At 37.6% G+C, this 536486-nt stretch overlaps 3 protein-coding genes and 1 pseudogene across 16 annotated transcripts; 2 read left to right on the top strand and 2 right to left on the bottom strand.

Annotated features, from left to right (window-relative positions):
- The first annotated feature begins 76294 nt into the window (after positions 1 to 76294).
- Positions 76295 to 85636, top strand: FGF16 (fibroblast growth factor 16). The gene is made up of 3 exons (XM_026480112.4): positions 76295 to 77225; positions 83194 to 83297; positions 84650 to 85636. Exons 1-3 carry the CDS (start codon positions 76952 to 76954, stop codon positions 84893 to 84895), a joined length of 624 nt encoding a protein of 207 aa, XP_026335897.1. The 5' UTR covers positions 76295 to 76951; the 3' UTR covers positions 84896 to 85636.
- Positions 85637 to 118998: 33362 nt separating this feature from the next.
- On the bottom strand, positions 118999 to 443329 carry ATRX (ATRX chromatin remodeler). 14 transcript variants are annotated; one of them, XM_048213849.2, is made up of 37 exons: positions 443043 to 443291; positions 436188 to 436249; positions 376688 to 376800; positions 353311 to 353366; positions 352131 to 352183; positions 350995 to 351119; positions 348224 to 348337; positions 342138 to 342244; positions 340261 to 340328; positions 338905 to 339959; positions 336874 to 338817; positions 324694 to 324766; positions 314867 to 315000; positions 314219 to 314395; positions 307542 to 307635; positions 295679 to 295781; positions 287022 to 287240; positions 261870 to 262011; positions 260686 to 260795; positions 250045 to 250191; positions 249705 to 249882; positions 240219 to 240356; positions 238476 to 238651; positions 237004 to 237121; positions 216599 to 216729; positions 215998 to 216086; positions 215695 to 215867; positions 196259 to 196412; positions 190695 to 190801; positions 173081 to 173189; positions 148447 to 148624; positions 146716 to 146910; positions 126255 to 126404; positions 125278 to 125403; positions 124428 to 124523; positions 123784 to 123912; positions 118999 to 122743 (listed from the first exon to the last, which is right to left on the bottom strand). In XM_048213849.2, the coding sequence occupies exons 2-37, from the start codon at positions 436241 to 436243 to the stop codon at positions 122465 to 122467; spliced, it is 7416 nt and encodes a 2471-aa protein (XP_048069806.1). In that variant the 5' UTR covers positions 436244 to 436249; positions 443043 to 443291; the 3' UTR covers positions 118999 to 122464. The 14 variants fall into 14 exon arrangements, with proteins under 14 accessions (XP_048069806.1, XP_048069805.1, XP_048069809.1 ...); XM_048213848.2 differs by having other exon boundaries at positions 342138 to 342247; XM_048213852.2 differs by lacking the exon at positions 436188 to 436249 and having other exon boundaries at positions 342138 to 342247; positions 443043 to 443301.
- On the top strand, positions 386068 to 386216 carry LOC113242184 (U2 spliceosomal RNA; annotated as a pseudogene).
- A 20253-nt stretch (positions 443330 to 463582) lies between the features above and the next one.
- Positions 463583 to 532713, bottom strand: MAGT1 (magnesium transporter 1). The gene is made up of 10 exons (XM_026480120.4): positions 532424 to 532713; positions 517951 to 518120; positions 514837 to 514954; positions 481772 to 481912; positions 480810 to 480950; positions 479854 to 479943; positions 479167 to 479230; positions 470504 to 470578; positions 467717 to 467807; positions 463583 to 465590 (listed from the first exon to the last, which is right to left on the bottom strand). Exons 1-10 carry the CDS (start codon positions 532523 to 532525, stop codon positions 465575 to 465577), a joined length of 1008 nt encoding a protein of 335 aa, XP_026335905.1. The 5' UTR covers positions 532526 to 532713; the 3' UTR covers positions 463583 to 465574.
- Positions 532714 to 536486: the final 3773 nt, after the last annotated feature.

Raw genomic sequence — 536486 nt, forward strand, 5'->3', positions numbered from 1 at the left:
TCTCTAAGGGTGGAAATGAGAGTGAATCTGGCAGAAATTAAAAATTCTATGAGCCAAATGCAGTCAAAACTAGAGGCTCTGACAGCCAGGGAGAATGAGGCAGAAGAACGTATCAGCGAATTGGAGGATGGGTTAGTAAGAGAAAAAGCTAAAATAGAATCTGAACTCAAAAAAAATCCACACTCAAGAATGTAAGTTACAAGAGATTACTGACTAAATGAAACGTTCCAATGTCAGAATCATCGGCATCCCTGAGGGGGTGGAGAAAAACAGAGGTCTAGAAGAGATATTTGAACAAATTGTAACTGAAAACTTCCCTAATCTAGCGAGGGAAACAAACATTCGTGTCCAAGAGGCAGAGAGGAACCCTCCCAAGCTCAACCACGACAAACCTACGCCATGTCACGTCATAGTGCAATTCGCAAATATTAGATCCAAGGATACAGTATTGAAAGCGGCCAGGGCAAAAAAAATTCTCACGTACCAAGGCAAAGGCATCAGAATTACATCCGACCTGTCTACACAGACCTGGAAGGAGAGAAAGTCACAATCGATAGAAACAAAGACATTACTGGCAACATGGCATCATTAAAATCATATCTCTCAATAATCAGTCTCAATGTAAATGGCCTAAATGCTCCCATAAGGTGCCACACGGTTGCAGATTGGATAAAAAAACATGATCCATCCATTTGCTGTCTACAAGAGACTTATTTTGAACCTAAAGATACATTCAGACTGAAAGTAAAGGGATGGAATACCATCTTTCATGCCAATGGACCTCAAAAGAAAGCTGCGGTACCAATTCTCATATCAGACAGATTGGATTTTAAACTAAAGACTATAGTTAGAGACACAGAAGGGCACTATATTATTCTTAATGGATGTATCCAACAAGTGGATATGACAATTATAAATATATATGCCCCCAACAGGGGAGCAGCAAGATACACAAGCCAACTCTTAAGCGGAATAAAGAGACATAGATAACAATACGTTAATAGTAGGGGACCTCAACACTCCGCTATCAGCAATAGACAGAGCACCGGACCAGAAATCCAACATAGAATCAAGAGCTTTGAATGCCATACTCGACGAGTTGGACCTCATAGATATATATAGAACACTACACTCCAGAACCAAAGAATACTCATTCTATTCTAATGCCCATGGAACATTCTCAAGAGTAGACCATGTTCTGAGACACAAAACAGGTCTCACTGATACCAAAAGATTGAAATTATCCCCTGCATATTCTCAGACCACAGCACTCTGAAATTGGAAATCAACCACAAGGAAAAATTTGGAAGAAACTCAAACACTTGGAGACTAAGAACCATCCTGCTCAGGAATGACTTGATAAACCAGGAAGTGAAAAATCAAATTAAACAATTTATGGAGACCAACGAGAATGAAAACACAACAGTCTAAAACCTATGGGATACTGCAAAGGCAGACGTAAGGGGAAATACATAGCCATCCAAGCCTCACTCAAAAGAATAGAAAAATCTAAAATGCAGTTTTTATATTCTCACCTCAAGAAGCTGGAACAGCAACAGAGGGACAGGTCTAATCCACACACGAGGAAGCAGTTGACCAATATTAGAGCAGAAATCAATGAATTAGAAATCAGAAGTACAGTAGAGCAGAACAACAGAACTAGAAGCTGGATCTTTGAGAGAATCAATAAAATTGACAAACCGATGGCAAGACTGATCCAAAAGAATAGAGAAAGGACCCAAATTAATAAAATTATGAATGAAAAAAGAGAGGTCACAACCAACACCAATAAAATTGGAAGGATTATTAGAAACTTTTATCAACAGCTATATGCCAATAAATTAAGCAATCTGGAAGAGATGGAGGCCTTCCTGGAAACCTATAAACTACCAAGACTGAAACAGGAAGAAACTGATTTTTTAAACAGGCCAATTAATTATGAAGAGATTGAGTCAGTGATAAACAACCTTCCAAATAACAAAACTCCAGGCCTGGATGGTTTTCCTGGGGAATTCTACCAAACATTCTAAGAAGAAATAATACCTACTCTCCTAAAGCTATTTCAAAAAATAGAAACAGAAGGAAAGCTACCTAACTCATTCTATGAGGCCAATATTACCTTGATCCCCAAACCAGGCAAAGACCCCATCAAAAAGGAGAATTACAGACTGATTTCCCTAATCAATATGGACACCAAAATCCTCAACAAGATCCTGGTTAATAGAATCCAACAGTACATTAAAAGGATTATCCATCATGACCAAGTGGAATCATACCTGGCATACAAGCGTGGTTCAACATTCACAAATCGATCAGCGTGATACATCATATCAACAAGAAAAGACTCGGGAACCATATGATCCTCTCAATTGATGCTGAAAAAGCATTTGACAAAATACAGCAACCTTTCCTGATTAAAACCCTTCAGAGTGTAGGAAGAGAGGGTACATTCCTCAATCTCATAAAAGCCATCTATGAAAAGCCTACAACAAATATTATTCTCAATGGGGAAAAGCTGGAAGCCTTTCCCTTAAGATCAGGAATACGACAAGGATGCCCACTCTCACCACTATTATTCAACATAGTACTAGAAGTCCTTGCAACAGCAATCAGACAACAAAAAGGGATAAAAGGTATCCAAATGGCAAAGAAGCAGTCAAAATGTCTCTCTTCGCAGATGACATGATACTCTATATGGAAAACCCAAAAGAATCCACTCCCAAACTATTAGAAGTTATAGAGCAATTCAGTAATGTGGTGGGATACAAAATCAATGCTCAGAAATCAGTTGCATTTCTATACACGAATAATGAGACTGAAGAAAGAGAAATTAGGGAATCCATCCCATTTACAATAGCACCAAAAACCATATGTTACCTTGGAATTAACTTAACCAGAGACGTAAAGGATCTGTATTCTAGAAATGAAAAATCACTCTTGAAAGACATTGAGGAAGACACAAAGAGATGGAAAAATATTCCATGCTCATGGATCGGAAGAATAAACATAGTTAAATTGTCCATGCTACCCAGAGCAATCTACACTTTCAATGCTATCCCGATCAAAATACTGAGGACATTTTCAAAGAACTGGAACAAATAGTCCTTAAATTTGTATGGAACCAGAAAAGGCCCCGAATCTCCAAGGAACTGTTGAAAAGGAAAAACAAAGCTGGGGGCATCACAATGCCAGATTTCGAGCTGTACTACAAAGCTGTGATCACAAAGACAGCATGGTACTGGCACAAAAACAGACACATAGACCAATGGAACAGAATAGAGAACACAGAAATGGACCCTCGGCTCTTTGGGCAATTAATCTTTGACAAAGCAGGAAAAAACTTACAGTGGAAAAAAGACAGTCTCTTCAATAAATGGTGCTGGGAAAATTGGATAGCTACATGCAAAAGAATGAAACTTGACCACTCTCTCACACCATACACAAACATAAACTCCAAATGGATGAAAGACCTAGATGTGAGACAGGAATCCATCAAAATCCTAGAGGAGAACATAGGCAGCAACCTGTACGACATCGGCCAAAGCAACCTTTTCATGACACATCTCCAAAGGCAAGAGAAACAAAAGATAAAATGAACGTGTGGGAGTTCATCAAGATAAAAAGCTTCTGCACAGCCAAGGAAACAGTAAAAAAAAACTGAGAGGCAGCCCACGGAATGGGAGAAGATATTTGCAAATGACACTACAGATAAAAGACTGGTATCCAAGATCTACAAAGAAATTCTCAAACTCAAAACACAAGAAACAAATCATAAAATGAGCAGAAGATATGAACAGACACTTTTCCAATGAAGACATACAAATGGCTAACAGACACATGAAAAAATGTTCCAAATCATTAGCCATCAGGGAAATTCAAATCAAAACCACACTAAGATATCACCTTACACCAGTTAGAATGGCAAAAACTGACAAGGCAAGAAACAACAATTGTTGGAGAGGATGTGGGGAAAGGGGATCTCTCCTACATTGTTGGTGGGAATGCAAGTTGGTACAGCCACTCTGGAAAACAGTGTGGAGGTCCCTTAAAAAGTTAAAAAATGAGCTTCCCTATGACCCAGCCATTGCACTACTGGGTATTTACCCCAAAGATACAGACGTAGTGAAGAGAAGGGCCATATGCACCCCAATGTTCATAGCAGCTCTGTCCACAATAGCCAAATCGTGGAAAGAGCCGAGATGCCCTTCAACAGATGACTGGATTAAGAAGTTGTGGTCCATATATACAATGGAATATTATTCAGCTATCAGAAAGAACGAGTTCTCAACATTTGCTGCAACATGGACGGCACTGGAGGAGATAATGCTAAGTGAAGTAAGTCAAGCAGAGAAAGACAACTATCATATGATTTCTCTCATCTATGGAACATAAGAACTAGGATGATCGGTAGGGGAAGAAAGGGATAAAGAAAGGGGGGGGTAATCAGAAGGGGGAATGAAACACGAGAGACTATGGACTATGAGAAACAAACTGAGGGCCTCAGAGGGGAGGGGGGTGGGGGAATGGGATAGACCGGTGATGGGTAGTAAGGAGGGCACGTATTGCATGGTGCACTGGGTGTTATACACAACTAATGAATCATCAAGCCTTACATCGGAAACCGGGGATGTACTGTATGGTGACTAACATAATATAATAAAAAATCGTTAAAAAAAAAAAAAGAAGTTGTGGTCCATATATACAATGGAATATTACTCAGCTATCAGAAAGAACGAGTTCTCAACATTTGCTGTAACATGGATGGCACTGGAGGAGATAATGCTAAGTGAAACAAGTCAAGCAGAGAAAGACAATTATCTAATGGTTTCTCTCATCTATGGAACTTAAGAACTAGGAAGATGGATAGGGGAAGAAAGGGATAAACAAAGGGGGGTAATCAGAAGGGGTAATGAAGCATGAGAGACTATGGACTCAGAAACAAACTGAGGGCTTCAGAGGGGAGGCGGCTGGGGGAATGGGATGGATTGGTGATGGGTAGTGAGGAGGGCATGTGTTGCATGGTGCCCTGGGTGTTTTACGCAACTAATGAAGCATCGAGCTGTACATCGTAAACCAGGGATGTACTGTATGGTGACTAACATAATATAATTAAAAAAAACATTTAAATTAAAAAAAAATAGAACAAACAGAAAATTTAAAAAAATAAAAGGGCGAACTTCAGGCTTCACATAATAATAATTACATTAAATGTAAAATGTCTAAATGTACCAATTAAAATACAGAGATTACAAGAGTGGATTAAAAAAGAAATATAAAAAAAAGATAAAAATTGAGCTACCCTATGATCCAGCCATTGCACTACTGGGTATTTACCTCAAAGATACAGACGTAGTGAAGAGAAGGGCCATATGCACCCCAATGTTCATTGTCCACAATGAACCCTAGCATTGTCCACTGGTGATGGGTAGTAAGGAGGGCACGTATTGCATGGTGCTCTGGGTGTTTTACGCAACTAATGAATCATCGAACTTTACATCGGAAACCGGGGATGTACTGTATGGTGACTAACATAATATAATAAAAAAACATTAAAATAAAAAAAAAAATTTCTCTTAAAGATTTCAGCAGTTTATTAGATTTAGAACTTGACTTCTGCCACAAACTTCTTACAGAAGCCATGCTTTTCTTCTTCCCATTTCATACAATGAACAACAAACACATGCTTGAATATGCACAGAACATTACTGGCCAGATAGGAACTTTGTAACAGCCTTAGGGAGCCTGGACTTGAGCTGAAGGATCTTTCTACCTGCCAAGCCAAATAAATTCCCACAATGGTATTTTATTAGGCAGAGGCTCTGAAGGGAACCAGTTGTGCTAGAAGTAAGGGAAGAAGGGAAGAGTAGGGGGTGGGGGTTAAATGTGGAGGAAACTCAAGCACTGCAAGTTGAGGGCCCCTAGGTACATCCCTTAATGGTCTCTTCACAGTCACCAGAATTCACATAGCCAGATCAGCCTCTGGCTTTACTTAGATTGTATGCCCTACCTAAAGTGGCTTCCTTCCTCCTTTCTATTTAATAAATCCTTCAAGGCCCAGCTCAAGCATTAGGTTTTCTAGGAAGCCTGCCTTGCCTCCTTTAGCCTCACAGATCTCACTCTTCCTTGAATTTCTGCAATACTTATTGTCACCTGGCACTTAGCATAGATTATCTTCTAACATATCCTATACTACCATCTTTTTCAGTTATTTAATCTTTCCTGGAAGCTCCTTGAGAGAAAGGATAGTGTACAATGATTCTTCATATTCTTCACAGAAGGCCCACAGTAAACAATATGTAATAAAGACATGTTCACCAACTAATCAAACAAGGGCATTGGCATTGGAGCAGAATGTCAAGTGGCCATACTTCCTTATAAAAGCTTCATTTTTATACCCCTAACAGAGGATTTTGCACATGGTAAGGTCTTAATAAAGATTTACTAATTTTTTTATTTTTAAATTTTTTTATTTGAATATTGTTGACACACAATGTTACAGTAGTTTCAGATGTACAACTTCATGATTCCATAACTCTATAGGTGATGCTGGCTCACCCTCCGTCACCATACACTGCTATTACAATATCATTGACTATATTTCTTATGCTGTGCCTCTTATCCGTGTGACTTATTCATTCCATAACTGAAAACTTGTATCTCCCACTCCCCTTCACCCATTTTGCCCATCCTTCCACCCCCTTCCTCTCTGGCAACCATTTGTTTGTTTTCTGTATTTACAGGTATGATTCTGCTCTTTGTTTGCTTATTCATTTGTTTTGTTTTTTTTAGATTCCACATATGAGTGAAATCATGTGGTATTTGTCTTTCTCCATCTGACTTATTTCACCTAAGCATAATACCCTCTAGGTCCATCCATATCATCTCAAATGGCACAATCTCATCCTTTTTATGACTGAGTCATATTCCATCGTGTGTGTGTGTGTGTGTGTGTGTGTGTGTGTGTGTGTGTGTGTGTACCACATCCTCTTCATCCATTCTTCTTCCTATGGATGCTTGAGCTGCTTCCATATCTTGGCTATTGTAAATAATGCTGCAATAAACATCTTTTCAAAATTAGTGTTTTCATTTTCATAGGGTAAATAACCAGCAATGGAATTATTGGATCATATGGTATTTCTACTTCTAAATTTGAGGAACCTCCATACTGCTTTCCACAGTGGCTATACCAATTTATATTCCTACCAACAGTATACAAGAGTTCCTTTTCCTTCATATCCTCACCAACACTTATTTCTTCTCTCTTTTACTTTAGCCACAGATGTGAGGTAATATCTCATTGTGGTTTTGATTTGCATTCCCCTGATAATGAGTAATGTTGAACATCTTTTCATGTGTCCATTTGCCTTCTGTATGTCTCCTTCAGAAAATTGCCCATTCAGTTCCTCTGCCCATTTTTTAACCAGATTGTTTGTCATTTTAGTGTTGAGTTGTAGAAGTTCTTTACATATTGTGTATATTAACCCCTTATCAGATACACCACTTACAAATATCTTCTCCCATTCAGTAAGTTGGCCTTTTGTTTTGTTGGTGGTTTCCTTCACTGTGCAAAATCTTTTATTTTGATGTAGTCCCAATAGTTTATTTCTGCTTTTGTTTCCCTTGTTCTAAGGGACATAGCTAGAAAACATTGCTATAGTTGATGTCAGAGAAATTACTGTCTGTATTCTCTTCTAGATTTTTATGATTTCAGGCCCCATATTTAGGTCTTTAACCCATTTTAAGTTTATTTTCAAGACTTATTTTTTAAAGTCTAAGAGAGGTCTGGCCTGATAAGAAGCTGCCTTCAGGGTCTGAGATGTTGTCCACATTATACAATAACAAAAGCTAATATTGTTTGCGAATATGTGGTAAGCACTATTATAAGTGCTTTGTGTGAATCACATCATTTTAATTATCTCAGACTTAGGAGACAGATTATAATGCTGATTTTAGAGATGATGAAACTGAAGCACAATAAAGTTAAGTAACTAATCCAAGGTCACACAGCTAGTAAGGAGAGCTGTGATTAAAAAAAAAAAAACAGCAAACCTTTAAGTCTACAGAAAACAAGCTGGTGTTTGCCAGAAAGGGGGGGAATGGGCAAAATGGGTGAAGGGTAATGGGAGATACAGGCTTCCAATTATAGAATGAATAAGTCACAGAAATAAAAGGCAAAGCATAAGAAATATAGTCAATGACATTATAATAGCATTGTATGGTGATAACTGGGAACTATACTTGTGATGAGTATAGCATAACCTATAGAGTTGTAGAATCATGAAGTTGTACACCTGAAACCAATGTAACATTGTGTGTCAACTATATGCAAATAAAATTTTAAAAAAGATTTACTCATTTATTTTAGAGAGAGAGCACGGGGTGGGTAGGGGCAGAGGGATAGGGAGAGAGGTTCTTAAGCAGACTCCATGCTAAGCACAGTCTGATGCCGGGCTCAATCCCACAAACCTGAGATCACGACCTGAGCTGAAACCAAGAGTTGGATGCTTAACTGACAGCACCACCTAGGTGCCCCTCAAATAAAATTTTTTTAGAAAAAAAATTAAGTCTTACATCAGGGTGTGTTCTTTGAATCACTATGTTATAGTGTTGCCCTTACTTAAAAGCAGAAAGACAGTATCTACAAATAATTATAATCAGAACTTTAAATGATGGTATCTAAAGGATACAGGTTTTAAAAAAAAATGTTGATGAAAAACAATCTTGTCACAGACACACAGTCAGTACCAAACAAGCAAGTGTACATGTGATACTACCACATCTGGGCAAACATGTTGATACTGAGGAAAGTTGGAATTATCACCAGTTGCATAGGAGAAAGGTTTCCAACAAGGAAGTTTCTTTAAAGGGAGGAAGATTTAAAGAGATTTAAGTCAAATGGCTAATGAACTACAAAACAAATTAACAGAAAGATATTTTCAGCAAAAATGGAGATATCCCTTAGAAAGAGTTTAGTAGAGGGACATGTGTGAATGAGATGAGGGGTGCTGAAAGGGGATGGTGATGCAAGCAGTCATTACCACCTCTGGGTCTGAAGGTTGAAGGGAAGGCAGAAGTTTAACTAGAGTTGTGAGAGAATATCTACATTGGAGGGGGTTACCAACAGGAGTTGTAGCCTGCTGTAGAAGCCATAGCTGACCCATATCACCTGGCTAGGAAAAAGTTGTGGAGATCAATGTCCTGACCTTCCTCTCCTCCCATCTTCAGAACTCCTGCCAATGCTTCCTATTAGCCAAACCCAGCCAGGCACCCGAGAGTAAGAGGGGGGATTGATACACTCCATATGGGGCAGCCAGCTGGGGCACAAATCAGGATGGATAAGGGTAGAGGGTGCATCTAAAGCAGCAGAGTATATCTAGCCCATAATCCACTGGAATTCTAATACATACTTTCATTTAATTCATTTATTAATTTTGTGAGGACTGGGATTTTTATATTAGTTCTTTCTGTCCAGAAAGCTAGTATGTATCTCCATGTTTGTTTTGTGTTCTTCATTAAATTTTGTAACTTTCTGTACATAGATCCTTCACCTTTCTTGGAAAATTTATTTTTACCTATTTATGATTTTCATTGTCTGTTGGATAAGATTAACTTTCCATCCTATTTTTTTAGTAGGCTTTATTTTTTAGAGCAGTTACAGGTTCACAGAAAAATTGAGAGGAATGTACAGAAATTTCCCATAATCCCTCTGGTCCCCGACATGTATAGCCTCCACCATTATCAATACTCCCATCAGAGTAGTACGTTTGTTAAAATCGATGAACCTATGCTGACACATCATTACACCCAAAGTCCATGGTTTCCATTAGGGTACATTCTTGCTGTTGCACATTCCATGGGTTTGGAGAGCTTTATAATGATATTATCCATCATTATAGTGTCATATAGGGTCTTTTCATTGCCTTAAAGCCCTCCTGTGCTCTGCCTATTCATCCCTCTCTCTATGGGCTTTTATTTTATTATTTTTTAAATTTTTTATTATGTTATGTTAGTCACCATACAGTACATCCTTAGTTTTTGATGTAGTGCTCCATGATTCATTGTTTGCATATAACACCCAGTGCTCCATGCAATATGTGCTCTCCTTACTACCCATCACCAGTCTATCCCATTCCCCCACCCCCCTCCCCTCTGAAGCCCTCAGTCTCTTACAAAAGGGGGAATGAACTTTCCATCCTATTAATAAGTGGTTCTCAGTGATATGGGAAAAAAAGGGACACCTTTTAAAACAACATTCCTTAGTTTTAAAAAAACATAAATTTTTGGTTCCTTCAAAGTGTTTAATTACTCTTATCTGTACATGTTAAGGTCTAGCAACATATTTACAGCAAGGCCAGTTTTAGCCAATGATACATAACTGGTAACTCAAATTTATTGGAGCAATTATTTATTGCTTGTAACAAACTGCCTCAAAAACTTAGTAGCAAAAAATAACCATTTTATTCTGCTCACAAACGTTGGGAATCAGGAGTTTGGGCTAGACTGAGCTGGGTGCTTCTACTAATGGACTCTCTTAGGTCACTCATATGGCTATACCTACCTGATAGTTCAGCTAGGGCTGGATGGTCTAGACGGCCTCACCCTTATGTGTGGCAGTTGGTGCTGTCTGTCAGCTGGGCCTCTCAGTGTTTTTCCTATCCTCAAGATGATCAGCCTTGTGTTTCTCATATGGTGGCAGGAGAAATTCCAGGAGCAAGAGAAGACAGCTACAAATCACAAGGATTTTTTGAGCTTCTGTTCATGTCACATTTGCTACTATTCCAATAGCCAAAGCAAGATACTTGGCCAAGCATCAATGTGGGAGGGAACCATAAAAGTGCATAGATCCTGGGAGGCATGATTCAGTAGGGAAAATTACTTTTAAAATCTACTACAGCTGTTATTCAGAAGTTAGCCAGACACACCAGTAGCTAGCACAATTGTCTGCTTATTTTCCCATCCTGTCTGGGTTCCTCATGAAAAACTATTCAAATGTCTTCCAAAAACAATGCATGATAGAAATCCCAAGAAGGAGAAGGCCTTGAGGCTATAGCCTGGCCTACCTCTGACCTGCTTGTGCCACCAAATGTCAACAAAAGGAAAAATGAGCCTTAATTACATATTGCAAGTTAAAGAAGCCAGTCTGGAAAGGTTACATACTGTATGATTCCAATTATATGACATTCTGGAAAAGGCAAAACTATGGAGACAGTAAAAAGTTCAGTAATTGCCAGGGATTGGAGATGGAGGGAGAGATGAATAGGTGGATCACAAGAGTCTTAGGGCAGTGAAACTATTTGGTATGATTTATCATGTTAAATACATGATGTTGTGCATTTGTCAAAAACCATAAAACTCTAGGGGTGCCTGGGTAGCTCAGTTGGTTAAGCGTCTGCCTTCGGCTCAGGTCATGATCCCAGGGTCCTGAGATGGAGCCTGGCATCAGGTTCCCTGCTCAGTGGAAAGCCTGCTTCTCCCTCTCCTTCTGCCCTTCCCCCCACTTGTGCTCGCCCTCTCACTCGCTCTGTCTCAAATAAATAAATAAAGTCTTTTTTAAATAAAAAACATAAAACTCCATAATACAAAGTGTGAACCTTGGGGTGCCTGGGTGGCACAGTGGTTAAGCGTCTGCCTTCGGCTTAGGGCGTGATCCCAGCGTTATGGGATCGAGCCCCACGTCAGGCTCCTCCACTGGGAGCCTGCTTCTTCCTCTCCCACTCCCCCTGCTTGTGTTCCCTCTCTCGTTGGCTGTCTCTATCTCTGTTGAATAAATAAATAAAATCTTTTTTTAAAAAAGTGTGAACCTTAATTAAACTGTGGATTTCAATAATAATGTATCAACATTGGTTCATCAATTATAACAAAGGTCCCACACTAATGCAATATTATTCAGCCTATAAAAAGAAGAAAATCCTGCCATTTGTGACAACCTCAAAGACATTATGCTAAGTGAAATAAGCTAGATACAGAAAGACAAATATCACATGATTTCATTTACATGTAGAATCTAAAAAAAAAAAAGTAAAAATTATAGTGACAGAGTAGAATGGTGGTTACCAAAGGCTGAAGGTGGGAGAAAGGGGAGATATTGACCAAAGGGTACAAACTTTCAGATATAAGATTAATAAATTCTGGAGACCTGATATACAACATGGTGATTACATTTAGTAATAATGTATTGTACACTTGAAATTTGCTAAGAGGGCAAATTTTTTATACAAAAAAAATCATAACTAGGGGAAGCGATGGATATGTTAAGTAGTCTGATTGTGATCATAATTTCACAGGATATACATATATCAAAACATCACATCGTATATCTTAAATTTATACAATTTTTATTTGTTAAAAATAAATGAACAAGGGCACCTGGGTGACTCAGTCTGTTAAGCATCTGCCTTTGGCTCAGGTCATGATCTCAGGGTGCTGGGATTGAGCCCCATGTCAGGCTCCCTGCTAGGTGGGGAGCCTGCTTCTCCCTCTCCTGCTGCTGCTCCCACTGCTTGAGGTTTCTCTCTCTCTCTCTCTGTCAAATAAATGAATAAAACCTTTAAATAGATAGATAGATGATAGATAGATAGATGATAGATGATAGATAGATGATAGATAGATAGATAGATAGATAGATAGATGATAGATAGATATAGATAAATATTAAAATAAGAAGAAAAGAAACTATGAGGGGGAAAAGTTTTGAGAACTCTGTACTATTTGTTCAATTTTTCTATAAACCTAAAACTGCTCTAAAAAATAACCTATTGATTAAGAAAAAAAGTGTAAAAAAAAAAGAGAAAGGAAACTGTGGTAGGCATACTGGTAGCTCCCAATGAATAACTCCTCCCAGTGTTTACGCCCTTGTGTAGTTCTCTCCCACACTGACTCTGGGCTTGACCTTGTGACCTGTTTTGGCCAGTGAAATATTAGCAAGCATGTTACAAATAGAGGTTTATTTTCTAGGAATGCTTCTTCTTGGAGCCCAGCTGCCATGCTGTAATAAAGCCTGGGTTAAATCCTGCTGGAGAGGGGGAAAGTCTACTTGGGCCCTGAAAGACAAGATATCATGCAGAGAGAGAAAATACATGGAATAGAACCAAGACACCCCAGCTCAGCCACCAGCTGAACTCAGACACAGACTGAACCCAACAAATATCCCAGAAACAAAAGAACACCTTAGTCAAACCTACAATGTCATGAGAAATAATAAATTGTGTTGCTTCAAGCCACTAAGCTTTGGGGTAGTTTGTTGTACAGCAATAGATAATTGAAACAGGAAGCTTTCCTTTAAAAAAAAAAAACTCTTGAAAAACTGAGCTATTGATAGCACTTACAAAATAATAGTGTGGTGGGATGTGAACACAGCTTTTTATCTTAGTTTCTTCCCTGTGTAAAACGAGGTTTTCAGAATAAGAAACAAAGCAAGATATTGGCCTTGTTAGCAAGCAATAGATATTAGAAGTCCCTTATTTTTCATAGTAATTCCTTACATTTATATAAATGATTTGTAGATAGCAAGATGCTTTCCTATGAACCCCATATTCTACTGTGAAACGTGGGAGGCCAGAAAGAGAATTTGGGAATTGATGCAATATAAGTTCATAACTTATTCCTGAGCAAGAATAATATGATAAAAATCATATTTGAGAATAATTCTTCTAGTATCCATACATAGGATCATTTAGAGCAAAGAATTTTGGAGTCCATGAAACAAGCCAAGTTGTAAGGCAGGTGGAAAATACCAAGGGAAATGATAATAAGAATCTTAGATGGGCGCCTGGGTGCCTCAGTTGGTTAAGCATCTGCCTTCAGCTCAGGTCATGATCCCATGTCCTGAAACCAAGCCCCATGTCAGGCTCCCTGCTCAGCGGGAAACCTGCTTCTCCTTCTCCCTCTGCTTCTCCCCCTGCTTGTGCGTGCTCTCTCTCTCTCTCTCAAATAAATACATAAATTATTTTTTTTAAAGATTTTATTTATTTATTCGACAGAGATAGAGACAGCCAGCGAGAGAGGGAACACAAGCAGGGGGAGTGGGAGAGGAAGAAGCAGGCCCGTAGCAGAGGAGCCTGATGTGGGGCTTGATCCCATAACGCCGGGATCACGCCCTGAGCCGAAGGCAGACGCTTAACCGCTGTGCCACCCAGGCACCCCCATAAATTATTTTTTAAAAGGATCTTAGAGATGTAGCTGAAAAAGGATCCACAAGATTTACAATCCAATTAGATATGATGAAAAAGAAAAGTCAAGATGGCTTTGTATTGGTTTTCTATTGCTGCTATGCCAAATTACAACATCACCCATTTATTATTTTTCAGTTCTGTAGGTAGAAATCTGATATGGATCTCACTGGGCTAAAATCAAGGTGTCAGCAGAGCTGTACTCCTTTTTGGAGGTTCTAGGTGAGAATTATTTTCCTTACCCTTTCCAGCTTCTAGAGGCCACTCACATTCCTTGCTTCATGACCATCTTCCCCCATCTTCACACCCAGCAACACTGCATCCCTCTGAAGCTTTCATTCCTAGTCACATCTACCTCTCCTTCTGCCTCGTTCTTCCGCTTTAAAGGACCGTTATGATTACACTGGGCTGACCCGGATAATCCAGGAGACTCTCCCCATTTCAATGTCAGTTGATTAGCAAACCTAATACCTTAATTCTCCTTTGTCATGTAAGCTAATATATCCACAGGTTCTGAGATTAGGACATGGACATCTTTTGGGGTTTGGGAGTACTATTCTGCCTGCCACAAGCTTCAGGAGTTAGAACTTGGGAGCTCAAAAGGTTGGTAGTGCCTTGGATGAGGATGGAGAAAAGGAAAGGAATTCATTTGGATAGGAAGAAAACAAAGTTTTGCCAAGTGAGGTGTCCGAATGGCAATGATCCCCAGAACCATTGATCTTGAGGATCTAGATCCCAGGAAACTCATCATGACTAGGGACAAGAACTTAGAGAGCTTTACATTTGGAGGTAAAGTCTTAAAGCCCTTGAGCCACTGATCTCTTAGTCATTTTGGAAAGGGAATTAAACAAGGATGAGAAGCTGAAAAAGGAAGTGCCCACATCACCTCTTATAGCTAGGCCCAACACGGGCAAGCATTCATTCTTTGGAGAACTGAAAGGAACCAAAGGAAGGCATAGAGGGCCCTGAAGATGGTGCAACAAAATTCCAAAGGGGACCATTTAGCTGGTCCTTTCAACCACATCTGTGGCCCAGATGTTCCATGTAACCAGAGCACGTGCCCACACCAAAAAGCCAACATTATATGCTCCATGAGGTCTGTGGCCAATGTAAAAGTGTGGAGGAACCTGTCCACATGGCAAACCAAGTTTGTTATTTGTGTCACATCAAAGCCAGAGCCTCAATGAATTACTGCCCTCTGAGGTCATTTAATTATGATTAAGTGAACTAAGAACCAGTGTAAATGGCATTTTATACTCCAGTGAATTAAGGTATGAGATGTAGCCGAAGTGAATAAGATTTATGGCCCAAACTCATGCAACCTTACAGTAATTTCATGACACTTTTACTATGAGGCAAGCGATGCCAGCTCTTGAAATAATTAAAAGTACATACCAACTCTAAGGCTGGGCTTCAGGCATTTATGGGAAACCAGGAGACAGAATGAGGAGCAGGTTTATTTGTGCCTAATTTACTCTGGATAGCAGCAGCTGTTTCTTTTACTTGCAGCAAAAGTCTTAATTAGGGTGGGAAGACCGACCCTGAGCAGGCCATGCTGGCTCTGGGAGGTCAGACCATACCACACATCTCCAGGAGCCAGTTCCTCCCCAAATGAATTATTCCTTCCCCAAATGAGAAACACTTCATATACAGGTAGCTTTTCAAATCCCTGCGTTCATATGCCACTGTCCTCTGCAGATCCCTTTGTGCCCTCAAGATTACTATCCATAGATGCAATGAATCACTGTCCACAGATCCCAAGGGAACTGGCAGAATGGGACATGGGTCCCATTTACCTTGGGCACTTTGTTCTCCACCACCAGTTATCACTTGCCTTCTGATACTTCTAATTCTTCAGGCTTATGCACCATTGGCATCTTCATGGCTTCTGATCTTGCACTCCATCTCGGGGATTCTGACCTCATCTCTCCTACTCAATGTGCGAGGTTCCATGAATCAAATCCAGAGCCAACCATAAGGGATGACCTCCATTACCTTCAGCTTCCCATATTTCCAAGTTAAGAAACCTCAAGTATGAAGATTAATCTTTGTCATTATAATCAGTTAAGTTCAAATATGGGACAGAATCTTCTCCTGGCAGCTCCTGACACTCATAACAGTGCCTGATTATATCAGGCATAAAGAAAACAAGGAGATGAAGAGAATTTTGTTAACCTCTAATCACTGAATTAAGCAATATATTTTTATTTATCAGGTCAGATGAGTTGAAAGAGCTTGACTATTGCAATATTATCCTAACTAATCTCCCTATCTTTAATCTTACCCCACTCTAATCCCATCTCCCTCTCTAAATTGAATAATTTTTCTAAGCAACAAATCAGTTTAAGTCACTTTCTTTATAAAACCTTTCAGTTGACCCTCATTGCCTATTGTGCAAAGTCTATACTCCTTACCGTGGCCAACAGCAGGACTTCCCAACCAGTGTACCCTAAATGGATTACAGGTATACCCAGATATTGATCCCCTCAGCCCTGTGGAGAGGCCTGGGGTAGTTGATCCCCAGAGACTTTGACCTTAGGAAGAGAAGTCTTTTGACTTACAAACAAGGTTGGAAAGAGCCCTTTCAAAACTTTGGTGCTTCCCTCCCTCTCTAACCACCTATTTAGTTACTAAATGCACACACACGCGTACACACACACACACACACATTTTTTTCTTGACACGTGAATGCTTATATGCTTGACATCTAGATTATATAGAACATTATAAAGCATCAGAATCACCAAGGTAACAAATTAAAATGCAGATTCACAGACCCCACTACATATATACAGTAAGTCTGGAAATCTGAGTTTTAAAAAACAGTCTAATTCTGATGCAGACAGTTTGTAGACCACACCAGCAGAATTACAGCCTACTCCAGCTATACTGGATCATACCATAATTCTTCAAATGCACATCTTCTCTCCCTTGTCTTTGCTCATGCTATTCTCTGTGCCTGGGATGCCTCTCCCCCATCTGATCACCTAACTAATCCTTATTTATCCTTTAGACCTATGCTTAGACCTCATTTCCACTGGGTAGCTTTCCCTGACTTCCCATTTTCTCTCTGAGGCTCCACACTTCTCTTGTAGGACTTAAATGATCACCTGCCATAGAGGCAGGGATCATGTCAGTCTTGTTTACTATTTTACCCCTAACACAATCCAGTATATGATCTAGTTCACTATAGGCATGCAGTAAACATTTGAACTAATGCCTTAGCTTGAATAAAGGTCCCAAAGGAAATCTAACTTCAATCGGCGGGTTGAGATCTAGGTGTGATAACCTTTGCCATCTTCAAAATAGAGGGAGCCACCAATCTAGCTCTAGATGCAGAGAACCAGGAACCTAATTCTTCCCTGTTTCCCAGTTTGTATAAACATTCTTCAAGCTTTGTAGCAAAACTGGAAAAGTGCTACTGCCCCCCAAATTTTATCCTTTGTGGATGGCATCCTTTATCACTTCTAAGGCCCAGAGGTACATCAAAAGACCTTCTTTGTCATCTCTGACATAGTTTCTTATTTATCAGCATCTTGACAATGGCTTTCATTGTCCAGTATCACTAAGAATTTTTTTCCCTTCTGTCTTCTTTTCTGAATGGTTTTCTCCTATCCCAACCAGAGATGACATTTCGCTTTCTTCTAAACCACAGGGTTGTAAAGCATTCCTCAGATCCTTTCATTCTCTCTGGTAACAGGGTTACCGGTTTGAGGGCAACCTGGTTTGTCCAGGACATTCCCATTTTTAACATTGAAAGTCTCCTATGCACGTATTACATGGTGCACTGGGTGTTATACGCAACTAATGAATCATCGAACTTCACATAAAAAAATTAATTAATTAATTAAAAATTAAAAATTAAAAAAAGATATAGAGAAAAAGAAAAAAGAAAGAAAGTCTCCTATTTCCCTATTTTCCCCATCCCCCAGGCCCTGGCAACCACTGTTCTACTCTCTGGTTCTATGAGTTCAACTTTTTGTAATTCCACATATAAGTGATATCATACAGTATTTGCCTTTCTGTGTCTGGCTTACTTCACTTAGTATAATAATGTCTTTCAGGTTCATTTATGTTGTCACAAATGGAAGGATTTCTTTCTCATGGCTGAATAATATTCCATTGTAGAAATATAACACATTTTCTTTATTCATCCAATGATGGATACTTAGATTATTGGTCAAAAGCAAAAACTTTCCTGGTGCCTGGGTGCCTCAGTCAGTTAAGCATCTGCCTTCACCTCAGTTCACTATAGGCATGCAGTAAACATGATCCCAGGATCCTGGGATTGAGCCCCGCATTGGGCTCCCTGCTCAACAGGGAGTCTGCTTCTCCCTTCATCTGCCACTCCCCCTGCTTGTGCTCTCTGGCTCTAAGAGCTTTGAATGACATACTAGACCAGATGGACCTCATAGATATGTATAGAACACTACACCCCAGAACAACAGAATACTCGTTCTTTCAATGCCATCCCAATCAAAATACCAATGACATTTTTCAAAGAACTGGAACAAACAGCCCTTAAATTTGTGTGGAACCAGAAAAGGCCCCGAATGGCCAAGAAATTGTTGAAAAGGAAAAACAAAGCTGGGGGCATCATGTTGCCGGATTTCAAGCTATACTACAAGGCTGTGATCACAAAGACAGCATGGTACTGGCACAAAAACAGACACATAGACCACTGGAACAGAATAGAGAACCCAGAAATAGACCCTTGGCTCTTTGGGCAACTAATCTTTGATAAAGCAGGAAAAAACATCCAGTGGAGAAAAGACAGTCTCTTCAATAAATGGTGCTGGGAAAATTGGACAGCTACATGAAATACAATGAAACTTGACCACTCTCTCACACCATACACAACGATAAACTCCAAATGGATGAAAAACCTCAATGTGAGACAGGAATCCATCAAAATCCTAGAGGAGAACATAGGCAGCAACCTCTTTGACATCGGCCACAGCAACTTTTTTCATGACACATCTCCAAAGGCAAGAGAAACAATAGAAAAAATGAACTTGTGGGACTTTATCTTTCTGTGAAAGAAAGAAATAAAATCTTTTTTTAAAAAAAGCAAAGACAAAAAATTTCAGTTAAATAAGCAAGTTTGGGGGATCTTATGTACAACATGATGGTTATGGTTAATAATGCTATATTGTATACTTTAAATTTACTAAGAGTAAATCTTACATGTTTTCATCACACACATAAAAGAAATGGTAACTGTGCAGGTGATGGATGTGTTAATTAACTTGATTATGGTAATCATTTCACAATATATACATATATTAAATTATCATGTTGTATACTTTAAAAAATCACATTTTATAACCTAAATATATACAATTTTTATTTGGCAATCATACTTCACTAAAGCTGGAAAAAGTAGTCTTCTAGAAAATAAAAAACAAAAGAAAGACCCCCATTTCAGGAAACCCCTTAGTTCTGGGCAAACCAGGATGGTTGGTCAACCTAAATTTGCATTTACAACAGTAACTGGCTCCCCCAGCACTCAGATAAGTAAATGTGGGCTACTCATCCCTGGAACCAAATAGAGATCCTCCAGTTGAGATTCCCAAAAACTGTACTGGAACCATCATTTCCACACCCATTATCAATGCTATTCCATCTCGACTGTTTCTGGGATGTACTGCTTTTTTTTTTAAGATTTTATTTATTCATTTGACAGAGATAGAGACAGCCAGTGAGAGAGGGAACACAAGCAGGGGGAGTGGGAGAGGAAGAAGCAGACTCGTAGCGGAGGAGCCTGACGTGGGGCTCGATCCCATAACGCCAGGATCACACCCTGAGCCGAAGGCAGACGCTTAACCACTGTGCCACCCAGGCGCCCCTGGGATGTACTGCTTTTATATCTAAGTAGTCAGTCTCTCTTATACACACATCACCTGAAAGACTCCCCATCTCTCACAAGTATACAATTCATACAGTAAAAAGCAATGTTTGATTTACCTGCTCTGGGCCTGTTCTCACAGCTTTAAATCTAGGCTTCACTGTCCTCATGACTTCTGGACAGGGATTTTTTTTTTGTAATTTTTAAATTTGGGTTGCCTGGGTGGCTCAGTCATTAGGTGTCTGCCTTCGGCTCAGGTCATGATCCCAGGGTCCTGGGATTGAGCCCCACATCCAGCTCCCTGCTCAGCAGGAAGCCTACTTCTCCTTCTCCCACTCCCTCTGTTTGTATTCCCTCTCTTGCTGTGTCTCTGTCAAATAAATAAAATCTTTAAAAAATAAAATAAAATTTGCCATTTTAAAGTGTTTTGGTGGGTTTTTTTAGTATATTTACAATGTTATGCAAACATCATCCTTTCTAATCCCAGAACATTTCCAACACCCCCCAAATATGCCCCATGTCTGGGCAGAGATCTTTAAGGTCCCTTCCACTATTGAATACACCTGTTCTTCAAATGTGTTGATGATAAAAACAATAGATTCTGCATTTTCAATTTTTTATCTAATAAACAGAAATGGGATATACCAATCCAAAATGTCTGGTCCCCTTTTGCAACCAAAGACATCACATTTGAGGATAAAATAGTAAAAATAATAATTCCCTATATCACATAATATAATAATAAATGCTTCATTTTTTTACTTCATAACAAGAATTTATCAACCATATGTAAAGTGATGTTACAATGTAATATAATATTTACATATGCACACACATAAATAGAAAAATATCTAGAAGTACATTCATAAATAATACAGTATTAGTTTCAATGGATTGATGGTTTACTTTTATTTATTTATTTATCTATTTATTAATATTTTTTATTATATTATGTTAGTCACCATACAATACATCCCTGGTTTTTGATGTAAAGTTCGATGATTCATTAGTTGCTATGCTACCCTACAGCTTAAAAGGGGTTCAAACATTCTCTCTTTCATTTGATAATATATACATAACTCTCAGACTCATGCAAGGACTCACAGCTGGTCAAGAGCAAAGCCAGAGCAGAACCTGTGACTTGACTCCTAGTGAAGTGCTCTTCCCTGACTCTATATTACCTCTCTGGCTGGGCTGATTGTTAGCCTACCAGCCATTCTTTATTTTGATATGAAGTTGACTGGCCTTTGATAGGGCTCTAACTCCCAAAGTTAGTTTTATTTGCCTGCTCAAATTCCAACCAAGCAGAGAGGTAACTGAGGACGGCATACAAAAGGCAGTTATGGCCCACACTGAAGGCCCAACTTGACACCTCCACCTTGAGGACAAAGTGAACACACACTTCAGAAAACAGATATCATTGGAAGAGCTTCAGCCTCCTCAAACATGCCTTTCTCCTCTTTAGAGGTCACCCAGACTAAACTACTCATTTGTATTTCTCCCTTGATCCTAGGATTTCCTTAGTCTCTCCCAGAGGTGCTAATTAGGAAAAGCCAGAGGACCATGTGGTAGTAATGACATTAGCCCTTCATATCTGCACCAGGCTCTATGGTTTATAAGACCTTTTCACATTTATTAGATCTATTTAATCCTCTCAACAATTTTGTGAGATAAACATTATCCCCATTTAACATAAAAGGCAATTGAGACCCATAGGGGTAACCAGACATGTTTTTTGTCCTACAGTAAGTAGGTGAAAGAGTCAAGAGTCAAAGACCAGTGCCTTGATGAGGACACATGTTATATATTAAACTCCCATCTGGGAGACTTGACCAGAGGTTTAGCTTCCTGGTACATTCTTGTCATGGCTAGCTATGGACTGTCCCTGGGCCCCAGGGAGTTATATCTCTTTAAGCTCTCAGCCCATAATTCCAAGGCACCCAGTACCTACCTAATACCTGATATTGCTTACCAAATCCTTACCTCCACCCCCCCAAATCAGATCTTTCCCAGCAAGTTTTTCATAGACATAATGGGACAAATAAAGTAGTAAAATTACTAAATACATTCTAAGTAGCACTTTTGGCTTCCCACCATACCTTTGAATATACCTGCCATTCTATCTGGGGCCTTAATCATACTTCTTTCCGCTTGTTTATAAGGGTAAGGGAGTCTCTCCAAGTTCCAAAGTCCTTATAAAAGGAGGCAGTCAGACTTGAAACCAATAACTGGTTCTGTTGCTTAGTTTATGACCAGAGGCCTGGCTCTAGCTCTGGCTCTTGGCTGGCCTCTGTGAACAGAAAAAAGGAAGCTTGTTTTTCATCCTCTGTTTCCAAAGTCTGATCTAACTATCTGCATGCAAATTCCATGATGGAGTTAGGCGCTTTTTGTGGCAGCAGGTGGAAAGTGTTTCATTCCTGATGGGAATTCCTGGGCCCAAATTCAAAGCCCCTCCTTTCCTTCTCACAGCAGCTCACAGCCCCTTGCTCTCTGTTTGCCCCACCATCTCCCAAGCAAAGCAAACAGAATCCCAGCTCAGCCTGGCCCCAGCAACATCTCTCTTAAGAGCTAGATGCTTACCTGAATTAGAAACCAGGACCTCCAAGAATTGAATTCACTTGTGTGGGGAATTGGCAAATGCTCTAGGCTAAAAATGAGCAGCCCTGGACTCCTAGGCCTACCTAGCTCAAATCATTTCACAGAGTTTTCTCATCTAGAAAGCAAAGATAATGGTGGCTTCCTAGCCTGCCTCCATTGAGGTTTGCACAGAAAATGAAAAGCCTTATCCAAAAATAAATGACAAAGTATAGAATAAGCTTGTTCGGCCCACTCTCCCTCAGTCCCAGCCCCAGGGCATAGTTAATCCTTGGTTAGTGGATAAGAGTGTTCCAAGGACAAGAGAGCAGTTAAAACATGCACAGCCTTCCTAGGCCCCATCCTCTACTCTCCTCTCCGAGTCTGAAGGTTATCTAAATTGAGGCTGATGGGGGTGGCATGTGAAGATTATGTGTGGTGGTGGGGAGGGGTGCTTCCACAGCAGGCACAAGAAGGGTCTGGGATGAGTCTACATATGTATGAACAAGCATTGAAGTAGGGTACTAGGGATGCCAAGAGGCATAATGGCTAATGTGCCCAAAGTATGTGAATCACACCCATGTACAAAGAACATCAGTGCCTACCCTCACCCAGCTCTGTTTTCTGCCTGCTATTAATTCAGTCCTCCAACAAGACCAACCTTTGCTGGAGCTTATGCAAGGAGGTGATCCCTTCTTCTCATTATGATCCCAACTTAGCTCCTATCTGAAGTTGGAAGAGAACCAAGGATGAACTCCTGGACCAAATTACCTTGAGAAATGAGGCAAAAAATAGCAGAGAACTAGGGCTTGAGAGGTAAGGTTGCCAGAGCTAGTACTCAGGTTTGAAAGGCTTGCAGGTCAGTAACAGGATGTAGGAAGCAGTCAGATTCTTACATGAACAGCAATGTCAAGCAGAGAACTTTCAAGGAGGGGGGTAGCTGAGTTTTCTGTCCTCCCTATTATTCTCCTATCAAAGTCACCTTTGACTCCTTGGTCTCATTCCTGTCTTTTTCTGAGACTAATCCACTTTGTACTTTGTCCTATCTTGTTTCTAATATGCTATGATAAACTTGACTGAAGAAGTATAGAACAACTGCAGATACTTGCCCTCTCGCCCCAACTGGGATCTGCCTACTACTTAACATATTTTCTAGTCATCTGCTGTTCACTCCCTAAAGCAACAGTTTCAATTCTTGCCCACTTTCCTTAATGCACTGGCCTCCATCCACTCTTTCTTGGCAGCTGATCTTACTTCCTCCTATACCTACAAGATAGTCTTAATAGGCCCAAACTCTAGAGTGGAAAGCACTCTACCTCAAATATCTCAAACTCTATATCCTAGCTTTCATTCTTCTCCTTCCTCCCATCTTTGAGGAAATTAACCAGTGCCTCAATCCATGCCTTCAATTCAGTTCCCACCAGTCCCTATCCAGAGCTCTACTCCTTCATTTTATCCCCTCTTGGGTTGATTTAGATGTGTGCACCTTTGTCTCCCCAGCAAGACCCTGTGACAGAGACTGTTATACTATTCCATAGCTTCCAGGGCAAACTTTACAAAGAGCAACTGACTTGAGAAAACAATCTGATTTCAAGCATTCAATACACTATTAATACTTAGACAACAAGCTTCTGAGAAGCAGTTTAGCATAGTTGTTAAGAGCACATACTTTAGAGCCGGACTACTTGAATTAAAATTTTGGCTCCACCATTACCAGCTGCGTGATGTTGGACAATTCACTTTTTTCAGATTTCCAAACATATACAAAAGTTGAAGGAATTTTACAGTGAACACCCATATACCCACCACTGGATTCTACCATTAAAGTTTTACTGTATTTTATTTTATTTTATATATATATATATATATATATATATATATATATATATATATATATATATAAAATCCATCCTTCTATCCATGCATCAGACCATCCTTTTGTTGTCATATTTCATAGCATGTTGCATACATCACTACACTTCCCCCTAAACACTTTAGCATGCATGGTATTAACTAGAATTTAGAATTATCTGCATTTAACTTCTCCGTGTCTCAGTTTCCTCATCTATAAAAGAGAGAAATAATAGTACCTACCTCAGAAGATTTGGGGGAGGGTTAATACATGTAAACATTTAGGGCTGCCTGGGTGACTCAGTCAGTTAAGTGGTTGCCTTTGTCTCAGATCATGATCTCAGGGTCCTAGGATCAAGTCCCACATCAGGATCCCTGCTCAGTGGGGAGTCTGCTTTTCCCTCTCCTTCTCCCCCTCCCCATGCTTGTGTGCTCTCTCTCTCTCTCTCTCAAATAAAGAAAAAAAATATTTTTTAAAAAAACATGTAAACACTTAGAATAGTGCCTACATATAGAAAATAGTACAAAAAGCACATTGTTATTATTATTACTATAGCAAATCCCAGCCACTCCATTGCTCCTAAGAGAAGTAGGCTAGTGGCCAATACTGCATCCCTTCCTTCCTCTCTTATTCCCACATACACACAAATTCATGAATTGTCTCCTTGGTTTTCTGAGGTCCCCACACCAATAGGAGTTTGCTCTTTCTCCCAAAAGAGACAATTTTCTCCAACCTTCACATCCCTAGGCACTCAGTCACCCTAACCTGAAATTATAAAGTTTTCTTCATGGTCATGTGACTCCTTTCTCATCTGTCTTTGTTGCACCCTAATTTGGAGTACTTGGAGAGAGAACACTTGCAAAAGGCTGAAAAGGTCTCTGTCAAAGGAAGTACCTTTCTTCTAAACCACACTGCCCTTGATTCTGTTTCAAATCACAGTCCAATCTACTTGAAAATCACAAGTGGGGGAAAGACTGACTGGAATATTTGCCCTGTACGCCAAAAAAATAACTTAAGGTAGCAAAGAGAGGGTGGCACAGATCATGACCAAAGACATTCTTCCCCTCTCCAAGAGGAGCCAAGTTGCTGATTTTCATTTTTGCCTAACACTCCCTGTTATTATACATTACAAAGAAGGGGAAGTCCTAACCCAAACACAATCTGCCCATAGCCTGGGACAATTTTCTCTCTGGGCCTCATCACCATACTTCTTGACCAAGTTGTATATAATAAACAGAATTCTAAGATGTGCCTCCAAGATTTCCAGCCCCTGATGTATACATCTTCTCTCATTTATTCAATCAAACACTAATTTAGGTGCTGTTGTGAAGGGATTTTGCAGATGTGATTAAAGTTCCTAATCAGTTGACTTTGTTTTAAGAAGATTGTTCTAGGTGGACCTGACCTAATCAACTGTACACTTAAAATGTTAGAGATACTTAAATCAGTAGAGGTTCTCCTATTGGCCTTGGAGAGGCAAACTAATCAGGTTGTGAATGGCCAGTGGAGGGAGTCATATGGCAAGGATCTGAGGTTAACCCATAGGAGCTGAGAGTGGTCCCCAGCCAACAGTCAGAAAGAAAATCAAGACCTCAGTCCTACAACCAATAGGAAATATATTCTGCCAAAAACAGTGAGCTTAGAAGAGGACTCAAGCCTCAAATGAAAGTGTAGCCTTGTGGACACTTTGATTTCAGCCTGGTGAGACCCTGAGCAGAGGACCAGCTAATCTACATTGTGACCCTGACCCGTAGAAACTGTGAGATAATAAGTTTGTATTGTTTCAAGTCACTGAATTTGTGGCAATTTGTTACACAGCAATAGAAAACTAATAGTGTGGAAAATCTCTCTTTTCCCTGAGTTCAATGAAGATAAGGTTGGTATATGTCAAAAAGAGGGTTTTTTTAATTTTTTAAAGTTTTTTTTATTTATCTACTTGAGAGAGAGAGAGAGAGAGAGAGAGAGAACCAGTTGGGGAAGGGGCAGAGGGAGGAGCAGACTCCCCGCAGAGCAGGGAGCCCTACACAGGACCCAATCTCAAGACCCTGGGATCATGATCCAAGCCAAAGGCAAACACTCAACCAACTGACCCACCCAGGTGCCCAAAAAGAGTTTTTGCCAGGAAACCAAGGGAAACCAGGAAACAAACACAAACACAGAGCCAGCTAATTTTACTTAACATTGAACTCTAATCCTAAAGTAACTCAAGTAGTTCCACAGATTGACCTGACATAGCTAATGGGATATCTCATCCCCATACCCTCTTCTTGGACAATTCACTTTTTTCAAATTTCCAAGCATATTTGGATATTCCAAACACTTTAGCACTATCAGGGGTGAGAGAGTCAATGCTAAAGCAAGCCACTAAGACATAGAAACCTAGGTCTTGGACTATGCCTTGTTTTATCTCCAAAACCTTCCTAACCTTCTAGACAGAAAGACCCTTTCCTTTTTTGTCCCAGAGATTACTCTTTGGGGTTGCATACTTTTTGAACCAAACTTTCAGTCACTTCTCTAGCCAATCAAAGAGATTTTCAGGACTCTGGCCACTGGAAACCCTACCTTCTCTCCCGGCGTAGTCTTCCCTGTGGTCTTTGGACCACTAACTGAAGTTTATTTACCAGCCAGTTTGTAGGTTTGTTCTCTTTAATTAGTAAAGTGGGGGTGGGGGGAAACTACTGATTGATGCTTCATGGAGCTGCCTCCTTCTTCCCTGCTTATAAGATCAAGTGTGCCTCCAGAAGCTGTTTATTCTCTTAGAACAAGGTGACATTCTTCAACTCCAGTCTCCAAAAAATCATGAAAATTCCCTAAGATCATGCTCAGAAGGTACAGTTTCAGTTCATATAATACTTTACAGGATAAATAGAAATATACAATCACTGACTATCAGAACTAGAAGGAGCCTTAAAGATCATCTAACTCTGTGGTACACAAACATGGCTTATCATCAGAATCTACTGGGGAGCTTGTTTGTTACAGATCCTTTGTCTCATGCCCAGATATTGCCATTCAAGACACCTAGGGTATAGCTCAGGACTGTCATTTCAAATATATCTCCAGATGATTCTGATGCTCAACTACATTTGGAAACCAATGTTCTATTTTTCTTTTTTCCAGATATGTGGCTTTCTTCTATACCACTGTGGGTTAGAGCACTGTTGAAGACTGCCAGCTCTGCCCTTGGCTCTATTCACCATAATTTTAGTTTTTGAATCCATGAATGGGTAAAAACAATGGTTAGCAATAGTAAAAAGAAAGATATTAAATCCTCAGAAAAACTCCAGTGCAGAATTATTTTATAATCTCCATTTTATAGATTAGGAAACTGAAAATTAATTAACTTTTTCAGGATCATGTAGTAAGTGGTAGACCCAGCAATGAAAATCAAGTCTCATAAGTCTAGAGTTCCCTTTGCTACTTCCATGATGACTTTATTAGCCAACTGATGGAGACTTCCCAGTGAGGCTGGGGAAAGGGCTAGAATAAAGGGGGAGTATCAGTCAAGGACTAGGGACCAAGGCAGAGAGAACCTAGAGAAGTGGTTCTCAACTTGAGATGATTTTGCACCCCCCAGGGAACATTTGATATCTGGAGACATTTTAATTTGTCACAACTGGGTGAGAGTCTGCAACTGGGTAAGAAGATGTACTGGCATCTACTAGATAGATGCCAGGGATGTTGCTAGACATCCTACAATGCACAGGACAGCATATACACACACACCAAAGAACTATGTGGCCCAAAATGTCAGGAGTGTCAAGATTGAGAAAGTTTGACATAGAGTATAGGAAATTGGCTGAAGATGAGGGAATAGGCTTCTTTTAGCTATACATAGGGAATGAAGTAGGAAATAAGGTAATGGAGGAATGCCAGGGCCCAGACACCACAATGTCCACCCCTGCCATGGAGGTCTTTTGATTAAGAGCCCTAAAAGCAATGCTCCAACTCTCCTCTGCCTGGAACTTTCAAAAGGGGACTTTACAACCACAGTTCCCATCAGAGTTGTAGAAGCACTATCCATATTACTATGAGTGAGAGTAACTTACCCTCACAAAGGAGAGAAGACTCAGTAGAAATGAACACAGAGACAAAAGCAGAGAAACAGAAACAGGGATATGGGCAGCATGCAAAAAAAGAACAATATGCACAGGAAATAGCCAAGTATCCATTTGGATACTCACAAAATAAATCATGTAACTGGGGAAAAATTAATCTAAAAGGCAAATATTTCTGAGATAGGGAGAAGCTGAAGAATATCAAGGCTGAAAGATAACTGACCCTACTAACCAATGAGCCAGGGGTTGGGGAGTTGCAGAAGTCATTTTGGGGGTGCCTGGGCTGTCCCAGGGTCCAACTGAGGCACAGGGAAATCTGGCGCCCTATCCAAGGTCCTAATCATTAGGAAAAATACCCCGAGCTGAGCAGACTGACAGCAAAGGCCTAGAAAATATCTTAAAATATGATACTGGAGAATCAGCAGGTATAAGTGATTAAGACAGATGAAAGAAACTAAGTTTGGACTAGAGCAAACCTGAGGAGGGAAATAGCAATATACATGTATTTGAACTATGTAAACACAGCTAAAGGAAATAGTTGGGATAGGGGTAGGGGAGTCGTGGGCAAGGGGGTACTGAATCTCAGGGGAAACAAGAAACCAAAAAGGAAATGCAGGACACAAAAACCCATCTCTATCTGCAGATCAGGTGTGTTTCGGCTGGCCCTGGATGCCAAAAACAACTTTTGCTTGGTTGGTGGAGAAGATAATCATATTTGTATCAGCCCCTACCTTTCAAAAATCCTTTACCCAGAGTTGTCTCTTCAACATAGTCAACTTTCAAGGCAATATATCATCCTAGGGAAAGACAGATCCCTTCCAAATAAGGTGGGCAGAAAAAGCTTCACAAAGGTTTGTTGGCTGACTCCATTTGTTGAACAATTCTTACTAAGAACCAAAATTGTGCAGAAGATTGTGATAGGAATCTTGAGATTACACAGGAAATGCTGGACATGGTCCCTGTCCTCCAATAGCATATTATGTCCTTCAGAAAAAAAACATCAACAGAGCCATCAATGTTAGTTGCATCACTGTTTATCACTGATAAAGGCAGGCAGTATATGCAAAGCAGTCCTAGGGTGCCCAGACAGTGGATTTCAGAGAGACCACTGAGATCTAATGTCCAAAAAGACTTCTCAGAGGAGCAGGGCCTTGAATGATAGGTAATATTTGGCATGGCTTTAACAAAAAAAAAAAAAAAAAAAAAGGGAAGGTCTGTCCAGGGAAATAGAACAACCAAGAGCACAGTTTGAGTGTAAAAAAAAAAAAATCTCATTAAGGAATAGGGTGGGAGGACTCTGCCTGAGGACCCTGAAAACATTCTACGTAGGTGACCACAGCATAGGTTACTTACTGTTCTGTCTACACATAAGGTCAGCTTTCAAACACTCCTTTACTAAATTGGATATGGCCTTCCCTGACTTGTCCCTGGATCTATTTTTAATTTTTTTCCACAGTGGGCCAACTGGATGGCTCTTCAAGATGGCTTTCTGATAGATGGATTATGCTCCATCACCTACCATCTGGGATTACTAAATGAATATCTGTCTAACCATGTTATGTCAGGATGCCTAGAAAGGCCTGAGTGATTTAATTTATTTTATTATAATAATATTTTTTATTATATTATGTTAGTCACCATACAGTACATCCCTGGGTTTTGATGTAAAGTTCCATGATTCATTAAATGCATATAACACCCAGTGCACCATGCAATACGTGCCCTCCTTACTACCCATCACCAGCCTATTCCATTCCCCCACCCCCTCCCGTCTGAAGGCCTCAGTTTGTTTCTCAGAGTCCATAGTCTCTCATGCTTCATTCCCCCTTTTGATTACCCCCCCTTTCTTTATCCCTTTCTTCTCCTACAGATCTTCCTAGTTCTTGTGTTCCATAGATGAGAGAAACCATATGATAACTGTCTTTCTCTGCTTGACTTATTTCGCTTAGCATTATCTCCTCCAGTCCCGTCCGTGTTGCAGCAAATGTTGAAAAATCATTCTTTCTGATGGCTGAGTAATATTCCATTGTATATATGGACCACAACTTCTTAATCCAGTCATCTGTTGAAGGGCATCTCGGCTCTTTCCACGATTTGGCTATTGTGGACAATGCTGCTATGAACATTGGGGTGCATATGGCCCTTCTCTTCACTACGTCTGTATCTTTGGGGTAAATACCCAGTAGTGCAATGGCTGGATCATAGGGTAGCTCAATTTTTAACTTTTTGAGGGACCTCCGCACTGTTTTCCAAAGTGGCTGTACCAACTTGCATTCCCACCAACAATGTAGGAAGGATCCCCTTTCTCCACATCCTCTCCAACATTTGTTGTTTCCTGCCTTGTCAATTTTTGCCATTCTAACTGGCGAAAGGTGGTATCTCAGTGTGGTTTTGATTTGAATTTCCCTGATGGCTAATGATTTTGAACATTTTTTCATGTGTTGTTGGCCACTTGTATGTCATCATTGGAAAAGTGTTCATATCTTCTGCCCATTTTTTAATTTGTTTATTTGCTTCTTGTGTATTGAGTTTGAGAAGTTCGTTGTAGATCTTGGATAACAGTCTTTTATCTGTAGTGTCATTTGCAAATATCTTCTCCCATTCCATGGGCTGCCTTTTAGTTTTTTTGACTGTTTCCTTGGCTGTGCAGAAGCTTTTTATCTTGATGAAGTCCCACAAGTTCATTTTTTCTTTTGTTTCTCTTGCCTTTGGAGATGTGTCATGAAAAAAGTTGCTGTGGCCGATGTCAAAGAGGTTGCTGCCTAAGTTCTCCTCTATGATGTTGATGGATTCCTGTCTCACATCGAGGTCTTTCATCCATTTGGAGTTTATCTGCATATATCTTTGTTTTGAATTAGTGTTTAAGGTTTTTAATTTTAATTCCAGTTAGTTAGCATACCGTGTTATACTAGTTTCAGGTGTGCAATATAATGACTCAACAATTCCAAACATCACCTGGTGCTCATCATGACAAGTGCATTCCTTCATCTCCATCACCTCTTTAACCCATCCCCCTGCTTGCTTCCGCTCTGAATTAGTGTTTGCGATTTCTTCAAATACCCAGAAGTGGGATTGCTGGATCATACAGTAGTTATATTTTTAATTCTTTGAGGAACCTCCATATTGTTTTCCATGGTGATTGCTCCTAATTACATTCCCACCAACAGTGCACAAGGGCTCCCTTTTCTCCACATCCTTGCCAATACTTGTTATTTTTTGTCGTTTTGACAATAGCCATTCTAACAGGTGTGAGGTGATATTTCACTGTGGTTTTGATTTGCATTTCCCTGATGATTAATGATGTCAACATCTTTTCATTTGCCTATTGGCTATCTGTATGTCTTCCTTGGGAAAAAAATGTCTATTCAGATCTTCTGACCATTTTTTAAATCAGATTTTTCTTGCTTTTGAGGTGTATGAGTTCTTTATATACTTTAGATATTAGCCTTTTTCAGTTATATGGTTTGCAATTACATTCTCCCATTCAGTAGGTTATCTTTTCATTTTGTTGATAGTTTCCTTTACTGTGCAGAAGATTTTTAGTTTGAGGTAGTCCCACTTATTTTTGCTTTTGTTGCTTTTGCTTTTGGTATCAGATTCAAAGAATCATCACCAAGACCTATGTCAAGGAGCCTACCGCCCGGCACCTTGGTTAAGCGACTGCCTTCAGCTCACGTCATGACCCTGGAGTCCCAGGATCAAGTCCTGCATTGGGCTCCCTGCTCAGCAGGGAGTCTGCTTCTCCCTCTGAGCCTCCCCCTCTCGTGCTCATTCTCTCTCTCACTCATATAAATAAATAAATAAATTTTTTTAAAAAGGAGCTTACTGCCTGTTTTCTTCTAGGAGTTATAGATTTAGGCCTTACATTTATGTCTTTAATCCGTTTTGAGTTAATTTTTGTATATGATATAAGATAGTGGACCAGTTTTATTCTTTTGCATGTAGCTGTCCAATTTTCCCAGCACCATTTATTGAAGAGACCCTCTTTTCCCCATTATATATTCTTGCCTTCTTTATTATAAATTAATTAAACATATATGTGTGGGTTTATTTCCACACTCTCTATTCTGTTCTATTGATCTACATGTATATTTTTATGCCAATACCATACTGTTTTAATTACTCCAGCTTATTAATATAGTTTGAAATCAGGGGATGTGGTGCTCCAGCTTTGTTCTTCTTTCTCAAGACTGCTTTGTCTATTTGAGTTCTTTTCATGGTTCCATATAAATTTTACGATTTTTTAATATTTCTGTGAAAAATACCACTATAATTTTTGATAGGAATTGCACTGAATCTGTAGATTGCTTTGGGGGGTATGGACAATTTAACAATATTAATTCTTCCAATGTATAAGCATAAAATATCTTTCCATTTATTTGTGTCTTCTTCAATTTCTTTCATCCATGTCTTGTAGTTTCCAATATACAGGTCTTTCATCTCCTTGGTTAAATTTATTCCTAGATATTTTATTATTTTGATGCAATTATAAATGAGATTTTCTTAATTTCTCCTTCTGATAGTTTGTTATTAGCTCATTATAAAGACACACAACAGATTTTTGTGTATTGATTTTATATCCTACAACTTTACTCAATGAGTTTATTAGTTCTAACAGTTGTTTGGAGTCTTCAGGGCTTTCTATATATAGCATGTCATCAGCAAATAGTGACAGTTCTACTTCTTCCTTTCCAATTTGGATGCCTTTTATTTCTTTTTCTTACCTAATTGCTGTGGCTAGAACTTCCAATATTACGTTGAATGAAAGTAGTAAGAGTAGACATTCTTGTCTTGTTCCTGATCTTAGAGGAAAAGCTATCAACTTTTCACTGTTAAGTAGTATGAAGTTAGTTGTGGTTTGTACATGGCCTTTATTATTTTGAGATGCATTCACTCCATACCCACTCTTTTGAGAATTTTTATCATAAATGGATTATTTTGTCAAATACTTTTTCTATGTCTATTAAGATAATCATATTGTTTTTATCCTTCATTGTGTTAATGTGCTGTATCACACTGAGTGATTTATGGATGTTGAACCATCCTTGTATCCCTGGAATAAGTCCCACTTGATCATGATGAATGAACATTTTAATGTATTTTTGAGTTTGGTTTGCTAATATTTTATTGGATTTTTGCATCTATGTTTATCAGGAATATTGGCCTGTAAGTTTTTTAGTGGCATCCTTTTCTGGGTTTGATATCCAGGTAATGCTGGCCTTGTGAAATGTGTTTGGAAGTGATCCACCCTCTTCTATTTTTTGGAAGACTTTGGCAAAGATTGATATTAATTATTTGAATGTTTATTAAAAGCCATCTGGTCCCGAACTTTTATTTGTTGGGAGAATTTTGATTATTTAATCTCTTTATGAGTAAGTGGTCTATTCGTGTTTTCTATTTCATCATGATTCAGTCTCAGTAGGTCGTATGTTTCTGGGAATTTATACATTTCTTCTATGTTCTCCAATTTTTTGGCATATAATTGTTCATAGTAAACTCATGATCCTTTGTATTTCTGTGGTAACAGTTGTAACATCTCTTTCATTTCTGATTTTATCTTAGTCCTCTCGTTTTTTTCTTGGTGAGTCAAGCTAAAGTTTTGTCAATTTTGTTTATCTTTTCAAAGAACCACTCTTAATTTCATTGAATTTTCTTTTTTTTTAAGTTGACACTGAATTTTTTAATTTAAATTCAATTAGCCAAGGTATAGTACATCATTAGTTTTTGATATAATGTTCAATGACTCATTAGCTAGATGATATACTCATTGAATTTTCTATTTTTTTCTTTTTAGTTTCTATGTCATTTATTTCCACCCTGATATTTATTTCCTTCCTTCTAACTTTGACCTTCTCTTGTTCTTCTTTTTCTGGTTCCTTGAGGTATAAAATTAGGGTTTTTTTCCAGACTTTTCTTGTTTCTTGAGGTAGGTTTCCATTGCTATGAACTTCCCTCAGGACTGCTTTTGCTGCATTCTATTAATTTTGGTATGTTACATTTCCATTTTTCATTTGTCTCAATGTATTTTTTTATTTTTTAAATTTTTTCTTTGACCTACGGTTGTTCGGTAACATGTTGTTTAAGCTCTACATATTTGGGGATTTTCCAGGTTTTTTCCATGCAATTAATTTCTAGTTTCATACCATTGTGGTTGGAAAAGATGCTTCATATGATTTCAATCCTCAAATTTATTAATGCTTGTTTTATGGTCTAACATATGACCTGTCTTGGAAAATGTCCCATGTGCACTTCAGGGGAATATATATTCTGTTGTTCTTGGATGGACTGTTTTATAAACATCTGTTAAGTCCATCTGGTCTAACATTTTGTTTAAGGCTGATGTTTCCTTATTGATATTCTCTCTGGGTGATCTGTCCATTGATGTAAGTGGGGTATTAAATAGCCTTACTATAATTGTATTGCTCTCTATTTTTCCCTTTATACATATTAATAATTGCTTTATATATTTAGGTGTTCTTGTGTATCATAAATATCTTCAAATGTTATATCCTCTTGTTGGATTGACCCCTTTATCATTGTGTAACACCTTTCTTTGTCTTATTAGAGTTTTTGTTTTAAAGTCCCTTTTTTTCTGATATAAGTATAGCTATTCTAGCTTTCTTTTGTTTTCCATTTGCATGGGATATTTTCTTCCATCACTTCACATTCAGTCTCTGTTTCGCTTTATATCTAAAGTGAGTCTCTTGTAGGCAGCATATAGATGAGGTTTATTTTTATCCATTCAGCCACTGAATTTAGTCCATTTACATTTATTTTTTTAATAATAATTTTTTATTATGTTATGTTAGTCACCATACAGTATATCCTTAGTTTTTGACATAGTGTTCCATGATTCATTATTTGTGTATAACACCCAGTGCACCATGCAATATGTGCCCTCCTTAATATCCACCACCAGCCTATCCCAGTCCCCCACCCCCCTCCCCTCTGAAGCCCTCAGTTTGTTTCCCAGAGTCCATAGTCTCTTATGGTTCATTCCCCCTTCTGTTTACCTACCCTTCATTCTTCCCTTTCTTCTCCTACCAATCTTCCTGCTATTTCTTATGTTCCATAAATGAGTGAAACCATAGGATAATTGTCTTTCTCTGCTTGACTTATTTCACTTAGCATAATCTCCTCCAGTCCCATCCATGTTGCTGCAAATGTTGGGTAATCATTCTTTCTGATGGCTGAGTAATATTCCATTGTATATATGGACCACATCTTTATCCATTCGTCTGTTGATGGGCATCTCGGCTCTTTCCACAATTTAGCTATTGTGGACAATGCTGCTATGAACATTGGGGTGCATATGGCCCTTCTCTTCACTACGTCTGTATCTTTGGGGTAAATACCCAGTAGTGCAATGGCTGGGTCATAGGGTAGCTCTATTTTTAACTTTTTAAGGGACCTCCACACTGTTTTCCAAAGTGGCTGTACCAACTTGCATTCCCACCAACATAATTATTGATAGGTACATGCTTATTGCCATTTTATTAATTAGTTTCTAGTTGTTTTGTAGTTTTTCTCTTTTCCTTTCTTTTTTACTTTCTCTCTTCCTTTGTGGTTTTAATGACTTTATTTAGTGGTATGCTTATAGTCCCTTTTCTTTAACTTTTGTGAATATTCTATAGATTTTTGCTTTGTGGTTACCATGTGGCTTATATATAATAACATATCCATAACAGTCTATTTTAAGTTAATAACAACTTACATTTAATCCCATTCTAAAGCTCATCATTTTTTACTCTCCCTCCCCCACAATGTTTTATGTTTTTGATGTCACCTTTTACACCTTTTTATCTTGTGTATCCCTTAACTAATGGTTGTTATCATAGTTACTTTTACTACTTTTGTCTTTTAATCTTCACATAAGCTTTATAAGTAATTAATCCACTACTTTTATTGTGTAATTACTTCTTCAGTGAGATTTATTCTTTCATACATATGCCCTTTCTTTTCAGTTTAAAGAAGTCCCTTTAACATTTCTTGTAAGGCCAGTTTAGTGGTGGTGAACTCCTTTAACTTTTGCTTCTCTGGAAAATGTTTTATCTCTCCTTCAATTCTGAATAATAACTTTGCCAGGTAAGGTATCCTTACTTAAAAAGTGTTTTTTTTTCTTTCAGCACATTTTTTTAAGTAAGGTCTATGCCCAACATGGGGTTTGAACTCACTATCCCAAGATCAAGGGTTGCATGCTCTACTGACTGAGCCAAGCAGGCACTCCTCTTTCAGCACTTTGAATATATTGTGTCACTTCCTTCTGGCCTGCAAAGTTTGTGCTGAAAAATCTGCTGAGAGTTTTGTGGGTGGTCTCTTATACATAACAAGTTGTTTTTCTTTTGTTGCTCTTGAGATTATTTCCTTCTTTTTCAGTTTTGACATTTTAATTATGTGTCTTGATGTGGGTCCCTTTGAGTTCATCTTATTTGAAACTCTCTGGGCTTCCAGAATGAATGTCTATTTCTTTCCCCAAGTTAGAGAAGTTTTCAGCCATGATTTCTGCAAATAAGATTTCTGCCCCTTTCTCTCTCTTCTCCTTCTAGGACCTCAGTAATGAAAATGTTAGTCTGTTTGATGTGGTCCCATAAGTCCCTTAAGCTATCTTCACTTTCTTCAATCTTTTTTTTTCTACTCTGATTGGGTGAGTTGTACTGCCTTGTCTTTAAGTAGAAAGATTTTTTTCTTTGTTTCTCCTAATCTGCTGCTGAACCCCTCTAGTGTATTTTCAGTTAATTTTATTCTTCAGCTTTGAGACTTCTGTTTGGTACCTTCTTATATTTTCCATCACTTTGTTGAAGTTCTAACTTTGCTCATCCATTCTTCTCCCCAGTTCAGTGATCATCTTTATGACCATGACTTTGAACTCTTTGTCATGTAAATTACTTATTTCCTTTTCATTAATATTTTTTTCCTGAGGTTTTATCTTGTTTTCTCATTTGGAATATATTCCTTTTTTCTTCGTTTTGCTTGACTCTCTGTTGGTTTCTCTATAGTAAATGAAACAACCACCTCTCTCAGTTTTGAAGGAGTAACTTTGTATAGGAGATGAACCTTTTCTTTCAGCCCGATCCCAGCTTTTAATCTGTGCTTGTCCAAGCAGCCTATTAGGTTTTAATAGCCCCCAGTAGTTGAGGATAAGCCAAGACCTGTCAGTGTCCTAAGGGAGAAGACCTCAGCACCTAGATTCAGACTGAAAGGAAGACTGACCCTCAGGCAGCAGCTTTTAAACATTTGTAAGTGTATGCTGTCCTGAGGTGCTGCAAGTGTAAGACCTTCTGTCCATCCAAGCTAGGCAATTTTGAGGTCTCCCTGCATGGCAATCACAAAACTTTGGGATCCAGGTGAGGGTATAAGCTTGTTTCTGGGAGATACCAGCAAGCTGGAGCAAGGCAGAGGAAGAGTGCCAAGATGGCTTCCACAGCCTGCATTCCTTGAGAGCTGCTCCATAACCCATTAAATGTATGCCAAACCTGAAGACTCCCCCTCAGTCTGAAGCTCCAGGACGAGCAAAGTGGTCTTCTTCACAGAAAGACTGGGAGTGTGCCTCAGTCCATTCTCTGTGCATGCCTTGGGGGTAGTTACTGTCCTGTGGGACCCACAGACATTAACCCCATTGGCCACCAAAGCCAAGCAATGTATAGGTGTCCCCTGGCAGCAGTCATAAAAACCAGGGCACTAGAGAGGGATATGAGCTCCTTTCTTAATGGTGTTGATTATTACAGTCCCATGTGACCAGGAACACAAGCTCCCCTAGCCCCCAGAGCCAGGTAATCAAGAGGTATCTCCTGGGAAGCAGCCACAAAAATCAAAGCACCAGGCATGTGTAAAGGGAGCATGGCAAAGTGAGAGTGCAAAGATGGTACACACCAGTCTCCATTCCTGAAGAGTATTATAGCAGACTCCTAGATGTGTGTGTTAAATTAGATGCCTACCCCTCAGGTCAGTTTTAATATAAGCAGGTGAGCCTCCTTCACCTTAAGTCTGAGAACAATTTGTTGCCTCTGAGTTGGGCCCTGGGGCAAGTGAATCCGACTGTACAAACTTTTTAAGGAACATTTCTCAGATTGCTACCACCTTGTAGGTCTTGGGACACAAGCCCCATTGGTAAGGAGGGCACATGATGTGATGAGCACTGGGTGTTATATGCAACTGATAAATTACTAAATTCTACCCTTGAAGTTTATAATACACTATATGTTAGCTTACTCGAATTTAAATAAAAATAAATTAATTAATTAAATTAAAATTTTAAAAATTAAAATTAAAAAAACAAAATTAAATGTTTGGGGGGCTCATTTTTCAAGTGCACATCTTAAAAGTTGTGGTTCCCGATATGGAGTTTGAGCCATTTAGTCCTCAAGGAGAAGCTCTGGATTCTGAGTTCCCTTCCAGTTGTGGGTTGTTGTGCTAAGGGTGCTATTTATGGCAAGTTTGTGTCCCAGCATCTCCTACCCACGATGATACGGTTTTCTTCTCATTTGCCCGATGTGTAGTTATCACTCAGCCAGACATTAGGATTTTTGAGAGGAAGTTGTTCCATATGTAGCTGCCAACTCAGTGTGTCTATGGGAGGTGAACTCAGGATATCCCACATAGCCATCTTGAACCAGAATCCTGCCATGAGTATTGATTTTGAGGTTACAAACAAATTGTATCGAGTAGGCAAATTTCCAAAAAGAACCTACAAATAATGAAGATCAACTCTACTATGAGAGAGAATAATGGGGAAGAGGGGACATCCAAACCTGCCTTGGCACATTTGAGCTGAGCTGGATTAGGGGGAGGAATGAAAAAGAAGATTCCAGCATAAGAAACAGCATGTGCACGGGCTCTAGTCAGAGATAAGTTATGTGCACTCTAGGAACAAAAAGACCAGCGTGGTTGGAGTGTAATGAACAAAGGAAAGAATGTTAAGTAATAAAGCTGGAGAGAAAGGTAGGAGCTCATAAAAGACAAAATGCACTGGATAATTAAGGAGATGTTTTTTAAGATTATTTATTTGTTTATTTATTTGAGAGAGAAAAAAAGAGAGAGCATGAGTGGGGGCAGAGGGAGAAGGAGAAGCAGACACCCCAATGAGCAGGGAGCCCAACGTGGGGCTCAATCCCAGGATCCTGGGATCATGACCTGAGCCGAAGGCAAACGCTTAACCAACTGAGCCACCCAGATGCTCCAAGATGATTTTATTCAAGCTATTATAATAGGGAACATGTTCATTACTGAGAAACATTTCCAAAAAATAAAGGAAACACAATGTTTTTATAAAACACAGAAGTCCCTGAGGAAGGGTGGAGGTGGGTCTTAAAAGGATGGAAGATTTCTTGTTCATCATTACTTACCAGGAGCACAGGGCTCAGATAAAATTCAACATCATCAGTTCCCCATTTTGTTCAAGATAAATAAATATTATTCATCACTAAACAACTCAGAGGCAACCACAAACCTCCTAAGTGGGGTACAGCAGAGTCTGAGAAATAGTCTCTCAAGGACTCTCTTTGGCACTGTTCTGCAAAACCATTAAATCATCTGTTGAGAAGTGGTGGCAAAGATTAGTTGTTTTAGGGGTCCTAAAGATTAGGCATCCTGAAAGAAGGATGTATAAAGTAAAAGAGAAAAATATTAATATAAAAAGTTATATAAAAGTTAAGAGCCAGGAGCTGAACCCTGAGGGTAACCAACCTGGTAGATTCCAAGAGGTCAGTGGAGGACATTCTTGGTTATGTAGCACCACTGAGGTTTTTGAAACTAGGATGTTACTACTCTTGGTGATGTTGCCCACAGTCTTGGTTACTTCTCATACAAAGGCATACATGATCCCAACATTTCACACAACTTCCTAGTGTTCCAGGCAGCAGCTTGTCTAGGGAGAAAACTGATTCATGCATGGTCTGCTGCAGTGATGTGTTCTTCCAAGTTTGTATCAAGTCATTAGGCTTTAGCTTTCATTGCTATTTTGGAACCTAGAGAAAAGGGCAAGCTACAGTACCAATAGGAGTCTAGATGGTCAAGTTTTAGTTCTCCACTGAAGTCAAGAGGAGGGAGAAAAATTGGAAAGTTAATTTGCAGGGTTGTAGTAAGATACTGAAGGAAACTGGAAGACTTGAAAATATGGTAAGGATTAGCAATTTAGGCAAAGTAACAAGATCTAGTCCAATTCGCAAATAGATATAAAAACTGCTTTTCCATAGCTGTGGAAGAAGTCAATTAAGTCTCCACCAGACAAGACAGAGTTTATATACCCATCAGGTGTTTGCACTTTACAAAGAGATGCAAAGTAACTCAAAGACACTGAACAGGACTATAAAGATGTGCTATAGTTTTCTATTGAAACATAAAATTTATCTCCACCAGCTCCCCCTTTGAATGAAAGAGAATCTCAAAGAAAGATTATTCTTGATCACACAAATACACGCTGGTCTCATTAGATTTGGCCTAATTATTTACATAGCTGTGGCAAGAATAATTTACTGTACAGGCCTTCTTAAGTTTACTTTGCTGGAAGTTTTCATATAGAATCTCAGATTAGATTTTTAACAACTCCTGAGGCTGGGAAGCCAAATCAAGAACTCACCATCAGTTTTCACCTTACTACCTATAAATTTGGACAATTTCTGCTCTTTTTAAGTTTCCCAAGATATCCTAGGGTTCCTGACCTGCCTAGAAGCAGCTTTCCTTACTCACCTGGAAGGCTGGGAACACTGTAAACCAGGTACCAGGCAAGTTTTCCCAAGAGGGCTGTGTAAGCTTTGGCTCCATAAAGTCAGTCTAATTCCTGAAAAGCATCTGGTCGGATCTGACTCAATAAGCATCATTTTCAAATATGACATCTGGCAAGGCCTTGGCTGCATAACCAGTGTTTCCAATTATATCCTGTTAACAAGGACAACAAATTCTTTTTTTTTCCCAAATTTTTATTTAAATTCCAGTTAGTTAACATACAGTGTAATATTAGTTTCAGGTGTAGAATTTAGTGATTCATCACTTACAACACCCAGTGCTCTCATCACAAGTGCCTTCCTTAATACCCATCATTTATTTAACCCATCCCCCTGCTCACCTCCCCTTCTGTAACCCTCGGTTTGTTCTCTATATTTAAGAGTCTGTTTCCTGGTTTGCCTCTCTTTTCCCCACTATGTTCATCTGTTATGTTTCTTAAATTCTACATATGTGAGAAATCATATGGAATTTTTCTTTCTCTGACTTATTTTGCTTAGCATAATACTCTCTATCCATTCACTGGTCAATGGACATCTGGGCTCTTCCCATAATTTGACTATTGTTGATAATGCTACTGTAAACATCAGGGCTCATGGCGGTACCTGGGTGATGCAGTCAGTTAAGCATCTGGCTCTTGGTTTTGGCTTGGGTCATGACCTCTGGGTCATAGGGCTCCATGCTCAGCATGTAGTCTGCTTGAGATTCTCTCTCCTCCCTCAGCCACTTCCACTTGTGCTCTCTCTCTAAAATAGATAAATAAATCTTATAAGAAACACTGAGGTTCATGTATCCCTTCGAATTAGTATTTTGTATTCTTTGGGTAAATACTTAGTATTGCAATTGCTGGATCATAGGGTAGTTCCATTTTTCACTTTTTGAGGAACCTCCATACTGTTTTCCAGATTGGCTACTGGTGCATTCTCACCAACAGTGTCAGAGGATTTCCCCATTCTCCACATCCTCGCCAACACCTGTTCTTTCCTGTGTTGTTAATTTTAGCCATTCTGACTGGTGTGAGGTAATATCTTTGATTTGTATTTCCCTGATGATGAGTGATGTTGAGCATCTTCTCATGTGTCTGTTAGCCATCTGTATGTCTTCTTTGGAAAAATGTGACAAAGACCACAAATTCTTATTGAACCTATATAAATAATCATATTGCCATGAAAATTAAAATAATAAAAATTTCAGAATTCTGGAGTGATTAAACAGGAAGAATATCATTTACAAATATTTCCTTTTTATTTATGAGAGCATAGTATACTAAATTGTCATGAGTTATAGATAACTTAAGAGAAAAGAGAACAGGGTTCCTTATATACCAAGAAAATAAAATGTTAAAACATTAGTAATATTACAAACAAAACCCACAATCATCCTTCATCAGTTCACTCAGGTCTATGTAATTAGTTCTTATTCTATATAGTTTTAGCTTAGTGATCTCATGGACACACCTGTTTCTTGACTAGAGTTCTGAAAATCCAAACTTGGCTCACTGGTATAGCGTCAAAGTTGACTAAATGATGCAATCAGAACCCTATACCAAATAGTACCTGACATAGTCCTTTTCAAAGGAACTTTGAGTCCTTTTTTGGAGGATGAAGCACTCTGGCCTATAGCTAATTGCAATGTTTTCAAGGAAGCATCAAATTAAAACATAAAAAACTATCTGTAGATGATAAAAGACAATAACTATGATTAACTTACTACTGACCATTTTCAAAAGTGAAAGATCTGATGAGAGTTCATTACATACATAAAATAACTGTCAAAATAAGATGATAAAGTTAATTCAAAATAAAGTTTTAAACAAAATATCTACAAACATAATAATTAACCTATTTTAAAGAAGAGTAAATATTATATCTAATTTTTAAGAATGGATTAACATAAACTTTCCAAAGGAAAAAATCTCAGATATAACACAATGTCATGTCATGAACATGTTAAGCAGTCATTAGCATATACCAAGAATATATCAAGAATATCAACTAAAGGGGAGCCTGGGTGGCTCAGTCAGTTAAGTGCCCACCTCTTGGTTTCAGCTCAGGTCATGATCTCAGGGTTGTGAGATGGAGCCCCTCATTGGGCTCCCTGCTCAGCGGGGAGTCTGCTGGAGAGTCTCTCTCCCTTTCTCTCTGTCCATCCCCCTCACCCTCTTTCTCTCTTAAATAAATAAATAAATCTTTAAAAAAGAATACCAACTAAAGAGGTTCTACAAGTCTAGAGTAGGTCTTGAACATTTTATATTAATAAAACTCCATGGGAAAGTGATGTGAATATGCCAATTAAAAACCACTGGCTTACATTTGTAACAATATGGATGGACCTAGAGGGCATTATGCTAAGTGAAATAAGTCAGACAGAGAAAGACAAACACCAAATTATTTCACTTATATGTGGAAATCAAAAAACAAAACAAAGAACAAAGAAACAGAAGCAGAAGTAGATCCATAAATACAGAGAACAAACTGGTGGTTGCCAGAGGGGAGGAGGTGGGGGGATGGTCAAAAGGGGTGAAGGGGAATAGGAAGTACAGGCTTCCAGTTATGGAATGAATAAGTCACAGAGATGAAAGGCACAGCATAGAAAATACAGTCTGTGGTATTGTAGTAGCATCGTATGGTGACAGATGGTAGCTACACTTGTGATGACCATAGCATAACATACAGAGTTGTCAAATCATTATGTTATACACCTGAAACTAATGTAACATTGTGTTTCAACTATACTTCAATTTAAAAAAAAAAACATTAAAAGGGTGCCTGGATGGCTCAGTTGGTTCAGCGTCCAGCTCTTGGTTTCTGCTCAGGTCATGATCTCATGGGTAGTGGGATTGAGCCCTCAGTTGGGCTCCATGCTCAGCACACAGTCTGCTTGTCCCTCCCCCTCTGCTCCTCCTCTCGCTCTCTCTCATAAATAAACTTTTTAATTAAAAAAAGCCACTGGCTTAGAAGAAGCTAGATTCAAATTAAGTAAGCAAAGTTGTGACCAAGTTAACATTTCAAAAAATAACTGAAATTATGACGTTACTGTATCTTTGAGTTCTATTATCTGGCAAAGCAACACTAGGACTCTGACAAATAGAAACATTTCATGAACAGTGAGGGCATTGACAATTCTCTGGGAACTTCCTATACAGCATACAATTTATGAAGTATTTATATCAGTAACATTTTACCTATACCACTTTAACCTAGGAAAAGCTGAATCTCCCCCACTTCAACCACTCTACTCATGCAACTCATCAAGAGTAATATATCAACGTAGTGAAGAGAAGGGCCATATGCACCCCAGTGTTCATAGCAGCATTGTCCACAATAGCTAAGTTGTGGAAGGAGCCGAGATGCCCTTCAACAGATGACTGGATTAAGAAGATGTGTTCCAGATATACAATGGAATATTACTCAGCCAGCAGAAAGAACGGTTACCCAACATCTGCAGCAACTTGGACAGGACTGGGGGAGATTATGCTAAGTGAAATAAGTCAAGCAGAGAAAGACAATTTTCCTATGGTTTCACTCATTTATGGAACATAAGAAATAGCAGGAAGATCGGTAGGAGAAAAAAGGGAAGAATGAAGGGTGGGTAAACAGAAGGGGGAATGAACCATAAGCGACTATGGACTCTGGGAAACAAACTGAGGGCTTCAGAGGGGAGGGGGGTGGGGAATTGGGATAGGCCGGTGATGGGTATTTAGGAGGGCACATATTGCATGGAGCACTGGGTGTTACACGCAAACAGTGAATCATGGAACACTACATAAAACTAATGATGTACTGTATGGTGACTAACATAACATAATAAAAAATTTTAAAAAAGAGTAATATATCAATCAAACCCAATTATCTCTAGCAGTTCTATTTTTACAAGGTAAAAAAAAAACCCTTTTTGTTTTGTTTTGTTTTGTTTTTAATTTTCCACAAGCCCTCTGGGAAATCTGAAAGACAGTTGTAGGTGCAGAAGATATTTAGGATTAGATTTTGGGAAGCCAAAATATCAAAAGTTGTCAGGATATTTGAACACTTGATTAAGATAGGATCATGAGTTACTGAAAAACAATACTTAGCTACCTATTTGACCAATTTAATAATAGAAGATTTGAAAAGTACAGATAAGAGGTAACATGATTATAAAGAATCATAGCTCTTTATTATGTAAGAACACTTTCTTTTCTTAAATAACCAAGGACAAAAAGTCAACATAAACCATAGAAGGTTATTCTATCAAGACACAGAAACTTTGTTTTCTAGGCAAATGGCACAGAAAGTAAAGAATAATCTTTTACAACCTCTTATTAAAAGCAGACCAATAATCCAAGAAAAATTTGTCATTTTAACAGAGAAAAAAAATCCAATTCTAGTTTTGCATCAGTATAATAGTTGACACTAAAGCTTTTTTTAAAAATCTTATAAATAAGCACATCAACCTTTAGCCAGCTTTGAACACAACAAATTAAACTCTCTTTCCACAAGCCTTCTACAACTTTCTATATCTGTATACAACCCTTATAGTACAACTTTTTAAAATGGTAAAAATGAACACATTTATTAACAGACCTAACTATATATAGCCTCTGTAGCATATAAAAATGAGATGCAAAGTATATAAAATTAAAGTTATGCTTAATAATTAATGTTTCAGTATTCTATCTTGGAAATTACCTAAGACATATAATGAATATCCATTAATCAACTCAATTTAGTATCAGTCCAAAGTTTTAAGTTACCTAAATATTTTGGAAATTATCTTCAAGCTGACATGCTACAAAACATAATTACTCTTGAAATAGAGCTTATCAGATTAATGGTTTTATTTGGTTAAACACAAATTTACATTTTTCATAATCTTAAACATTTAGTAGAAGTATAGCTAGCTCATTTTATTAGTAAACTTATATAAATTTAGGAGGAACATACCCAAGTAGAACAAAAATGTATGCTTATGGTATATTCAACACTGATAAATTTTAAAAAAGCATGGTTGTTTTTATTAAATGAAAATATTAAACTACTGTCATTTGCTAGATTTTTCTAAATTATGTGAACTTGAATTCTTAAAATATTTGAATTGGTTTCCATAAGAACACTTCTGTTTAGCACATTTAAGTGTCCAATACAATGCAATTTTCTTAATTTCTGGGAATTTTAAGAACATTCAATTTATACAAGCACTTATTTATTTCTAAGCCAATCAGAATAGAGCTCCTTTCAAGAGATTTTATAATCTAGTTTGGTAATACCATCCAAAGGTAGAAAATATTACACACTCAACATAATGAAAGATAGAGGTCTTTCTGATTTATATATAAACATACAGACAGACACAGAAAGACAGCTTGTAGCTTTAATTCTAAAATTTCAGTATGAGTCAAATGTAAACACAGAATTTAAAAACTCACCGATCCATATCAAAGAGCTGTTCTCTTCCTAATGGGCATGGAATTCTTAATTGATCTGAGCTCAAAATAGACAGAAAAGACTGATCAGATACTGTCTTCTTTCACCCAACAGAGACAAGATGTCTACAAAACATGAATCTATTCACAGAAATCACTGAATAGTCAGGTCATGAAACCAAAAGAAGCCAGCAGCAGAAATCAAGCAAGTACTCAAAAACAATCGAATCCTTACAGTTCTAGCAGTGGACAAGAGTCTGGAACACAGAATCTAGACCTGGACTCACTTTTGGGTCCACAGATCACAGGTTGGAAGAGGAACACAAAGGGTTTTGAGAAGTCTTGTTACCTGGGTGGAATAAATATGGATCTGAAGATGAAGGCCAATCCCATTTGAGTACAGAGCAAGATGGAGTCACTCATGTCAAGCAGTGACTTATGTCAAGCAGTAACGTAAGCAGCCAAGGGCATTGGAACTAAGACCAGATATTGCCAAAACCAGCACAGGTTGACAACACCCTGAAATGACAAGCAGCAGAACCAGAGGGGGTCTGCAAAGTCCTGAGACTGACTAACTCCTTTAAAAAAGAAGAGTTTTTACAGCAAGCTATCAGACTCTCCAGATGCTGACCCTTTCACATCTGACCACATCAAAAAGGCAATTGCCACCAAAGGCTCTGCCCGATTGATCTTGGAACATGACAGAGACTCTCCACTGCTTAAACAAAGTAAGCAGCATCGGCCGAGAGCTGACCTAGGCTGGACAGAGGCCTCATCTCAACTGCACACACAAGGACTGGCTTTGCGTTAGGTTTGTTAATGCCTTACCCTTCGTTGTGTCTTGTTTGTTGTGTGACTTTGTTTTGTGCTTTGCTTTGTGTGCTGTGTATGAAGCCAAGTTAAATGCATAATGAAATGTCATTGAGTTTGGAATCCTGAACATGCCTTATAATTATGTTAACCTAACTTTATGATTGAATAAAGCCGACATTGTGGAAAGACACGACTTGTGTGTGTGCCTTCATAGCATGCTCGCAACAATGCCAAAAACATGAAGGACAAAATGCAACACACAATTAAGGCCATGATTTTATTTAGGCAATTGCAATAGGGAGAGTATTCACGAATAAGAAATGCATCAAAGAAGAGGGAGAAAACTTGGGGTGGGTCTTATCTGAGTCATTCAGAAAGGGCAGAGGTGGATCTGGTCTTATAATGATCCAGGATGGTCTTAGGGTAAGGATTTTTTTAGAAGCACAGTGCTCAAGATAAAGTCTAGCATTGTCAGGCCAAACCAGGCAGCATCTTGCTGACCATTGTAAAGCTGTTTGCCTTTATCCTAAGCACAATAGGAAGTCCTTGAGGGTTTAAGTAGAACTATGGCAGGGTCGCTTGACCTCAGACAGTCTGGCTCTATCCTCCTCTGTCCTCCTCCGGAATATCCCTTCCCTCAATGCTTCCTGCCCCGGTCTTCACAAGATGCTGGATTCTGGGCTCCCTATTGAGGTGATCCTTCTGCCTGACAGGGTGCCCAATGGTGACCCCAGGCTGCCTCTCTCAGGCTTTCTGACTATGTTTCAGGCCGTGCTACTCATCTGGCCTTCCATCCCCACAGCAGAATCTCCCCATAAGACCTATCCAACCATGATGCATGTTAAAAGTCCAGGGATCGCAAATTGGTCTACAAGAGCCAGACAGGTATCTAAATGAGAGAAGCACATAAGGCATAATGCATATGGTAAGAAAATGGGGTACTGTGGAAAACTGGAAAGTGCAGATCCTGCCCAAACGTAGCAGCCATTACTCAATATAATTGTTATCAAGCAGGCACCTCACCCAGTGTTAAATGATCCTATTATTTTTAGTTTCTGAATTTTTAAATGTGGACAACCAATTCAAAATGTTTTAAAACACTGTTCAAGTCACATAAAATGTGAATGCTGGATTTGGCCTTCAGATTCCCACTTGGCAAATTCTACTCTCATCCCCAAAGAGATTCTGCCCCTCGCAGCTTGTTCCCTACCCCATCAGCCAAGAGTTCCAAGCCCCTGCTCTGATGCCCTTGGCCCAAAAAGGAATTAATTTACAATCCCACTGCACCGAAAGTAAATCGCCTGCCAATCACCTCTTGGCCCATGAACACATTTAGTATCCATATTTACATATTAAGCCAGGCCCATTAAGAGAAATAGATTCATCTGAGTCTACCACAGAGAAAGGGTGCAATTCCAATACACATATGAGTGGAGGTTTCATCAGTGCTCCTGGCAGGTGCTGAGGTGTAGGGCAACCTAGTAGCCACTAACTCCACAACGCTGGGAAACAAGATATTTTCCAACTGAAGGGAAGTGAGGTTCAGCTCTTTCCCTCTTCACTCTTCTTCTGGAGAAGTGGGCAAGAGGCAGAGGAGTAGAAATGGCAGGCAAGCTCTGTGATACCAGCGACAAGACAACCAGCCTCTGGCAAGTTCAGGTCCTCTGGTCCAACCTCTCCTGGATCACTTTCCCAAAATTTATGCAAGGTTTTCACATTCTGAAGGGAAAACTCTGAGATCCAGAGCGGCAACCATATTGTGCCCTCAGTATTTCAGATCTCAACACAATCAAGAACTATGCTCCAAGAAGCTTAGGTGTGGTTTTATTTACATATAAAGCAGGAAGGAAGAACAATTTATTTTCATAGCCAAATCTTGCACAATAGAATACTGAAGAGAACAAAAGGACAAATTTATAGAATATGCATACAGGGCATGTACACTCAGAATACACACTCATGCCCACAGGGCATACAGGTACATCCTTACCCCAATCCTGCCCGTATCTGCAAACTCAAACTACCCTCAGCCAGTAAACCCCTCATCTTCCCCTCCTGGTCCTCAACACACATGAAATTGTTGGCATTGATATTTTAGGCATAAAATCTATTTCTGTTCAACATCAATAGCACCAGAGGAACTTTTAACCAAGAATTACATCTCTTTCCAAAAGAGTTTAACCCTGGACCCCAGCAAAGACCCCAGGCTATTCTGTGAGCATGTGAAAAGCCTCAGGAGCTGCTTAGGGGTGATTATCAAAAGTAATCTTTCCAGACTAATGGCTTTTCTAGAGACCAAGTCTGATCTCCAAGCCTGCCTGGTACAGAGCTCATCGGGCCTCCTGAGTCAGTGTGACTCAAAACCAAGGGGAGGCGCAGGTAAATTGCTAGAGGTTGGTTCTGTGTGCTCTTGGAGGCTTCACAAGAGAGAACCCCTGGGGCACCTAGGTGGGTCAGTCGGTTAAGGATCTGCCTTTGGTTCAGGTCATGATCCTGGGGTCCTGGGATCGAGCCCAGCCCTCGAGTAAGGCTCCCTGCTCAGTGGGAAGTCTGCTTATCCCTCTCCCTCTGCTCCCCCTCCCCCGCCCCGCTCCTGCACTCGCTCTCCCTCTCAAATAAATAAAATCTTAAAAAGAAAGAATCCCCCAAAGTAGCCCTAGATGCCTCAGGCATTTTCTGCATGGGAACACAGTGTAAACTGCGGCGGCAAGCCCTTTGTAGACAAAAAGTGGGTGGCTCCCTACCAGGGCAGTTTGAGAAATGGCTTAAAAGGCCCCCTAACAACAACAAAGTCCAGCCCTCCCTTGCCCAAGCACCTGGAATCTACCATTACTCATTCCTCCTGAAGCAGGAAAAGCTCCCTGTTGAAATGTAAATATATCATCCAATTAACACCCATTAACACATTAGCATCGATTTCTTTTCCAGATTTGGTGATTAAACAGCCTAGAGAACGGAAAATAGAGTCCTAAAGGGATGGTAAATAGGTTTAGGTAAAGGTCAACAAGGCTGGGGGGGTGGGAAGGGACAAGAACGAAGCCTGAAAGTGCTCGGGCCCCATAATAGCCCTGGTAAGTGGTGGTTTTTTTAAGGCTTGGGCCCCACAATAACCCTGGTAAGTTGTGTTTTTTTTAAGTTTTTATTTAAATTCCAGTTAGTTAACATACAGTGTAATATTAGTTTCAGGTGTACAATATAGTGATTCAACACTCATACAACACCCAGTGCTCATCATAATAACTGGTGCAAACCAGCTCCACCTAGGATGAAAGGACTCCTCAGGCGTCTCTTGCAAGATAAGTTGTTCTTTTTTAAAGTTTTAATTTTAATTCTAGTTAGGTAACATACAATGTTATGCTAGTTTCAGGTGTGAAATATACTGATTCAACAATTCCATATATTACCTGATGTTCATGACAAGTGCACTCCTCAATCTCCATCGCTTATTTAACCCATCCTCTCCACCTCATCTCTAATAACCATCAGTTTGTTCTCTATAGGTTAGAGTCTGTTTCTTGGTTTGCCTGTCTGTGCCTCTTTCTTTCTCTCTCTCTCTCTCTCTTACCCTGGTAAGTTGTTTATCCATCCTTCTCTTATAGGCTTAAAGAGGTTAATTGACTTGCCCAAAGCTAATCAATGGCTAAATTAACATTACATCAGCTAATCATTTGAGTTGAGCTCCAAAACATATTCTGCACATCTGCTCTACTCAGACAGTATGCTCTTTGTCCGGGATACAGAGATGTCAAGACATTGTCCTCATTCTCAAGGAGCTCAGTCTACCGTAGATGACAGTCAGGAGGTAGTGACACAGCCGAATAGTATGATAAGGGAAATAGTAGGCACGGTGGAAACACAGACAAGGGGCACCCGACCCATATAGGGATGTGGGGGTACAACAAAGTTGAGGAAGGCTTCCTGCAAGAACTAAGACTTGAACCCAAATACTCTCATTCCAAACCCCATGCTCTCTCCATACCCAGATGATAAATATCATTATTTTTTGACACTTTGGTTTCCCTGGCCCACAGATAAGGTATAGCACTTCCAAGACCCCAGCCCATCACTCCCAAGTTCTAAATCAGGTCCTTACTCTGTGGCTGTCAGATAAGCCAGGCTTCCAGGTCCTGCCTCATAGACAGGGCCTCTATGGGCTTCCCACAACATTCATCATTCTTCCTCTTTAACTTTTAGGCCAGTGGGAAAGGGGGAGACCTGAGGAGTCAGGGATATGGTTGAAGTTCAAGTTCTGCCTCATTGAAAAGCAATCATTTGCTCCTCTTTGGGGTGAACTAATTGAAAACAAAGGTATTAAGTGTTTACTATATGCTAGACACTATGCTAAGCTTTTTATAGACATTATCTCATTTCATCCTCCAACAAGCTTATGCGGTAGGTACTATTAACACCTCCAAATTACAGATGAGGAAATGGAGAGTTGGAGAAATCAATTGACTTGGCAGAGACTGGGATTCTAACTCAGGCCTGTGTAATGTGGTCCGCTACACCGTTGTTCCTGGATTGTTTTAAGTTTCCCCTTCCCTGCTTCCCAGCTACTTTCTCCATTCATTCATTCATTGGTGTTTATTAACCACCTACTACCTTTGAGATTCTATACTTGAATATGCTGTAATTGAGATTCTAAGATAAGTAAACCAAGGAATTTACCTTCCAGGATTTCAAAGAACATAAACTTGCTGATTTTTAGAACTGAAACATCACATTCATCCTATAATGAAGAAAGAGAAGCCCAGAGAGGGCAAGTGAATCACCCAAAGTCACATAGCTTGTTAGTGGCTAAGCCAGGACCACGATGGGTCTCCCTAAATTATTGGCTTTCAAACTTTGCATATCAGAAGGATCTTCTTTCAAACAAAGTTTTCAGAGCCCCATCCCAAACTATACATTCTGAATTGGTGGAGGTAGTACCTGGGAATCTGCATTTAACAATGAGTTGCACATGCTCCTTAGTTTACACGAAGATACTGTTTACTGTGTCCAGATGCATTATCTGTATCACTGAATGAGCACAATCAAATTCATTTTACCCTGAAGTGAGAGAGAAGATCTAGACCTGATCAAAAGCAGGAAAGTATTGTGGATATAATCCACTTGGAGAGGTAAGATCAATGCAAAGGAAATATTTGGGAAGGAACACATAACTGTACAGAAAGAATTAGCAAAATACATAGCAAAGACAGTAAGACTATAACAGCCAGAGAAGAAAAAGGTCTCTGTGGGCTGAAGTGATCAGGGAGGCCTTTCTGGAGGAAGTGGGACATGAGTCCAGCATTTCAGGATAAGAAAGATTGGGTGGACAGGGAAAAATACATTCCAGAGAGGGGAAATACTTTGAGCAAAGATACAAAGTGAAGATATGCAGGGTGTGTTCAGGAGACAGAGAAGAGACCTGCCCAATTCTGCCAGATTCTGGGCATATGGTAGGGGACCATATACAGCCAGCCCCTACTCTCACAGAACATACATGGGACAGGGGGGTGGAGAGGGGGGACAGTAAACAACCAGATAACCAAATGGCAATTTGAGGTAGTGATAGGTGCTGCGATGACAATAAACAGTGATATGGCTGGGGTTGGAAGGAGCTACCTAACCTGGGAAATGAGGGACAGCTTCTGAAGAGGTGCCATTTTTGCCACTAAATGAGGGTAGATGTAGGAGAGCAGTGGATAATGACAGGAAAGACAGTTGTTGAGACCATAACTGGGGACTCTACACCCTAGTTTATCTGTTTTCCTCTAAGCTCAGGTGAAAGACACATAGGGCAGCATTGAGCTTATTTGGTTTTTTTTATTTGATCAAGATAAGGTGGGGTCTATCTCCCTAGGCCTCCAGTGATACAACCACCTGTGACTTGGCTCTGGAAGCTATGAAGAAACAGCCTTTTGGCCAACCTGGCAAAGCCAACACCAGGCCCCAGTCCTGAGTGGCTGCCACCAGCCACCAGGCTTCAGGAGGCTTTTGGCTCATCAGAGCCCCTCTCTTCCCCTCCCTGTAGACTAGGCAGGCTGTTGCAAGCAGAAGCAATTGGGTTCTTTTATATCAAAACAGCAAAATGCCAAAAAAGCAGTTGAGAGAACCCCACTCTTTACTATCCAAGCCAAATGTGAGCCTTCCTGACACCCTATAACTATGCCTTGCACTAAGTGGAAAAATAAACTCCAAGCAGCCAGTTAAAAAAAAAAAAAAGATAGGGTGGGGTCAACAAAAAGGCAAAATGTGTCTCTGGGTCACTGGGTAAAGTCAATTTGGGGGCCTAGCCTGACAGAATGGGTTACATCTAAGGGCACACTTTGCCCCAACATTGATGCCTTTCACTAAGTCCAAGTCCTCACACACTCTCCCTTTCCCCTCAGATACCCAGCAGTTCCCAAACTGGTTCAGCTTTCTTAACTCTGTGGGAACCATGAGCCCTGGAGCCAAGACCTGACCCACAAAAATTGCCCAGTGCCCATGGGCACAGCCTAAAATGGCCCAAACACACAAGCAGTTATCTCTCTCTTTTTTTGAGGCCTGAATCTGTTGCTCTAGAACCAGGGCCTGAGGTCCATGCTAGGAAAATGGTTCATTAAATTAAGTGATCTTCCTTTTACCCCTCCCTTATGCTAAATGGTGTGTTACAATGGTATGAACAATAAAGACCAGAAAAGGGAGAGAACAGTGTAACTCAAAAGGGTCTTGAAGCTTAAATAATATTTAGATAAATGTAGATTAGATAGATGTAGCACTCTTGGGGACTGGCCATTGGGGATAATACATCACACTGGTAATTGCCAAAATAGTAAAAACCCAAAAAGGTGGAAACTGATAGTAAAAATGGTGTTGGTCATATACAGTACAACTAAGGCATCTTAAAGAAAGAACTATTTCAAGGGGAGGAGAATATAAACCAGAAAACTCAGGAGAATTACATTAAGTACTGACTTTCAGAAATGGAGTGACCTAAAAAAAAAAGACAAGTTAGTCCCAGAACCACCAAAAACTGTGTCAAAGGAGCCACTGCTTCCTAAAGATCCTGAATGTGTACTTTCTTTTCTTCTCTTCCTCTATTCACAACTTAACAAGCTCACCTTGTAACTCTGATCATCAAGGCCAAAGACAAGACAAATCCACAGTAGACACTAGCATGGAAGTCAACACTAAATACCTTCCCTAATAATTTTTTATGCTTACACAGATAACGGTAGCTGCCATGCTAAAAATATAATCACCGTGTACCAGGCATTGCATTAAGTGCTTGACCAGTACTATCTCAGATCATCAGCACAACCCCATTTAATCTTAATTCATTTGATTAATTTGATTTCTTCATTTAAAAATAAATTGCAGGCATTGGCACATTTCACCCATAAACATTTCAGCATGCATACCATTAATTAGAGTTCAACATTATTTTCAGTAGTTTTCCTTTGGAGATAAGCAATACAATTTCCCTACAAGTACACCAGATTCTTTACCAAAACTAAATTTTGTTACTTGTGGTCCATTTAGGCAGCGGTACCATCCTTTTATATCACTTATTTTGAGAAATTGGGACTTTAACTCCAGGTGACTGTACGTTCAGTGTAGGAAGGTATAGAAAAGTCACTCAGACTCCATTAGACCACTATTAAGTAGCACTGTGACCTTGAGTAAATTATAAAACTTGAAGTCTCCATTTTTTGACACATAAAATTAGATAATGATAATTTCTTCAGAGGTTTGAAGGCTAGATGATATCATATATGTAGAATGCCTAATGCAGGCCCTGGTATATCATGAGTGCTTGAAAAGTGCTAATTTTGCCACCCATTCAACCAGAGTTTCCTTGATGGGTACATTATGCATACAGAGCCTTGTAAAGTTTCCAGAAGAAAGAGAAAACAGATGCTTTGACCTCAGGCAAACTAGTGTGCTAGCAGCCCCCAGCCCCTAGGTTTTCATAGGCTCCATAAAGGTGAGAGCCAGAGATGGGGGCGGGAGGGGGGGTAAGTAGGGTTGTGTCTATTCTTAGTCTCTGAATAGACCTACCTTTGGTGTATTCTTTACTCTAAAAAAGCATGTTATTCATTTTTAGTGATAATTATTTATGTTGAAAGCATAGTATATCCTTTAAGGATAGGTATTTTCATTCTAAATATATTGAATGAAATTTTCTGGATTTTTAGAAAGAAAAGAAAACTGGATTGTATATTTGAATAAATAAGGGTTTCTGTGAAAATTTTTAAAAATTCACACACTCTAAGAGCAGGCGGAATAATCTATGGTAGAAAAAAATAATCACAATGGTTGCCTATAGGCTGAGTTGGGGATTGACTGAGAAGGAATATTTTGGGTGATGGTAATGTTTTGTATTTTGATAGGGGTTTGGGTTGCACAGATGTAAAAGTTTGTCAAAACTCATTGACTTGTACACTTAAAATCTGTGCATTTAATTGTATTTTAGTTTATCTTAAAAGAGTATTTGAATTTTGACACAGTGAAATTGTAGCTATTAGTTAATAGATGTGGAGTTTTTTTTAATTAGGTATTTTATGTGCAATCCCAAAAAATGATGTTAGAAAGGCAGTTGTCTATTCTGGCAATATGGAGTTAAACTCTGGTTCCCTAAGGCAGAAGCTAAAAGAAAGACAATGCAGGGGCAAGAAAGAGCCAAAACACAGATTTGTCATAACTGCAGGATGAGTTTATTTGTTTTTAACCATAATAATGATTAATATTATGGCAACACCCTGCATTGCGGGTATAAAAACACAATCCTCTCCCAAAATATGACTCAGCCTCTGTGCTCCCAGATACACTGAAATTCCTTGGAAGGCAGCTGTAGGCCTTCATGGAGGCTCCTGTTCTTGCTTCTTTCATAGTTAGACAAACCAAAGCAGACCCACACCCCTGCTGCTAGGTGCCCAGTCACAAGGAAAGAAGGACTGGGCTCACAAATCGCCACACAGTACAGCCAAGTTATGTCCTGTTCAGACCAACAGTTCCCTCTCCCCCAGCCACCACCTGGGAAATGGTCTGCTTCTAGGCCAAACTCCCTGCTTAACAGCAATCCAAACACTTCATCCTGGACCTTTGAGCAAAATGTCAGAGAGATAACTTTGTTTTTATTCCTATAAAATTCCTTCACTTGCAGAGCTTAACCCCTGCCCTCCTCTTGCTTAGGGACTCTTTGTGATTATATATATTACACTAAGAAGTGAAAAATAACTCAGTGTTTCTACTCCGTCCGTACCCTTAGGTGTGGCTTTTCACTTAACTAGCTGCTTCCTGGGAGGAAGAGAGGTAGGAAGGAAGGGGGTGGAGGCAAGGGCTAAGAAGATCTTGGAAGCCCAAGTATTCTAATTAGCATCATTTTTGAGTACAGGCTCCAAAGGTTTTCCTTTCCATTTGTCATAGTTATTGAAAGGGAAGCTAAGGCCCCAAAGAGTGCAGGAACTTGCCCAAGGTCACACCAAAAGTATAGAGTAGAACTTGAGAATAGGAGCCAGATCCTTTGCCTTCAGCCAAGTGCTCCATCCAAAAAGATGTGTGATTCTCCCTAGTGAGTCAAGGAAAAATGCAGAGAAACAGGGTTATCAGAGGAGAGGGTTGCAGTTCATGTGCTTTCATTCAGCCTCCTGAAATGAACAGGAAGGAGAGACACAAACAGAATCTAAATGGATGAATTGGAAATCCCTGAATTGTAGAGAAGGGCAGCAAGATGACAGTCTCCTGTTTTAAAAGATGCTTCTCGGGCACCTGGGTGACTCGGTCCGTTAAGAGGCTGCCTTCGGCTCAGGTCATGATACCAGGGTCCTGGGATCCAGTCCTGCATCAGGCTCCCTGTTCAGCAGGAAATCTGCTTCTCCCTCTGCCCCTCCCCCTTGCTCGTTCTTTCTCTCCCTCTCCCTCTCTCTCTCTGTCTCTGCCCCTCTCGCAAAAATAAATAAATAAAATCTTTTTTTTAGATGCTTCTCCAACAGGCCACTCCAAATGTCCAGATGTCTTTCACTATCCTGGAGAGAAAGGAGGAGAGGAGAAATGAAAGGAGGAATCGAGAAGGAAAGGAAGAAGTGGGGAAGAAAAGAAAGGAAAGAACCTGGGAAAACATTTGGAAGAAAAAAGGATGACTGAATTAATGTTTGAAAAAGAACAGCAAGCAATCCCAGGAAGCTTTGGGGCCCTAAGTTATAGTACAGATTGGTTCTCTTTCTCCTCTCCCCACCCCCCATTCTGCACTCTCTTGGGCGCACACACACACACACACACACACACACTCATTAGTCTCCCCTGGGCCAGCCCCTTTTTCTTCCCCAGACATGTTGGCTCAGGCTCAGGAGCCTTGGGCTTCAACTGTTGTGAAGGAATTGCTGGGCCTGCCCAGGCTACTTGCTGCTTGACCTATATATTTCACAGATGTTAGTTACGTCTGCCATTCCTCAAGGGGCCTGAGCAAAGATAGTTTAGCAGGAAAATATCTATTCCAAATGGTCTTATTATATTCAAAAGGAAAAAGGTCACATTTCTTAACCCCCATCTACCACCAAAACAAAAAGGCCTCTCCTTGATGTCCCTAGAGACTACCCCTTTAAGGCAGGTCTACCTAGACAGTTAAACTGAGATAATGTATATACCTCTATTACCTGACTGCCACCTTTGACCTATAGCAGTGGGCCTCACTGGCCTAGAGGAGAAGGGGGCCCAGGCCAACAGTAAAACTATTGAATCAAGGTAAGAACTATTCTCCAGAATCCAAATGAATAACACCTCACTCATCCAGAGGTCACTTCTCTAGCAATCTCACATATCTGGAACAAAGAAGAAAATAAAGGGAAAAGGGGGGGGAAACTCTCAAGGGAGTCAGAATAGATGTCACTATCTATACAGTAAAGTTTGCAGGTTTTACTCAAAAGAATCTTTCTGGAGCCAATTTACTTTAGACTAAATCCTTACAAGTGTATTTATTGTTTTCATAGCCACAACAAATGAGAAACAGCAAATTATGAAGAGGCAAAAATACAGAAATTCTGGAAAGCAGAACAGACAGTTGAATGTAGATATAGATGGTAAATCAAAGTCTTAAGGTTTTGTCCTCTTAATAATACACTAGTACTGACTCCTGTTGTCAAACCTGGAGCAACTTGCTGAACAATGAAAAACTTGGCAAGTCTTAATGGTCACTCTTGCCTAAATATCTCCATTAGGACGTTGTTAGTTATCTCCGGACCATCCTTTCAGCCTGACCATTTGCTTAAGGGTGACAAGCTCTGATGGCAACAGCTTAGCTTAGTTTCCCTTCTAAAAAAAATAAAAAATAAAAATAAATAAATAAATAAACTCCGTAAGCCCAACTAAGGTAAACTGTTGTCAAAAATGATGGAGCCCAGAACTTCTGGGGACAATGGTGGAGTAAGAGGACCCTAAGCTCATCTGTCCAACAGATACAACTAGATAACACTCACATCAGTGTAAATAACCCAGAAAACAACCTGAAGACTGGCAGAACAAACTCTCCACAGCTAAATGTAGACAAGACGCCACATAGAAGAGAGTATAAAGGGTAAAGACAAGGTTGGGAGCTAAACAAGCCCATGGGTCTGTCCATAGGAGACCACTTCTCCAGGAAAAAAGAACAGACCCTCATCCTGGGGAACCCCTGCCAAGAAGATGAATCCCCATAATATTTGGCTTTGGAAACTAGAGGGACCAAATATCATGAGTTCTTAAAACCAGTGGGACTTAAAGCCCAGAATTTTAAAAATCAGTGGAATCGGCTCTGGGAGAACCAGGAGGACAAGAAGAAGCTGAGTCCACACCCTTAAAGAGACAGCACAACAAACAGCCCCACAGAGATACAGCGCAGAAGTCGCAGTTTGGGGGGAAGAAAAAACACCTGGGGCATATGGGAGGGAGAGTAGTTTATTCAACTCAAGAGCAGGTCCCAGAAGGACAGAGATCACTGGGAGACTCTTCCAGGAACAAAGCAGCTGGCAGGTGACATTTCCCTTCACTACCACCCCCGCCCCCCCACCCCCCTGCATAAACACATGGACACATGTGGGAACCAGTGTGGCACACTCTAATTTGCTAACACTACCACTCTGCCCCCCCAACACATTGCAGATCCACCCCATCCATATGTTCATAGCTGGAGCCCATCCACAGTGGTGCCACAGGCCTGGCAGTGCGCAAGCAGCCCTGAGAGGGGCCAGCACTACGCTAAAGTCACTCTTGCCCTGGGGAGAAGGAAAGATAACCACACACACCAGTCAACTGTGGCCCTAGCAGTAGGCTGGGGGCAGACAGCAGGTCTCAACTGCAGGACCTGCTCACTAATGAAAGCCTCTCAGGGGACAACACAGGGAAAGCACTCAGCAGACTGGCCCACTAACATCGCAGGGACCAAACACTGCTCATAACAAGCAAAGAGAGCCACTGCAGGTGATGGGACTGAAGGAAAAAGTGGCTCACAACAGGAGGGTGCACACAACACACATAGGAGGCACCCATGAAGCACCAGGTCTGGAGAATAGGGGACACTGCACTGAAGAGCACTATGGGGCCCCTTCTTCATAAGGCGATTACTTTCAATACAGGAGACATAGATTACTTCCCTAACACACAGAAACAGACACAGAGAGACAAAATGAGGAAGGAGAGGAATATGTCCCAAATGAAAGAACATGACAAAATCACAGCAAGAAATGGAGATAAATAACACGTCTGAGAGAGAATTTAAATAATGATTATAAAGATACTCACTGAACTTGCAAAAACAGTGGAGGACATCAGTAAGACCCTTAACAAAGAGATAAAAAAAAAACCAATCACAGTTGAAGAACACAATAAATGAAATTAAAAATACACTTCATGGGAATAAATAGTATGCTAGATGAAGCAGAAGAATGAATTAGAGACCTGGAGGACAGATTAATGAGAAGTAATCAAGCTAAGCAGTCAAGAGAAAAAAATATGCAAAATGAGAATAGATTTAGGGAACCCAGTGACACCATCAGGCAGAAGAGCATTTGCATTATAGGGATCCCAGAAAGAGGAGACAAAGAAAAGGGAGCAAAAAAAATTCTATTTAAAAAAATAATAACTCAGGAGACACAGAGATTCCCCAACAAAATCAACCAAAGGAGGTGCACATTAAGACACATAGTAATTAAAATGGCACTAAGTAGTGATCAAGAAAAAAATTTAAAAACAGCAAAACAAAAGAAGACCATTACATACAAGGGAAACCCCATAAGGCTATCAGTGACTTTTTCAGCAGAAACTTTGCAGGGCAAAAGAGAGTGGCATGGTATATTCAAAGTGCTGAAAGGGAAAAATCTGCAGCCAATAATACTCTATCCAGCAAGGCTATCATTCAGAAAAGGAGAGATAAAAAAAGTTTCTCAAATAAAAACTAAGGGAGTTCATGACCACTACAAGAAAGGGGCTCTGGAAAATAGTACAGAGCTTCCTCAAAAGGTTAAAAATAGAACTACCCTATGACCCAGCAATTGCACTACTAGGTATTTATCCAAAGGATACAAACATAGTGATTTGAAGGGGTCCTTGCATCCCAATCTTTATAGCAGCAATGTCCACAATAGTCAAAATATGGAAAGAGCCCAGATGTCCATTGACTGATGAATGGATAAAGAAGATGTGGTGTATATATATACAATGGAAATATTACTTAGTCAACAAAAAGAATGAAATCTTGCCATTTGCAACAGCATGGATAGAATTAGATGGTACTATGCTAAATGAAATAAGTCAGTTAAAGAAAGACAAATACCATATGATCTCACTCATATGTGGAATTTAAGAAACAAAATAGATGAACATAGGGGAAGGGAAGGAAAAATAAAATGAGAACAGAGACTAAGGCAAACCATAAGAGACTCTTAACTCTAGTAGACAAACTGAGGGTTTCTGGAGGGGAAGTGGGTAGGGGGATGGGGTAACTGAAGGATGGGCATTAACGAAGCCACTTGATGTAATGAGCACTGGGCATTATATGCAACTGATGAATCACTAAACTCTACCTCTGTAACTAATAATACACTGTATGTTACCTAAATTGAATTTAAATAAAAAATAAAAATAAAATAAATAAAAGAAAATTGCCTGAGAAAATCCAGGCATAAATATGTAAAACAGAATAAAACAAAACAAAACAAAAAAACTCTCACCAAGCAAAAGTCCAGGACCAGAAGACTTTACAAGTGAATTCTACCAAACATTTAAAGAAGAGTTAATACTTACTTTTCCCAACCTATTTCAAAAAATAGAAGAGGAAGGAAATCTTCCAGATTCATTCTATGAGGCAGCATTATCCTGACACCAAAACCAGGAAAAGACATTACAAAAAAAGAGAACTACAGGCCAATATCTCTTACGAACATGCATGCAAAATTCCTCAACAAAATACTAGCAAACTAAATCTAACAATACATTAAAATAATCATTCACCACACTCAAGTGGGATTTATTCACAGGATGCAAGGGTGGTACAACATTTGCAAATCAACTAACATGATATATCACATCAATAAGAGAAAGGATAAGAACTATGTCAACAGATGCAGAAAAAGCATTGACAAAGTACAACATCCATTCATGATAAAAACCCTCAACAAAGGAGGTTTAGGGGGAACATACAACAACATAAAAAAGGCCATATATGAAAAACCAACAGTTAACATTATACACAATGGTGAAAAACAAGAGCATTTCCCCTTAGGTCAGAAACAAGACAAGGATGTCCATTATCACCATTTTTATTCAACACAGTACTGGAAGTCCTAGGCACAGCGATTAGATAAGAAAAAGGAATAAAAGGCATTCAAATTGGTAAGGAAAAAGTAAAATTTTCACTATTTGCAGATGACATGATGCTATATAGAGAAAACCATAAATTCTACAAAAAAAGACAATAAAACTGATAAATGAATTTAGTAAGGTCACAGGATACAGAATTGATGTACAGAAATTTGTCACATTTCTATTCACTAATAATGAAGCAGCAGAAAGAGAAATTAAGAAAACAATACCATTTATGTTTATACCAAAAACAATAAAATACCTAGGAATAAACTTTACCAAGAAGGTGAAAGACCTGTACTCTGAAAACTGTAAAACATTGACAAAAGAAATTGATGATGACCAAACAAATGGAAAGATATTCATGCCCATGGATTGGAATAACAAATATTACTAAAATGGCCATACTATACAAAGCAATCTTCAGACTTAATGCAATCCCTATCAAAATGCCAACAGCATTTTTCACAGAGCTAGAGGAATCCTAAAATTAATATGGAATCACAAAAGACCTCAAATAGGCAAAGCAATCTTGAAAAAGAAACACAAAGCCGATGGTATCACAACCCCATGTTTCAGGTTATACTACAAAGCTGTAGTAATCAAAACAGTACGGTACTGGCACAAAAATAGACACAAAGATCAATAGAACAGTATAGAAAGCCCAGAAATAAACCCACAATTATATAGTCAATTAATCTTTGACAAAGGAGGCAAGAGTATGCAATGGGGAAAAGACAGTGTCTTCAACAAATGACATTAGAAAAACTGGACAGCTACATGTAAAAGAATAAAACTGGATCCCTTTCTTACACCATACACAAAAATAAACTGAAAATGGATTGAAGACCTAAGTGTGAGTCCTGAACCATAAAAATCCTAGAAGAGATCAGCAGCAGTAATTTCTCTGACATTGGCCCTAAGAACATTTTTCTAGATATGTCTGCTGAAGCAAGGAAAACAAAAGCAAAAATAAACTATTGGGACTACATTAAAGCAAAAAGCTTCTGCACAGAGAAGGAAACAGTCAACAAAACTAAAAGACAATCTACTAGATGAGAGACGGTATTTGCAAATGACATACCCGGTCAAAGGCTAGTATCCAAAATATATTAAGAACTGATACAACTCAACACCCGTAAAACAAATAATCTAATTTTAAAATGGGCAGAAGGGGCTCCTGGGTGGCTTAGTCAGTTAAGCGTCTGCCTTCAGCTCAGGTCATGGTCCCAGGGCCCAGGGATCGAGGCCCACATCAGGCTCTCCGCTCAGTGGTGAGTCTGTTTCTCCTTCTCTCTCTGTGATCTCTCTTGCTTCTGCTCTTTCTCAAATAAAATCATAAAAAATAATGAAATAAATTTAAAAAATAAAAACGGGCAGAAGAGATGAACAGACATTTCTCCAAAGAAAACATACAGATGGCCAAAAGACACATGAAAAGATGCTCAACATCACTCATCATCAGGGAAATGCAAGTAAAAACTACAGCGAGGTATCACCTCACACCTGTCCGAATGGCTAAAATAAAAAACACAAGAAACAAGTAGTGACAAGTATGTGGAGAAATAGGAACCCTCTTGCACTGTTGGTGGGAGTGCAATCTGGTGCAGCCACTGTGGCAAACAGATTGGAGACTCTTCAAAAAATTAAAAAGAGAACTACCCTATGACCCAGTAATCACACTACTGGGTACCTACCAAAAAATACAAAAACACTAATTCAAGGGGATACATGCACCCGTATGTTTATAGCAGCATTATTTACAATAGCCAAATCATGGAAGCAGCCTAAGCATCCACTGATAGATAAATGGATAAAGAAGATGTGGTGTATATATATAATGGAATATTATTCAGCCATAAAAATGAATGAAATCTTGTCATCTGCAAGATTTGGATGGAGCTAGAGGACATAATGCTAAGTGAAATAAGTCAGTCAGAGGAGTACAAATGCCATATGATTTCACTCGTATGTGGAATTTTAGAAACAAAACAAATGAGCAAAGGAAAAGAAAGAGAAACAAACCAAAAAGCAGAGTAAAGAACAAACTGATGGTTACCAGAGGGGAGGTGGGTGAAATAGGTGATGGGGATTAAGGAGTGCACTTGTCATGATGAGCACTGGTTGATGTATGGAATTTTTGAATCACTATATTGTACACCTGAAACTAATATAGCAGTGTATGTTAACTATACTGGAATTAAAGTAAAAAAAAGAGAAATCTACATTTGAAATCCTTGAAATCATGCAGTATTAATAAGCCTTTCACAGCCTTAGCTAAGCTATACATCTCTAAAAATCTAAATTCTCGGGGCGCCTGGGTGGCGCAGTCGTTGAGCGTCTGCCTTCGGCCCAGGGCGTGATCCCGGAGTTCTGGGATCGAGCCCCACATCAGGCTCCTCCGCTGGGAGCCTACTTCTTCCCCTCCCACTCCCCCTGCTTGTGTTCCCTCTCTCGCAGGCTGTCTCTCTGTCAAATAAATAAACAAAATCTTAAAAAAAAATAAAATAAATAAAATCTAAATTCTCTGAACAATGATTTGCAGAATAAAAATTCTCTGCTTATTTAAATGCCAGACATGTTACACACATTATCTCTTTTAATTCTTAAAAAAAAAAAAACACACCGTCAAGGAAAATAAAGCTCAGAGAAGTTAACATGACTCATCTGGGGTTCTATGGCCTATAAGTGACACACCTGGTGTTCAAACCCCATTTGTCTGACTCTGCTCCACACCATGCTGCCTCTCATCCTTTGAAAAGATGGTGGGCAGATAAAAGGGGAAAAGTCAATCACAAGACCCATTAATGTAGAACCACAGGGTCCCTGGCATACATACCACTGTGCAACTAACTAGTTACCGTTAGTAATAGTTACTAACTCAGTGAGACCCTCGTGGACAATTTTATATATGTATACACACATATATATAAATCACATTTTATTTTTTTATAATTTTTATTTTGTTATATTAGTTGCCATATAGTACATCCCCAGTTTTTGATGCAGTGTTCCATGATTCATTATTTGTGTATAACACCCAGTGCACCATGCAATATGTGCCCTCCTTAATACCCATCACCGGCCTATCCCAGTTCCTCACCCCCCTCACCTTTGAAGCCCTCAGTTTGTTTCCCAGAGTCCACAGTCTGTCATGGTTCATTCTCCCTTCTGTTTACCCCCCCTTCATTCTTCCTTTCCTTCTCCTACCTATCTTCTAGTCTCACAATCATCTAAGAGATAGGTTCAATTATTTTTACAATTTTGTGGTGGAAGAAAGAGAATTGGAGAAAGTCAAATGCCTTGTCTAAGTTCACAGGGCTAGAGCCAGGAGTCAAACTCAGTTCTGATTCTACATCCGGTACACTCCACTGCATGTCAGTGCTTTACCTGATATTTCATGCCTTCTACAAACTCACTCTTGGACTCAGAGACTAAGCCTGAGACCCACCAGTTATGGTGTGTATCTAATTCCAAGGCTGTCAGTCCCCGGGATGGCCCAGCTCCAAACCACTGGTGGAAGGCAAATAATCCACTGATAGATAAATGGCAGCTAAGCAATTCATACTGGGATTTTCTCTCCCAATCCTACTATTTTTTTCCAGGTTGGGTCAGTAGGTTAAGCACCCTCTGCTTTGGAAATCTTCAAGGCACTTGAAAAAAGACAAAGTGTTTTATATCTGCAGAAGAGGAGACCCCTGTCACATTTAGAGAACCCATGAGTGTTGGTCTCACCCTTGAGCCATCTGGGCCTTCCTTGCTTGCCTCCCCCAGCTCTCAGCTCTTCCTTCCCTGATACCACCATAACCATTCCCTAACCCACATTGGGTTCAAGACAAAGTCAGAATTTTACAAATAGTTTCATGTTATGGTCATTGCTTTGAACTACACAACCCCTTGGGTAAACTATGAAATTACAAAATTTAGCTTTTGAAACAGTTGTTTTACGGCCAGCCAAGTCATGATACTGTCATCTCATATCATACAGGGGTGACCTCATCCTCCACTATGGGCCTGAGATGTTAATCAAGAAAGACCTGGATCTGGGGAGGTCCAGACAGTGAAAGCAATACCACAATAGGACGACTTTGTGCTCCTTTCTTGGGGTGGCGGGGAGGACTGAGGGTGCAGGAAATGAGGAAACATATACCTCTGGACACTGCTGCAGGCATTTTGAGTGGTATACGGTTATGTGAGCTTGCCTGGGTGGCACTGTGATGACCTGTTCAGCTCCAATGCCCCTTCCAATGTCACGTAACCCCCACTGATTGGTTTTTCCCCTCCATTTCAAAACTTGGACTCTGGGATTTATTCTACTCTGAATCAGGAGAAAATATAAGACATCTTCATCCATACCTCACCAGCTGAAGCTCAAGTAAGTAGTGCCTGGCCCTGCTTAGATCTCATAATTCCAGTTCCAGTAACTGGGCTCTAGTCCCTTCCCTAACATCTGGGTTCCTGCCTTATACCCAGTGCCTGTGATTGAGCTTCTATCTTATTCCCTCAATATCTGAGGTCCTGTAGTTCTGAGGCATCCAAATTCTTCTAGCACTGAGGGGAGAGGGGGTTCCTTGCCGATCTCTCCAATCCCTACCCAACCTGGATCCTTTCTGACAAATGGAGTACTTAAAAAAATTTTTAGGTAAACTCTACACCCAATGTGGGGCTCCAACTGATGACCCTGAGATCAAGAGTCACATGAGTGAGCCAGCCAGGTGCCCCCCCTGCGGTACTTTAAAATCTATAAATTTCAATTTTAGATGTTATCAGTTGATTCCCTGGTAGGAAAGATTAACAAATCAGTAGCCAGTTACAGTAAATGAATAAACCCTAGAAATCTACTGTACAGTATAGTACTTATGGTTAATAATATCATATTGTATATTTAAAATCTGACTAAGAGGGGCGCCTGGGTGGCACAGCAGTTAAGCGTCTGCCTTCGGCTCAGGGCGTGATCCCGGTGTTCTGGGATGGAGCCCCACATCAGGCTCTTCCGCTATGAGCCTGCTTCTTCCTCTCCCACTCTCCCTGCTTGTGTTCCCTCTCTCGCTGGCTGTCTCTATCTCTGTCAAATAAAAAATAAATAAATAAATAAATAAATAAATAAATAAATAAATAAAAATAAAATAAAATCTGACTAAGAGGGTAGATCTTATGGTAAGTGTTCTTATCACCTAAAATAATAATAATAATAATAATAATAATAAAGAGGATGAAAGGAAACTTTTGCAGGTGATGGATATGTTTATGGCATAGATTGTGGTGATGCTTTCATGGGTACGTAGTTATCCCCAAACACATCAAGTTGTATATATTAAATACGTACAGCTTTGTATATGTCATTATGCTTCAATAAAGTGGTTCAAAATATCATCACTTATTCATCTCTGCCTGTTTTCTCTCCCATCACCTCCTTATTTTTGTGAGTCATATTAACATTTCTACTTTGTTTGGATTTCTAACCTATTGGTAATGTGTCCCTGACACACTACAACTGCACTTCCTTGACACCAGCTCACTACCTAGACCCTTATCTAAAGTCTGCTGCCAGGTTCCCTGGTCCTGACTGCCAACCTACAACCTAGTCCTCCCTGGGCTTCTTGTTGAAACCTCTCCTTAACACTGACTCTGCTCCCCTGGGTTGTGTCTCTCTTTAAGTTATGCTCTGAGGCGGTTCTGGTATCACCATCTCTAGTCACCAGCAGGTCCTGGGCAGTTCCCTTTACTCTGACCCACACACTCTGCTCTGAAGTGACATGGACAGAGGCTTTGAATTCCCCTGTGCTCTAGGCTGTCCTGAACCATATGCACTGTGCAGGTACTATCCAGGCTCCCTTGGAAGGAACTTTTACCAATAAATTAAAGAAAACCAGAGAATGCCCATCAATAGATGAATGATAAAAAAGATGTAGTGTATGTGTGTGTATGTGTGTGTGTGTGTGTGTGCGTGCATGTGTGTTGTGTGTGTGTGTGTGTGTGTGTGTGTAATATTACTCGGCCATTAAAAAGAATGAAGTCTTGCCCTTTGTGACAACATGGGTGGACCTAGAGTGTATTATGCTAAGTGAAAGAAGTCAGACAGAAAAAGACAGTACCATATGATTTCACTTTTATGTGGAATCAAAAACAACAACAACAACAACAAATGAACAACCAAACAAAAAACAGAAACAGGCTCATAAATACAGAGAACAAACTGATGGTTGCTGGAGGGGAGTGGGGAGGGGGGTAAAATAGGTGAATGGGATTAAGAGGTATGAACTTCCAGTTATAAAATAAATAAGTCAAGGGATAAAAAGCACAGCGTAGAGAACATAGTAATATTGTAGTAATTTTGTACATTGACAGATGGCAACTACACTTATCATGGTGAGCATTTTGTAATGTATATAACTATCAAATCACTATGTTATACACCTGAAACTAATATAATATTGTATGTCAACTATTCTTCAATTAAAAAAAGAAAACCAGAGGAAATAACATGCACCCAAAAGACCAGAAATCTAATGGCTTGCAGAATAAACCTACATCTAATCACACACTGGATTGAACGACACTGTATGAGGTCATTTGGATATTTTTTATGCTCCACTCTCTCTCCCAAATCCCTTTTTGAAGGTCATTTTGTTTTGTTCCAGGGATTTCCAACTCCCTGCAGAAGAGGGATTCAGCCCTACTCATAGGCTCCTGTACTTAAAAAAAAAAAAGACAGTGGTTTGATAAGTAGCTAATAACTCATGCCCTGGGGGGAAAGACTCTATTTCAGCTGTCCATGCCTCCTGCCCCTGAGCAAGACTCTGGCCTAGGCCTAAGCAGGCCACAATCCTGACAGCCTCCAGACCTTTACTCATGCCCTCCTCCTACCTGGAACGCCACTCTTCCTCCACTCCATTTATCTGAGCCATGCTCATTCTTCAAAACCCCTCTCTCACTCTATTACCTCTTCCAGGAAGCACATCTGTGCTTAACCTCTGTAGCGCCTAAAATCTGCACCACGCAATCTAGCATTTAACTCACCAAACTCTTAACGTCTGTTGCTTCATGTTAGTTAGCTCATGCTCCACAGTAGTACCATAAGTATCCTTCTGGACCACCCTCAGGACACTTAGCATAAGCCTGAGCCTGTAGTTGGGGCTCAGCAAAGACACACTGGAGATGCTTGTTCTAGAAACAAAATCAGGGGTTTCCATTACTTTTGCATAACTGGCTAGAAAACAGAGTGCTCAAACACAGCCATAAGAAAAAACAAAAGCAAAAACAAAAAACAAAACAAAACAAAACCTCCAGCATCCTGGGAGCAGCTACTGAAGACGCCAAAGGCATTCCCAGGTCATTGAACCACAGAGCGTCAGAGCTAAAAGGAATCTTGACTCCTAAACTTTTAAACTAGGGTATGCACACCTCTGGGGGTCCATGGCAGTGTGCCAGGGTCCAAAAAGCCACAGTATAAACATGGAATGCTTCCTTAGAGTGTCAATTTTACTAGAGTATGGGAAATTTAAAGCACTTCTATATTAAAACAAATATGGCTATATCATATAGGAAAATGCAAACCGCACACATTTTTTTAGGATAAAACACAAGATGTCAAAGATACTTCAAGCTTGCAGTAGACTGCTTTGGGTTACCCCATTCACCCCTCTCCCTTACCTATGCTGGGGATTTCATTTTTCCTCTCCTCTGTCATTAGGGTTGCTTCAGTTAAAAAACAAACTGAGGGTTGCTGGAGGGGAGGGGGCTGGGGGAACAGGGTGGCTGGGTGATGGACATTGGGGAGGGTCTGTGTTGTAGTTAGCGCTGTGTGTTGTGTAAGACCGATGAATCACAGACCTGTACCCCTGAAACAAATAATACTTTATATGTTAATAATAAACAAACAAACAAACAAAAGTTTGGGGAGGCAGCCTAGTCCAGCCCCCTCTTTTCACAGTTAGGAAAACTGAGGTCTGCAGATGAGAAATAATTCAGCCAAAGTCCCAGGCAGTAGTTCAGCAAGAGCTAGGACCACAATCACCCCCATCAGATTGTACATTTCTTTCTAGTGACTTGCTCCGGTAACTACTGACCGTGAACTACACTTGCTACTGCTTGCTAGCTCTGTTCTGCCCCTTGGACCCTACAGCAATTTTTTTCTTTGCCATGGGTTATACAACCTCTCCTTAGGGAAGCCTGTGGCACCAGCAGTTCTGAGAGCAGACCAGAACCGTTAGTCTCTTTCTATAGCTTCAAACACAGCAAATAAATGCTGAATTTCCCAGAAATTAGAGTGTAACTGATGAGACTTAAACCCCTCACAGAAACGGAATAAAGTCCCCAGTTTTAGGGAGAGAGAAGCAAAACAGAGAGGCAGTCCTCCTAATTAGAGGCCATAGCCAGGAAGTGAAGAGCTGATCTTAAGACCCTGCTTTTTCCCTTCATTTATGTGAGGAAGAGATGCTAAAAGGCTACCTCAGCAAGGCTCCAAGGAAACTGGGACCTCAGATGGGCCCCCCACCTGGCTTCTCTATCTCCTGAGGTAAATGTGTCATCAGGTTGTGGGACTCAAATACACATCTCAGGTTAAAAAAAGTGGGGGAAGTGACTTTGGATTCAAATGAATTCAGCTTCACAACCCTCATATATATTCTTTGGGCAAATAAGCAGGAGCTTTGTAGATTCACATACTTTCATCTACTTATTCACACCTTAAATACACAACTCTTGCTATTACACAGACATATGCAAATTGTCCCGCACAGCATCACAAATACAAATACAAGCATGCATTTGTGTTGGGGAAACCAATACAATCGGAGTTTCTGTCCACAGGTCTCCCCCAACACTCGGCTCCGAACCTACACGTCCACCACTGATACTCATATTCACAGTCACACAGGCCAGGCTGAGAACTGACCCAGGTTGCCAGGGTTAGCACCACATTCCACAGTGTCCCATTCCTCTCAAAGAACGAACAGATCATTTCACAAAGTTGTCAGCACCTGCCAACTACTGGCAAGTTACAGCCAGAACAAATGGTTCATTACCTATCCCCATTGCAGGTAGGCCCATGGGCGAATAATAGCAGAGACAGAGGAGGCTTGAGACTTGACTCTCACTGCGGGAGACTGACCAGACAGGTCAGGTGGGGGCTTGCTCCAACCAAAGAGACTTCCTTTCCTCTCTGGGCCCTAGAGTTGGAGTGGGGAAATCGGAATGTAGTCTGACTTTTTGCAGACTTCTCAAACTCAGCTATAAACCACCAAGGGGGGGGATACTGTTCTTCTAGCCTGGATTTTTCTTGTCCAGAGGAAGATTGGGTAACATCATAACACTGTCTCTTTTGAACAAGGTCCTAACACTTTTCAGAGTAGAGTAGTGGCCAACAGGATGGACTCTGAAGCCACTCTCCAAGGTCTGGATTTCAGCCCCAGCACCTATAATCTGTATCCCCTCGAGCAAGTTCCTTGATCTTTCTAGCCCTCAGTTTTGCCATCCTTTAAAAATCGGAATAATAATAGCATCTACCTGGTGGTGTGATGTGATTTAAATGTAAGGCACTTAGATAATGCCAGGCACTTAGAATGCTCCATATATGGAATTTACAGAAGAGCAATTTCCTGTTTTTCTCAGACTGCCACTCTCTCACTACCCGCCTGCCCACAGAGAGGTGACAGTTTGGTCACCTCATTTCTAAAACAGGCCTTTAAAGCCCAGAGAGAACAAGACTGGCCCAACATCACAGAGAAGGAGTAATAGCACTGAAACTGATTGCTTTGGGGTGACTCGGCCAGTGTTCTCATCTCTCCCTTAGGAAAAAATGAGCATGGCTTGAGGAAACCTGGGGAGGAAATATGACTGGGGCCAGGCAGGATGTAAATAATACTAAGAACAATGACCACTTAATATGTGCCAGGCAGTTTTAAGTACATTCTGTGTATTATTTCATTGAATCCTCACAGCAACCCTAGGAGGTCATGACTATTATCACCATCATCATCATCATCATCGTCGTCGTCGTCCAGAAAGAGGAAACTGAAGCTTCAACACCTAGAATGGCTTCAAGCTGGGGTTTGAACCCAGGCAGTCTGACACCAGAGACGAAGTGGGCACCTGCTGCACTATACTACTGTCCACAAGGAAAGCCGAAAGAAAGGAAAGGTAGGGACAAAGGACAAAGGAGCAATGTAAGTTCTTTTTGAAGTAAATAGACTGAGGCAGTGTAATGTTAGGGTCAGGTCCTAACTTAAAATCAACAGTTTAAGTCCAACCTCTGCTACTAATTATTGAATAACTTTGGGCCTCAGCTTCCACAGCTGTAAAATGGGAATAAAACTGTTTCTTAGAGTTGTGATAAGGCTTCAGAAGATAATGCATGTAAAGTACCTAGGGCAATGCTTAACCCAAGGTAAGGGCTCAGTAAATAGGAGCAATTGCTGTTATTAACTACGCCCCCTGCAGGATTTGCCTAGCAATACAGCTCCCCATGCCCCTTCGCCGGGAAAATAAATTAGAAAGGAGAAAACATTCTCCTTTAGGGAAAGCTGTAGGGAAAATTAAGAACTAGGCTGAGCAACAATTCCAGACATCTTTCCCACCTCCTGGATGTGTAGGGGGCAGTAGGCGGTGGGGGTGGGGAGTGAGTACCAGAATTATTAGCATCATGATATCTCCTTCCTCAAGGAACAGATCCCAGCAGGCTGCCCCCAGTTTCTGGTCCCTTAGAGCCTAAATCAGAAGAGAGAAACAAACTGAGGGCTTCAGAGGGGAGGGGGGTGGGGGAATGGGATAGGCTGGTGATGGATAGTAAGGAGGGCACGTATACACTGGGTGTTATACGCAAGTAATGAATCATCGAACTTTACATCAAAAACCAGGGATGTACTGTATGGTGACTAACATAATATAATAAAAAAATATGATTATAAAAAATACTCTTATGAGATACGTGGGAAAATATGAATACTGGTTGAATTCTTGATGATCATGTTTTATTTTGGTGTGATTATAATATTATGGTTATGTTTTAATGTCTGAAAATAAATTTTTATAGATTTATTTAAAAAAAAGAAGTCTCTTCTTTCTTAAGGAGTTTTTTTTCCTATGTACTTTTCCCATAGGTTGCTTTATTTTTCATATCAATCCTATGAGATACTGGGAAAGGAGGATGGAATCTCAGATGTGTTGAGTGTCTTCTATGTAGCAGACAGAACGCTGGACACTTTCCATCAGTGATTTCATGACATCCTCACAATACCACTGTGAGGTGGTATCTTCACTTTAAAAGTGTTGTCCTGAATCCAGGGTGGGTTGCTTCTTTTTTCATGTCCGTTTTCCTCTCATCCCATATATCCAGCACAACCCTGGCCAGAGGTTGTGTCCTGCTGAGGGTTCTTTATAAACCAAAATATTCTGAAATCTCACTGTCCTCAACATACTGATCTTTGCATAATCCCAAGGCCCATGAATTGAGAGTAATTTGCCCCCAGTGGGTCGGAGATGAAATTGCGACTCGGCTTGTTAACAATATGATTCTGTGCTAGTCACCTAACCTCACCTCTAAAGTAGGGATATGGCCCTTCCTACTCCATAATGTTGTGAAAATTAAATAACTTTCATAAAAGTGTTGTCAGTTGGGCCACTTCATGGAAACATTGTTTAAAATAGAATCATCAGGGGGTGCCTGGGTGGCTCAGTCAGTTAAGTGTCCACTGTTGGTTTCGGCTCAGGTCGTGATCTCTGGGTTGGGAGATCCAGGCCACCTCAGCTCTGCATTCAGCACAGAGTCTGCTTGGGATTCTCTCTCCCGCCCCCTCCTCCCCTCCCCCACTCTCTCTCCCTCTCTCTTAAATAAATAAATAAATAAAATCTTTAAAATAGAATCATCAGCCAGCTTAATCTCAGAAAAGCCCCAGAAGGGCAATAGAATGCTTATATCCCTGACCTTTGATCAGGTAGGACACCAGATCTGCAACTGTTGTTGGTGACTTTGGGAATGTTGGGGGACAAAGAATGCAGAAATTCCCTGAAGTAATTGTTGAGGAAATGGCCTTTCACCATTATCAATGTGTCGTTTATATCATCACAGAGACATCTAAATCCTTTACAATCACATACTTCTCAAAGCAGTTTCATCTACACTGTTTCATGTGACGTTCACTAAAACTCCCAAGAATTCGTCTTTATCACTTAAATTGTCCCATTTGCTTTGTCACTCTTTTCCCCTTCCTGAAAGTGGCCCATCAAAATTTGCAAAATCGTTCCCATCTTCCCTTCAAGGTCCATCCACTACAAAGGCCACACTTTGGCCCAGAATCTAGCCCTAAAGCCCCAGATCAGTCTTCTTTCTGCTTACTGAATTCACACAGCACTGTGCCCCTTATACTACCTGGTATTCTAGTCATTTAAAGATTTTATTTATGAGAGAGAGAGCGAGAGAACGAGCAGGGAGAGGGGCAGAGGGAGAGGGACAAGCAGACTTCCCAGTTGAGTGCGGGGTGGGGGTGGGTCCATCCCAGGACCCCAAGATCATGACTTGCGCTGAAGGCAGCCGCTGAACTGACTGAGCCACCCAGGCCCTTTAGTCTTTTATATACTTGTCTAAACCTCCGCCCCTCTGCCCTACCTCCTCACTAAATCCACAAACTTCGAAGGGAAGACGGAAGAAGGAAGGAATGATGTCCTCATTTTAGGTCAGTCCCACTTTTAAAAGCTTTTTATTATGAAAGAGTTCACATATGTATGTTTTTATATAAAGTAGAGGGAATTTATAATGAACATCCATGTACCCATCACCCAGCTTCAACAATTAGTAACATATGAACAGTATTATTGCAGCTATACTTCCAGTCCTTCTGCCTTCTCACACTGGATTAAAGTAAATCCCAGAGAGTCTGTCATTTCATCCATACATACTCCAATAGGGACGCTATCTTCTGCATTTCTGTGTCCCCTACTACTGGCAGCACATCAGAAGATGATTTCTGAGCACCTACTGTGTGCCGGATATCGTGCTTGGCTCAGAAGGCTCTGTTTTGAGCTAAGGCGGCGCACCAGAACCAAGCCACGATGTTCCAAACCGAGAATTGCTACAGTTCCAGAGCGTGAGCATGGGGGGCACGTGGGTGCCCAGAAGCAGGAATCAGATTGCACTAACTGAACGGAGCTAAATCTGTTTTCTCTCAGGGAGACCCTGAGTTCGAACTGGCCGTGAGACACGGGGTCTCCAGCAGGAGGCGCTGCAAAGGCGGGAGCGCGGTGGAGGTGGAGGTGGAGGTGCTCGCTCCCACTGGCTCCTGCTGCGGGAGAGGGTAAGACGGCCTGAGCCCTCTGTGGGTGCAAACTGCAAGCAACAACGCAGTTTAATAGGCGAGCACGTCGCTGAGCTCCAGGGCCTGAGAGGGGCCCCAGGGTTCAGGTGTGGGGCAGAGGCGTGGGGGAGCTGGGCAGGCTGGGCACCTGCTCCCCAGGTCTCCTTGACGCTACCGGTTGCCCTTGACTGCTGCCAGTTCCTGCTCCAACTGCGGCCCTTCCTGATAGAATATCTCGGAGCAGGGCACAGGACACAGCAAGGAAACACCTGTTTCCAACAAGAAAAGAGGTGGGGGAAGCCCCCACCGGGCTTCCAATGGCCTCTCATCGGGTTTGCTCTCGAGAGCCTTGTAAAAGAGCGCCCAGAAAGCCAGTGGAGATCAGTTTTCAAAAAGATCATTTTCTATTTCTTACTCCCGCATACTTTTCCTAAGCTGTAAACGTCCCTTAAAAAAAAAAAAAAGTCTTCTTTCTTCCGTGGGGTTTCCCGCTCCTCCCAGACCCCTTGAAGACCCCGCCTTGGTGCCAGCAGGGACCGCAACCACCCCCATTCCCAATTTTCGCAACTTCATTAGCTTCCGGATTTTTCACTTCCTCAGTCCCCACCGACCTACAGGTGGGGAGTGGGACTGGGGATGGGCAACAGAACAAAGAAACCAAGGAGCCCCAGTCCCAGGCCAGGCGCCCCTTCTGCAGTTTTCGACCAACTGGGAAACAAGAAGGGCTCAGGAACGCGTGAATCCCCAGCCCGGGTCTCAAGCCACTTTCCAAACGCGAGGAGCCTGAAGACGCGTGGGAGGTGGGAACTGCCCCCGCGCAGCCAACAGACCTCCACTCAACAGGCCTGAGTGGCCGTGGGCGCCAACAGTCTCCACGCACTGGGCTCCGTTATTTCATCAGCAGTTTCAGAAAAACCTGCCAAAAGCAGTTATGCCTCACTGCAATGTGTAGCTTTTTCCTGCCATTTTTTTCATAATAAAAGAGGGAGTGAAGCTCGCTCGCTCTCTCCTCCCTCACCCCCTCCCTTCCAAAAAGAGCCAAATGGATACAAGGGGGGAAAAAAAACCCACACACCAATCTCCGAGGGGATGCCAGTGAGGTGTGGCTTGTATTTAAATATCCAATATGTCAATGTAAGGGGAGTGGGTATGTATATAAAGTGCCGTTTGCATCTGATAGCTCGACGAAGCCAGCTATGAGAGGCCTAGGGAGATGGATGCGTAGGGGAAGCGCCACTTTGACTGAGAGCAAGGTCAGGAGCTCGTTGCCCCGCCGCTGAGAAGTTCCTTGGACGCGAACAGACGTCGACTGCAGCTAGGCAGAGCGCGGAGCGAGCGAGGGAGCGAACAAGCGCCGCGGAGTCGCCTGTGCTCGCCGAGGGGAGAGGTAGTTCGCGTCCCCCCGCCCCAGCTCGGCCCCGCGCACCCCGCCATGGCGGAGGTGGGGGGGGTCTTCGCCTCCTTGGACTGGGATCTACACGGCTTCTCCTCGTCTCTGGGGAACGTGCCCTTAGCTGACTCCCCGGGTTTCCTGAACGAGCGCCTAGGCCAGATCGAGGGGAAGCTGCAGCGCGGCTCGCCCACAGACTTCGCCCACCTGAAGGGGATCCTGCGGCGCCGCCAGCTCTACTGCCGCACGGGCTTCCACCTGGAGATCTTCCCCAACGGCACGGTGCACGGCACCCGCCACGACCACAGCCGTTTCGGTGAGGACACGGCCGGGAGGGACGGGAAGCAAGCGGACGGCTCTCTGGGGAGCCAGCGGCTCGGGGCTCCGGCTCAAGGCCCGCGGGCCGCCCCCAGCTCGGTGCCGTCCGGGCCCGTCGAGGCGGGAGAGCGCCGGGGACTCGGGGCGGGCGGGATCGGATGGTGCAAACTTGAGCCGCGCGGCGTCAGGGCGCCTGGCACCCTCAGACGCTCTCGGGAGGAGGCGGGGGCGCCTTGAGGTGCGGCCTCTCTTTTCCCCACTCCACCCTTCTTCCCTCCCCCGTAGCCAGGGGATCGTTCTGACACTGGACGCTGCGCTTAGGATGAAAGCAGGTGGAGTGGAGAAGGGTAGGAGCCCCGCCGAGGAGGCCAAGGACTGTGGCTGTAGCGCGGGCTCTCGAGGGCTGCGGGGTTGTCGCGGCCGATTGTCTGCGGCAGAAGCCTTCCTGGGCCGTGGATGCGGTGGGCGGGCGGTCCGCGCCGGAATCGCTTTTGGCCGACGGGGAGCAGGCAGCCGGCGGCCGTGGCACCTGCCTGCCTCTGGCTTGCTCTGCCCGGGGTGGAGGCCAATCCAGGCAGCAAGGCGTGAGCTGGGTATTGGAGAAACTGGGGAAGCCTCCCGCTGTCCACTCTGGAAGGGCACAGCCCTGGGTCAGCTTTTGCCAGGACATACCTCTGGATTCCTTGCCTCACAGGGAGGAAACGGTCCTGAGCGCACTCCCAGCCCCAGAAACAGGTGTTTCCTGGGCCCAGGACAGGAAATGTATAGCCTCCTAACAGGATTTTCTTTGCTCGACACCCGGCAGATTGTTTAAAGGGCACAGCTGCCTGTCTCACATACAAAACATAATTAGTATAAACCTTGATGTGGGATGGAGATCATTAGGTTTCTAAACAAATGTGTTCATTCCTCAGCAATTTGGCCATTTTTATTTTCAATTTCCTATTCTCTACCAAACTATAATTCAGGTGCTGTGACAGCTACCTTTACTTGGGAGCCCCATCCCCCAATACCCTCTACTTCTCCCCAAGAACCCTATGGCCCAAGGACAACTTCGATCCCTAAGCCAGTAAGAGGCTTTGCCAACCCTCAGGCATGATACCAGTTCCCTTCTTTATCCCACCCTCCACCATTCTCCGCCCCCCCCCCAAACCTCCCCATCCTCCTATTCCCCTGCCTTGCTAGAGCTGCATCTGGAGTGCACAGTAAAAGGCCGGGTGGGGACGGGGGGAGGGGAGCTCCCAGATTCCAGTTCCTGGGCCAGGCCAAGTCTAGCAAACAATTTAAGGTCAGGGTTGCTCTTCCTTGCTGGGAGCAAGCAGGAACCCTAACGAGGTCTACGTTCTCTGGGGAAAAGGCACTCACAGAGCTGGAGGACAGTGGGTTGTGTGTGGGGTGGAAGTAATGGAGGGGTGCAGGTGTCTGAATCAACTTGCAGCAGGTCCTCAAAAGGGTGATAGGTGGGGTCAGGGAAGAGGGAGTATTAACTTGGCTCCTTTCCCTTCCATCACTCGTGACTTTGCAGTTCCCTTTTGTTCCTCTTCGGAAGGAATGGGACTCGCAGCCTGGCCCCAGAACCTCCCAAAGCCTCCCAGAAATGGCCTAGAGATATTGGAGTAGCTAATTCCTGATACATAAAGAGAAAAATCGTGAAATGATGGAGAAACGTAGGGTGGGGGCAGCAGGGGTGGAGAAACTACGAGCTTGGCTTCCAGCAGCTAGTGTTTGTCTGACTCTGTGCCTAAGCTGAGCCCAATAACCTACAAGGTCAACATAAATTAGTAAGAGGCTCTTGGGATAAGTGGTCTTTAATTACCTCCCTAAGGACACATCTTGATTTCTTTTCATCTCTCAGGCCTGCTAAGGGTAAGTTTAAGGAGAAACCAAAGGAAATAAAACTGGCAGGAGGAAGGGATGTTTTCATTGCTGCTTAACTGACTGCTTCATTTTTGGTTTTGCCTTTGAAAATAACACTGCCTGAGACCACCTCTGCACCACCTTTTCCCTTTCCTCCTTCCCTGGCTTCCTGGCAGTTCCATGTATTTCCTGTAAAGGAAATGATAACTAGTCAAAGCTGTCTCTTTGTAACCTCCCCTGCCAACTTTCAAACACACATTTACTCTTTCTCAGTTTAGCTTTTGGCAAAGAAAGAGGTGGTGTTTGAGTTTGCTAACTCTCCTCCCTCTGCATTTGAGTTAATCAGCCAGGGTATTCAATAAATCGAAACTTTAACATTCCATAAGTGCTTTAGCAGTCAACATTCCAGCAGGGTAAAGTAGGCCAGACTTAAGATATAAAATATTATAGATTTCTGCTCGGGGGGAGGAGGTAGTCTCCAAAGGCCATGTAAAGTAAATAGCTATTTGTTGTAATTGGAGAGCAGGGCCCCCAAGGATTACCCTGGAATCCATGTGTTCAGAACGAATCAGGCTGAGCCCAAGAGCAGCCACGACTCCAAATAATAACCTGTTGGCATAGCCTATGCTCCCCCTCCCCCAGCCCATTCTGCAATCAGTAGTCAGGAGTATTTCACTCTCTGCTTGGCTGGTGGCATTCACAGGAGGTTCACAGGGATGCTGACATTCCTGAGGGGGCACCCGTGGGCTGGCAGAGCAGAGCCTGGGAGCCAGACTGGAGGAGAGGCCTCCCGCCAGGTGTGATGGAGCAGGCTAATGCAGCTGCTTTGGGTTTTGAGCCGTCTGGTTCCTGTTTGTCAAGATGCCAAAGCAGCACTGTCTTGGCCCCGAAGGTCCGAAAGGATGGCTGAGGGAGCTCAGGCAAATCATGGAACCAGATTCCAGGACACGTTAGCCAACCGTCTAGCTAGGTTCTGAAGCAGTGGAGCGCAGGATGGATCTGTTTTGACTGAGGCCGTGGGGAAAAAGACGGAAGAAGAGTCTGGAAACTGCCAAGCAGAGGCCAGAGCCTGAGGCGGACAGGTCAAGATGAGGCAGAGTACAGGGAGGTCCTGGACCTCGAAGCAGTGAGAGCGCTGAAGACAAACATTGTCTGCTTAATACTTTGCCTCCACACTTTGCGGTTAATACCCCTCTCGAACTGTAACTGGGAAAATGTGAAAATGGCTTGTTTTCTCTCTCCCTTCCTGCTGGCTGGGTTTCAGGAGGTTTAGGAATATCTGTTCCATCATCATGTGCCACTGGGTTCCCACAGTTTGAATACAGCTAATAGGAAAGTTGGCAAAGGAAAATGATGCCCCAAGACAGCTGGGCAGGGATGATTCCAGCTGTTGGAGACCCCTGTTATGGACACAACCCAAGTGACTTCCTGTATGATCTGTCCTTTGGCATCAGAGAGTTGGAGAAAAACTGTGGTGACTCAAACGGCCACACCTCTTGTGTTTCATGATTTGTTCTCACACCAGGTCTTGGACAGTGAGATCACAAGCTGCCCTCTGCTACTTAATGAGCTCAGGGTGGTCAGAGACACGAGATACTTAGAGAATGAGGGAACTAACACTTGAAGCTCAGCAGCAGTTTGTCCGAGCAAAGGAAATAACCGAAGGCTCCAGCAGGTTAGTATCCCTCCAAGTTTAGCACACAGAACCGAACCGTGACCTGGTTTCTTGTTTTCCTGCCACACTGGCCACTCTCCTTTGAACACACTCCTGTTTTTCCGTAGACCTCTTTCAACACAGTAGAACTAAAAACAGCACTCGTAGTGTGGTCCGAGGCGGAACAAAGTGGACCAGTCTCCTCCCTTTTGCCAGTTCCTAGACCTCTATCAGGGCAGGCTTCGATCACATTAGCTTTTGTTTGGTTTCGCATTAGCTTTTTGATACATTTTAATTTTTACATGACTAGTTCTACATCAGCTCTTTAATATCATGAATCACCCATCTGAGCTTCCCTTGTTCAAGCAAATCTCTTGGTCATCGTTGTGTATGTCTTGCTAAGCCACACCTCCCCGTTCCAAAGGTGGACTGACTTGTATTTAGTGAAAATGCATGGAAACACAAAAGAATATTACATGTTGTCAAGAAAATATACAAGGTTGCCTGAAGTGGGGAGGAGGATGGGAGCAGAGTATGGAAATTAAAAAAAATAGATGAATAAAAAGCCCTTGCACAGACCGATTATGGTAATAAGCCATAGAACAAGGAGTATGATGAACTCGACTGTCTGCACTTGAGGCTCACCATCCCCCAACAAAACCCAAGTGCAAAACATCTTGAGTAATCGGTTTGGGGACCAAAGTGCAGGACTTTACATTTATTCTAATTAAAGCTTATTTTGTTGGAGTCGGCTCATGTTTCCGTCCTCTTGAAATCTCTTTGGATTTTGATTGTGTCACCTTCTCGGCTGTACATCTTCTGGGACTAGGGTAATCGGTTCTCCCCTGTCCTCTCACAAGTCATTTATTAAAATGTTAAACAAGGCAGAACCAAAATCAGACACTTGTGCAGCCCAACTAACGGGTTTTGATCCATTAAACCACTTCCTGCTTAACCCCTACTTGACATCAGCTGTTTGCCCTTCTCCTCCTACCATCTTGTGTCAGTCTCTTTTCCCAAAACTCCTTTCTTGTACTATAGGAGTTAAGAACAACCTGAGAGGAAAACTTACAGTATTTCGATGTTGGAGGCCATACGACAGCAGCAAACCTTTGCATTCTTCAAAGAGATCCAAGTGGGCTGTGGAAACATGTGCCCTAAAGCTGCCACACCTGCACACCCATCCACCGGCCCAAGTCTCTGGGGCTTTTCAGGGGGCTTCCCGCTGGAGTTTAGAATCCAATTTCAAAATTAACCACTTAATTTTTTAAGTAATCTTCAAGGAATCAGTTCCATTCCCTCTGTAGATTACGTAGAATATTATTACCCATAAGAATTGCATTTTTGGGGTAAGAAAAGCAGCCAGATATGAGCTCATTTCATACCTTTGGATGCCTCTGTGAGTCAGTCATATCAAGTTTTGGTCTGTACGTTGGAAAACATGGTTAGAGATGGAATATCAAAGAGGAATCTGCTTGACCATTATGTCTGTATCCATAGAATAACAGATGTACTATCCTAGGACAAAATTGCAGTCTTTGGCACCACCAGGATTTAAGTTCTGGGTCCTCTTTCCCTCTTAGAAGTTGTTTTCTTTTTTTCTCCTACTGCTGCTGGGTAAATGTAAACATTCTCAACTCCTCACCTCTAACCTTGTCAGCTAGAGGGATGTTTCTGAACGTCTTCCAAACTTTCCTCTTAAAGTTGCAACATCTCAAATCAGTATCAAGTCCAGTACTACCTGCCAACTCTTTGCCATGGAGAAACTTAAAATTCTAAAGAGACAAGGGGAAAATGACAGGCTTGTCAGCCTGGGACTGCACTGGCTAAGAGCATATTTGAGGAGAAAGCTCTCACCAGGCCATGTTTTTTTGCCTTCTGCCATAGGCAGGAGACACAGACTTAGTGAGTGGACTGTGTGGCCTTTGTTAGAGTCAGCTACAGGCAGTTGACAGCCTCATGTGGCTTTAAGGACATGGGAGCTAAGAGGGTGCAAAACAAAGTCAGCCTAGAGGGCAACGAGGTAATGCTGCGTGCTCTAGGGAGGAGGGAAGTGACTTTGGGAAGATACAGAAATCTAGCCACATTCTTCCATTTAGAAAGCTACCCTCCCATTTCTTGAAATGGTGGTATTTAACAGCAATAGTACCTTGTAATTATGGAACTTTCATAGCCAAAGCCTGCTCACGGACTCTTCCTCATAATATACCTAAGAGTGTTGAGTAAGAAATTATTTCACCCATCTTACACAGGGAAAAACTGAGGCCGAGAGAGACTCAGTACATTTTCTGAGGTTCGATTCTTGCTGCAAAAGATGGTTTCATAAGGTGACTCACTCAAGGCATACAGGGCTGGCCTCCAGTTGGGGATAAATGCCTGGAAGCTCGTGTCACCTGAACAGCTTCCTCTTAGTTTGACATCAATAATAGAAACGGCATTCACTTTCTTGCTCTAGGAATCCTGGAGTTTATCAGCCTGGCTGTGGGGTTGATCAGCATCCGGGGAGTGGACTCTGGCCTGTACTTAGGAATGAATGAGCGAGGAGAACTATATGGGTCGGTAAGTTGAAGGTTTTCTTTTCACCAGAGGCTGTTACCACCGGTGTTTGGACTATGTAAGGCAAAAATATAAAAACATTTATCCAGCACTTGAAATGCTTCTATCAGCTGTGAAGGATTAGTGTCTTCTAGTTGCTTCTTGGCTGCCCAGGTGCTTGCTGTATAACACTTGCACTCACTCAGTTCCCATCAAAACATAAGCTTTTCCGTGGTAGCTTTGCTTTCACCTTTTCCATGAGCGGGCCAGCCAGCCTGGTGATAACAGTAAGCTGTGCTGTTTTGCCACCAGATGGTAAGGGTTTGGGGCATTTACACTCCTGAAGAGCATCTCTGAATTTTAATGGATACCTAGAGGAGTAGCAGCCGAGCTGGCACAAAAATGGGCAGTGGAAGAGCTGGCCTTCAGATTGAGATTCTGAGATTGCGAACACAGTCCCTGATTTCCAGACCGCTTCAGCCGAATCCCAGAGGCCAAATGAAACAAACAAATGAAGAGTGAGGGTTCCAGGGTCTGGTGACAGCCCCAAGTCCCCAGCTAGGCCTGGGTTGGCTGCAGTACATGTTCTCTATTCTGGAAGCTAGCCCAGCGCTGGGGAATGGTGAGTGACTTTGCTGACCTTAACCCTTTCAGGGGATCCCAACTCCTGGGTTTGCCTTTTGAGTCACATAGCATGCTTTCTGGCTGCCTGCACCCCATGAAATCAGAGCACATTTTTCCCTGACACCTAAGAGATAGGCCTGTCCCCAGCACTCAGTATCGGCAACCCCAGCAAGTAGTATGCCAGCTGGATCAAGTGTGAGAAGGGACAGAGGCAAGAGACCTGCCTCAGGAGCTGCTCGCTTGAAGTAGCCAGATTGGAGGAACTTTTCAAGGAGATCTTTTCTGAGCTTTCCACCTGACAGGCCTGAGACCCTTCATTAGGAGAGATCATAACTCACCTCCCATGGAGCTTTATATAGATCCAAGGCCTTTGCCTGTTAGTTGACTTGGTTGACTGTAATCTCAATGGACTTGACATTATTTGCCCTAAGTAGGGAGAAAACTTGGGGGCCAGAGGAGCACTGGGAGGCCATAGCAGAGATTCTCAGGCTCAGGGAGCCAGGTGAGGCCATCTGCTTCAGTCTCCTGCCTTCAGGAAAGATCTCACCTGAAACAGTTCTGTGGGGTTCATGAAAGAGGATGAAGACCATACAGACAGGACTGTGTTGTGCTATTTGGAAAGCAGGTGCCTCCACAATACTGGGAGATGGGACTGGAATTTTCTAATATCAATGTGCTATTGCTATTTCAGCAAGCTGGGATGGGAGAAACAGTCATATAATAGGTTCTGCTTTATTTTCTCACCCTCACAGAAGAAACTCACACGTGAATGTGTTTTCCGGGAACAATTTGAAGAAAACTGGTACAACACCTATGCTTCCACCTTGTACAAACACTTGGACTCGGAGAGACAGTATTATGTGGCCTTGAATAAAGACGGCTCACCCCGGGAGGGATACAGGACTAAACGACACCAGAAATTCACTCACTTTTTGCCCAGGCCAGTAGATCCTTCTAAGTTGCCCTCCATGTCCAGAGACCTCTTCCGTTATAAGTAATGGACCCCTAGTGTGACCTCTGTGACCCCTGTACTCTAGGCCCACAGATGTCCCTGCAAGCACTATACTCATAGCTTTTCAGTCCTCTTTCCTATCAATTTAGACGACAGAGGAGCACTTCCTGTTCAACGCAACCCAGCTGTTCCCTTGTTCAAAGTGTATATCAAGGTTGGGTTATTTGGGGGAGGGAGATGGGTGGAAGGGGTGGGCTAGAGGGAATCTTGTATATACTTTTTTCTTTACTCATGTTCTTTCCCCTGAGGTGGCACAAGAAAGAATGGGGACCCCTGCCAAGGGCCAGGGATATCTTGCCCCACAATCTACCCAAATACTTTGACAATGGGTACATGAAAGACCAAGGAATCTGCCATAGATGCTACATACAGAGCTTTGGAAAAGTCCCATTAAAATCCTTGGGGCTATGACCTGGCGCAGGCCATCCCTGCATTGGCTCTGGAGATTTCTCACCTGTCCTGACATGCAGTTTTCCTGCCATTGGAAGTGGGAGATGGGGTAGGTTCTGAGAAAATGATATTAAAATGTAAGCATGGATACTGTGCATAAGGACAAACTATTTATGAAATGTACATGCTATTTATTTTATATATTTATTTATTTCAAAATAATTTTATTTTTAATGAGAGATGCTATGACTGGATTTTCATCAGAAAGAATAAGGTCCTACTGAAACAGGATAAATGAGTTATTAAAGGCTTTTATTGGCAATAAAATTTTATATTGTAACCATTGTCTGATTCCATTGAGTTGCACATTTAGTACAATTAGAAGGTTGCTTAGCTTCTCTCTCTCCAACTTATTGGAATCTCCTGATGTCAGCATCACACTACCTAGCCTAGATGACCCATCACCAACAACACTAGCATTTTTTAAGGACCTTATCTGAAGTCCTTTCTGGTTCTATGACTTTAAACTTAGTGATGAATCAAAGCTTCAGGAAGGCCTGGACCAACAGCTCTTACAGAAGCTCCTATTTGTGCTTAGGACAAGGCATAGAAGAACCCTCCTTTGGGATTTGGTTAGGGATCAAAGCCTGAAGGTCTTACTTGAGATATGAAGATGAAGGGATTCAAAAGAAACAACAACCAGTAGGGACACCTATTTTTTTGAACCGGTCAACTTCCCTTCTGGAAGCGTTCTCCCACTCCCTCTCCAACCCCCCACCCCCATCCCCTGCCAGTGGTTCTCCTAGAGAGTTCTGGGAAGCTGTTAACACACTTCCCTAAAGAGGTAGTTCTCAGAGTGTATGGTCTCTTTACCAGCAGCAACAGCTGGGAACCTGTTAGAAATGTAGATTATCACGCCCTACCCTAGACCTACCAAATCAGAAACTCTGGGAGAGTGGGGCCCAGCAATCTGCATGCTAACAAGCCTCCCAGAGGACCCCTGTGCAGAATAAATTTCAAAAGCTAGTGCCCTAAAGGAATGGTTCTCAAAAAGAATTCTCTTTGCAGATGAATGGCTTATAAATAAAGTTTTAGGATAACTTTTAGTCCATAAAAAAAGTAGAGTTGTTCTAGTTCAAGTAGAGATGGCATTCCTGGAACTTCCTCTTCTCCAGAGGAGCCTCTGAGATATCTTGGTTTAAAATCCCTAGCCTCTTTACTGATATTTACTCAGATAGGAGCATAAGGTTATTTGAATTTTCAACGCATATGCTGTCAGGAAAAAACAGCCAAGGGAATAAAAGTCTCACCGAGCACTCAGACACCATGAAGGACTGGTGGGAAAAGGTTTTAGGTTTAGGCTAGTTCCTTCTGATGCTCCTCAGTTACATCATGTAGGCATCCACTGTTTTTCCAACTGATTGTAGGGATGAAACAAATAGCTTAGGTAGCAGCTCACTTAACACTGGGTTTTATACACAAACAATGAATCATGGAACACGATATCAAAAACTAATGATGTACTGTATGGTGACTAACATAACACAATAAAAAGAGTCTAAAAGCTCATCCAGATCTAAGTACCCAACAGAGAAACCACACATAAGAGAATATACATACATGAGATACCAAGTAAGATTATATGATAAAAAGTGCTGACTTACATGATTATGTATGATCATAGATTAGAATGTTCACCAGTGGATCCACCAAGATGAAGCTCTCACAGGGCTAGGGTGCGTAGGGAGAGTTTCCTGAAAGGGGTAATGCCAGCTGTGAAGAACCAACAGAATTTGGAGAGGCAAAGAGGCTGATGGCAATGTCTGTGTTAAGTTGCAGAGACGAGACATGACCTCTAGAGGTTTCTAGGGTAAGGGTAAACATCAGCTGTGTGATATTTTTTATCACATTTTTAATGAACATCACACTTTTCTTTTAAACCAAAATTTTACCTGTACTATCTATGGTCAGCTACCAATAACTTTTGATACACAGCCACAACTTCTGAGGACTTGTGAGATAAATGAAATTGGTTTTAACCAATAGGAAGCTGACCCTTCCCTGTGAGTGAGGCCAGTGTTACTCTAGTAAGGCACTTGACATGAGCCTGGCAAGGCCACAGCATGATACTACAGGGCAGGATTTACAAGGAAAATGCCACTGTAATGAAAAAGGGAAAGGCTCCAAATCTTAGCATTAGGCCTTACTTTTCTCCTCTCAGTGGAAGTACAGGGAAAAATACTAGAATGGTGTAGGGTCCCGGGATCCAGAAGTTCATAGGGGAGGCACTCTTGGTATTAAACTTTAGGAATAACAGTGAATAGGGCACGTAGCCAGAAATTGTCAATGGGCAGCTGTTCTCATTTTCAAAAAGATGGAAAAGGTAAATTCCGGAAATGGAAATGTAAGATACATGACCTAGTACTACTAGATCAGTTGACAGCTGATTGACATCACATCTCTAAAGTGCAAAAGTAATTCTTTTGTGCCAACCTAGAGGGAATTTTAGAGTAGTAAACTCTAGACCTTTGGTTTTGGATGAAAATATGCTCAGAGACCATTTCTAATTCATCTTTGCATCGCTTCCTGGTGTTTAGGGTATTCCTGGAACAAAACAAAGACTTAGGAAATGTTTGAATAGACACAGGTTGGTTGAAAGAATGAATGAGTAAATGAATGAATGGACAAAGGCATAGACACCTTTTGTAAATATGTGTACAATATAAATGCTGGGCTAGAGAGAGCAAATAACATTATATAACAGAATCATCTGAACTGATGTTAAGTTCCAAGTACACTTAAATAGGCACTATGACAAACTACAGTGTCTCTCAGGAAAGATAGTGAATCCCTGTCACTGGAAGTGTTTAAGCAGAAGCTAGACAACCTCTTGACAAGGAAGGATATGGCATCGTTTAGAAGGTTGGGGTGAATACTAGATTAAAATGGCAGAATAGGGCATTCGTTTACTAATTCTATATTCCGTGGGACCCCCAGATTTCTCCTGAACACCAACAGTGCTCCAAGAAAGAATATATAAGACTTAGCTAGGAGTGCTACCCAACTGCTATTCCAGGCCAAAAAAAAAAAAAAAAAAGACACCCCACACTTGGGGTTCACAAGGTCCATAGAGGTCCATGGAAGTTTCCCTGAGACAGAACTCCGAAAATAGTATGCCCATTTTTATGTGTATGTACATTTAACCTTTCATTGGTTCTCAAAGATTCTCCCAAAATGTTAGGAACAACTACTCTAGGAGTTTCTATGGCCTCAAAGCATCTGGTATAAGAACTAGTGGCCCCTTGGCCACTGTGATCCCATATGAAAACCTTGACAGAGGCTTTAGGTTTTTTATTTCAAAGATGTAGATTTTATGTGTGAAACCTTTGACTCCTATCCTCTAAGAGATAGCTTCAAGTGTGGTGACAGGGAGGTGGAAGTCAGGGGAGGAAAGACCTGGGATGGCTTAACTACTCCCATGGTTCTGAAAAAAATCTCAGCCCAGGGCCAGCCCCTACAACATTCCCAATAGCAACCAGACTTGCCCACCCCTCCCTACACATCTCTCTTTTCAACCCCACTGCCACAGCCAAATGTTGCTCATGCTCAAAAAACAAGCAGAGACTGAACCCACCAGGCCTAGACACAAGGAGTTTATCAGAGCCATCAAAGCAGACTCTTCCTCAAAAGGAATTTAATCAAAGTCTTGAAATAATAAAAGAACTTGAATTTATCTACCTTCAGGTCACTGCAGTGCTCAGCCACAAAATCCTTGGCTGCATGTTGAGAAATCCATCAGGCTCAGGGTTCTAGTGGGACCATCGGTCACATGGGCTCAGTCCAAGTTGCCTGGAGTACAGACCTAACCTTCCTCCTGCTGAAGAGACCAACCCTTGGGGACTGCTTTCCTTCTCTCTGGAGTAGTTGGCGCTACATTGCCTTTCCCCAGCACTTCAAGACGAAGGATCCATTGAGGAGGAGTTGGGAGGTCAGGGAGAAGGGGACTAGAGAGAAGAGATCCTCTCCTTTGGAACGACATGTTCCCCGTTTGTCATTTAATTCCCTTGCTCTACAGAAGCATCAGAACATAATTTAGTTTGTCATTCCTAGAGCTCCCTCTGTTCTCAAGAGAAAACAGAAGACCTTTCTGATAGGTCTCTCTACACCAGGGTTCTGGTGGCAATTGCAGAGATACCCAGTTACCTCCTTAATTCTCAATAGTCTCTCTCCATCCCTCCATTCCAGCATAGGCCATTTCCCCTCTGCATCTGTTTCCAATTCCCAGACAAGGCATGGGATCAGCCTTGTTATTTATCATTGGCAATGAAGCAAAAGACACAGATAGCACGTTCTTCAGATCCTGGAGTCAGACTAACCTTGTTTTACATCCACATTCCTTTAGTTCCTAACTCTTTGACCCCACATTCATCCTTCATTCATGTAACAGATATTTATTGAGCACTTATTATGTCTTTAAAGGTAGAGAATAAGACAAACATTGTCTCCTCATGACATAGTCTAGTCGGAAAGACAGGTTCCAGAAAGCAAGGTGGTACCTGAGACAGTCATGTCATACAAATGCTGGCCTTTTACTAAGAACACATAGTGAGAGCACCTACTTGGAAACTCCATCTTTGAATGAACCTGGTATGAAGTAAACCAACAGAATCTTTCAGCCCTCACCCAACTGCTGCTTTAGTTATATTTTAGCAGTGCATCCTAGAGTCCCAGGATCTTCCCTCCTCTAGGCTCCCATAACCACACCATGAACAGTGTCACCCAAATCCCACATATCCAGAACCCCTTATCTTCATTTCTCTTCCTTATAGTTGTGTCCTCTCAGCCCCATCCCAGTCTTGTTTAACGTTCCACACACTAAACCCCTGTTGGCAGATGTATGTTTGCCTTGTCGGTTTCTAATTTTCCTGTATCTCACCAGTTGCAAAAGCTCTAAGTTTCTAAAATGCATAACACCATCCTAAACTCACCTAACACTGTTTCCAGTAGATTTCCCCAGGCATCCTCCTTGGACTATTATACCACACCCAATAGGTCCCAGAACTCTCCTGCAATATAAACCCAGAGTATAACCTCCTCAATATAAAATCTGAATATCATGTATATATCTAGCTAGTTACAGGGTAAATTAGCCCCCACCCAAAACCCCACCCAACTCTAGTTTAAAGTGCCCACTTTCTCTGCTTCTGCTCCTGGAGTGCCAACACTGCTTAGGAAAATAGTGAAAATTGGGTCATTAAATGGCTCCACTACAAATACAGTCTTGTCAACCTCAAATGGTCCAGCCCTTTTCTGCTTGACAATCCTTTTATTCATTTAGTTTTGATTCTGTCTGGCATTCACTACAGCTCGTCATAAAAATCCCTAACACTTAAATACCTTTATATTGGCTCAGTGTTAACCAAACTCTGCTCAGCAACTGTTGTAACTACTTAAAAATACAGACTCTTGGGCTCTATTAGGACTTCCTAAATTGGAATTTCCAACTGAGAGGCTTGATTATCTATTATCAATGGTTCTCAAACTTTTTATTCTGGGGAATCCTTACACACTTAGAAATTATTGAGGACCTCCAAAAACTTTTGTTTATGTGGGTTATAGTTATTGGTATTTAACATATTAGAAACTCAAAATTTTTTTAATTTCAAAATTTTTATTATCTAATAATTCATTTAAAATAACAATAAACCTATTAACATCAATATAAATCACATTTTAATGAAAAATAACTATATTCTAAAAAATTTAGTGAATGGTATTATTTTCCAAACATCTTTGATATCTCCCTTAATAGAAGATAGCTGGATTCTTATATCTGCTTCTGCTTTCAATCTATTGTTATATGTTCTTTTGGCTGAAGTATAAGAAGAAAATTTGGCTTCTCCTAGATCTGTAATTAGAAAAGAAGGGAACCCACAAACCACCCCCCAGAGTCCTTAGACCAATCTTTGAGAATCACTATCTGTATATTTAACAACTCCCCAAGTAATTCTTGTCATGAGAATAGGTGGTAAACATTGCATTAGTTCATGTGAGACAAGATAAATCTCCATTTGTCTCCAGCTTTCAGCTCCAGCCTGTTCTGGATCAGACACTCTCTGGTCTCTGTAGATGAAACCTCCCTCAACGTTTTACTATCACCCAAGCCATCTAATTGTGGCTTCTCAACAATCTTTTTTTTGTATGTTTAGTTTTGCTTTTTTCTTTTAAAGAAAACATTTTTTTGAATCTTTTATCATGATACTATAAATAACAAACTTTGCCATTTTAACCATTTTTTAAAGATTCATTTATTTACTTGAGAGGAGAGAGAGAGAGCATGTGAGCAGGAGGGGCTGAGTGTAGAGCCTGATGCAAGGCTTGATAGCATGACCCTGAGATCACAACCTGAGCTGAAACCAAGAGTCAGATGCTCAACTGACTGTGCCACCCAGGTGCCCCACCATTTTAACTATTTTTAAGTGTACAATTCAGTTAGCATTAATTACATTCACAATGTTATGCAACCATCACCACTATCTATTTCCAAAACTTTTCATCACCCCAAACAAAAACACTGAAACCATTAAGGACAAACTTCCCATTACCTCCTCCTCTCAGTGCCTGGTAACAATCTACTTTGTCTCTATGGATTTTCCTTTTCTGAACATTTCATATAAATGAAATCATACAATATGTGGTCTTTTTTGACTGGCTTCATTCACGTACCATAATGTTTTGAAGGTTCATCCATATTGTAGCATGTGTCAATACTGCATTTCTTTTTATTGCTGAATAGTATTCCACTGTATAGATATACTATAGTCTGTTTATCCATTCATCAGTTGATGGACATTTGGGTTGTTTTCACTTTGAGGCTATTATGAATAATGCTGCTATGAACATTTGTACACCGGTCTTTGTGTAAACACATGTTTTCATTTCTTTTGGATATATACCTAGGAGTAGAATTACTGGGTTATATGGTACCTCTATGGTCAACCATTTAAGAAGCTACCGAACATTTTTTTTAAAGAGGTTGTATCATTTTACATTCCCACCAGCAATATATGAGGGTTCCAATTTATGCACATCCTCACTATCACTTGTTATTTTCCAACTTTTTTATTGTAGCCATCCCGGTGGGTGTGAAGTGGTATCTCACTATAGTTTTGATTTACATTTTCCTGATGACTAATGATGTTGAGCACCTTTTCATGTGCTTATTGGTCATTTGTGTATCTTGGTAAAATGTCTGTTCAGATTTATTGCTCATTTTTTCAATTAGGTTATATGTCTTTTTATTATTGAATTATAAGATTCCCTTACATGGTCTGGACACAACTATATGGTGTGAGGTAGAGCTCCAACTTCATGTTTTTGCATGTTGTATGCCCAGATGTCTTGGCATTAGCACCGTTTGCTAAAAAAAAAAAAAAAAAACTACACTCTCCCCATTGAATAATCTTAGCACTCTTAACTGATAATCATTTGACCAAAGATGTCTGGGTTTACTTCTGCATTCTCAGTTCCAAACATTGATCTATATGTCTATCCTCATAATGGTACCACACAATCATGATTACTGTAGATTTATAGTAAGTTTTGAATCAGGATGTGGGAGTCTCCAACTTTGTTCTTTTTCAAGACTGTTTTAGCTATTTTGGATCACTTGCAATTCCATATGAATTTTAGGATTAATTTCTCAATTCATACAAAGAAGCCTTCCGGGTTTTGATAGAGATTGCATTGAATCTTTTAGATCAATTTAGGGAGAATTGCCATTTTAATAATATTTAAGTCTTCCAGTCCCTGATGTCTTTCCATTTATTTAGGTCTCCTTTAATTTCATTCTAGCAAGCTTTAGATTCATTTTTCCTTTCCTCCTCTTTCAGAGAACATTCCTCTTTCTCTGAAAGCTATGTCCTTTCTTTGCACATTTGAGTCTAACTCCTCCATACAGCCTTGTCTTTGCAACATGTCCAAATTTCTCTAGTTCTTGAAGAACTTCCTAAACAAACAGGTAAAGGATGAAACTATTACAGAAAATATCAGGAAGTTTGTAAATTCCTAAATATAAAAAATAATTAATAAAATTAAAAGGTTGGGGCACCTGGGTGGTGCAGTCGTTAAGCATCTGCCTTCAGCTCAGGGTGTGATCCCGGCGTTCTGGGATTGAGCCCCACATCAGGCTCCTCCACTAGGAGTCTGCTTCTTCCTCTCCCACTCCCCCTGCTTGTGTTCCCTCTCTCGCTGGCTGTCTCTCTCTGTCAAATAAATAAATAAATAAAATCTTTAAAAAAATAAAAAATAAAATTAAAAGGTTAAAAAAAAACCTTAGGAAACATTTGCCATGGGCTACAAGAAGTTATTACCTTTAGGGGTGTCTAGGTGGCACAATTGGTTAAGCATCGACTCTTGGTTTTGGCTCAGTTCATGATCTCAGGGTCATGAGATCGAGCCCCACATAGGGCTCTGCACTCTGCAAGGAGTCTGCTTGAGACTCTCTTTTCCTCTCCCCCTGCCCCGCCCCTCCACCACTGTCTCTCTCTAAAATAAATGAATAAATCTTTAAATATACTGAACATAAGATCCTCACAAATATATAATAAAAAAAACCAAGCCCCAATAGAAGACGGCCCAAGAACACAGGCAATTCACAAAAGAAGATATATAACTTGCAAAAAACGTAAGCAACATACTTCAACCTCAAAAACAATTAATGAAATGTAAAACAGTGAAATATATTTTTCTTATCATATTGACAAAGTTTTTAAAAATACGATAATACTCAAAACCACAGTAAGGATGCAGAGAATGAGGCTCAATCATATACTGCTATTGGCAGAATATTGATCCTTTAACCTGATAAGATAAATCAAGAAATTTAAAAATGTCCATACCTTTTAAGCCAGTAAATCCACTTCAAATAATTCAATCAAAGAATTATACACAAAGATGCTCATTACAATATTATGTATAAAAGCAAAAAAAACCCTGACTTTCCAACAATAGAATAGTGGCTGTAAGTTATGGTACATCACTATGATTATGCAATCCATTTAAAATGAGGTTGATAACATCACTACTTACCAAGGAAATGCAAATCAAAATCACAATGAGATATCACCTTACACCTGTCAGAATGGCTAAAATCAAAACCACAAGAAACAACAAGGGTTGGTGAGGATGTGGAAAAAAGGAACCCTCATGCACTATTGGTGGTAATGCAAACTGATGCAGCCACTGTGGTAAACAGTATGGAGGTTCCTCAAAAAATTAAAAATGGAACTATCATATGATCCAGTAATTGCCTTACTGAGTATTTATCCAAATAATATGAAAACACTAATCCAAAAGCATATATGCACCCCTATGTTTATTACAGCATTATTTATGACAGCCAAATTGTTGAAGCTGCTCAAGTGTGCATCAATAGATGAATGGATAAAAAGATATGGCATATATATATATATATATATATATATATATATATATATGAATATTATTCAGCCATAAAAAAGAATGAAATCTTGCCATTTGCAACAACATGGATGGATCCAGAAAGTATAATGCTAAGCAAAATCAGTCAGTCACAGTAAGAGAAATACCATACGATTTCAAACATACCTGGAATCTAAGAAACAAAATAAATGAACAAAGAAAAAAAAAGAGGCAAACCAAGAAACAAACTCTTTTTTTAAAAATAGTTTATTATTTATTTATTTATTTATTTGACAGAGGAAGGCAGCGAGAGAGGGAACACAAGCAGGGGGAGTGGGAAAGGGAGAAGCAGGCTTCCCGCTGAGCAGGGAGCCCGATGCAGGGCTCGATCCCAGAACTCTGGGATCATGACCTGAGCCAAAGGCAGACGCTTAACGACTTAGCCACCCAGGTGCCCCAAGAAACAAACTCTTAACTATAGAGAACAAACTGATGGTTACCAGAGTGGAGGTGGATGGGGGGTAAAATAGGTGAAGGGGATTAAGAGTACACTTATCTTAATGAGTACTGAGTAGTATATAGTATTGTTCAATCACTATATTGTAAAACTGAAGCTAATTTAACACTGTATGTTAACTATACTGGAAAGGAAAGAAGGAAGGAAGGAAGGAAGGAAGGAAGGAAGGAAGGAAGGAAGGTGAAAGAAAGAAAGAAAGAAGAAAGAAAGAAAGAAAGAAAGAAGAAAGAAAGAAAGAAAGAAAGAAAGAGAGAGAAAGAAAGAAAGGGAAGAGAGAAAGTAAAGAAGGAAGGAAGGGAGGAAGAAGATGTGGAATAGGAAAGATGGTGGAGTAAGAGGACCCTAAGTTCACCCTGTTCCACATTTACAACTAGATATCACTCACATCCATGTAAATAAACCAGAGAGCAATCTGAAGACTTGCAGGAGAAACTCAGCTGAATGTGAAGAAGCTGCATCTGAGAGGCTAGGAAGGACAGAAACAGTGTTTGGGAGCTGCCCACAGGAGGGAGGGAGCTGTGGGTGCAGAGAGGGAAAAGAAATGGTTCCTCTCACCAGGGAACCCACATGGGAGACAAATCTCCATAATATCTGTCTTTGAAAATCAGAGGAGCTAAATTCTGTGAGTTTGTATAACCTGCAAGACTTGGAGCCTAGAGCTTTAAAAATCAGCTGACTAAGCACTGGGAAAGCCCTGAGGATAAGTGAGCTGGGTCCCCACCCTTAAAGAGACAGCTGCCCTCTGAGAGGCAGCATAGACATGGCGGTTTTCACAACACCTGGGACAAACAGGAGGAAGATCTGTTTATACTGATTTCAGAGTGTGTTGGGGGACAAAAATTAAACAAAGGAGATGGCAGGCACCATTTTCATCCCCCACCCCCCAGCCTAAACACAGAGCCACCTGTGGGAGGCAGCACTGCACAGACACTTGCTATCTAACCTGCTGGCTGTTCACCTCACCCACGCATTCTCCCAAGGACTCACCCACTCCAAGGTTGTTGGCCTCAGCCCTGGGATAACCACAAATTTCGCTAACACTACCACCCTGCCCCCAGCCCTCCTGTGGTCATGCCACCTCACAGTCAGCCTGCCTAGGTCACACTAACACCACAGAGAGCAAGCACAGCTACAGCAGGCAGAGAACCAGTGCAGACATCTAGACAGAAAGAAAAGTGACTCAGACACAACAGCAGGATGCCAGCAGCACATATAGGAGACTCACCTGAAATGCCAGTATGTGGTGAACAGGGGACACCACACTGCAGGGCATGACAGAACTCTTCCTCTTAAAGCCACTACTTTCAAGAGTAAAAGACTTAGATGACTTTCCTAACACAGAAACAGACACAGAGAGGTAGACAAAATGAGAAGACAGGAGAAATATGTCCCAAATGAAAGAACAGGACAAAATCACAGCATGACATCTAAGCAAATAAGAAATAATATGCCTCATACAGAATTTAAAGTAATGATCATAAAGATACTGGACTTCAGAGAAGGGTGGAGGACATCAGTAAGACCCTTGACAAAAAAAAGATTAAAAATAACATTATGGATGAACAACTTAATAAATGAAATTAAAAATACAATAGATGGAATACACTGTATGCTATAGAAAGCAGAGGAATGCATCAGTGACCTGGATGATAGAGTAATGGAAAGCAATAAGTTGAACAGGTGAGAGACAAATATGGCATAATGAGAATAGACTTAGAGAACTCAGTGACACCATCAAGTGTAACAACATTCATATTACAGGGATCCCAGAAGAACAGAGAGAAAGGGGGCGCAGAAAATGTATTTGAAGAAATAATAGCTGGGGGGGATGGGTATGAGCAGAGGGCGATGTATGGAAGTCTTGAATTACTACATTGTACACATGAAACTAATATAACACTGTATGTTAACTAGCTAGAATTAAAATAAAAAACTTTAAAAAAATTTTTTTAAAGTTTAAAAAGAAATAACAGCTGAAAATTTCCCAAATCTGGGGAGGGAAACAGAGATCCAGATTCAGGAGCCAGAGATCCCCCAATAAATTGAACCCAAGGAGGTCCATACCAAGACACATAGTAATTAAAATGGCAAAAAATAGTGATAGAGAAAATTTTAAAGGTTGCAATAGCAAAGACAATTATATACAAAGAAACCACATAAGGCTGTCAGCTGATTTTTCAGCAGAAACTGAAGTTCCCAAGAGCATTGCACAGTATATTCAAATTGCTGAAATTGAAAAATCTGCAGCCAAGAATATTTTGTCCAGCAAGGCTAGCATTCAGAAGAGAAAGAAAGATAGTTTCCCAGATAAACAAAAATTAAAAGAATTCATGATCACAAAACCAGCCCTACAAGAAATGTTAAAGGGGACTGTGAGTGGAAAACAAAAGTTGTAAGTAAAAGTAAAAAAAAAGAGTAAGCACAATGGCAAAAAAAAAAGGGGGGGGGATATCTGTAAAATTCAATTAAAAAACTCACAAAATGAAAGGACATAAAATACAATACCAAATATCTAAAACATGGAGGGGAGAGAAGTAAAGAATGAGTCCAAAATTAAGTGACCATCAGCTTAATATAGACTGCTATATGTGCAAGATGTTCTATATAAACGGAATGGTAACCACAAGTCAAAAAACATAACAGAGGGGTGCCTGGGTGGCTCAGTCAGTTAAGCATCTGCCTTTGTCTCAGGTCATGATCTCAGGGTCCTGGGATGGAGCCCCATATTGGGCTCCCTGTTCAGTGGGGAGTCTGTTTCTCCCTTTCCCTCCACCTTTTCCCACCACCCTGCTTATGCTTGCTCTCTCTCTTTCTCTCTCTCTCAAATAAATAAAATCTTTTAAAAACAACCATAAAACAAGTAACAAAAGACAATTAATACATATCAATAATTATTTTGAATGTAAATGGAATAATGCTCCAATCAAAAGACATAGGGTGACAGAACGGATAAAAAAACAAGACCCACCTATATATTGCCTACAAGAGACTCATTTCAGACCTAAAGATATGCAGTTTGAAAGTGAGGGGCTGGTGAGCACCTGGATGGCTCAGTCGGTTGATCATCTGCCTACAGCTTAGGTCATGATCCCAGGCCCTGGGATCGAGTCCCGTGTCGGGCTCCCTGCTCACTGTGGAGCCAGCTTCTCCTTCTCCCTCTGCTGCTCCCCCCTGCTCATGCTTGTTCTCTCTCTCTCTCTCGCAAATATAAATAAATAAAAATACTTTAAAAAAAAGAAAGTGAGGGGATGGAGAAATATTTCTCATGCAAATGAACATGAAAAGAAAGCTGGAGTAGCAATACTTAGACAAAATAGACTTTAAAAGAAAGGCTGTAACAAGAGACAAAGATGGACACTATATATACATAAGCAGAACAATCCAACAAGAAGATATAACAGTTGTAAATATTTATGCACCCAACACGGGAGCACCCAAATACATAAAGCAATTAATAACAAACATAAAGGGAGGCACCTGGGTGGCTCAGTTGGTTAAGTGTCTGCCTTGGGCTCAGGTGCCGATCCTGAGGTTTTGGGATCAAGCCCTTTGTTGGCTCCACGATCAGCAGGGAGCCTGCTTCTCCTTCTCCCTCTGCCACTCTCCCTGCTTATGCTCGTTCTCTCTCTCTCTCTCTCTCTCTGTCAAATAAATAAAATCTCAAAAAAATAACAAACATAACCATGGCCCAACTCCAATCAGGTGTTAAGTAAAGTTGGATAGAAGGACCTGGGCTTCTTAGGACCAGAGTGGAAGTATTTTTTTCCATTTCTTCTTTTCATGGGGCCTTGTCTCTGACAAGGATTTTCCTGGAATTGGGAGGTTTTGATAGCCCTAATAAACTAACTTCCCGGAAAAAAAAAATAAAGAAGTAATCAGTAGTAATACAATAATAATAGGAGACTTTAACACCCCACTTATATCATTGGCTAGATCATCCAAGTGGGAAATCAACAAGAAATCAGTGGCTTTGAATTACACATTGGACCAGATGAATCTAACAGATATATTCAGAACATTCTATCCTAAAACAGCAGAATACATATTCTTTTCAAGTGCACATGGAACATTCTCCAGAATAGATCACATATTAGGCCACAAAACAAGTCTCAATAAATTAAAAATGATTGAAGTCATACCAGGCATCTCTTCCAACCACAATGCTATGAAACTAGAAATCAAACACAAGAAAAAACCTGGAAAGGACACAAACACATAGAGGTTAAATAACATGCTACTAAACAATGAATGGGTCAAAAAAGAAACAAAAAAGGAAATCAAATAATACATGGAGACAAAGGAAAATGAAACACAATGGTCCAAAGTCTTTGGAATGCAGCAAAAGCTGTTCTTAAGAGGGAAGTTAATAACAATACAGGCTTACCTCAAGAAGCAATAAAAATCCCAAATATACAACCTGACCTTACATCTAAAGGAACTAGGAAAAGAACAAACAAAACCCAAAACCAGTAGAAGGAACAAAATAATAAAGATTACAGCAGAAATAAACAAAATAGGAAATAAAAAAACAATAGAATAGATCAATGAAACAAGAAGCCGGTTCTTTGAAAAGATCAACAAAAGTGATAAAACTTTAGCCAGACTCAAAAGAGAGAGACAGAGAGAGGACTCAAATAAATAAAAACAAAATCAGAAATGAAAGGGGAGAAATAACAATTAACACCATAGAAATGCAAAAGGCTGTAAGAAAAATTATATGCCATCAAATTGGACAACCTAGAAGAACTGACTAAATTCCTAGAAACATGTAACCTCCCAAAATTGAATCAGAAAGAAATAGAAAATTTGAACAGATCAGTTACCAGCAATGAAATAGAATCAGTAATCAAAAAATTTCCAGCAAACAAAAGTCCAGGACCAAATGGCTTCTCAGGTTAAGTTTACTGAACATTTAAAGATGAGTTAATACCCATTCTTCTCAAACTATTCCAAAAAGTAGAAGAGGACAGAAAACTTCCTAATTCCTTCTATGAAGCCAGCATTACACTGATACCAAAGCCAGGTAAAAACACTACGAAAAGAGAGAACTAAAGGCCAATATCTCTGATGAACATGCATGCAAAAGTCCTCAACAAGATATTAGCAAACCAGGGGCACCTGGGTGGCTCCATTGTTGAGTGTCTGCCTTCAGCTCAGGGCGTGATCTCGGAGTCCTGGGATCGAGCTCTGCATCAGGCTCCTCCGCTGGGAGCCTGCTTCTTCCTCTCCCACTCCTCCTGCTTGTGTTCCCTCTCTTGCTGGCTGTCTCTCTCTCTGTCAAATAAATAAGTAAAAATCTTAAAAAAAAGATATTAGCAAACCAAATCCAATGATACAATTACAATCAAGTGGGATTTATCTCCAGGGTGCAAGAATGGTTCAATATTCATAAGTCAATCAACTTGATACATCACATCAATAAAAGAAGGGATAAAAACCATATGATCATTTAAATACATGCAGAAAAGGCATTTGACAAAGTACAACATCCATTTATGATAAAAACTCTGAACAAAGTAGGATTAGAGGAATCATACCTCAACATAATAAAGGCCATATATGAAAAGCTCACAGCTAACATCATCCTCAATGGTGAAAAACTGAAAACATTCCTGCTAAGGTCAGGAACAAGATAGAGATGTCCATTCTCACCACCTTTATTCAACATAGTACTGGAAGTCCCAGCCACAGCACTCAGACAACAAAAGAAATTAAAAAAGCATCCAAATTGGTAAGGAAGGAGTAAAACTTTCACTATTTGCAGACAACATGATACTTTATATAGAAAACCCTAAAGACTCCTCCAAAAAACTACTAGAACTGATAAATGAATTCAGTAAGGTCACAGGATACAAAATGAAAATCAATGTACAGAAATCCATGGCATTTTTAAATACTAATAATGAAGCAACAGGAAAAGAAATTAAGAAATCTATCCCATTTACAATTGCACCAAAGACAATAAAATACCTAGGAATAAATTTAATGAAGGAGGTGAAAGACCTGTATTCTGAAAACCATAAAATATTGATGAAAGAAATTGAAAATAACATAAACAAGTGAAAAGACACTCCATGCTCATGGATTAGAGGAACAAATATTGTTAAAATGTCCATACTACCCAAAGCATTCTACAAATTTAATGCAATCCACATCAAAATACCAACATTTTTCACCAAATGAGAACAAACAAACCTAAAATTTGTATGGAAACACAGAAGACCCCAAATATCCAAAACAAACTTGAAAAAGAAAAACAAAGCTGGAGGCATCAAAATTCCAGGCTCCAAGTTACACTACAAATCTCTAGTAATCAAAACAGTATGGTACTGGCACAAAAACAGACACATAGATTAATAGAGTAGAATAGAAAACCCAGAAATAAACTCATATTTATATGGTCAATTAATCTTTGACAATAGAAGGCAAGAATATGCAATGGGAAAAAGACAGTCTCTTCAACAAATGGTGCTGGGAAACCTGGACAGCTACATGCAAAAGAATGAAACTGGACCACTGGGTTACACCATACAGAAAGAGAAATTCTAAATGGATTAAAGACCTATATGTGAGACCTGAAACTATAAAAATCCTACAAGTGAGCACAAGCAGTAATTTATCTGACATTGGACCTACCAACTTTTTTCCAGATATGTCTCCTGAGGCAAGGGAAACGAAATCAAAAATAAACTATTGGGACTACATCAAAATAAAAAGCTTCTGCACAAAGGAAACAATAAACAAAACCAAAATACAACCTAGTGAATGGGAGAACATATTTGCAAATGACATATCTGATAAGGGTTAGTAGCCAAAATATATTAAGAACCAATATGACTCAACACCAAAAATACAAATCATCTAATTAAAAATGGGCAGAAGACATGAACAGACATTTCTCCAAAGAAAATACACAGATGGCCAACAGACACATGAAAAGATGTTCAACATCACTCTGGATCAGGGAAATACAAATCAAAACCACAATGAGATATCGCCTCATACCTGTCAGAATGGCTCAAATAAAGAGCACAAGAAACAACAAGTGTTGCTGAGAATGGAGAAAAAGGAACCCTTGTGCACTGTTGGTGTGAATGCAAACCAGTGCAGCCACTGTGTAAAACAGCACTGAGAATCCTCAAAAAATTAATAGAACTACCCTACAATTCAGGAATTGCACTACTGGGTATTTACCCCTCAAACACAAAAACACTAATTCAAAGGGATACATGCACCCTTATGTTTATAGCAGCATTATTTACAATAACCAAATTATGGAAATAGCACAAGTGTCTGTCCATAGATGAATGGATAAAGAAGTGGTATTTATACACAATAGAATATTACTCAGCCAAAAAAAGAAATCTTGCCATTTGTGATAACATGGATGGAGTTAGAGAGTGTAATGCTAAGTGAAAGAAGTCAGTCACAGAAAGACAAATACGAATTGATTTCTCTCATATGTGGAATTTAAGAAACAAAACCAAATAGCAAAGAAAAAAGAGAGAGAGAGAGAGAGAGAGACAAACCATGAAACAGACTCTTAACTATAGAGAACAAATTGATGGTTATCAGAGGGGAGGTGGGGGAATGGGTGAAATCGGTGATGGGGATTAAAGAGTAAGTATATTTATCATGATGAGCACTGAGTAATGTATAGAATTTTTGAATCACTGCATTGTATACCTGAAACTAATATAACACTGTATGTTAACTATACTGGCATTAAAATAAAAACTTACGGGGTGCCTGGGTGGCTCAATCCATTAAGCATCTGCCTTCAGCTCAGATCATGAACCCAGGGTCCTCTGATCAAGCCGTGCATCAGGCTCCCTGCTCAGCGGGGAGCCTGCTTCTCCCTCTCCCAATCCTCCTGCTTGTGAGCTCTCTCTCTCTCAAATAAATAAATAAAATATTTTTTAAATTTTTTAAATAAAAATTTTTGAAAATTTAAAAAAGAAATGGTATGCATATACAATGGAATATTATTCAGCCATGAAAAAGAATTAAATTTTGTCATTTGCAACAACATAGATAGATCTAGAGGGTATAATGCTAAGTGAAATAAGTCAGTCAGAGAAAGGAATATACCGTATGATTTTTCTCATATGTGGAATTTAGAAGCAAAACAAATCAACAAAGGAAAAAAGAGACTGCCCTGCGTCAGCCTCCCTGCTCAGTGGAGAGTCTGCTTCTCCCTCTCCCTCTGCCCCTCCGCACTACTTGTGATCTCTCTCTCTCTCTTTCTCATATAAATAAATAAAATCTTTATTAAAAAAAAAGAAAGAAAAGAGACAAACCAAGAAACAGATTCTTAACTATAGAGAACAAACAGGTCTTCCACCTCCCTGGTTAAGTTTATTCCCTCCAGAGGAGAGGTGGGTGGGGGTATGGGTGAAATAGGTTATGGGGATTATGAGCATACTTACTGTGATGAGCACTGAGTAATGTATAGAATTGTTGAATCAGGGGCGCCTGGGTAGCGCAGTCGTTAAAGCGTCTGCCTTCGGCTCAGGGTGTGATCCTGGCGTTCCGGGATCAAGTCCCACGTCGGGCTCCTCTGCTGGGAGCCTGCTTCATCCTCTCCCACTCCCCCTGCTGTGTTCCCTCTCTCGCTGGCTGTCTCTCTGTCACATAAATAAATAAAATCTTAAAAAAAAAAAAGAATTGTTGAATCACTACATTGTATACCTGATACTGATATAACACTGTATGTTAACTATAGTGGAATTAAAAATTAAAAAACATCCAGTGGAAAAAAGACAGTCTCTTCAATGAATGGTGCTGGGAAAATTGGACAGCTACATGCAAAAGAATGAAACTTGACCACTCTCTCACACCATACACAAAGATAAACTCCAAATGGATGAAAGACCTTGATGTGAGACAGGAATCCATCAAAATCCTAGAGGAGAACATAGGCAGCAACCACTACGACATCAGCCAAAGCAACCTTTTTCATGACACATCTCCAAAGGCAAGAGAAACAAAAGATAAAATGAACTTGTGGGACTTCATCAAGATAAAAATCTTCTGCACAGCCAAGTAAACAGTCAAAAAAACTAAGAGGCAGCCCACGGAATGGGAGAATATATTTGCAAATGATGCTACAGATAAAAGACTGGTATCCAAGATCTGCAAAGAACTTCTCAAACTCAATACACAAGAAACAAATAAACAAATCATAAAATGGGCAGAATATATGAACAGACACTTTTCCAATGAAGACATAGAAATGGCTAACAGACACATGAAAAAATGTTCAAAATCATTAGCCATCAGGGAAATTCAAATCAAAACCACACTAAGATACCACCTTACACCAGTTAGAATGGCAAAAATTGACAAGGCAAGAAACAACAATTGCTGGAGAGGATGTGGAGAAAGGGGATCCCTCCTACATTGTTGGTGGGAATGCAAGTTGGTATAGCCACTCTGGAAAACAGTGTGGAGGTCCCTCAAAAAGTTAAAAATTGAGCTACCCTATGATCCAGCCATTGCACTACTGGGTGTTTACCCCAAAGATACAGACATAGTGAAGAGAAGGGCCATATGCACCCCAATGTTCATAGCAGCAATGTCCACAAGAGCTAAATCGTGGAAGGAGCCGAGATGCCCTTCAACAGATGACTGGATTAAGAAGTTGTGGTCCATATATACAATGGAATATTACTCAGCCATCAGAAAGAACAATTACCCAACATTTGCAGCAACATGGACGGGACTGGAGGAGATTATGCTAAATGAAATAAGTCAAGCAGAGAAAGACAATTATCATATGGTTTCACTCATTTATGGAATATAAGAAATAGGAAGATCGGTAGGAGAAGGAAGGGAACAATGAAGGGGGGGTAAACAGAAGGGGAAATGAACCACGAGAGACTGTGCACTCTGAGAAACAAACTGAGGGCTTCAGAGGGGAGAGGGGTGGGGGAATGGGATGGACTGGTGATGGGTAGTGAGGAGGGCACGTGTTGCATCGTGCACTCGGTGTTATACACAACTAATGAAGCATCTAGCCTTACATCGGAAACCAGGGATGTACTGTATGGTGACTAACATAATATAATAAAAAAACATTAAAAAAATAAAAATAAAAACGGGAGACTGATGCCCAAAGAGGGTAATATATTGGGTACATACCTAATCAATGGAAGAATCAAAATTGGCTCCAGAGTTTACCAAACTTCCATCCTATGTTCTTCATATCACATCATTTTTTCTTTACCAGTACCACAAATTACCACCTGATCATATACTGCTCCAATGTGCTGTCTTCATATCAAGAACATCAGCCCTATATTCCCAAACAGGTTGCAAGAAGTGCCACTTAAAAAAATAGAAGGGGCTTTGCAGGTGCCAGACTTGAATTTGAAACCTGAATGTTCCATGTTCTGTGTGTGATCCTTTGGCAGGTCTCAGTTTTCTCATTTATAAAATGGAGCATAATAAAAGACTAAATGACACAATGAGTTTGTAAATAACATAGGATAGTGGCTGGCACACAGAAGATAGTTCATAAATAGGAGATACATACAAATATGCAAACTTCTTAATGCCAGGATCCAGACCATAGCAAGCTCTCTATAACTTCTTTATATCAACCTCCTTTCCCTCTCAGTCCCCTTCACAAGCATACCTTTCCCTTCTCTTGTGTTTCAGTGTCAGTGTCTCCCTTCTGGCAAAAAATGAATTCCTCAACCTGTGCTATGGGGCCAAATTCCTCCCTCCTTAGAGATATGACTATATCCATCTTCCCCTCTCTCCTACACTTTCGACCTCCATCTACCCAATCCTGATCTCTTCCCACCTTCATCCAAGCCATCTTTCACACTGCATCCGGAGTGATATTAAAGCACAAATCTGATCATGGTACATTTCCTTAGGTTGCTCCCCACTATATAGCAGCTCATATAACAGGGAATGCAACGAATGAAATATTCTTCACTAAATTCCTTAAAGTCATCCAAACTGCCAGGGGGCTTGGCCCCTCCAGCCTAGGATTTCTGTGCCCCACTCCCCAGATGTGCCTTGAAGAGTAGTGTGGGAGGACCTAGTGGTTGTGGAAAAGGCATTAAGAAGTTTGAGTATTTGTATGTATCTCCTATTTATGAACTATCTTCTGTGTGCCAGCCACTATCCTATGTTATTTACAAACTCATTGTGTCATTTAGTCTTGTATTATGCTCCATTTTATAAATGAGAAAACCGATGCTTTTGTCATTCTCAGTTAAGTAGGAGGCAAGGCCATCTCCTGAGCATGGAAAAGAGGGTAGTATGCAGCTGATTAAGGACCCTTAAAAAGGTTTCTAGGCAGCTGAGTTTAGAGATCATTATTTTGTTGTGACTCTAGTCCACAGAGTCGTGGGATTTTCTTTGAGAAAAAGTCATAGGCTTTGGTGATTAGGGTATCATGAATTCCTGTCAAGAAAGTATCTTCTGTACCGGAGTTGGAGCAGAAATCCTATTGTCGGGCTTGAGGAGTAAAGAGCGGGGTGAGGGAAACTGTAGGCAGCAAGTATAGACCACACTTCCAAAAGGGTTAGCAGAAAAGAGAAAGGGGAGATAGGGCTATGGCTTGAGGGAAAAGCGGAGAAAGGACTCTTTGCACTTGTTTTTAGGGTAGGATTGACTTTGAGACCTTAAAAAGATGCTTTGTATGTACTCTAATGGAGGTAACATACAGTAGTGTTTAAGAGCACATGTTCTGGAGTCATCAGTGCCTAGGCTCAAATTCTGGCTTTGCCACTTACCTTAAAATTAAATAAATCACCTCAACCTCTCTGTGCCTCAGTTTTACAATGGCAAAATGGGGGAAATTACAGTACCTACATCAGATTTGTTGCATGTAATAAGCAATATGTGTGAAACAGAATGATAATTGGCATGTAGTAAGTGCTTGATGAGTGTTAGGTATTATTATCATCATTCAAGCAAAAATTACATGCAGGATTTGATTGGATTTGTTTTGGTTTTGGGAAGCTTTCTCTCTCTGCGTCTCTCTCAAATAAATAAAATCTTTTTAAAAAAGTTTATTAACAAAAGAAAAAGGGGTGCCTGGGTGGCTCAGTCAGTTGAGTGTCTGCCTTCAGCTCAGGTCGTGGGATCGAGCCCTGCGTGGGGCTCCCTGCTCGGTGGGGAGCCTGCTTCTCTCTCTCCCTCTGCCCCTCCCCACTGATCCTGCTCGCTTGATCTCTCTCTCTCTCAAATAAATAAATAAAATCTTTAAAAAAATGTTTATTGATTTTGGCAAGCTTTTTTCCTTACTATTGTAAGGAAATTACTTTTACTATTGTAAAAGTAATATATATGTCTTTTTAAAAAGTAGCTTTTGCAAAATTATACATTTTTTTTGCTACAGAAAAATTGGAAAATACAGATCAGCAAAAAGAAAAAAAAAGCAGCTATACTTTCATTCCCTAGCATCTTTAACATTCTGGGGTACATCATTCAAGACTTTTTTCTATTCACCCAATAATGGTTTTCAAATTGTGTTTTGGTCTCTGTGGCAGCCAGGGTTAATTACCCTAATACATACCCAGGGAACTTCCCCACCCCTGGTTCTGGGGAACCCAACACATGAGAGACCTACTGAGAGGCCCTGTATCTCCCAGAGAGGAGAGGGAAGTTCAGACACCTTCTCTGAGGCTCTGGTTCTAGGAAAGCCCACTCTTTGGTTCCCCCATGCAGAATACGGATACCCTATCTCTGTCCTACATCCATTATCCCCTTGGTCCTTGAAGTGTGGTCCCTGGACTAGCTGCATCAACATCACCCAGGGGTTTGCTGGAAATGCAAATTCTTAGGCCCCACCCCAGATCTACTATAGCAGAATCTAAAGTTTAATGAGTTTCCCAGGTGACTTGCACATACATTAAACTTGAGAAGCACTGAACTAACCCATGTCCTTTCAATTCTAGGAATGAAGATTTCCCTAAATGTTCTTAATCACTTCAAGAACTTTCCCATCAAAAGTTTTACCTTTCTTTAGGTCATTCTGTTTTGTGAAACAGGCTGAGCTTTGTAGGTGAACAATAGGCCCTATGCCTTCCCAGGATTCCAGTGCCTCCCATTCAAACATTAAACATCTTTATGATAAAACTCAGTAGTCAGAGGATGGAGCCAGGGAAAAGACTGAATAACTCTGGCCCTAATGCAGCATCTGATTTCTTCTGGATAAACAATGTCAAACAATTTCCCCTCTTCTGAGAGGAAATTATGTTGCTTGGACAATGTGGACCACACAATTAGGGAATAAGTTCCCACTAGCAGGTATAACAGGAAAGCTTCTTTGGGATGTTTCTGCCCCTGGGTTCTACACACCATCCTGTCAGAAATGAGAAACTTCTATCAAGGATCACTTACTTACTGATATAAATTAAATAGGTAATAAATGAAGGGACCCCCGAGTGGAAAGCATTTTTTCAGTGCAATAAACTATATTACTTCTTTTTAAAAACTATGAACACAAAATGTAAAACTTTATTCCATAAACATAATGGAGAATTACAAGGTGTGCTTCAGTCCTTTGTTATGGCCAATTAAGAAATAGGGACAGAAGTAAGGAATAGAGAAGAGAGAATAAAGGGAAGGAGGAAGACAAAGAGACCCAAAATAAAAGAGAACAGAAGTACATATATATACACTTCGGCACACAGAAACAGACTTTGATCCTATTGACGTTGCCATAATATTCTCAGGTACGATATGACTGCCAAGACATTCACACATAAATTCATCCAACATTTTTCTCACACCTTTTCTGTGTCAGGTGTGGGCGATGTTAAAGTGAATGAGTCCCTGCCCTTAAGGAACTCACATATCTAGCAGGGGACCAAGACATTGATCAAGTACTCACAGAAATAACACTTGTATTACTTTCCTATTGCTGTTGTAGCAAATAACCACAAACTTGGTGGTTTACAACAACACCCATTTATTATCTTTCAGTTCTGTAAGTAGAAGTCTGATATGGGTCTCACTGGGCTAAAATGAAGGTGTCAGTGGAGCTATACTCCTTTTCAGAGGCTCTAGGTCGAGCTGGATATCTCCCAGACCATCCTGAACACCCACGAAATCAGCCTCAGACGCAGGAAGATACATCTGGATCTCTACAAATGAACATCTCCAGCACTGAGTATTGAGGTACAGGGCAGAGAGCCGTGAATCCGCGCACAGGTATCGGAAGATAAATGGAAGGGGGAGGGAGCCTCCACACTCAGGCGCCGGGAAGCGGCAGCCACCTGCACGGGGGAGCAGGCGGACTCGCGGACCAACACCCGTGAGAAAGTAAACTGAGATCGTGAGCCCGGGAACGCGCGTGTGACCAGACTGAAAAACGGAACTCCAGAGCGCTCACAGGAACCGGACTGATACCAGGAGCTCGGGAGTGCACGTGCATGTGTGACCAGACTGAAAACTGGAGCTCCAGAGCCCACCCTAGAACCACACTGAAACAGGGAGCTCGGGAGCGCTTGCAGGAACCGGGGCGGCTGGAGGTGTTAGAAGCACAAAGGACAGAGACGTGCCAGCCCTGGAAGTGAGGGCTGGGAGAGCGGCTGTGGGGAGCACATCCCGGGACGCTGTGGGGTTTTTAGCACCGTCAGAAACAGAGTTAGAGTTGCCAGGAGAGCTCAGTGGAGAACGGACTGCGATCTCTCTGTTCTGAGACAGAGGTTGGATTCGACCACTGATGTTCTGACTCTCAGAAGAGTCACAGAAAACCACCAGGGAAAGCCGCCAGAGAACAAAAGCCTGGAAATAGCAGCTCACATTGTGCCCATCCTGATCACCGCTCACAAGGGACAGGGCAACTCTACCCAAACAGGGTTGCCTGAGTATCAGCACGGCAGGCCCCTCCCCCAGAAGGCAGGCTGAAAAATCAAGAAGCCCACATCCCTAAGGTCCCTATAAAACAAGTGCATACTGCCTGGGTCCTGGTCAATAATTTGGGCTCTGGGCATCCCCGTGACCTCTCCTCACCAGAATGACGAGGAGGAGAAACACTCAGCAAAGAAAGGAGACAGAGACTGTGGCCTCTGCCACAGAACTGATGAATATGAATATAACCAAATTGTCAGAAATGGAGTTCAGAGTAACAATGGTCAAGATGATGTGTAGGCTTGAAAAAATATTAAAGGAAATATTAATGAGAATATAGATTCTCTAAGGGTGGAAATGAGAGCAAATCTCACAGAAATTAAAAATGCTATGAATCAAATGCAGTCTAAACTAGACACTCTGACAGCCAGGGTAAATGAGGCAGAAGAACGAATTAGTGAATTGGAAGATGAGATGATAGAAGAGAAAGTTAAACAGAAACTTGGATCAAAAAAATCCAATCTCAAGAATGTAGATTACGGGAGATTACTGACTCAATGAAATGTTCCAATGTCAGAATCATCGGCATCCCCGAGGGGGTGGAGAAAGAGAGAGGTCTAGAAGAGATATTTGAACAAATTGTAGCTGAGAACCTCCCTAATCTGGCAAAGGAAACAAGCATTCGTATCCAAGAGGCAGAGAGGACACCTCCCAAGATCAATGAGAACAGGCCTACACCACGTCACATCATAGTGCATTTCACAAATATTAGATCCAAGGATACAGTATTGAAAGTGGCCAGGGGTAAGAAAATCCTTATGTACAGAGGGAAGAATATCAGAATAATGTCAGACCTGTCTACAGAGACCTGGCAGGCCAGGAAGAGTTGGCAAGGTACTTTCAAAGCTCTATCTGAGAAGAACATGCAGCCAAGGATCCTTTAGCCAGCAAGGTTGTCATTCAGAATTGATGGAGAGATAAGGACCTTCCAGGATCAGCAGAAACTGAAGGAATGTGTAACCACCAAACCAGCCCTACATGAGATATTAAGGGGGGTTCTATAAAAGTAGAAAGACCCCAAGAGTGATACAGAACAGAAAGTCACAATCTGTAGAAACAAAGACTTCACAGGCAACATGACATCATTAAAATCATCTCTCTCAATAATCACTCTCAATGTAAATGCCCTAAATGCTCCCATAAAACGCCACAGGGTTGCAGATTGGATAAAAAGACATGACCCATCCATTTGCTGTCCACAAGAGACTCATTTGGAACGTAAAGATACATCCAGACTGAAAGTGAAGGGGTGGAGAACCATTTTTCATGACACTGGACCTCAAAACAAAGCTGGGGTAGCAATTCTCATAACAGACAGATTAGATTTTAAACTAAAGACTGTAGTTATAGAGAAGGACACTATATTATTCTTAAAGGATGTATCCAACAAGTGGATATGACAATTATAAATATCTATGCCCCCAACAGGGGAGTACCTAGATACACAAGCCGACTCTTAACCAGAATAAAGAGACATATAGGTAATAATACGTAAATAGTAGGTGACTTCAACACTCCGCTCTCAGCAATAGACAGATCACCTATGCAGAAAATCAACAAAGAAACAAGAGGTTTGAATGACATACTGGACCAGATGGACCTCATAGATATATACAGAACACTACACCCCAGAACAACAGAATACTCACTCTTTTCGAATGCACATGGAACATTCTCCAGAATAGACCATATACTGGGTGACAAAACAGGTCTCAGCCAATACCAAAAGACTGAGATTATTCCCTGCATATTCTCAGACCACAATGCTTTGAAACTGGAACTCAATCAGAAGGAAAAATTTGGAAGAAATTCAAACACTTGGAAACTAAGAACCATACTGCTCAGGAATGATTGGGTAAACCAAGTAATTAAGAAGGAGATCAAACAATTTTTGGAGACCAACGAAAATGAATACACATCGGTCCAAAACCTATGGGACACTGCTAAGGCAGTCCTAAGGGGAAAATACATAGCCATCCAAGCCTCACTCAAAAGAATAGAAAAATCTAAAATGCAGTTTTTATATTCTCACCTCAAGAAGCTGGAACAGCAACAGAAAAACAGGCCTAACCCACGCACAAGAAGGCAGGTGATCAAGAATAGAACAGAGATCAATGCATTAGAAACCAGGAGCACTGTAGAGCAGATCAAAGAACTAGAGCTGGTTCTTTGAAAGAATAAACAAGATTGATAAGCCACCGGCAAGACTTACTCAAAAGAAGAGAGAGAGGACCCAAATTAATAAAATTATGAATGAAAAGGGAGAGGTCACAACCAACACCAATGAAATAGGAAGGATCATTACAAACTTTTATCAACAGCTTTATGCCAATAAATTAAACAACCTGGAAGAAATGGATGCCTTCCTTGAAACCTATAAACTACCAAGACTGAAACAGGAAGAAATTATTTAAACAGACCGATTAATTATCAAGAGATTAAAGCAGTGATCAAAAACCTCCCTAAAAACAAGAGTCCAGGGCCTGATGGATTCCCTGGGGAATTCTACCAAACATTCAAAGAAGAAATAAACCTATTCTCCTGAAGCTGTTTCAAAAAAAAAAAAAAGAAAGAAACAGAAGGAAAACTACCAAACTCATTCTATGAGGCCAATATTACCTTGATCCCCAAACCAGGCAAAGACCCCATCAAAAAGGAGAATTACAGACCGATATCCCTGATGAATATGGATGCCAAAATTCTCAACAAGATCCTAGCTAATAGGATCCAACAGTGGATTAAAGGGATTATCCATGATGACCAAGTGGGATTCATCCCTGGGATGCAAGGGTGGTACAAAATTTGCAAATTGATTAGTGTGATAGATCATATCAACAAGAAAAGAGTCAAGAACCATGTGATTCTCTCAACTGATGCAGAAAACACATTTGACAAAATACAGCATCCTTTCCTGATTAAAACTCTTCAGAGTGTAGGGATAGAGCGTACATTCCTCAATATCATAAAAACTATCTATTCAAAGCCTAGAGCAAATATCATTCTCAATGGGGAAAAGCTGAAAGCCTTTCCCTTAAGATCAGGAACATGACAAGGATGCCCACTCTCACCATTATTATTCAACATAGTACTAGAAGTCCTTGCAACAGCAATCAGACAACAAAAAGGGATAAAATGTATCCAAATTGGCAAAGAAGAAGTCTAACTGTCTCTCTTCGCAGATGACATGATACTCTATATGGAAAACCCAAAAGAATCCACCCCCAAACTACCAGAAGTTGTAGAGCAATTCAGTAATGTGGCAGGACACAAAATCAATGCTCAGAAATCAGTTGCATTTCTATACACGAATAATGAGACTGAAGAAGGAGAAATTAGGGACTCGATTCCACTTACAATAGCACCAAAAATCATACATTATCTTGGAATTAACCAGAGAAGTAAAGGATCTATATTCTAGAAACTACAAATCACTCTTGAAAGACATTGAAGAAGACACAAAAAGATGGAAAAATATTCCATGCTCATGGATCGGAAGAATAAACATAGTTAAAATGTCTATGCTACCCAGAGCAATCTACACTTTCTATGCCATCCTGATCAAAATACCAATGACATTTTTCAAAGAACTGGAACAAACAGCCCTTAAATTTGTGTGGAACCAGAAAAGGCTCCGAATGGCCAAGGAATTGTTGAAAAGGAAAAAGAAAGCTGGGGGCATCACATTGCCAGATTTCAAGTTATACTACAAAGCTGTGATCACGAAGACAGCATGGTACTGGCACAAAAACAGACACATAGACCAATGGAACAGAATAGAGAACCCAGAAATGGACCCTCGGCTCTTTGGCAACTAATCTTTGATAAAGCTGGAAAAAACATCCATTGGAAAAAAGACATTCTCTTCAATAAATGGTGCTGGGAAAATTGGACAGCTACACGCAAAAGAATGAAACTTGACCACTCTCTCACACCATACACAAAGATAAACTCCAAATGGATGAAAGACCTCGACGTGAGACAGGAATCCATCAAAATCCTAGAGGAGAACATAGGCAGCAACCTCTTTGACATTGGCCACAGCAACTTTTTTCATGACACATCTCCAAAGGCAAGAGAAACTAAAGATAAAATGAACTTGTGGGACTTCATCAAGATAAAAAGCTTCTGCACAGCCAAGTAAACAGTCAAAAAAACTAAGAGGCAGCCCACAGAATGGGAGAATATATTTGCAAATGACACTACAGATAAAAGACTGGTATCCAAGATCTACAAAGAACTTCTCAAACTCAATACATGAGAAACAAATAATCAAATCAATAAATAGGCAGAATATATGAACAGAGACTTTTCCAATGAAGACATACAAATGGCTAACAGACACATGAAAAAATGTTCAACATCATTAGCCATCAGGGAAATTCAAATCAAAACCACACTGAGATACCACCTTATGCTAATCAGAATGGCAAAAATTGACAAGACAAGAAACAACAAATGTTGGAGAGGATGTGGAGAAAGGTGATCTCTCTTACACTGTTGGTGGGAAGGCAAGTTGGTACAGCCACTTTGGAAAACAGCGTGGAGGTCCTTTAAAAAGTTAAAAATTGAGCTACCCTATGATCCAGCCATTGCACTACTGGGTATTTACCCCAAAGATACAGGCGTAGTGAAGAGAAGGGCCATATGCACCCCAATGTTCATAGCAGCATTGTCTGCAATAGCTAAATCGTGGAAGGAGCCGAGATGCCCTTCAACAGATGACTGGATTAAGAAGATGTGTTCCAGATATACAATGGAATATTACTCAGCCATCAGAAAGAATGATTACCCAACCTTTGCAGCAACATGGACAGGACTGGAGGAGATAATGCTAAGTGAAATAAGTCAAGCAGAGAAAGACAATTATCCTATGGTTTCACTCATTTATGGAACATAAGAAATAGCAGGAAGATCGGTAGGAAAAGGAAGGGAAGAATGAAGGGGAAGTAAACAGAAGGGGGAATGAACTATGAGAGACTATGGACTCTGGGAAACAAACTGCGGGCTTCCGAGGGGAGGAGGGTGGGGGATTGGGATAGGCTGGTGATGGGTAGTAAGGAGGGCACATATTACATGGTGCACTGGGTGTTACACACAAATAATGAATCATGGAACACTACATCAAAAACTAAGGATATACTGTACGGTGACTAACATAACATAATAAAAAGTTATTATTAAAAAAAACAAAAGAACAAAATGATAAGGTACTCTAAGTGGTTTGCTAAAGGCTGAGATTAAATCATGGTTCTGGAAGGGTTGCAAGCTTGTTGAATGGCAAAAACATAGAATGTGATACATGTTGTTGAATCCTGCCTATTCCAGTTAGTTGTGAGAACTTGGGTGAATAATTTAATTATTTTAAACCTGTTTCCTCATCTGTAAAACAGGAATCATATAAGTGGCTAATCGAAATGCCTGACTTAGGTGTTCTATAAATATCACTTTGTGGGTGAAGATTCAGGGAGGTAAAGTAACTTGTCTAAATTTATACAGATAGAACCAGGCCCCCAAATTCTAGTACATTAAAATCATTTTGCTGTTTTTTCAGTTCTTTGGAAATACATAAACTGTTCATGGTCCTTATAGCATGTCTCTAGAACTCAAGAGTAGTTGCCACTATCCTGACCAAGACCACTACACTAACATAGAGCTTTGTATCTTGTTCCTTGTGAATACAGCAGCATTTACCATTTGAAATAGAAGATTTTAAAGTACTTGGTACATTAACCTACCTCATTCGAGGAAGGCTGAATGATTCCATCCTTGGCACTGAAGGACACTAAGATCTGAAAAGTGAACAGTGCTTCTAGATCCTATTGGTCTAAACTTTGCTGAGTGTGGTGAAAGAACCTTTTAAACAAATTAAATATCCCTCTGAAACAAAGTCCTGAAGCCAACACCCTGGATACCAAATTAAAAGCTTGGGGAATATGTCAGGGGTCTTCCCATTTTCCCTTTCATTTTGGTTCACACATTCCTCTACTTCCCATAAACATTTCCCATTTTAAAGCTTAGTTCAGTACTAGTTAGTCTGAAAAATTTACTTAATGTGGTCTGGCAGACTGAAAAAATGAATTGGAATTCAAGTGTAATAGCAGGCATCTGAATGGAATGGAATGAGAAGGGGGACAGAGGCTAGAAGACATTGGTACCCTTGGACCTCTTTCCCTTTCTGGGCCTTTGTTTTCCAGATTGTTAAGGGAGATCGCTGGGCTACAGGGTATCTAAGACCCCAACTATCTCTAGCATTCTATGATTCTGTAAGTGCCCCCCTCTGAAGTATTTGAATATAAAAGGGTGAATGTATGTGGTGGGGGGGGGTGAGATCATTTAAAGAAGGGAAAAAATTGTGGGCAGGCACTTCATTTGAACCTACACATCCAGTAGAGTGTGCAAGGTAAGGGAAGAGAGGGCGAGAAAACTTGCTAACAAAAGGTTTACTTTACTAAGGGTAGTATTCAAGCAAGCCTGCATCACTAAAGCCTCCATGCTGTACAGTTGAAAACCTACCAAGAGCTGGGAATGAACTAACAAGACCTCAGATGATTTATATTAACCACGTTTCTTTTTTCTTAAGTTTGGTTTTGTTTCCATTGAAATGTATTCAGCAGGCTACACAGTCTTCTACCTGCTTTGCTACTGGCATGTAAGGACAAGAGGCTACAGAAAAAAAAAGATTACTATTTCACTCTTCTATTAGTTTTTGTCACAAGATTTGATTTTTTATAAAATCTACATCTCAAAAATTATGCCGTATGTGTTGCGACATAAGAGTCAACATAAATATTCTTATTATAAGCTTCATCCAGACCAGATGATTTAAACTTTGGCCTAATTTGGGCTCTATAGTTATGAATAGAATGGGAAGTTATCATTAAAAGCTGACTTTACAGGAGCTGACTTTTATTTACCTTGATGTTTTGTCATGTATATAAACCAATCAGGCAACAAAGATATAAGAAACATCCTTAAAAACAGTTTTTCATTTTCTGAGTTCCAGAGGCAGTACTAGAAACACAGCTCTGGGAGTGCCTCTGGGCAACAGATAAAGGAGGTTACAGCTGTGGAAGTGGTAATTAGAGCCCATTACAACTTGACTTATCTGCTTTGTCATTAAAATGTCTGTCAGACCTCTCATTTTTCTAAACAGAGGAAAAGAAAAGGTACACCTTAGTGTGGGAGAGCGTTAACCAAAGGCAAGCGATTTCTAATTCTGTTCACAAACTTACCGTGTAACCTTAGACAAACCCATTGCCTTTTGGCTTCAAATTGTGCTTTGCTCATAGTTAAACCCTAATTCTTGAAGCTGAAAGGGATCTCAGGAAATCACCTGGTCCAGGCTTCTGCCTTCAGGAAAGTTATTATAGTCCTATTATCCAAATGAGATATGAAGACCCAGGTAACTTAAGTAACTAATATTTTCTGCCTCCTGAGTGCAATGGATTTTATTTTGTTCTTACTTTTAACTGCCATGAGGAGAATGCAATTATTCTCACTTTTCTCACAGATATGTTGTATACAGGTTAACACAAAATAACCACAAGGCACTTTGAAAATACCAAAGGAAGCTTATAAATATATTAACAGATACTAGCACTTGGAATGGATGGGTCTGAAGAAACTAAAAGGAATGGATTTAGCCCTTTGAAGAATTAGCTTGAGGAAACAAACAGAATTACACTCAATTCAGTTAAATGGACCAAACTCACTTTCTGTATATATGTGTGAGGGTATAATTAGGAGTAATGAAAATTAAGAACAGGAATGCCACTAAGGGATTTATCATTAGGCTTGAGAGGGTAATCACAAAGAGTAAGTGAAATTTTGCACATAAAACCAGAAATCCTGAAGAAAGTTGGCTCCTTGGGTAAAGGTAGGAAATAACATTTTTTTCTTGCAATTTAAGTTCACTCTTACACAACCTCTAATGACTTTTTCCTTAAAATTGTCTATAGTCTTGTCAGTGAATGCCTGGATTATCTTCCTGTCTCCCGTCTTTCTTCACTTTGCATTCTAAGCCATTCTGCCCAGATCACCATCTTTATTGCTACTTTGAACACATCAACCACCTCACAAACCCTTGTTACCCTCTGTATTGAAATTATGCAGGATTTCAAGATCCTTCATTAATCCACTCCAATCTAGTCTGTCTTTCCCTATCCCGCTCTACTTTTCTTTTTAATACTACACTTTTCTCTTCATATACCTGAAACAAACCCCATCCTTGCATCTGATGTCATCTCTTCACCTTTCTTGAAAACTAACATGTATTTGATGTGTGGACTATGGGGAGAGGGCTGAATCTATTCAACAGGTAGAAGTCTCTCATCTGATATGATTAACTAAAGGAAACTGGAGCCAATTCCCCTCCCTTATGTTTCTACCAGGGAGAACGTGAGGGCAGAATGAATGGTGAGGTGAATTTGGAGGAGTGCTGCAGGGTAGAGATTGCTTGGAATATGTGATAGTTTTGAGTATTAAAGAGGGCCTGCCGTATTTTAGGATTTGTCTCACTCATTCCTTCAATTATAGCTTTATCTTCATTATCTTTAATAAAGGCCTCGATTTATATGCTGTCTTCCTTGGTGAATGCATGTAGTGGTCACTATCAGAAAGATCTCCCAAGTGAGGAGAGGAAGGGCAATTGCCTTAGACAAGTAGGCACAATGGTGACAAGAAGGTTATTCCACAGAGAGGGTGGCAGTATATATCATAAAGGAATTTTGTGGCGGTACATACTCTGGGGAGTAAAACTCTTAGGTGGGGGTAGATGGGGCCATTCCATTATTATATCCAACATGAGTAATGCGGGCAGAGTTTGGTTACCTAGCAGATATTGAGCTTAGAAACAATATATATTTTGGATTTTAAATTTTTATTCACCTCCATATAACAGCATATATAAAATGTTGCACAGACAAAGAGCATTTCTGAAATTTGGTAACTCCTTTGGGATTGGCACAGATTACAGACTTGAAAAAAAAAATCCATGATGGAAGAATTTTCATCTCTAAGGGTAGATCTGATGTGGAGATAGCTAAAAGTCACTTGAGACTAAATCTGGTGAAATAAGATGAACATAATTTTTAGTGAAATAAGCATGTAAAAGAATGACCTAATTTACTGTTAGAATAAGTATCTATAGCTTCACAACATGCCACCCTCAAAGGAAACAATGGTACTGAAATAGATAAGTAATTATCTTAAAGTTTTGTTTGGGGCACAAATGTTAAGTATCTGATTTTGTGATAGAGGGAAAATGGGCATAGCTAAGGGAAGACTACAAAATATTCAGCTTCTTTGGAGGCCAGGTAATAAGGCTTCCATCAACCTGCTATGGCTTCAGGAGGGTAAGCAGCTTTTCTATTAAGTGTGGATTGGTAGTCCTGCTTGATTTAAATGAGTGATGCAGCTGTTGGGAAGCAGGAAATGGTGCTGGATTACAAAGAGACAACCAAAACTAACACAAACACACATAGGCTTCCTGGTATGTAAATTATTTTTGAGGTTAGAGATCTCCTTTTACAGAATTTAGTATATAACAGATTCAAAAACCAAACTTTTTGACCTCCCAATATTAAATAACTAAATGTGCAAAAGAATCACCATTAAATAGGACATCAAAAGCTATACATTTTCTATGAAACAATATGTGCACAGATTTTCAAAGCTGTGAAAATGCAATAAAGAGCACAACACATTTTGGTCACTTTATTAAATGACATTAAATAGTTTAAGTTTCAACTACTAAACAGCACTTTGAATGGTGAAAACACAGATAGTATTATTGTCATACTTGAATGCTTTTCTTTAAAAACACAATTCCAGTCCTTATATATATTACAAAACAGCCTTAAAGGAAGAAGTGACATCTTTTCTACAGTACTTAAGATACTCAATACGGAACTGAAAAGCAGTCTAACAGAAACAAAGGCAAGTCTTCACAGCTGTATGATTTCAGCAGCCAAAGCTGGATGATGGACTGAAACATTACTATACAACTGGGACAAAACATATACAATATCACAATACTAAGCAAAAACGCTTTACACCCAAAGAAATAAAACAGGTTACAAAATATGGAGAATTTAGCAGGCAAAACTGTATTACAAGCAACATTTTAAATCGTCATTTTTTAAGCCATTGCAACTATTTAAAACATCTAAAACAAATATAAAAATGAGCCTTTTAGTATCTTAATTGATGTGATTTTTGTCTTTAAATATTTGTTAAAGCTTGATGTTATACTCAAAGTACATATTATGTAGCTAAAATGTCAAGTGAGAAGAGTGTATGCAAAGTGGTCCAAGTTTTATTTCAAACTCTCTTAGTTCCAATTAATCCTTTCTATGTATTATTCCTTAAGTCATAGTTTCATCCATGGTGAAAAAGTTTTAGAAGGTTGCCTAAAATTTTTACATCCATGTCTTTGAGCAAGTAATCAGACCATGTTGAAAATTCCCAGGTCTAGTAAATCAGGTTTAAGGTATTCTGGACTTGTAGAAATACCAACTGACAACAGTCGGCCAGAGTGTACTGCCTTCAAATATTTATCTCATAAATCTTCTCTTCTTCATTTCTTCTGGAGTAAACACACATTTCCCCCCACCCCAATTAAGTAAATTTGACTATATGGCTGGCACAATATCCAAATATATGGAATTTGTTAGTGATAACTCACCATGGTAAAGTGGGGGGGGGATGAAGTAGATCCACCTAACCTCACAAATTCTGTATCACAAACCTAGCGCTCTCACCTGTTTACCACTAGTTCTTTCAAGATAAAAATGGAAATCTCTTAATCATCCAAATAACTCAAAACAGTTCTAGCTAATGTTATACTCATTCTAATCCAGTGATACCTAGAAGCAATTGCTCCACCCAACTTTTTTTTTTAATGAAATTCCTTAGCTATTTCCACTACCTGTTACAACACCATATCAAAAATGGTTTTGCCATGTTGAGTTGACTCCCATAGTCTAACAATCTTGTTCTTCAAGAAATTCAAGCAACCAAATTGTACATGAATTAACTCACAGGTCATTTTTATAGGCCTGGATTAATAAAAACAATGTAATGATTTTCTAGTAAAACTTCAAAAAAGGGTATTAGATGAATTAATTTTGATCAGAAAATTGCCTCACAGATCTAAACTAAAAAAAAAATCAAACTTTGAAATGTAATTTATTTAAAATAACATAGGGAAGTTGGGGGAAAAGAACATGATGATGACAGAAAAGAGGAAGAGCATAGAAGCCAGTGATCCTTATCTTTCAGAGGAATTATTTCACAATACTGACAGTACTGGGAATTATTAAAGCACATTCCTCATGTGAACTTAAAAAGTCAGCAATGGTTCTGCCATTTTGATATTGTTTATAAAACAGGGTGTGACCCTACAACCACACCATCATCCTTAACCTCCTAAAATGCTAGAACTTGATTTTGTTAGTCCACATCCCACTGCCAGCAACAGGATGAAGCACTAGCACTGGCACCAAGCAGTTAAGAGATGTGCTTTATATTAGTGCCAGGAGAGAGAAAATTCATGTGTGGAAGATAATCCACAACCCTGAAATTTTACCAGTAATTATTTCAGCACATAGAACTGAAAATAAAAAATGGCAGAAAGACTAAAGAAGAAAAAGGAATTCTCTTCTTAGGCTATACTTAAGGCTGTTTATACAATGCTAAGATAACTGCAAGACTCCTCCAAGTTTCAGAGCAGTAGTATTTGAGAATATTGCACACAATTCTGTGTCAAAGATAACCCTTAGTTTCTAACTTTCAGTCACAGAGATGATACAGCAGGAGCCCAGTTGCAGACTTCAGTCAAAAGAACATTACAACCATTTCAATCATTTTAATAAAGAAATGGATTAAGTACAAAAGTATTTCATAACTTGAGGAATCAACTCTAAGAACTCAGCTGTGTGTTTTTATATGTAAAGAACGAATATATAAATCTGTATTCTTTCCTAAATTCATTAATTTTATGACAATTTTATGGTTGCTAAAAGCAGGCATAAAAATTTAGAGAGGAAATCTGTGGAGTTGTTACTGTTATGGAAGGACTTGTTTTCACTGAAAACAATTTGAAATATCTTCTGTACTCAATGTGTGTAAGAAGATTCTAGGCAACATCACTGACAAATGTCAGGAAAAAATGGTATGCCCTATTAAAAAAATTAAAACTAATATGGAAGATTGGCATTTAAGGGGACCAAACTATTTATACAGTTGAGTTCTGTTAAGTCATTGATTCCTAAAAAAATAAAAGATCTTTCTATGATTTTAACAATCCTTTAAGCTTTTAGTGCAAAATCACATTGATTTCCCTTGGGAAGGTCCTGGATTTTTGCTTCTCATTGGGGGTGGTGCACGCTGTAAGGGTGGTGGCTGCATACCACCAGCTACTGACTGATACATTCCTCTCATATCAATTTGCTGGTAGTTAGAAGGATTCATGATTAAATTTGGAGGCTTTGGCATCATGAGGTGACCCAGTGTTGCTTGTTGATAAGTCATTTGTTGTTGTTGCTGCTGATTGTACTGCTGCTGGAGCCTTCGGTTCATAAGTATTCGCTGAACGCAGCTGATTAGCTAAAGAGAGAAAAGGGAGCTGTTACAAGTGCATGACCTGTCTCAAAGAGGCAAGTATCAAGTTTTAAGTTAAAATCAATTTGTTAAGGGTGTACCATACCAAAAGGAAAACACATTATTGTTACCACCATTACTAATTTGAGGCATTCATAGGACCATTACTGTAGAAACCAGTTAGCAACACCTTTTAGGGCTAAATTCTCTTAATGACTTGACTATTGTATTGCAAGCAGCATTTAGGTTAGTTGCCATAGTAACCTGTCCTGCACTATGATTAGTTTCAAGTATTAGTTACAGAGCTTTTTGTCAAATCTCATTTCTTCTTCATTCTTTCAAATATTTCACATAATGACAAACACTTTTAGTGATAAATACCAAAGGGAAAAAACACTTGCAGTGGGAATAATTCCTACCTGGAGTGTCTTAAATTTCCTAAGATAATTTAAAATCAATAATTCTACAAGTGCTTTCTAAGTAAAATTCATGCCACAGAAACTGATTCCCTGGAGTGAAGAGCTGAAATTTCCCAGTAAAAAGCAGATGGCTGGCAAACAACTATGCTGGGAAAAATGATCAAAGGTCCTGGAATATGCTAGTCTTTTAAAGAATTATGTAACTTAGTAGGAGTCTGTGACATGTATCATCTATAGCTCCACTTTTTTTTTACTCTCAAATTAAATATATTAAAAGTATACTTATTTTATTAAGTTGTTTAAAAATGGTAAATATGGTAAAAGTCTGGCAAAAATTCCTTTTTAGATATCCAGAATACACAAAAAATAAAATTATGTGGAAGAGATCCTATATAATCTTCAAGGAGACCCATTTAGGAATTTGTTGCTCTTCTGTAACCCTGTAACCCAGATATTACCTTTACTTGACAATTACTATGTTTTCTGACAAAATTTCTTCCAAGAAAAACCAATGACCAGTCATCCATCCATATGAGGGAAGGATGATTATTGACACAGATGTCACACAAACCCATTATTATAAATTCAAGAAAACTGGACATAACTTAGAGGTAGTCGAACTCTTACCATCTGTTGTTTTGTCAATACATCATTGTAGATTGCTTCTCTTCGTTTAACATCAAGCTCCTGGCTGGCTTGTCTACTTAATGCTAACGCCTGTACTTGGGCCTCTGAGAGATTCATGTTTTCCTTCCACTAAAAAGAAAAAGGTGGTTTCATTTACTTCTTATTGCGGTAAAGCTGAGGGAAAATTATTAAGGTACTCAAAACTTTTCAGGATTTTAAAAGATCTTTTCCCCCCTTTCCTTCATTCTTTTCTAAGGAAAACAAGGATGTAAAAGCAGGGTACTACTAAGTTATCCACTGTTGTACAAGAGTGGATTTGGATTTAATTTGTGTAACTGATAAGGTATGTTTACGTACAACAACACATACATTTCTGTGACTGACTGACTTCCCAATCATTTGGGATATTATCCATTTCTGTTTTGTGCCAACATTTAGGTAAAAATGCTGAATTACAGCTTAGCACTATTATCCAGTTTACTAGTATTTTACTATTGCAAATCGAGCTATAAGAATTATGTTGTTTTCCCCACAGAAGGAGTGAAGCAAACAACAATTAAAAATAAAAACAAAAGGGCCCGGGGGGGAGGGGGGGACATGACAAAAATATCAAGATGGAGTAAGATAACTGCCAATGAACTTACTACAGCTGAAATTATATCTTCAAGAGGCTGAATCCTCACTGCTGTCACACTGTTTGTTGCTTCCACAACTTTTTCTCTTCCTTGATTAATGAGGTCCTAGAAGAATGCAAGAAATGTTATATAGGACATATAAAAGACATGGTTGTAAAGCATAGGGATCCTTCCTTTTGCCAATTTATAGCACTTGGTTTTAAAACTCTTCAAACAATTGAAAAGCAGCAAAATGCAGCATCAATAAAGTGGGTAAAACTTGTCAGTGAGGGTCCTGTTAGGAAGATATAAGTTTGGGTTTGCACCAATAGTTTATCAATTTAAATGACTCCACAAGTACGTTTTCAAAAGGAAACCACAAGATTCAATTAAGTTATTATATAATTGGTATAATAAAACCTAATCTTTCTTATTTGATTCATAATTGATTCTAGTTTTAAATAACTTACTTCGTAATACTGGACATTATCATATACTTAATGCTACATCTACACTGCATCAGAATATAAATGTATTTATCCTATTTTCAAACATTAAGCAAGTTAATTTGTTTATTCAAAATATTTTATAAGTGAAGAGAGTGCTATTTCCCTAGCCAGTCAACTGCCCTATTGTTCCTTAATTAAAATAATTCAAAGAACATTAATTCAAGGCCTAATTCTCTTGTGCTCTGAACAAACCACATTTTACTATACTATGATGGTTCAAAAAGGTCAACAAATAAAAGAAAAATTTCTTGGTCTATTCAGAGGTAATCTTTTGGAGAATGTGATATTCCTGCATAGGGAACCCTCAAACAACAGGGCACTTGAAATTGCCTTTAATTCAAGTTAAACTACTTTTGTACTTCACAACTTACCTCCAGCTGTTGATTACTCATTGCTGACAGGGCTCCCAAATTGAAAGGAATATAAGGAGTTTGAGAGTTGAAACTGACAGGGGGTAAATTGGTCCCAGTTGGTATGTTGAAACGCATGGTCAGTCCCTAAAAACAAAAAATTATGCACTTTCCACATTGTGATTTAAAACTTGAAATTCTACATCACCTACTGGTTTAGAAAAGAATCCACACTCTCAGATCTAAGAAATTATTAACACTCTTCCACACACAAACAAAACACCCTTTTCACTAGAAACCAAGATCTTATTACATGGAAAGCTTTAACCCTTAAAGGTGTATTCTTTTTTCTGATAATTCCCACAGAATGGGGCAACTCAGAGAATTCTAACGAGACTCCTAACATCACATTAACGTTAAAGAAGTTTGGTACAATGAGTAAGGAGTTTAAAAAGAATTCAGGTATTAGGATAAGGTTTCCCATGCTCAGGCACATTTTTGCTCAAGTGGGTTGGTGTATAAAACAGACATGGAACTATTTTAAATAAAGTTGCTGCTGGAGACTGACATTAATGTCCAATAATGGAATATTTTTGTGTTCTGACATTCAGTCAAAATTCTGATTTCATGGTACACATGTCAAAGAAACATTTCCTCCAACCTCCAAACTCTAAGCTCCCGTATGTCTGTTACTAGAGTGAGGGTGTTGACGGGAGTTAAGTGATGCTAAATATATAGCTTCCCACTAATCTCTCAATTCAGCGAGTGCTAAGCAGAACCGGGGTTGCTACTCTTTAAGTGGAAACTATTTTCTTCTTTCCTCCCATTCTACCACCAAAGGTGGCCAAAGCCTATAAACTGACTCATATTTGGGGACTCTGCTCCTAAAGACGCCCTATTATTATTACCCGTTCCAAATGTGACCCTTTTTCTTACTGACTGCTCTTTCAAATGACTAACACAAAAACAAAAACCAAAAAGCATTTTAAATGAACTACCTTCTTCTCTGCTTCATACTCAGCCCAAGCTGCTTTTCTTTCTTCTTCAGTCAACTCTTCTTCTTCTTTGTGGTCCAAAAGAGAATCATGTTCATGATATCCTACAATGTGTTCTTTATGTATCTGAAGAAGTTCTGCAAGTATGGTGTCCTGTTTAGAGGGGGTCGAAACAACAGAGAATTATTTTTTCTCTCTGGATCCTATCTCCATAGTTCTTCGGTCTATTGTCAGACTAGAAACTAGACACTGGCTGCTACACATATTTCTGATATATCTGATATAAATCACTTAGAAAACAGTTACAATTCATGCAACACCAGCCTCTTATGTAAGAACTTCCTATATAACAATCTTTATATAAGCATGTTTAAGGGGTTCACAATTTTTTAATTTTTTTGAGGTTTTTTCTCCACCTTTTTTCTAATTTTTTCATACGCATTTTGTTTTGTATTTGTTCTGAGTTGATAATAAATGCTAATATAAGTCTGCTTAAATCAGAGATTACATTGGATGTTTGTGCTGAAAATCATGGCTACTCCTGTTTACACATATTTATCAACCTTCTTTCACAATCACTTTGGCCACCAGCCACTATACTAATGAAAAGCAAATCTAAATTAATCTAAACAGCTACAGGACAGTTTCACTAGAATATACAGTCCTTATATTTCAATTGTAGAAAGGTTTAAATTACATTGTAAAGATGCATGGGTCAAACTTAAACTGATAAACATTGTTCATCATTTTATTGTGACGGTGGTTTTTTTTTTTAAGTTATAGTGTCTTAAGTCAGTCTTGTAAGGTTAAAAAAATTAAAAGCTTAAAACTTGGGATCATTTATATACTTAGCAGAACAACCAAACTCCTGCTCTGTGTAATTATGATTATGAGAGAGAGAGAGAGATTGGGAGGAGGGGGTTAAAGTGAACCACAGATATGTTACTTGCTAATAAAAAATTAAAATACTCACAAGTTGTTTATTAAGAAATCACAGATGAAAACCTGGATATATAAAAGGCAAATTAATTCACTTTACCAAAGGATTTTTCATAGCTTCTAACAGCAAGTTCTCTTAGAACACACTTTCTAAATTGAGTGTGAATCTAGTGAAGGAACATAAATAATTACAGGGCAAAGGAAAGGTTGCAGAGGTATAAGTATATTAAATTTAATCTACATCTAGTAATGCTTAATGCCTTCCTAAGTTTCAGCACAAATCCCACACTTGAAAATAATTCTGTCTTTACATCTTCATCCACCCCCAGAGTATTACAACACATGGTAGGAACACAAATGTCTGTTAAATAACTCAAGATGAAAGATTCAAATCATGAGCCCTAAGAATTTTTCTGTACAATAGGAAATGCTGACACTAATTCTAAATAATCAGAATATCTGGTATCATTGAAACAACTCTTTATCTTGCTACCCCAATAAATGCTTGAAATAATTATTTCATCATTCCATGAGATAAAAGGAATTCATTTCATTAATGAATACAGCTATAGTTGAGATTTTATACTGCATTTTGACATGATATGCTATTTCTTTTGTTGAAAACCGAAAACATTAGAAGACCATACATAGGAGAGGGCTCAAGAAAGCCTAATGGTGGAACACACAGATGATAACAGGTTTAGTTCTTTTGAAACACTAGCTAAACATTTCTCTTCTACACCAGTGTAGAAATCTGTCATCAAAGTTGACTTCCCATGCCTATGCCATATAAAACATGTTTACTGTCACTAGACAGATATCCGAAGTTCACAGTTACTGACCAGGTAAGTAGGGAGACAGGCCAATATGAATTAAATTCTATTAAAAGATAATGCTTCTTCAGATGTATATCTCCCATGCTCACCCCCCCCACCCCGCCAGGTATGACACAAGAGAGAAGTATATAATAAAACCAGATAACACTGACTTATATTTTTAGCAAGTGACCATGCCAAATACAATTAGAAAAGTCAGCTATTCTACAGAATACCAAATAAAATTACAAGGTAGAAATGTTCTATGGATAGTCCCTATTTTTACTTCTGTCTAGCAATCAGTGATGTTCTTAACCATAGTCAAAAATAACTTCATTTCTCTAAGAAAGCAACCTAAGGGAAAGACCAAGAGAACTGTATGCCAGGAACTGATTTCCTCTCAGCTGTGCCACTGATTCTCTCTATAATGAATAATTTCGTCTAGCTATGACTGTCAGTTAAAACAAAATGAAATCCTCTCCACTCACATGTATAACAGGATGATACGAGAATAGCAGAAACAGATGAAACACCCAATTCTTTGGAAATAAATCTTATGTCAATTACATACAGTGTTTATTTCTCAATTATAAACACAAGAGTTCATACATTAATTACTTTTTTATGGTTAGAGATAAAGCCTTTCAAGAGATGCATGTATGCAATGTGCATGTGCAGTCACACGCACACACACACACACACTCTCATTTATGCCCTTTAAAAAATGTCTGAACTATCAGGGAATTTTATCAAGTCAGTTCTTATCATCCTGTAATTTCAAAGTCCAAACTTATCACCTTAGAATTGGTAGTAACCCATATCCAGAGAGGCAAAGTAACTTGTTCCAAACACACAGCTCAGACTGGCTGGGACTAGAAGCTGAATTTCCTGACTTCTAGCCAGTGATCATTCTATCACACTATAAAGAATGTTTTCTTGAGGCATAGTTCCTCCATTTCCCAGATCTGTTCTCGAATAAAAAAGACTACCCCGAAGGATTTTTGGGGTGGGAGAAACCTCAATATGTCTATTTTTTCCCTCACTTTTAACACTTTTGTATTTTTTGAAGTTTTTAAAAATATGCTAATTTTTTAATAAAGGAAAATATTAAAACTGAAACACAATTTTCAGACACAAACCTGTGAAAAACCAGTTCATGTGTAGCCTAAACCTGACATGAACTATTTTACCATTTTCTTCTTCAGGAGATATTCATTTTAGGAAACACCACTTCCGAAACACCTTAATGTCTTCTCCCTACCAATTTCAGATTTAAGATCTACCCTCTCAAGTCAAACATGATTGCCTTATTAAGGTCAGATTATGGTAGAAGCTCAGCTTCTGTCCATGTAATAACTTTCCTTTTGACCCACAGTCAACTAAAATGCTGCTAAGTCAGAGGAAAAATGCATGTGACTTTATTTTGTATCATTAAAAATCTTTGGACCATTTTCCTAAAACATTAGTTCCCTCCTAACATCAAACCAAAAAACCATTCAAATTGTTTCTACTGCCTACTATGTTCCCTTCTTTTCAAAGAATTAAAAAAAAAATTTAGGGAAACAATGCTAATTTCCTATTATAAAACCTAGAGATAACTAATGGTACCATCTGTCATATATTTCTCCACACATTTACACTTTATACTCACACACATGCTTTTACATAAAAACGGGATTTTACTATAGTTTTGAAAACACTTTTTGCAATCAGTATCTTTCCATGGACATCATTTTACATCAAATACAAACCATTTTTAACGGCTATAAGGGTCTTACAAATTACATAGATAAACCTTATAATCTATTTAATTATTCTCCTATTTAAGGGTTTATTAATATTTAGGCCACTTCCAGTTCTTCACTATTACTCAATCTGCAACAAAATAGTTTAACGGACAAACTTTAGTGTATTTCAACCACTTGTTCATACAATAACTATGCCAATAATACTCAAGGACTTAAACAAGTATGTTTACCACAATCTTCATTTTTAACAAAGAAAAGACACTACGTGTGTTAACTGATTTTTATAGGAACAAGATTCATTTACATAGTTCAGAAGTAGGAGGGCAAAAATCTTTCTTTCCTCTAGAGTGCTGTGTAAGACACAAATAACAGAAAGAAGATACAGAATTTCTGATATAAACTGTTTCTACATCTTTCCCTTTGTAAATTAATTGTAGCATATTGTTAATACAAGAAACAGATGAGAGATTAAGATAGCAAAAAAAATGTGTAACAGGATTCTCAGAATATTTCTTTGGGAAAAACAGTTTTGCAAAGTCTAGAGCAAATTATACAAGTTAATAAAGAAAAATTTCATCTCAATACACAACACAATCGGTGGAAAGGTTTTTTGTTTCTTCTCTTTGAAGCATGCATTTATTAGTTGCTATAGCAACACTATTATTGAAAACAATACTGGAACAGAATCTATAATCACTAGGCCAACAGTCGTGAAAATGAGGTTTAAATTATATCCAAATGTGTACCTTTTCTTTGTCTAAACTTTATTTTTCCTTCAATAAGTGAAAGAGCTTACAAACTGGGAAAAAGCACGGTCTATATTCTAGCTAACAGCTACGTTAGTTTAAGCTTTAAAAATGACTAGCTTAATTAATAAAACAAAATTAATGATAAATTAAAAGTTTAAGTTAATTTATTTAGAAGTTTAAAGTATTTGGCAAGCTGACAAAAATTCCCAACTAATCAATCCTGAAATTCAACCTTGAAAATAAAATTTTTAAAAACAATCAAGTCTTTGCCTCAGGGTGGGGGTGGGGGTTTGCCATGTTTCAAAATATTTTGCTTGCCATCACTTTGATTTGAGTTCTATAATATCTGGAAGTAAAATGCCACTGGAATACTTAAGTGCCACAGGACCTACTCAAAAAGCTATGAAAAAATTCCTTTTATTACTTCAGTAAGTCTAGATTTTTAGTAAAGAAACTTAATATTCCTGGTTTTAAAAAAAGTTTTTACTTTCAAATTCGAAGCCCATTTTTCCCCAAACTACACTGGGAAAAAAAAAAGTGACATACTTTATAAGTAACTAGAGAGATAGTGAATAAAGTTCACATACCATCTCATACCAGATTTTTAGGTCAAGAGCACATACTTTTGCCAAACAGCATTTATAAACATATCCAGATTCCCAAATTTTAAGTAAAAATAAGATAGTGACAACTACAGAACTTGTCACTTTCAAGGAACAAAAAGACAGGGCTACCACACTGACTCTGGTGCAGGCAAGAGCCAAAGTCTGCTTTGGCCAGAACAATGTTTTCTACTCAATTTAACATTCAAGGAACTAGATAGTATATTTAGCATTTAATCTTTAAAAATTTGTTATCCATTATAATTACTACATAAGCCACATGTCATTCACTGTGAGGTAAAGAGTGTCAGTCAAGATTTTATATGACTGTAGTGACTTTCTAGAGGCTGCAGCTTTCCAAGTAGAGCCTGGATTGGAACTTGATTCTCATGCTACACAATGTGGAGTTCATATTATCTCTTTACTTCATAAACACTGTTAACATCCTCTAACTCAACTATAGGTATACTAATAAAAAGGATATAGATAGAAGACATATGAAATAGGAATGAAAGCAGATATTTAGCAGTTCAAATTACATTTTAAAGAAAGAAAACATTAAAAAAGGTAAAATAATAAAACCAAAATATATAAATAAGGTCATCTAGTGATTCTTACATTGACCAAATCTCTCATGCAATTTATATTCCTTTAAGGGTCCAAAGTAATGAATATGATGCAAAAATCTTGGTCATGAAAACATCAGTAACTGAAGAGACAGGAGGAGGCATTCACCTATTTAATTCACCTAAAAGTATCAGAGCCTACATTTTCCACTATTCCTAAAATGTTACAAGACATATTTGAATCAGCCAACCTAACCAATCGAGTAACATACTTCAGGATATTAATATACAGATACTGTGGCACTCAAGTACCTTATATTAATTCAGGATCACTGATCATTCCAACATGTTAGTTATGTCCTTTTGAATTCCCCTAAATGAAAATGGGAAAAAAGTGAAAGGATATATAGCCTTGCCTTCCAGGTTTCTCTCTACAACAATTTCATGACCAGACTGTTTGAAATATAAATACCAATATAATTTTGCTGGAATCAAATGATCTGATAAAAAGACCTGTGTCAGCCTTTCGAATTTCAGAGGAAAATTTAATGGCAAGACTTAGTTTAAATTACACACACACACAACTTTGTAAATTGGGAGGCTTTATGTACAGTGGTTACGATCAAAGGCTCTAGAGTACTGCTATCCAAAAGAACTCTGGGCAATGATGGAAATGTTCTGTCTGTGCTGTCCAATGGGAACTACATATGATCTCTGAGCACCTGGAATGTTACTAGTGCAACTGAGGAACTAAAAGTTTAATTTAATATATTTAAATGCAAATGTAAATAACCACATGTAGCAGGCTCTTGTATTGGACAATGCAGACCTACAGTCTTACTGGATTTAAATCCTAGTTCTAACGCTCACCGGCCCTAAGTCCTTGAGTAAGTTATCTCTCTGAATCTGTCTCCTGCTCTGTAAAATGGGCCTAATAAGTATCTACTTCAGAAGATCTACTGTGGAGATTAAATATTACATATGAAGTGCTTAAGCGCAGTGCCAGGTTTACCGATGACCTTTGCATTGCCAAATCTGATGGTCAATTCTCAGACCTCATCCTGTCGATCCACCAGAAACATCTGACAGAATTTAATCCTTCTCTTCACCAAAATATTTTCTTCTCTTGGTCAGCTAACTGGAAGAATTCTACTGGTGTTCTTTACTACTTTCTCTTACTTCCAACCTTTTTTAAAGGTCTAAAGCAGACACTCCTCCCCACTTCAGAAAACAAACAATGTATTACTGTACAGAGAGAGAGAAGTTTTACGCTTTAACCAAGTTTTTCTAATGAAAAATTCAGGAGATGTTGGATAGGACAAATTGTTGGATATCAGAATTGTCCTAGAAAATCCTAGATATATGGCTGTCATGGAAGGACCAATGAGTTATTACCTGTTCTGTGAATGTATATATGTTAAAAAATTTTTTAGCTGATATTTAAAGGATACCTCTCATTGCCTAAAATGAGAGCATGATAAGCCAGAGTAATTTATTTATGTGAAGGTCAAGTCAATTTGTTGCTCTTATTTTACTAGAGATTGAGACACAGAGAACAAGTGATTTGTTAGTAATTTTTTTAGGTTTATGTAAAGATAAATGGCCTTATTTAACTTTTTTTCTTTCTCTTCTTGAATTCTAACTTTGCCATTTAATAGTTTGGTGATGTCTTGGAACCAATTCCCCTACTACAAAGGGATAATACCATCAGTAACTCATGGGGTTATTGTAAGAATTAAATGAGATAGTGTATTTAAAGGATCATAGCACAAGCACTCGATACGTATTACTCCTTTTGCTTCACACTTTGCCTTATCCTGTATTTAAAAAAATATTAATGCCTTTTTACACATTATCTATAAAACATTCTTGCCAGAAATATTGGTCATGAATTTAATCAAGGCTTTGGGTCTAATTTCCAGTTTACAGAATATGTAAGAGATGGAAATTCAAACACACCAACAAGAAATAAATCCAGAATGGAGGGAAGATGAGTGCACTAGATTAAAATGAATACAACGAGATACAACAATCAAATATAGTGTGTGTACCTTGAATGGAATCTGATTTGAACAAAGGAGCTATAAAAGACATTTTCAAGACAACTGGAGTAATTTGAATACAGGTATGGTATTAGATGATGTTAGGAAATTAAGAAGTTATTAATTTTATGGTATAGTGGTTATATTAGGAATGTCTGCTTTTTGAAATGTCCTTATATTTGAGACTTATACTGAAATATTTACAAGTGAAGTATCATAATCTTATAATTTAAATATATACATATAATTTGGGGCACCTGGGTGGCTCAGCTGGTTAAGCATTTGACTCCTGATTTTGGCTCAGGTCATAATCTCAGGGTCATGAGATCGAGCCCTACATTGATTGGGCTCCACACTCAACAAGGAGCCTGCTTAAGATTCTCTCTCTCTCCCCCTCTGCTCCTCCCGCCCACACTCGCTCTCTAAAAAATAAATACATAATTTTAAAAATATAACTTATTTCAGAAAAACAGAGGAGGCAAATGTGGCAAAATATTAACAATTACTAAATCTAGTTGATGGGTATATGAGTATCCATTATATTTTTCTGGTTTGAAAATTTTCAAAATAGGAAAATATTTTAAATTAATCATTTTTCCTTATTTTCTTTGCAATAATGGAGACACAACACTACACAATGTGACAGAATTCTGGGACAGCACAAAGTCTGAAAGATGGGTCATTATCCTTTTTACCCCTAGTTCGCTCTATATTTAACCTATCAAAAACAGTTTTCTAAACCTGGGATCTGAATTCTTTAAGTCAGCTCTCTACAGATTTTTTAAAGCTAAATTGAATGCATAATTGCAAGCTAACTTGCATGCTAAGAACTTTACATGGGATATCTAATTTTCATAGTAACTCTATGAAGTACATACTGCTATTACCACCATGTAACTGATGATATTTCTAAGATCATGAATCAGCATGGGCTGCTGGCTCCCTCCCACCACAAGCGACCCATGGAAACTACAGAAAGGGAAAAGAAACATAAATTCCAGGAACTTACAGGCAAACACACACACATACACACACACACACACACACACACACACACACCATCCCTGGAGTGACAACAAACTGGCACTATATGCCATTTGAAGCAGAGTTACTGAAAAAATGTACCAATAATTCAAAATAAGCATGAAAGTATACTTCCGGAAATAAGGAAAGGTACTGCCAATATGAAATTCAAACAAAAATTACCTAAAAGAGCCAAAATGAAATATAAGAGATAAAAAATAATCACTGAAATAAATAACTCAATGGATAATATAAAAAGCAGAAGAGGTATAGCTAAAAAATAACTTAGTGAACTAGGAGATCAGAATGAGGCAAAAGAAAAGCTATAAGATATGGAAGCTAAAAGCAGAAGGGCAGGCATTTACTAATAACAGTCTCAGTAGGAGATGAAAATAAAAATAAAGAGGATGAGATTTTTGAAGAACAACAGACATAAATATCTCGGAATTATAGATCAAGAAACTGAGGCACAGAGGGGCGCCTGGGTGGCACAGCGGTTAAGCGTCTGCCTTCGGCTCAGGGCGTGATCCCAGCGTTCTGGGATCGAGCCCCACATCAGGCTCCTCCGCTATGAGCCTGCTTCTTCCTCTCCCACTCCCCCTGCTTGTGTTCCCTCTCTCGCTGGCTGTCTCTGTCAAATAAATAAATAAAATCTTTAAAAAAAAAAAAAAAAAAGAAACTGAGGCACAGAGAAGTCAAATAACTTGATGAAGGTCAAGATTCAAATCCAGGTGATCTTCCTCAAGGACTCTTGTTTTTAACAATTATGCTGTACTGACTCAGTGCTAGAGATAAAGAAGTTCAGCATCCAAGATACTTAAGGAGGACTCAAATCAGCTTTGCCACCCTAGGATTCTGCAGTAACTAAAGGATAAAATCTACATTCTCCAGTATTACACACCTTGATAACACTGAAAATGCTTTTTCATAAACCCATAGTATTGATCAAGAAGCATGAGGATGTGAAGAAAACGGGACACTTGTGCACTGTTGGTGGGAACAGATATTGGTACAATCACTATGGAAAATAGCCTGAAGTTTCCTCAAAAAAATTACAAATAAAACTACCATATAATCTAGTAATTTCACTTCTGGGTATTAATCAGAAGGAAAGAAAAACACTCAAAAAGATACCTGAACCCCCACATTCATCATAGCATTATTTACAATAGCCAAGACACGGAAACAACCTAAGTGTCCACTGATGGATGAATGGATAAAGAAAATGTGGTATACACAGACAATGGAATATTATTTGGCCATAAAAATAAGGAAATCCTGTCAATGCTTTAACATGGAGGGACCTTGAGGGCATCATGGTAAATGAGATCTAAAAAGCTGAATTATTCATAGAAACAGAGTAGAGTGGTGGTTACCTGGAGCTGAGGTTGTGTGTGAAATGGGGCGATGTTTGTCAAAGGGTAAGATGAATAAGTTCTGGTGATGTAATGTACAGCATGGCAACTATAGTAAATAATACTGTAGTGTATATTTCAAAGTTGCTAAGAGACTTGGTCTTAAAAGTTCTTGTCACAAGAAAAAATAATTTGTAACCATGTTTGGTGATGGATGTTAACTAGACTTACTGTGGTGATCAATCATTATGTTGTACACCTGAAACTATTACATGTCAATTATATTTCAATGAAAAAGAAAGTTGGAAATTAAAAAAAAAAGGAGTGTGAAGTCATATCAAAGGACAGCGCCTCAGTTTACTTCTTCCACAAGTTTAATCATGTAACAAATTAATGCCAGCACAGTAGAGTGTAGTGGTTAAAGAGTACGGAGTCTGATTATGGCACTGAGATCAAATGCAGGTGCCACCACTTCTCTGTTATAATTTCATCATCTGTAAGATAAAAACAAACTGTACCAGCTTTGTAAGGTGGCTATAAGAAATAAAAATAATAATAATAAATGATTCAATACGAGTAAAGCCCTTAGTACAGTGCCTGGCATAAAAAGCACTCAATAAATGTTAGCTACTGTTTATTATTCTTCTTTTTTTTTTTAAAGATTTTATTTATTTATGTGACAGAGAGACAGCCAGCGAGAGAGGGAACACAAGCAGGGGGAGTGGGAGAGGAAGAAGCAGGCTCATAGCGGAGGAGCCTGATGTGGGGCTCGATCCCGGAACACCAGGATCACGCCCTGAGCCGAAGGCAGACGCTTTAACGACTGCGCTACCCAGGCGCCCCTGTTTATTATTATTCTTAATTCAAAGGTTGAGCTAATAATAACTATAAAGGCAAATCACGCTACTACATACCTTATAGCTATAGAACAGTGGAGGACCTTGTTAAAAATACAGATTCCCAGAGCTCACTCCCAGAAACTCATTCAGTAGGTCTTAGATGAAGCCAGGAATCTGCATTTTTATCAAGCTGCCAGGTGATTCTGATGCTATTCAGAATCTATTCAGATGCTATTACTCTTAGTCCAAAAACTACACACAAGAAAAAACACTACTTTAAAGGCACGTCAACCACTGCCTTACAACTGTCAGCTTGCAATTATAGGACAAAAATTCATTTGTTCACTTGTCACATTTTTAACAAATACTCACTAAGTGCTAGGTATTATGCCAGGTACTAGGAATATAGTGATGAAGATTCACTGACACGATCCCGAACCCTCACAGGCCAGTAGTAGGAAACTTATAATCTAGAAAGAACAGACATGTCTTTTAATTTGTCTACAAAGGCAAAAAAGTTCCTGCTTTTGAATTCCTAATGAATTCTGAATTCCTAACAAATAAATTAAAATTCATTTAATCAGTGAGCATTTAAATACAAACTTCGTATTTTAAATTTCAGAATTTCCATAATTTTGAGTAGCATATCTTTCTAGTACTTCAAAAGAAGACACTTCCTGAAGTCTACCTCACATCCTCCTAATGCAATCTTGCATTCCACCCACAACTCTGCCAGTAAGGTGGCCTCATAGATGTTGATGTTTCCATTAACAGTGATTTGCAAGGCCTCCTGCCAGGGTTAGGGATGCTGCTATTCAGGGGCATCACTGGCACTGAAGTCCATTTAATCCAAATGTTTTCCCTAAAATACTTGGTAACCTTGGCTCCTTAATAATTTTTCTTGTGTTATAAGGTGATATAATCAAAATAAGATACAAAGCAGCACTTTAAATAAAGCATGGCCAGGGGTGCCTGGGTGGCTCATTCAGTTAAGCGTCTGGCTTCAGCTCAGGTCATGATCCCAGGGTCCTGGGACCCAGCCCTGCGATGGTTCCCTGCTCAGCGGGGTGTCTGCTTCTCCCTCTCCCTTTGTCCCTCCCCCTGCTTGTGCTCTCACTCTTTCACTCTCAAATAAACAAAAAAATCTTTTAAAAATAAATAAATAAAGCAAGCATGGTCTACTGTTTTTCTGGTTTGTAGAGGGACATTAGAAGCACCTCTTCACTTTAAAAAATTACTACAGAGGTATCAGCTGGCTATAAAGTAGACAATTCTTCAAAAGTCATATGTATTATTTAAGAAAAAAATCCTTGAATGTTAGAAAGGGTAGTAATTCATACTCAAATGCATGCTAACATCATTAAAAGTGATCAATATCTAGTATTATTCACTATTGATTATAATTGATCTCGAAGAATTCAAGCCTCAAATATCTGTCTCTCCTGCAGTCTAGCTGAGATTACTGCCTCTGGCCCCTAATGTTTTTAGTCTTCTACTAATCTGTCATATGTCAAGCTTAATCTCCTAAGGATCAGGACTTCATGACTCCCCTGAAATTCTAAAAATTTATGTCTATACTGGCTCCAGAGAAATGAACCAAATATAATGGCAATATTAGTAACAATTATGGAAACAAAAATAGCAACTAACATTTGAGCCCTTACTACGTGTTAGGAAGGGGCTTTATGTGGATTATCTCCTCTGTGAGAAAGGTACTACTATCTTATGCTCCTGAGGGAAGTGAAGCTTGGAAAGCTTACGTGGCTTGCCTAAGATTACTTCCTAAAAAGAGCGGTTGACAGGTGATTGGAAAAAGGAACAGGCTTAAACCATTTGCTCTTTTTACTGGGTATCAACCATCCCAGTAAACACTGAATATAATTATAACCTACAAAGAAATTATAAAATTAAAACAATTTCTCTAGAGTACATTATGATTTCTGGTGGTCTATTCTTATTCAGCTGAATAATTATTTTTATGCCAGTGAATACAAAGGAACAATACTAGAACTTGTTTTGGGGCGCCTGGGTGGCACAGCGGTTAAGCTTCTGCCTTCGGCTCAGGGCGTGATCCCTGCGTTCTGGGATCGAGTCCCACATCAGGCTCCTCCGCTATGAGCCTGCTTCTTCCTCTCCCACTCCCCCTGTTTGTGTTCCCTCTCTCACTGGCTGTCTCTATCTCTGTCAAATAAATAAATAAATTCTTTAAAAAAATACTAGAACTTGTTTTATTAAGTAATAAATATATAAATATTTCTTGCCTCCTTTGTGATAAAAGAGGCAAGAAATAGGAAACAATGACATCAAACCTCATATATACTCATAATTGAAATGAGCATGGCTCCTTATAGGTACATGTCAACAAAAATTGGGTTCATGTGCCACCATGTGGTTAATATGCTATAGGTTACTGACATTTAAGCCTACAATTAAATGGGTCCTTTTGAACCTTTAATTCTAAAAATAAATGTATGAAAGTTCCCTAAATAGGCTGACTAGCTATTTTAGACTTCACATCACGTTATTTTAGTGAGTATATTTCTCTCTAATGTTAAAAAAGACTAAGGTAAAACCCTGTATTAACCCTGCACAATAACATCTCTGTTCCGTAAACTATGCTCTGAGGTATTAAAACTTTAACAAAGGCGTAAAGATAAAGGGAGAAAACTGTACACAAGATCAGGGTGGAGGAAGCAGACCTAAAGCCTCACTTCGGATACTTTAGTTTAAGACTCCATTTTGTTCTCTCTGTAATTACCAACACGCAGTACACCTTTAAAAAGACATAGGCTAGAAAAAGTACAGTGCTAGAAAAGGGAAGGACAAAAAAACTTTTATGCCAGGTTTACGGACTTTTGTTTTCTTAATAAAGGGTACAGAGTTTAGGCTGTATACTCACTTAAGCATATTATGAAACATGACCCTGACCAAGATTTTCATCTCTGATATCTGTGTAATTCTTAAGTTTGTTTTATTACGTTCCGTTAGCCAGCATATAGTACATCATATGTTTTTGTTGTAGTGCTCAACGATTCATTATTCATAAGTTTACTACCAGAAAAGATACTTTGCCTAACACAGTCTACATAAACATTACCAGAAGCAAGTTATTACTTTAATACTTAAAAAATAAACAGTTAAGAATCAGTCAACAAAGCTTTATTATTAGAAACTTATGTCAAACTGTAAGTTTAGATCATGCTGGAAGTTTCAGAATGGCTGAAAACATTACTACCCTGAACAACTAAAGAGCTACATCAATATTTTGTAGACATGATTCAGGAGACCCTAAAATCAATATATTTTTTTTAAAAAATGGGTTCACAGGACTACAAGACCGTTATATTTCAAAAAAAGAAAAGCAGCACCAACAACAGCAAGAAACCAATGAGGGGATTTAATAGAACATAATTCATGGGGTAGAGTGGAGAACAGAGCTAAGATAGCTAATTCAGCACAGAACTGAAGACACGAATTAAAAGCTCCAATTCTCTTCCCTTCACACACCTGCTGTGACAGACAAATCACTCTTCATTTCAATTTTACTACTTGCAATAAGTCTGACACTGCCTTTCAATGATATATGGATCATTAAGGAACAATAAAAAGTCCAGTTAAATATCACTATAAAGGCGACTCGAATTTCAAAAAAGGCCATATAAAAGTGCCAGCATTATATTATTCACTATGGATGAAAGAAAAGGAGCAAAGGATATAGTTCTTGCCTTTAAAGAGCTGCAAAGATAAAAAGACAAGAAAAATAGTCAAGTGGTTAATAAAGTCTGAGATATTAAATCTAATTTTTAAAAAATTTAAAAATAGAGAAGTAAAAGAAAGTAAACAAAAACAGAAATACAGAAGGAATTACATAATACTTAAAGAGGAAGTGATAAGACAGAAAAAGATATAATAATCACATACCAAGTAAGCTGAAAACAAACACTTCAAGAAGTATCAAAGGGCAATGAAAATTAACTCAAAAAGGCATGTAATTTAATCATTATTTAGATAATAGCAAATTGAAGGGGAAATGAAAATACATCATTTTTAGCAGTCTTTCATTTTGAACATGATGTATAAAAAAGGAAGGTGTTTGCAATTGTACTATAATAATAGGAATCAACTCTGAAATGTTTTTAGTAAGAGCAGGTTCAAACAGTAAGAAATCCCTCACTATGAATATCAAAAACACCCACTTGTACCTGTTTCAGAGAGGACCAATTTTCAAATTCTTATTAATGGAAATCTAAACCAAACAGTAGTGGGCAAAGTTAAGTGAAATTCTAAATATAATCTCAGGGAACAAAGTTAACATTTACTGAGTACCTACACTGTGCTTGGTACTTCTCCATCCCCATTGCTATCACCTTACTTCAGGCCTGCAATTCCTCTCTCATCTGAACTATAAAATGCTACTAAAAATAGCATCCTAACAAGTATCTTTACATCTACTTTCCTTTCTCCAATCCATCCTGAACACTGATACCCAAAGTGATTTTTCTAAGATGAAAATTTGATGTTGGTGGTTTTCTTAAAATCATTACAATAGATCCAACAGCCAGTAACACAACATTCAAACTCTAACTTCTAGATCTGATTCCCGTCTTTCTCTCCTGTCTTTTCTCTTATCTCTTCCCCGTGCCTACCCCCCCCTTACTCTACCACTATCTCCTTTTACTCTATTATTTTTAAACTACTTGAGGCTCCTAAAACTTGCCATGCTGTTTGATGAGCCTGTTTCTTTTTCCTGCTCTTCCTCTTGAAGGGCCTTCACCTTTTGCCCTCATAGCAATGCAAACAGCTACCCACTTCTATTTTCAACATCAGTTTAAGTCCTCCTAATGTCAATTCCCCATCTCCAAATTCTCCAAGAAAGAATTGAATATTCCTTCTTTGATGTCTATATAGATTTATATCATGGGATCCATAACTTTTACTACATTTACTTGCTTACAGTACATTGATTGGACTCCTTAGGAGCAGGAACCTAGTCTTATTTACCAATGTATCCTTAGTAACCAGCATAATAATTGGTACTTTGCAGGTATCTGAAAAGTTTTTATTTTATTTTTTATTTATTTTTATTATTTTTCTAAAGATTTTATTTATTTATTTGACAGAGGGAGAGAGAGACAGTCAGTGAGAGAGGGAATACAAGCAGGAGGAGTGGGAGAGGAAGAAGCAGGCTCCCAGCGGAGAGCAGGGAGCCCGATGCGGGGCTTGATCCCAGGGCTCCAGGATCATGCCCTGAGCCAAAGGCAGACACTTAACGACTGAGCCACCCAGGCGCCCCTGAAAAGTTTTTAATCAATGAATGAATAAATAAGCTTCAGTATTTAGGTAAATTTTTCACTGCCTACCTATTGAAAGCTACAGCCTAGCATCAGTTACTGAGTTCTCTCATTTTTTTTCTTGAAGTGTTTGATTCACTGCCTAACCATCACCCTATTATATGTCCTTCCATTCTGCATTTTACTACCAGGCTAATTTTCCAAAAGCCTACATTTATCATATAATAGGTCCATTCATGAACTTATAGTGAATACTATTTTAAATCCAAATGCCTCCATTTACCTTTCATGGCTCTCCATAAGCTGGCCCCACCTTACCCACATTTCACCCATCCAATTTGAACTCTTTATCTGGCCAATTTATCATACCTTGAGTCCGGTACATAAATCATTATCTTTCCCTTTGCCCAGATTGTTTCATCCTGCATTCAAACCTCATTCTTTCCTAATCCAACCAAATACTAACCACCTTTTATTGGCCAGTCTGATTTTTTCCCACCAAAACTGTACCTGAATGCTCCATTCTCCATTTTTTTAACCATATACTATACGGCCAACACATTCAGTACCAGTCACATAAGCACTTCATTCTTTTTCTTAAAGTAATGTTACTTTTCTCTCCCCAAGCAGGCTATCACCTCCTTCAGGTAAATCTCATACAATATCCTATTGTATTTCCTTTTAGATCCCTGACAGTTCTTAGTTACTGTGATAGTTAGAAAGGCACTGTGGTATAGTACACTATTTATTTTTTTTTAATATTTCATTTATTTATTTGTCAGAGAGAGAGAGAGAGAGAGAGAGCGCACAAGCAGGGAGAGTGGCTGGTAGAAGGAAAAGCGGGCTCCCCGCTAAGCAAGGAGCCTGATGTGGGACTCAATCCCAGGACCCAAGGATCATGACCTGAGCTGAAGGCAGATGCTCAACCGACTGAGCCACCTAGGAGTCCCTACTACACTGTTTTAAAAACCTTTTTTAAAAAGCACTAATATCTGAATAAGTTATGAGAATAAAAAGCAGACAGTAAGGGGGAAAAGAGGACTAACATCCTCCCTTTAAAGTAAATCTTATGCTGCAGCCCAATGCATAAAAGAGATAAAAGGAGAGGGACTCTGACTGAAATAGGATGTGGGATTTGGAGTGCTGCCTGTCTGGCCTTCCACTACTCACTTAGCAACATGGTAGCCCTGGAGCACCTCTGCTAATCTACTGGAGGTTCCTTGGAATACAATTTGAAAACTGTTAAGTTCAAGTTCTAACTCTAACACTTACTGGTCACGTACTCTTGGGTAGTCACAAACTCTAAACTTTAGTTTCCTAAGATAATGAATGTGTATGAGAAAGTCCTCTGTAAACTTTAAAGCTTTCTATAAATTTGAGGAATTTACCACTTCACAAGCTATGAGCTAAACTGGCTATATTATACAATCTCAACAGTTACATCACACAACGGCATTAACTGTGAAAGAATTCCATGTTTTAAAATCCAGTTTTATTTTAAAATAAAGCATTCTAAATGTCATTCAATTCTAGGAATCCTAGGTCCTCTGTCTTGTTTCTTCTACTTGGACTTAACTTTCTAATCTCTATTTGGGGAGCAATAAAGTATATAATGATTAAGAGTACATGCTTTCAAGTTGGGCAGACTTGGTTTGAAGGCCAGCTTCACCACTAATTAGGTGGGTAAACTTGGGTATGTTACATAATCTCTTCAAACCTTAATTTCCTCATCTCGAAAATGAAAACAGCATTATCAGCTTTTCAGTTGCTGCTAGATTAAGGAAGATAATCTCAACAAACTGTTTAGCACACAGTATGAAACCCAGTGAGAAATCAGTAAAAGTTAACTATTATTTTCCTTTTGGGAAGAGCTGTGGGAGAGTTGAAGCACTTTGGGTTAATGTAGCATTCAATATTCCTTTTCCTTTTTGTTCTTGGGCAAAAGCACCACTTTTGTTCTTGGTTAGAGCACCAAAAGCAAAATACAGTAGTAAAGTCTATAAATGAAAAAGCACGACACCTTTAACAACTCAGAGTACCAAGTTATAAAACAGATGGCTTCTTTCCAGACATCCTATAACAATTAAATAGCATTTCTTTCCTGGCGAATTTTTTAAATCTTCTTTAAAGCACAGACAATGCCTTGTTGTTCTTAGTTTACCCTCATAGTACACCTCAAAGTCAGCAAATAATCAATAAATGTTTATCAAAGTAAATAAATATTCCTAAAATCAGAAATTTATCATATAACGAATAACTTCAAAGCAACTGCCCCCTTTTAAAGTGGAATGTTTGAAAGTGGAATGTTTGCTTCCTATCAGAAATATCACTAAGCATGATGTATTTCTTGTAAAAATTGAAGCTTAAATATATAAGTATAATTTTAGGAAAGATGCTAATTAGATAAAAATCATTCTCAAATTGAAAAGGGAAACTGCACTATCTTTAAAATTATAAACATAAATATATGTCCAAGTCCTTTATTTTTTTTATAAAAATTTTTTATTATGTTATGTCACCATACAGTACATTCCAAGTTTTTGATATAAAGTTCTATGATTCATTACTTGCGTATAACACCCAGTGCACCATGCAATATGTGCCCTCCTTACTACCCATCACCAGCCTATCCCATTCCCCCACCCCCTTCCCCTCTGAAGCCCTCAGTTTGTTTCCCAGAGCCCATAGTCTCTCATGGTTCATTCCCCCTTCTTTTTACCTCCCCCTTCCTTCTTCCCTTTCTTCTCCTACAGATCTTCCTACTTCTTATGTTCCATAAATGAGTGAAACCATATGATAATTGTCTTTCTCTGCTTGACTTATATGTCCAAGTCCTTTAAAGAATACTTCTTGCCATACAGAATTAAGTAACTAATAAGAAAGCTGTTGGGGATATAAGAATTAAATCAAAGCAAGGGAACACTATGCAGTTGTTTTTTAAAAAGTAGAAGTATATGTACCACTATGGAAAAATGTTCAAGAAATATCTAGGTAAAAAAAACAAGTTGCAGAAGAGTATATATGGTATGATTCCATTTGTGTTTGTGTGTTTTTAAAGGTATATAAACAGATTTACATACAGAAAATTTTCCAAAGACTATTCAAGATCCCACTCACATTCTATAACATAATTAGGAAAGCCAAATCACTATTAATTTAATATTTCATAACATTAAAGTGAAATGATATTCTTTAAAGAAGCGTTTTAAATGTAACATAAAAACAGTAGATTTAAACCCCCACGTGGCCCTAAGCCTGATTATCAAAGGGATTTGGTAGAGGTTGTCACAAAAACTCTTTTTTCCTAGATGCTCTATCGGTAAACTTTAAATGGAAGACTAGCTCACTGATTAGAAAAAACAAAAATTTTTTATATAGACAAAAGACATTTTAAAAAAATTTCCAAATGTTTAATGTTCATGTTACTTGAATTAACATGTACATTAAAAGTTAACTGGAGAAATCACTGATTTATGTTAGCATTAGACATTTATTACTATTACCTTTTGCTTTAATTCAATGTGTTCAACCATATGAAGAACTAAGATACTTATGAGGTTTGGGGGTTTTTTTGTTTTTTAAACACATGACTAAAATGACTTTGGTAGAATGACACCATAACCGGGTAGCTGCTTTTCCAATCTCTTAACAGCCACATGGAACATTAAGTGCTTGAATTTGAAGCCAAGACAACAGGAAAAACAACCCCCCAACAATTCCTCCTAAAATAGCTTTTTAGATTAACTAGAATATGTTTAAATATATTTAGATCATTATTTTAGACCAGAAAACATATGGCTTTATCTTATGTCCAAAAGGGTCAAAACGATATCTACCATCATAATAAATTTCTATACTAATCTAAATAACGTCTTTTTTAAAATCCAAGAACAATGGACTAGAAGTCAGATGTAGATACTACTCCTGGCTCTGCCACTTATTAGCTGGAAACTATGAGCAAATCATTGAGTATCTCTGACCCTAGGTTTCCCCACTTATATAAAATATGAGGGCTTGACAGGATTACCTCTAAGCATCCTTTTCCAAGTGTGAAAGTCTTACTTGCTTTGTGACAGTGAAAAATATCAAGAGACACTTTTATTTGGTGATTCTTAACTGCTATATGACAGCAAAGAACGTTAAGGAAGAGATACTTAAATTTCATATAGAAATATTACAATTATGTATGCCCTCTACTGGAGATTATTAAAAGAGAAACATACTGTTTCCTTTAAGGTTTCTACTCAGAAACTTTTTTCTACAGGGCTGAACTTTTTACTTGGCATAAAATATGTATTTCAGATTACACTATCTTTTTGTGGTGTTATGTGGAGAATTGACCAAGCACCCTCTCATTTAAATACGATTTTATTCTCTTTGTAAAATTCTGAAATACAGCCTTAGTCAAATGACTAACTTTCACTGTAACAGTAAAATATCTTTGGTCCATGGTAGGTTTTCTTTTTTCTTAAGCTAATAATCTAAAGATCTTTACCTTTGGCAGCATGGGAGTATCCCTCTTCTTCTTTTTTTCTGAATTAGGGTCATCTAATAAGTCTGGCTCAAAAGTATAAAGTTCAGTAAGCTCATTCATGGTAAAATGACGCTCAACCTGCTGCTGATCAACAACTCGAAAAGACAGTGACTGCTTAGTTACTTGCCGATCATAAATCTTATCTTCCATGGTTCCCTTTGTAAAAAGAAGGAACAATATATAAATAAATTTTGTACACATGAAACTTAATCAAGGAGAAATATAATTATTGGTTAATATAAAACAGCAAAACTTCATAGTAATATACTGCCATAAAGCAAGTTTTATTAGCAATGCTGCTTAATTCATGAGAGATTTCATCTGTTCACCATAGTTTACCTTGACAAAGAAGAAAACTACATTACTGATAATCATCTTGTATTATTTGACCAATACACATTCAGGTTTTGCATTATACATTTCTTTTTTTTTAAGATTTTATTTATTTATTTGACAGAGATAGAGACAGCCAGCAAGAGAGGGAACACAGGCAGGGGGAGTGGGAGAGGAAGAAGCAGGCTCATAGCGGAGGAGCCTGATGTGGGGCTCGATCCCAGAACGCTGGGATCACGCCCTGAGCCGAAGGCAGACGCTTAACCGCTGTGCCACCCAGGCGCCCCTGCATTATATATTTCTGTACTTAGTGGAAGAAGAGTAGTTAGACACCAAGGTGAACAGAAATAAAGAAGTACATGAAGTAAGATTTTAGAGGGTTATAAAAATAATTCAAGGGAGCAGTTTAAATCCTTCTCAGTTGAATATAATAAGCTCTCAATAATCACTATAAATAGCACTTCTATCAAGTTTTACTTTCTATAATTTCAGGACAGAAAATTAACAAATAAAATGCCATATCTATTACATATATATCACTTTAAGCCAGAATATAAAAGAGCTTTTAATTTAAATGACAGGAAAGGGGTTACACTGCGGTTTGCCAATTATAATAAGTGCTAAAGAAGACCAAATGAGCAAGGATCAATCTACCAATAAAACTCAGTCTCTGGTTCAGAAGCCCAGATTTGGAGGCAGGTGGAGAGAATCTCAATCTGTTCCCAAAACAGATGTACCAGTAAAAAGGCAACTTGATTCTATAAACCTGTATCACCTTATATGCATCCACCTCTTTGATTTTACTCGTTTTTCTTAAATTTCAGTTTCTGTTTTTTAATATCTGAGTTTATGTTTAAAGGAAATGACTTTAATATACTTTTCCTAGAAAGTATTAAATATCCTTGATAATGATTTTTTTGTTATTATAAGTTATCTTTTTCTTCCTATTTATCCATATTCTTCAAATTAAGAGAGTATCTGGTAGCCACCAAAAACAATGATCATTTGACCTTTACATCTATAAGCAAATTAGATTAACTTATTTGCTTTTCTATGTATGCTAAGTAAAAGAGCTATAAACGTTTAATTTTCCTGAACAAGCAAGAAAATTCTAAATCTGTTTACCTATGCAAATCCATCTCAATCTGAGAAAGCTGACATGACAGACAAGGATAAACTACAAAACAGAAAATCATGAAAGGCCAAAACTGACTTCTGCTGCTTTATGTATAGTATTAGGGTTGATGTTTTCAATTTCATTTTCTTCTCTATAATGCATATATGTTTGACACTCCAAAAACATTATCAATTTCACCCAACCTTTCACTATGAAAAAGAGAATATAAATCGTAAACCTACCTGAGCTAAGAACCTATATACATACACAGGTTTAGTCTGTCCAAAGCGATAAACTCGGAATATACTCTGGATGTCATAAGATGGATTCCAAGAAGCATCAAATATAATCACTCGATTAGCAGCTACCAGATTAATTCCAAGAGATCCTGCTTTGGTGGAAATGATAAACAATCGTCCTCTGAAAATAAAAACATGCATAAATGCTTTAGTAATAAGTGCTTCATAGATATTTTAATTGTGATATGACTTTTTAATCCTAAGGAAGTATTTTGAACACAGGAGTTCAAAGAATTCATTTCTCACTTACTGAAGAAAACAAGACATGTCTAAGGAGTCAGGTTGATGATTTATATGCGTAGGAAGAATCTTACTGCTGGAAAATTAGAGTCTGATTTAGGAATAAAGATATATATGTGATGGGTATTAAGGAGAGCACGTATTGCATGGTGCACTGGGTGTCATACGCAACTAATGAATCATGGAACTTTACATCAAAAACTTGGGATGTACTGTATAGTGACTAACATAACATAATAAAAAATTTTTATTAAAAATATATATGGAAAGCACATGTTTACAAAGTATTCAAGGCATATACAGATTCTGAGTAAATGTAGAAAATCCATATATAACTCAAAAGTCCATACTGTGTTCAATACTGCTATGAGCAAGCACTAAGTACATCAAAATGAAGGATAGTGTGCAAGGGCCTAAGTGTAATAGGGGTGAGTGACAGGCAATTATAATATAGTGTAATAACCATAGGGAGAGAAATTAGACAGATGTAAGGTACTAAAGTAGCTAATATCAAATCAAGAAGACAAAGGGCTCCAGGAAGGATGTGTTTAAAAAAAAAAAAAAAGAAACAAGACCAAAAACCATAAGATACCTAGGAATAAACCCAACTAAAGAGGTATAAGATCTGTACTCTAAAAACTATGGAACACTTATCAAAGAAATTGAATAGGACACAAAGAAATGGATAAACATTCTCTACTCATGGACAGGAAGAACAAATATTATTAAAATGTCTATACTACGCAAAGCAATCTACACATTTAATGCAACCCCTATCAAAATACCACAAGCATTTTTCATAGAGCTAGAACAAACAATCTTAAAATTTGTATGGAACCACAAAAGACCCTGATAGCCAAGGCAATCTTGAAAAAGAAAAGGCATCATAATTTCGGACTTCAAGCTACATGACAAAGCTGTAGTGATCAAGACACTATGGTACTGGCACAAAAACAGACACATTCATCAATGGAACAGAATAGAAAACCCAGAAATGGACCCTCAACTCTATAGTCAACTAATCTTTGACAAAGCAGGAAAAGAATGTCCAGTGGAAAAAAGACAGTCTCTTCAACAAATGCGAGTTGGGAAAACTGGACAGCCACATGCAGAAGAATGAAACTGGACGACTTTCTTCCACCATACACAAAAATAAATTCCAAATGGATGAAAGACCTAAATGTGAGACCTGAAACCATCAAAATCCTAGAGGAGAACACAGGCAGCAACCTCTTTGACAACGGCTGCAGCAACTTCTTACTAGACACATTTCCTGAAGCAAGGGAAACAAAAGTAAACATGAACTACTGGGACTTCATCAAGATAAAAATCTTCTGCACGGCGAAAGAAACAATCAACAAAACTAAAAGGCAGCCCACGGAATAGGAGAAGATATTTGCAAATGACATATCTGATAAAGGGTTCGTATCCAAAATCTATTAAGAACTTAACAAACTCAATACCCAAAAAACAAATAATCCAGTTAAGAAATGGTCAGAAGACATGAAAAGACATTTTTCCAAAGAAGACATATAAATGGCTAATGGACACATGAAAAGATGCTCAACATCACTCATCATCAGGAAAATACAAATCAAAACCACAATGAGATACTACCTCACATGGGTCAGAACGACTAAAATAACACAGGAAACGACAGATATTGGTGAGCATGCAGAGAAAGAGGAACCCTCTTCCACTGCTGGTAGGAATGCAAACTGGTGCAGCCACTCTGGAAAACAGTATGCGGGATTCCTCAAAAAGTTAAAAAGAGAACTACCGTATGACCCAGCAATTGCACTACTAGGTATAAGGGATATAAAAATACTGATTCAAAGGGGCACATGCACCCCAATGTTTATAACAGCAATGTCCACAACAGCCAAAATACAGAAAGAGCCCAGATGTCCATTGACTGATGAATGTATAAAAAAAAAAGATGTGGTGCGTGCACACACACACACACACACACACTCTCTCTCACACACACACACACACACACACACACACACACACACACACAGTGGAATATTACTCAGCCACCAAAAAGAATGAAATCTTGCCATTTGCAATGATGTGGATGAAACTACAGTATATTATGCTACGTGAAATAAGTCTGTCTGAGAAAGACAAGTACCATATGATTGCACTCATTTTTGGAATTAAAGAAACAAAAGAGATGAACACAGAGGAAGGGGAAAAACAGAGAGGGAGGCAAACCATAAGAGACTCTTAACTATAGAGAACAAAGTGAGGGCTGCTGGAGGGGACATGGGTGGGGGAGGGGTTAAATGGGTGATAGGTATTAAGGAGGGCACTTGCGATGAGCACTGGGTGTTACATGAAAGTGATGAATTACTAAATTCTACTCCTGAAACCAAAATTACACTATATGTTAACTAAAATTTAAATAAAAACCTAAAAAACAAATTAAAAAAAAGAAAGAAACTGACAGATTATGTGCTGTGTTGTAACACAAGACTTTATATTTCTGAGAATTTGGGAATGAATTAGTTGACAGTTCCATAGAAAACTAAACAAATATTAAAAAAAGAAACCATTAATTGAACAAACATAAACATGTGCATAAAAAAAGGAAAAGTAATCACATTATTGTAAATGGCTTATGTGTGAGTATTTACATAGTCACAATAAAGCAAGCACTCCAAATTGAGTTAGGCAATTATCAAAAAATATGTTGGGAAAATAAATAAGGAAAAGTGTGCATGTGCGTGAATTCCCACCTTAGATTTTAGAAAGGGTTATATGAAAGTAAATACCAGAAGAATTGCCAAGAATTGAAACCTGTTACCTGCAGCAAGTCAGGGTGCATGTGTAGGAAGGGGTCGGTCAAGGGACTGGTTTTGATCTCAAGCCTTATAGAACAGTTTTTTAAAAATATGTAAATATATTACTTTGATATAAATAAAACAAATTTAGAAAGACTTTATGTAACATTTTTTAAAAATATAAACAAATTTAAAGAAAAAAAAAAACTACTCAGTTCCATTCCCCAGAAACAACACCCTTTCAAATTATCATGTATTTCCTAAGGTGTATTTTTCTAAGCATATATATTTTTGGTTTTCCACAGATATGATATCTGCATATAGAGTATATATTATGATCATTTCCTCAAATTTCTTGGTATATAATATTCCATTGGATGACTATATAATTTGTCTACTGTTGGCCAACTTAAGAGTGAGAAAACCCTTGGAATATAGTAAACTCTCAAAACTCTCTACAAAATACCTTTATACACCAAGCCTTACTTTCTGTAATTTCATGAAAGGAACTAACTAAAATGCCATACTGATTACATATATAGTATTATAAACTAAAATGCAAAGAAGCTCAAAATTTAAATAACAGGAAAGAGCTTACAATTAAGAAAAATCCTGTGGAGAATAAACACAGGTACTAAATCCATGTTTTATATTGATTTGGAGCTACCACATATCTAAGAATATAGGCTATAGAAATTAACATAAATGCAAGAAAATAGATTCATTCACAGTTACTGATAAGATCATAGGTTGAAAATAAAGAACATGTACAACACAGAGGACTTGATTATACTCTGCCTATTCAATGAATTACATTACCAATAAAAATCCATAATATTATGTGAAAAAAGCAGGATATAGAACATTATTAAGTATAATTACAACTGCACTAAAAACCAAAATGTATACATACAATGTTAACAGTTCTCTTTGGTCAATGGAATTATGATACTTATTTTCTTCTTTATATTTCTCTGTAATACTCACTACAGAGAACAAACTGTGCTTTGTTTAACTAGTGGACATATTTAAGGGATTATGGACAACTGGACAACAAAATTGGACAACAAAATTATTCCAGTTATTTACATCTGTTACACACCAGAGAAAGGATCGAGCATATAGAATAGCATATACTATGTAGGTTAAAAACACACACATACACGCACATAAAAAAACAGGAAACCTTGTAGAGAACTTCAAAATTCTTTGGTATCTATTCAGTAATGAAGAGGTGAATGGGCTTAATAAGCATATTTATCAAACTGTTATTCATCCCAAGTACTGAACTAGACCGTTAATACAAAACATGAAAAAATACGCACTCACTGCACTAAAGGAATGCAACAAGACAAAAAACATAAAAAACATATACAGTCTAATTTACAATAACAGAGGTATTGATTTACACAGTATTGATGTGATAAATGACATATTCTGGTTTTTAAAAGCACGTAAGTGGGAAGTAAAACTGTTTAATTTTGTGCCCAAAAAATAAAGAAACAAAGTCAAGTAAATGAGTAAGTACTAAGAATTATTTTACAACTATTTAACCTTTAATATTATTCAGTACAGAGTATGTAAATCCATACTGAGATAAGCTAATCAGGACATGTTTAGATTTTCCTAATACTAAACATCAGTATTAAAATATACACTCAAACACAATTAAAATATGAACTATTTGAATAATGCTGCTATAAACATTCTGGGTATGTGTTTTGGTAAAGACATGTAAGCATTTCTGTTAGGTATATACCCAAGAGTCATAGGGTCATAGGGTATGTATATAGCACTGTTAAAGCTGAACAAATAGTTCTCCAAGTGGTTATTTCCAATTTACCTTCCCACCAGCAGTGTGTGAGAGTTTCAATTGTTCCAGATAACTCACGGTATTACCTCTTATTATTGTAACCTTTAAAAAAATAGCTTAGGGTTCACAAGAATTTGTAACAGTAGTATAGAGAGTTTCCATGTACCCTTCATCCAGCTCTTCCTAATGGCATTAACTTACATAAAGAGAGTACATTGTCAAAACCAAGAAACTGATGTTGGTACAATACTTTGAACTCAGGCTTAATGGATTTCACCAGTTTTTCTAAGTGCTTTTTTGTTTGGTGTATAGCTCTATGAAATTTATCATGTGTGGAGATTCATGCAACCATTACCACAAGCAGGGTACAGAACTGTTCCATCACCACAAAAAAAAACCTCTTTTGTGTTATACCTTAGTATTTACACCTTCCCCCCACCAACCCTAATCCCTGGCAACCACTTATCTGCTCTCCATCACCATAATTCTGTCACATCAAGAATGCCATATGAAAGGAATTATAAAATGGCATTTTTCATTCAGCATAATGCCCTTGAGATTCATCCAAGTTCTGTGGATCAGTATCACTAGTTCATTCCTTTTTATTGCTCAGCACTACTCCAATATATAGATATAATTTGTTTATCCATTCACATGTTATAAGACACTTGAGTTATTTCCAGTTTTTGACCATTACAAATAAAGCTACTACAAACACCTGTGTGTAGGTTTCCACGTGAAATTAAGTTTCTATTTCTCTGGCATAAATTTTCAAAAGTGTGACTGCAGGGTTGTATGGTAAGAATATATTTAATTGTTCAGTTTGGGGGAAAAAACAAGTTGTTCTTCAGGAAGAGTGGCTGTGCCATTTTACATCCTCATCAGCACTGTGGGAGAGATCCAGTTTCTCTGCATCCTTACCAGCATTTGGTAGTGACACTATTTTTTCTTTTAGCCATAAAGTTCTATCCTGTTGTGGTTTCAGTTTACATTTCCCCATTGGCTAGTGATGAACATCTTTTCAAGTGCTTATCTGCCATGCTTAGATCTTCCTAAATGAAATGTCAGTTTAAGTCCTTGGTCCATTTTCTAACTGAAAATTGTTATGTTTTCTTACTGTTACATTTAAAGAACTTTTATATATTCTGCATATGAGGCCTATATTAGATATGCTATTTGCAAATATTTTCTCCAAGTCTGAGGTTTGTCCTTTCCTTTTCTTAACAGGGTCATTCATAGACAAAAGTTTTTTATTTTGATTTTCCAATTATTGATTTTTTTCTTTAATGGATTATATCCCTTTGCTGTCATGCCTAAAATCTCTTTGCCTAAATTAGCTCCTGAAGATTTTCTTCTATGCTTTCTTAACAAGCATAATGTTTCACATTCAGATTTATCACCCATTTTGACTCAATTTTTGAATAGGGGTAAGGGTTAGGTCAAAGTTTGTTTCAGTTTATGAATATCCAATTGTTTCAATTCCATTTGTTGAAGAGACTATCCTCCCTTCACTGAAACACTTTTGCACCTTTGTCAAAAACATTTTTAACTTGCATTTCTTAATAAAGATAAGCACCATTCTGTATGTTTATTGGCCATATGCATACCTTCTTTTGTAAAGTCTTTTTGAAGTTCTTTTCTCATCTTTCTATGGGAATATCTGGTTTACCCTACTTATTTTTTTTTAAGCTTGGCTACAGTTTTATTAAAGTATGTTTTTAATGTAGTTGACTTCTTTTTACAAGACATGGACACAGAACTCAAATAAAAGGGAGAAAGAACAAATTAAAAGCCAGGGAATCTGAGTTGTTACTGGTCCAATTAGCAAAATTTTCCCAGGAGTATGTCCTAATTTTTTGAAATTGAAATAATGCCACATCTTAATAGTTGATCAGCTGTTTTGTGCACCTCCAGGAACAAACTGGGAAGCTTTCCCATGTTTAAGTCTTTCAAATTGGCCTCTGCATATTACCCTACTTATTTTTAAGAATTCTTTGTATTCTCTGGTTAAGAGTCCTTTTTGGATCTATGTATTGAGACTAGCTTCTCCCAGATATTTGCAAATGACATATCCAATAAGGGGTTAATATTCAAAATATAAAAAGAACTTCTACAACTCAACAACAAAAACCCAAATAATTCCATTAATAAATGGGCAGGGGATTTGAATAGACATTTTTCCAAATAAGACATATAGATGACCAACAGACACATGAAAAGATGCTCAACATCATTAACCACCAGGGAAATGCAAATCAAAACCACAATGAGATACCATCTCACACCTGTCAGAATGGCTAAAATCAAAAACACAAAAAATAACAAGTGTTAGTGAGGATGTAGAGAAGAAAGAACCCTCATGCACTGTTGGTGGGGATGCAAACTGGTACAGCCACTGTGGAAAACAGTATGGAGGCTCCTCAAAAAATTAAAAATAGAAAAAAAATTACCATATGATCCAGTAATTCCACTACTGGGTATGTATGTATGTATGTATGTATGTATTTTCACTGCTGGGTATTTACCCAAAGAAAATGAAAACACTACTGCAAAGAGATTTTTGCACACCTATGTTTATTTACAGCAGCATTATTTACAACAGCCAAGAGATGGAAGCAACCCAAGTGTCCATTGATAAATGAATGGATAAAGAAGATGTGTGTATGTTTTTGTGTTATTTTGTGTATATTACACAAATATATACGTATATATTACACACACACACACACACATACACACACACAGGAATATTACTCAGACATAAAAAAGAACAAGATCACACCACTTGAGACCACATGGACGGACAAAGAGAGTTTACTGCTAAGTGAAATAAGTCAGAGAAAGACAAATACCATATGATTTCACTCATGTGGAATTCAAGAAACAAATGAACAAACAAAAAAGAGACAAAAAACCAGACTCTTAAATACAGAGAATAAACTGATGGTTGCCAAAGGGGAAGTGGGTGGAGGAGGGATGAAATAGATAAAGGGGATCAAGAGTATGCTCATTTTGATGAGCACTAACTAATGCATAAAATTGTTGAATTATATTCTATATCTGAAACTAATCTAACACTGTATGTTAATTATACTCCAATAAAAAAATGAAAACAAACCCAAAAACCAAAAAAAAAGTATGTCTGAATAAGCATAGAAACTCTAACCATGGTTATATCTGGGCTATTGAATTACAAATAATAACATTTATTGTCTTTGTGTTTTTCCATATTATCTTTAAAAATGAAAAAATAGATTCTCCTATCTTGTGGTTTGCCTTTTCATTTTTAAGAAAAAGATTTTATTTATTTAATATCTTTGAGAGACAGCAAGAGAGAGAGAGAGAGAGCAGAGGAAGGAGCAGAGGGAGAGGGACAAACAGAGCTGAAAACAAGAGTCAGATGTTTAACCAACTGAGCCACCCAGATGCCACTTGCCTTTTCATTTTTAATATGAAATTCCTTTGATGATTAGAAATTCTTAATTTTAATGAAGTTCACCTTATCTATATTTCCTTTTATGGTTAGTACTTTGTGTGTCCTGTTTATGAAAGTTTTCTTTCTTCCTTTATTTTAGAAAGAGAGAGAGAGCGCGCACACGCAAGAGGGAGAAGGGGCAGAGGGAGAGAGAAAGAGAATTTCAAGCAGACTCCCCACTCAGCACAGAGCTCAATGCAGGGCTCGATCTCATGACCCTGAGATCATGATCTGAGCTGAAATCAAGGGTCGGATGCTTAACCAACTGAGCTATCCAGATGCCCCTATGAGTTTTCTTAATGCAAGATCAGGAAAATATTCTTTGCTGTTCCCTTCTAAAACTTTTGTTTTAGCTTCCACATTTATATCTACAAACCACTTGGAATTAGTTATCAGGGAAGTACAGATTAAGACTATTAAGTCTTTGGGCACCTGGGTGGCTCAGTCAGTTAAGTGGCTGCCTTCGACTCAGGTCATGATCTCAGGGTCCTGGGATTGAACCCCGTGCTCCCTGCTCAGTGGGGAGTCTGCTTCTCCCTCTCCCTCTACTTCTCCCCCTGCTTGTGCTCTCTCACTCTCTCTCTCAGATAAATAAAATATTTTTTTAAAAAAGACTACTGAGTCTTGCCAGTATATATCTATCACAACAGCTTAAAAAAACCAGACATTGTCATGTGATGATGACAGAGAACAACTGAAACACCTATGTGCTACCAGGGGAATGCAAATTGGTACAACCATTTTGGAAAAACTGTTTTGGCAATATAAGCTAAAGCTCAATAGACACATTATCTATTACTCAGCAATCTCACTTCTGGTCATATACACAACAGAAATATATGTGTATGTTTGCCAAATGACAGAACAATCTTTGAAAAGTTGAATCTCTGGACTTCCACTTCTGGAAAGATGGAGTAGACACTTCTGGGAGTAGACATACTGTTCCCTATTCCTCACAGTAAGTAAAGCTAAAGACCCTGGACATTATATATAAAACAATCATAAGAAGTTTCTGAAAAGTAAGGCGGAGGAGACAAACTGGCTAGGGACCTTGGACCTAAGGAACAACATGGCACTGAGTTCCACAGGCTTTCTTTTTGTCTCATACATCCCAGAATGAGTGCTGAAGCACCCAGCTACCTGGAAATGCCAGTGGATGTTGCCAAAAAAATCTCCAAGAAAATCTTGCTCTCTCTAGCCAAAGGACCTTTAAAAAGGGGGCACCCTAGAAAGACAGAAAACTTTAAAACAAACAGCACTCAATTTTAGTCAAACAGTACAGAAAAATGTGGTACACCTCCACCCTTGTCACTAAAGGCTAAGTGGGGAGTTCAGACTGTTACCCTCACCTAGTTGTAACAAGGCATTGCCAGTGGTGTTAGAGAAGTCTGAGTTAACACAGTCCTCCCCTCAACCCAGCAATGTCAGTAAAGACCATGTAGGGAAACCAGACATCCATCTTCAGCCAGCAGGTTCAAGAAAAACCCTCTCCCTCCTGACTAAGGTAGTATCCAAGGAGGTCTAGTGGAGAATGAGGAATTATACCACAACTCAAACAATAATGAGTTACCCCTGTAGTGTCAGTGGAGGCCAATGGAGGAGAGGTTGTAAATAAGCAATCCTAACCCTCCCAGCCAGGACAGGATCAACAGAAGCCTAGTGGGTGGACTGAACTTCCACTCTCAACTGACAGTAAATGAGGTGGGGCACCTCATCTTCCATCAGAACATGTGTCCAAAGAGTCCTGCTATAATAGAAGATTTAAGTAAGATCCACAGTCTCATGACATAATAAACAAAATGTCCAGTTAAAATAGATCTCTGTCATAACAAGAACCAGTAAAATCTCAACTTCAGTGAGAAAAGACGATCAGGAGACACCAACACTGAGATGACATAAATGTTCGAATTGTCTGACAAGGATGGAAAAAGTAGCTACATTTATAAAAATGCTTCATTAAGCAATTATTAACACACCTGAGACAAATGGAAAAAAAACAGAAAGCCTCAGCAGAGAAATACAAAACATAAAGAAGAACCAAACAGAAATTTCAGAACTGAAAAATACAATTAAAAAAAACCTCAATAGATGGACTAAACAGTAGAATATAAAGAACAGAGATTCAGGAACTTTGAGAACGGACCAATAGAAATGACCCCATCTAAGCAACAGGTAGAAATCAAATTTTAAAAAGCCAGAAAAACAAAACATAGGCTCAGGGACCTATAGGACTATAATAAAAGACCTAACATTCTTGTCTTTGGGAGTCATAAAAGGAGAGGAGAAGGAAAAAGAAGAGGTTATAATAGTATTTGAAAGAAATAATGGCTCAAAATTACCAAAATTTAGCAAGAAACAACTTACAGATTCAAGAAGTTGAACAAACCACAAACAGGACAAACCCAAAGAAATTAATGCCAAGACACACCACAGTCAAACTTCTGAAACTAAGATAAAAAAATCTTGAAAGAAGCAAGAAACAGGACCTACTGACAGGGAAGAAAAATGATTTGAAAAACAGAAGGTTTTTTAAAAATTAAAATATATTTAACATAAAATATTGTATAAAATTAAGCTATACATGTTAGTTTGATACATTTATATATTGTATATGATTGCCACTGTAGCAACAATTACCACCTCCATCATGTTAAATAATTATCATTTCTTTTTACTGGTTGGAATAATTTCTAGTCTTTTAGGAGGTTTAATGATTACAATAAAATACTGTAGTCTACATTCACTTATTGGTTTAGCCACTATGAAAAAACAATATGGCGTTTCCTCAAAACATTAAAAATAGATCTACCATATGATCCAGCAATTCCACTTCTAGGTATATATACAGAAGAAATGAAAATAAAATGTCAAAGAGATATATGTACTCCCATATTTACTGCAGCATTATCCATAATAGCCAAGATATGAAAACAACCTAAGGGCCCATGAACAGATGAATGGATAAAAAAGATGTGGTATATAATATACAACAGGACAGTATTCAGCCATGAGGAAAAAGGATATCCTGCCATATGTGGCAACATGAATGTTCCTTGAGCACATTATGCTAAGTGAGAAAGACAAATACTGCATGGTATCACATATATGTGAAATTCAAAAATCCAAACTCAATAACAACAGCAGGTTTTTCATAAGAAATTATGAAATCCTGAAGAAAGTGGTACAACATTTTTCAAGTGCTGAAAGAAATGAACTGCCAACCCATAATTCTATACCCATCTAAAATACTCTTCAAAAATGAAGGGGAAATCAAGAAATTCTCATATGTAAGTACTCAAAAAATTTGTTGCCAGCAGACCTGCCTCAAAAGAATGACTAAAAGGATTTCTCTAGAAAGAATAGAAATGATAAAAGAAGAAATACTGAAACATTTGGAAGAAACAATAAAAAGTACAAAAAATATGAGTGAATAAAGATTTTCCTAATTTTTCTAAATTATGTTTAATAATTGAAGAAAAAATTATTACACTGGTAATCCATTTACGTAGAGAAAACATTTAAGACAAGTATATTATAAATGGGGAAGAGAAAGGGATGTAAGAGCATAAGGTTTCTACACTGCAATCAAAATGGTAAACTGGTAACATTAGTCAACTATGAAAAATTATGTCCATATAATGTAATACAGCAACCACTATGAAAGTTATAGAAAGAAATACTAAAATGATGAATAAAAAAAGGTCACTAAAAATACAATTTCATAAAAGGTAAAAGTAACCCACAGGAAGGGTAAAAAGAGAACAAATTGAACATAAAATAAAATGGCAGCTTGAAGCCCTATATTAAATGTAAATAGTTGTACACCTGAAACTAACATAATGTTATGTATCAATTATACTTCAGTTAAAAAATTTAAATGGTCCATATACACCATTTAAAAGAGACCAACAGAATGGGTAAAAAAAACATGACCCAACCATGCTGTCTACAAGAAGCTCACTTCAAATATAATGAAATAGATCGGTTGAAAGTAAAAGGATGAAAAAGGATATACCATATAAACAACAATGAAAATAAAGTAGGAGTGGCTATATTAGGAAGAGAGAGAGTAGGTTTCAGAGCAAAGAAAATAACAAGGGATAGAGAGGGACATGGCAACCCTAAATGCGTATACACCAAAGAACAGAGCTGAAAATTTAAGCAGCAAAACGGAAAGGAGAAACACGCAAATACACAATTATAGCTGGAGGCTTCAACCCTTTCTCAAAAATCGATAACCCAACAAGACAAAAATCAGCAAGGATAAAGGACATAACCCCATCAAAGAAGATCTGATCAACATTTATAGAACACAACACCCAACAACAGCAAAATACACATTCTTTTCAAGGGCTAATATACAATATACCAAGACACTGTATCTTCAGCCATATAACAAAACATAACAAATTTAAAAGAACTGAAATCATACAGAACATGTTCTCTGCACAGAACCCAATCAAACTAGAATAAGCAAAATAATAGAAATCTCTAAATATTTGGAAATTAAACAACATACTTTCTAGCTATGAGTCAAAAAGGAAATCTCTAAGGAAAAAAATAACACTAAATTGAATGGAAATGGAAATACAATGTCAAAATTTATATGACTCAGCTAAAGCAGCGGTGAGAGGGAAATTTACAGCACTAAATACATTAGAAAAAAAGGAAAAGTCTTAAATTAGTAATCCAAAGTTCTACCTGAAGAAAGTCAGGAAAAAATGAGCAAAATAAAGTCAAAGCAAGATGAAACTGAAAATAGAAAAAAAAAATAGAGAAAATAAAACAAAATGCTGGTTCTTTGAAAAGACCAATAAAATTGACTAACCTCTAGGAAATTTTTGTCAAACAAGCAAATTACACAAATTACCAATGGCATCAATGAAAGAAAGGCTATCACTACAGATCCTGCAGATATCAAAACAATAATAAGGGAATGCTATGAAAAATTCTATACATAAATTTGAAATTTAGTTGAAATGAACCAATTCCTCAAAAAGCACAAACTACCACAACTCATTCAATATGAAATAATTTGAATGATCCTATAACTATTAAGGAAATTGAATTAGTGATTTAAAAATTCTCCAAAAATATTTAAAGCTAGGAAGTTTCACTGGCAAATTCTACCAAAAATTTAAGATTAATCAACACAAATTCTATATGTCTTTTAGAAAATACAAGAAAAGAACATTTCAACTCATTTTATGACATCAATACTATCCTGATACCAAAATCAGATAAAGACAATACCAAAAAAATGGATACAGACCAGTATCTCATATATATCCCTCAACAAAGTTTTAGCAAATAAAACCCTTAGTATACAAAAAGAATTATATACCATGGCCATATGGGGTTTATTCCAGGGATGCATGGCTGGTTCAGTATTTGAAAATCAAGCTACATAATACAGCATGTAACAGGCTAAAGAAGAAAACTTATTAATACTAAATGAGACAGAAAAAGCATCTGACAAAATTAAATATCCATTCAAATAAAAACTCCCAGCAAACTAGGAACAGAAGGGAACTTACTCAAATTGATAAAGAATATATAAAAAGTTATACAGCTAACATCATAACCAAAACTGAATGTTCTTACTATCAAGAAATACAAGAATGCTCACTCTCATCATTGCTATTTAACATATTACTGAAGTTGTAGCCAGTGCAATATGTCAAGAAAAGGAAATAAACAGCATACAGATCAGAAAAGTAGAAATGGGGGGGAGGAGTTAAGATGGCGGAGGAGTAGGAGACACCTTTTACAGCCGGTCCCCCGAGTCGAGCTGGATAGGTACCAGACCAGCCTAAACAACCAGAGAACCAGCCTGAGACGCAGGAAGATGCATCTGGATCTCTACAAATGAACATCTCCAGCACTGAGTATTGAAGTACGAAGCGGGGAGCCATGAAACTGTGCACAGATATCGGAAGATAAACGGAAGGGGGAGGGAGCTGCTGCGTTAGGGTGCCGGGAAGCGGTAGCCACTTGCACGGGGGAGCGGGCGGGCTCCCGGACGGCACCCGCAAAACAGCAGACTGAGACCCTGAGCCGGGTGCACGCGCCACCAGGCATCTCGCGGAACACCGGAATCCCGGTGCGCTCACTGGATCCAGACTGAGACCGGGAGCTTCCGGAGCGCGCACGGGGCGGCTGGCGGCTGCGGCGTTAGAAACACAAAGGACAGAGACACGCCGGCCCTGAAAGTGAGGGCTGGGACGCCAGGTGTGCGGCGCACATCCCGGGACGCTGCAGGGTTGAGCAGCACCAACAGTAACAGAGTTAAAGTGGCCAGAACATTAGTAGAGAACGGGCCGCAATCCCTCTGTTCTGTGACAGAGGCTGAAATTCGGCCGCTGCTGCTCTCTCAGAAGAGGCACAGCAAACCGCCAGGGAAAGCCGCCAGAGAACAAAAGCCTGGAAATACCAGCTCAGAGAGTGCCCATCCCCATCCCCCCCTCACAGGGGACACGGAGACTCTACCCAAACAGGGTTGCCTGAGTATCGGTGCGGCAGGCCCCTCCCCCAGAAGGCAGAAGGCAGGCTGAAAAATCAAGAAGCTCACAACCCGGGCACCTGGGTGGAGCAGTCATTGAGCGCCTGTCTTCGGCTTAGGGCGTGATCCCAGCGTTCTGGAAGGAGTCCCTCATCGGGGTCCTCCGCTGGGAGCCTGCTTCTTCCTCTCCCACTCCCCTGCTTCTGTTCCCGTTCTTGCTGACTGTCTGTCTCTCTCCTCAGATAAATAAATAAATAAAATGTTTAAAGAAGAAGCCCACATCCCTAAGATCCCTATAAAACAAGGGCCATGGCCTGGGACCCAGTCAATAATTTGGGCTCTGGACAACCCCACAACCTCTCCTCATCAGAATGACAAGAAGGAGAAGCCCCCCCCCCCCCCAGCAAAGAAAAGACAGTGAGACTGTGGCCTCTGCCACAGAAATAATGGATATGGATGTAACCAAATTATCAGAAATGGAATTCAGAGTCACGATGCTCAAAATGATGAGTAGACTTGAAAAAAGTATTAAGGAAAAGGTTACTGAGAATATAGAATCCCTAAGGACAGAAATGAGAGTGAATCTGACAGAAATTAAAAATTCTATGAGCCAAATGCAGGCAAAACTAGAGGCTCTGACGGCCAGGGTCACCGAAGCAGAGGAAAGCGTTAGTGAATTGGAGGATGGGTTAATAGAGGAAAAAACCAAAATAGAAGCTGCTCTTAAAAAAATCCAAGCCCACGAATGTAGGTTACGGGAGATTACTGACTCAATGAAACGATCCAAAGTTAGAATCATCGGCATCCCCGAGGGGGTGGAGAAAAACAGAGGTCTAGAAGAGATATTTGAACAAATTGTAGCTGAAAACTTCCCTAATCTAGCGAGGGAAACAAACATTCGTGTCCAAGAGGCAGAGAGGACCCCTCCCAAGCTCCACCATGACAAACCTACGCCACGTCACGTCATAGTGCATATTCGCAAATATTAGATCCAAAGATACAGTACTGAAAGCGGCCAGGGCAAAGAAATTTCTCACGTACCAAGGCAAAGGCATCAGAATTACATCAGAGCGGTCTACACAGACCTGGAATGAGAGAAAGGGTTGGGGGAGCATATTTAAAGCTCTTTCAGAGAAAAACATGCAGCCAAGGATCCTTTATCCAGCAAGGCTGTCATTCAGAATTGATGGAGAAATAAAGACGTTTCAGAATCGCCAGTCACTAACCAATTTCGTAACCACGAAACCAGCCCTACAGGAGATATTACGGGGGGTTCTATAAAAGTAAAAAGGCCCCAAGAGTGATACAGAACAGAAAGTCACAGCCAATACAAACAAAGACTTTACTGGCAACATGGCATCATTAAAATCATATTTCTCAGTACTCAGTCTTAATGTTAATGGCTTAAATGCTCCCATAAAACGGCACAGGGTTGCAGATTGGATAAAAAGAAATGACCCATCCATTTGCTGTCTACAAGAGACTCATTTCGAACCCAAAGATGCATTCAGACTGAGAGTAAGGGGATGGAGTACCATCTTTCACACAAATGGACCTCAAAAGAAAGCTGGGGTAGCAATTCTCATATCAGATAAATTGGATTTTAAACTACAGACTATAGTTAGAGACACAGAAGGGCACTATATTACTCTTAAAGGAAGTATTCAACAAGTGGATATGACAATTATAAATATATATGCCCCCAACAGGGGAGCAGCAAGATACACAAGCCAACTCTTAACCAGAATAAAGAGACATATAAATAAAATTCACTAATAGTAGGGGACCTCAACACTCCACTCTCAGAAATAGACAGACACCCTGGCAAAAACTAAGCAAAGAATCAAAGGCTTTGAAGGCCATACTCGATGAGCTGGACCTCATAGATATATATAGAACACTACACCCCAGAACCAAAGAATACTCATTCTATTCTAATGCCATGGAACATTCGCAAGAATAGACCATGTTCTGGGACACAAAACAGGTCTCAACCGATACCAAAAGATTGAAATTATCCCCTGCATATTCTCAGACCACAACCTCTGAAATTGGAACTCAACCACAAGGAAAAATTTGGAAGAAACTCAAACACTTGGAGACTAAGAACCATCCTGCTCAGGAATGACTCGATAAACCAGGAAATCAAAAATCAAAATAAACAATTTATGGAGACCAATGAGAATGAAAACACAACGGTCCAAAACCTATGGGATACTGCAAAGGCAGTCCTAAGGGGGAAATACATAGCCATCCAAGCCTCACTCAAAAGAATAGAAAAATCTAAAATGCAGTTTTTATATTCTCACCTCAAGAAGCTGGAACAGCAACAGAGGGACAGGCCTAATCCACGCACGAGGAAGCAGCTGACCAAAATTAGAGCTGAAATCAATCAAGCAGAAACCAGAAGTACAGTAGAGCAGATCAACAGGACTAGAAGCTGGTTCTTTGAGAGAATCAATAAAATTGACAGCCCACTGGCAACACTTATCCAAAAGAAAAGAGAAAGGACCCAGATTATTAAAATTATGAATGAAAAAGGAGAGGTCACGATGAACACCATTGAAATTGGAAGGATTATTAGAAATTTTTATCAACAGCTATATGCCAAAAAACTAAGCAATCTGGAAGAGATGGAATCCTTCCTGGAAACCTATAAACTACCAAGATTGAAACAGGAAGAAATTGATTTCTTAAACAGGCCAATTAATTATGAAGAAATTGAGTCAGTGATAAACAACCTTCCAAATAACAAAACTCCAAGCCCGGACGGTTGTCCTGGGGAATTCTACCAAACATTCAAAGAAGAAATAATACCTATTCTCCTAAAGCTATTTCAAAAAATAGAAACAGAAGGAAAGCTACCAAACTCATTCTATGAGGCCAATATTACCTTGATCCCCAAACCAGGCAAAGACCCCCTCAAAAAGAAGAATTACAGAACGATCTCCCTAATGAATATGGACACCAAAATCCTCAACAAGATACTTGCTAATAGAATCCAACAGTACATTAAAAGGATTATCCATCACGATTAAGTGGGATTCATACCTGGGATACAATGCAATTCGCAAATCAATCAGCGTGATACATCATATCAACAAGAAAAGACTCAGGAACCATATGATCCTCTCAATCGATGCCGAAAAAGCATTTGACAAAATACAGCATCCTTTCCTGATTAAAACCCTTCAGAGTGTAGGAATAGAAGGTACATTTCTCAATCTCATTAAAGCCATCTATGAAAATCCTACTGCAAATATTATTCTCAATGGGGAAAAGCTGGAAGCCTTTCCCTTAAGATCAGGAACTCGACAAGGATGCCCACTCTCGCCACTATTATTCAACATAGCACTAGAAGTCCTTGTAACAGCAATCAGACGACAAAAAGGGATCAAAGGTATTCAAATCGGCAAAGAAGTCAAAATGTCTCTCTTCGCAGATGACATGATACTCTATATGGAAAACCCAAAAGCAGCCACTCCCAAACTATTAGAAGTTATAGAGCAATTCAGTAACGTGGCGGGATACAATATCAATGCTCAGAAATCAGTTGCATTTCTATACATGAATAACGAGACCGAAAAAAGAGAAATTAGGGAATCCATCCCTTTTACAATAGCACCAAAAACCATACGTTAACTTGGAATTAACTTAACCAGAGACGTAAAGGACCTATATTCTAGAAACTATAAATCACTCTTGAAAGACATTGAGGAAGACATAAAAAGATGGAAAGATATTCCATGCTCATGGATCGGAAGAATTAACATAGTTAAAATGTCCATGCTACCCAGAGCAATCTACACTTTCAATGCTATCCTGATCAAAACACGGAGGACATTTTTCAAAGAACTGGAACAAATAATCCTTAAATTTGTATGGAAACAGAAAAGGCCCCGAATCTCCAAGGAACTGTTGAAAAGGAAAAACAAAGCTGGGGGCATCACAATGCCGGATTTCGAGCTGTACTACAAAGCTGTGATCACAAAGACAGCATGGTACTGGCACAAAAACAGACACATAGACCAATGGAACAGAATAGAGAACCCAGAAATGGACCCTCGGCTCTTTGGGCAACTAATCTTTGATAAAGCAGGAAAAAACATCCGGTGGGAAAAAGACATTCTCTTCAATAAATGGTGCTGGGAAAATTGGACAGCTACATGCAAAAGAATGAAACTTGACCACTCTCTCACACCATACACAAAGATAAACTCCAAATGGATGAAAGACCTCTATGTGAGACAGGAATCCATCAGAATTCTAGAGGAGAACATAGGCAGCAACCTCTACGACATCGGCCAAAGCAACCTTTTCATGATACATCCCCAAAGGCAAGAGAAACAAAAGATAAAATGAATTTATGGGACTTCATCAAGATTAAAAGTTTCTGCAAAGCCAAGGAAACAGTCAGAAAAACTACCAGGCAGCCCACGGAATGGGAGAATATATTTGCAAATGACACTACAGATAAAGGACTGGTATCCAAGATCTACAAAGAACTTCTCAAACTCAATACACGAGAAACAAATAAACAAATCAAAAAATGGGCAGAAGATATGAACAGACACTTTTCCAATGAAGACATACAAATGGCTAACAGACACATGAAAAAATGTTCAAAATCATTAGCCATCAAGGAAATTCAAATCAAAACCACACTGAGATACCACCTTACACCAGTTAGAATGGCAAAAATAGACAAGGCAAGAAACAACAATTGTTGGAGAGGATGTGGAGAAAGGGGAACCCTCCTACATTGTTGGTGGGAATGCAAGTTGGTCCAGCCACTCTGGAAAACAGTGTGGAGGTCCCTTAAAAAGTTAAAAATTGAGCTACCCTATGATCCAGCCATTGCACTACTGGGTGTTTACCCCAAAGATACAGACGTAGTGAAGAGAAGGGCCATATGCACCCCAATGTTCATAGCAGCAATGTCCACAATAGCTAAATTGTGGAAGGAGCCGAGATGCCCTTCAACAGATGACTGGATTAAGAAGTTGTGGTCCATATATACAATGGAATATTACTCAGCTATCAGAAAGAACGAGTTCTCTACATTTGCTACAACATGGACGGCACTGGAGGAAATAATGCTAAGTGAAATAAGTCAAGCAGAGAAAGACAACTATCATATGATTTCTCTCATCTATGGAACATAAGAACTAGGATGATCAGTAGGGGAAGAAAGGGATAAAGAAAGGGGGGTAATCAGAAGGGGGAATGAAACATGAGAGACTATGGACTATGAGAAACAAATTGAGGGCCTCAGAGGGGAGGGGGGTGGGGGAATGGGATAGACCGGTGATGGGTAGTAAGGAGGGCACGTATTGCATGGTGCACTGGGTGTTATACCCAACTAATGAATCATCGAGCCTTACATCGGAAATCGGGGATGTACCGTATGGTGACTAACATAATATAATAAAAAATCATTAAAAATCATAAAAATCATTAAAATCATTAAAAAATCATTAAGAAAAAAAGAAAGGTAGAAATAGTAAAACTATCCTTACTTGCAGATGATATAATGGTCTAGTAGAAAATCTCAGAGAATCTATAAAACAAACTCCCAGAACAAGTAAGTGAGTTCGACAAGATCACAGGTAACAAGATCAACAAAAAAGTCAATTGCATCTCTTCATACTAGCAATGAACATGAAAAAACCAAAATTAAAAATATGATATCATACAGTCATTCAGAAAAAGAAAATACCTAGGTGTAAACCTAACAAAACAAATATAGGACTTATTGTTGGAAACTATAAACACTGATGAAAGAAATAAAAGATCCACATAAACAGGAAAAGAATATGTTCACAGGAGGCTCAATATAGTAAAAGTATCAGTTCTCCCCAAATGGTCCGACATTTAATGCAATTCCTATTACAAGCCTTGCAAGACATTTGTAGATATATGAAGAGTCTAAAATTTATATATGAAGGCAAAGATATCAGACTAGGTAAAACAATTTCGAAAAAGAATAAAGTAAGAGATATCACTCAAACTGTCACTAAAGCTTACTCTATAGCTACAATATTCAAGACTATGTGGCAATGAGAGAAGGACAGACATACAGACCAATGGAACAGAACGGTGAACCAAGAAATAGACTGATTTTTCACAGAAGTGCAAAAGCAATTTGGTGGAGGAAGGATGGCTTTTTTAACAAATGATGCTAGAGCAAATGGATATCTGTAGGCAAAAAACGAGAAAAAGAAAAAAGTGAACTTGACCTAAATATCACATTTTATAGAAAAATTACCTCAAAATGCACCTCAGACTTAAACATAAAATACAAATTGTAAAATGTAAATCTATAAAACTAGAGCACAGGAGAAAATCTGTATGAACTAAGGCTTGTGGAAGAATTCACAGATTTAACACCAAAAACATGATATATAAAATGAACAAACTAGACTTGATCAAAACTAAAAACTTTTGGTCTGTGAACAACCTTGTGAAGGGGATTAAAAGACATGCTGTAGACTGGCATAAAATACTGGCAAACCACACACCTGACAAATGATGCATATCTAAATTGCATAAAGAATTCCCAAAACTTAACAAAATGGGCAAAAGACTCAAACATTTCACTAAAGAGGAGACAGAGATAGCAGATAAACATATGAAAATACTGTTCAACATAACCAGCCATCAGGGAAATGCAAATTTAAGACACAATGAGTTACCACTATACACCCATCAGAACAGCCAAAATAAAAAACAGTGCTAACACCAAATGCTGGTGAGAATGCAGAAAAACTTGATCTTTCACACTTTATTGGTGGCATTGTAAAAAAGCAGAGTCACTCTGAAAACACCTTGGCAGTTTCTTAAGAAACCAGTCACTCACCATGCAACGTAGTTATCACACTCCTTGGCATTTATACTAGAGAAATGAAATTGTAGGTCTACACTAAACCTGTACACAACATTCACAGCAGCTTTTTTTTTAAAGATTTATTTATTTATTTGAGAGAGAGAGCAAGCAGGCAGGGGGAGGGACAGAAGGAGAGGAAGACAAGCAGACTCCCTGCTGAGCGGCGAGCCCAACGCAGGGCTTTATCCTAGGACCCTGAGATCATGACCTGAGCTGAAATCAAGAGCTGGATGCTTAACCGACTGAGCCACCCGGGCGCCTTCCCCCAGCAGCAGCTTTATTTGTACAGAGCCAAACCTGGAAACAACCAAAATGCCCTGCAATAGATGTACAGTTTGTCTTAAACACCTGTATATCCATACCATGGAATACTACTTTGTAATAAAAAGGAATGAACTATTGCTATACAGAAAAATTTGGATGGAACTAAAGGGTTTTATGCTGAATGAAAAAAATCAAAAGATCACATAAGTATGATATCATTTATATCAGTCTTGATGTGACAAAATTATAAACATGGAAAACAAATTAGTTATTGCCAGGAGTTAGGGATAGTGGTGAAGTTGGTGGAAAGGACGGGTATGACTATAAAAGGGTAGTAGGAGAGCAATCTCTGTGGTGATAGAATATTATGTACCTGATTTCAGGGGCTGTTACAGGAATCACTACATATGTGATAAAAAAGACAGAGCTATATACTTTGAACTACTGTCAATTTCTTGGTTTTGAAATTATAGGTACATAAAGGAAAATTATATGAAGTGTTCACAGGATCTCTCTGTACTATCTTTGCAAGTCCTGTGAATCTATAATTATTTCTAAATAAAAAGTTAAAAAAAAACAGTATTAAAACTAACTAGGGACCTAAGACTGTTGAAAACTACTTCCTGGTCTCACAAGACAACATTAGAAATGGTTATTACCTTAAAGTTTATCTTAATGTGTCTTTCCAACTGCTTTACCATAAAAATATTTATTCTATTTCCTGAAAATTACTGAGTCACAAGAAAACAGAATATAGATAAATACAATCCCTAACATTTGTGGATTTAACCTCGACAGGTTTAGCTACTCAACAATAACCCCTCAAACCTATTTTATACACACACACACACACACACACACACACACACACACACACACGGGGGAAGGAGAGGGAAAGAGGGAAAATGAGAGGGAGAGAAGATGAATTTGAATCAGATACTTTTTGGCATATATTTAGGGGAGTTAATCTGCTAGTGAGTACACCAAGATGACAGCACAGCATCCAAATTTCAATGTTGTTCCCCAATGGTCATCAAATATGAATGTTATGGGACAATCATATGCTACTGTGATATTTACAAATTTGGGAAACTGAATAAGTCGAAGGTTTAGTTTGACAAACTAGATGAGGGTTACAAAATAAAATTACTTCACACTCAGGCAGATATAATAATTTTTAGAAACATGGCAAACAGAATATAAAAACGAACTTACTTATTTAATCATACACTTTTATAACTTTACTGTACTCAACCATTCCTTTGTAAGCTCCCCCAGGCTATATGGATTATAAATACCTAACAGAATATACTCTTCCTATGGTCTAAATGGAATTTCTCTAGCCTTAACCCTAGGTGTAGCTGAAGACTCTGCCAGAATTAAAACATGTTTTACGTACACAGTATAATATCTTTTATGCTTTAAAACATTTACTAAGGCATACTCTGGCCTTGTCATTAAACTAACCCCATCTTCAACATTTTCTTAAAGACCATGCTTTCACACATGTATGTGTGTGTGTGTGCATATGTTTACATATAAATATTTCTCTTCCAAATGCAGTTCAAGTCTGTTAACTGCTAACAGGTGAAAGCAGTATCAACAACACATATACAACACACCTCATGCCTACAGTGGTTTAAAGTATATGATTCAAATCTCTGCAGAAGATAAAGAGATCAGGAATACTTCGTTAACGTTAAAAGTTTCTACCAGATTTGTCACCAAAAATGATATAAAATGGCCAATAAGTACATGAAAGGATGCTTGGTATCAATTATCATTAGGGAAATGCAAACTAAAATCACATGAAATGCCATTACATACCTATTAGAATGAGTAAAATAATTTTTAAAAAACCACAATAATACCAAGTGCTAACAAGGACACACAGCAACTGAAACTCCCATACATTGGTGATGGGAATGCAAAATTGTACAACTTTGGAAAACTGGCAGTTTCTTACAAAGCTAAACACAAACTTACCATACAAACCAGCAATTCACTCCTAGAAATATCAATAGGTCACACAAAAATTTACACATAAATGTTCAGAGCAGCTTCAATTTTAATTCCAAAACCTGGAAACAACTCTTTCAAGTGGAAATGCCTAAACAAACTGTAATAATCCATATAATGGAATACTACTCAACAATAAAACAAACTATTAACATATGCAATAAAATGGATAAATCTCAAATATCTTGCTAAATGAAAGAAGTGAGACTTAAAAGGCTCCAACTCTCTATGATTCCATGCATGAATTTCTCGAGATGCGATGAAACCATTTTATATCTTTATCTTGCATTTGTCAAAAACTGTAGAAATATGTAATGAGTGAATTTTACTGTTTATAGATTTAAAATTTTTTTTTATTTTTAAAAAGATTTTATTTATTTGAGGGAAAGAGAGTGCAAGATAGCACGGTGGGGATGGGGGCAGACGGACAAGCAGACGCCAAGAGAGCCCGAGGGTTTGATCTCACCACCCTGAGATCATGTCCTAAACTGAAATCAAGAGCAGGCTGCTTAACTGACTGAGCCACCCAGGCGTCCCAGATTTAAAATTATTTTTTAAAAACTCTGTACAAACAAAAAATGTTTCCTACCTCACATTAGTTTCATCATTAAATTCTTCAGCCCATTTTTTCCTTGATTGTGCAGTAGTAGAACCATCTAAACGGTAATAGTCAATGTTTCGCAGCCACTTCCCTTCACCTGAAAATTTAACAAGAAAAGATTTGCTATATATTGTTCTGCTAGTAGTAACAGATTTTCTTCCCTGCTCACCACTTAAAATCTGGTCATATATATTTTATTTGCATAGTAAAACATATTTTTTAATCAAAGTATAATTCACTATATTAACAAATAAATTCACCACAGATTTATTTCCAATAGATACTGAATAGCAAAGATACTTTTAAAAAGTATTTCATCTACATGTGACTTTCTTAAAAGATTTCCTTGATTAGAAACCTTTAAAACTGTCAAAAGAATAAGGTTAAACGGCATTATGTTCATGAAGCTTGCTTTAAATTAAATATGTAAATGGCCAGGTTTCCTCCCTTACTAACAAGTTGATACTGATCAACTTTTGGACAGTGAGGTGAAAATTTACCCAAGACTTACATTAAAACTAATATACCAAATTAAGCACTTACGACATTTTTATATTTTATTATACATAATTTCCATTCCAGTTCTTTTAATTGTAAACATAATATTACTATTTCCCCTCCAGAGTCACATCCTAGAATCTTAACATAAAAACAAGTTGACAAAACTGAGATTTAGATCTTTCAGCAAACATTTTACTTAAATTTAGTACTTAGTTTAAAAGGTGCTTTTCAACATGTTTATTACTTACCTATATCTTTACTTATATTGAAAACTTGGAATTTCCTTGCTGAAAATTTGGCAATTGGTAAGAAAGTCTATTTATTTATCTATGTTTTTTTTTTTCTTTCAATTGGAAAAAAAAAGGCATACACAGCTAAAGAAAAAAGAATTTGAGATAGATGGTCGGATAAAAGAGAGGCTGGAGTCACATTTTCATTAATTGTTCACCTGAACAGGGTAATTATTAAAGTTAATATGCTAATCATAAATAAATAAAATATGATATTAATATTTTTCAAGTATTTCAACATACTCACCTTTCTCTGCTCCAACACTTAAAAAGTGATAAAGTCAGCACAGGTTAGTCACCAAAAATATACATTTTTTAAAAAAATCGCAGGTTCACCATTTATTAGCATTTTCATTTAGAAAAATGTGAAAATGTGTTTATCTCTAGAAATGGAGATAAGCTGAGCACCTACTACATAGGGTTAGTGTCTTTTTAAATGAGTTGATATAAGGAAAAAAACCCCTTAGAACAGTGCCTGTCACATAGTAATTAAGCTCACTGAGTACTTAATATTATCACCCAAGATCCCATATCTAATTGTATCTGTCTCTACTAGGGCACATTTATATGTGATCATCTCTATAACATGATTTCCTATAATACCTCTTGAGCCTAGTTTAATGTCCAGTATACTGTAGTAGTAGTAGTAGTAGTAGTAGTAGTGATACAAAAGATAAACTGAACTGATTAATAGTTTAATGTTTGCTGAAGATAATTTATTAAATTAAATATAAACTAAACCATATGGAAAAATATTCAACCTTGCCAGTGGTCAGAAAAATACAAATTAAAACAATGACAATTGTTTTTACCCATTAAAGATGGGGAAAATGTAATTATAGTACTACAGTATATAGTAAAATGGGCATTTTCCATTTATTCATGATAGAATAAATTGATAAAACTTTTCTGGTACTTTGTCTTTCAGATAATGAAGCACTGCCAGAACATTGAACTGAACTAATAAAACTAATAATAGATATCAGAAAAATCAATTTAAGCCAACATTATACTTAACCATAGTCAAATAAGGAACACATATATACACTACCCATATATATGTTAAAGACATATCAATAAGGAAGGGCCTTAGAAATAAAGAAGGGGGGAGCGCCTGGGTGGCACAGCAGTTAAGCGTCTGCCTTCGGCTCAGGGCGTGATCCCGGCGTTCTGGGATCGAGCCCCACATCAGGCTCCTCCGCTATGAGCCTGCTTCTTCCTCTCCCACTCCCCCTGCTTGTGTTCCCTCTATCGCTGACTGTCTCTATCTCTGTCGAATAAATAAACAAAATCTTGAAAAAAAAAAAGAAATAAAGAAGGGGGCAATGATAAAAAGTGCCAGTATATACCTAGCACTTAAATGTAATGGGCACATAAAAAATGCATCACCAGAGCATGACTCTCTATGGAAAATAACTGAAGAATATCCAGGTAAGGGCAATGTATTACCCTGACAGTTCAGCAAATATTTACTATGGACCTACTACATGTCCAGTTCTGTGAGGGACATCAGTAAAGCCTGACCTGACCAATTTACATATTGTCCCCCCAAAATCCCTATCACCTTTAAAGTATTTCATTATTTCTCCATTGCATTTTTAAACTATACATTTCCTGTTTGTTTCTTATTGGTCTTCCTTAGCAAACATGTAGCCTCTAGGAGGTTAGGGACATGTTCTTTTTTGTTAGCTTCTTTATCCTTAGCATCTAGACTGTGCCTTGCATGTGGTAGGTACCCTATACTTACAAAATGAAATGAACCCTAGAATACTTTATGGGTTCTGTAAACAGCTAATTTGAGGTGTGCTAATGAGGCAGTGGCTTAGTGATGACTCTTAACCCCAGTTAGGGAAGGAGGAAAGAATTCTTCACTTCTTTAGCAACCCAGGCCCAATGTACTAATATTCCATGTAAGATTTTGCTTGGGGAAAAAAAGGAATTCTACTTTTTTTACTAGGTAAATGTCTTAGTAAACCAATGACATAGTATGTGGTACAGTATCAAATAAAGAGCAAATGCTCCTTTTCACTACAGTGACCTAAGCAACCAATGCACCTGTCTAAAAGTAAAGATACTACTTGCCTATAACTTGCACAGGATGTTATTAGGGTTTTATTTCCTAAAAATAAATATATTTAAAATGACTACAATAAGAGAAAGTATCATCAAAAGAATTAGAAAATTAAAATTAAAAACAATACCACTATATTCCAAGAGTACTCAGGGTACCATTAGACAAAAAAAAGAAAAGGTCACAATACATTTTTTCACAGAACTAGAACAAAGAATCCTAAAATTTGTATAGAACCACAAAAGATGCCAAATAGTCAAAGCCACCCTGAGAAAGAAGAACAAGGCTGGAGGTATCATGCTCCCTGATCTCAAACTATACTACAAAGATATAGTCATCAAAACAGTATGGTACTAGGGGCGCCTGGGTGGCTCAGTCATCAAGCGTCTGCCTTCGGCTTAAGTCATGATCCCAGGGTCCTGGGATCAAGCCCCGCATTAGGCTCCCTGCTCAGCGGGAAGCCTGCTTCTCCTTCTCCCACTCCCTCTGCTGGTGTTCCCTCTCTTTAACCTGAAGAAATTTTTAAAAATATACTCTCATCAAGGTACCTACAGTAGACTACCTGTAATAGTGAAAAATTTCACATAATAATCCTGATGTATAATAATGGAGAAATTATGATTTTACTGGACAGATTATTATAGAGCTGAAAGTGATATAACATCATATATGGAGGGACTTCAAAATGTCTATGAAATCAGTGAAAAAAAAACAAAATTATTTATGGGGAGAGGGTCTTCTGATATGACAACATAAGGAGCTTCATGGACTTGCTCCCCAGCAAAAGTGAAAATTTTAAAATGGTGGTGATGGTTCCACAGTAATATGGGTGTGCCTAATATCATAGAACTATACACTTAAAAATGATCAAAATGGTGAAGACCTGTTTCCCTTCCTGTATCTCCCCTCCCAATTTGGCTTTTTTTTTTCTATTAATTGATTAGGGGAAATATAGTTGTGGCATACTGAGGAGCTTTCTGAGATAGTCTGAGGCAGACAGATTAGAACAACTCCTTAAATCACAGAAATACTGCCCCTCAATTTCCTGGGCATTTAATTTTTTTGTCTTTAATATCTGTATTCACCATTAGACTATTCCTCAAGAAAGGGACAACTGTGTTTCCTAGTTGTTGGCAGAACAGTTGGTAGGTACTCATCAATTTTTTAAAAATTTAATGTCCATTAATTTTATATATAAATCTGTCTTGCCGAGTAAACAAATTAGGGAATTTTAAGTTTCTTGTCCCATATCTTTTATCAGTTTTTTAAAATATGCATTTTTAATAAAAGACAGCTAGAAAGATTTGGTGCAAAACAAAACAAAACAAAAAAAACTCCTGTTTTACCCGACCTCCACTAGCAGCTGGCTATATAACTTCTTCCATTATGGTTAAAAAAACAAAACAAAACAAAAAAAACCACCACAACACATGCCATAGAATTTACCATCTTAACCATTTTAAGTGTATAGTTCAGTTGTGTTAACAGATCTCCAGAACTTTTTAAACTTGCAAACTGAAACTCTATACCCACGAAACAACAACTCCCCATTCTCTCCTTCCCCACAGTAAGCACCATTCTACTTTGTTTCTGTGAATCTGAATACTTTAGATATGCTAAGTAAATGAAATCACACAGTATTCACCTTTTTTTGTGCTGGTTTATTTCACTTAAGATAATGTCTTCAGGGTTGTAGCATGTGACAAAACTTCCTTCAAGAGCTGAAAAATATTCCACTGTGTATATACCACATTTTGTTTATCCATTCATCCACCAATATACACCTGGATTGTTTCTCCCTTTTCATTATTGTGAATAATGTGGCTATGAATAAGGGTGTACAAATATCTTTTTAAGACCATGTTTTCAATTCTTTTGGGTATATACCCAGAAGTAGTATTGTTGGATCATGTAATTCTAGTTTTAGTCTTCTGAGGAACTGCCATACTGATTTCCCCAGTGACTGTATCATTTTACATTCCTACCAAGAATGCACAAACGTTCCAAATTCTCCATATCATCACCAACCTGTTATTTACTGAGTTTTTTTTTGAGAGCAGCCATTCTAATAGTGTGAGGTTATATCTCCTTGTGGTTTTGATTTGCGTTTCTCTGAAGATTAATGATGTTGGGCATATTTTCATGTGCTTGTAGGTCACTTGTATATTATTTTTAGAGAAATGTCCATTTGAATCTTTTGCCCATTTTTTTGAATCAGGTTATCTGTTTGTTGTTGAATTATAATAGCTCTTTATGTATTCTGAATATTAACCCCTGACAAAATACATGATTTGCAAATGTTTTCTCCTATTCGGAAGGTTGCTTTTTCACTCTCACAAAATGTTAAATTTTATGTTATATATATTTTACAATACTGTTGTTGAAGATGATGATGATAAAAACTACCCACAAGAAAAACCCAGGTCCAGATGGCTTCACTGCTAAATTTTGGCAGACACTTAAAGAACTCATACCAATGCTTCCCAAACTCTTTCAAAACATAGGAAAAGGATGGAGCACCAGGGTGGCTCAGTTGTTAAGTGTCTGCCTTCAGCTCAGGTCATGATTCCGGTGTCCTGGGAACAAGCCCCGCAATGGGCTCCCTGCTCAGTGGGAAACCTGCTTCTCCCTCCCCCACACCCCCTGCTTGTGTTCTCTCTCTCTCTCTCAAATAAATAAATAAATAAAATCTTTTTTAAAAAATAGGAAAAGGAATACTTCCCAACTCATTAAATGAGGCCAGTATTAGTCTTGTACCAAAACCAAGGATATTAGAAGAAAACAAAACTGAAAAATATTATATCTTATGAATAAGGATTCACAAATCCTCAAAAAAATACTAGTGAACAGAATCCAGCAACATGTAAAGAGAATTATACACCATAACCAAGTAGGATTTATCCCAGGTATGCAAGGTTGGTTTAACATATGACATTTAAACTAATGCACCAGGGAGTTAAGATGGCAGAGGAGTAGGGGACCCCTTTTTCAGCCGGTACCGAGTCGAGTTGGATACATACCAGAACAGCCTGAACATCCACGGAATCAGCCTGAGACGCAGAAAGATACATCTGGATCTCTACAAATGAACATCTCCAGAGCTGAGTACTGAGGTATGAAGCAGGGAGCCGTGAAACTGCGCAGAGATATCGGAAGATAAACGGAAGGGGGAGGGAGCCGCCGCGTTCGGGCGCCGGGAAGCGGTAGCCACCTGCACGGGGGAGCGAGCGGACTCGTGGACCGGCACCCACGAGAGAGCAGACTGAGAACGTGAGCCGGGAACGTGCGCCACCAGACTGAAACAGAGCTCCGGTGTGCTCATTGGAACCAGACTGAGACCGGGAGCTCCGGGAGTGCACGGGGGTGGCTGGCAGTGTTAGAAACACAAAGGACAGAGACGCACGGGCCCTGGAAGTGAGGGTTGGCATGCCGGGTGTGGGGCGCACATCCTGGGATGCTGCAGGGTTGAGCAGCACCAACAGTAACAGAGTTAAAGTAGCCAGAACATCAGTGGAGAATGGTCCGCGATTCCTCTGTTCTGAGACAGAGGCTGAGATTCGGCCACTGCTGCGCTGACTCTCAGAAGAGGCACAGCAAACCGCCAGGGAAAGCCTCCAGAGAACAAAAGCCTGGAAATGCCGGCTCACATTGTGCCCATCCCCATCCCACCTCGCAGGGGACATGGAGACTCTACCCAAACAGGGTTACCTGAGTATTGGTGTGGAAGGACCCTCACCCAGAAGGGAGGCTGAAAAATCAAGAAGCCCACATCCCTAAGATCCCTATAAAACAAGGGTGCACGGCCTGGGTCCCGGTCAATAATTTGGGCTCTGGACAACCCCACAACCTCTCCTCATCAGAATGACGAGAAGGAGAAATCCCCCCCAGCAAAGAAAAGGCAATTAGTCTGTGGCCTCTGCCACAGAACTAATGGATATGCATATAATCAAATTATCAGAAATGGAATTCAGAGTAACAATGGTCAAGATGACCTGTAGACTTGAAAAAAGTATTAACGAAAATGTTAGTGAGAATATAGAATCTCTAAGGGCAGAAATGAGAGCGAATCTGGCAGAAATTAAAAATTCTATGAGCCAAATGCAGTCAAAACTAGAGGCTCTGACGGCCAGGGTGAATGAGACAGAAGAACGTATCAGCGAATTGGAGGATGGGTTAGTAAAAGAAAAAGCTAAAATAGAATCTGGACTCAAAAAAATCCACGCTCATGAATGTAGGTTACGGGAAATTACTGACCCAATGAAATGTTCCAATGTCAGAATCATTGGCATCCCCGAGGGGGTGGAGAAAAACAGAGGTCTAGAAGAGATATTTGAACAAACTGTAGCTGAAAACTTCCCTAATCTAGCAAGGGAAACAAGCATTCGTGTCCAAGAGGCAGAGAGGGCCCCTCCCAAGCTCAACCACGACAAACCAATGCCACGTCACATCATAGTGCAATTTGCAAATATCAGATCCAGGGATACAGTATTGAAAGCGGCCAGGGCAAAGAAATTTCTCACGTACCAAGGCAAAGGTATCAGAATTACGTCAGACCTGTCTACACAGACCTGGAATGAGAGAAAGGGTTGGGGGGGCATTTTTAAAGCTCTTTCAGAGAAAAACATGCAGCCAAGGATCCTTTATCCAGCAAGGCTGTCATTCAGAAGGATGGAGAAATAAAGACCTTCCAGAATCGCCAGTCATTGACCAATTTCGTAACCACGAAACCAGCCCTACAGGAGATATTAAGGGGGGGTTCTATAAAGGTAAAAAAGCCCCAAAAGTGATACACAACAGAAAGTCACAATCGATAGAAACAAAGACTTTACTGGCAACATGGCATCATTAAAATACTATCTCTCAATAATCAGTCTCAATGTAAATGGCCTAAGAGCTCCCATAAAACACCACAGGGTTGCAGATTGGATAAAAAGACATGACCCATCCATTTGCTGTCTACAAGAGACTCATTTTGAATCTAAGGATACATACAGACTGAAAGTAAAGGGATGGAATATCATCTTTCACGCCAATGGACCTCAAAAGAAAGCTGGGGTAGCAATTCTCATATCAGACAGATTGGATTTTAAACTAAAGACTATAGTTAGAGACACAGAAAGGCACTATATTATCCTTAAAGGATGTACCCAACAAGTGGATATGACAATTATAAATATATATGCCCCCAACAGGGGAGCAGCAAGATACACAAGCCAACTCTTAACCAGAATAAAGAGAAATATAGAGAAAAATACGGTAATAATTGGGGACCTCAACACTCCACTATCAGAAATAGAAAGAACACCCATGCAAAAAATCAACAAAGAAACAAGGGCTTTGAATGCCATACTCGACGAGCTCGACCTCACAGATATATATAGAACACTACACCCCAGAACCAAAGAATACTCATTCTATTCTAATGCCCATGGAACACTCTCAAGAATAGACCATGTTCTGGGACACAAAACAGGTCTCAACTGACACCAAAAGACTGAAATTGTTCCCTGCATATTCTCAGACCACAACGCTTTGAAATTGGAACTCAAGCACAAGGAAAAATTTGGAAGAAACTCAAACACTTGGAGACTAAGAACCATCCTGCTCAGGAATGACTCGATAAACCAGAAAATCAAAAATCAATTTAAACAATTTATGGAGACCTAAATAAAAACACAACGGTCCACAACCTATGGGACACTGCAAAGGCAGTCCTAAGAGGAAAATACATAGCCATCCAAGCCTCACTCAAAAGAATACAAAAATCTAAAATGCAGTTTTTATTTTTCTCACCTCAAGAAGCTGGAATAGCAACAGAGGGACAGACCTAATCCATGCAGCACGAGGAAGCAGTTGACCAAGATTAGAGAAGAAAGCAATGAATTAGAAACCAGGAGTACAGTAGAGCAGATCAATAGAACTAGAAGGTGGTTCTTTGAGAGAATCAATAAAATTGTCAGACCACTGGCAAGACTTATCCAAAAGAATAGAGAAAGGACCCAAATTAATAAAATTACGAATGAAAACGGAGAGGTCACAACCAACACGAATGAAATTTGTAGGACTATTAGAAACTTTTATCAACAGCTTTATGCCAATAAATTAAGCAATCTGGAAGAGATGGAGGACTTTCTGGAAACCTATGAACTACCTAGACTGAAACAGAAAGAAATTGATTTTTTAACAGGCCAATTAATTATGAAGAGATTGAGTCAGTGATAAACAACCTTCCAAATACCAAAACTCCAGGCCCGGACGGTTTTCCTGGGGAATTCTACCAAACATTCAAAGAAGAAATAATACCTATTCTCCTAAAGCTATTTCAAAAAATAGAAACAGAAGGAAAGCTACCAAACTCATTCTATGAGGCCAATATTACCTTGATCTCCAAACCAGGCAAAGTCCCCATCAAAAAAGAGAATTACAGACCGATTTCCCTAATAAACATGGACGCCAAAATCCTCAACAAGATCTTGGCTAACAGAATCCAACAGTACATTAAAAGGATTATCCATCATGACCAAGTGGGACTCATCGCTGGGATGCAAGGGTGGTTCAACATTCGCAAATCGATCAGTGTCAAAGATTTTATCCAGAAGGAAAAAGCCAAAAATCATACGATTCTCTCAACAGATGCAGAAAAAGCATTTGACAAAATACAGCATCCTTTCCTGATTAAAACCCTTCAGAGTGTACAGATAGAGGGTACATTCCTCAATCTCATAAAAACCATCTATGAAAAGCCTACAGCAAATATCATTCTCAATGGGGAAAAGCTGGAAGCCTTTCCCTTAAGATCAGGAACACGACAAGGATGCCCACTCTCGCCACTATTATACAACATAGTCTAGAATTCCTTGGAAGAGCAATCAGACAACAAAAAGGGATAAAAGGTATCCAAATCGGCAAAGAACAAGTCAAAATGTCTCTCTTCACAGATGACATGATACTCTATATGGAAAACCCAAAAGAAGCCACTCCCAAACTATTAGAAGTTATAGAGCAATTCAGTAATGTGGCAGGATACAAAATCAATGCTCAGAAATCAGTTGCATTTCTATACACGAACAATGAGACTGAAGAAAGAGAAATTAGGGAATCCATCCCATTTACAATAGCACTAAAAACCATACGTTATCTTGGAATTAACTTAACCAGAGACGTAAAGGACCTATATTCTAGAAACTACAAATCACTCTTGAAAGACATTGAGGAACACACAAAAAGATGGAAAAATATTCCATGCTCATGGATCGGAAGAATTAAGAGTTAAAATGTCCATGCTACCCAGAGCAATCTACACTTTCAATGCTATCCTGATCAAAATACTGAGGACATTTTTCAAGGAACTGGAACAAATAGTCCTTAAATTTGTATGGAACCAGAAAAGGCCCCGAATCTCCAAGGAACTGTTGAGAAGGAAAAACAAAGCTGGGGGCATCACAATGCCGGATTTCGAGCTGTACTACAAAGCTGTGATCACAAAGACAGCATGGTACTGGCACAAAAACAGACACATAGACCAATGGAACAGAATAGAGAACCCAGAAATGGATCCTCGGCTCTTTGGGCAACTAATCTTTTATAAAGCAGGAAAAAACATCCGGTGGAAAAAAGACAGTCTCTTCAATAAATGGTGCTGGGAAAATTGGACAGCTACATGCAAAAGAATGAAACTTGACCACTCTCTCACACCATACACAAAGATAAACTCCAAATGGATGAAAGACCTCGATGTGAGACAGGAATCCATCAAAATCCTAGAGGAGAACATAGGCAGCAACCTCTATGACATAGGCAGCAACGTCTACGACATTGGCCAAAGCAACCTTTTCATGACACATCTCCAAAGGCAAGAGAAACAAAAGAAAAAATGAACTTGTGGGACTTCATCAAGATAAAAAGCTTCTGCACAGCCAAGGAAACAGTCAAAACAACTAAGAGGCAGCACACGGAATGGGAGAAGACATTTGCAAATGATGCTACAGATAAAGGACTGGTATCCAAGATCTACAAAGAACTTCTCAAACTCAATACACGAGAAACAAATAAACAAATCATAAATTGGGCAGAAGGTATGAACAGACACTTTTCCAATGAAGACATACAAATGGCTAACAGACACATGAAAAAATGTTCAACATCATTAGCCATCAGGGAAATTCAAATCAAAACCACACTGAGATACCACCTTACGCCAGTTAGAATGGCAAAAATAGACAAGGCAAGAAACAACAATTGTTGGAGAGGATGTGGAGAAAGGGGAACCCTCCTACATTGTTGGTGGGAATGCAAGTTGGTCCAGCCACTCTGGAAAACAGTGTGGAGGTCCCTTAAAAAGTTAAAAATTGAGCTACCCTATGATCCAGCCATTGCACTACTGGGTGTTTACCCCAACGATATAGTCGTAGTAAAGAGAAAGGCCATATGCACCCCAATGTTTATAGCAGCAATGTCCACAATAGCTAAATCGTGGAAGGAGCCGAGATGCCCTTCAACAGATGACTGGATTAAGAAGTTGTGGTCCATATATACAATGGAATATTACTCAGCTATCAGAAAGAACAAGTTCTCTACATTTGCTACAACATGGACGGCACTAGAGGAGATAATGCCAAGTGAAATAAGTCAAGCAGAGAAAGACAATTATCATATGATTTCTCTCATCTATGGAACATAAGAACTAGGAAATCGGTAGGGGAAGAAAGGGATAAAGAAAGGGGGGGTAATCAGAAGGGGGAATGAAGCATGAGAGACTATGGAGTCTGAGAAACAAACTGAGGGCTTCAGAGGGGAGGGGGGTGGGGGAATGGGATAGGCTGGTGATGGGTGGTGGAGAGGGCACGTATTGCATGGTGCACTGGGTGTTATACGCAACTAATGAATCATTGAACTTTACATCAGAAACCAGGGATGTACTGTATGGTGACTAATATAATAAAAAAAATTTTTAAAAAAGTAATGCACCAGATCAGTAGAATTTTAAAAACCCGTATGATCATCTCAATAGATGAGAGATAGCATTTGACAATATCCAATACCGTTCATGATAAAAAAAAAATTAAAAACTGGAAATAGAAGGGAACTTCTTCAATTTGATAAACAGCATTATGAAAAAACTGCAAATAACACCATTCTAATGGGGAAAGATCAGATGCTTTCCCCCCAAGATTCAGAACAAGAAAAGGATGTTTGCTCTTGCCACTTCACTGTACTAGAGGTACTAACCACGGAAATTGGGCAAGAAAAAGAAATAGAAGTAATCCACATTGGAAAGGAAAAAGTAAATTATCTCTAATTGTAAATGATATGATCCTGTAAATGGAAAATCCTTTAAATATCCACTTAAAAACTATTAGGACTAATAAATGAGTTAATATACAAAACTCAATTTTTTAAACATTTACCAGGAAGAATCCAAAAATATAATTAAGAAAATTCCATTTTCAGTACCATCAAAAAGAATAAAACAAGTAAGAATAAATTTAACACATGACATTTAAAATGTATACACTAAAAACCACAAAATACTGGTGAAAGAAAATTAAAGACCTAAACAAATGCTAAAACCTCTTATGTTCATGGATCAGAAGACTTAATATTAAGATGGCAATACTTCCTAAAATGAAATACAGACTCAATGTAATCCCTATCAGAATCTTAACCAGAATCCCTATGCTGATTTCTCTGTAGAAATGTACAAGGTGATTCTAAAATTCATATGGAATTGCCAGGGACTCAGAATAGCCAAAACAATCTTGAAGAGGAATAAAGTAGGACTTACTTTCAAAATTTACTTTCAAAGCAACAGTAGTAATCAAGCTAGTGTGATACTGGCAAGGACTGACATAGATCAATGGAATAGAACTAAGAGTCAAGAAATGGGTCTGTATGATCAACTGATTTTCAACAAGGGTGCCAAGACCATTAAATAGGGAAAGAATAGTCTTTTCAAGAAATAGTGCTAGGACAACCGAACAGCCACAGCAAAAGATTGATGTTGGACCTTTATCTCATGCGATATATAAAAATCAACTCAAAATGGATTAAAAGCCTAAATATTAAGAGCTAAAGCTATATAATTTTTTGAAGGGAGAGGGAGCATAGGGATGACTCTTCATGAACTTGGATTTGGCAACAGTTTTTTAGATATAACACCAAAAGCACAAATAACAAAAGAAAAAATAGATCTCCTGGATTCCATCAAAATGAAGAACTTCTATCTACCAAAGGACACTACCAAGAAAGTGAAAAGATAACCCACAAAATAAGAGAAAATATTTGTGAATCATATATCTGATAAGAGCCTGGTATGCAGAAAATGTAAAACAAACCCAAAAAATTCAACTCAATAACAAGACAAATAACTAAATTCAAAAATGGGCAAAGGACCTGAATAAACATTTTTCCAACGATATACAAGAAGTCAACAAGAACATGAAAAGATGCTCAACATTATTAGTCATTAGAGAAATACAAACCAAAATCACAATGAGATACCACTTCATGGCCACTAGGATGGCTTTACAGGCAGCCTCATTTTATTGTGCTTTATGCCACTTCTCACATAACCATGTGTGTTTTTTGTTTTTTGTTTCGTTTCGTTTTGTTTTGTTTTTACAAACTGAACGTTTGTGGCAACCCTGCGTCGAGCAAGTCTACTGGAGCATTTGCTCACTTTGTGTCTCTGTCACATTTTGGTAATTCCAACAATATTTCAAACTTTTTCATCATTATTATTACATTTGTTATGATGACCAGTAAAATCTGACATTACTATTGTAACTATTTTGGGGTGCAATAAATTGCACCCACTAAAAACAGAGAACTTCACCAATAAATGAGTGTGTTCTGACTGTACCACCAAGCAGCTGACCCCCCCCCACCTCTCTCCCTCTCTTCAGGCCTATTTCCCAAGACACAACAATATTAAAATTAGGCTGATTAATAACCCTACACCTTCTGGGTGTTCAAGTAAAAGGAAGAGTCGCATGTATCTCATTTTAAGTCAAAAGCTAGAAATGAGGGGCGCCTGGGTGGCGCAGTCGTTAAGTGTCTGCCTTCGGCTCAGGGCGTGATCCCAGCGTTCTGGGATTGAGCCCCGCATCAGGCTTCTCTGCTAAGAGCCTGCTTCTTCCTCTCCCACTCCCCCCGCTTGTATTCCCTCTCTCACTGGCTGTCTCCCTGTCAAATAAATAAATAAAATCTTTAAAAAAAAAAAAAAGCTAGAAATGATTAAGCTTAATGAGGAAGGCATGTGACAGATGAGATGGGCCTAAAGTTAGGCCTCTTGTGCCAGTTAGCCAAGTTGTGAATGCAAAGGAAAACTTCTTGAAGGAAATTAAAAGTGTTACTCCAGTGAACACATGAATGATTAAAAAGGCAAAACAGTCCTATTGCTGATATGGAAAGTTTTAGTGGTCTGGACAGAAGATCAAACCAGTCACGACATTTCCTAAGGCAAAGCCTAATCCAGAGCAAGTCCCTAACTCTCTCCAGTTCTATGAAGGCTGAGAGAGGTGAGGAAGTTACAGAATAAAAGTTTAAAACAAGCAGACGTTGATTCATGAGGTGTAAAGAAAGTGGTCTCCATAACAGAGAAGTGCAAGGTGAAGCAACAAGTGCTAATGTAAAAGCTGCAGCAAGTTATCCAGAAGATCTAGCTAAGATAATTAATGAAAGGGGCTATACTAAACAATAGAATTTTCTATGTAGACAAACAGCCTTCCATTAGAAGATGTCATCTATGACTTTCACAGCCAGAGAGAAGTCAATACCTGGCTTCAAAGCTCAAAGGTCAGGCTGACTCTCTTCTTAAGGGCTAATGCAGCTGGTGACTTTAAGTTGAAGCCAATGCTCATTTACCATTCTGAAAATCCTAGGTGCCTTAAGAATTATGTTAAATCTACCCTCTCTGTGTTCTATAAAGAGAACAAGAGCTGGATGACAGCACATCTGTTTTTGACATGGTTTACCAAATATTTTAAGCCCACTGTTGAGACCTACTGCTCAGAAAAAAGGACTTCTTTCAAAATATTACTGCTCACTGACAATGTACCTCATCACCCAAGAAGTCTGATGGAGGTGTACACAAGATTAATGTTGTTTTCATGTCTAGTAACACAACATCCATTCTGCAGCCCATAGATCAAGGAGTAATTTCAACATTCAAGTTTTATTATTTAAGAAATACATTTTGTAAAGCTATAGCTACCATCAATGGTGACTCCTCTGATGGATCTAGGGAAAGTAAATTGAAAACCTTCTGGAAAGGATTCACCATTCTAGATGCTATTAAGAACATTTGTGATTCAGTCGCCCAGCCCCTTCTCCATCCACTGTCGCCTATGGCATCGCTGGCTGCACTGTGACTTTGCTGGTGCATGAGCAAGGAGGAAGGGGGCTGCCCCTCTCCTACCTGGTGAACAACAATGGCTGAGGGTCTGTCCTTAGGACTGGCAGACAGACAGACTCAGGCCAGGCCTCTTGGTGGAGATTACTACTCTGGGAGGAGACACAGGTATGAAGCCCACTAGACAGGGACTGGCAACCTGGAAGGCTGGAGACACGGACTGATTGTGGAATTGTGGCCTGGAGACGTGGATGCAGAGCTCATAATTAGCTGAACTGGTCCATGAACTCCACTCCCTGAAGACTACACAATCTCGGAGAACCATAGGAGGAAAAAGTGCTCTTGGTCCAGCTCAATGACTTCTGAGTGCCCCCTCTTCCCAGAGGGAAGTTCATTCGGCCTCCTCTAGGCACATACGCACAAGAAAGGCTCTTTTTGTAAAGATTATTTCCACTTAAAAATTCTATTGCAATTTTGATTTACTGAAATAGCATTGATGATGAAATAATATCAGGAATATTGGCATCCTTATTAACATTTCCCATGCTAGAACCTGAAACTACCTCCATATTTGTTCATTTATGTCTGCAGGGAGAGCTTCATACTTTTCTTAATATAAGTACTTCTAATTCCTTTTAAAAAAAGAATATTTGTGATTCATGGGAAGAGGTCAAAATACCAACATTAACAGGAGTTTGTAAGAAGTTGAATCCAACCCTCATGGATGACTTTGAGAGGAGGAAGTAACTGCAGATGTGGCTGAAATAGCAAGAGACCTAGAATTAGAAGTGAAGCCTGAAGACAGGACTGAATTGCTACAACGTCATGACAAAACTTGAACAGATGAGGAGTTGCCTCTTACAGGTGAGCAAAGAAAGTGGTTTCTTAAGGTGGAATCTAGTCCTGGTGAAGATGCCGTAAAGATTACTGAAATGACAACAAAAGATTTAGAGTATTATAAAAACTTATTTGATAAAGTAGAGGCAGAGTTTGAGAGGACTGACATGACTCCAATTTTGAAAGAAGTTCTACTATGGGTAAAATGTTATCAAACAGCATTGCGTGCTACACAGAAATCATTTGTGAAAAGAAGGGTCAATCGATGCAGCAAACTTCACTGTTGTCTTATTTTAAGAAATTGCCACAGTCACCTCAATCTTCAGCAACCACCACCCTGATCAGTCAGCAGCCATCAACATCATGGCAAAATCCTCCACCAGCAAAAAATTACAACTTGCTGAAAACTCAGATGATGGTTGACATCTTTTAGCAATAAAGTATTTTTTAATTAAGGTATATATATATATTTAAGATATAATGCTATTGCACACTTAACAGACTATAGTACAGTGTAAATAGAACTTTTATATGCACTGGGAAACCAAAAAAACTAATTCAACTCCCTTTATTGAAGTATTCACATTATTGCAGTGGTCTGGAACCAAACCCACAATACCTCTGAGGTATACCTGTAATAAAACAAAACAAAACAAAACAAAACAGAAGGTAACTATTGGTAAAGATGTGGAGAAACTGGAACCCTTATACACTGCTTGTGGAAATGTAAAATCATGCAGCCAGTATGGAAAACAGTTTGGTGGTTCCTCAATAAGTTAAAATTACCACATGACCCAATAATTCCATTCCTAAGTATATTTCCAAATGAAGTGAAAACAGATGCTTAAATAAATAAAAACTTGCATACAAGTATTTATCACAGCACTACTCACAATAGTCAGAAGGTGAAAACAACCTAGATATCTATGAATGAATAAATGGATAATCAAAATGTAGGTATTATCCGTACAATGGAATATTATTAGATCTTTATGGCCTAATGAATGAAGTACTGACACATGCTACAACATGGAAGAACTCTGAAAGAAGCCAGTCACAGAAGACCACATATTATATGAATCCATTTACATGAAAGTTTCAGAACAGGTCAGTCTGTAGAAACAGAAAGTAGATTGATTAGTGACTGCTTAAGATTTGAAGAGGTGGAAGGCAGGGCTAGGAGGGTAATAGCTAAAGGGTACAGGGTTTCTTTGGTGGTGATTAAAAAGGTTGAAAATTGTGGTGATAGTTGCAGAACTCTATGAAAATACTAAAAACCACTGAATTTTTCACTTAAAATGGATGAACTGCATGATATGTGAATTATTTCAATAAAGCCCTTTATAAGAACAAAAAATCTTATTTCATGTTACAACTGCAACAATAAAGACCATGTTAATGTAGATAAGGACAAGAAGAATGTACAGAAAAAAATGGATATATTAAAGTTGTATGTCTGGGGAGTATTTTTTCTTTTATTGTTAAAATGTTTATATAATACGTTTAAATAAAGGTTTCAAAAATTATGATACAGAAACGTTTGTAACTCACCTTTATAAATAAGAGGTTTATCTTTATCTTCTGTCTTTTCCCTACTGGCCAATTCAAGAAAATCTTCAATCAAGTCCAGAGATATGAGAGACTGGCTGAAAACAAGGCTAAAAAAATGGATTAGTGTTCATGGATTAGAAGGGTCACATAGTACAGATATTACTTCTTTCCAAATTGACTTACAAATTCAACACAATTCTTTTTTTATTGTTTTTATTACTAATTTATTCATTTGTTTCTTCAGCCAGTCAGCAAATATTTATTTTTTAACAAATATTTAGAAGCATCTATTATAGCGATTGAAAAATATACATGAATTCAACACAATTCTAATCAAAACCACAGCAGGATTTTTGAGAAATTAACAAGCTGATTCTATAAAGTTTATATGAAAATGCTGAGCACACAGGGGAGCCAAAACAACTTTGAAAAAGTTGGAGGCCTAACTCTACATGATTTCAACACTTGAAAAGCTAGAGTAATCAGCACAGTGTAATACTGATTAAGGGACAAGCACAAACTGATGGAACAGAATTTGGGGTCCAGATATAGAGCCACACAATATAGTCAGCTAAATGGTTTTTCACAAAGAAGCAAAGGCAATTCAGTGGAAAAAGGATAATCTTTTCAACAATGGACTTGGCAAAATTCAACATTCATACGCAAAAAAAAAAAAAAAGAACTTTGGCTTAAACCTCACACTTTATAGAAAAAGTAATTCAAAATGGAGTATAAATCTAATTTTAAAATGTAAAACTGTATCTCAGAGTCCATAGTCTCTCATGCTTCATTCCCCCTTCTGATTACCAACTGAGGGCTTCAGAGGGGAGGGGGGTGGGGGAATGGGATAGGCTGGTGATGGGTAGTAAGGAGGGCACGTATTACATGGTGCACTGGGTGTTATACACAACTGATGAATCGTGGAACTTTACATCAAAAACCGGGGATGTACTACTGTATGGTGACTAACATACTATAATAAAAAATATTATTATAAAAAAATAAATAAATGTAAAACTAAAATGTTTAGAAAAACGCAAGGAAGAAAATCATAACTCTGGGTTAGACAATTCTTAGACTAACACCAAAAACATGATTTATGGCGGAAAAAAGTTGATAAAGTGGATTTCATCAAAATTAAAAACTTTTACTGTACAAAAGAAACTAGAGAATATGAGAAAAAAGTCTATTAAAAGTATTTGAGTAATTTTAGACTTGTAAACATTCTAAAACACTTTGCTGTTCCATTTCAAATATGTCTGCAGATTCCTGATTCTCCATCCCAGTAGTTTTCTAACTCCTGTTTGGAGCCATGAAAACTATTTGTTCACATAAAGCCTTATGTGGTATTAAAATGTAATAAATAATTTCAGGTGTAAAATATAGTGATTCAACACTTCCATACAACATCTGGTGCTCATCACAAGTGCACTCTTTAATCCCCACCATCTATTTAACAGGAAACTAACATTACACTGTATGTTAACTAACTTGAATTTAAATAAAAACTTTAAATATATAATAAACAAACAATAAAAAGGCGCCTGGGTGGCTGAGTTGGTTAAGCGTCTGGCTCTGATTTTGGCCTAGGTCATGATCTCAGGGTTGTGAGATCGAGCCCAGGTCAGGCTCCACACTCAATGGGGAGTCTGCTTGAGATTCTCTCTTCCTCTCTCTCTGGCCACCTCCCACCCACCCCCCACTCATGCTCTCTTTCTCAAATAAAAAAAAATCTTTTTAAACAAACAAATAAAGCAGGGTGCTTTAGGCCTTGGAGAAGAAGAAGGTAAAAGTGTCACTGGCCCCTCAGCCTCTGCTCTAGCCTTCTTTTCACCAACTTTCATGGGCTCTGAGGAAGTTTCAAAACCACTGCTCTTATCTATCCCACTGGTGGAAAGTGGACATAATTATACACAGGAAATGAAAAAAATCTACAAAGAGAATAAAGGATAAAGGAGTGCTCATTCTCTCCCTTATATATGCAAACAAGGAACTAGACACCTGTCCAAGCAGATTGCTTGGTTTTATTTGATTCTGAAAGATGTACTATAGGAGAGAGATGCTTTTATGACTCCAGAAGATCCTTCAACACTCATTCCTTGAGGTCTTCAGATTTAGTAGAACTGAAAAGAACAACTCAAGTTATGAAACAGCGGCTGGAGTTTATAACATGTGCATTGGCTATTGTATGACTTCCTAAACTCTGCACTATGGGGATCTACTGTCTCCCAGTTGGTACTCCTAGAATACTGGTAAGGAAATGAATTTTTTCCTAGCACTAGTGTAAATGACCAACAGTCTTGATACCTCAGTAGATTATGTTTCCTAGAATCAAACAATTTATTGAATCAATTCTTTTTGAGCTACAAATTAAGTTTTTGGCAGTTCCTATAACTGGGAAACTTAAATTCTTTACTAATTATTTATTTAACTGGAATTAATCTGGAATTCGGGGTACTATTCTGGAAAAAGGTTGACCTGAGTCTGCATTAAGGCTGGTTCTGGGGGGCGCCTGGGTGGCACTGGGGCGCCTGGGTGGCACAGCGGTTAAGCGTCTGCCTTCGGCTCAGGGCGTGATCCCGGCGTTCTGGGATCGAGCCCCACATCAGGCTCCTCCGCTATGAGCCTGCTTCTTCCTCTCCCACTCCCCCTGCTTGTGTTCCCTCTCTCGCTGGCTGTCTCTATCCTGTCGAATAAATAAATAAAATCTTAAAAAAAAAAAGGCTGGTTCTGGGAACCACTGAGCTCAGAAAAATCTCACTATGAAAAAGGTGTTATTAGGACTAAGTAGCTACATACTAACGGTTATCTCTTAACTTTTTCTAATTGCAGATAACATGAGCAATTACTGCCCTGATTGGTAATAATTTTCATTCTTGTATAAACTATTTTGGCTTTACCTATTTTATTAATGACCCATATGAAAATAGAGAAGCAATACAAATCAAATTCATATATATCAAAAAATCTGGAAATTAAAATTCAATCAAAATTTAATGCTTAAATGACAGAAAACAAGTCAGAAGGGCTGGGCTAAAACCAGTAGTGTACTGGAATTAGCCGTAACTTGCTTGAAAGAGGAAAGTAGATTGTTAGCATTTCTTACCACCACTGTTGGTAGCTTAAAATTGGCCCCAATAAGAGTATTTTACCATGGATATCAGCAAATGTTACAAATTAGGGCTTTATGTGCTTCTTTGCTTTCTCTATTATCATTTTTTGAAGAGTCAGTTGTCAAACATTTATCAACACACCACTAGCTAAAAAATCACTAAAATTCATTTATCTCTTGCCCTATGAAATATCAAGTTTTCACTTAGATCAAAAGATCAACTGCACAAATAGGGAACAGAGGAATCTGATTTGACACCAGTTCTTCTTTAAAAAAAAAAATGAAAGTCTCAGTTGACCATAAGTTTAATATGAACCAATAGTGTTATTCAGATGTTAGAAAACCTCTATTCGACTGCATGAATGGAAGTATACCATCCAGAATAAACAAGAACCAGCTTCACTTTAACTCTGTGTTAATCAAAACTCAGCTGAAGTTTTTTGTTTTTGTTTTACTATGACCATATTTTGAGATGGGTGGTAAAAAAAACTGAAGTATGTTCAAGACCATATGGCCAGGACTGAAATTATGCCATACAAAGAATAGCTCAATGAACTCAGAAGAAAAAGCTAAAAGTGACAAGAGAGATGAACCCACCATTTTTTGAAGAGGAGACAATTGAAACAGTAGTACTGATGTCTGCAACCTACATTGAAAGGCATCAGGAAAATAAGATGGATAGATAAACCAATATGTAATAAAGAAAGTACAATAAAATATAGAATATAGTATAGATTCTAGGTGACAGGTATATGGGTATTCACTGTAAAATTCTGTTTTATGTTTGAAAATTTCCACAAGGAAATGCTGGACAAATAAAAAATAGTGGTAATCACAGTTATGGAAATGCATAGTTTTATAGTCCTAAACACTGATAATATCTATCAGTTGGGCTTATAACTTAAAAAAATCACTATAAGAGTCTAAAAAAAGGCAGTAGATATATTCAATTTTAAACCATAAGGAAAACAGCTATAGGGATAAAGTACAAACTAAAGATAAGGATATAATTTCTAAAAATTTGAAGTATTCAACTATAGGTAGAATTCTGAAATGGCAAATGTTCTATCATGGGAGAGGTTAGGAGAACACCTATGATGAACATGATAGAGGAGATTCTTGCACTGGTTAGGAAATGAAAAGATCACTAAAATCCCTTCCACACTCTTAAAATTTTTGTACGGTACCCAAATAAAAAATTAAATGACCTAAGTTGATAGCAGAAAAAAAGCATGAGCACGTCACAGCAATAATCTCTCCTGAACTTTTAGGAACTTTGAATTCAAATACCACTTTCTACTTGCATCTTTCATGGGTGTCTAATAGGCCTCTCAAACTTAACACGGCCAGAGCAGAACTCTTTACTACCTCTAATAAACTTAGTTCTTCCCTACTGTTCTCCATTTTAGTAAGTAACACCGTAATCCACCAACCACGGAGTCTGGAAGCCTGGAAGTCATCTTTGACTACTCTCACATTCTTATTGCCCTGCATTAATGTACCAAATCCTGTTGTTTCTATTCCAAAACATATCCTTTACCTCCAATACTATCACTCCATTCCAGGCCAACATCAACCCTTAACTGAACCACTTGTTTCTGTATTAAAAAATTGGCAATATACAACAAAATAAAATTTTAGTGAGTACTTACTAAATGCAAGGTATAGTGGTTAATAAATAATAAAACAATCTGTCTTCAAACAACTCACTATCCAGTGAAAAGACATACAAGTATATTAGAATGTGTTAAGAGTAGAGATATATTAAAAGATGGTATAGAAGTATACCATCTACCTCTTCCCAAGAAAATTAAAGGAAGTTTGAAACTTTTTAAGATAAAAGGTTTGTTTTAAGCCTTATGTTAAATGGTTATTAAAAGAATCACAGAAATATTTTTAAAATATTTTACAAACATATGCTGGGACCTTATAACAACCTAAACAGTAAGTCTGGTCCAAAAATTAAAAAGTATCCTTTTTTGAATAGTAATTTGAAGGATAAGAACAATAACAAAAACAAAGGAGAAATGATAGAGAATAGTCAAAGAGGTGAAATGAAGTCTGAGAGTTATCCACTAGATATGGGGATTAAAAGGTCACTAAGTGACTTTGGTTGGGGGGGAATTTCAATAAAGTAGGAACCACACTGCATGGATTGAAAAATAATTTTTAAAGATGGTGAAATACAGATATCCACTAGAGGCCTGGCTCAAAGAAGTAAGTTCAAGCTGCAATAAATACCCAGAACAGGAAAACAGCACTGAAGAAATAATCAGAATATGTACTTAGAACTAGTGGCTTAGAAGGAAGATAGCTGTCTATCACTATAATACTAAAGAAATTATATCTTCAGAAAGGAAGAAAACAAAACAGATTTCTTCAAATAAGTTGTTTAAACAACAGAAAGGTTATAAAAAATTTCATTTATATAATAAAAATAGGAGAAACTTACACTTTATCCCCAATTTCCTCTGCCATTCGAAGAATTTCAAAAAGAAGTACCATTTTTCCAGAATGTTCTAAAACCTCAGCATCAGCATCTGTAACAAAATCTTTGTACCAGTCTGGAGCTGGGCTGCTTGGATTAGAAGAGGAAGTAGCTTTACCTAAATAAAATAAATGAAACATAAATAAGTAGGCAAACAAGGAAAGAAACTCAAAGATCCAGAGAAAAGGATTAAGAAAGAGACCAAAAGAAATAGGGAGTAGGAGAAGGGGAGGGAAGATAAGGGAGGAGGGGAGAAGGGGGAAGAGGGATATAGGGGTTGAGGGGGAAGGAGGGCACCCTCTTGCAAAAAGAGAAAAAAAAAAGACCACCCCAGGAAAGAGAGAGAGCTTTACTGTGAGGAAAAGACACCAGGTGGGGAGTGGAGTAGAGGGGACAAACCGAACTCTAGGAGAGGGAAAGACACAGGGAGGGAGACACACAAACAGGCACATATGAATGCAAAGGAAGAAAAACATGGGGGCGGGGGCGGGCACACCAAGTAAGAGACTAAGCAAGAGAAAGACCCTGAGAAAGTACAGCTATGAGAAACAGTACCTGGGAGCAGGGGGCACAAAAAACAGAGACCCTAAGAGACAACCGTTCCCCCCCAGGCACTGAGAGAGTATAACTCCCAACACAAACCCCAAGAAACAGGGACTAGAGAGAAAAAGACCTAGAGAACCAAAGAGAGACAGACAGAGGTAGGGAGAAGAGGGAAGGCAAAGAGACAGACTGACTCAGAGATCAAGAAAGAAAAGATCTTAGGGGCAGGAAATATTTCACGGTCCTAATATAATTCGGAAAACAAAAAGGGATTGATCCCAGAATGACCACATCATGTTAAATCATTTTGTTATTTTCCCCACAAACTTTGATTATAAAAGATAAAAAGAAGAAAGTAACACAAAATAATCTATTAAATATCTAAATATAAACAGTTCAATTCAAAATTAGGAACATAAGGTTTACCTGTTTTTGTACCTTTCCTCAATTGCTTTTTAATGCAAAGTATTTTAAATTTTTACATATTTTTGTTATATATATTTTACACATTCACAAAAGTGTACAGAATATATACAGCCATGTTCCCACATCCCATCTTCATTAAATTTTACCATGTGCTAAATCTGCTTCTGATGCAGTTGACACCTAATATGTGACATACCCAATCTCATTCTCTTCTTTCCCTCCAGTCTTTCTGAGAGGTATCTAAAATCCTAAATCCTAACACCCTCTCAGTTTAGAGGGTATTAAGCTTTGTGAAATAAGTCAGATTGAGAAAGATAAATACCATATGATTCCACTCATAAATGGAATTTTAAAAAATGAATAAGCAAACAAAAAGCAGGATCAAACCTATAAATACAGAGAAAAAACTGATGGCTGCCAGAGGGGAGGGAGTGGGGGTTTGGGCAAAATGGGCGAAGGGGAGAGGGAGATATAGGCCTCCAGTTATGGAATGAGTAAGTCATGGGAATCTAAAAACAATACAAAGCAAAAACAAACGAATAAACAAACAAAATGCAGAATCAGACCTATAAATACAGAGAACAAACCAAGTTATGGGGAAAAAAAGGCACATGATATTGTCAATAAAAGTCAGTGATACCGTAATAGTAATGTAACGGGACAGATGGTAGCTACACTTGTAGTGAATATAGCATAATGCATAAACTTGTCAAATAACTAGGTTGTACACCGGAACTAATGTAATGTTGTGTGTCAATTATGCTAAAAATGTAAAAGAACAAAATAAAATTTATTACACAACAAAATAAAATCCTAAATTCTGTATTTACTATTTCTGTGTATGTTTTCATATTTTTACTACACATGTATCCCTAAACTGTACACTGCCTTTCATGTTTTCAAACTATATGTAAGCAGTACATACTGTTATCTTTCTATGACTTACATTTCCACTAAATATATTTTTCATTTTTTGCTCAAAGTGAGACTTATTCAATCAGTTATCTAACTGCTATGTAGAATTCCACTGCACAAATATACCATCATTTATTCTCCTCATAGACATTATAAACATCTCCTCATTATTCTCATAGATATTTAGATTATTTGTAATTCTTGGCTAGTGTCAAATAAACACTCAATTTCATTGTATTTTTCTGGAATATTGTCTACTTCATCTAAGTTTTAAATTTCCTGGCATAAACTTACACTTCTGCTTTTTAAAATTATCACTTTAAACATAGTTATAGTCTTTATCAAATATTTCTATTATCAGAGGCCCTTAAGAATCTAATTATGCTGTTTGCGTTGTAGCCGTAGTATGTGAGAATCCTGGGTAGAGATCATACATCTCCACACTTACTCTGCATCTGTCTCTCCAGGTGCTCCAGGGAATCAATAACCCAAGATTACTTGTGAGGTATTGCAGCTTGAGATTTGTATTTACTTATTTTATTTTTAAAAGATCTATTTATTTATTAGAGAGAGAGAGAGAGAGCACAACCATGGGGGAGGGGGCAAAGGGAAGGGGAGGAAGAGAAATCTCCAGCAGACTCCCTGCTGAGGGAAGACAGCCACACAGGGCTTGATCCCACAACCCTGAGATCATAACCTGAGATAAAATCAAGAGTTCCTCATTCAATTGACTGAGCCACCCAAGCACCCAATCAGCTTGAGATTTTTAGACTAAGTAATGTAAATTCAAATCATAACCTATGTAAGCTCATGATTCTGAACCCAAGGAAACTATTTTTCTCAACCCAGAAACCAGGGTGAAACAGATGAGCTTCCTTGACATCTCCCTGGATGGATGGGCAAATTTTTTTCCATCCTATTCTTCAATGGACTACATACCCTTCGAAGAGATTCAGCTTTAATCTGGGTTCAAAGAACACTCCACATTATACAGGGCTCAAGGCCTTGTATCCTATCTATCCCTGGGTTGGTAAAAACCAAAGTTGCTAGTATCAAGACTAGCATATTCTTAAGGCTTCCACAGCATTCTTGAAATTACAGTTTTAATTATCAGTTCCTCCTTCGTGTCTGGGTCCTGGTGATTTCTATTACTTATAGAGAGCTCATTATGTACTGACATTCAAACCACAATGAAATACTGCCTAAACATGTCACATATTTGCAAGAATCCATACCTTTCCTAGAATGTCTTATATTATTTTCTCCCCTTCTTTGCCTGGCAAACTTGTTTTTATGCTTCACTATCCTTCAAGAATCAACTGAAATTTGGTTTTTTGTTGGGAGGGAGTTAAGATGGCAGGGGAGTAGCGGACCCCTTTTTCAGCCAGTCCCCTGAGTCGAGCTGGATAGGTACCAGACCAGTCTGAACATCCACGGAATCAGCCTGAGACGCAGAAAGATACATCTGGATCTCTACAAATGAACATCTCCAGAGCTGAGTATTGAGGTATGAAGCGGGGAGCCGTGAAACCGCACAGAGATATCGGAAGATAAACGGAAGGGGGAGGGAGCCGCCGCGTTCGGGCTCCGGGAAGCGGTAGCCACCTGCACGGGGGAGCGGGCGGACTCGCGGACCGGCAACGCGCGCCACCAGACTGAAACGGAGCTCTGGTGTGCTCGCTGGAACCAAACTGAGACCAGGAGCTCCGGGAGTGCACGGGGGCGGCTGGCGGCTGGCGGTGTTAGAAACACAAAGGACAGAGACGCACGGGCCCTGGAAGTGAGGGCTGGGACGCCAGGTGTGGGGCGCACATCCCGGGACGCTGCAGGGTTGAGCAGCACCAACAGTAACAGAGTTAAAGTAGCCAGAACATCAGTGGAGAATGGTCCGCGATTCCTCTATTCTGAGACAGAGGCTGAGATTCGGCCACTGCTGCGCTGACTCTCAGAAGAGGCACAGCAAACCGCCAGGGAAAGCCTCCAGAGAACAAAAGCCTGGAAATGCCGGCTCACAGTGTGCCCATCCCCATCCCACCTCGCAGGGGACATGGAGACTCTACCCAAACAGGGTTGCCTGAGTATCGGTGCGGCAGGACCCTCACCCAGAAGGCAGGCTGAAAAATCAAGAAGCCCACATCCCTAAGATCCCTATAAAACAAGGGCGCACGGCCTGGGTCCCGGTCAATAATTTGGGCTCTGGACAACCCCACAACCTCTCCTCATCAGAATGACGAGAAGGAGAAATCCCCCCCAGCAAAGAAAAGGCAATTAGTCTGTGGCCTCTGCCACAGAACTAATGGATATGCATATAATCAAATTATCAGAAATGGAATTCAGAGTAACAATGGTCAAGATGATGTGCAGACTTGAAAAAAGTATTAACGAAAATGTTAATGAGAATATAGAATCTCTAAGAGCGGAAATGAGAGCGAATCTGGCAGAAATTAAAAATTCTATGAGCCAAATGCAGGCAAAACTAGAGGATCTGACGGCCAGGGTGAATGAGGCAGAAGAACGTATCAGCGAATTGCAGGATGGGTTAGTAGAAGAAAAAGCTAAAACAGAATGTGGATTCAAAAAAATCCATGCTCAGGAATGTAGGTTACGGGAGATTACTGACTCAATGAAATGTTCCAATGTCAGAATCATCGGCATCCCTGACGGGGTGGAGAAAAACAGAGGTCTAGAAGAGATATTTGAACAAATTGTAGCTGAAAACTTCCCTAATCTAGCAAGGGAAACAAACATTCGTGTCCAAGAGGCAGAGAGGACCCCTCCCAAGCTCAACCACGACAAACCTACACCACATCACGTCATACTGCAATTGGCAATATTAGATCCAAGGATACAGTATTGAAAGTGGCCAGGGCAAAGAAATTTCTCACGTACCAAGGCAAAGGTATCAGAATTACGTGAGACCGCTCTACACAGACCTGGAATGAGAGAAAGGGTTGGGGGGGCATTTTTAAAGCTCTTTCAGAGAAAAACATGCAGCCAAGGATCCTTTATCCAGCAAGGCTGTGATTCAGAAGGATGGAGAAATAAAGACCTTCCAGAATCGCCAGTCACTGACCAATTTCGTAACCACGAAACCAGCCCTACAGGAGATATTAAGGGGGGTTCTATAAAGGTAAAAAAGCCCCAAAAGTGATACACAACAGAAAGTCACAATCGATAGAAACAAAGACTTTATTGGCAACATGGCATCATTAAAATAGTATCTCTCAATAATCAGTCTCAATGTAAATGGCCTAAGAGCTCCCATAAAACACCACAGGGTTGCAGATTGGATAAAAAGACATGACCCATCCATCTGCTGTCTACAAGAGACTCATTTTGAACCTAAAGATACATTCAGAATAAAGTAAAGGGATGGAATACCATCTTTCATGCCAATGGACCTCAAAAGAAAGCTGGGATAGCAATTCTCATATCAGACAGATTGGATTTTAAAGACTATAGTTAGAGACACAGAAGTGCACTATATTATTTTTAAAGGATGTATCCAATAAGTGGATATGACAATTATAAATATATATGCCCCCAACAGAGAAGCAGCAAGATACACAAGCCAACTCTTAACCAGAATAAAGAGACATATGGATAAAAATACGTTAATAGTAGGAGACCTCAACACTCCACTATCAGCAATAGACAGAGCACTGGAGCAGAAAACCAACATAGAAACAAGAGCTTTGAATGCCATACTTGACGAGTTGGACCTCATAGATATATATAGAATGCTACACCCCAGAACCAAAGAATACTCATTCTATTCTAATACCCATGGAACACACCCAAGAATAGTCCATGTTCTGGGACACAAAACAGGTCTCACCCGATACCAAAAGACTGAAATTATCCCCTGAATATTCTCAGACCACAACGCTCTGAAATTGGAACTCAAGCACAAGGAAAAATTTGGAAGAAACTCAAACACTTGGAGACTAAGAACCATCCTGCTCAGGAATGACTCGATAAACCAGGAAATCAAAAATCAACTTAAACAATATATGGAGACCAACGAGAATGAAAACACAACAGTCCAACAACTATGGAATACTGCAAAGGCAGTCCTAAGGGGGAAATACATAGCCATCCAAGCCTCACCCAAAAAAACAGAAAAATCTAAAAAGCAGTTTTTATATTCTCACCTCAAGAAGCTGGAACAGCAACAGAGGAACAGGCCTAATCCACTCACGAGGAAGTACTTGACCAAGATTAGAGCAGAAATCAATGAATTAGAAACCAGAAGTACAGTAGAGTAGATCAATAGGACTAGAGCTGGTTCTTTGAGAGAATTAATAAAATTGACAAACTGCTGGCAAGGCTTATCTAAAGGAATAGAGAAAGGACCCAAATTAATAAAATTATGAATGAAAAAGGAGAGGTCACAACCAACACCAATGAAATTGGAAGGATTATTACAAACTTTTATCAACAGCTATATGTCAATAAATTAAGCAATCTGGAAGAGATGGAATCCTTCCTGGAAACCTATAAACTACCAAGACTGAAACAGGAAGAAACTGATTTTTTTAAACAGGCCAATTAATAATGAAGAGGTTGAGTCAGAGATAAAAACCTTCCAAAAAACAAAACTCCAGGCCCGGATGGTTTTCCTGGGGAATTCTACCAAACATTCAAAGAAGAAATAATACCTACTCTCCTAAAGCTATTTCAAAAAATAGAAACAGAAGGAAAGCTACCAAACTCATTCTATGAGGCCAATATTACCTTGATCCCCAAACCAGGCAAAGACCCCATCAAAAAGGAGAATTACAGACCGATTTCCCTAATGAATATGGACACCAAAATCCTCAACAAGATCCTGGCTAATAGAATCCAACAGTACATTAAAAGGATTATCCGTCATGACCAAGTGGGATTCATACCTGGGATGCCCGGGTGGGTCAACATTCGCAAATCGATCAGCGTGATACATCATATCAAGAAGAAAAGACTCAGGAACCATATAATCCTCTCAATAGATGCAGAAAAAGCATTTGACAAAATACAGCATCCTTTCTTGATTAAAACACTTCAGAGTGTACAGATAGAGGGTACATTTCTCAACCCCATAAAAGCCATCTATGAAAAGCCTACAGCAAATATCATTCTCAATGGGGAAAAGCTGGAAGCCTTTCCCTTAAGATCAGGAACACGACAAGGATGCCAACTCTCACCACTATTATTCAACATAGTACTAGAAGTCCTTGCAACAGCAATCAGACAACAAAAAGGGATAAAAGGTATCCAAATCGACAAAGAAGAAGTCAAAATGTCTCTCTTCGCAGACGACATGATATTCTATATGGAAAACCCAAAGGAATCCACACCCGAACTATTAGAAGTTATAGAGCAATTCAGTAATGTGGCGGGATACAAAATCAATGCTCAGAAATCAGTTGCATTTCTATACACGAACAATGAGACTGAAGAAAGAGAAATTAGGGAATCCATCCCATTTACAATAGCACCAAAAACCATACGTTACCTTGGAATTAACTTAACCAGAGACGTAAAGGACCTATATTCTAGAACCTATAAATCACTCTTGAAAGACATTGAGGAAGACACAAAAAGATGGAAAAATATTCCATGCTCATGGATCGGAAGAATTAACATAGTTAAAATATCCATGCTACCCAGAGCAATCTACACTTTCAATGCTATCACGATCAAAATGCCGAGGACATTTTTCAAGGAACTGGAACAAATAGTCCTTAAATTTGTGTGGAACCAGAAAAGGCCCCGAATGGCCAAGAAATTGTTGAAAAGGAAAAACAAAGCTGGGGGCATCACGTTGCTGGATTTCAAGCTGTACTACAAAGCTGTGATCACAAAGACAGCATGGTACTGGCACAAAAACAGACACATAGACCAATGGAACAGAATAGAGAACCCAGAAATGGACCCTCGGCTCTTTGGCAACTAATCTTTGATAAAGCAGGAAAAAACATCCGGTGGAAAAAAGACAGTCTCTTCAATAAATGGTGCTGGGAAAATTGGACAGCTACATGCAAAAGAATGAAACTTGACCACTCTCTCACACCATACACAAAGATAAACTCCAAATGGACGAAAGACCTCGACGTGAGACAGGAATCCATCAAAATCCTAGAGGAGAACATAGGCAGCAACCTCACGACATCGGCCAAAGCAACCTTTTCATGACACATCTCCACAGGCAAGAGAAACAAAAGAAAAAATGAACTTGTGGGACTTCCTCAAGATAAAAAGCTTCTGCACAGCCAAGGAAACAGTCAAGAAAACAAGAGGCAGCCCACGGAATGGGAGAAGATATTTGCAAATGATGCTACAGATAAAAGACGTATCCAAGATCTACAAAGAACTTCTCAAACTCAATAAGCAAGAGGCAAATAAACAAATCATAAATTGGGCAGAAGATATGAACACTTTTCCAGTGATGGCATACAAATGGCTAACAGACACATGAAAAAATGTTCAAAATCATTAGCCATCAGGGAAATTCAAATCAAAATCACACTAAGATACCACCTTACGCTAGTTAGGATGGCAAAAATTGACAAGGCAAGAAACAACAAGTGCTGGAGAGGATGTGGAGAAAGGGGATCCCTCCTACATTGTTGGTGGGAATGCAAGTTGGTACAGCCACTCTGGAAAACAGTGTGGAGGTCCCTTAAAAAGTTAAAAATTGAGCTACCCTATGACCCAGCCATTGCACTACTGGCTATTTACCCCAAAGATAGAGATGTAGTGAAGAAGAGGGCCATATGCACCCCAATGTTCATAGCAGGATTATCCACAATAGCCAAATCGTGGAAGGAACCGAGATGCCCTTCAACAGATGACTGGATTAAGAAGTTGTGGTCCATATATACAATGGAATATTACTCAGCCATCAGAAAGAACGAGTTGTCAACATTTGCTGCAACATGGATGGCACTGGAGGAGATAATGCTAAGTGAAATAAGTCAAGCAGAGAAAGACAATTATCGTATGTTTTCTCTCATCTATGGAACATAAGAACTAGGAAGATCAGTAGGGGAAGAAAGGGATAAAGAAAGGGTGGGTAATCAGAAGGGGGAATGAAGCATGAGAGACTATGGAGTCTGAGAAACAAACTGAGGGCTTCAGAGGGGAGGGGGGTGGGGGAATGGGATAGGCTGGTGATGGGTAGTAAGGAGGGCACGTATTGCATGGTGCACTGGGTGTTATACGCAACTAATGAAGCATCGAGCTTTACATCGGAAACCGGGGATGTACTGTATGGTGACTAAGATAATATAATAGAAAAACATTAAGAAAAAAAAGAATCAACTGAAATTTCATCTTAGGAAGTCTCATTTGCACGGCTGGCCTTAGGCTGTTGTCTGGGCACTTGAATGGTACACAGTTCCTTGTACTAATATAAAACTTTCCCTGATTAAGAATGGCTCACTGTGCCTAGATCAGTTTGTACAATGTGGTTTGTTCTGAACATCCGTTTTCTTTCTGGGAGTCTGAGATTTGGTAAGAGCCAGGCAGCATTGTGTTTAAAACACATAAAAAGAAACTTAGGTACTTGGTCTCTTATGAGCTTCTTTGGTAGATGACACTCCACATATATTATCATAACCTATTTCTGGAGAAATTAGTACTTCTTGGGTGACTCCATTGGGAGAAGACTCTTAGAAGGTTATGCCTGGTTTCTGCTGGACTCTGCCCCATCTGTTTTTTCCCTTTGCTGATTTTGCTTTGTACCCTTTCATTGTAATAAATCATAGACCTGAATATGACTATGCTAAGTCTTATGAATCACTGAACCTGAGGGTGGTCTTGGGGGCCACCGAAAAAGCTTATCAAGCCAATGTTAACTAAACTCCTTTTTATAACTGGCAAATAACAAATGCCTTTAGGGAATTCTACAGTTCCACATATTGCACATAACTTCAGTAATGGGTACCCATTTATAATAAAGGTATTTTAACTAAAGTGAAAATGTTAGCAATAAAAAAATGCTAGCAGAAAGTTAGTAAAAATGTGGCAGCTAGGTAAGAAATCTCAAAGCTTAGGATAGGTGATAATTTCTGTGCAAAAGATTCCATTCTAATTTTGATCCTACTGGATATAATCAAAATACTTCACAGTAATGTCTAAAAAAATAATAACTCGGGGCGCCTGGGTGGCTCAGTCATTAAGCGTCTGCCTTTGGCTCAGGGCGTGATCCTGGCGTTCTGGGATCGAGCCCTACATCAGGCTCCTCCACTGGGAGCCTGCTTCTTCCTCTCCCACTCCCCCTGCTTGTGTTCCCTCTCTCGCTGGCTGTCTCTCTCTGTCAAATAAATAAATAAAATCTTTAAAAAAATAAAAAAATAAAAACTGTACCAGAGAAATAAGGGCTACTCGAGCTAATAAATATCCTGAATATGTAATTAAAACTTACAAACAGGTTTCATGTTGAATATTCTTACTTCAACATCTACATGGATTAACTATTACTTCTGTTATAACTGTCCTTATATACATGACAAAAAACAGTAAATTAATCAATTAAAGCCACTCCTTAATATCTACTCTGGATATCATAGAATTCTTACAAGGTAAGGCACAAAAGAAATACAAACAAATAAAAAGCAACAACTTTACCCCTAATTTCTTGAAGCACATTTTTCTTTTTTTTTTTTTAAGGAGTGCGTCTCATCTGGAAACTGAAGGTGTTTTTTGTTGTTGTTTTTTTTAAGATTTTATTTATTTATTTGACACACAGAGATGGCCAGCGAGAGCAGGAACACAAGCAGGGGGAGTGGGAGGGGAAGAAGCAGGCTCCCAGAGGAGGAGCCTGATGTGGGGCTCGATCCCAGAACGCCGGGATCACGCCCTGAGCCGAAGGCAGATGTTTAATGACTGCGCCACCCAGGCGCCCCTTGAAGCACATTTTTCTAAATATGTATTTAACTACCATATTTGCATCAGGATACACTGTAGTTTTATAAAGAAAAGTAGCCATATCATTAAAGTATTATGTATATATATATAGTACTAGTAGTAGAATGTTAAGCTCTAGGAGTGCACTTTGTTGACTGATATAATCCAAGCTTCTACAGCAGTGCCTAGACCATATTAAGCACTCAAATAAATATTTGTTGAATGAATAAATGTAGTATATTAGTGCTAATATTATGGTCCTATATCATGTACAAGGATTCTGTCACAAAAGTTTATGTCCATATAATAAATTACATACATTTTAAAGTGTAAATGCTCACCAATAATGCTTAATCTAAAAACAGCAAACTAATAAATACTTTGTTTTGTTAATTTAAATTCAGGGGCTCCTGGATGGCACAGCGGTTGAGTGTCTGCCTTCGGCTCAGGGCGTGGTCCCGGCATTATGGGGTTGAGCCCCACATCAGGCTCTTCCGCTATGAGCCTGCTTCTTCCTCTCCCACTCCCCCTGCTTGCGTCCCCTCTCTCGCTGGCTGTCTCTATCTCTGTCGAATAAATAAATAAAATCTTTAAAAAAAAAATAAAAAAAATAAATTCAATTAACATACAGTATATTATTAGTTTCAGGGGCAGAGTTCAGTGATTCATCAATCTTATACAATACCCAGTGCTCATTACATCACGTGCCCTCCTCAATGTCCATCACCCAGTTACCCCATCCCCTAACCCCCCTCCCCTCCAGCAATTCTCAGTTTGTTTCCTATGATTAAAAGTCTCTTATGGTTTCTCTCCCTCTCTGATTTTGTCTTGCTTTATTTTTCCCTCCCCTTCCCCTATGATCCTCGGTTTCAATCTTAAATTCCACATATGAGTGAGATCATATGATAATTGTCTTTCTCTGGTTGACTTGTTTCTCTTAGCATAATACCTTCTAGTTCCATCCATGTCGTTGCACATGGCAAGATTTCTTTTTTTGATGGCTGAGTAGTATTCCATTGTGTGTGTGTGTGCGCACACACACACACACACACCACATTTTCTTTATCCATTCACCTGTCCATGGACATCTGGGCTCTTTCCATAGTTTGGCTATTGTGGACATTGCTGCTATAAACATTGGGATGCAGGTGCCCTTTCAGATCACTATATTTGTATCTTTGGGGTAAATACCTAGTATTTACTGTCCTGGAGGACAGTTTTATTAAATGAGGAAATGAGTATATAAACTCCTTCAAAGTATTCAATTTACAGCAATTGCACTTGTATGGTGACTAACATAATATAATAAAAAAGTATTATAATAAAAAATATTTTAAATAAATAAATAAATAAATAAAAACTGTCCTAATAAAATACTAAAACACAGAAATATGGATACTGTTAAGGTTAACTTAAAATATTTATTCAAGATGTTGCTTCTGTAAACATTGAGAAAGCTACTGTAAAAAGAATTAAATAGCAACTCTGAAGTAAAAATGAAATATGCAGTGAAAATATTATTAAAACTCAATTATAGCCATCTACTTATTTAGTATCTATTTCAAATTCTAAATACAACATTTTGGCCCTTTAATCCTTTTTATTCAGGTTTTCTTATATTTCCTATAAGAAAATAATTATGTTTTAAAAAAGGTACACAGTACCAGCTACATATGTCCACATACTATGATCTACTCAGCCTTATTTAGAGTTAATCTAGATCTAAAAGACAAAAATAGATTTTTATCATCATTTGTTGTGGAAAATATTTCTGACAGGCTATACATGTATGCAGCTGAAGAAAATATAAAATACATCTATATATGAATGATTTCTGTTTGACTGCACACACCTAAAACTTTGTCATTTGGAACCCACAGCCTTCCCTATCTGCTTTTAAGTTCACAACATGTAGCCACCAGCTCTCTGCCCCAATTCTTTCCAAACATTTTCACCTTATGACATATGTGAAAAACAATAATGCTTACATAAACATACCAGGAGAAAATGGAAGAGGCTAGTCATTTCTGAAGGTAACCCAGCTACCTCAGACCCCACTTGTACTTCTAAGTGACAAAGGGATCAAGACCTCAGAGCACTTTTATTTAACCCATTTACAGCAAAATCTGACATACCAGTTAGTCTACTCTCCCTGTTCTCCTAATCAAAACTTACAAAAAAAAAATTTCAACAAGAATATTTTAAAAAGAAAACCATTCCCAGGAACACATAAATTTTAAGCTATTTCTATTTTCAGTTCAGAGATGACTGAGGAGAAATTTAAGTGAAAAGTCAGACTGGGAGAGCAGGGATGGAGATAACAGAAGCTTCCTATTAACTTAAACTAGAATCACTCCTTTACTATTCTTAGAAAAGTACTCTTTAAATCTAATTGGAAGATTAACACTGATAATAAATTGCCTTTATGGGACAACAGCAGAGAAGAACAAGGAAGAAAATTTGGTAGTTTAATTTTTACTATCCCCCTGATTTCTAAGAGAAGTAAGCCAAGGTCTGTGGTTAGGCTGCTATCTGCCTATTCCAATAAGGTAGTAAAGAAAGAAATGTTTTCTATTTTATTTTTTGAAGTTTTTATTTTAATTAGTGTAGTATCACTTTCAGGTGTACAATATAGTGATTCAACACTTTCATACAACACCCAGTGCTCATCATAAGTGTTCTCCTCAATCCCCATCACCTATTTAACCCATTCCCCCATCCATTGCCCCTCTGATAACCATCACTTTGTTCTCTACAGTTAAGAGTCTGTTTCCTGGTTTGCCTCTCCCTTTTTGTCCCTTTACTGTTACAATCTGTTTCTTAAATTCCACATATAAGTGAAATCATAGGGTATTTATCATTCTTAGACTGACTTATTTTGCTTAGTATAGTATTCTCTAGTTCTATCCATGTCATTTCAAAAGTCAAGATTTCATTCTTTTTGATGGTTGAGTAATATTCCATTGTAATTATATACCACCTCTTCTTTATCCATTTGTCCATAGATGGACAGGAGGGCTTGTTCCATAACTTAGCTATTACTGATAATTGCTGTTGTACACATGGGGGTGCATATATCCTTTTGAATTAATTTGTCTTTTATGGGTAAAAACCCAGTAGTGCAATTACAGGATCATAGAGTAGTTCTATTTTTAACTTTCTGAGGAATCTTCATACTGTTTTCCAGAGTGGCTGCACCAGTTTGCATTCCCACCAACACCACAAAAGTGTTCCTTTTTTTCCATATTCTCATCAGCGTCTGTTGTTTGTATTGTTGATCATTTTAGCCATTGTGACAGGTGTGAGGTGGTATCTCATTGTAGTTTTGACTTCCATTTCCCTGATAAATGGCCTCTGTTGGCCATCTGTATGTCTCCTTTGGAAAAATGTCTATTCATGTTGGTTGTGCATTTTTACTTTGATTGTTCATTTTTGGGGTGTTGAGGTTTAGAGGTTCTTTATATATTCCAGATACTAACCCTTTATCAGATATGTAATCTGCAAATATCTTCTCCCATTCCAAAGGCCGCCTTTTAGTTTTGTTGGTTGTTACCTTCACTGTGCAGATGGAAGTCCCAATGGTTTATTTTTGCTTTTACTTCCCTTGCCTCAGGAGACATCTAGAAACAACTTGCTACAGCCGATGTCAGAGATATTACTGCCTGTGTTCTTTTCTAGGATTTTTATGGTTTCAGTTCTCACAGTTATGTCTTTCATTCATTCTGAATTTTTATTTGTGTATGGTGTAATAAAGTGGTCCTATTTCATTCTTTTGCATGTTGCTGTCCAGTTTTCACAACACCATTTGTTGAAGAAACATTATTTCTCCCATTAGATATTCTTTCCTGCTTTGTCAAAGACTAACTGTCCATAGGATTGTAGGTTCATTTCTGGGTTTTTGATTCTGTTCCATTAATCTATGTGAGTATTTTTGTACCACACCATACTATTTTGATTAATACAGCTGTATAATATACCTTGAAGACAGAAATTGTGATGCCTCCACCTTTTGTTTCTTTTTCAAGGTTGCTTGGCTACTTGAGGTTATTTGGTGGTTCCATACAAATCTTAGGATTGTTTGTTCTAGCTCTGTGAAAAATGCTCTTGGTATTTTGATAGGGATAGCATTAAATATGTAGATTGCTTTAGATAGCGTAGACATTTTGACAATGTTTGTTCCTCCAATCCATGAGCATGGAATGTCTTTCTGTTTCTTTGTGTCCTCTTCAATTTCTTTCATCAGTGTTTTATTCTTTCCAGTGTACAGGTCTTTCACCTTCTTGGCTGAGTGTATTCCTACCTATCTTCTTACTTTTGGTAAAATTGTAAATGAGACTGATTCCTTAATTTCTGTTTATACTGCTTCATTATTGGTGTATAGAAATCCAAAAGATTTCTCTACATTCATTTTGTATCCTGCCTTTTTACTGAATTCATGTATCAGTTCTAGCAGCTTTTTTGGTGGAGTCTTTTGGGTTTTCTATATAGATTATCTTGTCATCTGCAAATAGTGAAAGTTTTACTTCTTCCTTGCCAGTCTGGATGTCTTTTCTTTCTTTTTGTTGTCTGACTGCTGTGAGTAGGACTTCCAGCACTATGTTAAACAACAGTGGTGAGAATAGACATCCCTGTCTTGCTACTGACCACAGAGAAAAAGCTTCCAAGTTTCCCCAACTGGGCATGATATTAGCTGTGGGTTTTTCATATATGGCCTTTATGATGATGAGGTATGCTCCCTCTAAACCTACATTGTTGAGGGTTTTTATCATGAATGGATGCTGTACTATATAAAAGTTTTTCTGCATCTACTGAAATGATTTTATGGTTCTTATCCTTTCTTTTATTAATGTAGTATATCACGCTGATTGATCTGTGAATGCTGAACCACCCTTGCAACCCAGTAATAAGTCTCACATGATCACTGTGAATGATTTTATAAAACGTATTGTTGAGTTTCATTTGCTAGAATTTTACTGAGAATTTTGCATCTATGTGCATCTATATTATTAGCTTATAGTTCTCTTTTTTAGGGGACTTTTTATCTGGTTTTGCTATCAGGGTAATGCTGTCCTCATAAAATGAATTGGGAAGTTTTCCTTCCTTTTCTATATTTTGGAATAGTCTGAGAGGAATAGATATTAGCTCTTCTGTAAATGTTTGGTAGAATTCCCCTGGGAAGCCATTTGTTCCTGGACTTCTGTTTGTTGGACGTTTTTTGATTTCTGGTTCAATTTCATTGCAAGTTATCAATCTGTTCCAATTTTCTATTTGCTCCTGTTTCAGTTTTGGTATTTTATATGCTTCTAAGAATGTATCCATTTCTTCTAGTTGTCCAATTTGTTGGCATACAGTTTTTCATAATATTGTCTTCTTTGTATATCTGTTGTCTTTGTTGTGATCTCTCCTCTCTCGTTAGTGAAATCTATTTATTTGGGTCCTTTCTCTTTTCTTTTTGATAAGTCTGGCTAGGGATTTATCAATTTTATTAATTTTTTTTCAAAGAACCAGCTCTTGGTTTCATTGATCTGTTCTAATGTTTTTTTCAGTTTGTATTTCATTTATTTGCTCTAATCTTTATTACTTCCCTTCTTCTCCCCATTTGTTGTTCTTTTTCTAGCTCCTTTAGGTGTAAGGGTAGGTTTGTGTGTTTTTGAGATTTTTCTTGGTTCTTGAGAAAGGCCTGTATTGCTATATACTCCCTCTTAGCACCACCTTTGCTGCATCCTAAAATTTCTGAACAGTCATGTTTTCATTTTCATCTGTTTCCATGTATTTCTTAATTGACTGGTCAATCCATTCATTCTTTAGTAGCATGTTCTTTAACCTCCATGTATTTGTGTTCTTCCCAAATTTTTTCTTGTGTTTGACTTCAAGTTTCATAGCATTGTGGTCAGAAAATATGTATGGTGTGATCTCAATCTACGTACTTGTGGAGGCCTGATTTGTGACCTAGAATGTGACCTCTTCTGGAGAAAATTCCATGTGCACTAGAAAGGAATGTGTATTCTACTCTGTTAGAATGAAATGTTCTGAATATATCTGTTAAGTACATCTAGTACAGTGTGCCATTCAAAGCCATTGTTTCCTTGTTGATTTTCTACTTAGATGATCTGTCCATTGATGTAAGTGGGGTTTAATGTCACCTACTATTATTGTATTACTATCAATGAATTCCTTTACATTTGTTATTAATAGTTTTATATATTTGGGTTCTTCCAAGTTGGGGGCATAAATATTTACAATTCTTAGATCTTCTTGTTGGATAGACCCCTTTATTACGATATAGTGAGCTTCTTCATCTCCTATTACAGTCTTTGGTTAAAACCTAGTTTGTCTGATATAAGTATGGCTACTCTGACTTTCTTTTGACATCCATTTGTGAGATAAATGTTTCTCCATCACCTCACTTTCAATCTGAAGGTGTCTTTAGGTCTAAAATGGTTCTCTTGTAGTCATCATATAGATGGGTCTTGTTTTTGTATCCATTCTGACTAGAGCATTTTAGTCCATTTACATTCAGAATGATTATTGATAGATACGTATTTAGTGCCATTGTATTACTTGTTTTGTTGTTGTTTCTGGAGATTTTTTCTGTTCCTTTCTGGACTTTGTCGCTTCTGGTCTTTCTTTCCCACTTAAAGAGTCCCCTTTAATATTTCTTGCAGGGCTAGTTTAGTGGTCATGAACTCCTTTAGTTTCTGTCTGTCTGGGAAACTCTTTATCTCTCCTTCTATTTATTCTGAATCACAGCTTTGTTGGTAAAGTATTCTTGGTTGCATATTTTTCCCTTTCAGCACTTTGAATATATTGTGCCACTCTCTTCTGGCTTGCCACATTTCTGTTGCGAAATCTCCAGCTAGCCTTATGGGTTATCCCTTTTAAGTTAAGGACTTCTTTCGTCCTGCTTTTTTTAAAGATATTTTTCTTTATCACTATATTTTACAAATTTAATTAGAAAATATCTTGGTGTTGGTCTGTTTTTGTTGATTTTGATGGCAGTTTTCTGTGCCACCTGGATCTGGATGTGTGTTTCCCTCCCCAGAGTAAGGAAGTTCTCAGCTATTTTTCTTCCAAGTATACTTTCTGTCACCTGTTCTCTTGAAAACAGAAATTAGTTCAGGTGCAGGCCTAAAACCAGCCAAGCTTCTTTGAATCCAGGGTCATTCACGAAGCTGGCCTCCATATCTCTCTTTTCTTCACCAGTCAATTCCTTTGCTATATGACTCTCAGATGACAAATATTTAGAGCTATTTACACTGTTCTGTCTTTAGATATTTTATATTTAAAATATTCAGACATTTGTCTCAATGTTGGAGTTCCTAGACACCCAGTCAGGCTGCACCAAGAGTATAAGGAGCCTCAACACTAATCCTTCAAATGTAGATACGGGTCAAGACAACTTCAGCTGATAGAAAATTCACTTTCACTTTTGTGTACACTCATGCACAAGAAAAGGAGAGAAAGAGAAGAGAGGTGATAGAGGAGAACACAGGCAGAAACCTCACTGACCTCAGCCATAGCAACTTCTTACTAGACACATCACCAAAGGCAAGGAAAACAAACGCAAAAATGAACTACTGGGACTTCATCAAGGTAAAAAGCTTCCGCAAAGTGAAGGAAACAATCAACAAAACTATAAGGCAGCCTACAGAATGGGAGAAGATATCTGCAAAAAACATATCTGATAAAGGGTTAGTATACAAAATCTACAAAGAACTTATCAAACTCAACACCCCCCAAAAAATAATCCAGTTAATAAATGGGCAGAAGGCATTAATAGACACTTTTCCAAAAAAGACATACAGACGGCTAACAAATGAAAAAATGCTCAACATCACTCATCAGCAGGGAAATACAAATCAAAACCATGATGAGATACCATCTCATACTTGTCAGGATGGCTAAAATTAGCAACAGAAGAAACAAAAGGTATTGGTGAGGGTACAGAGAAAGGGGAACCCTCTTATACTGTTGGTGGGAATGCTGCAGGCACTCTGGAGAACAGTATGAGGTTCCTTAAAATGTTAAAACAGAACTACCCTATGATCCAGCAATTGCACTAATAGGTATTTACCCAAAAGATACAAAAATACATATTTGAAGGGATACATGTACCCTGATGCTTATAGCAGCACTATCAACAATAGCCATACTGTGGGGAAATCCCAGAAGTCCACTGACATAAGAATGGATAAAGAAGACGTGGTGTGTGTGTGTGTGTGTGTGTGTGTAAAATGGAATATTACTCAACCCACTTCTACAAATCATTTATAAAAATAAAGATGTCAAGAGCATTGTAAGTCTATGTAAGAATTAAGTTAGCTAATACATGTAGTGGAAATACAGCATTTAGTTTATATACATGTAAATGAACATTAATTTTTCTTTTTTCTTTCTTCTTTTTCTCTTAAATATCAGAGACAGCATAACGGCTTGCTTGTAATTAAACATTCACCAGATATTTGTTATTATGTGACCTGATTATCCTAGATGTTACTAAAAGCATCTAGGAAAGATATTCCTTTGTGTGAAATAGTAAGGACAAATGAATAACTGAAAAAAGCATGGACATGATAATTTCTAAATCAATGTTCCATTATAAAGGCAACATTCAGTAGACTCACTTTCTTCCAGCTTTAATGAAACTGAGGGATTGCTTCCTGTTTCATCCACATTTCCTTCACCACCTCCTCGAGATCTTGAATTCCAGACTTTAATCACTTCAACATCATTGTCACTGCCACTTCCACTTGAGCTACTATCTTTTTTCCCTTTTTTCCCCTTTGTTTTCTTCTTTCTATAAAAGGAACAAATTCAAACTGTTAGGAAAGCACACAGTAAAGATACAAATGTCAATTATGAGAGAACAATCAGCAATTAGGTATTTTAAATGTGTCAACACAGGACACAAAAATAATTCCATTTACTTTGTATAATCATCGGAGCTTAAACTCATGGAGGTTTCATCGGAATCTGAAGCTATAAATTCATCCATACTGTCTTCATCAAAGTATCCCTAGAAGAAAACAAAGATGAATGTTTTAATAGTTTATTTCAACTTATATTGGAAATTATAATGATGTTTACTTTACCTGAGGATAAGTTAAATGTCATGGGATAAGAAAGAACTGATTAGAAAAAAGAAAGGAGACATCACATATATGATTACAAATGCAATGTGAAATCTTGGATTGAATCATGGAGAAGAAAAAGGACATAAGTACAAAAACTGATGAAATCCAATTAAGTCTACTGTTTAGTTAATACTAATGACCCACTGTTACTTTTTAAATTTTTATCATTCTACCATGGTTATACAGATGTTAAGAATAACGTTTAATACTCCTTCCATAATCATACTGCATTCTAACATACAGAAATTAACTAGAAATAAAATAGACTGAATTACTGTACTTCAAAGCAAAGGAAAATTCCAATATGCAGTAAGTCTATATAGATCAACCTTATTCCTAAAGTTATTCTGCTTCCAACAGATATGTCTTAATCGATTTTAGGTACCTGATTTACCTTATTTTCTTTGCTAATGTAGTCCAGCTGCAAACACCAAGGGTGAGTCCAGATTCTACTTAACATCTGAAAATCTTGGAAAAGTTTTGCACCTGCCTTTCCTCTTCCACCTTCACTGCTATTACCTACACCTGATCAAAAAAAAGTAGTTAATGTTAAGACATAAGAATTCTCTATGTCAGGGGAGGTGGGTGGAGGGATGGGTTAAATAGGTGATGGGAATTAAGGAGTGCACTTGTGATGAGCACCAGGTGTTGTATGAAGTACTGAATCACCAAACTGTACAACTAAAACTAATGACACTGTATGTTAACTAACTGGAATTTAAATAAAAACTTAGAAAAGAAAGAATTCTCTTTGTCAACCAACATGCTTCTAAATTAGGGATTTTAACTTTATCTGTGCTGTGGACTCTTTTGGCAGTATAGAGAAGTTTACAGAAATCTTTCTTTGAATAATGTTTTGAAACACATAAAATAGGAAAACAAAAGAAACCCATTATATATAAATTATCAAAATATTAAACATATTTGTGAACAGTAATATGTGTTCTTTGTTAATGCATTAAATAACAAAATATAGCAGCAAGTCTAAGAATTATCTGAGATTCTGAAGTCCTGATAAAGGTAAATAATTTTGAGATGTCAGTAACAACAATAGAAATAAAGGGCAGGTATTGTATGGAGCACTGGGTGTTATACGCAAACAATGAATCATGGAACACTACATCAAAAACTAATGATGTACTGTATGGTGACTAACATAATAAAAATAAATAAATAAATACTTGATTTCTACTGGTAACAGTCACAGTTATCACTAATACTATGGTTTATTGCCCTCATTATAATTGGAAAAAATGCTAATTTTAAAAAATTCATTGGCGGTTAGTAAAAATTAATGTGATTTTTTTCTTATTCAGGTTCACATACCCCCCAAAATTCATCTGTGGATCCTGGATTACACACTCCTCTTTTAAAACTGCAGAGGGGAGGCAGGTGAGGGGATGGGTTAAAGAGGTGATGGGAATTAAGGAGTGCACTTGCCATGATGAGCACAGTGTGATGTATGGAAGTGTTGAATCATTATATTGTACACCTGAAACTAAATTTACATTGTATGTTAACTGGAATTTTAAATTTTATTTTATTGGGGAAAAAGAGCAGAATCTTAAGCAGCCTCTGCACTGAGCAAGGAACCCAAGGTGGGGCTTGAAATCATGACCTTGGGCCAAAACCAAGACTTGGACACTTAACCAACTGGGCCACCTAGGCGCCCCTAACTAACTGGAATTTAAATGAAAACTTAAAAGCTCTTGTTTTAAATAAAGTCTCTCTGTATCCAATCTTTTAGAAACTTTCCAACTACTCTTATGCAAAAAAATGTAGTCCTGAAAATTGTTTTTCATGTTGAAAACATTAAATTTCTTCTGCCCAAAGTAATTTCAATAAAATTACATTTTTTCTATAAAAGCAAAATGAAAATGAAACACTCACTTCCTTTATATGACACTTATCAAAGGAGTAAGATGCAAAACAAAGCTGATTAAACAAAAAAAGCAGCATTTAAGCAATAACATATTTTTCTGTCCACAGTTTTAAAAGATGTAAATTTACCAATAAGTCTTGCCTCCACTCATGGCAAGAGAAAATTTAATATGAAACACTAAGAAAAATGCATGAAAATCTGGTAGTGATTATTTTGCCTTATAAAAGGTATTTCCACTGTGTATAATAGAAATCATTGTTGTGAAAATGAGGAATCTAATTTCTTGATATACAACTGCTCATAGCATTCCTTTATAACTTTTTATTTCTACAATATCAGTAGTGATGTTCTTTCACAGTCCTGATTTTAGTTGTGTCTCCTCTATTACCATGCAAGTACGGCTAAATAGGTATCAATTATGTTGATCTTTTCAGAGAAGCAAATTTTGGTTTCAATGATTTTCTGTGTTTTTTCCTCCTTTATATTCATTTCTACTCTAGTCTTTATTCTTTCTTCTTTTTAAATTTAGGCATTTACAGTTATAATTTTCCCTCTTTAAGCATGCTTTACCTGCATCCCATATGTTAGTACCTTGTGCTTTTGTTTTCATCCATGTCTAAATATTTTTTCATTTTCCTTGTAATTTCTTCTTTTTATCTACTGGCTATTTGGGAGTCTGTTATTTATATACATTTGTGAATGTTCTAACTTTCCTTCTGTTACTGGTTTGTAATTTCATTCCGATGTGGTTAAAGAAAACATTTTGTGTGATTTTATCCTTCTATGTTAATTGAAACTTGTTTTATAATCAAAATTATGGTCTATCTTGGAGAATATTCCACATGCACTTGAGAGGAATATGTATTCTGCGGGAGCTCAATAGAGTGTTCTTTGAGAGGTCTGTTAAGTCTGGTTGGTTTATAGTGTTTTCCAAGTCTTCTACTTCCTTGTTGATCTTCTACCCAGTTGTTCTATCACTGAACACCTTATGAGTTTTAAAAATTAATGTAAAGGAAGGGCACCTGGATGATTCAGTTGGTTAAGTGTCTGACTCTTGATTTCAGCTCAGGTCATGATCTCAGGGCCATGGATCAAGCCCTGCATCAGGCTCCATCCTGAGCATAGAGTCTGCTTAAGATTCTCTCTGCCTCTCCCTCTGGCGTCCCTCAACCCCCACTCACATTCTCTCTCTTAAAAAAATTAATGTAAAGAGAGATTTTTTTTAAAAAGGTAATATAAACTTTACCATTTTATACTCCAATAAAGACTTAAAAGCCAATTCTTGATTTGTGGGGGCAAAAACTACTTTTGTACATATCATAAATAACTTCCATTATAGAAAAACTTCATAAGACTTTAAGGCCTAACTAGCTAAGATAGGAAAATGGAGGACATTTTTAAAGGGAAAAAAATTCTACCTAAGAAGAGAAAAAACAGTTTCTCCTACCTACACCGATTTATATTAGAGTTGATATTCTCTGTGGGAAATGGAACCACATAAAAAGGATATGTTAATAACGTAGCCAAATTCATATCCACAGAAAAATGTTCTCTACTCAAAAGAGCATTGGCAATTAGTATTGAATCATTCTATCTTTTTTAAAAAATGTTTTTGACTCCAAATCACTTTATTTAGAAAATATACCAAAAATGGTTAGGTGAATACATGATTAATTAATCATGACAATCTGTTATTGAACCTTATTTACACCTGCAGTTTTTACATGAAATGTTATCATGGGGTCTGTGGTAAACTGAATAATGGTCTCAAAATGTATCTACATTCCAATCCACCCATGAGTTAGTCTATATGGAAAAAGAAAATGTGCAGATGCAATCAAGATAAGGACCTGATATTGAAGAAGACCATCCTAGTTTATCCAGGAGGATCCAATGCAACCACAACAGTCCCTATAAGAGGGATCCAGAAGTGAGAGTTGGAGAAGGTGATGTGATGACATATGCACAGATTAGACTGATATACTTGGAATATGGAGAATACAGACAGCCACCAGAAGTTAAAAAAGACAAGGAAATATTTTCCCTCCGTAGGGCAGCCAGAAGGAACCAGCCTTGCTGACTTTAGCCCAGTAACACTAACCTTGGACCTTCAACCCCCAGATCCATGAGAAAATAAACTTGTGTTGTTCTAAACCATCAAATTTGTGGTAATTTTCTACAGCAGCAAGAGGAAATCAATACAGCATCCTAGTGAAATGTTTGTCAAACTTGGCACACATCAGAATCACCTGGGCAATGTGTTATACACATCCTTGGATTCCATTAATATAAATTCTGATTTCCTAGATGTGTGATGAGGCACAGAAATCTAAACTTTCTAAGAAGGTTCTCAGATGCTTGTTGTGCTAGAGTACAAGTCATAAAAAGAATGGTTGGGAAAACTCACTGCTTCAATTAGTTTGCTAGGGCTGCCATAGCAAATCACCACAAACCCAAAATCTTAAGACCACAGAAATATACTCCTTCACAGCTTGGGAGATCAGAAGTCCAAAATCTGTCCTACTGAGCCAAAATCAGTGTCCACAGGGCCACCCACATTCCCTCTGGAAGCTCCAGGAGAGAATTTATTCCTTGCCTCCTCAGGCACATGGTGGCTGCTGGCATTCCCTGACTCGCAGTCACATCGATCTTTGTCTCTGTGGTCACAATTCCTCCTCTTCTGTGTATATCAAATCTCCTTCTGCCTCTCTCCTGCAAAGATATCTGCAACTGGAATTAGGAGCCATCTGGACAATCCAGGACAATCTCCTCATCTCAAGATCCTTAGTTTAATCACCTCTAAAAAACCCCCTTTTCTTGTAAGGTAACACAGGTTCCAGGACCTAGGTAAGATCTGACATTTCCAGGTGGCCATCATTCAGCCTACCACACTGCCTTAAGTACCCTTCACAGTTATTCAAGATGAAGACAGTAGAGCTAAAGCAAACTTTCCAAAAATAAAGACTAAAAGCTTTTTATATTCAATTTCCCTTTTGACCCCTTACAAATTACAATTATACTATTAAAATAAGCCAGTCTCACTGGAGTGTTCTGATGATCAATACAGCTATAATAAACAGGGAATTGGAGATGAACACAATAAAATACCATGGGCTATATCAATAAAGTTTATAGAGTTTCCCCAACTCTTGAAAATAATTTCAAAGAATTTTGCACATAAATGATTAAAAAGGGTTGATCTAAAGAACCTTGGGAGTGGTTTGGCCACTAAGAATTTGGAAACACTTTCTAAGATTTCCACACTGTTTTATCACAAAATCCTTACTAATCAAATAATTCCTTTGTACTATTTCAGAAATCTGATTTCCTTTCTTCCAGTGCTCCTTCAGTTAACTTGTAGGACTCAAAGGCCACTTTTAAACTACCAAGAGGTGCCCAGAAGAATTCTACATATAACGAACAGTAAGTGAAAAAGAGTATCTCAATGAAATCAGTTATTTCACTGCCTCAATACATTAATGCAGATCCTATAAAGCTGGCTTTAAGCGATGGCTTAGTTTTGATAATCTAAATATATGCTATTATCTGTTCAAGTCTAAATCTAAATATTGTAGTTATACCTTCTTCAAGGGATCTGAGACAAATATATCCCCAGACCCCTAGCAGAAACAGCAGCAAATCCTTTCTGGAGTAACCAAACATTATCCAAGGCCTCAAAGAATTACCACATATTAATACTCTAAGGGGTATTAGGAACTTGTGGCCAAAAGTACTTAAACACACATGGAAAGGAGGCAGCATGCCTGAAAAACTGACAGAAATTAGAGAGATGAAAGAAATCTATAAGGTTTTCAGAAACTAGAATAATCATATAACTGTTTACTATGTTTAAAGAAATGTTAAAGATAATCTTGAAAGTACATGGAAGACACAGGAAGTCATAAAGAATGACCAATTAGCTGGAAGATAACTAAATAAAACTTATGTGGATAAAAAAGTAAGCAACTCAGGTTTTTTTACGTTTCATTCAGCTATAGTTCACAATTTACCATTTACAATTCACTTGTGTATTCACAGAGCTGCGCAACTATCACCAAAATCCAGTTTTTAAAACATTTTCATCACCCCCAAAAGAAACCCTATACCCCTAAGCAATCATCCCTCAATTATTTTTTAAAGATTTTATTTATTTATTTGACAGAGATAGAGACAGCCAGCGAGAGAGGGAACACAAGCAGGGGGAGTGGGAGAGGAAGAAGCAGGCTCACAACGGAGGAGTCCGATGCGGGACTCGATCCCAGAACGCCGGTATCACGCCCAGAGCCGAAGGCAGACGCCCAACCACTGTGCCACCCAGGCACCCCACGAGCTTTTTCAATTTCTTTATTTCTCCTACACCCCTAGGAAACTACTGATCTACTTTGTCTCTACAGATTTGCCTACTCTGGACATTTCATATAAATGGAATCATACAACATCTGGTCATTTGTGACTGGCTTCTTTCACTCAGCATATGTTTTCAAGGTTGATCTGTGTTGTAGCATGTATCAGCATTTTCCTCCTTTTCATTGCTGAATAATGTTCTATGATATGCAAATATCAAATCTGTTTAACCCTTTACCAGTTCATGGGCATATAGGTTGTTTCTAGCTTTTAACTATTATGAACAACAATGCTATGAACATTGGTGAATAAATCTTTGTATGTACAAGTGTTTTCCTTTCTACTGAGTATACACCCAGAAGTATAATTGCAGGGTTATATGGTAACTCTACACTGAACATTTGATTGCCAAATTGTGCTCCACATAAGCTACACCATTTGACATTTGAAACCAGCAAAACACAGGGTTCCAATTCCTCCACATCCTCACCACTTGTTATTTTTCTATTTCTTGGATTATTATAGCCATCCTAGTGATTAATAAAAGGTATCCCACTGTGGTTTTGATTTACATTTCGAATTATGTTGAGCATCACTTAGAGCAGTGGTGCTCATGCTGCAGGTACATCAAAATTACCTGTAGGGCTTATAAAAATGCAGGTCCCTAAGCCCTACTCCAGATCCACTTAATCAATCTCTAAAGGGTGGCACCTGGACACATGCATATGAATGTTCTCCATTTATGAGTACAATTCAGTGGCATCGAGTATAATCACAATGTTGTGCAACCATCAACACTCCATTCCCAGAACTTTTTCATAATTCTACAAACTCTGTACATATTAAAAATAACTCTGTATTTTCCTCTCCACCAAACCTGGTAACTACTACTTTCTGCCTCTATGAATCTGACTACTCTAGGTACCTCTAAGTGGAATGAAACAGTATTCGTCATTTTGTCTCTGGCTTATTTTACATATCATGATAGCTTTGGGATTCATTAATATTGGAAAGTGTCAGCATTTCCTTTCTTTTTATGACTAAATAATATCCCATGGTATGTGTGTGCGTGCATGTGTGTATATATCATACTGCTTTTGTCTATTCATCAGTCAATGGACATTGGGATTGCTTCCACCTTTTTGGCTATTATGAATAATGCTGCTGTGTAAACATGAGTGTGCAAGTATCTGTTTAAGTTCCTGCTTTCAATTACTTGGGGTATGTACCTAGAAGTAGAATTGCTGGATCATATGCTGAATCAGTATCAAAATAATCCTATCTTTAGCTCTTTGAGGAATGGCCATACTGCTTTTCCCACAGCAGCTGCACCATTTTACACTGCCACGAGCAATGCACCAGGGTTATAATTTCTCCACTTCCTTGAAAATTCTTTTTTTTTTTTTTTAACATCTTCATGGGGATACAGCACCTAGTCCTGGGGCAGGAGTAGTCCCCAATCCATGACCTTGAAGATGCCCATGACCAGTGACTAGGACCACAGAAGACATCTTTTTTTTTTTTTAAAGATGTATTTATTTACTTATTTGACAGAGACAGAGACAGAGACAGAGACAGCCAGCGAAAGAGGGAATACAGCAGGGGGAGTGGGAGAGGAAGAAGCAGGCTCCCAGCGGAGCAGGGAGCCCGATGTGGGGCTTGATCCCAGGACTCTGGGATCATGCCCTGAGCCGAAGGCAGACGCTTAATGACTGAGCCACCCAGGCGCCCCGACAATTCTTGTCTTATAATATACAATACTTTTGGTAATACGCATCTTATCAGGTATGAAGTGTTATCTTGTGTTTTGATACTGACATTTCTATAATAACTAGTGATGATGTAGAGCATCGTTTCATGTGCTTATCGGCCATTTGTATATATTCTTTGGAGAAATGTCTATTGAAGTCCTTCACCCATTTTCCAATTGTGTTGTTTTATTATCATTAAGTTGTAGGAGTTCTTTATGTATTCTGGTTATCAATCCCTTCTCCGATATAGGATTTCAAAATATTTTCTCCCATTCTGTGGGTTGTCTTTTCATGTGCTCCATTTTTGCATGCCTTAAAACACTGTATGGATTTTAATAATGACTTATGCTTAAAATCAGGCTAACGCTTACTGATTAAAAAATTAAGTAACAAATTGATGATTACCAGCAGGAGGGAGATGGGGAGATGGGTTAAATAGCTTATGGGGAATAAGGAGTGCACTTGTGATGACCTCCAGTGTTGTATGGAAGTGTTGAATCACTATATTGTACACAATAGTGTATTCAAAATAATATTACCCTATATGGTAAGTGGAATTTAAATAAAAACTTGAAAAAATTAAGTATCCACATTTTAAAACATGAAGAGTTTACTGAAGGCAGAGGCTTACATGTAAATATAAACTTCTGATAAATGATGGTAAAAGGAATACTGCAGGATTATACTGAAAAAGGGAACAAAGGAAAATTAAGAGGACTTTGATTTCTTTAAAATTCATGAAAACTCAATTTCTTATGACTTAATTCTATAAATATTAAATATACTACAAATTATTACTATTAACATAAAACTGTTCCTAGTATAAAAAGCAAAATTTAAGTGAACTTCTTAAAACCAAACAGAACCTAGAAAGAGTCACATATAGAAACAAAAGAAATTTTGGAACGTGTGACAGAAAAACAGCAAACATTTTAAATTCAAGTGAAATACGTGGGTGACTTTTCAGGAGAAATTCTGTGATGGCTGGTAGTGAGAATCAAGATAGAGTACTCTTTAATATAACCCATTTGACCTTTTATGTCAGTTTTTTTCAAAGGGAATATTAACTCAGGTTATGCTACTTTAAGGAAAATAAAACATCACATTTAGTTGGGTAGAACCCCAAACATTTTCACAGCTGAAAGATTCATGACATCAGATAATAATTTAACAAACGTACTTTTCAGAAAGAGTTAAGAGGCAGTAATAGAGGGTCCCTATGCTTGCCTGCTCCAATGCACACAGCTAGATAAATATCAAATTCACCCAGGAAATCAATCTGAGGACTGAGAGAAAAAACTGCACAACTAGAGGGAGAAAAGAAGCCAGCCACACATGGAAGTTAGGAGGTGAGGAGACGTGATTTGGAGAAGAAAAGAACTGCTGGTGATGCAGAGGGGAGAAAGCCCAGATCAGGAAAAGAGTGATAGAGACAGAGAGACAGAGAGACAAGAAAAACACTTTCCCAAAACCACTGATGGGGAAAATAAAAGGAGAATTATCACAAGTATTTACAGGCAGTGGAGCATAAAGTCTGAAGTTTTAGAAGTCCATGCCATCGCCAGGATGGAACCTGACTAGCGAACAGGTGCTCCTGTGAAGAAGGAAGGCACAGGCCGGGGAGCAGACAGCATGATCTGAGGAACCCCTGGGTTGCACTAGGAGAGACAATTCCCTCTCATGGAGAGCATCTGGGAGAAATGGCACCGCCTTTATGGGAACAAAGAGCAGGCAGGTATCACTGAGCTGCCCCATTCTTTAGCATAGGAACAGAGACATCTGCTGAGGGCAGCTAACCTGCATGCCAGCTTCTTGCGCTTTATGGAAAACTCCAAGCCCCTGTGCATTCCTGTAACTACCCTTCTGGGACAAACCACGACCAGCCACAGTGTGGTGAGACCCTCCCAGAGGATCAGTGCAGGTCCATGCATCACAGGGTACCTAAAATTTGGAGTTTTGAAACCCAGTCTGTGTGCCTGTGAAAAAACACAGAAGCACGGCACCACCAGGTGGGCAGATGCTCAGACAGAGACAGGGTGAAGGCATATATCTGAGGAATGCATGGGACAAACAAGGGAAGACTGTTCACTCTTCTGTGAGGGCTTTCTGAACACCGGGAGGTGCAAACTTCCCTCTCTGGGGATGAGAGAGATGGCTGACATTTTTACCCCTGCCCATCAGAATAGACAGATTGCAGTGAGAAACACAGTCCCCACAGTGGAGGCTTGAGCTGCTTACACCAAACCCTAGCCCCCTGAGCTCTGCAGGTGCTTTTATTTATTTTTTTTCCTAGGACAAGGAAGACTCAGACTAAGACTACCTAAGACTCAGAGCAGGGTTGCCACCCCCCTCCCACCAGAAGACCAGCATAAGCCCTCCACATGCACCAAGTCTACTGGCAACAGAAAGCTGCAAAGCTTCAGGTCTAGGGGAAACAGGATCTAGCCTGTTTTAAGAAGTGGACCAAAAACACCTAGTTAAAACTCACCACACACCAGAAAAGGAGCAAACAATCCCCACTGTAGGCAAGGCGAAACTCTGCAGAGGACTGACCTGAAAGAAAGAGCAGCAAAACACAACAGCAGAGTGTACCAGAAACACTTCCTGAAGAACCAGGCCCTGAACAGTATATGACCTCCTCTCAATACAACCATTACTCTCAGGAGCAGAAAACATAACAGGCTTTCCGAGGACACAGAAGACAGAGACCCAGACAAAATACCAATATGGAGGAATTGATCCCAAAACAAATAACAAGAAGAGGTCACAGGCAGAGATCTAATCAAACCAGATATAAGTAATATGCCTGAACCATAATTTAAAACAACAATTATGAGGATACTAGCTGGACTTGAGAAAAGCAAAGAAGACACCAGGGAGTCCCTTAGCACAGAGATAAAAGACCTAAAAACTAGTCAAGCCAAAATAAAAAATACTATAACGAAGATGCAAAACTGACTGGATGTAATGACCACAAGGATGGAAGAAGAACCCATTACTGATACTGAAGATAAAATTATGAAAATAATGAAGCTGAAAAGAAGAGGGAAAGAAAAATGTTAGATCACGAATGTACACGTAGGGAAATGAGCAACTCCATAAAGCATAACATTCATATCCTAGGAGTCCCATAAGTAGAGAGGGACAAAGGAGCAGGTTTCTATGAGGAAATTATAGCTGAAAGCTTCCCTAATCTGCGGAAGGAAAGAGACATCCAAATCCAGGAGGCCCAGAGAACTCCCATCAAAATCAACAAAAGCAGGCCAACACGAAGACCTATCACAGTAAAATTTGCAAAAAACAAAAAAACCAAAACAAAACAAAAAACAAACAAACAAACAAAAACAGAGATACGGACAGAATCCTAAAAACAGCAATGGAAAAGAAATCCCTGGGACCTCTGGGTGGCTACTCCATTTCCGTTCAGTTCATGATCTCAATAAGGATCAAGCCCCGTGTCTGCCTCTGCACTTTAGCAGAGAATCTGCTTGAATTTCTCTACCTCTCCCTCCACCTCCCCCACCTCTGCTCTTTCTCTCTCAAATAAATAAATCTTAAAAAAAAAAAGAAATCCCTAATGTACAAGGGAGGACGAATAAGTTTAGCAGCACATCTATCCACAGAAACTTCACAGGCCAGAAGGCTGTGGCATGATATACTCAACATGCTGAACAGGAAATATATGCAACCAGGAACAACTGATCCAGCAAGGCTGTCATTCAGAATAGAAGGAGAGATAAAGAGTTTCCCAGACAAACAAAAACTAAAGGAGTTGGTGACCACTAAACTAGCCCTTCGAGAAATATTAAAGGGGACACTAGCCCTTCGAGAAATATTAAAGGGGACACTATGAGTGGGAAAGAAAGACTAAAAGCAACAAAGACTACAAAGGAACAGAGAAAATCTCCAAAAACACCAATGTTACATTTAATACAATGGCACTAAATTCATATCTATCAATAATCGCTGTGAATGTAAATGACCTAACTGCTCCAATCAAGAGACACAGGTTGTCAAAATGGTTAAAAAAAATAAGATCCATCTCTACGCTGCCTACAAGAGACGAATTTGAGACCTAAAGACACCTGTAGATTCAAAGTGAGGGAACAGAAAATATTTACCTTGCAAATGTATGTCAAAAGAAAGCCAGAGCGGCAATACTTACACAAGACAAACCAGATTTATAAAAAAATTTTCTATTAGGTTATGTTAGTCACCATATAGTACATCATTAGTTTCTGATGTAGTGCTCCATGATTCATTGTTTGCATATAACACCCAGTGCTCCCTGCAATACGTGCCCTCCTTAATACCCATCACCAGCCTATCCCAATCCCCCACCCCCCACCCCTCTGAAGCCCTCAGTTTGTTTCTCAGAGTCCATAGTCTGTCATGGTTCTTTCCCTCTTCTGTTTACTCTCCCTTCATTCTTCCCTTCCTTCTCCTACCGATCTCTCTGCTATTCCTTATGTTCCATAAATGAGTGAAACCATAGGATAATTGTCTTTCTCTGCTTGACTTATTTCACTTAGCAAAATCTCCTCCAGTCCCGTCCATGTTGCTGCAAATGTTCGGTAATCGTTCTATCTGATGGCTGAGTTATTTTCTATTGTATATATGGATCACATCTTCTTTATCCATTCATCTGTTGAAGGGCATCTCGGCTCCTTCCACAGTTTAGCTATCATGGACAATGCTGCTATGAACATTGGGGTGCATATGGCCCTTCTCTTCACTACATCTGTATCTCTGGGGTAAATACCCAGCAGTGCAATGGCTGGGTCATAGGGTAGCTCTATTATTTTTTGAGGGACCTCCACACTGTTTTCCAAAGTGGCTGTACCAACCTGCATTCCCACCAACAGTGTAAGAGGGTTCCCCTTTCTCCACATCCTCTCCAACATTTGTTGTTTCTTGCCTTGTCAATTTTTGCCAGGATAACTGGCATAAGGTGGTATCTCAATGTGGTTTTGATTTGAATTTCCCTGATGGCTAATGATTTTGAACATTTTTTCATGTGTCTGTTAAGTCATTTGTATGTCTTCATCGGAAAAGTATCTTCATACCTTCTGCCCATTTTTTAATTTGATTATTTGTTTCTCATGTATTGAGTCTGAGAAGGTCTTTATAGACCTTGGGTACCAGCATTTTATCTGTAGTGTCATTTGCAAATATATTCTCCCATTCCGTGGGTTGGCTCTTAGTATTGTTGACTGTTTCCTTCGCTGTGCAGAAGCTTTTTATCTTGATGAAGTGCCAAAAGTTCATTTTTGCTTTCGTTTCTCTTGCCTTTGGAGATGTGTCATGAAAAAAGTTGCTGTGGCCGATGTTGAAGAGGTTGCTGCCTATGTTCGCCTCTAGGATTTTGATGGATTCCTGACTCACATCTAGGTCTTTCATACACTTGGAGTTTATCTTTGTGTATGGTGTGAGAAGAGTGGTCAAGTTTCATTCTTTTGCATGTAGCTGTCCAATTTTCCCAGCACCATTTATTGAAGAGAATGTCTTTTTTCCACTGGATGTTTTTTCCTGCTTTATCAAAGATTAGTTGCCCAAAGAGCCGAGGGTCCATTTCTGGGTTCTCTATTCTGTTCCATTGGTCTATATATCTGTTTTTGTGCCAGTACCATGCTGTCTTTGTGATCACAGCTTTGTAGTATAGCTTGAAATCCAGCAACGTGATGCCCCCAGCTTTGTTTTTCTTTTTCAACATTTCCTTGGCGATTCAGGGTCTTTTCTGGTTCCACACAAATTTTAGGATTGTTTCTTTCAGCTCTTTGAAAAATGTCATCGGTATTTTGATTGGGATGGCACTGAAAGCGTAGATTGCTCTGGGTATATTAGACATTTTAACTATGTATATTCTTACAACCCATGAGCATGGAATATTTTTCCATCTTTTTGTGTCTTCTTCAATGTATTTCATCAGTGTTCTGTAGATTCTAGAGTATAGATGCCTTACCTCTCTGATTAAGTTTATTCTGAGGTATCCTATGGTTTTTCGTGCTATTGTAAATGGAATCGATTCCCTAATTTCTCTTTCTTCAGTCTCATTGTTCGTGTATAGAAATGCAACTGATTTAGGACCATTGATTTTGTATCCTGCTACATTACTGAATTGCTCTATAAGTTCTAGTAATTTGGGGGTGAAGTCTTTTGGGTTTTCCATATAAAGTATCATGTCATCTGCGAAGAGAGATAGTTTAACTTCTTCTTTGCCAATTTGAATACCTTTTACTCTTTTTTGTTGTCTGATTGCCGTTGCTAGGACTTCTAGTACTATGTTGAACAATAATGGCAAAAGTGGGCATCTTTGTCGTGTTCCTGATCTTAAGGGAAAGGCTTCCAGCTTTTCCCCATTGAGAATGATATTCGCTGTAGGCTTTTCATCAATGGTTTTTATGAAATTGAGGAATCTACCCTCTGTCCCTATACTCTGAAGGGTTTTAATCAGGAAAGGATGCTGTATTTTGTCAAAGGATTTTTCTGCATCAACTGAGAGGATCATATGGTTCTTGTCTCTTCTCTTATTAATGTGATCTATCACACTGATCAATTTGCGAATGTTGAACCACCGTTGCATCCCAGGGATGAATCCCATTTGGTCATGATGGATAATCCTTTTAATGTATTGTTGGATCCTATTATCTAGGATCTTGTTGAGAATTTGGGCATCCATATTCATCAGGGATATTGGTCTGTAATTCTCCTTTTTGATGGGGTCTTTGCCTGGTTTTGGGATCAAGGTAATAGTGGCCTCATAGAATGAGTTTGGTAGTCTTCCTTCTGTTTCTTTTTTTTGACACTGCTTCAGGAGAATAGGTATTATTTCTTCTTTGAATGAAGACAAACTAGATTTTAAACTAAAGACTATAATAAGAGATGAAGAAGGGCACTGTATCATGATAAAGAGGTCTATCCAACAAGGAGATATAACAATTGTAAATATTTATGCAGACTTGGGAGAACCCAAATATAAAAATCAATAACAAACACAAAGATACTCATTGATAACAAAAGAATAATAGTAGGGGAGTTTAAAACCCCACTAACAGCAATGGACAAATCATCTAAGCAGAAAATCAACAAGGAAACAATGGCTTTGAATGACACACTAGACCAGATGGACTTAACAGATGTATTCAGAACATTTAATCCTAAAGCAGGATAATACACATTCCTTTTAAACATGAAACACTCTCCAGAATAGAATACATACTGGGTCACAAATCAGGCCTCAACAAGTACAAAAGATTTAGATCATACCATACATATTTTCTCACCACAATTCTATGAAACGTGAAGTCAATCACAGGAAAAAATTTGGAAAGAACACAAATACATGGAGGTTAAAGAATATGCTACTAAAGAATCAATGGGTTAACTAGGAAATTAAAAGCGAAATAAAGAAATACATGGAAGCAAATCAAAATGAAAATATGACAGTCCAAAACCTTTGGGATGCAGTACAAGCAGTCATAAAAGAGAGGTATACAGCAATACAGCAATACAGGCCTACTTCAAGAAGTAAGAAAAGTCTCAAATATAAAACCTAACCTTACACCTCAAAGAGAGAGAAAAGAAATAGCAAATAAAGCCTAAGGCAGCAGAGGAAGGGGAATAGTAAATACTAGAGCAGAAATAAATGATATAGTAACAAAACAGTAGAATAGATTAATGAAACCAGGAGCTCTTTGAAAATTTTAATAAAATTGATTAACCCCTAACAGACTTATCAAAAAGAAAAGAGAAAGAACCCAAATAAATAAAATCACAAGTGAGGGAGGAGAAATAACAACCACCACTACAAAAATACAATTATAAGAGAATACTATGAAAAATTATATGCCAGCAAATTGGGCAATCTGGAAGAAATGGATAAATTTCTAGGAGCATATAAACTACCAAAACCAAAACAGGAAAAGACAGAAAACTTGAACAGACCAAGAGACAGCAAAGAAATTCAATCAGTACTAAAAAAAACTCCAAAAAAAGAAAAGTCCAGGATCAGTTGGCTTCCCAAGGGAATTCTACCAAATATTTAAAAAAGGGTTATTACCTATTCTTCTCAAACTAGTCCAAAAAATAGAAATGGAAGGAAAACTTCCAAAATCATTCTAGGAGGCTAGCATTACCCTGCTTCCAAAACCAGACAAAGACACCACTATAAAACACAAGTACAAGCCAATATCCCCGATGAACATGGATGCAAAAATTCTCAACAAAATATTAGCAAATGGAATCCAACACGTACACTGAAAGAATCATTCACCATGATCAAGTGGGACTTATTCCTGGGCTACAAGGGTAGTTCAATATTCACAGATCAATCAATGTGATACACCGCATTAATCAAATTAATAAAAGAAATTTTATTTTATTAATATTGTAATATTAATAAAAGAAAGGATAGGAACCATATGATCCTCTAAATAGATGCACAAAAAGCATTTGACAAAATACAGCATCCATTCTTCATAAAAACCCTCAACAAAGCAGGGACAGAGGGAACATATCTCAACATCAAAGGCCATATAGGAAAGACCCAGAGCTCGTATCATCCTCAACTGGGAAATACTGAAAGCTTTTCCTCCAAGGTCAGGAACAAGAGAGGGATTTGCAGTCTCTCTATTATTATTTAACACATTACTGGAAGTCCCATTCTTCCAATGAGACAACAAAAAGAAATAAAAGGCATCCAAAATTGGCAAGAAGTCAAAGTCACTATTCACAGATGATATGATACTCTATATAGAAAACCCGAAAGACTCCACCAAAAAATTGCTACAATACATGAATTCAGCAAAGTCACAGGACACAAAATGAACATACAAAAATCTGTTGCATTTCTATACACCAATAATGAAGCAGCAGAAAGAGAAATCAAGGAACCAATTCCAGTTACAACTGCAGCAAAACCCGTAAGATACCTAGGAATAAACCTAAGCAAAGAGGTAAAAGATTTGTACTCTGAAAACTATAGAACACTAATGAAAAAAAAAATGAAGACACAAAGAAATGGAAAAACATTCCATTCTCATGGATTCGAAGAAAAAACATTGTTAAAATGTCTATACTACCCAAAGCAATCTATGCATTCAATGCAATCCCTGTCACGATACCACTAGCATTTTTCCTAGAGCTAGAACAAACAATCCTAAAATTTGTATGGAACCACAAAAGACCCTGAAGAGCCAAAGCAATCCTGAAAATGAAAAACAAAGCTGGAGGCATCAAAAATCTGACTTCAAGGTATATAACAAAGCTGTAGTCCATCAAGACAGTATGGTATGGGTAAAAAAAAAAAAGGCACAAAGATCAATGGAACAGAATAGAAAACCTACAAATGGACCCACAACTATATGTTCAAGTAATCTTAGACAAAGCAGAAAAGAATATTCAATGGAAAAAAGACAGTCTCTTCAACAAATGCTGCTGGGAAAACTGGACAGCTACATGTAGAAGAATGAAATTGGACCACTGTTTTCCACCATACACAAAAATAAACTCAAAATGGATGAAAGACCTAAATATGAGACAGGAAACTATCACAATCCTACGGAAGAACATAGGCAGCAAACTCTTTGACCTTGGCTGTAGCAACTTCTTACTAGACACATCTCTGGAGACAAGGGGAAACAAAAGCAAAAGTGAACTATTGGGACATCATCAAGATAAAAAGCTTTTTGAGGCATGTGGGTAGTCAGCTGGTTAAATGTCCAACTCTTGGGTTTTGGCTCAGGTCATAATCTCAGGGTCATGAGATCAAGCCCCATGTCCGGCTCCATGCTCAGCGTGGAGCCTGCTTGGGATTCTGTCTCTTCCTCTCCCCCAGACCCTTCCCCTTCTAGTGTTCTCTGTCTCTCTAAAATAAGTAAATAAATCTTAAAAAAAAGATAAAAAGCTTCTGTACAGCAAAGGAAACAATCAACAAAACTAAAAAGCAGCCTATGGTATGGGAGAAAATATCTGCACATGACATATCTGATAAAGGGTTACTATCCAAAATCTATAAAGAACAAACTCAACACCCCCACAAAAATGATCAAGAAATGGGCAGAAGACATTAATAGATGTTTTTCCAAGGAAGATATACAGATGGCTAACAGACACATAAAAAGATGCTCAACATCACTCATCACCAGGGAAATACAAATCAAAACCACGATGAGATTCCATCTCACACCTCTCAACATGGCTAAAATTAACAACATAGGAAACAACAGGTTGGTGGGAATGTAAACTGGTGTAACCACTCTGGAAAACAGTATGGAGGTTCTTTAAATTGCTAAAAGTAGAACAACCCTATAGCGCAGCAATTAAACTACTATATATTTACCCAAAGGATACAGAAATGCTGATTCGAAGGGGCACATGCACCCTGATCTTTGTAGCAGCATTATCAACAGTAGCCAAATTTTGGAAAGAGCCCAAACATCCATCAACTGATGAATGCATAAAGATGTGTACATATACGATAGATATTACTCAGCCATAACAAAGAATGAAATCTTACCATCTGCAAGGATGTGGATGGAGCTAGAGTGTATTGCTAAGTGAAATAAGTTAGAGAAAGACAAATACTATGATTTCACTCATATGTAGAACTTAAGAAACAAAAGAGATGAACATAGAGGAAGGGAAAGAGAAATAAACAGAGGAAGGCAAACCATAAGAGACTCTTAACTACTGAGAAGAAACTGAGGGTTGCTGGAGGGGAGGTGGGCAGGGGATGAGCTAAATGTGTGATGGGTATTAGGGAGAGCATTTGTTTTTTGGGGTTTTTGGGGTTGTTTTTGTTTTTTGTTTTTCTTTTTGTTTTTTTAAGGAGATCACTTGTGATGAGCACTGGGTGTTATATGTATGTGATGAATCACTAAATTCTACTCCTGAAACCAATATTCCACTACATGTTAACTAACTAGAATTTAAATAAAAACTTAAAAAAATTGTTACTTTACAGAGTTTAGATGCTTTTAATAGTTACTACTTTAGATATTTGCCATCAATTAAAATCACAACGAATGAGGGCCCCTTAGTTCTTAAATGCTGCATTACCCTCAAAAATACACACTTTAAGATCTATGTACAAGTTATTAACATTTTGCTATTGGTTATTAAAGACAAGTGATTCTCTAATATTTGAAAACACTGTAGCTGACATTTTCTCGAAGATAAAACAAAATTTTAAATGAAAAAATATTAAATTAAATGCCAAATTTAGTCCCCTTTATTACTCAGATATTAATGAAAGCTAGCTCTGGACTTTCCAAACTACACAGTAGCTCTCCCATTGGGATGACCACATTTGGTTACTTAATCACGTCTCCAATTTCTGTCATCCAAAACACGATGGTACAATAAATCTAACAGTTTCTGACTGATATACAAATGAAAATGTGTGCCTTATTACAAGTGATTTTCATCTAAAAGTCACTAAAAATCTGTGTTTATGATATAGCAAAAAAAGCAGTTATGTAAAATGCTAACATTCAAATTCTGTTTTCCCCAAAGCAAAATCATTCTTGAGAACCATCATCATTATTCTATTCTCTAAAATGCACTGCTGTTATGAGGTGTATCACTGTAACTAGTGATATGAAATGAGGTATTAAGATGCATGTACATACTTCCACCCCCTATTATTTTTCATAATTTATTTTATCCACAATGGCAATGGGTACTTTCTAACCTGTATCCCCTAAATAAACCTGACATATCACTTGAGGAAAGTATCAGAATAAGGTGACTAACAAGAAATCTCACTCCAGACCAAAAAGAGGCTAGGTTTTGCTCTGTGAACAGAGACAACCCTGGGCATACAGTCACAGATACACACACACACAGACACATGAATTTACTGATGGTAAGATAATAACTACTCATTGTTTTTTAAAAGCCCATAGAAAAGAATAAGAAACAATCTAAAAGAGCCTCATAATGAATCCACCCAAAAAAATTTCTGTTAGCATTTTGGTGTATTTTAAGCATTTGTGTATATTTTTACTATAATGCTGGGAGCATAATATATGTCCTGCCTTGTATTTTGCTTCTTTTCCTTTAACCTTTGTCCATTTGATAAATGAGAAATGATTTCATGGATTTGATTTATATGCCTTTTATCATTGTGGTTCATTTTTTTAAATAATATACTGGAATTTTATATATTTTCTTTCTTTTTTTTAATAAAAATACAAGTCACAATTTTTAATTATTAGATTCAACAAAGAATAACATTTTAATAAAGATAATCAGAACAAAAGGTAGACAGAAAGAAAATAAAAAGTACCCGTCATTCACTGCAAGTGTAAACAAAGCTAAACAAAATGTTAGGGTGGGATAGCTATCTCCCCGTGTTCAATGCCTAAATGGAGTTTTGAACAAATGCCATAGGTACCAGTATTTTAGTTTTGTACCAAATATGTGGTATATACATGTACCAATATTTGCTATGTATAAATATTAAATTTTCAATGTGATAAATGAACTTGTTTTTTCACTTGTTCAAACTTGTCTAATCTATATATTTTCTTTTATGGATTTATTTACATTAATAATTTTCCTGAAATAAAAGCTCTTTACAAATTAAGGGCATTATTCCAATATACTGTACATGTTTTTTCACCAGTTTGTTGCCTGGTTTAGTTTGACAATACAGTGTTTTTAAAATTAGAAATATTTTGTGCTTTTACAAAACGAACATATCCATTTTATCTAAATGCACAACTGAAAAAGAACGACTTACACGGTAAAATTACTAAAACAACACTCATCAGAAAAAGAATGTCTTTTGAAGATAAAAACAGTAAGTGTATCTGTTACCTGTTAAGTGATCTAAGTAGTACTGATAGAGCTTGCACTGAATAGGAGTCATTCTCACAGCTAGTACATATTCATGTTTTGGAGGCAAGAACTTTGTTAATGCTGTATAATCTTTCCTCTGTAATTAACAAGAAAGAGAATGAAATTAGTTAACCTAAATATATGACAGGAATTGACTGCTCTAAGAATCATCATTGCTTCCAACTAAAAGATACACATAAATAAACAGGTACCAAACATACAAGAAAACATTTTCTTAAACATAGTTAGCCTCTTTACTCACATAATCAACACTATATGATTGTAGTTAATGTATTTCCCTATGACTACGCGATATGATGCACTGGTAAAAGGACGCTGCAACACACCAGGCAGGTTTTAAATTGAAGTAGTCATATTACCAAGTGTGTAATTTATTTTTTCAAATGGTCTCCTCTATATAGAAAAACAAGCAAAAAAAGAATAAAAGTGTATAGGGGATACAGTAAGCAGTGTTAGGAAAAAAGACTTGCTTTAATCATACACTAAAAGCAATGAATCAACGTCTGATCCTGTCTGATTTGTCCTTTAGGTAAGATGTGCCATTATGCCAGAGGATAACACATAACTTTAGGGAAACCATTTACCCAGATGAGAAAGCAAAACATGTATAAGCACTCTTGATACCATTTGATTATAGGAACAAGAAAGAAAGAACACTAATGTGCTAGGTACATATGACTACCTAAACCAGGAAAATACTGTCTAGGTAGTAGCAGCAATACAGAAACAGAGGACTTGCTAGTACCTGTGGCTAACCTGAACAAAAAGGATGACTGCCTTATATGATGGTAGAATATCCAGTCAGAAGGACAGCCCACCTTATTTGTTTCATCTTTGTGGCTACAATTAGTATCTAGTGTCTAAAGAAAAAGTGCAGATTTTGAGATCTACTAACTGCTGGCTCAATCTCTACATACTTACCTACTCATTAATACAGATTCACTAAGTATCTGTATGTAAACACTATTAACCCATTCAGATTAGTGTATGACTTCAAAGTAATTACACCGTTTCTTCAGGATTACATTAAAAATGGCTCCTCCACAATTCATAATTGCCTTTCCTACAACTATTTCAAGTAAGTGAGGTTTAGGCCACTCTACCATAAAATTAGGGTGAGCATAGAAATTTCTTAATCGTAAAAGCCATGTTCCTTTTACATACCCCCTATCTTAAAAATGAGGAATCTAAACATTAATATATTGTAATATGAAGCTATACACTTAGCAAGTGAATTAATCGATTATGCTATAAATGGAACTCTTTTTTTAAAGTTCAAGTTTCAAAGACTTTTGAAGACAATGCAAGGAGATTTAACTATAAAACTATATACTGAAAAAAGGGGAAAGAAAACACAAAATAATTCAATTTAGAAAACATTTTGGGATTACAAGAGTAACAATATTTTGTTATATGGAATGTATTTGTACCTGAACACATCCAGCTAACATCTCATAGAGAATGTGAGCACGCTTTTTCATCACTCTGACATCTACCATGGTAGAATCTGCGCACTGACCATTTTGGATTGGATTTATAAACCGATTCCTGAACTCCTTAATGGATCCCAGCAAATTTTCCTTGATAAAGTTAACCATGCAATGATCTAAGAGAGAAGACAATAGTAATAATGGCTAAATTCTCTGATAAAATGTTCATGTCAAAAACACATGCCATGGAAGCATTAGAATTAAGCTACAAAGAAAGAATAGCAAATTGAGTACAGACTAAATTTTGGTTTTAAATCTGCTTTGGAACTGGATTGCCTAAATCAGATGAGAAATTCAAATAAAAACCATCCTTAAATTCTAGACATGAATGTTTAAAAACAACACCTAAGAACATTTTATTCTAATTCACTATTCTCTATAACAGATATAGACAATAAAACAAGTATTCTATAATCCTAACCATGATTTCATGGTCAGCAAGGGTATCTTGTGAAAAATACATAGATATTGAACCAATATAATAAAATCAGGTAATAAACCACTGTATCAAACTTTATATTAACTGATCTCGTTCCAGAAGCCCTTAATAGAGCTATCAGCTGCCCTATATGACATTGGACCACAATGTGAAACAGCATTTTTTCCACTGTTTCAATATAATTTTATTAGTAGTTATTATGTCAAAATTGATATTTATATGGTCCAAGGGACTATCTTAGAAAATTCTAAAGAATATGTATTTAGACTTTAACATTAAAATAGAACATATTCTCATTATAGCACAGCCCTTAAAAAGTCATGAATAATAATGAGAATTAAGTGCATTTGAATCAAGAACTAGAAATGAAGTCTACATGCACTGTCACTTAAAGCAAAGTTCCACAGGAGTATAACATACTTCTATGGATATAAATTTCATTGGCAAACACCATTGGTTTGCTTTTTCACTGTATCATAATACTTTTCTAACTAATATTTTATTGTTTTTGCAATGTGAAGTAGCACTTCTACAAATGGAGTAAGAGAAAAAGGGGAAACTGGAACTGATAAAAATAAAGATAAAATATAGGTTACAGTGAGATAATAACCAGTTTTACAAATAATAAAAAAGTTACGTTACTATACACTAAAGGAATGGAAAAAATAAAAATAACAAAAACTATTACAACGGGTTATAATAGGAAATTTCAATTTGTCATTTGCTGAATAACTCATGTTCCCTCTTAAGTATCACCACACATATGAAAATAAGAGAAATTCACAAGTTATCTGGATTCACATCATCTGTCCTGTCTCAACAAATTCTATGCTGATATAGATTCAACACAGCTCTCCTTATCCCATCTCCATATTCCTAAAACATTCACATGTAGCATTTCTTTTCAGTTTCCTATAGTACCCCCGCAAATTAGATATATTTTGTTACAATATCTCCTGAATTTGTAAAGCAATCATTAAGACTTCTGATAATTTTCATAGATTTCAAATTCTATGTTTATATTTGAACACTCAAAATAGCACACCTGTTGACTGTGGTTTACCATTCATATTTATAAAGCATTCCACTTGAAATATATGGTATTCTTTCACAGCAGACTAAGATGGACCTACGCAGATCATAGTCAGAGACTATATTAGACAGAAGAAAGGCAAATGGCAAAGTGGCAAAAACGTATCTGAGGCAATGCCAACTCTACAGCATAACTGCAGATATTAACTCACACTCAATTAGGTTATTTTGAAGTGGTGTTCCTGTTAAAATAATCCTCCTCCTTGACCGTATAGAATTCATAGCTTTTGAAACAGCAGATGCTTCATTTTTCAAAATATGACCTTCATCACAAACAACAAAGTCAGGGCCTAAAAAATGTATAAAAAACATTTAATTAGTATATGATAAAATTTAAAATGTAAATACAAATTGAATATGTAATCCATTTAAGCAAGTAAGTTAACTCCTTAAAGTGCTGCTCATGTGTGAAGATAAAACAATATCCTCATAAGAACACTCATATTTTATCTGCTGCTGTATTTACTGTATTTTGTAATGTGGCACTAACTGGTATTAATTGTATCCCAACAGTAGAGTATTAAAGTAATACTATAGATGATACTTAAGATTCTCTCAGTAAGAAACAAAAATAAACAAAAATAAAAATAATCAAAAGAGTAAAAAGATCCCCCCAACAGATTTAAGGCATTTGAAAAATAGAATCTTTAGTAATTGGAAAACAGTATCTAAAGATATATTTCAGGGGCGCCTGGGTGGCACAGTGGTTAAGCGTCTGCCTTCGGCTCAGGGCGTGATCCCGGCGTTATGGGATCGAGCCCCACGTCAGGCTCCTCCACTGGGAGCCTGCTTCTTCCTCTCCCACTCCCCCTGCTTGTGTTCCCTCTCTCGCTGGCTGTCTCTATCTCTGTCGAATGAATAAATAAAATCTTTAAAAAAAAAAGATATTTCAGCACTAGTGTATCAAGTGAACACAACTGCCTAAGACGACTAGCAATTTATATATACATGAAAAGACAAATTTCAAAACTTACATTTTAAGAAATACAATATGAATCACAACAGAGGGCTGCCTAGGTGGCTCAGTCAGTTAAGTGTCTGCCTTTGGCTCAGGTCATGATCTCAGGGTCCTGGGATCAGGCTCCCTGATTCTCCCTCTCCCTCTGCCCCTCCCACTCGTGTTCTTTCTTTCTCTCTCTCTCAAATAAATAAAATCTTAAAAAAGTAAAAATAAAAATAAATCACAATAGACTCTGCAGTATCTCCCACTTAACATATTCCAAATAACTAACACCCTTTGCCGGGGGGAAAATTTAACTGATAAAAGGGCAGCTAAATTGATTCTTATACGACCATGGGGTGCAGGGTAGGTGGGAAGAACACTTTGCAAGCTATAAAAGATTTTACAGCTGAGAGTGACTCTTTCAAAAGAAATACATACACTTTATTAAAATAACATACTATGGTTTTCTAAAGTATGGCTTATACTTTGCTTGCTGGTTAATATACATACATACTACTTAAATACTGATTTCAACAACAGCAGTTGTCAAATTACTCCCCATCTGTTAGACATTAGAGAAAATTTATCTTCTACATGAGTTGAAAAGTAAATGCTTCAGTATGATTGATCAAATAATGTAATTGTTAATCAGTATTCAGATGGGGCTATGCAAATATTAAGACTTTTTAAAATTACTTATATACTTTCTTTTTTTTATAATAATATTTTTTATTATGTTAGTCACCATACAGTACATCCCTGGTTTTTGTTGTAAAGTTCCATGATTCATTAGTTGCGTATAACACCCAGTGCACCATGCAATACGTGCCCTCCTTACTACCCATCACCAGCCTATCCCATTCCCCCACCCCCTGCCCCTCTGAGGCCCTCAGTTTCTTCTCAGAGTCCATAGTCTCTCATGTTTCATTCCCCCTTCTGATTATCCCCCCTTTCTTTATCCCTTTCTTCCCCTACCAATCTTCCTAGTTCTTATGTTCCATAGATGAGAGAAACCATATGATAGTTGTCTTTCTCTGCTTGACTTATTTCACTTAGCATTATCTCCTCCAGTGATGTCCATGATGCAGCGAATGTTGAGAAATCGTTCTTTTTGATAGCTAATATTCCATTGTATATATGGACCACAACTTCTTAATCCAGTCATCTATTGAAGGGCATCTCGCCTCCTTCCACGATTTAGCTATTGTGGACAATGCTGCTATGAACATTGGGGTGCATATGGCCCTTCTCTTCACTATGTCTGTATCTTTGTGGTAAATACCCAGTAGTGCAATGGCTGGCTCATAGGGTAGCTCAATTTTTAACTTTTTAAGGGACCTCCACACTGTTTTCCAGAGTGGCTGTACCAACTTGCATTCCCACCAACAATGTAGGAGGGATCCCCTTCCTCCACATCCTCTCCAGCAATTGTTGTTTCTTGCCTTGTCAATTTTTGCCATTCTAACTGGTGTAAGGTGGTATCTCAATGTGGTTTTGATTTGAATTTCCCTGATGGCTAATGATTTTGAACATTTTTTTCATGTGTCTGTTAGCCATTTGTATGTCTTCATTGGAAAAGTATCTGTTCATATCTTCTGCCCATTTTTTGATTTGTTTATTTGTTTCTCGCATATTGAGTTTGAGACATTCTTTGTAGATCTTGGATACCAGTCTTTTATCTGTAGTGTCATTTGCAAATACATTCTCCCATTCCGTGGGTTGGCTCTTAGTATTGTTGACTGTTTCCTTCGCTGTGCAGAAGCTTTTTATTTTGATGAAGTCCCACAAGTTCATTTTTTCTTTTGTTTCTCTTGCCTTTGGAGATGTGTCATGAAAATGGTTGCTGCGGCCGATGTCGTAGAGGTTGCTGCCTATGTTCTCCTCTAGGATTTTGATGGATTCCTGTCTCACATCGAGGTCTTTCATCCATTTGGAGTTTATCTTTGTGTATGGTGTGAGAAGAGTGGTCAAGTTTCATTCTTTTGCATGTAGCTGTCCAATTATCCCAGCACCATTTATTGAAGAGACTGTCTTTTTTCCACTGGATGTTTTTTCCTGCTTTATCAAAGATTAGCTGCCAAAGAGCCGAGGGTCCATTTCTGGGTTCTCTATTCTGTTCCATTGGTCTATGTATCTGTTTTTGTGCCAGTACCATGCTGTCTTTGTGATCACAGCTTTGTAGTACAACTTGAAATCCAGCATTGTGATGCCCCCAGCTTTGTTTTTCCTTTTCAACAATTCCTTGGCAAAAACCAAAATCTATACCTAGCTTTGTATTAAAAGAGCACATACTGGTTTTGTGAATCCTAAAAAGTTTTCTAAAGAGAAAAATTGCCTTTTTCACGTGACTTAAATGATTTTCACCACCATATTCACTGTTCATGAGGGTACGGTAAAACAGGTACTCTTATACAATGTTTGTGAGAGTCTAAATTACTATCAGACATTTTGGAAGACAACTTACAATATCTATTAAAATGGAAAATGTATATACTCTTTGACCCATATTTCAATTTCTGGGAATTTATCCTAAAGGGATGCTTCCCCAAGTATCCAAAGATATATAAAATATTCCCTGAAGCACTGCTTGTTTTGGTAGAAAACTGAAAACAACCTAAAATCTTCTCAAAGGGCATTAATAAAACTATAATGGAATGTTACAGAACTAAAATTAATGATATAGATCTCTATGCACTAACCTGGAAATATATGCCAAATACATTATTAAATAAAAAGAAGCAAGTTGCAGAATCTATATTATGATACTATTTGTATTTAAACAACCACCTCTGGGGCACCTGGGTGGCTCAGTCAGTTAAACGTCTGCCTTCTGCTCGGGTCATGAACCCAGGGTCCTGGGATTGAGCCCTGCACTGGGCTTCTTGCTCAGCAGGGAGTCTGCTTCTCCCTCTCCCTCTGCCTGCAATTCCCTCTGCTTGAATTTTCTGTCAAATAAATAAAATCTTTAAAAAAAAACCTAGCTCAAACAGGGTGATTTTATCTATGTATACACATATGTAGTAAAGGACTAACCCTGCCCAAAGATAGGTTAGGCCTTTGCCTTCAGCACCTGGGAGGTAACCTCTAAACTTGGAATGTCCTGCCTGAGAAGATGGTCTTTGTTTACCTGGATGGCTTGGGACACAAACAAGATCGTCTAACGAGGTGATTTATGGGGGCAGTGGGGCTTTTGGGCCATATGGCATCTTCTTGATCTTTGGAGGGGGCTAAAGATCACTCACATGGGTGGTCACTAAGTGATCACGATGATCACTCACATGGGTGGTCAAACATGTCTATGTGACCAAGTCCAAACTCTAAACACCATGGCTTGTGTAAGTGTACTTGGTTAGCAACACTCCATACTTATTGTTATGTATCATTGCTGGGAGAAGTAACTGCTGTGTGCAGAATTCCACTGACAGATCAGCCTTGGAACTCTCCTGGACCCCACCCTATGTGCCTTTTCCTGTTGCTGATTTTAATTTGTATCCTTTCACTCTAATAACACATAATCATGAGTACAACAACTTTTCTGAGTTCTGAGTCCTAGTAAATTACTGAACCTGAGAGTAGTCTTGGGCTTCTAAACAATGCAATATAAAATACATGCTTGAAAAAAAAACCCACACAATATGATTAAGAAGTGGACAAAGCATCTGATTAGAGAATTTTCCAAAGAAGACATGCATATGGGCAACAGGTACATGAAAAAAACCTCAGTATCACTAATCATCAGGAAAATGCAAATCAAAACCACAATGAGGTATCACCTCATATCTTTGAATGGCTGTTCTCAAAAGGACAAGAGGTAACAAGTTCTGGTGAGGATGTGGAGAGAAGGAAACCCTACTGCACCACTGGTAAGAATGTAAAGTGGTGCAAGCACTATGAAGGCTCCTCAAAAATTAAAAAGTAGAACTACCACATGAACCAGCATCTCTAGCTCTGAGTATATATCCAAGGAAACAAAACCATTATCTCAAAGAAGTATCTAAACTACCAAGCTCACTGCAGCATTATTTGCAATAGCCAAGACAGGGAAACAACCTAAATGTCCACTGACAGATGAATGGATAAAGAAAATGTGGAGTATATATATACAATGGTATATTATTCAGCCATAAAAAAGCAAAACCTGCCATTTGTGACAAGATGAATATATCTTGAGGGCGTTATGTCAAGCGAAATAAATCAGACAAAAAAGGCAAAAACTCTAAGATTTCACTTATGTGGAATCTAAAAACAAAATAAAACAAACTCATACATACAGAAAATAAATTGGTGGTTGCCAGAGGCAGGTGGTCAGGATGAGTGAAACAGGTAAAGATGGTCAAAAGTTACAAAATTCCAGTTATAAGATAAATAAGTCCTGTGGATGTAATATACAGCATGACAATCATAAATAACAATACTGTATTATATAATTAAAAGTTGCTGAGATTAAATATTAAAAGTTCTCATCACAAGAAAAAAATTATAATTATGTGTGTGATGGGATGTTAACTGGACTTATTATGGTGATCATTTTGCAATATATACATATATTAAATCATTATGCTGTACACCTGAAACTACTATAATGCTATATGTCAATTATATCTCAAAAAATATATGCTTATTTGCATAAACACAAAAAATTTCTGGAAGGATATACATGAAACAGTGAGACAGAAGGAAGGTAACTTTTACTTTTTAATATACACCTTTTCCTTCTGTTTGTATTTTGCTCAAGAACATGTACTGCTTTTATAATTTAACTTAAAAAGAACTATTTATTAGCGTGGCAAAGAAAGGAAAGGGGGTCCTATCCTTAGTAAGGATATCAGAGGGAATAAAAGTAGGAAGAAAGAATAAAAGTAAATATACTCACAAAAAACCCTGAGTCAACAAAAAAGCTAAAAGGTGTTATTCATATTCTGTTTACTACAATTGGAATGTATATAACATTCTAGAATTAAAAAGTTTTAAAATCTTTAATGTTTAAAAGAAATAAGTTTTAATAATCTTGGAAATGTATTTTCTGGAAAACCTCATTCCAATGAGGTGGTAGGATTTGAAAATAGCTATCATAGAAATCATTCTAGAGAAAGTACAGGGAGAATGCAGTCATGAGGCTCTGGAGAGTAGAAGAAAAGGGATTTAGCAAGAGGCTTGGAGAAAAGTTCTCCTGTTCAAAAATTAAGCCTGACTGAAATAGTTCAATACACCATGGAAATTTGTCATTATTTTATATAATTACATAGTCAGGTCTAATTTATTGTTTAAATCAAACAGAACCTTGAATTAATATTGTGTGCCTGCATAAAGAATTGAAGAACTGGTAACATGCTACAACACAAATAAAGCTTGAAAGCCTTATGCTAAGTGAAAAAAGTCAGATATTATATGATTTCACTTTTACAAAATGTCCAGAAATATTTTTACAAAATGTCCAGAAAAGGCAAATCCACTGAGACAAAAAGTACATTGGTAGTTTCCAGGGGATAGGGCATTTGAAAATGACTGCTAATGGGTACCGAATTTCTTTTTGAGGTGATGAACATGCTGTGGAGTTCAAGAGAATAGTTGTGATATCACACTACATAACACTGGGAGTATACTAAATGCCACAGAATTATAAACTTTAAAATGATTAAATGGATTTTATGTTATGTGTATTTTTACCACAATAAACTCTATTCATTAAATTAAAATGTGGGATAATGTAGATTAATATTCAAGCTACCACAATGAATAAATGCTTAGCATGACTTAAAGTAAGTAACTGTGCTATGAGTTAAACAAAAAAGGCAAGTATAGTAATAAGGTTATAAACAGATTATTCATTTGTCAAACCCCAATAAACTCTACATTACGGAGAATAAACTTCAATGCATCCAAATAATAAAACAAAGGAACTGACCTAAGTGAGTTTAGAAAATATTTTAACTATAAACTATAAAGCCGTAGACAAAAACAATCCTATAAACACTGTACTATAGTTGGTAAATTTGTTTCTCACAGAGTGTGTACAGGCTAACAATTCTGAAATTACTTTACATGTATAATGAGTCTGGACAAATAAATAAATGGATGGCAGTATAGCTGGAACCAGGATTCTCATAGTTGGAAAAGTAAGTAACAGATTAACAAAGGTGAAAATGAACACTATGATACTGGATTTGACTCGAAGATACCATGATGAAATCAAGTTTATCTCTACTCACTCACACACAAAGAAAAACTCCAAATTTTATGTGCAGATAATGGCCACTAAGGGAGACAAAGCTTAATTTCTGCCTTCCCCCAACTTGGATAAGCTATATTCTGTGACTGACTTCCAAAGAACAGAGTAGAGACAGGTGAAAATAGTAGATCTAATGTACCCTGGATATGATGTGATGAGAAAGGTATTTCACCTCTGGTAAATTTTTTCAAAAACCTATAACTCCAGTCTAATTATAAGAAAAACAACAAATACAGACTAGTGAACATTCTATAGAATACGTCCACAACACTCAAGACTGACAAGATAATGAAAAATAAAGACTGAGAAGTTCTCGTAGACCAGACAAGACTGTGGAGACATGACAATTAAATGTAGTGTGGTACACCCTAGATCAGATCCTGGAATATAATGTGGACATGAAAAATGGTGAAATTCAAATATACTTGGAATTTAGTTAACATATACCAACAATGTATCAATTTCTTAGTTTTGACAAATCTACCATGGCAATGTAAAATGTTAACAGTGGGAAATCTCCGTGCATGGAATATGGGAACTTTTTTTTTACTCTCATTTCAAATTTTCTGTAAAAAAATTATTCCAAAGTAAAACATTTTTAAAAATATCACTAAATTATTTACATGGAAATAACAAATGTATTTATTCTTCATGTCAAGCTTTAATTTTTTAAAAATTTATTTCCTCATGAACAAATCACAATGTTAAGCATCTGAAACTGTTGTTTTAGCTATTCCAAAGCAACCCTCTTAAAAATCTGTTGCAATACTATTCACCAGCTTAAAGTTCTCTGATGATAAAAAAACCACAGAACTTTCAGACAATACTTGATAAACTTATTGAGCCTTAGCTTTACAATGGCAATGTTACTTTGGTACATGTTAATTAAATTATTATCTTAAAAAAGAGGTGAAACAGTATAAGCATTCAGTTATAAGATGAGTAAGGTCTGAGATTCTAATTTATTACATGGTAAGTATAGCTGATAACACTGTACTGTATAATTAAAATTTGCTGAAAGAGTAAAACTTAAATGCTCTCACCCAAAAAAATGGGGGGAGTAAATATGTGAGGCCATAGATGTGTAACTCAAAGGGGTGAATCCTTCTGTTAGGCAGGAAGGTAGGCCTAAGCAACAGGAGGATGGACCTTAGACATCCTGATGGACAGCCCTAACTCCCTGCTGGGACAGCTCCCCCCCCATTCCACCCATCTAGTAGTCGGTTTGAGGTTACAACATCCTGACAGAGTTAGAGTTAAGTTTGTTGTGCTTGTTGCACTTGTGCAGAAAGCAGTCACTTGTCTTTATTTGACCTACGTCTCTAGAACAGAAATACTGTTGTGGCTTCCTACCCCATTAAGGCATTTCAAATAAATCCTGTGAAAGGACATGGATAGTTGGCTAATTATTATATAATCCAGGCCTGTCACTCAAATGTTATAACTCTAGGGCCCACCCAAAAGAAAAAACTGATATAAACCCCACCCAGGAGCTTCTGGGCCTTTATCTCTCTTGAGTGGCCAACCCCTCCCTCGGAGTATACTTTAATAAAACTTTGCTCTGCTTTTCCTTCATTTTGCTCTCCTGTAATTCTTTAATGTGGGCAGTGAAAATAACTGAGGCTTCTTTCCTTTTCATTCTAACTCTCAGTAACACTTCCAAAATGTATTCATTTATGAAAATCATGCATTGTACACTTTAAATATTTTACAACTCTGTGCTTTATACCTGAATAAACCTGAAAACAATAAATAAAATTTAATAAAAAAGAGGCAAATTGATGGATTCTAAAGAATACTGTTATTTTAACAATGAAAATTAGACTTTCTTAACCCACATCTAAAGCCTCAATAAGTGTCTCAAAGTAACTAGATAAATAAGGTAAAGTTTAAAAAGAAAAAAGATACAAATAATTAAAATTTAATTAGTTTTGTGAATAATACAACTTGCTGCTTTTCGAAGTGCCAAATAAGAATTAAATATTTGGATCTTGCATTATGAGAACTACTCATAAAGCTAGACAGTACTGCAAATATTAACCTTCCATAGTGATGACACTTTAAAACACAAGAAAAAAACATGCAGCAATTCTTCTAATGACATAAAGTTGGGAAAGAAACTTAACTGTTTTCAGAGTATGTAGCGAGGTCTTGTTACCATCTAATATTCAGACAGTTGGAAGAAACTGCAATTGTGACTTAGGCACCTGATGCATTTTTAGTTGTTTACAAGATCTCCCCTAAAAACCTCAAACACTTCCAGACTCAGCAACTGAATTCTGAAAAATTGGCAACATTAAGAGTGCTTTCACCTTAATAAAATTATACTAAGAAACAGAAAGAAGGAAAAAACCAGAAGGGCAAATGAAACAAAAGCCAGATACTTAGTAGTTGTTTGTTAAACAGAACATAAGCATATTTTTTACTCAACTTGCTTATTTATCTCAGTGCCTGTTAATGTATTACCTGGATCAACCAAAGCTTTGTTAAAGATTTCCTTCAACTTCCTACTCTTCACATTCCTTCCTTGAGCAAGATTTCTGTACATCTCATAGCCTATGATCATAACACCACCATCTTCTTGCCACCTCTGCAGCATGTAGCTTCTCTCCTGAGGACGTTTCACAGTTGCTAATTCAGAGACCTTTGTGGGAAAATAAAGATTTTTAAAGGTAGCTATTAGGAATCTAGGAATACTGCATATTCCCATGGAAATATGCATAATTGGTAATTAAAAATCTTTTTCTTTTACTATATGAATTTCATGCAGTTATTTTTATAAAAGAAAATATTTAAAACACAATACCTCAAGCTTTTCATCATCTTTTAATCCCTCTTGCCACTTCTCAAATTCATTCATCCAATTCAAAGCGGTATTAAGAGGACAAACCACCAAAGCTGTACTGAAATCCAATTTGTCACACAAAAGAACCGTATGAAGAAAACTTACCACCTAAAAGAAAACAAATTAAGTTACCATCTTCAACTAAAATATCTGCAAAAACTTAAAATAAAATAATCTTACACTTAACTAGTTTTGTTTTATCTTTAAACAATAAAGCAGCCAACCAAAGGTCACAATTTCCAAACCAGGCAAAGTACGGGGAAAGAGATATAATATACAAAAAGATGGAGTTTGATTACATGATGTATAAGGTTCTTCCAACTCTAAAGTTCCGTGATCCTATGATCAATAATAGTAATATGAATATAAGAAATAACCATACCAAAACTATGACTAAGTCCCTAGTCTCCACACAATGTCCCTCCCCACAAACTTTCAGAAACTGCCATTGCCAATTTAGAAGAGAATGGTGTTATTCAGTATTCTTCTATTTTAAAGTGTTCTGAATTGCTATCTTGGGAAGATGGAAGTGGAGTACGAGGACCCTAGGTTCACCTCATCCCACAAACACAATAATGTAACTTTCAAATCATCATAAATATACCCGAAATTAACCTAAAGACTGGCAGAACAAACTCCATAAGTGTAGGTAGAGAAGAGGCCACATCGAAGAAGGTAGAAAGTACAGAGATGTGGTTTGGGGCAGAAACGGATCAAGGCCGCTGTGGTGGGGGAGGGAGATGTGGTCGTGGAGAAGGACGAAAGACAGACTACCACATAGGGGAGCACACCAGGGAGCAATGAATCCCCAAAGCAACTGGCTTGGAAAGTGAGGGGGCCGAATTTGGTGAGTTCTTGCAACCAGTGGGGCTTCATGTCCGGAGGTTTAAAGGTCAGCAGGCATGGCTGAGATATAACCCAGAGGGCACTGTGTTGCTCTTGGAGAGAAGGCATACAACGTACGGACATACAGCATGGAAACAGTGAAGTGAAGAGCACCTGGGGCACACAGTGGGGAGGATATTTGCTCATCTCAGAGCACATCAGGGAAATAGCATTCACAGAGACCCCTCCAAGAACAAAGAAACCAGTCAACATTGTCTTCCCACCCCTCCCCTCAACATAAGCACAAGGCCACCTGTGGGAAGCAGAAGAGCACCAGCACTCATTACCTAACTCGCGTAGACTAAGCCCCAACTGCCCGCATTCCAGCAGAAAGCACCCCTCTGAGTCATGCTTCCCTTAGGGCAAGAAGGCAGAAGGCCCTCTCCCAAAGAAGACCCACCCAAATCCCTGCTCACACTGTGTCTCCCGACTTGGGAGTCTTCAGGATCTCAGTTCAGTAGCGGTTGTAACACTTCTCATTTCACAAGCAGACCTGAGCACACCTAGTTAAAAGATGCCACATTCAGGCGAGGAATCAAATGCTGCCCACGACAGGGAGAGAGAGCCTCTGCAGAGGGCTACTGTGAAAGATAAAGCTGCCAGGACAAAACAACAAAGCACACGCAGCACCCATTGCAGACACTCCCACAAACACCAGACTCTAGGGAACAGGGGACACTATATAGCACAGTACTATAAGACATTTTCTTCATAAGGCCATTACCCTAAAGAAAAGGAGACTGAGCTCACTTTTCTAACACAGAGAAACACACAGACAGACATAGACAGAATGAGAAGACAGAGAAATTTATCCCAAATGAAAGAACACAACAAGGCCACAACCACAAATCTAAGCAAAACGGATGTAAGTAATATGCCTGATAAATAATTTAAGGGAATGATCATAAGGATACTTACTGGACTTGTAAAAAGAGAGGAAGACAATAGTGAGACCCTTAACAGAGAGATAAGAAATAACAGAGCAGAGATAAAAGGCTCAATAAACGAAATGAGGGGTGCCTTGTGGATCAGTTAAGTGCATCTGCCTTCAGCTCAAGTCATGATCCCAGGGTACTGGGATGGAGTCCCGTATTGGGCTCCTTGCTCAGTGGGGAGCCTGCTTCTCCCTCACCCTGCCCCCCTCCCCGCTCATGCGGTCTATCCCACTCTCTCTCAAATAAATAAATAAAATAAAATAAAATAAAATAAAATAAAATAAAAGGGTTCAATAAATGAAATGAAAACAGGTTAGATGGTATGAACAGCAGCCCAGAAGAAGCATAGAAATGAATTAATGAACTAGAAGACAGAGTAATGGAAAGTAATCAAGCTAAACAAAAGAGAGAAAAAAATATTATGCAAAACAAGAACAGACTTAGGGAAATGAGGGACTCCATCAAGCATAATGACATTTGTATTATAGGAATCCCAAAGGAAGATGACAGTGAAAAGAGGGCAGAAAATTTATTTGAAAAAATAAAAGCTGAAAACTTCCTTAATTTGGGGAAGGAACCAGATATCCAGATCCAGGAAGCACAGAGAACTCCCAACAAAATCAACAAAAGTTGACACACACCAAGACATACTGTAATTAAACTGGCAAAATATAGTGAAAAAAATTTTTAAAGCAGTAAGACGAAAGAAGAAAGTAACATAAAATGGAAAACCCATAAGGCTACCAGCAGCTTTTAAAGCAGAAACTTTACAGGCAAAGAGAAAGTGGCATGATATATTCAAAGTGCTGAATGGAAAAATCTGTGACTAAGAATACTCTATCCAGAAAGACTATCATTCAAAAGAGAAGGTGAAATAAAGAGTTTCCCATACAAAGAAAAACTAAAGGAGCAAGAAATATTAAAGGGGATTTTTTCAGTTGAAAGGACAGACCAAAAGGATTAAAAATAAATATTTCTGTAAAAAATCAGTAAAGGAACAAATAAAAGGATGTAAAATATGACACCACATACCAAAAACACGTGGAAGAGAGGAGTAAAGAATGGGCTCGAACTTAAATGACCATCAACTTAATACAGACTGCTATATGCAGAAGAGGTTATATAAAACCCTAATGGTAACCATATATCAAAACCACTAATAAACATGCAAAGAATAAAGAGAAAGAAATCCAAATATATCACTAAAGAAAATCAGCAAAACATGAAAGAGAAAAAGACATGAAAGGATCAAAGAAAATCATCAGAAACAACCACCAAAGAAATACTAAAATGACACTAAATATGTAACTATCAATAATTACTTTGAATGTAACTGGACTAAGTGCTCCCAAAAAAGACACAACGTGACAGAATGGATTAAAAAAAAAAAAAACCCACCCACCCATATGCTACTTGCAACAAACTCATCTGAGATCTAAACAAACCTGAAGATTAAAAGTTAAGGGATGGAGAAACATCTATCGCTCAAATGGATATCAAAAAAAAAAGGGGGGCGCCTGGGTGGCACAGCGGTTAAGCGTCTGCCTTCGGCTCAGGGCGTGATCCCGGCGATCTGGGATCGAGCCCCACATCAGGCTCTTCCGCTAGGAGCCTGCTTCTTCCTCTCCCACTCCCCCTGCTTGTGTTCCCTCTCTCGCTGGCTGTCTCTATCTCTGTCGAATAAATAAAAAAAAATAAATAAATAAATAAATAAATAAATAAAATAAAAAAAAAAAAAAGGAAAAAGCCAGAATAGCAATACTGTATCAGACAATATAGAGTTTAAAACAAAGATGGAGCAAGGGACAAACTAGGACACTATATAATCATAAAAGGGAAAATTAAAAAAGATATAACAATAGTGAATATTTTTGCACCCAACATGGGAGCACCCAAATACCTAAAATAATACATAACAAACATAAAGGAACTAATTGATAATAATACAGTAATAGTGGGGATAGGGGCGCCTGGGTGGCTCAGGCAGTTAAGCGTCTGCCTTTGGCTCAGGTCATGATCTCAAGGTCCTGGGATCAAGCCCCACATTGGGCTCCCTGCTCAATGGGAAGCCTGCTTCTCCCTCTCCCTCTAATGCTCCCCCTGCTTGTGCTCTCTATCTCTCTCTCTGTCAAATAAATAAATAAAATCTTAAAAAAAAGAAAAAACAGTAATAGTGGGGATATTAACACCCCACTCGCATCAATGGACAGATCATCTAAACAGAAAACCAACAAGAAAACACTGCCTTTGAATGACACATTGGAACAGATGAATTTAACAGATATACGTAGAACATTCCATCCTGAAACAGCAGAATACACATTCAAGTGCACATGAATTCTCCAGAATACATATGACATATTAGCCCACAAAACAAGCCTCGACAAACTCAAGAAGACAGAATTCATACCGTAAATCTTTTCTGACCAAAATGCTATTAAACTGTAAGTCAACCATAAGGAAAAAATCTAGAAAATAACAAATACATGGAAATTACATAACATGCTATTAAACAATTAATGGGTCAATCAGGAAATAAAAGAAGAAATAAAAAACTACATGGAAACAAATGAAAATGAAAACGCAATGACCAAAACCACTGAGATGGAGCAAAAACAGTTCTAAAAGGGAAGGTTACAGCAATACTAGATACCTTAAGAAGCAAGAAAAATCTGAAACAAACAACCCATCCTTACACCTAAAGAAGCCAGAAAAAGAACAACAAATAAAACCTAAAACCAGCAGAAGGAAGGAGATAATAAAAATTACAGCAGAAATAAATGATTCAGAAAGTAAAAAATAAAATAGAAAAGATCAATGAAACAAGGAGCTGGTTCCTTGAAAAAAAATCCATAAAATATATAAACCTCTAGCTAGACTGAGAAGTAAAAAAAGAGAAAGTACTCAAGTAAATAAAATTCTAAGTGAGTAAAATTCTAAGTGAGAGGAGAAATAATCAATGACATTATAAAAATACAAACAATTATAAGAGAATATTATGAAAAAATACATACTAAAAAAATGGACAACCTAGAAGAAACGGATAAATTCCTACAAAAATATAAACTGCCAAAACTGAAAAAGGAAGATACAGAAAATTCCATTACAACCACAACCAGCAAAGTAATTGAATCAGTAATCAAAAAAACCCTAACAAACTAAAGACCAGGAAAAAAGGTCTTTATACGTGAATTCCACCAAACATTTAAAGAAGAGTTAATACCTATTCTTCTTTACTAGAAAATATAGAAAAGGAATAAAAACTTCCAAATTTATTCTATGAGGCCAGCATTACCCTGATTAAAAAAACAAAGACATCACTAAAAAGGAGAACTACAGGCTAATATCCCTGGTAAACACTGATGTAAAAATGTTCAACAAAATAATAGGAAACCAAATCCAACAATGCATTTCAAAAATCATACACCATGATCAAGTGCGATTTATTCCTGGGCTGCAAGGGTCAGTCAATACTGGCAAATCAATCAACGTCAAACATCACAAAAATAAAAGAAAGGATAAATACCATATAATCATTTCAATAGAGCAGAAAAAAGATTTGACAAACTACAACATCCATTCATGATAAAAACCTTAAACAAAGTAGACTTAGAGGAACCATACCTGAACATAAGAAAGACTCTACCAAAAAACCGCTAGAACTGATAAACTCAGGGAATTCACAGTACACAAAATCAACAAACAAAAATCTGTTGCATTTCTATACACCAATGATGAAGAGGCAGAAACAGAAATTAAGAAAACAATACAATTTACAACTGCACCAAAAACAATAAGATACCCAGGAATAAGCTTAACCAAAAGACCTGTACTCTGAAAAGTAAAAAATACTGATGAGAGAAACTGAAGATGAAGAAATGCAAAGACAGTCCATGTTCATGGATTGGAAGAACAAAGACTGTTAAAATGTCTGTGCTACCCAAAGCAATCTACACATTAATGCAATCCCTATCAAAATACCAGCAGCATTTTCCACAGAGCTAGAACAAACAATCCTAAAATCTGTATGGAACCACAAGGATCCCCAACAGCCAAAGTAATCTCGAAAAAAGAAAAGCAAAACATAAGTGCACCTGGGTGGCTCAGTTGGTTGAGCATCCGACTCTTGGTTTCAGTTCGGGTCATGATCTCAAGGTCTTAGGATTGAGCCCTGGGACAGGCTCCGTCCGCACTCAAGAGGGAGGCTGCCTGGGATTCTCTCCCCACCTCTCCCTCTACCCCTCCCCCCACTCATTCACGCACTCATTCTAAAATAAATAAATATTGAAAAAAAAAAACAAGAAAAGCATTATAATTCCAGATATCATATAATTCCAGACATTACAAAGCTGTAGTAATTGAAACAGTATGGTACTGGCACAAAAATACACACAATAAAAACCCAGAAATAAACCAACAATTACATGGTCAATTAATCTTTGACAAACTAGGAAAGAACATCTAATGGGAAAAACACAGTCTCTAGAAGAAATGGTATTGAGAAAACTAGAGAGTGACACGCAAAAGAAAGAAAATGGACCACTTTCCAACACCATACAAAAAGATAAATTCAAAATGGATGAAAGACCTAAATGTGAAACCTAAACCCATAAAATTATCTGAACAGTGCACAGGCAGTAGGTTCTCTGATTGGCTGTAGGAACATTTTAAGAGATATGGCTCTGAGTCAAGGGAAACAAAAGCAAAAATAAACTATTGGGCTTCATCAAAATGGAAAGCTTCTGCAGAGCAAAGGAAACAATCAACCAAACTAAAAGGTAACCTTCACAACCGGAGAAGGTATTTGTAAATAACATATCTGATAAAGGGTTAAGTATCCAAAATATATAAAAAACCTTTAAAACTCAACACCAAAAAACCCAAATAATCCGGTTAAAAAATGTACACAAGGCATGAACAGACATTTTTCCAAATATAAACAGATGGCCAACAGACACAGAAAAGAAGATCAACATCACTCATCAACAAGGAAAAGCAAATCAAAATAACAATGACATAGCACCTTAACCCTGTCAGAATGGCTAACGTCAAAAACACAAGAAAAAGAAGTGTTGACAAGGATGTGGAAAAAAGGAACTATATTGCTCTTTTGGTGGGAAAACAAACTGATACAGCCACATTGGAAAATAGAATGGAGATTCCTCAAAAAGTTAAAAAGAGAACTGCTCTACGGTCCAGCAATCACACTACTGAGTATTTACCCAAAAAATAGAAAAAACACTAATTTGGAGGCATATATATATACCCCTATGTTTTAAAAAGCATGATTTACAATTGCCAAATTATGGAAGTGGCCCAAGTGTCCATCCATAGATGAATAGATAAAGATGTGAGATACACACACACACACACACACACACACACACATAGGACTATTATTTAGCTGTAAATAAGAATGAAACCTTCCCATTTCCTACAACATGGACGGAGCTAAAAGCAAAATGCTAACTGTACTAAGTCAGAATAACAAAAATATCACAGGATTTCACTCATATGTGAAATTCAAGAAACAAAAAAATGAACACTCATATGTGAAATTTAAGAAACAAAAAATGAACAAAGGGAAAAAAAGGAGAGAGAGACAAATCAAGAAACAGATCCTTAATTATAGAGAACAAACTGATGATTACCAGAGGGGAGGGTGGTTAAGTGGATGGAATAAATAGATAATGGGGACTAAGAGGTGCCCTTGTCATAATGAGCGTTGGGTGATTTATGGAATTAGTGAATAACTATATTGTATACCTGAAACTAATATAACATTGTACATTAACTGAATAGAATTAAAACCTTAAAAGCCAATGCAGGGGTGGTTCAGTACCCACAAATCAATGTGATATGCCACATTAATAAAAGAAAGCCTAAGAACCACATGATCTTCTCAATAGATGCAGAAAAAGTATGACAAAATAGAGCATCCTTTCTTGATAAAAATCCTCAAGAAAGTAGGGATAGATTGGAACCTACCTCAGCATCATAAAGTCCATATATGAAAGACTCACAGCTAATATCATCCTCAACGGGAAAAAACTGAAGAGTTTTCCCCTAAGGTTAGGAACATAACAGGGATGTCTACTCTCACCACTACTGTTCAACATAGTACTGGAAGTCCTAGCCTCAGCAATCAGACAACAAAAAGAAATAAAAGGCATCCAAATCAGCAAGGAAGAAGGAAAACTTTCAGGCTTTTCGGACAACCGGATACTCCATAGAAAACCCGAAAGACTCCAACAAAAAATTGATAGAACTGATACAGGAATTAAGCAAAGCCAGGATACAAAATCAATTTACAGAATTCTGCTACATGTCTATACACCAATAATTAAGCAGCAAAAAGAGAAATCAAGGAATTGATCCCATTTACAACTGCACAAAAAAACATAAGATACCTAGGAATAGCCTAACCAAAGAGGTAAAAGATTTGTACTCTGAAAACTACAGAACACTTACAAAAGAAATTGAAGAGGACACAAAGAAATGGAAAAACATTCCATTCTCATGGAAAGGAAGAACAAATATTGTTGAAATGTCTATACTACCCAAAGCAATCTACACATTTAATGCAATCCCTATCAAAACACCATTAGCATTTTTCACAGAGCTAGAACAAACAATCCTAAAATCTTTATGGAACCACAAAAGACCCCAAATAGCCAAAGCAATCTTGAAAAAGAAAAGTAAAGCTAGAGGCATCACAATTTCAGACTTCAAGCTGTATTACAAATCTGTAATCATCAAGACAGTACAGTACTGGCCCCAAAACAGACACATAAACCAATGGAACAGAATAGAGAACCCAGAAATGGACCCACAACTATATGGTCAACTAATCTTTGACAAAGCAGAAGGAATCCAATGGAAAAAAGATAGTCTCTTCAACAAATAGTGCCAGGAAAAATGGACAGCAATATGCGAAAGAATGAAGCTGGACCACTTTTTTCCACCATACACAAAAATAAATTCTACATTTATTCCACATTTAGGATGAAAGACCTAAATGTGAGACAGCAAACCATCACAATCTTAGAGGAGAAACCAGGCAGCAACCTATTTGACCTCAGCCATAGCAACTTCTTACTAGACACGTCTACAGAAGTAAGGGAAACAAAAGCAGAAATGAACTATTGTGACTTCATCAAGATAAAAAGCTTCTACACAGCAAAGGAAACAACAAAACTAAAAGGTAACCTACTGAATGTGAGAAGATACTTGTAAATGACATATCGGAAAGAGGTCTAGCATCCAATATCTATAAAGAACTTATCAAACTGAACACCCAAAAAACAAATAATCCAGTTAAGAAATGGTCAGAAGGCATGAACGGAGATTTCTTCAAAGACATGAAAAAAAATGTTCATCACTCATCATCAGGGAACTATGAATCAAAACCACAATGAGATACCACCTCACACAGGTCAGAATGGCAAAAATTAACAATTCGGGAAACAACATATGTTGGCAAGGATGTGGAGAAAGGGGAATGCTCTTACACTGTTGGTGGGAATGCAAACTGGCGCAGCCACTCTAGAAAACAGTATGGAGGCTCCACAAAAAAGTTAAAAATAGAACTACCTTATGACCCAGCAATTGCACTACTAGATATTTATTCAATGGATAACAAAACTACTGATTTAAAGGGGCACATGCACCCCTATGTTTACAGCAGCATTATCAACAATGCCAAATTATGGAAAGAGCCTAAATGTCCACTGACTCATGAATGGATAATTAAGATATGGTAAATATATACCATGGAATATTATTCTGCCATCAAAAAGAATGAAACGTTGCCACTAGCAAGGACATGGATGGAACTAGAGTGTATTAGGCTAAATGAAATAAGTTAGAGAAAGACAAATACAAAATAACTTCACTTATATGTGGAATTTAAGAAATAAAAAAGATGAACATAGCAGAAGGGAAGGAAAAAAAGGGGATAAAAACTGAGAGGAGGCAAACCATAAGAGACTTACCTATAGAGGGTGGTTGGAAGGGAGGTGGGATGAAGTGGGAGGATGGGCTAAATGGGTGAGGGACATTAAGGAGGGCACTCGTTGTGATGAGCACTGTGTGTTATATGTAACTGATGAATCACTAAATTCTACCCCTGAAACCAATACTACACGATATGCTAAGTAACTTGAATTTCAATAAAATCTTGGAACAAAAAAAGAACCTTAAAAGCCAAGAAAACTGGTTAAATGGTTAAAAAATAAAAAATAAAGTGTTCCGACTCACTTAATCTGTAATTATTATCTCATGGCTCAATATTACATATATATATTTAAAAATATATATATTATATACATATTCACTAATGTCACATCTGCTACAAGTCCTGCCAATCAGAAATTCAGTATTTTAATAGTGAAAAATATTTTATATTCTCATTACTATAGGATCACAGATTATTAAATATTTTAAGGAATATCATTTCAACGTCAGAATCGTTGCAGTTTTTACTGGCTATGCCTTGTAATCCCATTCCTTCACTTCATTAGGATCTCTGCTCATACACCACTCCTTAAAGTTGCATTCCCTCTCTATTTCTCTGAACACTTACTACCTGAAAGTACCTATTTCTTATTTGGTTAAAATCTCTCAACCGTACTACAATATAAGCTTCCTGAGAGTGGGATCTTGTTATTCTTGTTTACTGCTATCTCCAGACCCTGTAACTCTGCCTGGGACACAGAATAGAATCCAACATATATTCTTGAATTCATGAATGCACAAGAACAGAACACCTTCAAGTTCTTACCTGTAAAGTCTTACCAAGGCCCATGCAGTGTGCTAGAATGCATCCTGAACCTGGAGATTTCTTTGTTTTTTTTACAGATTCACAGCAGCAATCCCACATAAACTGAACACCTAAAAATGATAGCTTCATTAAGTTTAAAGATCCAAGTAAAAAATCTTCCTTCATAAACACATCAAAAACATTAACTAAAACTTCCATAGAAAGAGAATTTTAAAATGAGATAAAGAATCTCATATGTATATATGAGATCCCCCCACCCTCACTAAAGTTAATTAGGAAAAAAAAGAAGACAGTAAACTGAAGCATACAACAGGGCGACTTTCCTTCTTCATTCATCTTATCTATCACAGCAAACCTTCATTCCATGGGACAATCCGAAGAATCATATGAATAATCTAAAATAGAAATGTTATCTAAAATTTTATCTAATTTATAGATTCCTATCAAGTATTCTTTCAGGTTTATTGAGTTGATTAGGAAAACTACCCAGGAGATAATTTATCATTTCTCCTTTTATTCAATAGTAAAGACTAAACAAGAAAGGGGGCTCACTACCCAAGAAGTAGAACTGTACAACTTCCCTTATGAGTTCATTCACATACACACTCAAAACTGACTTACTGATTCCACTTTAACAAAATAGAAAATAGGGATAATTTGATATCTTTCGAAATACCAATGTCAGAATATTATTAACAAACACACCTGAAAATGTTGAAACAGCATTTCCCAAAGGCTTTTAGCTAATGGTGGTATCTCTCCCTACCCTGTAGCAGCCCTTACCCAACCACTGCAGACTACATGAAATCCACTTGCTATATATACCCATTTGTATGTGGCACTTATTTCCCCTTCTATAACACTCATTTTCTTTGCAATCATTCAACTGTTTCTCCTCACTTATTTATGAGCTCCACAGGGGGCTGGGTTCATGTTTGTTTTGCTCACCAATGTGCCTCTAGTGCTTAGCAGAATGTGAGGCACACAGGAGACACCAAATATTGGTAAAACTTGATTAAAAATGCTTTAATCATGGAACATCTGGTTCCGCTGGTTAAGCATCCAACTCTTGATTTAGGCTCTGGACTTATCTCAGGGTCATGAGTTCAAGCCCCACGTTGAGCTCCATGCTGGGCAAGGAGCCAACTTAAAAAAAATGCTTTAATCAGAAAATTGTTTCTTACCATCTACTTGATGTGGTTTCAATTTGATAACCATATTTCTATGAACCTGCACTAAAGGTTCTTTGGTTTCTTCATCTTCATCTAAAACCAACTTGGTTGTTATTGGACACTTGGTGGGTGAAGCATCTTCAATTTCTATCACCTACGAGAAAGGGAATTAGTTAGCGAACTCATAGAAATCTTTCAAACAATGGTGGAGTACTAGCATTACTAAAGGAAATTTTCCAAAATATAGACACAACTACTTACACACCACACATCCAGTATTTTGGTTCAATAAGATCAGAACAGATCACAGGTTAACACATGTTTTCCAAAATTAATACTTGTACAAGACTTTGAACCACCGTGGAAATATCAGTAATTTAGCTCATCAGTTCTCACCCAATATATCTCAACACACATGATAGGTAAAGTTGTGAGAAAATCAGTGCTCTAAAATAAACTATAGTACCACCTACAAATTTGAATAGACACATGGCTCCCAAACAAGGATGGTTCTCTTTTTCAAGAAGACATCTAAAAATGTTCAAGGGCACTTAAGGTTGTCACAATGACTGGTCAGGACTGGTATTTAATGTAGGCAGAGAGGAAAGTAAATACAGATGTTCAATAATATAAAAGACAATCCCAAACAAGAACTGTTCCACCCAAAATGCCAAACGACTCCCACTGCAAAACTGTAAATATGTGTTGCGAAAAAGAAAAACTTTTAGAAACACTGGTTTGAGAACCACGGGCTCAAAAAACATTTACAAAAACATAAAATATCCTCTAACTGCAAAAGCGAAACAATTATCTCAAGTTTCTTAAGAAAAAGCTTAAACAGATATAAATACACATGAATACATGTATGTGTATACATTTTCTGCTGTCTTATCTCAATATCATCCATTACATACTATCCCCACGAACTATATAAGGTAGGTACAAATATGCCCATTTTACAAATAAAAAGAAGTGGAAGACACAGAAGTTACATAACTTATATAAAGTCATACAATTAATTAAATATTACAACACTACGATACCCAGAGGGTCAGACACTAGAGTCCTTGCTCTTAAACACTACATGATACTACCTTAATAAAGGAAATGCTTGTATAAACAAACAGTTTTATGATTCCATGAAAACCAATAAAGATTCATGATTTTGTTTTTTATAAAATTCATGATTTTAAAAATACAGACATTATGATATTTAAGGAATACGATTTACCCAGTATTTTCTTTCTTATTTAGAAAACTGTAACTATGATTACTTAATATTTACCACAGAAATTTTCAAATGTAAAAAAAAAGTAGAATAGCATACTAAACCCTGTTACCCATTATCCAGCTTCAAATATTATCAACTTCTGGTTAGTTTCTTTTCACTGATAGCCTCCTGCCCATTCTCCAACTCCTCAGATCCCACATATGATTTTGAAGCAAACATTCAGAAAGCATGGAATTTCATCTGTAAATGTTTTTAAATTTCTCTTTAAAAGGACACTCTCTTTTTTAAACTCTAAGTAAATTATCATTATTGCACATAAAAAATTATAAGTCACAAATCTGTGATAAACTACCTGAATACATACTGCACCTACATAAAAGTGTAAATGACATACAAATAAAGATTAATACTAGGTGACACCATGGTGGAGTAAAAATACCATGGGCCACTGAGGTCCAAACCCCATTTTAAGAACTTACTTAAACCCTCCTAGCTTCAGATTTTTTCACCTACAAACTGGGAAAGATTATAAACAGCTCTCACGGGGTTGTTGTGGAGATTAAGTAAGACAATGTATGAAAAGTAACTGACGTAGACTAAGTAGTTGCTAAATTTTTATTGTATCCTAGCTTGGATGTGTCCAAACTTCATATCACTGGGGCAAATTCATTAATCAAACTGGAAAATTCCCTGAATGTCTTGTCATTTTTGGAAGCTGTAGCAGACGGAATCATAAAATGGTCCCTAAGATCCCATCCTCTGGTGTAAACACCCTGTATAGTCTGATGCCTCTGAGTGTGGTTGAGATCTGTAAATATGATGGGATATCATTACCATAATTGAGTTAGTAATCAGTTGGATTTGATTTAATCAAAAAGAGGATTCTCCTAGGTGGGCCAGACCTAATCAAAATGAGCCCTTTAAAAGACTGAAGTGTAAGAAATGCTCTCTTACTAGTCTTGAAGCCATGTTGTGGAGAAGTGTCTAGGAGCTAACAACCTCAATGCTACAACTACAAAAAACTGAATTCTGATAAAAAGGGAGCTTAAAAAGGACACAAAGTCATATATGAAAATCTGAGCTCTGGCTAACAACTTAATATCTACACTGAGCAGGTAACCAAGTAGAGCTGTACTCACTTAAGCCACTCTGAAATTCCTGACTTACAGGACTGTGACATAATAACACTGTCTTAAGAGGGTAAGTTTTCGATAATATTTTAACACATGACTAGAAAAATAATAAAACACAATGCTATAAGTAAGACTTCGGAAGCATATGTTCATTAGTGATTTGCAAGATATTTTTGTTATTAGGTGCTGTCTTTGGACTGAGAATTAGTGAATCTTCATCCTGAATGTAGGAGGAGATAATCTTTTTTATCATTTTTTTTTCTTCACCATCATAAGTGTACTCTTTATTCCTCGACCCCTATTTCCCCCAAGCCCCTGCCCACCTCCCCTCTGGTAACCATCAGTTTGTTCTCTATAGTTAAGAGTCTGTTTCTTGGTTTGTCTCTCTTTTTTTCCTTTACTCATTTGTTTTGTTTCTTAAATTTGACATATGAGTAAGATCATATGGTATTTGTCTTTCTCTAGGTGACTTATTTCGATCAGCATTATACTCTCTATCTCTAGACATGTCACTGCAAATGGCAAGATTTCAATCTTTTTATGGCTGAATAATATTCCATATATATATATATATAACACTTTTTCTTACCCATTCATCTATCGATAGACACTTGAGCTGCTTCCATAGTCTGGCTACTGTAAATAATGCTGCAATAAACACAGGGGTCCATGTATCCCTCTGAATGAGTGCTTTTGTATTTTTGGGGTAAATACCCAGTAGTGTGATTCCTGGATCACAGAGTAGTACTATTTTTAATTTTTTGAAGAACTTCCACACTGTTTTCCAAAATGGCTTTACCAGTTTGCATTCCCACCAACGTGCAAGGGGGTTCATTTTTCTCCACAGCCTGGCCAACACTTTTTGTTTCTTGTGTTTTTCATTTTAGCCATTTTGACAGGTGTGAGGTGATATCTCAATGTAGCTTTGATGTACATTGCCCTGATAATCAGTGATGTGGGACATACTATAATGAAATGTTGTTGAATCACTACATTGTACACCTGAAACAACTAAAACACTGTATGTCAACTATATTTAAATAAAAAAACAAAAATACAAAAGGGATTTAACAATAGAATGAGCATACAGAAGAATTAATAAGCATGAAGGTGGCAAGTAAAATTATAAACCTACGGAACAGAAAGAAAAAAGAATGAAGAAAAATGAAAGACTAAGCAACTTGTGGGACATCATCAAGTGGACCAACATATACATTAGGAGAGTCAAAGATGAGAATGAGAAAGGGGCAAAAAGATTATTTGAGGAAATACTTGCCCAAAACTCTGCAAAAGTGAGTCAAGACCAGAATCTACAAATCCAAGAAATGTAACAAACTAGAAGTGAGATAAACTAAAAGAGACCCAGACTGAGCACATTATAATCAAAGCTTTGAAGGCCAAAGACAAAGAGAATCTTGAAAGTAGCTAGAGAGAACTTGTCAGATACAGGGACCATCAATAACATTATCAGCTGACTTCTCATCAGAAACTGGAACATTCTCTTCACCAGACACAAAGATAAACTCAAAATGGATGAAAGACCTCAATGTGAGACAGGAATCCGGAGCATAGGAAGTAAATTCTTCAACATCAGCCACAGCAACTTCTTTCAGCCATGTCTCCAGAGGCAAGGAAAACAAAAGCAAAAATGAACTTTTGGGACTTCGAGATAAAAAGCTTCTGTACAGCAAAGGAAACAATCAACAAAACTAAAAGGCAACCCAAGGAATGGGAGAAGATATTTGCAAATGACGTATCTGATAAAGGGTTAGTGTTCAAATTCTATAATAAACTTATCAAACTCATAAACCAAAACACAAATAATCCAGTTAAAAAATGGGCAGAAGATATGAAGCGATTCCTCCAAAAAAGACATCCAGATGGCTAAGAGACACATGAAAAGATGCAGAACATCACTCAGAATCAGGGAAATACAAATGAAAACCAAGATAAGATACCACCTCACACTTGTCAGAATGGCTAAAATTAACAACACAAGAAACAACAGGTGTTGGCGAGGATGCAGAGAAAGGGGAACCCTTTTGTACTTGGTGGGAATGCAAACTGGTGTAGCCACTCCGGAGAACATTATGGAGGTTCCTCAAAAAGTAAAAAATGGACCTACCGTACACTCCAGCCATTGCACTACTAGGTATTTACCCAAAGGATACAAAATACAGATTCAAAAGGGCACATGCACCCCGATGTTTATAGCAGCATTATCAACACTGGCAAACTATGGAGAGAGCACAAATGTCCATGAACTGATAAATGGCTAAAGAAGATGTGGGGTGTGTGTGTGTGTGTGTGTGTGTGTATACATAAAACCTTGTATACATACACACACACACCCACACACACTGGAATATTACACAGTTAACAGAAAGAATGAAATGTTGCCATTTGCAATGACATGATGTAGCTAGAGTGTATTATGCTAACCACAATAAGTCAGAGAAAGACAAATAACATATGATTTTATATATATGTGGAATTTAAGAAACAAAATAGATGAATATATGGGAAGGGAAAATAAAAAAGAGAGAGGGAAACAAACCATAAGAGACTCTTAAAGGGGGCGCCTGGGTGGCTCAGTCACTTAAGCATCTGCCTTCAGCTCAAGTCATGAGCTCAGGATCCTGGAATCGAACCTGCACGGGGTTCCTTGCTCAGCGGGGTGTCTTCTTCTCCCTCTCCCTCTGCCCCTCCCCCTGTTCATGCTCTCTCTCTAATAAATAAACAAAATCTTTAAAAAGAGAGAGAGAGACTCTTAAAGATATAGTACAAACATCTGGGGTGATGTATGGAAGTGGGTGGGGGATGAGCTAGAAGGGTGATGGGTATTAAGGAGGGCACTTGATATGACGAGCACTAGGTTTTGTATGTATTGGCTAAGTCACTGAATTCCATTCCTGAAGCCCATACCGCACTCTATGTTAAGTAACTAGAATTTAAATAAAAGTTTGAAAAGAAAAAAGTAAAAATAGAAAAATAAAAACATGCAAAAACCTTGAATACACATTTCTCCAAATAATATACAAATGACTAATATGCATGTGAAAAAATGTTCAACATCATTAGTCATATAGAAAATGCAAATCAAAACCATAAGACATCACTTCACATCCATTACCAAAAAAAAAAAAAAAACACGAAAACAGAAAATAAGAGAAAAGAAATAAGGAAAGAAAGAAAGAGGGGAGGGGGGCGGGGGAATGGGATAGGCTGGTGATGGGTAGTAAGGAGGGCACGTATTGCATGGTGCACTGGGTGTTATACACAACTAATTAATCATCGAACTTTACATCAAAAACCAGGGATGTACTGTATGGTGACTAACATAATATAATAAAAAATATTATTATAAGAAAAAAAAGAAAGAAAGAAAAACTGTTGGTGAAACTGTGGAGAATTAAACCTGTATGCACTGCTGGTGGCAACACAGAATGGTGCAGATGTTGTGGAAAGTGGTATGGCAATTCCTCAAAAAATTACATCCAGAACTGCATTATGTTCAGCAATTCCACTTCTATGTATATAAGCAATGGAATGGAGATATTTGTATACCCGTGTTTATAGCAGCGTTATTCACAATAGCCAAAAGGTGGAAGAAATCCAAGTACCCACCAACCGATAAATGGATAAATAAAATGTGATATACGTGTACCATATATTATTCATCCTTAGAAAGTAATGAAATTCTGACAGTTAATATAAAATGGAGGAATCTTCAGAACATTATGCCACGTGAAATAACCTGGACAGAAAAGGACAAACATTTATATGAGGTACCTAGAACAGGCAAATACTTAGAGACAGAAAGTAAAAGAGAGGTTAAAAGGGGCTGGGGAGAATGGGGATTATTTTTATATGCGTACAGTCTTCCATTTAGGATAATGGTAAGTTCATGAAAACAAAATGGTGGTGATGATTGCACAACACTGTGAATGCACTTCATTGAACTGTGCACTTAAAACACTTAAATTGTAAACAATTTTTTGAGAGTGGGAGGTGGGAGAGGCAGAAAAAGAGGGAGAGAGAGAGAGAGAGAGAGAGGGATAGGGATAATCTGAAGCAGGCTCCACGCCCAGCATGGAGCCCAAGGTGAGGCTCGATCTCACAACACTGAGATCATGACCTGAGCCGAAGTCAAGAGTCGGACACTTAACTGACTGAGCCACCCAGGTGCCTCAGTAAATATTTTTTTTAGAAAAGGAGCCAAAGAAGCACAACAGAAGTCATTCTAACATGTAAAAGGATACTCCAATTTAGTGAAAAATGTTCATAAAACCTAAATGTCCCTCAAAAGAGGTTTGGAGATAAAAGGACTGACGGTACTATACTCATTCAACAGATAAGTTGTACCACAGTTATGGGCAGACACAACATGTAAAACTTCCCAAACACTAAGGAAAAGGAAAAAAGTCAAGTTGAAGAAAACCACAAAAATATATAAGATAGATCACTGCATTCCATGGTAGGTCGAAAACAAATGTACACTTATGATCAGTACATTTCACTGAATGTAAATTTTACATAAAAAGGAAAGCTTGTAAGTCTTTATAAATTCCAGCTCATGATATGCATGCTAGGAGCACCTGGGTGGCTCAGTAGGGTAGAGCGTCCAACTCTTATCTTGGGTCAGGTCCTGATCTCATGGTTGTGAGTTTGAACCCCACATTCAGCTCCATGCTGGGTGTGCAGCCTACTTAAAAAATTTTTTTTTAATTTTTAAAAAAGAAATGCATGCTAAAGCATTTGGGTTAAGTGAAATGATGTCTACAACTGACACTAAAATTAATAAGAAATGTAATAATGGATAGAGAGATTACAGATAAATAGAAATGTAATAAACCAAGTATACTAAAACATTAATGGAAGACTCAAGGAAGTGAGTTTATGGGAGATCACTGAAATTCTGTTCACCTTGGTGTATATTGGAACTTTTCATAATAAAACGTTAGAACAGAGAGATGGAGTAGATATATTATCATCACATAAAGTAGATAAGATTTCAGATAAAGGAAAATTACAAAGATAAAAGGGTACATTACTTATTGATAATGCATCAATTCACTAGAAAGACCACAATCCTACATGTACATGTACCTAACAACAGAGCTTCAACACACAAGAAGACAAGACTGAGAACTGCAAGGAGAAAGAACAAATCAACAATTATCCTTGGAGACCCCAACACTGCTCTCTCAATATTAGACAGAACATCGTTAAAGATATAGAAGACCTGAATATAATCAACCCGCACAACTTAATTAAAATTTACAGAATACTACAACTAGAAACAACAGAATATATAAAAGGAAAAAAAATAAAATATATACACCATTTCTAGGATTTAAATTAGAGAAGACTCTGAATGCAGTAAAAGTGAAACAAAAAACATCAAAATTCATACAGCACAGTGTTTAAAACAGTAAGGGAATTTATACCATTAAATGTACATATTTTTTAGAAAGCAAGATCTAAAATCCACCTTAATTAGCTAGAAAAAGAAGAGTAAATGAAACCAAAAGAAGATGGATAAGATAAAAATAAGAGTGGAAATCAATTAAATGGAAAAAGGTGAAAAAATAGAGGAATCAATGAAACCCAAAGTTGTTGTTTTTAAAAATGATAGTAAAATTGCTAAACCTCTAAAGAGACTAAACAAGGAAAAAGGATAAAACACAAACTATCAACAACAGAATGAAAGATGAGATACCAATGACAAAGCCTACAAAAAACACGTAAAAAAGAATATTATGAATAAATTTACACCAATAAATTTGACTATTTAAGTGAAATGGACAAATTCATTAAAGACAAAGTTTACCAAAACAGATCTAAGGAGAAACAGTCTAAACAGCCTTACATTTATTAAAGAAACTGAAGCTGTTAAAAAAAAAAAAAAAACACAGAAAACTACAGGCCCATGACTTCACTGGAGAATTCTATCAAACTTTTAAGAATGAAGTAATATCTATTCTACAAATATTCTTTAAGAAGATAGAGGAGGTGGGAACACTTCCCTACTCACTTTATATAAGAATAGTATCACTCTGATAGCAAAACCAGAAACATATGTAAGAAATCTACAAAGGAACACGCAATTTAACACTGATGTAAAAACTGTTCAAATATTAGCATAAGAAATACAACAATAGAGGGCCCTGGTTGGTACAGTCGTTTAGGCACCCGGCTCCTGGTTTTGGCTTGGGTTGTGATCTCATGGTTGTGGGATCTAGCCCTGCTTTGGGCTCTGCACTCAGTTGCAGAGTCTGCTTGAGATTCTTTCCCTCTCCCTCTGTCCCTCCCCCTCCCACTCACGCTCATTCTCTCTTGCTCGCTCTCAAACACATAAATCTTTAAATACAAAAAGAAATACAACAATATATAAAAAGTGTAATGTACCATGACCAAGCAAGGCTTATTCTAGGAATGCAAAACTGATTTTCTAGATTACCAAAACAGATACATTAAAAATCATTTGAAGAAAGTAAGCATCCACCACCACACCTGGCAGGTGGTCTCGGTCAGTACCAACTCCCCTCCCCACCCTGGCAACCAGGCTCCCACCCTACCACACTTCACAGGTGGCCTCAGCTGGGACTGGTGTCCCTCCAAAGTGGCACCTGAGGGTGATAGTTCCTGCGGATGACAGTGGCTAACCCTGCCTACCTGCACACCTGCAACAGCCTCAGCCCAGTCACAACAGTAAGGTGCAGGCAGCCTACAGAAGGGACAGCCCTGGTGGGCCTGGTTCTGGTTGACTATTGGAGATTGCACTTCTGGGCCACAGAGGATGCCTTCTACATAAAGCCACTCCTTCAAGACCAAGAGCAGTAGCTATTCTAATACATAAAAATGAACACAAAGAGGCAAAAAGAGGAGACAGAAGAACGTGTTCCAAACAAAATAACAAGACAAAACCTCAGAAAAAGAACTAAACAGAGATAAGCAATTTCCTGATAAAAAGTTCAAAGTAATGGTCATCAAGATACTCATCAAACTCAGGAAAAGAACAGATAAACACAGTAAGAACTTTAACAGATAGAAAACATTTAAAAAGAACCAATCAGAGCAAAAGAATACAATAACTATTATTGTATATTTGATTAAAGAAATTGAAGATGATACAAATCTATGAAAAGATATACCATGCTCATGGATTGGAAGAATTAATATTGTTAAAATGTCCATACTACCCAAAGTGATCTACAGACTCAACGCAGTATCTATCAAAATAGATAGCATTTTCTACAGAACTAAAACAAAGAACCCTAAGATTTGTATGTAATCAAAAAAGACCCCAGACAGCCAAAACAATCCTGAGAAAAAGAACAAAGCTAGAGGTATTTGGAAGTAGCACCAGATTTCAAACTATACTACAATGCTATAGCTACAAAGCTAATAAAAACAGTATGGTACTAGCACAAAAAAACAGATACATAGACCAGTGGGACAGAAGTGAGAACCTAGGAATAAACCCACACTTATACAGTCAATTAATCTACCATGAAGGAGGTAAGAACGAACAATGAGAAAAAGATGCCATCTTCAATAAATGTTACTGGGCAAACTGGACTGCTTCATGAAAAGAATAACTAAACCACTTTCTTATACCCTGCACAAAAAGAGGCTCAAAATAAAGTCCTAAATGTAAAAGCTCAAACCCTAAGACACCTAAAAGAAACCAGAGGCAGCAAACTGTAGGACATAAGTCTTAGCAATACCTTTTTGAATCTATATCCTCAAGCAAGGGCAACAAAAAGCAAAAATAAACAACTGGGACTAAATCAAACTAAAAAGCTTATGCACAGCAAAGGTAGACATCAACAAAACGAATAGGGAATCTAATGGGAGAAGATATTTGCAAATGATATGCCCGATAAGGGGTTAATATCTAAAATATATGAAGAACTTATACAACACAACATATACACACACAGAAACAATACAATTACAAAATGGGCAGAGAACCTGAACAGTCATGATTCAAAGAAACACAAATGGCCGGGAGACACATGAAAAAAATGCTCAACATCACTCATCATCAGGGAAATGCAAACCAAAGCAACAATGAGACATCATCTCACACCAATCAGAATGGCTAGTATCAAAAAGACAAGAAATAACAAGTGTTGATGAGGATGTGGAAAAAAGGGAACCCTCATGCACTACTGATATGGGAATAATAATTTGTACTACTATGGGAAACAGTATGGAGGTTCCTCAAAATGATCAAATAGAGCAATCATACAATCCAGCTATTCCACTTCTGGGTATTTATCCAAAGAAACTGAAAACACTAATTCAAAAAAAGATATAGGCACCTCTATGGTAGTTGCAGCATTATTTACAACAGTCAAGATATGGAAACAACCTAAATGTCCATCAATAGATAAATGGATAAAGAAGTGCTGTGTGTGCCCGTGTGTGTGTGTGTGTGTGTGTGTGTGTGTGTATTACTCAGCTATAAGAAAAAAATATTTGCGATAATATGGATGGACTTAGAGGGCATTATGCAAAGTGAAGTAATTTAGAGAAAGACAAGTACCATATGATTTCACTTATATGCAGAATGTATAAAAAAATAAAATAAAAAAACACTCAAAAACAGAACAAACTGGTAGTTGCCAGAGAGGAGGGAGGTAGAGCGGATGAGTGAAGTAAAAGCAATCAAGAGGCATAAACTTCCAATTATAAAATAAATAAGTCACAGGGAACTAAAGCACTGTGAATACTAAGTATAGGGAATATAATCAATAATATTGTAATAAAACTTTGGTGACAGATGGCAACTAGAATTACAGTGCTGATCATTTCATAATATAGAAAAATGCTAAATGACTATGTTGTTCACATGAAACTAATATAATATTGTATATCGACTGTACTTCAATTAAAAAAAGAGAAATTAAGAGGTACCTGTGCCTCAGCCGGTTAAGTGTTTTGACTCTTGATTTCGGCTAAGGTCATAATCTCAGGGTCATGAGATCAAGCCCTGTGCTGGGCCCTGCACTGAGCCTGGAACCTGCTTAAGATTCTCTCCTTCTATCTCCACCCCTCCCTGCCCCACTCGTGCGCACGCACACTGTCACTCGTGCACACACATTCTCTCTCTCTCTGTAAAAAAGAGTGAGAGAAAAATCACATCCATTTATAATTTTAAAACAGAGATTAACAATAGATATGAAAAAAACTAGTAAAGTGGTTATTTATATAAGGACATGACTGTAAAGGTAGAAAACAGTCAAGAATCTATAAAAAAGCTACTAGAACTAGTTAAGAGAATTTAGCTAAATCACAGAATACAAAGTCATTAAATCAATTGACATTTATCATGACATCAAAAAACATACACTACTTAGAGATAAATTTAGCAAAATATAAGCTAGATTTATATAATGAAAAGTACAAAACATTGCTAAGAGAAATCAAAACACTAAATAAGTGGAGAGACATACTATATTCATGTAACTGGAGAAAAATACTCTTAAGATGTCACTGATATAAAGATCCAACACAATCCCAATAAAAGTTCCAGAAGGACACTTGTGAAAAGTGGCAAGATGATACTACAATTTATATGGAAATGCAAGTAACAGTTAATAGCCAAAACAATTCTGAAAAAGTAGAACAAAGTTATAGGAGTTACAGTATCTGATATCAAGATTTACTATAAAAGGTTACAGTAATCAAAACAGTATGGTATTAGAACAACCACGGAATCAGCCTGAGACGCAGGAAGATACATCTGGATCTCTACAAATGAACATCTCCAGCGCTGAGTATTGAGGTACGAAGAGGGAGCCGTGAAACCGCGCACGGATATCAGAAGATAAACAGAAGGGGGACAAAGGACAGAGACGCGCCGGCCCTGGAAGTGAGGGCTGGGACGCCGGCTGTGGGGCACACATCCGGGACGCTGTAGGGTTTAGCAACACCAACAGAAACAGAGTTAAAGTGGCCAGAAGACCCCAGTGGAGAGCGGTCTGCGATCCCTCTGTTCTGAGACAGAGGCTGGGATTCGGCTACTGCTGCTCTGACACTCAGAAGAGACACAGCAAACCGCCAGGGAAAGCCGCCAGAGAATAAAAGCCTGGAAATACCAGCTCACAATGTGCCCATCGCCAACCCCCTTGCAGGGGAAAGGGAGACTCTACCCAAAGAGGGTTGCCTGAGTATTGCTGCAGCAGGCCCCTCCCCAGGAAGGCAGGCTGAAAAATCAAGAAGCCCGCATCCCTAAGATCCCTATAAAACAAGTGCACACTGCATGGGTCCTGCTCAATAATTTGGGCTCTGAGCAACCCCACAACCTCTCCTCCTCAGAATGACGAGAAGGAAAAATCCTGCCCAGCAAAGAAAAGACAATGAGTCTGTGGGCTCTGCCACAGAACTAACGGATATGGATATAACCAAATTATCAGAAATGGAGTTCAGAGTAACAATGGTCAAGCTGATGTGTAGACTTGAAAAAAATATTAATGAAAATATTAACGAGAATACAGAATCTCTAAGGGCGGAAATGAGAGTGAATCTGGCAGAAATTAAAAATAATATAAATCAAATGCAGTCAAAACTAGATGCTCTGACAGCCAGGGTAAATGAGGCAGAAGAACGAATTAGTGAATTGGAAGATGAGATGATAGAAGAGAAAGTTAAACAGAAACTTGGATCAAAAAAATCCAATCTCAAGAATGTAGATTACGGGAGATTACTGACTCAATGAAATGTTCCAATATCAGAATCATCGGCATCCCCAAGGGGGTGGAGAAAAACAGAGGTCTAGAAGAGATATTTGAACAAATTGTAGCTGAAAACTTCCCTAATCTAGCAAGGGAAACAAACATTCGTGTCCAAGAGGCAGAGAGGACCCCTCCCAAGCTCAACCACGACAACACTACACCACGTCACATCATAGTGCATTTGGCAAATATTACATCCAAGGATACAGTATTGAAAGCGACCAGGGCAAAGAAATTTCTCACGTACCAAGGCAAAGGTATCAGAATTACATGAGACCTATCTACACAGACCTGGAATGAGAGAAAGGGTTGCGGGGCTATTTTTTTTTGAATGATTTTTTATTATATTATCTTAGTCACCATACAGTACATCCCCGGTTTCCGATGTAAGGCTGATGATTCATTAGTTGTGTATAACACCCAGTGCACCATGCAATACGTGCCCTCCTTACCACCCATCACCAGCCTATCCCATTCCCCCACCCCCCTCCCCTCTGAGGCCCTCAGTTTGTTTCTCATAATCCATAGTCTCTCATGTTTCATTCCCCCTTCTGATTACCCCCCCTTTCTTTATCCCTTTCTTCTCCTACCGATCTTCCTAGTTTTTATGTTCCATAGATGAGAGAAATCATATAATTGTCTTTCTCTGCTTGACTTATTTCACTTAGCATTATCTCCTCCAGTGCCGTCCATGTTATAGCAAATGTTGAGAACTCGTTCTTTCTGATAGCTGAGTAATATTCCATTGTATATATGGACCACAACTTCTTAATCCAGTCATCTGTTGTGGGCATCTCGGCTCCTTCCACGATTTAGCTTTTGTGGACATTGCTGCTATGAACATTGGGGTGCATATGGCCCTTCTCTTTACTACGTCTATATCTTTGGGGTAAACACCCAGTAGTGCAATGGCTGGATCATAGGGTAGCTCAATTTTTAACTTTTTAAGGGACCTCCACACTGTTTTCCAGAGTGGCTGTACCAACTTGCATTCCCACCAACAATGTAGGAGGGATCCCCTTTCTCCACATCCTCTCCAACAATTGTTGTTTCTTGCCTTGTCAATTTTTGCCATTCTAACTGGCGTAAGGTGGTATCTCAGTGTGGTTTTGATTTGAATTTCCTTGATGGCTAATGATTTTGAACATTTTTTCATGTGTCTGTTAGCCATTTGTATGTCTTCATTGGAAAAGTGTCTGTTCATATCTTCTGCCCATTTTTTGATTTGTTTATTTGTTTCTCGTGTATTGAGTTTGAGAAGTTGTTTGTAGATCTTGGATACCAGTCCTTTATCTGTAGTGTTATTTGCAAATACATTCTCCTATTCCGTGGGGAGACTGTTTCCGTGGCTGTGCAGAAACTTTTAATCTTGATGAAGTCCCATAAATTCATTTTATCTTTTGTTTCTCTTGCCTTTGGGGATGTATCATGAAAAAGGATGCTTTGGCCGATGTCGTAGAGGTTGCTGCCTATGTTCTCCTCTAGAATTTTGATGGATTCCTGTCTCACATCGAGGTCTTTCATACATTTGGAGTTTATTTTTGTGTATGGTGTGAGAGAGTGGTCACGTTTCATTCTTTTGCATGTAGCTGTCCAATTTTCCCAGCACCATTTATTGAAGAGACTGTCTTTTTCCGACCGGATGTTTTTTCCTGCTTTATCAAATATTAGTTGCCCAAGGAACAACAATTGTTGGAGAGGATGTGGAGAAAGGGGATCCCTCCTACATTGTTGGTGGGAATGCAAGTTGGTACAGCCACTCTGGAAAACAGTGTGGAGGTCCATTAAAAAGTTAAAAATTGAGCTACCCTATGACCCAGCCATTGCACTACTGGGTGTTAACCCCGAAGATACAGACATAGTAAAGAGAAGGGCCATATGCACCCCAATGTTCATAGCAGCAATGTCCACAATAGCTAAATCGTGGAAGGAGCCGAGATGCCCTTCAACAGATGACTGGATTAAGAAGTTGTGGTCCATATATACAATGGAATATTACTCAGCTATCAGAAAGAACGAGTTCTCAACATTTGCTACAACATGGACGGCACTGGAGGAGATAATGCTAAGTGAAATAAGTCAAGCAGAGAAAGACAACTATCATATGATTTCTCTCATCTATGGAACATAAGAACTAGGATGATCGGTAGGGAAAGAAATGGATAAAGAAAGGGGGGTTATCAGAAGGGGGAATGAAACATGAGAGACTATGGACTATGAGAAACAAACTGAGGGCCTCAGAGGGGAGGGGGGTGGGGGAATGGGATAGGCTGGTGATGGGTAGTAAGGAGGGCACGTATTGCATGGTGCACTGGGTGTTATACACAACTAATGAATCATCGAGCCTTACATCGGAAACCGGGGATGTACTGTATGGTGACTAACATAATATAATAAAAAATCATTAAAAAATAAAATAAAATAAAGCTCTTTCAGAGAAAAACATACAGCCAAGAATCCTTTATACAGCAAGGCTATCATTCAGAATTGATGGAGAGGTAAGGACCTTCCAGAATCGCCAGTGACTGACCAATTTTGTAACCACAAAACCAGCCCTACAGGAAATGTTAGGGCAATTCTACAAAAGTTAAAAGTGTGTTTCAAAAGTGTTAAAAGTTAAAAGCCCCAAGAGTGATACAGAACAGAAAGTCACAATCAATAGAAACAAAGACTTTACAGGCAACATGGCATCATTAAAATCATGTTTCTCAATAATCACTCTCAATGTAAATGGCTTAAATGCTCCCATAATATAACACAGCGTTGCAGATTGGATAAAAAGACATGACCCATCTATTTGCTGTCTACAAGAGACTCATTTTGAACATAACGATACATCCAGACTAAAAGTAAAGGGATGGAATACCATCTTTCACGCCAACGGACCTCAAAAGAAAGCTGGGGTAGCAATTCTCATATCAGACAGATTGGATTTTAAACTAAAGACTATAGTTAGAGATACAGAAGGGCACTATATTATACTTAAAGGATGTATCTAACAAGTGAATATGACAATTGTAAAGATATATGCCCTCAACAGGGGAGCAGCAATATATACAAGCCAACTCTTACCCAGAATAAAGAGACGTATAGATAATAATACGTTAATAGTAGGGGACCTCAACACTCCACTATCAGCAATACATAGATCACCTAAGAAGAAAATCAACAAAGAAACAAGAGATTTGAATGCCATACTAGACAAGTTGGACCTCATAGATATATATATAACACTACACCCCAGAACAAAAGAATACTCATTCTATTCTAATGCCCATGGAACATTCTTAAGAATACACCATGCTCTGGGTCACAAAACAGGTCTCAACCGATACGAAAAGACTGAAATTGTTCCCTGCATATTCTCAGACCACATGCTTTGAAACTGGAACTCAACCACAAGGAAAAATATGGAAGAAACTCAAACACTTGGAGACTAAGAACCATCCTGCTCAAGAATGATTGGAAAATCCAGGAAATCAAAAATCAATTTAAACAATTTATGGAGACCAACGAGAATGAAAACACAACGGTCCAAAACCTATGGGACACTGCAAAGGCAGTCCTAAGGGGAAAATACATAGCCATCCAAGCCTCACTCAAAAGAATAGAAAAATCTAAAATGCGGTTTTTATACTCTCACCTCAAGAAGCTGGAACAGCAACAGAAGAACAGGCCTAATCCACACCCGAAAAAGCAGTTGATCAAGATTAGAGCAGAGATCAATGAATTAGAAACCAGGAGCACAGTAGAGCAGATCAACAGAACTAGAAGCTGGTTCTTTGAAAGAATTAATACAATAGACAAACCACTGGCAAGACTTATCCAAAAGAATAGAGACAGGACCCAAATTAATAAAATTATGAATGAAAAGGGACAGGTCACAACCAAAACCAATGAAATAGGAAGGATTATTAGAAACTTATCAACAGCTTTATGCCAATAAATTAAGCAATCTGGAAGAGATGGAGGCCTTCCTGGAAACCTATAAACTACCAAGACTGAAACAGAAAGAAATTGATTTTTTAAACAGACCAATTAATTATGAAGAGATTGAAACATTGATTAAAAACCTTCCAAAAAACAAAACGCCAGGGCCTGATGGATTCCCCGGGGAATCCTTCCAAACATTCAAAGCAGAACTAATACCTATTCTCCTACAGCTATTTCAAAAAATTGAAACAGAAGAAGTACCAAACTCATTCTATGAAGCCAATATTACCTTGACCCACAAACCAGGCAAAGACCCCATCAAAATGGAGAATTACAGACCGACTTCCCTGATGAATATGGATGCCAAAATTCTCAACAAGATCCTTGCTAAGAGAATCCAACAGTACCTTAAAAGGATTATCCATCATGACCAAGTGGGATTCATCCCTGGGATGCAAGGATGGTTCAACATTCACAAATCTATCAGCGTGATACATTATATCAACCAGAAAAAAGCCAAAAATCATATGATTCTCTCAGTAGATGCAGAAAAAGCATTTGACAAAATACAGCATCCTTTCCTGATTAAAACCCTTCAGAGTGTAGGGATACAGGGTACGTTCCTCAATCTATAAAAACCATCTATGAAAAGCCTACAGCAAATATCATTCTCAATGGGGAAAAACTGGAGGCCTTTCCCTTAAGATCAAGAACACGACAAGGATGCCCACTCTCTCCATTATTATTCAACATAGTACTAGAAGTCCTTGCAACAGCAATCAAACAACAAAAAGGGATAAAAAGTATCCAAATTGGCAAAGAAGAAGTCAAAATGTCTCTCTTAGCAGATGACATGATACTTTATATGGAAAACCCAAAAGAATCCACCCCCAAACTATTAGAAGTTATAGAGCAATTCAGTAATGTGGCGGGATACAAAATCAATGCTCAGAAATCAGTTGCATTTCTATACACGAACAATGAGACTGAAGAAAGAGAAATTAGGGAATCCATCCCATTTACAATAGCACCAAAAATCATACGTTACCTCAGAATTAACTTAACCAGAGACGTAAAGGATCTATATTTTAGAAACTACAAATCACTCTTGAAAGACATTGAAGAAGACATAAAAAGATGGAAAAATATTCCATGCTCATGGATCGGAAGAATCAACATAGTTAAAATGTCTATGCTACCCAGAGCAATCTACACTTTCAATGCTATCCCGATCAAACTACCAATGACATTTTTCAAAGAAATGGAACAAACAGCCCTTGAATTGGTGTGGAACCAGAAAAGGCCACTAATCACCAAGGAAGTGTTGAAAAGGAAAAACAAAGCTGGGGGCATCACAATGCCAGATTTCAAGCGGTACTACCAAGCTGTGATCACAAAGACAGCATGGTACTGGCACAAAAACAGGCACATAGACCAGTGGAGCAGAATACAGAACCCAGAAATGGACCCTCGGCTCTTTGAGCAACTAATCTTTGACAAAGCAGGAAAAAACATCCAGTGGAAAAACGACAGTCTCTTCAATAAATGGTGCTGGGAAAATTGGACAGCTACATGCAAAAGAATGAAACTCGACCACTCTCTCACACCATACACAAAGATAAACTCCAAATGGATGAAAGACCTCGATGTGAGACAGGAATCCATCAAAATCCCAGAGGAGAACATAGGCAGCAACCTCTATGATATCGGCCACAGCAACCTTTTTCATGACACATCTCCAAAGGCAAGAGAAACAAAAGATAAAATGAAGTTATGGGACTTCATCAAGATAAAAAGCTTCTGCACAGCCAAAGAAACAGTCAAAAAAAACTGAGAGGCAACCCACGGAATGGGAGAAGACATTTGCAAATGACGCTACAGATAAAAGACTGGTATCCAAGATCTACAAAGAACTTCTCAAACTCAAAACACAAGAAACGAATATACAAATCATAAAATGGGCAGAAGATATGAACAGACACTTTTCCAATGGAGACATGCAAATGGCCAACAGACACATGAAAAAATGTTCAAAATCATTAGCCATCAGGGAAATTCAAATCAAAACCACACCGAGATACCACCTTACACCTGTTAGAATGGCAAAAATTGACAAAACAAGAAACAACAATTGCTGGATAGGATGTGGAGAAAGGGGATCGCTCTTACATTGTTGGTGGGAATGCACGTTGATGCTGGAAAACAGTGTGGAGGTTCCTTAAAAAGTTAACAATTGAGCTACCGTATGATCCAGCTATTGCACTACTGGGTATCTACCCCAAAGATACAGACGTAGTGAAGAGAAGGGCCATATGCACCCCAATGTTCATAGAAGCATTGTCCACAATAGCTAAATTGTGAAAGGAGCCAAGATGCCCTTCAACAGATGACTGGATTAAGAAGATGTGGTCCATATATACAATGGAATATTACTCAGAAGGAACGAGTTCTCAACATTTGCTGCAACATGGATGGCACTGGAGGAGATAATCCTAAGTGAAATAAGTCAAGCAGAGAAAGACAATTATCATATGATTTCTCTCATCTATGGAACATAAGAACTAGGAAGATGGGTAGGAGAAGAAAGGGATAAAGAAGGGGGGGTAATCACAAGGGGAATGAAGCATGAGAGACTATGGACTCTGAGAAACAAACTGAGGGCCTCAGAGGGGAGGGCGGTGGGGGAATGGGATAGGCTGGTGATGGCTGGTAAGGTGGGCATGTATTGAATGGTGCACTGGGTGTTATACGCAAGTAATGAATCATCAAACTTTACATCAAAACCCAGGGATGTACTGTATGGTGACTATGATAATATAACAAAAAAATATCATTATAAAAAAAACAGTATGGTATTAGCTTAAGGACAGACGTATAGATCAAGTGATCACAAATATGTGATAAGTTGATTTTTTACAAAGATGCAAAGTAATTCCATGGAGAAATAATTCTTACAACAAATGATAGAGAATGACTATACTGGAATAAAACATGAATCTTCACCCCTTCCTCAAACATCATTAACATGTTAAAATTAACATGAAAAATCACAAACTTAAACTTAAGAACGAAAAGTACATAATTTTGAGAGGAAACCAGAAAGGAAAATATTTGCAACCTTGGGGTAAACCAAGATTTCTTAATAGGACACACACATGCACACCAAAAAAAAAGAGCAAACATTAAAAAACTGATGAGTAAGACTTCATCAAAGTTCAAAATTTCAGTGTTTTTGAAAGACACCATTAAGGAAATAAAAAAAGAAGCCACAAAGGAAGAAAATACATAATACACATAAACCTGAAAAATGACCTGTATACAAAATAAAACTATCGTAACTAAAAGGACAAAACTCCCCACACATAAAAAAAAGAGGAAAAGATTTGAATACATCACAAGGATATGTAAATAGCCATTAAACCCATGAAAAGATGTTTATTAACCTCATTAGTCATCGGTGAAGTGCAAATTAAAATAACAATGAAATAACGCTACACATCTAATAAAATGGCCAAAATTTTTTAAACTCCCAATAACTATTATTGGTAAGGACATGAGGAAATTGGAATTCTCATATATTGCTGATGCTAATTCAAAATGTTATAGCCATCCTAGAAAACAATTTGGCAGTTTATTATAAAGCCAATTAACGATCTACATAGGCTTATACAAACTACAGAAATTAAGTCAATAATTAATAACCCTCCAAAGCAGAAAGCACCACTGGTGGTTTTACAGGTGAATTCAACAAACATTTAAGGAGGACACTATACCAATTCTCTACAATCTTTTTTAGAGGAAAAAGCAGAGGGAACACCTCCTGATTCAATGTATCAGGCCAGCATTACCCTAATACAAAGACATGATGTGAAACTACAAACCAGTATCTCTCATAATCATAAATGCAAAAATCCTCAACAAATTGTTAGCAAATAAAATCGAAAAACATATTAAAAGAATTGTACACTAAAACCAAGTAGGATTTATCTTAGATATGGAACACTGGTTCAATATTCAAAAAATCAACATAATCCATCATATCAACAGGTTTTAAAAATCACATGATCGTAACAATAGATGCAGCAAAGGCATCTGGCAAAGACCTAGCACCCGTTCATGATAAAAATCTCAGTAAATGAGAAGTAAATGACAACTACACAACTGGATAAAGAATACCTACAAGAACTCAGTAGCTAACATAATACTTAATGATGAGAAGCTTTCATACTAAGGTCAGGTAAAGGCAAGGATATCCCTTCTCACCTCTCCTTTTGAACACTGTACCAGAAATTTTACCCAATGCAATAAAACAAGAAAAACAATTAAAAGGTACACAGATTGGGAAAAAAGAAATAAAACTGTCTTTGGTCACACCTGAAAGGATCTCATATAGAGAAAATCCGAAAGAATTAATGAAAAAATCCAAGAACTAAGTGATTAGAGGAAGGTTGCAGGATATAAGGTTAATATACAGAAGATACTGCTTTCCTATACACCAGCAATGAACAAATGGAATTTGAAATTAAAGTTAAATATGCACATATCATATGGCCCAGTAATACCACTTCTAGATATTTTTTCCAAGGGAAATGAAAACCTCTTTCTACACAAAGACTTGTACAGAAATATTTATAACAAATTGATTCATAAACCAAAAATAACCCTAATGTCCATCAATAACCTGTAGTCTATCCATACAATGGAATAGTACTCAACAGTACAGACAACAAAGTACTTGGAACACACAAACATGGATGAATCTCTAAACTGTTAAACTGAAAATTACATAAAAGAACATACTATGTGATTTCCTTGATAAGAAACTTTAAAAAAGACAAATACAATCTACAGTGATAAAAGCAGATCACAGATTCCCTACAGCTAGGTATACAGGGGTAAGGACTGACCAAGAAGTAATGCTTAAAGTTTTCTACATCTTAATTGTGGTAATGGCTACTGGGAAATATACCTTTGATAAAATCCTTTGATTGTGTACTTAATATAAGAAATACAACATTGGTGGCTATACAAAACTATATTAAATTTCTTGAGAAATGGGGTGCCTGGGTGGCTCAGTCGGTTAAGCATCTGCCTTCAGGTTAGGTCATGATCTCAGGCTCCTGGGATCAAGCCCCACATCGGGCTCCCTGCTCAGCAGGGAACCTGCTTCTCCTTCTCCCCTGCCTGCTGCTCCCCTTGGCTTGAACTCGCTCTGTGTCAAATAAATAAATAAAATCTTATAAATAAATAAAGAAACAAACAAACAAATAAATAAATAAATAGATTTCCTGGGACAGTTTACTTAAGCAAAACCATTGCAAGTGGCTCAGAATGGTGGAAGGAACATATTTCTTTATTAAAATGATATGAAAGAACAAAAAAGTTATAATCCCACAAGTAAAAAAGAAGAAAAAGGAAGATCCTGGCAGAAATGAAATGTGTTTGTTTCATAACACAACTGTGAAAGCTTGAAGGCATATGGACAAATGTCAAATGACATAACAAAATAAAGAAGGTTGAAACTTAAGTTCCCATAGAGAAGAAAACCAACAACAATCACATATTTGATACTCCTAAGGAGGTAAGACCTACCAGATCATCAAATTAGTCCATTATTAAAGTAAGGTGACATTGAAAAATTGAAAAATTTTGGGAAGTACGGTGCATGGGAAAATAAGTATCTAGGAAACAAGAGATCCAAATGAAGAGATGGGTGAGGAAATTCCCAGAAGAGTGGAACTAGATGAAACAGACCAGATTAGAAGTGGGGGAAAAAGGCTCCGTCAGTGTCAATTCAAAGAAAAAAATTAACTGATCATTTACCTGATGTGTTAAAGTTACTGAGGAATTTTAGGGTTTAGGGGTTTTGCTAAATACATAGGAAATTAAGTAGTCAAAACCCAGAAAATAAGACAAATTAAATCCAAAACATTGTTAACTCTAGGAAAAGCAAACAAAAAAGGACAAAGGAATGTATTTGTCACATACTACATGTATATACACATGTATATGTGTATGTATGAGAAATATATGCAATATACACTATGTAGCCCTCTTCTGCATATTTACATAGTTATAGTCATGCAAACAATGACAAATGATTCCACCAGAACTGTGGTATAACCATACTGGAGAATGGAAGGAGGAAGCTCTGTCTTTGGTAGGCAGTATATGAGAACTAAATCCATAGCTATCTTATAAAAATGATAATGTCTAAAACCAAAAAATAAAGAAATAGCATTATAAGCATATTAAACACAAATATACAAGTAAAAGCAAAGAATAGCTAGAAGAATTGAATCATTACCTTTGAGTAGTCTGGGTAAAACAGAAGACTACTGATTTTTCAATGTAGCCTTACGATAATACTTGATTTTTAAAAAGCACATAGATACAATTTACTAAACAAAAAAAGTTAATTAGAAAATAATCATAAAACAATGAAAAGTTCAGGGAACACATTTACATTTAAATTATATGAAATAAAAGGGAAAGGAAAATACAGCATATACCACATACAGTGACTGCAGTTATGTGAAAAAGATATATGTATACTGATAGGGATCAGAAGAAGAAAACGGTAATATAGAGTTTTAACGTCTATTTATCAAATGCAATTATTCAAATTTTTTAAATAAAATTTAAATAACATCACAAAGAGACAACTACTCTTAGAAATACCTCTAAGTGAGATTCAAGAAGAGGTACATATTACCATCCATGAGTTTTTTTGCCAAAAAAAGAACTGAATATAAATCTAATCAGACCTCTATATCCAACAATTTATAGAACATACAGGAACCAGTGAAAACACACCACAGAAATGTGACCAGCAAAGCTCAACATATAGGAAATGCTACACATATAATCTAGCTTCTCAAACACATGTACTATAAGAAAGAAAAAAAATGGAAAAAGGAAAACTTCATATTGAAAATAAAAATAGAATTATGAGGTATAACACCCAAATGCAAAATAACATAACATGTAGTAAGACATTCCTAATATTGTAATTCATACCAACTATTTATTAAAAACCACTAATATTTGGGTTCCTGGGTGGCTCAGTTGGTTAAGCATATGACTCTTGGTTTTGGCTCAGGTCATGACCTTGGGATCATGAGATTAAGCCCTGCATCAGGCTCTGTGCTCAATGGGGAATCTGCTTGGGATCCTCTCCCTCACTCCCCCTCCACCCCTCCCCCCACACTCATGCTCTCTTATCACGCTCTCTCAAATAAATATTTAAAAACCACTAATATGTTTCTGAGAAAAATGAAGGAATTTGGAATATTAACTAGCTATTTGATGATAACATGGAATTAATGACAATTTTTAAGTGTAACAATGATACAGTAATATGTCCAACAATCCTTATCTTTTGACAATATATTCTGAACTATATATACACAGAATGAGATGATTTCTGAAACTTCTCCAAAATAATCTGAAGAGAATAGATGAAACAAGACTGTGTTGGTAACTGCTGAAGCTGAGTACCTGGTACATGGAGATTTATAATACTATTCCCACTGCCTGTACATGTGCTTGGAAACTATTACAATGAAAAAAGTTTATTTAAAAAATTAAAAACTTTTATGATTTTAAGCAATAATACTTAAACATTTTTCTACCCAAGATAAAACACAATCATTTTGGTGATCATTCAAGAATCTCAAGTCATTTCATGTATCTAATTATACTAATAGAGCCTAATGAAGATTTTTAAGTTGCATAAAACAGGGGGGCATGGGTGGCCCAGTTGGCTAAGCATCCAACTCTTGATTTCAGCTCAGGTCATAATCTTAGGGTCGTGGGATCAAGCCCCACACTGGGCTCTGCACTCAGTGCAGAGTATGCCTGTCCCTCTCCATTTACTCTTCCCCTACTTGCATACTCGCTCACTCTCTATCTCATAAATAAATAAATAAATAAATAAATAAATAATCTTTAAAAATAAAACGTGCATAAAATACCGCTAACTGGGAAAATCAAGTATAACTAAATATCTGTAGTGTTTACAACATTCTAGTCTTAAAATACTGAGTAATATACATATAAATGTGTGTGTCTCTATTAAAGTAACATTTTTTTGAAATCATAATAAAAACTGGTTTACCTCTCTCAATTTTTCTCGCTCACGTTCCCTCTCAGCAATACGTTTTCGCCTCTCTTCCTCTTCCTTAAGAGCATTTTGTGTCTCAGTTCTTAGTTTATCATCTTTAAGAATCTTTCTAATTTTCTTTCTGCCTTTGCCAGGAGACTTGGAATCATCATTTTCATCTTCATCTTCTTCCTCTTCCTCTTCCTCTTCTTCTTTATCTTCTTCAGAATTACTCTGTGGATTTAAATGATCAGAGGTAAATACCACAAAGTTGTCTAATTTACCCATTTCATATGCCAATAATTAATATACCAAGAAAAGGTGAAAAAAAACATACTGAAAAGCTTTAGAATTATACTTTGCAATAAAAAAAAGCTTTAAAAAAACCAACAACCCAAATTTGGGAGAAAAGATGGCGGAGGAGTAGGGGACCCCTTTTTCAGATGGTCACCTGAGTCGAGCTGGATATATCCCAGACCATCCTGAACACCCACGAAATCAGCCTCAGACACAGGAAGACACATCTGGATCTCTACAAATGAACATCTCCAGCGCTGAGTATTGAGGTACGAAGCGGGGAGACGAGAATCCGCGCACAGATATCAGAAGATAAATGGAAGGGGGAGGGAGCCAACGTGCTCGGGCAGCGGGAAGCAGTAGCCACCTACACTGGCGAGCAGGCCGGACTCACGGACTGGCACCCAGGAGACAGCAGACTGAGACCGTGAGCTCGGGAACGCACGTGCGACCAGAATGAAAAACCGGAGCTCCTGAGCACTCCCTGGAACCAGAATGATACCAGGAGCTCAGAAGCGCACATCCAACCAGACTGAAAACTGGCGCTCTGGAGCACGAGTGAACCACACTGAAACAGGGAGCTTGGGAGCCCGCGCGTGGCTGGCGGTGTTAGAACCACAAAGGACATAGACGTGCCACCCCTGGGAAGTGAGGGCTGGGAGAGCGGCTGTGGGGCGCACAACCCGGGACGCTGCAGGGCTTTTGGCAGCACAGACAGAAACAGACTTAAGTGGCCAAGAGAGCTGAGTGGAGAGCGGACTGCGATCCCTCCGCTCTGAGATAGACACTAGGATACGGCCACTGCTGCTCTGACCCTCAGAAGAGACATACAAAACCGCCAGGGAAAGGCGCCAGAGAACAAAAGCCCGGAAATAGCAGCTCGCATTGTGCGCATCCCCATCCCCCCCTCGCAGGGGACAGGGCGACTCTACCCAAACAGGGCTGCCTGAGTATCAGCACGGCAGGCCCCTCCCCCAGAAGGCACGCTGAAAAATCAAGAAGCCCATATCCCTAAGGTCCCTATCAAACAAGTGCACACTGCATGGGTCCTGGTCAATAATCTGGGCTCTAGGCAACCCCGCAACCTCTCCTCATCAGAATGACGAGGAGGAGAAACCCTCAGCAAAGAAAGGACAAACAGACTGTGGCCTCCGCCAAAGAAATGATGGATATGGATATAACCAAACTGTCAGAAATGGAGTTCAGAGTAACAATGGTCCAAGATGATGTGTAGGCTTGAAAATAATATTAACGAAAATATTAACGAGAATACAGAATCTCTAAGGGCAGAAATGAGAGCGAATATGGCAGAAATTAAAAATACTACTAATCAACTGCAGTCGAAACTAGACGCTCTGACAGCCAGGGTAAATGAGGCAGAAGAACGAATTAGTGAATTGGAGGACGGGATGGTAGAAGAAAAAGTTAAAACAGAAACTTGGTTCAAAAAAAACCAATCTCAAGAATGTAGATTATGAGAGATTACCTTCTCAATGAAACGTTCCAATGTCAGAATCATCGGCATCCCCGAGAGGGTGGAGAAAAACAGAGGTCTAGAAGAGATATTTGAACAAATTGTAGCTGAGAACCTCCCTAATCTGGCAAAGGAAACAAGCATTCACATCCAAGAGGCAGAGAGGATCCTTCCCAAAGTCAATGAGAGCAGACCTACACCACTTCATGTCATAGTGCATTTCACAAATATTAGATCCAGTGACACAGTATTGAAAGGGTCCAGGGGAAGAAAATCCTCACATACAGAGGTGAAAATATGAGAATAACGTCAGACCTGTCTACAGAGACCTGGCAGGTCAGGAAGGGTTCGCAGAGTATTCTCAAAGTTCTGAGAAGAACATGCAGCCAAGGATCCTTTATCCAGCAAGGCTGTTATCCAGAATGGATGCAGAGATAAGGACCCTCCAAGATAGGCAGAAACTGACCAAATTCATAACCACCAAACCAGCCCTAAATGATATTAAGGGGGGGTTCTATGAAAGTAAAAAGGCCCCAAGAGTGATACAGAACAGAAAGTCACAATCGATAGAAACAAAGACTTTACAGGCAACATGGAATCATTAAAATCATATCTCTCAGTAATCACTCTCAATGTAAATGGCTCAAATGCTCCCATAATGCCATAGGGTTGCAGATTGGATAAAAAGACATGACCCATCCATTTGCTGTCTACAAGAGACTCATTTTGAACCTAAAGATACGTTCAGACTGAAAGTGAAGGGATGGAATACCATCTTTCACGCCAATGGACCCCAAAAGAAAGCTGGGGTAGTAATTCTCATATCAGACAGATTGGATTTTAAACTAAAGACTATAGTTAGAGATACAGAAGGACACTATATTATTCTAAAACAATGTACCCAACAAGTGGATATGACAATTATAAATATCTATGCCCCCAACAGAGGAGCAGCTACACAAGCCAACTCTTAACCAGAATAAAGAGGCATATAGATAATAATCCGTTAATAGTAGGGATCCTCAACACTCCACTCTCAGCAACAGACAGATCACCTAAGCAGAAAAGCAACAAAGAAACGAGAGTTTTGAATAACATACTAGACCAGATGGACCTCATAGATATATACAGAACACTACACCCCAGAACAACAGAATACTCATTCATTTCGAATGCACATGGAACCTTCTCCAGAATAGACCATATACTGGGTCACATAACATGTTGGTCTCAACTGATTAAAAAAAAAAAAGACTGAAATTATTCCCTGCATATTCTCAGACCACAGTGCTTTGAAACTGGAATTCAATCACAAGGAAAAATTTGGAAGAAACTCAAACACGTGGAAACTAAGAACCATCCTGCTCAAGAATGATTGGAAAAACCAGGAAATCAAAAATCAATTTAAACAACTTATAGAAACCAACAAGAATGAAAACACAACGGTCCAAAACCTATGAGACACTGCAAAGGCAGTCCTAAGGGGAAAATACATAGCCATCCAAGCCTCACTCAAAAGAATAGAAAAATCTAAAACGCAGTTTTTATATTCTCACCTCAGGAAGCCGGAGCTGGAACAGAAGAATAGGACTAACCCACAAACGAGAAGGAAGGTGATCGAGATTAGAGCAGAGATCAATGAATTAGAAACCAGGAGCACAGTAGAGCACATCAACAGAACTAGAAGCTGGTTCTTTGAAAGAATAAATAAAATCGATAAGCCACGGGCCAGACTTATTCAAAAGAATAGAGAAAGGACCCAAATTAATAAAATTATGAATGAAATGGGAGACATCAAGACCAACACCAATGAAACAGGAAGGGTCATTAGAAACTTTCGTCAACAACTTTATGCCAATCAATTAAATAACCTGGAAGAAATGGATGCCTTCCCGAAAACCTATAAACTACCAAGACTGAAACAGGAAGAAATTGATTATTAAAACAGACTGATTAATTATGAAGACATTGAGGCAGTGATCAAAAATCTCCCCAAAAACAAGAGGCCAGGACCTGACGGATTCCCCGGGGACTTCTACCAAACATTCAAAGAAGAAATAATACCTATTCTCCTGAAGCTGTTTCAAAAAACAAAAACAGAAGGAATACTACCAAACTCATTCTATGAGGCCAATATTACCTTGATCCCCAATTCAGGCAAAGACCCCATCAAAAAGGAGAATTACACACTGATTTCCCTCACGAATACAGATGCCAAAATTCTCAACCAGATCCTAGCTAATAGGATCCAACAGTACATTAAAAAGATTATCCATCATGACCAAGTAGGATTCATCACTGGGATGCAAGGGTGGTTCAACATCGCAAATAGACCAGTGTGACAGATCATATCAACAAGAGAAGAGTCAAGAAGCATATGATCCTCTCAACTGATGCAGAAAAAGCATTTGACAAAATACAGCATCCTTTCCTGATTAAAACCCTTCAGAGTGTAGGGATAGAGGGGACATTCCTCAAGTTCACAAAAGCCATCTATGAAAAGCCTACAGCGAATATCATTCTCAATGGGGAAAAGCTGGAAGCCTTTCCCTTAAGATCAGAAACACGACAAGGATGCCCACTCTCACCACTACTATTCAACAGAGTACTAGAAGTCCTTGCAACAGCAATCAGACAACAAAAAGGGATAAAAGGTATCCAAATCGGCAAAGAAGAAGTCAAACTGTCTCTCTTCACAGATGACATGATACTCTATATGGAAAACCCGAACTACTCCACCCACAAATTCCTAAAACTTATAGAGCAATTCAGTAATGTGGCGGGATACAAAATCAATGCTCAGAAATCAGTTGTATTTCTATACACGAACAATGAGACTGAAGAAAGAGAAATTAGGGAATCCATCCCATTTACAATAGCACCAAAAATCATACGTTATCTCAGAATTAACTTAACCAGAGACGTAAAGGATCTAAATGCTAGAAACTACAAATCACTCTTGAGAGACATTAAAGAAGACACAAAAAGATGGAAAAATATTCTATGCTCATGGACTAGAAGAATAAACATAGTTAAAATGTCTATGCTACCCAGAGCAATCTACACTTTCAGTGCCATCCCGATCAAAATACCAATGACATTTTTCAAAGAACTGGAACAAACAGCCCTTAAATTTCTTTGGAACCAGAAAAGGCCCCGAATAGAAAGGAACTGCTGAAAAGGAAAAACAAATGGGGGCATCACAATGCCGGATTTTGAGCTGTACTACAAAGCTGTGATCACAAAGACAGCATGGTACTGGCACAAAAACAGACAGATAGATCAATGGAGCAGAACAGAGAACCCAGAAAGGGACCCTCGGGTCTTTGGGCAACTAATCTTTGACAAAGCAAGAAAAAACATCCGGTGGAAAAAAAAAACAGTCTGGAGAGGATGTGGAGAAAGGGGATCCCTCCTACATTGTTGGTGGGAATGCAAGTTGGTACAGCCACTCTGGAAAACAGTGTGGAGGTTCCTTAAAAAGTTAGAAATTGAGCTACCCTATGATCCAGCCATTGCACTACTGGGTATTTACCCCAAAGATACAGACATAGTGAAGAGAGGGCCATATGCACCCCAATGTTAATAGCAGCATTGTCCACAATAGCTAAATCGTGGAAGGAGCCGAGATGCCCTTCAACAGGTGACTGGATTAAGAAGTTGTGGTCCATATATACAATGGAATATTACTCAGCCAACATAAAGAACAATTTCTCAACATTTGCTGCAACATTGACGGCACTAGAGGAGATAATGCTAAGTGAAATAAGTCAAGCAGAGAAAGACAATTATCATATGGTTTCTCTCATCTATGGAACATAAGAACTAGGAATATCAGTAGGGGAAGAAAGGGATAAAGAAAGGGGGGTAATCAGAAGGGGAATGAAGCATGAGAGACTATGGACTCTGAGAAACAAACTGAGGGCTTCAGAGGGGAGGGCGGTGGGGGAATGGGATAGGCTAGTGATGGGTATTAAGGAGGGCACATATTGCATGGTGCACTGGGTGTTATACGCAACTAATGAATCATCGAACTTTACATCAAAAACCAGGGATGTACTCTATGGTGACCAACATAATATAAAAAAAATTTTAAAAAATACCAATGACATTTTTCAAGGAACTGGAACAAATAGTCCTTAAATTTGTATGGAACCAGAAAGGGCCCAGAATTGCCAAGGAATTGTTGAAAAGGAAGCTGGGGGCATCACGCTGCCGGATTTCAAGCTATACTACAAAGCTGTGATCACAAAGAGAGCATGGTACTGGCACAAAAACAGACACATAGACCAATGGAACAGAATAGAGAACCCAGAAATGGACCCTCGGCTCTTGGGTCAACTAATCTTTGACAAAGCAAGAAAAAACATCCGTTGGAAAAAAGACGGTCTCTTCAATAAATGGTGCTGGGAAAATTGGACAGCTACATGCAAAAGAATGAAACTCGACCACTCTCTCACACCATACACAAAGATAAACTCCAAATGGATGAAAGACCTCGATGTGAGACAGGAATCCATCAAAATCATAGAGGAGAACATAGGCAGCAACCTCTATGACATCGGCCACAGCAACCTTTTTCATGACACATCTCCAAAGGCAAGAGAAACAAAAGAAAAAATGAACTTGTGGGATTTCGTCAAGATAAAAAGCTTCTGTACAGCAAAGGAAACAGTCAACAAAACTAAGAGGCAGCCCACGGAATGGGAGAATATATTTGCAAATGATGCTACAGATAAAAGACTGGTATCCAAGATCTACAAAGAACTTCTCAAACTCAATGCACAAGAAACAAATAAACAAATCATAAAATGGGCAGAAGATATGAACAGAGACTTTTCCAATGGAGACATACAAATGGCCAACAGACACATGAAAAAATGTTCAAAATCATTAGCCATCAGGGAAATCCAAAGCAAAACCACACTAAGATACTACCTTACGCAAGTTAGAATGGCAAAAATTGACAAGGCAAGAAACAAAAAATGCTGGAGAAGATGTGGAGAAAGGGGATCCCTCCCACATTGTTGGTGGGAATGCAAGTTGGTACAGCCACTCTGGAAAACGGTGTGGAGGTCCCTTCAAAATTTAAAAATTGAGCTCCCCTATGATCCAGCAATTGCACTACTGGGTATTTACCCCAAAGATACAGATGTAGTGAAGAGAAGGGCCATATGCACCCCAATGTTCATAGCAGCATTGTCCACAATAGCTAAATTGTGAAAGGAGCCGAGATGCCCTTCAACAGATGACTGGATTAAAAAGATGTGGTCCATATATACAATGGAATATTAGTCATCAGAAAGAACGATTACCCAACCTTTGCAGCAACATGGACGGGACTGTAGGAGATTATGGTAAGTGAATTAAGTCAAGCAGAGAAAGACAATTATCATATGGTTTCACTCATTTATGTAACATAAAAAGTAGGAAGATTGGTAGGAGAAGAAAGGGAAGAATGAAGGGGGGCGGTAAACAGAACGGGGAATGAACCATGAGAGACTATGGACCCTGGGAAACAAACTGAGGGCTTCAGATGAGGGGGTGAGTGATTGGGTTAGGTCGGTGATGGGTATTAAGGAGGGCACATATTTTATGGTGCACTGGGTGTTATACGCAAATAATGAATCATGGAACATTACATCAAAAACTAGGGATGTACTGTATGGTGACTAACATAACATAGTAAAAAATTATTATAAAATAAATAAAATAAAAAATAAATAATAAAAAACCAACAACCTAGAAATGGGGGCAAAGGAACGCGACAGACATTTCTCCAAGGACGATACAGAAATATCCAATAATCATGTGAAAAAATGTTCACCATTCTTTGTTATTAGGGAAATTTAAATCAAAACCATAAATGAGATACTATCTCACACCCATGATGGCTATTAGAAAAAGAAAAAAAAAACAGAAAATAACAAGTTTTGGTGAAAATGTAGAAAAACTAGAAGCCTGGTGCACTGGGAAAACAATGTGATAGTGCCTCTAAAAGTTAAACATAGAATTAGCAGATGATCCACCAATTCCATATTTCAGATTATAACCGAGCAATATAAAAGGAGGGACTAAAATATTTCTACACCCACATTCACAACACCATTACTCAAAATAGCCTAAGATGGAAACAACCCAAATGTCCATCAACAAATGAATGGATAAACACAATGTGATGTATACAAACAAGAGAATATTATTTAGCATTAAAAAGATAAGAAATTGTGATATAGTCTAGAACATGTATGAACCTTGAAAACACTGTCAGTGAAATCAACCAGACACAAAGGGACAAATATTGTATGACTCCACTTAGATGAGGTTACGAGGTGCTGGGTACAGAGTTTCCAATTTTGAATTTAATTAAGACCACTGAAATGTACACTTAGAAATGGTTAAAAGGTATCATTTAAAAAAAAAGACACCCACCCACCAAGAACATGAATCAATCATGTTACGGATTGATTCCATACTCACAGAGTGAAACATATTACTGAAAATTTCTACTTCACATAATCCTGATTATATAAGAAACGAATTTGCTAACATCACTTCCAGAGGAAATTTACTCACACACGAGTCATTATTCAGGATAAAATGTTTTTATGTCTTCAGAAAACAGAACACCCCTCATCAACTTTATAGCCCCAAGAGTGTAAAATAATGAAAAAGAGCAACTTAAAATTTCCATCGGATTTAGTTAAGGAACAGAAAAAAAATCGATAATGGGTCATACTCCTTCTGCATATTTATACATTCAATTATTCAATCCTTCCACAAAGGTGTTAAAATGTAAATAAACCAGAACTAAACTAATGAATGGAATGCAGAGAAGGAGGTAACATATTTACTACACTCTACTGTACTTATAATTCAAGCACATAATAAATGTCATTACCTTGTTTTCACTAGATGAGTCTTCTTGAACCTTAATACGTCGCCTTTTCTTTTTCTGTTTATAACTCCGCTGATTTTCTTCCAACTCTGCTTTCTTTGCAGACCTAAAGAACATTTAAAATGCAAAATGAAATACTTCATGATGAATTTCCTTAAATTAATTACATACTATTCTACAGCTACTTTACCTTTGGGTACATTCCTAAAAAAGACAAGGAAAACAAAAAGTAAAAAAATCTTCACTACATAACCCTTAATTTTAATCCAATGATCAACACTTTAAGTTATTCAGAGGGGAGGTTTGGCATTGGTTTTAAGATGGATGAGGGCACCTAGGTGGCTCAATCAGTCATAATCTCAGGGTCATGGGATCCAGCCCCATGTGAAGTCTGCTTTAAATTCTCCTTCTCCCCTTCCCCCTACTTGCTCACTCTTTAAAATAAATTATAAATTAAAAAAAGATGAACAGAGGGCCTTTAGAAATATTAATAGCCAATATACAAATGAAAAATATTCACCATCTCTTAGGAAAAAAGGCAGATTATAAAGGCTAGATACTGTTTTCTTCATATGAGTGCACATACATTAAAAAAAGTAATCAGTAACAACAACTTTTGGCAAAAAAAGTACTTCTGGGCTTAGAAACTGGTATACAAAGTTATATATATATATAGACAGTACATTCAGGTCATAAATAACAGACATAAAGATCAATGAAAGAGAAATGTGAGCCCAGAAATAAAACGTCACATTTGTCATCAACTGATTTTCCACAAGTGTTAAGAAAATGCAACAGGTTAAAAAAATCCTTTTAATAAATGGTGCTGAGACAACTAGTTATCTACATGCAAAGGAATGAAGTTGGACCCTTATCTTATATATAAAAATTAACTCAAAATGGATCATAATCCCCCAAAGTTATATGTTCTACCCAACAGACTATTCACTATTTCATTGTTGAAAAAGTGAAAACACGGTTATTTACATATTATGTTGGGGGAGAAAAAAATGAGCTCTATAAGACAGTTTCAAAATATGTATGACAGGAGGGAGTTAAGATGGCAGAATATAAGGACCCTAGGCTTGCCTCACCCCTCAAACACAGGTAAATAATTATCAAATCATTCTGAATATCCAAGGAATAGACCTGAAGACTAGAACAAACAGCACAATTAGAGGGAGAGAAGAGGGCACATTCGGGAAGATAGAAAGTGTGGAGAGGTGGCTTAACAGAGAAACGTATCATGGGTGCTGCAGAGGGGAGGAAGAGAAAGGAGAGAGAGAGCAGAGCACACAGGGATACGCACAAGATGAATATTTTCCCAAAGCCACTGGCTGGGAACATGAAAGGGGTTGATTTTCATGAGTTTTTGCAACCAGAGGGGCTCAAAGACTAGAGTTTTAAAGGTCCCTGGGCTTGGCTGGGATAGAGACCTGAGGGCGCTGCCCTACTCCTAGACAAAAGGCAGGCAAGCAAGCAACTCGCAGGCAGATAACGCGATCTGAAGATCCCCTAAAGTGCAATGCGAGACACTGTTTCCTCCTCTTGGAGTGCATTTATGAGAGGTGCCATTGCATGTCCGGGGAGAAAAGAACCAGCGGGCACCATCCCCCACACCGCACACCTCAGCATAGGCACAGACAGACCTGCTGAGAGCAGCTAACCTGTACGCTGGATGTTTGGCCTGATTTGCTCCAAATCCGAACGACTGCCCTTCTGGGTCAAACCTGCATTAGTTCAGGCATGGCAAGACCCTCTCACAGAAGACCAGTGCAGATCCCCACCACACCAGGTCCCTAAAGTGTAGAATTTAAAAAGTCAGCAGGCTTAGCTGGGATAGAGCCCAAAGTGCACTGCACTGCTCCAGGCAGGCAAGCAACCTGCAGACAGTGTGAAAACAATGATCTGAAAAACACCTAGGATGCACAAGGGGAAATTACTCTTTTGGGAGTGCTTCACTGAGAGCAGCAAGTACAGACTCCCCTCCACGAGGACAAAAGACATGGCTGACATTATTTCCCTTCCCCACCCCTCAGCATAAACCAACTTTAAGAAATAGTACAGCACCAACAGTGAGAACAAATTCTCACACCCCTGAGCTACACTGTTACTGCTTTTCTCAGGCAAGCATCACTAAGGACCAGCGCAGTAGACCCCTTCCCCAGAAGACCAGCATAAACCCAGGCACACAAGACATATACTTACCATAGAGTGCTGCAAAGCTTCCACTCTACTGGAAATAGCTTCAGGTCTCTTTTAGAAAGCAGACCAAAGCACACCTAGTTAAAACTTGCCACACTCTGGCCACGCTCCAAACACCAGACAAGGAGAACCTCTACAGACAACTAAACCAAGGGATAGAGCAGCCAAAATCTAGCAGCAGCGTGGATGCAGCACATATGAGAGACCCTTCCTGAACCACCAGGCCCTGGACAGTATATGACCTCCTCTTCATAAAGCCATTACTCTCAGGAGCAGGAAACATAACAGGCTTTCTAACACAGAGAAGACAGAAACCTAGACAAAATTCCAAGAGACGGAGAAATTCATCCCAAAAGGAAAAAAAAAAAACAAGAAAAGGTCATGGACAGAGATCTAATTGAAACAGATATAATTAATATGATGGAGAATTTAAAGCAACAATCATAAAGATACTCAATGGACTTCATAAAAACATGGAAAACATCAGGGAGACCCTTACCACAGAAATAAAAAAAAGGTAAAAAGCCAATTAGTCAGAAATGAAAATGTAGTAACTGAGATTCAAAACAGAGTGGATGTAATAAACAGACATAGAAACAAGTCACCCAGAGCATAGAATTATGGAAAATAATGAAGCTTTACAAAAGAGAGGAAGAATAATGATGGATCACAAGTAGACTGAGGGAATGCAGTGACTCCATCAAATGTAGTAACATTCATGTCATGGGAGTCCCAGAAGAAGAGAAATTAAAGGGGGCAGAAGGTATATCTGAGAAAATAATAGATGAAAACACACATACAGAGGAGGCACAAAGAATTCCCATCAACATCAACAAAAGCAGGATAACAAGACATACCGAAGTTAAATTTGTAAAATACAGTGACAAAGAAAAACTCCTAAAAGCAGGAAGACAAAAGAAATCCCAAACTTACAAGAGAAGACCCAAAGGGACAGCAGCAGATCTCTCCACAGAAACCTGACAGGCCAGAAGTCAGTGGCATGATATACAAAACGTGCTGAAAGGGAAAATTATGCAAACAAGAATACTCTATCCACCAAGGCTATCGTTTAGAAGAGAAGGAGAGATAAAGAGTATCCCAGACGAACAAAAATTAAAGGAGCTCGTAACCACTAGAAGAGCTCAGAAAGAAATTTAAAGGGGGACTTTTTGAGTGGGGAAAAGAAAGACCAAAAGCGACAAAGACTAGAAAGGAACAGAAAAAATCTCCAGAAACAACAAAAGAAGTAATACAAAGGAACAGAATTCGTATCTATCAATAACTGCTCTGAATGTAAATGTACTAAATGGTCCAATCAAAAGAGAGGATGTCAGGATGGATAATAAAACAAGACCCATCTATGTGCTGCCTACGAGAGTCATTTTAGACCATAAGACCCCTGCAGATTGAAAATGAGGGGATGGAAAAACATTTTTCTTGCAAATGGAGGTCAAAGAAAGCCAGAGAAACAATACTTATATGAAGCAAACTAGACTTGAAACCAAGACTATAACAAGAGATAAAGAAGGGCATTATATCATAATTAAGAGGTCTATCAAATCAGAAGCTCTAATATTTATAAATATTTATGTCCTCAACTTGGGAGCACCCAAATATGTAAAACAATTAATAACAAACATAAAGAAACTCATTGACAACAATACAATAATACTAGAGGATGTTAACACCCACTTACATCAACGGATAGAAAGATCATCTAAGCAGAACATCAACAAGGAAACAGTGGCTTTGAATGACACAGAGAACCAGATGGACTTAATAGATATATTCAGAACATTTCATCCTGAAGCAGAATACACATTCCTTTCAAGTGCACATGAGACATTTTACAGAATAGATCACATACTAGATCACAAATCAGGACTCAATTAGTAAAGAAAGACTGAGATCACATAGTGCATCTTCTCTGGCCACAGCTATGAAACTTAAAGTCAAGAAGAAAAAATTCAGAAAGACCACAAACACAAGGTTAAGAACACCCCACTAAAGAATGAATGGGTCAACCAGGAAATTAAAAAAGAAATTTAAAAAATACATGGAAACAAATGAAAATGAAAACACAACAGTCCAAAACTTCTGGGATGCAGCAAAAGCAGTCCTAAGAGGGAAGTACATAGCAATACAGGCCCACCTCAAGAAGCAAGAAAAATCTCAAATAAACAACCTAAATTTACACCTAACGGATCTAGAAAAAGAACAACAAATGAAGCCTAAAGCCAGCAGAAGAAGAGAAATAATAAAGATCAGAATAGAAATAAATGACAAAGAAACAAAAAAATACAGCTGCAAAGACTAAAACCAGGGGGCGCCTGGGTGGCGCAGTCGTTAAGCATCTGCCTTTGGCTCAGGGCGTTATTCCAGCATTCTGGGATCGAGCCCCACATCAGGCTCCTCCGCTATGAGCCTGCTTCTTCCTCTCCCACTCCCCCTGCTTGTGTTCCCTCTCTCGCTGGCTGTCGCTGTCAAATAAATAAATAAAATCTCAAAAAAAAAAAAAAAAAAGACTAAAACCAGAAGGTGGTTCTTTGAAAAAAATTAATAAAATTGATAAACCCAGAGCCAGACTTATCAAAAAGAAAAGAAAATGGATCCAAATAAACAAACTCACAAATGAGAGAAGAGAAATAACCAAAACCACAGAATTACAATTATAAGAGAATATTATGAAAAATTATATGCCAAAATATTGGGCAATCTGGAAGAAATGGATAAATTCCTAGAAACATATAAACTACCAAAACTAAAGCAAGAAGAAATAGAAAACTTGAACAGACCAATAATCAGCAAAGAAATTGAATCAGTACTCAAAAATCTCCCAACAAACAAAAGTCCAGGGCCAGATGGCTACACAGGGGAATTCTACCAAATGATTAAGAGTTAATGCCTATTCTTCTTTTATTTATTTATTTATTTATTTATTTATTTATTTATTTATTTATAATATTTATTTTGTTATATTAGTCACCATACAGTACATCCCCAGTTCTTGATGCAATGTCCTTAATACCCACCCCGGCCTATCCCAATCCCCCACCCCCTCCCCTCTGAAGCCCTCAGTTTGTTTCTCAGAGTGCACAGTCTCTCGTGGTTCATTTCCCCTTCTGTTTACCCCCCTTCATTCTTCCCTTCCTTCTCCTACCGATCTTCCTATTTCTTATATTCCATAAATAAGTGAAACCGTATGATAATTGCCCTTCTCTGCTTGACTTATTTCACTTAGCATAATCTCCTCCAGTCCCATCCATGTTGCTGCAAATGTTGGGTAATCGTTCTTTCTGATGGCTGAGTAATATTCCATTGTATATATGGACCACATCTTCTTAATCCAATCATCTGTTGAAGGGCATCTCGGCTCCTTCCACGATTTAGCTATTGTGGACAATTAATGCCTATTCTTCTGAAACTATTCCAAAACACAGAAATGGAAGAAAAACTATCAAATTCATTCTATGAGACCAATATTATTATGATACCTAAACCAGACAAAGACTCCACTAAAATAGAAAACCACATATAGGCCAATATCCCTGATGAATATGGATGCAAAAATTCTCAACAAACTACCAGCAAATCTAATCCAACAGTACATTAAAAGACTCACTGACCATGATCAAGTGGAATTTATTAATGGACTGGAGGGGTGGTTCAATATTCACAAACTGATCAACATGCATTCATGATAAAAACCTTCAACAAAGTAGGGATACAGGGAACATATCTCAACATCATAAGGGCCATACATGAAAAACGCACACCTAATATCATCCTCAGTGGGGGAAAAAACTGAGAGCTTTTCCTCTATGGTCAGGAAGAAGACAGGGATGTCCACTCTTACCGCTGTTATTTTAACATTGTACTGGAAGTCCTAGCCTCAGCAATCAGAGAACAAAAGGAACGAAGACATCCAAATCAGCAAAGAAGAAGTCAAAATTTCAGTATCTGCAGATGACATGATATTCTATATAGAAAACCTGAAAGACTCCACCAAAAAACTGCTAGAACTGATACACGAATTGAATAAAGTCACAGGATACAAAATCAGCATACAGAAATCATTAACGAAGCAGCAGAAAGGGAAATCGAGGAATCAATCCCATTTACAACTGCACCAAAAATAGTAAGATACCTGGGAATAAACGTAACCAAAGAGGTAAAAGACCTGTACTCTGATAACTATAAAACACTGATGAAAGAAACTGAAGATGCCAAAAAGAAATGGAAAAATATTCCATGCTAATGGACTGAAAGAACAAATATTGTTAAAATGTCTACACTACCCAAAGCAACCTACACATTTAATGCAATCCCTATCAAATACCAGTGGCATTTTTCAGAGCTAGAACAAACAATCCTAAAATTTGTATGGAACCACAAAAGACCCTGAATAGCCAAAGCAATCCTGAATAAGAAAATCAAAGCTGTAGGCATCATGATTCCAGACGGCAAGCTGTATTACAAAGGGCAGTCATCATGACAGTGGAGTACTAGCACAAAAACAGACACATAGATCAATGGAATGGAACAGAAAACCCAGAAATGACCCCACAACTATATGGTCAACTAATCTTCAACAAAGCACCAAAGACTATCCAATGGAAAAAAGACTGTTTTCAAAAACTGGTGGGAAAACTGGACAGACACATGAAGAAGAATGAAACTGGACCACTTTCTTACACCATACACAAAAATTCAAAGTGGATGAAAGACCCAAATATGAGAAAGGAGAGGAGAACACAGGCAGTAACCTTGCCATCGGCTGTAGTAACTTCTTACTACAGAAAGGTCTCCTGACGCAAGGGAAACAAAAGCAAAAATAAACTATTGGGACTTCATCAAGATAAAAAGCTTCTGCACAGCGAAAGAAACCATCAACAATACTAAAAAGCAACCTTTGGATTGTGAGAAGATATTTGCAAATGACATCTGATAAAGGGTTCACAACCAAAATACATAAGGAACTTATAAAACTCAACACCCCAAAAACAAATAATCCAGTTTAAAAATGGGCAGAAGACATGAATAGATATCTTTCCAAAGACATACAGATGGCCAGCAGACACATGAAAAGATACTCATCATCACTCATTATCAGGAAAATACAAATCAAAATTACAATGAGGTATCAGCTCACACCAGTCAGAATGGCTAACGTTAACAACACAGGAAACAACAGGTGTTCGCGAGGATGTGGAAGAAAGGCAAACCCTCTTAGACTGTTGGTGGGAATGCAAACTGGTGCAGCCACTCTAGAGAACAGTATGGAGGCTCCTCAGAAAATTAAAAATAGAACTACCCAATGATCCAGCATATGCACTACTAGGTATTTACCCAAAGGATAAAAAATACCAATTCAAAGGGATACCTACACCCCACAGTTTATTGCAGCACTATCAATAATAGCCAAATTATGTAAAAAGCCCAAATGTCCCCCCCCATCTGATGAATGGATAAAGAAGACTTGGTGTGTGTATATATTATATGTATATATATAATGAAATATTAGTCATCAAAAAGAATGAAATCTTGCCATTTGCAATAACATGTTTGGAGGTAGAGAATATTATGCTAAGCAAAATAAGTCAATCAGAGAAAGACAAATACCATATGATTTCACTCATATGTGGAATTTAAGAAACAAAACAGATGAACATAGGGAGGAAAAAAAAGAGGCAAACCAGAAAACAGACCCTTGAATGCAGAGAACAGACTGATGGTTACTAGAGGGGAGGTGGGCCGGGGGATTGGTTAAGTGGGTGATGGGTATTAAGGAAGTCACTTGTTATGATGAGGAGCACTGGGTGTTATATGTAAGTGATGAATCACTAAATTTACATCTGAAACTAATGTTACACCATATGTTAACTGGAATTTAAGTAAAACTTTAGGGGAAAAAAAGAAAAAAAGATGAAAATATGTATGACAAAAGTCTTAAAATTGTACAACTTGGACTCAATGTCACTTTTAGTAATTTACTCTAAGAGAAGTAATCAAATGAGTATGTCAATATACCCACATGCATAAATATGTGTGTATATATAACAATGTGTAATAAAAATATTTCTGTATCTCTATTGTGTGTGTGTATACAATTTTTTTTAAGATTTCTTTATTGGGGGAGGCAGAGGGAGACAGAGAGAAAGTCCCAAGTGGACTCTGCCCTGAGTGCAGAGCCTGATGTGGAGCTTGATCTCACTACCCTGAGATCACAACCTGAGCCAAAACCAAGGGTCGGAGGCTTACCCGACTGCACCACCCAGGTGCCCCTACAAATATTTTCATGACAATAGTATTCATACTAGAAAATACTGAGAACTATCTAAACATAGGTATAAACCTAGAAGCTTATTTTAATAAAATTTCCTAAAGGTTATAGGGGAAAAAAGGATCAAAGTCCTACATATAATAGGTAAAACTATAAAATTTGTCAATGAAAAGAATGAAAAATCTATAGGACCTTGGATTAGGCAATGGATTCTGATCTGGGTCTTGTATCCAGAATATATAAAGCACTGTTATAAATCAACAATAAAAAGACAACACAATTAAAAATTGGAAAAAGAATTTAGACAGATGGTTCTCCAAATAAGATATACAAATGGCTAGTAAGGACATGCAAAAAGGCTCAACATCATTATTCATTTGGGAAAAGTAAATCGAAATCACGAGATGCCACCACATACCCACTAGGTTGGCTATAATCAATAGTAATAATAAATAATAAAAGTTTGTGAATATGTGCAGAAATCAGAACTCTGGTGTATTGCTGGTGGAAATGTAAAATGATAGGCCACTGAGCAAAACAGTCTGACAGTTGCCTTAGAAAGTTGGGCACATGGGGGCGCCTGGGTGGCACAGCGGTTAAGCGCCTGCCTTCGGCTCAGGGCGTGATCCCGGCGTTCCGGGATCGAGTCCCACATCAGGCTCCTCCGCTGTGAGCCTGCTTCTTCCTCTCCCACTCCCCCTGCTTGTGTTCCCTCTCTCGCTGGCTGTCTCTCTCTCTGTCAAATAAATAAATAAAATCTTTAAAAAAAAAAAAAAAAAGAAAGTTGGGCACAGTGTTACCACATAACCAACAATTCCACTCACATATTCCTATGAATGAATATGAAAACATATGACTATGCAAAAATCATATACAAGTGTTCACAGTGGCATTATTTATAACAGCCAAAAAATGGAAACAACCCAAATGTATATCAACAGATAAAAAATGGGTAAATAAAATGCAGTATTATCTATACAATGGAATATTATTCAGCCATTAAAAGTAATAAAATAGCCAGGTAACCACAAAAGATGGCCACTAGGAAGCTCCAGGCTCTTGTTCTCCCACAGAAACACAGAACGAACAACATATGGTAAAAAGTAACTTTATGAGAGCTCTATAATCCAGTCAAGAAACTTTAGCAACCAAGTGAACACCTAACCAAAAGTCACACTTAAAATGGTTGGATATTTTGTAGTGTTTCTGCTCATACTTGTTGTACCCTCTTTCCTGCTCAGCTCAAGGTCAGCAGGAAGCTGCCAATTCTCAGCTCCTCCACGAGGAAGGAAGGTAAAGAGTGAAACTTGCTTGCAACGTTCTGGCTTTTCTAGGGGCTGCCCAAGGGGCAGGATTCTGTCTCCCTTAACTCAGAGCACACAAAAGCACATGAAAAGAGGCTCAACATCACTAACCATTAGGGAAAATACAAATCAAAACCACAATGAGATACCACCTCACAGTGTTTAGGGTTGTTAGATCCCTCCCACCCCATTAAAAAACAGAAAAGAACAAGTGTTGGTGAGGATGTAGAAAGAGTAGAATCTTTATGTGCTGTTGGTAAGAATGTAAAATGGTACAGCCACTACGAAAAACAATGTGGCAGTTCCTCAGTGTTAAAATAGAATTACCATATATGATCCAGCAATTCCACTTCTGGGTATAAAACCAAAAGAACTGAAAGGAGGGACTGAAGAGATATTTGTACACCCATGTTCACAGCAGCATTATTCCCAATAGCAAAAGATACAAGTAAGCCAAGTGTTCAATGATGCATAAAGAGATAAAATGTGGTACATGCACACAGAACATTATTTAGCCTTAAAAAGGAAGGATACTGTGATACATGCTGCAGCATGGATGACACCTGAGGATACTGTACTAAGTAAAATAAGCCAGCCACAATAAGACAACAAATACTATATGATTCCACTTATATAAGGTACCTACAGGAGTCAAATTCAGAGAGACAGAATCGTAGTTTCTTGAGGATGTGGGGAAGGGGGAGTTACGTTTAATGTGTAGTGTTTGTTTTGCAAGATTAAAAAAGTCATAGAGATTGGTTGCAGAATGATGTGAATGTACTTAACACTACTGAACTGTACACTCAATGGATAAGAGAGTAAAGTCTAGGTTACATGTATTTTATGATCACCTAAAAATATTTTAAAAAGATAAAAGTACTAATACAAGATAAGCATGAAGTTTGAAAACATTATGCTAACTGAAAGAATCCATTCATTAAAAAAATACTATATGAAACCAATCATATAAAATGTCCAGAATAGGCAAATCCATATACAAAGTAGATTGATTCGCTTCTGCCAGGGAATGGACGGCAGGAAGAATGGGAAATGACTGCTAATGTACAGGGTTTCTTTCTGTGGTGGTAAAAAATGTTCTCAAACCAGACAGTGGTGGTGGCTGAAGAACTTTGTGAATATTCTAAAAACCACTGTATTCTACACTTGAAAATGGTGAGTTTTTGTGTTACGTGAATTCTCAGTTTTAAAAATCTCTCCTTGTATCCTACTGTTATTTCCCCAATGTGTAATATGTTGCTATACTCCAGGCACAACCTGGTAAGCGCTAATCTAAAAAGATCTCAAATGTTTTAATACTTACAAGTATTGACACCTATGCAGACACACATATCACATTCATACAAACACAAACAGCCCATTTGATAAACTATAAAAAGATAATATTATTCTGGGGGAAATACACTTGATCTTTAGCTAAAAGGCCAAGATGCAATATTCTGGAGGAAACAAAAAAATTCTTAGAATGGTCAGTATTATCTAAAATAGTACACTAAGAAGTAAGCAGAATTTTAAAAAACTACTAATCTAGATCAGTAGCTATGTGTATTAAGAGAACAAACAAATCTTAATTACTATAATACTAGTATACTAGAGTAAGACCAATAATTAGCATTCAGGGAACATTTACTATTTGTCAAGTAGGCATATTATAAACCCATTCAATGTCCACAGTAATCAATAAGGTAAGTACCATTGTAATCCCCCATTTTAAAGACAAGGAAACTGAAGCACAGTGTATTCATACAAAGAGCAAATAGTAAAGCCAGGAGGTAGTTTGTCAACACAGCCTCTTATTTACTACACTACAGCATCCCCGCATAACAACCAAAAAGTACAATCAAGAGTGTTTTTTCACACTGAAAGCCCACCTGGTTTACAACACATAATTCAACCATGTATGTTTATATGTACTCTTTTTAATTTTCACAATTAGTATCAAATCAAAATATTAAGTATTTTACTTTATTTGTAACAGCAACCTTTCTATAAATAATCAAAGCATGGTTATTCATATTAATTCTAACAATTTTTGAAAAAGTGATATAATATCTACCTTGTTCTGGGCCGTTGTTCATCTTCAGATTCACTAACTTCTTCACTAACTCCTGATTCCTGGAAATCAGAATCTTCAGAATCTTCACTGCTCACTTGAATAAAAAAAAAAAAAGTTACTAAATACTTCCCAACAGAAATGCAAATCACTTAATTTGTCAATACCTTCACATTAAAACACAGACTACTATGAGACTATCTATAGTATATACATTTGTGGATATTACACATCATACAGATTAGACCAGTTAATAACTCAAATAGCATATATAAAAATATTCCAATGTATTCCAACTATGGCTATAAAACTATGGTTCTATATTAAAATATAAGTATTGTGTATGAATTAACAAAAAGAGAATTCAACTATCAATAAAATAAATTCATTATTACCAAAGGTGAATAAAAAGAATTCTGATTATTCAAAATAAGCAAAGTAGGCTGACCAAGATGGAGTAAGGGCAAATACAGACTCTTCTGCCATTTGTGACACTAGAAACTATGAACAGAATACATAAAGAAGTGACCTAAGAACTATGAAAAGGAAACAAGAGCAGGCAGATTGGGGACTGAAATAAAAACCTGAAAAATGATCCCTAAAAACTGGGGTTGGGGCAGTGACTGTGTCATAGGTTTTTTTCCTCCTGTCTTATCTGGTTTCAACAAGAAGGCAGGCTGAATTCCAAAACTATGCAGAGGGTGCTGACAGGAAAACGGGGAGAACCCCATTTCTAGCCACAGCACTGAGAAAAAGGAGCTGGGCCCTGCAAATCATGAGCATAAAGGAATCTCCGATTTTATTTTTTCTCTCAAAAATTTTATTTTTCTGTACCGAAACTGCCACTATGACACAGGTATCTAAAACCCCAGGAGAATACCCATCTTTCCGGCCAGAGGAAGCCAGGTAGGGAAAACACAAGATGAGCCTGAAATATCTTGTGGTGTCAGAAAGTAAAGCAGTGTTCAAAACATTATGGGGGTAAATTCAAAGAACACGTGATTCAACTTGAAGGAGCTTCCCATAGCCAAAGCTGAAACAATGTGAGCGACAAAATGAACAACTGGAGTACAACTCATAGAATAAAATATCTATAAACCCATATTAATATAAGTAATGGGATAAATAAATAAGGGAATACAGACAGCCCTTTCTTACCATTACTGAATGTATAAGTAATGAAAGAAGTAGAAAATCACTACTAGATAAACATCACAGTAATTGCTTCAGGCAAGATGAATGCTAGAATTAGTGGGCTGAAGAATGATGAGAAACAGGATATTTGAATAGTCTCTCTCCACAAGATATTAATTCAATGTGAATAGAAAAATGGATATTTTTCAGTGGAAAAATCCAGCAGACACCAACTGAACCAAGCAATCAATATTAATATTACTAATAATAAGACCTCTTATCATCATGTAACCTTGGTGTATGATACACTGAGAAAGATTAAATATTACTTTTGTGGTACTCTTGTCAAAATGCATAATAACCTCAATCCAATCATAAGAAAATATTAGACAAATACATATAGATGGACAGTCTAGAAAATAACTGACCAATACTCTTCAAAAGTGTCAAAATCATGAAAGAAAAGGAGGAACTGTCACATATCAGCGATTAAGGAGACATCACAACTAAAAGCAATGTGGCATCCCTCATTGGATTCTGGAGCAGAAAAGACATTAGTGGGAAAACTCATAATAAGCAAATAAGGTCTACAGTTTACTTCAGAGGTCAGAAAACACTTTATGTGAGAAGTCTGATGGTAAATATTTTCAGCTTAGTAGGCTATACAGTCTCTGTGGCAACTACTTATCTCTACTCAACTTTGCCACCAAAAACACAGGAAAGCAGTGGTGAGTAAGTAAGTGAGTAAGGATAATGTGGTTCAGGTATAGCCTTCAGGCATAGTTAGCCAATCCCCAATTTAACTAATTACTATTGTATCAATGTTAATTGCCTGGTTTTGGTTACCATACCATAGTAAGTTTAAAGTGTTAAATTAGGGAAGCTGAGTAGAAGGTATATAGGAACTCTATACTATTTTTACATTTCATTAAACCGAAAATTCCAAAAAAAAAATTGCTGAATGGGAAGAAATCAGAGAGGGAGACAAACCATGACAGACTCTGGCCTCCGGGGAAAAAAAACTTGAGTGTTACAGAAGGGAGAGGTGTGGGGGGATGGGATAACCAGGTGATGGGTATCAAGGATGGCATGTGACATGATGAGCACTGGGTGTTATACATAACTAATGAATCACTGAACACTACATCAAAAATTAATGATGTACTGTATGTTGGCTAACTGAACATAATAAAAAAAATTGTTAAAGATCATGATCTGAGGGCACCTGGGTGGCTCAGTAGGTTAAGCAACTGCCTTCAGCTAAGGTCATGATCCCGGGGTCCTGGGATCGAGCCCCACATTGGGCTCCCTGCTCAGCGGGGAGTCTGCCTTTCCCTCTCCACCTGTCTGCCACTCCCTCTGCCTGTGCTGTGTGTGTGTCAAATAAATAAAATAAAATCTTCAAAAAAAAACAAAAGATCATGACCTGAGGTCAGAATCTAATGTCTGTTCTATCCAAAAAATTAATAAAATTTAAAAAACATAGGCTAACACAAATACAATAAAGAATTGCTACTGGGGAAAACGGGAATAAGGAGTTACTGTTTAAAGCGTTTCAGCTTGGGATGATGAAGAGTTGTGGAGACAGAGTGTTGATGGTACAACAATGTGAACATACCTAATGTCACTGAATTGTACACTTAAAGATGGTTAAAATGGTTAAACTTTTATGTTTTATTTTACCACAGTAAAAAACAAAAATAATAATAATAATAATAATAATAATAATAATAATAATAAAAGAACTAAGCAACTGGGAATGTGGGGGAGCACATGGGTCCACAGGCACACACATACAAATCCTTTGTTTAAGTAAAATTCTAGGGGTGCCTGGGTGGCTCAGTCAGTTAAGCATATGCCTTCTGCTCAAGTCATGATCCCAGGGTCCTGGGATCAAGACCCGCATCGGACTCCATGCTCAGCGGGGAGTCTGTCTCTCCCTCTCCATCTGCCTCTCCCCCAGCTCATGCTCTCTTTCGCATGCTCTCTCGCAAAAAGAAATAAATAAAACCTTTAAAAATAAAAAGCAAAATTCTAAACCTATTATTAATTTTTCATCACTTTATTTTGAAAATTTTCAAACCTACCAAAAACTTGAAAGAATTATTGAATGAACATCTACATCCCTTCTCCCTTCTCCATCCCTACAATTCACTTATTGTTAAGTTTACATCACATTTGCTTGCTCGCTCTCTATACACACACACTTTTTTATACTGAACCATTTAAGTGCAAATACCATGACGCTTTACCCTTAAGCATAAGGATGCTGTCGTATATAACTAAGTAACATTATCACACTTAGAAAAATAACATCAGGGGCACCTGGGTGGCTCAGTTGGTCAGGCGTCTGCCTTAGGCTCAGGTCATGATCCCGGTGTCCCAGGACTGAGCCGCACATCGCATCGGGCTCCCTGCTCAGCAGGGAGTCTGCTTCTCCCTCTGCCCCTCACCCTGATCTTGTGCTCTCTCTCACTCTCTCAAATAAAATCTTCAAAAAAAATAACATCAATTTATATCATCTAATATAAAGGCAATAATTACACTTTTAAATTATCATCAAAATAATTTTTATAACTTTTTCAAATTTAGGTGGAAACTGAAAGTTCACATGTTGGCCTTGATTTACTAAGTCAGTTACTCTCTTGATTTCTGGCCACTGCCTAACTTAAGCTTCCAGACAACAAAGGCACATCAGAGTTTGCAAAACTTGGAAAATCATGCAACTTTAAACGCAGTATCAATCACTATGATCATAATCCATATTAGAAACATAAATATGGGATTTTAATTTACTCCCTCTTTCACAAACAAATGAAAAAAACACTTGAGTAATAAATTACCCACAGAAAAGGACAGTGGAAACAGGTCAGGTCACAAAAAACTTAGGTCTTAATAAAATATTTCAAATATAACTGTGCCTACTAAAGGACTCTATATTCTGAACTGAGCCTCAGAGGCAAGATCAGAATTTCCCCTTTTGTCGAAGATACATGAAGGAATCATGCTAAGTTATGCAACCTGCTTAAATTGCTCAGGTGCTTTATAGAATCTGAAAGACAAGCTTGCAGTCCTGCTGCAAGGAAATCTATAAATTAAGCATTCACAAAATGATGTACTATTATTTATTTATTAACATGAAAATGTCCTTGACATATTAAGTACATGTGCATGGGGGGAAGCCCTCCTCTTCCTCTTTAATGAATAACTGCTGCTCAACAGCCCTTTAAATATTCAGGATTCCAAGATTCTTTCCTTAGCCCTACATCCGCACAACATTACAGGCTCCACTAGGCCATTTCATCTACTTTTGTCGTATTATACATATACCATGACAACTCCAAAAACCTGAGTCATCCCACGCTTCTCTCTCACACATTCAGTCTCTATGCGACGCAAGTCAATTCTCCCCTTCAACAACCGCACCTGGTATCAACTACAGCAGTATCCTCCAAATAGATGCAAATCTAAGCTCTGAGTATCACAGAATAATAGACAACTAATCTGATCATATTATATTCTTGGTTAAAATCTTTCAACAGGAACAATGAGTGGTTGGGCTGAGGCTGTGATTCATGAGTACTAGTAATGAATGTCCTGTGCCATGTATGTTCATCAAGCTGTCTGCTTATAAAATGTGCCCTTGTCTGTATGTCTAGTATACGTCAAAGTTGTTTTAAAAAGTGGTGGTATGCCTCTGTGAATATACTAAAAACAAACTGTACACTGTAAACAGGCAAACTGTATGGTTTATGAATTGTATCTCAATACAGCTGCAATTCAAAAAAACTAAAAATAGAAATATGCTTTCTATGGCTCTCCAGCCTATAGAGTCTATTGTACTTCTCAGACACTTCCAAAAATGTTTTCCTATTCCTAATGGCAAAAAAAGAGTTTATTTGCCCTCCAGGAGTTTGGCCGTAAAGTTTTCAGAATCTGCCCCCTAAGAAACCAAAGTTTCTCTGAACATTTTGTTAGCCAAAATGCTCAGGCAAATTTCACATTTAATTTTTCAATATACCTGTGATTATTTAAGAATGCTCTCCCCCAATGTTCAAGTAAAATGGGCACACCAAAGAGGTGTGCAATGTTTACTCTACAGCCTTATGTACCCGTGGGTCCACTGCCAAGTACTCCAGTTTGAGAAACAAAAGCTTTCAAGTGTCTCCAACGCTTGGTGTCTGTTTTGGCCCAGCTTCATTTCCTGTTGTTACTTTCCCTATTCCCTCCTACAGTCCAGCTATACCATGTTAACTGTATTCTGTCCACCATGTGCCAAACATTCTGCAGAGGCTTCTAAAGATTCTTCGCTGCTTATACTATAAATCTTCACATCTACCTGCTCCTCAATTACAACTTGCTTTGCTGACTGAAACTCATCTTTGTGAAGTTGTCTCTGGGGTAACTGCCATCCCCCAAGAAGCTAAAGAAATCTTCCTTTGTGCCACACTATACAATACCTCTGTTACAGAAGACATCCTTCATAGTGCTATAATTTCATTTAATATTAATGTCAATAATACTTACAAAACTACTGAGGCCAAACCTGGCTACGTATCAGAATCATATCAGAGGTGCTTTATAAAATATATGGATACCTAGGTCTCACCACCACCAATTATGCTGTAACTGGCTTGGGATGGAGTCTTGTCCTATGTGTATTTCAAAATCCCCAAAATAATCCACATGTGTAGCCAGGCTGAAAACCACCATACAAGATAATGATTCCTTATTCATTTTTGTATTCTCAATGTTTATCATGATGCTGGATATATGTAAGCACTCAATGCAGAAGGATTCAGACTTTTAACGTAATGAAAATTTTATCTGACTACATACAAGCTTTGCATATAATAAATCTATGCAAATTAATTGCATCTTCTATCCTTCCTTGGGAAAGCGTTATTTTGTCCTACAGTTACAGGCAATCCTATGTCATCTACATAGCCTTTAAATATATTTTATTTATTGTCATATTTGTCTTTTTAATCTAAGTGTGTATGACTACTAAAGGTTAAAAATATTCTTTGTGTCATCTCTCAAGTTTCTGGGTTCTCTTCCCACTCTAAATTCTTTATTTCACTCTCATGTAAGAGAATAGTTGTTACCAGTGTGCTGATATTCACTTAATATAGCTGGTCCAGACATATTTAAATTTCATTACTATAATTAGTTTATAAAACCAGTATTGTTCCAAAGGCACCTGGGTGGCTCAGATGGTTAAGCATCTGACTCTTGATTTTGGCTCAGGTCATGATCGCAGGGTCCTGAGATCAAGCCCCATGTTGGGCTCCACAATGAGCATGAAGCCTGTTTGGGATTCTCTCTCTCTCCAGAGCACGAGAGGGGGGAGGGTCAGAGTGAAAAGCAGACTCCCCACTAAGCAGGGAGCCCGATTGGGGACTCGACCCTGGGACTCCGAGATCATGACCTGAGCTGAAGGCAGATGCTTAACTGACTGAGCCACCCAGGCGCTCCCTCCCTCTCTTTAAAAAAAAAAAAAAAAAAACAGTATGTTCCTTATATTCAGAATTAAAATGTCTTACCTTTCCTTCTATTTCTGCCTTTGGCGTCTTTGTGTTCTTTAGGCTTCATCTTTTTTTCTTCTCCAGATTCTCCATCACTCACAGTGAGTTTGTGCCTCAAAAGCCTATGTCTGTATCTTGGCTTCTTAGATTCTTCAGAATCTGAATCTGATTCAAAATTGACTTGATTTTTTGCTTCTAAATGGAGAAAATGAATCAGTAAAGACTTCTTTCCTTTAAAGTCCTTAGACTTTTTTCCTTTAAAATGTTTTATAAAACTATTTTGTTTGTTGAAAATTATCAAGATTTATGAAAAAGATCACAGCTTGCACTTACTTTGATATCACTGGTAATACCAGGCAATCTTATACATCAGACTTGATCTATTATTATTAAATATTGATTAAATATCACCAATAGACACTTGTAGATTTTTTTAAAGGGAAAAAATATATTGCTTGAAAAATCATCTGTTTATTGGCAATAACTGATAAAACGTGCACAATTATTACCAGATACTCAAAAGGAGTAAAGGTAGTAGTAAAGTTTTAAATATTTTAATAAACTCCAAATGCATATATTATGAAATATCATGGTCAGATAGTCCTCAAAGACTGAACTGGTCAAACAATCAAGTTATGACATCCTATACTTCTCTTTGGAGCTCACCCTCATCTCCTGGATTTTCTTCATTGTGTTTTCCAGTTCTTTTTTTCCCTTCTTCTGGTTCATCATCTGAAGATCCATCCTCATCAGAGGAAAGATTGGCTTTAATTTCTTCTAAAAGCATCTTCTTGGCAATTCTTGAGTAAAAAGACAGTAAAAATAAAACTATATATTTGGTGGTGAAGTGTAACAAATTTAAAAAAAAATTCTCACTATCAAAATAGAAATAAATGTATAAAAAGATTTTATACTGTCAATAAAAAACTACCAAAACCATGTTTTAACCTAAGCTACCAACCAAAACTTTTGAAAATGCTCTTAGCACTGATTTGTTCCAATTCTAAATACTTCTGCAATTTATTTAAAAACCTGAGGGACATTTCTACTATTTTGACCAACTGCAACTTCATGCTGCATAATCTTCCAATCCTGTATTTGCTCTGCTGCCATCATCCAACAACTACAGTATCAGATAGGCCCACATAATAAATCAACTTATTCAGACAAATGGCATTCCAAGACAAAATTCCACATGAGAAGACTATTCAAAGCAAAACATACTCTTAGAAAATCAATGTGTAATAAACCACTTTGTTATCAAACAGTGCCTCAAACTGGTGAATAATATTTTTGGCACTTAAGTTTCAATTTAATTCATAAATTCTGCTAATGAAATGAAAGCATATACCATATACTAAGTATTGAGGCAATCAGAAATCCCTAATAATATTCAAACTAGGGCAGATAAGAGAAGGGACATGAGTGCTATTAATTATACACATGGTAAAAGAACACAAAATACCATAAATGAGTCTTCACTTTCCAAAAAAGTAGACAGTGCAGTAGCCTTACTCATACCAAAATTTCTCAAGATGTTCCTCAAAGACCAATTGGTTAATGGAAAAATCAACTGCTAAAAGCATGAGAAATACTTCTTTAACATCATCAATAAAATATAATCCTAATAAATTTCCATGTTTACGCTAAAGGAAAACATCTGAAAATGTAAGATAAAAGCAATCATGCAGCTTTTGTAAGGTGAGGTGTTTTGCACCTGGAGTGTCTTTGTGATATAAAATTATAAATAACAGTAACAAAGGAATACCTTATAGAAAGGTTCAAAAGGAAGGCCGCATGATTCTCAGTTTTCCATGAACTAAGTCTTATGGGATAAACATCCACTCTACAATCAAGATTAACTCTCTAGCTTAGTCAAAAACTTACAGCTGGAATTATGGAACTTCTGTTATTTTTGGATTTCAAACCCCTCTTTAGATTTCTTAACATACACTCACATTTCAATCAAGATTCACTCAATGGCAGGAGATGTTAATGCCTTGGTAATTTTATTTGAAAGGCAGACTGTTCATTACTAGTTTTATTCAAAGATATATAGCAAAGGCACCAAAATAGGTAACCACTTCATAAATACTTATTATCTGCCTTTTGGTGCTTCCTTCTCTAAACAGACAGATTAGAAATATTTAGACAACAAAGAGAGCTACCAAGTGCTAAAGGAAACCACAGATGAGTTTGCTTTTTTGAGGGTTTTTGATCTGATTTGTGTTTCAATAAAGTAAAGATTGGATCACTCCAATTTAAATCCTACTGTAGTTGAGCTATTAAGTGTTGTTATTACACTTCTAGATCAGTGGTTTGCTGACTTGGATTGTACACAGTAAACTTTTTAAAATGGAGAATATAGGGTTGTCAACTTTTCATTTTGCCAAGAATAAAAATTTAAAGCCAAAATTGTTTATTTTCATCATTTTATGAAATAAAGACTATTTCAACAAACCCTCCACAAATTAAGAAACAGTTTCAGAATGAAGGGTGGTTCTTTAAATTTAGTAAAAGCATCTATCTAGAAAAACTCTCTAAAATCATCTTAAATACACACTACATTTGTCATTTCCCATGGACAAGGAAAAACTTTCTTGAACCAATTTGGGTAAAACCACTGTTTTGGAATGAATATGTGTGTGTGTGTGTATACACACACACACACACACATAAATGTAAAGTGTTGAATAATAGATTGCAAATAGAAAAACAGTTCATTTGCAGTTACAAGATCTTATATCACCATTTGGGTAGTACAGTAATAACCAATAAAAATACAAGTACTAATTTAGTTACACTAAAGGTTACTTCAATCACCTGATTTCAGTTTGTATTTACAAGTTCCAAAAAAGTCTAAAATTCTATATTATCTGTAAAGACATGGTTAATTTTAAGAAACCATAAAATTTTTCTTCTTTCAAACTCTAGACTCGTAAGAATATGTCTACTAAATGGAAGGTCAAAATATGTAAATCTACCTAATTCATACTCAAGTTTTAGACTGTCATGAAAAAAACTGAGAGATATGATACACATGAGATAATAAGATACAATTTTATATCAACTGTGAAATTACATAAGTCATGGAAAATTAAATTAGATTCATACACTGAAAAATTACATGATTTATCAATCAACAACCTTCATTAAGAACATAATATATAGAACAATCACAATCACTTTAGAAGCAGGAAAAAAAATTACAAAATTCAGAGAATGGTCATCTTTCTCCAAACTGAAAAGTTACATACAGAGTAATGGAGATTCCCTTAGCTATACCTCCCTAAGATGGTTTAGATTTACCCTCTAACACCTTTTGGCCAATGGAAAACCTGATGTATAGCCATGTAATATTAAGCCCTAAAAAGAATAAAGTTAAATAATTTTGCATGACTGATGGCTCAAGTCCACTAGGTCAAAGACACACTGTATCATAAACCTAGCCTATCACATAACCTACACCTCAAAGTTAGAACTTAATTTGAAGGACCTAAGGGCTGAGGCTGACCTTCAACCTGAGTAGTCAGCAAATATGTTGAGGTGAGATGTGTCCCATCTACAAAGCCTGCTGTGAGATGCTTTAAGGGAAACTCCACTACCTTAACTCTTGAGTCACGGGCCACAGAGACTTCAAGGACATCATCACTTGAGAACCAGCTGAGGCTGGCAAAGCATCATTTTGGAGGCCTCGGCTGGACCCGTGCTGGTATGCATGTGATGGATGTATAGTCATGATCCCTAGTTGATTTCTGTTTGCTCTGAAGTTTCCTTTCTTGAGGCTTTCCAGGACGTTTCTGAGAAAATCATCCAGGCAACAAGGTACTGCCCCCCTGGAATCTCAATGCTCAATATTACATCTTGGGGCAGGTGTAGCATCCAAAGCAGTCACGAATCTATCAGAAGCATTAGAGGCACAGGCTGTGCCACTCTGTGGCAGAAAACCTGGGCAGAGCTGGAAGTAATGGAGCCACTCCTCCATTTTCCTGAAAGGGAGGGAAGGGAGAGGGGGAGAAAGCAAAACAATATGGGAGGAAGGGTAAAAACCCACAAAAAACAATGATCGGAACTGGTGCATGAGAGAATAGAACCCCAAAACCCAAACAAGCTAAGCCTTCTAAATCACATAATACCAAGGCAATGTCTTATTACCCCTTACACCTTTATCTACTAAAAGGAAGCAAAAATAAGGAATCAGCCCAACAGTGGAAAGACAAACACACAAGCAGGAGAGAGAGAGAGAGAGAGAGAGAGAGGTTGCACGCCAAGAAAGCCTTTAGTTTTTGTGATTCTATCTAGAAAGGAAATTCATAATGTTCCTTGTGTAAGTACTCAAACAGGGGGAAAAAAGTAAACTACCTCTTGCTGGTACATAAATCAGTAATTCAAAACATTAAATTTCTAAAATAGGAGCAATCAAGAGAAGGATCTGTTGCACCATGGAGGTTTTAGAAAAACAGCCATTACAAAAGCAACACAAAATTTTAGAGCTAGAAAAAGGGACCTTAGAGTCCTAATTCTGTCATTTTACAGATGAGGAAACATGCTTAGAAAGGGAAAATGATATGGCCAAAGAAACAAAGTTAGTGGCAAAGCCAGAAGTAGCACCTAAGATCCTGAATCCCAATATTCTCTAATATGCCAGTGCTATATTCTCTACTCATTCACTACTACTACGCTTATGAGTACTTGGTGAATCTACTATAGTCACATTCTTAAAGATAACTGTATTTTATTGATTTCCAAATATGTATTTAGAAATGAAAGAATTGAAGCCTCTTTTTTTAAAAATTAAAAAAAAAATTTCTAAACATCTTTAGTCCAGTATGCTCCATCTCTAAAATGCACTTGACAGGCCATCTCAGATACATCCCTATAATCTACTGTTTTATCTTTTAAGAGATTCTGAAAACAGGTCTGAAGAAAATTGCTAAATAAAATATACAATTTTAGAAGGCCAAAAACTATGGTGCATCCATGCACAAAAATGACAAATTTTTTTAAAAAACTGTTTACATTTTGTGTACAATACCACAATAGAATTAAATAGAAAATTTTTTTTCTAAACAGAGAATTCTGAATAAGATTATAGGTTTAAATGTATACCCTTTAGAGATACAAAACAAGTAAGTATATGCTATGCTAAAATATCATACCACATTCAAAATGTTGATATGTAAAACAATTCAAATGACTACAGCCAAAGAATGTTAAAAACTTCTTGTGAAAACAAGGTGATGAACCCATACTCTTCTAATAAAGTATGAGGCATTAGCAAATGTTATATACTTCAGGGTTAAAAATAAAAACAAATATTTCAAACCAGGTGATGGACATTAAGGAGGGCATGTGATGAAATGAGCATTGGGTATTAAGACCGAAGAATCACAAGCCTGTACCTCTGAAATCAAGAATACATTATATGTTAACTAACTGAATTTAAATTAAAAAATGTTTTTTTAAAAAGCCTAAAATATTTCATAGAATTACTACGGAATTCCTCATCTTCAAAATCTGTATTAGTATTTTTGTAACATCTTAGTTCAAAATTAGTATTCTTGATATGAACCCTTATATAAAACATGACTAAGGCATAATGATCTGTACCCAAAAATGGTGGTGTTTATGAGATAATGATGATGTAACTAAATAATCAAAAGCTAAAAAATGATTTGAAACACTTGTTAGTCATATGTCCTACAATGTTTGCAGTTAATGAAAAACAGCACTGTTTTCTTTTTAGTGACGGTACCAGGAAAATTAATATCAAATAACTTTCTTAAAATTCTTAGAAGTAGAAATAGAAAAGCTATATGAAATTAAGAGTCCACAGTTTATTAACAATTTATACATAGGCTAAAATGTTTGACTCAAATTACAAAATGTGCATTCCCTGATTTTATGCAAAATCTAAAGCAGTTTTAGAGGAAATCTTAACAAGAAAAATTTTATTAACATTGACATAAATTTAGAAAATTTGATATTAAAGAACTAGTTTATTATTTTCTTATACTTGAAAGGTAAAAACAGGATTGACTCATCTCATTTTTATTTATAAACTTCAAAGCTAAAGACAAAGGAGACATATATTAAGTCAGAAAAATGAATCACTTTGCTAACACTAGAAAATGCAAACTCTCTTTGTGGGGCGGGGGGGGGCTATTTCCCATTCTCTGAAAGTCCCAATATCACCAAAGAACAGAGAACAGGAAAGGAAGACTTAGATATAATGTTTAAACCTTAAGCAGAGAGATCACCACTACTGACCATATTTATTTCCTTGCTGAAAATTCTAGAATAAGAAAGAGATCTTATGGCAACTGCAACCAGTTTAGTTATCTACAAATGGATCCTATATACAGACTAGACACCTATATATATTTAAATGACTTACAATACTTACCTGCACTATAAAAACAAAGTAAATTGAAAAAGAGTTACCTTGAAATTGCCAGGCATTTAAAACCCTTACTCAAACATAAAAACAAGTAAAATGCTTCATTAATGCTAGCTTTGTTTTTCAAAACAATAAAGGAGAACCAAAGCAATTTTGGTAACCAAACAGGACCACCATAAAAAAAAAACCAAAACATTTCAGAGAAAAAATTATTCCAGATTTAGCAAATTCTTATAAAGAATAAAGACATGTATAGAAGATGAACATTCTGAAAAGTGCTTAAACATTACTGAAATCAGGTAAACAATCATTAAATATCTTCATTAGCATGAATAACATCCAGGAACAATTAATTAATTCTGAAAATATGCTGAATTAATAGTACAGAACCTTCATCAACAGAATACCCTCACCAAGATAGTAGGGAAAAAACAATTATTTGTATATTTTCCAGTGGAAAAGTAAAGTATTCCCAAATAACAAAATAATTGGAAATTTTTAAGGCTACAGGGGACTCCCACTATAATTAAGCAGAACTTCTATTAACAATGGACAATTCCTTTAAGCAATCCCCACATCAAATTTTGCTTCTATGTAATAAGTATTTAGCCCCACTGAGAAAGAAATTATGAGAAAAACTACAGAGTATTAGACTCAATTAAGCATTCTTCAAATATAAGGTAAATATTTGTATGTGTGTGCCAGGGGAGGATATCCATATAAAAATCTCAGCCTTTAGTCAAAATTGGAATAAAAAAAGAATGCTTAGGAAAAATTTACAAATCAAGAACATACTGAAAATAATTCTTTTTTGGAGAGACTGGACTCCTCACTGATTTAGTATGCAACCTCTAAAGATAAGCCCGGTTTAATGATCCTCAACACTACCACTGTTAAACTTGAACAAACTAACATCTCATCACTTAGGCTAATTCACAATGTAGATATTCAAATATAGGACATTAGAAAGTGTTTGGTCAAAACATCCCTTTTACAGAATCATAATGTATTTTCAATGCCAGCTAATTGTAAAAATGCAACTATAATAAAAAATTATATAAATAAATGTTTTTTCAATGAAAGAACCAATTTAAAACACAATAAGTATTTGAAAGGCAACATTAACATAATGGCAAATTCAAATAACGGACTTTAAAATTACATATGTAATTTAAATAACCTGACAAACTATTTCATATTATTCTCCCTTTCAAAAAGTACATAAAGTCTAAGCTATAAAATTCTAAGTTAATTCCCAATTATGCAAAATTCAAACTATAAAGTTAGTCTATTTACATTTTTTTCTAAAAAAGTCAACCAAAAAAAAGTTCAACTGTCAACCTATAATATTTTTCACTGTTTATTAAATAAATGCAATTAAACAGAAATTAATTTATAAGTTAGACCACTCTATCTCACAATAGCATACCTTGACTTTCAAATATGAATGATGCCACATAACAGTATGCCAAAATAACAAATTTATATATTCAAACCTACTAAAATATTCAGGACATGGCTAAGTCTTTTAAATGACCTCAAAAACTATCATAGCTTTAAAAATAGAATAGATAGAAACAGTAGTGAAGTCCACTGTAAAACCTTCCCATAAATATATATAAGTATATATGTCATATATAAGTATATCTGTTTAGGGAATTATAAAGTATTTACTTCCTCAATATCAGAAATATCAAAACTTCTTTGGCTACAAACTACCCTCCATATCTTGATTTTAACAAATTCTTTCAACTTTCATGAAAAGATGCATTATAATTAAAATTAAATGCTTGAACAAGAAAAAAGTTTCATAGAAATTTATTGCATCCAAATACTTAAAGCATTGGTATTAATACACTATTTACCTCTCCATAAATGTCAACACTGAAAATGTATTAACAACATTGCTAAAAAGTCAAAGCATATGAAATGTATACACAATTTATACACAATTACACAATTGTGTACAAATTTACACACAATTACAATATGCTGTGTACTAAAATACATCCTACTCAAAAATGTGAAATTGGTAAAAATAATTCTAAAACTTAATTATGACCCACAAATAAATTTTTAAAAGTTGCTTAGTGCATATTCAAATATGCTCAAATACATCATCTATGCTAAAATAGTTCCAGAAGGTATATATGCCCATCATGGGTATTAGATACCTCTTTGGTATGTTGAAAACGAAACAAGTTATTAATGATATATTTTATAAAGGCACACTGAAATAAGTATAAAGAAAAACATGTTCAAGATAAAATTCAATTCTTCTCAAAAGTACTGAACAGGGTTATATTTTTTTAATCACAAATACGAGATGGAATTAAATATACCTTCCAATAAAATACTTGCCAGTTACAGAGAGATATAATCAAACAACTTAAAAAATGAAAATGATATTCATATTTTGACAAGTTCTAACACAGATATAAAATTATCATACCTCAATGACACTCTCATTTGGTGGCTAAATATGAGATTAAGGTTCATCACTTATATAGTTAAATTAGAATATAGCATGTTTTAAACATTACTAGCCTTTTAATAACATTTGAGTCCTCATGGTTTACAGGAAAAGAAATTAGTAGTCTAAATAAGTAAAGAGGAATTAAAGCACTTTAAAAGAAATTTTTAAAATGCTTTCATAATCTTGCTAAGATCATGTACTATAAAAATTGCTGATGAATAAAATGTATGCCTTTATCAATCCATTCTGGACCCCACCCCATCTCATAAAATTGGATACATATATTTTTAATAAAGAAAAATAAGTAGGTAAGCAGCATCTGAATCACTGTGCCCATGAATAATCTCTACTTAAAAGTACAAAATAAAATTGTTCATTTACCTTAATAAAAACATTCTCCTATTAGAAGGATGCTGATCTTAGAAACAGAGAGCCCTATAAGCATCAACAAGATACAGAAAACTGAGCTAGACTAACAGGCCCACAGCATTTACTAACTCAAAGTTAATTTCCTACAAAATTATGACACAAAAATTACATGCATATTTTCATGTTTTCTTAATCTTAAAACTTACAATTAGGAATAAATGGATGGTTAATATAGTGTTCTTTAGTAAAACCATCAAGTCTATCATTGATAATGTGTTAGAATTAATCAGGGAAAATTTCATCCAACCCTTTCATTTTAGAAATCAGAAAATTTTGGCAAAGTAGTTAAGTCACTTGCGCACAATCACACATTAAAGAAGTTAGAACTAGAAATCAGATATTCTTATCCCCATTATTCTAAAATTCTACCTACTACACCACACGATCTTGTTGAAGATTATGAGTGTGGGATATACTACACTTCAGGAAGGATTTAAAAGACAGGTTAAAAAAATAGGGTTATATTCTTTAATACATTTTCATTATTCTTCATTCTTCACCCATAGGATATGGGTGTATCTCTGCACTTTCTTCTTCTCCCAGCCATCCCTTAAGTCAAGTGAATCTGTAAAGGCTATACTGTTTACTTCTAATCTACTGTTTAAGTCTTATTAAAGGTAATACTATCATACTATCTATTTTATTTGAAAAATGGTTAAAATCCAAATCAGTCTGGATACTTTGTAAATTGATACTTATTTTGAAAATAATTTCTTAATCTTACATATCAGAGCAATCTCCTTTTCTTCACTTTGAATGGGTCTTAATAAATCGGACCACCATATTAGATGGCAATTAAAACAATAATCAAATATTGAGGAGAGAGATGTCTGTTGTCACCAATTTATTGAGATATGATTTACTTTCATCAATAAAATAATCTGCCGAAATTAAAATATTCTCAAAAAATGATCACAGTTTACATGGGAACGTAAAATTGACAGTGCTGTATTTATAACACACCCTATGCTAGGTGTGTTAATATTTATATTTACTTTCTCTTAAGGTTTCTGAGTTTTAGCCCATTTTCTGGCCTTTCTTTCAAACTTGCAGGAAGACTGTGAGCGAGTCTTTCTAAGGCAGGCACTCCTGGTTTTTACAACCGGCTTGCGGTTCCGTTGCTGCTGTTTGTGCCCACGCCTAGGGTGTGTTATAATCTTTTTAAAGTCCTTACAGATGGAATCATACCTATTCTCAGGATCATTGTCGTCGTCGTCATCATCCACTGTGACAGGTACTGATTTAGATAAGGCTTCATCTCCTTGAGGGGAAAAAAGTGTACTTAAAATTAGTTTTAAATTATCTATATAAGTAAAATCATGTAAAATAAAACTGAAAGCCACGAACATCAAAACAACTAGTGGGTTCTAAACTGTACTCTGGATCCAAAACATGAGTAAAGAGAATTTATAGGGAAAGCACAATGGGGAATTTACGAAGTGCCAGGAGTAAAACAATAGTTGGATTTTATATATTTCAAAGTTCCTCCCCAGAATACAACAGTTTTAAAGCTAATCCTTCCCAGTAACAAGTCTTTATCAATTTGGCATCACCGTACCATAACTTTCTTGCTGAAATAAGCTTTGTAGTGATCCATTTTAAGTTTAAAGTTAACAGATGTCTAATTTATCCTGTTAAATTGAAGAATAGCAAAATTGCTATTAATATTTTGGTAGTAGCAAGTAAAACATACTTAAATCTGTATAGCAGTCATGATCAGAATTACCAAGAGATATATTCAAGTATAGTAAAACTGATTTCCTTATAAAAAGCTACATTTCTATCTTTTGATTTAAAATCTAAAGAGGTTAAGATTTGTGCATTTCACTGTATGTAAATTTTACCTCAAAAACAAACTTATATATTGACCTCTGATTAATACTCTATAGGCTGAATTAATTAGGGAGTAGTATTCTGATGTTTACCATTTATTTTGAAATGCATCAAGGATTTCAAGGGCATTACATTGAGTGAAAAAAGCCAATCTCTAAAGGTTACACATTTCATGATTCCACCCCAAAATAATAAAATTAGAGATGAAAATGAAATTAACACTTGCCAGGGGTTAAGAATGGGGATAAGCAAGGGAATGTGTATAAGGGTAGCACAAGGGGACCCTGTGGTAATGGAACAGTTCAGTATCTTGGTTGTAGCAGTGCTTATACAAAGCTACACATGTGATAACAATTGCATTGAACTATACTTACATATACATACACACACAAACAAATCAGTGCATGAAAAACTGGTGAAACTGCAATAAATCTTCAGTTTCCTGGTTTTGATATTGTATTACAGTTATACAGGATGTCACCATTGGGGAAAACTGAATGAAGGGTATTGTTCAAGACCTCCCTGTATGGCTTTCTTTTCTTTTCTTTTTTTTTTTTTTTTTGCAATGTCCTGTGAATTTATAATTAATTCAAAATGAAGAGTTAAAAAGGCAAAAAAACTAGGTACATTGATGGATAAATAGAAGGATATATAAAGAGACATGTGATAAAGTAAACACAGTACAATGTTAATGACAGAACCTTTTCTGTATATTTAAAACTGCTTTGAGGGCACCTGGGGAGGTCAGTCAGTTAAGTGTCTGACTCTTGATTTCGGCTCAGGTCATGATCTCAGGGTCATGAGATCAAGACCCGCATCACGCTCTGTGCTGAGCACGGAACCTCCTTGAGATTCTCTCTTTCTCCCTCTCCTTCCCCAAGCTCAAGCTCTCTCTTGTTCTCTAAAATAAATAAATAAATAAATCTTAAAAAAATAAAATTGCTTTATAATAAAATATAGGGAGAAAATATTGAAGGAAAAAAATCCATAAAGAACACTGACAACTATAGGTTCAGGATAGAAATACGCTAAATACAGGGGTGCCTGGGTGGCACAGTGGTTAAGTGCCTGCCTTCGGCTCAGGGCGTGATCCCGGCGTTATGGGATCGAGCCCCACATCAGGCTCCTCCACTATGAGCCTGCTTCTTCCTCTCCCACTCCCCCTGCTTGTGTTCCCTCTCTCGCTGGCTATTTCTGTCAAATAAATAAATAAAATCTTTAAAAAAAAAAGAAATATGCTAAATACAGAACGGCAAAAATAAAATCTTAGAATATCCTACCAAACTCACAATAAATACCTCAAGCAGACCAACCTTCAAATGAAATCTTACTAGTAATATTACCGTCACTCCACTACTACACTTTTCAAAACCTGACATATCCTTCAAAGTTGAGTTCAAATGTTACCTGTTCTTATAAGTCTTCTCCTAGTATTTAGATTAAGTGGCCCACTTGCTATTTATCACGCAGCCCACTTTAGTTTTATATGTTTCTTGTGGTATTTTTTTAAATAATGACTCATCTATGTCTATCTTGTTCACTGGACTGCAATCTCCTGGACTATGTTCTTCATTTTGGTTGCTCATGCCATTCTCAAGTCCCAACTATTGTACCTCTTAACAGGATACCCAACTATGGCTGAATAAACTGGAATCATCTAAATATATGGGAGAAGGGGAGGCATTTTAAAAGTTCAAAAATACTGTTCCCTTAATTAAGTTGGACACATTAGGAAAATATACTATGATCATATATACATACAAACAAATTATTAAGGAATGCCACTTATCGGGATGCCTGGGTGGCTCAGTCAAGCCTTCGGCTCAGGTCATGATCCCAGGGTCCTGGGATGGAGTCCAGCATCGGGCTCCTTGCTCAGCAGGGAGTCTGCTTCTCCCCCTGCCTGCCACCCTCCCCTCCCGTTTGTGCACTCTCTGACAAATAAAATCTTAAAAAAAAAAGGAATGCCACTTATCATTGGCGCATACCCAAACTTATCTTGAAACACAGTACTTTTTATAGTGCTTGTTTTCAACACCCTTCATAATCTTTTTTGCTTAGGCAATTTTACAAAGGCCAATTTTTAGATGTGTTAATTCCCAAGCAAAATTATCTTCTTTTTTTCATCTAAAGTAATCAGTTCCAAGAACTATCCAGGGTAAAGAAAATCCAAACAACAAGGCTTATCCCACCAAATAGCTGAAAGACTGGCATCTGCAGAAGAGCTCAATTCTCAAAGCTTCTGTGGATACATACGTGAAAAAAGGATCACTTTCTAATCAGCACAATGATCCTTCAGAACAAAGTTACATGGAACACAATGATCAAAATGGAACACAGTGATCAGGTAAGGAATTATTGGGAAATGCACCGTACAAATATTTGCCATACATTGCCATCTCTTCTTAAGATGTAATGAATACATATTACTTATTACACTATGTCTTAATAGTTCCAAACATGAGAGGTATATCATAGAAACCTCTCAAATATGTCAAATCAAGTTAGATTTTGGGAAATGAAAATTAGCAATTGAAATCAAACATGTTGACTTCACTGGGGAAGCTGTTTAATCATGGAAACCAGTTTTCCAAAGTCTAAGATTATTTCAATAGCTTACAATTTGCCAATGAGAATACTCCACGTAACTACTCACAATTTATTATTCTTATACTCTAATCCTTAATAAGAGTTTTCCCAACTAACCTGACAACAAAACATCGATATGATGTCAGAGTAAGTTCAGATTTTACTTTGAATACAAATAATCTCTTATACTACCAAATAGTTGAGCCTTGAACAACACGACTTTGAACTGCTCAGGTCCACTTATGCATTTTTTTTAAAGTACACCAGTATAACTATTTTCTCTCATGATTTTCTTGTTATTTCCTTTTCTCTAGCTTACTTTATTGTAAGAATATAGTATATAATATATAAAATATACAAAATATGTGTTAATCAACTATTTATGTTATTGGTAAGACTTCCAGTCAACAGTAGGCTATTAGGAGTTAAGTATTTGAGAAGTCAAAAGCCATGGGACTTTTGAGAAGTCATAAAGTCATGGGTTTTTGACTGAACAGGGGCGAGCATCCCTAACCCCTGCATTATTCAAGGGTCAGCTGAAATTTTGGAATCAAAGCTCTCAAAAACTAAGTTTTACAAGTTGTTGCCAAAGTTCATTTGGCAGCAAAACCTGATCTAAACTGTTTATTCCTTTAAGTATGAATGTTCACACGTTTTGCTGCAGAAATACTAATTTGTTTAAGCATGGGTGTGTTGCCTCACATGCAATTGGGGCTATTACATAATATATGCTAACTAATCAATACTATCTAAACGTCAAAAAGCTGAAAATTCTGAAACACACTGGGCCCAACAATTTGGGGGACAGTAGTTAAAAGTCCACAGAGGCATCTGATACAGCAACACATTAAACTGAATATGCCATGAAAATCACACTTGGTTTTCAAAACAACTCATCAGATAACACTCCATACAAGGAATGTAAAGTTTTATTAAAAAGCAATATTCAGGGATGCCTGGGTGACTCAGTGTCTGCCTTCAGCTCAGGTTATGAAGCCCTGTGTCAGGCTCCCTACTTAGCAGGGAGTCTGCTTCTCCCTCTCCCTCAGCCCCTCCCCCCTGATTCTCTCTCTCTCTCAAAATCTTTTAAAGAAATAAAAAATAAAAATAAATAAAAAATTTAAAAAGCAATATTCAAGTTAATTGCACAAAACCTAATTGAGATAAATGGAAACTCCTAACCTAAGGAATGAAAGGAAAAATTCAAACATTCTGCCTGTGCTGGGAACACATTTATACCTAAAATCTCCTTTATAAAAATTTAAAAATAAAGTTCAGGTGGACTTCTGGTGAAGATGGCAGAGCAGGAGGATCCCAGGCTCATCTCATCCTATGGTTGTATCTACGTAACAGCCACAACAGTGCAAATAAAAAAGAAAATGATCTGAGGACTGGCAAAACAGACTCTCCACAGCTAAATGTAGAGACAAGGCCACAATAAAGAGGGTAGAAAGGGCAAAGATGCTGTGGGAACCAAAGTGACCTGTGGATCTGTCAGAGGAAAGGAAGGATACCACGGGCACATACAGGGAAGAAGAGCAGACCCGCAGCTATGCACTCCAGGCATGGAAGACCCAAGACAAATCTCAATAACATTTGGCTTTGAAAGCCAGAAGGACCTAACTTCCCAAGAACTTAAAACTGATGGGGCTTCCCACATTAAATTTTAAAAATCAGCAGGCTCAACACTGGAAGAACCAGGGGGCAACAGGAAATTGAGTCCCCATCCTCAAGACACAGCACAACAAACAACCCCAACAGCATACAAACAGCAGTTTGAAAAGGGCCTGGGGTATACGAGAAGATGGTTTCTTTACTAACCTCAGAGCATGTGCTGGAAGGGCAGGGATCATTGGGAGACTTCTGCAAGACCAAAAAGCTGGCAGGTGTCATTTCCCTCCACATTTCTGTAGGAACCAGCAAAGCACCAACACTCTCCACATACCTTGCTAAAAGCATGCCTCACCCACTATGTCAGTCTGTAGACTGACCCCCTCCGCACCAGCCTGGACTCTGAACAGTTTTCTCAGGTGGCTGCAAGACACCTTCCACAGGGAAGTGACATCGACCTTGCTGGCACCACACATACCCTGCCCCTACATTTTAAGACAGGCCCCACCAACATACCCTTGGCAGGGGACCATCCAAAGAAGTGACACAAACCTGGCAGTGTGCTTACAGCCCCAAGAGTGACCAGCACCACTACAAAATGACTCCTGCCCTGGAGCAGAGGGAAAGATAAGCATACGCATGAGTCCAACTGTGGCCCAGCAGCAGGCTGAGGGCAGACATATGGTCTGATGGCAGGCTCAGGCTACCAACAATAACTTCTCAGGAGACAATATGGGGAGAACACCCTGCAGTTCCGAGCTACTGGATTTCTGATAAATGGCTGGTGTGACTCAACTCAAGCCGAAGGCAAACACCAGACTGGCCCATAACAACACAGGGACCAAACCCTGCCCACGAGAGGCAAACAGAGCCATTGCAGATAACTGGAATGAAGGCAAATGAGGCTCAGCCATAAAATTAGGGTACAACAACACAGGAGACATTCCGGAAGTGTCAGATTCTGGTGAACAGGGGACACTGCACTGTAGGGCACTACAGGACCTGTTCTTCATAAGACCACTACTTATAAGAGCACATGGATAACACATAGAAAAAGACACAGAGAATTGGTCAAAATGAGGAGAAAAAGGAATATATTCCAAATGAAAGAACATGACAAAATCACAGCAAGAGAGCTAAACAAAACAGAGATAAGTAATATGTCTAAAGGAGAATTTAAAGTAATGGTCATAAAGATATTCACTGGAATTGAGAAAAGAGTAGAGAACCTCACTGAGATACCCAACAAAGAGGTAAAAAACATAAACAAGAACCAATCAAAGATGAAGAACTCAATAACTAAAATTGAATATACACTAGAGGGAATAAATAGTAGAGCAGAGGGAGTAGAAGAATGGACCAGTGACCTACAAGACAGAGTAATGGAAAGCAATCAAGGTGAACAGAGGGAGAAAGAAAATAATAAAAAATGAAAACAGACTTAGGGAACTCGGTAACACAATCAAGCATGGTAACAGGCACATTATAAGGACCCCAGAAAGACATGAGAAAGAAAAAGGGGCAGAAAATTTACTTGAAGAAATAACAGCTGAAAACTTCCGAAATCTGGGGAGGGAAACATACATCCAAATTCAGGAGGCATGAAGAGCCCCCAATAACATCAACCCAAGAAGATCCACACCAAGACACATAGTAATAAAAATAGGAAAATGTAGTGGTAAAGAAGAATTTTAAAAGGAACCGGAGAAAAGAAAACAGGTACATGTAAAGGAAACTCCATAAAGATATGAGCAGATTTTTCAGAAGAAATTTTGCAGGCCAGAAGAGACTGGCATGATATATTCAAAGCACTGAAGGAAAACAAAACTGCAACCAAGAATACTCTCTCCAAAAAGATAATCATTCAGAATAGAAAGATAAAGAGTTTCAGACAAATAAAGTTAAAGGAATTCATCATAACTAAACCAACTGTACAAGAAATATTAAAGGGGATTCTCTGAGTGGAAAGGTAACACCATAAATAGGAGTAAGAAAAGTAGGTAGCACTAAAGCAGTAAAATTAAGTATATCAATAAAAATCAGTTAAGGGATTCACAGGGATTCACAAAATAAAAGGAAATAAAGTAGGATATCATATAGCTAAAACATGGAGCGGAGGGGTAAAAATTTAGTGCTTTTAGAATGGATTCAAACTTAAGTAACCATTAACTTAATATAGACCGTTACATGCAGAAGATGTTTTATATAAGACAACCACAAATCAAAAACAACTGATATGCAAGAAAATAAAGAGAAAGGAATCCAAGCATATCTAACAAAGCCAGCAAACAATGAGAGAAGAGAGCAAGAAAAGAAAGGAACAGAAAAAAAAAAACCACAAAACCATAAAACAAGTAACAAAATGGCAATACATGCCTACCAATAATTACTTTGAATGTAAATGGACTAAATGCTCCAATCAAAAACCACAGAGTGACTGAATAGATAAGAAAGCAAGACCCATCTATATGATAACAACAAGAAACTCACTTCTGATATAAAGACATAAAGTGAAGGGATGGAAAAACATTTACCATGCAAACAGATGTAAAAAGAAAGCCAGGTAGCAGCAATACATGTAATGGAAAAACAGACTTTAAAACAAAGATTGTAACAAGAGACAAAGAAGGATACCATATAATCATAAACAGTACAACCCAAAAAGAAGGTATAACAACCATAAATGTTTATGAACCCAACACTGGAACACCCAAAAACATAAAACAGCTAATAACAAAGAAAGTAATCAATAGTAAGATAATAATTGCAGAGAACTTTAACTCCCTGCTTACAACATTCAAACAGAAACCAACATGAAAACAGTAGCTTTGAAGGACATATTGGACCAGATGGATCTAATATATATATTCAAAACATTCCATCCTAAAAGAGAACATAATTCTTTGCATGTGCACATGGAACATTCTCCAGACTAGATCACATGTTAGGCCACAAAACAAATCTTAACAAATTCAAAAAGATCAAAGTCATACCATGCATCTTTTCCAACCACAATGCTATGAAGTCAACCACAAGAAAAAATGTGGAAGAACACAAATACATGGAGGTTAAATACACACTACTAAACAATGAATGTGTCAACCAAGATATCAAAGAGGAAATAAAAAAAATGCAAGGAGACAAATGAAAATGAAACCACAATGCTCTAAAATCTTTGGCATGCAGCAAAAGCTATTCTATCAGGGAAGTTTATATATAACATAACAGGCCTACCTTAAGAAGAAAAAACTCAAATAAACAACATAACATTACACCTAAAGAAGCCACAAAAGGAAGAACAAATGAAACCCAAAACTTCTGGGAGGAAGAAATAATAAAGTTCAGAGCATAAATAAACAAAACACAAATTTAAAAAAATGGATCGATGAAACCAGAAGGTGGTTCTTTGAAAAAAATCAACAAGACTGATAAACTTTTATCCAGACACATCAAAAAAATGAGGATTCAAATAAAATCAAAAATGAAAGAGGAGAGATAACAATGGACACCACAGAAATAAAAAGGATTGTAAGAGAATATTATGAAAAATTATATGTTAACAAATTGAACAAAATAGAAAAATGGATAAATTTCTAGAAACATATAACCTCCCAAAACTTCATCGTAAAGAAATTGAACATTTGAACAGATAAACTGCCAACAGTGAAATTGAAACAGTAATCAAAAAACTCCCAACAAACCAAAGTCCAGAACCACGTGGCTTCACAGGTGAATTCTACTAAATATTTTAAGAAGAATCTTCTCAAATTATTCAAAAAAACGGAAGATGAATGAAAGTTTCCAAATTCACTCTACAAGGCCAGCATTACCCTGATTTAAAAAAAAAAAAAACAGATAAAGACATCCCTAGAAAAGAGAACGGGGGCCAGTATCTCTGAAAAACACAGATACAAAAATCCTCCACAAAATACTAGCAAACAGAATCCAACAATACATTAAAAAAATCATTCACATGATCAGGTAGGATTTATTCCTGGGCTGCAAGGGTGGTTCAATATTTGCAAATCAACCAATGTGATATGTCACAGCAATAAGAGAAAGGATAAGAAACATATGATCAATGATCATTTCAATAGATGCATAAAAAGCATTTGACAAAGTATAAAATCCATTCATGATCAAAACTCTCAACAGAGTACGTTTAGAAGGACCATACCACAACATGATAATGGCCATATATGAAAAACTCACAGCTAATGTCATACTCCATGTTCACCATGGAGTTCACTGAGAGCCTTTCCCCTAACGTCAAAAACAAGACAAGGATGTCCACTCAAACCACTTTTATTCAACAAGGTACTGGAAGTCCTAACCACAGTCATCAGACAAAAAAAACAAATAAAAGGCATCCAAATTGGTAAGGAAGTACTAAAACTTTCATTACTTGTGGATGACACAATACCATATATAGAAAACCCTAAAGACTCTACCAAAAAACTACTAGAACTGATAGATGAATTCAGTAAGGTCACATGATACAAAATCAATGTACAGAAAACCACTGCACTTCTATACACTAATAATGATGTACAAATGTCACTAATAATGAATTACAAATTAAGAAAACTGTCCCACTGACAACTGTACCAAAAATAATAAAATACCTAGGAATAAAAGTTAACCAAGGAGGTGAAAGAACTGTACTTTGAAAACGATAAAACGCTGATGAAAGAAACTGAAGATGACACAAACAAATGGAAAGATATTCCATGCTCATGGCCTGGGAGAACAAATACTGTTAAATATCCCTACTACCCAAAGCAATCTACAGATTTAATGCAATCCCTATCAAAATACCAACAGCATTTTTCACATAACTGGAACAAATAATCTTAACATTTGTATAGAAAAACAAAACATTCTGAATAGCCAAAGCAATCTCAAAAAAGAAGAGCAAAACTTGAGGTATCACAATCCCAGATTTCAAGATATACTACAAAGCTGTAGTAATCAAAACAGTATGGTAGTGGCACAATAACAGACACATAGATCAATAGAACAGGATAGAAAGCCCAGAATTAAACTCAACATTATACAGTCAATGAATTTTCAACAAACTTTTTCAACAAGGGCAAGAATATGCACTAGGAAAAAGATAGTCTCTTCAACAAATGGTGTTGAGAAAACTGGACAGCAACATGCAAAAGAATGAAAGTGGACCACTTTCTTACATCACACACAAAAATAAATTCAAAATGGTTTAAAGACCTAAATGTGAAACCTGAAAACATAAAAATCCTAGGAGAGAGCATAAGCAGTAATTTCCCTGACATCTACCATAGCAACATTTTTCTAGATATGTCTTCTGAGGCAAGGGAAAGAAAAGCAAAAATAAACTATTGGGACTACATCAAAATAAAATGCTTCTGCACAGTAAAGGAAACAATCAACAAAACTAAAAGACAACCTACAGAATGGGAGAAGATACTTGCAAACAATATATCCAATAAAGGATTAGTATCCACAATACATAAAAAACTTAACACAACTCAACACCAAAAAAAAACCCACAAATAATCCAATTAAAAATGGACAAAAGACATAAACAGGCATTTTTCCAAAGAAGACATCAAGCTGGCCAATAGACACATGAAAAGATGCTCAACATCACTCATCATCAGGAAAATGCAAATCCAAACCACAATGAGATATCATCTCACACCTGTCAGAATGGCTGAAATCAAAGACACAAGAAATAAAAAGTGTTGGTGAGGATGTAGAGAAAAAGGAATCTGTTGGTGAGTATGCGAACTGGTGCAGCCACTGTGGAACCCAATATGAACATTCCTCAAAAATTAAAAACAAAATTACCATATGATCCAGTAATTCCACTAGCATTTATCCAAAGAAGAGAAAAACACTAATTCATGAAGATATAAGCACCCCTATAAAGTTTATTATAGCATTATTTACATAGCCAAATTACAGAAGCAACTCAAATGTCCAAAAACAGATGGATAAAGATGTGGTATGTATATATACAATGGACAATTACTCAGCCACAAAAAGAATGAAATCTTACTGTCTGCAACAACATGGATGGATCATGAGAGAACAATGCTAAATAAGTCAGAGAAAGACAAATACTTATGTTTCACTCATATGTAGAATTTAAGAAACAAAACAAATGAACAAAGAAAAAAGACAAGCACAAAATAACAGGCTGTTAACTAGAGAGAACAAATTGATGGTTACCAAAAGGGAAGGAGGAGATGGGTGAAATAGGTGAAGGGGATTAAGAGTACACTTGTGATGAGCACTGAGTAACGTATAGAGTTGCTGAGCCACTATATTATACACCTGAAACTAATATAACAGTGTATGTTACACTTCCTGGAATTAAAATTTAAAGAAATAAATAAACAACCAAGCTGGAGTTGGAATATAAATAAATAAATTTTTTAAATAAATGAATGTTTATCATGTCCCTGGTTAACTGACAGGTTTACTAACTTAAAAAAAAAAGACAACTCAAGTGACATATGTACATGTATTATACAACTGATTTTTAAGAACTGCAATAGTGATTAAAAATTATTTTTATAACTCTTTTTTTGGGGGGGGTATCACTGACTGACTAACTGACCCAAACCCTAATTGTCCTAGTTCTCTATCTCCTCAGAGTAAGGTAATTCATCTACTTCTTGATTTTTCTTTTATTTTGTTATTGTTATAGATAGAATGTCTGTTCATGTGATTAGAAAAAATTGACAAGCATCAGCAGTGGGTTTAATGATGTAAATTTAAAGTTCTCAGAGAATTTCACTGGACACAAAGTTAATCTGTCCAATTTAAAAAGTCATATGCAAGGATGCCTGCCTGGCTCAGTTGGAAGAGCATGCAACTCTTGATCTTGGGGTTTTGAGTTCGAGCCCCACACTGGGCACAGAGATTACACAAAAAGTCATATGCATGGCAAGGCAGTTAAAACTTCCACACACTATGCTATACCAGCACCAAGCACACATCTCCAATACATGAATATATACCTACTGAACTACTGGCACAGGTCTGATTTTCCTTCATAAACTACTGTTTATTACTCCAGAAAAAAACACTAAACTTTGGTAAAGAAATTCTATTACCTACCCAACAAACCTGGCATATCTGATATAGAATACTAACAATATTTGAAATACCTTCCAATGATGGCATAAAAATAAATGAAGGCTTTTTAGTAAATCTTTCAAGAATTTTTAAAGAGCTTTTTCCTAAATAGTAACCTTGCATTTGACTGGCTTCAGGGAAAATTAAACAATGTAGTTATTCAAAAGGGTAAAAGCATAAATTATGAATTTATTTATTTTTGCATACCTGAAGATTGGCAAAATCCAGTATGTGAAGACAGCACTAAATTTTCAGTCACAGGCTTAATTTTCTGCTCATCACTGCTCCCCTCGCCCACAGAATTCTGATCATCATCTCCTATATCAGAAGATGATGATGATGTAATATCAGCTTGCTTCCTTTTAGTGCTTGTTCTTAGGGAGTTTCTCATTTTCTCCTTGACACTGACTGTCTTCTTTTTAGCTGAAGTTCTCTGTTTCTTCAGCTTTTTATTATCTTCAGAACTTTCCTCACCATCAGAAGATGATGAGCCACTATGTATTTCCTTGGTATTTCTCTTTGAATTTAAATTTCTTCTTTCCCTCAGTTCTATTCTTTTCAGTCTCTTATCAGAAGAATCACAACCATCTTCTTTCATGGAGTATTTCTCAGTATCAGATGACGAACAATCTTGTTTCTTCCTTGAACTCTTTTCAGGCAAGTTGCATCTTTTCTTCACTCTACCGGATGCCCCATTCTTACTCCTTTTATCTTCCGAAGAATCACAACTATCTCTTTTTCCCTGTAATTTCTCAGCATTATCGGATACTTCATCCTTCTTTTTAGAAGTTTTATCTTTTATTTTTTTACTTTTCTTTTCTCCATGAGTCGTGTCATTCTTATTTTGTTTCATGCCTTTAGGAAAACGAGAAATTTCTTCTCCCTCCGGTAATTTCTCGGTGCTATCAGATGATGATTCATACTGTTGTTCTATCTTAATTACATTTTTCTTCAAGTCTGTAGTTTTCTTTTCTTTTACTTCAGTTCCCTTTTTGCTCTGCTTTTTATCATCTTCAGATGATTCATCACTCTGCTCTTTCTTTGGGAAATTCTCAGCAATGTCAGATAAGCCAGCCTGTACTTTCTTACTCGATTTGGTTTTCAAGTGCTTACTCTTTTCTTTAGTTTCAGCAACCTTTTTGTCTTCTGGAGAATTAGAACTCTCCTCTTTCCCTGAAGGCAGCTTATCAGCACCATCAGAAGAAACACCTGACTGCTGCTTCTTAGAGATTCGATCTCTTAAGTCCATGTTGGTCCTGTCTTTATCAACTGGGCCTTCTACTGAAGAGAAATTCTCTCTCTCTTGTTTCCTTTCAGCATCATCAGATGATCCTTCTTGTGCAGTCTTCACATTTTTCTGCCCTTGATTATCCATTCCCTTTTTTCTGTGTTTTTCATCTTCAGAAGAATCATAATCTTCTTTATTTGGAACTCTTTTTTTGGTTGTTCTGGCAGCCCCAATTTTACTCATGCTCTTTATCTCTTTTTCTAATTCTGAGTCATAATTGGAAGATTCAGACTGGTTTTGTCGTTTCTTTTTAGAAATTATAGACCTTTTAGCTGATTTACCTTTTTTAATATCATAATCTGAGCCAGAAGTAGAACTTTTTCGTTTCCGTTTTCCTTTATCATCTTTCCCTGTTTGACTCTTTAAATCATATAAAGTCTTCTCGTGATTTGTATGAGTTTCATTAATATCAGTATCTGAAGAAGAACTGTGACTCATCCTGGATACCTCTTTGAGGATTGCTAACATTTCATCAGAATCTGAATTCTGATCCACAATCTCTGACTGCTTAGATTTAGGCAATTTATTAGGTTTAGGATTATCTATAGCACTGTCAGAAGAATTCCGCTTATCCTTTTTTCTCATTGGAACTGATAGTTTTTGTTTCTCCCTAACTGTTTCATTACTTTCTTCATCTGAATTAGATGTTGCAGGATTGGTTTCTGTCTGTCGCCTCAAGGGAGTAGTCTTTACACGTGGAGATCTTCGGAGATCAGATTCTTCTGAAAGTAATGGAACTTCACTTTCAAACAAATGCTCATTATCATTCTTTTCCTGTCCAAGTCCACAGTTCTCTGGCTTGGGGTTCAGACCAGAACTTTTATAGCCATCTTTGTCTTGTGGTACTTCCTGACAATCAGCACCTTTAATTGGAGAATTAGAAAGGGAAACAGGGGTGAGTTTAACATATAATTCTTTTGTTACTTTAGCTGTAGTTTTTGACTTAATACCTCTTCTGTTGTCTTTTGAAGTAATATTTAATTTTACAGAAGAACTCTCCAGTTCTTGCTCAGTTCCACTATTGCCATCTCCCTGATTATCTGCTGAACTCTGAACTTCCATAGCTGTCTCAAGATTCTCAAAAATGTCTTCTGGAACTGAGGAAGGAACAGAAACAATATCCATGTCTAAATCTTCGGAAGTGTTAGCAGGTTCATACTGAGGTTCTTCTTTTTTATCAGATTTCTTATGTTCACCACTGGCGCTTTTATTTGCTCTTTGTTCCTGTACTGTAATACTCTGATCCATGTGCTCACTATCCACCTGCTTTCTTGCCAGTTTAACTTCTGATTTTGAAATATCTTTTCTTTCTAAAGCACAGGGTTTTTCTCCTTTTCGTACTTTTGTTTCAGACTTAGCATCTATGACCTTATGCTCTTTGGTATTTTTCTCTTTGTTTACAGCATCCAAAGCTCGAATCTCTGAATTCAAATCTTCTTCTAATGCAAGATGAGCTTTCTTGATATCAGCTAACACAGATTTAAAAGCCTTAAGCTGGCGTAACTTTGTAGCAGAATTGGTTTCTGAATTATCTGCTGCCTGCTTCAAAAACTTGATGTAACTGGAGTTCATGTTAGTTGTGGTCTCAATCAGTTTTTTTGCCTTCTTAATCATCTCTTTGGGCACAATTAGTGCTGAATAAGAGTAGGTTACTGAACCAGAACATGAATCATCTAATTTCTTTTCTTCTCCATTACAACTGGAACTATTTTTCTTTGGAGAAAATCTGGGTGTATGGTCATATACTTTATTACTCTTTTCATTGTCAACTTTTATCTTCTTCTTATTTTGTTGCAACAACTGTTCTAAATTTTCAAATACGCTATTACATGCAGTGACCAAGTCCAACAAAGGTTCTGGGTGACATATGTAGCAATACCACTGGTTGTTTTCATCCATTATTGTAGAGAGCTCCTTTCGACCAAGGTTGCGCAGAATGCATTTCTTGCAGAAGGCATTATGGCAAAAGTCGCAACAAATCAAGTTTCCACCTTCTGCGCACCACCTGAAATTATTAAAAGATGGAAATATTATTCTAAAATGAAACTCACTCTAAATTTTTTCATTATTAAAGCAATTTAAATTTTCCTGCCAGGAATTTTAACAGTAATTTGGGTCATCTGCTTATTCTTCACTGGAAACTTAAAACAGATATAAACCTAAGGTTTTGTGGAAAAGAATAACCTTCCATTAAAGACATTAATGACAATACTAGAAAAAAATGGATCTAAAAACATAATATCTAAGAATTTTCCCCAAAAAAGTAGACAATACTGAATTTTAGTTCATCTTGATTTATTACCTACCTACATTGTTCATCCATTCCATCAGAGTCACGGCTAATATCATCACTCATGTAATATTTAAAGCAATTCTATTAAAACAAAAGGGGAAGGGGAAATTTTATATTCAAAATGGATAACATTCATAAAAGACAAAAACTTTATTTTTAAGTCATTAAAAAAGTAAAGGGAATGTGTGTGTGTGTGTGTGTGTGTGTGTGTGTGTGTGTGTTTTACAAAATCAAAGCAAAACCACTGCACTACCCAATACTAGTATTTTCCAGACATAGGAATACCTCAATAAATTAATCCCTTGAAATAGATTCCATACCATCAAATACCACTAATTCCTTATATAAAGTTTATAAAAAATTTTGGTAAAGCAAGTTTCTGATTTCATACGACTAGCTACTAAACCTCTACATAAAGATGTATTAGATGTTGCTGCTACTTAATGAATTCAATAGCCTTCATACATAAACAGCTGCTATGTGTACAGCTAAACAACATTATCCTACATTAAGCTACATTCTCTTTCAATCTCAAAACATTATGCAAGATAGGAAGTATTACACCCAATTTGAGAGAAAAGGCTAATACATAAGTAAATCTCCTCAAGTCATACAACTAGGTAACAGACAAAGCTGGTATTCAAATCCAAATCTGATTGACTTTAAATTCATTTTCACTAATCTGGAGAAAGTGAAGATTCCATGCCCAGTGATGAAAGGTACTGATCACCAAAATGGGCTGGCTCAACAGACTGGCCCTTGGAAAAAAACAATTATATCTATTAGAAAAGAGAAAGGAAACGCACATTAAAATCCAGCAATATGAAACTCAGCTATCCCATTTTAAAACTAGAAGCTACAACATGTCCCCCTAAATAGGCTCCTGACTGAACTGAATTCAAGGAACAGAGGGACACAAATTGCTAAAGGAAAAAGTAAATTTAATCCACTTAAGTGGGTCTATATCAAAAACTCATATAATAAAAGACCTAGAGGGGTGCCTGAGTGGCTCAGTCGGTTAAGTGTCTGCCTTCAGCTCAGGTCATGATTTCGGGGTAGTGAGATGCAGCCCTGCATCTGGCTCTCTGCTCAGCGGGGAGTCTGCCTCTCCCTCTCTCTCTGATCTTCCTCCCCACTTGTGCCTCTCTCTCTCTCTCTCAGATAAATAAATAACATCTTTAAAAAAAAAAGACCTAGAACTGCATTTCAAGGAGGCATTTTGTTGGGAAACAAACTAACACAGAATTAATCTTAGCAGTAATGAGTTAGGGAAATCATAACCTTGATATAGATATTTAAAATTAACTCCAAGGTATTACTAATAAAAGAGTATACACAGACTGTTAAAACGATCTTCAACACATATGAAGCATTTTTAATTCTATCATCACCAACTTACGTCAAAACTCTGTCCCAGGTGGAGAGTTTAGATTTGGGTAATTAGAATACATAAGAGGGAAGGTTATAAAACATACATCTGCACACACGTATACTCTTCACACCATGCTCTGCTTCACTTACCAGCCTTTGAATACCATACTGCCTCTGCTTAGAATATGCTGAGCCAATCCCACTTCACCAGGCTAATTCCTATTTATAGTTCAGATATCAGCTTATATCATCTCCATTATAAAGCCCCCCTACCCAACTCCAAAGTACACAGGTTTCCTGTGTGTTCCCATAGTACACAGTATTTCCCCTATCATGGCACTTACTGGGCTTTTTGTAATGTCTGTCCTCCTCATTACAATATAAGCCCTCCAAAGACAGAGACCATGTCCATCTTCTTCATCACTATGAACCAAAAGTCTGACACTGTAAGCCAAATGTCTAACACATAGTAAAAATTCAAATATTTGTGGAATGAATTATAAACAGATCATTACATACCTTACAAATAAGTACTTGCAGTGAAGGATGTCTATAAATGGAATCTTTTTGAAAATGATTGACCTGCTGTCCACAAGCTGTGCAGCTCACAATCCCATGAAGCCCATCTTCTAGGAGAAAGGAGTGACCATTATTCAGACATACACACACACACACACACACACACACACACACACATAAAAAAAGATATTTACTTTAGTCAGCATTTTGCAATTTTCACATTAGAAATTAAATACTTCATAATCCTTAGAAAAGTGACATTTTGGATACAAAAGGCTAATAATTTTACGGACTTACTAAAAACATGAGCACCTTGGCAAATTCCAGAACTACAAATCCTGTTTCCTTTTACAGATGCAAATCCTATTTCTCACAACTTGATAAAACATGAAGAGACTCCATAAGAAAAGTTCTAAAAATAGGTGGCAAGAGTTCTTTTTCATTTTGCTATTGCTCTGCAAATAAATTATCAGTTCTTAAAGAATGGGGAAGCAAGTGACATATGTGGAACAGTCTTTTGCATCCTTATACTTAAAAGTTAGGTATATGCCATTAATTTTTTTATACTCAAAATGAAAATGTCTGCACAGACTCTTCCAATATGGTATGTGAAAACCTGATAATTTTAAATTATTGATTTCTTACCTCAGATTTACCTCAATACTATCCATAATCCCCATTAACCTGTCGTCTATTTCACTATCTACTCCATATTAGCACTGTCTGCTATTTCCAATTAAGGACAAATAAGACATGCAGGTTTATCTATCTATCTTGGCATCAAAACCTGAGAATGACTTGGAGGAGGGGGATGGTAGAGCCCCATTCCACAGTGTCTGCAGGAAAACAGACTGAAGATAACGCAATGCAACAAAGAGGAAACCTCTCCCGCCTCACTCTCATCCCTAGTTCTGCTTAGAGCAGTGCTTCACAATCTGAGGTGAACATCAGAATCATCTGAAGAAACTTTTTAAAAGCAGAGACAGCCATTCCCACCCCTAAACCACTAAATGAGAATCTCCTAGACATTTTTTAGTTTTACAGATGATTCTGGTGTGCAACCAAGATCTTGATATAAGATGATAGATTATGATTCCAAACCAGCCAATGAAAATGCCTGCATTCACAAATAAAAAGGAAATAATTAAAAGAATAAACTATATCTCTAAATAAAAGACAAAACAATACACACATTTCCCACCTCTCAATTTTCTTTCTTTCTTTCTTTTTTTTTTTTTTACTCTTTAGGTCCAAATCACCATGGACTCAAACATTATCACAAATATTCTTATTTGCAGAAGTCAAAAAAAAAGTTTAACCAAGTTTTAAGGGTACCATCATACTTTTCCAGACAATATAGAGAATTTGAAGATTCACTATATAAGTTGCTAATATTTTATATCATACTGTCCTACATTAGTGTTTGATCTTGAGTATTAATATATTCTGTATTTGTTTTAACAGAAACAAATACACAGTGTACTTCATTTCAAACAATGATTGCATTAAAATATACTAATAAGATAAAAGCTAGAATATGAATGCTCATCCAATATTAACATAATAAATATTAAGCATCTTCTATAAGCTTTTGCACATATATCACTCAAAAATTAAACAAAACTAGGTGATCCTTTGGAGAATTTCTCCCACATCTGCACAAAGAACCATATATACGATATTCATTGCAGCACAAAGTAGGAAATTAGAAAACTTTGAAAACAAAAAATTGGAAATAACTTCCATTTGGGAAACGGACAGTGGTTTACTCATATAACAGAATTCTATAGAACAGTGGAAAATAAAAAACTAGATGTACATTCACTGTGATGGACACACTTCAAAAGCAGTGCTGAATATGAAATGTTGCAAAAGGATATACACAGGATACTACTTTGCATATTTTAAGTGAAAAATAAATGCTTTACAAATAAACATGTATAGGAAAAATATAAAAACATGTATGAAAATAATACACACACATGCATAGAACCTTCAAAATAATCATTATTAGAGGGGTGGGAGGAGGAGGAAATGGAGAAGTAAGACTGAACCAATATTTCACTTAAGTAATGGTGAAATGTTACTTTATGTACTTGTTTCTATATGCTTTACATTTTTATTTTTAGTTATGAAATATCTTAATGGTTATAACAGTGTATAAATGGAAAAGAGGCATTTTCACTTCTTAGTTCAACACATTTTAATAGATTTAAAGAGAACAAAATTCTATAAAACATTTACGATAACAATTGAAGATGACACAAAGAAATGGAGACATTCCATGCTAATGGATTGGAAGAACAAATATTGTTAAAATGTCTAAAATTACTTAAAGCAATCTACACATTTAATGCAATCCCTATCAAAATACCATGGTACAGCATTTTTCACAGAGCTTGAACAAACTATCCTAAAATTTGCACGGAACCACAAAAGACCCCAAATAGCCAAAGCAATCTTGAAAATGAAAAGCAAAACTGAAGGTATCACAATTCCAGACTTAAATTATTTACAAAGCTGTAGTAATCAAAACAGTATGGTACTGGCACAAAAACAGACACATAGATCAATAGAAGAGAATAGAAAACCCAGAAATAAGCCCATAATTATATGGTCAATCGTTGACAAAGCAAGATAAGACTATCTCCAGTGAGAAAATGACAGTCTCTTCAACAAATGATATTGGGAAACCTTGATAGCTACATGCAAAAGAATGAAACTGGACCACTTTCTTTCACCATACACAAAAATAAACAAAAAATGGATTAAACACCTAAATGTGAGACCTAAAACTATAAAAATCTTAGAAGAGGGACACATAGTTCGCTCTGTCAGTGGAGCGTGCGATTCATGATCTCAGGATTGTGAGTTTGAGCCCCATGTTGGGTATCGAGATTACTTAAAAATAAAACCTTTAATAAAAAAAAATCCAAAGTGGGTGTTATATGCAACTAATGAAACACTGAACATTACATCAAAAAACTAATGATATACTATACGTTGGCTAATTCAAGTTAAATTTTCAAAAAATCCTAGAAGAAAGCACAGGCAGTAATGTACCTGCCATCCGCCATCACAACACTTTTCTAGATATGTCTCCTGAGGCAAGGGAAATAAAAGAAAAATAAACTCTTGGGACTACATCAAAATAAAAGGCTTCTGCATAGTGAAAGAAACAATCAACAAAACTAAAAGGAAACCTACAGAATGGGAGAAGATATTTGCAAATGACATCTGATAAAGGGTTAGTATCCAAAACATATAAAGAACTTATAAAACCCAACACCCAAAAAATGAATACTCCAATTAAAAAATTGGCAGAGGACATGAACAGACATTTCTCCAAAGACGACATCCAGGTGGCCAACAAACACATGAAAAGATGCTCAACATCACTCATTATCAGGGAAATGCAAATGATAAATACAATGAGATATCACCTCACACCTGTCAGAATGGCTAAAATCAAAAACAAAAGAAAAACAAGTGTTGACAAAGATATGGAGAAAAAGGAACCCTCTTATAGTGTTGGTGGGAATGTCAACTAGTGCAGCCACTCTGGAAAATGATACGGAGGTTCCTCAAAAAGTTAAAAATAAAACTATCCTACAATCCAGTAATTGTACTAGGGTATTTACCCGCAAAATACAAAAATACGAATTCAAAGGGACACATGCAAATATTTATAGAAGCATTATTTACAATAGCCAAATTATGTAAGCAACCCAAGTATCCACTGACAGACGAATAAAGAAGATATGGTATATATACACAATGGAATATTATTCAGCCATAAAAAGGAATGAAATCTTGCCATTTGCAATGACATGGCTACAGCTAGAGAGTATGACGCTTAGGAAAATAAGTCAGAGAAAAACAAATACCATATGACTGCACTCATATGTGGAATTTAAGGGGAAAAAACAAGCAAAAGAAAAAAAGAGAGATAAATCAAGAAACAGACTCTTAGCTATAGCAAACAAAACTGATGGTTACCAGAGGGGAGATGGGGATGGGTAAAACAGGCGATGGGGATTAAGGAGTACACTTGTCGTAATAAGCACTGTGTGATGTATGGAACTGTCGAATCACTATACTGTACACTTAAAACTAGTATCACACAGTATGTTAATTATACTGGAATTTAAAATAAAATTATTGTGTCAGATAGAAAAATTAGGTGTAAAATATACTTTCTAACAAACTGAGGAAAAGGTTATCAATAGGCTATGGTGTTTTTAAAAAGTGGCTCCTGAAACCGTGGATATAGCTGTATCTTTATGTTTCCTTTTGTTTCAAATCAATACAAAATTACTTTATACACGATTTACCTTATTGATAGTTTCCTAAACTAGGCTTCAATTATAGAACTAACTTTCCTAAGAAGTTTGAATATTAACTAGCAATTCAGTACTTCAGATCACTAGTTTATTCATACATGTATATATAAGTAAACAGTTAAATTTCCTGTGTGATTTCTAACTGTTTAAAGATGTAGCAAATCATTAAGACAAAAATTAACATGAGAGATTTAGGTGCTACTTTATGGCTATAAATATATATATTTCATTAAGCATAAGCATTCTTATACAGAACACTCAATAAAATGTTCCAAATATATCAGTTCAGACCAAATACCAGCAGCATAGTGAAGTGGCACTAAGACCACGTTCCCCAACAACTGTGACTCTTTTTTCACTCTCCCTTTGGCCCTTATACATATTCTAGACACTGACTGCACCAGAGTCCCTCCCCAAAGACACCATTTAGATACTAATTTTGATACAATGCAGTACACTTAGTTATTTGTTCTCCAGACTCTTGCTTATGATCCCTAAGGTCACCTTCTACTTGCTGATTCTTTTGTTTTAGGAAAACTATTCAGTTTTGGTGAGCTCTGTTGCTGCAATGTCAGTTTCCCTACTATGAACTACATTCTCCATAAATCTTCCGCATGCTTGAAAGGAGCAGAACACCCCCTTGTGGACAAAAGACTAAATAACATTTTTTTATTTTCTCCAACAACCTAATGAGTTATTTAATCTGAAAATATATATAACAAATACAGATATATTTTACTAATTCCATCAAGATAATCATATAGCACTGAAATAAAAATCTGCACAAAATTTCACCAATATAAGTACTATGCTATAATTTCACAAGTAACACGAAAAATATTAAACAGACATGCTTCCATCACACTTCTACTTAGAAATTCAGTGTCATGTTCTATTCTTTAGAGATTCGTTCCTTTTATACTCATGGATTATGGCTCTGTAAATCTGCCCAAGAAAATATATAGGCACTATTTAAAAATCACACACAAACAAATGGGATACATACTCCATTGTCATAAATTTCTAAATGAATTCTCCTTATGCTAACTTTCTACAGATGATTAGCCAACATGGTGTGTGTGTAAGTGGGGGTAGACAGACAAAAGAAGAGACGGCTCAGACAGGTGGAAGGAAGGTTACTAGCTCTAGCTCCCTTCTCCTTCCTACTCATCTCTACATTATTATCCTTACATCAGTAGATCTCCAACTTTAATATACAAAAGAACAAAATGGGGCTCATTCTTGATATCATCCCCAGAAATTCTAATTTGTTAGTGGAGTTAAGGGACTTGCATTTTTAATAAGCACCCCCAAATAACACTAAGGCACAGGTAACTCTGTGATACAGTGTATTTTTATATATATATATATATACACACATATATATACATATAAAGTTACCTGAAGGCCATAGGCAAGATTTTGTCCAAATCTGAAATTCTTTCGGGGTGAGAGGGAACACATGGTATTTTGGAATATAGGCATTACAGAACTAATATTCAAGAAGGAAATACTAAGCTTCCTGAGAAAACTTTATAGCCACTGAAGGCAAAGGTATTTGGATAAATGGTGTTTAACCTTTTCTGCTTCAGAGCTCAGAGAGAAACAGAAGTTATTTTTAAGTAGTGCTTTTAATAAACAACGGGCAGAAAAGTGGAGGTATTTTTAATAAGCACATCAGATTTTCCAATATGGTCATAAACAGCAATTTAAACTCATGTTTTCATTTTCACTTGTATTTACCTCCGCGTTTTTTGAGATTTTCAGTTTTCATTTTACTTCTGCTTCTAAATTCAGGCCCTTTAAAATCATCTTTGTCTTCATTCAGCACTGGCTCTGGTTGTACAATCACTGTACCTAGAATGATTTCATTTAAAAAACCATTACACATATTAAATGTGCAAATGAAGTACAAGACTTCAGTTCAGATAAAGCCAACATTGCTGGTACATAATTTTGTTTCTTTCAAGCTTTCAATACTGTGTAAGGACCTCTCCAAGAGTAAATAAAACGGAAATGGTAAAAGGGCCAGGTGTCAGCAGTAAGATTACTTGTTGGAATATAATTAATAAAAATAGGGTGGGGGTATTATGAACTGATTATAACAGAAATGTGTGAATAAAGTAGAAAGCCTCAGCCCAGGTCTGAATTTTTATAGTGCCTATCACAAAAACTGTTTTTGAGTATGAACACTCATGCTAAACTCCAACAAAGTTTATAAAATAGAAGGACCAGAAGGGAAATTTTAAAAAGACATCCTATTCTCATAATCCAAATCACAAACTCAGAAGAAGATTTTTAAGGGTTTTCTTATATTGTTTTGGGGGAGGATAGTGGGAGGCAATGTAAGAAGTTAATTCTGCTATCACTGCTATACCTATTCTGAGGCATTTCCCAACTAGTGTGTCAAATTTTTAGTACCCTGAAAAGTCCTTAAAGAGTCTTAAAACAGAAGATTGCCTTAAGATATTTAAGCTCAACTGCTCTAACAATAAACTGTAGAGTGAGATAATTATTGGTCTCTATGGAATATTTTAGAAAGTATGTACTTTCTTAGTTATAAAACATGTGAACTGAGAAGACAGGTTGTTAACTGAAGTTTTCATTATAATCTCTCAAGAGCAAATAAAGCAGGAGCATAGTAAAAAGGGTCCAGGTCTCACATTTACCTACATTGCTGGGCTTAGTAATTGGGCATTATTGGCAACATTTAAGAAAGTAAAACCCGGTTGTTGTCAGGGGCGGTCTCCCTGAAACATGGGCCTATGTTATTCAGCAAGCAGATTTTGGCAAGGTATAGCATCTAGTTGTATGTATTTCTGAGTCTCTGAAAAAAAAGGAGGGGAAAGCAGGCATAGAGGATTGAGTTTTTACAAACGAGCAAGTTTAAATAATCTACACACAAAAGAAAACTTTATTTACAACAACCATTTCACATATATATATCTCAGAGAAGCCACAGCATTTGAAAACGCTCAAGATTTATAATTAACAAAAAACAGAATTATTTCTGAAGATTCTTCTCTAAATGGAAGCAAAGCAGTAGAGTGGAAAAAGCACTCGCTAGCTTTGGATTCAAGCAGACCTAGTTTCTCAATTTAAAGCTTGAATAAGTTCCCTGAGCTCTGAATTTGTTCCTTTATTTCTACAAGTAGAAACAGTAACTACCTTACAGTACTGGTTTGAGGATTAAATGAGTTAGTTCTGTAAGAGTCTGGTACCTATATATACTCAATATAGTATTATAATAATAATTATCATCACCCAAATTCTACCTTATGAAGTGGGTCTATTTTTGGTTTGGTGGGAGAGAATTATAATTAATTCAGGTTAGAAACATCCCATACTAACTTTCTTCCACAGTATCATTAAAAGAAAGATTTGAATTCCTATTTCTTAGCTCACCCAGTGACCATCATAAGGACTCCGAGTGACAACCACTGAGAATGTAACGATCCAAAGTGAGTCACTGCCTATGGGACTCACACTCCCTCATTAGCTGTTTCTGCCCTCGGCCACTAACCATTACATGAAATTGTCACGGATGATTTGCAAAGCCAAGTAAATGGTAGGCCCATCAATTTTCCTTCTTTCTGCTTTCTCTCATTCATTCCTTTTCCTCATTTCATATTTCATCTACTATAACTCCTAATTTGTCCTAGTCAAGCAATGTTATGCTCCTTCCCATTTTTTAAACTTTCATAATCGAAAAATGTGTCATGAAAATATAAATGCAGACAGAGAACAAAGTTTAGTAAACACTGCTATAAATGATCTGTGAGGATAAATTTGAAAAATCTAAGATACTTGCACATATTATTAATAAAGAAAAAATCTAAACTTTTGACTCTGAAACACCATGAAATTACCAAGACCTTTGTCATTACTCTTATCATATAATCATACTGCTCTCAGACTTGGGCTATGAAACTTCCAAGATTTTCACTTGGCTTTTTTCCCCCAATCTAATTAATGAGGTTTTAAGGTTAGAACTACAACAGTTGAAAGGCATGTGACAAGGCGTTTTAAAGAGGTAATTACAAGAAATACATCTAAAGCTATCTTTGATAACTAGCTTCAGCTTTTAGTCTTAGAGAATTTAAGAATGCAGTAAGATTAAACCAGACTTTAAATGTTTTTGTAAAGTTTTAAGAATATTCATGTTTTCCTATAAAGCAAGCATATTTAAATTCACTGAACCAAAACTTAATATAAACGTTTAAACTAACTTCCACATTCAAATACAATTTAGAGACTAAAATCCCTTTTCTAAAACCCAATGCTAAGAGAAAATAAGTTTTGTTCTTTTTCAAAGCTGATTGCAAATACTGTAAGTTTTTAATCTCAGTAACACACATTTTCATTACCATTCTAATACATTTCCAGAAAACCACTATTAAAATGCTAGTTTTGTTCCTTTACACACAGCTAACAGAAATCAAGTTCCAATTTTATAATGACATTTAAAAATACATTTCAACTTTAACTTCATATGAAAAATTAATACACATTACCTTTTGGCAAGCTTTGCATAGTAATATCATTTTCTGAATTTTCATTAGAAGCATCTTCATTTACAGTTTCATCCAAAGGTTTTTCATCATCAGATTCAACATACTTTGTTACAATTGAAGGTTTCCTATGAAAGAATTAAGTCCATAGAATTATGGACATTTCTGACAACTGGAATAATAACCAAAGAACGTGTTTAGATTGAACGGTGGCTCTTAACCAGAGATACACATCAGACTCACCTACAGAAGCACAAATCTCTGTACCGTATTACTGAAAATTATGATTCAGTAGGTCTGGGGTAGGACCAGGGTATGTTCGTTCTGAAAAAGCTACCGGGGGGGGGGGTGTGATGAAGGGATCTCCTCATTAAGAATCACCACTTTAGAGAATAAGTTAAAATAAAGCTGTATTTATTAAGAGACATTCCCACTGGTAAAAAACAACAAATGCCAGGGGCACCTGGCTGGCTCAGACAACAGAGCATCTGACTCTGGATCTCCAGGTTGTGAGTTCAAGCCCCATGTTGGGCGTGGAGTCTTCTTTAAAAAAAAAAAAAAAAAAAAAAATGCCCAATAGAATAAACTGCAAACTTCCAATAAAATCTATACAGTATATTATGCTTTATAGTATGATTAGAAGTAGTTTCAGTCCTTATGTACAATTCATTTTGACAATCTAACACAGAAAAGTAATTTTACCACTCTTTAATCTCCCTATAACTTCCTCATAAGCATAATGGCTACCCCAACCCATCATCCTGGACAATTTGACATAATCCTAAGAAACCCATATTGCTACATGAGGCATTCATTTCATTTTCCCTCTGTCCTTTTTTTGAGCACATATATAATCTAAAAGAAACTATCTACATATTGCAAGGGCCACTAAAGCATAATAAATCCTCCTTGTAAAATTCCACTAAAATTCAAAGTCAGAATGAATCAATAATTGTTGAAGTTAATTGATGGATACAAGAGAATTCATTATACTATACTGCCCAGTTTTTAATGTGTATCTTTGTATAAAATAGTTTATTTAGTTAGAACAAGGGTGCTTGAAGTTTAGAAAAGATTATTATTCTCAGAAAAAGAAAATAAAACAACCTGAAAATGTTTTCCCTTCAATGTCAACCAACCTTTTTGATCGTGATGATCCTGATGATTTGGATTTTTCTGAAGAGCTAGCTCCCTAAACGTGAGAAATAAATAAAAAAGTGAATACAACTCTCAAAGACATGCCCCTACAATTAACTATTTCCCTATACCAAGATCTCTGATACAGTAACATAATGGGATATTACTTTTATACCTAAAATATTTTTAAAAGGAACTTCAAAAACTAATTCTCATTTATTCTCAGGCTTCCTTGATTTAAGATTAATTTCCTGGGTTTTTTTTAATTAAATTGTTTCCATTGAATTTTGTGGTGTAGGTGAGGATGCACTACTACATCATGATCCTGACCCAAGTCAACAAAGATGAAGCAAAGGTACAGAAGTAATCAGATCCTGATGGACGTAGGGAGTTTTAAGGATCTAAAAGATGTGTCATTTTCTCTATCCTAACATATGGCATAAAATACCTTCTACAATTTCCTCTGAGACACTAAATTTATCCTCATTTTGCCAATACAGTCAATATATTTTTTTGGATTAAAATTTTTATACTAGGTGGAAAGAATCCCAAAACTATAGCACAGGCCTGGGTATCACGAGTGAAGGACATCAGGATGCGTTCCTATGATAATGCTTAAGATACTCTAAATATCCAGTTTTGAGAGATGTCAGAACCATGGAGTCATGCCCATAACAACCACCTTGAGCACCACTATTACAATATAATAATGTTCAAATACCTATCTATTAGCAAGCCTTCAGTTGTCTGACTTCAGGTATATTGCTAAAGTGAACCACACAATAATAAAAACAATGAACACCTTCTAAAAATAAACAACTACCCAAAATGAAGTATTATAATACTTCAGCATAACAGTAAACTTAAACACATGCATGTATTAAAGAGAAGCAATCTGGGGTGCCTGGGTGGCACAGTCGGTTAAGTGTCCAACTCTTGGTTTCAGCTCAGGTCATGATCTCAGGGTTATGAGATCAAGCCCCATGTTGGGCTTCATGCTCAGCGTGGAGTCAGCTTGAGTTTCTCTCTCCCTCTGACCCTCCCTGCTACACTCACTCTCTCTCTTTCTCTAAAATAAATAAATAAATCTTTTAAAAAAAATAGAAGCAATCTGATAACATATACTCTAGTTGGTTATTAGCAATTAATAAGTATCTTTTAAATGCTTCAAATTAGTCTTACCTCTTCCTTGCTGTTTTCCATCATATCTGAGTTATTTCCAGAACCACTGACTTTTTCTTAAAAGAGAAGAAATAAAAACTTTATTTATCTCTTCAAAGCATTATCAAACAGACCACCAAAACTACAACTCCATGAACCCATTTTTCAATCTATGAAGTACAACAGTACTGTTAATACATTACTCACATTAAGATATTCTTAGAAGAATTTTCTCACTAGAATCACTCCCTTGACACACTAACCTCTTCTTTAATCCCAAGTTTCTAGGGATGCCTGGGTGGCTCAATCGCTTAAGCACCTGCCTTCAGCTCAGGTCATGATCCTAGGGTCCTGAGACCAAGTCCTGCATCGGGATCCTCGCTCATTGAGGAGCCTGCTTCTCCCTCTGCCTACTGCTCCCCCTGCTTGTGCTCTCTCTCTCTGACAAATATATAAAATCCTTAAAAATAAATGAATAAAAACAAGTTAAAGCACCAAGTTTCTAAAAATAGTAGTCTGGTATCAAAACATTTCCTACTGGAATTTTCTAAGGTATTTTATCTCTTTTTTTTTAAGATTTTATTTATTTGACAGAGAGAGACACCGAGAGAGGGAACACAAGCAGAGGGAGTAGGAGAGGGAGAAGCAGGCTTCCCACTGAGCAGGCAGCCTGATACAGGGCTCAATCCCAGGACCCTGGGATCATGACCTGAGCCAAAGGCAGATGCTTAATGGCTCAGCCACCCAGGCTGAGCCACCCAGGGGTCCCAAGGTATTTTCTCATAAAAGAAAATTTAACCTCCATCTTTTACTAACAATACAATCATACTATTAATAAATTTTATTTCCCTTCACCTAAGACACTGGAAAAATAACAGCAAACTAAACCTAAAGGAAGCAGAGGGAAAGAAATAATAAATATTAGAGCTAAATTTAATGACACAGAATAGAAAAATCACTGAAATCAAAAGTTAGTTCTTTGAAAAGATAAATGAAATTGACCAACCTTAAGCTAGACTGACCAAGGGAAAAAAAAAGCAAAACTCAAATTACTAGAATCAGAAATTAAAAAGGGAACATTACTATCTACCTTAAAGAAATAAACAGATTATAAAGAAATATCAAGAAGAATTATATGCCAAAATATTAGATAACAAAATATGGACAAATTCCTAAACACACACAACTAACAAAACTGACTAAAGAATAAATACACAATGTGAATAGACCTATAACTGAAGAGACTGAATTAGTAATCAAAAAACTACCCACAAAGAAAATCAAAGGCCCAGGTGGCTTCACCACTGAAATATACCAAAAATTCAAAAAAAGAATTCTTCACAAATTTTTCCAATACAAAAAGGAGGGAAACTTACCAAATTAATGTTTATGAGAGCAGTATCATACCAAAACCAGTAAAGGTACCACAAAAAGAGAAATCTACAGAACACTATCACAAATATAGACAGGAAAGTCCTCAACAAAATACTAGAAAACGTCAACAGAATAAAAGACAAGTCTTTCTCCCACAGACTGGGAGAAAATATCTGCAAAAGACATATCTGATAAAGGACTATTATCTAAAAGATACAAAGAACTCAATAATAATAAACAACATGATTAGAAATGGCCATATGCACCCCAATGTTCATAGCAGCATTGTCCACAATAGCTAAATCGTGGAAGGAACCAAGATGCTCTTCAACAGATGACTGGATTAAGAAGTTGTGGTCCATATATACAATGGAATATTACTCAGCTATCAGAAAGAACGAGTTCTCAACATTTGCTGCAACATGGACGGCACTGGAGGAGATAATGCTAAGTGAAATAAGTCAAGCAGAGAAAGACAATTATCATATGATTTCTCTCATCTATGGAACATAAGAACTAGGAAGATCGGTAGGGGAAGAAAGGGATAAAGAAAGGAGGGGTAATCAGAAGGGGGAATGAAGCATGAGAGACTATGGACTCTGAGAAACAAACTGAGGGCTTCAGAGGGGAGGAGGGTGGGGGAATGGGATAGACCCGTGATGGATAGTAAGGAGGGCACGTATTGCATGGTGCACTGGGTGTTATACGCAAGTAATGAATCATGGAACTTTGCATCAGAAACCAGGGATGTACTGTATGGTGACTAACATAATATAATAAAAAAAAATTAAAAAAAAAGAAATGGGCAAAAGGTCTGAAAATATCTTACCAAAGATACACAAGTGACAAATAAGCATATAAAAAGATGCTCCACACCATATGTCATGATGCAATTGGAAATTAAAACAATCAGATAATACTACACAATCAACAGACAAATGCAGAACACTGACACCACCAAATCTGGTGAGGATGTGGAGCAACAGAAGTCTCATTTAATTGCTGCTGGGAACAGAAAATGGTACAACCATTTTGGAAGACATTTGGGCAGTTTCTTACAAAATTAACCATTCTCTTACCATATGATCCAGCAATCACACTCCTTGATAAATACCCAAATAAGATGAAAACTAAATCCACTCAAAGGCTGCACACAGATGCTTATAAACACTTTTATTTTACATAAACACCCTTTTTATTTATATAAACATCTTTGTATGTAGCTTTATTCATAACAGCCAAAACATGGAAACAACCAACATATCCTTCAGAAGGTGAATAGGATAAACTAACCCTGGTACATCCAGACAATGGAGTATTAGTCACCACTTAAAAAAAAAAAAAAGAGCTATGAAGCCATGGAAAGAGATGGAGGAACCCTGAATGTATATTACCAAGTGAAAGAACCCAATCTGAAAAGGCCACCTATTATGACATTCTGGAAAAGGCAAAACTATGTAAACAGTAAAAACATCAGTGTTGCCAGGAGTTAAAGGGGAAGGAAGAATGGATAGATGGAACAGAGAATTTTTAGTGCAGTGAAACCAACCTGTATGACACTATAATGGTAGATCAATGTCATTATACATTTATCAAAATTCTTTGAATGTCTAACACCAAGAGTGAAATCTAATGCAAACTATAGGTTCTGAGTGATAAAGGCTTGTCAATGTAGGTTCATCAACTGTAACAAACATACAGCTGTGGAGAGTGAGGGAAACAGATACAGGAAATCCTTGTACTTTTCATTCAATTTTTCTGTGAACCTAAAACTGCTCTAGGGTGCCTGTGTGGCTCAGTTGGGTAACCATCTGCCTTCGGCTCAGGTCATGATCCCAGGGTCCTAGAATAGAGTCCTGCATCGGGCTCCCTGCTCAGCAGGGAGTCTGCTTCTCTGCTCCTCCCCTGGTTCATGCGTGTTCTCTCTCTCTCTCTCTCTCTCTTTCTCTTTTAAATAAATAAAATCTTAGAAAAAATGTTTTAAAAAACTGCTCTAAAAAGTAAAATCTATCTTAAAAGACCCTAAAAAAAGGGAACATCCTCAACTGTCTACAAAATACCCACAGGTTAACATCATACTAAATGGTAAAAGACGTAATGCTTTCCTCCCTAACATCAGAAACAAGAAAGGAAATCCACTCTTGCGACTTCTATTCAATATTGCAATGGAGATTCTAGCCAGACCAAGTAGTCAAGAGAAAGAAATAAAAGCCATCACGATTGAAGAGAGAGAAGTAAAACTACCTCTCTTTGGAGATGACATTATCTTATATATAGAAAATCTATGGAATCCAACAAAAAACTATTAGAACTAATAAAACAGTACAGAAAGATTGAAAAATACAAGAACAATACAAAAAAAATCAATTGTATTTCTACTCACTTGTAAAGAATGACCTGAAAATAAAGAAAACAATCCAACTTAATAGTAAGATGGCAATAGTCCCCAAACTGATCTACCAATACAATGCAATCCTTGTCAGAATCCCAGCTGACTTCTAGAAATTGACAAGCTCATTCTAAAATTTGTATAGAATTTAACAGGAATAGCCAAAAAAGCCTTCAAAATAAAAATAAAACAGGAAGATTCACACTTCACAATTTCAAAACTTCCTATAAAACAATTGTTAACTAATACAGTGTAGTACTGGCAAAAGGATAGACACATAGATGAGTCAAAAAAAACAACTGAAAGTCCAGAAATAAAACCACATATCTACAGTTGACTGGTTTTTTTCCCCCAATTGATTTTCAATAAGGATGACAAGACCATTCAGTGGGGAAATAGTCTTTTCAACAAATGATGTTAACTCAACTATGTACCCAGATGCAAAAAGTGAACTTGGAGCCCTCCTCACACCACATACAAAAGTTAACTTCAAATGCATCAAAGACCTAAAAAGTTAAAACTATATAACTCTTAGAAGAAAATATAGGGGTAAATCCTTGTGACCTCAGATTTAGTACTATGAATTCTTAGATATGACAACAAAAACATGAGCAATAAGAAAATAAGATTAACTGTACTTTATCAAAATTAAAAGCTTTGTGCTTCAAAGGACACCATCAAGAAGATGAAAGACAACCAACAAAATGGGAGAAGATATTTGCAAATCATATATCTGACCCAAGTTCCCACTGACAGATGAATGAAAAACTAAATATGCTATATACATACAATGGAATGCTACTCAATCTTAAAAAGGAAGGGCATTTTGATACATGCCACAGCACTGATAAAGCTGAAGGCATTATGCTAAGTAAAATAAGCCAGACACAAGAGGACAAAAACTGTATTAGCCCTCCTACTTATATGAGGATCCTAAAATAGTTAAGATTATAGAAACAGAATGTAGAATGGTGGTTGCCGGGGCTAGCAAAGAGAGGATTGGAAAGTTAGTGCTCAACGGGTGCAGAGTTTCATTTGAAAATGAAAAGTTCTGGAGATAGATGGTGGTAATGTTTGCACAACCACGTGAATGTACTTAATGCCAGGGAATTATATACTTAAAATTGGTTAAGTAAATTTTATTTTAATAAAAAGTTTGGAATATATAAAAAAAATGCTAAAAATCAATAATAAAAACAAATACCCAATTAAAAATTGGGCAAAGGGTCTCAATAGACGATTCTCCAAGGAAAATATATACAAATTGTCAACAAGCACATGAAAAGATGCTCAGTATCATTAGCCCTCGGGTAAATGAAAACCAAATCCAAAATGAGACACTACTTCACATGCACTAGGAAGGCTAAAATCAAAAAGTCAGATAATAATTATTGACATGGATGCAGAGAAATCAGAATCCTCGTACACTGCTAAGCAGGAATGTAAAAAGGTGCAGCCACTTTGGAAAATATTTTGGCATTTCCTCAAAGGATTTAACATAGTTACCATATAATCTAGCAATTCTACTCCTAAGTATGTACCCAAGAAAAACAAAAATACGCTGCCATACACAAACTTGTTCATAAATGTTTATAACAGCATTATTCATAATAGCCAAAAGGTGTAAACAAGACAAATGTCATATAAAAGAATGTTATTTGGCCATAAAAAGGAATGAAGTATTAAAACATGCTACAACATAGATAAATCTTGAACACATTACATTAAGTGAAAGAAGCCAGTCATAAAGGACCACATATTATACAATGCCACTCATAAGAAAAGTCCAAAACAGGGAAATCCATAAAGCCAAGAAAGTAGATTAGCAAGGTTGCTTGGTAGATTAGTGAGGGGGGGTGTTTCTTTTGAGGTGATAAAAAGGTTATAAAATTAACTACAGTGATGGTTACACATATCTGTGAAATACAAAAACTACATTGTATACTTTAAATGGGTGAATTTTATGTTATACAAATTATATCTCAGTAACACTGTTAAAAGTGCTATTAGTCATTAAGGAAATGCCAATTAAAACCACAATAAGATATCACTAAGCATCTATCAGAATACATAAGATTAAAAAGGAATGCTGGTGTAGATGCAGAGAAACTGAGTCACTCATATATTGCTTTGGGAATATAAAATGGTATGGCCCCTCTGGAACTCAATTTACAGTTTAGGAGTATCTTAAAATAAACAAGCAACTATTGTATGACCCACCAACTGCACTCCCAGGCATTTATCCCAGAGAAATGAAAATGTAGTTCACACAAATGCTCACCAGCAGTTATATTTGTAATAGTTCAAATATGGAATCAGCCCAGATGTCCCTTAACAGGTGAATGATTAAACAAACTGTGGTATATCCATAACATGGAACACTACCACACTGCAATAAAAAGGAAATAACTACTGGTACATGCAAAAACTCAGATGAATCTCTAGGGAATTTTGCTAAGTGAAAAAATCAAATCCCAAATACATACATTCATATGATTCCATTTATGTAACATGTTTTAAATGACAGAACTTTAGAAATGGAGGACAGATTAGTGATTGCCAGGTGTTAGGCCTGGGTAGGAGTCAGGCTAGGGAGGTGAGCATGATTATGAAAGGGCAAGATGAGTAATCTGTGAGGGTGGATATATGACTATAGGGGTGGAGATATGAATCAATCCAAGTAATAAAATTGTATAAAACCCAATAAACTCACACAAGTACAAGGAAAACATAGGAAATCTGAACCCGATCAGTAGATATCAATAACCTGATTACAATAATATATTATAGTTTTAGAAAATGTTGCCATTATGGGGAAACTAGACAAAGTGTATATAAGACCTCTGTATTAGCTGTTACAACTGCATGTGAGTCTATAATTATCTAAATATAAATGTCACTGTAAAAAACTGTCAGAAAACTAGGAATAAAGGGAAACATCCTCAACTCGATAAGAGTATTTACAAAAACCATTTATATGGGAACCATCATACTTAATGGTGAAATACTGAATGCTTTACCACCAAGGTTAGGAACACCAAGAGAGTATCTGCCATCACCACTCCTCTTCATGATAATGGAAAATACAAAAACTCCTATCCAGCACAATGAGGCAAGAAATGGAATTAAAATACACACAGATAAAACGAAGAAATAAAATTATCCCTATTTTCAGGAAAGATTACATAGAAAATTCCAAGGAATCTACAAGGCAAAAAAATAAAACAAAGAAAAACCCTCCCTACAGCAAGTTCACAGAATTCAAGGGCAACATAAAAAGAGAATAAAATTCCTACATACCTGCAATGAACAAATAAAACCTAAATTACAAATAACAGAATTTAAAATAGCACCCCAAATACCTGAAATACTTACGTAAAAATCTAACAAAATATGTGCAAGATTAGTATATAGATAACTACAAAACGCTGGGCCCACTGAGAATTTCTACTGACTTTTTTTCCTGAGCATGGGTTACATATTCTTATTCTTTGCATGTGCTTGATTGATAACTACACAGTTTTACTGGGGAAAGGCTTTGAAGAGCAAGTGCTCCATACACTTTCTTTTTTAATGTTTTCTATTCTCAGATGGATAAATTCTATTAGTCTGTCATCAAATTCACTGACACACTGCTACCTTTAATCTCATGTCAAGTACAATGATTTATTTTTTAGTTCAAGAATTTCAAAATGGGTTTTCACAGTTTTTACATCTATGCTAAGATTTCCTATCTCTCTGTTCATCATAAATGTATTTGCCTTTTGTGCTTGAGCTTAGTTGTAATTGCTGCTTTAATGTTCTTGTCTGCTAATCTCAATGTCTGAGTCATCTGTAGATTGGTCTCTGTTGATTGTTTTTCCTTTTGAGCATGGGTCACATTTCTTCTTTCTTCATCTATCTAGTATTTAGGATTGGTACTGGTCATTTGGAAAGATAAAGTGAAGGCACTGGAGCTCATTATATTCCTCCAAAGAGTTGATATTTCTGTTATGAGGAGGTAGTTAACTTAGCTGAAATCAAACCCCAAACTGTTTACCCTGTACTGGAAGCAACTAAAAGTTTTCTACTGTTCTTTTTACCCCTAACTGAGCTGCCTGGAATCTGGGTTGCACCTGAACAATTCAATCACAGGTATGGTTGGAGTTTTTGCAGCTTTTGGAGTTCCCAATTTGTACCTCTCTTCTGAATGGAATCTTCCCCCTCATTTTACAAAAGCTGCCAGGGTCCCCCTAAATTTCTTCATACATCATCCAATATGAATGCAGATTTCTATCTAAGTCTTAACTGTCCCCAACTAAGCTGACATTTTCCTTAAGTAAAAAAGGCTTAACAATTGGGAATTCACTAACAGTATTTCTTTCTTCCATGTGTTCACTCCCCTCCCATTTGTGTCTGCTTTTTGTCACTTTCCAGTTCCTTCACATAATTATTTTCAGTATTTTGGCCAGAGTTTATAACTAGTATCTGTGGGAGATAATCTGCTTGTGCAAATGAAGCTAGTCTGCCACCACCAGAGGCAGAATTCCCCAACTACCTACTAAACACAGAACTCTGACAATATAACGTCATTCTAAAGATAAAGAGAATTTAAGACAAATACTTAATACTAGTTAGGTTTCTCTGTTGTGATGGTATGGTTAGCAAATTTGAAAATAGGTGGATAACATGAGGACTGGGCAAATGAGTACAAAAATTGAGGATAACAGGGCCAAATTTCTCTGTTACAGAAAGAAGTTAAAATACAAAAAGAGGAAGACTACAGTGAAATCTGTGGTAACAAATTAGAATTAAAAGTATCAATATCAACTTCAAGAGAGGATGATAGAGTGGAAGGGTCCTAAGCTCCCCTCCAGCCAAGGAAACCCCAGATAACACCTACATCAGTGTAAATAACACAGAAAACAAGCCAAAGACTGGCAAAACAGATTCTCCACAGCTATCATAGAGAAGAGGCCACATCAAAAATGGTAGCGAAGGGGGTGCCTGGGTGGCACAGCGGTTAAGTGTCTGCCTTCGGCTCAGGGCATGATCCCGGCATTATGGGATCGAGCCCCACATCAGGCTCCTCCGCTATGAGCCTGCTTCTTCCTCTCCCACTCCCCCTGCTTGTGTTCCCTCTCTCGCTGGCTGTCTCTATCTCTGTCAAATAAATAAATAAAATCTTTAAAAAAAAATGGTAGGGAGGGCACAGACACGGTTAGGAACAAAACTGACCCAAGAGACTGTCTACAAGAGGAAGGGAAGCCACAAGCACAGAGAAGGGAGAAGAGCACACCCCACACCAGGCTCCCCAGGCATGGGGGGCCTGCACTGGAAAGATGAATCCCCATACCATTTGGCTTTGAAAATGAGAGAAACTCAACACTGAAAATTTTTATAATCAGTGGGGCTCAACACTTTGAACTTTAAAAAATCAGCAGCCTGGGCTCTGAGAAAACCACAGGGCAAGAGGAAACTGAGTCCCTGCCCTTAAAGAGCAAGCATGAGAAACAACCCCAATGAGATACCACACAGAAGCAGCAGTTTGAAAACCACCAGGGGTATACGGTAAGGAAACTGATGTATTTACTAATCTCAGAACCTGCATAAGAGGGGAAGGGATCTTCAGGAGATTACTCCAAGAACAGAAAAGTAGGCAGGTACCACTTACCTCCTCAAACCCTAGTCCAGATACCAGGGCACTTCCAGGAACCAGTGTACACTGTCCACCTAGCTTGCAAACATCACACCATGCCCTCCATAAGAGTACTCCAAAGCATCTCCAAGTCCCCTCTACAGCAGATTAGTCCATACCTTGCTAACACCATGGGCCCTGCCTACACCCCCGCCTCTCCTTCCAATCTGCCCCACTGAACCCAACAACAGCAAAGGTCCACCTAAAGAGGAACCAAAAAACTGGCATTGTGCAAGCAGACCTGAAAGTGGCCAGAACCAATACAAAGTGACTCATGCCCTGGGGGAACAGACAAATATGCACACAAACCAGTTCAAATGCAGCCCCGCAGAAGGCTGAGGGCAGACAAATGGTATGATGGCAGACCCCACTCACTTATGCAAGTCTCTGGAGACGACAGAGAGAGAGCACCCTGCAGCAGTTCAGTTAAGACTGAAAACTGCAAATGCTCATACAAGCCAACTCAAGCACAAGCCGTCCCCAGCCTGGCCTATTAACAATGCAGGGACCAAACTCTGCCCATAATAGGCAAAAGGAGCCATTGGATCCAACTGCACTGAAGACAACTGTGGTTCAGCCACAACATTATAGTGCACACGACACATACAGGAGATACCCCTGAAGTGCAAGGTTCTGGTGAACATGGGACCTTGCACTGCAGGGAACTACAGGACATCTTCCCCACAAGACCACTACTTACAAGTGTAGAAGACACAGAAGACATAGATGACTTTCCTAACACATATAAATAGACACAGAGAGTGAGACAAAGTAAGGAGAAAGAAGAATATGCACCAAACGAAAAAAACAAAAAATGACAGGAAGAGAAGCAAACAAAACAGAGATAAGCAATATGCCTGAGAGAAAATTTAATATAATGGTCCTAGAGATACTCACTAGAATTGAGAAGAGTGGAAAATTTCACTGAGAACCTCAACAAAGAGACATAAAATATAAAAAAGAACCAAGCAGAGATGAAGAACACAATAAATGAAATTAAAAATACACTAGAGGGAATAAGCAGTAGACCAGAGGAAGCAGAAAAACACATCAGTGACCTGGAAGACAGAGTACTGGAAGGTAATCAAGCTACACAAGAGAAAGAACAGAATAAAAAATGAGAACAGATTAAAGGAACACAGCAAAAAGGAACGTATACATATTAGGGATCCCAGAAAGAGAAGACAAAATGAGGTAGAAAGTTTATTTGCAGAAATAATACCTGAAAAATTACCAAATCTAGAGAAGGAAAGAGAAATCCAGATCCACGATGAGGTACAGAGAGTCCCAGAAAAAAAATCAACCCAAGGAGGTCCACACCAAGTCACATAATAATTAAAATGGCAAAAAATAGTGATAAAGAGAGGATATTAAAATTACAGAACATTTTATCCTAAAGCAGCAGAATACACATTCTTTTCAAGTGCACACGGGCATTCTCCAATACATATAACATACTGGGTCACATATCAGCCCTAAACAAGTACAAAAAGATGAAGATCAGACCATGCATTATTTTCAGATCATAATACTATGAATCTTGAAGTCAACCAGAAGAAAAAATTTGGAAAGACCACAAATACATGGAGGTTAAAGAACATCATACTAATGAATAAAAGGGTTAACCAGGAAACCAAAGAAGAAATTTAAAAAAATACATGGAAAAAAGTGAAAATGAAAACACAAGAGTACAAAACCTTTGAGATGCAGCAAAAGCAGTCCTAAGAGGGAAGTACACTGAAATACAGGCATACCTCAAGAAGCAAGAAAAGGGTCAAATAAAAACCTAAACTTACACCTAAAGGAGCTAGAAAAGGAATAGCAAATAAAGCTTAAAGCCAGCAGAAAAAGGGAATAAAGACTAGAGCAGAAATAAAGGATATATAAACAACAACAACAACAAAAACAGCAGAACAGATGAACGAAACTAAAAGCTGGTTCACTAAAAGAATTAATAAAACTGATGAACAACCAGCCACGCGTAAAAAAAAAAGAGAGAGAGAGAGAGAGAGAAAGGATCCAAATAAATGAAATCACTAACAAAAGGGGAGAAATGACAACCAATGCCACAGAAATACAAATAATTATAAGAGAATATTATGAAAAATTACTTGTCAACAAACAGGGCAAACTGGAAGAAATGGATAAATTCCTAGAAACATACAAATTACCAAAACTAAAAAAGAAGAGAAAATTTAAACATATAACACCCAGTGCACCATGCAATATGTGCCCTCCTTAATAACCATCACTGGGTGTTATATGCAAATAATGAATCATGGAACATTGCATCAAAAACTGGGGATGTACTGTATGGTGACTAACATAACAAAATAAAAATTATTTAAAAAAAAATTTAAACAGACTGAGAACCAGCAAAAAAACTGAATCAGTAATCAAAAATCTCCCAACAGGGGTGCCTGGATGGCTCAGTCATTTAAGCATCTGCCTTTGGCTCAGGTCATGATCCCAGCATCCTGGGATCGGGCCCCACAACAGGTTCCCTGCTCAGCAGGGAGTCTACTTCTCCCTCTGCCGCTCCCCCAACTCGTTTTCCCTCTCTCTCTCTCATTCATTCATGCATAAATAAATAAATCTTTAAAAAAAAAGGCATGATTAAAAAAAAAAATCTCCCAACAAACAAAACTTCAGGGCCAGATAGCCTCCCAGGGGAATTTTAACAAACACTTAAAGAAGAGTTAATGCCTAGTCTTCTCAAAATGCTCAAAGAGCAGAAAGGGAAGGAAAACATCCAAGATCCTCTTACGAAGCTAGGATTACTTTGATTCCAAGACCACAGAAAGACCCCACTACAAAGGAGAATTACAGGCCAACATCCCTGATGAGGAAGGATGCAAAAATTCTCAAGAAACTAGCAAATCAAATCAAACAGTACATTAAAAGGATTATTCACCAAGCAAATAAAATCAAACAGTACATTAAAAGGATTATTCACCATGATCAAGTGGGATTTATTCCTGGGCTGCAGGGGTGGTTCAATATATGCAAATCAATCAATGTGATAAGCCACATTAATAAAAGAAAGGATAAGAATCATATGATCCTCTCAATAGATGCAGAAAAAGTATTTGACAAAATAAAGCAACTATTCTTGCTCAACAAAGAAGGTATAGATAGAACATACCTTAACATCATAAAGGCCATATACAAAAGACCCACAGCTAATATCCTCAATGCAGAAAAAAGGGCAGTTTTCCTCCACTGTCAGGAACAAGACAGGGATATCCACTCTCACCATTAATATTTAACATACTACTAGAAGTCTTAGTCTCAGTAATCAGACAACAAAAAGAAAGAAAATACATCCAGATCGGCAAGAAAGAAGTCAAACTTTCACTATTTGCAGATGACACAATACTTTATGTAGAAAACCAGAAAGATTCCACAAAACAAATGCTAGAACTAATACAAGAATTCAGAAAAATCCATGTACGGAAATCGGCTGCATTTCTATATACCAATAATGAAGCAAGAGAAAAAAAAAAAAAAACAAGGAATCATTCCCATTTATAACTGCACCGAAACCCATTAAGATACCTAGGAATAAACCTAACCAAAGAGGTAAAAGATCTGTAAACTATAAAACACTGATGAAAGAAACTAAAGAGGACACAAAGAAATGGAAAAACATTCCATGCTCAAGGATTGAAGAACATACACTGTTAAAATATATTTATTACCTAAAGCAATCTACACATTTAACGCAATCCTTATCAAAATCTACCAGCAGTTTTCACAGAGCTAGAAAAAACAATCCTAAAATTTGCATGGAACCAGAAAAGACCCTGAATAGCCAAAGTAACGTTCAAAAAGAAATCCAAAGCTGGCAGCACCACAATTCCAGACATCAAGCTGTATTACAAAGTTGTAGTGATCAAGACAGTATGGTACTGGCACAAAAACAGACACACAGATCAATGGAACAGAACAGAAAACCCAGAAACAGACTCACAACTACTTGGCGAACTAACCTTCCACAAAGCAGGAAAGAACATCGAATGGACAAAAGACATCCTCTTCAACAAATGGTGCTGGGAAAACTGGACAGCAACATGCAGAAGAATAAAACTGGACCACTTTCCTACACCATATACACAAATAAATTCAAAATGGATGAAAGACCTAAATGTGAGACAGGAAACCAACAAAATCCTAGTGGAGAACACAGGCAGAAACCTCCTTGACCTCGGCCGTAGCAACTTCTTACTAGACATGTTGACTAGAAGCAAAGGAAACAAAAGCAAAAATGAACTATTGGGACTTCATCAAAATAAAAAACTTCTGCACAGCGAAGGAAACAATCAACAAAATTAAAAGGCAGCCCACAGAATAAGAGACGATATTTGCAAATGACATTATCTGATAAAGGCTTAGTATGCAAAATGTATAAAGAACTTATCAAACTCATCACCCAAATAACCCAGTTAAGAAATGGGCAGAAGGCATGAATAGACATTTTCTTAAAGAAGACATCCATGCTATGGTCCTCCGTGCCATAGGGAAGGGAGGGAAAACTGAAGGGGGAGAAATCAGAGAGGGAGAAGAACCATGAGAGACTATGGACTCCAGGAAACAAAATGACGGTCGGGGGGGGGCGGTAGCCGGGTGACAGGTATTGAAGAGGGCACATGTTGTGATGAGCACTGGGTGTTTGTTACACGCAACTCATGAATTACTGAACACTACATCAAAAACTAGTGATGAACTATACAGTGGCTAACTGGACATATTAAAAAATAAATTAATTAATTAACAAAAAACTTAAAAAAAAAAAGGGACATCCAGACGGCTAAGACACAGGAAAAGATGCTCAACATCACTCATCATCAGGGAAATACAAATCAAAACCACCTCACACCTGTCAGAATGGCTAAAATTAACAACACAGGAAACAATAGACGGTGGTGAGGATGCGAACAAAGGGTAAGTCTTACACTGTTGGTAGGAATGCAAACTGGTGCAGCCACTCTGGAAAACAGTATAAAGGTTCCTCAAAAAGAGAAAACAGACCTACACTATGACCCAAAAATTGCACTACTAGGTATCTACTGAAAGGATACAAAATTACACGACTGAAAAGGTACATGCACCCCAATGTTTACGGCAGCATTATCAACAATAGCCAAACTATAGGGAGAGCCCAAAGACTGATCCACTGACGAATGGATAAAGAAGATGTGGTATATATATATACAATGGAATATTACTCAGCCATCAAAAAAAGTGAAATCTTGCCATTTCACTGACATTAATGGAGCTAAAGTGTGTTATGCTAAGTGAAATAACTTAGAGAAAGACAAATACTATATGATTTCACTCATATGTGGAATTTAAAAAACAAAACAGATGAATATATGGGAAGGGGGGAAAAAACGGGAGAGGAAAATAAACCACAGGAGACTCTTAATGACAGAGAACAAACTGAGGGTTGATGGAGGGAGGTGGGTGGGGGATGGACTGAATGAGTCACAGGTATTTAGGAGGGTACTTGTAATGAGCGCTGGGTATTATATGTAAGTGATGAATCACTAAATTCTACTCCTGAAACCAGTATTACACTATATGTTAATGAACTAGAATTTAAATAAAAATCTGAACAAAAAAGGGTATTCTACCAACAATGCTATCATTCACAGAAGGATAAAGAGCTCCCAGACAAACAAAACTTAAAGTAATTCATTACTACCAAACCACCCTTAGAAGAAATGCTGAGAGGGACAATCTGAGTGGGAAGGTTACACCATAAGGAGTAAGAAAAACAGGAAGCACAAAAGCAGTAAAATTACGTATATCTAAGAAATAAAAAGAATTCACAAAATAAAAGGATGAAAAATAAGACACCATATATGAAAACATGGTAGGTAAGGGGGAGAGAAAAGTAAAACTTTAGCACGTTCAGAATGGGTTCAAATTTAATCAACCATCAGCTTAATATAGACTGCTATATGAAGAAGATTATACATATAAGCATAATGATAACCACAAGTCAAAAACTGGTAAGAGATGTGCAAAACATAAAGAGAAAGGAATCCAAGCACATCACTAATGAACGGAAGCAAACAATGAGAAGACAGCAAAAGAAGTGAAAAAGAAGTACTACAAAAACAACCATAAAATAGATAACAAAATGGCAATACATACCTATTAATAATGACCTTGAATGTAAATGGACTAAATGCTCCAATCAAAAGACACAGGGTGAAGGAAGGGATAACAAAGCAAGACCCATCTATGTGCTGCGTACAGAAGACTCATTTCAGACCTAAAGACACATGCATATTCAAAGTAAAGGGACAGAAAAACATTTATATGTGAAAGGAAGTGAAAAGAAAGCTGGGGTAGCAATATTTATATAGGACGAAATAAACTTTAGAACATCGACTACAACAAAGGACAAAAAAGGACACTACATAATCATAAAGGGAACAATCCAAAAAGAAAATGTAACAATTGCAAATATATATGAACCCAACAGGGGAGCAACACAAAAACAAAGCAGCTAGTAACAAATATAAAGGAAGTAATTGACAGTAACTCAATAACACTAAGAGAACTTAACCTACATCAATAGATCATCCAAACAAAATATCAAAAAGTAAACACTGGCTTTGAAGGACACATTGGAACACATGAATCCAGCAGATATATTCTGAACATTCCATCCTAAAAGCAGAATACACATTCTTTTCACATACACATGGAACATTCCCCACAACAGAGCATACGTTAGGCCACAAACCAAGTCTCCAAAAATTCAAAAAGATGGAAGTCATACTATGGATGCATACTATGCATCTTTTCCAACACTAGCACTATGGAACTAGGAATCGACCACAAGAAAAAAAACTGGAGAGCACATAAACACATGAAGATTAAATAACACACTAATAAACAAAAAATGGGACAATCAAGAAATCAAAGAGAAAATAAAAATAAATGTAAACAAGTGAACACAAAAACACAATGATCCAAAATCTTTCAGATGCAGCCAAAGCTGTTCCAAGAAGGAAGTTTATAGCAAACAAGCCTACCTCAAGAAGTATGAAAAACCTCAAATAAATAACCTAAACTTATACCTAAAGGAGCTAGAAAAAGAATAACAAATGAAACACAGAAACAGCAGAAGGAAATAATAGAAATAAGAACAGAAATAGGGGCACCTGGGTAGCTCAGTCGGTTGAGGGTATGACTCCTGGTTTAGGCTCAGGTCATGATCTTCAGGGTCGGGAGATCAAGACCTGCATCAGGCTCCCCACTCAGTGGGGGGTCAGCTTCCCCTCTGTCCCTCCCCCTGCACACACACGTGCTCGCTCGCTCTCTCTCTCTCAAATAAATAAGTAAACCTCTAAAAAATAAGAGCAGAAATAAAATAGAAACAAAATACAACAGATCACTGAAACCAGGAGCTGGTAGTTTGAGGAAATCAACAAAATTGAAAAACCTTATCCAGACTCATCAAAAAAATGAGAACTCAAATAAACAAAACTGTAAATAAAAGGAGAAATTACCAACAACACAGAAATACAAAGAATTATAAGAGAATATTATGAAAAAGTATATGCGAACAAACTGGACAACCTACAAGAAGTGGATAAATTCCTAGAAACATAACCTCCCAAAACTGAATCATGAAGAAATAGAAGATTTGAGCAAACTATTACCAGCAATTAGAATGAATCTGTATTCAAAAACAACCAACAAAAAGCCATGACCAGATGGTTTCACAGGTGAATTCTACCAAAGAGTTATAGAGTTAATACCTATTCTTCTCAAACTATTCCAAAAAATAGAAGAGAAAGAAAGCTTTCAAATTCATTCAATCAGGCCAGTGTAATCCTGATACCAAAACCAGATGGAGACTCCACTGAAAAAACAGAACCACAGGGCAATACACCTGGTGAAAAGTGATACAAAATTCCTCAGCAAAATATTAGCAAAGTGAATCCAACAATACATTAAAGAATCATTTACCACGATCAGGCAGGATTTACTCCTGGGATGCAAGGTGAGTCAATATTCACAGATCAGTCAGTGAGATACATCTCATTCAATACAGAAAGGATAAAAACCACACGATAATTTCAAAAGATGCAGAAAAAGGATTTGACAAAGTATGACATCCATTCATGACAAAAACACTCAAAGTAGGTTTAGTGGGAACATACCTCGAAATAATAAAGGCCATTTATGAAAAACCCACAGCTACCATCATCCTTAATGGGGAAAGAACTGGGAGCTTTTCCCCTAAGGTGAGGAACAAAACATGGGATGTCCACTCTCACCACTATTATACAATATGGTACCGCAATTCTTAGCCACAGGAATCAGAAAATAAAAAGAAATAAAAAGCATCCAAATTGGTAAGGAAGAAGACAAACTTTCACAATTTGCAGATAACATGATACTATATAGAGGAAACCCTAAAACCTCCAACAAAAAACTAGTGGAACTGATATACAAATTCAGTAAAGTTGCAGGATACAAAATCAATCTACAGAAGTGTGTTGAATTTCTATACACTAATAATGAAGTACTAGAAAAAAATTGAGAAAATAATCCCATTTATAATTTTACCAAAACCAAGAAGATACCTAGGAATAAACCTAACCAAAGAGGCAAAGGATCTGTACTCTGAAAACTAACATTTGTGAAAGAAACTGAACAGGACACAAAGAAATGGAAAAACATTCCATGCTCATGGACTGGAAAAACAAACATTGTTAAAATGTCTATACTAACCAAAGGAATCTAAACATTTAATGCAATCCGTATCAAAATACCAACACAATTTTTCACAGAACTAGACCAATCCTAAAATTTGTATAGAACCAAAGAAGTCCCCAAATAACCAAAGCAATCTTGAAAAGGAAGAACAAAACTGAAGGTATCACAATCACAGATTTCAAGGTATACTACAAAGCGGCAGTAATCAAGAGTATGGTACTGGCACAATGGAATAAAACAGCCCAGAAATAAATCCAAGATTATATGGTTGATTAATTTTCAACAAAGGAGCAAGAATATGCAATGGGAAAACGACTCCTCAACAAATACTAGGAAATCTGAACAGCAACATGCAAAAGAATGAAACTGGACCACTTTCTTATACCACACACAGAAATAAACTCAAAATGCATTAAAGACCTAAATGTGAGACCTGAAACCATAAAAACCCTAGAAGAGAGCACTGGCAGTAATTTCTCTGACATCCACCAGAGCAACATTTTTCTAGATATGTCTTCTGAGGCAAGGGAAACAAAAGCAAAAATAAACTGTTGGAACTACATCAAAGTACAATGCTTCTGCACAGGAAAGGAAACAACCAACAAAACTAAAAGACAGCCTACTGGGTGGGAAAAGATATTTGCAAATGACATATCCAATAATGGGTTAGTATCCAAAATATATAAAGAACTTATACAATCCAACACCCCAAAAAACCCACAGGTAATCCAATTTAAAAATGGGCAAAAGCCATCAACAGACATTTTTCCAAAGAATACATACAGATGGCCAAAATGAAAAGATGCTCAACATCACTCATCATCAAGGAAATGCAAATCAAAACCACAATGAGATATCACCTCACACCTGTCAGAATGGATGAAATTTAAAACACAAGAAACCACAAGTGTAGGCAAGGATGTGAAGAAAAAGGAACCCTTGTGCAATGTTGCTGGGACTGCAAACTGTGCATATAGATGTTCCTCAAAAAATTAAAAATAGAATTACCATATGATCCAGTAATTCCACTACTGGGTATTTATCCCAAAAATACAAAAACACTAATTTGAAAAGATACGTGCACACCTATGTTTATTGCAGTATTATTTACAATAGTCAATATGTGGAAGCAACCCAAGTGTCTATCAACAGATGAATAAAGACAATGTGGTATGTAAATACAATGGGATATTACTCAGCCATACAAAAGAATGAAATCTTACCATTTGCAATACCATGGATGGATCTAGAGGATATAGTGCTAAGCAAAATAAACCAGTCAGAGAAAGATACATACCATATGATTTCACTCGTATGTGGAATTTAAGAAACAAAACAAAGGAAAAAAGTGACAAACAAAAGAGAACCAACTGGTGGTTACCAGAGAGGAGGTGGGTAGGTCAAGTAAGCGATAGGGACTAAGAGTACTCTTAATGTGTAGAATTGTTGGATCACTATATTGTACACCTGAAAATAATATAAAACTGTATGTTAATTATACTGGAATTTAAAAATAATTAAAAAATAAAAGTATCAATATCAACTCATGAAAATATTAACACATATATCCACTTTCTCTGTGAAAGAGCCTGTAACCAAAGATATCCTGGTGGCAACGAGAACATCATACAACCAGATCTTGGTTTCTAAATACAGTATCTCACTAAAAGGAATTGGAACTCCTTGGAGAAATAACAGATTTCAGAAAGTAATGAAGTGCTCTAGGATGATGATTTGTAAAAAGGTCAGCAAGAACCATACAGAAGGGGCTCCCACTTGCCAACAGTAACACAAAAGAACACTGAAATAAAGAATGATAGAGATATTAACGAAGAAAGAAAGAATATTAGTATATACAAATTAAACAAATAAAGAGAGAATAGAATGTAAAGCCCTGCCGTATACTTGTAATAATATATCAACTAAAACATACAAGTAATAACAGATTATTCAGCATTTGGAACCCATCAAAGTAATATATCATTCAGGCAAGAGTCATGAATGGATACTGTGGTATGCAGAATTTCTACATATGGCCCCCAAGACTTCATGCTCCCTCATCTCCAGAACCTATGAATGTGAGGAAATGCCACTTCCATGATTGTACTATGTAAAATGGCACCACTGACCTTAAAAATTGGAGAGGGTGGTTAAAAGGGATTTGGCTAGTGTAATCACATGAGTCCTTAACAATAGGTAAATTTCTCCAGATGATGGCTGAAGAAGTAAGCAAAAGAGAGAGATTCAAAAGCATGAGAAAAACTCAACGTGCTGGTTTTGAATATGGAGGGGGCCATGTGAGAAGAAATACAAACAGCCTTAAGCTAAGAGAGAGGATCCTGGCCAACAGCCAGCAAGAAATGGGAACCTCAGACCTACAACCATAAGGACTTGAATTCTGCCAACAACCTAAATGAGCAAGGAAATGGATTTTTCCACAGAGCTTGCAGAAAGGAACACAGTCTCAACGACACTTTCACTTCAGCCTTGTGAGTCCCTTTGGAGAGCCCAGAAAGGTTCACTGGACTCCTGACCTACAGAACTGTGAAATAATACATTTCGATTATTATAAGCTGCCATGTTTGTGGTTATTTGCAAGAGAAAACACATAAGTTAACTTTTGATAATGAAAAAGAATACCTAAATAGTTTCACAGTAATATCCTACAAATTACTTATTAATTACAAAGGAATAAATCATAAGCTTATAGTGGATTAATCCAGCATAACAACCACGGTTGCTTAACCTAAGTTAACATCACTAATAAAAGAAAAAAATTACAGGTCCGCCTGGGTGGCGTAGTCAGTTAAGCGTCTGCCTTCAGCTCAAGCATCATCCCAGGGTCCTGGGATCAAGCCCTGCATCAGGCTCCTTGCTCAGCAGGGGACCTGCTTCTCCCTCTCCTTGCCACTCCCACTGCTTGTGCACTTGCATGTACTCTCTCTCTCTGTCAAATAAATAAAATCTTCAAAAAACTAAAATAAAGCTTTAAAAAAAAGAAAAAATTACATCATGTGCCTTGTGATATGATGTAGTGACAAGAACACAACACCACATATTAACCACAACAAAAATAAATAACCTGAATCTAATTATAACTAATCAGACAAATTCACATAAAGGGTCACCAATGTAATAGACCTGTACATTTCAAAAGTATCATGGCTCCAACAGACAAAGAAATGGTTTTACAATTAAAAAGACTAAAGAGGGGTGCCTGGGTAGCTCAGACAATTAATCATCCAACTCTTGGTTTTAGCTCAGGTCATGATCTCATGGGTGGTGACATCGAGCCCACCATCCATATTCAGCAGAGTCTGCTTGAGACTCTTTCCCCCTTCCTCTCCCTCCCACTCTGCTCTCACATGCACATGTGCTTGCTCTCTCGCTGTCTCTTTCTCTCAAATAAATAACCATAATATTTTAAAAAATAAAATTAAAATAAAAAGACTAAAGAGACAACTATATGCTATCTTCTATATGCTATCTATATATGTTATCTTCAACTGGATACTTGACTTGGTAGGAAAAATTTACCTATAAAAACACTGTGGGGGGGCGCCTGGGTGGCACAGCGGTTAAGCGTCTGCCTTCGGCTCAGGGCGTGATCCAGGCATTACGGGATCGAGCCCCACATCAGGCTCCTCCGCTATGAGCCTGCTTCTTCCTCTCCCACTACCCTTGCTTGTGTTCCCTCTCTCACTGGCTGTCTCTATCTCTGTCAAATAAATAAATAAAATCTTTAAAAAAAAAACCACTGTTGGGGCAATTTTTGAATTAAGAATAAGGACTATGTGGGGCGCCTGGTTGGCTCAGTCGTTAAGTGTCTGCCTTCGGCTCAGGGCGTGATCCCAGGGTCCTGGGATCAAGCCCCGCAACGGGCTCCCTGCTCCACTGGGAGCCTGCTTCTTCCTCTCCCACTCCCTCTGCTTGTGTTCCCTCTCTTGCTGGCTGTCTCTCTCTCTGTCAAATAAATAAATAAAATCTTTAAAAATTTTAAAAAAAGAATAAGGACTATGGATTAGGTAACACTATATATTTAGTTTTACCTACCTACTTACCCTTCCCATTATTCAATAATTCCTATATTTTGGTGTTGCCATTTCAAATTATTTTCCTTCTGATTTAAGAAAACCCTTTAGTATTTCATCTACTGTAGGTCTACTGACATGATGGAGTTCTTACTTTTTGTTTATATTAATTCCACCTTCACTTTTCAAAGATGCTTTCACTGAATATACAGTTTCAAGTTGGCAATTATTTTCATTTGGTACTTTAAAGAAATCATTTCATATCATGTAGCTTCTGCCATTCACATTGTTAACTGTACTATCATTGTTATTGCTGTTCCTTTGAAAGTAATGATTTTTTTCCTATGTGCTTATAAATTTTTCTGTTTTTTTGTTCTTTAGGAGTTTAATTAGGATACATCTAGTTATACTTTTCTTTATATTTATCCTGCTTGAGGTTCACAGAGTTTCATGACTCTATTGCTTGATGCCTTTCATCACTTTCAGAAAATGCTCAGCTAGGTTTCTGACCCATTCTATCTTTTCTTCCCTTCTGGGATTCTAATTACACATATGGTTGAACTTCTCACTGTGGTCTACCTCTCTTATACTTTGTGTACATACTGTATTTGTGGTGTACATGCACTGTGCATGTGTGCGTGTGTGTGCGTGTGTGTCTGTGTGTGCGTGTATTCAGCTCTCATATATGTAGCTACCCTCGAAAACCTCAAAAGTGATCATCACATGATACAGGATACTTTTAAAAAGGAAAAAAAGGAAATAGAAAGGAGGTACTGAGTCTTTTTTATTTAAAAAATGCACCGATTCTACTCAGAGAACTTATCAAACAATGTAAAAATTTAACTCATACAATGTAAAAATTTAACTCATAATATGCAAATAACTAAAATAATACATTTCTATACTGCTCCCACCTCTTCTAACACAACCTATTTTTCATAGTGAACATTTATCACCCACTCTATAAGAGATCTCCATTATGCATAAAACCATAGCGCATCCTCCTCTAAGCACTTATAACCATACAACCTTACATTTTACTTATCTGAATTAAAATCTCCAATATCAGATTTTAGCTAAACACTAGATTCAGAAGAGCTAATAAAACCTTCAATAGCTGCTCCCTCCCAAAACTAAATGGAAAATAGACTAGAAGATATTGCACATTATTTCTCAATTTACCTGTGCTTTGGTTCATCACAAGTCTTGGAGGAGAACTTGTTTCTTCAGAATCTTCTGATGAGTGTGCCAGGAAGTCATGAAGCTTCTGCACCAATGTATTCAACTTGCTTTCACTACCAAAACAAAAATTTAAAGAACTTCTTTAATTAGCCTGTCACATATCTAATCAAATGTAAAGTTCTAACAAACTAAAAACATACCTAAACTGTAAGTGGTCTGGAAGAATGCATATTCAAAACAAAAGTAAAAGAAAATGAATTTTCATTATTTCACTGAAGATTTGAAAACATGAGTAGAATGTTGTTGAGATTTTGCTTTACATCATTTAAAATAATAACTGAGTAATGTACAAATATATTTACTGAACACTTACTCCCTGGAAGGCTTCTGTATTTTGTTAATCACTCTATCTTCTGCTTGTCACAGAATAATTGTATAAGTGACAAAAAGATGAAGAAAATCTAAAACAGGACTTAGAAGAGTTCACAGATTCCCAGGGAAATATTTATGTAACTAAATTGTTATAGCATATCCTGCTGTTATATAATAGATATATCTGTAATCCAACAGATTTATAAAAGTTAAAACCTTAAAAGAATGCACAAAATAAACAAGTACCCCATTTCCAATACAGGATTTTCTAAACTTAAAAGAGCGAAAATAGATAAAATTGATTTGACTGAAATTCAAAACTTGTGTGTATCAAAAGATATCATCAAAAGTGAAGAGACAAACCATACAACTGAAGAAAACTATTTTCAAATCACATATCTGAAAAGGTAGTAATATCGTTTTGCATAATACATATATCCTTCAAATAAGATGATATATCTCCTTTAAAGGATTTTTATCCTTTTTATAAAGAATTTTTATAATTAAACAATAAAAAGAGAAAGGACCCAATTCAAAAATGGGCAAAGGACACAGATATACACTTCTCCAAAGAAGATGTACAAAGCGCCAGTAAAGACATAAAAAATGTTCAAGATTATTAGTCATTAGAAAAATGCAAATCAAAACCACAACAAGATACTATTTTACACTCATTAGGGTGATTATAATTTTTTAAATGAAAAATAAGGCAAGGGTATAGAGTAACTGGAATCCACATACATTGCTGATGGAGATGTAAAATGATGCATCATTGTGAAAAGGTTTAGTAGTAACTCAAAAAGATAGAGTTAAGAGTTACTGATGACTCAGTAACTGCATTATTGGATATATATCCAAAACAATGAAATCATATGTCTACACAAAAAATACTGTACACAAATGGTCATGGCAGCAATATTCATAATAGCCAAAAAAGTAGAAAGTACCCAAATGTCTACCAACTGACAAATAAACAATGGAATATTATGTCCCGATAAAAAGGAATAAAATATACATACATGCTAAAACATGGATGACACCTGGAAACATTATGCTAAAAAAGGAAAATGCAAAATGCCACATATTGGATTATTATATTTCATATATGAAGATTTGAAAACATGGGTGTATATATGAAATATACATATATGAAATGTCCAGAATAAGCACTTTCTATAGAGACATTAAGATCAGTGATTGCCAGGAGATGGAGAGAGTGGGGTACTGGGAGGTACGGGCTAGTTTGGGGGCAATGAAAATGTTCTAGAATTACAAAGTGTGACAGTTGCACAATATTGTAAATTTTCTAAAAAAAAAAAAAGAATTATAAACTAAATTGGTTTAAATAGTGAATTTTATGTAAACTTTCTCAATAAAAATGCAAAGGAAGAAATTCAAGAACATACCTATGTATTTACATAAAAATAAAACTTATGCATACACTTCCAAAGATATCCATAACCAAAATGTAAAATGCAAATAACCTGAAAATAAGGAGATAAAAACATCCTCATATTTTAAAAAATACTAAAGTCATAGTAGATAAATGAATAAAAGACAGAAACAATATTTAAAAAGGGAATACAGGAGTTAAGATGGCGGAGGAGTAGGAGACACCTTTTTCAGGGGGTCCCCCAAGTCGAGCTGGATAGGTACCAGACCAGCCTAAACAACCACGGAATCAGCCTGAGACGCAGGAAGATGCATCTGGATCTCTACAAATGAACATCTCCAGTGCTGAGTATTGAGGTACCAAGCGGGGAGCCATGAAACCGCGCACAGATATCGGAAGATAAACGGAAGGGGGAGGGAGCCGCCGCATTCGGGCACCGGGAAGCGGTAGCCACTTGCACAGGAGAGCGGGCGGGGCTCGCGGACAGCACCGCAAAACAGCAGACTGAGACCATGAGCCGGGTGCGCGCGCCACCAGGCATCTCGCAGAACACCGGAATCCCGGTGCGCTCCGTGGATCCAGACTGAGACCAGGAGCTTCCGGAACGCGCGCGGGGCGGCTGGCGGCTGGCGGCGTTAGAAACACAAAGGACAGAGACAAGCCGGCCCTGGAAGTGAGGGCTGGGACGCCGGGTGTGGGGTGCACATCCCGGGACGCTGCAGGGTTGAGCAGCACCAACAGTAACAGAGTTAAAGTGGCCAGAACGTTAGTAGAGAACGGGCCGCAATCCCTCTGTTCTGTGACAGAGGCTGAAATTCGGCCGCTGCTGCTCTCTCAGAAGAGGCACAGCAAACCGCCAGGGAAAGTCGCCAGAGAACAAAAGCCTGGAAATACCGGCTCAGAGAGTGCCCATCCCCATCCCCCCTCGCAGGAGACACGGAGACTCTACCCAGACAGGGTTGCCTGAGTATCAGCGCGGCAGGCAACTCCCCCAGAACACAGAAGGCAGGCTGAAAAATCAAGAAGCCCACAACCCGGGCGCCTGGGTGGCGCAGTCATGGAGCGCCTGATTTCGGCTTAGGGCGTGATCCCGGCGTTCCGGAAAAGAGTCCCTCATCGGGCTCCTCCGCTGGGAGCCTGCTTCTTCCTCTCCCAATCCCCTGCTTCTGGTCCCTCTCTCGCTGGTTGGCTGCCACATAAATAAATAAATAAAATCTGTAAGGAAGAAGCCCACATCCCTAAGATCCCTATAAAACAAGGGGCACGGCCTGGGACCCAGTCAATAATTTGGGCTCTGGACAACCCCGCAACCTCTCCTCATCAGAATGACAAGAAGGAGAAGCCCCCCCCCAGCAAAGAAAATACAGTGAGTCTGTGGCCTCTGCCACAGAAATTATGGATATGGATGTAACCAAAGTATCAGAAATGGAATTCAGAGTAACGATGGTAAAAATGATGAGTAGAATTGAAAAAACTATTAACGTAAAGGTTACTGAGAATATAGAATCCCCAAGGACAGAAATGAGAGCGAATCTGACAGAAATTAAAAATTCTATGAGCCAAATGCAGGCAAAACTAGAGTTTCTGACGGCCAGGGTCACCGAAGCAGAGGAACGCGTTAGTGAATTGGAGGATGGGTTAATAGAGGAAAAAACCAAAATAGAAGCTGCTCTTAAAAAAATCCACGCCCACGAATGTAGGTTACGGGAGATTACTGATTCAATGAAACGATCCAATGTCAGAATCATCGGCATCCCCGAGGGGGTGGAGAAAAACGGAGGTCTAGAAGAGATATTTGAACAAATTGTAGCAGAAAACTTCCCTAATCTAGCAAGGGAAACAAACATTCGTTTCCAAGAGGCAGAGAGGACCCCTCCCAAGCTCAACCATGACAAACCTACGCCACGTCACGTCATAGTGCATTTCGCAAATATTAGATCCAAGGATACAGTATTTAAAGCGGCCAGGGCAAAGAAATTTCTCACGGACCAGGCAAAGGCATCGGAATTACGTCAGACCTGTCTACACAGACCTGGAATGAGAGAAAGGGTTGGGGGGGGGGCATTTTTAAAGCTCTTTCAGAGAAAAACATGCAGTCAAGGATCCTTTATCCAGCAAGGCTGTCATTCAGAATTGATGGAGAAATAAAGACATTCCAGAATCGCCAGTCATTAAGAAATTTCGTAACCACGAAACCAGCCCTACAGGAGATATTAAGGGGGGTTCTATAAAGGTAAAAAGGCCCCAAGAGTAATACAGAACAGAAAGTCACAACCGATACAAACAAAGACTTTACTGGCAACATGGCGTCATTAAAATTCTATCTCTCAGTTCTTAGTGTCAATGTAAATGGTTTAAACGCTCCCATATAAAGCCACAGGGTTGCAGATTGGATAAAAAGAAATGACCCATCCATTTGCTGTCTACAAGAGACTCATTTCGAACCCAAAGATGCATTCAGAATGAGAGTAAGGGGATGGAGTACCATCTTTCATACAAATGGACCTCAAAAGAAAGCTGGGGTAGCAATTCTCATATCAGATAGACTGGATTTTAAATTAGAGACTATAGTTAGAGACACAGAAGGACACTATATTATTCTTAAGGGAAGTATTCAACAAGTGGATATGACAATTATAAATATCTATGCCCCCAACAGGGGAGCAGCAAGATACACAAGCCAACTCTTAACCAGAATAAAGAGACGTATAGATAAAAATACATTAATAGTAGGGGACCTCAACATTCCACTATCAGAAATAGACAGAACACCCTGGCAAAGACCAAGCAAAGAATCAAAGGCTTTGAATGCCATACTCGACGAGTTGGACCTCACAGATATATATAGAACACTACAACCCAGAACCAAAGAATACTCATTCTATTCTAATGCCCATGGAACATTCTCAAGAATAGACCATGTTCTAGGACACAAAACAGGTCTCAACCGATACCAAAAGATTGAAATTATCCCCTGCATATTCTCAGACCACAACGCTCTGAAATTGGAACTCAACCACAAGGAAAAATTTGGAAGAAACTCAAACACTTGGAGACTAAGAACCATCCTGCTCAGGAACGACTTGATAAACCAGGAAATCAAAAATCAAATTAAAGAATTTATGGAGACCAACGAGAATAAAAACACAACGATCCAAAACCTATGGGATACTGCAAAGGCAGTCCTAAGGGGGAAATACATAGCCATCCAAGCCTCATTCAAAAGAATAGAAAAATCTAAAATGCAGTTTTTGTATTCTCACCTCAAGAAGCTGGAACAGCAACAGAGGGACAGGCCTAATACACGCACGAGGAAGCAGTTAACCAAGATGAGAGCAGAAATCAATGAATTAGAAACCAGAAGCACAGTAGAGCAAATCAACAGGACTAGAAGCTGGTTCTTTGAGAGAATCAATAAAATTGACAGACCACTGGCAAGACTTATCCAAGAGAAAAGAGAAAGGACCCAAATTATTAAAATTATGAATGAAAAAGGACAGGTCATGACCAACACCAATGAAATTGGAAGGATTATTAGAAACTACTATCAACAGCTATATGCCAAAAAACTGAGCAATCTGGAAGAGATGGAGGCCTTCCTGGAAACCTATAAACTACCAAGACTGAAACAGGAAGAAATTGATTTCTTTTTTTTTCTTAAAGATTTATTTATTTATTTGACAGAGATAGAGACAGCCAGCGAGAGAGAGAACACAAGCAGGGGAAGTGGGAGAGGAAGAAGCAGGCTCACAGCAGAAGAGCCTGATGTGGGGCTCGATCCCGTAACGCGGAGATCACGCCCTGAGCTGAAGGCAGACGCTTAACCGCTGTGCCACCCAGGCACCCCAAAAATTGATTTCTTAAACAGGCCAATTAATTATGAAGAGATTGAGTCAGTGATAAACAACCTTCCAAATACCAAAACTCCAGGCCCGGATGGTTTTCCTGGGGATTTCTACCAAACATTCAAAGAAGAAATAATACCTATTCTCCTAAAGCTATTTCAAAAAATAGAAACAGGGGGCACCTGGGTGGCACAGCGGTTAAGCATCTGCCTTCGGCTCAGGGCGTGATCCTGGCGTTCTGGGATCGAGCCCCACATCAGGCTCCTCCGCTATGAGCCTGCTTCTTCCTCTCCCACTCCCCCTGCTTCTGTTCCCTCTCTCGCTGGCTGTCTCTATCTCTGTCAAATAAATAAATAAAATCTTTAAAAAAAAAAATAGAAACAGAAGGAAAGCTACTAAACTCATTCTATGAGGCCAATATTACCTTGATCCCCAAACCAGGCAAAGACCCCATCAAAAAGGAGAATTACAGACCGATTTCCCTAATGAATATGGACGCCAAAATCCTCAACAAGATCCTTGCTAATAGAATCCAACAGTACATTAAAAGGATTATCCATCATGACCAAGTGAGATTCATACCTGGGATGCAAGCGTGGTTCAACATTCGCAAATCAATCAGCGTGATACATCATATCAACAAGAAAAGACTCAGGAACCATATGATCCTCTCGATTAATGTAGAAAAAGCATTTGACAAAATACAGCATCCTTTCCTGATGAAAACCTTTCAGAGTGTAGGACTAGAGGGTACATTTCTCAATCTCATAAAAGCCATCTATGAAAAGCCTACAGCAAATATTATTCTCAATGGTTAAAAGCTGGAAGCCTTTCCCTTAAGATCAGGAACTCGACAAGGATGCCCACTCTCGCCACTATTATTCAACATAGTACTAGAAGTCCTTGCCACAGCAATCAGACAACAAAAAGGGATCAAAGGTATCTAAATCGGCAGAGAAGAAGTCAAAATGTCTCTCTTCGCAGATGACATGATACTCTATATGGAAAACCCAAAAGAATCCACTCCAAAACTATTAGAATTTATAGAGCAATTCAGTAATGTGGCGGGATACAAAATCAATACTCAGAAATCAGTTGCATTTCTATACACGAATAACGAGACTGAAGAAAGAGAAATTAGGGAATCCATTCCATTTACAATAGCACCAAAAACCATACGTTACCTTGGAATTAACTTAACCAGAGACGTAAAGGACCTATATTCTAGAAACTATAAATCACTCTTGAAAGACATTGAGGAAGACATAAAAAGATGGAAAGATATTCCATGCTCATGGATCGGAAGAATTAACATAGTTAAAATGTCCATGCTACCCAGAGCAATCAACACTTTCAATGCTATCCCGATCAAAATACCGAGGACAATTTTCAAAGAACTGGAACAAATAATCCTTAAATTTGTATGGAAACAGAAAAGGCCCCGAATCTCCAAGGAACTGTTGAAAAGGAAAAACAAAGCTGGGGGCATCACAATGCCAGATTTCGAGCTGTACTACAAAGCTGTGATCACAAAGACAGCGTGGTACTGGCACAAAAACAGACACATAGACCAATGGAACAGAATAGAGAGCCCAGAAATGGACCCTCGGCTCTTTGGGCAACTAATATTTGATAAAGCAGGAAAAAACATCCGGTGGGAAAAAGACAGTCTCTTCAATAAATGCTGCTGGGAAAATTGGACAGCTACATGCAAAAGAATGAAACTTGACCACTCTCTCACACCATACACAAAAATAAACTCCAAATGGATGAAATACCTCGATGTGAGACAGGAATCCATCAAAATTCTAGAGGAGAACACAGGCAGCAGCCACTATGACATCGGCCAAAGCATCATTTTTCATGACACATCCCCAAAGGCAAGAGAAGCAAAAGATAAAATGAACTTATGGGACTTCATCAAGATAAAAAGCTTCTGCACAGCCAAGGAAAAAGTCAAAAAAACTAAGAGGAAGCCCACGGAATGGGAGAAGATATTTGCAAATGACACTACAGATAAAAGACGGGTATCCAAGATCTACAAAGAACTTCTCAAACTCAATACACGAGAAACAAATAAACAAATCAAAAAATGGGCAGAAGATATGAACAGACACTTTTCCAATGAAGACATACAAATGGCTAACAGACACATGAAAAAATGTTCAAAATCATTAGCCATCAGGGAAATTCAAATCAAAACCAGACTGAGATACCACCTTACACCAGTTAGAATGGCAAGAATAGACAAGGCAAGAAACAACAATTGTTGGAGAGGATGTGGAGAAAGGGGATCCCTCCTACATTGTTGGCGGGAATGCAAGTTGGTACAGCCACTCTGGAAAACAGTGTGGAGGTCCCTTATAAAGTTAAAAATTGAGCTACCCTATGATCCAGCCATTGCACTACTGGGTGTTTACCCCAAAGATACAGACGTAGTGAAGAGAAGGGCCATATGCACCCCAATGTTCATAGCAGCAATGTCCACAAAAGCTAAATTGTGGAAGGAGCCGAGATGCCCTTCAACAGATGACTGGATTAAAAAGTTGTGGTCCATATATACAATGGAATATTACTCAGCTATCAGAGAGAACGAATTCTCAACATTTGCTGCAACATGGACGGCACTGGAGGAGATAATGCTAAGTGAAATAAGTCAAGCAGAGAAAGACAATGATCATATGATTTCTCTCATCTATGGAACATAAGAACTAGGAAGATTGGTAGGGGAAGAAAGGGATAAAGAAAGGGGGGGTAATCAGAAGGGGGAATGAAACATGAGAGACTATGGACTATGAGAATCAAACTGAGGGCCTCAGAGGGGAGGGGGTTGGGGGAATGGGATAGACCGGTGATGGGTAGTAAGGAGGGCACGTATTGCATGGTGCACTGGGTGTTATATGCAACTAATGAATCATCGAGCTTTACATTGGAAACCGGGGATGTACTGTATGGTGACTAACATAATAAAAAATCATTAATTAAAAAAAAAAAAAAAAAGACAGACAAATAAATAAATAAATAAATAAATAAAAAGGGAATACAACCGGGTAACAAAAAATTGGGAGAAAGAGCACTACAACCTCACTAATAATCAACAGAATGCAAATTAAAACACTGAATGGGTTAACAGCTGTGTTGGTGCTTCCTGGGCAGGCACCATCCCCATTCAAGCAGTGCACTGGGCCCACCCCAAGGCCAACAGTCCCCTCTGCACCATTTTCCTACGTTTAGCTAGAGAGAACCCAGAATATTAAGGGAAGGAAAAAGAATGAGATCCAACACACATACTACTGCGCAGGATTTTGGTGGTTTTGTTTTGATGAAGAGGGTTTTTTTGTTTTGTTTTTACAAAATTTTGAAACAAACTTGTCTCTAGAATAAAGGTACCAAAACTTGGTGTAATTTCTACTTTTTGCCATAACCTTGCTTTCAAAAACACTTAGATATATGAAAAATTGTCAAGTTACTCAAAGTCCTTAATCTTAAATTAGAAAATGGAACCAGAGCAAAAGATGCTACATGTCTATCAATGGCACACAAAATTCCTTATAACCAAAATTCAAAAATAAGCACAAATGATGTCATTCTACATATTGGCCCATCAACAGATTACAAAGAGCAAAAAAGTTGTTCTTTAGAAAAGAGTATAGCAAACTGGCAGAATAACGATTGTCTCACTCATTCCTAGAACTCACAGAAATACGACCACAAAGCCAGCGATCACATGAATTCATACTGTAGCTGAGTTCAGGACTATGGATAAATCAATCGCTTCTCGGCCTTTTGGCTAAGATCAAGTGTAGGACTATGGATAAATCAGCATAACCCGTTAATATTAGTATCGCCAGATGTAAAAATTAAAACAGTTGGATACTATCAGTAGAAATCTTTCCTTCTGTGAAGGATAGTACTTTTAGACATAAACATGTTTGTGTTATATTATAAATTATGAAACCAGGTAGAAGCCAAGTGGTAAAAAAAAATTTTTGATACTTAAAAAAATTTGCCCATATATTTGAAAAATCTTCTCTCTTTGAGGGTATATGTGATTTTTGCAAATAACCAAATGTCATTTATAATCAAATGTGGTGAGCTATCAAGTTGGGTAAAATTAGTTTTTGCTAAAATGTGAAGTATTCCTGAATATTTCTTTTCTTGCTTGACTTCTAAATGGGTTACAAAAGGAGAGTTCTTAAAATGTCCTCAGGAGTGACATCACTGGTATCAGCATGGCCTCCTACAGCTAATACTTAGAAGGGAAATACTCATCTGCATATAAAAGCTCTGATGTCAGTTTTTTAAATCTGTCTCATTTTTAGAATCACACTTTAGAGATGATCCTTGTAATTGTCTAAGTCTCATTTGTGGAAATGGTATTTTAAATACACCAAAACCAACTATTTAAAAAGCCAACATTTATCAATCCTTTTGTAAAGTGAACAATCTTCCTAAGGCAAAACCACACACATTAACTTACCAGTTTTGTAACTATGAACTATTACAAATGATATTTATTAAATATAGACACAGTTGTTACTCTCTTCCTCCCTCTACCAAAATGTGAAGCTGACTCAACCAGTACTAATATACATTTCTTAACTTTAGATGCTAAGTCAGTCCTTAAAACCATCCTTGAAGAGTACTTAAAAATCTCCACTGAGGAACAATGTGTTCGGCCTTCATGCTTACCGTCACACAATTTCAACAGTGGCTTGATACAGATGACTTGTGAAATCTGACGCGCCTATCTGCAAGTGGATCAAAAAAAATTTAATTCTTCCTGTAAACTAACCATATCATGAATGACTAGATTTTAGACAAATTTTGAATCCTAATGTCAGTATTCTTAACTACAAGCTGTGTTCTTTCCTTTGAATGTTTTACTACTTTATTTTTTTCCATGAGGAACTGGAATTCCAAATATTTTATGTGTATTCTTTTATACTATTATTTTGGAGATGTTTATGCATACAGGAACTAGCCACTTCTTAAACTGAATTTTTTATTATGAGATAAATGTAGATTCACATGCAGTTCTAAGATTCTGTGTATTCATTACCCACACTTCTTCAATGATAATGTCTTACAAAACTATTTATCACTTTTAACTCATTCATCTATCTGTTCCCATAGATGGGCTGCTGTGTTTAAGACACAACAATGGACCACACAGTCTCTGAAATTTGCTTATATAATTGGTATGATCACATTGACCAAAATGGTTTTTTTATAGAAAAATGAATGGTAAGTAATTTAAAATTTTTGTTCACTTCATGATTGCTTAAAATAGCATTGATAAAAATATTATTATCTAAACTGGAAAGAGTTACATTATTTCTGTTCACACAATGGCTCCTTATTATGGAGAAAACCTTAAATATATCACAAAAAAAATTCTGAGACTGTTAATAAACAAGTTCAGTAAAGTTAGTGTATACAAATTCAACACACAAAAACCAGTTGCATTTCTACACACTAACAATTAACAGTCCAAAATGGAAATTAAGAAAACAATTCCATTTACAATAGCACTGAAAACAATTAAATATTTTAGAATTAATTTAACCAAGGTGGCAAAAGATTTATACACTGAAAATTGTAAAACAGCACTGTTTTCACTGCTGAAAAAAATTAAAGACACAAATAAATGGAAAGATACACTGTGTTGATGGGTCAGAAAAAGTTAATATTGTTAAAATAACAATTATACACAAACGACCTAGAGATTCATTACAACTCCTATCAAAATCCAACAGCATTTTCTGCAAAAATAGAAAAACCCATCCTAAAATTCATGGAGAAGCTCATGGAATTCCAAAAAACCAAAACAATCATGAAAAAGAAGTAAGCTGGAGAACTCACATTTCTTGATTTCAAAACTAACAGCAGAGCTAATATAATCAAAACAGTGTGGTATCAACATAAGGACAAACATATAGACCAATGGAACAGAAAACTCAAAACTAAGCCCTTGTGTAGATATGGTCAATGATTTCCAACAAGGGTGTCAAGATAATTCAATTGAGAAAGGGTGGTTCTTTCAAAAAATAGTACTGGGAAAACTGGATATCCACATGCTAAAGAATGAAGGTGGACCCTTGCCTGATATCACATATAAAAATTAACACAGAAAAATCAAAGAACTAAACATAGTACGTAAACTATTAAATTACTGGAAGAAAACATAGGAAAAAATCTTCATGACATTGTATTTCATGAACATTTCATGAATATGACACCAAAAGTAAAATGCAACAAAAGAAAAAAAAATAGACAAACTGGATTTCATCAAAATGAATACCTTTTGTGCATCAAAGGACACCACCAAGAGATTGAAAACACAACCCAGAGAACATGAGAAAATATTTCTAAATCATATATCTGAAATGGTATTGGTATCCAAAATAAATAAGAAAATCCGAGAACTCAACAACAAAAAAACAGACTTATAAATAAGCAAATGACTTAAATAGACATTTCTCAAGAAAAAAAGATGTACAAATATCCAATGAGCTCACAAAAAGAGGCTCTACATTGCTAATCATTAGGGAAAAGCAAATCAAAACCAAAATAAGATACCATTTCACACCCATTTATATTACAAAAAAACAGAAATAAGTCTTGATGAGGAAGTGGAGAAATTGGAACCCTGAATGTACTGCTGGCAGGAATATCAAATGGTTCATGCACTACAGAAAACCAGTATGGTATTACTTCAAAAAGTTAAATATGGCATTACCATATGACCCAGTAATTCCACCTCCAAGTATGTATCTAAAAGAAATGAAAGCTGGGACGTACACACCAACACTCATACCAGCATTATTTATAACAGCCAAAAGGTACAAATAACCAAAATCTGTCAAAGAGAGATAAATGGAAAAATAAAACACAACAGATATGTGAAATAAAAGGAATGATACTCCCCAAAAAGGAATGAAATTCTGATACATGCTATAATATAAATGAACTCTGAAAACATACTAAATGAATAAACCAAACACAGCAAAAGGACAAATACTGTGTAACTCCACATAGTTGAAGTTCCTAATATAGTCAAATTTATAGGGACAGAAAGCACATTACAGGACTGGAAGGGGGAAGTAATACACATTTACTATTTAATGGGTATTGTTTTGTGTTGGAAAAGACGAAAAAGTTCTGGAAATGGAGAGTGTAATGATTGTGCAAGAATGCAAATATATGTACCTAAAGGCAATGAATCATATACTTAGAAATGGTTAAAATGGTAAATATCTTAAAAAGGCCTGCTATATCAGGCAAATATTATAAAGTTATTAGAAAGTTTGTGTTGCACATAGCCGCTAAAGATATGAACAAAGAACAGACAAACCGCAGCACTGCTTACATGAGAGAAAATTTGGAAATAAACCAATTATTCACACAAACACAAAAAAAAGAACAAATAGATTGTATGTTCACAAAACAAAATACTATACAGCAATTAAATGAACTAGAGCCACATGAATCAATACGGACTAAAAGCTACAGCTTCATCTACCAAATTTAAAGAATTTAAAATCCTGAAGGAAATACCATTAAATTTTAATTTCCATATGATTTTAATAATAAAACAACTTCTCCTCGCATCAGCACCCAAAAAAGCCCCAAATAATTAAAAAGATCGAAGTCATACCATACATATTCTCTAACCACAACACTATGAAACTAGAAGCCAACCACAAGAAAAAATTTGGAAAGACCAGAAATACATGGAGGTTAAATAACATGCTACTAAACAATGAATGGGTCAACCAAGAAATCAAAGAAGAAATAAAACAAGACATGGAAACAAAGGAAAATGAAAACACAATGGTCCAAAACCTCTGGGAGGAAGCAAAAGTGGTTCTAAGAGGAAAGTTTTTTTTGTTTTTTTTTTGTTGTTTTTTTTAAAGATTTTATTTATTTATGTGACAGAGAGACAGCCAGCGAGAGAGGGAACACAGCAGGGGGAGTGGGAGAGGAAGAAGCAGGCTCACAGCAGAGGAGCCCGATGTGGGACTCGATCCCGGTACGCCGGGATCACGCCCTGAGCCGAAGGCAGACGCTTTAACGACTGCGCTACCCAGGCGCCCCAAGAGGAAAGTTTTTAGCAATACAGGAATATCTCAAGATGCAAGAAAAATCTCAAATAAACAACCTAACCTTACACCTAAAGGAGCTAGTAAAAGAAAAACAAACAAAACCTAAAACCAGCAGAAGGAAATAAAGATTAGAGCAGAAATAAACGATATAGAAACAACAACAACAAAACAATAGAAGAGATCAATGAAACCATGAGCTGGATCTTTAAAAATATCAACAAAATTGATAAACCTCTACACAGACTTATCAAGGAAAAAAAAAAAAGGACTCCAATTACTAAAATCATAAATGAGCGAAAAGAAATAACAACCAACACCAGAAAAATACAACTAACAGATTATGAAAAATCATAATCCCAACAGATTAGACAACCCACAACAAACTGATAAATTCTTTAGAAACATAAAAATTACCAAAACTGAAACAGGAAGAAACAGAAAATTTGAACAGACCAATAACCAGGAAAGAAATTCAATCAGTAATCAAAAAAATTCCAACAAACACAAGTCCAGGACCAGACGGCTTCACAGGCAAATTCTACGAAACAATTAAGAGTTAATACCTATTTTTCTCATGGAGGGGGAAAAAGATGACAGAGGAGTAGGGGACCCTTTCACAGGTGGTCCCCTGAATCGAGATGGATATATACCAGATCATCCTGAACACCCACGAAATCAGCTCAAGACGTAGAAAGATACATCTGGATCTCTACAAATGAACATCTCCAGCGCTGATTATTGAGGTACAAAGCGAGGAGCTGTGAATCAGCAAACAGATATCGGAAGACAAACAGATATCGGAAGACAAACAGAAGGGGGAGGGAGCCGCCGCACTCAGACAGTGGGAAGGAGTAGCCACCTGCACTGGGAAGTGGGCCGAACTCGCGGACTGGCAGGCTGGCACCAGCAGGAAAGCAGACTGAGACCGTGAGCCCGGGAATGTGCGCGCAACCAGACTGAAAACCAGAGCTCCGGAGCGCTCATTGGAACCGGACTGAAACCGGGAGCTCGGGAGCGTGTGTGTCCAAACTGAAAACCAGATCTCCAGAGCGCAAACTCGAACTAGACTAAAACCAGGAGCTCTGAAGCCCACGCACGACCAGTTGGAAAACCAGCGCTCCGGAGCGCGCGTGAACCACACCGAAACAGGGAGCTCGGGAGCGCACGCGGGAACCAGGGGCGGCTGGCGGTGTTAGAAGCACAAAGGACAGAGACGTACCAGCACTGGAAGCGAGGGATGGAAGAGTGGCTGTGGGGTACACATCCCAGGACGCTGCGGGGTTTTTAGGAGCACTGATGGAAACAGAGTTAAAGTTGCCAGGAGAGCTCAGTGGAGAGCAGACAGTGATCTCTCTGTTCTGAGACAGAGGCTAGGATATGGCCACTGCTGCTCTGACTCTCAGAAGAGGCACAGAAAACCGCCAGGGAAATGCGCCAGAGAACAAAACCCCAAAAATACCAGTTCACATTGTGCCCATCCCCATCCCCCCTCGCAAGTGATGGGGCTACTCTACCCAAACAGGGTTGCCTGAGTATCAACGCGGCAGGCCCCTCCCCCAGAAGGCAGACTGAAAAATCAAGAAGCCCACATCCCTAAGGTCCATATAAAACAAATGCACACTGCCTGGGTCCCGGTCAATAATTTGGGCTCTGTGCATCCCCGCAACCTCTCCTCATCAGAATGACAAGGAGGAGGAACCCTCAGCAAAGAAAGGACAAAGAGACTGTAGCCTCTGCCACAGAACTGATGGATATGGATATAACCGAATTGTCAGAAATGGAGTTCAGAATAACAATGGTCAAGATGACGTGTAGGCTTGAAAAAAACATTAACGAGAATATAGAATCTCCAAGGGCAGAAATGAGAGCGAATCTGGCAGAAATTAAAAATGCTATGAATCAAACACAGTCTAAACTAGATTCTCTGACAGCCAGGGTAAATGAGGCAGAAGAACAAATTAGTGAATTGGAAGATGGGATGGTAGAAGAGAAGGTAAAAACGGAAACTTGGCTCAAAAAAATCCAATCTCAAGAATGTAGATTACAGGATATTACTGACTCAATGAAACATTCCAATGTCAGAATCATCAGCATCTCTGAGGGGGTAGAGAAAGAGAGAGGTCTAGAAGAGATATCTGAACAAACTGTAGCTGAGAACTTCCCTAATCTGGCAAAGGAAACAAGCATTCGTGTCCAAGAGGCAGAGAGGACCCCTCCCAAGATTAATGAAACAGACCCACACCACATCACGTCATAGTGCATTTTGCAAATATTAGATGCAAGGATACAGTATTGAAAGCGGCCAGGGGGAAGAAAATCCTTACGTACAGAGGGGAAAATATCAGAATAATGTCAGACCTGTCTACAAAGACCTGTCAGGCCAGGAAGGGTTGGCAAGGTATTTTCAAAGCTCTGAGAAGAACATCCAGCCAAGGATCCCTTATCCAGCAAGGCTGTCATTCAGAATTGATGGAGAGACAAGGAGCTTCCAAGACCGGCAGAAACTGAAAGAATATGTGACCACCAAGCCAGCCCTACAAGAAATATTGAGGGGAGTTCTATAAAAGTAAAAAGACCCCAAGAGTGATACAGAACAGAAATTTGCAATCTATAGAAACAAAGACTTCACAGGCAACATGACATCATTAAAATCATATCTCTCAATAATCACTCTCAATGTGAATGGCCTAAATGTTCCCATAAAACAAAACAGGGTTGCAGACTGGATAAAAAAGCATGACCCATCCATTTGCTGTCTACAAGAGTCTCATTTTGAACCTTAAGATACATCCAGACTGAAAGTGAAGGGATGGAAAACCATTTTTCATGCCAATGGACCTCAAAAGAAAGCTGGGGTAGCAATTCTCATATCAGACAGATTAGATTTTAAACTGAAGACTGTAGTAAGAGATACAGAAGGACACTATATTATTCTTAAAGGATGTATCCAACAAGTGGATATGACAATTATAAATATCTATGCCCCCAACAGGGGAGTAGTTAGATACACAAGCCAACTCTTTACCAGAATAAAGAGACGTATAGATAATAATACGTTAATAGTAGGGGATCTGAACACTCCGCTCTCAGCAACAGACAGATCACCTAAGCAGAAAATCAACAAAGAAAGAAGAGCTTTGGATGACAGGACCAGATGGACCTCATAGATATATACAGAACACTACGCCCCAGAACAAAAGAATACTCATTCTTTTCAAATGAACATGGAACTTTCTCCAGAACAGACCATATACTAGGTCACAAAACAGGTCTCAAATGATACCAAAAGACTGAGATTATTCCCTGCATATTCTCATGCCACAATGCTTTGAAATTGGAACTCAATCACAAGGAAAAATTTGGAAGAAACTCAAACACTTGGAAACTCAGAACCACCCTGCTCAAGAACGATTGGGCAAACCAGGTAATTAAGAAGGAAATTAAGCAATTATTGGAGAACAATGAAAATGAAAACACATCAGTCCAAAACCTATGGGACACTGCAAAGGCGATCCTAAGGGGAAAATACATAGCCATCCAAACCTCACTCAAAAGAATAGAAAAATCTGGGGCGCCTGGGTGGCACAGCGGTTAAGCGTCTGCCTTCGGCTCAGGGCGTGATCCCGGTGTTATGGGATCGAGTCCCACATCGGGCTCCTCCGCTATGAGCCTGCTTCTTCCTCTCCCACTCCCCCTGCTTGTGTTCCCTCTCTCGCTGGCTGTCTCTATCGAATAAATAAATAAAATCTTAAAAAAAAAAAAAGAATAGAAAAATCTAAAATGCAGGTTTTATATTCTTACCTCAAGAAGCTGGAGCTGGAACAGAAGAACAGGCCTAACCCACACACGAGAAGGCAGGTGATGGAGATTAGAGCAGAGATCAATGATCCCCAAACCAGGCAAAGACCCCATCAAAAAGGAGAATTACAGACCGATTTCCCTGATGAATATGGATGCCAAAATTCTCAACAAGATCCTAGCTAATAGGATCCAACAGTACATTAAAAGGATTATCCATCATGACCAAGTGGGATTCATACCTGGGATGCAAGGGTGGTTCAACATTCGCAAATCTAATAGATTATATCAATAAGAAAAAAAGCCAAGAATCATATGATCCTCTCAATAGAGGCAGAAAAAGCATTTGAGAAAACACAGCATCCTTTCCTGATTGAAACCCTTCAAAGTGTAGGGATAGAGGGTACATTCCTCAAGTTCACAAAAGCCATCTATGAAAAGCCTACAGCGAATATCATTCTCAATGGGGAAAAGCTGAAAGCCTTTCCCTTAAGATCAGGAACACGACAAGGATGCCCACTCTCGCCATTATTATTCAACGTAGTACTAGAAGTCATTGCAACAGCAATCAGACAACAAAAAGGGATCAAAGGTATCCAAATCGGCAAAGAAGAAGTCAAACTGTCTCTCTTCGCAGATGACATGATACTCTATATGGAAAACCCAAACGACTCCACCCACAAATTACTAGAACTTATAGGGCAATTCAGTAATGTGGCGGGATACAAAATCAATGCTCAGAAATCAGTTGCATTTCTATACACGAACAATGAGACTGAAGAATGAGAAATTAGGGAATCCATTCCATTTACAATAGCACCAAAAAGCATACGTTATCTAGGAATTAACTTAACCAGAGACATAAAAGATCTATATTCTAGAAACTACAAATCACTCTTGAAAGACACTGAAGAAGACATAAAAAGTTGGAAAAATATTCCATGCTCATAGATCAGAAGAATAAACATACTTAAAATATCTATGCTACCCAGAGCAATCTACACTTTCAATGCCATCCTGATCAAAATACCGATGATGTTTTTCAAAGAACTGGAACAAACAGCCCTTAAATTTGTGTGGAACCAGAAAAGGCCCCGAATCACCAAGGAATTGTTGAAAAGGAAAAAGGAAGCTGGGGACATCACACTGCTAGATTTCAAGCTATACTACAAAGCTGTGATCACAAAGACAGCATGGTACTGGCACAAAAACAGACACACAGGCCAACGGAACAGAATAGAGAACCCAGAAATGGACCCTTGGCTCCTTGGGGAACTAATCTTTGACAAAGCAGGAAAAAACATCCAGTGGGAAAAAGACAGTCTCTTCAATAAAAGGTGCTGGGAAAACTGGACAGCTACATGCAAAAGAATGAAACTTGACCACTCTCACACACCATACACAAAGATAAACTCCAAATGGATGAAAGACCTCGATGTGAGACAGGAATCCGTCAAAATCATAGAGGAGAACATAAGCTGCAACCTCTTTGACATTGGCCACAGCAACTTTTTTCATGACGTATCTCCAAAGGCAAGAGAAACAAATAATAAAATGAACTTGTGGGACTTCATCAAGATAAAAAGTTTCTGCACAGCCAAGGAAACAGTCAAAAAAACTAAGAGGCAGCACACGGAATGGGAGAAGATATTTGCAAATGACACTACAGATAAAAGACTGGTATCCAAGATCTACAAAGAACTTCTCAAACTCAATACACGAGAAACAAATAATCAAATCGAAAAATGGGCAGAAGATATGAACAGATACTTCTCCAAAGAAGACATACAAATGGCCAACAGACACACAAAAAAGTGTTCAAAATCATTAGCCATCAGGGAAATTCAAATCAAAACCACAATTAAGAAGATGTGGTCCATATATACATGGAATATTACTCAGCCATCAGAAAGAACGATTACACGACATTTGCAGCAACATGGACGGGAGTGGATGAGATAATGCTAAGTGAAATAAGTCAAGCAGAGAAAGACAATTATATAGTTTCACTCATTTATGGAACATAAGAAATAGGAAGATTGGTAGGAGAAGAAAGGGAAGAATGAAGGGAGGGTAAACAATAGGGGGAATGAACCATGGGAGACTATGCACTCTGGGAAACAAACTGAGGGCTTCAGAAGGGAGGGGGTGGGGCACTGCAACAGGCCAGTGATGGGTATTAAGGAGGGCACATATTACATGGTGCACTGGGTGTTATATGTAAGTAATGAATCATGGAACATTGCATCAAAAACTGGGGATGTACTGTATGGTGACTAATATAACAAAATAAATATTATTTAAAAAAAATAAATCAAAACCACATTGAGATACCACTTTACGCCCATTAGAATGGCAAAAATGGACAAGACAAGAAGCCAAAGCAATCTTAAAAAAGAAAAATAAAGCTGGGGGTATCACAATTCAGGATATCAAGTTATATTACAAAGGTGTAGTTCTCAAAACAGTATGGTACTGGCACAAAAAATAGAAACACAGAATAGAATAGAAAGCCCAGGAATAAACCCACAACCATACAGTCAATTCATCTTCGACAAAGCAGAAAGGAACATCCAATGGGAAAAGGACAGTCTCTTCAACAAATTGTGTTGGGAAAACATGACAGGTACGTGCAAAAGAATGAAACTGGGCCACTTTCTTACACCACACACAAAAATAATTTCAAAATGGATAAAAGACCTAAATGGAAGACAGGAAACCATTAAAATCCTGGAAGAAAGCAAAAGTAGTAAAGTCCCTGATATTGGCCGTAGCAACATTTTTCTAGATAGGTCTCCTGAGGAAAGGGAAACAAAGCAAAAATAAACTACTGGGCTTCATCAAAATGAAAAGCTCCTGCACAGCAAAGTAAACCATCAACAAAACTAAAAGGCAACCTAAGGAATGGGAGAAGACATTTGCAAATGACATCTGATAAAGGGTTAGTATCCAAAATATATAAAGAACTTATACAACACCCAAAAACAAATAATCCAATTTTAAAAAGGGCAGAAGACATGATGAACAGACATTTCTACAAATAAGACATCCAGATGGTCAAAAGACAAAAAAAGATGCTCCTCATCACTCATCATCAGGGAAATACAAATCAAAACTATAATGAGATATCACCTTACACCTGTCAAAATGGCTGAATTCAAAAACAGAAGAAACAAGTGGTGGCAAGGATATGCAGAAAAAGGAACCCTCATGCATTGTTGGTTGGGAATGCAAACTGGTGCAGCCAGTCTAGAGAACAGTAAGGAGGTTCCTCAAAAAGTTAAAAATAGATCTACCTGTGATCCAGCAATCACACTACTAGGTATTTACCCAAAGAATATTAAACACTAACTCAAAGGGATACATGTACCCCTATGTTTATAGAAGCATTATTTACAATAGCCAAGATATGGAACCATTCCAAGTGTCCATCAACTGACGAATGGATAAAGAAGATGTGGTGTATGCATATATGTACATATATACAAATATACACACATATAAAATGGAATATTACTCATCCAAAAAAGAATGACTTTTTTATTTTTTTTTAAAGATTTTATTTATTTATTTGACAGAGATAGAGACAGCCAGCGAGAGAGGGAACAGAAGCAGGGGGAGTGGGAGAGGAAGAAGCAGGCTCATAGCGGAGGAGCCTGACGTGGGGCTCGATCCCGTAACGCCGGAATCACGCCCTGAGCCGGAGGCAGATGCTTAACCGCTGTGCCACCCAGGCGCCCCTGAATTTTTTAATAAAGTACTTCATGCACACATGAAATTACCTGAGTTCTCTAGTTTTACTGCTCATGCTTAAACCACTGCACTTACCACAATACCCCTGGATGCAGCAACAACTAAAGAGAACTTGGTAACAGTAAAAGAAACAAACCACCATAAAATCAATTCCTAAAGCTTCCAACTAAAATTAAAACCTAATCCTCACAATGACCAAGACCTGAAAGGCGTTAACACAAGCATTTAAAACAAAGGAGAGCACCAAAATGAAAGCCACAGACAATTATGCCATTTCACATAAGTCCATTTATTTTAGGAAAAAAAAAACAAAAAAAACCTAGCCAGTCAGCTGCAACTTTTAAGGGGATTAGAAGTCCTTACTCTTATGCTAATAAGAAAAAATATGAACAAACTGAAAATCTATAATTTATCTTACATCCTTTAGAGAACTGAGGTCACAGGGCAAATCACCACCAAGAAAACCAGACAGGCAGATACAGCTTATCTGGTGTGGGAACACTTTAACAGTAATTGATGAATTGTTAGAGGCCAAGTATGGATTAATTTGAGAGTTAAAAAAATTCCTGGGGTCCCAGTTTTTTGGGGAGGAGACACTTTCCTGGGTTTTACCTCCAGGAGCCCCCATAAGGTTTTCAGGTTTTCAGTTAAAATCTGTGGAAAATCTTCTTGTGCCCTGAGCAGGAGGGGAAAGTAGACCTACTGAAATACATCCAAAGCATTCTCTTAACAAAGTCATGCCCTCAAAGTAAACTACTCTAATAGGACATAATCTACCTAGAGGAAGAGCAATTAGACAACCTCAGCCTCCTCTAGTGTTCCTGTCTCACCTAAGGTTGGGGAATGACTAAGAAACACTTCTGGGGACGCCTGGGTGGCTCAGTTGGTTAAGGTCTGCCTTCAGCTCGGGTCATGATCCCAGGGTCCTGGGATCAAGTCCCCCATTGGGCTCCCTGCTCAGTGAAGTACCTACTTCTTCCTCTCCCCCTGCTACTCCCCCTGCTTGTGCGTGTGCTCTCTCTCTCTCTTTCTCTCTGTCAAATAGATGAATAAAATCTTAAAAAAATAAAAAGAAGAAACACTTCTGAAGGCCTTAATCCAGGGACTCAGGACCTCTAAAAATAACTAAGATTTAATGATAAGATTATAGAACATTATCCCTCCCCAAATCCTTATCACCACATCAACACAGATCCAGTATAATAACTGAATTTCAAATGAGAAAGCCCAATATAGACTCTATTTAAGAAGGAATTCTTAGCAGGGCACCTGGATGGCTCAATCAGTTAAGCATCTGACTCTTGATCTCAGCTCAGGTCTTAATCTCAGGGTCATGATTTTAAGCCCTTAAGAAAAAAAGGAAGGAATTACTAGCAAAACTGAAAGACAACAGGGAAGAAAAATAATTAAAACAAAGAAATTATAAAGAAATGAATCCTCTAGTACCTACAGCTACAGCAAACAACACAAAGCCCAGTTCCTAGCCAGAGTAACATAAAAGCTCACACTAAAAGCCTAATAACCTAAATTCCCATTACGAGAAACATTGTATTTGGCTTTCCAAAAAATTCAAGTCATGTCAGAAGGCAAAACAAACAAACAAACAAACCAAGAAAACCCACAATCTAAAGAAACAAAGACAGCATCAGAATCAGACTTAGGTAAGACACAGACTTTTGGAATTATCAGATAGGGGAATCTAAAATAACTCTGACTAATATGATAAGGACTCTACTGACAGAAATAAGAAATAGACAACATGCAAGAATACGTGAGTAAGCAGAGCAAGGAAAACTGTAATAAACAAATAAAAGGAAATGCTACAAATCTAAAACATTGTGAAAGAAATAAAGAATGCATTTGATGGGCTCATTAGAAGACTAGACCCAGGGAAGGAAAGAAATCAATGAGCTGGAAGAGGGAAGAAACAGTGAAGGTTGATGATAGGTCAACAGAAACTTTACAAACGAACGAACGAAAGAAAGAAGAAAGAAAAGAAAGAAGAGAAGAGGAGAAGAGAAGAAACTTTCCAAGCTGAAGTGCAAAGAGAAAAAAAAATAAAAGGCAACAGAAAACCTAATAACTGTAGGACAATTACAGAAGTTGTAAAATACATGTAATGAGAATACAAAGGAGAAAGAAGCAGAAGAAATGTTTGAAATAACAGTGGTGGGAAAATCTGCCAAAATTAATAACAGATACCATAAATGCAGGAAGCACAGAGAATACAAAAGCAGGATAAATACCAAGTACCTACACATAGCTATATCATAAGCAAACAACAGAAACCAAAGAGAGAGAAAAATATTAAAAACCAGGAGAAAAAGACACCTTATCTATAGAGGAACAAAGATAAGCATTTTATCTGATCTGTTGTCATAAACCACCCAAGCAGAAGAGAATGGAATAAAATATTTTAAGTGTTGAAAGAAAAAAAACACACACCAAGCTAGAATCATGTATCCAGCAAAATGATCCCTCAAAAGTGAAAACAAACTAGTCTTTCTCAACAAACAAAAACAAGTAATTTGTCACCAGCAGACTTGGCTTGCATGAAATATTATAAGTTCTTCAGATAGAAAAAAAATTATATAGGTCAAAAACAAAGATCTACATAAAAGAAGAGCATTAGAGAAGGAACAAATTAAAGTAAAATTAACATTTTTTGTTTTTTATTTTTAAGTGACCCAATAATTAACTGTTCAAACTAATAACAGCAAAAATGTATTGGGTGATTATAGCTTATGAGTAAGGATAAGAACGGAGAATACTGTTACAAGGTACCTACACTGCTTGTAAAGTGATGTACAGTTATCCCCTGCTTTTCTAAAGTTTGTGGTATGCCACTTCACTTTTGTGTGTATGTGTGTGTGTGTGTGTGTGTGTGAGAGAGAGAGAGAGAGAGAGAGAGAGAGAGAGATGGTGGGCGGGTCAGAAGGGGAGAGAGAGAGAATCTGAAGAAGGCTCCACACCCAGTGCCTACCAGGGCTCGATCTCAGCACCCTGAGATCATGACCTGAGCTGAAATCAAGAGTCAGATGCTTAACTAAGTGAGCCACCCAGGTGCTCCAGCACTTCACTTTTATGCAACACCTACATTAGTACTATTCACTAACCAAAAGAAATCCAGAGGATTTTCACTTTTATGAAAGAAGACAAAACTGATAAGAACATTTAGCGTTTGTTCTGCAGCAAGCTCTTACAGAGGCAGTGCACATGCTGAGCAGCAATAATGGCACTGCCAAGCTCCTTCCCCAGGGAACTACACCAGCTTCTCACCTTTTAACTGTGTCTGTGAGCATTTGTGCTTTATCTTAATTCATTTTGTGAATCCATTAGCAAGATCTGTACGAAGGTATCAGAAAAGCCTAAAAGAGGTTATTCTGAGGTCTGGGAATGTTCAAAATTTTTTCTATGTAAACTAATGGTAATTGTTTCTTCACTGTAAGCTATTTCAGCTTATGAAATGTTTCATAAGAATGTTCTATGTTACAATAGCAGGGGAAACCTGTAGTGTTATTTAAAAGTGGACTTAAACAAGATATTAATGTATACTGCAAACTAAAGGCAACTAGTAAAAAAAAATTTAGGAAGTATAATTTAACATTTAAAAGAGGAAAGTAAATGAAATCATATAAAATGTTCAATTAAACCCAAAGACGAAAAAGGAGAAATTAAAAAAAAAAAACAGGTGCAAACATGACAGATATTGATCCAACTATTTATCAAATTTCACTTTAAATATGAATGATCTAAATACATCAACTAAGAGAGTGTGTCCCATTATCACTGTAGATATAGTCAGGTGTCAGAGAGGATTAAAAAACAAGACCCAATTATATGCTGTCTTCGAGAAACACTTATAAATATAAAGACACTGATTAACAAGTAAAGGGAAACCACAGAAAATTGGGAGTTGTTGTTTAATGGGAAAAGAGTTTCAGTTTTTCAAGATGAAAATGCTCTGGAGATTGGTTACACAACAATGGAAATGTACTTAACACTACTGATATACACACTTAAAAAAAGGTTAAGGTGGTAAATTTTATGTTACATATTTTACCACAATTGTTTTTAAAGTAAAGGGATAGCTATTCAAGTCCCTTGTCCATTTTTTAATTGCCTTTTTGTTGCTGAGTTTTAAGAGTACTTTATGTATTCTGGATATTAAACCCTTATCAATCAGATATAAGATTTGCAAATATTTTCTCCCATTCTGTGGTTGTCTTTTCGCTCTCTTGATAGCATCCTTTGATGCATGAAGTTCTTCATTTTCATGAAGTTCAAATTACATGAAGTTCAAATTATTCTTTGTTGCCTGAGTTTTTTACATCTCCTTTAAGAGACCACTGCCAAATCCAAGGTCATGAAGATTAGCCCCTGTTTTTCCCTAAGAACTGTAATAGTTTCATCTCTTAAATTTAGGTATTTGCTCCACTTTAAGTTGTATATGGTAGGAGTTAAGAGTCCAACCTTCATTCTTTTACATGTGGATGGATATCCAGTTGACTCACACCATTTAAGAAATTATCAAGATGGGTACAAAGTTTTTGTTTGGAATGATAAAAGAGTTTGGGGTACATGCGATTATTACATATTGTAAATGTATTTAACACCACTAAATTGCACATTTTAAAAGTTAAACTGATAAATACATACTTTACCAAGATAAAAATAATTGCAAGATACCACTTCACACCCACCAGAAAGGGTTAATCAAAAACATGGACAACAGGAGGTGTTGGTGAGGATGTGGAAAGTTGGAACCTTTTTTTTTTTAAGACGGGGGGGGGAAGAGATCGAGCATGAGTGGGGGGTAGGGGGGAGCAGAGGGAAAGGGAGAGAGAGAATGCCAAGCAAGCTCCACACCCAGTGCAGAGTCCCATGCAGGGCTGGATCTCACAACCCCAAGAGCATAACCTGAGCCAAAATCAAGAGTCCGACATTCAACCAACTGAGCCACCTAGGAACAACAAAAACTGGAACCTTTATACACAGCTGATATGAATGTAAATGGTACAACCACTTTGAAAAATAGTTGGTTAAACACAGTGTTACCATATGACACAGCAATTCTACTCCTAGGTACAAAAAAAACAAAATACATGCTCACACAAAAATTTATACATGAACGTTCAGAGCAGCATGATAAATAATAATCAAAAAGTAGAAACAAACCAAATATCTATCAAATGATGAATGGAATATTATTCAGTGATAAAAAGGAATGAAGTTCTGAGTCATTCTACAACATGGATGTACTGTGAAAACATGCTAAATGAATGTAGCCAGTCACAAAATACCACATGCTGTAGGATTCCTTTTATATGAAATGTTCAGAATACACAAGTCCATAAGGGTAGGAAGTAAAATAGTGGTTGTTAGGATCTGGGGTAGGGAATGTGAGGGGAAACGAGGAATGACCACTAATTGGTATGGGGTTTCTTACTGGAGTGATGAATATTATAGTGATGGCTGCACAGGTTTGTGAATATACTAAAACCACTGAACTGTGCTCTCTAAAGGGATAAACTGTATGGTATGTGATTATATCAATAAAGTTGTTATTTTTAAAAAGTGACCTGGGGACACCTGGCTGGCTCAGTCAGAAGAGCATGCAACTCTTGATCTCGGAATCATGAGTTCGAGCCCCACATCGGACAGAGATTACTTAAACTTTTTTTTAAAAAAGTGACTTGGTTATTAACTGAATTGTTGATAGATCTTTTGACAGTAACTTCACTGGAATTTTCATCTTTCATACAATTTCTCCTCCAAACAGGAGTTAGAATGTGTCAATTATAATCAAATTTTAAAAATGTTTTAATTAGGGGCACCTGAGTGGCTCAGTAGTTAAGCGTCTGCCTTCAGCTCAGGGCGTGATCCCAGGGTTCTGGGATCGAGCCCTGCATCGGGCTCCCTGCTCCACTGGGAGCCTGCTTCTTCCTCTCCCACTCCCCCTGCTTGTGTTCCCTCTCTCGCTGGCTGTCTCTCTGTCAAATAAATAAATAAAATCTTTTTAAAAATGTTTTAATTAGGAAAAAACAAACTCAAACTAAAAGATTCAACATGATCTGAGGACATCTGAACATCTCTAGTTTTAAAAGTATTAATTAGGAAGTAATCTATAACTGCTTGAATTTTTTTTTCCACAGAGATTATAAAACCATGGAACAGAAATAGAAATTAAAATAATCTGTTATCTATATATTTTTTAAACTTACCTGTCAAACTAGACTATTACTTTGTTGACTTATGAGACCAAAAAGCAGTAAACGTTACTTATATAGTAAGAATGAGATAGAAAAGCACAAGTTTCTTCTACCCAGGATCTCATCCTAGGATATCATAGCCTTACATGAAGCTCTGCTTCCTGAAAAAAAATCCAAATTCAGTATTAAAAAAAAAAGTCGGTATCCACATTTATGTGTATCCAGGACACAAAGTTTTACAATGTGGCTTTATAATTTCTATTCTCTATGATAAGATTTTTTGGCCTTTAACTCAACCTGAATCTTACTATTGTAATACTCTTTCTAATTAATAATGTTAAACATAAATTTTATAGTGGGATAGAGGAAGGACCAATGGGCCTGTCTGATAGAAAGTTTGTGCCAGCTATCTGAACATAATAAAAATAAAGAAAGAAAGTTTGTGCCACAAATAAGGGAAGTTAAAAGATATCTTCCCTTCTAATTCTTCAGAGATCTCTCTAGGTATCTTCTAAAAGATGAAAACTTTTTAAGCCCACATGCCTCTTTTGGCCCTTGTGAAATATTAACATCTTTCACTTGAAGAATCTGAGGGGATATAAAATACGTTTGTTCCTTTACAAAAAGAAAATGGGAACAAAAATACTGAAACAGGAAATAAAGAACACTGGTATCTATTTTACATTATCTAAAAAAAAAAACACTGAGGCCTCTCAGCCATCTAAAAACATGAAAATTACGTATATGAGATGACAAGTCACATCTGGCATAGGCACCTCAGAATAATCACCTTAGAAGATAAATCTCTTCCCAAGGGCAGAATCCAAAATTTACAACAAAAAACAAGGCATTACTAAAATCTAAACCTTCTCAAGTCCTAAAACAAGATCTATTTAAAAGCAGTCCTTCATAAGTTAAGTATCCTGAATACAAAGAGCCACTGAAAATCTCCTATCACTGAATATCTCCCTAAAAACAAAAAAGGGGGAATCTCTTTTTTCACAAAAACTTGGATCGAATTCATTTGATTTAAAAAGCAGAATAGTGGTTCTAAATTTTGTAGAAGCCACCTTAAGACTGATAAGTCTTTGTCTTTTATAAGACTTCTAAGTAAACTGAAGCATTCAAAAGGAATTGGTCAGAAGCAAACTAATTATGTAATCCATGCCTAAAAATTAAAGTTGTATGAAGATTAGCATTAAGAGAGGACTCAACTAAAAAGAAACAACAAGAGAAAAATCAGTAAATTCTGCACTGATAGAAGAGTGGAAAATAATACAACAAACCTATTCAAACCTAATCCTCCTGCCTCAACACAACTAAAGTTCCTACTCTATGTGTACTCATAATGATATTTGAGAATCTTGCCCTACATGTGTAACCTAACTCTATGACAGTTTTACCACCAAAAGCTACAAATAATTGTTTCCCTGGTTAAACTTCCTCATTCATTTCTTTTCAGCTGACGGCTCCAATCCAGGAGAATACCAAATCCCAGAATGCAAATGCTGTATGTTCTTTAACTATTAAATAGTTTCCTTATCATTTCACAATGACTAAATAAAAGATATTCAGAAATGGCCAAAATCCTGAGTTTCTAATTTTCAGGTCTGAGTCATATAGGTCTGTTTCTTTCAACTAGCTGACACCTCAGTAGAATATAAGTTGTAATCTAGGAGAAATAATATAAGTGAATAGGACTGAAAGATGTAACTTTCTAATTGTTCATGCTTTTTTGAAAATCCTCTAAAGTATCTGTATAGAATTAAAATGTCAAAGCAAAAGCAATTCAGATCATCTTCACAAGTATCTCCCACCTGAAAAACTTCCATTTAAACTCTTCTCAGTTATAAAATAAATAAGTCATTAAGATGTAATGTATAGCATAGGCAATATAGTCAATAATTATGATATAGCCTTGTATGGTGACATAACTAGACTTATCATGGCTGGCTCAGTTGGTTGAACATGTGACTCTTGATAATAGTCAGTTCAAGCCCCACAGTGGGCATAGCACTTAAAAAAAAGAGGGAAAGATGTAATGATTTTACATAGAATAAAGAGAAAATAAAGATCACTTGAAGGTGGGAAATACGTAGTAACTATTTGAAAAGCTTAGATTTACTTTGTTCCATTTGAGGCACATTAAATTCCATACATTCTATTCACTTTAAAGCAAAAAGTAAATCAGTACAAGTATTACTGCTTTTACTTTGTAAGAAAAGCATACTAAATTCTTTTTAGGAAAGAAACGTTTGGAAGGTTTTTATCAAGATGGAGTACATTTTAGCTCAAAAGGAATGAATTAAGATTTAAGTAAGTTAAAATACTACCCTCAGAGGGCACTTGTGATGAGCACTGGGTGTTGTATTTAAGTGTGAATCACTAAATTCTATACCAGAAACCAATATTACACGGCATGTTGACTAACGAATTTAAATAAAAATTTGTAGGAAAAAAAAAAAAGACTACCCTCAGAGGAAAGCAGAAATGAAATTTCACTTTGCCCATTGTAAAAAAAAAAAAAAAAAAAAAAAAAAAACCTATTTTCTTCTAGAACTTGACTCAGAATAACTCTATATCCCTACATATTGTAGTGCAAAGAGTACTAGAACTCAGTTTAAATAAGACTCACTTCTCTTGGGGCGCCTGGGTGGCACAGCGGTTAGGCGCCTGCCTTCGGCTCAGGGCGTGATCCCGGCGTTCCGGGATCGAGCCCCACATCAGGCTCCTCCGCTGTGAGCCTGCTTCTTCCTCTCCCACTCCCCCTGCTTGTGTTCCCTCTCTCGCTGGCTGTCTCTATCTCTGTCAAATAAATAAATAAAACCTTTAAAAAAAAAAAAAGACTCACTTCTCTTTTGGAGAAGAGGAATTGGGAGAAAAAAGTCATACATTCCTATTGGGCTAAATGTTCAATGCTTTAACTAAGCCCATCTATAAGCCATTAGGGTTATCTTTTAATGTGTGGATCACTACTCAGTTTTGAAGAAGTTCTAAAAACCAAATCTCTCCAGATAAAAATAAAGTTTATTTCCCAATCAACAACAAAAGAAATTAATCAGATAAAATCTTGCTGAATGCAAGTGCTAATTAACAGAGTTTTGACAAATGCTAATTAAGGCTTGAAATATATTAACTTTTTCACACAAGCAATAAAACCATCATGCTAGAGGCAAAAAACACATAAAAAGATTAGATAATCGTTGAAACTACAGTTTTTAGTTTATCTTTAGAATGTTCCAGGAGATAGATATACCTGAGGAGGGAAAGAATGAAAAATCAGAATCAACTTATATGGTAACTTCTATATTTTTTGTTATGTATGTCAGAGCTATTCGTAGCTCTTTCATAAAATTCTGTCTTCAGCTATTAAATGCATCCACTTTGAAAAATAGGAAGGAGAGAAGGCAAGTTAGTTTTGTTAAGGGCTGACACTATGCTAGACAGCTCATAAAGATTTTCATTTAAGTACTGTCTCCATTGCACATTTGAAAAACAACTCGGATGTTAGGGAACTTTCCAAAGGTTACAAAGCAAGAGAACTGACTGAATCTGAACCCAAACCTATCACTATATCATATAATTCCAAATGAAAGTAAGTTGCGACTAAAAGCAAACAGAGCTTCGGGGACCTAGGTGACTCAGGAGAGAATGCAACTCTTGATCTTGGAGTTGTGAGTTCAAACGAACAATGGAGGGTAGACTGTACTTAGAATAATAACCAAAAAAGTAAAGGTTTGCTTGTTAAAATAGTAAGGAATGGGGAGAGATTATCAAAGTACTCACACACAAAAATTCATAGCAACTTTTCAACTGGATCAGGCCTTTAACCAATTCACTCCAATGTTTTTTTTTTTTAACATTTTATTTATTTATTTGACAGAGAGAGAGACAGCCAGCAAGAGGGAACACAAGCAGGGGGAGTGGGAGAGGAAGAAGCAGGCTCCCAGCAGAGGAGCCTGATGTGGGGCTCGATCCCAGGACTCCGGGATCACACCCTGAGCCGAAGGCAGATGCTTAACGACTGAGCCACCCAGGCACCCCTCACTCCAATGCCTTGAATTTACAGTAAGTCAATCGTGGATATAACTAAACACACTCTATACAATGATATGAAAATTCCACAAATACATATGAGACTAGAAAAAAATGGCTCTCGTAGGCCACAGAATATCTATTTCACCACTGCATTCCCTAGTAACCAGCAAAACAACCATCTAATACTTATTTGCTGAATAAACTGAAGGATTAAAATAGTCATTATCTTCTTTCTACTCCCGGATGTTTGATACATTGAGATAAAATATGCCCTTTCCATTTTTTTAACTTTTTATATAAATTCCAGTTACTTAACATACACAGTAATATTAGTATCAGGTGTACAACTTAGGGACTCAGCACTAACATGTAACACCTGGTGCCATCAAAAGTGCACTCTTTAACCACATCACCTATTTAACCTATCCATCCACCCACCTCCCCTGATAACCATCCATTTGTTCTCTATAGTTAAAAGTCCATATCTTGGTTTGCCTTTCTTTCTACCTAAGATCATTTCACAGGAGTGAAACTGTATGTTGTCTTTCTCTGACTGACTTATTTTGCTGAGCATAATACTGTATAGCTCCATCCATATTGTTGAAAATGGTAAGATTTCATTCTTTTTATGGCTGAGTAATATTCCACTGTGTATACATACACCACTTTTTCCTTATCTATTCATCAGTGCATGGACATTTGAGCTCCTTCCATAATTTTGCTATTGTAGATAATGCTGCTATAAACAATAGGGTGCATGTATCCCTTTGACTTAGTATTTTTGCATTCTATGCATAAACATCTAATAGTACAATTGCACAATCATAGGGTAGTTCTATTTTTAACTTTTTGATGAATCTCCATGCTGTTTTCCAAAGTGGCTGCACCAGTTTGCATTCCCACCAACAGTGTAAGAGGGTTCTCCTTTCTCCATGTCCTCACCAAAACCTGTTCTTTCTTGTGTTCTTGATTTTAGCCATTCTGGTGTGAGGTGATATCTCATTGCAGTTTTGACTTGTATTTCCCTGATGATAAGTGATGTTGAGCATCTTTTCATGTGTCTATTAGCCAGTTGGATATCTTCCTTGGAAAAATGTCTTATTCATGTCTTCTGCCCATTTCTTAACTGGACTATTTGTTTTCTGGGTATTGAGTTTTTAAGTTCTTTATAGATTTTGAATATTAACCCATTATTAGATAGGCCATTTGCAAATACCATCTCCCATTCCATAGACTGCCTTTTAGTTTTGATTGTTTGCTTCACTGTGCAGGTTTTTATCTTGATGAAGCCCGAAGAGTTCATTTTTGCTTTTGTTTCCCTTGCCTCCAGAGACGTGTCTAGTAAGAAGTTGCTGCAACCAAGGTCAAAGAGGTTCCTGCCTCTGTTCTCTAGGATGGTTTTCTGTCTCATATTTAGATCTTCTATCCATTCTGAATATGTTTTTTTTAATTTTTTATTATGTCAGTCAGCATACAGTACATCATTAGTTTTTATGTAGTATTCCATGATTCCTGTTTGCATGTAACACCCAGTGCTCCATGCAACACGTGCCCTCCTTAATACCCACCACCGGCCTATCCCAATCCCCCACCCCGCTCCCCTCTGAAACCCTCAGTTTGTTTCCCAGAGTCCATAGTCTCTCATGGTTCATTCCCCCTTCTGTTTACCCCCCTTCATTCTTCCCTTCCTTCTCCTACCAATCTTCCTGCTATTTCTTATGTTCCATAAATGAGTGAAACCATATAATTGTCTTTCTCTGCTTAACTTATTTCACTTAGCATAATCTCCTCCAGTTCCATCCATGTTGCTGCAAATGTTGGGTAATCATTCTTTCTGATGGCTGAGTAATATTCCATTGTATATATGGACCACATCTTCTTTATCCATTCATCTGTTGAAGGGCATCTCGGCTCCTTCCACAGTTTAGCTATTGTGGACAATGCTGCTATGAACATTGGGGTGCATATGGCCCTTCTCTTCACTATGTCTGTATCTTTGGGGTAAATACCCAGTAGTGCAATGGCTGGGTCATAGGGTAGCTCAATTTTTAACTTTTTAAGGTACGTCCACACTGTTTTCCAGAGTGGCTGTACCAACTTGCATTCCCACCAACAGTGTAAGAGGGTTCCCCTTTCTCCACATCCTCTCCAACATTTGTTGTTTCTTGCCTTGTCAATTTTTGCCATTCTAACTGGCATAAGGTGGTATCTCAATGTGGTTTTGATTTGAATTTCCCTGATGGCTAATGATTTTGAACATTTTTTCATGTGTCTGTTAGCCATTAGTATGTCTTCATCAGAAAAGTGTTCATATCTTCTGCCTATTTTTTTTATTTGTTTCTCGTGTATTGAGTTTGAAAAGTTTTTATAGATCTTGGATACCAGCCTTTCAATGCCATCCTGATCAAAATACCAATGACATTTTTCAAAGAGCTGGAACAAACAAGGCTAAAATTTGTGTGGAACCAGAAAAGACCCCGAATCACCAAGGAAATGTTGAAAAGGAAAAACAAAGCTGGGGGCATCACGTTGCCAGATTTCAAGCTATACTACAAAGCTGTGATCACAAAGACAGCATGGTACTGGCACAAAAACAGACACATAGACCAATGGAACAGAACACAGACTCCAGAAATGGACCCTCGGCTCTACGGTCAACTAATCTTTGACAAAGCAGGAAAAAACAGCCAGTGGAAAAAAGACAGTCTCTTCAATAAATGGTGCTGGGAAAATTGGACAGCTATATACAAAAGAATGAAACTCTCTCACAACATACACAAAGATAAACTCCAAATGGATGAAAGACCTCGAAGTGAGACAGGAATCCATCAGAATCCTAGTGGAGAACATAGGCTGTAACCTCTTTGACATCAGCCACAGCAACTTCTTTCATGACACGGCTCCAAAGACAAGGGAAACAAAAGAAAAAATGAACTTTTGGGACTTCATCAAGATAAAGTTTCTGCATAGCAAAGGAAACAGTCACCAAAACAAAGAGGCAACCCACAGAATGAGGGAAGATATTTGCAAATGAAACTACAGATAAAAGGCTGAATTTATTTTTGTATGGTGTAAGAAAGTGGTCTAGTTTCATTCTTCTCCATGTGGCTGTCCAGTTTTCCCAACACCATTTGTTGAAGAGACTGTCTTTTTTCCATTGGATATTCTTTCCTGCTTTGTCAAAAATTATTTGACCATATAGTTGTGGGTCCATTTCTGGGTTTTCTAGTCTGTTCCACTGATCTATGTGTGTTTGTGCCAGTACCATACTGTCTTGATCACTACAGCTTTATAATATAACTTGAAGTCCAGAATTGTGATGCCTCCAGCTTTGCTTTTCTTTTTCAAGGTTGCTTGGGTTATTCAGTATCTTTTGTGGTACCATACACATTTTATGATTGTTTGTTCTAGCTCTGTGAAAAATGCTGATGGTATTTTGAGAGGGATTGCACTGAACGTGTAGATTGCTTTAAGTAATAAAGATATTTTAACAAGGCTGGTTCTTCCAATTCATAAGCATGGAATATTTTTCCATTTCCTTGTGTCATCTTTAATTTCTTTCATCAGTGTTATGCAGTTTTCAAAATATAGACCTTTTACCTCTTTGGCTGGATATATTCCTAGGCATCTTCTTTTTTTCATAAAATTGTAAATGGGATTACTTGATTTCTCTTTCTGCTGCTTCATTATTGGTGTACAAAGATACAAGAGATTTCTGTATGTTGACTTTGTATCCTGGGACTTCACTGAATTCTTTTATCAGATCTAGCAATTTATTGGTAGAGTCTTTTGGGTTTCTATATAGAGTATCATGTCATCTGCAAATAGTCAAAGTTCGAGTTCTTCCTTGCCAATTGGGAGGTCTTTTCTTTTTGCTGTCTGATTACTGGGGTTAGGACTTTCAATACTATGTTAAATAATGGTGTTAAGAGTGGACATCCCTGTCTTGTTCCTGACCATAGAGGGGGAAAAAAGCTGTTTTTCCCCACTGAAGATATTAGCTGTGGGGTTTTCATATATGGCCTTTATGATGTTGAGAAATGTTCCCTCCGACCCTACTTTGTTGAGGGTTTTTTAAATCAAGAATGGATGTTACACTTCGTCAAATACTTTCCTGAGCATATGGTTCTTATCCTTTTATTAATGTGGTGTATCATATTGATTGACTTAGGAATACTGAACCACTCTTGCAGCCCAGGAATAAATGCCACTTTATTGTGATGAATGATACTTCGAATGTAGTGTTGGATTCAGCTTTCTAATATTTTATTGAGAAATTTTGCATCCATGTTCATCAGGGATATTGGCCTGTACTTCTCTGTTCTAGCAGAGTCTTTGTCTGGTTTTGGTAACAGGGTAATACTAGCCTCACAGAATGAATTTGGAAGTTTTCCTTCCATTTCTGTTCTTTTGAATAATTTAAGAATAGTTTTTAACTCTTCTTTAAATGTTTCATAGAATTCCTCTGAGAAGCCATCTGGCTCTGGACTTTTGGTTGTTGGGAGATTTTTGATTACTGATTCAATCTGCTGCTTATCAGTCTGTTCAACTTTTCTATTTCTTCCTATTTCGGTTTTGGTAGTTTATGTTTCTAGGAACTTATCCACCTCTTCCAGGTTGTCCAATGTGTTAGCATAGTGTTTCATAATATTCACTTATAATTGTTTGTACTACTGTGGTGTTTGTTGTTATTTCTCCTCTCTCATTTGTGTTTTATTTATTTTGGTCCTTTATCTTTCCACTTTGATAAGTCTGGCTAGGGGCTTATCAATTTTGTTGATCTTTTCAAAGAACCAGCTCCTGTTTTCATTGATCTGTTCTGGTTTTTTACCTTCTATACCATTTGTTTCTGCTCTAATCTTTATTACTTCTGGTCTTCTGCTGGCTTTAGGCATTATTTGTTGTTCTTTTTCTAACTCCCTTAGGTGTAAAGTTAGGTTGTTGGAGATTTTTCTTCCTTCATGAGGTAGACCTACTACTAAATACTTCCCCCTTAACACTGCTCTTGCTGCATCCCAAAGGTTTTGAACCATTGTGTTTTCAATTTCATTTGTTTCTATGTATTTTTTAATTTACTCTTTGATTTCCTGGTTGACCCATTTATTCTTTAGTAGCATACTGTTCAACCTCCATGTTTTTTGGTCTTTTCAATTTTTTTCTTATGGTTGACTTCAAGTTTCATAGTACTGTGGTCAGAAAAGATGCATGGTATGTTCTCAATCTTCCTGTACTTGTTGAGGCCTGATTTGTGACCTAGTATCTGATCTATTCTGGAAAATGCCCCATGTGCACTTCAAAAGAATGTGCATTTTGCTGTTTTAGGATGAAGTGTTGTGAATATATTTAAGTCCATCTAATCCAGTATGTCATTCAAAGCCACAGTTTCCTAGCTGGTTTTTTTTTTAGATGACATGTCCACTGATATAAGTGTAATGTTAAAGTCCCTTGAAATTATTGTATTATTACCGATGAGTTCATTTATGTCTGTTATTGTTTTATACATTTGGGTGATTCCATGTTGGGTGTATAAATAATTACAATTGTTAGATCTTCTCTTGGACTATCACCTTCTCTTGGACTGCTATACTGCCCTACTCTGTCACTTGTTACAGTATGGTTTAACGTCTATTTTATTTGATGTAAGCATAGCTATTCTGGCTTTCTTTTGACATCCATTTGCATGATAAATGTTTCTACATCCCCTCACTTTGAATCTGTAGGTGCCTTTAGATCTAACATGAGTCTCATGCAGGTAGCATATAGATGGGTCTTGGTTTTTTGTGGGGGTTTTTTGGTGTTTTTAATCCACTCTGACAACCTATGTCTTTTGTTTGGAGCATTTTAGTCCATTCTCATTCAGAGTGATTACTAACAGATATGTATTTACTGTCGTTTTATTACTTGTCATTACTTCTGGAGTGTTTCTCTATTCCTTTCTTGTCTTTGTCACTTTTGGCCTCTCCTTCCCACTCAGAGTCCCCTTTAATATTTCCTGCAGGACTGGTTTAGTGGTCACGAACTCCTCTACTGTTTGGGAAACTCTTTATCTCTCCTTCTATTCTGAATGATAGCCTTGCTGGATAGAGTATTCTTGGTTGCAGAATTTTCCCATTCGACATTTTGTATTTATCATGCCACTCCATTCTGGCTTGCCACGTTTTTGTTGAGGAATCTGCAGTGAACCTTATGGGTCATCCCTTGTCAGTTAAGGACTTCTTTGGTCTTGGGGCGCCTGGGTGGCACAGTCGTTAAGCGTCTGCCTTCGGCTCAGGGCGTGATCCCAGCATTCTGGGATTGAGCCCCACATCAGGCTTCTCCGCTGGGAGCCTTGCTTCTTCCTCTCCCACTCCCCCTGCTTGTGTTCCCTCTCTAGCTGGCTGTCTCTCTCTGTCAAATAAATAAATAAAATCTTTTTTTTAAAAAAAAAAGGACTTCTTTGGTCTTGCTGCTTTTAAATTTTTTAACGATTTTTTTAAAGATTTATTTATTTTACAGAGAACACGTGTAAGTAGGGGGAGGGGCAGAGGGAGAGGGAGTCTCATCTCACGCAGACTTCCCACTAAGCACAGAGTCCAATGTGGGCTCCATCTCATGACCCTGAGATAACCTTAGCCAAAACCAAGAGTCAGACACTCAACTGACTGAGACACCCAGGCAACCCAAGATTTTTTTCTTCATCACTATATTTTGCAATTTTAATTACAATATGTTTTGGTTTCGCTTGCTTTTGTTGATTTGATGGGAGTTCTCTGTGTCTCCTGGATATGGATGTCTGTTTCCTTCCCCAGATTAAGGAAGTTTTCAGCTATTATTTCCTCAAATAAATTTTCTGCCCCCTTTTCTCTCTGTTCTTCTGCGACACCTATGATACAAATGTTATTACATTTGATGGACTCACTGAGTTCCCTAAGTCTATTCTTGTTCCATAATTCTTCTCTCTTTTGTTCAGCTTCATTATTTTCCATCATTTTGTTTTCTACATCATTTATTAATTCCTCTACTTCTTCCAACCTTGTGTTCATTGCATCGGGCCTGTTTCAGGCCTCAGTTATTTCATTTGTCATTTCTGATTGATTCTTTTTTAATTCTTTTATCTCTGTGGTACAGGCCTTACCGAAGTCTTCCAGGCTTTTCTCAAGCCCAGCAAGTATCCTTATGATTACTGCTTTCAATTCTCCATCAAGCATGTTACTTATAGCTGTTTAGCTTAGATCTCTGGCCATGACCTTATCCTGTTCTTTCATGTGGGATGAGTTCCTCCATCTTGGCATTTTGTCTAAGTCTCTGACTTCTGTGAGTTAGAAAAGTTATGGCTCCTGCTCCTGAGAGTAATGGCTTTATGAAGAAGTCATCCAGTGTCCAGGGCCTAGACACTTAAGGAAGTGTCTCTGGTGTGTGCTGCATGCACTCTGCTGTTGTGTTTTGGCTGCTCTATCCTTCAGGCCAGTCGTTTGCAGGGGCTCTCCTTGCCTACAGTGGGCAGTGTTTAGTCCTTGGCCAGAGTGTGGAGAATTTAAATTAGGTGTGCTCTGGTCTGCTTGTTAAATGAGACCTGATACTACTTCCAGTAGAACTGAAGCCCTGCAGAGCTCTCTGCTCAGGAGATGTGGGATGGGTAGAGGTTTCTGCTTCTCTGGGGAAGCGGCCTGCCACTCTGGGACTGAGAGCGCAGGGGTGTGCGACTTGGTGTAAGCAGGTTAGGTAGCCAGAGTGGGTGCTGCATTGCTTCCTGCAGGTGGATGTGTGTTTATGCTGAGGAACAGGGAAGAGAAAATGCACCAGCCAGCTTCTTTGTTCCCAGAGAGGCTTGTGGTGAACCCTTTCTCTCAGGGAGGTGCTCTAAGATCAGTGAATAATCTCCCTGGATCCACCAGGCATTTGAAGGGGTACATGCACCATGGTGTTTATAGCAGCATTATCAACAATAGCCAAAATATTTAAAGAAGCCAAATCAACTGATGAATGAATAAGGAAGATGTGGGGTGTGTGTGTGTGTGTGTGTGTACACACACACAATGTAATATTATTCAGCCATCAAATTTACTCAGCCATTGAAAAGAATGAAATCTTGTCATTTGCAATGACGTCAATGGAGCTACAGTGTACTTTGCTAAGTGAAATAAGTCAGTAAGAGAAAGACAAATACCATATGATATCACTCATATATGGAATTTAAGAAACAAAACAGATGAATGTATGAGAAGGGGAAAAAAAGAGTGAGAGAGAAGGAAACAAACCATAAGAAACTCTTAACAAGAGAGAACAAACTGAGGGTTGATGGAGGTCGGTGGGGGATGGGCTAGATGGGTGATGGATATTAAGGAGGGCACTTTTCATGATGTGCAACTGGGTGCTGTATGTAAGTGATGAATCACTTAATTCTACTCCTGAAACCAATATTGTACTGTATGTTAACTAACTAGAATTTAAAATTTTGAAGAAAAAAAAAGCCTGCAATCTTTAAAATTCTAGTCTTTAAGCCCCACTGGCTGCAATAACTCAACAAAATCATACCCCTGTTTTCGCAGCAAGTGGCATTGGGGAAATGCTCTCCTTGTGAGTTCCCTTGTGCCCTCCTCTTTATCTTGCCTTTCTCTGTGACCACGGCTTCTTTCCCTCTGCAGAACCCACAATCCGTTTCTCCCCCAAACCATGTCTCCATACTCCATACTTTCTTCAATGTGACTTCTTCTCTCCATTTAGTTGTGGAGTTTGTTATGTCAGTCTTTAGGTTGATTTCTGGGTTATTTAGAAGGATTTAACAGTTATCTAGCTGTGTACATGGGATGAGACAAGCCTAGCATCCTCCTAGTCCTCCACCATCTTCTCTCCATTTTTTATAATATTAAAGATGTAACTAATCCTGGCTCAACCTTAAACCATAATCTCATAAAAAGGTACTGATCCTGGATTATACAGACATTTCTAAATCTGAAGGGTACCTCCATATTCCCTGATCAACTATTATAGTCCACATTTAGGAAAGTTTTAAGAGTTACCAAGACATGACTTGAGTTCCCTAAACCTGATCCAAGCTTCTGGACTTTGCCTACTCTGATCAAAGAAGGTAACAGAAGTAAACTGTTTTATGGCCAACTTCTAACTTATTCCACATTTTTCACCGTAATAAAATCACATAGGTTATAAAGAAATGGAGATCCAACTTCCGATACAAAGAAGACATATCATGGAAAAGTCAAATAAGAAATGTTTCACAAAACAAAGATTAGTAAAAATTACTGAAATTTTATGAAAGACCAGAAAAGGTCTACTCTTCTCACTTTTTCCTCATACTACAGAAGGCATCAGGATTATTCCTAGCAAATGGAATCTTCTCTGAACTCTAAAGGGCTTATTGTTAAACTGGTTATTGAACTTTAATAAGGGTCAAAAGTATGGACTATGCAAATTCAAAGGAAAAGGAGAAACTACACATTGCAACAAACTACTTTACGATTAGAAAAAGAAACTTCTCAGGGCACCTGGGTGGTTCAGCCGTTAAGCATCTGCCTTCGGCTCAGGTCATGATCCCAGGGTCCTGGGATCGGGCCCCACATCGGGCTCCCCACTCAGCAGGAAACCTGCTTCTCCCTTTCACACTCCCCTTGCTTATATTCCCTCTCTTGCTGTCTCTCTCTGTCAAATAAATAAATAAAATCTTTTAAAAAAACAGAAGAAAGAAAGAAAGAAAGAAAGAAAGAAAGAAAGAAAGAAAGAAAGAAAAAGAAACTTTTTGAGGCAGCTGGGTGGCTCAGTTGTTAAGCATCTGCCTTCGCAAGACCTTCAGAAAGGGTAGAGGAGGAACAACACTTAAATGAGGGTCCCAGAGGGTACAATATCTTCATGTACTCTGAGTTAGTTTGTGGTCTGTTGTGTAGTGCTGTCTCAGAGAGATTCATCAGCTAACATACTTCAAATGTTACATCTAGCCACAAACACTTATACACACTTACTGAGTTAACTGGGTGTTATCAAAAATGGTGAGGAAATGATGGACTAAACATTTAGTCTTTTTCATCTTCCTGTGAATTGCTTTCCTTCCCTTTGAAGTCCCAGACAACTTCCTCCTGCTTAGTTCAGAATGACATATAACTATTTTGCCTGTCTTTAATAACTCCTGTCTGTGTGGATTCCTGTACATATGTAATTAAACTTGATTTTCTCTTGTTTAAAAAAAAAGGCATCTGCCTTCGGCTCAGGTCATGATCCTGGCGTTCTGGGATCGAGCCCCACATCGGGCTCCCTGCTCAGCAGGAAGTCTGCTTCTCCCTCTCCCACTCCCTCTGCTTGTGTTCCCTCTCTCACTGCCTCTCTCTCTGTCAAAAAAAGAAAGAAAGAAAGAAAGAAAGAAAGAAAGAAAGAAAGAAAGAAAGAAAGAAAAAGAGAAAGAAAAAGGAAAAGAAACAGAAACTTTTTGGGGTGCCTGGGTGGCTCAGTCAGCTAAGCATGTGCCTTCGGCTCAGGTCATGATCCCGGGGTCCTGGGATCAAGTCCTGCATCAGGCTCCTTGCTCAGCGGGGAGCCTACTTCTCCCTCTGCCTGCCTCTCCCCCCACTCCGCTTGTGTGTTGACAAAAATCTTAAAAAAAAAAAAAAAAAAGAAACAAATAAACAAACTTACTTTCTGGGCCTCCTGGGTGGCTCAATCGGTTAAGCATCTCATATGCTTCAGCTCAGGTCATGATTCCAGGGTTCTGGGATTGAGCCCCAAGTTGGACTCTCTACTAAGCGGGGAGACTGCTTTTCCCTCTCCCTGCCTCTCCCCCTACTGTGCGCTCGCTCTCTCTCTCTCTCAAATAAATAAAATCTTTTTTAAAAAAAAGTTAAAAAAAGAAAAACTTTTCTGATCAAAAACTACCTAACTAATTGCACACTCTTGGAAAGCTCCCTTAGCCCCTCTGAGCTAAAGTGTAGTGATTTTGGTAAATAATTACCTCATTTTAATTTAAATAGTAAGGAAACAACTCTGAAGCATGTGAAAGAGTATACAAGAAATCAAGAATACTCCAAACAGGGGCGCCTGGGTGGCACAGCGGTTGGGCGTCTGCCTTCGGCTCAGGGCGTGATCCTGGCATTGTGGGATCGAGCCCCACATCAGGCTCTTCCGCTACGAGCCTGCTTCTTCCTCTCCCACTCCCCCTGCTTGTGTTCCCTCTCTCACTGGCTGTCTCTATCTCTGTTGAATAAATAAATAAAATCTTTAAAAAAAAAAAAAGAATACTCCAAACAATCCAGTGTCACAACAATGTAACTGTGGCTAATTTACTTCCTTGAGACTGTGGCAGTGATTAAAAAATGTAAAAATCACTTTAAAACATAATAAGTGTCCTTCACTTTCTTGAACAAGAGATCTGACATGCTTCCTATAAAAATATTCTTACTTTATTGTTAGAAAATACATAGAAACATCCTAATGAACTATTAAAAACATAGTATTACACCAAGAACCCTGAAGTGGAAGAGAAATAATCTTCGTATAGTCCTAAAACTAACTGAAATTTTACTGGATGACTGTTAAAATACTTTCCAGTTATTAAATTTGCTGAAAGGGATCACCAATCCATCCTCATGTTTGATTTTAAGAGTCAATCAGCAGGGCACCTGGGTGACTCAGTCGGTTGAGCATCCAACTCTTGATCTCAGCTCTCAGCTCAGGTCTTGAACTCAGGGTCATGAATTCAAGCCTTGCATTTGGCTCCATGCTGTGGAGCCTACTTGAAAAAAAAAAGAGTAATGAGCTGAGACATGACTAGCTGGCTCAGTCAGCAGAGCATACAACTCTTGATCTTGATGTTATGAATTTGAGCCCCATGCAGGCAAAGCGATGAAAGGGAGAAAGAAAAGAAAAGAAAAGAAAAGAAAAGAAAAGAAAAGAAAAGAAAGAAAAGGAAGGAAGGAAGAAAAATGGAGGAAAAAAGTAAATCAGCTCCATGTCCACTCCTGGAAATAATAACCAATCAGCAATTCCTTTTCCCTCTGCAATGTAAAGATCACAACATCCCCCCATTTTAATTCATACCATCCTCAGACTAAAGGAAAACTCCAGTTCACTTGAGACTCAACCCCAAACCATATTTCTAAAATGCTACTGCCTTCCTCTTTTAACTGAGGTTATCTCATAGATTGTTATATAACCCAACATAGGGACAGAATTTTAGAGCTAAAAGCACTTTATTTTTTTTAAAGATTTTATTTATTTATTTGACAGAGATAGAGACAGCCAGTGAGAGAGAACACAAGCAGGGGGAGTGGGAGAGGAAGAAGCAGGCTCCCAGCGGAGGAGCCTGATGTGGGGCTCGATCCCAGGACTCCGGGATCACACCCTGAGTTAAAGGCAGACGCTTAACGACCAAGCCACCCAGGAGCCCAGAGCTAAAAGCACTTTAAAATGAGGGACTGGACTAGATAAAAAGGAAAAAAATGAGGCCCTGGGTGATATAGTTAACAGAATACCCAAAACTGAAAGTTGTAGAAAGCATGGTCCAGTGCTTTCTCAATATTTCATTCTATTAGTAACACTATGTTCCATGACCTGAAAATACCTTAACTTATTTTACACTACCTAAAGGTTCAAAGTCATTTCATTCCCTTACAAACTATTTAAGTATAAATAGAAATCAAGCTAGCTATCAACACTGAATGGGAGGTATGTCATATAATAAATCTACTGTGCCAATCATCCTGCTGTTTATCTTTGTTAACTTAGCATCCTGTCAAAACCAAGAAACTGAACAATCCTCACAAAGACCTAGCATAAAAGGACAGACTTCCACCCTCTGTCATGTTTCCTACTTTGTAGAAACACACACACAAATAACAAAGATTTATTATGTACCATTACACAAATAAATGCTGGTTTTAAAAATAACTTTAATAAAACAAACTTATGAATAAAAGGAAATGTTTTGAACTCTTTGCTTTTAAAATTGATCATGCCTAGGCCATATTACTCAAAACTAAGGAAATATGAACCATACCCATGCTTCCTTAGAAGGATATCATTAAATATGAATAGTGTCCACATATAGAAAAAATTGTTCTTCAGCAATTTTCTTGAAAAACTGAGATACATTTATTTTAATTCCTATCTCTTGTTTACCTATAGATACAGTCCTAGCCATTTCTTAGAAGGCAGAATACTATATATACCATTATCATAATAGCACTCAAAACCATGACAACTTCACTTCTTCTGAAATCATTATTACACAAAAATTTTCAGGGGCCCCTGCGTGGCTCAGTCGGTTAAGCGTCCAACTCTTGGTTTCGGCTCAGGTCATGATCTCAGGATAGTGGGACTGAACCCCACGTTCGAGCTCTGCAGTCAGAAAGGAGTTTGCTTGACATTCTCTCTCTCCCTCCCCCTCTGCCCCTACCCCTGTCACACACTCTGTATAAAATAAAATCTTTAAAAATTCTTTCAGAGCTATGTTTTAGAAAAAGGAATAGCAAATTCAAATATAACACCAGAAATAAAACAAGTGAGAAAAATCTCAAATATTAAAGATTAAGCTAAACAGTATAAACAGTATATTCTTAGACTACAACTATGACTATTTAAAAAGAACATTTACAATGACATAAAAATTACTTCTGGTTTTCACTGAATGCTATTATCTTCTCCTCCCACCACAATCTTTCTTTTATGTTGGAAAACCTAAGCCAAGAAAGTTATATTTAAGTTTCAAGACCATAATAATTTATTTTTTTAAGATTTTATTTATTTATTTGAGAGAGAGGGACAGAGATGGCGAGAGCACCAGTGGGGAGGAGAGGGAGAACAGGCTCCCTGCTCAGCAGGGAGCCCGACACAGGCCTCGATACCAGGACCCCAGGACCATGACCTGAGCCAAAGGCAGATGCCCAACGAACTGAGCCGCCCAGGTGCCCAAGGACCATAACAAGTTAAATAAAGGAAAACCAGGAAACATACTTCCACCATATAATATAAAAGACTGACATCTGGGGGTGCCTGGGTGGCTCAGTCAGTTATGTGTCTGACTCTTGATTTCAGCTCAGGTCATGATCTCAGGTTGTAAGACTGAGCCCCAGTCGGGCTCCACCCTGGGCATGGAGCCTGCTTAAGATTCTCTGTCTCCCTCTCCCTTCTGCCCCTCCCCACTCACACACTCTCTCTCTCAAAAAAAAAAATAACATCCATATTCTATTAAACATATTTTTAAAATCTTGTCATCAAAGGAATATGGGCAGAGAACAGAAACATTTATAAAAGATGCAATCAGTAAAACACGTTAAACTACCTTTAACCTCTTTATAGCAAGGTACTACTTTATACCCTCCAACTGAAATAGCAATAATGTCCACTGTCCAAGGTACAGTGAAATGGGTACTCACACATTCTGTTAACAGTGTAAATAATTGTAAACCCATTAGAAAGCAACTGGTAAACGATCAAAGAATTATAAACATTCATAACATTATATTCACTAATCCCTCTCTTAGGAATATAATCTAAGGTGATCTTTTAAAAAGCATTTTAAGTGTAAAGTTGTTGTCACATTATAAAAATTAGAATTTTCATCAGTAAGAGGAGAGTTTAGTCAATTATGGTGTAACTAAATGGATTAAAAATAACTATGAAAGAGGGGCACCTAGGTGGCTCAGACAGTTGAGCATCCGACTCTTGATTGTGGCTCAGGTTATGATCTCAGAGTCATGAGATCAACCCCCTCATCGGGGTCAGCACTCAGTCTGCTTGTCTCTCTCCCTCTCCCTCTTCCACTCCCCCCTCCCTGCATGAGCACGTGTGCTCTCTCTCTAATAAACAAGTAAAATCTTTTTTTTTAATTTTTAAAAATTAACTATGAAAGAAACAGAAAGCAAAACAAATTACCAGGGAACTGGGGGAGAAAGGAATGGGGAATTACCATTTAATGGGTAAACAGTTTTTCTTTGGGATGATCAAAAAGTTCTGCAAATCGATTGTGGTGATAGTTACACAACACAGTTAATGTACTTAATGCCACCAAACTGTACACTTAAAAATGGTTAAATGGTAAATTTTATGAATTGTAGATCTAAAAATGATTAAACGGTAAATTTTATTCTGTATACTATAATAAAAAAATAACTACAAAAAACATTTTAAGTGAAAAAACTTATTCCCAAATTTAATCACAACTATTTATAACTATGTGAACATTATATAAGCACATGTAGAAGGAATTAAAAGAACCTTTGTGGGTGAGATGAGACAAACCACTGGCTCTAAGGGAGCAGTTCTCATTGGGGCCAATTTTGCTCCCTGGGTACATATGACAATGCCTGGAAACAATTTTGGTGGTCACAACTGTGGATGGGATTATCACTGGTGTCTAGTGGATAAAGGACAAAGAATACTGCTAAACATCTTATGATACACACAAGAATCCCCTCACAACAAATAATTATCTAGCCCAAAATGTCAACAGTGATTTTATTCAGAAATGTTGCTTTAAAGTAATACGATTCAAAGGGTTCTTCCATATTTAACGTGTCTATATTTTTTAAAGGTTATATGGTAAATATAAAAATGCATTTAAAGGCTCAGAGCTTTGGACTCTCTTTCTTTCCCCTACAAACTTCCATCACAATTCATAATTTTTACCCCAAAGAGAGAGAGAGGTGGGGAACCAAAGGACAAAAATGGGGAAAACAGCAAACTGTCACACATGGATTATTTTTCTGCAAACTGTTCTTCAATGGATTACAACAAACAGGACAAACTGGGACTAACAGGTTTTAACACAATTTCCACAGACCTGTCCATGTGGTGGTTTTTTTATTCTCTCACTCTCATTTGCTTCATTACAGCTGTTTATTTTCAAATTTGAGACCTATTACTCTTACACCATTGTTTCTCCATGATAACTTTAAAAAATATTATTCCTCAAACACAACTTTGCAAATGCAAATAAATGTTGAAGAAATGAAATGAGACAATCACCAATTTTTTTAAAAATCATAGTAACAAATGCTAAAATTAGTAAGTGAAAGTTTACTGAAGAACAGGATATTTACAAAGTATCTCCGCAAGAATCATTTGTTAAAAATGGAGAAAAATTAACTTCACATAGAAAAATCTGGTGGATACCACTTTAACCAAGTGATCAAAATTATTATCACCAGTAATGGGACCAACTGACATCATCTGTCTCCTGCTAAGAGGCACTTAAAAAGAACACACCATCATTCCTGTTATTTTCCGTCCAAAATTCGTAACTCAATCTAATCATAAGGAAGCATCATACAAACCCAAATTGAGGAACATTCTAAAAAAAGAAATAGACTGCAGTCTTCAAAAATGTTAAGGTCAGGGGTGCCTGTGTGGTTCAGTCAGTTAAGTGTCCGACTCTTGATTTTGGCTCAGGTCATGATCTCAGGGTTGGGAGATCGAGCCCCACGTTGCACTCCTCACTGGGCATGGAGCCTGCTTGAGATTCTTTCTCTCCCTCTCCCTCTGCCCCTCTCTCCATAAAAAAAATGCCAAGGTTAGAAGAGAAATATAGTATGATTTCACTCATATGTGGAATTTAAGAAATAAAACAAACAAGCATGGGGGGGGCGAAAGAGAGGCAAACCAAGAAACAAACTCTTGACTATAGAGAAGAAACTGATGCTTACCAGGGAGTGGTGTGTGGGGCTATGGGTTAAGGAGCTGATAGGGAGGGGTGCCTGGGTGGTGCAGCTGGTTGAACATCCAATTCTTGGTTTCATCTTTTTTTGCAACTCTTAGTTTCAGCTTGGGTCATGATTTCAAGGTCATGAGATCGAGCCCCATGTCAGGCTCTGTGCTCAGCACAGAGTCTGCTTAAGATTCTCTCTCCCTCTCCCCTTCCCACTCATACACACTCTTGCTCTCTCTAAAATAAATAAATCTTTAAAAAAATAAAATAAATAACTGATAGGGATTAAGGAATGTACTTGTTGTTATGAGCACTAGGTGTTGTACAGAAGTGCTCAATCACTATATATTGTACACCTGAAACTAATATTACACTATATGTTAACTAACTGGAATTTAAATAAAAACTTAAAAAAACTGTCAAGGTCAAGAAGACAATGAGAGGAACTTCCAAGTTAAAGAATATTATTAGGGCAACTTTCAATATGGATTTCATATTAGATAAGAGTATTGTATGTATTTAAAATTTTGTGATACGATAATTACCCAGTAATTGTGTAAAAGAATACTCTTGTCCTTTGGAAATTCTGAAGCATTTAGGGGAAAGGGACATGATGTTATGCAACTTACTCTCAAAAGGGTCAGGAAAAAAATGAATATAACCAGAAAATATACAAATGATAACGTAGTTGAAACAAAATGTTAACAATGCTGACTTTAGAAAAAGGGCAAACAGGAGTTCTTTGTACTCATAACACTTCTGTAAATTGGAAATAATATCAAAATAAAAGTTACAAAAAATTTTGTAGCATTTTAACTTTTCAAGTATCTTCCTTTTCTAAGGACGTGGAACTATTATAGGAGACCAGTTTCAGTTAATCTGACCCCATGTCTAATCTAAGAAAGCAGATAACAGTTTAAAATATATCACTCTGATAATTTGCTTAAAAAACATACAATTATGGGGGCGCCTGGGTGGCGCAGTGGTTAAGCGACTGCCTTTGGCTCAGGGCGTGAACTCAGCGTTATGGGATCGAGCCCCACATCAGGCTCCTCCGCTATGAGCCTGCTTCTTCCTCTCCCACTCCCCCTGCTTGTGTTCCCTCTCTCGCTGGCTGTCTCTATCTCTGTCAAATACATAAAATCTTTAAAAAAAACATACAATTATGTACATTTGCCCACTTCACTCCTCTATTTAAATACCAAGAATCATCAGTGATGATAACATTTAAGAATTTGACAAATACAGGATGAAAACAGTCTACACGGAGGATGGTATGATTTAAGAATAATATCTGACATCTAGTTTTAGTTTTATATAAATCTCCACCCTTCCCTATTTTCATACATTATACACTAGAGCTATTTTCTTGAGTGTGATATTTACTGTAATTTTAATCATTTCACTTTATCATTGTTCAGTAAAACAAGTTGATATTACTTTAAAGACTTAAATTATTTGATTTTCTATGATATAAAAAAGCATAAGAAAATATTAATATAGCATAGAGAGCCTTTTCAAATCTTTAAAAAAGTCTTTTCAAATTTGACCCAAGTAATGTTCCTTTTTTCACCTCTACCTCCCATATCCTCTCCAATCACAATGTCTCACTGTTCTCAAGGCACAAAACGGCCCTTCTATCAAGTCCCTAGACATGACCTTTGCATCACCTAGAACATCTCCCCTCCTTAACAACACTACCACCTTGCCTTAAATCCCAACACAAAACTGCCATCTCTCTCCTTGGAAAATATTGACATTAACTCTTCAAGGCTATTTTTTGCTGTTCTTCCATATTTCTTGGTTCATGTCTTTGTAACTGTACTTAACCACATCATAGTGTATTTCAGTCATTTATTCCTCCACTTAGCTATTAATTATCTACAAATCCCTATCATCTAGAATTGTGGTTATCGAACAGGAGGACTGTGCAACTCCCACACCCTCACCAACCACAGGAACCATCTGACAGTGTCTTTAAACATTTCCAGTTGTCAAAACTGGTGGTGGTGGGGGCGTTACTAGCATCTACTGAGCAGAGGCCCAGGATACAATGCATACACAGAAGAGCCTCCCATAGCAAAGAATTATCTGGACCAAATGTCTATAATGCCAAGACTGAAAAGCACTGACCTCAGAGAATCCCTGGCTTATATTAAGGCTTAAAAATGCTTATGAAAATAGAATAAAATACTTATCAAAGAATTTAGAAACATAAAAAGGGATATATAATGTGGAACAGTACAGGCTCAAGAATTGCCAAGATAGTACAAAGAAGAGCAATGTGGGCATTCATGCCCTAGCAGATTTCATGAAAAGCTATAGTCATTAAGAATATGTGGCACTGGCACAGGGATTACAATAAACACACCAGGATTGACATCATATACAATGGTGGAGCGAGTAACTCCAAAATTCTGTCCCTCCACTAAGGCAACAATCACACTAGTAAAAAATTTCTGAAGCAACATTTTTGGAAATCTAGAATCTAATCAAAAACCTACAACCAGGCGCCTGGGTGGCTAAGTCGTTAAGCAACTGCCTCTGGCTCAGTCATGATCCCAGGGTCCCGGGATCAAGCCCCGTTATCAGGCTCCCTGCTCAGCGGGAAGCCTTCTTCTCCCTCTCCCACTCCCCCTGCTTATGTTCCCTCTCTGTCTCTCTGTCAAATAAATAAATAAAATCTTTAAAAAAAAAAAAAAAGAAACCCTACAACCAACAGGGAACAGTTAATAGAAAAAGCTGCTGAACATCAGTATGAGAGCACTGTGGTATTTTAACTTTATGCACCTATCATGTCCCCCTCACGGCTAGATGACAGCCATGAAGATGGTGGCCCCCATTCCTAGTGAACTTGCAGATGACAAAGGTAGTGATGTGGATCCTATTCTTAAAGAATTGTGGTTATGTGTTTTGACCTGTTTGGTCATTATCCAACAGAATAGGATGGGGGTTGTCTTTCTTTCACCCACCTCAGAACTTTCTAAGAAAGAGCAAGTTTCTAGACAGACAGAATTTGTCCAAAGCATTTAAAGGCAAATATACTATCCACAGCCACCAGGGCAAGGGATAACAAGTGGGCCAGGCACTTGACAGACATAAAAGGATGGGAAGAAAGAAGCCAGATAGAGATACAGGAGAAAATAAGAGCTCCAAAGAGCTCCAAAAAGCTCCAGAACATACCAAGGAATTTAGAAGGCCACACCTATGCAGCTGGACACGTGCTCAGAAAAGACAAGAGTAGACCATAAATTTTCACCTTTAACTGACCTTTAGCCTCCACCCATTCAGGAAGTGACCGTTACAAAGAGTTTTAAATGGACTGGCTAAGCACTGAGAAGTACCCCAACACTGAGCCAATCTACAAAGAGAGAGAGTTGTTTTGGTTTGGTTTGGGTTTTTGTTTTTGAACTTTTTTTTTTTTGCTTGTATGTATTTAAGGAAAGTTCTGTCAAACCACTAACTGAACAATAAGCTACCAGAACAAACACTTCAGTATCCACACGTGACAAATATAGCCTTTGTAAAAATAGGTTAGCAAGTACACTAAGCAGGGGTACCTGGGTGGCTCAGTCAGTTAAACACCTGCCTCTGGCTCAGGTCATGATCTCAGGGTCCTGGGATCGAGCCCCACATGGGGCTCCCTGCTCAGCCAGGAGCCTGATTCTCCCTCTCCCTCTTCCCCTCCCTGCTGCTTGTGCTCACTCACTATGTCTCTCTCTCTCAAAAATAAATAAAATCTTTTAAAAAAAAGTTCACTAAGCAAAAACCACCACAAGAAGCAACAACAAACATTGGGGAGGGGGGGGAAATGTTTTCCAGAATTGCCATATTACAATATTCAAAGTATCCGTTTTCAACATAAAGTTAGAAGCATGCAAAGAAATAAAAAAGTATGGCCCATTCCCAGGGAAAAAAGAAGAAATTAACAGAATTGTCCCTGAGGAGGCTCAGATGTTGGAATTAATAGGCAAGGACTTTAAATCAACTGTTTTAAATACAATCAAAGAGCTAAAGAAACCAGCATGCCTTACCAAGGTAAGAATATACAATGAAAGAAATAAAAAGGAACCAAATAAAATCTTGGAGTTGAAAAATGTAATAGCAGACATGAAAAATTCACTACAGAGGTTCAACAGAAGATCCGACCAAGGATAAGAAAGAATAAGTGAATTTAAAGATAGAACCAATTGAGATTACCCAGTATGAGAAGCAGAGAGGAAAAGTGAACAGAGCATCAGAAACTTGTGAGATACCATCAAGCGTAACACATGCATAATGACAGTCACAGAAGAGAAGAAAAAGGAGCAAAAGAATATTTAAGTAATAGTCAAAGCATCCCAAATTCATGAAATACATGAATCTACATATCCAAGGTCAATGAATTCCAAGAAGAATTAACTGAGATCTACAGTGAAACAAAATATAATTAAACTGTCAAAGCCAAGGAAAATCTCAAAATCAATGATAATTGACAAGTACAATGGATCCTCATTAAGATTAACAGTTGAACACCAGTAAAGTGAGATGACATATTTAAAGTGCTGCAAAAAGGGGCGCCTGGGTAGCACAGTTGGTTAAGCTGACTCTTGGTTTCAGCTCAGGTTATGATCTCAGGGTCCTGAGATCATGTTCCACATGGGGCTCCACACTCAGCGTGGAATCTGCTTAAGACTTTTTCTCTCCCTTTGCCCCTCCCCCTGTGCTCTCTCTCAAATTTTTAAAGATTGAGTATTAAAGTGCTGTAAAAAAAAAACCCTCATCAACCAAGAATTCTGTATCTAGCAAATACATCCTTGACAAATGAAGAAATATGCCAAAAAATCAAAAGCAGAGGAAATGCATTGCTAGTATACCTGCCCTACAAGAAATGCTAAAGGGAGACTATCAGGCTGAAATGAAACACCACCAAATTTAACCTGGAGCTATATTATAAAATAAAGAACAATGGTTAAAAGCAACCGAATTAGGTAAATACCAATGCTGCTGTTTTCTCTTTTTTTTTTGATGTTACTATTCAATCTCTTTACTTCAGTTGATAATAAAAAAAAAATCCCAAAAAGAAAAACCCAGGATCAGTGGCTTCACCAGTAAATGCTACCAAACATGTAATGAATAATTATCATCTCTCGAATTCTTCCCAAAAACAGAAGAGGAGGGAACACTTAACTCATTCTACAAGGCCAGCATTACCCTGATACCACAAAGATATCACAAAAGAAGAAAACTACAGGCCAATATCCCTTATGAATATTGATGCAAAAGTCCTAAACAAAATACTAGCTACTGATACAAAAATCTTAAACAGAATGCTAGCAAACAGAATTCAATAACACATCAAAGAATTATACAACATGACCAAGTGGGATTTATCCCAGGAATGCAAAGTGTGACAAAAATAAATCAATGTAAAATACCACATAAATAGAATAAAGGGGGGAAAATGACATAATCATCTAAGTTGACACAGAAAAATGATCTGACAAAATTCAATACCCTTTCACATTAAAAACACTCAGAGAACTAGGAAGAGAAAGGAACTTCCTCAATTGGATAAAGGGTATAAATGAAAAACCCGTAGCTGGGGCGCCTGGGTGGCTCAGTCGGCTAAGTGTCTGCCTTCAGCTCAGGTCATGATCCCGGAGTCCCGAGATCGAGCCCCACGTCGGGCTCCCTGCTCAGCAGGGAGTCTGCTTCTCCCTCTGCCCTTCACCCTGCTTGTGCTCTCTCTCTAACTCTCTTGCTCTCAAATAAACAAATAAAATCTTTAAAAAAAACATAGCTAACATCATACTTAATAGTGAAAAGACTTAAAAACTTACAACCTAAGATCAGAAACAAGACAAGTATGCCAGTTTTTTCCATTTCTATTCAACAGAAATTTAAAAAAAGAAAAAACAATCCAAACAGTAAAGGATGAAGTAGTTTGTAGAGGATATGATCTTATATACAGAAAATACTAAAGAATCCACACAAAAAAAATTAAAGAAAATGAATTCAGCACAGTTCCAGGATATAAGATCAACACACAGAAAGCAGTTATATTCCTATACACCAGCAATAAACAATCCAAAGAGGATACTGAGAAAACACTTCCATTTACAACAGCATCAAAAAGAATATATAGGAATGAATTTAATCAAAGAGGTTCAAAACTTGTACAATGAACACTACAAAACATTGCTTAAAAGAAATAAACAATTCCAGGGTTGCCTGTCTGGCTCAGTGAGGAAAGCTTGTGACTCCTGATGTCAGGGTCATGAGTTCAAGCCCCACATAGGATGTAGAGATTACTACAAAAAATAAGCCAAAAAAAAGAAAGAAAATAAATAATTCCAATTAAATGCAATGACATCTCATGTTCTAAAAGATCTAATATTGTTGAGAGCAATACTTCCCAAAATATACAGATTCAGTGTAATCTCTATTAAAACTGCAACAGCCACTACAGCAAAAATTGAAAAGTCAATCCTAAAATTCATATGCAAATTCAAGGGACCCCAAATAGCTAAACCAATCCTGAAAAAGGACAAAGTTGGAATACTCTCACTTCCCAATTTCAAAACTTGCTACAAAGCTCAAGTAATCAAAACAGTGGGGGCGCCTGGGTGGCTCAGTCGTTGGGCATCTGCCTTTGGCTCAGGGCGTGATCCCGGGGTTCTGGGATCGGCCCCGCATGGGGCTCCCTGCTCCGCTGGGAGCCTGCTTCTTTCTCTCCCACACCCCCTGCTTGTGTTCCCTCTCTCGCTGCCTCTCTCTCTGTCAAATAAATAAATAAAATCTTAAAAAAAAAAAAAGTTATCAAAACAGTGTGGTACTAGCATAAGGTTAGACAAATAGAGCCAAAAAACCCAGCAATATATCCATACATCTATAGTCAACTGATATTAGACAAGGATGCCAAGACCACTGAATGGAGAAAGAACAGTCTCTACAACAAATGGTGCTAGGAGAACTGGATATCCACATGCAAAAGAATAAAGTTGGACCCTATCTTACACCATATACAAAAATTAATTCAAGGGGGCACCTGGCTGGCTCAGTCAGTACAGCATGAGACTCCTGATTTCAGGGTTGTAAGTTCAAGCCCCACATTGGGTGTAGAAATTACTTAAGAATAAAATCTTGTGGCGCCTGGGTGGCTCAGTCAGTTAAACGTCCAACTCTTAATTTTGGCTCAGGTCATGATCTCAGGGTTGTGAGATCAAGCCCGATGTAGGGCTCCATGCTGGGTGTGGAGCCTCCTTGAGATTCTTTCTCCCCTTCTCCCTTTGCCCCTCCCTGCTCCCTCTCTAAAAATAAATAAATAAATAAATTTTAAAATTTTTAAAAATTTAAAAATTTTAAAAATCTTAATTTTTTAATTAATTCAAATTGGATCAAAGACCTACATATGAGCTAAAACTATAAATTCTTAGAAGAAAATAGGGACGCCCGGGTGGCTCAGTCAGTTAAGCATCTGCCTTTGCTCAGGTCATCATCCCAGGGTCCTGGGATCAAGTCCTGCATTGGGGCCCCTGCTCAGCAGGGAGTCTGCTCCTCCCTCCCCTCTCCCTCTATCCCTCCCCCTACTTGTGCTCTTTCTCAAATACATAAAATATTTTTAAAAAATGCAGACTTCCTGAAACCAATATTGTACTGTATGTTAACCAGAATTTAAGTAAAAATTTGAAAAGAAAAAAAAAAAAGACACAATGGAGGACTAAAACCATTCCAGTCTATTTTTTTAAAATATGAAAGTATATATGCTCTAAAGCAGGTAAGAAATTACATATTCGTAATAAAGCAGTAATATTTGAATAAGGTCAGCATCCTGCCTCACTATGTTTAAATAGCTGTCTCTGTGTAATACTCTAAGTAAAAAGTAAATTGCAATAAAGGTCACCACGTTCATGTGGGCCTAATTACCAAAACCTTCAAGAAATGTTTCATCTCACCTCATACACTGATTTCTGCTTTAATAAATACAGTTCATTCCAGTTATATACCACACCCCACCCCCACCGAAAGGCAGTCTTTAAATGGAGACAAGAGGCAAAGAATGTGGCAAGAGCAAGAAAGCAAAGCAAAAAGTTGTTTTTTTTAAAGATTTTATTTATTTATTTGACAGAGAGAGAGACAGCCAGCAAGAGAGCGAACACAAGCAGGGGCAGTGGGAGAGGAAGAAGCAGGCTCATAGCAGAGGAGCCTGATGTGGGGCTTGATCCCAGGACTCTGGGATCACGCCCTGAGCCGAAGGCAGACACTTAACAACTGAGCCACCCATGCACCCCGCAAAGCAAAAAGTTTTATTCCTGTTGTAAGAAAAAGGTCTTTAGGTGAGAACTGTGGTTCTCTTTCTCTGCAGAAAAAAAATACAATTTTAAGACATTTAGATTTTAGAGACAGAAAACAGCACCTGTTTCCACAATTCATCCTTCCAGTTAGGCAGGTAACCCTAGTTCCCATCCAGAATAATCAGGTTACTGTTTAGAATTCAGATGTCAGAGACAAATCATGGAATACACTAATGAGTGGGTGGCAGTATTCAGGAACACAAGTCATTTAGATTTTTTAGTATCTATTGGAATGGGGACCAAGGAGGAAGAAGTTCCCAAAAGTCATCCTTTCCTGCCTTGAAATTCCACCTTTTACTCAAGTTCATTCTACCCTATTCAAGTACTAAACTACTGTGTTCTTATACCACATATGTCAGTAGCACTCAGCTGGTACTTAGCATCTGTTACTATACTTTTAGGGGGAATGGGGGTTGAACATATATGTCTATATTCTCCTAAATATATTCCTTGTCTAAAGGACTGTTCTATCTTCTCAGTATTTCCAACAATTGGCACAGAGTAAACTCAAATGTAACCCCATGCTCAAAATATTCAAAGGCTCCCCATGTTTATAAAGTATGAAATTCCTAAGCATAGCATTCAAAGCTCTCTGCAGGATAGTTCACACAACTTTCCAATAGTACCACAACTCAGTTCAAATACGGTTCCCTTCCCCCTCTTCTACTGAATTTTTATTTTACTTCTCTTATAATAAGCAACACATTCTGCTTATAGTTCCTTGTTTAAAACTCCGTGTACTCTCTACTGGAGTGTAAGCTCCTCAAAGGAGGAAATTGGTCTGGGTCCATCTTTTTCCCATGTGGGAAGTAACAAATTGCCTTGTACAGAGGAAAAATGCTTATTAAAATGAAGATAATGTCTGCTCAGGGATTCTTTAAAAGAAGAGTGGTGATTTGATGAGCATTAAAAAAAAACAACCCTGAAAAAAAAAACACAAAACAACCCTGAAGTCATTTAGTACCCTCCAATATTCAATATCTTCTCTTCGGTATCTGAACCGAGATACTCGGTAAGCTGTGTCCAATGCATGATAGTCAGCCTTTGAAAGAAATGTATTATTTCATATACTTAACAAGTAACAGGTGCAGTCACTTTAATATGAAATATTCACTCTTGATTCTCTACTTTTAGCAGACACTCAGAATACACAATGAAAATTCATAAATAGGGTGTTTTGTGGTTTTGAATTTGGGGGGTATATGAAGAAGGTGGAAAGGTGAAAAGCAAAAAAAAAAAAAAACAACAACAATAAAATGTGGGCAAATTCTTCCCAACTCTATAGAAATTAACTAAACCTAGCTTCAAATACCTAAATTAAATGGCAGAGAATGAGCTCATTGATAATCTTAGTATTAAAAGAAAATACATTCTAAAATATAGTAAAAGCAAAGGTATCATATGCCTCCTGATAAAATGTGCTGAGAAAGACACAACATCACTTCATAGTATTTCTAGCAAAACACATGATCACAAGGAAGTATCTGACAAACCCAAATTAACTACCCTGTTCTTCAAAAGTATGTAAGAAAAAAAAAAACAGAGAGCAAGGTACAGCGCTACAGAGTAAAGAAGATTAAAGAGACATGACAATGAATTGCAATGCATGCTCCAAAACTGGATGCTAAACCGGAAAAAAATTTTTTTCTTTCACTATAAAGGACATTATGAAGCAACTGGCAAAACATGAATAAGGTCTATAGATTAGAAACAGTACTGTATGGGGGCACCTGGCTGGCTCAGTCAGTGGAGCATGCAACTTCTGATCTCAGGGTTGTGAAAGCCCCACACTGAGTGTAGAGATTGCTTAAAAATAAAATCTTAGGGCATCTGGGTGGCTCAGTCCGTTAAGCATCTGCTTTCGGCTTAGGTCATGATCTTGGGGTCCTCGGACTGAGCCCCGCATCAGGTTCCCTGTTCAATGGGGAAGCTGCTTCTCCCTCTCCCTCTGTCCCCGCCCCCCACTCATGTGTGCATGCATGCGCGCGTGCTCTAATAAAATCTTTTTTTTTAATCTTTTTAAAAAAGGAATAGTATCAATGTGAATTTCTAATTTTGCTAACTATACTGAGGCTATGTAAGAGGATATTGCTATTTTGGGGAAATACATATTGAAGTATTTGGCGGTAAAGGAGCATCATGTCTGCAATTCACTCTCAAATGACTCAATAACATAGACAGAATGATAAAATAAGTGTTAAAAATTACTGTTTGCTGAATCTGGGTGAAGGACCTGTAAGAACCTGCATATTATTTTTGCAAATTAAGTCTGAATTTGCATTTTTTAACTTTTTATTTTGAAATATAGTAAAAAGGAGATGATTATTCTTTATCTCCTTGAAGGTAGATCAGATTCATCTCCCGAGGGTACAGTTATTAAAAACATTTTTAAAAATCATTCAATAAAATACTGCATGAGATCAATGAGACACTGACTAGAAAGTTGTTCTAAGTAAATGTCTCTGGTCTCTAGATATTTTTAAAACGTTACTTATAAAAACACCAAATGTCTTTTACGGGAGTAGGACTAAGTTACTAGCCAAATGTATATTAATACAGAATTTTTTGAAGGGACACGGCTTTTATTTGTCTTGTTCACCTAAGCAGTACTTTGAACAGCTCTTGGCACATTGCAAGAATAATCAGTAATAACTAATATTTGAGTAATTAGTATGTCCCAGACAGTAATCTAAGCGCTTTGTGTCCTTTAACTCAATTAATCTTCACATAGTCCAAGAAATATTTGGTGATTGAATTAGTACTTTTTGCGGGATGACAATTATAGTCAGTTCTGAAATCATGTAACATGAGTTCCTAAAAATCACCAGATTATGCAAAATTGTGCAACAAACACCACAGGATTCATAGGGAAAATGGGGTTAGAAGCACAAGACTCAAAAAACTTTATCAGTGACACAATTTTTAAAAAGATAGAAACCTAATAAAAATGATACCACAATTTTACACAGTTTACACAAGATGATTAAGAAATACACAAACACAATAAATACAGCACTTTACCTTGAAAAAGACCTGAAGTTTGCTTGTGGAAGTACATCAGATGGGCTGCAGCTCATGAATTACTGTGAAATGATGGAAGGAGGATTATCTGAAATCGGATGGAAAATTGTAACAACAGATGTGGATGGGAGTGGTTTATAACACAAGGGGGGCACTAAGCTAGCCAACAGATGTTTTGAGGTGTGAGGTGTGTGTATGTATATGCCTGTATTTAATGCAGTTCAGTTCAGCTGGGTGTCGTTTCCTGCATTCACCCAGGGAAAACTTTCTATAAAGGACCAGATAGTAAATATTTTAGGCTTTGTGGGCCATTAGGTCTTTGTTACAACTATTCAACTCAGAGATTGTGGTACAAAAGCAGCCACAGATAATATAGACAAATGGGCTTGGGTGTGTTCCAACAGAACTTTATTCACAAGAATAGGCTACTAGTTGGTGGTCATAATTTACTGATCCCTGACCTTGCAGAAAAAATCCTGCATAAGAAAATGCAAATTTTGTCTTATGCTCAAATTGTCCCCTAATGTATCAATCTTGTTGGGACAAATACGCATATTCAAAACAAGCATTACAGCAGAACTATGTTTGGATTGCTATCATATAAACCAAAAAATAATTAATATAATTCAAATAAGCAAAATAACAAATCTAGCATTACATGAAAATAAATTACGTTGATTTTGGACTTTTTTAAATCAATCATTATCCAAAAGTCAACTGACCACTTCAAATGACCAAAATAAGAACTAAGGATAGATTCTGAACAATCACAGTCAATCAAAATCTGTGCATTAAATTCTAAACAATCTTTAAGAAAAGTGGAAAATACTTTTGACGGTTCTTCTGAACTGAAATTATCAGGCTCATTTGCAAAGGGCACATGTGGCTTTTACAAGATCATCAAGCCACAAAAGTTAACACACAAACTGAACTAGAAGATGAGTAAGTTCTGGACATCTAACGCATAGCATGGTGACTATAGTTAACTACACTCTATTACATACTTGAAATTTGCTAGAAAGTAGATTTTAAATGTTCTCACCATAAGAACAAAAAAATGGTTATGTGAGGTATGTGTTAATTAACCTTTTCGTGGTAAACATTTCAAAATATGTACATATATCAAATCATCATGTTGTACATCTTAAACTTACACAATGTTGTATGTCAATTATGTATCAATAAAGCTGGGGAAAAACATACTAATTGCACAATAATTATACAATATTTGTCCAGGAACTGAGTTAAAAATTCTAAGTTGACCTGCTTCCAAAGAGTAAACACTAATATACAATAATCCTTTGCTCAAGCTGCCATATCTCACATCTGGACTCCTCCAGTTTTCTTTGTCAAAACCGCATCCTTCAAGGGCCAAATTCAAATGCTTTCTCTATAAAGCCTTCCCTGGACCCCACCAGAAATATCCTCCTACTCTGAATTTAGATTTACTTACTGCAGCATTTATTACTTTATATTCTGCTTCAAAATTATTTGTGTACATGTCTAATTTCCTCTGCCATATGGTAAATAAGACTAATCTTTAGCCATACTAATCCCTCTGCACCGGCAGCCCTTTTTCACAGCCAACCCTTAACTGCTAACTCATCTTCAAGACCCAATACAGATACCATCACCTCTGTAAAACTTTCCTAGAAATCCCCCAAATTAGGCTTTCCTTCATTTCTGGTACCCAGTAAAACCAAAATACCTCTATTTTAGCACTGTTTTATACCTGCTTATTCATTTAATATCTCCCTCACTAGGTTAAGAATGCCTTAAAGATGTGGGAATCTTGTCTTATTAACCTTTGCATGCCATAGCACAGTGCCTGGCCCCTAGTTGATACTCAAGTATTTGATCAACTAATAAAGCATTCTCCCAAAATATGAAGTACAGGATATAAACACATGAACACCAGTACCATCCCAATAATTTCTTAAACAAATATTGTATAGAAAAGTCAACAAAAAGCTGGACTATAGATCCAAGAATGGCTACTTCAAGCCAAAACTGAAAAACAAAGTCTCAAGAAACAGGATCTGAAAATAAGGACTATAGCACACAATTCACAGAATCTTTTCCCAGGCAAAAAGCACAACTGGACAGAATAAAGGTCTTTTCAGAAGTATCATCTCTAATCATAAAGGACAGAAACAGGGTCACCTGAGCGGTGCAGTAGGTTGAGCATCCGACTGTTGGTTTCAGCTCAGATTATGATCTCAGGGTCATGAGACTGAGCCCCACACTGGGCTCTGTGCTCAGCATGGAGTCTGCTTGAGACTCTCTCCCTCTCCCTCTCCCTCTCTCCCCTGCACGCTCTTGCTCTCTAAAATAAATAAATCTTTTTTAAAAAGGGCAGAAATATAATATCCTGGATATAATAATCTTTCAAAATAGAACATATCCTGAGCCACAATAATTAACAAACTTCTCAACAAAGTGTTTCCTTTCCAATGTTTGCACAAATACATGTACATTGATGACAGATGATATCAACACCTGTATCCTAACCATGTGAGTTTTAAAACAGAAAAAAGGATACACATACATGCTTCCCTTCATCACTACCCTTCTTCCTACCCCCCAAAGTGAAATAAAAAAATTATCAACATTCACATAAGCAGGACTATTTTTTTTATTTTTTTAAAACTCTACACCCAGTGTGGGGCTCAAACTCACAACAGGATCAAGAGTCACATACTCTACCAACTGAGCCAGCCAGGTGCCTCCATTTTTTCTAAATAACCTTACAGAACATCAAGTACAGGTTCATTTTGCAAATGACAAAACAGAAGCCTGGAAAGGATAAATTTGTCCAAGGTCCTACAATCAGGTAAGCAACAGAGCTATACCTAGAAAACCCAGGTGTGGCTCACAGTTCAGTGTTTATTCCTCTACACCAGCAGTTCTCAAACTTTTAATCTTAGGACCTATTTACACTCTTAAAACGGTTAAGAATTAGCAAAGACCACAAAGTGCTTTAGTTTATTGCCTTTTAAGAACCACTGTTATAACCATGTAACTGCCTCCAGAACTGCAGGCTTTATCAATATCTATAAAACTTACTACCATTTTACAGATGGAGAAATGGAGGATAAATATCCTGCATGTCAGCAATCAAGCCAATCACAAGACAAACATTAGCATACAGGTACGGAGAAGTCCTACTTAGATGCTCCTCTTACTGTCCTACTATTTTCAACATTCCTAAGAGAAGATCTAAACATCATTTTCCAGTGGCTTAAACCATTTGAACAGCTTTTGCCAATGCTCAAGAGAACATTCAAGTTCTGGAGGAAAGGACTTCATGTAAACCCAAGATTTGTCTGACACAATCCATACATTTATTCAGACTCCAAGAGTGAAACAGACACATAAATATACACAATTTCTTACAGAAAAAAATTATTTCTTACACCTATATATATAGAGAGAAATTTCTTTAAGTACTACATTTATCTTATCTCTAGAAATATAATTTATAACTGAAAGCTTATGGTCAACTATATCAAGGGTTGCCAATAATGAGAAATGGCATGATCAAAATTAAAATCACAAATGTCTTTCTTTTCACCCAATCAGCAACATAACCAAACAACTGGTATTTAAATGCTTTCAAAACGCTTTATAAAAATTGCATGTACTCCCCCTCCACAGCCTGGCTTAATACTTTCCACTTAGCGGGAATGCAAATATTTCACAGATAACATTTTTCGAAAATTAGGTTAGTAGGCAATGATTGTGAATTACTACCCTAACAGATACTTTCGAAGACATTTTCCCAGCATCTCTCCATTTAGACAACGTCTGCCTTTTAAAATTTAGGACCATGGGGCACGTAGCTGTCTCAGTTGGTGGAGCTTGTGACTCTTGATCTCAGGGTTATGAGTTTAAGCCCTACACTGGGCACAGAGCTTACTTAAAAACAAATAAATAAATTAAAAAATAAAATTTAAGACCAATAACAAGGTATACTGCTGTCAGGTTTTCAAGTCATCAGCTGCCATAACGATTAGAATGACAAGTCCCGGGGAGCCTGGGTGGCACAGTCGGTTAAGTGTCTGCCTTCAGCTCAGGTCATGATCTTGAGGTCCTGGGATCAAGCCCAGCGTCAGGCTCCCTGTCAGGCTCCCTGCTTAGTCGGGAGCCTGCTTCTCCCTCTCCCTCTGCCCCTCCTCCCCATCCATCCATGCTCTGTCTCAAATAAATAAATAAAATCTTTTAAAAAAAAGAATGGCAAGTCTGATCAAATCTCTGACCCTTATACAAAAAGAGTTTATCTGTCAATCAGAAGCTCATCTTTCATAATGATAAATATTTCAAGAAATAAGCCAATCTTATTTAAAATAAAATACATAGCAAAAGCTCCTTAAAAATAATAACAAAATCTTTTAAAGACTGAGCCACTGATTTTTCAGTGTATGATTTAGCCAGGTCATCAGTTTATTTCCCTCCCTTCTTGCCTTTTGGCTATTTTTTCACCACAGAACCACAGAAAATATATTTTTTTATAAACACTAGTAAAAATTAGAACTAATCTTTGTTCCTGTTTTTAAGTGCTCAACAAAAGTTCTGATACAAAAAAATCTGGAACTATTGTGTAAGATAAAATTAATGTACAGAATTGCTCTATTATTTCTATCTTACATTAGGAGAGAATCAAGAGTGATTCAGTATTGTGGGTACAACTCACTCAAGCACTGCCTGTCAGATTATCCTTTGACTATGATTATGATTTGAGATGAATGACACTTCAGCCTGAGACAGTTCAGAACACCCACTTGGTGTTCTTTCACAGTAAATAATCGGGGAGCATCAGACATTTTTAAATTAACATTTATATATGTGGTTCTTTACAAGGGGTTCTTCATGTAGCTTAAGACTCTCCTGGAATTAAATGTTTTCAGTTTTTCTCATTATCTCATCTGTACGTAAAAGGCAAAATATTGTAACAGCTACAAGCTCTAAGACCTACAACAAATAACCACAATAGTAGCTAACACGAACTTCTTCCATTTTAATACTTGGGCTAAATTAAAATGATCATAATCACATTAGACATGGCAGCTCAAGGGGGCATTAATGCCTTGTGGCTAAGAACGTAAGTTCTGGAGTCAAAACTGGGTTCGATTCCAGCTCCACCAGTTACAAGCTGTATAGCTTTAGTCAAGCTGTTTGATCTCCCTATGCCTCAGTTTCCTCCTCAGCTGTAAAATGAGAAACGCTAAGTACCTACCCCATAGGGTTGTTTTGAGAATTAAGACTGTACAGATGAAGGTCAACAATAAGCACTCTTCAAGACCAATACAAAAAAAAAAAAAAAACCTGACCCTGGCATAAAATGAATGAAGTCTTCTTTTTGTGAGACGTTCAGTAAAATCTAGAGGTGATATTTACCTGTAAGGTACACCCTTCATGTAAACGAACATGAGCACCCAATAACCAGCCAACAAGTTGTACTGGGTACCTCTTACATGCCCAATACCCTATAAATAAAGGTTTATTGTATTTGGGTCAATTAACACAAATTCAGAAACCGAGGCTACAATCTTTACACAGCTAGGGATCTATAAACTAAGAACTAAAGTGTATTATTTTTTCTCAAGGGAAGGAAAAGATCTTCTATCTACTGCTTATTAATGTAGAAAAATAGGCATAAGAGGTATCACAGGCTCATTCCCAAATTCTACATGCTAGCTAAAAGCATATACCATCATAATACTTACTCAAAGGCACATTTTGCCAACTACCAATGCAATTCTGATCCATGCTCCCTGTAGTTTTCTTAATTTTGCCACTAGGCGCCAAGGATACATTTCAGAGCAGAAAATTACTTAATTCACAAGGGATGAAAAGTCAGATGCCAAACAGCCTTTGAAAAGCAAGCCAGCCACCTGTGTAAAAGTAGTATACGTTTCATATTAACCACCCATATTTTTAGACACTATCAAGAGGCAAATCAGAAGCACAAGAGAAAAACAACCTCAACCTAATAAACGTGCTTGATTGGTAGGAGGCCTGCCAGGCACAGCTTCCCTTGCAATAAATCTTACTTCCCATCGACCCACATTAACCTGCTCCTCATCCCTCAAGGAATAAATTTTTTAAAAGTAGGGTCTAATTACTTTTGCTCAAAATTTGCCCAGAAAGTGGAGAAAAATTTGAGGTCTGCCTTACCACCCATTAAAGCTTGACTTCACAAAAAGTATACTGGGGTATACCCTGCGTTAGTACCCCCTCGCCTAGAGATAAATCCAAGGATACCCTTCAGGATCTGGAGTACAGAAGGAATGTAAAAACCTAGCAAGACCCACCCGTTCATCCCCCAAAAAAGAGCTTGTCCCCAGGGGCTGCAGGAAAAAAAAATTCCGCAAAGCTGGGGTATTTCCCGTCTCCTGCTATACAAACGCCACTAACTCGTCCCAGGATCTCACATCCTCCCTCCCGCCCGCCCCTCCCCCCTCTACCCCCCCCCCCCACCTCCTCTCTTTCCCCACGCAGTTTCCAGGCCCAAAGATTGGGAAGAACGACCGGGATACCAAAACCGCCTCCGACTTAGGGGTCTCAATTCCACAGGCACCAAAGAATAAACTAGACGAGGCCAACTAAGCTTCACCGGTTAGGGGAGGTTGGAGGAAGCGCCCAACACGCCAGGCCGCGCCCCCCCACCCCCACCCCCGGTTAGAGCCTACCGCCGAAACTCCGAAACCCTTCTCACCTAAAGAGAAAACGATGTCTCTTTCCGCTAAGCGACACACAAGCCTAACCCACCAAGCCAAAGCTTTCCCAAACACCCTACTCAAACGGCGCATAGGCCCAGACCGCTAGGACCCGTGAGACGGGGTTGTATTTTACCTCATGGGCTCAGCAGTCATGTTTTCGCTTCAACGCCTTGTAGCTTCAACGACCGCAGGGCGCCGCTTTGCGCTCTCCGGCACCGGGTTATGACAGAAATGCAATGGACTCTTAGTCGTCACTGTAGCTGGTGCAGGATCCTCCCCACAGCTCAAAGGCCGCTACCACTGCCCCCGCCGCAGGAGCCGCGGAAACAAAGCGACGCCGCCGCCGCCGCCATTTTGTTGGGCCGAGGCTCAGGCAGAAGAATTGGCGCGTCCTCCCTCTTCCTCTTTCCGTCACCGATTGGCTACCTCCTTCCACAGCTCAGACTCTTATTGGTTACTGAAATTCACCTTCTTTGGGGGCCTGTTGCTAAGGCGGTCTACGTCATTTGATCCCCTCCACCTTTTCATAGGGGCTCCAATTCAGTCCCAATGACCTGAAAGTGCTAGTGACGTATTTTGACTTTATTCTGAAAATGTTTTTTGATCCATCGTCTTTTCCTCGACATACTGACAAAACAATAACAGTAATTCACTTTTATTTAGTGTTTACTATATACCCAGCACTATACTAATCCTTTACCCGGATTATCTCATGTAATCCCCATTCTCTTTGAGGCAGACAGACGCTTGTTAACTACATTTTCCAGATGAGGAAACCAAAACACAAAAGTCTCATAGGAGTGGAGCCAAGATTCAGACCAGACATCACACTCTTAAACACTAATCTATATGACCATCCTATATGTTTTCTTTCCTATATTTCAGGATATGATCAAGTCCTTTACTTTTCTAGCTGTTTTATTTAGACTATTCAGCATGCCAGCATGCTTACAAATATGTATATATAAGACCAACTTGAGATCTTCCTGTAATTCTTTCAATACTGAATAAACTCTAAACTGCCACCTGAAACACATACACACACCAGATGTGATGTGAAGTTAGCTTACAAACCAAACCAATCAAAATCTATTTCCTCCTCATTACAGAGGTTTGGCTGGATGATCTCTAAAAGCCTTTCCAGCTTTCATGTTCTCTAATTTAATTGTCCACTGGTAATCTCTGCAATTCACAAATTAGTTCTCTAAAGTTAAATAGTTTCTAATTTTATTTCCAAATTTCTTCTGAAATACATGTTTTAGTTCATTTCATTTGCTTTTCTTGAAATTTGCTATTGCTCCTGTTATATTTAGGTGAAAGAGTTGCTGCTTTCTACCGGAATTGCAAATGGTGAGGCTTTTTTGAATGGAACACTTTGATAATCTGATAGACACAGTCAAATTTTTCATCAAGGGGCGCCTGGGTGGCACAGCGGTTAAGCGTCTGCCTTCGGCTCAGAGCGTGATCCTGGCGTTATGGGATTGAGCCCCACATCGGGCTCCTCTGCTATGAGCCTGCTTCTTCCTCTCCCATTCCCCCTGCTTGTGTTCCCTCTCTCGCTGGCTGTCTCTATCTCTGTCGAATGAATAAATAAAATCTTTAAAAAAAAATTTTTTTTTCATCAAGAGTAGTTTGGGGGCGCCTGGGTGACTCAGTGCTCTTGATCTCCCGGTCATGAGTTTGAGCCCAAAGTTGGGTGTAGTGATTACTTAAATAAAAAAAAATTTTAAGAAGTTTATACACATTTCAAGTCATCGTTCAAATATTCAAGTACTATTGGCAACTCTAGTAACCAGCCTTCTATATCTGGTATACTGATTTTCTTCTTGTCTTCCATATGTTAAATATCACTTAAACATACAATTTAAAGAATCTATATTTTCCTCCTTGGTAAATGCAGTTAACTTGAAAGGAGATACACTCCATTATAAGACAGCACACAACTTTTAAACTAGCTCTTGGTGACAAGACTTTTTAACACTAAGCAGGTGTAACATGACAAATTCCACAGAGAAATACCTTAATAACAAAATTATAATCACAAAATTTCTAAAATATACAACTCACTCTATTCATGAATCATAAGAGCATTGCTTTGCTATTAAAAGATGACTAACAAAGTTTTACTGATCTAGCTGTATCACTGTAAGTAGCTGATTTTCAATGAGTTTCCTTCAGCCATATTTTAGAAGAAATTCGGTGGTACACATCTCTCACATTTTTCATCACATTGGCACAGAAATCAACATAGAACCCTTTCTTGGACTCGACCATAATGTGTAATTTGTGAATTTGCTTGGAAGACAGACAAGGTAGATTACCTTTAAGAGAGCAAGTTGGATGAGAAAATAGATACTCTCATAATTTTTAATAAACATCATTGCAAATTCTATTTTATGTCAAAATCACACTGTTTTGGCAATATCAATTAAATTTTTAAATGCGCATATCCTGTAATCCAGGAATTTAACTTGTAGGAATTTATCCAACAGTTATATCCTACATGGGAAAAATGAGATATCCACAAGGCTATAGTTAAATGAATTATGTTATCCATGCAACAAAATACCATATAGCTACTTAAAATAAAAACTTTTTCAAAAACCAGTTGTGTTTCTATGCACTAAAAATGAACAATCTAAAAAGTACGGTAAGATAACAATCCCATTTACTATAGCACCAAAAAGTACAAATTATTAGAAATAAACTTAACCAAGTTGGTGAAAGACTTGTTCTCTGAAATCTACAAAATATTGCTAACAGAAATAAAAAAAAAATACAAATGAATGGAAAGACATCTCATTCCCATGTATTGCTGGAAAACTTAATGTTAAATTGTTTCTACTAGCCAAAAGGACCTAGATTCAATAAATCCCTATCAAAATCCCAATGGCATTTTTTGAAGAATTAGACCAAAAAAATCCTAAAATTCACTTGAAAGTTCAAGGGACCCTGAATAACCAATACAATCTTCAAAAAGAGGAGCAAAGTTGGGGAACACATATTTCCTGATTTCAAAACATACTGTAAAGCAACAGTAAGAAAGACAGTGTGCTATTGCAAAGATATGTATGTGTATATATATATGATATAAATATGATATATATGATATAAATATGATATATATATCATATATATGATACAAAAACCCTTGCAGATAAGGCCAAATGATTTTCAACAAGGTTGCCAAGACTACACAATGAGGAAAAGACAGTCTTTTTAACAAATGGTGCTGGGAAAATTGGATATCCACTTTCGAAAGAGTGAAGTTAGACCCTTAACTCACAGCATATACAAAAATTACCTAATATGTATTAAAGACCTAAACCTATAAAATTCCTAGAAGAAAACATAAGGGAAACACTTCAGGACATTGGATTTGGCAATAGTTTCTTGGATGTGCACCAAAAGCATAGGCAACAAAAGTAAAACAGATAAATTTGACTCTACCAAATTTTAAAATTTCTGCACTTCAAAGGAGACTATAAACAGAGTGAAAAGGCAACCTATGGAATGGGAGAAAATATTTGCAAATTATATATCTGATAAGGAGTTAATATCCAGAAAATATAAGGAACATCTTTGACTCAACAACAACAAACAAATACCTTCATTAAAAAATGGGCAAAGTCAGGGACCACTCACAATGTGAATGATACAAATCACTAAAGTATTACCTTCAGTTACAGAAATACAGCATTTACACTGAATATTTTTTAAATCCCATTTTATCTTTTTAAAGATTTCTTTATTTACAAGAAAGAGAGAGCGTGTGTGAGGCGGGAGGGCCAAAGGGAGAGACTCTCAAGCAGGCCCCCAGCTGAGCGCAGAGTACCCCCAATGCAGGGCTCAATCCCACAACCCATGAGATCATAACCTGAGCCAAAAACAAGAGTTGGTCACTTAACCGACTGAGTCACCCAGGCACCCCCTAAAATGCCATTTTAAAGAAAAGGTGCTATTAGGGCAAAAAGTCCTGGATGAGACATCCAAAGACATGAAGATTAATTATCTTCAGGTGATATGTCTGAGTGATTTTTTTTCCTGTTTTCTATTTTTCCATTTTCTCCGAATTTCCTACAATGAGAATATATCATAAAGTTGATGGGAGAAAGTTAAATAATTTTAATTGCTGTAAGCAACAACAGAACTATCCATTTTCTGCTAGCAAATATGAATTCGAGTTGCAATTATGCCAACATAAACCCTAGCTCGATATCATTTTATTTTTTTTAAAGATTTTACTTGTTTATTTGAGAGAGAGAGTGAGAGAGAGACGGAGACAGAACACAAGAAGGGGGTGGGAAGAGGGAGAAGCAGGCTCCTCACTGAGCAGGGAGCTGGATGTGGGGCGCCCTAGGAAAGCACTTTTTAAAATAATACTGAGCTGAGGAGCCTGGGTGGCTCAGTCGATTAAGCCTCTGCCTTTCAGTTCAGGTCATGCTCCCAGGGTGCTGGGGTAGAGTCCCACATCCAGCTCCCTGCTCAGTGAGAAGCCTGCCTCTCCCTCTGCCTGCTACTCACCCTGCTTGTGCTCTCTCTTTTTCTCTCTCAAAGAAATAAAATCTTTTTTTTTTAAAAAGTGCTTTCCCCAAATTCTAATACTATGATTAAGCTTTCTGAGCTTTCTACCTTAAACCTTAGTAGTGTGTTTTTCATAAATGCCCTTTTATCAGATTGAGAAAGATCCCTTTTATACCTAGTTTTCCGAGTGTTTTTATCATAAATGGGTATGAATTTTGTCAAACGCTTTTTCCGCATCAGTTGAGATGATGATGTGTTATTTTTTTTTCATTCTATTAATGTGGTGCATGACATTGATTTAGTTTTGTATCACCATTGCATTTCTGGGCTAAATCCCACTTGGTCATAGTGTATAATCCTTTTAATATGCTGCTGCATTTGATTTGATAGTATTTTTTAAAGATTTTATTTATTGTGCTCACTTTGGCAGCACATTCTAAAGATTTTATTTATTTATTTATTTATTTATTTATTTATTTATTTGAGAGAAAGAAGGAGAGAGAGAGCACAAACAGGGGGAGCTGCAGGCAGAGGGAGAGGGAGAAGCAGACTCCCCACTGAGCAGGGAGCCCGACGCAGGGCTCCATCCCAGCACCCTGGGATCATGACCTGAGCTGAAGGCAGGCACTTAACCGACTGAGCCACCCATCTATCAAAAACCTGGAAGGTGACTCAATCTTACTTTTTATAGGTGTGTTCAGATTTCCTTTTTTTAAATTAATTTATTTATTTGAGGGAGAGAGACACGCATGCAGAGAGGGGAGGAGCAGAGGGAGAGAGAGTCTTAAGCAGACTCCCTATGTGGAGCCTGATATGAGGCTTGATCTCAGGACCCTGAGATCACAACCTGAGCCAAAACCAAGAGTTGGATGCTTAACAGACCACACCACCCAGACACCCCTAGATTTTCTATTTCTTTTCAAGGCTGCTTTGGTAGTATGTCTTTTTTCAGAAATTTGTCCATTACATTTAGATTATGTAATTACTTGGTATACAATTGTTCATAATATCCCATTATAATCCTTCTTATTTCTGTGATGTTAGTAGTAATATCCTCAGTTTTATTTCTAAGTTTAGCAGTTTGTCTTCTCTCATTTTCTAAGTGTAACTAAACAATCGTCAATTATGTTAATCTTTTCAAAAAAACAACATTTGAGTTTCATTTTCTCTGTTGTTTTTGAATTCCTTTTTTTCCCTATTCTCTATTTTGTGTGTCTGTATTCTAATCTAATCTTTAGTATTTCTTCGGCTGTATTTTGGTATAACTACTTCTTCTATATATTTTCTATATTTAGGTGATTTTATACCTATAATTTCTTCTTTTCTAGTTACTTAAGTTATAAAACTAGGTTATGGATTTGAGCTCTTTCTTCTTTTTAATTTAGACATTTACATATATAACTTTCCCTCTGAGCAATAATTTCAGTACATCCTATGTTTTTGTACTTTATGTTCTTGCTTTCATTCACCTCAAATTATTTTCTAACTTCCCTTGTGTGATTTTGTCTTTGACCCATAATTGTTTAATTAGAGTATGCTGTTTAATTCCCACGTACTTACGAGTTTTCCAAATTTCCTTCTTTTATTGATTTCTGGTTTTGTCCCATCGTAGTCAGAGAAGATATTGTTGGGTGAAGTGTTCTGTATATGTTTCTGTCATTGTAGTTGGTTTATAGTGTTGTTCAAGCCCTCTATTTCCTTAGAGATCTTCATTCTTTTTTTTAATTATTGAAAGTGGAATACTGAAGTTTCCAACTATTATTTTAGAACTGTCTGTTTCTTCCTTCAATTCCATCAATATATGTTTATAATTATTACATTCTCTTAAGGAATTAATACTTTATCAGTACAAAATGTCTTTTTTGTCACTTATAACAATTTTTGACTTAAAGTCAAAATTCATTAGGATATTAAGACAGCCACCCCAGCTCTCATTGGTTACTATTCGCATGAAATAAGTTTTTCTATCTATCCTTTTATTCTTGGCCTATTTGTGTCTTTGAATTTACTGTATGTCTCTTGTAGACAGTCTATAGTTGGATTTTGAGCTTTTTTAAACCCATTTTGCTATTCTCTGCCTTCTAAGTGGAGAAATTCATACATTTATATTTAAATAACTAATGATAAGGAAGAGCTTACTTCTACTATTTTGCTGTTTATTTTCTATATGTCATATATACTTTGTTCTTCATGTCTTCCATTACTACTCACTTTTGTGTTTAATTGATTTTTTTGGACTGTATCATTTTGATTCCCTTCTCATTTCCTTTTCTGTATATTTTTACATTATTTTCTTAGTGGCTATCCTGGGAACTACAATAAATATCCTAAACTTGCAACATTATAGTGTGAGTTAATGCCAGCTTAACTTCAATAGTATATAAAACAGTGATTCTACACAGCTCCATCCTTCCCCTTTTATGTTGTTATCATCTAATATATCTTTATGCAGTGTGTGCTTTTAACATACATTTATAATTATTGCTTTATGCATATTATTTTAAATCATTTGGGAAAATAAAGAGGAGTTGTGAACCAAAACCTCAATAATACTGGCTCTTATATTCACCCATGTACTTACGTTTACTAGTGATCTTTATTTCTTCATATGGTTTCGAGTTACCGCATAGTGTACTTTAATTTCAACCTAAAGAACTTCCTTTAGTATGTCTTGTTGGGCAGATCTACTAGAAACAAATTCTCTCTGCTTTTGTTTGTCTGGGAATGTCTTAATTTTTCCTTCATTTGTGAAGGATTATTTTGCCAGATCTAAAATTCGTGGTTCATATATTTTTTTCATTCAATACTTTATGTATGTCATCCCACTGCTTTTTTACCTCCTTGGTTTCTAATGAGAAATTGCCTGTTAATCTTATTGAGGACCAATAAGTAAATTTTCTCTTGGCACTTTGAAGATTCTCTGTCTGTCTGCCTATCTTGGTATGGATCTCTTTGTGTTATTTTACTTGGAGTTTGGTGAGCTGTTGTAGATTCATGTCTCCCATCAAATTTGGTACATTTTCAGCCCTTATTTCTGCATATATTCTTTCTGCCTTTTCTCTCTCTCCTTTCTGCTGGAGAAGAATGTCTCGTAGACTCTGTTAATTTTCTTTATTCTTTTTTTCTTTGTGCTTCTTCAATTGGATACTTGTAATGGGCTTATCTTCCTGGTTACTATTTCTCTCTTTCTGCCTGCTGAAATGTGGTTTTGAAGTAGTAATTTATTTTCATTACTGTATCTTTCAGCTCAAGAATTTCTATTTGGTTCCTTTTTGTGATGTCTATTTCTTTATTTTTTTCCCCAAGACTAATGTGTTTTATTTTACCAGCTTTATTGAGATATAATTGGCATGTGATATTGTATACATTTAAGATATACAACATGATGATTTGATACACATTGTGAAATGTTTTCCACAGTAAGGTTAGTTAACACATCATCCTTTACTCACATAATTACCATTTTGTTGTTTTTGTTATGATCTATCTCTATTGATAGTCTCTGTTTGGTGAGACATTGCTCACCTGATTTTCTTCAGTTCTTGGAACATGGTTTCCTTTAGCTCTCTGAACATAATTTAAATAGCTGATTTAAAGTCTTTTTCTAGTAAGTAAAATATATAGGCTTCCTGAGGTATAATTTCTGTTAACTTCTTTTTTTCCTTGTGAATGGGCCATCCTTTTTAGTTCTTTATATGTTTCATAATTTGTTTCTTGCCGAAAACAACATTTTGAATATCACAATGTGGTAACTTTGGGAACCAGGTTCTCTTCCTTTCCCAGGGTTTGTTATTGCTCATTGCAGGTTGTAGTTTTGGCTTAGTGAGTCTTCTGAACTATTTTTGTATACGTAGTGTGTGTGAACCAATTGTGCCACTGGAGCACGCTTAGCCAGTCTGTTTACAGCTCTGCCTTGGCCTTCAATTCCTGCTCACACTGAGCATAAAAGTCGGCCAAAGGTGAAAACTTAGAGAATTCTTCTTTTTATATAATACATAAATTTGTATTAAAGTGTCAAATTACATCTGTGAATTTTTTTTATTATGTTCTGTTAGCTTAGAGAATTCTTAAGTCTCTTCTGAGTATGTATCCCATTTGGGGTACACAAACTTTTTTTTTCCTCAAAGTAAGTGTCTTCTCAGCTTTTCTTCCCAGATTTTTGGTGCATCTATTGTTTGTCACAACAGCAATGTTTTGCCCCAGGCGGCAGTTGCCTGTTCATTTGTCTTTCAATATTTTCAAGGAACACCCTGTTCATAGTTCCTTTTCTGCTCTGAGAGACTTCTGAATTAGGCGAAATAAAGGAAAGCCCCTTGGGCCATTCCTTCCGGGAACCCACAGACAGGTCAAAATAGATAAACACAATGTTTTGGAAACAAAGCCTGCTCTGCATTCTCTGGGGCCAGCTACCTACACTGAGAACACAGACTGCTGAGTTCAAGACTCTGCCACACCAAAGTGAGAAAAGAGGGCAAGGCTAAAACAGCATGAAACTCTCCTACCCTGCTTAAGTTGCCTTTTCCTGATTCAGCATTCACTTGGTTGCTTTCAACCTTTGACTATTTTCCAGAGTTCTGGAAATGTTGATACTGACAGTTTTTGCTCATTTTTTCAGCATTTCTGTGGAGGGATGGGTACTCCAAGGTGTTCACTCTGCCATTTTCTGTCTTGGTTATTTTTGGCCCTTCGCAATTCCATATAAAATTTAAAATCAGCATTTCAATCTTCACACACTAAAAAAAAATCTGCAGAAATTTTTATTTGAATTGATATGAAAATTGAGGTCTTTATAATATTGAATTATGACATCTATGAAGAGGACATTTCCTTTATTTAGGTGTTAATTTCTTTCAACAATGATTTTACTTTTCAGTATATGTCTTGCACATTCTTTCTTACACTTATTCCTTTTTTTCATGTCGTAATTTTGTTTTATTTTTTTAAATTAAATTTTAGTTAACATACAGTGCAATATTGGATTATGGAGTAGAATTCAGTGCAGGGTCACCTGGGTGGCTCAGTCGGTTAAGTGTCAGAGTCTTGATTTCGGCTCAGGTCATGATCTCAGTGTTTCCACAGCACCTGCACCAGTTTGCATTCCCACCAATAGTGTAAGAGAGTTCCCCTTTCTCCACGTCCTCACCAACACCTGTTGTTTCTTGTGCTGTTAATTTTAGCCATCCTGACAGGTGTCATATAGTATCTCGTCATGGTGTTGATTTGTATTTCCCTGATGATGAGTAATGTTGAGCATCTTTCCAAGTGTCTGTGGCCATCTGTATGTCTTCTTTGAGAAAATGTCTATTCATGTCTTCTTCCCATTTCTTAACTGGATTATTTGGTTTTGGGGCATTGAGTTTCACATGTTCTTATAGATCTTGGATACTAACCCTTTATCATATATGTCATTTGCAAATATCTTCTCCCATTCCGTAGTTTGCCTTTCAGTTTTGTTGATTGTTTCCTTCACTGTGCAGAAGCTTTTTGTCTTGATGAATTCCCAATAGTTCATGTTTGCTTTCATTTCCCTTGCCTCCAGAGACATGTCTAGTAAGAAGTTGCTACAGGCGAGGTCAAAGAGGTTTCTGCGTGTGTTCTCCACTAGGATTTTGATGGTTTCCTGTCTCACAGTTAGGTCTTTCATCCATTTTGACTTTATTTTTGTATATGGTGTAAGAAAGTGGTCCAGTTTCATTCTTCTACATATTGCTGTCCAGTTATCCCAACACCATTTGAAGAGACTGTCTTTTATTCCATTGGATATTCTTTCCTGCTTTGTTGAAGATTAGTTGACCATATAAGTTGTGGATCCATTTCTGGGTTCTTTATTTTGTCCAATTGATCTATGTGTCTGTTTTTGTGACATTAGGATACTGTCGTGATGACTACAGCTTTGTAATACAGCTTGAAATATGGAATCATGATGCCTCCAGTTTTGTTTTTCTTTTTCAGAATTGCTTTGGTTATTTGGAGTCTTTTGTGGTCCCATACAAATTTGAGGATTGTTTGTTCTAACTCTGTGAAAAATGCTGGTGGTGTTTTGGTAGAGGTTGTATTAAATGATTAGATTGCTTTGGTTAGTACAGACATTTTAACAATGCTCTTCCAACCTGCAAGCATGGAATGTTTTTCCATTTCTTTGTGTCCTCTTCAATTTTTTTCATGAGTGTTCTAAGGTTTTCAGAGGACAGATCTTTTACCTCCTTGGTTAGGTTTATTCCTAGGTATCTTAAGATTTTTGGTGCAATTGTAAGTGGGAACAATTCCTTGATTTCTTTCTCTGCTCATTATTGGTGTATAGAAATGCAACAGATTTCTGCACATTGGTTTTATATCCTCCAACTTTCCTGAATTTATGTATTACTTCTAGCAATTTTTTGGTGGAGTCTTTCTAGTTTTCTACATAGAATATCATGTCATCTGCAAAAAGTGAAAGTTTGGCTTCTTCCTTGCCAATTAGGATGCCTTTTCTTTCTTTTGTTGTCTAATTACTGAGGATAAGACTTCCCGTACTGTGTTAAATAGTAATCGTGAGAGTGGACATCCCTGTCTTGTTCTTGACCATAGGGGAAAGGCTCTCCTTTTTTTCCCATTGAGGATAATATTAGCTGTGTGTCTTTCATATATGGCCTTTATGATGTTGAGTTTTTCCCATCTATCCTTACTTTGATGAGGGATTTTATCAAGAAAGGATGCTGTATTTTGTCAAATGATTTTTCTGCATTTATTGAGAGGATCATATGGTTCTTATGCTTTCATTTATTAATGTGGCATATCACCTTGATTGATTTGCAAATATCGAACTATCCCTACAGCCCAGGAATAAATCCTACTTGGTCGTGGTGAATAATTTTTTAAATGTACCTTTGAATTTGATTTGCTAGTACTTTATTTTATTTTAAGATTTATTTATTTATTTTAGAGAGAGAGGGCATGGAAGCAGGGAGCAGGGAGCAGGTCATAGTGAGAGGGAGAGAGAAAGGGAAGCAGTCTCCCCACTGAGTGTGGAGCCCCACACGGGGCTCAATCTCATGACCCTGAGATCACGACCTGAGCCAACATCAAAAGTTGGACGCTCAACCAACTGAGCCACCAAGGTGCCTCTTGCTTTGATAGTACTTTATTTTTGCATCTGTGTTTATCAGGCATATTGACCTCTAATTCTCCTTTTTAGTGAGGTCTATGGTTTTGGAATCAAGGTAATGCTGGCTTCATAGAATGAGTGTGGAAGTTTTCCTTCCATTTCTATTTTTTGGAACAGTTTGAGAATTGGTATTAACTCTTCTTTCAATGTCTGGTAGAATTCCACTGGGCCAGCTGACCCAGGACCTTTGTTTGTTGGGAGTTTTTTGATTACTGATTCAGTTTTTTGCTGGTTATGGGTCTGTTCAAATTTCTATGTCTTCCTGTTTCAGTTTTGGTAGTTCGTAAATTTCTAGGAATTTGTCTGTTCCTTCCAGGTTGCACAGTTTGCTGGCATATAACTTTCAAAATATTCTGTTATAGGGGCGCCTGGGTGGCACAGCGGTTAAGCGTCTGCCTTCGGCTCAGGGCGTGATCCTGGCGATCCGGGATCGAGCCCCACATCAGGCTCTTCCGCTATGAGCCTGCTTCTTCCTCTCCCACTCCCCCTGCTTGTGTTCCCTCTCTCGCTGGCTGTCTCTATCTCTGTCGAATAAATAAATAAAAATCTTTAAAAAAAAATATTCTGTTATAATTGTTTGTATTTCTGTGGTGTTGGTCGTGATCTCTCCTCAGAATTCATGATTTTATCTAATCGGGTCCTGCCTTTTTTCTTTTTGATAAGTCTGGCTAAGGGTTTATCAATTTTAATAAATCTTTCGAAGAACTAGCTCTTATTTTTTATTTATTTATTTATTTGAGAGAGAGAGAGAGAGCATGGGGAGAGTGTGGTAGATGATGAGGGAGAGGGAGTGAATCTCAGGGAGACTCCCTGCTGAGTGCAGAGCTCAACATGGAGCTTGATTTCACAACCCTGAGATCATGACCTGAGCCAAAATCAACAGTTGGATGCTGAACCAACAGAGCCACCCAGGTGCCCCATGAACCATCTCTTAGTTTTGTTAATCTGTTCTGTTTTTTTGTTTGTTTGTTTGTTTCTATGTCATTTATTTCTGCTCTAATCATTATTATTTCCCATCTTCTACTGGCTTTCAGCTTTATTTGCTGTTCCTTTTCTAGCTCCTTTAGGTGTAAGGTTAGTTTGTGTATTTGAGATTTTCCTCGCTTCTTGAGGTAGGCCTGTATTGCTATTTACTTCCCTCTTAGGACTACCTTTGCTCCATCCCAAAGGTTTGGACTGTCCTGTTTTCAATTTTATTTGCTTCCATGTATTTTTAAAAATTTCTTCTTTAGGGGTGTCTGGGTTGCTCAGTTAAGCGTCTGCCTTCAGCTCAGGTCATGGTCCTGGAGTCCTGGGATTGAGCCCTGCATTGGGCTCCCTGCTCAGTGGGGAGTCTGTTTCTTCCTCTGCTCTTCACCCCGCTCTGGTCCTCTCTCTCACTCTCTCTCCCCTTTTTCTTGTGGTCGACTTCAAGGTTCGTAGTGTTACCGTCTGAAAATATGCGTGGTATGATCTCCATCTTTTTGTACCAGTTGAGGCCTGATTTATAACCCAGTATGTGATCTATTCTGGAGAATGTGCCATGTGCACTCGAGAAGAATGTGTATTCTGCTGCTTTAGGATGAAATGTTCTGAATACATCTGTTACGTCCAACCAGTCCAGTGTGTCATTCAAAAGCATTGTTTTCTTGTTAATTTTCTGCTTAGATGATGTGTCCATTGCTGTTAGTGGGATGTTAAAGTCCCCTATTATTATTGTATTATTATCAATGAGTTTCTTTATGTTTATTATTAATTGATTTATATATTAGGGTGCTCCCAAGTGGGGGGCATAAATATTTACAATTGTTAGATCTTCTTGATGGATATACCCCTCCATTATGATATAATGCCCTTCTTTATCGCTTGTCACAGTCTTTGTTTTTAAATCTACTTTGTCTGACAGAAGTATGGCTACTCTGACTTTCTTTTACATCCGTTAGGATGGTTAGATGGTTTTCCATCCCCTCACTTTCCATCTGCAGGTGTCTTTAGGTCTAAAATGAGTCTCTTGTAAGCAGCATATAGATGGGTTGTGGTTTTTTATCCATTCTGATACCCTATATCTTTTGATTGGAGCATTTAGCCCATTTACGTTCAGAGTGATTGTTGAAAGGTATGGATTTAGTGCCATTGTGTTACCTGTAGAGTTGGTGTTTCTGGTGATCTCTGTTCCTTTCCAGTCTTTGTTGCTTTTGGGGTTTTTTTCCCTTCACTCACGGAGTCCCTAGGGTGTCTGGATTTCACAGTTGGTTAAACGTCCTACTCTTAGTTTCAGCTCAGGTCATGATCTCAGGGCCATGAGATCGAGCCTGGTATTGGGTTCTGTGCTCAGCAGGGAGTCTGTTTCAGATTCTCGTTCTCCCTCTGCCCTTCCCCCTCATTCTCTCTCTCTCTCCTTCAAATAAATAAATAAAATCTAAAAAAAAAAGAGTCCCCCCCCAAAATTTCTTCCAAGGATGATTTAGTGGTCACAAACTCTAGTTTTTGTTTGTCTGGGCAACTCTTTATCTTTCCTTCTATCCTGAATGACAGCCTTGCTGGATAATGAATCCTTGGCCACATATTTTCCCCATTCAGCATGTTGAATATTTCTTGCCACTGTCTCCTGATCTGCCGTGTTTCTGTAGACAGATCTGCTGCATCCTGATCTGTCTTCCTTTGTAGGTTAAGGACTTTTTTTCCTTGCTGCTTTCAGGATTCTTTTCTTGTCTGTGTATTTTGTGAATTTGACTATGATGAGCCTTGGCAATGGTTAGGTTTTGTTGAATGTAATGGGAATTCTCTGTGTTTCTTGGTTGTTGATGTCTGTGTCCTTCCCCAGATTAGGGAAGTTTTCAGCTATAATATGTTCCAATAAACCGTCTGCCCCCTTTTCTCTCTCTTCATCTTCTGTGACTCCTATGATAAAAATGCTATTCCATTTCAATAAGTTGCTAAGTTCCCTAAGTCTACCTTCGTGATCCATTACCTTTTACCCTCTTATTTTCAGCTTCATTATTTTCCATAATTTTATCTTCTGTATCAATGATTTGCTCTTCTGTTTCATCCATCCTCATTTTTATCACCTCCTTTTGGGTTTGCATCTTGGTTATAGCATTTTTTAATTTTGGCTGGACTAGATTTTAGATCTTTTATCTCTGCAGTAAGGGATTCTCTAGTGTCCTTTATGCTTTTTCAACCCAATATTGTATCTTTATAATAGTGTCTTAAATTCTAGTTCAGACATTTTTCTTATATCTGTATTGATTAAAACCCTGTCCATGAGTTCTACTTCCTGTTCTTTCTTTTGGGGTGAATTTCTCCATCTCATCATTTTGTCTAGAAAACAAAAGAGAAAACAAAACAAGACAAAAAAACAAGAGGAAAAAACCCCCCCACAGATCCTGGGTGTGCTTTGGTCTGCTTGGCAAAAGAATGTAGATCCCAAAATAAAAGAGAAAAGAAAAGAAAAATAAACAAAAATAAATATATATAAAAATATATAAATAACTTAAAAATAACAAAAAATAAAAGGAATTGGAAAAAATAAGAAAAGAAATGAAAAAATAATAAAAAAGAAAGAATAAATGTAAAAAGGATGCTAAATCCCATTTCTTCTAGAGCTGAAGCTTTGCAGCACTCTATGACTTGGTGGGAGTGCTGTTTGTGCTGGTCTTCATGGGTAGGAGCCTGCTGTGCTGATTCTTTTTTTTTTCTTTTTAAAGATTTCATTTATTTATTTGACAGAGAGAGTGAGACAGCACAAGCAGGGGGAACAGCAAAGGGAGAAGGAGAAGCAGGCTCCCCGCCAAGCAGGGAGCCCGATGTGGGGCTTGATCCCGTGACCTGAGCCGAAGGCAGACGCTTAACCATCTGAGCCACCCAGGTACCCCTGCTATGCTGATTCTTTTTTTTAAATAATAATAATTTTTTATTATATTATGTTAGTCACCATACAGTACATCCCTAGTTTTTGATGTAAAGTTCCATGATTCATTACTTGCGTATAACACCCAGTACACCATGCAATACGTGCCCTCCTTACTACCCATCACCGGTCTATCCCATTCCCCCACCCCGCTCCCCTCTGAAGCCCTCAGTTTGTTTTCCAGAGTCCATAGTCTCTCAGGTTCATTCCCCCTTCTGTTTACCCCTCTTTCTTCTTCCCTTTCTTCTCCTACCAATCTTCCTACTTCTTATGGTCCATAAATGAGTGAAACCATATGATAAATGTCTTTCTCTGCTTGACTTATTTTGCTTAGCATTATCTCCTCCAGTCCCGTCCATGTTGCAGCAAATGTTGTGCTGATTCTTAGACTGTCTTGTTTCAGTGGAAATGTGCCTCCAGGGTGCAGGGGGGGCAGGGCTGGGTGTAAACGGCTCCAGCTTCCACAAGGTGGCGCTGCCTTGCTCCCTGAAGGGTTTCAGTGCTGATGGGAGGGATGAGTATGCCAGTGCCCTGCTCTCTAGCCCCAGAACCGAAATTTCGTGCCACCCCACTTTTCAGTGAGCCCTCACAGGAGAGCATTCAATCACCCTTCTTGTTTCCCTGGTTTCCATCTGAACCCTGCATTCACCCTGCCTGTGACCAAGGTTTTTTATCTCAGGCACGCAACTGAGTTTCAAAACTCCAAATTTTGGGGACTCCCGTGGCATAGACCTGTGCTTTTCCCCTTGTGGGGGGTCTTGCTGCCCTTTGCTATTTTCCAGCCAGTCCCAGGAAATCAGTTGAACAGCTACACAGTGGTTCACAGTTTATGGCAAAACAGAGCAGAAAGCCAGTACCGAGACCCGCTGCTCTCACCTGGCTTCCCTGCTCCTCCACCTGGAAATAGTGCAGCACATTGGCATCACCTGTTCTTGCAACTCAGGGGATCCTCAGACCCTGCTGTCACTCCTGGGATTCTGCCCCCCTTTGCCACCTGAGCACGTTTAAGCCAGGCATGTTCCTGATGGTAACAGACTTCTAGAAGTTCAGATTTTGTGCTCTTCTGCTTATAATACTTTGCAGTGGCCTCCATAAGCAGGCTCCCTCCCTGCCCCCATACCCACAGCTCTATCTCCCCCAAGTCAATTCTCTGCACCTCCTACCTTCCAAAAGGTGGTCGCTTTTGTACTTGTTGATTTTCAGTTTTTGTTCTCTCAGACCTCTGATTGATTTCTTGGCGGTTCAGAATGATTCAGTAACTATCTAGCTGTGTTTGAGGGATAAGACAAGCTTAGGGTCCTCCTCCTCCACTATCTTAACTCCTCCAGCCATTTATTCCTAACTAACATTTGACAGAACTAGCTAGCTGGTCACTATCATGGAATTCTATCTTCCTTCTGCTGAGCTGTTGGGACTTGAACCTATTATGTATGATACTATAGCAAAAAGGTAATACCGATACTTCAGTATTTATTTTTTCATATTTCCAAAACATCGGCATTTTATAAAAATCTGAGATAAAGTTGTCACAGTCATGTATATGTTGTCCTCAGATGTTATACCGAAAAAGAGCCAGAAAGAAGGATTAAGGATTCTTTGTACTTCTGGCTTGAATCTTTCCAAATAGAATGACTAAGAAAGAAAATCTCAGGGCGCCTAGGTGATGCAAAGTTCTGACTCTTGTTTTGGGCTCAGGTTGTGATCTCAGGGTGGTGATATCAAGCCCTGGGTTGGGCTCCGTACTCAGCAGGGAGTCTGCTTAAGACTCTCTTCTCCCTCTCCTTCTGCCCCTCCCCCCTTGCATGTGCGCGCGCTCTCTCTCAAATAATTTTTATAAAAGAAAGAAAATCTCGATTAAAAGAAGTGTAGAGAGTTCAGCCTTATGAGAATTAACTTGACATTTAAGGGGGTAAAATGGGGAGGAGAGGAGGAAATCTAACCACGGAGGAAGAGAAGAAGTTCGGTTTTCAGAGATCTTGGAATTGGTCCTAGAAACCTCCCTCCCACTTTTTCCTTTTCTCCTCAGATTTCCCTACTATCCTCTCTGTTTCCCTGAAGTTTCTCCACCTCAGTTCCAGGAAAACTCCATGAGAATTAGATAGAGGCCCAAATTGTTTGTAAGGGAAATATAAATGAGGGGCGCCTGGGCGGCTCAGTCGTTGAGCGTCTGCCTTCAGCTCAGGGCCTGAACCCAGGGTCCTAGAACCGAGCCCCACATCAGGCTCCTCCGCTACGAGCCTGCTTCTTCCTCTCCCACTCCCCCTGCTTGTGTTCCCTCTCTCACTGGCTGTCTCTCTCTCTGTCAAATAAATAAAATCTTTAAAAAAAAAGGGGGGGAATACAAATGAATAATAAATATAAGAAAAGATGTTTGGAGTTACTAATAACTTGGGAAAGGATAATTAAAATGAGGTATGTTGAAAGAATTTTAAAAAAAGAAAAGGGATAAGGGTGTTAAGAATATTTTTTAAGTGTGCATTTTGTTCATTCGGAAGTTTTCAAGTACCACGCAACTGTTTGGTCATAACTCAGCATGTAAATGACTCTGACTTCAGCTTTTAAGTACTGAAGTGATACTATATTCGCAGGAATATTTTGGTCTTTAGGTGGGGCAGGGACCAAAAGAATATTTTGGCATTTCAGTACCTTAAAAATCGATCTTGTGGACTAACCATCTTTTAAAATTTCAGTTTCTGTCGCAGAAAGCTATACCTTTGCCTCCCATCCTGACCCCAAGAAAGTAATGAAATCTTTCTCTATACCCGTAACACATGTTCTCCCACCAGTACACAGGATTGCATTCGTTTGCATATTTATTTCCACCACAAGACTGTAAACAACTCAAGAGGAAAGACCTTTTTTTTTTATTCAATCTGAAAATTTACTGAGCACGTACTACACAGGCATTTTAGAAAATGAGCATACTAAGATGAGTAAGACAATATTCCTGTTCTCAAGGAAATTACAGTTTAGGGGAGAAAATAGGTAATTACAAGATAGAATACCAGAGATAAGCATGCACTAAATAAAAGAGGAGGGTATAGAACCCAAAGTGGGAGGTCAGGAGAACTTCCCAGAAATTATGTTTGAGCTGTGTTTGAGGAGGGAAAAAACATTTCATTAATTTTATTTGAAGGTCACAAAAAGAACTTCAGACCTGAAGTTCTCTAGCTGCAACTGCTGGCCGCGGAGCCATGGCCAGGCTTCATGAACTGGAAGGTTCAAACTAAATGGGTCATTTCTGAGTCTGGGTATTTGGTGATGCCCACACACCTTAATAAGTTTCTTCCAGCTGTAAGTCTTTATTTACAAAGCACTCATTGGAATATACTAATCATCACTGTGCAGGCAGGGTTTATCTGAATGTCCTTAAATTGTCCCCCAAAAGAGCCTGAAGACCATGCTTCAACATTTTAACCATAAGTCATATATCCAGCTGTACTCATAGTTTCAGGACAATGATGGAATACAAAGTGGTGTCAGTGAGTAAATGCCAATACAGGGTTGGGGCCAAGGCAGTAGTATTTTAGTTTTGAAGTGTGGTGAAATATACATAAAATTTGCCACCTTTACCATTTTTTTTTAAGTAAGCTCTAGGCCCAGTGTGGGGCTTGAACTCAAGAGTTGCATGCTCTATTGACTGAGCCAGCCAGGTGCCCCTAAATTCTACTTTCACAGATTAAAGGGAATCCACTGAAATTCCTCCCTTCTTCTGAAGCTTTCATGAGCCATTCTAGGGAAATGCCTCTCTCATCAGGACCCTTCTCTCCGGGGTCTAGAGGTCAGGAAACAATCAAGGTAGACTATGGTTTCTATGTCTCCAGGGAGTAATTTACATCTCCCACTGAAACCTAATCCATAGGAAATTTGCAGCAAAATTGGAAACCTGTAGGCCTTTCCTTGGAATAACCTTCAGTGAACTGTGTCACCTATTTAAGGCAGATTTTCTTTAATTGTCAAAATGAAGGGACTGATTAAATGGTATCTAAGGTTCCTTGGCTTTGACTTTCTACAATATTAGCATACTGCTACAGTTGATTTCATTCTTGCTTATACTTGGGCATTTAAATCAAGATCTAATATTAACATATTGGTTTCAAAAATATCCTTTCTAAAAAATATTTCAATTAATATTAAACAACTTGCAGCTATAATGGCCTCCACAAGCATTTCACAGCTTCTTCAGAAATCTGATTACAAAACATCCTACATTTCAACTGATTTAATTCAATACCAAACCTGAATATCACAAATGATATGTATTCAAATTTAAATATATCTTTAATATTTTGCACCTAAAACAGCGGTGCTGGAAGGAACATTGAAGTAATTTAGTCCAATGCACTCACATTAGAATAAAGAAGTAAGTCCTGAGAGAACCTAGCTCAAGTGACTTGCCTATGGTCACATAGCTAGACAGAGAACAAGAACTAAAAGCTGTTTAAATGCCAGATCTCTCTACTTCCTGTCCAGTGTTCCCATTACATGTTTGCAAATGTACTGTTGTCCAGTCTCATATAACTTGATAATCTGTCTGGGTAACATTTTCAAATCAATTATTTAGTACAAAAATGTAATTACCTTGTCACAACATTCACCGACTGGGACAAAACTAGATCAACCATTGAAGACGCCATTCATCTACTTACCTTGGCTGTTTTGACTAACCTATTGGGCGACAACATTAATGAAAGATAACATATGGAATCCTGGAAGAATATATCTCAATTTAGAAATATTTAAGGAAATCAGCCTACCAAATTTACTGTCATTAGGACAATAAGATATATAATTATATTCTCAAAATGAAATAACCTAGAGGCACCTAGATGGCTCAGTCTGTTAAGTGATGACTCTTGACTTTGGCTCAGGTCATGATCTAAGGGTTGTGAGACTGAGCACAGCATCAGGCTCCACACTCAGCAGGGAATCTGCTTGAGATTCTCTCCCTCTCCCTATGCCCCTCCCCATTCCCCCTGCTCCCCCTGCTCCCGAGTGTTCTCTCTCGAATAAATAAATAAACCCTTTAAAAAAATGAAATAACCTAATATTATAATCCTAATTACGTGTTTTAAATTCACCCCTCTGTACATGTTAATAAAAAAAACTTAAAGAGTTTAGATTGTAAAAGTTTATTGATATGGTCAAAAAGCAAACAGCCAGACATTTGGTTATCTTTGCTACTACAATGTGTCATTTTCAATAGTATTTTTAAAATGCATAACAAATATTTAAAACGTTGCTAGAAAAGTAAATTAAGAGTCTACTTAAGGCACTTCAGATGAAAGCGAATTTTAAAATTTCCACAAAAGTAACACTAAGTTTAGTAAATCTGCTTTCTACAGATTTTAGCCAGAATGCAACTCTTCTCCTTGCACAAGAAAAATGTGCTCCTAAGGGAGACAAAACAAATACAAAAAGTGTCATTCTTTCAATGCTCATGGCACATTATCTGGAGCTATACAGATTACATGGCAGTAGTATTACCCTGGTCAGTCTGTACAAATCAGGGCATCTTCATACAAATCTCTTAAGAATCACAGCATAAATTTATTTGGCCTGAGACAATTACAAGAACAGCAGATAAGGAATCCAGAATCACACAATTTATAAGGAAGTAATTAACAAAAAGTGGATCCACTAAAGAGTAAAAGGTCAACTATATGCCCTGACCTGCCAACTCTTGGAACAAAAACAAAAAATCCACATAAAACATTTCTTCTTAGGGAATTATATTCATCTCTTCTGCAAATCTCTATTATATAAGACTTCTAGACCACATGGGAAAGTTATTAGATGGTAAATAGTAGACAAACTATTATTTTAACATAATACTTCTAAGATTTCTTTAAAATTTTTTCACAGTCATAATTAACATATTTCCATAACAGTGAAATTTCAGGATACTTTTCATAACTATGGGGGAGGTTATGGCTAGATCTAATGATAACCATCAACTTTCATGCTTCACAAAAATTTGGTTAGCATATATGGTTATTTCCACTGACAGAAAAATGAGACAAAACTCAAATAACACCTCTTCAAATGTTTACTGTTTCTCCACCTAAAGTGAAAGAATGAAGGCTAAAATAATAGCAAAAACATAACAACTTTCAAGAAACAATTTACTTTCTATTCATAAGCCACAACTCAATATATCGGGATATGTTTTTCCCAATCTAGTGGAGTCCTTTTCCTAAATACAAGGGTTAATGAAATATGTTGTAACTGTAATACAGAAATCAACTTAACTAGATCAACCTATTTTTTCTGTGAGGTACAAATGAAATAAGTGACAATCTCTCATTTGTAGAAACAGTTTAGACCATTTTTTTAAGTTATGATGATTTTAGCACTAAGCTACATTTTTATTAGAGAGGGGCCTACCTTAAATAAATTGAGATAGAATGAATCTGAAATCTTTCCAAATTAAAGTGGTTAACACCACACTCATGCAGAAATCATAATCCTGTATTTAGACTTTTTATGTCTACAGCTACCAAGAAGCACAGCAAGTACTGTATTTCAGTAGGAAACATGAAGCTCTCTCAGGAGGACTGGCTAGTCTTCTTTCCTAAAAGCTAGATGTGTCAGAAGACCACATGGCACATATGACTTCTCTGGCCAAAAGGAAAGATGTGCAGACTATACACATCCATGCAAAGATGGAACAGCTAAGAATGCATTCCTGATGCATTTGTCTGTAACAGGCATATGCAGGAACACCTGGTCAGGACTTTTTTCCCTACCTTTGGATAAGATGATATAAAATCAGATGGCCGATAGTTAAGCAGTTCTGAACCTTGTTCTAATTAAAATGTAGTTATACAATTTTTATAATGTACTTAATTCTACTAAATTAAATGTTACATACAGTTCATCAGGAAGGGAAGGTTAAGAGCAGAACTGTATCCAAATACTTCATGATTTTGACAAGAAATTGCTTGTTAAGGCACTACAAATCTTTGGTTAAATGATTAACTATTTAAATCACTTGAAAAAAAGAGGTAATACAAAATACACAAATTTCATTCTTCTTTTCAAACACACACACATTTTTCATTTTTCAATTTTCATTACTCCAGTGTCGACATCTCTAGGATCCTTTTTAACTCATCAGAAAGCTGAAACAAAAATATTAAAGAATCTATTAGTCTCTTTCAAACAACAGGCCTTAATTCTAATAAATATCTTTAGACAAAAGAGCATTTGGGTGCATGTATAATAAACTTTGAGTATTAATAACAAAAAGTGATAAACACCAAGATACTAAGATAGTCTTAGGAGAGAAGGAAATAGACATAAATTTGTTAAACAATCTCATGAAGAGAGACACTGATGAATAATTGGATCAACCATGGTGATGAAATAAGCAAAAGAAATCCCAGCAAGATTACCCTTGCATCCCAGTTAGTATTCTACAGAGGAGAAATTATTTTAAAATATAAATACACAGAAGAAGAAATCAAGAATCAAAGTTCTGGTAGGTTTTGTTCTTAAAATTAAGTTACGTTTGCCAGCCCAAGTGTCCATCAACTGATGAACGGATAAAGAAGATGTGGCATATATACACAATAGAATATTACTCAGCCATAAGAAAGAAGGAATTCTTGCCATTTGCAATAATATGGATGAGCCAGAGAGTATTCTGCTAAGTGAAATAAGTCAGTCGGAGAAAGACAAACACCATATGATTTCACTCATATGTGGAATTGAAGAAATAAAACAAACAAGCACGAGGAAAAAAAAAAGGAGAGGCAAACCAAGAAAAAGACTCTTAACTATAGAGAACAAACAGGGTTACTACGATGGAGGTGAGTGGGGGGATGGGTTAAATAGGTGATGGGGATTAAGGAGTATACTTTTGATGAGCACCAGGTATTATATGGAAGTGCTGAATCACTATATTATATACCCGAAACTAGCATTACACCGTATGTTAACTAACTAGAATTTAAGTAAAAACTTAAAAAGAAATAAAATTAAGTTTGCAAGACAAAAATGCAAAAGAAGATTAATTTATGTTGTTCATTGATCAAAAGGCACCCAGAATGTCACAATATAATGAATCAACCAGGGAGTTGTTCAAAATTGTCTACTAAAGGGACCCCCGCGTGGCTCAGTTGGTTAAGCGTCTGGCTCTTGATTTTGCCTCAGGTCATGATCTCAGGGTTGGGAGATCGAGCCCTGCATTGGGCTCCATGCTCAGCAGGTAGTCTGCTTGAGATTCTCTTTCCCTCTCCGTCTGCCCCTCCCCTTGTGCACATGTTCACTCTCTCTCTAAATAATAAAATATTTTAAAAAATTATCTACTAAAAATGTGTTAAAGGTAATATGGAGAATGAATTTGTCTCTCAAAACTATCACTTGATATACTTTATCTTTAGTGTTCATAATCCTTTATACGACAGGACAATGTTGTATTAAAAGAACATGAATTATGGTACCTGGCACTCAGATTATAAAACTAACTCACACATCCCCCATTATACAGGTACATTTCTCGTGGCTATTAACAGAATAAAATCAAGAATTTAGGATCAGGAGAGCAATTTCTTCCCTGAGCCTTAGAGATCTCTATGAACATTTCAAGACAATTAGATCTTCTTAAACACTCTTCCCTATACTCTTTATAAACTGGATTCAAATGTTCTGTTTATGCCATCTAAAGAGCCCTGAAAAGTAGAGGTGTGAGAAGTTTTAAAAAACATTAAAAAATAATTTGCCCAAGAGAAAGTAGAGTATGCAGACAAGGTATAAAATATTCTAGGGGCGCCTGGGTGGCTCAGTCGTTCAGTGTCTGCCTTCGGCTCAGGGCGTGATCCCGGAGTCCTGGGATCGAGCCCCACATCAGGCTCCTCCGCTGGGAGCCTGCTTCTTCCTCTCCCACTCCCCCTGCTTGTGTTCCCTCTCTCACTGGCTGTCTCTGTGTCAAATAAATAAATAAAATCTTTAAAAAAATAAAATAAAATAAAATAAAATATTCTAATCATTAAGTGTCTTTTAGATCTAGATTAAATTAGGTGATGTCAGAATAACCCTCAAAGATGTTCCTGAGAAATCACATATTACTGTCCACTATATCATAATTATCTTAACTTTTACATGCAACATACCTAAGTTAAAGCCCATGTCTGCTTTAGAAGCTAAAATAGTTTGGAGGTAAAGCAAAAAAAAATATTATAAAGCAACATCAACTCTAATCATTGTAAGTATAGGTAATCACTATTTAAGTGTAAAATAATCATACCTATATGGATATCCATGATATTTAGATCTGAAAATAGAGAGCATCCAACTGAAGAATAATACAACAAGTCCAATACCAGCCACACACATTACTGTAGAAAAACGAAAGTGTAAAATGAGCATGTGAAGTATAATAAACTATGGCATAAAATTTAGTCTACACTTCCAAGAGTGAAAAGCAAGAGACATAATTTAGTGGTAAACCTCAACTTTCCAAAAATTTTCATGCTCATTCTTTTATCTTCAGGATTCTGCCTTCCCACTTAATTTGACCCACTACAATATAATAGAGTAGTTCCATTTACACACTTGTGCAATTTAATTGTATGAAATAATAAAGTCCTTTAAAGTCATCACAGTCAAGAATTTAGTGTGAGAGGGACGCGTAGGTGGCTCAGTAGGTTAAGCATCTGACTCTTGATTTCAGCACAGGTCATGACCTCAGGGTTGTGAGATCGAGGCTCGAGTCAGGCTCCATGCTGAGCAGAGCCTGCTTCTCTCCCTCTCCCTCTTCCCCTTCCCCCACTCATGTGAGCATGCTCATGCTAATAAATAAATCTTTAAACAAAAAAAGAATTTAGTGTTAGAAAATTTTACTACTGACAAGAAAATCACTCACTAAATTTCTTCTAAAGCCTTGAACATGGCCTTATTGTACTGATATTGATTTAAAGACATCTGACAACATCATTGTGACACTTGCAAGTACTTTATTCATTTACAGGTAACTACACTGCTTATGTAAGGAACTCATTTAACATGGATTCCTCATTTGAATAATGAGGGGAAAATACCATGAATCCTAGTTCTACATTCATAGCTCTCTCCATTAATCTCATATGCTCTGGTTTAGCACAGCAGTTAATAATCTTAACTCTGGATGCTGACCTCACAATGCTCAGCTATGATTCTCATAACTTCAGGCTCTTCAAGTCCTGAGACTAAGACTGGCTAAGAAGCACAGAGGTGAGGATGTGGGAAAGCATGTGTGCTACAGCAGTGGAAGTTCTAGGGAAACATACTATTGGCCGACACTAAAAACAACTTTTAGTCTTGTTATACTTAGCAATTCTTTTTCTTTTTTAAATTTTCACATAATATAATTAGGGGCTAAAATGTAAATGTTAAATATATCTTTTTCTGGGTAATAACACATGACCACTGTATTCGTCTTTTTTAGCTAATACACACCCCCCCACACACACCTGTGTATATATAGTATCAGTGTATTTATGTTTGTATTCTACTTTTTTCACATAATATATCTAAAAGTGTTTAGGGCAGTTTCTGGTACATAATAAATGTTAAATAAGTACTTGTTATTATTATTTGTGATTATTTTATTAGGTTAGAATCTTAGAAGATCAAATTAGGATTATTTTAATATATGTCACCAAAATATTTATAATTTAAATTCATACTACCAGTGTAGTACCCAGAGGGCCTTTTCCCAATATTGAATACTGAAATAGGCAAGTTTTTAAAAGTCAGGTAATGAAAGGATGTGTATTGTCTGGATAAAAAAACTGATACATTAGTTCTATTTTTGCAATATGTAAAAATTCATTTTAATTCAGCAAAATAAGACTCTCCCAGATTTGAAATCCAATGTCATCATCTTTTTTCAAATGAAAAAGACACCTATATTTAGCTAGGTTAATTTGATGACATTTACCTTTATAGCCATAAAAGGAGAACCCTGACGTAAACGTATTTTATGTGAGTAAAACAAAATTACATTGTTAGCATTTCTTTGCAACAAATACCAATGTGTGAATATTTTAATATATAAAAAGTCCATCCAAATCAATAGAAAAAGTACAAGAATAATAGATAAATGGCAAGACAAAAAGACTTTTTATGGAAGGGAAAACACAGACAGCTGATAAACATTTAGAAAAATACTCAACTTCATTAATAACCAAAGAAGTATAAAACACTGTAACATGTGCCCCTTATCTGATTAGCAAGTACACCCACACACCCACACACACGCGCACACACACACATTTTTAATGAGCTTAGCTAATGCTGACAAAGTTATTGTGAAACAAGCATTCTTTTTTTTATTTTTTTAAACAAGCATTCTTAAATATCGCTAGTGGGAATCTAAACTATCATAACATCTGGGGAAACAATTTAGCATCATCAGTTTAAAACATCAAGGGGATTAAAAATACTAATACAGAGGACCATACAGTCATTCTACTTTTAGGAATCTACCTTAGGGAATTGATATGAAATAAGAATAAAGTTTAACATACTACGATAGTCACTAAGGAAATATTTATTATAATGGAAGTTAGAAAAAAAACTGTTTAACAGAATCAGAATGGTTAAATTACAGCACAGGGTACAAATTTAAAATGATGTGCAGAAAAATATTTATTAGTGAATTATTTAACTCAGTTAAAAGGGGAGGTACAAGATGCAAAATTTTATACACAGAGTTTTAAATATGTTTTTACAAATGGAGGAAACTACATTAAAACATTACAATTTTTAGCTTCTCGATGATGGAATAATGGATAACTCTCCCCCTAAATGTTTTATATCTGATTTCCCCACACATTTTTTGTAGTAAGTATATGTTATTTTTAAAATAATAAAGTAGTAAAATAATATAACTAAGAGGGGGAAGGAATTAAAAGGACATTTTTTTCTGTATTAAAGGCAGAATTGTTATATAACAATTATACTTTATATTATATAACAACTATACTTCAATAATAAAAATAAAAATTAAAAAAGGTAGAATTGTTACATTTTGGCATATGATATAACTTACTTTTTCGCTTTCCAATATCCATGTCAGATGTAGCAGCTTCACATAACAGCACCATCCCTAAGGTAACCCCACCATCTTAGAAAAATTGTTTAAGGAGAAATTCACACAGACACAAAAGACATACCACTTTAATATTCCTATTCTTTCATGAAGAAAATTACAATGAATATACACATCTTCAACTTTCAATTTAAAAAAAACCGTTACTAAAATAGGGAATCCTTGTGAATGTATTAAATGTTACTGGAGGGGCACCTGGGTGGCTCAGTCGGTTAAGTGTCTGCCTTCGGCTCAGGTCATGATCCCAGGGCCCTGGAATCGAGTCCCGCATCGGGCTCCTTGCTCAGTGGGGAGTCGGCTTCTCCCTCTCCCTCTGCCCTTCTTCCCCGCTCATTCTCTCTCTCTCAAAAATAAATAAAATCTTTAATATATATATATGAAATAAAATAAAATAGGGAATCTTGTATCTATACAGCATAACAATTATTAACTATGAAGGTATAATAAAAAAATATTAAGGTTGGAAAATTACTTCATTTATACAAATGAAAATCAATAGTTTAAACAAATGTCCCACTATAACTTACAGATGAAATATGAGTTTTCCTGACATGTACTTTGAAATAACCTTCCTGGATATGCTTGCAACTATCGCTCCAACCTTGTATATACTTTATTTTGTTTTGTTTTGTCTTGCTTTTTGGGGCTTGACATCACAACCCTGAGATCAAGACCTGAGCTGAGATCAAGAGTCAGACGCTTAACCAACTGAGCCACCCAGGTGCTCTGATATATTTTAAAACATTAAATAGCCTTTTTGAATATTCAGCCACCTTCCAAAACTGAAAACACTTGAAATGTGTACCATTTGAAGAGAACAGCAACTAATTTTTATTTGAAAAATAACTTTTCAAAAATTCTCCAGAATTTCACCAACCTCTAAAGCGCAAATTACTACTCATCTACCTAAGTTTGTCCTATTCTAATAAAAAAAAAGAGAATCCTATATGTCACCACCTCACTTTTATTCACCTTAATATGGAACTACATACAAAATATACCTACTCATGCAAATAGGTTACACATGTGGTTAAATGCTAAAATAAGCAAAATTGAATTTTAAAGCAAATACAATACGTTCTAGTAGAAAAGAGATTTACCCTGCAGTTTGGTGAATACAAACAGCAGTTAAACATGCCCAAATCAATTATGCATACACACATGCACATTGTAGGCTACCGCATCTGGGTATGATTAAACAGAAAGGGAAAAATAGGTGTTCAGATAAGGCCTGAATTTATAATTGGCTCTATAGTTGTCTATTCATCCCTTCACTACCATCTTGCACTCTCTCGTCAATAGCCTCTTCTTAGGGATGATGCCCATACATCATGCTTTTAGTTGCTGAGACAAGTTGCCTTCTCCATTGATTACTTTTTTTTTTTTTTTTACTGAGGTTCTTTATATCCAGATACATGTAAAGACTGATCATTTCTATAGGCTTTTGTTACAGGGTATTTTTTTAAAAAAAGATTTTATTTAGTTATCTGAGACATAACAAGAGCATGAGCAGGGGCGGGAGAGAAGCAGGCTCCCCGCTGGGCAGGGAGCCCAATGTGGGACTCGATCCCAGGACCCTGAGATCACGACCGGAGCCGAAGGCAGATGCTGAACTGACTGAGCCACCCAGGCACCCTGTTACAGGGTACTTTTGAATAATGGTTGAGACTTTCGTTTTTGGAATGGTTTGTTTTGTATCATGGTCTATATACATTTTCTTTGAATGAGCTATCTTGCAATATACCATCAATGTCTTTGTGTGCTGTTCTCAGTTATCAAGAGCTGTGATGGGGCACCTGGGCGGCTCAGTCGGTTAAGTGTCTGCCTGCAGCTCAGGTCATGATCCTAGGGTCCTGGGATCGAGTCCTGCATTGGGCTCCCTGCTCAGCAGGGAATCTGCTTCTCCCTCTGCCCCTCCCCCTGCTCATACATGCGCTCTCTCTCACAAAATTAAAAAATCTTAAAAAAAATCTGTGATGTACTGCCATATGTATGGTTTCATTTTATTTATTGATTTTTTAATAGATTTTATTTATTTATTTGAGAGCGAGAGAAAGAGCAGGGGAAGGGGCAGAGGGAGAAGAAGAAGAGAACCTTAGGCAGATTCCGTGCTAAGTATGGAGCCTGACACAGGGCTTGATGCCATGATCCTGAAATCATGACCTCAGCCAAAATCAAAAGTTGGACCCTTAATTGACTGAGCCACCCAGGTGCCCCTTTATTGATTCTTTAAACTTTTACTGACACTGCCTACTCTATGGAAGGCACTACTAGTTGTTGGAATTAAAAAGCTAGACAAAATATAGATCCTTCCTTGGACAAATTTACAATCTAGTGGAGGATATAAGCAATGAAATAAATAATAAATAATTACCTAACCATGATTAAATGTTACTATGGGAGAACTGAATAGAAACTAGAGGAAGTAATATTCTATAATATACAAGAACCAGGCTATTAAAAGAGCTAGTAGAATTAAAATACATTATATATGATGAAGGCAAAGACATCTGCATAAAATGAGGTATAATTCCAAAATTGTGGGAAGATGTTTCAATTATGTACTTTGATTATTATTGTCCAAAGTAATTTTAACAATGACCTAAAATTTCTTTGCCTATTGAATTAGCGGTTTAAAAAAATGAGACTACATAATGAGTTAGGACTTGCCAGAGCTATCAGTGCACATATTCTGACAGCAATCCTCCCTTTTTTTTTTTTTTAAGCAAAACTCTTTTGGAAAACAGTTTGGACAAAACACCAAAAAAAACAGATTTGTACACTTTGCTTCAAATCTTACTTCTGGGAATTTGGAGACATGCCAAATTATTTTTTTAAAAGATTTATTTATGTATGTATTTATCAGAGATAGAGATAGAGAGAGAGAGAACGTGCACAAGCAGGAGAGTAGCAGGCAGAGGGAGAAGCAGGCTTCCCGCTGAACAAGGAGCCCGATGTGGGACTCAATCCCAGGACCCTGGGATCATGACCTGAGCCGAAGGCAGATGATTAACTGACTGAGCCACCCAAGCATCCCACCAAATTATTTTTATATCCAAGTAAACATTCTTTGCAATGTTCAACAACAGAATAACTGAATTATGATATGCCCATTATATAAACATTAAGAATGATCACTATTTTTCCTTTTCCTTGTCTGTATTTTCTTATTTATCTATAATTCTCATGCAACTTTTGTAACTATAAAGGGCAAACAACTATACAGAAAATGCTTGTATTAGGAAACCAAACTGGATATAAAGTATGTCTATAACTACCAAAAAAGGAGCTCCACTCCAAAAAGATACAACTAAGCAAAGAATGCAAAAGAATATGCAAATATAAACTTAGATTTTAATATTATGGTTTTAGATCATGGGTGAAAAATTTTCTAATCTACTATGTTATTTCTTTAATTTAAATATATCTAAAGTATAATTCCATTTGTGTAAAGTTAAAAAGTAAGTAAAATAATCCATATTGTTAGCAGTCAGGATAGTAGCTACCCTTGGGTAGGAAGGTAGCAATCAGGAGGGGTGATGAGGATACTTTGGGATATGAATAAAGTTTTATTTCTTCAACTGGGTACTGGTTACACCGTTGTGTTCATTTTGTGAAAATTTATCAAACTGTACACTGCACTTATGAGTTGTGAACATTTCTGCATGAATACAGTAATTCACATAAAAAAGTTTAAAATATTGGGGCGCTTGGGTGGCTCAGTTGTTAAACGCCTGCCTTCGGCTCAGGGCGTGATCCCAGGGTCCTGGGATCGAGCCCCACATCGGGCTCCTCTGCTGGGAGCCTGCTTCTTCCTCTCCCACTCTCCCTGCTGTATTCCCTCTCTCGCTGGCTGTCTCTTTGTCAAATAAATAAAATCTTTAAAAAAAAAGTTTAAAATATAATGTTAAAAGTTGCTCAGTGGATCAGGCAACTCATATAGGTTGCTTTATTAATCATGTAGTAAATTATAAAATATTAAAATAATGATAAATATGTGGATATTTTCTAAACTCATAACTAACTACTAGTTAGTAGTAGTTTCATTCTATTAGTTCTTATCAACATGGTAACTTTTGAGTTTTGAGGCTTTGTGACCACTAAAAAAATAAGGGATTTTCAGTCTTCCATAAAGTTTCCTACTTCTAACAAAGTTAAATAGCTTTATTCATTGTCTCACACCTAGTGAGACATGGCATTTAAGGCACTGTCTTATAACCTGTAAACCTGTGTTTATCTCAATACTATAAGCTCCTTAGACAAATCGTGCATCCACAGCAACTAGCAAAATAATTGCTCAGAAAGTATCACCCAAACCTTCCTAACCACTACCAAAAAAGCAAAAACAAAATAACGGAAAAAATATCACCTTGAAAAAAAATTCCCATTTTGTATCTGATTAACCAAATCTACAAGAAATGCTATATTTCCAAAAATAAACTATTGGGACTTCATCAAGAAAAAAAAAAAAAAACTTCTGCACAGTGAAAGAAACAATTAACAAAATTAAAAGGCAACCTACGGGGGTGGCTGGGTGGCTCAGTTAAGCATCCAAGCTGATTTCCACTCAGGTCATGATCTCAAGGTCTTGGGATCAAGCCCCACATCAGGCTCTGCATGCAGCAGGGAGTCTGCTTGTCTTTCTCTTTCTCTCTCTCCCTCCCCTCCCCCTCACGCATGTTCTCTCTCTAAAAATAAATAAATCTTTTTTAAAAAAGGGCAACTAAGGAGTGGGAGAAGATATTGCAAATGACATATCTGATAAAGGGTTAGTAGTAGTATCCAAAATATATAAATAACTTACAAAACACAACACCCAAAAAACCCAAATAATCCAGTTAAAAAATGGGCAGAAGACATGAATAGACATTTTTCCAAAGAAGACATACAGATGGCCAACAGACACATGACAAGTGCTAAACATCACTCATCATCAGGGAAATGCACATTAAAACTACAATGAGATATCACCTCACACCAGTCAGAATGGCTAACATTAACAACACAGGAAACAACAGGTGTTGGTGAGTATGTGGAGAAAGGGGAACCTTTTTGCACTGTTGGTGGGACTTCGAACTGGAGCAGCCACTCTGGAAAACAGTATGGAAGTTCCTCAAAAAATTGAAAATAGAACTACCCTACTACCCAGCAATTGCACTACTAGGTATTTACCCAAACGATACAAAAATATTTATTCAAAGGGATACATGTACCCTGATGTTTATAGCAGCATTATCAACAATAGCCAAATTATAGAAACAACCCAAATGTCCACTGACTAATGAATGAGTAAAGTAGAAGTAGTATATATAATGGAATATTATTCAGCCATAAAAAAGAATGAAACCTTGCCATTTGCAACGATGTGGATGGACCTAGGGAGTATTACGCCAAGCAAAATTAGTCAGTCAGAGAAAGACAAATACCATATGATTTCACTCCTGTGTAGAATTTAAGAAACAAAAATGGAGGGAGGGAAGAGAGGTAAATCAAGAAACAGTCTCTTAACTATAGAGAACAAACTGATGGTTACCAGAGGGGAGGTGGGTGAGGGGGATGGGTGAAATAGGTGATGGGGATTAAGCAGGGTACTTGTGATGAGCACTGGGTGTTGTATGTAAGTGCTGAATCACTAAATTCTACACCTGAAACTAAATTTACACTGTATGTTAACTAACTGGAATCTAAATTAAAACTTGGAAAGGAAAAAACTGCTATATTTCAATAGGCTTGCAATCTGCTCCAAATGTATGTGAAGCCTTAAGTAATGTTTAACCTTTACGCAGAAGGAAAAAGTAAGAATATTCCAATTTCTTAAACGTCTTATATAATTATATTTAAAAAGTTAGGACAAAGCTTAGGAGAGAAGAATTTTGGCAGTCCTACAGTGTTAAGGAGAACATGATTAAGGTTCAGGTTCTACCAGAAAGAATGACAAGGCTCATATACCAGGCTCTCAGTTGAAAGCCATGGATGGAGAGGATGGAGAAAATGGGAGCAAAACAATAATGAAGATACAGTAGCCAAATATTTACCAAAATGAATTAAGGGTACTGACCCACAGATTTAGGAAGTTCTGCAATCCAGAAAACAGGAGTAATATAAATGAAAACATTAGGAGAAAAGTCTTAAAATCCATCAGAGAAAAAGACACACTGCCTTCAAAGAACAATAATAAGAATTAAATCTCATTTTTCCCAGAAACTATGGAAGTAAAAGACAATGGGATAACATTTCCAAAGTGCTTAAAGAAATCTAGAAATCTACACCTGGTAAAATATCCTTAAAAAATGAAAGAGAAATAAAAGTGGTGTTTTGGGTTGTTTTTTTTTTTTTTTTTGGAAAAATTAGGGAAAAGCTAGAAGACCAACAAACCACAAATCACTTAATACTTTATAATTGTACCTGTCCTTTTGCTACATTGTTCAATTTCAAATACCATTAATTGAGACCATGTCCAGACACTGAAAAATTTCCAAGGTATAATAAATTTGTTAACACACCAAACCATAAATGAGCATTTTCAACTAAAATTTTGAAAAAATTTGAAATAAGACAGAGAAAGACAAATTTATATGATCTCTCTTATATGTGGAATCTAAAAATAAACAACTTTTACACACACACACACACACACACACACAAGCTCGTAGATACAGAGAACAGATTGGTGGTTGCCATAGTAGGGCAGTAAGAGGTAGGAAAAGTGGGTGAACTTTTTTTTAGTTTAAATAAACTGAATAAGGAATAAATTTTAGGATTTAAAAGAACATATGGTTGGATATTTTTCTTGCAGTCTTCTTTCTTATCATCAGGAATAGGTATTTATTATTAGATTAATTTTTTAGGTTACCATTCCATGGCTGAATATATGAACTCCCCTGGCTCTGAGCTGGATTTTAAGCAGTAAATCTGTTTTCCATATTATACATAAACACTGTTTTGAGAAAATATCATTTTCCCAAATATCTTTCAATTAAACCAAAAGCTTAATTTTTTCAGAATGTTTCAAGTATCTCTATTAGATCACTGACATAGTAAAATGAAATGGGGAAACACACACACACAAAGGTTTACTAAGGAGGATATTTCCAGGGGTTTTGATTTTTTTCTTTATATGTACTTGTATTTTCTAAATTTCCTTTAATTAACTTGTATTGCTTTTATAATCAGAAAAAAACATTTTAAGGGATTAAATTACTCATATTGATTGTAATTACCTTCAAATTCCTTAGCCAATTCTTATATAATACAACCCATTTTCAATAGAGTAAGTGTTGAACTAGATGACCTCTAAGTTATTTAGATGATGAGATGAGAAGGCAGAGCAAATGACTTTACCATCAAATCACTGGGCAGATTCTCTAACAACCTGGGCTACAACTGATTCCAATATGTCAACGTCAGGACCCCTTGGCTGAGAAGAAAACTCTAGAAACATTACATTTGTATACCTTGTTGATTTGTTCTAGAGAGTCACTGCTTGTATATTCGGGGTGGGGGGTAAACCCTGTTCAGTAATACTATGAAATTTAGACTCTTAATTATCTGATGTCACTGTTAACTACCCTTGCAGCTGACAGAGGCATCAATTTTCAGATGTGAGAAAGTAATAATGTGCCCTAACACTCAAGAGAATGGGACAACACATAAAATGCAGCTACAAAGTTCAAAGGAAATAATATTTCTACTTAGGACATGCTGCAGCTGTAAAATGTCAAAATAACCCGTCTTGGTGCCTGGGTGGCTCAGATGGTTCGGCTCAGGTCGTGATCTCTGGGTCCTGGGATCGAGCCTTGCGTTGCACTCCTGGCTTGGCGGGGAGTCTACGTCTCCTTCTGCCTCCGTGCCCCCCCCCGCCCCATGCTTATGCTCTTTCTTTCTCTCTCTCTCGCAAATGAATAAATAAAATCCTTAACAACAACAACATCAACAACAAAAATAACCCCTGTCTTTGAGTAACTACTGTTTTCTTAACGATGAGTAAGATGTCTAAAATTATAGACTGACTCAAATTATCACTAAGAAGGAAATAATGAGTTCTTGCCTGGAAGACCTAAGTCATTCGACATATAAGTACAATTTCTAAGTAGCCTCAATTTACAACTAAAGTACAGAGCTTCAAATAAAGGGTTTATGAAGACAAAATCCCACATTTATCTGAATTATGTACAGTTTCCAGGAAACTGAACCCTGTGTCCACTTCACAGTCCAGACCTGATGCTAATCCCTTTTCACTTAGCCTGGTTTTGCTTTAAGTCTATCAAAACATTGCTTCATTTACATTTCACCTAAGCTTCACACTTCCTCCAAATTTTATAATGACTCTACCTTTCCTTAGGTAAGATGTCCCATGGTTCTTCTGGTGAGGAGTCTCCCTTGTAGCAATGATCAATAAACCTATCTTTATTACACTGCAGGTTTGTCTCTGGGGTGGTTAGCTGATTGACTAAGATAAATGACATAGAAATATGCTTCCAAAGATATTAAAACTTGCATTAATAAGACAGCAGCCTCAAGCAAACACTAGAGAAAATACGAGAATGTGAGAAAATAGATAAATTAAAATGCAGCACCAAGAACTTATTATAAAAAGAGGATACTAAACAGAAGAACAATGTGTGTTTCAGCTACAAACTGGGCTTGGCTGCTTCCATGGATATAATTCTGGGGGGAGGAAAAAAGACAAAATTAAATAAATATACATTAACTTTTGGTATTCTAAACCTAAAATGGGCTATTTTTGAGCCCTATGAAATTATTAATTCACCTGATATATATAAACATTGGGTCTGTGGCATTCATCAATAAATAAACTGGATAAAAATAAACACTATTTCTGTGTTATTTATTATTCATTTGTCTTTTCATTGTACTGATACTACGTTCTCAACAACAGAATATATGAGAAACCTGGTACTTCAGCATATAAGACCCTGAGGTACAGTAATGTAAACTACATGAAGACAAAGATTGTCTTGCTTATCACTGTATCTAATAATACTTAGCCTAGAAACACTAGATGCTCAAGTACTTGATCAATTATTCTGTTTAGTTGAAAGCTGACTTTCATTCTCAGCCAGCTTAGTCAAAAGGACTCACCAAATGTGATAAGGATAAGGAACTTTCCACTTTGAAGAGCACGTTTCAGTAAATGAAGCTCATCATCCAAGAGAGATTGAAAAGTCAAAACTAAACCTAGTTCCTTCACATCTTGGCAATGGTGTCACAAAATAATAATTAAGGTTAGCTTTGGTATATAATGGAAAGAAATTCTGAACTTCCCTTACCACATGTCCTGTGTGTGGATTCTTATGAGCATATGGTGGTCCTCTTATATGGTTCCACATCTGACCAGATGTCATAGCAAGCACAAAACACTGGGAAACAAAAAATAAGGAAATACTTATGTAACATGGTGCAGGTGCTCCTATACTGATTCGACTAACAGGCTTATGAAAAGCATTTCTGCTCAAGTAATACACGAACAAAATTTTTTTCAGATGAATAGTTTTAAAGAGTAAGGCTTATATTTCACAGGAATCAATAATACTTACCCTAAAAGGAAAATCCTATTTTAAAATTATAAATAAGCTGACAGATGTTTAAAATTGAAAACTGAAGAGCCTTTTAGAAGAATATTTTCAAAAGAACTGCATATTTTCTTAGGGTAACAATTTATCATTTAGGTTGGATAAAAAAGGAGTTCAACAAGTTCCTCCAAACTCTGGCCATGCTAATAAGATAATGGAGGAAACAAACTGATTTTAAGGCATGAAATAAAAACATAAAATCCCTCTCATAGGAAAGAAATAAAACAAAATGCTAACTAACAATACAATATTATATGCAAGTAATTTTTTAAAAAAGTTTTGGGATGCTTTATTTTCTGAGGTTGTTATCCTTCTAGATATATTTATTACATTCAAAGTCTTTAAAAATCATTGTTTTTTACTACTTTATCTAAATACAGAATTATTTAAATTATCATAGTTCTTTAAATAATTATCTCCTAAATAATTTACTGTAACAGTATTTAAAACACTTTTGTCTTCATTTATACAAGACAGTACTCCTGAGAAATGTGTAAATTTTATTGAAAAAAAATCAAATATATTATAGGGATGCTGTTATTTAAAATACATCCTATTAGTTTTCTAGTTTAAGCTTATAAAACATTTTAATTTATACATATTTGACATACACTGTATATATGCAAACACTTTTTGTTCTAAAATTCACTCACCAAAGCTGCAAAAGCCCATCCAGTTTTATTAAAGAGAAATTCCATATTGCTTCTTCGAAGATACACAAGTCCACCAATAACAGCCAAAAGTAATCCCAACATAAGAGGACCAGCATAATTTGGGGGTCTAATTACTCTAATCTAATGGAAAGGAAAGAAAAATGTTTTAAGTATGAAATTTACTTGTTAATTATATAGGTCAAACTAATTCAAAATGAAAGTAATCAAAATTAGTGTGGTTATAGTTGTGATGAGCACCGGGTGTTGTATGGAAGGGTTAAATCATTATATTTTATGCCTGAAACTAATATTATACTGTATGTTAACTGGAATTTAAATAGAAACTTTAAAAAATTAGTGTGGTTATATTTTCAGGAAAAATTACACTTTTTTCTTTTCATCCTATTCAAAATAGTCTACAATGTATCCCAAAATGGGATGGGATAAGTCCAATATTCTGTTTAACTACAACATAACATTTTTTAGATTAAGAAGTATTTGCCAAGGGGCGCCTGGGTGGTGCAGTCGTTAAGCATCTGCCTTTGGCTCAGAGCGTGATCCCGGCGTTCTGGGATCAAGCCCCATGTCAGGCTCTTCCGCTGGGAGCCTGCTTCCTTCTCTCCCACTCCCCCTGCTTGTGCTCCCTCTCTCGCTGGCTGTCTCTGTCAAATAAATAAATAAAATCTTTAAAAAAAAAAGTATTTGCCAAGTACCATTAGATAGCCCATGGACTTAATAAATCAGGTCAAAAGAGTGGTTTCCATGCTGAATTCAATAAGGTAACAGAAAGTGTTTTATAATTTTACTCTTTCATCAGGATGATTCTATTAAATGCTATTTTTGAAGGGGTTGCCAGACTATTACCACCTCAGTGATATGGGGACGAGACCAATTAGGACTTCCCAGTTAAGACTGGAAGTGGATAATAGAAAATTAACTTTCTACAAAGTAAGGAAACTTACATTGACGTCAGTTCTGTCAGCAATCCACCGGGCAATCTGTTCAGCTGAAAAACCACGCACCTGCAACTCATATGTATCACCTCGCTTGGGTTTCCCTTTTGCAGGAAAGTTGATGAAAGTTGGAGCTGAATTCATGTTTAGCTGAATAAAAAGAAGTCCATGAAAATATAAGGTATCAAGAAAATAATCTTAACAACAAATATTACCTCGAAATTTAGGCATTTTACAAAGACGAGGAAGCCCAGCTTTAGGTAGGTCAAGTGATTTGCTAAGGAAAGTGAAAAATAGTGGAGTCAGGATTCAAACTCAAGACTGCCTGTGACCTTAATTGGTACACTTTACTGACCAAATATTAATTCCTAGCTAAGAAACCTACACTCTACTCCTTTAGAATGGAAAATCTCCCATATCACAAACATTTTAATCTGTTCAGAAATTATGCAAAAAGAATACATTTGCAAGAACTAAAATTGCCTTTTGTAGCTGAAGTGAGCTCCAAATAGAGTACATTCTCAATCTGGAGTAAAGATAGTGCTCTAAAACTGCAGTGAAAACCAATACAAACTGACAGTCATATGCAGAAATAGTTAATTCTAAAAGTTTTATAAATGTTTACTGATAAGCATCACATTCTCTATAATGTGACCATGGTATGCTTAAAGGAGACAACATTGGAATTATTTAGGTAAAGAAACCATAGCTGACTCATCTGCATTATATCTTTCCTGATATAACTGTACTTGTGGAAAATAGAAAGTCTAAGTCCAGGGAAAAGATGCTGACCAACAGATGCAAACATTCAGGTCCCCTCAGCAGGGAACCCTATAAGGGAAATTAGCTTCTTTAAGACATTTGTAATTTAAAGATATCAGACAATAAAACAATCCAACTCTCTTGCTTTGATTCTATACTCACAATAGAACCCTCTAACAGTAATTTTTAGACCTTCCCATAAAGAAGGAGGGTATAGTGATTAATGGATATGATTATTTTGGTCTCCCTTGGTCTCTTATGGCAAATTAATAAATTAATAGATAAGTCCTTTAGTTACCAACGTCCACGGATTTTTAGTTTGGTGAGTGTGCACAAAGTCTCCAGAACTAGATAAAATGCTGGCTACATTGTTAAAAATTCGATTTCTGAGTCTGAAAAGCTTAGAAGCAGAGCCTGGACAGTGTTCACTCCACCAAACTGCTACCCAAATTTTAGGTCGAAATCTTTTTTTTTTTATTTGTATGTATGTATGTAATCTTTACACCAATGTGGGGGCACTCAGAGTCGCGATCTTGAGATCAAAAGTCACATGCTCTTCCAACTGAGCCAGCCAGGTGCCTTTAAAACAAAATTTTCAATATTTAACTATACCACTTTTGGATTTTTCAAAAAATGTACAAAAATCTAAGCAACATATGAATCCATTTCCCTTATGAAATAAAAAAAGTTACAGGGTTATAAGGACCATCTGCAGTTAATTCTAGCAGCCACTATTATTTCTAGACCTTTCTGAATTTATTCATATACATGTGTATATACCAACAGAAAACACAATATTGCTTTGTGTCTGCTTTAACACAAATGGTATCATATTAACTATAATCTACAATTTGCTTTTTATATGCAGCCATGTTTGAGGGATCTATCCATGATAGTGTGCATGCATATATATACATATTATATATACATATACATATTATATATACATTACATATTATATATACATATATATATTATATATACAATAACCTCACTCTTATAGATTACTAATTATGCTATTGTTGGACTTTAGTTTTTTCCAATTAAACATAATGTTGCAATGAACAGCCACATACATATCTTCCTGTATACCTGGTGAGAGTTTTTCTCCAAAATGGACTTGTTAGGTCACAGGGTAGAAACGTTTTAAATTAAAACAGAGTCAACTTGCTTTCCAAAGTGGCTGTACCAATTTATACTTCTTTTTTGTTTGCTTTTGTTTTTTGGGGGGTTTTTTGGTTTTTTTTTAAGATTTTATTTATTTATTTGACAGAGAGACAGCCAGTGAGAGAGGGAACACAAGCAGGGGGAGTGGAAGAGGAAGAAGCAGGCTCCCAGTGCAGCAGGGAGCCCGATGCGGGGCTCGATCCCAGTACTCTGGGATCATGGCCTGAGCCGAAGGCAGACGCTTAACGACTGAGCCACCCAGGCGCCCCCCAATTTATACTTCTACCCATCAATTGTAAGAAGGTATCTATTTCTCCATATTCTTTTCCTTTTTTCTTTTTTCCATTTGCGTGCGACTACTTCTCTATACTCTTACTAAAAGTGCATGTAATGGGTAAATATTGCACCATCACCATTCTTATAACTTGTATTTTCATAATTACTAGTATAACAACTTTATACCAAATCAGCCCTTTAAAAATATTTTGTAGACTAAAGACACAATCAACAGAGTGAAAAGGCAATCTATGGAGTGGGAGAACATATCTCCAAATCATTAATCTGATAAAGGGTTAATATCTACAATATATAAAGAACTACAATTCAACCAAAACCAAAACAAAAACAAACCCAAACAGATTAGAAACTGGGCAGAAGGGGGGCGCCTGGGTGGCACAGCGGTTAAGCGTCTGCCTTCGGCTCAGGGCGTGATCCCGGCGTTGTGGGATCGAGCCCCACATCAGGCTCCTCCGCTATGAGCCTGCTTCTTCCTCTCCCACTCCCCCTGCTTGTGTTCCCTCTCTCGCTGGCTGTCTCTGTCTCTGTCGAATAAATAAATAAAATCTTTAAAAAAAAAAAAAGAAAGAAACTGGGCAGAAGGAAAAAAAAACTGGGCAGAGGATGTGAATAGATATTTCTTTTTTTTTTTTTAAGATTTTATTTATTTATTTGACAGAGATAGAGACAGCCAGCGAGAGAGGGAACACAAGCAGGGGGAGTGGGAGAGGAAGAAGCAGGCTCATAGCGGAGGAGCCTGATGTGGGGCTCGATCCCACAACGCCGGGATCACGCCCTGAGCCGAAGGCAGACGCTTAACCGCTGTTGAATAGATATTTCTTTAAAAAAGATTAGCAACTGGGCAAAAAGCACATGAAAAGATGCTCTACATCCATTAGGGAAATACAAATCAAAACTATAATGAAATACCACCTTATATCTATTAGAATGGCTACTAACAAACAAAACAAAACAACTAAAAAATAAGTGTTGATGAGGACGTAAAGAAACTGGCACCCCTGTGTGTACTGTTGGTGGGAATATGAAATGGTGCAGCCACTATGGAAAACAGGATGGAAGTTCCTTAAAAAACTAAAAATAGAACTATTACATGATCTAGGAATTTCAATTCTGGCTGTATATACCTAAAAGGATTGAAAGCAGGGTCTCCAAGAGATATTTGTACACTTACAATCACAGTAGCATTATTCACAATAGCCAAAAGATGGAAGAAACTCAAGTGTCCATCAATAGATTAATGGATAAATAAAATGTGCTATATACATACAATAGAACATAATTCAGCCTCAAAAAGGAAAAAAAATCTGACACATGCTACAATATGGATAAACTTTGAGGACATAATGCTAAGTGAAATAAAGCATGTCACAAAAAGACCAATATTGTACAATTACATTTATTTTTCTTTTAAAGATTTTATTTATTATTTATCTGACAGAGAGTGTGAGAGAGAACACAAGCAGGGGGAGCAGCAGGCAGAGGGAGAGGAAGAGGCAGACTCCCTGCTGAGCAGGGAGCCCAATGCGGGGCTTGATCCCAGGACCCCAGGATCATGACCTGAGCTGAAGGCAGACGTTTAACTGACTGAGCCACCCAAGCACCCCATACAATTACATTTATATGAGGTACCTATAGAGTCAAAGTCATAGAGACTGAAAGTAGAATAGTAGTTGCCAGGGGCTGTGAGAAGAGGGAATGGGGAATTATTTAATGTGTAATGAGTTTCAGCTTTATAAAATGAAAAGGGTTCTGGAGAGTGGATGCACAACAATGTGAGTGTACTTAACATTAGTGAATTTTATATTTAAGATTGGTAAAGATAGCACATTATATGTTATATATATTTTCCCACATATACTGTGGCATATGACACTACTATTTGGAGAAAGATTTGAATTTCTTCCACAAATGGATATACTACCATCCTGATACCACTAACTCTAAATATAGCTCTAAAATGGGCATCAATTATGAAAAACTATTTGATGTAGAAGAAAATTAGTTTTGTATTTCAATAAATCACTAACAGAAATTCTTTGTGTATATTGTTAAAAGAAGTGGAATTACAATATTTTAATTTCTAAAACAATCCCAGCTTGAATAATAGACAATGAGAAAGTAATTTCTTAAACTCTAGAAATTGTTTCCTTTGGTCTAATAAAGGCTAACCGTGCTAATCTTTTAGGTTGTAGCATGTTTTATAAATGTACTGGTTTTGATTTACGGAGCTGTGACTGGAATATGACTGGCATAATGACATACTATAAAATGGGAACATTATGCTGTTTGATATTTACTGAGCATCCATTATGTACTTAACACTGATAGCTACAGGACGTTCGCTCTGCTCTTAAGTGAGTATATTCTAAGAGGAACTGTCAAACAACTATGTGGCTAAGTCTACTATAAGGTAGAATGTGGATACATGTATAATAGAAATATAAGAAAAATAGTATGGCAACACAAGAAAAGGAATGACTCATATTTCATCTGGAAGATTTGAAAAGGCTGCAAGGGAGTATCGGAAATGAGGCCTAAAGGTAAGTAGAATTTTAAGAGGGGACAGAAAGGGAGCAAGGATACTTCATGTCGTAGGAAACAAATAATCAATGAAGCTGAAATAAGACAGTGTATGACATAATATAAATATGAGAAAGGTGGTTATGTGTCTGGAGTCAAGTGTGTGAATGGAAAACTAAGGAATTTTGGCTTTAGTTTATATGCCACTATTTTCAAAAGTATGTTCCATAGAATCTAAGCAAAATCCTCCATTAAATAGTCCAATAATTTGGGAAATTCTGCATATCAGATCCCACTATTGGATTTGAAAGATAACATATACCAGCATGTTAAAGCCTATGAGAAGTTCTGTGTTGGGAGACAATTCTCCATAGGTTTCTTGTGTTTCTGCACATGTTGTGTACAGAGGATTGACTACCTTTGTTCTGGATAATTTTCTGAAGGGTATTCGTATAGCCTTAGAAGATAGAGCTAGACCCCCTCCAAAGCAAAGGGCATACATGCTTACTACCCTTTATAGAAGGATTTCCCAAAGCTTGGAGATACTCTTCCATAATACAAACCACTGGCCTTCATTGCATCCTACTATGGAAAGTGGGGCCTAGGGGAAATGGTGCAAGAAAGTGCTGATACTTTGGATACTATTGTTGCTGTGAATAATAAAGTCCTTTAACTCTGACCCAGGAGTATCATTTCTTCTGCCAGTATGTATGAAACCATGGCAGGCTAACTCATTAGCTTGTAAGTAGAATAGAACCCTCAGATCCTTCATAGATCATGATACCCTGAAGTAAAAAATAAAATTTAATTTTGTTTACCCTCAAGGTTCCCAAATTTAATTTTTCCCAACTATTGTTATTAATATTCTCCAGAGAGGTACCTGGGTGGCTCAGTTGGTTAAGTGTCCAACTCATGATTTCAGTTCAGGTTATAATCTGTGGTCCTGGGATTGAGCCCTGTGTCAGGCTCTGCACTCAGCAGGGAGTCTGCCGGAGATTCTCTCCCTCTCCCTTTGCTCCTCCCCCACTCACATGCACACGTGCTTGCTCTCTCTCACTCTCTCTCTTAAATGAATAAATAAATCTTAAAAAAAAGAACCTCTCCCCAAAACAAAAACAAAAAGAAAAAACCTCTGGAAACTGTCATAGAGGTAATAGGGAGAGTGTGTTATATGGATGGTGGTAAGTGAACCAGTTGAAAGGCTACTGTATTAGTTCAAATGAAAGAAGATGCTATCCTGTCCCCTAAGGGGGGAAAAAAAGCTGAGAAACTCTTGTGAAGTTCATAGTCCAGGGGTATAGTCTCACTAAAAGACTGAGACTTAATCATAGGACCATAGAACGTACCCCTCCCCCCTTAACACCACATTTCTAAAGGCCAATTTACAACAGTTCATTTTAACCAGTACATCATGTCTGGCTATGAAAAAAAAATTACAAGACATACCAAAAGTAAAAAAACAAAAAAAAAAACAAAAAAACCATGATTTGAAGACACAGAGCATGTATCATAACTAGACATGACAAGGATGTTGGAATTATCAGAATTATCATTTTTTAAATCTATGGTTAATAAGCTAATGGTTCTAGTGGATAAATTACACAGCATGCAAAAACAAATGGACACTGTAAAAAAAGAGATGGAAATCCTAAAAAAGAATAAAAAAGAAACGCTGGAGATGAAAAACACTGTAACGGAAAGAAAAATGCCTTTGATGGGCTTATTAGTACACTAGACATGGCTGAGGAAAAAAAAGTCTCTGAGCTAGAGGATATATTAACAGAATCCTCGAAAACTGAAAAGCAGAGAATAAAGACTAAAAAGAACAGAACAGAATATCCAAGGACTATCGGTCACTACTACAAAAGATGTAACATTCACATAATGGGAATACCAGAAGGAGGAGAAAGGAACAGAAGAAATATTAAAAACAGTAATGATTGAGAATTCCCCAAGTTAACATCTGACTCCACACCATAAATTCAGGAAGCTCCAAGAACATCAAGCAGAATAAATGCCAAAAAAATATACCCAGGCATATCACTTTTGATATAGAAACTATAGAAAGTCAAACATAAAGAAAAAAAGACCTGAAAGAAGCTGGAGGAATAAAACACCTTACTCACAGAGGGAGATAAGAATTACTTCCAACTTCTCTTTAGAAACCATGCAAGCAAGAAGAGAGTGAAATATTTAAAGTGTGAAGAGAAAAAAAACACCACCAACTTAGAATTCTGCACCCTGAGAAATTATTCTTCAAAAGTGAAGGAGAAATAAGGACTGTCACAGACAAACAAAAACTAAGGGAATTTCATGCAAGAAATGTTAAGAGAAATTCATTAGAGACAAGGAAAATAAGAAAGGTCAGAAACTTGGATCCACATAAAGTAAGGGAGAACACTGAAGAAGAAATAAGTGAAAATAAAATAAATACTTGTTTTCTTTTTAAGATTTTATTTTTAAGTAATCTCTATACCCAACAAAGAGCTCGAACTCACAATCCTGAGATCAAGAGCTGCGTGCTCCACCGACTGAGTCAGCCAGGTGCCCCTATTTTTCTCACTCTAAATTCACCTAAGAGATAACAGTTTGTTCAAAATAATACCAACAATGTATTTGATTGTGTATGTATTTATGTATGCTTAAATATAAACGAAATAAATGATGATACAAGGGATGGGAGACAAAAGTTAAGAATTTTTCTTTTATTTTAAGTTACACAACCCATGAAGTGGCACAGTGCTATTTAAAAGTGGACTAATGGGGGCGCCTGGGTGGCTCAGTTGGTTAATCATCCGACTCTTGATTTCAGCTCAGGTCATGATCTCAGGGTCATGAGATCGAGCCCTGTGTCAGGCTCCACACTAGATATGGAGCCTGCTGAACATTCTCTCCCTCCCTGTTGGTGGGAATGCAAGTTGGTACAGCCACTTTGGAAATCAGCGTGAAGGCCCCTTAAAAAGTTAAAAATTGAGCTACCCTATGATCCAGCAATTGCACTACTGGGTATTTATCCCAAAGATACAGACGTAGTGAAGAGAAGGGCCATATGCACCCCAATGTTCATAGCAGCACTGTCCACAATAGCTAAATTGTGGAAGGAGCCAAGATGCCTTCAACAGATGACTGGATTAAGAAAATGTGGCCCATATATACAATGGAATAGTACTCAGCCATCAGAAAGATTACCCAACATTTGCAGCAACATGGAAGGGACTGGAGGAAATTATGCTAAGTGAAATAAGTCAAGCAGAGAAAGACAATTATCATATGGTTTCACTCATTTATGGAACATAAGAAATAGCAGGAAGATCAGTAGGAGAAGGAAGGGAAGAATGAAGGGGGGTAAACAGAAGGGGGAATGAACCATGAGAGACTGTGGACTCTGGGAAACAAACTGAGGGCTTCAGAGGGGAGGGGGTGGGGGATTGGGATAGGCTGGTGATGGGTATTAAAGAGGGCACATATTGCATGGTGCACTGGGTGTTATACGCAAACAATGAATCATGGAACACTACATCAAAAACCAAGGATATACTGTATGGTGACTAACATAACATAATAAAAAATTATTAAAAAAAAAAGATTCTCTCCCTCCCTCTCCCTCTGCCCCTCCCCACCACTTGTGTGCATGTTCTCTATCTCTCAAAAAAAAAAGTGGACTTGAATTAGCTGTAAAGGTATACTGCAAATTCTAGGGCAAGCACGAAAAAAGCGAAAAGAAAAAAGCATAGCCAATATGCTAAGAAAGGAGAGAAAATCACATAAAATGTTCAACTACACAAAAGGCAGAAAAGGGGGAATATAAAAATAGGAGCAACGAATGAGGGCAACAAATAGAAAACAGTAATGAATACAGTAGATATTAGACAAACTATATAAATAATCCAATTACATAAATGAGTATCAATGGTCTAAATACATCAATTAAAAGACAGAAATGGCCAGAGTGGTTCAAAAAACAAGACCCAAGTGTATGTTGAGTATAAGAAACCCACTCTAAATATAGAAACACATATAGATTAAATATATGGATAATATACAGATTAAAAGGATGGAGGAAAATATACCATGCTAACATTAACCAGAAGAAAGCAGGAATAGCTGTACTAACTTTAGATGGAGCAGATTTCAAAATACGGAAAGTTATTAGGGATTAAAAAGGGCATTACATGATGATAAAGGGGTCAATTCTCCAAAAAGACATAATAATTTTTAATGTGTATGTGCCTAACAACAGGGTCAAACTATGTGAGACAAAAACTTGCAAGGAGAAATAGATGAATCTACTATCATAGTTGGAGACTTCAACATCCCTATTCAACACCCAGTAGACAGATCCAGCAGGCAAAAAATCAGTAAGGACACGGCTGAACTCAATACCACCTTCAATCAACTGGATATAATTGACATCTACAGAACTAACTTCATCCAAAAAAGCACAATTCATATTCTTCTCAAACTCACATGAAACATTCACCAAGACAGACCACATTCTGGGCTATAAAACACACCTTAACAAATTTAAAGTATAGAAATCATACAATGTTGGTCCCTCAGACAATAATGGAATTAAACTAGAAGCCATAACAGAAAAAGAACTAGAAAATCCCCAAATACATGAAAATTAAATGATATATTTCTAATTAACACATGCTAAAGGAAGAAATCTCAAGAAAAATTTAGAAAGGTTTGAACTAAATGAAAATGGAAACACAACTTATCAAAATCTGTGCGATACAGCAAAAAAATGGTTAGAGGGAAATTTATAACATTGAATGCATATATGAGGAAAAAATATCTAAATCAATAGTTTAAGTTTCCCCCTTAGGAAACCAAAAAAAGAACAAATTAAATCCAAACTTAGTAGAAGAAAATAAATAATAAGAATTAGAGCAGAAATCAACAAAATTGAAAATAGTCAAGAGAGAAAAATCAATGAAATCAAAAGCTTGTTCTTTGAAATGATCAAAGAAATAAATAAGTGTATGGCCAAACTAAGAAAAAGAGAAGGCACAAAATACTAGTATCAGATATGAAAGAGAGGATATCACTACAGATCCTATATGGACATTAAAAGGATAGTGTAAAAAAAAAAAGCTATGAACAACTCTATGATTATAAATTTTATAACCTACACGTAATGGACCACTTCATTGAAAGATACGATTTTCGAAAACTCATACAAAAAGAAATTAAAAAATCTGAATAGGCCCGTATGTATTAAAAAAATTGAACCAAAAATAATAACCTTCCAAAGTAGAAAGAACCAGGCTCAGACGAGTTCAATGGTAAATTCTACCAAACATATAAGAAGAAATTATACCAGTTTCTACAATCTCTTTCAGAAGATAAAGCAGAGGGACTCTGTCTCTGTGTCTCTCTCTATAAAAATAAATAAATAAAACTTAGAAAAAGGGGCAACAGAGTGACTCAGTCAGTTGAGCGTCCGACTCTTGGTTTCTGCTCAGGTCGTGATCTCACAACCTGTCTCGAGCTCCACATCAGGAGGGTGTCTGCTTGGGATTCTTTCTCTCCCTCTCCCTTTGCCCCTCCCCCTGCTATCTCTCCCTATCTAAAAATAAGTAAATAAATCTTTAACAAAAGAAGATAAAGCAGAGGGAATACATTCAGTTTGATCTATGAGGCTAGTACTATCTTCATACCCAAAACAAAGACATAAGAAAACTATAGATTGATGTCTCTCATGAACACAGATGCAAGAATTGTAAACAAAATATTAGCAAATTAAATCGATAATGTACAAAAAGCATTATACACCCAACCAAGGAGGATTTATTCCAAGCAAGCAAGTTTAATACTAAAACTCAATTAATGCAAAGAAACAACAAGTGTTGGAGAGGAAGTAGAGAAAAAGGGACACTCTTGCACTGTTAGTGGGAGAGCAAACTGCTGCAGCCACTGTGGAAAAACAGTATGGGGATTCCTCAAAAAGTGAAAATAGAGCTACCCTATGATCCAGTAATTGCACTACTGGGTATTTACCCCAAAAATACAAAAGCACCAATTCACAGGGCTACATGAACCCCTATGTCCATAGCAGCATTATTTACAACAACCAAGGAATAGAAACAGCCTAAGTGTCCACAGACAGACAAATGGGTAAAGAAGATGTAGTACATGTATGTGGTATATGTATGCACTGGAATATAATTTAGCCATAAAAAAGACTGAAATCTTGTCATCTGTAATGACATGGATGGAGGCTAGAAAGCATAATGCTAAGTGAAATAAATCAGCCAGAGAAGGGCAAATACTATATGATTTTAGTCATATGTGGAATCTGAAAAATAAAACAAATAAGCAAAGGAAAAGAGAGCGAGACAAACCAAGAAACAGACTCCTAAAAGTAGAGAACAAACTGATGGCTACCAGAGAAGTGGGTTAGGGGACTGGTTAAGTGGGTGATGGGGATTAAGGAGCACGTTTCTTGAGATGAGCACTGGGTGTTGTATGGAATTGTTGAATCACTATATTGTACACCTGAAACTAATATAATACTGTATGTTAACTATATTAGAATTATAATGAAATTTAAAAATCAATTAATGCAATGTATCGTAACAATAGGCTAAAAAAACTCACATTATCTTATCGATAAAGGAAAAGCATTTGACAAAATCCAAACCTATCCATGATAGAATCTCTCAGTAAACTAGGATTATAGGGGAGCTTTCTCAACTTCATAAAGAATATCTACAAAAATACTACAGCTAACATTATACTTAATGACGAGAAACTCAAAGGTTTCCTACTAAGATCAGGTACAAGAATGGCCTTTGTCACCAATTCTTTTCAACACTGTCCTAGAAGTTCTAGCTAATGCAATAAGATAAAAAGGAAATAAAAGGAATATACATTGTGAAGGAAGGAAAAAAACCTGTCTTTGTTCATGGATGACATGATTATCTACGTAAAAGATCCAAAAGAATAAACCAAAATAACTCCTATAACTAATAAGCGATTTAACCAAGGTGGTAGGATACAAACCTAATATACAAAAGTCAACTGCATTCATATATACCAGCAATGAACAAGAGAAATTTGAAATAAAAAACAATACCATTTATATTAGCACCCACCCCAATGAAATATTTAAGTATAAATCTAACAAAATATGTACAAGATCAATATGAGGAAAACTAACAAAACTCTGATGAAAGAAATCAAAAAGAACTGGCGAGGGATGCCTGGATGGCTCAGTCAGTTAAGCAGCTGCCTTTGGGTCAGGTCATGATCCCAGGGTGCTGGGATCGAGTCCTGCATTGGACTCCTTGCTCAGCGGGGAGCCTGCTTCTCCCTCTGCCTGCTCTGCCTGCTGCTCCCCTTGCTTGTGCTCTCTCTGACAAATAAAATCTTAAAAAAAAAAGAAGAAGAACTAGTGAAATGGAGACTCAATATTGTCAAGACGTCTTCACAACTTCATCTATAGATTCAATGCAGCCTCGGTCAAAATCACAGCAAATAATTTTGTGGATATTGATAAAGTGATTCTAATGTTTACATGGAGAGGAAAAGGTCTCAGAATAACCAACACCAATACTGAAGGAGAACAAAATTGGAGAACTCTCACTACTGAGCTTCAAGCTAGGGTAATCAAGAGAGTATGGTCTTGGTCAAAAAAAAGCAGACAAATATATCAACAGCACGGAACAGAAAGCCTAAAAATACACCCACATAAATATAGTCAACTGATCACTGGCAAAAGAGAAAAGGCAATTAATGGAGAAAGGGGGGCACCTGGGTGGCTCAGTCAGTTAAGCATCGGACTTTTGATTTCAGCTCAGGTCATGATCTCATGGGTCGTGAGACTGACCCCCATGTCAGGTTCCACATTCAGTGGGGAGTCTAGTTGAAGATTCTCTCCCTCTGCCCTTCCCCCTACTCACTCACTCTCTCTCTCTTTTCTAAAAATAAATAAATTAAAAATAAAAATAAATGGAGAAAGGACAGTCTTCTCAACAAATGGTGCTAAAACTGGACATCCATGAGCTAAAACAAACAAATAAATAAATAACCCACCTAATCTAGACACACACCTTATACTTTTCACAAAAATTAATTCAAAATGGATCATAGGGGTGCCTGGGTGGCTCAGTCGTTAAGCATCTGCCTTCGGCTCAGGTCATGATCCCAGGGTCCTGGGATTGAGCCCCGCATCGGGCTCCCTGCTCGGTGGGAAGCCTGCTTCTCCCTCTCCCACTCCCCCTGCTTGTGTTCCCTCTCTCATTGACCCTCTGTCAAATAAATAAATAAAATCTTTAAAGAAAAATGGATCATAGACCTAAATATAAAAGGAAAAAATAAACACCCCAAAAAACAAATAATTCAGTTAAGAAGGTAACATAGGAGAAACCTAGATGACCATGGATATAGTGATGACTTCTTAGATACAATACCAAAGACATGATCCATGACAGAAATAGCTGGTAAGTTGTACTTCCTTAAAATTAAAAACTTCTGCTTGGTGGGAAAAAAAAAAGTCAAGAGGGTGAGGTGACAAACCACAGACAAGGAGAAAAAATGTGCAATACACACATTTGATAAATGACTGTTCTCTAAGATATGCAAAGAACTCTTAAAATTCAACAATAAGAGAACAAATGAGCTGATTAAAAAATGGGCCAAAGACCTTAACAAACATCTCATTAAAGAAGATGTATAAATGGTAAATAAGCTTTTGAAAATATTCTCTAAGAAGGAAACAATCAATAAAACTACGAGGCAGCCTACGGAGTAAGAGAAGATACTTGCAAATAACATTATCTGTTAAAGGGTTAGTATCCAAAATTGATAAAGAAATTATCAAACTCAACACCCCAAAAACCAAATAATTCAGTTAAGAGATGAATAGACATTTTCCCAAGGAAGACATCTAGATGGCTAACAGACAGATGAAAAGGTGTTCAACAACACTCATCATCAGGCAAAAACAAACCACAATGAGATACCACTTTACACCTGTCAGAATGGCTAATATTAACATCACAAGAAAAAACAGGTGTTGGCAAGGATGTGGAGAAAGGGGAACCCTCTTACACTGTTGGTGGGAATGCAAACTGGTGCAGCCACTCTGGAAAACAGTATGCAGGTTCCTCAAAAAGTTAAAAAATAGAACTATCCTATGACCCAGCAATTGCACTACTAGGTATTTACCCAAAGCATACAAAAGTACAGATTTGGAGGGGCACATGCACCCCGATGTTTAAAGCAGCATTATCAACAATAGCAAAACTATGGAAAGAACCCAAATGTCCACTGATTGATGAAGGGATAAAGAAGATGTGGTGTGTGTGTGTGTGTGTGTGTGTGTACACACACACTTGAATACTATGCAGCCATCAAAAACTGAAATTATCAATAATAGCAAAACTATGGAAAGAACCCAAATGTCCACTGATTGATGATGGGATAAAGAAGATGTGGTATATATATACAATGGACTATTATGCAGCCATCAAAAAATTGAAATCTTGCCATTTGCAACGATGTGGATGGAACTAGAGGGTATTATGCTAAGTGAAATAAGACAAACAGAGAGAGACAATTATCATATGATCTCACTGATATGTGGAATTTGAGAAATAAGGCAGAGGACCATGGGGGAAGACAGGAAAAAATGAAACGGGATGAAACTAGAGAGGGAGACTCTTAATCTCAGGAAACAAACTGAGGTTGCTGGAGTGGAGGGGGGTGGGAGGGATGGGGTGGCTGGGTGGTGGACATTGGGGAGAGTATGTCTTATGGTGAGCACTGTGTGTTGTGTAAGACTGATGAATCACAGACCTGTACCCCTGAAACAAATAATATATTATATGATAATATAAAAAAAGAACTAAAATCTAATCGGGCCAAAATTTAAAATGCTATTCCTGAGATGCAGTAAAAAAAAATGGAGGCCTTAACTGCTTGGATAAACAAGGCAGAAGAGAGAGTCACTGATACAGAAGACAAAATGATGGAAAATAAGGAACCATCAGGCTCTTGCTCAGCTGCAAATCTGCTTCTTCTTTTGATTATGCTGCTCCTGCTTGCTTTCTCTATCTCAAATAAATCAATAAAATCTTTTAAAAAATCATCAAGACAGTATGGTACTGGCACAAAAACAGACACATAGTTCAAAGGAACAGGATAGAGAACACATAAATGGACCCTCAACTCTATGGTCAACTAATCTTCAACAAAGCAGGACTGACTATCCACTGGAAAAAAAAACAGTCTCTTCAAAAAATGGTGTTGGGAAAATGGGACAGACACATGCAGAAGAAAGAAACTGGACCGTTTCCTTACACCATACACAAAAATAGACTCAAAATGAATGAAAGACCTAAATGTGAGACAGGAATCCATTAAAATCCTAGAGGAGAACACAGGCAGCAACCTTTGTGACCTTGGCCACAGCAACTTCTTGTTAGACACAACTCCAAAGGCAAGGGAAACAAAAGCAAAAATTAAATATTAGGACTTCATCAATATAAAAAGCTTTTGCACAGCAAAGGAAACAAAAACAAAAAGACAACTGACAGAATGGGAGAAGATATTTGTAAATGTCTTCTCAGAAAAAGCACTAGTATCCAGAATCTATAAAGAATTTATCAAACTCAGGGCGCCTGGGTAGCACAGTTGTTAAGCATCTGCCTTCAGCTCAGGGCGTGATCCCGGCGTTGTGGGATCGAGCTCCACATCAGGCTCCTCTGCTGGGAGCCTGCTTCTTCCTCTCCCACTCCCCCTGCTTGTGTTCCCTCTCTCACTGGCTGTCTCTGTCAAATAAATAAATAAAATCTTCAAAAAAAAAGAATTTATCAAACTCAACACCCAAAAAACAAATAATCCAGTTAAGAAATGGGCAGAAGAAGCGTGGTTCAATATTCGCAAATCAATCAGCGTGATACATCATATCCACAAGAAAAGACTCAGGAACCATATGATCCTCTCAATCGATGCCGAAAAAGCATTTGACAAAATACAGCATCCTTTCCTGATTAAAACCCTTCAGAGTGTAGGAATAGAAGGTACATTTCTCAATCTCATAAAAGCCATCTATGAAAAGCCTACTGCAAATATTATTCTCAATGGAGAAAAGCTGGAAGCCTTTCCCTTAAGATCAGGAACTCGACAAGGATGCCCACTCTCGCCACTATTATTCAACATAGTACTAGAAGTCCTTGCAACAGCAATCAGACGACAAAAAGGGATCAAAGGTATTCAAATCGGCAAAGAAGAAGTCAAAATGTCTCTCTTTGCAGATGACATGATACTCTATATGGAAAACCCAAAAGAAGCCACTCCCAAATTATTAGAAGTTATAGAGCAATTCAGTAACGTGGCAGGATACAAAATAAATGCTCAGAAATCAGTTGCATTTCTATACACGAATAACGAGACCGAAGAAAGAGAAATTAGGGAATCCATCCCATTTACAATAGCACCAAAAACCATACGTTACCTTGGAATTAACTTAACCAGAGACTTAAAGGACCTATATTCTAGAAACTATAAATCACTCTTGAAAGACATTGAGGAAGACATAAAAAGATGGAAAGATATTCCATGCTCATGGATCGGAAGAATTAACATAGTTAAAATGTCCATGCTACCCAGAGCAATCTACACTTTCAATGCTATCCCGATCAAAATACCAAGGATATTTTTCAAAGAACTGGAACAAACAGTCCTTAAATTTGTATGGAACCAGAAAAGGCCCCGAATCACCAAGGAACTGTTGAAAAGGAAAAACAAAGCTGGGGGCATCACAATGCCGGATTTCGAGCTGTACTACAAAGCTGTGATCACAAAGACAGCATGGTACTGGCACAAAAACAGACACATAGACCAATGGAACAGAATAGAGAGCCCAGAAATGGACCCTCGGCTCTTTGGGCAACTAATATTTGATAAAGCAGGAAAAAACATCCGGTGGGAAAAAGACAGTCTCTTCAATAAATGGTGCTGGGAAAATTGGACAGCTACATGCAAAAGAATGAAACTTGACCACTCTCTCACACCATACACAAAAATAAACTCCAAATGGATGAAAGACCTCAATGTGAGACAGGAATCTATCAAAATTCTAGAGCAGAACATAGGCAACAACCTCTACGACATCGGCCAAAGCAACCTTTTTCATGACACATCCCCAAAGGCAAGAGAAACAAAAGATAAAATGAATTTATGGGACTTCATCAAGAGTAAAAGTTTCTGCACAGCCAAGGAAACAGTCAGAAAAACTAAGAGGCAGCCCACGGAATGGGAGAATATATTTGCAAATGACACTACAGATAAAGGACTGGTATCCAAGATCTACAAAGAACTTCTCAAACTCAATACACGAGAAACAAATAAACAAATCAAAAAATGGGCAGAAGATATGAACAGACACTTTTCCAATGAAGACATACAAATGGCTAACAGACACATGAAAAAATGTTCAAAATCATTAGCCATCAAGGAAATTCAAATCAAAACCACACTGAGATACCACCTTACGCCAGTTAGAATGGCAAAAATAGACAAGGCAAGAAACAACAATTGTTGGAGAGGATGTGGAGAAAGGGGATCCCTCCTACATTGTTGGTGGGAATGCAAGTTGGTACAGCCACTCTGGAAAACAGTGTGGAGGTCCCTTAAAAAGTTAAAAATTGAGCTACCCTATGATCCAGCCATTGCACTACTGGGTATTTACCCCAAAGATATAGATGTAGTGAAGAGAAGGGCCATATGCACCCCAATGTTCATAGCAGCAATGTCCACAATAGCTAAATCGTGGAAGGAGCCGAGATGCCCTTCAACAGATGACTGGATTAAGAAGTTGTGGTCCATATATACAATGGAATATTACTCAGCTATCAGAAAGAACGAGTTCTCAACATTTGCTACAACATGGACAGCACTGGAGGAGATAATGCTAAGTGAAATAAGTCAAGCAGAGAAAGACAACTATCATATGATTTCTCTCATCTATGGAACATAAGAACTAGGATGATCAGTAGGGGAAGAAAGGGATAAAGAAAGGGGGGGGTAATCAGAAGGGGGAATGAAACATGAGAGACTATGGACTATGAGAAACAAACTGAGGACTTCAGAGGGGAGGGGGGTGGGGGAATGGGATAGACCGGTGATGGGTAGTAAGGAGGGCACGTATTGCATGGTGCACTGGGTGTTATACACAACTAACGAATCATCGAGCCTTACATCGGAAACCGGGGATGTACTGTATGGTGACTAACATAATATAATAAAAAATCATTAAAAAAAAAAAAAGAATCTCAAATCCTACACAAAGCAAAGCAGGATCACAAAAAAAAAAAAAAAAAAAAAGAAATGGGCAGAAGACATGAACAGACATTTCTCCACAGAAGACCTACAAATGGCCAACAGACACATGAAAAAATGCTCAACATCACTCAGCATCAGGGAAATACAATTCAAAACCACAATGAGACACCACCTCACACCAGTTAGAATGGCTAAAATTAACAACTCAGGAAACAACAGATGTTGGTGGGGATGTGGAGAAAGGGGAACCCTCTTACTGTTGGTGGGAATGCAAAGTGGTACAGACATTCTGGGAAACAGTATGGCAGTTCCTCAAAGTTAAAAATAGAGCTACCTTATGACCCAGCAATTACACTACTAGGTATTTGTCCAAAGGATACAAACAACGCAGTCAAAAGGCACATGCACCCCAATGTTTATAGCAGCAATGTCTACAATAGCCAAAATATGTAAAAAGCCCAGATGTCCATCAACAGATGAATGGATAAAGAAGATGTGGTATATATACAATGGAATATTACTCAGACACCAAGAAGAATGAAATCTTACCATCTGCAACAACATCAACGCAACTAGAGGATATTATGCTAAGTGAAATAAGTCAGTCAGAGAAAGACAAATACATGACTTCACCCATATGTGGAATTTAAGAAATAAAACAAACGAACATAGGGGAAGGGAGGGAAAAATAAAATAAGATGAAATCAGAGAGGGAGACAAACCATATGAGACTCTTAACTCCAGGAAACAAACTGAGGGTTGCTGGGGGCGGGGATGGGGTCATTGGGTAATGGGCATTAAGGAGGGCACTTGATATAATGAGCACTGGGTGTTAGGTGCAACAGGTGAATCACTAAACTCTACCTCTGAAACTAATAAAACAAACAAACAAACAAACTTCTTGTGGCCAGGGGAAGATGGCAGATTGGGAGGATCTTAAGCTCACCTTGTCCCATGGACACAGTGAGTCAGCAACTACATGTATTGCAAACTAACTCTGAAAATGACCTGAAGACTGGAGAACAGATCTTACACAGTTATTCATAGGAAACTACATCAAAAAGGGTAGGAGGAATGGAGATGTGGTTGGAAACCAAACCCCCAGCGCAACTAACCACAAATAGGAGGAACATCACAAGCACAGAGGAGCAAGGCAGTCAGTCAGATCCCACAGAGTGCATCCCTGGCCCTGAGGGCCCACACGGCGGGGAAGACAAGTCCCCATAATATCTTGCTTTGAAAATCAGTGGGGCGTAACTCTGGGAGAGCAAGAAGGAAATAGGAAAATTAATCCCTGTCCTCAAAGAGGCAGCACACTAAATAACTCACCCTGAAATATACATATAAGCAGTAGTTTGAAAAGCCCTTGGGGTATACGTGATGGAACTGTATTCACTAATTTTAGGATATGTGCTGGAGGGGCAGGGATCTGCAGATTTCTCTGGGAACAAAAGTGCTAGCAGACACTATTTATATTGCCCTCCCCAGCCTATATTCAGACACTTGTAGGAGCCAGTTCAAACACTTTCCATCTACCTTGTTACTGTCACGTGCCCAGCCCTGGTGTTTCCCTGTAGACATGTCCCACTCAACCCACTCACCTTGGCAGTTACCCCTCCAAAGTGGCTCCTGCCCTGGAATGGGGAGGAGATAACCACACACAACAGCATCCCTGCAATTCCTAAAGCTAGCCTCTTAGATGATTGCGCAAAGTGCCAGCCCTGCCCTTCCCTGCATTTGCAGCTATCACAGCACCTAGCTGTGGGCAACCAGGGTTAGGGCTAGACTCACCCAACAGCAAGCATGTGAGTGCTGTAGCAGGGCCTTTCAACAGTGTGGGATGGAAACCCTGCCCAGTGCAGCTGCAGTAGGTGAAGGAGGTCACTGAAGCCAGCTGGGCTGAGGGCCAGCCCTGCCCACCAGCATGCCCACAGCCATCATAGCTCATCGACAACAGGAGGGTACATGCAGCTCACACAGGAAGCGCCTGGTTCTGGTGAACTGGGGTGGTCGTGCTATGGGGCACCATGATGCCTCTCCTACACAAGGCCACTACTTTCAAGACTAGGAGATGTAGTTGACCTACCTAATACACATAAACAAACAGAGAGAAATAGACGAGGAAACAGAGGAATGTGTCCCAAATAAAAGAATAAGCCAAAATCACAGAAAAAGAGTGAAACAAAAAGGACACAAGCAATATGCCCAATAAAGAGTTCAACATAATGGTCATAAATGTACTCACTGGACTTGAGAAAAGAGTGGATGAACTCAGTGAGAACTTCAATAAATAGATAAAAAAAAAAATATATATATATATATATATTTATATATAAAAAGAACCAGACAGAGCAGAAAAACACAATAACTGAATTTTAAAAATACATTAGAGGGAATCAACAGCAGATTGGGAGACACAGAAGAATGGATCAGCAATCTGGAGGACAGGGTAATAGAAAGCAACAAAGCTGAACAGCAGAAAGATAAAAGAGTAATTAAGAAAGAGAACAGCTTAAGGGACCTCTATGACATCATCAAGTGTAATAACATTTGCATTGTAAGGATCTCAGAAGAAGAAGAAAGAGAGAAGGAGGCAGAAAAATTATTTGAAGAAATAATAGCTGAAAACTTCACTAATATGGGGAAGGAAAGACATCCAGGTCCAGGAAGCACAGAAGGCCCAAAACAAGATGAACCCAAGTAGGTCTACATAAAGACAGATAATAATTAAAATGACAGAAATTAATAATAGCAAATTTTAAAAGCAGCAAAAGAAAATGAAAACAGTTACATACTAGGGAAACCCAATAAGGCTATCAGCTGATTTTTCATGAGAGACTTTGCAGGCCAGAAGAGAATGGCATGAAATATTCAAAGTGCTGAAAGAAAAAACCTACAACCAAAAATACTCTACTGGGCAAGGTTATCAACAGAATTGAAGAACAGATAAAGAGTTTATGAGATAAAAAAAAATTAAAGAGGTTCAGCATGACTAAACCAAACTTACAATAAATGATAAGGGAATTCTTTAAGTGGAAAAAGGCCATAACTAGAAGTAAGAAAAGCATGAAATGAGGGAACTTCAATGGTGAAAGCAAAAATATAGTAAAGGCAGTAGATTACTCACTTATAAAGCCAGCATGGAAGTTAAAACACAAAAGAAGTAAAATCAACTGTATCTACAAAAATTACTCAAGGGTTACACAAAAACTTAAAAAAATGTAAAATAGGACATCATAATCCAAGCATAATACTAGACAAATCCATCAAACCACAAGGGAAAAGAAGTGAAAATAAGGAAAGGAGAAGTATAAAAACAATCAGAAAAAAAATTAACAAATGGCAATAAGTACATACCTATCAATAATTAACTGGACTAAATGCTCTAATCAAAAAACATACGGTAACTGAATGGATAAAAAAAAAACAAGAACAACCTATGTGCTGCCTACAAGATACTCATTTCAGACCTAAAGACACAGACAGAAAGTGAAGGACTGGAAAAGATACTCCATGAAAAATGGAAACAGGAAAAAAAATCCAGGTATACTTAAATCAGAGAAAATAGACTTAAAACAGAAGACCGTAGAAAGAGAGAAAGGACATTACATAATGATAAAGAGATAAGCTAACAAGAGAATATAGCAATTGCAAACATGGAGCACCTAAATAAATGAAACAAACATTAACAGATATAACGGGAGAAACTGACAGTAATGCAATAATAGTAGGGGACTTTAACATCCCACTGACATCAATGGATAGATCACTCAGACAGAAAAATCAATAAAAAACAGTAGCCTTGAATGACACATTAGACCAGATGGACTTAACAGACATATATAGAACATTCTATCTAAAAAAATCCAGAATACACATTCTTTTCAAGTGCACATGGAATATTCTCCTAAACAGATAATAAATTACGCTATACAGAAGTCTCAAAATTTAAGACTGGAATCACATCAAGCATCTTTTCTTTTTTAATTTAAATTCAATTAGCCAACATATAGTACATCATTAGTTTTGATATAATGTTAAATGATTCATTAGTTGCGTATAACATCCATTCATATAATGTGCTCTCCTTAATGCCCATCACCCAATTACCCCATCCCTCCACCTCCCTTTCTGCAACCCTCAGTTTGTTTCCTGGAGTCAAGAGTCTCTCATGGTTTGTCTCCCTCTCTGATTTCTTCCCATTCAGTTTTCTCTCCCTTCCCTTATGAAATTAATTACAAGAAAAAAACAAGAATAAACACAAAGACATGGAACCTAAAAAAATATGACACCAAAAACCAATGGGTCAACAAAGAAGTCTAAAAGGAAATTGAAGAATACATGGAGACAAATGAAAATGGAAAAATAGCAGTCCAAAGTCTTTGGGACACAGCAAAAGCAGTTCTAAGGGGGAAATTTACAGCAACACAGACCTACCTCAAGAAACAAATAAGGGGTGCCTGGCTGGCTCAGCTGGTGGAGCATGTGACTCTTGATCTAAGGGTTGCAGGTTCAAACCCCATATTGGGTATAGAGATTACTTGAAAAAAAAATCTTAAAAAAACGAAAACAAGGGGCGCCTGGGTGGCACAGCGGTTGGGCGTCTGCCTTCGGCTCAGGGCGTGATCCCGGTGTTGTGGGATCGAGCCCCACATCAGGCTCCTCTGCTGTGAGCCTGCTTCTTCCTCTCCCATTCCCCCTGCTTGTGTTCCCTCTCTCGCTGGCTGTCTCTATCTCTGTCAAATAAATAAATTAATTAAAAAAAAAAACGAAAACAAAAAATTTCCTATGGGGCACCTGGGTGGCACAGCGGTTGAGCATCTGCCTTCGGTTCAGGGCGTGATCCCGGCATTATGGGATCGAGCCCCACATCAGGCTCTTCTGCTATGAGCCTGCTTCTTCCTCTCCCACTCCCCCTGCTGTGTTCCCTCTCTCGCTGGCTGTCTCTATCTCTGTCAAATAAATAAATAAAATCTTAAAAATAAAAAGAAACAAATAAAAATCCCAATCTTACCTTAACTTAAAGGAACTAGAAAAAGAAGAGCAACAAAAGCCCTAAAATTAGTAGAAGAAAGTAAATAATTAAGAGTAGAGCAGAAATAAAGATATAAAGACCAAAAAAAAAAAGACAACAGAAAAGATCAATGAAACCAAGAGCTGGTTCTCTGAAAAGATGAAAAAAACTGATAAACCTTTTTCCAGACTCATCAAGACAAAAAGAGAGGATGAAAATATATAAAATCAGAAATGAAAGAGGAGAAATAAAAACCAACACCACAGAAATACAAAGGATTATAAAAGAATACTATTGAAAATGTATAGGTCAACAATTTGGACAACTAAAGAAGAAAGTGATAAATTTGTAGGAATGTACAATCTTCCAAAGTGCATCAGGAAAAAATAGAAAATTTGAACAGATTCATTACTAGTAATGAAATTAAAACAGTCATCAAAAAAAAAACCCTCCCAACAGGGGCGTCTGAGTCAAGGGCAGACGTTTAACTTGACTGAGCCACCCAGGTGCGCTTATATGAAACACTTAAAGAAGTGTTAATAATTATTCTTAAAATATTCCAGAAAATAGAAGAGGAAGGAAACCTTCCAAATTTACTTACTCTATGAGGTCAGCATTACCCTGTACTAAAACCAGATTAAAGATACTACAAAAAAGAAAACTACGGCCAGTATCTCTGATAACCACAAATGCAAAAATCTTCAACAAAATGTTAGCAAACTGAATTCAACAATACATTAAAAGGATCATTCACCAGAATCAACTGGAATTCATTCTAGGGGTGCAAGGATAATTCCATATTCACAAATCAATTGACGTAATATATCATATTAACAAGAGGATGGATAAAAACTATGTGATCATCTCAACAGATGCAGAAAAAGCATCTGACAATATATATCTGCTCATGACAGAAACCTTCAGCAAAGTGGCTTTAGAGGAAACATACCTTCACATAATAAAGGAAAAACCCACAGCTAACATATTCAATGGTGAAAAACTGAAAGCTCTTCCTCTAAGATCAGCACAAGTTAAGGATATCCACTCTTGTCACATTTATTCAACACAGTACTGGAAGTCCCAGCCATAGCAATCAGACATGAAAAAGAAATAAAAGATATCAAGGGTGCCTGGGTGGCTCAGTCGGTTAAGCATCTGCCTTCGGCTTGGGTCATGATTCCAGGGTCCTGGGATCAAGTCTCAAATAGGGCTCCCTGCTCAGTGGGGAGTCTGCTTCTCCCTCTGCCCCCCACAACTCATGTGCGCACACACTCTGTCTCACTCTCTCTCTTGCAAAAATAAATAAATAAAATCTTTAAAAAAAAGAAAAAGAAGATATCCAAATTGGTAAGGAAGAAACAAAACTGTCATTATTTGCAGAGGACATGATACTATATAGAGAAAAACTTAAAAACTCCACTAAAAATATATTAGAACCAGTAAACGAATTCAGTGATGTAGAATACAGAATTAATATACAGAAATCTGTTGCATTTCTACACACTAATAGCTAAGTAGCAGAAAGAAAACTGAAAACAATCCCATTTACAATTATACCAAAAAGAATAAAATACCTAGGAATAAATATAACCAAGGAGGTGAAAGACCTTTACTCTGAAAACTATAATACATTGGTGAAAGAAATTGAAGACAACACAAACAAGTGGAAAAATACACCATGCTCATTGATTGGAAGAGTATTGTTAAAGTGTCCATAGTATCCAAAGCAATGCAATCCCCATCAAAATACCAACAGCATTTATCACAGAACTAGAACAAATACTCCAAAAATTTGTATGGAACCACAAAAGACCCCAAATAGCCAAAGCAATCTTGAGAAAGAACAAAGCTGGATATATCGCAATCCCAGATTTCAAGATATACTATAAGGCTAAGTAATCAAAACATTATGGTACTGGCACAAATACAGACACAGAGATCAATGGAAGAGAATAGAGAGCCCAGGGCAACACTGTTGGGACCCCTTTCACTGAGAGTTTTTTCTGTATCTTCACTTAATAAACTCCTATCGCTTTACTCAAAAAAAAAAAAAAAAAAAGAATAGAGAGCCCAGAAATAAACTCATGCTTATATGGTCAATGAGTTTATGACAAAGGAGGCTAGAATACACAAAGGGAGAAAATACAGTCTCTTCAACAAATGGTGGTGGTAAAACTGGACAGCTACATGAAAACAATGAAACTAGACCACCTTCTTAAACCATATATGAAAATAAAGTTAAAATGGATTAAAGACCTAAATGTGAGACAAGAAACCATAAATCTAAAGGAAAACATACACAGTAATTTCTTGGACATTGGCCAAAGAAACATATTTATGCATATGTCTCCTCAGGCAAGGGAAATTAAATAAAAAATAAACTACTGGGGGGCGCCTGGGTGGCGCAGTCGTTAAGCATCTGCCTTCAGCTCAGGGCGTGATCCCGGCGTTCTGGGATTGAACCCTACATCAGGCTCCTCCGCTAGGAGCCTGCTTCTTCCTCTCCCACTCCCCCTGCTTGTGTTCCCTCTCGCTGGCTGTCTCTCTCTGTCAAATAAATAAATAAAATCTTTAAAATAAATAAATAAATAAACTATTGTGATACCAAAATAAAAAGCTTTTGCATAGTGAAAGAAACCAACAAAATGAAAAGGCAACCTACTGAATAGGAGAAAATATTTGCAAATGACATATCCAATAAGGGATTAATATCCAAAATATATAAAGAACTTACATAAGTCAACACCAAAATGAACAAAACAATACAATTTAAAAATGGGCAGAGAACCCGAATAGACATTTTCCCAAAGAAGACTTACTGATGGCCAACAGACACATAAAAAGATGCTCAACATCACTAACCATCACAGAAATGAAAATCAAAACCACAATGAGCTATCACCTCACACCTGTCAGAATGGCTCAAATCAAAAAGACAAGAAATAACAAGTGTGGACGAAGATGTGGAGAAAAGGGAACCCTGGTGCACTATTGGTGAAATTGTAAACTGGTGCAACCAGTATGGAAAACGGTATGACGCTTCCTTAAAATATTAAAAATGGAAAAATATCACATGATCCAGGAACTGCACCACTATTTACCCAAAGACAATGAAAACGCTAACTAGAAAAGATATATGCATTCCCATTTATTGCAGAGATATCTATAATAGCCAAAATATAGAAGTAATCCACATGTCCGTCAGTAGATGAATGGATAGAAAAGATATGACATGTATGTATATACACACACACATACACACACACACACAATTACTCAGCCATAAAAAAGAATGAAATTTTGCCATTTATGACAACATGAGTGGACCTAGAGGGTATTATGGTAAGTGAAATAAGTCAGACAGAGGACAAATACCATATGATTTCACTTCTACATGGAATCTAAAAAACACACCAACAAACAAACAGTCTCAGAAATACAGAGAACAAACGTGGTTGCCAGAGAGAAGGGGGCATGGGCAAAAGAGGTGAAGGGGATTAAGAGGAACAAGCTTCTGGTTATAAAATAAGTGAGTCACAGAAACGTAAAGTACAGAGAGAAGAGTTAAGATGGTGGAGGAGTAGGGGACCCCTTTTTCAGCAGGTCCCCTGAGTCGAGCTGGATAGGTACCAGACCAGCCTAAACAACCACGGAACCAGCCTGATACGCAGGAAGATGCATCTGGATCTCTACAAATGAACATCTCCAGCGCTGAGTATTGAGGTACGAAGCAGGGAGCCATGAAACCGTGCACAGATATCGGAAGATAAACGGAAGGGGGAGGGAGCCGCGAGTTCGGGCGCCGGGAAGCGGTAGCCACTTGTACAGGAGAGCGGGCGGGGCTTGCAGACGGCACCCGAAAAACAACAGGCATCTCGCGGAACACCAGAATCCCGGTGTGCTCACCGGGCATAGACTGACACCGGGAGATCCGGGAGCGCATGGGGAGGCTGGCGGCTGGCGGCATTAGAAACACAAAGGACAGAGACGCGCCGGCCCTGGAAGTGAGGGCAGGGACGCCAGGTGTGGGGCGCACATCCCGGGACGCTGCAGGGTTGAGCAGCACCAACAGTAACAGAGTTAAAGTGGCCAGAACATCAGTGGAGAACGGGCCGCAATCCCTCTGTTCTGTGACAATCCAGCCTCTGCTGCTCTGACTCTCAGAAGAGGCACAGCAAACTGCCAGGGAAAGCTGCCAGAGAACAAAAGCCTGGAAATACCGGTTCACAGCGTGCCCATCCCCATCCCCCCTCGCAGGGGACACGGAGACTCTACCCAAACAGGGTTGCCTGAGTATCGGCGCGGCAGGCCCCTCCCCCAGAACACAGAAGGCAGGCTGAAAAATCAAGAAGCCCACAACCCGGGCGCCTGGGTGGCGCAGTCATTGAGCGCCTGTCTTCGGCTTAGGGCGTGATCCCGGCGTTCCGGAAAGGAGTCCCTCATCGGGGTCCTCCGCTGGGAGCCTGCTTCTTCCTCTCCCACTCCCCTGCTTCTGTTCCCGTTCTTGCTGACTGTCTGTCTCTCTCTCTCAGATAAATAAATAAATAAAATCCTTAAAAAAGAAGCCCACATCCCTAAGATCCCTATAAAACAAGGGGCACGGCCTGGGACCCAGTCAATAATTTGGGCTCTGGACAACCCCGCAACCTCTCATTATCAGAATGACAAGAAGGAGAAGCCCCCCCCAGCAAAGAAAAGACAGTGAGTCTGTGGCCTCTGCCACAGAAATTATGGATATGGATGTAACCAAATTATCAGAAATGGAATTCAGAGTAACGATGGTCAAAATGATGAGTAGAATTGAAAAAAGTATTAACGAAAAGGTTACTGAGAATATAGAATCCCTAAGGACAGAAATGACAGCGAATCTGACAGATATTAAAAATTCTATGAGCCAAATGCAGGCAAAACTAGAGGCTCTGATGGCCAGGGTCACCGAAGCAGAGAAACGAGTTAGTGAATTGGAGGATGGGTTAATAGAGGAAAAAACCAAATTAGAAGCTGCTCTTAAAAAAATCCAAGCCCACGAATGTAGGTTACAGGAGATTACTGACTCAATGAAACGATCCAATGTTAGAATCATCAGCATCCCCGAGGGGGTGGAGAAAAACAGAGGTCTAGAAGAGATATTTGAACAAATAGTAGCTGAAAACTTCCCTAATCTAGCGAGGGAAACAAACATTCGTGTCCAAGAGGCAGAGAGGACCCCTCCCAAGCTCAACCACGACAAACCTACGCCATGTCACGTCATAGTGCATTTCGCAAATATGAGATCCAAGGATACAGTACTGAAAGCGGCCAGGGCAAAGAAATTTCTCACGTACCAAGGCAAAGGCATCAGAATTACGTCAGACCTGTCTACACAGACCTGGAATTAGAGAAAGGGTTTGGGGAGCATATTTAAAGCTCTTTCAGAGAAAAACATGCAGCCAAGGATCCTTTATCCAGCAAGGTTGTCATTCAGAATTGATGGAGAAATAAAGACATTCCAGAATCGACAGTCACTAGCTAATTTCGTAACCACGAAACCAGCCCTACAAGAGATATTACGGGGGGTTCTATAAAAGTAAAAAGGCCCCAAGAGTGATACAGAACAGAAAGTCACAGCCAATACAAACAAAGACTTTACTGGCAACATGGCATCATTAAAATCATATCTCTCAGTACTCAGTCTTAATAAATGGTTTGAACCTTCCCATAAAATGCCACAGGGTTGCAGATTGGATAAAAAAAATGACCCATCCATTTGCTGTCTACAAGAGACTCATTTCGAACCCAAAGATGCATTCAGACTGAGAGTAAGGGGATGGAGTACCATATTTCACGCAAATGGACCTCAAAAGAAAGCTGGGGTAGCAATTCTCATATCAGATAAATTGGATTTTAAACTACAGACTATAGTTAGAGACGCAGAAGGGCACTATATTATTCTTAAGGGAAGTATTCAACAAGTGGATATGACAATTATAAATATATATGCCCCCAACAGGGGAGCAGCAAGATACACAAGCCAACTCTTAACCAGAATAAAGAGACATATAAATAAAAATACATTAATAGTAGGGGACCTCAACACTCCACTATCAGAAATAGACAGAACACCCTGGCAAAAACTAAGCAAAGAATCAAAGGCTTTGAATGCCATACTCGACGAGTTGGACCTCATAGATATATATAGAACACTACAGCCCAGAACCAAAGAATACTCATTCTATTCTAATGCCCATGGAACATTCTCAAGAATAGACCATGTTCTGGGACACAAAACAGGTCTCAACCGATACCAAAAGATTGAAATTATCCCCTGCATATTCTCAGACCACAACGCTCTGAAATTGGAACTCAACCACAAGGAAAAATTTGGAAGAAACTCAAACACTTGGAGACTAAGAACCATCCTGCTCAGGAATGACTCGATAAACCAGGAAGTCAAAAATCAAATTAAACAATTTATGGAGACCAATGAGAATGAAAATACAACAGTCCAAAACCTATGGGATACTGCAAAGGCAGTCCTAAGAGGGAAATACATAGCCGTCCAAGCCTCACTCAAAAGAATAGAAAAATCTAAAATGCAGTTTTTATATTCTCACCTCAAGAAGCTGGAACAGCAACAGAGGGAGAGGCCTAATCCACACACGAGGAAGCAGTTGACCAAAATTAGAGCTGAAATCAATCAATCAGAAACCAGAAGTACAGTAGAGCAGATCAACAGGACTAGATGCTGGTTCTTTGAGAGAATCAATAAAATAGACAGACCACTGGCAAGACTTATCCAAAAGAAAAGAGAAAGGACCCAGATTATTAAAATTATGAATGAAAAAGGAGAGGTCACGACGAACACCATTGAAATTGGAAGGATTATTAGAAATTTTTATCAACAGCTATATGCCAATAAACTAAGCAATCTGGAAGACATGGAATCCTTCCTGGAAACCTATAAACTACCAAGATTGAAACAGGAAGAAATTGATTTCTTAAACAGGCCAATTAATTATGAAGAAATTGAGTCAGTGATAAACAACCTTCCAAATAACAAAACTCCAGGCCCGGATGGTTTTCCTGGGGAATTCTACCAAACATTCAAAGAAGAAATAATACCTATTCTCCTAAAGCTATTTCAAAAAATAGAAACAGAAGGAAAGCTACCAAACTCATTCTATGAGGCCAATATTACCTTGATCCCCAAACCAGGCAAGACCCCCTCAAAAAGGAGAATTACAGACCGATTTCCTTAATGAATATGGATGCCAAAATCCTCAACAAGATACTTGCTAATAGAATCCAACAGTACATTAAAAGGATTATCCATCACGATCAAGTGGGATTCATACCTAGGATGCAAGTGTGGTTCAATATTCGCAAATCAATCAGCGTGATACATCATATCAACAAGAAAAGACTCAGGAACCATATGATCCTCTCAATCGATGCAGAAAAAGCATTTGACAAAATACAGCATCCTTTCCTGATTAAAACCCTTCAGAGTGTAGGAATAGAGGGTACATTTCTCAATCTCATAAAAGCCATCTATGAAAAGCCTACTGCAAATATTATTCTCAATGGGGAAAAGCTGGAAGCCTTTCCCTTAAGATCAGGAACTCGACAAGGATGCCCACTCTCGCCACTATTATTCAACATAGTACTAGAAGTCCTTGCAACAGCAATCAGACGACAAAAAGGGATCAAAGGTATTCAAATCGGCAAAGAAGTCAAAATGTCTCTTTTCGCAGATGACATGATACTCTATATGGAAAACCCAAAAGAAGCCACTCCCAAACTATTAGAAGTTATAGAGCAATTCAGTAACGTGGCGGGTTACAAAATCAATGCTCAGAAATCAGTTGCATTTCTATACACGAATAACGAGACCGAAGAAAGAGAAATTAGGGAATCCATCCCATTTACAATAGCACCAAAAACCATACGTTACCTTGGAATTAACTTAACCAGAGACTTAAAGGACCTATATTCTAGAAACTATAAATCACTCTTGAAAGACACTGAGGAAGACATAAAAAGATGGAAAGATATTCCATGCTCATGGATCGGAAGAATTAACATAGTTAAAATGTCCATGCTACCCAGAGCAATCTACACTTTCAATGCTATCCCGATCAAAATACTGAGGACATTTTTCAAAGAACTGGAACAAATAGTCCTTAAATTTGTATGGAAACAGAAAAGGCCCCGAATCTCCAAGGAACTGTTGAAAAGGAAAAACAAAGCTGGGGGCATCACAATGCCGGATTTCGAGCTGTACTACAAAGCTGTGATCACAAAGACAGCATGGTACTGGCACAAAAACAGACACATAGACCAATGGAACAGAATAGAGAGCCCAGAAATGGACCCTCGGCTCTTTGGGCAACTAATCTTTGATAAAGCAGGAAAAAACATCCGGTGGGAAAAAGACAGTCTCTTCAATAAATGGTGCTGGGAAAATTGGACAGCTACATGCAAAAGAATGAAACTTGACCACTCTCTCACACCATACACAAAAATAAACTCCAAATGGATGAAAGACCTCGATGTGAGACAGGAATCCATCAAAATTCTAGAGGAGAACATAGGCAGCAACCTCTACGACATCGGCCAAAGCAACCTTTTTCATGATACATCCCCAAAGGCAAGAGAAACAAAAGATAAAATGAATTTATGAGACTTCATCAAGATTAAAAGTTTCTGCACAGCCAAGGAAACAGTCAGAAAAACTAAGAGCAGCCCACGGAATGGGAGAATATATTTGCAAATGACACTACAGATAAAGGACTGGCATCCAAGATCTACAAAGAACTTCTCAAACTCAATACACGAGAAACAAATAAACAAATCAAAAAATGGGCAGAAGATATGAACAGACACTTTTCCAATGAAGACATACAAATGGCTAACAGACACATGAAAAAATGTTCAAAATCATTAGCCATCAGGGAAATTCAAATCAAAACCACACTGAGATACCACCTTACGCCAGTTCAATGGCAAAAATAGACAAGGCAAGAAACAATAATTGTTGGAGAGGATGTGGAGAAAGGGGATCCCTGCTACATTGTTGGTGGGAATGCAAGTTGGTACAGCCACTCTGGAAAACAGTGTGGAGGTCCCTTAAAAAGTTAAAAATTGAGCTACCCTATGATCCAGCCATTGCACTACTGGGTGTTTACCCCAAAGATACAGATGTAGTGAAGAGAAGGGCCATATGCACCCTAATGTTCATAGCAGCATTGTCCACAAGAGCTAAATCGTGGAAGGAGCTGAGATGCCCTTCAACAGATGACTGGATTAAGAAGTTGTGGTCCATATATACAATGGAATATTACTCAGCTATCAGAAAGAACGAGTTCTCAACATTTGCTACAACATGGATGGCACTGGAGGAGATAATGCTAAGTGAAATAAGTCAAGCAGAGAAAGACAACTATCATATGATTTCTCTCATCTATGGAACATAAAAACTAGGAAGATCGGTAGGAGAAGAAAGGGATAAAGAAAGGGGTGGTAATCAGAAGGGGGAATGAAACATGAGAGACTATGGACTATGAGAAACAAACTGAGGGCCTCAGAGGGGAGGGGGGTGGGGGAATGGGATAGACCCGTGATGGGTAGTAAGGAGGGCACGTATTGCATGGTGCACTGGTTGTTATACACAACTAATGAATCATCGAGCCTTACATCGGAAACCGGGGTTGTACTGTATGGTGACTAACATAATATAATAAAAAATCATTAAAAAAAAAAAGAAACGTAAAGTACAGCATAAGGTATACAGTCAATAATATTGTAATAACCTTGTGTGGTAATGGATGGTGACTACCCTTATCACATTGAGCACTAAGTAATGTATGGAACTGTCATATCACTGTGTTGTATACCTGAAAGCAATATAACATTATTTCCCAGTATATTTAGATAACAAGGAATATATAAATAAAACTTGTGGCTATTGAAAAAGATATATTCCACTTTATCTATTGTTAACTTATCCGTACTTAATAAAATAAGCCAAAGATCTTACCATCTGAAATACATCAGAGCCTTCATCAAAATCCACCATAGCAAAAAATATCCTGTTGGTAAATGCACTGGAGTATCGCCAGGAGTTTGCCAGGATCTGGAATTCTTCATCAGCTTGCCTGGATACAATCAAGTTTGTGGAGATAACATATAAGACATTTTTAAAAAGCAATCTAATTTATCAGCAGTAAAACAGAGCCAAAGAAGCAACAGCAGTTTTTCCAGTGGGGGAAATATTTAGAGAGAGAGAAAGAGACAGAGAGAGAGGGAGACAGAGAGAAAGAAACAAACACCAGTCAGGTTCTGCTGACAGGGTGAGGAGAAACCTTGGAAAATACTGCCATTGTTTTGGCATAAGAGAAGCCTTATCCTAAGTGATGGGGATTTCAACAGAAAGTAGTTACTTGACTCGGCTTCATACTTTGTGCTTGTTTCTTATCTCAAAGCTCTTTCAGTAGTCATTAGAAAAATCCAGCTAATCGTACAACAATTTTTTAATACTGGGTAAATTACTTGTAAGTGTTCAAAGACAAGGCTGAAGTATTTCCAGAGATAGTAGACTATAATAGTAATCCATTTTATAAATCTAATGTATAACATGCTATTATTTAGTAAACAAAAATACAGTCAGATGAATTAGGGTGAAAGATAAGAAGAATCTAGGGAATTGAGATTAACTGAAACCTCAAGTCATGTATGACTTTTCCCTTATTGCCCATATGCTTTCAGTTTCCAAGATGTGATAATTCTTCATTAGTGATTATCTTTTAAATCCATCCCTTCCCATTTATTTTCATTGCTATGAGCTAAAGTCAGATCCTTAATATCTGACATTAGAATATTAAAATACTGGCTCTGGTTTCTCCTCTTTCAATCCTTCTTACACTGCAATATACATCAGTCTTTTAAATTACTACTTTCCTGAAACTCTTACTCTTCTCAGAAGCCATTGTTGCATTCCTACTACCTTCAGGACAGTCCCCAAGCTTTTTCACTGGTTATTTAAGGTTCTTTATCATTCAATCCCAGTAAGGCATCTAACTTTTACATAGCCTTACTACTGATCAATATAAAACAGGATCTCTTAACTTCGGCACTTTATTTACCACCATCTCTGTACCCTTGTACACATCTTTACTTCTAATCAAAATATCCTACTTCTATCCAAATCTGATCCATCCATCTTGCCCTAATACAAAACCTTTCTTCTCCATTAGACCAACCCTAATCTTCCTGTTATATGTCCTTCCTGAAATTTTGTAGTATTTATGACGCACATAATCCATTTGGTATTTAATTATAAATTGCCTTACACTGCCAGCTAAATTTTCACGTGTGGAACTCATTTCCCTAGCCATATGATAAGGGTAGGGCATCTTACACTTCTCATCCTGATAGCACCAAATATATAGTATTATACACACTGCTGTTAATTTTTATGTTTTGAATGAGTTTAGGAAAATGTGAACTAATTTTAAATTCGGTCCTATAGAAAGTAAGATACTAATAAAAACCTTGATTAAATAAGAATGTCATTAATATGCATTTAGTACAGAATTATGAAGGAGTTTGTGTTTGTTCCCTAACATTTTTGTATACTCCTGATTGCTGAGTGAAATGACTAAATTAATAGTGATTCTAGATTTGAAGTTTATGTATAATTAATATGTACTATCCAGCATATGTGCCCAAAAATAAGTACTCTGGGATCAAATACCTTGACTACCTGGGGGGAAATCCTTTAAGAAAAGTTAGCAAGTCTTGGGGTAGCATAATGCATATTCTAAAAAAAAATTATCTAATCCTTCACATGGACCCAGGCTGTCAGAATTTGGAAAGCTGTCAAGATTCTATTAAATTAGTTCTTTACAGGGTAGCTTTGTCATTTCATTTAACATGAATTCCCAGATCACACATATTGATCTAAAAATATAAGTTAAAAAAACACCAAAAAGCAAAAGCTATTCTATTTTTTAATACCCACTATTTTTAATTTTGTTTAAAGAAATATAGTCCTGGGACACCTGGATGGCTCAGTCAGTTAAGCATCTGCCTTTGGCTCAGGTCATGATCCCAGGGTCCTGGGATCGAGTCCCATATCAGGCTCCCTGCTCAGTGGGGAGCCTCCTTCTCCCTTTGTCTGCAACTTACCCTGCTTGTGCTTGCTCTTGCTCTCTCTCTCTCTGTCAAATAAATAAAATCTTCATAAAAATATAGTCCTTTTCTTTAAAGAAATATCAATCTTTGTTTCTAAGATCATTCGGAAACAGTAAAATAAAATCAGTAAACCATTGTTTGATGAAAGTTTAAGTGAGATTAGTCTCCACTTCCAAGGTTTACAATCACTACAAAATAATCTAGAAAAAAGAAAACATCTCTAAATCATAAGTTTTTATTTTCTAAAAATGTTCTCCTGTAATTCCAAATTTGAATGTAGCTACCATTATTGCATTAATAATTATCTCTAGCTTTGGGTAGACCAGTTAAAAGATTTTGGAACCAGGCACCTGGGTAGCTTAGCTCAGTCGGTTAAATGTCTACCGTCAGCTCAGGTCATGATCCCAGGGTTCTGGGATCGAGTTCCATATCAGACTCCCTACTTGGTGGGGAGTCTGCTTCTCCCTTTCCCCCTTCTCCTGGGCTCTCTCTCTCTCACTTGCCCACTCTCCCTCAAATAAATAAATAAAATCTTTAAAAAAAAGATTTTGGAACCTATTTCTCCACAAATGAGAGAACACTTGCTTTACTTACCTTTTGGGGTTGTTGTATAAAATAAGACTATGAAACTGAAATAACTTATAAATAGTAAAATACTGCATCAAGCCTATTGGCATACATTTATGTAAGTTGATACCAATTTATATGATGATTATTCAATTTTTAAGTTATTCCTATCATGGCTACCACAATACTTTATCCTTGCTCTTTGTTCCCCCCACTAATGTGGGCAAACAAGAAATGACTGTAAAAAAGGGCAATATGTGTTACTACAGACATCCTAAGGTATATACAGTAATTGTTTATGTACCCACTGAACTAATTTGGTTCTTCTAGGATTGAGAAACGGTTAAAATCTTATGTTATTTAATTTTAAAGTGTAGTTGAAAGTTCATACTTGCACACGACACACTGTCTGTGAAGTTGGAGAGCAGTGAACATGACAATAACGGAGTAGTTTCTTGGTGGGGCTTTAACAAGGCGACGGAACTTGTCTCCATTCATTCTTATTACAGGTCTTTTATTGGTCCATTCCATCAGTTGACTAACCTTTTCTGATAACACCATCTAAAAAAAAAAAAAAAAAAGGAGGAGCATGTGTTAATGCTCTCAGTGTGGCATTTGAAGTTCTTTTTAACTAGGCAACTTACTTAAAACCAAGACTAACAAGCAGAGGTACACAGAAACTGTGAGAAACCTAAAAATAAAATCTGATAATTGGGCCTGATAATTATTCTTAAAATTCTATTATTTCATGATGAGATTTAATCAGATACTATACTGTTGATGTGAATTATTTACTAATAAATAAAATACAAAATCATAAAACCTTTCATTTGCCAAAGATTCCAAAGAATATTGAGTTAAACCAGTTAGTTTTGTACAAGAATTTGCTTCTCAAAACCAAACCAAAATAAAAACAAAACACACCTATAAAGACACTGGAGTAGTTAAAACAATCTTGAAAACAAAGAATAAAATGGGAGGATCACTCCACCTGATTTTAAGGTTTAATATATAGGAATAATAAGCAAGGCAGAGTGGTACTGATGAAAGAATAGACTCATGGATCAATGGCACAGAAACAGACCTACATTAAGTATAGCCAACTGATTTTCCACAAAGGTGCAAAAACTCAGTAAAGCAAGGACAGCCTTTTCAACAAATAGTGCTGGAGCACATGGACATCCATGGTCAAAAACAGGAATCTCGAACTAAACTTCATACTTTATACAAAAATTAACTCAAACTGGATCACATACTTAAACATCAAAACGAAAACTGAAAATTTTAGAAAAAAAGAAAAAAGGGGCACCTGGCTGGCTCAGTCAGTGAAGCATGTGACTCTTGATCTCGGGGTTGTGAGTTCAAGCGCCACACTGGGCATACTGCTTACTTAAAAATTTTTTCTTTAGGAAAAAAATTAGGAGAGAACATTTAGGATCATGGGCTAGGGAAAGAGTTCTTAGACCTGAAACCAAAAAGCATGATTCATAAAAAAGAAAAAAAAAAGATAAACAACCTCACCAAACTTAAAATTTTTTCTCTAGGAAAGACCATGTTAAGAGGAGGAAAAGACAAGCTACAGAGTGGGAGAAAATATTTTCAAAATGCATATCTGACAAAGGATTAGTAGTTATAATATACTTTTAAAAACTATCAAAACTTGAGGTGCCTGGGCGGCTCAGTCAGGTAGGCATCTGACTCTTGGTTTCAGCTCAGGTCATGATCTCAGGGTCATGGGATCAAGCCCCATGTTGGGTTCTGTGCACAGCAGGGAGTCTGCTTGAGATTCTCTCCCTTTTCCTCTGTCCCTGCTCACCTGCACGCATGTGTGCTCTAATAAATAAGTAAATATAATCTTTAAAAAAAAAGAAATGGAACTTGTTTTTCCAGGAAGGGAATAGTAACATGGATTCTAAAAATGCATGATTTACCTTTAAAGCATGGCTGAGTTCAGCCAATACTGAAAAAAAAAATTATTTCCTGAGTATACCTATGAACAACAGAGAAAGAATGTACAAAAATTAGTTTTGTATCAGATGCAAAATAATTCCAGTAAAAGCCATAAAATGAATATGTCACAAATAGAAAACCAAATATAAACTCTAAGCCCATAGAGAAATATATACACTCTTAAAAGATTAGTACAACAAATAATTAACAAGACTTGTGGAACAATGATACTGAGGAAACATCACTCTAAACCAGGGTTTTACAACAGTGGCAATACTGACATCTTGAGCCAGATAATTCTTTGTTGTCAGGAGTTGTCCTGCATATTGTAGGATGTTGAGCAGCATCCCTGATCTCCACCCATCAGAGACCAGTAGTACCCCTACCTTCAGCTGCAACAACCAAAAATGTCTCCAGACATTGCCAGATAACCCCAGGGAGCAAAATTCCCCTCTTCCCTTACTGAGAATCACTGTTGTAAACTGAAAAGAATTTTCACAGTATGACTTAAGTTTTTATCATCTTAGTATGTATTCAATTTTTTAATTCATTACTGATCAGAATGCAATATAAAATAAAAATGTGGCAATAAAGTAAACCAAAACTTCTCAGAGCAAGCCCTCAGCATAATGGGTAATAAACTTTCAATACCCATGTTTCTCCAGGTGTGGTTGGTATAAAGGAGCTTGTTAGATGTTAAGACTTCCAGGTTTCATCTTCTAGTAAATTTGATTCAGTAGGTCTACTGTAGGTTCCAAGAATATGAAATTTTAACAGGTAACCCAAGTGATTCTTTATATACACTGAAGTTTCAGAACTACTGCTATACATTCTCATTCTTATGGACAGAGACTACATATGGACAGAGACCTATACATAACATAGGGAAATTAAATAAACATTAAGCTATTCAAATGATGAACAGAAGAAAAAAAAAACATCATTCCTAATAATAAACCACTACCTGATCTTCCTGGAATGACTGAAGAATGTGATATATTTTAGATAAGTCAAATATAACATCTTAATAATTAAGACACTTTTAAAAAATTCCACTAGAGTTAACATACAGTGTTATATTAGTTTCAGGTGTACAATACAGTGATTCAACAATTCTTACATTCCTCAGCCCTCATCAAAATAAGTGTACTCTTAATCCCCTTCACCTACTTCACCCATCCTCCATCCACCTCCCCTTTGGTAACCACCTGTTCATTCTCTATAGTTAAGAGTCTGCTTTTTGGTTTGTCTTTTTTTCCTTTGTTTTATTAATTCCACATAAGATTGAAATCATATGGTATTTGCCTTTCTCTGACTGCCTTACTTCACATAGCATTATACTCTCTAGTTCCATCCATGTTGTTGCAAATGGCAAGATTTCGTTCTTTTTTATGGCTGAATAATATACACACGCACACATATATATGGATAAAGATGATATGATATATATTCATATACATGTATCACATATACATATATTCATATACATATATATGTATATATATCACATCATCTTTATCCATTCATCTATCAATGGACACTTGGGATGCTACCATAATTTGGCTATTGTAAATAATGCTGTGATAAACATAGGGGTGCATATATCCTTTTGAATTAGTGTTTTTGTATTCTTTGTGTAAATACCCAGTAGTGCAATTACTGGATCATATGGTAATTATATTTTTAATTTTTTGAGGAACCACCATACTGCCACAGTGGCTGCACCAGTTTGCATTTCCACCAACAGTGCACCAGGGTTCGTTTTTTTCCATATCCTTGCCAACACTTGTTTCTTATTTTTCATTTTAGCCATTCTGCCAGGTGTGAGGTGACATCTCATTGTACTTTTGATGTGCATTTCCCTGATGATCAGTGATACTGAGCATCTTTTCATGGAAAGATGTCTATTCATGTCTTCTGCCAATTTTTAATTGGATTATTTGTGTTTTTCTGGTGTTGAGTTATAGAAATTCTTTATATATTTTGGATACTAACCCTTTATTGGATATGTCATTTGCAAAAATCTTCTCCCACTCCGTAGGTTGCCTTTTAGTTTTGTTGATTGTTTCCTTCACTGTGCAGAAGCTTTTTATCTTAGCAGAAGCTTTTTATCTTAATGAATTCCGAATAGTTTATTTTTGCTTTTGTTTCCCTTGCCTCAGGAGACGTATCTAGAAAAATGTTGCCAAATGTCAGACACATTTTCTAGACATATCTAGAAAAAAAGGCCAATGTCAGACTTTACTGCCTGTGCTCTTCTAGGATTTTTATAGTTTCAGGTCTCACATTTAGGTCCTTAATCCATTTTGAGTTTATTTTTGGATATGTAAAAACATGGTCTGGTTTTCCCCACACCATTTGTTGAAGGGACTTTTTTCCATTGCACATTCTTGCATCCTTTTTTTTTTAATATTTTATTTATTTATTTGAGAGACAGCCAGCAAGAGAGGGAACACAGGCAGAGGGAGTGGGAGAGGAAGAAGCAGGCTCCCAGAGGAGGAGCCTGATGTGGGGCTTGATTCCAGAACACCGGGATCACGCCCTGAGCCGAAGGCAGACGCTTAATGACTGAGCCACTCAGGCACCCCACATTCTTGCATCCTTTGTTGAAGATTAATTGACCACATATAATTGAGGGTTTGTTTCTGGGGTTCCTAGTGTTCCGTTGATCAATGTGTCTATTTTTGTGCCAGTGCCATACTGTTTTGATTATTACAGCTTTGCAGTACAACCTGAAGTCTGGAATTGTGATACCTCCAGCTTTATTTTTTTTTTCAAGACTGCTTTTTCTATTCGGGGTCTTTTGTGGCTCCATACAAATTTTAGGGTTGTTTATTCTAGTTCTATGTTAAATGCTGCTGGTATTTTGATAGGGATTACATTAGATCTATAGATTGCTTTGGGTAGCATGGACATTTTAACAATATTTGTTCTTTCTATCCATGAGCATGGAATATCTTTCCATCTGTTTGTGTCATCTCCAATTTCATTCATCAGTGTTTTATAGTTTTTAGAGTACAGGTCCTAGCCACTTCTTTCACTAGTCCTCTGACTTCTCTAGTATATGGTTTTATAAAGGAATTTCTCTTTTCTTCACATTTGAGTTGAAAGCTTTCTTGATTGTCTAGTACTGAAGAATCTTCTTCCTTAGGATACCTTTCATCCATTATCAAGAGCCCACCGTTTGAATACTGAAAGCTACGGCTCAGAAATAAAACTTTTGTTTTTCTACAGCATCTTTACTAAGTCCCACTATGCACTCCCCAGATCTCCCTTTATTTTCCAGAGACATAACCTTCAAAGAATTAAAATGTTGCCCACACCCTTCATGTCCTTCTATTTATTATTTAATATTTTAAAGTTAAGAACCACAAAGGACTATAGTACAGAAAAGAGGTTTATCAAATGAATTATTCAGCAACTAAAAAAAGCAATTGATTTGGAAACAACTCCTTTTGCAAATACTATTTCCACTAATAGCTTCACTAAACATTTAAGAAAATATATCCATCCAGTTTTTAATTTGCATTAGATATATTTATTCAAAACAAAATATAGGCTTGCTATGGAAAAACATTAAATGTATAAGGAAGGACTTTTATAATCAATTTCCCCCCTTCCTGGACTACATTATTTATTTTTGACTCAAAAAAAAACAAGAAAGAGCAATATTATTCACAACTAAAATACTAACCAGCAAAGTTAAGTAAGCTTGAACTCCCTGTTCTCTTGAAACATTTTAATTAGTATGACCACAAAATAATCCTAACAGGAAGTCAATTAATATCCCTAATCCTGTTAGCAATAATCAAGTATGATGAACATTTTAGGCCTATGAAGGATTAAGAGGGCCAAGAAAAGGCAGTGACACAATAGTTTAATTTTGCTCTACCTGCTTGCATAATAGTTATCTAAATTAGCTCTAGTAAACTAGATTAAGTCTGAACAACTACAAATTCTTCTACTGCTCCTGAATCTCTCTCATGAAAAATAGCATATAGGAATCCATTATTATTTAAAGCTGAAATCTGATCCTGCCATTAAGATTTCTTCTGAATTTCAGAAGTAATAAAGCTAAACATCACCAGTCTGAATTCTTCTAAAATGCACCTCCCTTCCCCCACCTCCAAACCTATTTGACTGTATCTGTGCTCTACACCATCAGGGTTTATTTACAAAAATTCTTGGTATTTTTAGTTTTCTTAATCATCCACTAGTTTTCAGACATTAGTAAAGTAAGATTCCTGGTTAAGCAATACATGTCCAACTCCATCCTCAAATTAAGAGTGACACTAAACAGATCTGGAAACATATCTGGCAGATAACAACTGAAAGAATCAGACAATGAACCGAGAAGAGAACATTTTTAATCCTTAAATGTCATGTGCTCCATTCTCAGTGTACCTAATTTCTGGACAGGACTAAAATACACTCTGTCCCCTCTCCGTGATGTTTTGGTTATAGGGGGTACCTCAATTTGTTTTGCAACTGCTACTGGGCCTTTGATTCTTAGTAATAAGGTATTTTCTAAAGAATCACAGAGATTTTGCACATTTGACAATTTCATTTCTCAGTTTTCAAAGCAATGTCAGAAAGTGTAGAAGTTTTTCCAACAATAACCTGCCTTGTCAAAATACGCAGTAATTCTATTTTCTGAATATCCATAAAAACATCACAAAAAGATCAACCAAAAAATATTTTACTACCACAGAGGAACACAATCTTATTTTCTAATACTCATTTAATGTCTTCTACATGCAGGGATGGCATTAGACACCTTACTGCCCTCATTTAATTTACACAATATGCAAACAGGCATTTTTGCATTCTACTGAAAACGAAAATGAGACTCAGTAACTGGCTAAGGATCATTAGGGTTGCATTAACACATATGCTATTTATCCAACAGTACATTAAAAGGATTATCGATCATGACCAGGTGGGATTTATTCCTGGGGATGCAAGGGTGGTTCAACATTCGCATATCAACCAATGTGATAGAACACATTAATAAAGACAAGAACTATATGATCCTCTCAATTGGTGCAAAAAAAGCATTTGACAAAATACAGCATCCTTTCCTGATTAAAACTCTTCAGAGTGTAGGGATAGAGAGTACATTCCTCAATTCCATAAAAACCATCTGTGAAAAGCCCACAGAGAATATCATTCTCAATGGGGAAAAGCTGAGAGCTTTTCCTTAAGATCAGGAACACAACAAGGATGCCCACTTGTGCCGCTATTGTTCAACATAGTACTGGAAGTCCTAGCCTCAGCAATCAGACAACAAAAAGAAATAAAAGGTATTCAAATTGGCAAAGAAATAGTCAAATTCTCTCTCTTCACACATGACATGATATTTTATGTGGAAAACCCAAAAGACTCGACCCCCAAATTACTAGAATTCATACAGCAATTCAGTAATGTGACAGGATACAAAATCAATGCACAGAAATCAGTTGCTTTTCTAGCTTCTGCACAGCCAAGGAAACAGTCAAAAAAACTAAGAGGCAGCCCACGGAATGGGAGAATGTATTTGCAAATGACACTACAGATAAAAGACTGGTATCCAAGATCTACAAAGAACTTCTCAAACTCAATACACGAGAAACAAATAAACAAATCATAAAATGGGCAGAAGATATGAACAGACACTTTTCCAATGAAGACATACAAACGACTAACAGACACATGAAAAAATGTTCAAAATCATTAGCCATCAAGGAAATTCAAATCAAAACCACACTGAGATACCACCTTACGCCAGTTAGAATGGCAAGAATAGACAAGGCAAGAAACAACAATTGTTGGAGAGGATGTGGAGAAAGGGGATCCCTCCTACATTGTTGGTGCGAATGCAAGTTGGTACAGCCACTCTGGAAAACAGTGTGGAGGTCCCTTAAAAAGTTAAAAATTGAGCTACCCTATGACCCAGCCATTGCACTACTGGCTATTTACCCCAAAGATACAGACGTAGTGAAGAGAAGGGCCATATGCACCCTAATGTTCATAGCAGCATTGTCCACAAGAGCTAAATCGTGGAAGGAACCGAGATGCCCTTCAACAGACGAATGGATTAAGAAGTTGTGGTCCATATATACAATGGAATATTACTCGGCTATCAGAAAGAACGAGTTCTCAACATTTGCTGCAACATGGAAGGCACTGGAGGAGATAATGCTAAGTGAAATAAGTCAAGCAGAGAAAGACAATTATCATATGATTTCTCTCATCTATGGAACATAAGAACTAGGAAGATCGGTAGGGGAAGAAAGGGATAAAGAAAGGGGGGTAATCAGAAGGGGGAATGAAGCATGAGAGACTATGGACTCTGAGAAACAAACTGAGGGCTTCAGAGGGGAGGGAGGTGGGGAATGGGATAGACTGGTGATAGGTAGTAAGGAGGGCACGTATTGCATGGTGCACTGGGTGTTATACACAACTAATGAATCATCGAACTTTACATCAGAAACCAGGGATGTACTGTATGGTGACGAACATAATATAATAAAAAAACATTTAAAAAATTCAGTTGCTTTCCTATACACTGACAATGTAACTACAGAAAGAGAAATTAGGGAATTAATTCCATTTATAATAGCACCAAAAACAATAAGATACCTAGGAATAAACCTAGCCGAAGAGGTAAAGGATCTATACTCTAGAAACTACAGAACACTTATGAAAGAAATTGAGGAAGACACAAAAAGATGGAAAAACATTCCATGCTCGTGGATTGGGAGAATAAACATTGTTAAAATGTCTATGCTGCCCAGAGCAATCTCCACTTTCAACGCCATCCCTATTAAAATACCATTGGCATTTTTCAAAGAACTGGAACAAACAATCCTAAAATTTGTGTGGAACCATAAAAGACCCCAAGTCGCCAAAGAAATGTTGGAAAAGAAAAATAAAGCTGGAGGCATTTCGTGCCATATTACAAAGCTGTGATCACCAAAACAGCATGGTACTGGCACAAAAACAGACACATAGATCAATGGAACAGAACAGAGTCTCCAGAAATGGACCCTCAACTCTATGGTCATCCAATCTTCAACAAATCAGGAAAAAATATCCAATGGAAAAAAAGCCAGGCTCTTCAATAAATGGTGCTGGGGAAATTGGCCAGCTATATAAAAGAAGAATAAGACTTGTCCATTCTCTTATACCATACACAAAGATAAACTCTAAATGGATGAAAGACCTCGATGTGAGACAGGAATCCATCTAAATCCTAGAGGAGAACATAGATAGTAACCTCTTCGACAACGGCCACAGTAACTTCTTTCATGACACATCTCCAAAGTCAAGGAAAACAAAAGCAAAAATGAACTTTTGGGACTTTCAAGATAAAGAGCTTCTGCACAGCAAAGGAAACAGTCAACAAATCTAAGAGGCAACCCACAGAATGGGAGAAGATATTTGCGAATGACATTACAGATAAAGGGCTGATATCCAAGATCTATAAAGAACTTCTCAAACTCCACACTCAAAAAACAAATAAGTCAAAAAATGGGCAGAAGACATGAACAGACACTTCTCCAAAGAAGACATACAAACGGCCAACAGACACATGAAAAAACGTTCAACATCACTAGCCATCAGGGAAATTCAAATCAAAACCACATTGAGATACCACTTTACACCAGTTAGAATGGCAAAAATTAACAAGGCAGGAAACAAATGTTGGCGAGGATGCGGAGAAAGGGGAACCCTCTTACACTGTTGGTGGGAATGCAACTGGTACAGCCACTTCAGAAAACACTCTGGACGTTCCTTAAAAAGTTAAAAATAGAGCTACCCTGTGACCCAGCAATTGCACTACTGGTCATTTACCTGAAAGATACAGATGTAGTGGAAAGAAGGGGCACGTGCACCCCAATGTTCACACAGCATTGTCCACAAGCCAAACCATGGAAGGAGCCAAGATGCCCTTCAACAGACGAATGGATAAAGATGTGGTTCATATATACAATGGAATATTACTCAGCCATCAGAAAGGATGAATACCCTCCATTTGCATCAACATGGATGGGACTGGAGGAGATTATGCTAAATGAAATAAGTGAAGCAGAGAAAGATAATTATCATATGGGTTCACTCATATGTGGAACATAAGGAATAGCATGGAGGACATTAGGTGGAGGAAGGGAAAACTGAAGAGGGGGAAATCAAAGGGAGAGACGAACCATGAGAGACTATGGACTCCAGGAAACAATCTGAGGGTTTCAGAGGGGTGGGGGGAAAGGGGTAACCTGGTGATGGGTATTAAGGAGGGCACAAGTTGTGACGAGCACTGGGTGTTATATTCAAATAATGAATCATGGAACATTACATCAAAAACTAATGACATACTGTATGGTGACTAATACAACATAACAAAAAGATATCTACATTTTCGACACAAAAAAACACATATGCTCTTTAAAATTTTACAAAATTTTTTTGAAAACTGAGAAAGGGGAGAAAATCTATCATCCTAGCATTATTATGATCATTTTTATTAGGTTTCAGTATGCTATGTGCATTCACTGTTTTCCATATTTCATTTTCTCTATTATAGATTCCCAGAAGTAGATCAGGATATATAGATCATTTTATCAAAGGCTATGCTTTTTCATTTTTATCATGCTGCCTTCCTAAAATGACACCAGATGCAAGGACAAACAACTTCCCTTCTACCACAGGGGGATATAATTCATCTAAAAATAAAATAAGTCATTGAAAAAGAAGTCTTTGTGACCTAGCAGAGAGCACTGGGTTTGGAGTCAGACCAGGGACGGAATTCCAGCTCAGTCTCTAGAGCTGTCTTCTTTGGGCAAGCCCCCGATAATCTCTCTTGTTCAACATCAGTCCCCTCTTCACTAATCTTTGTAAAGGGATTAATACTTACTCTGCAGGGTTATTGTGAGGATTATAGGTAACGCATATAAACCATTGTGCCTGGCATGTAGAAGGCATTGAATAAATATTAGAGAATAATGTTCCAGTGAAAACACTATTATAGGCATAAATAATCAGACAAGTAAGATAGCATTACATTTAACAATAGACAACCAGGAGGAACTTGAGTGATTTTTAATTATATTAATTTAGGAAAATCGTCTTTTAATTTTTTTTAATTTTTTGAATTTGTCAGAGAGACAGAACACAAGCTGGGGGGAGAGGCAGAGGGAGAAGTAGGCCCTGAGATCACGACCTGAGCTGAAGGCAGACGCTTAACCGACTGAGCCACCCAGGCATCCTGAAATGTGTCTTTTTAAAAGGAATACTTAAGATTATAAGCCCAGGCAACCTACTATTTAAAGGCACATCTACTATGGTGGATAGACCTGGGATTTTTTAAAAAATGTTTTCAAAAATTGACCAAAAGAAGTATTCTACAACAGAACACCTATATTTTATTTATTTTTTAATAATGATATTTTTTTATTATGTTAGTCACCGTACAGTACATCCCTGGTTTTGATGTAAAGTTCCATGATTCATTAGTTGCGTATAAAACCCAGTGCACCATGCAATACGTGCCCTCCTTACTACCCATCACCAGTCTATCCCATTCCCCCACCCCCCTCCCCTCTGAAGCCCTCAGTTTGTTTCTCAGAGTCCATAGTCTAGGAGAAGAAAGGGATAAAAAAGGGGGGGTAATCAGAAGGGGGAATGAAGCATGAGAGAACACCTATATTTTAAAAGTGTCTCAAGTAGTATCACAGTAATCTTTTTTTAAAGATTTATTTTTATTTTTTTAATATTTATTTGAGAGAAAGAGTGAGAGAGAGAGAGAGATCAAGTAGGAGCGGGGGTAAGGAGCAGAGGGGAGGGGAGAAGCAGACTCTCCCACTGAGCAGGGAGCCCCACACGGTGTTTGATCCCAGGACCCTGGGATCACGACCTGAGCCAAAGGCAGACACTCAACCAACTGGGCCATCCAGGTGCCCCTTAAATATTTATTTTTATTTTAGAGAGAGAGACAACATGCAAGCAGGGTGGGAGAAGCGGGGTAGAGGGAGAGGGAGAGAGGATCCTGAAGCAGACTCCCCACTGAGCAGTGTTTGATCATGACCTGAGCCTAAACTAAGAGTTGGACGCTTAACTGCCTGAGCAACCTAGGTGCCCCACAGCAATCTTTTTTAAACAGCCTAAAACCTCCTCAGTTACAGAGGAAAGGGATAAAAGCTAAGCCATGTTTACCATCCTATATTAATTCCTTCTTTACTGATGAGAAAGTCCAATTTTAGGTTGTGAAACCTAAACAAACTGCAACTGAAAGAACAGATTCCTGACCCTACATACACACATTTATTTAATTAATTTCATGTTTATCAAGGACATTTTTGACACTGCTAGGTGCCAGGAAAACAAAAAGTAATTTAAAGGTACCTATTTTTTTTAAAAAAAAGTATATTCAAGATGCTCACAGTCTAATGGGGAAGACTGATATATGAACAATGGTAATATGATGTACTGAATTCATTTCAGTTCACCTGGGGGGACCAGGAAAAGCTTGCTTGTGGAAGAAGGTAATGTTTGAGCTAAGACTTGAAGAGTAGGAATCCTCAGGGGCGCCTGGGTGGCTCAGTCAAGTTAATCATCCGCCTTCGTCTGATGTCACGATCTCAGGGTTCTGGGATGGAACCCCCTGTCAGGCTCCCTGCTCAGCAGGGAGTCTGCTTCTCCCTTCTCTCTCCCTTTGCCTCTCCCTGCTTGTGCACACGCCCTCTCTCTCTCAAATAAATAAATAAATAAATTTTTAAAAAATGGGACATCTGGGTGGCTCAGTCAGCTAAGCGTCTCACTTCGGCTCAGGTCATGATCTCAGGGTTCTGGGATGAAGCCCGGCATCATCATGCTCCCTGCTCAGCAGGGAGCCTGCTTCTCCCTCTGCCTGCTGCTTCCCCTGCTTGTGCTCTCTCTCACTCTCTCTCTGTGACAAATAAAATCTTTTAAAAAAAATCTTAAAAAAAAAAAGAGTAGGAATCCTCAGGTGAATGAGAGGGTGGGGTGAGAGAGAAGGAAAATACTCCAGCAGAAGTCCAGCAAAATACAGACACTTGCAAGAGAATACAGAAAGATCAAGGAAGGCAGGTAATTCAATATGACTTGTATAGGAAGGAGCTTGGACTAAGATAAGAAGCAGAAAAGGGTCAGGCTACAGAAGCCCTTTTATACTTTGCAAAACAGGTTAAAAGGTTTTCAGATTTTCATGTTAGCATCTCTGGCAATACTATGAAGGATGGGTTCAAGGATGACCAGTTAGGCAGTATTGCAATAGATTTGTAAGAGCAATAAGGGTCTGAAAAGTGTGCATCATGGGAAAGGAGTTGGAATCTGATTCCTTTTTAAACTATTTTATTGAGATAAAATTTACATAACATAAAATCCACCACGTTAACCATTTTAAAGCATATAATTTATTGCTGATTCCTTTTAAAAATAACCTATCTCCTGCTAGGCCCTTCTGCTTCTACTCCAGTGAAAGATTAAATGAATAAATATAATTAAACTGGACAAAACAGTAGTTTTACAAAAATCTTCACTTCTCTTATTTATAAAAAGTGGTTACTGTAGAAATTCAGACAATACCAGTACATAAGGTAAAAAGTGAAAGTGTTCCCCTAATGAACAATCCCAACTACCCAGAGAAAGCCACTCTTAAGACTGTTGTGTATCCTTACAAAAATTGCTCTATACATACATATGCACTTATATATGGGTGGTCTTGTGTTTTTGCATAAAAGGCATCTAAAATACAAAGTATTGCTCTATATCTTGTTATCCATGTAAAAACGTCCTGGAATCCTCTGAAAAATATCCTGTTCGCTATACCTTTGAAAACTGTATGTTTTTATTTTACTTTCTGCCAACCTAATAAGTAACTCATTCTAATTTGCTGGCTTATTTTTTTTTTCTTATCGAATAGTTCAAATATTCAGAAACAGAAAAGATAATTTCCTTTAAATTCAGCTCAAGTTGACAAGCATCTGAGATATCTAAATGATATTTTAAAAGTGTGTGTACAGGTGTTGTGTACTACAGGAAGCACAAAATGCACAGGAACTAGCGTAAGACTGACCTAGGGTTTTAGTCCTTGTTCTGCAACAAGTAACTGTGTAAGCTTAGGACTCGGTTTTCTTCAAACATAAAATCAGGGAGCATAAATAATATAAAAAGTTATAAGTAATCCTGAAAGCTCTAAGAGCATATGGCTCTCAGTCACAAATGTTTCAAAACACCATGTTAAAATATCTTTGCTTGGACTGCTTAATGATAAGGAAAGAATACTGTATCTCCTCTACTTGCCACAGTCAGTAAATTCCACAAAGAGGGAATATTAGTTTTTGTTCATTTATGCATACCAAGCTCCTACAACAGTGCTTGGCACGTTTGATATTGGTAAATTATTGAAATGGCTTAAGAGCTTCCATCCCAGTAAATTGCTTTGAATCAATTATTTGGACAATGTCATAAACACGGCATTATTTAGCTTTTCAGTTTAATTCTCACATTCCTGAAGCGAAAATGCTACAAACATATAGCTCTTAGGCATCTATAAGGGAGTTACATCTACTGACAGCAGAAAATTTCAAGAAATTCTACCCCCGGACCTACAGTGAAACTTCCCCTACCACCTGATGGGGCCCATACTCAAAGTAGTGTCAACACTCTCAGCTATGTACACGCACAGGCCTATAGAAGCCAGGTTGTCATCTACCCCACCCCTCTGAGGCTCTACATCCCTAGAAGACAAGGAGTTACAGTTTCTTCTCTCGCGAACATCATAACTCTTAAAAATGGTGAAATTGGAGCCACCAAAAGACACAGAACCAATGGGGAAAGGGGATGGGAAGGAGTACAGACCCTCTCAAGCCCCATTCTTTGGGAAAAGCCCGTGTTGCTGCAAACAGCGTCCTCACCTCCTTCTTTCTTTGGGCAGAGGCTGAGGAAACCCCGTAACTGAGCAGCAGCGCCACCGCCATGTTCGCGGAGACACACCAAAGCCACCAACGCGCTGCCATGTTCGCTTCTCTCTGTCTCTCTCGGAGAAGCGAAACTTTCCTGGGCTGGGTCTGAGTGCGGGGCGTGAGAACAGACAAACCAGCCCCCTGTCCCTCCTCATTGGTCCAGCTCAGCCCCGCTGGGCGACCCTTCACAGTACGTCACGACGCTCTACCGCTAGCAGCACGCTGAAAGACGGTTCACTTCTAATTGGTCTCCGTTAGCCAATAGAAAAAGGATAATCTGGTGGTTTTTCATTGGTTCGCTAAGGATGATTAACTGCCCCTTTCATTTACGTAAAGATAAGGCGTTCAATGCGCGGGCACGGGCGCACGCGCAGTTGTAAAGGGTTGCGGGTTTTTTTTTTCCTAGCCCAAAATGGCTTCAGGTTGTTAAAACGAAATATCTTCCCCCTCATTTAGAAGTCTTTGAAATCCGCCTTGTTTGTGCAATATTTTAGAAAATTCGGACGTAGCCACGTGATTGTTAGCTATCTTATTCCCTCATTCTGCCTCTAAAGTTTTTCAACTCAAGATGTAAAAAGTAAAAGCAGGAAAGCAGAAATACACTTAATATCACGGAAGATTTTTAAAAGTAAATGAGCAAGAACTTGTTGAATACCATCTGTGTCCCAGGAACTGTGCCATGTGCCGTGTATAAAGCGGACATCAAAAGTGATTTTTTAAGTTGTTTTTTCATGACATTTTTAAAGTTAAACTTACTAATTTATTATTTTATATGTACTTAAATTTCGGGTTATAGACAGCAAATGCCGACTTTTTATTATTTTGTTTGGGAGATGAGCATGAAACCAAGGTTGTAAGGAAGATTTCTGTCTTTTTAGTTTTTGTGTCATAGTCCATTTTCATTAAACACCAATTCCCCCATGTTTCCCCTAAAAAATAATAAAAATCCTACATAGCTGAAGAAGTTTCCATTTATTTGGTCCAGTTTTGTTTATCATAGTGGGTTGTAAAACAGATGATTGAACTACGGAAGAATAATATACTCAAGAGGAAAAATACCAAGAAAATAAGATCAGTTGTCTATAATTTGGATTTATTTCCATGCTGTGAAACATCATATGACTACTCTTTTATTCCTTGCTGGGGGACACATGCACACAACATGCACAGAGAAAAAGAATCTCATTATGTTGGAGAGACAAAAATATGTGTATGGAAAGGAAAAGAGCTGGTTCTGAAGTGAAGATATGTGAACTGGAGATATGAAAAACATTTTAAGATGTTTACAGACACTCGTAATAAGAATAATACAAAATAAAAGTATATGGAGACATGCTGTTTGATTCCATTTATATGACATTTTGGAAAAGACAAAGGGACAGAGAATAGATCAGTGGCTATCTGGGGCTGGATGTGGGGAGAGAGGTTGACTACAAAGGAGCCACACAAGGAAATTTTTGTGGTGATGGAACTGTCATGTACTTTATTGTTGGGGTGGTTACACAAGGCACTTGTCAAAACTCACAGACCAGTACACCAAAAAAGAATGAATTTTACTGCATGTAAATTGAATGAATAAAAATTAAGGTAAATTTTTAAAGAACACAGAAATCTTGCCTATCATATTGGCAAAAATTCAATGCATGCCATCATCAAGGTTGTGGGGAAACATGCACCCTTATACAATGCTGGTGGAAATGCAAAATGGCATATCTATGGAGGGTAAGCTGACAATATCTAGCAAAACTACATACACTTTTATCCTCTGATCCAGCAATCCCACTTGGAGGAATGTACTCCAAAAAATAAGAATATATGTACACAAAATTATTCATTTTAGCACTATTTATAATTGAAATATTCTCAAAAATACCCAAATGTTCAAATATAGGAGACTGATTGAATATATTATGGTACATTGTTGGTTTACAGACTGGCCCCTGTACATGCAGGGCAAGGAGAGACCGAGGAGAGACTGAGGCAGACCACTCTAGGTTGATAGGGTTTTTAAAATTTTTATTTATTTTTTATTTTTAAAGATTTTATTTATTTATTTGAAAGAGAGAGAGAGTTCATGAGTGAGCATGAGCAGGGTAGGGGCAGAAGGAGAGGGAGAAGCTGACTTCCCACTGAGTGTGGAGCCTGACCTGGGGGCTCAATCCCAGGACCCCAAGATCATGACCTGAGCTGAAGTCAGATGCTTAACCGCCTAAACCACCCAGGAGCCCCTAAAATTTTTATTTTTCTTCTTGAAGTATAGTTGACATACAATGTTACATTTGTTTCAAGCATACAACATAGTGATTTTATAATTCTATACATTATGCAGTGCTCACCACCATAAGTGTGGTCACCATCTGTCACCATACCACATTATAAAAATATTATTGACTAAATTCCCTATGCTGTCCTTCTTATCTCCATGGCTTATTTATTTTACAACTGGAAGGTTGTACTTCTTAATCCCCTTCACCTATTTCACCTATCCTCCCTCCCTCTGGCAACCACCTGCTTGTATTTATGAGTCTGTTTCTGTTTTTTGTTTGTTAATTAATTTTTTTTTAGATTCCACATATAAGTGAGATTGTATGGTATCTGTCTTTCTCTATCTGACTTATTTTACTTAGTATATACCCTCTAGGCCGATCCATGTTGTCACAAGTGGCAAGATTTCATTCTTTTTATGGCCAAGTAATATTCCACCATGTATAACTCACTTTACCCATTTATCTATCTATGGACACTTAGATTGTGTTTTTAATAAGCGAGGGAACTCACGAGGCTTGTCTTGGGCAGTTGCAAAACAAGTAGAAATTCCCACCTGCCCACCAGAATCTCCCCACCAGAATCTCAAAAGTTTATATAGAGGCCATAACTGGGTTCAGTCATGTATGCTGCCAGGTGGTCTCACTTACTTTCTCAGTGCTATGTGGTTGGAATAGCTCCCACTGTGGGAAAAGTAGGCAGAATGTACATTCCCAGAATGGGGTTTGGATGAGGAGTATATGATTGCCTGGGTCCAGCTCACAGGTCAACTGGCAGTCGAGCCCTCTTTGTTACCTCCTCCAACATACGTAAACACCATGGAGTATTTCACAGCTATTAAAAAAAAAAAGGAATGAGGAAGAGTTGTGTAATTGGCATGGGTTTTAAAGATCTATTGTTAAGTGAAAAAGCCAAAGTACAAAAGAATATACATATTATGCTACATTTGTGTAAAACAGAAGAAGAAATAAAATATACACATATTTGTCCATTTTTGCAAAAGGAAATACAGAAAAAGTTAAACCAGAAACTAACGAAATTGGTTATCTGCAGGAAGTGGAGTGGAACAGTTATGAGAGAGAATGACACTTCTTTAAGTATACAAGTTTGTATAGTTTTGACTTTTGTAATAATGTAAACATCTATAAAATAATCCAAATATAAAACCAAATTGTTTGGTTTTTCAAGTTGTAAAAAATTCTAAAGATGAATAGTGGTGATGATTGTACAAAAATGTGGATGTACTTAATGCTACTAAACTGTACACTCAATAATTATTAATGGTAAGTACTATGTTATGTATATTTTACCACAATTTTTAAAATAAATTGGAGGGGTACCTGGCTGGCTTAGTTGGTAGAGCATGCAACTTTTGATCTTTTTGTGAGTTTGAGCCCCACACTTACTTCAAAAATAAATAGATAAAAATTTAAAAAATAAAATTAGAAAAAAATTAAATCTTATCAGCAAGGATGTGGTAAAACTTTAATATAAACAGAAAAAGGGAGCTTGACCCTATTTCAAATGAAAAACAACCACACTAAAGAAAAAAAAAACTAATCTGAACAATTTATGAACACACCACTACGGTTATATCCCATTAGTCTAAAAAAAAAAAACTACAAGCAAATCTTAAATTCTACTAAGTAGGTTTTTTTTCAAAGATTTTATTTATTTGTTTGAGAGAGAGAGAGAGAGAGAGAGCACAAGCAGAGGGAGCAGCAGGCAGAGAGAGAGGGAGAAGCAGACT

Source organism: Ursus arctos, chromosome X (genome assembly GCF_023065955.2).
Source record: "Ursus arctos isolate Adak ecotype North America chromosome X, UrsArc2.0, whole genome shotgun sequence".
In the NCBI taxonomy this organism is placed as follows: domain Eukaryota; kingdom Metazoa; phylum Chordata; class Mammalia; order Carnivora; family Ursidae; genus Ursus; species Ursus arctos.

What these genes read in the sequence shown, in the direction of transcription:
- MAGT1 (XM_026480120.4), bottom strand. Translation starts at nt 532,525, where the DNA reads ATGGCAGCGCGTTGGTGGCTTTGGTGTGTCTCCGCGAACATGGCGGTG. An exon ending in CTGCCCAAAGAAAGAAGGAG is followed by an intron (nt 518,121 to 532,423) that starts GTGAGGACGCTG and finishes TTTTTTTTTTAG; the next exon opens with ATGGTGTTATCAGAAAAGGT. An exon ending in CTGACAGAACTGACGTCAAT is followed by an intron (nt 480,951 to 481,771) that starts GTAAGTTTCCTT and finishes CCTTTCCATTAG; the next exon opens with ATTAGAGTAATTAGACCCCC.
- ATRX (XM_026480114.4), bottom strand. Translation starts at nt 436,243, where the DNA reads ATGAGCTGCAGCCCATCTGATGTACTTCCACAAGCAAACTTCAGGTCT. An exon ending in TCAAAATAACCTAATTGAGT is followed by an intron (nt 238,652 to 240,218) that starts GTGAGTTAATAT and finishes CTTCTCTCTTAG; the next exon opens with ATCATTGCATGGTTAACTTT. An exon ending in TGTTAGCTGGATGTGTTCAG is followed by an intron (nt 237,122 to 238,475) that starts GTACAAATACAT and finishes TGTTAATTACAG; the next exon opens with AGGAAAGATTATACAGCATT.
- FGF16 (XM_026480112.4), top strand. Translation starts at nt 76,952, where the DNA reads ATGGCGGAGGTGGGGGGGGTCTTCGCCTCCTTGGACTGGGATCTACAC. An exon ending in CCACGACCACAGCCGTTTCG is followed by an intron (nt 77,226 to 83,193) that starts GTGAGGACACGG and finishes TTCTTGCTCTAG; the next exon opens with GAATCCTGGAGTTTATCAGC. An exon ending in GAGGAGAACTATATGGGTCG is followed by an intron (nt 83,298 to 84,649) that starts GTAAGTTGAAGG and finishes TCACCCTCACAG; the next exon opens with AAGAAACTCACACGTGAATG.